Source organism: Stenella coeruleoalba, assembly GCF_951394435.1.
Source record: "Stenella coeruleoalba genome assembly, chromosome: 2".
NCBI lineage: Eukaryota > Metazoa > Chordata > Mammalia > Artiodactyla > Delphinidae > Stenella > Stenella coeruleoalba.
In genome coordinates this window covers 14,615,455-15,192,170 of record NC_137147.1, presented here as the reverse complement: position 1 = coordinate 15,192,170, position 576,716 = coordinate 14,615,455, and the positions used below count along the sequence as shown (strand labels likewise).

General features: G+C 40.4%; 5 protein-coding genes and 2 pseudogenes across 26 annotated transcripts; 3 read left to right on the top strand and 4 right to left on the bottom strand.

The window, feature by feature from the left end:
- Nucleotides 1–53,323: 53,323 nt before the first annotated feature.
- Nucleotides 53,324–145,797, bottom strand: KCNK10 (potassium two pore domain channel subfamily K member 10; the record flags this gene model as incomplete). Its single annotated transcript, XM_079912796.1, has 8 exons — nt 53,324–54,893; nt 56,742–56,884; nt 61,093–61,279; nt 90,352–90,512; nt 102,959–103,076; nt 126,296–126,630; nt 127,395–127,506; nt 145,762–145,797. 8 exons carry the CDS (start codon nt 145,795–145,797, stop codon nt 54,273–54,275), a joined length of 1,713 nt encoding a protein of 570 aa, XP_079768922.1. The 3' UTR covers nt 53,324–54,272.
- An 83,837-nt stretch (nt 145,798–229,634) lies between these two features.
- Nucleotides 229,635–230,008, top strand: LOC307182496 (cytochrome c oxidase assembly protein COX20, mitochondrial-like; annotated as a pseudogene). The gene has a single exon. The product of its transcript is annotated as a cytochrome c oxidase assembly protein COX20, mitochondrial-like (transcript).
- Nucleotides 230,009–232,622: 2,614 nt separating this feature from the next.
- On the top strand, nt 232,623–267,476 carry SPATA7 (spermatogenesis associated 7). The gene is made up of 11 exons (XM_079905860.1): nt 232,623–232,793; nt 237,184–237,258; nt 239,151–239,246; nt 242,693–242,740; nt 249,026–249,159; nt 257,354–257,829; nt 258,968–259,034; nt 260,703–260,818; nt 262,384–262,461; nt 266,181–266,238; nt 266,500–267,476. Exons 1-11 carry the CDS (start codon nt 232,775–232,777, stop codon nt 267,079–267,081), a joined length of 1,749 nt encoding a protein of 582 aa, XP_079761986.1. The 5' UTR covers nt 232,623–232,774; the 3' UTR covers nt 267,082–267,476.
- Nucleotides 267,477–280,625: 13,149 nt separating this feature from the next.
- Nucleotides 280,626–352,498, bottom strand: PTPN21 (protein tyrosine phosphatase non-receptor type 21). Of its 3 annotated transcripts, XR_013827215.1 has the most exons (20): nt 352,134–352,498; nt 347,599–347,980; nt 322,853–323,022; nt 319,315–319,412; nt 317,995–318,062; nt 317,128–317,198; nt 315,016–315,103; nt 314,538–314,626; nt 312,710–312,797; nt 311,883–311,962; nt 306,206–306,266; nt 303,674–303,758; nt 298,056–299,479; nt 292,690–292,827; nt 291,600–291,821; nt 288,787–288,915; nt 288,363–288,597; nt 287,758–287,918; nt 287,295–287,542; nt 280,626–286,489 (listed from the first exon to the last, which is right to left on the bottom strand). XR_013827215.1 is itself a non-coding variant. In XM_079913956.1 (19 exons), the coding sequence occupies exons 2-19, from the start codon at nt 347,776–347,778 to the stop codon at nt 287,414–287,416; spliced, it is 3,516 nt and encodes a 1,171-aa protein (XP_079770082.1). In that variant the 5' UTR covers nt 347,779–347,980; nt 352,134–352,498; the 3' UTR covers nt 280,626–287,413. The 3 variants fall into 3 exon arrangements, 2 of the variants coding, with proteins under 2 accessions (XP_079770082.1, XP_079770083.1); XM_079913956.1 differs by having other exon boundaries at nt 280,626–287,542; XM_079913957.1 differs by lacking the exon at nt 352,134–352,498 and adding an exon at nt 351,947–352,096 and having other exon boundaries at nt 280,626–287,542.
- On the bottom strand, nt 334,993–340,757 carry LOC307182601 (HIG1 domain family member 1A, mitochondrial-like; annotated as a pseudogene). Its single transcript has one exon. The product of its transcript is annotated as an HIG1 domain family member 1A, mitochondrial-like (transcript).
- Nucleotides 352,499–357,490: 4,992 nt separating the features above from the next.
- ZC3H14 (zinc finger CCCH-type containing 14) lies at nt 357,491–396,594 on the top strand (the record flags this gene model as incomplete). 11 transcript variants are annotated; one of them, XM_079914637.1, is made up of 17 exons in its annotated part: nt 357,491–357,696; nt 358,583–358,625; nt 363,566–363,680; nt 366,143–366,183; nt 366,657–366,852; nt 367,207–367,636; nt 368,176–368,336; nt 368,733–368,833; nt 370,069–370,224; nt 383,202–383,276; nt 387,945–388,104; nt 389,069–389,301; nt 392,761–392,881; nt 393,787–393,923; nt 394,447–394,538; nt 395,360–395,466; nt 395,954–396,555. In XM_079914637.1, exons 1-17 carry the CDS (start codon nt 357,694–357,696, stop codon nt 395,958–395,960), a joined length of 2,178 nt encoding a protein of 725 aa, XP_079770763.1. In that variant the 5' UTR covers nt 357,491–357,693. The 11 variants fall into 11 exon arrangements, with proteins under 11 accessions (XP_079770763.1, XP_079770766.1, XP_079770765.1 ...); XM_079914636.1 differs by lacking the exon at nt 357,491–357,696 and adding an exon at nt 357,741–358,098 and having other exon boundaries at nt 394,450–394,538; nt 395,954–396,559; XM_079914633.1 differs by lacking the exon at nt 357,491–357,696 and adding an exon at nt 357,742–358,098 and having other exon boundaries at nt 395,954–396,556.
- Nucleotides 396,595–399,942: 3,348 nt separating this feature from the next.
- EML5 (EMAP like 5) lies at nt 399,943–560,935 on the bottom strand. Of its 8 annotated transcripts, XM_079914629.1 has the most exons (42): nt 560,641–560,935; nt 528,805–528,964; nt 520,300–520,398; nt 518,413–518,481; nt 516,828–517,013; nt 514,785–514,920; nt 513,282–513,483; nt 494,897–495,034; nt 486,966–487,222; nt 485,643–485,855; nt 479,278–479,445; nt 478,495–478,601; nt 477,860–477,978; nt 476,313–476,499; nt 473,294–473,399; nt 471,792–471,885; nt 470,703–470,803; nt 465,929–466,131; nt 464,819–464,930; nt 463,611–463,738; nt 459,136–459,277; nt 447,916–448,068; nt 447,054–447,185; nt 445,919–446,007; nt 444,950–445,126; nt 442,712–442,913; nt 441,883–442,009; nt 435,262–435,340; nt 434,011–434,140; nt 431,641–431,739; nt 418,878–418,898; nt 412,982–413,155; nt 411,962–412,170; nt 408,198–408,355; nt 406,679–406,793; nt 404,394–404,582; nt 404,048–404,220; nt 402,229–402,391; nt 401,813–401,916; nt 400,897–401,050; nt 400,347–400,447; nt 399,943–400,057 (listed from the first exon to the last, which is right to left on the bottom strand). In XM_079914629.1, the coding sequence occupies exons 1-42, from the start codon at nt 560,835–560,837 to the stop codon at nt 400,021–400,023; spliced, it is 5,910 nt and encodes a 1,969-aa protein (XP_079770755.1). In that variant the 5' UTR covers nt 560,838–560,935; the 3' UTR covers nt 399,943–400,020. The 8 variants fall into 8 exon arrangements, 6 of the variants coding, with proteins under 6 accessions (XP_079770755.1, XP_079770753.1, XP_079770754.1 ...); XM_079914627.1 differs by lacking the exon at nt 399,943–400,057 and having other exon boundaries at nt 400,164–400,447; XM_079914628.1 differs by lacking the exon at nt 399,943–400,057 and having other exon boundaries at nt 400,164–400,447; nt 404,048–404,217.
- Nucleotides 560,936–576,716: the final 15,781 nt, after the last annotated feature.

The following is a 576,716-nucleotide window of genomic DNA, read 5'->3' as shown; positions in this document are numbered from 1 at the left end:
GGTGATGTTGTGACGAAAATTACCTTGATGCAATGGTAGCTTCCAACTATGCTCTCAGGCAAGATTTCTCAAAGGTCACAAAGATTCACCAACCAAATCAAAATACCTGAATCACACAGGTTATTTAATCAATTTAAAGCACAGTAAGAAGACAGGGAAAGAGATGAAGTAGGCTAACACACTTAGGATACAAGCAGATGGAACCAGCACAAATTCTCCATCAAGAATTACAGACTCAGTGCCTAGGGCCCATGGCACTTTTAGGAGCCCACAAAGCGGTTTTAATTTCTTTTACAATTGAAGAAAATATGTCATCCAGCCTGGATTATACTCATCTTTATACCAATACAGTAGTAAATACAATTTTTAATATTTCTTGTTGGAAGAAGGGACCCAGGAAGGAAGATTCAAGTGCTCAGGGTGAGGGACAGACATCTTGCAGTCCAGGATGGAAAGACTACACTACCCAAATCTTGGGTCACACAGTGTTTGCATCTTGTCTTTCCTGCATCAATATTCCCCACTGATGACTGAGATTTGAACACAGGGCTTTGCAGACAGAAAGTGCCCGGAGGCAACACAAACACTAGCTTCATCCAAGAGACTCAGGACAAGGATGCCTGGGCATGGCGACAGCTTGGCAATTAGTCTGCTCAATAGCTCTGGGTCTTCACTGAGCTTCTTAGGCGGCACACGAGTGGGGCCGGAATAAGACCATAGCGGGAGCCTCCAATGGCTGGTCAATTTAAGGAAGCCCAGAAGTGGCATCATCTCACTTTATGATTTGGTTTTTCTAAGTCTTTGTACCTATAACTAACACTCTCTTTTTGTTCCACCACACATCCCATTTATTCTATCTTCAACCTGTCTCACAGGTTACTTACTATCTGTAACACTTATGTATTTTGCAAGCTCTTTGTTTGCCCATTATTTATCCCAGGTATGTCCTATCGATTTTGCCTATATCTCGTAAGTTACTAGCTTTCTTAACTATGCTTAACACTTCTTAGAGTCTTGTCTATCCCATTTGTTGTCTTGCCTTTTATAAAAGAGCTAAATATTCTCAAATAATACAGAAAACACATTACAGGAAAAGTTAAATAAGAATAATGTAGGAGGTTAAGAAATAGCACCATTAATTTCATTAGACTTTGTGATCAAATATGTTTTATGCAGATAAAGTTACAAACCACAAAAGACTATGTAGTTCTAAATGTCCATCAACAGATAGATAAAGAAGATGTGGTACAAATATACAGTGCAATACTACTCAGACATAAGAAAGAATGAAATAACACCATTGGCAGCAACACGGATGGACCTAGAGATTATCATATTAAGTGAAGTAAGTCAGAGAAAGACAAATATCATATGATACCACTTATATGTGGAATGTAAAAAAATGATAGAAATGAACTTATTTACAAAACAGAAACTGACTTGTAGACATAGAAAACAAATTTATGGTTACCAAAGGGGAAGGGGGGAGGGATAAATTAGGGGTTTGGGATTAACAGATTCACACTACTATACATAAAATAGATGAACAACAAGGACCTACTGTATAGCACAGGGAACTATATTCAATAACTTGTAATAGAGAGCTTCTGGAAAGATGGCGGAAGAGTAAGACGCGGAGATCACCTTCCTCTCCACATATACACCAGAAATACATCTACACGTGGAACAACTCCTACAGAACACCTACTGAACGCTGGCAGAAGACCTCAGACCTCCCAAAAGGCAGGAAACCCCCCACGTACCTGGGTAGGGCAAAAGAAAAAAGACCTGCACCAGTGGGAGGGAGCTGTGAAGGAGGAAAGCTTTCCACACAATGGAAGCCCCTTCGCAGGCGGAGACTGCGGGTGGCGAAGGGGGAAAGCTTCGGAGCCGCGGAGGGGAGCACAGCAACAGGGGTGCGGAGGGCAAAGCAGAGAGATTTCCACATAGGATCAGGGCCGACCAGCACTCACCAGCTCGAGAGGCTTGTCTGATCACCCGCCGGGGCGGGCGGGGCAGGGAGTTGAGGCTCGGGCTTCGGTCGGAGCGCCGGGAGAGAACTGGGGTTGGTGGCGTGAACACAGCCTGCAGGGGGGTTAGTGCGCCACGGCTGGCCCGGAGGGAGTCCGGAGAAAAGTCTGGACCTGCCGAACAGGCAAGAGACTTTTTCTTCCCTCTTTGTTTCCTGGTGCACGAGGAGAGGGGATTAAGAACGCTACGTAAAGGAGCTCCAGAGACGGGCGCGAGCCGCGGCTAAAAGCGCAGACCCCAGAGACGGGCATGAGACGCTAAGGCTGCTGCTGCCGCCACCAAGAAGCCTGTGTGTGAGCACAGGTCACTATCCCCACCTCCCCTCCCAGAGCCTGTGCAGCCCGCCACTGCCAGGGTCCCGGGATCCAGGGACAACTTCTCCGGGAGAACACACGGCGCGCCTCAGGCTGGTGCAATGTCACGCAGGCCTCTGACGCCGCAGGCTCGCCCCTCCCTCCATGCCCCTCCCTCCCCCCAGCCTGAGTGAGCCGGAGCCCCCGAATCAGTGGCTCCTTTAACCCCGTCCTGTCTGACGGAAAACTAGACGCCCTCCGGCGACCTACACGCAGAGGCGGGGCCAAATCCAAAGCTGAACCCCGGGAGCTGTGCGAACAAAGAAGAGAAAGGGAAATTTCTCCCAGCAGCCTCAGAAGCAGCAGATTAAAGCTCCACAATCAACTTGATGTACCCTGCCTCTGTGGAATACATGAATAGACAACGAATCATCCCAAATTGAGGAGGTGGACTTTGAGAGCAAGATTTATGATTTTTTTCCCCTTTTCCTCTTTTTGTGAGTGTGTATGTGTATGTTTCTGTGTGAGATTTTGTCTGTATAGCTTTGCTTCCACCATTTGTCCTAGGGTTCTATCCGTCTGCTTGTTTGTTTTTTTTCTTAATAATTTAAATAACTTTATTATATTTTATCTTACTTTATTTTACTTTATCTTCTTTCTTTCTTTCCTTCCTTCCCTCCTTCTTTCCTTCCTTCCTCCCTCCCTCCCTCCCTCCCTCCCTCCTTTCTTTCTTTCTTTCTTTCTTTCTTTCTTTCTTTCTTTCTACTTCTACTAATTCTTTCCTTTTACTTATTCTCCCTTTTATTCTGAGCCGTGTGGATGAAAGGCTCTTGGTGCTGCAGCCAGGAGTCAGGGCTGTGCCCCTGAGGTGGGAGAGCCAACTTCAGGACACTGGTCCACAAGAGACTTCCCAGCTCCACATAATATCAAACGGCGAAAATCTCCCAGAGATATCCATCTCAACGCCAGCACCCAGCTTCACTCAACGACCAACAAGCTACAGTGGACATCCTATGCCAAACAACTAGCAAGACAGGAACACAACCCCACACATTAGCAGAGAGGCTGCCTAAAATCATAATAAGTCCACAGACACCCCAAAACACACCACCAGACCTGGACCTGCCCACCAGAAAGACAAGATCCAGTCTCATCCATCAGAACACAGGCACTAGTCCCCTCCACCAGGAAGCCTACACAACCCACTGAACCAACCTTAGCCACTGGGGACAGACACCAAAAACAACGGGAACTACGAACCTGCAGCCTGCAAAAAGGAGACCCCAAACACAGTAAGATAAGCAAAATGAGAAGACAGAAAAACACAGCAGATGAAGGAGCAAGATAAAAACCAACCAGACCTAACAAATGAAGAGGAAATAGGCAGTCAACCTGAAAAAGAATTCAGAATAATGATAGTAAAGATGATCCAAAGTCTTGGAAATAGAATGGACAAAATGCAAGAAACATTTAACAAGGTCCTAGAAGAACTAAAGATGAAACAAATAATGATGAACAACACAATAAATGAAACTAAAAATAGTCTAGATGGGATCAATAGCAGAATAACTGAGGCAGAAGAATGGATAAGTGACCTGGAAGATAAAATAGTGGAAATAACTACTGCAGAGCAGAATAAAGAAAAAAGAATGAAAAGAGCTGAAGACAGTCTCAGAGACCTCTGGGACAACATTAAACGCACCAATATTCAAATTATAGGGGTTCCAGAAGAAGAAGAGAAAAAGAAAGGGACTGAGAAAATATTTGAAGAGATTATAGTTGAAAATTTCCCTAATATGGGAAAGGAAATAGTTAACCAAGTCCAGAAGCACAGAGAGTCCCATACAGGATAAATCCAAGGAGAAATACACCAAGACACATATTAATCAAACTGTCAAAAATTAAATACAAAGAAAACATATTAAAAGCAGCAAGGGAAAAACAACAAATAACACACAAGGGAATCCCCATAAGGTTAACAGCTGATCTTTCAGCAGAAACTCTGCAAGCCAGAAGGGACTGGCAGGACATATTTAAAGTGATGAAGGAGAAAAACCTGCAACTAAGATTACTCTACCCAGCAAGGACCTCATTCAGATTTGTTGGAGAAATTAAAACCTTTACAGACAAGCAAAAGCTGAGAGAGTTCAGCACCACAAACCAGCTTTACAACAAATGCTAAAGGAACTTCTCTAGGCCAGAAACACAAGAGAAGGAAAAGACCTACAACAACGAACTCAAAACAATTAAGAAAATGGGAATAGGAACATACATATTGATAATTACCTTAAATGTAAATGGACTAAATGCTCCCTCCAAAAGACACAGATTGGCTGAATGGATACAAAAACAAGACCCATATATTTGCTGTCTACAAGAGACCCACTTCAGACCTAGAGACACATACAGACTGAAAGTAAGGGGATGGAAAAATATATTTCATGCAAATGGAAACCAAAAGAAAGCTGGAGTAGCAATTCTCATATCAGACAAAATAGACTTTAAAATAAAGACTATTAGAAGAGACAAAGAAGGACACTACATAATGATCAAGGGATCGATCCAAGAAGAAGATATAACAATTGTAAATATTTATGCACCCAACATAGGAGTACCTCAATACATAAGGCAAATACTAACAGCCATAAAACGGGAAATTGACAGTAACATATTCATAGTAGGGGACTTTAACACCCCACTTTCACCAATGGACAGATCATCCAAAATGAAAATAAATAAGGAAACACAAGCTTTAAATGATGCATTAAACAAGATGGACTTAATTGATATTTATAGGACATTCCATCCAAAAACAACAGAATACACATTTTTCTCAAGTGCTCATGGAACATTCTCCAGGATCGATCATATCTTGGGTCACAAGTCAAGCCTTGGTAAATTTAAGAAAATTGATATCATATCAAGTATCTTTTCCGACCACAAGGCTATGAGACTAGATATCAATTACAAGAAAAGATCTGTAAAAAATACAAGCACATGGAGGCTAAACAATGCACTACTTAATAACGAAGTAATCACTGAAGAAATCAAAGTGGAAATCAAAAAATACCTAGAAACAAATGACAATGGAGACATGACGACCAAAAATCTATGGGATGCAGCAAAAGCAGTTCTAAGAGGGAAGTTTATAGCAATACAATCCTACCTTAAGAAATAGGAAACATCTCGAATAAACAACCTAACCTTGCACCTAAAGCAATTAGAGAAAGAAGAACAAAAATCCCCAAAGTTAGCAGAAGGAAAGAAATCGTAAAAATCAGATCAGAAATCAATGAAAAAGAAATGAAGGAAACGATAGCAAAAATCAATAAAACTAAAAGCTTGTTCTTTGAGAAGATAAAACAAAATTGGTAAGCCATTAGCCAGACTCATTAGGAAATAAAGGGAGAAGATTCAAATCAATAGAATTAGAAATGAAAAAGGAGAAGTAACAACTGACACTGCAGAAGGATCATGAGAGATTACTGCAAGCAACTCTATGCCAATAAAATGGACAACCTGGAAGAAATGGACAAATTCTTAGAAATGCACAACCTGCCAAGACTGAATCAGGAAGAAATAGAAAATATGAACAGACCAATCCAAGCACTGAAATTGAAACTGTGATTAAAAATCTTCCAACAAACAAAAGCCCAGGACCAGACGCCTTCACAGGCGAATTCTATCAAACATTTAGAGAAGAGCTAATGCCTACCCTTCTCAAACTATTCCAAAATATAGGAGAGGGAGGAACACTCCCAAACTCATTCTACGAGGCCACTATCACCTTGATACCAAAACCAGACAAGGATGTCACAAAGAAAGAAAACTACAGGCCAATATCACTGATGAACATAGATGCAAAAATCCCCAACAAAATACTAGCAAACATTGTCCAACAGCACATTAAATGGATCATACACCATGATCAAGTGGGGTTTATTCCAGGAATGCAAGGATTCTTCAATATACGCAAAACAATCAGTGTGATAAACCATATTAACAAATTGAAGGAGAAAAACCATATGATCATCTCAATAGATGCAGAGAAAGCTTTCGACAAAATTCAACACCCATTTATGATAAAAACCCTGCAGAAAGTAGGCATTGAGGGAACTTTCCTCAACAAAATAAAGGCCATATATGACAAACCCACAGCCAACATCATCCTCAATGGTGAAAAACTGAAAGCATTTCCACTAAGATCAGGAACAAGACAAGTTTACCCACTCTCACCACTCTTATTCAACATAGTGTTGGAAGTTCAAGCCACAGCAGTCAGAGAAGAAAAGGAAATAAAAGGAATCCAAATCAGAAAAGAAGTAAAGCTGTCACTGTTTGCAGATGACATGGTACTATACATAGAGAATCCTAAAGATGCTACCAGAAAACTACTAGATCTAATCAATGAATTTGGGAAAGTAGCACGATACAAAATTAATGCACAGAAATCTCTGGCATTCCTATACACTAATGATGAAAAATCTGAAAGTAAAAGCAAGAAAACACTCCCATTTACCATTGCAACAAAAAGAATAAAATATCTAGGAATAAACCTACCTAAGGACACAAAAGACCTGTATGCAGAAAATTATAAGACACTGATGAAAGAAATTAAAGATGATACAAATAGATGGAGAGATATACCATGTTCTTGGATTGGAAGAATCAACATTGTGAAAATGACTCTACTACCCAAAGCAATCTACAGATTCAATGGAATCCCTATCAAACTACCACTGGTATTTTTCACAGAACTAGAATAAAAAATTTCACAATTTGTATGGAAACACAAAAGACCCCGAATAGCCAAAGCAATCTTGAGAAAGAAAAACGGAGCTGGAGGAATCAGGCTCCCTGACTTCAGACTATACTATAAAGCTACAGTAATCAAGACAGTATGGTACTGGCACAAAAACAGAAAGATAGATCAATGGAACAGGATAGAAAGCCCAGAGATAAACCCACGCACATATGGTCACCTTATCTTTGATAAAGGAGGCAGGAATGTACAGTGGAGAAAGGGCAGCCTCTTCAATAAGTGGTGCTGGGAAGACTGGACAGGTACATGTAAAAGTATGAGATTAGATCACTCCCTAACACCATACACAAAAATAAGCTCAAAATGGATTAAAGACCTAAATGTAAGGCCAGAAACTATCAAACTCTTAGAGGAAAACATAGGCAGAACACTCTATGACATAAATCACAGCAAGATCCTTTCTGACCCACCTCCCAGAGAAATGGAAATAAAACCAAAAATAAACAAATGGGACCTCATGAAACTTCAAAGCTTTTGCACAGCAAAGGAAACCATAAACAAGACCAAAAGACAACCCTCAGAATGGGAGAAAATATTTGCAAATGAAGCAACTGACAAAGGATTAATCTCCAAAATTTATAAGCAGCTCATGCAGCTCAATAACAAAAAAACAAACAACCCAATCCAAAAATGGGCAGAAGACCTAAATAGACATTTCTCCAAAGAAGATATACAGACTGCCAACAAACACATGAAAAAATGCTCAACTTCATTAATCCTTAGAGAAATGCAAATCAAAACTACAATGAGATATCATCTCACACCAGTCAGAACAGCCATGATCAAAAAATCTAGAAACAATAAATGCTGGAGAGGGTGTGGAGAAAAGAGAACCCTCTTGCACCTTTGGTGGGAATGTAAATTGATGCAACCACTGTGGAGAACAGTATGGAGGTTCCTTAAAAAACTACAAATAGAACTACCATATGACCCAGCAATCCCACTACTGGGCATATACCCTGAGAAAACCATAACTCAAAAAGAGTCATGTACCAAAATGTTCATTGCAGCTCTATTTACAATAGCCTGGAAATGGAAACAACCTAAGTGTCCATCAACAGATGAATGGATAAAGAAGATGTGGCACATATATACAATGGAATATTACTCAGGCATAAAAAGAAGCGAAATTGAGCTGTTTGTAATGAGGTGGATAGACCTAGAGTCTGTCATACAGAGTGAAGTAAGTCAGAAAGAGAAAGACAAAATACCGTCTGCTAACACATATATATGGAATTTAAGAAAAGAAAATGTCATGAAGAACCTAGGGGTAAGACAGGTATAAAGACACAGACCTACTAGAGAATGGACTTTAGGATATGGAGAGGGGGAAGGGTAAGCTGTGACAAAGCGAGAGAGAGGCATGGACATATATACACTACCAAACATAAGGTAGATAGCTAGTGGGAAGCAGCCGCATAGCACAGGGAGATCAGCTCGGTGCTTCGTGACCGCCTGGAGGGGTGGGATAGGGAGGGTGGGAGGGAGGGAGACACAAAAGGGAAGAGATATGGGAACATATGTATATGTATAACTGATTCACTTTGTTATAAAGCAGAAACTAACACACCATTGTAACGCAATTATACTCCAATAAGGATGTAAAAAAAAAATCTCTCTGATTCCAGTCTCACTACCACTTTTTTTGCTTTATGTACGTATGAATTGAGGAGAGGTAAGTATGAATCAATTCTTACCCCACAGACCACACAAAAAGAGGTCATGGGCCAGATTTGACCCATGGACCATAAATTGTTGACCCGTTACTTAATAAAAGTAGAAAAAGAAAGAAAACTAGGGAGTAAATTTTCCATAGCAACGATTACGTTGCGTGTGCTGATACACAAGTACTAGTTTTGCATCATTGTCCAAAGAGAAAGGAAAGAATAACAGTTGTGATTTGCAGTTTATCTGAGAAGAAATGGTTGATGGGAACATCATGTTCTGAGCCAACTGTGAAGGTCAGAGGTTGCAGAAGGAAAACAAGACAAGGTAGATAAATAGGGTAATGATTGTCAGGACTTTTTAGGTTTGATTGTCAGGACTTTTTAGGTTTGATTGTCAGGACTTTTTAGGTTTGATTGTCAGGACTTTTTAATACCTCTATCACAACTAGGCTCGTTTCTCTTATTAGCTTGACTGAAGAATGGCTACCATCAGGGTAACTATCACAGGAAATTCACCACTGAAAATGGTTTGGTTTAAAATTCTTTCTCCTTCTCTGACATGACAATACATCAGAAAGTATTGTTTTGAATTGAGTCTTTCAGTATGAAAATGTGCATATCTCTGAAGAACATGCTATTATTGCTTTTTTTATTTTTCTTTTGGTTTTAGGCAATGTATTGGCTTCCTGATATGATAATATCAGTCTCCTGATATTAGTCTCCTCCTCTCTTCCCCTTCCCCCACCAACACGTGCACATCCTCCATCCTCATCTCCTCTTGCTCAACATGTTACATCAGTGCTTCTAAAATTATGAATCTATATGCTATTTATGAATAAGACATGTGGCAAGCTATAACATGTCTTTTTTTTCTTTTCTGAAACCCATCTGCTTTTTCCTGGAGGTAATTATTATCTTCCTTCCACCCCTTAGTTTCTGTGTTCTTATCTATAATTCAACTTCCCAATTATTTCCTAAGGCCATCTCTTTCTTGTAACAACTTGCCAAATGAATCCCAGAATGGCCAACACACATCGACACTAATTCTTTGTAACCAGTTCTCCTTGGGCTGCTGGCTCCCACATCTCATAGTTTAAGTTTCTGTTACATCAGCACCCACTTTCTCTCAGTGTGAGAAAGCAACACTAGTTGCTACAATAGACAAAACCCAAATCTCATTGGTTCAACATAATATTTTTTCTCACTCATGTCACAGTCCAGGGCAGACCAGGTGGCTCTCCATCTCATAGAAAGCCATCTGGAACTCAAGGCCTCAAAGTGACCATGGAAATGAAGGAGACCAGAAGATCATTCTGGATATTTTTATATCCAGACCTGATAGAGGAGTTACATCACTTCTTCCCACATTCCATTGTCCAGGATTCGTTCACATGGCTTCAATATAACTGCAAGGGATCCTGGGATATGTAGTCTTCCTGTGTGCTGGGAAGAAGAAATGGTCTGGGGAATACAGAGCACTGACTGACACACCATGTCTTCTGATTACTTGGTGCTTTTTTTTTTTTTTTTTAATGGATCACATCCTCCAATAACTTCCTGAGAAGCATTATAGAGAGGTAAAATTTGGGGCACTTCCCATGTCTGAAAATTTCTTTATTCTAGCCACACGTGCATTAATACCATGTTTGGGTATAAAATTCTTGATTGGAAATTTTGGTTTCCTCCAGAATTTTGTAGCCATTGCTCTAGTATCTTCCAGCTTCCTATGTTTGTGTGTCTTTGAGAATCAGATGTCACTGAATCCCTCCTCTTCACTGACAGAAAACAAATGACACTATAACTGGACTATTTAAGGCATGATTATGTTTGTGTGCTTCCTGCCAAAAGAGTGGTTAATTGTACTGACCGGTTGTTTCAGAATTGTGTAAGACAGTCTCAAAAGTACATAACCAAAAGAGCTGAGATTCTGCCTCTGCACAGACTTCTTATGATTCCTGGTGATAAGGACCATCTGATAGAAAAATTTCTGAGCTCTCAAAAATTACTGATCACAAAATATTTCCATCTGGACATGTCCCTTATGTATCACTACTCTGATGGAAGTGACATTGAGGCATACTGTATACTTCAACCATGGGTCAGTGAGGACAGAGAAGAGGCCATCACTGTGAGAATGGGAGGAACTGGTTTCATCAAGAGACCCCTAACAAGAGAAGAGAAGCCACAGCCAGCAGCCAAGACACAGCCCCTAGAGGGACATGATGAATCCAGCAGGTTTCAACCAGCATTAAACACTGAAAGCTGTCAGACCTGTTGGGAAGAAGTTCCCAGAGAGCATGACAATTGAAACTCAGAAAGCCAGCATAGCAGTGAATCTAGGTAGTCTATTGTTTGAAGTAGACTACTCCAGTGAGCATTTAAGGATAAACCAATCAGGGTCTATCCTTCTGGAAGAGTAAAAATTTCTAATAAATTTATCATCTGGCCAAGCAACTATGGGGTCGGGGCAAGATTCTGATCCCAGCAAGGAGATCAGGGGAGCTCATCTTGAATCCAGGTCGACGTCAGTCTTCAATGACCTTTGCCCTTGTTTCTTAGCCATTTGAGAATCTCTGTTCAAAAGACCACATCAAGGCCATGTGTTTTGACTTCCCCCTCATTGTTAGTTGCTTAAAACAAAAATAACAGTCCAGACTCCCTGCCTTTAGAAGTTAAGGAGGGACTGCCCTGGTGGTGCAGTGGTTAAGAATCCACCTGCTAATGCAGGGGACACGGGTTCGAGCCCTGGTCCAGAAAGATCCCACATTCCGCAGAGGAACTAAGACCCTGGGCCACAACTGCTTAGCCTGCGCTCTAGGGCCCGCGTGCCGCAACTGCTGAGCCCACGTGCCTAGAGCCCATGCTCCACAACAAGAGAAGCCACCGCAGTGAGAAGTGCACGCACCGCAATGAAGAATAGCCCCCATTATTCTTTCTCTACCGCAACTAGAGAAAGCCTGCACGCAGCAACAAAGACCCATCCCAGCCATTAATAAATAAATAAATAAATAAATAAATAAAATTGTTATTAAAAAAAAGTAAAGGAGATTTATTAATTTGGGACAAACAGGAGACAATTGCTATAGAAGTTTTTGATATCAACTGAAGTCAAAACTAGGTATAATCTGGCCAACCTAGCCTCTTAAAACCGTGTCTGAGTTTTCTCCAGGATGACAGAAAAGCAGAACTGAATGCTCAGTAAGAAATTCAAGCTACAAAAAATAAAAAGATTTTACAATTTTTGTCCTACATTTCCTACAAAACCAGGGACTTCCATCCAAGACACCCACTGAGCCTCATCTACTGTCTTTACTGGGTACACATTGCTGTGGTTCCTCCAGCCGCTAACTTTTTCTGCTCTTGGGAGCCTGGAGCATGTCTCCCATGCTTTTCTCATACCATCAGAAAAAAAGTTCAGCTCAGTCTAAAAGCAATTTAAAATATTGTGTTCGTAATGAGAAATCTGTCTAGCTCCAGAGAAAAAAAATAAAATGAACAAAAGCCAGATTTTAGTGGTTGAGTTTGAAATTAAGGAAAAGACCTTATGAACTAGAATTTGGGTGTTAGGACCTGTCTTCTCCCAAAACAAAAGGCAACATAAACATAGCTTCCAGAAGGGCTCTAGTACCCTCTGTGTAACAGCTCCCTCTGGCTTTAAATTGCTTAACAATATATTTGACTTTGAGCCTCAGGTTTTGTTGGAAGTCCATGGCAGCGTTGGAAAGAGAACCCAGGATCCCTCACTTCTGAAACCGTACTCATCTGTTTCTCCTGTCTCTGCCTCTGCCTCTGCAAAGAGGAAGTATGACTCAAACAATGCGTTGGCATCAACGGAAGAAAGGACTATAGAAGAACAGCTCCAATCAGTCCTTGAGGACCTTAGGAATGCCTTACTATTCTTTGGAAAATATCCTCTTGAGTCTTTAACGTGGTGCTGCCAGCACACAGCAAAGAAAATGGTCTTCAGGTTGAGATATGCTCAAGAAGAGCAATATACGGAAAAGAAAGCGACCCAGCCAGGACCATTAGCATAAATGCTTATTAATCTGCCGTTCCCAAAGGAAGCTTCCGTATTGTTGAGGCTTCCGTATTTCTTGTTTGTGTGTGCTTAATTGTGAGGCTCCTAAAGTGAGCTCTGAGAAGAAAGAAAATGCCCTTGGAGAAGATGAGACAACACCTTGCCTGCTTTTGCTTCTTAGTATGAATACAGATAATAAAAGAGAGTTTCTGGATTCTTCTTGGGGATTTTCAGTGGAAGGTGTCAGAAAAGTTCCCAAAGGCATCACTGGCTTTTGGCTGTCCACAGGAGCTCAGTTTGATCCTTTTGACCCTTCAAAGTGAGTCCTTCCTATGGAGAAAACAGCTTCGGCAAACATTGGACTTTTCATCCTAATTGGGGCAGGGGGAAGCCATGTGAGTCCACGGAGAAGGGCTGAAAACTACCTTGGAAAAAATCCAACCAGAGCCCAAAGAGTCTTCTCCTGGCTCTAGAGAGGATAGGATGGTCTGGGGTGGGTCTTCCCTGTTATACTCTTGCCTTGGAAAGCACTGTGCTCTGTTCCCCTTGGGCGAAATCTTGCCAGCCCTTAAATAACCAGAGTGGAGATATACATTTTGTGCCTGAAACTACCACGATCTTGGTAGGTGTATGAAATAAAGCCAGTGTAGCTAACAGCAAGCTAATGTAGCAAGCTGCATTAGCACACCTGGAATACAGATTTTTTATCAGGTTTATATAGGGTTTAACTGGGTATGATATAAGTGAGAGATTCTTTTTTCTCCCCCCAATGCCTGGGTCAGATTCCATCACTTTCAAGTCAATTTCAGCTGTTAAAAAACAGCCTCATATTCAGGAATTCAAAGATCCAGTCCAGAATCAAAACTTTCTGAATCAAAACTGTAAACTTGTGTTCAATTACAGCTTCTTTCTCCACCCAACTCAGGCTTGATTTCACATTTTGGGAATCAGCATCTTTGGAGGGGTCGTTGGCCTTCTCTCTCAGCAATACCTCCTACCCCAGCTCAATCTACCCAGTGTCTGCTGTTTGGTTCTCCAGGTACCAAAGGGATGAGAAGGAAGAGACCAGAGGAATTTTTACTTAATTGGTGCTGTTTCAGTGCCTCGATGTGCCTCTGTCATATAAGTACTGGATTTATTTTATGGGCAGCAGTTAAGGGTGTGTTGAAGACCATTTAGGGCTCCTCCTTGTGGCAAGCGATTCTTCCCCTGGCTGAGCCTCTATGACCCCAGCTCCATCAGTTCCTGCCCTGGCAGCGTATCTCTGGGGTCTGCTTACTCAAGAAAACAGGCTTCTTAGACAGGATCTTTTCAAGACAACTTGCGCCCAGATCTGTTTACATATCTGCCTGATGCCTTGGGGATACATTCTTGCCCCTCAAAGCAGTGAAGTGCATCTTGCTTAGTCACTGAACTTGCTCCTGTGAGCTGCCCCAGCCAACCTCCCACCTTTAGACTTCTCCAGGGGACACCTGTCAATCTTTCCAGAGAACTCTGTGCTCAAACAGGCAAGCTAATGAGTTTCTGAACCCCAACTGGTATTCAGCCAGGGAATGTGACATGGTCACCCTTCTAACAGAAAACACCAAAGTCTGAGAAGTTCTGGTGGTTTTATTAGGTCTTCTTCATTTGGCTAATGAACGAGAGCAAAAAGTAGCAACACCCTCTCCTCTCCTCTTTTCCCTTCCCTGAGGAGAAGACCCATAGCTGGCTTTACTCCTTCAAATGATGGACCTGGTTGATGGGTGCAGGTGTTCAAAGAACAACTCTGGTTCCTCTTTGGTAAATTCTGAATGAATGTGGAGCTATTTATTTATTTAGCCCATTGCCCTCAATGTTAAGGCTTTAGCTGAGACTCCAGTGCAGAGAGAAAAGTCTCTTTTCATAGGCCATTTCATGGATTCTGCCTCTTTGTAAATGAGGTCTACCTCTACCAGGATAAAAAAAAAATCACAAGATGAGGTGACACAGTCAGGTGTCCACTTCAAACAGTCATCTCCCCATCTCTACTGGGCTTCTCTTTGGCTATGCCAAGGAGTCCTCAGCACTGACCCTCCACTCAAAGTCACAGGTCTAGCCCCAGTACTATGAACTTTGATCCCTGTTCAGGAGGTTAGGTATCCTCCTCCAAAAGGCACACTAACCAATTTTCAAGGGGGCTTCGGACACCTGGGTGCGTCTTCAGCCTTTACTTCCATAAGGCACTGAAGCATCGTATTGTGAAACCTGGCTACTTACACATGAAAAATTGAAATCATTTAACCAGCAGCATATGTTGGCTCATTGAATACAAAGTGTTTCTTCTAACCCCAAAGGACATCATCAGAAGTAGTCAACCTAAGTCACACCCAAAGATAAGTGATAATGTGGAACTTTATGACTAGCATCCACTTTCAGTTACCCCTTTGTGATTTATTGAGAGGAAAATGTTCATCTTATCCAGGCTCAATTTCTGCCTGGCTCATCTACCACTTGTGTTACTATGACATCGCAGAATAAAATCTAACTTAATATCCCTCCCCAAAAGACAAGTAGACAGTTAATTTTGCTCAGGGAAGAAGCGATATAGTACATCCCAAAGTCAAATGCAAATTGTTTCCAGAAATTCTGTTAACATTAAACTGCCTGCAAGTAACATAGTGAACTGGAAGGAAAAGCCAAAGCGTGCACAGGTTTGAATCTTTTTACACATCAAAGCTGTGGAAAGTTAGAGTGACAGGGATATACCATGACCATAGTATAAGACAGGTTCCACCTTTCCTCCTTCAGAGTTCCCAGCACTGAGAAAACAAGTGCACGAATGAATTGCCAACTGGGGTCCACTCTGAACGCTCAGAAGAGTAATGCCGGCCATGAAAAGGATGTGCTGAGCAGGAGGGAAGGGGCTGGGCCTCAGCCAGGGTACACCCCTAGGACATGTTCCATCCATTCTGGGCCAGCTCCCCAGTATTGGTGCTAGAAAGGAGGCAGGGAGAGCAGCTGAGAGGGCTGGGCACTCAGGCTATGTCTGCCCTCACCCAGTGCCTCAGGGGTAGCCAGCTTCACCGGCCATCAGACTAGGGACAAATAGAGGCAAGCCATTCACACTCCAGCTCTGTCCCTCGTGCTCTCTCGGGTACCCTCCTGGCCTCACCTCTCTTTCCAGTCCACTCCTGTTCCCTGGGTTTCACAGGTAAATGTTGTCTTCCACCTTTGGACTTTGTAAGAAAGGCTTTGAAAGGCTCAGATTTACCGATGCCTACCTTGGGTGGTCCAGTCAATTCCCCCCTCACCATCCTATCCTCCCTCCCAGTGACTGCTGTCACAACTAGGACTATTCCCATCTGAGAGTGTCACCTCTGACCCATTCACATCCTTTAAACTGCGATTCCCTTCCCAGCTCTATTCTAAGCTAGATGGACCTGATGTTCAAAATATTTAACAACCGGTATATGGTACGGGCACCAACCAATCAGAGCGGATTCCAACAGTAAACAATCAGCACGGAAGGGCTGGTGGGCACCTCCTGAATAAGGATCCCAAAGTGAGGATGAAGAAACTTAAGCCTGTGTTTCAGGCCCATGGTTTTTCTTCCATTGTTAGCCTTTGTGTTCTTCAAGAACCTCAAGACTGTCTACAATTAGAGCTAGCTTGACTGATTGCATCATTCACAGAGGGGAAAGCCTGGCTATGAGGGAGCAAAAGGTGTCATGCCTATACTGGGAGGTTTTTTGGAGGGCTTGGGGGGTCGTTGAGGTTTTTACTTAGGTAATATCCCCCTATAAATAAACATCTCCTCACATGGAAATTTCAACAAGTGTATTTTTCTGAAATAACTTCCCTTCCAAAGGACAAGCACTTTCCCTGTTGTCATCAAACACTGAACTACTAGGAAATTCCCAGGAAACCCGTCACTCTGAAGTAGGGCTTCTTCTACCTTCAGGGGACAGGAAGAAATAAAACTAGCTCTCACAAACTCTCCTCCATTACTGCCCCAACGAGATTGCACCAGCTGTCTTCTTCCTCTCCAAATAAAGTAGACTAATTGGCATCTGAGGGAGAAACCACATCACACAAAGATGCGCAAATGTACATTCTATTTTAGCAGGCAAAGTAAGAATTCATCATTAAGACACCAGCCATTTCCTGGAAATAAAAGCGCACCCAGAGGCGTTTGGGAGCCCAAAGTATCATGAACACCAGCTAGCAATTCATTGCCAGGGAACGCTCTTCTTCTACTCAGTCTCTACAGTGTCTCTGTTACTGGCTAAATATACCCCAAATATAATTTAAATATAGATGTGCTATCTATTTCTCACATTCTCTGGGGCTGCCAGTGAAAGACAAGGATCGTCCCAACAGCCCTTGGCATCACAAGGTATTCATTGAGGAGAAGCCCCGGCTATATTAGCTCATCAGCATCCCACAGCTGCTCGTCTGGATTTAGCATAGTTAAAAATCACTAATTTCTCCTCCCTCCAAAAAAAAAAAAATTCATGAATTTCTTGAATTATTTTTTACCATTGAATTGGTATAGCAAAATGCATTTAAATCAGGACATTGAAATTAGTTGCAAAACTGCAGTTATAAACCTCTGTTTTGGACTGAAATATATATGTATATGTGTGTATATATATATATACATATATATTTAGTCAAAGTAGTCAAATAACCCAAAATGCCAATGACTGCCAAAGGAGAGAAATTTATTACTAGGGCTATATATGAGAGACTGAGGGCCTTTCTCATTTAATTTAGCATTTTGTGGACTTCTCTGGGGTATAAGAAGAGGGAAGCTGTCACATTAAATAATAAGTGAATGAACAATCACATGACAAGAGTATTGGGCACAGTTTCAAATTTTTTTTAGAAAACACCTAAGTACATAAGCTGAGGCTAGCAGGGAAATGGCCACTCAGGGCAATAAACAAGAAAGAAGCCAACTGCTGCTGGAGTCTCAGAATATGAAGAGAAATGCCAATTCATACAAGTTTTGTTTGACTCAATAATGGGCCAAATTTTATGCAGATTTCAAGAACCTGATACAGCTCTTAACTAGCTGTCTGTGCTTCTACACGTAGGAAACATATCCACGGTTTTATAAGAAAATGCTCTGGCCCTAAGTTTTAAATCTCACCCAAAAGGCAGTTATTACTCTTAAAGCTTTCTGTTACTCCTAAGTCAGTCATGTAGGCCAGGTATACAAGATTGTGCTCTGAATATTCACATGTTCCTCTGGCAGAGATTTAACTTTGGCTTTGAAATATGCCATCGATGAAGCTATAACCAAGAGCACAATTTGGATCAGAGACAGATTTGACCAAGCTGGGGTCCAGGACCAAGTGCCTTGTAGGGACAGGAATATAGAGGTGGATCAAAGAGCCGTCAGGATCAAAAACTAGGATTCAAAGGCTTGGTTCTCTTAAGTCAAGACTCCAGATCAGGTCCCAGGCCAGATTGCAAGATGCACAAGGTACAGGTAGAAATGTATTCCCTGAATGGGGTGGGCTGGAGGGAATCAAGATAGAGGGGCAGACAGCTGTGGATCCAAAGACAGCCTATTAGCTTCCATAACCTCCCAGGAGGTTGAAATTAGCATAAACACCCTTGCTAGGAGGCGTCCTTCACAGAGGCGTGCAACGAGGGTCAGGGACATCCTGGTGTCAGAAGGACCGAGGGTTTGCCACTGGTCCAAGTTTGATTGGCTAACCCCTGACAAGTCAACTCTATCATCTATCTCCACAACATTGAGCATCCATGTGCATGTGACAGTTTTCGTGCAACCCCACTCTCAGCCAGAAAGCCGCCCAGCTCTGCAGAACATTAGTGTACCGGATCTCTCAGCGCGTCCACATCGCTACCCCCAGCTCTGCAGAACATTAGTGTACCGGATCTCTCAGCGCGTCCACATCGCTACCCCCAGCTCTGCAGAACATTAGTGTACCGGATCTCTCAGCGCGTCCACATCGCTACCCCCAGCTCTGCAGAACATTAGTGTACCGGATCTCTCAGCGCGTCCACATCGCTACCCCCAGCTCTGCAGAACATTAGTGTACCGAATCTCTCAGCGCGTCCACATCGCTACCCCCAGCTCTCCGTCTCCCTGCCACAGCCGGGCCTGTCCAAGGCTGGCACCTAACCCCAGTCTAGACCCAAACCAATCCAGGCACGAGGAAGGAAATGGTGGAGTCGCTTCGGTTCTCCCCACCACCCCCCGGCCCTTCCCTTCCCACCCCGCTGCCCATCTGGCAGGGCTTAGCTTTAGGTCTCCTGCCTGTAGACTGAGAGGGGAGTGGTGCCCACCCATGAGGGCTAGGTAGCTAGGTTACAGCTCTGCGCCTGGACCCTCCCTGGCTCTCATCCTGACCTCTGAGCCCTAGGACTGATGCCCGAGCTTGCATACATCCCTGAGAGCAGTTCACTATCTCCATTCTAGTCGTAGGGCAATCAGGGCTCCTGCATCCTGGTGTTCCCAAACCCAGATAATCTCCATGGGCCCAAGGTCAGAGGACTGGGTTTCTGCCTTGTACCCCGTGTTCCAAGTCCTGTTCTTGATCCTCCAACGTGGTGCTCGAGGTCCGCTGTTCTGATTTTCCAATTCCCCAACAGATTAAAGCCCCAGCCTTATTCACAACCAAGTCAGGACTCTCTACCCAGCGGTGGGTGCCCTCTGCTGGAAAGTTGATCTCCACTCCATTCTCCAGCCCTCCTTGGGCAGAATCCAGATCTAGAGCAGAAACCCCCTTCTTTGGATGCCTTTCCTGACTCCCCCCAGCAAGGTGAAGGGCCTCACCCTTAGGTTTCAGAGCCCCCCTGTAGCTTATCTCTAGCATAGTGCTTTTGCCTTCCGTTGTAATTCCACTTCAACTTGACTGCCTTGTCTAGTAGCTGTGACCTTGAAGGCAGAGATGAAGTTTTGACCATTTCTATATAACCTTAGGGCAAATACGGTGCCTAGCACAGAGAAGAAACAAAATACATGCCAACTGGAAGAATTTTGGATGGATGAATGAGAAAATGAGCTTTCTTATCAGTAATAGCCAGCCCACCTGGACTTCTCTGCATCCCCCGCATTTTCATGACCTGGTCCAGCTTCGTGATGAGAGCTCGCTGGACCTGCCAGAAAGCTGAGCAGCTCTGCCCACCTAGCTGAACCTCAACGGTGGGGATCTGTTGCTGGGCTCAGTGGCCCAGAGTCTACCCCAACCTATGGTGATGTCGGTGGTAGGGTGTCTAGAGCCACCCAGCCCTCCTGACCACTCCTTACTTTGACCAGATCTCACAGAAAGCCAGTTGTCTGGCCACACTAAAATTCTGTTCTGCAACTCACCACGCTTTTAAGTGATGGTTTAAAATGTTACCATTTTTACAATGGCATTGACGCCTGTCTCCTTAAATAATATTCCAACAACAACTGACTCGTTTCAGAAACCACAAAGTTCACAGCCTATGGAAGAAGAGAGGAAGAGCAAGGAGAGGCATTTTATAATTTATCCAAATAACAGGTGCCAAAACCTTTCAAAATTCACTGAACATCAACACATAGAGAACCTGCATTTAACCATGACAGTGGGCAGGCTTTGGAGTCTCGTGTGTGGTTTGCCCCAGCACCTCATGAGTGTGAACAGATAAATAATCGGGGGACTTAGTTCAGGAGAGCCCATTCCATTGGGGGGAGATTTGGAAGGGCACCAGGACCAGGGTTTGGGACACACACATACACACCATTCTGGGCTTTTCAGAACAGTCCTGATTTCAGATATTCAGTCCAGTTGAACAAACAATATTTCAACACTTCCTCAACCAAACTGCATGTCCTGGATACTAAGTGTGCAGCCCTTTCACTAGATAGATCAGAAGGGAGCTTCTCAAGCTTTTCTGAGACTCCTCAGAGTATCTGTAGACAACACCCACACTCTGGCAGGAGTGGGGAGGGTATGAAAGCAGAAGATTCTAGAAAGCACCCACACCTGCAGAAGGCAGGCAGAGGGTTATATCATGGGACAAGTCTTATCCAATGAGGCAGGAAACTGGGGGAGACTCTGGGTGTTGAAAAACTGTAGTCACTGACAACTCCTATGGGGTTTGGGGCTGCCTTCTAGAGGCACTAAGAGCCTCGTTTTGATCAGTTGGGATCAAGTCATTGCAAGTGTGACGTACTAGACTCTCTAATAGAATGTATCCACAGAGTTTCCAAACTGGGTCCCCCGGGCACCCCAGGAGTCTAAGAGCACTTCAGAAGGGTGAGACTCCCTTGGCTCTTCCTTTATGGAATGCTTATCAAAGTCCTTGATCTTGGCATTATCTGTGTTTTCACAGGCCATCTTTCTTAGTTATGAATTTGATACTTTTATCATCTGAGTGTAACCCTTTATTTTTGGAGGTGCTCCAGTCAGCTCTGCCGTCTTCCTTAATTTTTGCAGCTGCTCAGGGGTAAGTAAGAGGTGATCCACCTTCTGTCCATTTTGTCAGGGGCTCACCCTGCTGCTAAGTTTGCACCAGGCACTACCACCTAGAAATTCTCCAATCTGCATTCACCACACAGCTAGCACATCTCCAACCCTAACATCCAATAGGTATCAGTTTCTGAGTAGCTATTAAAGGCATCTATCCATCCCTATCCATGCATTGTCTTCCAGCCACAGCACAGTGGACAGATGGGCATATTCTGGGGAAAAAATAGAATCTTGCTACGTGTCCTACAGACAAAAAATGCAGTCTTCCCATGAAAGGGAAGATCACACAGCTCACTGCATTCCTCCACCCAGAACATCTCTTTTGACGTAAACTCAGTCACATCCCAATATTCCCATCTTCACTTTGGAGCCTGGCCAATACCTTACAGGATTCCTATACACCCTCTAGTGTGCAAAAAGAAAAATAGAAAAAGGCAGTGGCTTTCAAATCAGGATCTGGGGGGCTGTCGTCAAGGGATCCATAAACACACTGAAATGGTGTGTAATGTTTTTCTTTTTTCCTTCTGCAAATATGACTTTCATCAACTCTCACAGGAATCCATGACCCAAGTGATGTTAAACTCCATTGCTGTAAGGTATATTCCAGTCAAGTAGGAGTCACCCTCTGGTTCAAAATGGAAAATATGCCATGTTCCTGTGCCAAGCCTGGAAAACCCCCGGCAAGAGCCTTTTGAGATAACCAAAACCATAATCCCATAGCTTCCAGTTCTGTCAACCTCTTTCCCCAGGCATGTACCCCATCTTTCCCTGGATACGGCCATGCCTAACTCACCTAGTCCCCATTCACTGCCCACATGTTGTGGTGACCCAGCTTGGGGTCCCAGAGTTCATCACTGGGGAAGCATCTGTCTTCATGGACATCATGGCCAACTTTGGAACCTACTTCCACCAGGAAGAGCACAGATCAGAAGAGCAGTTTCTAGGTGTCTTCCTTCCCCGTCTCCAGCACACCTTTCTATCAGGGGAAAGAGAGAATAGGAACATACACATCCTGACTCTTTACTCCACCGCAGTAAACACTGGCACTCTGGGGGTTTATAGAAAGAAGGTGGCAAAGATCTATGTAAATAGAGCCTGCAGAGCTGATTATGTCTTGGCCTTTAGACCATGAGGCTGACATTGCTCACCTTTCACTCAGCAGGAGAGTCGTGCACAATTCCCTTTGTCGTTTTGTTAGGAAGGCAGAAAGGGAGCGAGGGGCAAGCATCTAGAATCCCAGGACATGAGGCTGGGATCTGGCTGTGCGAATCCGAGTCACTGAACCTCAGGGGCTCAGTTTCAACTTGTGCAAAATGAGGACAGCCACAACCCCAGCAGCCTCTGGACCTTTCACAGCCCCAGTGGGCACCCAAGTGTGTTGAAGCATGAATTCTGAAAACTTCTTCTGAATCCCAACTTAGAGACTTGAACCAATGCCTTGGTGTTCCAGCATGTTATGGGTGGGAAATCTGGGGCACCAAAAAACCAAGAGCCCTCTCAGAGATGACAGAGCCCTTCTTCACCCAGAGACCATTAGAAATCCCAGCAGCCTTTTGCCAGTCCCTGATATGCGATGATTTCCTTTACTCTTTCTAAACCTGAATATCTGTGTTTGTCCCCGTAAAAATCAGCAAACAACTACTAAACTCCTCCCGAGTAAGAACGCTGTGGGACCGTGTGTGCAGTGTGAATGAAATAGGGGTTTTGATAGGAATTGGAGGTTTTGAAAGGGGCTGTGAAGAATAAAGAGGCAGTATGCTGATGCCCTTAAAACAAAGAGTCTAATCTGTGAGGAGGCAGCAACTCAATCCGTGCATTTGTTTCTCAGGAAAGGAAACTGTATAGAGTTCAATGAACTGATATTAAACAAACAGCATGTGTGATATTTGCCGCAAGAGTGGAGGGAAATCTCTAACTTAGCCCTAGATTTTATTTTTTTATCCATTTGTACTGCAGATGGAATTGGGTCAATCAAAATTCTGTCCCCTCTCAGAGGCTCTGTTAATTATGCATCATGAAAGGACAATCATGGCCACTCTTGATTTGGGCCCTTCCTGGTCATTTCCAGCAGCGGTTATCATTGGCTCTACGAACTGGACATCTTAGTAAACTGAATTCTGTTTGGGTGGCGGGTTAAGCAGCCTGTTCTCCCAGGGAGGGTGGACAGGAGTGGAGGACCTGGCTTTGAGTCATGAACAGTGAAAAAAGCAAGGCTATTCCAGAGGGAGGTCAGCCAGAGATACAGAGGCGGACATGGCCACAAAGAAGCAAAGCAAATCCAAAACTCAGAAGCAGCCCCTCATTCTTTCCTTTATTCTCTTAAGAGGAGATTGTCACTGAGGCCCTGTCCGCACAGGGCACACACTCCATGTGAGAAGACATTTGGGCCCCTAACGACGCCGTACGGCGAGTGACAGAGGAAGCGAGAGGCAGCAGGGTCAGGGTTGTGCAGGCCAAGAACGAGGGGAGCCTCCTGTAAACAGAGTAGTAATTATGAAGGGGAGGCCGCTGTGTTTCCAAGTCCCTTTTCCTATTTGTCAAGGACTTGCCCAAGGTCATGTTGGACCGAAGTCCTGAATCACCACTTCCACAAAGTTACCCAAGTTTTCCCTGCAATAAGTAGCACACCACCACCAAGTCACTTGCCTCTCCCAGGACACAGGTAGGAAGCAAATCCAGTAGAAAACCCAACATAAGCAACTCACAGGCTCCTCCCTTATTGGCAGAGCTGGGAGCAGGCTGCGCTCACTCCTCCAGCCCCCATATCCTTTGACTCTGTCATAACCACTCTCAACATTGGAGGAAGGAAAAGATTTCTATTTAAAACAATCAGGGGTTGCACCTTCTGCCTTCTAAGGAAGTGGCATGATCCACCTCCTTGTAGCTGATTTTTCTGTTGAGCTGTCAGGTTGATGGGCCTCTTGGGATATGAGGAGTGAGGCCACTGAGCTAGTCTACGTGTGTGCAGAGTGAGCCAAGGAGAGCTAAATCGCTTTGCTTAATAAAGCAACCAGAGCTATGGGGCCAACTGCAGACACCACCAGGGAGGGGGCTGGGATCTGGGGAGAAATGGGGATGTAGTGTAGTTCGCAGCAATGGCGGGGGCTGGGATTAGGGAGAAAAGGGGCCTGCGGAAAAGCCCCCAAAGCCTGGGATACCTAGTGAATTTTGTTTCCTATTCTAGGCAGTGCTAAAATCTCTTCCACTAACCTCAAACCTTCAGATATACAAAGAGAAGTAGCTATATTTCATTCATCCTATATTTCATTCATCCATTCATTTTTGCCCTACAAGGGCAAAAAAAAAGTTATAAGAGGCCAGGAAGAGTGAAAGAGGGAATTCGGTAGGATCAGGAAAATGGAGACAGGAAAGAACCAAAGAAATCCAAGAAAATCCTTGGATGTATTTGGGAGAACACTAGATCTCTCAGAGTCTCTCAGGACTCCACCCTGGCAATTTGGTTACTAAAGGAGAGAGCCCTATTCTGGGGAGACAGGAAGACAGGGGGCCCGCATTGCAGAAGGAGGGGAGTTGACTCATAGCTTTCTCGCTGCCCGTCTCACCCCAGATCTTCTCAGCCATCCTCCTGTCCCCTCGTCGGCCTCACTGGAGTCAGTTACCCTCAAGCTCCGCCAGAAGCCTGCTCTGTTTATTCCATTTTTCTAACTCAGGTGGTCTCTCTCGCCATCACTAGCACTTGCCCTTGTATCTTATTTTGTCCAGACGTTCTTACTTCTATGGAGCACACACATCAAGATTCTGTGCTTGACTCTCGGGTTCATGTGGAGAATATTCCCTCTTCTTCCCTTCCTTCCGTCATTCCGCTCTCCTAATAACTCATCAGAACCAGAGCAGAGAAACAGCCCCCCTCCTCATGCCCTTTTACAGCTGTCCTGTCCAATGCGATTCAGTTATAAAGACTTTCATCGTCACGGACATCTTATCTTCCCCCAGATTTATCAAGTGGTGGAAACACAGAAGATCAGTCACAAAATGTTTAATGCTGACTTTCTTTTAGAGTTTGTGAGGGGGCGTTCCCAAAACAGGCACCCATCTCTGTCATTCTAAAGCTCTGTCCCCTGAATATTGGACAGTCGGGCTGCCAATGGCTGCAGACTGGCGGACGTCAAGAGTCACCAATTCAAGGCAACTTTTATTACTTTGTAGCAGGAAGTATATACTACTTTTATTTCCAAAGTCTTGTTACATATTTTTTACCAGCCTACCACAGCTATGTCCGGAATTAGTTCCCTAAGGCTGTCATTTCTAAATATTCTGATCCATCTAGGCAGGACAGACCCCACAGGAGTAGGGCAGAAAACATGGTAACAGATGTCAGGAAAAACTGGAAAGCCCCATAAATCTCTACCGAAAATCTGATTCTGCAAAATGCCCTTTCGCTTCCCTCAGTCCCACAACCTGGCATGCTATTTTTACCTCCTAGTCAGGACACAGAAGCCACATAAGAGTGTGCAAAACTACCCCTCCTTTCTGGTTCCAGCTAGACTGGGACTCTGCCGCTCAGTAGCCATGTTTACCTCAGGCAAGTCTGTCTATTTTCTCAGAGGGTCAGTTTCTGCATCTGTAAAATGGAAATAGTTATTCTACCTGGCAAAGTTCCTAGAAGAATTACCTTATATCATGTATGTCAAGTACCGAGCTAATTGTCAAGCAAAGAGTGGATCCTTAGTGAAGGTGACTGTCCTTCCCTCCACCTCCCTCCCTCTTCTCAGCTGTCCAGGCTGCACCCACCCCTTTCTCCTTTGACATAAGGATCATTTCCTAATCTGGGGGAGACAGTGGTTGGGAATTAGCTTTGCCTTTTTCTCTTCATCTCCAAAATGTCATATTCAACTCCGTCCTTGGATACGAAGGTAAGGAGATGTCCTTAAACCTTCAAATGCCTGACAGTGGACAAATGAGCTTATCTTCAAATAAGATGGAAGCTTATCCTCTACTAGCAACACTTTCTGGAGTGCCTGGGTTTCCAGTGAACTTCTAATGTCATCAGAGCTCCTGGGCTTCAAGCCACCATGATGCTTTGTCTGTGTCAGCTGAGCTGGATCATTACCTCCTCCTGGAAGGAGACCAGGTTAACCAAAACAAGTCCTTTCTTTAATCCTTTGACAGCATACCTTCAGGTAGGCAGAGTACAACAAGTTTAGACCTCTGTGAAGCCCTTGAGAAGTCATTAAAATTGGGAGAGTGAAGTTGTTCATGGAATCAACCAATCACATAATGGGGAATCCTGGACTAGGTTTTTCTTAGGCAAACATGTCACAAGTTAACATCAACCCAGCTAAAAGGAAAGGCTCCATGCAGGGAACTTATATGGGTCAATTCGAAAAGTGTTTATTGAGTACCTTTTTTTCCTGGATCCTGGTGAGGAGAGGAGGGACATAAACATGAATCAAACAAGATCCCTATCCTCATGGAGTTCCTAGGCTCTTCGGGGAAACAAACACATAAGCAAATACTGATAGCAACAGAACTGAATATATCAAGTAGCAGAAAACAAAATTCAGAAAGGTTTCCCAGAAGAAGGAACGTCCACCCATAAAAAAGGAAAAGGAGTTTTCTAGTGGACAGAAACTTGGGCAGGTCATTTTAGGCTAAAGGAAAGCAAGTGCAAGTTCCCAGCAGGTGAAAGAGCAGGACCCATTTGAAAAATGGAAGGACATTGGTAGAGCTGAAGCCTGGGAGCTTCAAGGGAAGCAGCAGGAGCACAGGGGTCTGGGGCCACCGGGCAGGACCAGAGACTTGATCCCGTAAGTGGCTGGAAACCGAAAACGAAAGAAGGGGTTAGCACCACTGCTTACCGCTTTAGCAGCAGTGTGAGAAGTGAGCTGAGGGACAACTGAGTACCACTGTCCCATCTGTAAGGTTCACACTTCAGAAAAGGAAAGCTGGTGAACAAATAAATGCCCGGAGATTCTCTGCTCTGTGACACGGTTACTGTGATCTTCAGAAAGCATGGGTGGGGGCGGGGGAGGGGTCTATTTTGGTGACCATTCTTAACCTGGAAGACTTGCTAGAGAGGATGGGAGGGTGGATGTATGATACGCCCTCCGTCTAAAGCTTTGACTGGAGAGTGTTCCAAATAACGTGGTGAAACTAACATCTGAATAATTCAGGTGATGCCCATACTGTCAAGGTACCATCTACCTGTACTTCGGTTCAGTATGAGTCCAAAGAAATCCACTGAGAAGACTCTTGACTCAGTGTGTGCATGCAGTGGGCAGAGAGGCCTGACCTGGCCTCTGGCGTGTGTGACCCCAAGGAGTCACTGAACATAGCTAAGATCAGGAAAGTGGACCAGAGAAATAGGAAGCTCTCTTTTATTTCCAAAGTTTATTATCTATCTGCATTTGTCTGGGGAAAAGTGGAGCTAGAGAGTGATTTCAAATTCACAGAAATAGTTCTTATTGGAAAGTGCTTTCTGCTAAGAAATGGCATTGCCAGGGGGATGCTGGAAAGAGAGAGAAATCCAAGTCTTCTGCTGGAGGGGCAGGCTGCCTGGGGGGCCTGGGTATAGGAGGTAGGGAGCACCCCAAATGCAGATGTCAATTTCTTTGCCCCCCAAGTTCACTTAAAAGTGGAATATTGATGCAGACAAGAGGCGGAGAATGTGAGGTTGTTAACACCTGGAAGACAGGAAAGAATTTCCCTCTCCCTAAACCCAAAGGGTCCCTGGGTTTCTAGGATGGGCCTCTGGTTTCTCTCTTCCTCTACTATCTATAGTGAATTTTCTGTCCTCTCACCATTAATTCCTCCCCACCCCCTTTTCAGAATTAAGGAGGCCCTAGCAATCCATCCACATTTGACTCATCCATCCATCTTGTCAGGGCTATTCCCCCCGCTGCACTACAACCAGCACTACCACAAGACTCAGCTCAGCAAGGTTGCCAAGGGGGCTTGGCCCTATGTTCCTGCTGCTATAATGGAGCCTTTGCTGGCAAGGGTCTCCCACTGAGTTTCCCCTATGCCCACCTTCCCCAAAGAAGGCAGAAACTCCTTATGGAAATGTGTGATCTTATGTAATTTTGTGTCTGGCAGGACCTATAGGTGTATCTATACCACTGGCAGTGTACTGGAAACAGAGACCCTCATATCCTATTGTTCCAGATGCTTCAATCCATGGCATTGGGCAGCTTCTATGCATAAGGACTTAGCCCCAGGTGCTATCAGGGACAACAGGAAATAAACATCAGGGCCCTCTTTATTAGGGTCTCACAGTTTAGCTCTACAGATGTTCCCCAGGTTATGAGATACTCATGGGCAAATTGCCCCTTACACAAATGGTTCCTAAAGGCACTGGCTACCATCTAAGAGATGGTAAAATTATGCCTTTCTCAAGTGGACACAAAGTAGTCTTGAGCACAGATGCAAACCAAGGAGCTAGAGGAAGGAGGGAGGCGTGGGAAAGGGGGGACTTTTGCTTTCAGCCCCATGTTTCTGAATCGTCTGGACTCTTTCTTCATCAGCTCACATTACTTCTAGCTTTGGCAAATAATTCACTTTCTGTCAACCTAACGTGCATCCTGTTATTGCATCTTCATTGTTATTGGAGATTATAGTTCAGGGGAAGGTAAAAGTCATTTTGAGGACATAGCAAAGAAAACACAGAGATCCTAATTCATTCTGTGGCCAGTCATGGCTGATTCAAAAGGTTGAAAACCTATTCCCATCTTGATGACGTCAAAGTGATTTGTGGGACATTAGGGTGGCTTCTATGAAATGAAGGCAAAAGAAATATATCTTCTTTGTCAACTTATGGGAAACCTGACTTGTACATGGAAAAGGGTTATTGCTTTAAGCAGGGATGTGTCTGTACACATTGGCATATAACCAAGTATGTGTACATAAACACATAATCAGGTGACTAAAGTATATGAGAAATACCAACTGAGAGACGCCCATCTGTGTCAGAAAGCGCCAGGAGCTAGGAAGTCTGGAGGACTGCAAGGCCGCATGGAGGAACTGAGTCTTGAGTAAGAGTGGGTGGGATTTACAAGGGGAGGAAAAAACCAGGAGGCTGCTATCGGAGGAGGAAGCCTGCTAAGCATTTCTGCAGAGCCAGAGGAGCTAGTCTCTGGATGTGAATGGACCCATCTGCATGCAAGATTAATGTAGGCAAGCGCTATGAAATACGCACCATGGAATAAAAGTAGACAGGTTAGGGTGGGGACACGACATGCAGGGCCAAGGACTTTGAAGTTTCTCCAATGAGAAGCTAGCAGTCACTCATCGGGGGCAGATTCATGAGAACAACTGTGTTCCTGGAAGATTCTCTGCCATATCCTAACATTCATACAGTCCCAAACTTTCAGCATCACCTACAGACCCTGTCTCACCACACTGCTATGCAATGCAGAAGAGAAGGGCTTCTTCGTGAAAGGCAGCTCTATTTCCATGCTAGACATCACTTACACAAGCACTCAACAGGAGACCACAGACAATGTCCTGCCTGCAGCCCAAATGCCACAAAACACACTAATATTATTTCTCTTAAGGGTTTCCTTACACTGTTGTCCAAAATGAATCTGCTAATATGTAACAGGATTTATCAGAACAGGTTTCTGCTTCTTCCTTACTACTCATCCTGAAAACCTATTGGTAATTACCATTATTGGGCTTCATTTTGCCTCTGTAAGTCTTAGAACGGAAATTAGAGCTATCATACGTGTTCTCTACTACAGCGTGGTTTTGTTTTCTTGGAATGCAGTGCCATCTAAGCTCACAAGAGCTTGGCAGCAGCATGACAGACTGGGAGGCCAAACAGAGGGGACAAATTTCCATAATGGCAAGTACGTTCAATATCCCAGACTCCTAATGGTCTCCATTTCTCTCCCTCTCTGAATTAAAAAAACAAAAACAAAAACCAAGCAGCCTCTGAGATAGCCTAACCCTCAATCAGATAAGGTGAAGGTTAAAACAGTATTTGAGCCAATTGGCTTCTCTCTCTTTTTTTTTTTTTTTCCTTGCGCGGGCCTCTCACTGTTGTGGCCTCTCCCGTTGCGGAGCACAGGCTCCGGACGCACAGGCTCAGCGGCCATGGCTCACAGGCCCAGCCGCTCTGCGGCATGTGGGATCTTCCTGGACCGGGGTACAAACCCGTGTCCTCTGCATTGGCAGGCGGACTCTCAACCACTGAGACACCAAAGAAGCCCCAACTGGCTTCTCTTAATATGCTATCTCAACCAGTGCTTTTCAAACTTTAATGTGTGTATGAAATCACCTGGAGATCTTGGTAAAATGCAGATCCTTAGGTCTGGGTTGGGGCCTAGGATCTGGGATTTCTAACAAGCTCTCAGATGATGCTCATGATATGACTGGTCCACAACCCATACTTTGGGCAGCAAGGACCTTGACCTTTCCAACCTTGGCACTTCTGGATCCCTTTGGTTGAGATAACTCATTAAAATCAACCTTGCGTGACAGTGACCCAATATAATCAAAATTTAATCTGGAGTAAAGGGCTCACCCCTGACCAGGGAATATTATGAAGGAAGTCCAGTATCTTTGTGCCCTGAACATTTGGCAAAATGCGGGAGGAAAAGGGAGGATGGCATGAGAGAGACAGGAAGTGACATAGAGTGGAGGACATATCCATGGTGCCTCCAGAAGCTAAAAGGGTTTTAAAAAGCGGCACAGTACATTCTTTATCAGACCAAAAAAAAAAGAAAAAAAAAAGGTACCAAACCAACTCCAGAAATAGAACCAGAACAAATCTGGTTCTGCTGATTTTCTTAACTATTTCCTCTTGGAATCCAAAATGGAAGGATTTTCAAGAAGAGAAGAAGAGGGGATCACATTGCCTGTGCCTCTGTCGGTGACTTATGCCTGCTGAAGACATTAGGAAACCAATAATGAGGCTCTTTCTGCATTCAACACTAGAAATGCAACTGGACAACCAAATGAACTACAGGGCAGATTAACTGAATCGGTTATGGTAATGAGACTCCTTCATTCCTAATTTCCAATATTTTGTGACTTATGGGACGTACATGAATGAAGTATGCCTGGGAAGGATACATTTACTTCCTTCCTAGTGAAGCATTTGCACCTGCTCTTTCTCTGAGTCTATCAAAGTTGCCCATTCTGCAGTGATTTCCATTTACATAAAATGGATAAGAGTGTACAGGTGTGCTCAGATACCCCCCATACCATAGTGCATCAAAGGTAGAAGGGATTGTATACCCGGACTCTCAGATTCACAGACATTTCTGAGGCCCACAATGACTTGTCCAAGTCCAACTTCCAGTTGAAGGAATATTCTACCAGATCAGGAAAGGGGAGTCATTTATGGAAGAATCACAGAAGCCCCATACAGTCTGGATGTATGGATCCCACATGGCCCAAATTCAGAGCTCATAATTGCTTTGCATTTCCAACTTGCAAGCTTTAAGAAAAGAGCAAAAGGACAAAGAGGGAAATTTTCACAAAAATGTATACTGCCCCTGCTGTGACTGCTTATAGAAAATAGTAGATTCCTGAAAGAGGTGCAGAAACAGAATCCAGCTCTGAGTCACAGTCCTGGGGACCGGATGGGAGACCAAACCCAGGACCGAACAACAGGTCCCCATGGCAGGTAAGGGGTGGACCCTGGCCCCTGCGTGAAAGACTGTGCTTCCACTTGAAGGAAATTATTTTCATTGTCCCAGATTACCATCACCAAAAACAAAAACTTGGACCTGACAAGCTGGGCAAGAAGCTAAGATTTAAGGTAGAGGGGTGTATTGTCAGATATGTAAGGTCTATAACTGCCTGTAATTGTCAGGGTGACCTTTTTAAAAAGCTACTCAATGTCATAAAAGGAAGAGAAGAAAGACAAAGGGGCTCATACTCAGAATCCCTAAACGCTAGGGAAAGAAAAATTGTTTGAGATGCCCTTACCTCCACCATCAAAAGGTTTCTTGGGGAAGTGGCCTGATATCAGCTCTTCAGCCTCATTGATCCTGTGCTCCCCTCCTTCCCTCCCAGCCAATCCCCTCTTCATGGCTTCTCTTCCTGTTCTGGGAGAACTCACAGTGAGACTCATAGTGAATCCTTTCCCGACCCCTTCAGACATCCTCAATGTCCTAGCCCCTTCTCTTCCAGCCCCATCTGCCCTATTGCCAACCTTGGATCGGTCCAAACATTCTCCCCCGACTGTGCTTCTACCTCTGTGCTGCTGAGCACTGCTTGACAAAGTCACTTCACAAGGTCTGCAGCCTCACCTGGGATCTCAGTGTCTCATAACAACCCTCTCCCATATCCCACCACAGCTATTCCAAAGCTTCACCACTCTTACCAAGTCCCCATTGCATTCCCAAATTACTGCCTTCGCAGATCCGCTTGCCTCCTACTTCCCGGAGGAAAATAAACCCTCAAAAGAGTCAGGCAAGCTCCTTTCTGCCTATGAATGTATCCAAATCTGCATTCATCCCTCCTCACTCCATCGCCTTCAGAGAACATTATCTATTCTTATGTCCAAGGCAGTTCCACCACCAATGCCCTGCATGCATCCCCTCTCTCCCCTCTTCCTGGCCCAAGGTCCTCCCTGATGCTTCCCCAATCCCCCTTGTATTCTCAACCTCTGTCATCAGGCTCCTTCTGTACAGCTTTAAAGGTGCCCCAGTGCATGCCATACTTGTGGAAGAAGCAAAGTTCTCCACTGATCTTTCCTCTTCTCTTGCAACTGCTCTATCTTCCTTGCCAAGCTCGTCAAATAAATCTGCTATGCTTGCCCCCTTCACTACCTCCTTTAGCTCACCGCAACTGCGCTTCCCACCGCTGCACCATTGAAAATGTTCTGGCAAAACTTGCAGGCACCTCCTAAATAACAAAACGAGGCTCGGTGGACTCCTTACAGACCTTATCGTATGTGAACGCCCTACTACTCCTTTCTCCCTTGCCCCGCCCTAGCCCAGGCTCTGGCTCCCTGGGATCCTCCTTTTCTGTTTCTCTCCCCCCACTCCTGCTTTACTAACTTCTGTTGGTTTCGCTTCTACCTTTGGCATGTGCCACCATTCTAGGCTTTTCCCTCCACGTGCTTAGTAGAGGGCTCTTCCCCACTCTCATGGCCTTGTCTCCTGGATGGACGAGTGGACCCAGAATAGCCAAGTCCTTTTCTAACCATCTCCTGGTCCGAGTTTTCTAAAGAACCCACAGGTATACCTCATTTCCTGACTGATTCTTCCTTTCCCACAATTTCCAAGTACAAAGAGAGACCCACTAAATCCGGGTGCCTTCATAGAGGAAAGGGTCTCACAAAGCGAGAAAGGTTGGAGATGCAAGAGAGAGAGGAAGATCTCCACAAAATCAGGAAAGAAGGGGATTATTGAGGGCACAAGTAGAGGGCTTAGATTTGGAAATAACAGTTGTTCCTCTGAGGAAGAGAACTTAGTATTTATTGAGTGCCAACCGTAGATGCCAGCAAGGACTAAGCATTTGGCTCCGTTTCCTACTCATAATAACCTTATGAGATAGGGAATATCATTCCTGTTTTATAGAAGAGGAAATACACGCCAAACGAGGTTCATTAATTTGCCCAAGGTCACAGAGCTAGTTAAGTGCCAAAGTTAAGACTCAAACTGAAACCAGGTCTCTGCAAAGTCATTGTTCCTAAGGCATGAGAGAGATAAAACAAGGCTCTGGGAGAGAAAGAAATATGAGAAGTCTGACAACCTTCTGAATATGAATAGAAATAGAAAGAAAAAAAGGATGTCACAAAATTGAATAAACTCAAAAGCCTGGGAGAATATTTCCCTATGTCTTCCCATTGCCCAGTCTCCTTTTCTCCAAAAAGTCCAATAGTCATCAAGCTCAATAGTATTTCCCTTCCAACTGATTTTTTTTTAAATGTGTTAAATCTCATTTGTGGTCTTCTCTTCTTATATTGAATTTTGAGTGGAAAAGAGAGGGAACAGAGATGCTTTGTGGCTTCATCTGCTGACTTTTTTAAAAATTTTATTATTATTATTATTTTAACATCTTTATTGGAGTATAGTTGCTTTACAATGGTGTGTTAGTTTCTGCTTTATAACAAAGTGAATCAGTTATACATATACATATGTCCCCATATCCCCTCCCTCTTGCATCTCCCTCCCACCCTCCCTATCCCACCCCTCTAGGTGGTCACAAAGCACCAAGGTGATCTCCCTGTGCTATGCGGCTGCTTCCCACTAGCTATCTATTTTACGTTTGGTAGTGTATATATGTCCATGCCACTCTCTCACTTTGTCCCAGCTTACCCTTCCCCCTCCCTGTATCCTCAAGTCCATTCTCTAGTAGGTCTGCATCTTTATTCCCGTCTTGCCCCTAGGTTCTTCTGACCATTTTTTTTTTCATTTTTTTTAAGATTCCATATATATATGTTAACATACGGTATTTGTTTTTATCTTTCTGACTTACTTCACTCTGTATGACAGACTCTAGGTCCATGCACCTCACTACAAATAACTCAGTTTTGTTTCTTTTTATGGCTGAGTGATATTCACATCTTCCTTATCCATTCATCTGTCGATGGACATTTAGGTTGCTTCCATGTCCTGGCTATTGTGAATAGTGCTGCAGTGAACATTGTGGTACATGACTCTTTTTGAATTATGGTTTTCTCTGGGTATATGCCCAGTAGTGGGATTGCTGGGTCATATGGTAGTTCTATGTTTAGTTTTTTAAAGAACCTCCATACTGTTCTCCACAGTGGCTGTATCAATTTACATTCCCACCAACAGTGCAAGAGGGTTCCCTTTTCTCCACACCCTCTCCAGCATTTATTGTGTGTAGATTTTTTGATGATGGCCGTTCTGAGCGGTGTGAGGTGATACCTCATTGTAGTTTTGATTTGCTTTTCTCTAATGATTAGTGATGTGAGCAACCTTTCAGGTGTCTGTTGACAATCTGTATATGTTCTTTGGAGAAATGTCTATTTAGGTCTTCTGCCCATTTCTGGATTGGGCTGTTTGGTTTTTTTGATATTGAGCTGTGTGAGTTTATCTGCTGACTTTTGCCTTTCCTCCTCCAATCTCGTCTTTCCTCCTCCATCACCTATGGGGATGAAGAAATTTTGTACACTCCAATTTGCTTTATGTCTTGGCACCCTGGGCATTCAACATTCACAATAGATAACTCCCTGGGAGCCCGGATATATTTTCCTGAGGCTTAATCTTTGTCACTGCCTTTCACCCTCATCACTGACTTTTTTAAAATAAAAAATTTTAACCATTTGTATAATTTGATTGGGCTCTTGTGGGAGGGTGGAAGGGGAAGATGGAGTAAGAAATCTGCATTATTTCCTTGGCTTTTTCTCTAAACTTACTACGATTTCCTATCAGCCAAGAGAGTGACCCCTCCCTCTTTTGCTTAGCTTTGGAAATATTGTGAAGATCAGCAAGAGCTACGTTGGATAGTTGGTGGGTGTATGTGATGTGCATGTGAGCACATTTATGTATTGAGGGTGGGCTGAGGGCATTGCCTCTGAGGTCATGACTATTGAAAACCACTTCTCTTGCAAGGTTACCTACCCGCCACCCCCGGGGAATTAAAAACTAAGAAGTCAGGCGCTCTCTCTAAAGATTAGAGTGAGAAAGGGAAAATGATCTTGACCAATGGTATCAAAATCCCAACATTAGTCCAACTATTTGAGTTTGACTTCTAAATTTAGCTTCAGTTAGGTGTTCAATAAACACTTTGCAGTGCAAGAGTCATCCAAAAATTATTTAACGAAAGGACACTATGTTGATGTCCTAATGTTTTTCTGTTTGTCTAATGAATGCATCCAATTAGACTCAAAATTTTGGTGATATACAGTGCAAGAACAATGGTCCTTGTACCCCTCCAGGCTTTGTTCAGCCACAAGTTGCCTAGAAAAATCCATCCACATTTGTGCCAACTCCTCAGAGGAGCTTTCCCCTTGAGCTTGTATTAGAGAGAAGTCTACCTGTTCTCCTGGAAAATTTTTTGGCCCCAAGTCATCATGAAAATCATACTGAAGAATGGACCAAACGCCATAAAAACCACAGGTAGAAGGAGAAAAAATGATGAGAGTTGAATAAATTGGATCTTAACCTTGAGATTCAAGGTGTCGTCAGACACACACAGAGAGAAGACTGTGCTGTGTCTCTGAAGAGCTGCAAGTGTGGAGAGGAGCAGACCACAGGGCAGTTTAACTGAACGGAACCTTGGCGAAGGCAAGATGCCACAGCAACCCTCCAGTATCGGGAGGAGGGCCTTTGGTGGGATGGGGGTTGGGGGAGGTGGGAGGAGCTTCAGACTCTGACTGCTCTCATATTCCAAGTGAACATGTGACTCTTCTTCCATAGTCACTATTCATTTTCTTGTTCCTCTCCCACTTGATTATAAGCCACTTAACTTATCTCAGAGCCCCAGCCCAAGCCTGGCACATAGTAGGAAGCCAATGAATATGGAAGAATGGAAGGAAGGGAGGAAGGGGGGAGGGAGGAGAGAGGGCAAGACAACTGGAAAGCCTACATACAGACACAAGTGAGACAAGAACTTAAAATAAGCAGCAGGACCAGTCTCAAGTAGACAGCTGAAAGACCCAGACAATCCTCTGGAATTTCTGAAAACTTCAGTGGGCTCAGCTCAATGGAGAAGAGGTCCAAATTTTCTCTAGTGGCCAAGACAAGAAAGCCTGAGGATGGGGACAGAGACAGTGTCCCCTATTCTTTGTTCCCCTGAGGGCCAGGGCCAGAAGTGACCACAGAGCCTGGCAAAGAGGCAGACAGGTGTTCCTAAAAACCATGTTGAATGAACGTGAAGCTCAGTTCTAAAGCCCTTTCCAGCTCTGACATTGTGGGACTCTGCCTTTCAGGATTTCTTACTTCAGGCAAATCCCTCTGACACACCTGGCAAAACAGAGAAGGATGAAACTGCATTTTGAAGGATAGAAAGAGGTAGAAGCAAAAGCTTGACCTTGGGAAGTAATCTCCCTGTTCCAGCCTGGGGGACTCCCCAGATTGCTGACCAAACTAATGTTTTCTCCAAGAAAGACCATTCTGCCCATTGATGGCAGCAGATACTGCGTTGGGAGAAGAGCCATAGTACAGAAACCGTGGTCCTGATGACCCATTTGATTGATGGGTACACTGCAGAACTCCGTTCCACATTTTCCCCACACTGGAGCCCTCCCTATCCTAAGAGGAGGGGTAGCTCCTGACTTCAGGCAAATTCCCACTCTGCATTCCATTCCCTTCTGTTCTTACTAATGAAGGAGCTTAGCCTGGTTGGCCTTTCCTAAGGATGAATGATTTAGGGAAACTGCTCTGCGCCTTAACACACAGGCCATGGTGGGAAGAATTACTAATGTGAGTTTTGGCCTGCACTTCTGAATGGCAGTCAATCCGTATAGCAGGAAAGAAGGAAGGAGGGGTTGGAGAGAGAGAGCAAGGGAGAAAGGAGGGAGGAAAGATGGGAAGAATGAAGGGAGGGAGGGATGGAGGAAGGGAGGGAGGGAGGAAGGAAGGAAGGAGGGAAGGAAGGAAGGGCAAAATACAGATACAGATGAAACAAACACTGAAATTTAAAGTAGCCCCCGTCTCAAGTCCAGAGCTAAAAAACCGAGAACTTTTTGTTGAATTCATTTCTGAGAATGAAGACACTGAATCAAATTTCTCAATAACTAGTTTCAGGTCTCAGTGCTGTCATTTTCTAGCTGGGTGAAGAAGTCCCTTTAACCAGATTGTCTGATGTGTGAACTCTTGCTTTTCCTAACCTCAAAGGACCGGAAGTCCTTTATAACTCTGCAGTACCGTTCGCTCATGTGGTTCTGGGTTTGTGTTCCTAGACGTTTTAACTGGACCGTTTTCTTAGGCTGGGCTCTTCCTCACAGACCTTCAATGCTCCCCCCACACCCCCATTTGGTCCTTCCATTCTCACAGCACTCATCCATCCTTGAACCCGCCCTGACCTGTCCGTTTCTGTGCTTTTGCTCCTGGCTCTGCTCTGCCTGGAACGCTCACCTACCCCCACCCCCAGGCCAACCACCACTCACTCAGGCCTCTTCCTGGAACCCGCCACGACCCCGCTGCCAGGTGTCAGGTGGGACCCCTCCTTCTGGGAGTGACTCTGTCATCGCAGTGGCCACATTCTGTGACATCTATCGGCTTTGTGGGTTTCACCCGCACTAGACAGTGAGGTCCTTTGGGCAGAAACACCATCTCACTTCTATCACTGGATCTCCGCCTTAGAGCCCCGGGCCCGGCACACAGTAGGCATTCGATCAATGTTTGTTGGGTGAAGGGGTGAATGAATGAACGATCATCTTCTCCCTGCGCTTGAAACCCAGATGTCCTTGAGAAGACTGAAAAGTAAGTTTGAAACCACTCTATTTGTCACTCCCTCCCTCCGTCTTCTCAGTAGGTGCATATTTTGTGCCTCTTTCTCCTCGTACCCTCTCTCATTTCTCCCTTATTCCCCTTTGTCACTTTAACGGCATGCCAGCTCCCAGATGCCAAGCAGTTCACAAGGCTGGAAGTCTGGCAGTCGTGACACAAGCAGAAGGCATCAACTCCCAGCGATGGCCTGGGTCAGCGGGGGGCATCAGGAGACAGAGACCTTCCTGAAATCTATTCCTAGGGTCACAAAGCGTGTGCTGGAAGACAGTGTTTTCTATTTTGAGTGAACCAAGGAAAGCCTTGGCATGTAAGATTTTTCTAGTATCCACATCAGGAATGCTGTATTCCAGTCTGGACCCCTCCCCACTCATGCTGGAAGTGGGCAAATAGCCGCTGGGGGGGGGGTCCTCTGTCAGGATTACTACAGAGGGGACACGGGCTCTGCAGGACAGTTGGAATACGTGAACTCAACATTCCCTGTATTGGCAGGTGTCAATATCTGAGGGCAGTTTGGGGAGACTACAGTGCGTTTTTGACTGGGGCTGTGATTCCGACCTACTGTCCCATCCGCCTTCCCCTTCCTACCCCAGGAGGGAGACTGCAGGGTGGGGAGGGGAGGGCTCCTTGGCCTGACCCCATCGGAGGGAAGGCGGGGTCTTCTCCTCCCCTGGGTTCTTTCAAGGTCCAGCCTATGAAAAGGAAAGTGAATATTAGGGTTACAGAGAAAGGCAGTTACCGAAATGCCACAGTAACTGCTCCCTGCTTACTCGGGACAGTGCTGGCAGCAACAGGCTCGATGGCAACAACAGCGACGCTTTCGGCGCCTTTGGCACAAGTGCCCCGGGGCCTTCACGTGATGTACAAGCTTAAGTGTCAGCCCCAGGACCTTCTGGCGTCTTCCACAGCTTACCTGCCAGTTTGAATATTGGCACAAGCCCAGATCCCTCAGCCAAAGAGGAAAAGGATGAGTACTGCGTGAGAGAGTCACTCTCAGGGACTCTGGGGACGATTTAAGAGACACTTGAGGGGCTGGAGCCCCACAGCACAGCTGTGGGGCAAGGACGGGGCCCGAGGAATGCTGCTGTGTGGCTGTTCCTGCTAGTCTAGCCCCCAGCGAAATGGGTGGCTTCCCAGAGTTTGGTTGCATTTGGAACCACCGGACTGAGATGACTCCTGGGGGCAAGTTTGGGAGTAAAGAGAAGTGATGACTCCGACTCCAGACCCAGGAAGGCACCCTGGATGGTGGCGTGGAGCAGAAGCCTGCCTGGGGGACCGGGAGAGTGGAGGGGAACCTGCTGCCTGACAGCAGTGAAGGGAGGGAGGACGACCACGGGGGCAAGAGAAGGCAAAACCGCCTTTTCTTGTAACTATCCAGGGACCGGCAGGGAAGATTTTGCTGGCCCAGAATACGGCGCTTCTGAGTACTCTGCCAGGCCTGGGGGTCCCAGGGGGTGGGAGGCAGGCTGTGTGCAAGCTAGGGCAATGGGATGCAATGCCGTTGCGTGCTACAGCCCTGCCTAAAGAGGGCACGGGCCCTGCTGGAGCCGCATCCCACATGGCGCCCATTTCTGCACTAGCGCCACCACCCACACTCCCAGACTAACCCCGCTCACGGGACGGACCTTTTCATAAAAAACAAAACAAAACTGGAACCGTCCGCAGAGCAGAGACTGAACTCCAAAGCACGCAAACACGATTAACACCCCCAGCTACCTAACCTTCCCCACACCAGCTTTCCTGGCCTCCGAAGGCCAAAGGGAAGAGGGCTTTTCCACTGTGAAATGACGTCTAAACGCCAAGAGGTATTTTTGAATAGGATCATCTAGGACTTGAAATCCGAATCCAGAGGAAACAGAGGAAGTGGATAGATAGATACAACGGTATCGACCACAGCCAAACCCTCCCGAACTGCAAGAGGAACTTCTTGCTGAAGCTAGCCAGCCGGCAGGAGACTAATCACACAGCGCCAGCAGAGTACCCAAGGGAGGAGAACCAGGCAGGAGGGGGCGGGGGAGGGGCAGCTGCTCACTTGCATTTTCTTTCTCAAGAGCCGATCGTCCAGGATGGAGGGCAGCTGTGGCCTTTGGGTGATGTCCCAAATGTCCCTGTGATGATTTACCCACCAGATGGAACTGCGCTCAGCGGCTTCTGAAAGGATGGAACAAGAGACGGAGACAGAAAAAGAGGAAGGTGAAGACACTACCTGGTGTCTTCCATTCTGTACTTGTACCTCTGCTGGATGGCCTAACACGTTTTCTGACAAGTAGGGAGTTTTCTGACTTTCCCTGGTGGTGTCACAGCCAGCCCCCGACCTGAGTTCTCACTCTTCTCCCTCCCCAGAGACTGGAGGGGGATGGAAGGGGCGGGGAGGGCGCTTTGGTGTATCGCTCTTGGAGCCTTTACTAATTCAGTGCTTTAGCTGAAACACAGGGAAATGGGGGGGTCTGAGGAGGAGGTCTCAGCGGCAGATGGCGCCCCTGTGATTTGCTGCTCATCTTCCAGCCCAGGGGGAGGACCGGTCCCCTAACTCCCAGGGTTTGGTAGCCTCACCTTAGGAAACTCATCCAAGTGACCATGGGAAGAGATGAGGTGCCCTGGCCCATCCGGTGCCTTTGATGACAAAGAGGTGGCGTCTCCAGGGGGCGGTTGCCTCTACTAGGCTGTGGCTTTCAAGTTTGGATTAGAAGCTTCCCTGCAGGGAGGAGCCCAGGAGAAAGTGGGACCTGAAGCTACGCACATCTTGACTTTACATCCCCGGCCTGTCACCCACCAGTGTGGCTGTGACATTGGGCAAGTCCCCCCGCCGCGGCAAACAGGAGTTACGTTTCTGTTATTATAGACAAGGGAGACTGTCAAGCTTGAACTTCTCGAAGGGCCTGACAAGCCAGCAACTATTGAAAGGCTCTTCAGTTTCTCTTAGAGCTAAAACATAAATAAAAAGGAAAAGAGAAGTTGAAAAGGGGAAACACACTCCAGAAGAAAAAGACTCGCCAAGACCCAAACACTGGGTCGGACATTTTTTCCACGGAATCAGTTCTATTCTGGATACAGTAGCCCTGGGGTATTCTAACCCAGAAAATTCTAATCTCTTGATTTTTTTTTTTTCTTTTAATCTTTTGTAAGAGGCCACCTCGTGCTTTGTTCTAATCGCCTTTGGGACATCTTCTGGGTCTCTTGTCCGAAAAGGCCCAGAAGCCTGGGCTTAAAGACACAGAAATGGGGGCGATCCCCACGGCCATGAGCACAGAAAACTGCTTTCATTTAATGAGGACTCACGTTGTACACTTCCCTGCTCCGTCTGTCTGCGAGTTCTCTACACTAAACCAGCCCACAGGGAGATAAAAGGGCACAAGACCTGCTTAGTAAAGTCCCCTGATGCTTCCATACGTGTGTTTACCTATACTGTAGCCATCAGCAAAATCATTTGCCTCCCTTCAACAGATGGAGCTGTTTGCGCAAAGGCACAAACCCGGACACACTGCTTGGGCTTGGTGTACAAGTCAGCGCCGAAAGACCCCTGAGGACTCAGGCTGTCCTCAGAGGCAGCCAAGCACTCTCGGTGTCTGGCCTCCAATTTCCAAAGATCCCCTTGTCGCAGTCAGGTGCGCTTGGCACGTGTTTTCAGACACGGGTGTATGAGTTGTTCTGTCTTGAGCACACGGTTGAGGGCCCTCGGAGCAGCCGGTCCCATGAAACCTCTTCCCCTGTCCTGGAGCACAGCACAGGGGCAGGTGCAGAAATCCTGGGAGAAAACCATCTCCCAGGGCCCGGCCCTCCACCCACCCCATCTGAAAGGGCCCTCCCTCGTCCCTTCAGTTTGCTACCCTTTGGGTCCTTTTTATGGCCTCGGGCCACCTCTTCTTCCTCCAGACCTTTTCTGAGATTATTTTTCCAAAACGTCTCACCGGCTCAGTGTCTGGCCCCCTCCAGCCTGAGGCTACCTTCAGATCCTCAACCTGCCTCTGTACCTCGGACAGGGTGGGGAACCCCTCTCCCCCAGGAAGGTTGGTTCTCACCCCTCACCCTGTACCTAGACACCCTGGAATGTCTCCCTTTGTCCCACCCCGTGCAGAACCCACACCCCCGCTGGGAAGCAGAGCTCTGGTCCCACAACCCAGGTACACTTTGCAAGCACCCCCTCCAGGTCTTGCCACTCTCCTTTTTCCTTTTTTCACTCTTCTCTCCCCAGGCCTCAGGAGTGTTTTTTCCAGAATGAAAAAAATTACTTTGTCTCTTTGCTTCTGGGACACATTTTTGCCTGGGTCTCCATACCTTTCCCTCTTTACCAGTTTTCATTATTCTGTTAGTTATCCCCTAAGGATTCAGACTTGTGAGGAAATAAAAAAGGCAGAGAAATGCTAGGCTCTTTCTGCTTTCCATCCAGTCACATCCTTCTCTTGCCTGAATTGGGGCAGGAGGTGCAGGGGGTGGCGTATGCAGAGGGCAGACTGAAGAAAGGAAAGAGGAAAATTTAAGGAGAGAGAAAGATGTTTATACGGCAGAATAATCATCCAGCCTCATTCATAACCTGCAGTCAACTTTGGGGGATAAAGTTCTTCCCTCTAGGAGCTCCTTAAGGCCTGGGAAGGAGAGGAGGAGAGGGGAGGGGGAGGTGGCGAAGGTCCCACTCCTCCCCTTGACACACACACATGCCTGTTTTCTGGAATAAGTCCTCCCTCAAGTTAGCTGGAAATTGGTCCTGGGTCCCAGATCCCACCGTGCTGAGCTGGTAAAGAGAGACAGCCCAGGGGCGGGTATAGAATATGCTGGGTGGATGGGTAGAATACGTGCGCCTGAGTATGTCTGGAGTTCAGTTCTGTGACCTGGTTTGGCCATAGGGTTGTCTGGATCCCTCTCTCCCCACAGGGGACCCCCATTTCGGTCCCCGTCGCCCCTCCTTTTTCCCTGAGGGGGGAGACAAACTCTGCTCAGCACCACCCTCCTACCCACCAAGGCCGGAAGGGGATAGAAAACAGGAGCTCAGCTGAGGGTGTTCTTTGCCTCTAGTTACAGGAAACAGCCTTCCCCATCCTATTCTCAAAAAGGGATTATCCAGTCTGAGGCACTGCCCAGATACAAAGTGTTTCTAGCATCGGAATCTTCCACAACTCTTCTGTTCCTGCTTTAGAAACGAGATGATACAGGTTCAAAACAAGAAGATTCATTTAGGACAGGAAAAAATGTTTAGGTGTGCAAGAAATAGTGAAGCCCTTTATTTTCTGTAAATTTATCATTTCAATTTCAAGATCCAACCTACCAAGAATATAGGAAATTTCTACTTGGGTTGATGGTTTGGGCTGGGATCCTGGGACCCTGCACCTGCCCAGAGCGCCCCCGGCCCTTCCCGCAGGGCTGCCCCGGGGCTCCTCTGCTGAAGCCCACCGTGCCATGTCCCATGCCCTCTGTGTGGGACCCCAGACTTCTCTCTGCTCTGTCCCCATCGTAAGGAAATGTCTTCTGACGTGGGGAAGCCTCTTTCCCAGCCCTGCGTTCCGAGTCACTGTGCTTCCTGTTAAATGAAATCCTCCTGTGTGCCCGGCTTTTGAAACATAGAAGCAAGGAATCCTGTTGCCATTGTATTCCTCCCTTGAGGAAATGAAGCCAGAACCTGGGAGCTGCTTGATGTGAGACAAGAGGAAGGGGGAAACACAGGGAGGAGAGAGAGAAGCTGCTATACTGTGTCTTCCTCAGTCACACTTGCTTTCAGAAGGAGTTACAATTCCTGTTGCGATCAGTGAAGGGGGGAGCTTATCTTCTGTTCATCTTTTAAGTTTGGTTTAGAGTTTGTGATTTATTTCAGAAAATGTCTTACAGCAAAGTAATCCCAAGTGAAGATTCATTTGTGATATCCTCAGGACAAATGGATCAATCTCAAATATTATTATGCAGAATTCTGATTGGGAGTCATTCACGTTCCCCTGTTCCCTAACCAGTCCTACTATGTATGCCTTCTTTAAGATGCCAACTCTTACAGGAAGCCTGCTTTGATTGTCACGGTGCATACCAATGCTCACGCTCTCTGAATTCCTAGCACTTTTGTGATCATTTCTTGTATTTTTGAACAGAATCACATACAGTCCTATTACGGTTCTTCCTCCAACCAGATTGCAGGGTTTTACTGCTCCAGCGCACATTGCACAGCACTACCTAACTACAGCACGAGATCCTTGAGGGCAGGGATCAAGGCTTTGCCACGCCCTGTCACTCTCCCAGGCCCTCACACAGAGTGGGGCTCCATAAGTATTTGTTAAATGAATGGATGAATGGAAGGATGGATGGATGGCTTGTACAGTCTTAACCAATTACCATCACCATTAGCTATTTCTTCTTTTTTTTTCCCCTCTCAGCAATAATTCAGTGGAGAAATTGTTTCAAATTCACATTCACTCATGGAAAGAAAGGAACGTCCCATTACTTTTCTTCTTTCTGTGGAATCAGACGACTACAGAATGTTGTTTACGGCACAGATTACTGTTCTACATAAAATGTTGAAACTTAGAACCATAGATTATGCTAGCATTATGTGTATTTCTATTTCATACATTTGCAGCTTATGCTGTTGATTCCAGAATGTTGGAGTTCTCCGAGGTTCTTCATTGCAAAACAAATTTCTGTCTTACTGAGGCTTTGCACTTGTTCTTTGCCTCAGGTGTCTGTAAATGATTCAATTTTGAGTCATTCATATAGGCAGTTTGTAGATAACAGATACTGGAAAACATTTTAAAGTTATCGTATTTCAAGTGAGGAAAAAAAATCTGTATTTATCCTGAATGATTCCAAGTGATGAATCCTTACATGACGTTTAAAATTCATTTACTAAACGTTAACTCTTTCAAATGGGTTATGCAAGACATTTCAAAAAAATTTTTTTTAGTTTTAGATTCTTGTATTTTTTAATTTATTTCCTAGAACAAGTCATACATAAAGGCAAATGGTGTTGGCTTGTGTGCCATCTCAAATCCACACAGCCGTGTATGCACTGGCATCTTAAGACTGAATAGTTTTGTGTTCAGGGTGTGTGCGCACCACTCTTATTCCTGAGGTTGATGTAAATTCATAGAAGTGACCAGGTAAAAGTTGCCATTGGGGGTCAGTATTCTGTCTCTAGATGTCTTCCCAGATACTTTCCATTTACCTGGACCACTACCCTCTGCCCTGGGCTCCCTTCACACACTGCATCCTTCCAACCTCCCCTCCAGCTCACCCCAGATTTGGGCTCCGCTCCTCTGCTCCTATCCTCCTCAGAGGCTCTTATGCAACACCATGGTTTTGGATTTGCTGTTTATCCAACAAATATCTTTTGATCTCCTACCGCGTTCCTGGCGCTGTGATGGGCCCATGAAAACAAAGAGGGAGAGAGGTCTCCCTCTAGGCGCCCTCGATGTGGGGAAGATAGACAATGACACAAATGGGGTGACGGTTGATACCAGGGGATCACTGGAAGGCCATGTAGTCCAGTCCTGGAGGCGCAAGGAGTTTTCCAGAAAACTGATCCCCACAGCACAGTGGCCAAGAAATAGAGCAACCATGAGACCTCTCTGGGATTCTCAGGGCTAACTGGAGAGGAATTTGAGGGGCTGGAGCCCCACCAGGCAGCAGGGCAGGGCCAGAGGAATACTGTTTTACGGCTATTGCTATGATCCATTCCTATGAGGCCAAGCAGGAAGCCCTTTCCAATAAAAATATCATATCTAGGTACTTTGGGGTTCTCTAAGAAATGCAAGTCCATTTACTATCATTTTGGAAAATTCTTAATCTTCAACAAAGGTATCTAGTTATCCTGCCCCTGTTCTCAGAGTGACTAATGCTACTCAATTCTAAATGCTGTACCCTCATGAGACAGTGTGGGTGAATGATGCCTTAGTATTATTCTGAAAATAGTTCTGGCCTCATGGATACCATGAGAGAATCTCAGGGATGTAAGAAGGTCACTGGACAATACTTTGAGAACTGCTAACCTTGAGTAAGGTCTTAACATGGATTCTGAGAATGCACGTGGATTAATAGGGAAGGTATTCTACAATTGATGAAAGTACCTGCCTTGGGCATAGGTGTAAGGAGTGGTGGCACATTTGTCACATATTTGACATCCCCACAAAACATAATTCATATTTCCTAAGGTCATAGACATTCAAACTGTATCTCTAGTAATAAGATTGGTTTTTAAATAAATATTCCATCATCTGTACATCTATATGAGAGCTATCCATCAAAGCAGTCACCTTTACAGTCTAGTTATTTTAATATCACTGTGATTAAAATTTTGGAGTTCTTTGTAAACCCCAAATACAAATCAAATTCATTACTTTGTAGGCAAACTTGATTTGTTGTTGTTGTTTGTTTTGTTTTGGGTTTTTTTTTTTTTGCGGTACGCGGGCCTCTCACTGTTGTGGCCTCTCCCATTGCGGAGCACAGGCTCCGGACGCGCAGGCTCAGCGGCCATGACTCACGGGCCCAGCCGCTCCGCGGCATGCGGGATCCTCCCAGACCGGGGCACGAACCCGTGTCCCCTGCATCGGCAGGCGGACTCTCAACCACTTGCCACCAGGGAAGCCCGGCAAACTTGATTTTGACCAAGACGATACTCAAGAATTGGATAAATCACTTATTCCACCAGTCTTGGCTCCAAATGATTTCCAATTCACGAAAAAATTAAATCTGCCTTGAAGGATGCAAATGTGCTATCATGAAGGGTACTAAAATTATTCCACCAATAATTCGAGTATCTCTATTGTATCAGGTAGTGCTCAGTGCTTGGAATGAAAATGAGAGGCTGAGTTCCTGTCCTGAGGAGCTTATCATCTGCACCAGACAGACAAGGAAACCAGCTGTTAAATCCAGTATAGCAGATGCTCGAGTTGAGGGGAGCCCACTGTGTTGAAGGCAGCTAACTCACTCTGAGGGGAAGGGGACGAGTGAGGGAAGATTCCCCACAGGTACCTCTTCAGCTCAGTACTGAAAGACTTGAAGGAGTCAGGTGGTGGTGGGACGGGGAAGGTGGCACATAAATGAGGAGGACTTCCAAAAGGGACAGCATGTGCGAAGACCTGGCAACAGAAGAAGAAAGCATGGACCATTGGGGAGCTTGCAAGTAATCCAAAATTGTGGTGGCAGAGACTGGTGTGCAAAGAGGCAGAAATACATGCAGGGCTTGGGATAGACCAGAGCTTTGGGGTTTTATCCTGAGGGCCAAGGAGAGCCACAGATCAAGTTGTATTTTGGAAAGATCATTTTGAATTCCTACTACGCACCATGCACCATGCCCCAGGCCCATGAAAACAATAAAAGTATGAAACGGATCCGTCCCCGCCCACCCATGACCAGTTGTCGCACTGGGTTAGCCTGGTGCAGTTCTTGGCTTTGATTACTGTGGCAGCCACTTGGCCTTGCTTAGTCCTGCAGCTGGGAACTCACCTTTGACCTCATGGCACGCCTCTCTCACAAACAGGATGAGAGAGACATTGCAGACAAGTCAGAAAGAGCCACATCACCTTTACTGGAAAAGTGCTCAAAGCACACGTCCCTCGCAGCTGCGTGATCTGGTGAAAGAAACTCAGGTTTGGAGCTGACTCACTTGGGTTCGAAGTGTCTTATTCTCTCTGAGCCTCAAAGTCTGCAACTACAAAATGAAGAAACCCAACTTGTTTCGTTTGGAAGACCCAATGGCATGTTTGTAAACTGCCTAGCAGAGTACCTGGTAGGTAACAGGTGCTCAGAAATGGTGGGCATTTTATCTCTACCCATCATGACAAGCCCATGCTTGGTGGACACATAGCAAGGGCAAAATCAGATACAGCTTGAAGTGTTGGCACCCAAGGAGTTGTCCATTTTATACTGGCAGACTTGTCACAGTGTCCAAATTCAGTGTTTCACCTAGAAAGTGTGACATGCTGTCCGACCCCCAGCAACATGCAATCAGGACCAGATAAAAAGAGGGAGGTGAAAGTAAATGCACGGTAACCATACTGGGTTAAGATTCCTCTTCTTGGGTTGCTGTGGGCTCCCCTGCCCGCAAGGCAGCGAGTTTCCATCAGCTCTGCCCCGACGAATGCCAGCCAGGCATGCCCCAGACGACCTGCGGTCCTGAGTATAGCTCCCAACCCAGCCACTCTAAACCACGTTTGGCCCACACAAGAAAGGAAAACAGGAGAGACATCGTATTGGATCTTCCAGAAGGTCTTTGTTGCAGTTTTCTCCATCATTGAAAAAAAAAATTACATCATCAAATAAAGACAATAGCAGCACAGCTTATTGAAATGTTACAAGCAAAGTTGCTTTTGTACTTTTCCTAAGAACATTACGAAATTCCCTCCTCCCCCCACCCTGCATTATTTTCTGTAAAATGCCTTTTTTTTTTTTTTTTTTTTAAAGCACCATGAAATCCTACAGAGAGAAAATTAGGTAAAACACCTCCACACGTGGGTTCATCGTTGTCACGGGGTCCCCTGCCTATGACTCTGGGATGGGTGAGAGACCAGAGGCTGGCATGTGGGTGGGTTTGCATATCGCTTCTAGGCACCTCTGCACGTTCTCACCTCAAGCCCTGATGGCAGAGTGGAGGCTTCCCGGTTGTCCTGGACAGCGCAAGACCGCTGTAGAGATGGAGTGGGAATGCTGTCAAGGAGTTTTTTGGTTTTTTCGTAATGCACAGGGAACTATTTGAGATTTTTCACTTAAGAACTGAGAACAGAAAGATTCCAAATCTCTTAGGCACCTGTGAAAACGATCACGTTCGGTAAAATCAGAGACACCTCTTATTTCTCCTCATTGCCACTGCACCGAAGTCACATGACTTGGGGACCGCCCTGGGAGGACTGAGGTTTCCATGGCCTGTGGGTGGGGTGGTGAAGTAAGTACAAAGCAGCTGGTTCCTCATGCAAGGACAGAGGCTGGGACTTTATTTACAGCCCTGGAATCAGCATGCTATTCCAGTGTTTCCATACGCAGAATTCACAGTACCCACAAAGCCAAATTAAAGTCACCTGTGTTTCACAGAGTTGCCATCTGTATTTTCCAAGGCCATTACTAGCTCTTACACTCTACCACCAAGAGTTCCCTCTGCTCACGCAGCCACTGTCTGCACACAGTTGCGTCATAACTGTGAGAAAGTATATCACCCTCCCCCCTTAAGACATCAGCGGGATGCAGGAAGCAGAGACATGAAATGCAGGACTGGCTTTTCTTATGTTTTTTTTTTTTAGAGAGCCTCTGCATGTTTGTTTGTTTTCCTATGCCTTTCCTATGGTTCAGAAACCACAGCACACATTGGAATGGTCGACATTCTTACCCAATACAGTGAGTAAAAAGCTGCCCTACCCAAACTCTGGCCACATTCTCACTAACCCCCAAAACTAAGCATACAGATATATGAGCAGCATCGACAATCGACTCAGCCTCGAAGCATCATCTCAGAGGGAGGCGAGGGTGGTTTGCTAACATCTAGTACAACTAGGACTTTCAACATGGAACAGTCCTCACAGAACCCAAAGCAGCCATTTCCTCTGTGTGTGTGTGTGTGTGTGTGTGTGTGTGTGTGTGTGTGTGTAGGCATCTGAGTAAGAAATGTCTGTCTATAGTATATGAATTCATAAAGTAATCAAAGGTAAACTTTACTACAACTGACTGCAAATAAAAACAGCTTAAAATTCTTCAGTCTTAACACCATGCAAAAAATGCCCACATGGCATGAGTCCCCTAGGTGACAGTGTGCTTGTAAGGTGACAGAGTGAGTCTACACAGGGCACGGACCTAACGTGGATACCAGGCTCCCAAATATATCTGGTCTCCATCAATCACCAAGAAAACAAATCCCAGAGGGCAAGAGACTAAGTTCTCATCTTCGCCTAAAATGAGTGGGGCCCGTTAGTCAGTGTTTACAAACCCAGGTAGTAATGTTCTTAATCAATGTAATTAACTCATGGACCAGGGAGCGTTTGGTCAGAGAACTGCAGAACTAAAAGGGACCTTAACGCTTAGCTGTGTTCCACTCCCTTGATGTGCTGATGAGGTAACAGAGATATAGGCAAGGGGCCTGAGGGGCCCAAGATAACAGTCTGGGACTGGGGAGCACAGACAAACAGTCCCAGTCACCTTAGCTATAGGTCGGGGACACCCGTACCTACACACACGTAAGGCCCTTCCCCAAAAGTGATAAAGTCCTAGAGTCACTATTGGATTAGGACTGAGTGTTGAGCTGGAGTCTCTCCAAATTGTCCCTTGGTTCTCACCACATCCATGTGGAGGAGAAATTCAATACCCAATTACCAGGAGAAACAACGGACACCGCGCACTGAAGTTACTGCCCCTGTGCTCTATCCATGTGCAAAATCAAAACGTTTTCTCCAGGTTGACGGTGGGGTGGGGAATGCAGGTTGGAAGGACGGGGCTGTGCCGATGCGTATGTAGAATTTGTAGCAGCTTTGCCTTATCCACGCAAATTCTACGTGTTACTTGGTCCCATCTTAAAAAGGTAACTTTCAAGCAACTCCAAAACAACTGGCCTCCCCCCAAATCTTAGCTTGTACACACGAAGTGAAGTCTCAGCTTCTCCTCTGGAGAGTATGTTATAGCTTGTCAAACACTCTGTCCACAGAGCTAATGGGTCAATCTCCACAAAGGGTGGGCTCTTCTTCGACTTTATTCATCAGGGCCTCAGGCCCATCTGTACTTGAGGAACTCCCAGGCAAGGGCTATTTTCGATCCCTCCATATCACTGGGATCTGACTCATCCGGACGAGCATTTACACACACACCAACGCCTGTCCTGTTTGGTAAAGTGTGCAGCTTAGAGCTTTGAATTGTTCTATTCCAGCTGTAGGCCGAGTTCCTGCAGGATAAGCAAGTAAAGTGCAAAAGCGTGCTTTCAAAGGGCATTTTAACAATACAGAAAGGATGCCACCTAGAGCATTCCCGAAACTAAAACCAAAATAATGTCCAATCAGCGTCTGCAAGGGCAACTCGTGAGGCCATGTTTACACAAAGACCTCATACCGTCTTGGCAGTAAAGATCTTCTCCCCACCTCTGTATGCTGTGTCCTTGAAACTAGAAAGACACACATTCACACACACACACACACGCACACTCACACTCACAAGGGTGCATGACACGGACGCTGTAGCAAAGTCAAAAGCAGACTTTGGTCAGATAGACTTTGAATACCAGCTCCACCACCTTCTTGCTGTGCGATCTTAGGTAAGTTACTCACTTAGCTTCCCTGAGCCTCTGTGTCTTCAACTGTATAACGGGTTTCCAAACACTTCCCGGAGAGTATTGCTGGGAGGTTTCAGTGAGCCCACGCCCATAAAGTACCTCATCTAGAGCCTGGCCCATGGAAGCCACTGGATACAAGACAGGGAAGCCGCTTGGCCAGATCTGCCTATAGGGTCTAGAATTTTAACCCACTATTATAAAGAAGGTACCAAGTAACAGAGGGTGGAAACCCAAATGAATGAGATCCTTGGACAGTTTAATCAGGAAGCTTTTAACTTGACAGAATAAGAAAAGTCCCAGTTATCTACCAATTTCTTAAAACACATTTTATGTCGGGCTGGCATGATTCCCATAGGAAGAACCAACACCCACACCCGCATATACATTGTTTTCCAAGTGTCTATTTATTACTATGTGGACACAGGATGTCACCAGTGAGCCACAGCCCCGTGGAGGCGTTAACCGAAACCGACCTCGGACAGGAGGGGTCTCATCAAACGTGATTCTTATTTGGCTCCTTTCCAAAAGCAATGCCAAAACTTTAAGTAGAGCCTAAAATTGGGGGGCGGGGGGCGGGGGCCGGAGGGCTACATGTGCCCTAGACAAGGGAGAGCTGTGCATGTGGGGGAAATGGGCAGGAAGAGGTCTGCCACGGTTCCAGTAGTCAAGGATGTGGTGGGTATAATTTTCCCTGAAAGCCCAGAAAGCATTAGATGGTTTCTGGAAGTCTCTGCTAGTCCTGTGATCTTGTGATAAATCTCCTCTCTGTATTAGTTATGTGACATCTGCAAACAGTGGCACCGAGCCTGGGAGGTCCAAAACCAGCAACTTCCCAGTGTTGCCAGGTCCAAATGCTTAAGTGTGTGGCACAAATAACTAAGTTTGAACCCGCATAACGGGCAGCCAGCTCTGAAAAAGGCTGAGGCGCACACAGGATGGGTGGCCTAGTACGTGTTTTTCCCTTTCTGATAAAAATTCACTTAGAATCTTCCTCTCCAAACCTATGACTAGCCAGTCCCCCCTTTCCTTCACTGGATGTTCTAACCTCATGGAACAATCATAATTATCACCACTTGTTGGTTACTCTTTGCCTAGAAACAATCAATCCCAGTGGTGTTCCAATTTTAGTGACTAGCAGGTGTGAGGAGAGAAAGGAGCAAAGGAAAATAAGTGATGCTTTCGGAATAAAGGAACACCCACACAGGAAAGTGAAATCTTTCAAATACTTCTTTTAAGTATTATTTTTTTTAAATGGCAATAATGGCACTTAAGCTGCAAGCAATGAAAACAATTCGATCTCCTTGTACAAGGGTTGGTTGAGGGATTAATTTTCCTTTTGTTTGCAGATAGCAAGATTGGGCCTCGGGTAACTATGTCTACCCTAAGACACCCAAAGGGACAAGAAGCCCTGAGATGGAATGATGCCATGGTCCTCCTTGGCGTGTCTCAGACATGCAGGATGTCTATAAAAATTTAGGATCAGCTAGACAGAACAGCAAGCCACCGGCATCGTGCAAGGCAATAGTTTTGGTATTTTTCCCCCTCTTATCAAAACAAATTGTAACAGAAGTTCCACTGGAAAAGTGAACATGAACATTTCAAAAGCCAGTTTATTTTCACCGTTGCACCCACTGAGGAAAATGCATGATTTTTGCCTGTAACCATGCAGCGGCTGAGGCTGGGTTTTCACCAATGCTTGCAAGTTCTTTGGGACCACCTGCCCCTGTGAGAAAGACAAAATTCAGTAGGCTTCTGCCATTGGTTAAGGTAATATCCACAGTGTGATATGTTTGTGATTTTTTTTTCTTTTGTAATGAGGAAAGCAATTGCACCTTTTAGTATGTGCGCTCTGATCTGCTTCCAACAAATTCCAGGTGCTCTTGGGTCCCAAGGACATTCATTTGGAGCTTAGAAAGGCTAGGTATGCACTGAACCGTTTGTATCAAGATTGGAGCTCAGAGCAACATTCTGAAATGTCCACTCTAACCCCAGTTACAAGTACCACTTCACCCCCCAATCCAGTCCCCTTCTGTGTGCGCACATATCGCTAACGGTAGGTTCAGGAAATGACTCCATTTAAAAGACACACCTGTTCCTTTCAGACGGCTGGTCTAAGGAATAGCTGCCCTTTTCTACGCGCCAGAGCGGGGCGGCGCTTCACTGGGGCACAGCATCGCCTGGACGTGCCCTTGACCTCTGCGGCCGTGACCTCCTATGCCTGCGAAGGCTCCCTGGGTGTCCTGCGGTCGAGATGGAAAGTGAAGTCCTTGTTCTTTGATTCCTTTGGGCAGAGCAAGCTTTCTCAGTCGTTTATGGCACAGTGAAATATATTCTTCGATGCTATGTAATTTCGGACTAACGAGAAGTCTTGTTTAAGGCACGTGTCTCAGGGTGAATTAAAAAACAAACAAACAAACAAAACCCACAACGCTGGGTCAAGTCCAATGTCCTTACCGTTTAGTTTCGGCCTTCAAGTAACGCGTTGTTCTCGCGCTCCTGGTCTTTGGTGTCCGTGGGGGCCACGCCATTCTCCATCTCGGCCTGCGGCTGGATGCAGTCAGTCAACACGGCCGTGCTCGAGTGGTCCGGGTTACACACCTTTTCCGCCGCCTCCTCTCTCTTCTCCTCATCCAGGGAGTAATTCCGGAAGGTCCTGTAGATCTTCTGAACATCCTCGGGCAAGGTCTTTCTGATGTCCTTGTTCTTCCTCTTGGTGAGCCTGGAGGCGGACCCGAACTTGTTGATTATGTTGTCCTCAGAGGCTCCCTGCCCGTGTTTGTTGAGCTGCTCGGACCCCTGCAGGCGTAGGTTGTTGGGCCGGTTGTTGATGCTGTCCTGGGACGAGGCCTTGAAGCGGCCCGCGTCCAGCGCGGCGAAGACGGAACGCTTCTCGGGGGAGAGCATGTCAAGCGAGTGTGCCCTCTGGTCCAGGCCCAGGCGCCGGCGCTCCATGCTGCGGAGGGTGGCCGCCCGCTGCAGCTTGTCGTGGATCTCCACGCTCAGCCGCCGCCGCGTCTCCCGGAACTCCGCCGTCACGTTGGCCTTCCACTCGGCCGCGTGCGCCTTGATTTCCCCCACCTGGCGGAGAGACGGGAAAACAGCCACGCGCTGAGGCATCCTCCTCCGCCTCGGCGTTCCGCCCCAGGCGCGCAGCCCTCGGGTGTCCCCGCGGGAAGGAGGCCGCGGCGGGCCCCCCCCACCCCGCATGGCCCAGCGGGAGGGCCGGGATGCTACCTCTGCCCTCGCCCTTCCTGCCGCCTAGACACCCACCTCCGAACGGCTCGGGTCTAACGTGGCTCGGGAAGGCACACCTGCTGGGGAACCCGATGGAAGCTTGAGATCTGGAGACCGTGACTGAAGGAGGAGAGGCGTTTGGCATTCTGGGGCAGAGATCAATGTTTGGAGTCGGACAGGCCCGAGTTCCCGTTGTTTCCGCCCCCTTTTTAATCGTCTGGCCTCGTTCCTCCAGCATAACTCCGGGGCGGTCGTGCCTAGCTCACGGGGTTTTTCCTGTTACGTGAGGCAGGCATGCATCTAGCACGTTCAGCAGACACAAAGCAGGTGTTCAGCAGGTCCTCTGCCCTTCCCTGTCCCTCCAAGATCCATCTCTATCTGGGAAAGGTGACCCACCTGTCCCAGTTAGCCTGGGAATGTCGCGCTTTTAAAAGGGAAAGTCCTCAGTCCTGGGCACACTGGTCAAGGTGATCACCCTATATCTGGGCCGTGCTCTGGCCTTGTGCTAACCCTGGTTTAAGAAGACCCTCCAGGGCACATGGTAACCACACTTCCAGGGTCAAGGTGCAGGCAGGGGGCGTGTTCTGCCAAAGCCCACAGAACACACTTCCTTAGAGTGAAGTTTTGCATGAGGATCAATCCCAAATCTCTGGGCTCTTTTTCAGCAGGGCTATTAGTTAAAGTCTCATGCTTTCCTGTACAGATGAGTAACTCGGACTTTTGGATTGAGGAACGTCAGTATTTATGTTGTGGCTTTCTCTTTCGTTATAGCTGATTTTCAGCAGGCCAGTTAGCTATCTGGGGAATCGGACTGGGGAGTGCATTGACATGGCTTATGCAAGCCAGGAAAATTAAAGCATTGCCCCCAGGAGTGATCTGGGAGACGTCTCCGTTCAACAACGCACTCCTGGGGCCTTCCACATCAGATGACCGCGTTCTGGGAAGGGAACAGTCACCCTTCAAGAGGCTGCCCCTCTTTGTGTTTCTTTGGGTTTTATCTCCTTTCCTTTCTTTAGCACATTCCTTCTCTTTACTTGCCCTCCCTCTTTCTTATTTCTTTTCCTCTCTTTCCAGATGAACTACGTGGACATTTTTTTAAAAAAACAAAATCTACCTTTCCTCCTTATGCCTTCCTTTTCTTGCCTCTGTGTAAGTTTCCATGCACATTTATTGGAGGAAGGAAAGACTGTGTGCCCCTGGCTACAGAGATATACTTGTTTCTACAGATCTGATAACCAAGAGGGGGCATAAGTGAAAGGGACCCCTTGAGTTCACTTCCCCACGGCCAGCCACAGTTCAATAACTTCAGTCTCATATGGAATTGAGAAAAATTCACATATTTGCTGATTGGGGACAACTGCACACCTCCCTCAAATGTAAGCTACCTCTGCTATGTTTGTTTGTTTTTCTTTTCATTTCTTTTTTTAAAAATAAGTTGTTGTTTACTAGTCTTTCCAGGAGCTGTGGGCTGGTGGGTCATCAGATTTTCGCACCTGCCAAAAAAGGATCCAGAAATAACTGCTATTCCATTTAGCCTGGCGTTTAAAACAATTCAAGGATTCAAAACCAAGGAAACCTAGAAGCCCTCCATTTAGTAGGACACAGTCTAGCCCATAGAATAGAGATAGGTAATTCTTAACACGAGCCTATCTGATCTCAGGAACATTCATAGAATCTGGAAAGGGGTCCTACCTCTTCTTTTGTCTTTTTGGACAGAACCCGTAGCCAATCTCCGATCATACTGAGGACAGCTGCAAAGTAGGCAAGGCCAACAAGGATCCAAAACCACACTAGGGGCTTATACCACTCCCGGTAATTGATGCCAGCGTTTCCCCCTGAAAACAACCAAATGTTACTTTAACCAGGATCTAGCATATAGTCTTCGCAGAGCAAACATATCCCAGTCTGTGTAGCAGAAATGTCGTCCATCACCATCTAACAGCTACTAGGCTTGCTGTAATCCATAATGTGACATCGGTGGGATGGCCAGGAAAAGACATGTCTCTTCCCTAAAGTAGCCTGACCTGTGGCTTAACTTCCTCTGAATCTTGACCACTAACCATAATACCCGTAACAAAAAATATCCAGTGGCCAACATGATCCACCTAGTCTAAACCTGAGCTTGACGATGAATGACTTGAATTAGAGGACAACAGAGCAGGCCCAGTTGTCAAGTTTTTCTTAAATTGCCTTAAATTTAATAAAAATAAAATATCATTAAATAATCCCGAACGGTTGGGAACTCTTGGAACCATGTCCTTCTTAAGCGCACATGCATGAACCAAGAGATGAGTAGATGCACGGAAGTAACATTAGACTTAATGGTATTCCCGAGACTCGGACCCAAGCAATAGTGCTCACCAAGGATGGTGTTCACATGATGCTAATCCGTAGGGTCAGTTAGACTGAGCAATTAGAATCTCCGGGGTAGAACGAAAAGGGACCTCCAAGGCCGGCTAGTTCAACCCCTTTACAAATAGGGATTACAGTAAAAATCCATCAGACCAAATGGACTAGCTGCCTGACTGCATTGACTGCTGTCCCACTGAAAGGAGCAGTCATTATTCCAAGGAATTAGCCTATTTATTCTAGGCCTCCTACAGGCACTGCCTAAGGCAGCCGTGCAAAAGAGATTCCAAGCCCAGCGCCCTCTCCTAAAGAAGTAAGGACGCTCCACGAAATAACTCACAGCCTTGCTCTCACTCTGTGAGATGTCGCTGCCCCCTGAAGCAGGCAGGTGGCCATTTCTAAGGCAACCAACTTGAACCATGGATTGGTAATTATGGTACCACATGGTGAGTGATCACTGGACTTTCCCACTGGGGCATGTTTGTAACCTCATCTAGCATCCTTGAATCCATACTGAGCTCTTATGGTATCAAGAATACCTCCCAGAGGCAGCTGGGCAGGCACTGTGGCTTGCGGCTCTTTTCGGGGTGACCAAACCCACTTTGCAACGCCGCCCCACGAGGTTTCCATAGCCACAGCCACTTCTTAAAATTAGAATTCCAAATTTTGCTAAAGGGCTCTGTGGTTAAACCCCCCTCGGTTTGGTGTAGCTGCCTTGTTTTGCCCTTTCAGGCAACTCTCCCCGCTCAGCTTTCTCTAGGATACAGTTGGAGTTTCTGCAACATTAAGTGTGTTTCGAGGTTCATTTCATCTCTGCGCTAGGCTAGAGATCTCTGCAGCTTTCTCCTTGGAGCTATCTAAAAATAAATATTTACCTTCACAAGTCACCATCACCCAAAAAAGACTGTCACTAGGGCGCGCTAGTGAACAAGGCTGCCTGTTCCTTTATCAGCGGCTAGCCTGGAATGCAGAACTCAGTATGTGCTCCCAGTCAGGGTCCAAAATGCTTGTAATGTTGTTAGACTGTCCTAAAATGAGTCAGCTACAAAATAAACCAGCACTTGATCCTGCATGGTGACTGATGTTCTGACTGATATTTCTGAATTGATGCCCCGTCAAATCACAGCAACCATCAACTCTTGTTAATGTATCTTTTAAAATGACGGGCATCCTTCCCTTTTGCTCTTAAAAGTATTGCCAAAAGGTTGTGACATACTTCCGGTGTTCTAAGGCATGCATTCTTCAGATTGGCCTATGTTAGCCCTGGAAACTGCAGTTTAGAAGGGCCTGGTCCAATTGCAGTCAGCACCGTGAATTATAGAAGACCCGAGTCTGCGGAGACTTCAGGACAAAGGAAATATGGCTCTGTAATCTGCGGTGAGTAAGGGAGTTAAAACAGTGCTATACAGGGGACCCTGATCAATATTCTGTAATAACCTAAGTGGGAAAAGAATTTGAAAAAGAACAGATACATGTATACGTATAACTGAATCACTTTGCTGTACACCTGAAACTAACACAACATTGTTATCAACTCTGCTCCAATATAAAATAAAAAGTAAAAGAAAAAAAAAAGAAAGGTACTCTGTGGGACACATATTTACATGTACAACCACCGTTATCAAAAACCCATGGGGAAAACACGTCCATTTTCTCTCACTCAGTTACAACAAAAACAGACTTTAAAACATTCTAACAATTCTATGTGTTTTTCTGTAGATTTGCCCATTTGCTCCATTAAAATCTTCCATTGTTAAAGATCATTAAAAAAAAACAACAAAAAAACCAGTGCTAGTGGCAGTCACAACCTTACCAGGTAAGTAAACATCAGCTCAAGCGCTGGTGTGTGCTACTGTTGTCACAGCCCATGGTGGCTCATAAGGATAAATAATACATTTAAATCACAAGTAATTTTTTAAACCTCATACTCCCAAGGCTGTGCTATTTGTGCCCCAGATTAACAGGTTGACAGATGGAACTGAGCGCTTGGTTAGAAAGCAGGGTTTACCATAAGTGCCCTCCAGAAGACAGTCCTCCAGACAGGCCAGTGTTAGCACAGGGGGCTCTGCAGCACAACAGAGTGCAAATGATGCTCTGGGGAGCTTAAAGATGCTGGTGAAGGGCTTCCCTGGTGGCGCAGTGCTTGGGAGTCCACCTGCCGATGCAGGGGACGCGGGTTCGTGCCCCGGTCCGGGAGGATCCCACATGTCGCGGAGCGGCTGGGCCCGTGAGCCATGGCCGCTGAGCCTGCGCGTCCGGAGCCTGTGCTCCGCAACGGGAGAGGCCACAACAGTGAGAGGCCCGCGTACCACAAAAAAAAAAAAAAAAAGATGCTGGTGAAATAGCTCTAAACTGCAGCTGCCGTTCCATGTGTTTACCTGGGACTGGAACCTCAGCTGAGTTTTCCCACAGTGCAGCTATGGGTGATGCTAAGGACTTAACCAGACAGTTGTTCCTCTTACTTTCCTCATTTCTCTGTGTGGTGTCTTTCCAGAGCTTCAGGCCTCTCACCAAATGGCATCAAGTGACCTCTTGCCCAAGCTGAGGATCTGCACAATGGTCGAGCACTGTGCATAAGGAAAGACTGGTGGGGTCCCAGGACTCGGGCTCTTTGTCAACAATTTTTAATCACTTTGACTTTGCAGTTCTTAGTCCTTAGCCAATAAAAAGGAAGAAAAAGTTAAAACTGCTATTTCTACAAAGTGGACTTCAGTCTTCCTCTTCCCAGTTGGAATAGCTACAAAATTAGCTATTAGAATTAACCTGGAGACACCCATGCACCTGCAGACCAGCCTTCACAGCCTCTCCAGAATTTTCTGTCTTCCAGATTCCGGGAGAGGAGATCCCTGTCCTCTATAAATGTATAACTTATGATAGAGTTGCTTGGTCAGAGTGTTCACTTCTTGAAGTAGAAAATGACCGACTCTCTGACCACCTAGAACTATTCCATTAGGAAAGAGAAGGATGGCCTCCTCCTTCTATTCCTGCCTTCCTACCACGCTCGGAAGTGGTCCACGTAAGATGTCAGATCTCATCTCAATTTTCAAGCTCCCTGTCCCTAGATGCATTTGATGGTGGTTTTCTTTTGCTTCCTTAAGCACAGTTCATTGGCATTTATTTTTATAATGAAGGCTATTTCTCCCATATACATTCATGCAGAAGCCATTATAATATTATATTCCCTCGGGGCAGTTTTCAGCTCCTGGTAGGTCACCTGAGTCTTAAGTCTTGCATCCGGACATGCCCAGGACAACTTCTGCAGGGACAGTGGCTCTCACCTCAGCATCAGGCAGCTTAATCTGCAGATCACTGCAGACTATACTCTATGCTAATTTCTCCAGAGTTTCATATTTGCCACTTGCTAATATAGACTTTATCAATTGATTCAAGCAGCCTTAATACAATTCAGAAGTCCAAAATCCAATGAGAAATTCATTTCACTCATAACTCATATGGTGATAAGGACACTCTGCAACCTGGGGAGGGAGAGGCTGGCTTCCTTTCAAGGCAGCAGCCCGCTGCTGTCTACGTCGCATAGGACCATGGGCTTGAAACAAGCCTGGGCACAGCAGCAGTGATGCTGAGCCTTTTTCATTTGCTTCTCCCACATCTTTTCTCATGGTTCGGAAAAGCACTGCCGGCAGAATATTTTCCCCACCAGGGCCCTGGTAACTGGGATGCCCAGGGTGCTTACCTGCCACAAAATCACCAAAGCCAACCGTGGTGAGAGTGACCACCACAAAGTAAATGGACTCCAGGGCCGTCCACCCCTCAATGTATTTGAAAATGACAGCGGGGATTGTCACAAACACAACACAGCCGGCCAAGATGAACAGGATGGTCGAGATGACCCGGATCTTGGTCTGACTCACTTGCTTTTTCTAAAGAACAGCAAAAGAGAAAGAAGGAGAGGCAAGTCAGCTCCATCACCCTGGATTCGGAAGACAGAGGTAAAGAAAAAAACATCAGTGGCTTTGAACCTCTCTTTGGTCATGGGCAGCTTTGTGAGAATCCGATGAAAGCTGTGGACCCTCTCCTAGAGAAATGCACATTCAGAAGTTTTCAGGGGGTCTAGGGGTCCTTGGGCAAGAAACCCCACTTAGCTTGGGGTTTAGCCAAAGAATCATGCCCATGGAGTCCAGAGACAGACTGGAGGCACACTGGTGTCCCACTGAATGGCACTCAAGACAACACTGGCATGGCAACTAAACTGAATAATTTACAGACTGTCATCGGGGACCCTAGCACCATTACTCAATCAAAGCCACATGTTATCATAAATATATATTTAACACCAGAGTGCCTGGACCTTTGTACATTGCTTAGATTGAGTTTCTGCAAAAGTATACATTTACGTCATGGAAATCCTCACCATGTGATCTATTTTCTAGTTATTGCCTTCCGGTAACTTAGCAGAGAACCTCCAGAGTACAGAGAGAACTTTGCATTCATACACCTCATTTTACAGATGCAGAAAGAAGCCAACAAGGGTAAGGAACTTGCATAAAATGTTGCTAATTAGGGGCAGAGCCAAGATGCGAATTCTGGCATGATCTCAGTCCGGTGCGCAGCGATGGAAACCGACTTTCAAGTTACTCAAGGATTCACCAATTCAAAGTTGCCAGAGTGCTCCTCCAAGGACAGAAACCAGACTAACCTCCATGAAGAATAGGCCTTCCTGTTTCCCCTCTCGGAAGGAAGACTGAGAATAAAAACTTGTCACTGAGGGCTTCCCTGGTGGCGCAGTGGTTGAGAGTCCGCCTGCCGATGCAGGGGTCCCGGGTTCGTGCCCCGGTCCGGGAAGATCCCACATGCCGCGGAGCGGTTGGGCCCGTGAACCATGGCCGCTGAGCCTGCGTGTCCGGAGCCTGTGCTCCGCAACGGGAGAGGTCACAACAGTGAGAGGCCCGCGTACCGCAAAAAAAAAACAAAAAAAAACTTGTCACTGAGCAACCTTGTCAGTGTCCAGGAATTCCTAAACTTTCATCACAGCAGGGTCACGTCAGCCAGGTTTCCCAGGACAGAAATGGTCAAGAGAGATTCTTCTACGATCAACCACTCGGCTTGACCAGGAAACGCTAGCCAAGGCAATGACTAGGTCTCCAAGATAGGAAGGTTGATGATGATTCTGTTTCCCTTCCTCTCATTTGCCTCTTCCTCCTTGACTTACGGAGACAAACACCACCTCTTCCCTGGAAAACGCCAAGGGACAAAAGAGCTGGAAAAGGAGTGGAGAGGCTGCTCTTCTCTGTAATCATGCCTCAAAACCATCCGTCCCACCTGCCTGGGGTCCTGAGTCCCAGGTATGTTCAATACGGCAGAATGGAATGGGCAGGTAAATGATAGGAAGAGTGGAGAATATTTATTTGCACAAATCTCAATCAGCATTATTTACACTCCAGTTCCTGGATCAGTATATTCCCCTAAATATTTGTAGGAAAAGCTAAAGACATACAATCCTTTATAAAAAGGAGTCAAGTTCTCTAACTCCTAAAAGAGTACTCAGTATATAAAGTGGGAACAGGAAAAAATAAATTGATCCAAGCTTTTATATAGTTCCCTCCCCATCTCCTCAGAAAAGCCATCAGAAAAAAAAAAAAGAGATAATTTATTGATATTTTTGAAACTGCATATGAAAATACCATTATTCCACAAATGAAAGTACTGTGACAAGATAAATTACCCGAGAACCACAAGGAATGTTTTACCCATTTCATGAATTTCCAAATAGGATATTATAGAACTTTGAGGGGGCAGTTAAGGCCCGTCTGAGAATCCAGAAAATTAGTTATTATTAGCCTAGTTTTGTTTGTAAACATGTACAAAACTCCAAAGCCCAAAAGGAGATTTTTACCATAGATCATTCAGTTAATCTAATTGCCGGCAATGGGAACATCATTTTCCCCCTCGGTAAATCGTCTCCTCAAATGCATAATGAAATTAAAGTGAATTAAATGTTTGTGAGACACTAGTTAAGTCAGAAATTAGGATGCGAATGCAACTGCAATCCAAATGAGGTTGAGATTGGCAAAAGAGAGCAGCACGTACGGAGGAAGCTGGAGACATTCCCAGGCTCCAGGAGGTGGGCAGAAGGGAAGATGGCACTGGACAGCATTTGTCTTGTAGAGGAGAGGAAGGTGTGTAACAAAGGCTAGATGGTGGAGTCTTAATTGCATTATCTGTTGGAGAGTTTATCTGCAAGGTAAACATTTCACCACTGCTCACTGCCCAAGCCAACCAACATGTCCCTGGGCTGCTTCCTCCAGACATCCTAGGGTGATGCTCAGAGAATCCTTGGAGAATTTAGTCATCGGAGTATTTTAGGGACTTACAAAATCAAGTGTCTTACATGCACGTGTGTGTGTAGGTGTATGAAATTGCGTATACCCATACTTCACCATATAAGGAAGAGATATGGGTGTAAGATTTTGGCAATATCTGTTATTCTGAATACTCATGTTTTTGCTGCCCTCTAGACACTTAAAAAAAAAGAACAGTTGCCTTAATTGAACATTTTAAACTGTAGCTTTCAAGCTGTAACCACGAACACGTCATCCAGTGATCTCTGGGCTTCTTATCCTCATTAGCTCTGCACCCATTCACTACTATGGTAAAATAGTGTTTAAGAACTTGGCGTCTAGGGGCAGCCTGCTTGAGACACATCCCATCCCCGCTGCTAAATGACTGAGTGACCTTGGGCAAGTTTCTCAATTTTTCTGGCATCAGTTTCTTCCTCTAAAAATGGAGGTAAGAAAATCCACCTCATAGGATTGCCTGGAAGATTAAATAAGTGTCTAAAAGCTCAGCACAGTGCCTGCTAAATGCTTGATGACTGTTAGCAATCATTTTTGATGTAAAAGTTCAAGGCTTTCCTTAAATGTGGACATTCCCGGATTTAATGTTGCCCTTTGCTATTGAGGAAATGTTCCCTCACATCTGGCTTAAGATAATCTTTGTTTAACTTCAGGTGGTCACTGCTGGTTTTCCCTTCCTGGATACATTATCTCCTATAATTACCTCCTTTTCAATAAGAAAAAAGTCCTCATTCTCCCTTGGTTCTTTTGTGCTGACTCTGGACTGAGCTCTCAGACAGTCTCAGCTCACAATCTTGGAAGCTTTTTTATTTGCCTTTTAATTAATTTCCCCCAAGTTTTTCATCATCCTTCTGAAACTGACAAGAATTGCCGTTAATGGTTGCGGTGTCAGGAACCAGCTGCAGAGGGTCCCTGAAAGGCACAGCCTTTGGGTTCCTTGAACTGCCCCCCTAACTCCCCCACCACTTAGGGAGTCAAGCTGTGTTTCCATGGTGGGGTTGCTAGGCAAAATCCCATTGCTTATTTACCAGTAGGCAGAGCAGCTAGCAAAAAGCTTTGTGAGAGCCCAGATCTGACTGAGCTAATGTGTTTTTAGGCTAACAAAATTGTTATCTGGGAAGAGATGGTTTGATACAATATTTGGGCAGAAGTGATAGAATAGTTGTATATATCTGTCCAAATCTTGTTTTCACACTCTTTGGATTAGAATAGATGATGTGGGTTTTCCTTCTCCTTATGCAGATGGTATCATGCAATACTATTTCCCACGTCCGACTGGCACTAACTGTAGGAATTTTTGAGGAACTCAAACCACACCTCCTGTACAGTTCTTTTAGTTGTCAAAATTATGTGCAATTGTTCCAAAGAGCAAAATACATTTCATAAATAGGAGGCAGGGGAGCCAGCTCTAAGAGCTCTCCTTTGAGAGAGGAGGCATGTGCTGACCATTCGGGTAGTGTTTACTTGTTTCAGACCTCAGAGGGCTAAGCCACACATCCAATTCTCATCAAGGATAGTGGTCTTCCCCTGTCTGTTTACTTCCACAATCTTAGGTTAGAGAACAAGTATATTTCTATTCATTTGTGGGCTATTTCTTTTTTGATTTTTTACCCCTCTCTAATATCTATTCTTCTTTTCACTTTTATGAGATTTCTTAGAATTCTGAGGTTAGCAATCCAGATTGTTGTGTATGGCTGAGAAACTGTTTATTTGCTGTGATTTTTAGCCAGGACATTGGGGATTTTATTCAATAATAAAGACACCGTCATAAAAACCCTAGGACGGGAGCTAGACATGCAGAGCTCTGGTTTATGGTTCAGTTTTGTTTTGTTGAAATGCAAACACATCACCATGGTAATACAACTGAACTGAGAATGATTTCTCAAAATGGAAAGATAATAGGAGCTGCCTCACAAAAGAGTTGACTTTATTTTCTGATACTATTATGTTTTTCACAAAGATTTCTTTTTTAAAAGTCCAATGCTAACGAGTGGTTTCAACATCACCACGAATAGCCATGTAGTACCAGCAATTCTATGAACTGTGAGGAGAGCTGTTAAACACCATTTGCCTATAATCTCCATGGCAGAGAAACTATAAACACACATTAGTAAGAATCGTGCAGTAAAATCTCCGTGGAGCCTACTGAAAATGTCCTACTCAAAAGCAGGATAGTATCTATACCAAAAAAAAAAAAAGAAAGAAAGAAAAGTTATATCTGACTCTGAGCCACGTTGCAGCATCCAACAGATTTTTGGCCAGTTCAGTGCTTTGCTGGTATGGCCATGCAAAGTTTTTGAAAAAGCTTTTGGTGTATACAATTAAGTTGTTTTTATCACTGAAATGCCAACATAGGTGCATCTGGGATGAAGAAAAATTAAAATCCAGAAATAATCATAATTCTCAGCTGTTCCACTCCAGGAACAGTTTAATTAAAATCTTTGAAAGTTTTCTGTTCAAAAATTCCGTGGCTTTTAACATTTGAAGATAATTCTCTATTAGAACACAAGATTTTTTTGCACTTAAAATTCAACCAGGTAATTCATTCAGCACATAATTATTAAGAACCTTTTACATGTCAGGGGTTGTTCTAGTTGCAAGGGACACAGGAGTTAAAAAGAGAGAGAGAAAGGTCCTTCCTCATGCACACAAAGTCTAGTTGGCTGGGGCGGGGTGGGAACATCTGAGTCTTTGGCCAAAAAACAGTCTCTGTGGCGCTGTCCATGGTGCCCAGCCCTGGTCTGACCATTGAAGGCAAAGTTATTACCTAATGACGGCCCAGTGATTAAAAATATCACCTGGTAGAGAAGAAAGGAATATTCTTGTAGCTATTGTAAGTGGAATACAAAAGTGTGCCACCTGTAACAGAAGATGTTTGGATCTTTGTTAGCTAAGCACTCAGAAACTATGTCCCAGAAATCAGAACAACACATAAGTGATCACACCAATGGAGGAAACACCCAGCTGTAACCGTGGCTGAGGAATGATCCTTCCCTTTAATTGAGGTATGAAAGGCAGGCCCATGGTAAGGAGAGGAGGCTGGGGACACCTCCTGATGAGCCACACCAACAGAATAACTCCTGGCAATCCTGACAGATGCCACACCCAGCTGCTCACCTATCCAAATTCTAAATGTATTTTACCCAGATTTCAGCAGCAACATGAACAATGTTCCCACCCAAAAATGCCCTCTCCACCACCATACACACAAGCATATAATGATAATACTACAGTAACTAGGCTACAGACAGCTGAAAGGTAGACTCACTCTTCTCCCTCCCTTTGCTAACGAGGGTTCAAGGTCATAGTTCATTGGCCAAACAGTCCACAGTAGTCAAGACACAAGAGTCCCCGAATAGAAAAAGTGTTCCTTCCCATCCCTGCTGCTTTTTCCCTTGTTCATGGGGCTCCACACGCTGTAACACACAGGCCTCTCTCCAGCCTCTGACTCTGATGCAAGAACTGAGAACTCAGCCTCTTCCTCTCTTCTTCCTTTTGGGAACAAGCTGCCCTCAAGAAGTACCCCCTTGTGGGGCTTCCCTGGTGGCGCAGTGGTTGAGAGTCCGCCTGCCGATGCAGGGGACACGGGTTCGTGCCCCGGTCCGGGAAGATCCCACATGCCGCGGAGCGGCTGGGCCCGTGAGCCATGGCCGCTGAGTCTGTGCATCCGGAGCCTGTGCTCCGCAACGGGAGAGACCACAACAGTGAGAGGCCCGCGTACCACACACACACAAAAAAGTAGCCCCTTGTGATCTCCTGTCTAATTCTCAGGTTGTACTAGGAAACCCGTTTTTCCACAAATATAAGCCAAATTCTCCAGTGCTGAGGGGACATAGTAACATTAGGTTGGGATCATCATCTCCTTTGTCTTATTTCTCAGTTGGTACATACCTTGGGTGGGAAAGAGGGGATGCTGTTTATTTGGTTCTTTCAAAGACCCCAATCATCTCAACTCTGTTACCATGTTTGTTTTAAAAATTTTGGCGATAGCTCAGTAATTACTCCACTATGAAGGGGGGAAGGAAGTCAGACCACGTACTGTGGTGCAAGTTCTTTTCAAAGGAAGGTAAATTCTCTTCTTTAGATTGTGGCCCCTCACCAGGAAGGAACACATGTAACAAAAGGGGAAAAGAAAGAGTGAGATTACAGTGGGCCTCCTGCTAAGAATGCTCTCCTAAAAGAAGATAAGGAATTGGGAAAGACAAGTCCTGGCTGGAGCTGTCTAGGAGAGACAAGAACCTTGCCCAGGGTCTGGCAGGGGGAGCAGGGGGAGGGGCTTTGGTGGGGGTGGAGTTGGGGAGCAATGATCATAATGCAGCCGCCTAACACACGAGGTAAGTAAAATGCTCACTTGCCCCACTGTGGCTTATCAAGGAGCTCTTCACTCTTTCTCGTCCTTCCTGGCATCTCTTAGCCATGTCACTGTTGACTGGAACCAGCATCTAAGAGCACCCAGGAAGTATGGGAGAGAAGAAAGCCTTCAAATGCCCTCACCTTGGGTATGAGTAGCCCAGAGAGAAGGCATCTGTGAGCTTCTGGTGGGCTTCCTGGAATGACTGTCTATATGTCCAAGAATCAAGATAAGTGACAAACAAGCATGTATTTTCTGTGGTCTTATTTATCTTGCCTGTTGGAAGATTTGAAGAAAGCCCCCAAGATCAGCCAGATTTAGGTCAGCAGCTAAAAAAGCACCTGGATATTATTGAGTCAATCTCTGTAAAAATTCCTGAGTTTTATTAGGGAAGTGGAGAGCAAACCCTTTCCCAATGGTTACACCCTTTCTTTCCTTCTTTTTAGACAGATATTTTTAATGAAAGCCCATAGGGATGCTCATCCACATAAAACTATAAAGAATAATAAGCATTAAGAACTCATATAGGGAAAAGATGTGTGAACTACAAGAGAAAAAAAAGGCAATGAGAAGCAAGAAAAATTAAGAAAGCCTTTGAGGGGCTTCCCTGGTGGCGCAGTGGTTAAGACTCCGCCTGCCAATGCAGGGGACACGGGTTCAAGCCCTGGTCCGGGAAGATCCCACATGCCGCGGAGCAACTAAGCCCATGCACCATAACTACTGAGCCTGTGCTCTAGAGCCCACGTGCCAAAACTACTGAAGCCCGCGCGCCTAGAGCCCATGCCCCGCAGCAAGAGCAGCCCCCGCAATGAGACGCCCGCACACCACAACGAAGATTAGCCCCCCCGCACCCGATCACCGCAACTAGGGAAAGCCCACGCACCGCAATGAAGACCCAACACAGCCAAAAATAAATAAATTCATTTTAAAATATTTTTTTCTGGAGGTATTAGAAGGCTTTCAGCTGGGCTTGTACCTCTCTGTTTGAGAAACAAAGAAAACAGAAGAGAAAGAGATATGCTTGAACTTTTGAGTTAGACTGGAAACAGAGAAGTTTAAATAAGAATGGAACACAGCTTCATAGAAAGTCACCCAGAAATAAATCTTACACTGGGAAGCCCTGCACTGAGGGAAATTGACAGAAGCATCAAGAACAGAGAGATTTTCTCGAGCAGAATATTTCCCAAGCTGTGAGTGAAGTTGAATCCTATAACTTCTCTATTCTTTCATTCAATAAATATTTATCAGGCACTACTCTCCATCAGTTACAGGGCTAAATCCACGGGTGAGAAGAAACAGAATGGCCCCCAACCTCACAGAGCTGGTCGGGGCAAGACAAACATTAAATAATCACACAAGCAAGTATATCATCACAGCTTGAGAGAAGTACCATGAAGGGGAAAGAGTTCACTGAATGAGAGAGTATAACAGGAAGAACTGATGACACTGTTTGCCTGTCCTGTTCTCCCATATATATGGCCCATATATATGTAATACCTCAAGATTCACCCATAGTAGTAAAGGGGGTTACTGCAAATGATTCAAGGCAGGAGACTGGTGCTGGAGAGAAACAAGCCTGCAAGGAGGTCAAGGAGGTGAAGGAACTCAGACTTAATGTACTTTTTTGGTTGGTTCCTGCTCCTGGCAGAATTTTCATTGATAGCCTCATGGCAGAGTCGTCCAAAGTGGGTATCTCAACATCCTGATAGACTTGTCCTCTTTGTATCTTACTCAAGTTTTATACAAATCCCTCAAGGACATTCCAAGTTCCAAGTGTGTATGCATTGTGAGCAAATAAATCCATAATTCATCTATGTTTATTCATCTATCATTCTTCCACGATTATTAAAGAGTAGCATTGTTCTTTAATTTGATTAGAATGGATTTCATTAGAATGTGGATTTGATTAGACATGACCAGACAGAAGCCTATTGGTATTACTAAATGAACACACAATAAATGTCCCAGTTGTTAGTTAATTGGCATATTTTTTTTCTTTTAAGAGAATTAAGTTATATACAAACCCTTTAATGGAGCTTAATGTAAATGACTAAAGTATACCTTCATCTTTCATGAAATGACTGGGCTGTTTAGCTATGCAAATGATAGCAGGCGTGGACATCACATGCTCTATAAGATAAAATAGTAAACAGTGGTCCACTCTTAGGTAGGAGTTGTGTCTCTGCAGGTAATAATTTCTTTAGAAAAGTATTCTCCTTAAACTAGAAGTATTCTCATCTAGTTTTAGATGACTTCAATCCTGCAAAGTGTTTAGCAGAGACACATGCTTTATTTGAACTGTTCTCCACAGAAGACCAAAAGCGGAGACCCCGAAGACAATTTTGTAAAAAGACATCCAGGCTTCCTGATGTTCTCCTCATGTTGAAAAAAGACTAGAAAATGGACTTGGACCCACCCTGGTAACACACAGCCTGCAGTGTGCTGTTCATGACCATCGTGATGCTGTTGAAGGCCAACTAACCACCCTATTATCATGCGGTGATAGAATTAGATCACAGGTCATGACCGCCTTAGAGGACACCAGTCATTCCTTTTTGTCCACCCATCATCTGAACCCCCTTCTTTTGTTTGGTGAAAGACAGAGACCTCCTCCCAGCATCGAAGCTGAGGAATGCCAGCTACTCACTTTCCCAGCCTCCCTACTACAAGGACACAAGCATGCAACCCAGGCTCCCGCAACCAGAGAGACGTAAGTCAGACTTTGAACAAGGTACTACTGGGCAGATGTGGCAGAGTGGATCATGAAGTGTTCATCTGAAGGTTTTCCGTGTTTTCCTCCCTCTCTTTTCTCTCTCTGGCATCCCAAAGGCCATTCCTAAATGAGGGGTGATGATTCTCAGAGGCATCTTACAGAACCACTTCTTCATCTCCCAGAGACTAGATAAGACTTGGCTAGGGACGGAGACAGAGAGGGGGCAGAATGGCCACTCAGCCTGGAAAGGGAGGAGGGAGGAAGGGACTGAGTCTTCCTAGGGTCTTCCAAGCACAACCCCCAGTGTGCAGGACCAGAGGCAGAGAGGAAGGGATTCGTTGTAGAGCTCTCTCCTAGGGTGGGCGCCGCCAGCTTCACCACCTGTGCACAGCCCACCTCTCATGAGTCCTGGATCCTCCTAAGACTCTTCAACAAAGACTGAGGGACTTGGACACTGAGTGGGGTAGAGATGCGGAGGGGAGAAACTTGCCCCTGATCAAGGTGGAATTGAGTAGGACCAGATGGGAGCTTCCAAGGTGCTGGGGGTGGGGGGAGTGGGAGGGGGCAGGCAGCAGTGAGCACACCAGTGGTGTTGCAGAAAGAAGCATGGACCATGTGGACTCCGTTCCGGGACTGGTAGCCCCAATGGTGGTCAGTAGCAGCATCCAGGGCCCAGAATCAGTGGGGTCAGCAGGGCTGGCTGCTGTCTGTGCCAGGCAGACAGAGCAGTGACTTCTTTCAGGTCTAGCTCTATGGGTAGCTGTTCTTGGCTGGGTACCTTCCAAGTATAGGTCTCCATCCACCTCAGGGATGTGATAGTTACACAACAGCATTTAAATTTTTTTTCTTTTTTGCTTAACTTAGCCATAGTTGGTTTCTCTTGATTCAGCTAAACTGCCACTCCTAGAGGTGAGGGTAAAACTGGCTTCAGCCACTTGGAGGTGGGTCAGGGACATAGCCCCACAGTCCCCTGCCACCGCCAGACATCTGGACTCCAAGATCAGCCAGAGATCTGAACTCCAAGATAACCAGATGTGATCTAACTGCTTTGGGTAATATCTCTCTGACATTCCTAAATCTTCAGAAAAGTCTCTTTAAAAATTGCAGCTAGTTTCGGCTGTGGTATAGAAGAGGCTCCATCCATTCCTGGGATGAAGGGTTATAGGGAGAGTGGAGGCCCAGCCTCCTTCCAGGCCAGCAGGGCAGGAGCAAGTACCAACCAAGGCAGAGGGGTCTGCCACCTGCAGGAGGGGGCCAGGAGCATTGCCAAGAGGGGTCCGTGGTTAGAGGCAAGATTGGTAATCTGGAGGAGTTGATGGGGGAGGACACAGGCTGTGGTCAGGACAGATGTGGGCACATATGAGTGATACCCCCTGCAAGTACTAGAAGAAAAGACAGCTGGGAGGGGCCTGCTGGGGGGCCAGTGGAGCAACAGGCATTAAGGCTACATATAGATGCAAAGAGAAAAGACTCAAAAGTACAATTATCAGCGTCTTAACGGTGGATCTCTTTGGGCAACGGATTTTCATGTGATTTTTTTTCTCCTTTGTACCCTTCTGTGTTCCCAAAGTCTCTACAACGACCATCTATTCCTTTTGTAACCTTTACAATGAAAGAAAAGGAGGAGAGGTGGAGAGAACGAGAGGGAGAGCGAGAGGAGGAGAAAAGGGAAAGACAGGAAGTGTCGACCGTGCTCACAAACACTGCAGTATTTCCCCAGAGAAATAACACGAAGCCCTGGAAAACTGTGCAGTTTGTCTTTCTTTCTTTTGGGAAGGGGTTGACAACCATGCCTTTGAGGGAAAACTAGAGAGAGAAGGAAAAGTAGCTACTCCCTGTGGTAAAGTAAGAGATATGGGCCTTGTCTGAGGCTTCAGAATCCCAGGGACGGTTGCCAGAGGTGGCAGTGGAAGCTGTGAGGACGTGGCCTTGTTCCAATTCAGTAATTGCATCCTGCCTGCTGCCCACGCCACCTCCCCTCCCTCCAGAATGCGGCAACCCCCTTCCTGAGCAAAGCTGTGGAGGAGTCCCACTGTTGGCAAGCGTGTGCCATCCCATCTCATCTATAACTCCAGTTATTTTTGCATCTTACTCTCTAAAGGGACTGGATCCTTTACTGATGCCCAAACACTGCACCAATCTATGCTTCTGTGTCTTCTTCAAGGTCGTTCCATCTGCTAGGATGTTCTTCCATTTTTTACGCTTGGAAAACTCCTGTTCATTCCTCAAAACAAATTCCGACATTACCTCCTGCAGGAAGCCTCTGCCTTGTCAGTTACCGTGTCCTCTTCCCTGCCGTCTTTATTCCTTGCAATTCACCCCGAACTGCTGTCTTCCTGCATGTGTGTCTCCCTACCTTTGCATCCCAGGTGCCCTGCACCGTGTGTTTTTCTACACTTTCTCCCTCTTTCTTGGCACCTGGAGAAAATATGAGAGCAGGGCTTCCCTGGTGGCGCAGTGGTTGAGAGTCCACCTGCCGATGCAGGGGACGCGGGTTCGTGCCCCGGTCCAGGAAGATCCCACATGCCGCGGAGCAGCTAGGCCCGTGAGCCATGGCCGCTGAGCCTGCGCGTCCGGAGCCTGTGCTCCGCAACGGGAGAGGCCACAACAGTGAGAGGCCCACGTACCGCAAAAAAAAAAAAAAAAAAAATATGAGAGCAACTGTTTAAGGTAAACTGTTCTATGAAGGAACTAAAACTCTTCATCCAGCAAGAGATAAAGTGTCAGGAGTTCCTAATGTAAGTTGCTCATAAGAGTATATATGACAGGCCCAGGCAATGGACATACACACGCATGCACACAGGATGTTTCTGTTGAATTGAATTGAATATTGACAGCACAGGAACTGCCTCAAGGAGAGAGTCTTGACATTTGAACATGGCCATTTACAGGAAATTATACATGTATAGTCCTGAAAGTTACACAGGAGCTTCCTGGAAGTTTTTTTTATAACCCCGTTTGGTTTATAACACCTGAGGAGGTGACTGGTAAATCTGTGAGGGTGTTTGTGCTCTCCTGGCACATAGTAGGTGAGGACAAGAATGTTTAGACCTCCTATAATACAAAAGTGAGTGTCACGAAGCAGAGGATTAGCCCAAAGTTACTGTGAGTTTTGAACAACCCACTGAGAAAAATGTATGTGTATGTATAATTACCTGAGCTGAGAATGTAACTCCCTTTTAGGTATACACACACACACACACACACACACACACACACAAAATCTTTTGCACAGTTTCAATATAGGCTGAATTTTATAAGACTGTGACTCTAACATAAATTGCAAGAAGGCTGAATTTTGATGAGTTGGAACCTTGCCAAGAGCTGTTCTCCATCTTGGAAAACCTCATCACTGGCAGGAAAGTCCCTTGTGGCAGCTTAGCCACTGACACCACACACCTGGACCAGCCTCTGCATCCTACATGTAGATGCGAGGGTCTCACTACTTCAGTACTTCTCCTGGGGATTCATGACCAAGCACCTATTACCAAAACATGATTATTTTATTATAAATTACCTTCCTTTTATTCCTCCTTCATCTTGTAGCTAGAAAATGGTGTGTAGGTAAGTTGTTCTACCTATGAAATTTGTTTCTATGTAGTAAAGGGGCAGTAATAGTTGCTCTAAAAGGGGGTGTTGGGTATTACAGGGATGAGAACCACTAAGAAAGTTAACTGTACATTGTATCTGAGGTTGACTTGAGAATTCTGTAAGATCACACTTACAGGTGTCTCTCGATGAGATAAAAGTCCATGTGCAAAAAGCATTATCAGGGGACAGCTCCCCTGCTGGACTGCCCTCTCATCAAAATAATTGCATCTCAAAGGTTAAAGCCATTTGGTGTTTCTTCCACTGACGTTTATTTGCATGCGATACTACTTTTGATTTCAAGGGCATTTTCTATATCAAAATGTATGATTGTAGTCACGCTCACTCACTCCTTCCCCAGGTGTGGGTGCTGGGTCCTGCGCTGGAAACTGTGCTGCACGGGCAGACAAACCTGTCCTCATAGGGCTGATGGGGGTGACAAGAATCAAACATGAAACTCAGATTCAAGGAGATGAACATTACCTAGGCATGTGAGGTGCTATGGGAGTGCAAGGTGCTGACCTTCTTTAGGACTCAGAAAACCCTCCCTGAAGAGCTGACGTTTATGCTGAGAGCAGTTGGGACAGTGTTTGAAGCACCATAAATATCACATGCGAAAATCTGGAGATGAAAGAGGGTGGCACTCGGTGTAAACACACAGACCCTTGGAATTTCCCCTGTGAAAGCAGAGATTTCTCCCCAAACACGATCATCAAGGATCTTACTCTACGAAAGAATGTTAACTGTGAAAAGCTTTAAAAAAATTTTTTAATAATTTTGTTGAAGCATAGTTGACCTACAACACTTATATCAGTTTCAGGTGCACAATACAGTGATTCAATATTTCTATATGTTATGAAATGATCACCACAGTAAGTCTAGTTACCACCTGTCACCGTACAAAGTTATTCCAATATTATTGACTCTGTTCCCCATGCCGTACATTTCATCTCCATGACTCATTTATTTTGTAACCAAAATTTTGTACCTCTGAATCTCCCACACCTATTTCACTCATTTTTTTAAAAATTCGACCAATATGAATTTTTCACAAAGTCTGGTTGGTGAATTCATTTTTTTGTTGTTGTTTCCCTAATAATGGGAGAGACTCTGAATTCAAGACATTTCTAAAAATATTATTAAAACTAAAGGCATGTGATCATTTCTTTAAAAAACTAGAAAAGAGACAGAAAGCAACATGCCCATTTTTCAGGCAGGAAGCAGTCTCATCCACCTTCCAACTACCCCTAGTAGAGGCTCCCGAAAGCAGATGTCACATGTTTATCCGGCCATCTGGACAGGTCTTCTTCCCTGGAGAAAAGGTTGACAAGCCTCCAAAGGGGAGGTAGAAGAGAAAGACACCTACCAGAAATACAGAATCAAAGGGCTAAGGACAGCTGAGACTTTTTTCAAGAGCAGCAGAGACAAGAAGCAAACGGCGACGTCAGGAAAAGGATGAAAGCCAAAAAGAAAGTGGTAATAACACTGCCAGAGCACCATATGGCACTTAGATGGGACGCATTTCATTTGAAATGTTGATATTTGCTTTCTTGTTAGTTTTGGTGCCAACTCTGTTACCGTCCTTGATAAAATTCATTTTGAAAAAAATCACACGGAAGCTTCTGTGTCCTATCCTTAAAATCATACATAAATTCCTTTGCTTTTTTTTTTTTTTTTTAACTGCATGCTCTAGAACCCTGTTTCTAATTGTTCAAACTAAAGGCAAAGCATTGATCAAATCAGAAGGGACTGTCCTGGTGACTGATGCGAGATGCCCGTCACATTCATTTGCGCCTATTCAGCAGTAAGACGGAAGCTGGGGGAGGGAGGGAGTGTGGATGGGGAGACAGCCAAATATTAATAATAATAATCTGACATGAGCCCTTCAACCATTCCCCAGGCTCAGGCAGAAATATTGTTGATGTTTTCTACAGCAAAATTCATTTCTGCCAAGGAATGGAAAAAAACTAACCCAAGGGACATTGTTCAGTCTAAGTGGAACCATGGTGGCAAGAACGCAGTATCTAAACACCAGCACGGCAAAACCCGTCTTCCAGGTCGGGGGGTCCCTCGTTGATATTTCAGGAGCCATTTATCTTTGGGGAAGAAAGCCTTGGAAGTCTTTGATGCTTTATGAAAAATATGTACAGGTCTGTGCGTTCAAGACCTAGCAAGAGCACATGCAAGCTGAGAGGCAAGCAACATGTAGCTAAAATAAATTCTTTTTCGTTCTTCGATTTTCCTTTCACCAGCATCTATCTATGTGGTGGAATATCATGGACATGTCTGCGTAAGCAGTTGCAGTCAGTGAAATGCAGTCAAGGATGAAATGCACAACCTCCCCGCTTGCTCAGATGGAAAACAGCTTCTGGATTCTTCCTTTGCTGAATCATGGCCAGTGCATCTTTTCCTCCCAAGGCAATGACTGACGATTGGAGCTCTATCCCAGGCCCACGCCCTCCTGCCCATGGGATTCCCTCTGTCTGTTACTGCCCTTTTGCCTCCATTTCTCCAGCCCCACCCACCTCCACATCCATTCCAGGAAGGGTAGCACTGAAACCTGCATCAGTAAGCATCTCTTCTTCAGTCGGGTTTGTTGGAGGGGGATGCACAGCCTACACTCCCTGGGTGTGTGAAAAGGAATCTGGTTCATTTCTCTTTCCTCTCCAACAAATTCACCATCAATACTTATTTACTGAATGCCTCTAAAGCACTTAGCACTGAGCAGGTACCAGAGGGGTAAGAAGAAGAAAGGCAGAGTATCCCTTAGCTTCAGAGCCCTTATGTGTTACTTAAAGAGAACAACCCATTAGCTACACAAAACAGGTCCATCATTGAAAAAGCGTGTGACGTCAAATACACAAGCTAGAATTCACAAGACCCTCCCCTGGGCTCAAAAGCTAACAATGTGCTTATCATAACAATGAATAACATTTATTGAGCGGTAACTGGATGCCAGGCATTGCTCTCATGCATCAACTAAGTGCCCAAAGAGGTAACTACTATTTTTATCCCCATTTTTCTAGTAAGGAAACTGAGGCACAGCCCAGGGTCACATGGCTGGTGATCAGGGCTTACGCACTGAGGCCATGTGACTTCTGAGGCCGCCTGCCCCAGCCCTGGTCTCACTATGGACACTGGTCTTCATACATGTCTGTTTTCTCCTTGGAAGAAGGGGCTGTCTTTGTTTATGGCCACGCCCCCACCCTGTTGAGAACACAAAAGGCGTTATTTGATAACTGCTTATGAAGTCGACCTGGGAAGAGGTATAAAGGAGCAACCCGAATGGGGAGCTGGGGAGTGAATCATTATGAGGTGAAGAAAGGATTTCAAAGCAGCAGCAAGGCCAGGTGGAAACCAGGCATCAACGGCATGTGAGGCCCAGGTTGGCCTGGTGGTGAGCCACCCTCCCTCCTAGCAGCGCTGGTGCATGGCCAGAGCTAAGGAAGCAGAGTGGGAATAAGCACAGGGACACAGCTGGAGGTGAGCGCAGAGGAGGGGAGAGGGTTTAAGAGGGAGGCAGGGCCCAAAGCACAGCCTCTCCACTTTGCCCCCCATGGAACAGAATGACAGCCTTGGAGCAGCCCAGATTTCAGAGGACAATCAGGTAGCAGGTTACCAAATGTTGTCTTTGTGGCCTATAAAAGCTGAAGAAAAAAAAGAAAAGAAAAGAACAAGTGCCGGTGAAGATGTGGAGAAATTGGAACCCTTGGGCATTGCTGGTGGGAATGTAAAATAGTGCAGTTTCTCAAAAAATAAAACACAGAACTCCCACATGATCCGGCAATCCCATTTCTGGGTATATACCCAAAGGAATTAATGCAGGGACTTGAACAGATACTTGTACATCCATGTTCATGCAGCATTACGCACAATTGCCAAAAGGTGACACAACCCAAGTGTCCATCAAAAGACAGATGAATAGATAAACAAAATGTGGTCTATATATATACAGTGGAACCCATCAGCCTTGAAAAGGAAGGAAACGCCGACACATGCCACCACATGCATGAATCCTTAAAGACATTACGTTAAGTGAAAGAGACCCGTCAGGAAAGGAGACGTACTGTATGAGTCCATTTATATGAGTATATTGAGCAGCCAAATTCACAGGGACAGAAAGCAGGATAGAGGTTGCCATGGGCTGGGAGGTTGGAGGGAATGAGGGGTTACTGTTTAATGGGCAGAGGGTTTCGGTTCGGGAAGGTGAAAAAGTTGTAGGGGTGGATGGTGGTGATGGCGGCGCAGCAGTGTGAATGTGCTTCATGCCACTGAGCTGTGCGCTTAAAAATGGTTGACATGGTAAATGTTACGTTATGTGCATCAAACCACAATAGAACAAAATAGACCTAAAGAAGAAGCTGAAGCAGGCTCTAAAGTATCCAGCAAATTCCTGGGGACACCTTAAATGAAGAGACCCTCACTGAAACAGTGACTACGGCCAGGACCAAAATGTTCATTCCCTGGAAACAGTGCTGATTTGAAAAGCCAGGGTTGCCCTGTACTTTTGTACTCAACTTTTCTGAGTATGGGAATCCCTTTTGAATGTTAAAAAAAATCCTCAATCCCCACACAATGATAGGACGTTTGGTACCCATTGATTGTGCAAACCCATAAAGAAAAAATAAGCTACTATGAATCCAGGAATCATATTATTAACTGAACTTAAGTGAATTATTGATGACTACCCCTCTACGTACATTTGGGAAAGGGTAGTAAGTATATAAAGGAGACGTTATTTATTCTATCTACCAGTAATGCTTGATGCACAAAATGATGCTCTAATCCTTTAAAATCGCAGCTCAGGCCCCTGGGGACCCACCACCCACAGGGTGAGAACCACAGCTCTATCCCAACAAGAGTCTAAACTCAGCAGTAAACTTCCAAGATATAGTGCAAAACCATTAAGTCAAAAATGCTACGAGGCACAAATGCAGCTCTCCTCAGAAAATAAAAAACAAAGCATTTTCTCCCCCAAAATACAAAGTGTAATTCCTCTAACAGGAATGCACGTTTCCTAGGCTCGATCAGTTTGGGCAGCCCTTCCTTACTCAAAGCCATCAGTCTGCTCTGCAGTGTGACCATACCATGCCTACCATGCTGTCACCCCCAAAGGAGCGGCTTCTTTGGGGTCAAAGTTCAGAACACCAGCACACCTCTCAGTAATGATGTAAACACTTCCCCTTTCCTAAAACAAAAAGTTCTAAAGCAACTTGGAATTTATCAATGACCACTGACATACCAGTCATAGACCACACACCCTGCTCCAAGATGGGTAGACTCAACGGTTCAACAATGGCATCTCTCAATTTTTAGGAACCTAATTTGTCGGAAGACATACTAGAGTGTTTTTTACTCGTTTGGCTCACAGAGGTAGCATGAGGCTAAGTGTAAAAGAAAAAAAGCTTTTTTAATATTGATAAATGTAATATAAAAAAGGTAGAGAGTGCTATAAAAGGGTAAAGGATTATTATTCTATTGTATGAGTGTCCTCCAAAGGACCCAAACTATCCTGTAAAAACTGGTGATGAAAGGTGAACATGGGAAATCATCCACCTATTAAGCTGGTTTTATGATACTAATAAAAATGTGAGTACTAATAAAATTCTTGGATTAAATTCATAACTCAGAAGTACCTGGAAGTTTTAAAAACAGCTTACCATACATACTAAGGCATCACTGGACTTTCAGTAGTTCCAAAAGGCAAAGATATAAAATGTTTTCATCAATAAATCCCCTGGGATTCTAGGAAGTGACCAACTCTTCCATGGGCAAGACCTGGCAGGTAAGGAATACCCATATAAACGTTCCAGAGACCTTCCTCGTTTGGACGGTAGTTTAGGAAGAGCTTCTTCCACCACTTTCCCTGAGGTTAGGACTGAGTGAAATCCCCAGTGGGAATTAAAATCTTGCTGTTGATGCCCTCAGACTCCAGGTTCTCAAAACTGTTGAGGCAATCTGATGAATCCAGAAAAAGAAGAATGCTTTTGGAAGACAAGACCAGCTGCCTCGGCTCACCAAGAAGCTTGACTTAGAGCTGTGTGTTCCTCTTATTGTCGACACCGAGTGGGCTGTACACAGTGGAGAAATGAACAGAAGAGTGGAGAACACAGTCTGCCTGGCCACCCGCCTCGCAGAGGTGGGCCCAAACCAGTCAGCCATCGAGACAGTACAAGCCCACTTTCACATTATAAGCCCACCCTCACGTTAATCACACAGCAGACACGAGCAAGCGGGCATTTACTGAAGTCCTAGGTTAATCTCCAGGAGAGGAGAACACCAAGAAAAGATGTTTGCCAATGAGGAGCCAGATGAAGGAGCTAGAGCAGGTGCAGAGAGAAGAATCCGAGGCAATGGTCCAATTCAAAGTATCCACAGATGAGATAAAGCTGGAAAACTAAAACGCTTTGGGAGCAGATAAAATGCTATGAGGCACAAATAGGTTTTCCTGCTGGAAACCTAGGAAGAATTATTTTTACTTTATGTTATATAAATAATTATAAATTATCCCAAGTCCAGGCTCCCTCACGCCACCAGGGAAGCCCCAGGCAGTATTTTAAGTAGTTATATTTTAGGCAGATTTGATAGCCTTGCTGTTTATAGGAAACAGTGAAGATGCATTTTAAAGGCCATTAAAACCTCCCATGGTGGGCTTCCCTGATGGCGCAGTGGTTAAGAATCTGCCTGCCGATGCAGGGCACACGGGTTCAAGCCCTGGTCCGGGAAGATCCCACATGCCGCGGAGCAACTAAGCCCGTGTACCACAACTACTGAGCCTTGCTCCAGAGCCCGCGAGCCACAACTACTGAAACCCACGCGCCACAACTACTGAAGCCTACAGCCCGTGCTCTGCAACAAGAGAAGCCACCACAGTGAGAAGCCCAGGCACCATGACAAACAGTAGCCCCCGCTCACTGCCAACTAGAGAAAGCCCACGAGCAGCAACGAAGACCCAAGGCAGCCAAAAATAAATAAATAAAATAAATTTATAAAAAAACAAACAAACAAAAACCTCCCATGGTGATCCCAGATGGCAACAGGAAACACCAAAAGGACACTGGCCAGTTATCAAAGATAGACAAGAACGAGGAAGAATCATATATTAGATTAGTCCCCAGTGGGCCAGCTAGAGAGAGTGCTGAGATGGTATGCCTGCTGAAGAGTAGCAGAACCAACTATCTTTGTGTATATCATCAGAATCAAGTCCCCAGGCATGTTCCCTTATTGGTGAGAAATGATCTTATTCCCAGAGTATAAAATTTCTAAAGCCCTCTTCAAGGACCCATCTGAGAGAAGAGAATTCCGAGTGGGAACGGCACTGGCATTGAAGAACTGGACAGAACCATGGATGAAGACCCCAGAGCTTGTGTGGAAGATTCAGCCAGGGGACCAGGGTCCACCCCTTGGGACCTGTGGGGCAACTGATCCCTTAAATCCCAGCAGAGTCATGGTTCTTACCTGGATGATTTTGCCCTCAAGGGGATATTTAGTCATGTCTGGAGATATTTTTGGCTGTCGTACCAGAAGCACTGATGACACTGGCATCTAGTGAATAGAGGCCAGGGAAGCTGCTAAACTTCCTACAATGCACTGGACAGGTCCCATGACAATTATCCAGCCCAAAATGTCCATAGAGCTGAGGCTGGGCAAGCCTGCATCAGAGGAAGGGAGAAACGAAGGACCATCGTGGACAAACTGTGTCACGGCTGTGATTAAGAGATGCTGTGTAGACTGTATTGTGGATGTCACTTATATAGTTTGTCCCAAGTGCACATCTGGGACAATGTTTTTTTTTTTTTTTTTTTTTTTGCGGTACGCAGGCCTCTCACTGTTGTGGCCTCTCCCGTTGTGGAGCACAGGCTCCAGACGTGCAGGCTCAGCAGCCATGGCTCACGGGCCCAGCCGCTCTGCGGCATGTGGGATCTTCCGGGACCGGGGCACGAACCCGTGTCCCCTGCATCGGCAGGTGGAATCTCAACCACTGCGCCACCAGGGAAGCCCCTGGGACAATATTAAATTAATTCAGCTGTTCTGAACCTGGTTGAGAAAGCTGTAAAAATATTTGCCTTCTGTGCATTTAAAAACAGCTACCTTGCACCCTCTTCTAGCCCATTAGGGGAAGTAAGAAAGCAGTGTGCACACTAAAAACCAGGGTCTTCTCTCTGATCAAAATAAACTCACAATATTCATGTAACATTAGTCCCACTGGGTTATTTCTCAGGCATGTTTAATATGGTACGCACTAGTGGGGCCATGTCATAGAGGCAGAAAGACACACGTACACACACATAAACACATGCAGACCCTTGGGCGCTCTCAGCCCACCATCTGGCCCTCCCCGGCCCCCCGCTATTTAGGCAAGATGCTGGTGTGCATAACTAGTACCCCAATGAACTTTTACACTAATACTAGGAATTGGAAATTGTAGTTGAACCCACAGAGCCGAGAATAATACCCAGTTTCGAAAACAAGGGCTTTTATCTTCTTGACATAATAATAATTTTGTTATCCCCGTTGCTGCTGGGGACTAGTTCAAAGACACGCTGTAAGAAACAAGTCTCCTGCCAAGGGTGTTCTTCAAAATCTTTCTTTGACTCAGGCCAGGCACATGGCAGAGGACTCCAGGAGTCCTAGGCTTTCTCCACCAGCCCCTTCCTGCAATCCAAAGTGATCAATTAGCCCACTAATGGAACATCATTACCAGACTGAGATTGTCATCATCCTGTTGTAAGCATTTGGTGGGTTCTAAAGTCCCCAGGTTATCACAGCACCGATAAGCCTAGGGTAACGTGTTATTATTTGTCAGCTACACCCAGGCTCCTTTCATTCCAAAGGCAAATACACATTTCTGCTGTATCCTTGGGAGGGAGGCCAAAGAAGAAAAAAAGTGTCCCTTGGTTTTAGAGATAATATCAGAAAGCCTGCTGATCAGCCAGATAAAAAAAAGGCAGCTGCTTCCTACCAGAGGCCAAAGTCCAGCTCAGAGCAAGAAAATGGGATCCAATCCAAAATCTGACCAGGTTTCCTACAGTATCCTATCAAGTGACAGTCGGCCCAGCCCAGCAAAAGAGCCAGCCCATAGCAGGGGAAGAAGAGGCTGCCCACTTCCAAAATCTGCTTTGGGGGCTTCCCTGGTGGCACAGTGGTTAAGAATCCACCTGCCAACGCAGGGATATGGGTTCAAGCCCTGGTCCGGGAAGATCCCACATGCCGTGGAGCAACTAAGCGTGTGCGTCACAACTACTGAGCCTGCGTTCTAGAGCCCGCGAGCCACAACTACTGAACCCGTGTTTCACAACTACTGAAGCCCGTGTGCCTAGAGCCCATGCTCTGCAACAAGAGAAGCCACTGCAGTGAGAAGCCTGCGCACCACAACGAAGAGTAGCCCCCGCTCGCCGCAGCTAGAGAAAGCCCGCGCATAGCAACAAAGGCCCAACACAGCCAAAAATAAATAAATTAAATAAATTAATTAAAAAAAAAAATCTGCTTTGGAACCCAAGTAATCCCTGCTCAATCCCAAGTAATTATCCTTCCTTGCTAACTGCCCAGATTTCCTGCTGAAAACCTAGGAAGAATTATTTTTACTTTATGTTATATAAATAATTATAAATTATCCCAAGTCCAGGCTCACTCACTCAACTCACTGTGTGGTTTTAGGCAAGTCACAACAAATCAGGGGCTCCACTTTTGTTGGATGCTATATGAGTTTCACTGGAGATGTGTTCCCCAAAGAGTGATCCATGGGCCACCTGTATCTAAATTCTAGGGACGCTTGTCACCCTAGAGCGGAGCCAACAGGTAGTCCCAGGGAATCTGCACATGACGTTACTAGTACTCACCTATTTTCCCATCCCCACCCCCCTTCCTGGAGATCAAACAATGCATTCCAGGCCCTCTTTGCAGTTGGATAGAGCAGTGTGACTTGTTCAGGCCAGTGGGTTGTGACTGGAGGCCAAAGCCATGCCATGCCTGACTCTCTTCCCCTAAAAAACCCTAAAGTCTGGAGAATTGCCCAGGCAGCAGCAGACATGGGGGACGGGGGTGAGTAAGCTGGTGGTTTGTTAGGTATCGTATAAGTTAGCCTCTCGTCAGTCAAGGATCCCAAAGGCCACCGAATTTATCGATACGTAAGGGGGAGAGAAGGCAGCATCGCTGTGAGTGGTCCGTGTGGCTAGCAGTTGAATGACACCCGTGGCAGATGCTGTCATTTGCTTACCCCAACTTCTCCTTTGCTCCCAGAATTCTAACTTTGTTCATCACAGCCGGAGATGAAACACGACTCCTCTGTGCCTTGGGGTTCTGAAACTTTAGCAGGCATCAGAATCACCTGGAAAGCTTGGCAGACACAGATTGCTGGGCCCCAACTTCTCTAAGAATTTCCATGTCTAACAAGTTCCCAGAGGATGCTACTAATGCTGCTGGTCCAGGGACCACACGCTGAGAACCAATGGTCTAAGTCAATCCACCCCATTCTCCTTTGTCAATGACTCACCTTCCTAAGCTCCCTTGCAGGTAGGAATGGTCATGCGACCCACTTCCGGCCAATGAGACAGAAGAGGAAGTCTGCAGGGAAAATTTGGGGCAAGACTTTTCTCCCATAAAAGGAGCCCTTTTTGTCTTACCTTGAATGTGGTTGAGTAATCAGAGAAAGTCAAATACTATATGATATCACTTATATGTGGAATCTAAAAACTACAACAAACTAGTGAATATAACAAAAAAGAAGCAGACTCACAGATATAGAGAACAAATTAGTGGTTACCAGTGGGAAGAGGGAGGGGGGAGGGGTGGGGGATTAAGAGGTACAAACTATCATGTATAAAATATATAAGCTACAAGGACATAATTGTACAATACAGGGAATATAGCCAATATTTTATTTTAACTATAAATGGAGTATAACCTTTAAAAATTGTGAATCACTGTATTGTACACTATATTGTAACCTACAGTATTGTATATCAACTATACCTCAATATAAATAAATAATTTTTTTAAATGTGGTTGAGTGAAAACATGCTATTTGGTCCTGAGGCAGCCGTCTTGCAAACAAGGTGGTCACAAGCCTGAGGACGCAAAGCTAACGTGGCAAGGACAGCAGAGCAGAAGGAGAACAAACCTGGGTGGACGCGTGGGATGTCGTGATTGAGAACAAGAAATACGTATTTGGTCTTGGTCTTTCCTGGCACAGGGCTCCTAAAACCCTTGGAATTTCCTGTGATGAGAGCCATAGAGGTTCTTTTGTTATGTTAATGAGGTGGCTTTGGGATCACCTAAAGATGGGGGTTGGTTACCAGGGAAACCAACCAGGAATAGAGGGCTGGAACTTTCAGTCCCCCCCCCACCCCACCTCCAACCCCCAATTTCCCAGGAGAGGAGAGGAGCTGGAAGTTGACTTGATCACCAATGGCCAACGATTGAATCAATCACGCCTGTGTGATGAAACCACCATAAAAACTCAAAAAGGAGGAGATTCAGGGAGCGTCCAGGTTGGTGAACCATAACACTCCACATGCCGCCATGCCAGGCCCCGAATGCCCTGGGGACAGAAGCTCCATGGTTTTTGGACCTCTCCCTGTGTATCTCTTCATCTCACTTTTGATTCATATCTTTAAATATCCTTTGTGATAAACCAGTAATCTAGTGAATAAGCTGGTTTCCTGAGTTCTGTAAGCCACGCTAACAAATTAATCAAACCCAAGGAAGGAAGATGCTGTGGGAACCTCTGATTTTTAGCCATTCATCAGAAGCATGGGTAACAAGCTGAACTTGCAATTGGCATCTAAAGGGGAGGGCAGGCTTGTAGGACTGAGCCCTTAACCTGTGGGATCTGATGCTAATTCCAGACAGATAGTGTCAGAATTGAGTTGAACTGTAGGACACCCAGCTGGTGCCAGAGAATTACTTGGTGGTGTGTGGAAGAATCCACACATTGGAATTGGCACCAGGATCCTTAACTTGTCACTGGGAAACTGATGCACCAAACCGGAAACCATCTTCCTCTAGCCTTCTTGCTATGCGAGATAAGGAAGTGTCACATTCTTCACCCACTGTACATCGACGTTGGGGGCAATGTCCATTTTCACGTTCCATGTAGAAGGACTCCAGCTAGAGTAACACTCCCTATCTCTACCCCTGCTGCTCAGCCAGACAGCGGCTCACCCAGCGGACTCAGCAGAAGGGACCGAGCTCCCTCGGCTCAGCCTCTTTCATCTCTTGTTTGAAACCATCTGCTGCGGAGAGCTGCACTGTTTTGCTCTCTATGATGTAGTAAGGTCAGTGGAGCAGACCCTGCCCTCACTGAGGAGGCGTGTGCTACCAACGACCAAGATGGAGTGGGAGGCAGATTTTCTAAAATGACCAGAGAAGACGCCCCACCCTAATCCCCAGAACCTGTGATATGATGAGCGATTACTCCCATGACTCTGTTATGTCATAGGGCACAGTTCACGTAAAGACAGGGAGGTTGTCCACGTGGGTCTGATCTAATCACATGAGCCCTTAAAAGCATAGTGCTTTCTCCAGATGACGGGAGAGCGCAGAGGGGAAGTCATAGAGATAGAAGAAGGGTTCCATGCTGGTTCTGAAGATGGAGGCCAAGGAATGCAGGCAACCTCAAAGGTAAGAATGGCCCCCCCTGACAACCAGCAAGGAAACAGGACTCTCAGTCCTACAGCCACAGGGAACTATTCTTTGCCAAGACCTGAATGAGTGTGGAAGCAGATTCTTCCCCAGATCCAGAGCCCAGCCAAGCCTGCCCAGACGTCTCACCTACACAACTATGACATAATAAACGAGTGTTGCTTTAAGCATCTACATTTGTACTACTTTGTTACACAGCAATAGAAAACTAATACTGCAGGGAAATTCTTCTAATTCAGGGTGAAAATGGTTAGTAAGTCCTTTTGGCATCAAAGCTAAAGCTACATTCTCTGATGAGCTTATCAGCAACAAAGCTGACCTTTTAATCTCCATCTGACTCCTGTGTCTATTTCTCAATTAGTTCTGAACTCCAGAGGGGAAAAAAGAGTTTTCATTTAGTCACCCCATAAAAACCCCAACAGTCGGGTATTCAGGAATGCTTTTGGCATTTCTATATAATACAGTAAGTCTCCACAATTCTTTAAAATGAGGCTCAGACCTGGAATGGTATAGAAGAAACCAAATCATATCACCTCAGAATATAGGCATCTAGATTTTATATTCTATCTTTACTCCACTAAAAATCCTCTCCTTCCTAGAGCTGAGAGAAAACACACCAGATGAATGGAAAGCCTTAATCAGTGAGCAGGTAAATAAATAAATAAACCTTCCTGGTGGGAACTAAAACTTCACAACCCCAAGCTTTGTTGGTTTGTACAATTTTCAGTTCTCAAATCATCACCTAAGGGTAACGGGCCTTTTAGATGTAGTTTAAATGAAAAGCAAAAAGCTTTGAGATTTTCCACCAAAACTGCATGCAGCAAGCAAACTGCTGCAGAATCAGTTGTTTGTAGTTTCCGGAAGTGCACCCGTGTTCCTCCTGGAACTCAGACACCCCTTCCACAGCCCCCTCCAAATGTTGTGCAACGCATACATTGTGTGCGGCCAACTCGATAATATACCGCCGCTCCTTCCCCGAAGACTCCCAGTCTTTGATGGCACTGCAAGGACCTGAGTGGGCCATCAGCATAGAAATGAAACATGAGGGGCTTCCCTGGTGGTCCAGTGGTAAAGAATCCGCCTTGCAATGCAGGGGACACCCGTTCGATCCCTGGTCGGGGAACTAAGATCCCACATGCCACGGGGCAACTAAGCCCACGCGCCACAACTAGAGAGCCCTCGTGCCGCAAACTACAGAGCGCACGTGCTCTTGGAACCCACAGCACAACTAGAGAGAAGCCCACACGCCACAAGGAAGAGCCCGCACACTGCAACGGAAGAGCCCGCACACTGCAACGGAAGAGCCCGCGTGCCTCAACTAAGACCTGATGCAGCCAAAAATAAATAAAATAAATAAATAAATAATAAATCTTAAAAAAAAAAAAAAATGAAACGAGATTTTGAAGGCTCTGTCCCAGAGTCCTGTGAATGATCCATTTTAGAGGCATCTTTAAGGGGAAGAACAGTTCTCTGTACTTGCAGTCCAACATTCGTATGGGAACTAAGTCCCCAGTTTTGGTAGCAGATGTCATTAAATGATTGCAACCTCTTCCCTCATTTAGAATACAGTGACCAAATTTTATTTTTGCTAAAGGGGGATTTCAAAAGCCTGTAGTCCGATCCTTTCTTTCTACAAATAAACTCAGATCTAGAGAAGCTATATAAAAATAGAAATTCCAGATCAGTCATTTCTCCATTTGACTCCTGTTCTTCGGAGTGTTTAATCCGCCAGATTCATTTTTCTCTAAATCAGAAGCCAAGAGGCCATGGCTAAAAGGGTACCTCTGAGAAGTTCAAAACTGCTCTTGGAGACAAGGTTGCCACATCTGGTTTAGGGAGATGAGCATCTGAGAAGCACAGAAGCTGAGCACTGATGGTTTCCATGGTGACCAAGGGGCCCAGGTGCATGTTCTAATGAGGCCAGCCAGCATTTTGGGGCAAAGACTGTAGAACATTCCAGGAAAACCCCCATGTCACCGAGCGACTCATGAAATTTGAATGGGTGGCTAGCCTGCCAACAAGTGCTTCTTTCAGGAGACAGACACACAGCAACACTGAACTCTGTGTCTGGCCCTGTACCAAGCTCTTTTCCATACATTATTTCATTTAATCACCACCCAGACCTTAAATTCAAATTCCATCCCATTTTGCTGATGAGTAAACTGAGGCAGCTTACCCAAGATCACTGAGCTTATAGAAGATGGCTCTAAGCCAGCTCTAGTGCCTTATTCCTCCACTCAACTCTACCAGAATTTCTGAAACTGGTAGCTCTCGAGGGGAGAGCTACCTTGCATTCTTCTAAAGAGAAGTTTATGTCATGATTTCTTGTCTCAGAGGGGAAAACAAGCGCAGCCTTAGAACTTACCACTGATCTATCTTTGCCCATCATTGCCAGATTCTGAAAAAGATCTCAAATTACCATTTTCAAATATGAAGTCATAAGAAATATCATAAGATATTTCATAAGAAATTTCATTATTTCATAATTTCATAATTTCATTATTTCATAAGAAATAATTCCCTGAAGAAGGTTCGAAAGACTTGAGAATTATGTCAAAACTGAGAAAGAGAGCAGAAATGACCTAACACCTAAGTAAAACTAATGTTCTGTTAAACTATGTGAACAGGTGTGAGCAAAAGGGCTTTGGAAACCCCAATCCAATCACCTCTACTCCACATGCCTGTCACTGATGCCAGGAATGCCATCTGTAGAAAATAAATTCCTTGAGTTGAGATTTTTGTCCCTTGTTTAAAGGTGAGTATTCTCAAGAGGAAAAACCTAATTAAGGCAATAGCAATCATCAACACCTTAGTATGAATTAGTATGTTAGTGTACTACTGCTGATGGAGCGCTCAGCAGTGGGAGGAGGGGGGGGCCATGAAGAGACAGATACATAGCACAGAGCAATGTCTAGAAAATGCAGGCTTCTGGAAGAGGTCTTAGAAGCCAGGATCAGCCTGAAGATGCTGTGCTTGGAAATAAAGTGAAGGAGCTCCAATAACAAAATGGATGGATTTATAATTCTCTACTTTATTGCCAACACACTAAGGAACCCATCTTCCACCTTTCATAAGAAATTGCGTATGCCTCACCTCTTCAGAAAATCTGTATTGGCAAATCTATACTTAACCCTCTTGTGTTGTGATTCCAGGAAGACCGACAAGAGTTTAGGCACAGTACCTGTGACTACCATGGGCCAAAAATAAAAATACGACCATAACATTGAACTATTCCACTAAAAGTGATAATGATACAAGAACACCCTGGTAATTCCTTCTGGGTCCTGTCAGGCTAAAGCCAACTGGATCACAGAGGTTAGGGTTTAAATAGATGGCAGTACTCACTCGAAAGACCTTCTCCACTCTTGCAATGCTCTTCCCAAAAATGGTTCCAAGTTGGTCTCCAATTCCAGCCAATAAGAAACCAAAAAGTGGAATTCCAAAGATGGCATATAAAATGCAAAAGATTTTGCCTCCTTCAGTGCTTGGAGCAATATTCCCATACCCTGGTGAGAAATATTAAAAAGAGAGAGGGAGAATGGTGAGGCGCCAGAGAAATTACAGCACTGAATGAAAGAATCCGGACTTCTTAAAGGTTTCTCCATTCCCCCCCACCCCTCCACTTCATGAGTTTTAGGAGCAGAACTTCATTTCCAAGGTCCTATAAAATTCAGAACATTGTTCCATTGCTTCTCTTCCTTCTCTCCCTGTAAATACTTTCAAAAGGACCCAGGTTTCCAGGATCTTATTGTGTTTCATTAGATGACATTTTAGGAAATCTATGGTCACCCAGAATTGCATTTCTGATGGGAAATAGTACAACCCATTTCAGAAACATCACATATCTAGGATGTGTCTGGTTTAGGGACGCTGAACACCTGAGAAGGGTTCAGCATTGCCTTTTTTAGATTTAAAAACAGCTTCTCCCTTACAGCCTCATCCCATGGCCATCCCCTCCACCTGACAGGCTGTGGGTGTCTCCAGCATTTGCCTTCTTAGGGTGATGGGTGCTCCACATTAAGGAGGATGTGAGGTCTAGTACAAATTCAGAAAGGACCCATGGATCGTACAGCCCTACCCTGGGAAAACAGTAAAGAGTGGAGGAGGGAAGACTTTGTGCTCTTACTCACGCTGACAGTGATGGTTACCTCTGCCCGGATCTCTTTTTCTCTTTCCTGGGAACTCCGTATCAACTGAGCCCTGCCTCTCCTCCCACCAACTTCCTTTTTTCTTTTTTCTTTTTTAACATCTTTATTGGAGTATAATTGCTTTACAATGGTGTGTTAGTTTCTGCTTTATAACAAAGTGAATCAGTTATACATATACATATATCCCCATATCTCCTCCCTCTTGTGTCTCCCTCCCACCCTCCCTATCCCACCCCTCTAGGTGGTCACAAAGCACTGAGCTGATCTCCCTGTGCTATGCGGCTGCTTCCCACTAGCTATCTATTTTACGTTTGGTAGTGTATATATGTCCATGCCACTCTCTCACTTTGTCCCAGCTTACCCTTCCCCCTCCCTATATCCTCAAGTCCATTCTCTAGTAGGTCTGCATCTTTATTCCCATCTTGCCCCTAGGTTCTTCATGACCATTTTTTTTTTTTTAGATTCCATATATATGTGTTAGCATACGGTATTTGTTTTTCTCTTTCTGACTTACTTCACTCTGTATGACAGACTCTAGGTCCATCCACCTCACTACAAATAACTCAATTTCTTTTCCTTTTATGGCTGAGTAATATTCCATTGTATATATGTGCCACACCTTCTTTATCCATTCATCTGTCTATTGACACTTAGGTTGCTTCCATATCCTGGCTATTGTAAATAGAGCTGCAATGAACATTGTGGTACATGACTCTTTTTGAATTATGGTTTTCTCAGGGTATATGCCCAGTAGTGCGATTGCTGGGTCGTATGGTATTTCTCTTTTTAGTTTTTTAAGGAACCTCCATACTGTTCTCCATAGTGGCTGTATCAATTTACATTCCCACCAACAGTGCAAGAGGGTTCCCCTTTCTCCACACCCTCTCCAGCATTTATTGTTTGTAGATTTTTTGACGATGGCCATCCTGACCAGGGTGGATGATATCCCACCCACTTCTTGCACCAAGGATTATCAGGTGCTAAATAAATGTTTGTTGGTGGCATGAATGTTTAAATACAAAAGAATCCTTTTATAGCCAGGTCTATTCATATGTTATGTCAAATAGTGCTTTGAAAACACCAACACCTGCGTTCTCAAGAGTTCTGCAATTATGTAGGTAACTCACGTCTAGTGAGCATTCGGCTTACTCTGTATGACGGGACTGAAGAATGTGGTGCTGGAAGAAAAAGGCTTATAGCATTAGCACAAATTACACAGAGATGAGACTCTAAATTACTTGTTACTCACTTTCATGCCAATGAATCTTGCAACATTATGGTAACTAGTGTCTAGATAGTCACCTAACTATTCTCCCATATAGGGCAACTCCTGTGGAGCTTATTTCTAAATCCATGCAAGAAGCGAGTTATTGGGCTCATGGCTTACTGGCATTTGGGGGATGCAACAGAGTAAAGATAATGTTGATGGTTGGTCCATCATTCATCCTCTTACAGGCCTGGAGAACTCACTGTTGCTTTCTGCCTTTAGGTGATGAGTCACCTGGTTATTTTCCCTTTCAATTTTCCAGTCACAATCATTCAAACGTCTTATCACAAATCATCTAAATTATAGCTTCTATTTCTTAAATGACTGTTCAGGCAAGCCTTCCTAATCTTGCATTTCTTTTACTCACCATGATTTTTGATTTAATTGTGCAAAAAAACACAAAAAAATCCAAAGGCTCTCAGAACTTTTTTCAAGTGTTTTCACTTGGACAAAATCATTTTGTAAGCATTTCCGTCTAGAATAATCCAATTTACATTAAGATAGCCCTATTAAAAAAGGAATAAATGTGCCTATATAGCTCCACTTTATGCAGAGTTATGGTGACTCTTGGAAATATTCTGGTAATTTGTGGAAACATTTATCACTCTTGCTTGACTGTTTCATAATTGCCTGATTACTGTCAAGGAATATAGGTTTTCCTTTAGTTTGAATATCTCAGAAAGAAGCACACTGCAGACACAGGCAGACAAACTGAGGCTTTACACCTGCTTAATAGGCCTCTTATTAGCCCTAACAGGGGCTGCACCCCTTCCTCCAGCTTTTAGAGAGGATCTGTCCCACCACTTGGGTAAGGACTGTGCTCAGGGGACATTCCAGTGTCATCTTAGGAGCATGAGAGAAAAGTGGGAAGATGAGGCTCAAATCCGATACCACCTCCTTCTACCTGGTTGGCCTTAGGCTCGCTTCACCTCCCCAATCCTAGTATTAGAGGGGTTCAAGGACAATGTGGGGAAAATCAGTGAACTGTAAAGTGCTATACCGATGCCAAGGGTTAGTAGTAGTCTTACAATCAGCTCCTTACTTGTTCAGTGTTTCTCAGACTAGACACTAAAATAAAATTAGAGCAAAGTTCTTGGGCACTAGTGAAGTAATATTCAAATTGTAACGGGGAAGAGCCAATCTGACTACATGTTGGATCTGTTTCTTTTACTTGAACCTTTGCTTCCTGTTGCTTTTGTTCACTAAAAGGATAGTGTCTGTACACAATGGCCTGCCTCAGGGAACCCTGCCCCTCTGCCTGAATGTTAAACCCAAGTGCCTTTGTTCAGCGAAACATCCAGACCCTGTCCGCCTATGGATGGCTGCAAGAAAGAAGAAATTAAAACATCCCCACCCTAAGGCTGGCCATTTCAGGGAACATTTGCAAGGCTATACTGGCATCTAAACCCCGATAAGATGGTTTATTGGAGACACTAGTCTGCCATCTTCTCGGTCTGCCTTTCTGAACAAAGTCAAAGTCATTATTCCTTGCCTCAACACCTCATCTCTGATTTATTGGCCTGTCGTGCGGCAAGCAGAGCAAGCTTGGACTTGGTAACAAAATCAGTCTTTAACTATATTTCAGGCCATCACCTCACATCGGACATAAAATAATTGCTGTTCTTGAGTAATGCTGTATTGTGTGTGTGTGTGTGTGTGTGTGTGTGTGTGTGTGTGTGTATCTGTGTCCCCTGCCTCTGATGAACTATATGGAAAGACGGTTCTCCAGTTTGACCCTCAACCCTGTTACTCTGAGAAATTTCCAGAAGCTACATTTTAGAGCTTTGCTCTAAACAGGAGGCAACAAGAGGGCCACATTCCTGGATTTTTGCCTCTATTTGTACTGGGCCTGCTAGACTTCCCTGCCCATCCTTCCAGAAGGCTTGATAGAACTTTGAAGTAAGGTATAACAGTGGCTCTAGAACTCGAGACTGCGGGGATTCCTGTTCTGATTCTTCCACTTACGAACTCTCAGATCTTGGGCAATCTACCTTTCTGCCTTGCTTTCCGTGACTGAATGATGGAGCTATTAATAGCACCTACCTTATAGCTTAAAGAGTTACATGTGAAGCATGAGTAACCTGTGGAGATTAAATACATGTGAAGCATGATGCAAAGAATAAGCCCTCAGTAAGGATCCACAATTATCATCTTGCCCCAGGTTTTCTGTGGGAAGGAATCGTTTCTAAGCTATGTGTCTCCAGGAAAACTAAGCCCCAGGAGTAAACAGGGTTGGTTCCTATTTTCCCTCCGGAAACTCCATTGTTCTCCTATAGCACCAGGACAAAAGACAAAATGCCTGTGCCCCAGGCTGGGCTGACTCAGTGGCTTGGGTGGGCCCACAGCTGGATTTGGGGTGTGGGTATCGATGGGGCAGCAAAGGCTGGGAAGTGAGAGGCAGATGGTCAGGAAGAACTAGCCCAGGACATTAGAACTGGATTGAAAATAAAGCAGAAGAAGTTCCGGGAGCTCCTCCACCAACTGGCTTCTGGTGACTTTTGGCAGGAGATGACCAGCCCAGAGAGAACATTCTGTTGTGAACGAGAAGGGCCAAGGTAGTGCTTAGCTCTGGTCACCCCTGGCTAGAAAACAGCCCAAGCCCTTTCCAAAGACAAAGCTGGTGTTTCAAGAGGACTCAGGCCTGAGTGGTGCACATGAAACTCTTCCATTTGCTGTTTACATGCCAAAGTCAAATCTTGGGCAAACCATGTGCTATTCAGCTCTGGTATTTGGTTTAGAGTACATGTTCTCAAAGCCTACTGTCTGTGCATTTATGGGCGTGTGGCCTGTGCAGTCACACGGAGCCCCATACTCAGAAGGGCCCCACGCTTGGTTTAACGCTCTGCCCTTGCCATTTTGTCCTTCTTAATCTTTTTATTTTAGCAAAAGACTGAATTTTCATTTTGCACTGGGCCTTGTGCCTTATGTAGCTGGTCCTGGTGAATAAAGCTAGACTCCATGGCTTACCGACCTTGAGATACTGAACAAGCTACTTGACATCCCTGGGTCTCAGTCTTCTCATTAGTAAAATAAGGCAAATAAGAGTACCTACCTCATGCAGTTAACGTGAAACTAAGTGAGATAACGTATGTGGAGCACAGTTCCTGGCACCTCGTAAGCACCCAGTAAGTGTTAGCCGCAGTGACAGCTATTCCCAAAGCCATGGGCTAAACGTCCAATCCAAGTGCTAGTCAAGTAGAAATAGCTGCCTCGGTACCTTGGCCAGTACAGCTCTTAACTGAGGCCACCAGGCAAGGAACACAGTTACCGACTACCATCTGGGACCTGATGAGGGGCTCTCTAGGATATGGGTAGAGCCAAGTGACTTAATCCAAAAATGCCTCAAATGGAGAATTCCCTGGCAGCCCAGCAGTTAAGACTCTGCACTTCCACTGCAGGGGGCATGGGTTCCATCCCTGATCAGGGAAATAAGATCCCACATGCCACACAGTGTGGCCAAGACAAAAAAAAAAAAAAAGCCTCCAAGATGACATCTAACTGCATTCCATAGCTGTTGGTGAGAACGCAATCATTTTCTGCCCTTCCACATGTGATGGTTTGTGGGAAACAATCTGCACACAGGAGTATCATTCCTCCAGCTTAGAAAAGCTAGTTGCTGGAGACCCACCAGCAGAGTCAACAATTGAGGCAGGTGGGACTTTCTCACATCAGAATTAGTTACCGAGAAAGGGAACAGGGTGCACAGTGACCTCAACAAAGACAGCAGTCTAGTCTTCTGGCATGGCTCCTGGTTTGGAAAAGAGCCTGAGTGTTCTCCCTTTTGCCATACACTTGGAGATCTTCCTGTATATCTGAGCACAAGAAAACCTTATTTAAAAAAAAAAAAAAAGAAGCTTTGATATTTTCATATAAAAGGGACCTCTGATACTGAGTAATATCACTGCTTTTCAGGAAAAGACTATTATTCCTAAGATCTCTCTAACACATTCTAAATAATGAGCACATTCTTCTGTGTCTGAATAGTACATAGTACTCAAGAGAGTCATTCTGGAGAGCAATTCGGCAAGCCTTTAAAAGGTCCAGGCCCTTTGACACAGCAAGCCCTGGGGGATCTTTCCAAGGAAACAGCCACAGATGAAGATCACCATTCATGAAGAAAGATTTTCATCGTGCTGTTACACCATCACATAAGTAAAAACTGCGTACGACTCCAACAACATGTGATGACAGCATTGAGAGTAGAGCCAATGGAACCCATCAAAGCTTATGTTTTTCGAAGAACCTTAGTAATACGGGAAAATGTTTACCGAATTATGTCACACATTATGTGAAACCAAGCAAGCATGCTAATGTATGCGTATTTCACAAATAATGAAAACGCTCCTCAGCTCCAGCTGCTCTACTGCCTGTGTCCTAAATGATGGAAAATTTCTCAGCAAGAAAGGGAAGAATTAGCAGGCTCTTAGTTTTCTTATCAGCTTTGCTACCACTTGTGATGAATGAATTTACCACTAAATAACTGGGGAAAAAAACCTTATTTCCTCACTTCATTATTCTTACTAACATTGTACTTATGTTTTCTTTAGAATTCTCTACTGGTATGACTCTCTAAAGACCCTCCGCCCTGGAGTCAAAACTTAGCCAGCTAAATGATGTTCAACTCACAACACATTATTTTTCAATTAAGACAAAGTGAGAGAGAAAATAGCATTTTCTCCATTGAATAGTAAAGGACCCAATCTCTAACACTAACACTGAGCCATGATACTGAAGTGGACTTGTGGTTTGGGTTGGGTTTTATTTTTGTTTGTTTTTGATTTACGCTTGTTTTGTAGTAGTTTCCTGTTCAGCCTCCACCTTCTTTCATATTTTGGGAAAGGTCTCTGTCCTTTGCCCAGATATGACACAGCGTCCTGCCTCTCACTATAGAGGCAACAGCATCCCAGGTTGCCAGGACACCAGCATATGAACTTAGGGGCTTACCCAATAGGAAGCTCTAAGACTTTAAATCAAGAGCAAGTAGCCCAAAGAAGGTGGGAGATGGCAGCTGCAGTGGCCAGCAGGGTCAGGCACTGGCTATGAGGTCAGAGGATACTTACTGGCCCTCTGTGATCTCTGAGCCATAAGTGTGCATTGGTTAGAATTTTTCAGCCTTAGGCGAGACAAAACCCAATGCACACTTGCTGAAGAAAAAAGAGAAATGTACAGACCCCAGTAAATAACAGGATATTTAATATTTATTTAATTCTTCATGGGTAGCTTCATTCCAAGCTCAAAGGATGCCAGCTGCACCCCGCTTATCACTCCTCTTCTGTTAATCTGCTTCTTTACTGTTAGCTGAATTCTAGGCAGAAAAACCCTCAAGGGACAAAAATGAATGGTAGGGTCCCAGGCTTATCCTTTTCCCAATTTACATCCAGTAAGAAAGAGAAGTCACTTCCTCCAAAGCTCAAGCAAAAGCCCAGGAATTGACTTGCTTATTGGCCTAATCCAGATCTCATGTCTGTCTCTGAACTCAGGGCTGTGGCCACGCACATGCAAGGCACTGGGTTTCTTATTTTTATGGTTCTAATCTAATTTTAATTCACATTTTTAATTTAAGTATAGTTGATTTACAATGTTGTGCTAATTTCTGCTGTACAGCAAAGTGATTCAGTTACATATATATATATATATATATACACACACACACATTCTTTTTGTTATATTCTTTTCCATTATTGTTTATCATAGGATATTGAATATAGTTCCCTATGCTATACAGAAGGACCTTGTTGCTTATCCATTCTATATGTAATAGCTTGTGTCTACTAACCCCAAATATCCAGTCCATCCCTGCCCCACCCCCTTCCCCCTTGGCAACCACAAGTCTGTTCTCTATGTCTGTGAGTCTGTTTCTGTTTTGTAGAAAGGTTCATATGTGTCATGTATTAGATTCCACATGTAAGTGACATCATATGGTATTTGTCCTTCTCTTTCAGACTTACTTCACTTAGTATGACAATCTCTAGATCCATCCATGTTGCTGCATTATTTCATACTTGTTTATTGCTGAGTAGTATTCTGTTGTATATATGTACCACGTCTTCCTCATCCATTCATCTGGCAATGGACAGTTAGGTTGCTTCCATGTCTTGGTTATTGTAAACAAAAGGCACTGGATTTCTGAGTCTAGACAAGATGATTCTTCCCGTGGCCTGGGGGCCAAGTGTGGGGAAGGGGACCATTAGGGAAATGGTTATCAGGACAAGAGTGAGTAAGTGAATGGGTGCCAAGCAGCAGAAACTGAGTCATTTGCACAACTCAAAGATTCCAGTGTAAGCACATTAAAAGGGGCAGAAGACGTTACACGTCAAATGTTCCTCATTAGGCGGTTGGAACCACCATTCCTCAGTTACATAATGTCATGTGGGTCAGTGAACACAGTTGTTCAATAAACCAAGCCCTTGGGAGCTTAATGAGTTAACACGATAAATGGGTACGCATCCCAATGTAGCTATGGTGTTTTTCAGTGCATCATATAGGCCACTGATTTAGCCATTTTATAAAAATAAGAATATTAGAATTTTCTTTTTTGTTTAACATACACTGAGGTCTCATGTGTTCAATACTGGGCACTGGAGGTGCACTTTCCAAAATGTACTTCTTGAAGTGGCCTAGACTTTCTCAATTTCAATGATTTTACTAGAAATCCCCCTGAAACACATGACACATTTCCCCATCTTAATAACCAGACCACTGAACACAATCTAACCTGACATTGGTCTTCTCTGCTCTACTACAGTGATGCCCTCGGGGGATGCTGAGGTGCATAGCACTGTTTGCCATTACACCAAATGGCGCCGTATCACCCTGCTTCCTTTGTTGGATGCTGTGGGATTGAGGACAAATATGACCTAATCTGGTCTGGAGTGTCTGAAAGGTTTCTAGGCCCTAGACTCACTAGTGTAATGCACACCTCTACTACTTGTCATAGTTGATCTTCATGTATTTGCAGACTTGCAAGTGTGAACCTAGTACATCACATGATTAAGAGGCTTTCTAAAAAGGAATGACAATTCTCTCTGACTCTAGTTTTCTTAATGCACATAACTTTCCTGATGGCACCGATGTAAAAATAACACAGGCCCTAGAGAGGAGGTCTACGACCATAAACAGAATCCTGTGCCTCTAAACAACGCTTAGCTTCTGAAACTTGTGCCAATAGGAAGCCAATCGTCAAAGATGCATCCCCCCAAAAGGCATACTCTCCAACACCAAGAAGTAAGGGAGAGGGAAAAACCTCCCAGAAGGCAGAGCTGGGCCTCAGAGAGCTACGAGATTTGAGAGACTTGAGCTATGAGAGAGATTGCCTCCCAAAGCGTATAAACAAATGTTAATGAAGGAATCCTCCCACTTCGAGGGTAGAAGAGCATCCCACTGTGTGTCCAACATTGCTATGAACTGGTGACTGTTGTGTGTCTCCCATTCTTCTGAATGAGAATTTTTATTGTAGTGTGACTTCACTACCTCACTAGTAAATGAGGGCAGATAACTCTCAAACTCTTTTTCAGCAGAGCTGGGAGAGGGATGCAATCTACAGATTCCACAATATACGTAAGGATTATCAAAAGACGATGAGATTGCACAGAAGCAATATGGGAAAATAATACAGAGAAGAAGTACAGAGAATGATGAGAGGGTCCATAGGTGGCAAATCTCAGAAAGTCCCTGCAAAAATCCAGTTATGAAAGTGAGTGTCTCACCTTGAACTTCAAAACAGATATCCCTATATGTACCAAGTATGGAATGTAGGGTGAAGAGGGAGAGCAGCAGAAGCCCCCCTAAACTTGATCTGATCCAGAAAAACAGAAGAGGCAGAGCTATACAGAGAATAACACAGATGGGCCATATTTGCAGGAAGCACTCTGTCTCTCTGACAACAGGAAAGAGGAGAGTCCTGGCATGTGCTACCAGAAAGGTTACCTGCTTCTCCCTGCTCTGCTCTCCCCAGCCCATGGAAATGTTCAGCAGAGAGCTGGTCCAGGAATATCCAGTTCATTTGGCATCAAGTATGTGAAAAAGAAACTGGCCCAGGGACTTCCCTGGTGGCACAGTGGTTAAGAATCTGCCTGTCAATGCAGGGGACACGAGTTTGAACTCTGGTCCGGGAAGATCCCACATGCCACGGAGCAACTAAGCCTGTGCGCCACAACTACTGAGCCTGCACTCTAGAGCCCACGAACCACAACTATTGAGCCTGCACGCCACAACTACTGAAGCCCGTGCACCTACAGCCTGTGCTCCGCAACAAGAGAAGCCACCGCAATGAGAAGCCCATGCACCGCAACAAAGAACAGCCCCTGCTCGCCATAACTAGAGGAAGATCACACACAGCAACGAAGACCCAACGCAGCCGAAAAAATAATAAAAAATTAAAAAGAGAGAAACTGGCCCAGCATAAATATAAAGCTTCCGTTTTTAAAAAATGTGAAAGAGCAGCAAAACTTACCAGTGAATGTGAGACACTCAGCAGAAAAATGTTGCCCCAACCAGACGAAAAGTGTAAACAACTATGAAGTAATCACCTCTAAGAGTCATCACAGAGAAACCACAAAGATGCAAGAAATCAGGGAGGAAATGGTGAGATGACAAGTGCAGATGAAATGTGAGCTGAGCTAATAGAATGCAGGGAAAAAGTAGGAAAGAAAAAAGTCCCCTAATGCTCATAAAAATGAAAACAAAATTGGAAGAAGCACATGGCAGAGTAGGCACTGTGAAAAAATAACAAAAAAAAGAAGATAATACTAACCAGTCGAAAACCAAATTTTAAAGATAAAAAGGAGTAGAGGGAAAACACTAGACATAGAAGACAAGCAAAGAAGTGATGATAGATGTATAACTGGAATTCCCAAAGAACAGAACCAAAATCACACAGCAGAGAAAATGTTTAAAAATAGCAATCAAGAAAACTTTCCTGAAATAAAAGGGACAAAACCTGGTAGTGTTATCAGATGAAAGATAAAGAAATAATCTTTTGAGTAGCTGAGCAGAAAGATCAAGTCACTTGTAAAAGGGAAAAAATTGTCTGGCATCAGGTTTCTCCACAGCAACATAAGCATTGGGAGAAAGTGGAGATCCAACAAGATCCTTAAAAAAGAACATGTGAGTCAAGGGTTTCATTTCCAGCCAAACTGCCCTCCAAGTATAAGACCATTTTGAACAACACAAGAACCCAGGGAATATTGCTCCCTGGAGCCATTCTTAAAGCAACTACCTGAAGAAGAGTTTCAGCCAAGCAAGTGATGGTGACAAAAACTATAGCAAAACCGTGATGAAAACCAGGGCTAGAGATGAACAGCGACAATACTTAACTGTAGAACTATGACTAAAACAAATGGGAGTGCCCAGGTAGCAGAACAGAATAGCAGAATGTGAAATATACACCCTGATGTTACAGAATGATACAATGAGTAATAATTGATAGTGGAAGAAGAAAAGAAGTTGAGATGCTGAGTAAGTTCCCTGACTGCATTATATATAATAATTGAGAGCCAAGAGTTATTAAAGCGGGCAATTCTTCTAATAGAAGCCTAAGCATATTTAATAATGTAAAAGTAAACATTAAAAGGATGGTGTCAACTAAAATTGTGTGGTGGAGAAAGAGAAGAGATGTCGTCACCCATAATAAGGAACTAATAGATACTACTTAAAGAATAGAACACTAAGGTTATTATATGCGATTATAATTATAAAGTTAACCCCTATGACAAATCGTTTAATCCCTATGGCAAAAATACAAAACTCCCCAAGTATAAGAAAAAAGACACACATAAAAATTGACAAAAGACAAAAATTGGTGCAGGAAGGAAGTAATCATAGCTCGCCTTACGATCAGTTGGAAGAGGAGCATTTACCTAGCAAAATAATGCAACTACTCACATTCACTTTTGATCTAATCAAACTATACTGGGAAGGAAAGAGGACAGGAAGAGAGCTCTTCTACAGTGGGGCGGGGAGGAAAAAGAGAACTGATTCCTCATCTTCCACAATGGGAAGTCAAGAAATCACCTCTAAAATAAAATTCGGGAAGTGTAATACCAATGTGACATTTAAAGACATGGAGATGAATATCAAAATAATCATGCAAAAGAAATGAAAGGGGTTGCCCCAGGGGAGGTGAAAAAGAGGAGAGGGGCAGAGACTGCTGTTTTACATAACAAACTTTGTGGAACACAGTTTGGCTGTTTAATGTATAACGTCAATAAAAAGTACACTTTTTAAAAAAGAATTTGAGCTCAACTGAGCAATCAGAGTTCAACTGATCGTTCAGAGGTTCATTTTTTACCCTAACCTTTCCATGAGGTCCTTTCAAACGAAAGTTTCCCTAGTCTTTCATTTTGAAAAGTGAAATTCTTCATTCTGCTCTGCCTTTTATTGAAAGCCACCACACAAGTACTGCATTAATCTGACAGTGTTTCCTCAGCCTCCTTTGAACCTCCGGCTGCCATGTATTCTATGAGGACAAAATGTTGATTTTAGTGCCATTCCTCAGGAGGGCCTGCAGAGGAAAAGATACTTGCAAATACATTGATACCTATGGTGGTGATGACAGTTCCAGCAAAGAAAAAGGCACTTCCGAGGTCCCAGTGACTGCTGTTGTTAGAAGAGTTTCCTATGGGGCTTACTCCTGCGTTGTCAGCGTCAAGAGCATGCTGCAAGGAAAGTGAGAAAGCATGAGGTTCAGTGAAAAAGCTTACCAAGGGGCTTCCCTGGTGGCACAGTGGTTAAGGATCGTCTGCCAATAAATCCAGGAAGATCTCACGTGCCGCGGAGCAACTAAGCCCATGCGCCACAACTACTGAGCCCGCGTGCTGTAACTACTGAAGCCCACGTGCTGCAACTTCTGAAGCCCACGTGCCTAGAGCCCGTGCTCCGCAACAAGAGAAGCCACCACAATGAGAAGCCCACACACCGCAACGCAGAGTAGCCCCCGCTCGCCACAACTAGAGAAAGCCCGCGTTCAGCAACAAAGACCCAAGGCAGCCAAAAAGAATAAATAAATAAAATAAATACGTTTTTTAAAAAAGATTGCTTTAAAAAGTAAGAAATGAGTGAACAAACAAAAGTAATAAATGTAGGCACATGAGCTTCCCAAAGGTGTGAGAAGAAAGCAATTTAAAATAAGTTTATAAAAAAAAAAAGCTTACTAAGATTTCCTTGCTCCAGAACCTGCAATGATCTATAAAGGACTGGTTACGTGGATGAGGGTACCGTCATACGATGAAATACTATTGTTACAGAGAAAAGCACAGGCCCAAATGGCACCACTTGTGCTAAAGTCCATGGTATCAAAGCTGCACTTGATACCTGACTTTACTGCAGTTACGACCTTCCCCAGAAATGTAATCTTTTTTTACTATTTATTCTTTTCTTTTAGTGAAGTATAGTTGATTTACAATATTGTGTCAGTTTCAGGTGTACAGCAAAGTGATTTAGTTATTGTTTTTCAGATTATATTCCATTATAAGTTATAACAAGATACTGAATATAGTTCCCTGTGCTGAATCCTTGTGCTTCTCTATTTTATGTATAGTAGTTTGTATCTGTTAATCCCATACTCCTAATTTGTACCTCCCTCCCTCTCTCTCCCCTTTGGTAACTGTAAGTTTGTGTTCTGTGTCTGTGAGTCTATTTCTGTCTTGTATATAGACTCATTTGTATTATCTTTAGATTCCACATATAAATGATATCATGTAGTACTTGTCTTTCTCTGTCTGAGTTACCTCGCTAAATATAATATTTTCTAGGTCTATCCAGAAATGTAATCTTAATCAACCAGTCTGGAATTTTCTGGTCAGCACCAATGAGGCAGCCTGTCTCATGGACCTGTTCCGTCCCCCAGAGGAAAAGAGGTAATGTGCATGCTAAAACCCCTGCTATTCCTTCCCCCCTCTCCCCCCAAAGATGTCCTGACCTAAAATATAATCCTTTCTTTTCTTTTGATAATAGCTCCTTTGCCCCACTCTCTTCCTATAAAAACCTTCCATTTTGTACAATCCCTGGGAGGACCCCTCTAGCTGCTATATGGGATGGTGCCTGATTCATAAATCATTGAATAAAGCCCATTAGATCTTCAAATCTACTCGGTTGAATTTTGGTTTTTGTTTTAATTTTTTGGCCTCGCCGTGTGGCACACAGGATCTTAGTTCCCTGACCAGGGATGGAACCCACGCCCCCTGCAGTGGAAACGCCAAGTCTTAACCACTGGATCACCAGGGAAGTCCCTGAATTTTGTTTTTTAACACTATATATCCACTTGTTAAAATTAGAAAATTAGTTTTAAATTGGGGGGAAAAATCCATATATAGTATGTTGCCATTTATGTAAAATCTGCAGACATAGGATTTACCCAATCCTGGCAGAAGTTATGCAAAACGCATACATCTTGTTGTGCATATACATAGAAAGATGTCTAAAGGACTGGCACCCGAAGTGGTCACTCCCGGGAGGCAGGGTTTCAGTTCCTTTTCACTCTCTTTTTTTCTGTTTCGTTGGAATGTTTTACACTGAGCTTGTTTCAGGAGTTAAGAGCTTGGGCTCCTGGGTCAGACTGTCATGGTTCTGCTCGTTAATCACCTCAGACACTTGGGCAAGTTATTATTATTTTTTTTAATGTATCTTTTTATTTTTTTACATCTTTATTGGAGTATAATTGCTTTACAATGGTGTGTTAGTTTCTGCTTTATAACAAAGTGAATCAGTTATACATATGTTCCTACAGTTCTTCCCCCCTGCGTCTCCCTCCCTCCCACCCTCCCTATCCCACTCCTCTAGGTGGTCACTAAGCACCGAGCTGATCTCCCTGTGCTATGCAGCTGCTTCCCACTAGCTAGCTATTTTATGTTTGGTAGTGTATATATGGACTTCAGGATATGAGGAGGGGGAAGGGTAAACTGTGACAAAGCGAGAGAGTGGGCAAGTTATTTTAACCTCTCTAAGGCCAAATTTCCTCATTTGCAAACTGGGGCTAACAATACCTCCCCCCACAGAGTCGTTGTGAGGATTAAATGAGATGATTCATGTAATACGCTGAGCCCAACGCCCAGCACTGTGTCAGGGTTTAACAAATAGTTGACAATTTTGTGACTGTCATTTCACTGTCCCCCAACACACACACACACACACACACACACACACACACACACACACACACACACACACACGGCTCCTTTTAAAAATAAATAACAATGATTCCTCACTGGCTACCGGATTTGGAATTCCATACACCTTAAAATTCCCAGTGCCTTGGCCACATTGATGCTCCAACCTCATCTCACACTATACTATAAAAGCCTCCAGCCCTGGGCAGGAAACTCTATGAGACATCCCCTCATACTTCTGGAACTTTGCTTTACCCTCCCACAAAGGTGCCCACCCTTCAGGGTCTAATCTGGGCCCCATTTCTTCCAGGAGGTTCAGTTTGTACCTTGTAGCCTCCACAAAATGCCTCCGTCCCAGGACTTACGTTTCTGCACCCATACATTTAACGGGCTTTTGATCACACACTCCCTTGCTGGAAATCCTTCCCTACTCTCAGCACGCACAGAATAAGGTGGAAAATTCCTCAGCAGCCCTTCCTGAGCTCACCCTGCCAAACTCCTTCAGGCCAGGGGAGAGGGTAGCAAGAGATTTCAATCAGGTGAGCTGTGGTGAGGAAGGTAGGGGCTTCAGACGGAGGTGACAGAAATATGAGCTACTTCTAGAGCCTCCATTCCCTGGACAAAATTGTAATAACCCCATGTGAATATTGCCAGACACAATTCAATACTGCAATGGGATTATATTCATCCTAAATAATGCCCATAAATCTCTGTTAAAACAAGCAGACAGGGGCTTCTCTGGTGGCGCAGTGATTGAGGGTCCGCCTGCCGCTGCAGGGGACACGGGTTCGTGCCCCGGTCCAGGAGGATCCCACATGCCGTGGAGCGGCTAGGCCCGTGAGCCATGGCCGCTGAGCCTGCGCGTCCGGAGCCTGTGCTCCGCAACGGGAGAGGCCACAGCAGTGAGAGGCCCGCGTACCGCAAAAAACAAAACAAAACAAAAAAAAAAAAAAAACAAGCAGACAGTGGTTGCCATAAGTTAGATTACAAATGAAAAAGTCAATCATTGTTAGTAATATTTTGCCTTCATTGATCTGAGATATTTCAAACTCTTTAAACCAGGGATCAACCCTTTTCCAGAAAAGGTCGGATAGTAATTGTAGGCCACATATGGTTTCTGTTGCAAACCCCCTAGACAACTTATTGGACAAAAGAAAAAATCTCTTTTGTTTAAGTCTTTAGTTTATTCTTTCCTGCCTCTAAGAACATGAAATATTATACTGGCCACTGTTTCTAACATAAACGCTGGCACCCCAGAATTTCAAATCCAGCTGCATGGGATGTGTCTTTGCCTGTGGTTTAAATCGGCCTAATCTACAGGCATCACTTATTCATCGGGGGCTATGCAATTCTCTGCTTTAGAGAAAAGACAGATGCCAAGTCCTTTCTGCTGGTAAAATACCCATTGTCACTATACTTTGAGCGCCATCAGACCAAGCCACAGGCCTTAACTAGTGTTTATAGCCTCACAGTCTATTCAGCTCTGATGGGACCACCTGGAAATAATACCTCAGGGACAGCTCCAGGCCCCAGTCGCTTAGGTAGCCACAGACCACACCATCAATACCTAATATTTACAACTTCTATGAAGCTGCAAAAAGAGTTTGGGTTCAATCAGGTCTCACTGTGCTGAGAATTACACATAAATATCCTAAGCAGACCAATTGCTGCGTATAAAAATACAGATCTGCAGCAAAGACAGGCAGGGATAATTATTTGCTTCATCAAAAAATCCAAAGTAAGATTCCTTTTCAAGTTTCTTTTCTTTGAATTATGCAATTTATAAATATTTAATGTTTACATATGTAACCCTGAAGGAAAGTGTCTATCGGTTGAAAGGAAAGGAAATTAACATTTGTTGAGTGTCTACATTGAGGCAGGTGTTTTAGAAGTGTTCTTCCATTTTATCCCTTCCACAACTTGTGTGTTATTCAATTTTATCCTTTCTACAACTTGCAAGAACTTTATGGAATATTATCGCTCTTTCGAGATAAGGAAAGAGGCTCAGGAAAGTTAAGGAACTTGCCCGAGGTCACACAGCCAGGAAGTGGAGAAGTCAGAATTCAAGTCTTGACTCGCCCAAAGCCACGGTTTTGCCCTTTCCTCTGCATATGGTACCCAGAACACACTCATCCTCCCCCACCCTGTGCTCACCTCCAGACAGAGATGAGGGAGAGGTCTTGTCATCGTCCAAGAATTTAGACAGAAGGGACCTCACAAGCGATCATTTCTAATTAGACTACTTCCCTGAACATGTCCATGGGGGCACCAAACTTTATTTGGCTGCTGGAGCTGGTGAGAGCTTAATGGCTCAGCATTAAATTTTAAATTAAAAATAAATAAATAAAAATGGAGAAAGGTTGATTTTATACCCTGAAAGGGAGGGAACAGAGAAAAGACAGAGAAAGCCCCCCAAAAAAGAAGAAAGGAAAGCAAAAGAGACAAAGTGTCAGCTGAGCTCAGTTACAGCAATGCCCAAGACTTCTGAAAAGCAGGTCCATCTAGTACCCAGTTTTAACTTGCTTCATATGTGTGATATAAATTCCTCTCTCGCTCCCCCAAATCTTCAGTAAAGTGGGCTATACAAGCAAATGCCCTGGGGAAGTGGTTTTAAATATAAGGATTGTTATGGGCACTGTGGGCCAGAATGTGATTTAAAACCAGAAGTGAGAAGGAGAAAAATAAGGCCTCTCACAAGTCACCAACCTCTTGGTAAGACTTTAGAGGATCCCCAACCCCAGGAATGAGGTTTGATTCTATCTAGATCATATACATCAGAAAGACTCCAGCAAACAAGCAGAATTAAAATGAATTAACAAACTCAGGTTACATACCTACAGGGGAAACCCAGTATAAATGGACTGTTATCACTTGAACCAACACCATCGTTTTTAACTCAATAGTTCTGATTGAATTCATACTTCTAACATTATTAATTTTCTAAAGTATTTTCTAATAATCTTAACTGTTTGAACTCAAGTAAAGTCTTTTAAAATTAAATGCATTTGCTTTTAAGTTTGTTTGTTTTTCTTTCTCTCCATTCAGGCTGCAAAAGTGAAGATAAGCCAGCCCATTAGAAGTGTCCAAGCACGTAGATAATGAAATGACGAAACTGAGTCATGTACAGTCTGGCTTAAAGGATCAGTTATAGGGTAGAGGTTCAACCAACATCAGCATCATTTTAAGCCACGATCTCAGACTTAATGAGCATCACGTGTTCAGTTACAAGATCAACTACTACCAAGTTCAGAGAGGTCTTCTGAGGATCAAAAAGAAAAAAACTAAACTACATGTCATGTGAGAGTTTCAAGCTTCAGGAAAAACATACTATAGATAAGAGGGTCCCATTTGAAAATTTAATTCCACCCCTTTTTGAATTTCCTTTTTAGCCTGTCAGTTAGAACTTCCAGCTCCTACCCAGTAAACGATTCATAAATGAATGTTTCAATCAATAAGAAATGAGTGGGGCTTTCCTGGTGGTGCAGTGGTTAAGAATCCGCCTGCCAATGCAGGAGACACGGGTTCGAGCCCTGGTCTGGGAAGATCCCACATGCCGCAGAGCAACGAAGCCCGTGAGCCACAACTACTATGCCTGCGCTCTAGAGACTGCGAGCCACAACTACTGAGCCTGAGTTCTGCAACTTCTGAAGCCCGTGCGCCTAGAGCCCGTGCTCTGCAACAAGAGAAGCCACCGCAAGGAGAAGCCCGCGCACTGCAACAAAGAGTAGCCCCCGCTCACCGCAACTAGAGAAAAGCCCACACGCAGCAATGAAGACCCAACACAGCCAAAATAAATAAATTAATTAAATAAATACATTAAAAAAAAAAGATTGCTTTAAAAAAAAATAAGAAATGAGTGAACAAACGACAGTAATAAATGTAGGCACATGGTCTTCCCAGAGGTGTGAGAGGAAAGCAATTATTTCTTTGTAATACAGACAAACATAAGAAAGTAGTCCAACACAAAGAAATATAACGATTGTCCTATTTTTTAAAAAATAAAGAAGGAGGAGGAAGAGTTGGTGACAGTGGTAAGGTCTAAAAGAATCTGTTTCTAACTTACTTACAAAACAGAAACAGAATCACAGATCTCGAAATCAAACTTATGGTTACCAAAGGGGAAACGTAGGGGAGAGAGATAAATGAGGAGATTGGGATTAACATATACACACTGCTATATATAAAATAGAAAACTAACAAGAACCTACTGTATAGCACAGAGAACTATATTTGACATTCTGTAATAACCGATATGGGAAAAGAATCTGAAAAAAAAATGGAGATATATATATATATATATGTATATATATCTGATTCACTTCGCTGTACCCCTGAAACTAACACAACATTGTAAATCAACTATACTCCAATAAAAATAAATTTAAACATCTGTTTCTCACAGAGAGTAGAATGGAGATTGCCAGGGGCTAGAGGGTGGGGAGGGCAGATATTGGTCAAAGGGTACAAACTTCCAGTTATAAGATGAATACGTTCTGGGGACCTAACGTATAGCATGGTGATTTCAGTTACTAATACTGTATTATATACCTGAAGTTACTGAGAGAATAAATCTTAGATGTTCTCACCACAAAAAAAAGAAATGGTAATTATACGACATGATGGCAATGTTAGCTAATGCTATGCTGGTCATCATTTTGTAATAAATAAGTATATCAAATCACTACATTGTACACCTTAAACTTCCCCAATGTTATATGTCAATGATATCTCAATAAACCTGGAAAATAAATAAATAAAAGGATCTCTTTTCTTCCTGCTTCCTCTATCCTCCTTCCCTCCCTGCATTAGGACCACCAGAAAGGTATAACAGAGAAACTGCAGCCTCTCCCAAAATGAGAAGGGGATAAAGAGCCCTCGAAGATCCCCCCACCAAATTCTCCTGGTGCTGTCATCCCATGCGGCAATGCTGGGTTGTATAAATCACTGTTTCGGGCAGCACAAGATACCATCATGAGTGTTAGCGCTACTCTGGGATGAATGACGGCCCACAGGGGACCACTAACTGTCTGTGGCTTTTCTCCTATGATCTGTGTACTTGGTGAGACAATCTGTTTCTCTGTTTCCTCACATGGCACCAAAAAGGAAGACAAGCAAAGGTGGAGAGGTGATCACTCAGCGTGTCTGAGACTGAAGAACGCAGCCGATTGGCACCATATACACGGACGCTAATAACCATGGCGATGGTTTGATTTACTGTCCAAACCAGGACACTTGCAGAGGGAAAAGGGCCTTGTTCACGATTATGCTTGAACTGCAGGACAGGCATAAGACAAGATGTATGATCCTCTTACTAACAGCTCACACTACGGGAACAAAGGGAAATGACCTCATCTGAGGGCACAAAGGTGGCTCCAGGTCTACAACGTTCTTAATCTCGAGAGGGCACAGTCAGCAAAAGGATTTATGAAGGAGATATTTAGCCAGGGGTCGAGGCAAGAGGAGGGGGTCGTGGTGGAAAGTGGCTTCATAAATGCATTCAAAGCGGGCATACTTTCAGCCATTAATGGACAGAAGGAAAGCCACAACCCCTGGGAGACAGAGAAGGGCAACTGGCAGACCACATTCATTACAACTCACAAATGCCCCTAATGACTCAAAACCCTGACAACAGGGTAGCAGCATCCTTCCCCCGCCTCACACATTTGTTGCGGAAGGGCCTCAGGTGAGAAGTGGAAGTATGATATTAATTTGTTCACCGCAGTTGCTTTTTATTTCTCCTGCTTCAGAAGCATTTCACATATAAATATTTCACAGCAGCAGAAGTGACCGTGCTGGGGCTGGGGGCAGGGGGCGGGGCTCCTTCACGTCCAAGTGCAAAGCCACATCATATACATACTTCAGACAACAGTGGGAGGGCATCAGAGAGGAAACCCGGAGCCACCCCCATTAGCCTTTCCTCTGTCCGGGGGGTGCTTTACGACCTGGTTATAAACGTAAAGTGAAGGTCACCTGCAGATTGGACAGCGTGAGTGGAGAATTTGTTTGAAGAATAAGATAGAGAAACCCAAGGTGAGCTAGACAGCACATCCAGAGCCTATGGTCTGAGGAAGGTAGCTTTCCTTGCTACCACTAGTTAATTCTTTGGGGAGAAAATGTTCTAAAACTCAGTTCCTTAGCACCTGGGTATACACTAATGATTGATGTAGCCAAACATTGTCATATGGGACCAAGCCATATTGGCAGGAGACCTCCTACCTTCCAAATTGTGCCTTACAATGTAGAATTCGTTTTTTCTGTCTCTTTGACTACATGGAAGGATGAAATAAGAGACATTTTAACGCATCAAGTCCACTAAGGAAGCAGAGATATATCTGTGTGCTCTGATAAGACCAATAAACTTTCAGAGTGACTAACTCGTCCTTTCGTCTCAGGTTGGACTCAGCCTCTACCAAATCTGCCAAGTGATGATGAAAAATCACCTTGGTCCTGAGGAGAATGCTTGATGTATGCACTGCTCTCTCTGCACTTGAGATTATTCCTATCAAAGATGAGTTTACCCAATTTCTGGGGAAAAAAATTTTTTTTTTTACTGGGCTACAAAAGCAGCTCCAGGAATTCTGATTCACTGCTGTGAGCTAAACCCAAGATGACTATTCCTTCCATCGTCACTGCATTGGAGACAGCTTGAAATTTAACAGATGATGCTTCTGCTATCTTGTCTTCATTGTAGCTTTTCACTTGGACTCTTTCTTACTTTTGAGTGCTGGATATTAATCCCAAATTAATATTTCATTTCCTGCGCCCCTTAGAAAATGTATCAGCACCTTCTACCAGCACCTCAGCTCTCTCTCCAGTTTGCAAACCTTTTTCTAACACTCATCTGTTATGTCACTTTCTTCCACCTGAAAAAGGACAATATAGGGAAATAGGAACTTGTATGTCTGATCCTCATTTTTCAAAGAACAAAAGGTTAAACCCTCCCTTCCTCAGTAAGGCTAACCCTCATCCACAAAGCTTTCCGTCTCTTCCGCCCATTTCTATCAAGAATGAAGGGAAAATACATGTTCTCAATAGATACGGATAAGTGACTCTCAACTGCAGACCTGAATGATACCTCGTGTACTGTGGTTTTAAATAGAATCTATTGGCCCAGTTCAACACCTTATGTGAAGATGCAAAGCCATGTCCCTCTAGAGCACAACCAACAGATAATTATTATTCTCTGTAGTCTTCTCACAGGAGAATGGGGGTCCCACAGATTGAGTCAGAGACTCCTGCTCCGTGAATAAGGGCCTGAGTGTTTCCTTGTCTCCTGGCACCAGTCGCACTGGACTTTAACTACCCAAGCCACGTCGGTCTCCCCCAGCAGGAGTAGAGCATCTTGGTGAAAAAGCGTGGGTTCTGGAGCCAGGCTGCCTGTGTCCAGATCCCAGTTCTACCTGTCACCTAAGCTTATCTAACTTCTGTTCCCCCGCTGCTTACCCTTACCTCGAAGGATCATTGTAAAGACTAAATAACAATAAACATGAAGCATTTAGAGCAGTGCCTAGCCACAGGAAATACCGTGTAAGTGAGCTAGAGAGACAATGGATTCTGGAGGACAGGAAGTAGACGTCTTGCATCATTTTTTCTTTTATTTTTCTAATCATCGGTCTAACACAGCACCTGCTTCATGATAGGCATTCAGCAAATATTAGTTATTAAAATGAATACAACTGATTATGAGTAATGAAAATAATTGTACAAGCCACATACCACCAAAACCTTATTAAATGAACGAGTCACAGATGTAGAAAACAAACGTGTGGTTACCAAGGGGGAAAAGGTGGGGGAAGGGATAAATTGGGAGATTGGGATTGACATATACACACTACTATATATAAAATACGTAACTAATAAGGACCTACTGTACAGCACAGGGAACTCTACTCAATACTCTGTAATGGCCTGTATGGGAAAAGAATCTAAAAAAGAGTGGCTATATGTACATGTATAACTGATTCACTTTGCTGTACACCTGAAACTAACACAACATTGTGAATCAACTATACTCCAATAAAAATTTTAAAAATAAAAAAATAAATCTTGTTAAATGAGATTTTTGCTTCACCTTCAATGAGGAGCAAACACATGCACATTTGTAGATAAATGCAGACACCGACACCGTGGCATTCATTTCTGGATTTTGTTTTATTTTTATGAGAGTTTTTTAAGAACACTGACGTCTCATTTGCAAATTCATTTTTCTAGTATCATGCCAATTGCCATTAGCTCTTTAATTTCTGGCTTAAAAGCTTTAGATCTTCTTCCCTAAACAGTGATGGACTCAACAACCCCAGGGATAAAAACAATAGTAATAATGAAGTGTAAGCCTGTAGAGACAGGCCAGGGGCTGCAAGCCCGATCTTGCACACATTGAACAATCTTCTGCATGACCACTTCACTGAAGAAAGGGCAGTGCCTCTGATTTCAGGGCAACAGCCAGGGGAGTTGCTTCAACTTGCCAGAGCTGCATCTTTGGGCACAAAGATGCCGATCCTGCGCTCACCAGAGGTCACCTGCTGCCTCGGCTGCGGTCCAAACTTCCTGCACAAAAGGCTGCTTGGAGGAAGGGAGGTTTCAGGGCAGGGAAGGAGAAGGCTCATCTGGCTTTGCATGCACTCACAGCAAGGATTTCCACTGGCTGCTGAACGGATGTCTCAGGCGCCATCCTTTCCTTAAAATCATTACGTTCTTAAATAAGTAAAACTTTGGGGCTATGGACACCAAGGGAATCTGCTCATGCATAAAGAACACGAAGAAGTACTCTTGACAACCAGAGCGAGAGGAAAGGTCTTCTAGAGCACAGAAACAAAATCACTTTCTGCTTTGCTTCTGTGAAGGTTCTAAATGAAAGGGGAGTTCCCTGGCGGTCCAGTGGTTACGACTCGGTGCTCTCACTGCCGTGGCCTGGGTTCAATCCCTGGTCAGGGAACTAAAATCCTGCAAGCCTCAGGCGCAGCCAAAATAAAATAAAATAAATAAACGAAGGGCTCTTGGTCTCCAAAACAGATACACAAGCACCATTCATTCATTTCTCAAACTGTAAGCAACTTCTACGGGCCAGCCACTGTGCCAGGCATCAGGGATACAAGGATAAAAGACACAGACTCAACCTCAAAAAGCTCACAATCCTGGGAAAGAGACAGGTGAGAAAATGATGACTAGCTAATAGAGTCTAATAAGCATAGAGGCAAATGTGAGTGTTTGATGCTACCAGGAGGGCCCACGAAGGCTTCTTCCAGGCCTTGAGTTTTGGCACCTCTGAGGATAAATCAGTTCAGAAATCCGGAGCATAACACTTAGCAAAGTGCCACAGTTGGCACTCCATGAACGTTTAGCTGATGAATGGATGAACGGATGACTAAAACCCAGCTCATAACTACCACTGCTATACTCTGGGCTTCTATGAGGGACCAAAATGGCAATGGACTGACTGATCGGATCACGTCACCCTGCTGCTTGATACAGCCAGAGCTTCCCAGCGCTCTTAGGATAAAATCCAGCATCAGGCCCTGCAGGGTGTTGCCCCTGCCTGTCTCCAACCTAAATGCCTATGAATCTCCCCTTGTTAATGGACCTCCGGCCACCTACACTCCCCTTCTCTCAAGTTCCCAGACGTCCCGGCTTCCTTCCACCCACAGGGGCCTGACAGCTCCCTCCGCCCAGAACCCCTGTCCTACTAATCAGGTCTGTTCACGTGCCTCACAGCTCTAGTTCCCCCATCCCTTTGCAGCATTCATCTGGTTTTATTTACACTTATTTCTGTGATTACATGCATAAGGTTTGCCTCTCCCACTACCGATCAGTAGGGTGACCATATAATTTATCTTTCAAACCACGTTTGAGAGGAAAAGGGCCACTGTTCACAAATATTTCAGATCCACAAAAGCTGGGATGTTTGCCCATCCTAGCTATAAACGCTCCAAGAGGTCGGGGACCGTGTCTGCCTTTTATTCACCATCATGGCCTCAGTACTTAGCGTTGAATAAATCAATAAATTTGTCAAATTAATAAATGAATGAGGGAGTGAGTAAGCAGGTGAGTGAGCGAGTGATTTGGGGTTTGGCAGAAGAGAATGGTAAATGTCACAGCCTTGGGACATGTTCATGGGTCATGCAAATTAACCAATATCTCCTGCTTGTGGGGAGAAATCTTGACAGCTCAAGATCTCTGGCCTTCCCTTTATCTGCAGAATAGCAGCTTCAGTCACCATGACAACATCAAAGGTCCATGCCCAGGACCACAGCATTGTACCCAGTCCTCTCCTGCAGCCGCCCATATCTCAAATTAACTCCTCCACCAGCAGTGAAGTGAGTCACTATACCAGAGGCCCACAGTTCAGCACCTGGCCCTGGCATGGATGCTCTCCATATGCTGGGAGCGTTAAAAATCCAGGGGAGAAGGAGAACGGGAATCTGTGTCAGAAAGCAAGCACTGACTCTCAGGAAGGAGCTTTCCCATTCTGTGGTTTAAGTGGATTTTCCCTTAGGAGGAATTTGTCCTGATACAATTACACACTCTTCAGCCCCATTGTGTCGAGCCAGGGATAGAGCATGATGAAGAGACCATGGGCTCTGGAGTTGGAAAATCCAGATTCCAGGCCCACTTTTGCCACTAGCTAGTTGCGAGGACTTAACCAGGATACCTAGCCTTGGTAAATGGGGACAGTAACAGCGGCTACCACTTGGAATAATGGGGAGTGAAAATGAGGTTCAGGAACACATGTAAACTGCCTTGCCCCAAGCCTGCACACAGTCAGGACTTAATCAGTGGTGTCAAACAGTATCCATCAAATACATCTTGAGGCCCCAGTACTGAGCAAAGGATCCAAGACTCTAACCATTTATTAGCAAAGGATAAAAATCCCTAAGCGATCATACGGTGAAAACCAGTGGCAAAGATCCTACCCATCAACATAAAAAGTCACAACCTGACACATGACCACTACAGACCCTCATCCACGCAGGCTGAAGCATTCTTCCCTCCCCTGTCAGTCAGTGAAGCCTCATGATTTTGTCCCTTGGCGGTTACAGAGGTTGAATGTTTTATTGATTTCTCCAAGATGAGTCATGTGGGAAGTTTCTAAAACAACTGCACTGGGGGCAGGGAAGGAAGCAATTGTGGCCTGTGAGAGCATGGAGGGTAAAGGAGTTCTTGGGATGGAGTGACTGCCTAATTGAGTTGATGGAAACTGCGACTTCATAAACCTATTCAGGGGCTTCCCTGGTGGTGCAGTGGTTGAGAGTTCGCCTGCCGATGCAGGGGACACGGGTTCGTGCCCCGGTCCGGGAGGATCCCACATGCCGCAGAGCGGCTGGGCCTGTGAGCCATGGCCGCTGAGGCTGCGCGTCCGGAGGCTGTGCTCCACAACGGGAGAGGACACGACAGTGAGAGGCCCGCGTACCGCAAAAAATAAAACCAAAAAAAAAACAAAAAAAAAACCTATTCAATGTATTGGTTTGGCCAAAAAAGTTTGTTGGGATTTTTCCATAAGATGTTTGGAGACGAAAGTTGGACAGGGGGAAATAGTGTTTCCTAAATGCCAACTCTATGCCAGATACTCTGCTGAGCACTTTACGTGGGTTAACTCACTCCCTCCTCCCATTATTCCGAATGAAGAGGGACTGCACCATCCCTATCATAGGAAAAGCAGCCTTAGGTTTAAGAGTGCTAAAGACCAAGTCTATCTGACTCCAATGTCCGTGCTCTTTCCCCTCCTTGACACTCCCTTCTTTGAAAACACAACAGTCCATATTTAGAGTGCTATGGTACCGTGTCAGCCCACATTTCCCTAAAAATTTCTCTTTCTCCCTCCAATCTTTTCCTTGGGGTAAAACCTTTAAGAAAAGGCTCAGACGTAGCGTAGTGGGTACTGACTGTTGACACAAGTGGGCAGTCTAGCACAGTGCTTAGACGTATGGGCTCTGGAGTCTGGCATCCCAAGGCTCAAATCCCAGTTTAACCACCTATCAGCTGTGTGGCCTTGGGCAAATTACTTAATTTCTTAGAATTTATTTGTTCATCCATGAAATTGAATGATGACAATAGCTCCTACCTGTAGGTTTGTTGCAGGGGTTAGATGAATTCAAGGATTGAAGCACTTAGAACATGCCTAGAGGAACGTACACAACCAATAAGTGGTAGCCATTTTTTATTATTACAACAGCTCTGCAGGAAATTTCCCTACTACTGTCATCTGCAGACTCTCTCACAGAGTCTCAAGGGTAAGATTCCAGAGATGAATGGGTCTTCTGTGTCCTCTGTGGACTGAACTGCTGAAGCCCAGTTCAGGTTAATCAGCCTGCCCCAGGGCACCACACTAGAAGATGGACGTGCCTCACTGAGGGATACATAGCAAACAGGCCTGGAGGATGCAGGCCCTTTCACTCACTCACACTCTGGAGTCACTGGTCATCCCATTGTCTGAGTGACCCACTCCTTGGGGCTGCCTGAGCCTTCTGGGTCTCTGAGGTTCTCCAATATGTGTTTCAAACCACACAGAGGAACAGTCAGGCTGAACAGAGATCATGGAGCCAGCCCCGGTGTCTGCCTAATAGATCTGAGGCCAAGCGTCCCCATCAAAGCTGGGATGATTATCTAGGTGGCAGGGTAAGCCTCTAAATGACACAGAAAACTGCTCGGTTACTTCCCTGTGCTCAAGCCACATCAATACAGCAAATGGTGTTAGCAGCCCAACTCAGCATTCAGGGGAGTCATTTCTGCGAAGGGGACTTTACACTTTAACAGTCGAAGCAAATCAAATTTAGGATTTGAAGCCCCAAAGTGCATTTCAGGAGTTTTCTTCTCTTTTCCCTTAGCGGAACCCCAGGATGCACATAATTTAGAGGGTTTCTACTCCCCACAGCATATCCTGCTGAAATAACAACGGAAGTCATGCTGGGGCCCTTAATGAGACAGGGCCAGAGCTCCGTGACCCCAACTAGGTAGGGTCTATGAGCCCCGTGCCAGCCTGAAGAAGGTACAGAAGACAGACATTTGCCCTTCTTCTTCCCAATAAAGAGTTCTCGGGGTCTATGTCTCTCAGGGAGGATTTGAGGCAGGAGATAGATGGGCCCCAGGCTGAGCAGCTGGAGTTTGTCCCCTGTGGACAGATACTCCAAGATAAAGATAATATTTATCAGGAGAACAATAGGAGAGGCTGAGCCCTGCCCAGAAAAAAGATAGAGACCACATATTTCTCATTGTCGAGGTCGAGGAGACCTTCCCTACTGCACATGTGCAGAAAGGCTCCTTGGAGGTCAAAACGGGAGTGATGTCAACCTACCCATAGGCCTCTTCGCTAGAATCCATCTTGGCTAAGAGATGCGTGCACACACTTGGGAGGACCCTGAGATATACCAAATACGGACTCAGAACCAGGCAAAGCAAGATGACTGGCCAAAGGAAACCTGGAAGAAATGCCCCATATAGGTGATTCAAACTACCATGAGGGCACGACTCTCTCTGAGTCTGCCCATGTGTCTATCCACACATACTCTTTTTCCTCCTAATAAACACTTTACTTGTTTCACTAAAAAATAATAATAATAATTTAGGGGTTCTCTATATTTCTTTTTCCTGCCTTCCCTAACAAATAAATAGTAGCGATCACAATAGCTCAAAGTAGCTGAGCTTTTTTGTTTAATCTTCAGACCTCCCTAACAAGTGGACACTATTATCATAATCGTCATTTTACAGAAGGGAAGCTGAGGCCTGGGGTGACTCCCTTTCTGACCCAGGTCACACAGCCCACGGGCAGAAAAAAGATTTACTCCAGAGTGTGGGTGCCGCTCGCCGGGCTCCCCTGACCCACATGGCCTCTGCTTGAACAGGAAGGAAGGCGGAGCACAGGGCAGGCACTCCAGACATCTTTGCTGAACGGGACACGAGTCGTCTTCAAGTTTGCTTTGTCAGACTCTCTTAAATGTGGCCCCTTCACTGTGTCTCAGCATGGCCCACGGATGAGGTCCCAATATGCTTCCGAACTGGTCTTACTTCCTCCAATTTCTCCTTCCTCCAACCCTACATCCTCAGCGCTCGAAGAGTTACCTTTCCAAAGAAAGTTTCCATCGTGTCCCTACCTTCTTAAATCTTTCAGTGACTCCCCCACTTCCCGCAGCACAAAGCCCAAACCGCTCGGCAAGGCTCTCTGGGCACCTCAAATCCAGCCCCTGCCCCCGTCCCAAGCTCATCTCCCACCACCTGCCCACACCTCTCAGCTCAAGGCACACGGACCACCTGCACCTCCCTCAACGGGCGCCACATGCCGATACCCTTCACGGCGGGTCCTGAATGATGAAATCCTTCCGTATTGCACGTTTCTGTTCCCATGCGTGGTGTTTAAGAGAACAGGACAGTGGTCAGACTGCCCAGGAGTGAATCTGAGATCCTCCACTCACTAATCAGGTATCCTTGAGCGTGTAACTTCACCTCCTGCTGCCTCAGTTTCCTCCTTTGCGAGTGGCACAAAAGTCTATCCTCATAGAATCGTTGTAGGGACTAAAGGAGACAAATGGCCACGAAATCTTCCCTGACCTCTGTTTGCCTCACTGGGGTGCCACTCCAGTGATCATCGAAAAGACAAGAGATCACAGACGCTGGGGAAAACGTGGAGAAAAGGGAGCCCTCGCGCACTATTGATGGGGTTGGAAACTGGTACAGCCACTACGGAAAACAGTATGACGTTTCCTCAAAAAATTAAAAGCAGAACTACCAAATGATCCAGCAATTCCACTTCTGGGAACACATCCAAAGGAAACAAAAACAGTAACTCGAAAAGGTATCTGCACCCCCATGTTCATAGCAGCATTTACAGTAGACGAGACATGGAAACAACCTGAGTGGCCACAGATTAATGGATAAAGAAGTTGTGAGTTTTACATATATATGATGTAATATTATTCAGCCATTAAAAAATGAAGGCATCCTGCCATTTGCAAAAACATGGATGGACCCTGAGGATATGCTCAGTGAAATAAGTCAGATGGAGAAAGACAAATGCTGTATGATTTCACTTACATGTGAAATGTTTTTTAAAAAATTCATAGGAAAAAAGATCAGAGATGGGGGGTGGGGAAAGGCCAGTTGGAGGAAGGTAGTGGAAAGGTACAAACTTATAAGTAAGTCCTTATAAGTAAGTCCTTACTTATAAGTAAGGACTGACTTACTTACTTACTTATAAAGACTTACTTACTTACTTACTTATAAGTAAGTCCTCGGGAGGTAATGTACAACTTTATGAGTATAGTTAACACTGCTGTATACTATATGTGAAAGTTGTTAAGAGAATAAATCTAAGAGTTCTCACCACAAGGAAAAACAAATTTTTCCCTTTATTGGATCTACATGAGGTGATGGATGCTAACTCAACTTTCTGCAGTAATCATTTCACAATAAATGTTCAAACCATTATGCTGTACACCTTAAACCTATACAGTGATATATGTCAATTATATCTCAATAAAACTGGGGAAAAAATAGCTCCATTCCAATGAATTCTAGTTATTGGTTTATATGCCTCTTCCTCTAGGGTTTCTCAATCTACTGCCATGTGAAACTGGATAATTCTTAGTTATGAGTGGATATGCTGGGCATTGCTGAATGTTGAGCAGCGTCCCTGGACTCTACGTACTAGACATCTGTAGCACCAACTGTGACAACTGAAAACGTCTCCAGACATTGTCAGATGCCCCCTGGAAGCAACCCCCGCTCCCCACTAAGAATCACTGCTTGAAATTCTGAGCTCCTTGAATAATACTATAAACAGCAGCAGCAATATCTATCTTTTTTTTTTTTGAGTGTGCACCACGTGCCAAGAGCAGTTCAAAGCCCTTCTCATGAATTATAGAACTTAATCCTCTCAATATCCTAAGGGTGAGGGATTTTAGGCACATTTTATTGATAATGAAATGGAATCACAGAGAAGTTCACGACTTGCTCAAGGTGTATTTTATCTTCATCTTTTCTATCCCCAACACTTAGCATGTTACCTGATGTAACAGAAGCTCCGTAGCAACTTAAAGAATGCATAGATGAATTAATGAATGAAACAGTCTCCTCCATAGCAGCATCTGGGTCAGGGATGGTGACCCATCTGTCACACCCGGAGTCCTATGATACCTCATAAAAGTGGTTTAAGTCTTTGGAAAATCCCTCCCCAGCTATGGCCCTTTTAAGCTATCCAGGCATTTCACAGGGGTTAATCTGTTCCAGGTATTCTGTTTTTATTATTAATAACATGAATTACACCTTCCAGATTAGCTTTATGAGAGGTTCACTCAATCCAGCCAAGAGTCCTGACACTACCAGATAAACCATTGACCAGCCACATACAACAATAAAAATATCAGTGAGATACAATAATATTATTTTTCCATCTTAGGACACACCACACTGAAAACCCTCCCAAACACTGTGTTTCTTATGAGCACTACATACAGTGCTGCTGAGAGGTGTAGAGTGGAGAGGATGCCCCCTGGTCCAAAAGTGTGGACACTTTCATCCTATGAAGGAAACAGTGAAGGGTAAACCATAATAAAATTTTTTAACATCTTTATTGGAGTATAATTGCTTCACAATGGTGTGTTAGTTGCTGCTGTATACAAAGTGAATCAGCTATACATATACATATATCCCCATATCCCCTCCCTCCTGAGTCTCCCTCCCACCCTCCCTATCCCACCCCTCTAGGTGGTCACAAAGCACCAAGCTGATCTCCCTGTGCTATGCGGCTGCTTCCCACTAGCTATCTATTTTACATTTGGTACTGTGTATATGTCAATGCCATTCTCTCACTTTGTCCCAGCTTACCCTTCCCCCTCCCCGTGTCCTCAAGTCCATTCTCTACGTCTGTGTCTTTATTCCTGTCCTGCCCCTAGGTTCTTCAGAACCTTTTTTTTTTTTAGATTCCATATATATGTGTTAGCATACGGTATTTGTTTTTCTCTTTCTGACTTACTTCACTCTGTATGACAGACTCTAGGTCCATCCACCTCACTACAAATAACTCAGTTTCGTTTCTTTTTATGGCTGAGTAATATTCCATTGTATATATGTGCCACATCTTCTTTATCCATTCATCTGTCGATGGACACTTAGGTCGCTTCCATGTCCTGGCTATTGTAAATAGAGCTGCAATGAACATTGTGGTACATGACTCTTTTTGAATTATGGTTTTCTCAGGGTATATGCCCAGTAGTGTGATTGCTGGGTCGTATGGTAATTCTCTTTTTAGTTTTTTAAGGAACCACCATACCGTTCTCCATAGTGGTTGTAACAATTTACATTCCCACCAACAGTTCAAGAGGGTTCCCCTTTCTCCACACCCTCTCCAGCATTTATTGTTTGTAGATTTTGTGATGATGGCCATTCTGACTGGTGTGAGGTGATAACTCATTGTAGTTTTGATTTGCATTTCTCTAATGATTAGTGATGTTGAGCATCCTTTCATGTGTTTGTTGGCAGTCTGTATATCTTCTTTGGAGAAATGTCTATTTAGGTCTTCTGCCCATTTTTGGATTGGGTTGTTTGTTTTTTTGATATTGAGCTGCATGAGCTGCTTGTATATTTTGGAGATTAATCCTTTATCAGTTGCTTCATTTGCAAATATTTTCTCTCATTCTGAGGGTTGTCTTTTCATCTTATTTATAAACCATAATAATTTGATTCTTGACTGACACAGGTTCAGCATTTTTAACTGCTTAGCCTACAAAAAACTGTAAGTAAACACCAGTATAAATCCTTATATCAGAGTAGATGGAGATCTTAAAGTATCCCATGTCCAGGATTGATAGTCAATGGGTATAAAGGGAAAAAAGAGGAAATGCTTTCTGTTAAAGAGCAAAGAACTCCAATGCCTTTTGACTCTGCTAAAATTCTGGAAAGTGTTGAACATAAAGCAAATGTTTAAGAGAGAGTTAAGCTTATGCTAAAGTAAACACTACTTCAAGGGCTGTGGACTCATTGGGCGAGGCAGGGTAGAGCCAGGCAGACCTCACTTTGAATCCCAGCTCTGTCATGTTGGTGGTTGGAAAGTTACGCAACCTCTTTTAGCATCAGTTCTTTACCTGTAAAATGGGTATAATTATACCAACTTAGAAGGTTGTTGGAGAGATTAAATGAGATGATGGGTAGAAGAGGCCTAGCTCATAACGGGTGGCTACTAAAGGGTATATGTTTTAATTGTTATAAACATGATCTCAAGGGCATGCGCGCACACACACACACACCCTCATTTCACAGAGAAATCTTCGAGGTCAAAGGATGGGTCTTAACAGCAACACCAGAACTAGAATCTCTACCCTCCTCCATTCTGTCCTTCATTCTGGCCACTGAATTCTTTCATAAAGGAGAAGGCCAAAGAATGAACAATAGAGAAATACGGAATTAATAAATAAATGCATGAATAAGCTCAGATGTCTCATGGCATCACCAGTGTTATAGATTTAGTTTGATAGCTCATTCCAAAAGCATGTCTCTATTGGGTAGTAATTAGATGTAAAGCCATGCAGAGGCTACACATGGATGCAAAGATAATGAGATATGATCCCTTTCCTCAAGATCTCATTGTCTAAGGAAAGAAAATTCAGGCACAAGTCCAGTTCAATTCAGACCACCTTTTAGGTTATTACATGTATTGCAACTAAATAAAAAGGATCTCACCACATATCACCACAGCATATATAATAAGTTCCTTACTGAAAATTACTCCCGAATTATTTCCTCCATTCTCTATGCCTTTATGAGCCTTAAACCTGGCACAGATTCGTGACAGATTGGTAGCATTTTACCATGAAAGGAGAAAAAAAAAAAAAAAGACAAGGCCATCTAAGAAAGAGTGATATGAAACACTGCCCCTTGACCTTTAGAATTGTAAGGTTTTATTTTATTTATTTATTTATTTATTTTTGGGCGCTACGCGGGCCTCTCACTCTTGTGGCCTCTCCCGTTGCGGAGCACAGGCTCCGGACGCGCAGGCTCAGCGGCCATGGCTCACGGGCCCAGCCGCTGCACGGCATGTGGGATTTTCCCGGACCGGGGCACAAACCCACGTCCCCTGCATTGGCAGGCGGACTCTCAACCACTGCGCCACCAGGGAAGCCCAGATTTTATTTTTTAATAAAAACTGTAGGATATAGGTATGAAACCATATGTATTCCAGGAAAAAAATGTATATTTCTATTCATCTAAGAGTCAAGCCAGATTATAGAAACTAATTTAAAAGACTACAACTACTATGAAGGGGCCAGATCATAAGCAGCCTCAGAATTCCCCTCCCTATCAGTGTAGCTGGAAATAGATAAATAAATAAGCCAGCCCAGACTTGTGAATCCTACAGAATCCTAATTTGTCGTAGCCATTAGAATTTTTTTTTAGCCATTAGAATTTAATGCTGGTGGGACTTCCCTGGTGGTGCAGCGGTTACGAATCCGCCTGCTAATGCAGGGAACACAGGTTCAGTCCCTGGTCCGGGAAGATCCCACATGCCACAGGGCAACTAAGCCCGGGTGCCACAACTACTGGAGCACACATGCCACAACTACTGAAGTCCGTGCGCCTAGAGCCCGTGCTCCGCCACGAGATAAGCCACCGCAATGAGAAGCCCGCACACCACAACAAAGAATAGCCCCCCCTCGCTGCAACTAGAGAAAGCCCGTGCATAGCAATAGAGACCCAACACAGCCAAAAATATAATTAATTAATTTTTAAAAGAAAAGAATTTAATGCTGGTAATCCCAGAGCCAGAAGGAATTGTGAAAGCTGTCTTTTCCATCCCTCGGTCTTCCAAACTTCAGAACCCACAGAAAGATGGGACTCTCCCTTGCCTCCATAAACGTCACCGCCCCCCACCACTGCTGCTCGTGGCTCAGGAGGGCATGTAGATTGGAGGCCGCCATCCTGCCTCACCTCCAAGGTGAAGCCCATCTGCTGGGCTCTAAACCACTTCCCTTCCCTCTTCCCAGGACTCGGTCCTCTCCACCTTTCGCTCACTTCTCAAGCCTCCTGTTTCGCTTCCTCCTGTCATGCCACCTTAGATGACTCCCTGTCTCCCACATCCCTTCCCAGCCTCACATCACCCCTGCCAAGGTCGCCCCACCCCTTCCTCTGCCTTGTTTCTGTAGGCGGGGGCCCAAAGTTCTCTGCCTCCATTTTTTATGCACATTTTTTCCTTAATATCCAAGGCATGGAAGGGCTTTAGTACAGTGCCTGACACACAGTGAGTGTTCAAAAGTAGCAACCTTGATTATCCCTGTTACTGTTATCCTTATTATTTCATCCTCATAAATCCACCAAAGCCTCTTTCAAGTCACTAACACCCTACCCATCCCACAGCTGGTGCCCTTTTCTCTGCTCCATTCTCATCCACCTTCGACAGGTTCATACAGCCCTGCTCCTTTAAAATTCTCTCTTTCTTTGGTTTCTGGGCCACCCTCTTACCCCAGCATCTCACACAGATTTAAAAGTTAATCAGCATATATAAGTGGCCTTGTATCTGAAAATCCAAAGCCCTTTGCAGGCTGCTGCCTCTGGCCACCACATGCAAAAGCAGGTGATACAAAACACAGCCTGCTCCTACATTGCACATGTGACCCCTCTTCCCCCACATTGTCACGGGTCTCCACTCAAGTGTCACCTCCCAGAGAGGACCTCCCTGACCATCAGTAGCATCTCAATCAACGGCAAAGCTCAGTGAGCCAGAAAGACAAAACCAATGTCACACTCTCCCCCCGACCCAAGGTGATTCTACTATTGACTCACTCCTTGCTCACCTGAATCAATGTCTCCAGCTCCTGTGGGCTCACACAGACATGATCCCGCAGGAATTCTGCCTTCTCCATGGCAATAGTGTTCTTTTGGCTGCTCTCAAAGGGCTGTTCCAATGCCCGGAAGACGAGACCGCCCGTGACGAGGTAGACCACCACGACCACGAAGATGGCAACCACTGTTTTACACTTCATGACGGTCTGCAGGGCCCCCTGGGAGGCACCTTCCATTCTGGCTACCACCGTGGCTCGGGAGGAGATGGAGAGGCGTGGGGCCGCGTAATGCCCGTTAGTGGTGCCCTTGGGCTGGCACACCGGGGGCGCTGCTGCAGGAACGGCCACTGAGAAACGGGGTGGGTGAGAGGGGAAAAGAGAATTTGTTTATAAACACAAAGCCCAAAACTTGTCGGAAACAAAGCACAGGTGTCTTTCTCAAGCCAGCTTTCAAACGTGAGGATTAAAAATTGGTTCACCAAGCCTGCAGTGAGGGAATTCAAGCAGTTGCTAGGTGTCTGTTGAATTTTAAAACAGTGAGCACCAGGTGTTCTAGTTTTCACACAAAAAAAATAATATTAATTGAGTCTGAAATGTTTATATTTCTCTACAAGGGTCCAAATTTGAAAGCCATGTCTCTGTTATTTCTCATTCATTTTCTCCCTTAGTTTCCTTGTTAAGTGATGTGTAAGACACACAACAAACCATGATATTTTAAAAAGAGACATATTGTGCGATTTGGAGAAGAAAAGGTAGGAGAAGGATACCCAGCAGAATTGTCCAAGTGCTGAGGGCTAGGTAGTACCAAGAGTAGAGAAGAGATGAGCATCTAGCAAGTTTAAAAGTTCTTTTATCCAGGTCTATGGTCACAAAACAAAAGAAGGGTGAGTTTGCTATGATGAAGAGTCAAAAACCAAACACAGTGACACTCAGATCAAGATAGACAGGCAGGAGGACATGGAATTCACCTCCCCCCACGAACACATCAAAAATACATCTACAGGTTGAGACCTGTGTCCTTGGGAGGGGACTCAGAGGAGAAGGGAGATTTCATGGGCGGAGACACTCCCTGGGAAGTGAGTGGTTCAAGCCACATATTGGGTGCCCCAACCCTGGGGTCCTACATAAGGAAGACGACCCCCTGGAGAGCTGGCGGGACTAACAGGAGGGTTGTGGGAAGCCTGGACTCCACTCAGGAGGAGCGTGCTTGTGCTGGCTTGCTCCTAAAACAGGGACGAGAGGGCAAATTGAAATCAAGCAGGTGGCTGGCTGGTTTCCCATGACTTCCCCAGTGTATACACCAGCCTGATCCAAGTGAACATTCCAGCCTTGCTTGCCTCCCATCACAGCTCCACACTGGAATAAGCTGCCATGAGCAAGGAGAGACCTTAGTCGTGAGACACTGAGGTAGCTCAAACCTGAAGCAACATCTGAGAAGGGCAGAGGCAGCCGTTGCTTCACTTATACAAGTGGCACATCAGAGGCAGTCCAGATCTCTGATGGTGGCTGGACCCCCATGGACAGTACCCCAGCCCTCACTGAGTGCCTGTGCTAGCTCCTCTTGCTCCAGTACTGTTCTACTCTGGAGTGAGGGTGCCAGTGCTGGGAGGGGGAGAGCACATACAGGAAGGGAACTGAGCCGGTTTGGAAGCCCAACTCTCACGGCTTCTGCTCTAGCAACTTGGAACCTGACCCTGCTCCCCCACAGGGTGATGATGGACACTTAGCACAGAAGCTTCAGCTTACACCTGCTCCAGCCCTAGTCTCTCCATCTCCATCGCCACCTCCTACCAAGATAATAGCTGTCAGCACAACCTGAGGAAAGATATGGCTTGTGTTCACATCAAATCCAGCTCTCCCACCAAAGCCACTGGCAGACTCAGACTGTAAAGGAATGCTCCAACATAAGGAGCAATGGGTAACTTTTACCTAATTTCATAGAGACAGAGAAAGATAAGGAAAATGAGAAGACAGAGGAATTTTCTCAATTAAAAAGCAAGAGAAAACCCCTGAAAAAATAATTAATGAAATCAAAATAAACAAGTTACCAAATGAAGAATTCAAAGCATTAGTAATAAGAATACTAACTGAATTAGGTAAAAGAATAGATGAGAATTTTAACAAGGAACTAAAAAATGTAAAATAAAGAACCAGTCAGAACCAAAGAATACAGTAACTGAAATGAAAAACACACTAGAAGGAATTAACAGCGGATGAGGTGACACAGAAGAACATAGAAGGGATCTGGAAGATAGAATAACAAAAATCACCCAATCAGAACAGCAAAAAGAAAAATAAATTTAAAAATTAGAACAGTTTAAGAGATCTCTAGGATAACATCAAGTGTACAACATTCACATCATAGGGGGCCCAGAAGGAGAGAGAAGGGGGTTGAAGATATATTTTATGAAATTATGACTGAAATCCTCCCAAATCTGAAGAAGGAAACAGATATCCAACTCCAGGAAGAACAGAGAGTCTCAAACAAGATGAACCCAAACAGACCCACACCAAAAGGTAGAGAGAATTCTAAAGGCAGCAAGAGAAAAACAAAGAGTCATATACAAGGTATCCCCCAGATGGCTATCAGCTGATTTTTCTGCAGAAACTTTGCAAAAGCCAGAAGGGGTATCATGATATATTTAAAGTGCTGAAAGGGAAAAACCTGCAACCTAGAACACTCTATCCAGCAAGATTATCAATTAGAATTGAAGGAGAGATAAAGAACTTCCCAGATAAGCAAAAACTAAAAGAGTTCATCAATACTAAACCAGCCCTAAAAGAAATGTTAAAGGGTCTTCTCTAAGTGGAAAAGAAAAGGCTACAAGAAGAAGTATCTATAGGAAAGGAAAAATCCCACTAGTAAAGGAAAATATACAGTAAAGGCTGAGGATAAACTGCTTAAATAAGCTAGTACAAAGATTAAAAGACAAAAAAGTTGTAAAATCAAGTATAACTACAATAATCAGTAAAGGGATAAACATGAAGATGAAAAATATTACATCAAAAATAAAATATGTGGGAGAAGGAAAAAATGTAGATCTTTTAGAATGTGTTTGAACTTGAAGAACTGCCTGTTTAAAACAAATAGATGGGCTTCCCTGGTGGCGCAGTGGTTGAGAGCCCACCTGCCGATGCAGGGGACACGGGTTCGTGCCCCGGTCCGGGAAGATCCCACATGCTGCGGAGCGGCTGGGCCTGTGAGCCACGGTCACTGAGCCTGCGTGTCTGGAGCCTGTGCTCCACAACGGGAGAGGCCACGACAGTGAGAGACCCGCATACCGCAAAAAAACAAACAAACAAACAAAAACAAATAGATACAGGTCAACACATATGAACCCCATGGTAACCACAAGTGAAAACCTACAACAGATACACAAAAACAAGAGAGAAAGGAACAAGCATACCACTAAAGAAAATCATCAAATAAGTGAAGGAACTAAAAGAAGAAGAAAAGAACAAGGAAGAACTATAAACACAATCAAAAAACAAATAACAAAATGACAATAAGTACACACCTATCAATAATTACTTTAAATGTCAATGGACTAACTGTTCCAATCAAGACGTAGGGTGGCTGATTGGATAAGAAAACAAGACTTACCTATATGCTGCTTACAAAGAGACTCACTTCAGAACTAAATACACACACAGACTGAAAGTGAGGGCATGGAAAAAGATATTTCATGCTAATGGCAACGACAAGAAAGCAGAGGTAGCAATACTCACATCAGACAAAATAGACTTTAAAAGTCTGTAACAAAAGACAGAGAAGGGCATTATATATTGATAAAGGGATCAATACAAGAAGAGGATATTACATTCATTAACATATATGCACCCAATACAAGAGTACCTAAATACATAAAGCAAATATTAACAGACATAAAGAGAGAAACTGACAACAATACAATAACATAGGGGACTTTAACACCTCACTTACATCTATATACAGATCATCTAGATAGGAAATCAACAAGGCAACAGTGGTCTTAAATGACACAATACCAGTTGGGCTTAATAGATATATATATATACAGGACATTCCATCCAAAAACAGCAGAATACACGTTCTTTTAAAGTGCACACAGAATGTTCTCCAGGATAGGTCACATGCCAGGCCACAAAACAAGTCTCAACAAATTTAAGAGGATAGAAATTATATCAAGCATTTTTTCCAACCACAGAAGTATGAAACTAGAAATCAGCTACAGAAAGAAAAATGGGGAAAGCACAAATCCACAGAGACTAAACAACATGCTACTAAAAAACTAATGAGTCAACAAAGAAATCAAAAAGGAAATCAGAAAAAAACCCTGAACAAATGAAAATGAAAACATAACTTTCCAAAATCTATGGGATGCAGCAAAAGCAGTTCTAAGAGGGAAGTTTATAGCAATACAGGCCTCAAGAAACAAGAAAAATCTCAAATAAACAACCTAACCTTCCATCTAAAGAAATTAGAGGGCTTCCCTGGTGGCTCAGTGGTTGAGAGTCCGCCTGCCAATGCAGGGGACGTGGGTTTGTGACCCGGCCCGGGAAGATCCCACATGCCGCAGAGCGGCTGGGCCCATGGACCATGGCTGCTGAGCCTGCGTGTCCGGAGCCTGTGCTCCGCAACGGGAGAGGCCACAGCAGTAAGAGGCCTGCGTACCGCAAAAAAAAAAAAAAAAAAGAAATTAGAAAAAGCAGAACAAACAAAGCCCAAAGTCAGCAGAAGGAAGGAAATAATAAAGATCAGAGAGGAAATAAATAAAATAGATACCAAAAAGTAATAGAAAAATCAATGAAACCAAGAGTTGGTTTTTTGAAAAAGTAAACAAAATTGATAAACCTTTAGCTAGGCTCATTAAGAAGAAAAGAGAGAAGACCCAAATAAACAAAGTAAGAAATGAAAGAGGAGAAATAACAACTGATACCACAGCGATACAATAAATCATAAAAGAATACTATAAACAGTCATATGCCAACAAATTGGACAACCTAGAGGAAATGGACACATTTCTAGAAATGTACAGCCTGCCAAGACTGAGTCAGGAAAAAAAGACAACATGAACAGACGTAAGACTGAAATTGTAATAAAAAAAATCTCTCAGCAAACCAAAGTCCAGGATGGGATGACTTCACAGAGGAATTCTACCGAACATATAAATAAGAGCTAACACCTTTCCTTCTCAAAATATTCCCCTCTAAAATTGTAGAGGATGGAACACTCCCAAATTCATTTTATGAGATCACCATTACCCTGATGCCAGATAAAGATACAAAAAAAAGAAGATTACAGGCCAATATCTCTGATGAATATAGACACAAAAATCCTCAACAAAATATTAGCAAATCAAATCCAACAATACATAAAAAGGATCATACACCATGATCAAGTTGGTTTTATTCCAGGGTCACAGGATGGTTCAACATTTGAAAATCAATCAATGTGATACACCACATTAACAAAAGGAAAGATAAAAATCACATGATAATCTCAATAGAAGCAGAAAAAGCATTTGACAAAATTCAACATCCATCCATGATAAAAACTCTTATTAAAGTGTGTAGAGTGGGCTTCCCTGGTGGCACAGTGGTTGAGTATCTGCCTGCCAATGCAGGGGACAGGGGTTCGAGCCCTGGTCTGGGAAGATCCCACATGCCGCGGAGCAACTTGGCCCGTGCGCCACAACTACTGAGCCTGCGCGTCTGGAGCCTGTGCTCCGCAACATGAGAGGCCACGACAGTGAAAGGCCTGCGCACCGCAATGAAGAGTGGAAAAAAAAAAAAAAAGTGTGTAGAGAGGGAACATATCTCAACATAATAAAGGCCATTTATGACAAACTCACAACCAACATAATACTCAACAGTGAAAAGCTGAAAGCTTTCCCACTAAATTCAGGAAGAAGACAAAGATGCCCACTCTCTCCACTTATATTTAACATAGTATTGGAAGTCCTAGTCACAGAATTCAGACAAGAAAAAGAAACAAAGTGTATTCAGATTGGAAGGGAAGAGGTAAAACTATCACTATTTGCAGATGACATGATACTCTATATAGAGGAACCTAAAGTCTCCACACAAAAACTATTAAAACTGATAAATGAATTCAGCAAGGTTGCAAGATACAAGATTAATAAACAGAAATATGTTGTGTTTCTATACACTAATAATGAAATATCAGAAAGAGAAAGGTTTTTTTAAATCCCATTTAAAAATCACATAAAAATACCTAAGAATAAACTTAACCGAGGAGGTGAAAGACCTATACTATGAAAACTATAAAACGCTGATGAAGGAAATTGAAGATGATTCAAAGAAATGGAAAGATATCCCATGCTCTTGGATTGGAAGAATTAATATTGTTAAAATGTCCATACTACCCAAAGCAATCTACAGATTTAATGCAATCCCTATCAAAATATCAGGGACATTTTTCACAGAACTAGAATAATCCTTAATTTTATATGGAACCACAAAAGACCCCAAATTGCCAAAGCAATCTTGAAAAAAAAGAACAAAGCTAGCAGTATCATGCTCCCTGACTTTAGACTATACTACAAAGCTACAATAATCAAAACAGCATGGTACTGGCACAAAAACAGACACATGGATCATTGGAACAGAATAGAGAGCCCAGAAGTAAACCCATACACTTATGGTCAATTAATCTATGACAAGGGAGGCAAGAATATATACTGGAGAAAAGACAGTCTCTTCAATAAATGGTGCTGGGAAAACTGGACGTCTTCATGTAAAAGAATGAGATTAGAACATTTCCTCACACTGTATACAAAAATAAACTCAAAATGGATTAAAGACCTAAATGTAAGACCTGAAACCATAAAACTCTTAGAAGAGAACATAGGCAGAACCCTCTTTGACTTAAACTATAGCAATATTTTTTTGGATCTGCCTCCTAAGGTAAAATAAATAAAAGCAAAAATAAACAAATGGGACCTAATTAAACATAAAAGGTTTTGCACAGCAAAGGAAACTATTGACAAAACAAAAAGACAACCTACTGAATGGGAGAAAAGATTTGCAAATGATATGATCGATAAGGGGTTAATACCCGAAATAGATAAACAGCTCACACAACTCAATATCAAAAAACCAAAAAACTCAATTAAAGATGGGCATATACACAGCAACAAACGCAGTAAGGTAGACAGCTAGTGGGAAGCAGCCGCATGGCACAGGGATATTGGCTCGGTGCTTTGTGACAGCCTGGAGGGGTGGGATGGGGAGGGTGGGAGGGAGGGAGACGCAACAGGGAAGACATATGGGAACATATGTTTATGTATGACTGATTCACTTTGTTATAAAGCAGAAACTAACACACCATTGTAAAGCAATTATACCCCAATAAAGATGTTAAAAAAAAAAAAAAAAAAAAAAAAAAGATGGGCAGAAGACCTGAACAGACATTTTTCCAATGAAGATATACAGATGGCCAACAGGCACATTAAAAAATCCTCAACATCACTAATTATCAGAGAAATACACATCAAAACCACAATGAGATATCATCTCACACCTGTCAAAATGGGAAAATGGCAAAATCAACAAAAAGTCTACAAATAACAAATGTTGGCAAGGACGTGGAGAAAAGGGAACACTAATACACTGTTGGGATTGTAAATTGGTATAGCCACGATGAAAAACAGTATAGAAGTTCCTCAAAAAACCAAAAATAGAATTACCATATGATCCAGCAATTCCATTGTTGGGTATATATCTGAAGAAAATGAAAACACTATTTCGAAAAGATACATGCACCCCAATGTTCATAGCAGCATTATTTACAACAGCCAGGATATGGAAGTGCCCATCAACAGATGAATGGATAAAGAAGATGTGGTGTATACACACAATGGAATATTACTCAGCCATAAAAAAGAATGAAATTTTGCCATTTGCAACAACACGGATGGATTTGGAGGATATTTTGCTTAGTGAAATAAGTCAGACAGAGAAGGACAAATACTCTATATCACTTATATGTGGAATGTAAAAAATAAAACAAACTAGTAAATACAACAAAAGAGAAACAGACTCACAGATATAAAAAACAAACTAGTGGGCACTTCCCTGGTGGCGCAGTGGTTCAGAATCCGCTTGCCAGTGCAGTGGACACGGGTTCCAGCCTTGGTCCGGGAAGATCCCACGTGCCACGGAGCAACTAAGCCCATGCACCACAACTACTAAGCCTGCGCTCTGGAGCCCGTGAACCACAACTACCAAGCCCACGTGCTGCAACTACTGAAGCCCATGCACCTAGAGCCCATGCTCCGCAACAAGAGATGCCACTACAATGAGCCCGCACACCGCAACGAAGAGTAGCCCCAGCTCACCACAACTAGAGAAAGCCCGCATGCAGCAACAGAGATCCAACACAACCAAAAATAAATAAATTTTAAAGAAAACAAACTAGTGGTAACCAGTGGGGCAAGGGAAGAGAGAAGGGACAAGATAGGGGTACAGGATTAGAGGCACAAACTACTATGTGTAAAATAAATAAGCTACAAGGATATATTATATAGCACAGGTGATATAGCTAGTATTTTATAATAACTATACATGGAGTATAACCTTTAAAAATTGCAAATCACTATGTTGTACACCTAAAACTTATACAATACTGTAAATCAACTAAACATCAAGAAAAAAATTTTCATTGGCTTAACATAATAAATAAATAAATAAGCAACAAGGATGTATTGAACAGCCCAGGGAAATACAGCCATTTTTTGTACTAACTTTAAATGTAGTATAACCTATAAAAATACTGAATCACTGTTTTACACCTGAAGCTAATATAATATTGTAAATGTACTATACTTCAATTGAAAAAAATCAATCAGTGTAAAGAAAGTTTGGGTTTCTGACAACTACTAAAGGTAAGCAAAAAGAAAGGTGGTGATAATGAGGGAAGGAATCAAAGACTGATGTTATATTCCAGTTAACTTGGTTTCCTGAAAAAAATAGAATAATAAAATAGACCCTAAATGTATTTCTCAATAGAAAATGCAATGAGTTACATGTAATCACTCCTGATCTATTAATGATAGAATTTTTCTTCTATTTTCCTCGAATAATAAGTTATTGGAAAAGAAACTTCCCCTGGTTTGAACACATCGAATTCTCAAAGGTCCCTGCTCTCTGTAAGGGCAATTTCATTACCTTGGATATAAATATGTTAATTTGGGGACTTTTCGGAACAGCAGGAAGTTCAGCGCAGTGTCACACACAGAATGGTATCACACATTTCAGAAATCGGCCTGGTGCACAACGAATGGCCATTTTCCTTCGCTTTTGTTCTCCTTTTATAATACTAATGCTTCTTATGGCCTCTGTCAAGGTGCAGCTTGGCTGTTGTGTAAATAATGTATATTAGGAGGTGACAAACCTAATTATCTAAGTGAGGCAAACAGTCCCACTCAGTGAGAGTTAAACTGCTCTATCTCTGCCTTGGGGAACTCAGGGTAAATAAAAGTGTAGGAATGTCACTCGTCCTCACTCAAACACCAATGACCCTGACAACACCTGGAAGAATCTAGTTTGTAAAGTCTGCCTTTCCTCGTAGAACCTCAAAATCAGATTTTCTCTTTGGGAACCAAAGTTGAATATCAGCTTTTTATTGTACATTATTCTATCAAATAAGTCAGTAAATGTTACATTTCCTTCTGACCTACATGAACACAGAACTCTCTGGAATCTCTGACTCAAGAATTAGAATTAGCACCCTGGGCATTATGTTCTTGCTAATATTCCCTAAAGGCATTACATTCAGGTTCCAACTTGCCCTTGTTGATACAGAGAAGTCTAGCCTTGCCCAGGCCTGCTTTCTTTCAACTTTGTCCTCATTTCCCATTCTTTCGTCCTCCTCGCTGTATCTTAATCCCTTGCGCGTCTCACCATCACCATGGCCACCATCACATCCTGCCTGGTCTAATCCAACAGCCTCATAAGTGACCTCCTTGCTTCCACTTTCACCCACCTTCTGACCCGTAAGTCTGGGGGTTAAATACCACTTCTAGAAGCACCTCCTCCCCTTCCCCCTGCACCCTCTGTGGTTGGCAGAATAACAGCCCCCAAAGATGCCCGTATCCTCATCCCTGGGACCTATGAATATGTTACCTTACATGGCAAAAGGAACTTTGCAGATCTGATTAAGTTAAGGACCTTGAGTTGGGGAGATGATCCTGGATTATCTGGGTGGACTCAGTGTCATCACAAATGTCCTTATAAGAGGAATACAGGAGGGTCAGAGAAAGAAACAGATTTAAAGACAGAAGTAGAGGTCCAAGTGATGTGGCCATAAGACAAGGAATGTAGTCAGTCCCTAGAAGCTGGAAAAGACAAGGAACAGATTCTCCCCTAGAGCCTCCAGCCCTGCCTAGACCTTAATTTCAGCCCAGTAAGACAGATTTTTAACTTCTGACTTCCAGAACCATAAGATAATAAATTTGTGTTGTTTTAAGCCACTAAGTTTGTGGCAATTTGTTACAACAGACACAGGAAACTAATACACCCCCCCCCACTAAATTAGGTCTCCCTTGGCCCCCACTCTCTGCACTATGATGTTGACAGAACCTGTTTGCTCATCATTCGACTTAGAGCTCCAGGAGGACAGGCACCGTGTCGACCCCCCTCATCTCTTGTACCCCAGTAACCTGCCCAGTGCCTGACACATAGTGGGAAGCCAATCATTGATGGCTGATGAAAAGAACCTTCTAATGAAAAAGGAAAGGCAGGAAGAAATGTTGGCACCTCCAAACCACGCCTACAGTGGTGGATGGCGGGGTCATATGGAAAACAGCTTGACATTCCAGCAACACTGGACAGGTCCTCTAACACAGCAGTGCTCTGTTCACACCTCCACTCCTTCACGTGTGTTCCCTCTGCCAGGAGTCCCCTCCCCACCCCCATCTGCCTGGGGAACTCCCGCCCTCCTGAGTCTCAGCTCCAAGCTGCCTCCTCTGTGAAGCCATCCTGGCCTCTCCAGGCAGACTCGACGTGACCATCTCCCCACAAGACTATGAACTCCTTGGAGTCAGAAGGCTTGACTTTTCATCATTGGATCCCCATTTCTTGGCACAGTGCCTGGCCAAGAGCAAATATTTGTTTTCTGTTGTTGGTGATGATGACGATGACTCCTTCGGACTATAAACAGAAGCCCCATCAGAATCACCACCATCCTCAAGAACAAGCATTTATTTAGCACCAAATGGGGCTATGCTGTGGTGGGGATATGGCACGGTCCCTCCCAGCTTCACAGGGTTGACAGTCTACTTAGTGAACATGCTCCACAGCGTCAGGTAAAAAACATTACGAGGAAGCCTCTCTGGGTGACAAATGATGGCCCTGAGCATGGAGATCAGTTTCCTTCACTGACTTTATTTGCATCATGGATGATTCCAGGGCTTCTAGCACCCCTGAGGCTGGGCAGAATTGGGCTTGAGAAAGGTCTTTGCCGGCCAGTTCCTGGTGCCAGTTTGCTAAGAGACTGAGCTTAGGAGCAGAGTTTGAACAGAATCCACCAATCCCTGAGTTCCAAAACACCAGAAACAAAAACCAGAGAGTTCCGATCCCAAACCCACCAGTGTCTGGGTGACCTTGAAACCGCCACTTAGTTTCTGTTTCCTTATATGACAAATGTGAATAACAATGACCACTTTTTTCTTTTTTTTTTTTTTACCCCCTCATGGTTCTTGGGAAATGCAAGCCGCCCTGACTTACTGATTGGAGTATATTTGTACGTATCACGAGTATTGGCAGGGACCTCAGAATGTTACAAAACCTTTTGTGCATTCGATGAAAAATGGAGTAGGTTGCTTTAGCAAAGATGACTGCACATTTCGATGGCTAGAAAAGGATTTGGTTTGTGTCTTTTCCTTAACTTGGATAAGTTTACAAAGGATGCTTTTTTTAAAAAAATTTTTAAACATCTTTATTGGAGAATAATTGCTTTATAACAGTGTGTTAGTTTCTCCTTTATAACAAAGTGAATCAGTTATACATATACATATATCCCCATATCTCCTCCCTCTTGCATCTCCCTCCCACCCTCCCTATCCCACCCCTCTAGGTGGTCACAAAGCCCCGAGCTGATCTCCCTGTGCTATGTGGCTGCTTCCCACTAGCTATCTATTTTACATTTGGTAGTGTACATATGTCCATGCCACTCTCTCACTTCGTCCCAGCTTACCCTTCCCCCTCCCTGCATCCTCAAGTCCATTCTCTATGTCTGCGTCTTTATTCCTGTCCTGGCCCTAGGTTCTTCAGAACCTTTTTTTTTTTGTAGATTCCATATATATGTGTTAGCATACAGTATTTGTTTTTCTCTTTCTGACTTACTTCACTCTGTATGACAGTCTCTGGTCCATCCACCTCACTACAAATAACTCAATTTCATTTCTTTCTTATGGCTGAGTAATATTCCATTGTATATCTGTGCCACATCTTCTTTATCCATTCACCTGTCGATGGACACTTAGGTCGCTTCCATGTCCTGGCTATTGTAAATAGAGCTGCAGTGAACATTCTGGTACATGACTCTTTTTGAGTTATGGTTTTCTCAGGGTATATGCCCAGTAGTGGGATTGCTGGGTCATATGGTAGTTCTATTTTTAGTTTTCTAAGGAACCTCCATACTGTTCTCCATAGTGGCTGTAGCAATTTACATTCCCACCCACAGTGCAAGAGGGTTCCCTTTTCTCCACGCCGTCTCCAGCATTTATTGTTTGTAGATTTTTTGACGATGGCCATTGTGACCGGTGTGAGGTGATACCTCATTGCAGTTTTGATTTGCATTTCTCTAATGATTAGTGATGTTGAGCATCCTTTCATGTGTTTGCTGGCCATCTGTATATCTTCTTTGGAGAAATGTTTATTTAGGTCTTCTGCCCATTTTTGGATTGGGTTGTTTGTTTTTTTGATATTGAGCTGCATGAGCTGCTTACAAATTTTGGAGATTAATCCTTTGTCAGTTCCTTCATTTGCAAATATTTTCTCCCATTCTGAGGGCTGTCTTTTTGTCTTCTTTCTGGTTTCCTTTGCTGTGCAAAAGCTTTCAAGTTTCATTAGGTCCCGTTTGTTTATTTTTTTATTTTATTTCCATTTCTCTAGGAGGTGGGTCAAAAAGGATCTTGCTGTGATTTATGTCATAGAGTGTTCTGCCTATGTTTTCCTCTAAGAGTTTTATAGTGTCTGGCCTTACATTTAGGTCTTTAATCCATTTTGCGTTCATTTTTGTGTACGGTGTTAGGAAGTGTTCTAATTTCATTCTTTTACATGTAGCTGTCCAGTTTCCCCAGCACCACTTATTGAAGAGGCTGTCTTTTCTCCATTGTATATTCTTGCCTCCTTTATCAAAGATAAGGTGACCATATGTGCATGGGTTTATCTCTGGGCTTTCCATTCTGTTCCACTGATCTATATTTCTATTTTACAAAGGATGTTTTATTTAATCTATTTCTTCTGCTCAGAAACCACAGTTGCTCTCACTCTAATACTAAGTTGCCTTGTGACCTGGGATCTGCCACTGGAGCTCTCTGTGCCTGGAGCCACCAAAGAAGCAAAATCGGCCAGATGATAGTGACAGTGGTGGTGCAGATAATAGGAGTTCCTGCCACTTATTGCACACTCACTTTGTGCCTGTGACTCTGAAAAACACTTGTTTACATTGTCGCATTTGGTCCTCACCATGAGGTATTAACTCCCCTGTGTGAGTCCAGGTCCTCCCAGAAGCAGATGCCAAGAGGGGATTGAATGTGCAGGGCAGAAATGGAGACACAGATGTAGAGAACAAACGTATGGACACCAAGGGGGGGAAGTGGTGGGGGGAGGGGGGGAGGGGAAGGGTAGTGGTGGGATGAATTGGGAGATTGGGATTGACATGTATACACTAATATGTATAAAATGGATAACTAGTAACCTGCTGTATAAAAAAATAAAATTCAAAAATTCAAAAAAATAAAAATAAATGTGTATGGATTTTATTAAGGGAAATGCAGTCAGGTGGTGAGGAGAGCCAGCAGACACACTGTGAGCCTGACTCCACTGATGGAGAGCAGGAAGGAAGGAGGGTGTGGGAGTCCTAGACCACCTGCAGCCCAAGAAGGCTCAGCACAGCCATCAAGCAGTTCTTGAGCCAGAGTCAGCCATCTGAGGAGTCCTGTGTCTCCCGGGAGAGGCCTGCTTTAGGGTCCCTGCTGTCCTCGGCCACGGGCTGGAAGCAGCCCACAGGAAGTGTGACCACAGAGGATGCCAGAGCAGCAGCCCGGCTCTTGCTCGGTTATACTCCCTCCAGCTGGAGGCTTGTGTGGCGCATGCCTGCTCACGGCCGCCACACATGCCCACTTCACAGACAAAGAAACTGAGACCCAGAGAGCTTAAAGGACTAAGCCCAGGTCAGGTGGCCAGAAAGTGGTGGAGCCAGGATTAAAATTAGAATAACCTGACCTCAAAGTCAGTTCTCTGGACCGTAGGAACAGAAAACTAGGAAAAAAAGAAACTCCAGGTGGAAAGAGCCCTTTCATCTAAAATGTGTCAATAATGGATGAGGCATATAAAGTAATGGCCTATTGACAACGCCAACAGAAAAGGATTTGGCGGCAAAAGTGCTGCCAAGACTTGATGAGAAGGAAAATGTTGGAAGACAATAATTTTCATTTTACAATGTTTCCTCCCAAACAGTAGCCCATCCCATTTTTTCTGTAGATGTGGGTGGATATGGGGGCACATGTGGAAATCTTTTTCTTCTTGTTTGAATTTGTTCAATTTTGTACCATTCAGGCTTTCCCAAGCCCCGTACACTTTACTGCATCATCCATTCATACATTCAATCAACAAACACATGAGTTCACCAGGCACCATGCTTGGCCCTGGGGATGTATATATGAATAAGACACATCCCTGCCTTCAGAGGTAGTGGGAGAATTGACAAAGATCTGATGCAAGATCTAGTTTATCTTCACAAAGCCTTCTGTGGCGGGCCGTGGTCATTATCTATCCCCCTTGGACAGGTGAGGAACTGAGGCCAGGGGAGGTGACACTGACTAGCCTATCACAAGTTAGTAAGCAGTGGCATCCTTGGATCCAGCTTCAGACCCCTAGCCCCGAGTACCCACACTCTTCCACAGCACCTGGAACAAATGGCATTTGGGATGCTGGGTATCAAACGGGATTCGGGGTATCCTGAGAACGTGAAATGCAGCCACCTCGGAGGTATCACTGTCACATAGCTACATGACTCTGCCTGTCAACCCATGCAAAGTACAGCTGTGACTGCAACACGCTGGTGAGAGGCAGTGAACACTCGCCTCCCCTCACCAACCACCACCAACCCCCCCGGGTCTGGAATAGTTCCAGGGCCACCTGCATAGGCAGCTCAGAGCTTCCATAGAGGCCCAGGTTAAAGCTGAGCCTGGAATCCCCAAAAGCCTTCCCTGGCTGGACCAGAGGGTGGGTGTTGGGAAGAGGGAAGGAGAGACGAGGAAGAGACCATTCCAGCCCCCTCACCCCGCGGTTGTCACAGCAGCTGGTTTCAGCCATGATCTGCCTCTAAGAACAGCCAAGAGAATGTGTGTGCTCCGTCTGATTCCACATACCTTGCAGCCATGTGACATGGCTTGTTTCTCCTGTTTCCATGTGACAGGTTCACCTTAGACATGATCAAGCTGGTCCTGGTAAGAATGCAATGACCATCACTGTAACAGCCTTTATTTTAAAATCCAATTATTAGAGAAATGCAAACCAAAACTACAATGAGGTACCACCTCACACTGGTCACAATGGCCATCATCAAATAATCTACAAACAATAAATGCTGGAGACGGTGTGGAGAAAAGGGAGCCCTCCTGCACTGTGGGTGGGAATGTAAATTGGTACAGCCACTGTGGAGAAAAGTATGGAGGTTCCTTAAAAAACTAAAATTAGAGTTACCATATGATCCAGCAATCCCATTCCTGGGCATATATCCAGAGGAAACCATAATTTGAAAAGATACATGCACTCCAGTGTTCACAGCAGCACTGTTTACGATAGCCAGGACATGGAAGCACCCTAAGTGTCCATCAACAGAGGAATGGATAAAGAAGATGTGGTGCATATATACAATGGAATATTACTCGGCCATAAAAAAGAATGAAATAATGCCATTTGCAGCAACATGGATGGACCTAGAGATTGTCATACTGAGTGAAGTCAGACACAGGAAGACAAATATCATATGATATAGCTTATATGTGGAATCTAAAAAAAGGGTACAGATGAACTAATCTACAAAACAGAAAGAGAGGTACAGATGTAGAAAACAAACTTACGGTTACCAGGGGGTAAAGAGGGGGGATAAATTGGGAGATTGGGATTGACATATACACACTGCTATATATAAAATAGATTACTAATAAGTATCTACTGTATAGCACAGGGAACTCTACTCAATACTCTGTAATGACCTGTATGGGGAAAGAAGCTAAAAAAGGAGTTGATATATGTATATGTATACCTGATTCCCTTTGATGTACAGCAGAAACTAACACAACATTGTAAATCAACTATACTCCAATAAAGATTTTTTTAAAAGAAAAAAAGAATGCAATGACACTCAGTCTAGACATACTAAATAACCAAGCCATGTCCCCAAAATGCCACCATAGACAAGGCTCTCCCTTTAGGTTTTATCATTGCCCTCTCCTTCTAGCCCTCTTTAAAAACTTCAGGCTTTGTTTCCAGATGGAAGAGACCAAGGTATCATGAAATATCTGGGACAGAGAGCCACAACAATGGGAAGCAAGACTGAAAGGGGAGGAAGAAGGAGGTAAGAATGTGCTGCCACCTTGACTCCGCTCTGTCCTCGCCTGCTCTCACCTGAATTGCTGGGACAGCCTCCAGTCCTGCCCCTCTTAAATGCACCCTCCACATCCTCCAGGGGGCCTCTCCAAGGTGTGGATCTGATCACACCCACCTCATCCTCAAGCTCCACTCCAGGCACCACAGAGCTTCAGAAGAACATGCAGGCTCCATGGCTTGCAGCAAGACTCCCTTCCAGGACCTCGTGCCTGGCTGTCTCCCCACAAGCAACGTTTGCCCCAGGCAAGCAACACCCAGGCCCCTGCATGCCGAGCCCAGAGGAGTAGGTCTTGCTTCCCAATTCCTTTCTCCTTCTCACTCTTTATCTGGCCAACTGCTCCTCATACTTCAAAACTCTCTTCATGTGTTACCACCTCCAAGAAGTCCTCCCTGACTGCCCACCCCTCAGTACAACCAGATGCCCTTCCCCTTGAGATTTTCTCTACATCTCAATGTGGAGCTTAGCACAGTGCCTACAGCTGGAAGGCTCCTAGGTACAATTTGCTCATTCCTGAATTCATTCATCCATCCATCCACAAATCTGCCCTATGCCAGCATTTATGATATCAAGTTTGCACACGTGCCCAAAGGAAAGTCTGACTGCTGAGTTCACTGAATCTGGTGCTAGTGGTGGTTGTTGTTTTCTCACAGACAGACATCCTGAGTCAAGGTGTCAAAATTCTCAGAAAGCAAATAGTCCAAGGAGAGCTCGTAATCCACTTCACTGTGCTCCAAACGCTCAGTTCTGAGCTTTCTTGTTCTCTTCACAAAGGGCTAGAAGGTTCTCTTTTACTCATGGGTGCAAAATATTTGGGGGGGGGGGTAAAAAAAATCCATTGGATGGAATGAATCACCCTTGGTGAATCACCTCTCTGGTAGCAAGCAGGCAGAGTTTCCCTCCAGCCGGCCTTCCTGGGGTTCCTCTGACTAGGACCAAACAGCATCAACTTGGGCTTGAGGACCCAAAGGGCTGAAGCCCTGGCCCATTAGTGCACCCCCAGCCTGAGAAGAAAACAAAGGTTGCTGGATTCATCTGGGGCTCAAATGATCACCGACTTCTTTCTTCTTTCAGGACTAGTAAGTAGATGGTTTCTCCTATCTTCCCCAACTCTCTTGTTGTATTTATAAGCCAATGGCATGGCACAAAGTCAGGGGTCTTCACCAGCAGACAGGGCCTGGAGAATGAGGCTCTTGGCATGGAGGCCTCAACTCAGGCAGTAGCACAAGGGATGGAGAGGAGGGGGTCAGAGACAAGGGGTGTTAAGGAAGTAAAATCCACAGGTCCTAGTGATTGACAGAAAGCGAGAAGTGTGGAGAGGGCAGGATCCAGGATGACACCCAAGCACCTGGTTGGAAGAGCGTGGTGTTCTCCAGGACAGAAAAGGCAGGAGGCCTGGGTTTACAGCTTCTGTGGCACATCCAGGTGGCCATATCCAGTAGACATTAGACTTAAGGGACTGGAACTCAGGGACAAAATCTAGCTGGAAGCCTAGATTTGAGAGTGATGAGAATATAGGTGATATTGAAGCCACAGGACTGGACGAAATGGTCCAGAAGGAGATGCAGAATGAGAAGAGAGTAAAAGATGGTGCTCAAGGGAGGAACATGTAAGAGACAACAGAGAAAGAACTAGAAAGAATGAGAGAGCAAAGGGGGAGCACCAGGGTGTGGCTTCCTAGACATCAAAGGTGGTCAATCTTTTTTTTTTCCTTTTTGTTTTTAATTAATTAATTATATTTTTGGCTGTGTTGCGTCTTCGTTGCTGCATGCAGGCTTTCTTTAGTTGCGGCGAGCAGGGGCTGCTCTTCGTTGCGGTGCACGGGCTTCTCATTGTGGTGGCTTTTCTTTGTTGCTGAGCATGGGCTCTAGGCCTGCGGGCTTCAGTAGTTGTGGCACGTGGGCTCAGTAGTTGTGGCTCGCAGGCTCTAGAGCGCAGGCTCAGTAGTTGTGGCACACGGGCTTAGTTGCTCCGCAGCATGTGGAATCTTCCCAGACCAGGGCTCGAACCCTTGTCCTCTGCACTGGCAGGCGGATTCTTTTTTTTTTTTTTTTTTGCGCGGTATGCGGGCCTCTCACTATTGTGGCCTTTCCCATTGCGGAGCACAGGCTCGGGACGCGCAGGCTCAGCGGCCATGGCTCACAGGCCCAGCCGCTCCGCGGCATGTGGGATCTTCCCAGACCGGGGCACAAACCCGTGTCCCCTGCATCGGCAGGCGGACTCTCAACCACTGCGCCACCATGGAAGTCCCAAAGGTAGTCAGTCTTATTCCACTCCACCCCCAGCATCATTCCCAAGGCCTGGTCTGCTAGAGGTCTCAGGGTGTGTTTGATGAACTGATTACTGTCTCGTAGGACTATCCTACTGCTCATTAATGGCCTTCTCATAGACCATTTTCTCTCCCTGGCTTCCAGGAAACTCTCTTCAACAGACCTCTGTTCCAGAATTCCTAGGCATTATAGCTTACTCCTGCTAGCAAGCGAGATGCCTTTATTGCTGCAGTGAAATGAACTCTCACTTACGCACACGAGCACAAAGAGCGAAGAGCCAGAGGTATTGTATGTGCTGAGCTGGTCAGAACAGCTCCATCATTTCCCGCAGGTCTGCTCATCTTTCGGGATCCAGGGCTGCCTACCTTCTGGTTCTGCCAACAGACCCCAGACTCTGCCATGTTGGCGAGATGGACTCATTTGTTGTTTTTGACTCCACGGTCAAGGCTGAAAGGTGCACAGCCACGGCTGGGGTTCCTTTGTTCCAAAATGCTTCGTGAATAATATATTTTGTCTCCTGCTCTAAGTTTTTCCTCCACAATTTAAATTAGCTAGAGCACTTTTAAAAGGAAAGGTTTTTTTCCCTTCCCTTTGGGATTAAAAATAATATAAACAGCTGCAGTTCCCAAAACACGTCCTTTACCCTGGGGCCAAGCGTTTGAAATCCTATTGTCAGGACCCATTCCTTCGAGCTAGGTTTGCCTTTCCCAGATGTCACATCAAAAGCAGTTAGTTACCTCTCCTGCAGCTCTCTGCAGGGGACCCCTCCCAACCAGGCTGGAGCCAAGAGATCCTTCTAAAATTCCAATCTAGCTGCTTCTTAAACCCCGGCAGTTACAATGCCACAACTCTTTACATGGCCTCAGGGTCCATGTTACTTCGACAGCCCTACCTCGCCCTCCACAGGCATTCCTCCAGCCTCAGTAAAGTCCCTTCGGTATCAGTGGTCACAAACACATAGATCCTGAGTAGTTGTATTCATTTAACCAATTATTTATACAGATCCACAGCAGAAAGGAAAACCAAAAAAATAGTGTTAATCCATTAGGGAGAAAGATTCTGTGACTTAAGTCCATAACCCATGCTACTGCCTAATTCTCTAACCTCAGGAAATCTGTTCATTGCATCCCACCCTATGATGGTGACAGAGGTGGGTATAGGTACCTGGATAAATTCCGTATCTATCAGAGCATAAAATACATTGAAGTGATGAGTGTGCTAATGTTTTACAATAACGAAAAAGGAAGGGGTATTTAGAAACTTGATGTGTCATTCGTTCACTTATTCAGCCAATACATGCCAACTTTGTGCCAGGAATAGTACCAAACTCTACACTCAGAGTTCGGGCTGCCAAGCCACCATCCACCAGGAAGCAGAAAAGGATCAATTCTTTTAAGAAGTGCAAGGCCAGTGTGGCCTCCATGTAGCTTTGATCTGTCTTCTACTCTCTGCTTCCTCTGCTCTGATCCAACCTGCCCTTCCTCTCCCATTCCAAACCTTTCCAAAGATACCGCAGGACCCCCTGCTGCAGAACTGAAGACCTCCCCTACTTCCTCCACATTCTTCCCTGACACTTGGGCTTCCCCTGAGGATACTGCCCTCTAAGGGTGGCATTCAGGTAGAGGTTGCTCAATCTCCCTCACCCACAACATCAGGACGAGGCTGTCCCAGAAAACCAATACTCCACACTCTGTCAAAGCTCCTGTTGCTTTGAGACCCAAGCCCTCTGGGTCCTCTACTTCCTACTCTGCTTTATGGCTGTCAGTGGTAGACCTGACTTCTCCCCGACGCCTTCCACCATCCAGGTCCTGCTTTCCTCCTGAATGATTGTAATGTCCCACAGAGAACCCACCCAATACCCGCGCCTCCCATTTCCCTGATTTCAGCACCATTACCATCTCCATTCCACTTCAACCACTGACTCAGGTCAGGTTCCCCAGAAGCAGATCCCGAGATGAAGATTGGTTTGTAAGCAATTTATTTAAGCAGTGCTTCCAGAAGAGCCCACAAGGAAGCGAGGAAGCAGGAAAACGAAGGGCAAGAAACCAAGCAAAGGTGCAATTCCAGGTGAGGCCCCTGGTCTCTGCCTGAGCCCGCGGGGGCTCTGCAGCATAAATTACATCCTGCGTTTGTCTCACCCTAAAGCAAGGGAGCTAGGCTTTCACTCCTGTGACCTGTCACTGGCTACGGAAAAGCCCTAGGGGAGACAAACACCCTGAAACACTGCTGAAAAGAGGCACCAGTAAACCCAGGGAAGTCCTCTGAAAAAGGCTGTGGGCACGCGCTACAAGGGGAAAGGACACAGACTCTGAAGGATGGGTGCACAGGGCCAGGAAAGCGCGTTGGGAGAGCTCGTGGGGCACCAACAGCACCCACTACCACTGCCTCCTCTTGGGCCACATCCTGAACCTCGTCAGTGTCGTCGCGAGAAACGTCCCCACCTCAGAAGTACTCAGTTAGGGAACCTGCTGCTGACTTGCACATCCGATTCTTCCGGCTCTCTCGCTTAATTACTCCCCCATCACATCCTGCCTCTACTCTCCTGCCCCCTCTCATGCCCTCCCCACGTCCTCTTTCTTCCTACCCCACTCAGCTTAGACTCCACGTTCAACACTACACTCTTCAGCTCCCAGACTCAACTCCCTTCCCTCCTGTCCTTTCCTGGAACTACCTGGAACTAGCCCCTTCTACATTATTCCTCTTCTCTGCATAGGGTCCTCATCCAGGCTGCTGAACGCTGCCAGGGAAACAGAACAGGCTCAGGGATTGCTGCCATTCTAAATCCAGAGTGTCCCTCCTCAGCTGGCCCTCAGTGCCGCGCGGCAAGCTGCCCTGCTCCCCTGCTCAGAGATGGCAGTCAGGTTACATGTCTTGAAGATATGCAAGTGTATCTCACTACAAACAAACCTGGAATTGTATATGAAAATCCCTCTGCAAGATGGATATTTACTCTCCAAAAGGATTTCTTGCAAAAAGCATTTAAAAAGCAAGTTCTGTGTGCCTCTAAAATGGGCTTTGGTTTATGCTTATCTATTTTTAAGAACAGTTTATGTAGAATGAGGTGTGCCCTCACTTTGCCCTTCTCCCAGGGTCTTTGAGATGGAGTCTCAACGCCCCAGTACATTCTGTTTTGCAAGCAGCCTCAGCCGTCTTCACTCGCCAATGTAGCTAGCTGCTCAGTGTACCCTGCTCATTCATTGTCACTAAAACTCCAACAAAAAACTTAGATGGAGAAAAAAATTGTTTTAGGTGGTTCTTCCTCCACTGTGCCTACTAAGTTGCAAAAATGAATGAGATCTGTCAAGGGGAGAAAACGGTTTCTACAAAACACCCTACAAAATGGCTCTGCATTTCAGCAACACCCTCTGGATAATTTCCTCTACAGCAGCTCCTCTAATGCAGTATCAGTGCTGCTGACATCAGCAACATTTCTGTGATTTACTGCAAATGCAGCTCTCAAAGGCTGGGAGTAAGCGAGGGCGAGAGGAAGAGAGAAACCTGAAAGGGAAAAGAATTAGTCCTCAAGAGGCTGGGGAGACAGCGACGCAGAAAAAGTACCAATCCAGTTCTCTGAAGAAGTGTTTTGAAAGCTTCTTAATAGCTCTAACTAGTGAAGTCTTCAAGGAATCAGCAGACTTACTGAAAAATCAGGGGAGGAGATCTTTTAAAAGTAGGGAAGGGAATCTTCAATAAACCTAGCAACACCTAGGTTTGGGGCGGGGGGACCAAATGGGGTTTGATGAAGGCAAGAGTCAGTGCTGCCAGGGAAATCCTAGGGCTAAACCAGCTTCCACAGGAATTTTCCACACCAGAGAGCTGCTAAATGTAGGTTGGACCTTCCTACTAGACCATCATCTCACTCCACCCCCAAAATATCTAGAGGGTCAATGCCTCCAGAGACCCCTTGAACATGAACCCTTCCATCTCTGAATGGTCCACAGTCCCAATCCCAATGCACAGTATACAGTAAGAGCTCAATTCATGTTCACAGAATGGATTTAACAGCTGTTTGTCAAAACCTTTTGTGCTCAGGCACCAGAGGGCACAGGTGATGGAGCAGAACCCTGCTGCCTAGGAGTTAACCAAGGTAAAAGGATGGATGAATGGGGGCGGGGGGTGTTCTCTTCCACTCCCATGTCATTCAGAAAAGGCCCAGCACTCAAGGATCTAGAGAAGGTGTCCAAAACCTCAGAGAGCAAGCAGATCTTTGTATGGATCACAGGGCAATCTACCGAGCTGCCATGCTGGTCCACAGGTCATAAAGCAAGGGTGTACGGAGTTGGCTCTGACATCCTTTTGAAGGGTTAAGCCCCTCTTCCACACTACCACCTTCTTACAGACCCTCAGACCCAAATCTGTTACCCAGGCAAACTCTCCATGTGATGAATCAGTCACAAGTAAGCAGCCACTATAAAAACATTTCCTTTCAAGGAACCGCCCAGTTATAAGAACCATGGGACATTATTCAAAATCCTAGAGCCAAACACAAATTAGATATTGAGTACTGGCACGCAGCAGGGCTCAATAAATTAGTTGAGAATGTAAGTACTGCATTCAGCTTGCCATGTAAAGGAATGTTTACTGTGGATGCAAGATCCTCGCAAATGGCAAAGCTTGGGGAAAACCACAAGAGAAAAAAAACATTTTCATAGAGAGTTAAATCTAACCTTTGGGTTCTCCAGTCTTAACCAAGGAATAGAATCTTCATAGAAAATCCTAGCTGATATTTAATTCGACATACACGTTGGGTTCAGCCTGTACTTAATTGCTTTGAAATTGCCTCTGAAGAGGTCATTTGAAATACAGTCTTGTGGTTATGTCTCCTCCACCTCCCAGAAGGAGAAAGGAAGGCATAGAAATTCGTCTGACCAATTAAAATAGTGAATGGCTCAGCCCGGCTGTCTTGGAATTTGTGGGCATTTCCAAGAGTTCCCTGCTATTTAAAGATTTTTAATGGCCCCTCGCAAGCCAGATGCATTTAAGCTGCTCTAATTGCGAGGTGCCGACCTCAGCAAAGCCATATGCTCCACAGCCACAGTGCTTATGTCATGAGGTACTCGGTTCCTCAAGCACAGCCAAGAGTGCCACAACCACTTAATTCATTGAGAACCTCCATGTGAGGCCCATTCATGGCGTTCTCTAAGTAGCATCACAAGTACAGGGGTAGCTTCTTTCCATTCAAATGTCATTGTCAGCTACGTTTCCCCACAGCACATAACGCAGTTTCTCTCAAACCAGCATTTGATGTGTGCCCACTAAGTGCAGTACACAACTTGCACAGCTGTGCATGGCAACCCTGCCTCTCGAGGCAGCTTCAGCTCTGTCAAGTTTGTGATCTCCCTACAATCTGGACGTGAGCTAGAAATGTTCTTGTGCCTAAAATTTCACATCTCCTTTTATCACAAGCGAACGATTGCTGGATGCATCTATCAAACTCTGCAGTCTGTTAAAGGAAGAGGGTGATCATCACATTTTAAGGCTATTTTTAAAATCACTTTCCATCAAGAAAACCCAATGTGAAAAAGTAAACTGAAAACAAAGATCACAGTATGATCACTCTTTCTGGGACATATTTACATACTACATCAGTCAGGATAATCTAACAGACAGATGATCTAAATCTAACTGAACTTTTAAAAAATAGAATAAACACTTTCTCCCTTTTCTATGACTTTTGATTTTATGGATTAGTACTTGCATGGGCACTTTAAAGGTTATTTTCTACAGCAGATGATAATGCAGATTTTACCGGCAGAAGAGGTTTTAACTAGTGACTGAGCTCTTAAGCCTGGAGTTAAAGACAGTGATACCGCTTACAGACCAAATCTTTAAACTAAAAATATCCAAGGACGATGTGGAATAGATCAGAGGTGTTCAAACTTTTAGAACAAAACTCTTCCATCAAAGGGTTTTGTTCTAAAAGTTTGAATTTTGGGTGCAAATTCAATTGAATTGAATGAAATTTAAACTTTAAGTGGAAATTATAGATATAGATACAAAATTCCATTTGAAGGAAGGCGTCAGAGAAACCTAACAGACATAAGATACAAATCAAACTGAACTCTCCTTCAAGTGGAAGAGTTTTGTTCTAAAAGTTTGAATTTTGAGTGGAAATTCAGTGGAGTTGAATAAAATTCAAATTTTAGGTGGAAATTACATAGATATGGATGTAGAATTCCATTCGGAGGGAGAATTTTGTTCTAAAAATCTCAACGCCTCTGATCTGTTCCACATTGGTCTTGGATATTACATATTGTATCATATATTACTAATACAATATATTAAATATTAGATATATTAAATTATATCATTATATATCACATTGTGCATAATATAATATAACATAATATAGTGTCTCAAAGAAGACCAAATAGTTGGAATTTAGGGCACGAGTCATACCAGCTTTACCTCCCTCTCAATCCCTGCACTGGGTCCCCAGACCTCCTTGTGACCCAGAAGATTCATGGAACACAATTGGAAACCACAAATCTGGAGGAAAGAATCTGGAGGAAGAGCACCAAAGAGAATATCCAGAACTTGGGTTCTAGTCCCAGCTTTGCACCAACCAGCCCTGCCACGTTCAGCATCTACTGTGGGAGCAGAAGACCTGGGTACAAATGCCAGCCTGTGTCACTTAACCTCTCTACTACTCTCTCCCTTACCTATAAAAGGGGTACAGTAAAGTAACCTGCCTCATTGGATTACACTGCAAATAAATGATATCATACTCATAGGGTGCTTAGTATATCGAATGGCTGCAGTAAGTATTTAATAAATAATTGCTGGTTATAATAATAATTAATTAATAGATAAGGTCTACAGAATGAGAAATGTGTTCCTGAACATTGAATGTAATGCTAACTGAATATGTTTGCATTAAACTCATTTTGTGTGTTGTTTTGACTAGGTTTTTTTTTTTTTTTTGGCTGCATTAGGTCTTCATTGCTGCTCACGGGCTTTCTTTAATTGCTGAGAACGGGGGCTACTCTTCGTTGTGGCGCGTGGGCTTCTCATTGCGGTGGCTTCTCTTTGTTTGGAGCATGGGCTCTAGGCATGCGGGTTTCAGTAGCTGTGGCAGGAGGGCTTCAGTAGTTGTGGCTCACGGGCTCTAGAGCGCAGGCTCAGTAGTTGTGGCGCACGGGCTTCGTTGCTCTGCGGCATGTGGGATCTTCCTGGACCAGGGCTCGAACCCTTGTCCCCTGCGTTGGCAGACAGATTATTAACCACCACGCCACTAGGGAAGCCCTTGACTAGTTTTACTGTAACTGTCATTAGGGATTGTCATTTCTCCCTCTCCAGAGACTACTTAATTGAAAGCCAACGGTATCCATCTTCACCTTTTAGCTTGTTGGCTTCCTGCGGTATCTTGAGTTGCTCTCCATGGCAATTAACACAGGGCACAAAGTCAACATTCCATCAGGGTTTCTTAAATGAGAGAGAGCTTACCAGTCCTAACAAGTCAACCTTTGAATTCCAACACAACTTGGGTCAAGAGAGGTCAAGTCCGTTAATAGATAAAGGAGACCCTGACTTCAGAGCATGTCCCAAATGTAGAAATGTATTGGATCCTTTAAGCCAATCAGTCCCTCATAATTGGCCTCCCGGTTAAGCCTCAAGGTGGACTGTTATTCTCCAGAACCAGCCACAATATCTCCCATCCCACAAACTCTTCTCACTATGTGACTTTGATATTCCTCCCTTGTGAAGGTGGAACCTATGCCCCCTTTCCTGGAATCTGGACAGGCTTGTGACTAAGGCAGAAGGGACACTATGGGACCTCCAAAGCTGTCATAAGAGATCACAGCACTTCTTCCCAGTTCTCATGGGACACTCACTGTTGGAACCCAGCTGCCCTGCTGTGAGGAAGCCCAAACCAGGCCATGTGGGGAGACCACTCGGAGTGGTCCTGTGTAGGTGTTCCAGCCCACAGCCAAGCTAAGATCCCAGCTGAGGGGCAGTATCAACTACCAGTCACGTGAGCAAAGATGCTTCCAGTTGATTCCAGCCCCCCACCACCACCACCATTAACACCCATAGCCTTCAAGTCTCCCCAGGTGAGGCCCCAGACATCATGGAGTAGAGACAAGCCATCCCTATGAAGTCCTGCCTGATTTTCCAAACCACAGAGTCTATGAGCAAAATAAAATGCTAGTTTCATGCCAGTAAGTTGGGGCGGTTTGTTCTACAGCCATAGCAACAGAAAGTGGTTTTAATTCATACTACAGAAGAGGAATTGCTCATAAAATTGAACCATGGCAAAAACCAGGAACAGAACCCAAGCATCTTACACATTGGCCAATAAACAAGTTGAAACAGGATTCTAAAATAATGCTCTTATTATATATAACACAATTTACTCTTCCATCTGTTGAACGTACCATATACAGAGCAAATAGCAACATTCAAATCATTACCATTTATTGAGTGCTTATTATGTACCAAGGACCATTCCAGATACTTTACATGTATTAACTCATTTAAAATTACTCTATGAAGTAAGTACTAGTATTACCCCATTTTACAGATGAGCAAACAAAGCACAGAAGGACTAATAAGAAGCAGGGCTGGGATTTGTTTTGTTTAGTTTTGTTTTGGCCACGCAGCTTGCAGGATCTTAGTTCCCCAACCAGGGATAGAACCCAGGCCTACTACAGTAAAAGCTTGCAGTCCTAACCACTGGACCGCCAGGGAATTCCCAGGGCTGGGATTTGAATCTAGCAATCTGATTCCAGAGTGGGTACCAGACTGCAGTGCACTTAGGGATGCTTCTCAAGCCTTATGCCATGAAAAATACTATATGTGAAGCAACTAGCACAGTGCTTGGTATGTAGTCAACACAATGAATACTACTCCTTTCCCCACCACTGACATAATTTAGGTGCCACATTTTCTAAAGCAAAAATGATGCTCTTCTTAAGTCAAATGGATACCTCTCACATTTTGTCTCACTCCTTGTTCATCTGACTGATGATCTCTACATCTTCATCCCCAGCCCTGACGTTTATCCAGAACTTGTGGATTGAACTGTCTATTCAATCCAGCCAACTCTTCCTTCCAAGAAGATCCTGATTTCCCCCTTTGGAAAAGACTCTGACAAGTACAGGTTTCTGGTAACTGACTATACTGCTGAACTGAATGAATAAGCATTTTCAGAACTCTAATGGAAAACTGATGAACTCATAAAAGTGCTAACAAAAGATCAAGATGAAAAAAAGTTAATTACATGAGACTGAGTGAACTGATGAGGACGATTATAATTTTTGTGACTTTCTGTTTGAATAATAAAGAAAAAAATCCCACAAGGACTCAGAGGCAAAAAATATACAAATCAATTTTCACTGCAAAGTGAAGGAGCTGTTACCGTGGAGGATTCCTGGACTGAATGTCAATATTATGACATAGTATGAGTGTGTTTCGTGTTTGGTAATTGCAATCATTGTTGCTTTTGTTGTGGTCATCCATTTACAATGCTTGGTGTCAGTTTATTTATCTTTTTTTTTGCGGTACTTGGGCCTCTCACTGTTGTGGCCTCTCCCGTTGCGGAGCACAGGCTCCGGACGCGCAGGCTCAGTGGCCATGGCTCACGGGCCCAGCCGCTCCACGGCATGTGGGATCTTCCCGGACCGGGTCACGAACCCGTGTCCCCTGCGTCGGCAGGCAGACTCTCAACCACTGCGCCACCAGGGAAGCCCCTATTTATCTCTTGTAAAAATAAAATACAGTGTGTGTGTGTGTGTGTGTGTGTGTGAAAAAAAAAATACCAAGCAACACAGTAGAAAAGTACTTGGTATGTTTGGTCTTCACTAGGAAGAAAAATGATGAGGGAGGAGTTGAGAAAACTAGAACATTGATGAGAAATCTGTGAAAATGTGAATTATTATATGTATTTTTAATGTTGGCAGCTAATTCTGTATTTTGTAAAACAGTGTACAGGCCAAGCAATACATCCATGGGCAGCTGGCCTGTGCATCCACGTATTTATTGATATTACTGAATGTGTTTTAAAAAGTACATATTTCTAAATTAAATAAATAAATAAAAATGCAAATTCAACCCCAACACTCCCTTCCTTAGAACCCTCCTGAGGATTCCTGTTACCCTTCAACGAGCAACCACCTCCCTCCCTGCCTCTCTCTCTAACCTCACCTCTTTCCTCAACACCCTCCAGCCTCACTCATCCTCCAGTTTTTTCCAAGTTAGCTCCCACCTCTGGGATTTCCCCGTCGCTGAGCCCTCTGGATGGAACATGCTTGCCCCAATCCTTGCAGGGCAGCTCCTTCTCAATGCTCCGGCCCTGCTCAATGCTACCATCCCAATGCAGAAAGGCTACTCTCCACTCTCAGGGCCACGCACTCTCTAGCCCACTGCCTGACCTTATTTTCTTCACAGGTGAAATTGTATTCTGTACTTATTTGCTTGGTTATCGTGTATCTCCCCCACTGAAGTATAAACTCCCCATCTAGGGTATTAGATCTGATCTGTTTTGTTCATCATTGCATCCCAGCACCTAGATTATTGCCTGCTACATCACAGATGTCCAATAAATGTCTGTTGGATAAAACGAATGAATCCCTTTACTGGACTATAAATCCTTAGTAGTCAGGGAATAGTAATTATTCATCCTTGTATCCCAAATTTTGAACCCAATGTCTTTCCCACAGTAGGTAGTGAAAGAAAGAAAGAGAGAAGGGGATAGGGAGGAAGAGTAAGTGAGAGAGAGTAGAAGAGAGGGAGGGAGGGAAGGAGGAAAGACAACCACGATATGCCACTGAATTTTTCTGATCTGTGATTTTATACATAAAAAGCCTTACAAATAGCCAAAATTTAAGTCCCACACAGTATGCATTTAATCAGTCATCATTACTGAAAAAATAATTACTCAAAATGGAGACAGTCTTAAAAAGTCAGAATGCATGGACGCCCTAACTCTATCTGCCATAATTTTTTAATACATTTATTGGAGTATAATTGCTTTACAATATTGTGTTAGCTTCTGTTGTACAACGAAGTGAGTCAGCTATAAGCATACATATATCCCCATATCCCCTCCCTCTTGAGCCTCCCTCCCATCCTCCCTATCCCACCCTTCCAGGTCGTCACAAGCATTGAGCTGATCTCCCTGTGCTATGAAGCAGCTTCCCACTAGCCATCCGTTTTACATTTGGTAGTGTATATATGTCAATCCTACTCTCTCACTTCGTCCCAGCTTCCCCTTCCCCACCGTGTCCTCAAGTCCGCTCTCTACGTCCACGTTGTTATTCCTGCCCTGCACTAGGTTCATCAGTACGTTTTTTTAGATTCCATATGTATGTGTTAGCATATGGTATTTGTTTTTCTCTTTCTGAATTACTTCGCTCTGTATGACAGACTCTAGGTCCATCCACCTCATTACAAATAGCTCAATTTCATTCCTTTTTATGGCTAATACTCCATTGTATATATGTACCACATCTTTATCCATTCATCTTTCGATGGTCATCTAGCTCGCTTCCATGTCCTGGCTATTGTAAATAGTGTTGCAGTGAACATTGTGGTACATGTCTATTTTTGAGTTATGGTTTTCTCAGGGTATATGCCCAGTAGTGGGATTGCTGGGTCATATGTTAGTTCTCCTTTTAGTTTTTTACGGAAACTCCATACTGTTCTCCACAGTGACTGTATCAATTTACATTCCCACCAACAGTGCAAGGGGGTTCCCTTTTCTCCACACCCTCTCCAGCATTTATTGTTTGTAGATTTTGTGATGATGGCCATTCTGACCGGGGTGAGGTGATACCTCATTGTAGTTTTGATTTGCATGTCTCTAATGATTAGTCATGTTGAGCATCTTTTCATGTGTTTGTTGGCAATCTGTATGTCTTCTTTGGAGAAATGTCTTTTTAGGTCTTCTGTCCATTTTTGGATTGGGTTGTTTGCTTTTTTGGTATTGAGCTGCATGAGCTGCTTGTATATTTTGGAGATTAATCCTTTGTCAGTTGCTTCATTAGCAAATATTTTCTCCTATTCTGAGGGTTGTCTTTTCATCTTGTTAATGGTTTCCTTTGCTGTGCAAAAGCTTTTAAGTTTCATTAGGTCTCATTTGTTTATTTTTTATTTTATTTCCATTTCTCTAGGAGGTGGGTCAAAAAAGATCTTGCTGTGATATATGTCAAAGAGTATTCTGCCTATGTTTTCCTCTAAGAGTTTTATAGTGTCTGGCCTTGCATTTAGGTCTTTAATCCATCTTGAGTTTATTTTTGTGTATGGTGTTAGGAAGTGTTCTAATATCATTCTTTTACATGTAGCTGTCCAGTTTTCCCAGCTCCACTTATTGAAGAGGCTGTCTTTTCTCCATTGTATATTCTTGCCTCCTTTGTCAAAGATAAGGTGACCATAGGTGCGTGGGTTTATCTCTGGGCATTCTATACTGTTCCATTGATCTATATTTCTGTTTCTGTGCCAGTACCATACTGTCTTGATTACTGTAGCTTTGTAGTATGGTCTGATTTCAGGGAGCCTGATTCCTCCAGCTCCGTTTTTCTTTCTCAAGATTGCTTTGCCTATTCAGGACCTTCTGTGTTTCCATATAAACTGTGAAATTTTTTGTTCTCGTTCTGTGAAAAATTATCTGCCATAATTTAACAAGCTTTTTTTTTTCTATTAGCCAATCTGTGAACATGTCTAAAATGATGTTATGTCTCCTTAACTCAAGGGTACAGTCCAACAGGTGGAGACAGAGTTGTCCTGGGAGGAAAACAAGATGGGTAAAACTCTACATGCCACCCCACACAGCCTGCCCACCAGCAGGAAAAAATCCAGGGACCTGCACATGTGGTGGCCTCACAGCTCAGAGTGGGAGGCAGGGGGAGAGCACTTTCTGGTTTCATGTCATCATCCCAGCGCAGACTCTGGGTAGACCCTCATAACCTTCTCCTTCCTCTCCTTGTCTGAACAGTGTCTAACCTGTTCCGGAGGAGCTCACGCTGGTCAACCCAGCAGTTGGTTTGGGCATTATAAGCCCACTCAATCTGGAAGGCAAAGAGGGTATGTATCCCATGGCTACAGATCAGCCAGGTATCAATAAAACATTTTGCTTTCTCATCACCCCTCTCCCTGCCACCTGACTCTGGAGTAGCCAGAGCAGCAAAGCAAGCAGGGAAGGAGTTTGGACGAGGAAAAAAAGAAAGCAAACAAGGCCATTCTTGTCCACTGCTGGTTTGTGTTATCTCAGGCAGGCCTGACCTGCAGGAAAAGGAGAGCTTTGAATTGATGGAGAGACTGATGTTTGAGTTTATATTAAACTGGACTTTGGAAGGCCTGAAAATAATTTACTGTATTTTATTTTATTTTATTTTGCTTTACTTATTTTATTTTAAGTGCCTGGAAAAGCTGTGGGATATTTCTGAGATATCATCCAGGGTTGGCCTAACAGAACAGAGTGAAGGTAGCAGTTGAAGATGAATAAAGCCATTTTCTCTTTGTACTCCCGACAAGTCCAACCCATTTCATAAACTGACTACACAGCTTTAAAAAAAATTAAAAGTGCTGTAGCCACCCCCTTCGTTTTACAGGTTCATATGTCCATTAATTTATATTTCCAGCCCTATCCTCTAAATTCCAGTCTCCTATCTCCAACTGTCTAGTTAAAATTTCCACTCAGATATCTGACAGGCTTTTCAAATCCCACAGAGTCAAAATAACACAGTTGACTAAAATTAATAATAACAAAATAAAACAAAACCCCTCAAGTCTTCCTATCTCAAAAAATGGTACCACTGTTCTCCCAAGCTGCTCTGTCCACAAACCTGGGAGTCACGTTTAATTCTTTTTCTTATAACCCTCGACACAGCTTCCATCAGCAAATCTTGTGGATTCCATCTCCAGGGTATAAATCAAACCTGTCCACCCTTCTCCATGTCAACTGCCACTCTCTTTATCCAAGCCACCATGGTTCCCTACCTGGACTTCAATAACCTCCCCACCAGTATCCCAGCTTCCATTCTCATCTGCCCTCTCTCCTCACCTCATCCCTTCTCTCAGCATCCATGAGCAACCACGTAGTAGCAAAATCACCCTGATTTTTTTTTTTTTTTTTTTTTTTTTTTTGGCCGCACAGAGCATTTTGCAGGATCTTAGTTCCCCAATCGGGGATCGAAACTGGGCCCTTGGCACTGAAGGCACAGAGTCCTAACCGCTGGACCACCAAGCAATTCCCCACCCTGATATTTTTTAAGGCAACCACTCCAGCCCAACTCTCAGTCCTTGTGCTGGGCTTTTCTGGGCTCCACTCTGAGTCTGACCCTACACAGGCCAGTCAGGACCAAGAAAATTCAGATGCAAGCTTTTCATTTGAGCCTTAGAGAATTTAGCTTTCTTTTTCCTGAAGGATGTGAATCTGGAAGGATGAAGCCCAGGAGCCAGTGGCAACCATCTTAGAACCACCAAGAAGGAAACTGCCCAAGAACACAGCAATGCAAAAAAGACAAAACAAGAAATGAAAAAACACTCAGTGCTGGGTGCATTTCATCCTGAGCCCTAGATTGAACTCTACCTGGACTGTTCAGTTCTGAGACTCAATAATCCCCTTTTGAGCTGGATCCCATGGGGCCAGGTTCTCTGTCATCTGCAACAGAAATTATCCTAACAGATACATCGGCTTATCCAGCAGCTGTGTTTATGCCCATGAAGTTCAGGTCTCAGTCAATCTTGACATCTAAATGGCCTCATACCCGCTACATGGGCAAATCCCACAAGAGGTTCTGATTGGCCTCCAGAGCACCAATTCCAGCATCACCACTGCCAGGTTAGCATCAAATCCTGACCTGAAAAATTACTGGCCTTTTTTTTCTCCACCTAAACTTAATAAGCAACTTAAAGAATACTGTCCCAACTTTCCCCTCTTCATGTATTAATCATGTTGTTCTCTACCCTTAGAAAACATTTAAATACAGTCACCTGTGACCCTGTAGAGGTTATAAATTTCTCACTATGCATTCATTAATATTCTCATTCAGAATACTCTAAATCTTTTCAACGTATTTTTATGTGTGTTTCCTCATTGTTCTCTTCTTATATTGGAAAGTCTAAAAGACAGGGAACAAGCCTCTTTGTGGGACACCTCGCACAAGGCAAGGAGTAGTTATGTACTTAAATGTTTATGATGACAAAGACAGTGGTGACAAGAGTGGTATCATTTGTGTTGCATGCAACATTAGAAAGACAACTGCTCTGACCATTCAGTGGAGCTATTTCCTCTATATTAATAAACAGCTACTTTTTTCTTTCACACCTATGAAAATAAATTAGAAATACACTTAGGTGAACAACTTCAAATTCTTCCTAGCTCCCAGATTTGAACAGCTACCCTTGGCGTTTGGAAGATTGGACTCTTTCTGATCATATGTAAAATTCTTTTGGCTATTCAATAGCTCTCAGCAAAATAACAGTGATTTTAAATAATGAACCAAAACATTTTAAATTTCCTCGAGATCTACATGGAATGAAAATCTAAAAGGAATCTAATGATGGCAGAATATCTCCACAAATACTAGAAACATAATTAAAATGATTAATCAGCCCTCAGCTATGGACTGTAAGCTCATCCCTACAGCAAACTTCTCTTGGAATCAGGGGCTTTATTAAAATACCCATCACAGAGTTCTGGAACCTTAGCTACAATAGCACTTTTGCTCTCTGGAGGTTTGATTAGAGTAAAGTAACAAAATTCTCAAACCTCAGCACTTAACTCATCAAGCTACCAGGTACTTCCCTGGACCTGCAGGGCATCTGTCCCCTCCCAATATGGGCCAGTCCATGCACCTGGGCTACAGCACACAGGGAAGTTACTCAAGACATCACTAGAATTCTGCTCAGTGGCCCTAATCTTGGATTCTGATGCTACTATATGTCATTGTCCATGCACTGCTCTGACCCTGGTTGGCTTCTGGGACTTCTCTTGACTGGACATAAATTAACTTCATGTTCTGAGACTTTGGATGCCACGCAGCATGTTGAAGTGGAGTAGACTTTAATGCTCCAGCAGCTTTGTTCACCGTAGCCAAGGTATGGAAACAGCTTAAGTGTCCATCGGTGGATTCATGGATAAAGAAAATGTGATATACAGATATACCATTTAGCCTTTAAAAAGAAGGATAGCCTGCCATTTGCAACAAGATGTATGAACCTAGAAGACATTATGCTAAATGAAATAAGCCAGACATAGAAAGGTACTGCATGGTATCACTTACAGATGAAATAAAATTTTTAAAAAATAAAACTCTGAACAGAGAAGAATGGTGGTTTCCAGGGGGTGGGGGAAATACTGAGAGGCTATCAAAAGGTCACAAGCAGATAAGATAAATAAGGTTTGATCTAATGTATAGCATGGTGACTATATTTGAGGATATTTTATTGTATAATTGAAATTTGCTAAGAAAGTAGTACTTAAGTGTTCCCACACAAAAAAAGGTAAATATGTGAGAGGATGGATGTCTTAATTAACTCAATAGTGGGAATCCTTCCACAATATATACATATATCAAATAATCACATTGTACACTTTAAATATATTATGATTTGATTTGTCAACTATATCTCAGTAAAACCGAAAAAATAGCATATTTTAAATGGGCAATAATAAGGCATTTGATAAATGGAGTGTCTCAATAAATGTTGCTGCTGTCCTTGTAACTTCCTTGTTCACTTTACCCTCATCAGGTACACACACTGACCCTAGCCTCTCTGGGTGCCAGTTCCCACCTCCCACGCTACAGCCTTAAGTGCCATTTCTCATTCCTCCTGCTCTGTCTGTCTGGCAGAGTCATGCTGCACTGGATTTATGTAGCAGACCAGAAAAGGGGAGAAGATGCAGAGACGCGAGGCATTGGAGAATTTCTCTCCATCCTGCTGTTACTGCCTCTGCACTGCCTCTGCCACCTGGCCCTCCATAAACCTTCTGACTCTACTCTCTTAGATGTGGACATCTGGGCATCTGAGATCTAGCATCCCTGAACCAACTTCAATGCCTAAAACTAGAGGCTTAACTTTAGTACGGAACTCCAAATGGCCCCATAATAGTGGTCAAAGCACGGTATCAGTAATAGTATTGTGTAAATATCTCCTATCAAATCTAATACACCATCAATTACAAATGCATCATTATTTTATGTACCTCTAAAAAATTAACATCGTCAATAAAGGATTACATACCTTTGGTAGTAAGACACATTCTGATTTCAGACATATAATGAAAATAATGCATCCTGGGATTAATGTTGTACAACAGAGCACTTCTCTTGGAGAAATGTTAAAAAGTACAAAACATGGTTCTTGTCCATATTTTTAAGAGTCCTGCACAGAGCCTGGCAGACAGTAAATATATATGTTTGTTGAATGAATAAATATATGCATGAATGAATGCATTTCCTAACAGCCACATTATAATAAATGAACGCATTTCCTAATAGCTGTATTATAATGAGGTTCCATCATTTAAAAAGAAAATTTGATGCAAAGGAAATTCATGCTAAAAATTAAATACATCATTTCACCAAACCTTCCACTTAAATTCATTGGAAAAATAAACAAGCTTCAGTCTAAACAGTTTGTTGCCTCTTCAGGGAAATGGAGACCTAGATACAGTAATAGATTCTAAAAGTTTAGTGTCTAGCTAATAGCTAATTTTAAGGTAGACACTATTTTTAAGTATGCAGTATCTGGGACCATAAAACATAAGGCCTATTCAGAAACATCAGGGCACACTTTGGGCTCCTATTAGCCAGGAGATAGCATTGGCATCTTTGATAACTGGGAATACAGATCCACTTAACTGTGCTTTTCCTTTCCTTTGTACGGCTAAATTGGCTATAGAGTCCCTGGAGCTCGACCAATCCCTGCGCCGTGGTGGGGTGAGGGCAAGTGAGTCAGGTTCCCTATGCAGTTCCCGTTAGAAGGATTCAGCCTTCACTGCCTGTCCAGAGCAGCCCCCAAGAGTCACTACACCCTATTCATTACAATTAAAATTGGTGCGTTTTATTCTGGGTACTACAGAGATAGATAGGCATTACACGAAAGAGATAAAAGGACAGGAAATATAGAGGCAAAGACTAAATGAAAATAGATGGATTTTGGAGATTCATAAATTTAAAAGGTTCTCTGGGAAATTTTCCAGTGACAGTTGCCACCAGCATCAGCGAGTCACTCTTCTCTTGCTCTGCATCAGAATGTCAAATTCCAAACCCTGCTCTTGTTAAGCCTTCATCTGCTGTTTGCTTAACCGTATTCATATTAGACTCCTCTTCGTGTAGAGGCAGAATTGCATCCACAGCCACTGGACATCAGATCCTTTTCAGGTGGAAAACAAGAAGTTGGAAGAGAAGAGTCCTGTCACCTAAGTTTCCCCAAATATAGACACATTGCAGGGGGAAATGACTACTATACGGATAAAAGCAAGCCACTCAGATGACCTATCACAGAATATGATCCGCCAGTTCCCCAGGATATGCTACCCACATAAAGGCCAAGAGCAATAATGTCCTTTTCTAGGGCTTCCCTGGTGGCGCAGTGGTTGAGAGTCCGCCTGCCGATGAAGGGGACACAAGTTCGTGCCCCGGTCCGGGAAGATCCCACATGCGGCGGAGCGGCTGGGCCTGTGAGCCATGGCCGCTGAGCCTGCGCGTCCGGAGCCTGTGCTCTGCAACGGGAGAGGCCACAGCGGTGAGAGTCCCGCATACCGCAAAAAAATATATATATAATAAACAATAATGTCCTTTTCCAGTGTTGACCTAAATGCTTCTAGAATCCAATTACACAGCTCTTTCTCCTGTGTATACTTAAAGACAAAATAAAAGGAATAACAGAGCCTGGACTGCTTCTGTCTATTCACAGCAAAGTATTTCCTGTAGGACACACCCTCCCCCTCCTCCACATGTACTAGAATTGCAACCATTGTCTTCTTTCCCCATACATTTCTCTGATGACTAGTGATGTTGAGCATCTTTTCCTATACCTGTTGGTCTTTTGTATGTCTTCTCTATAGAAATGTTTATTCAAGTCCTTTGCCCATGGGCAGCCTGTGTTGGAAGGAAGAGAGGTCATCTTACCTGTCACCAGGGAAGCAGAGCCCAGGTGGGCCACAGAGTACCTTTTTTAGTCTAGTCCTCTCAGTTTTGTATTTAGTAAATATTACTCTCATCATCTGAAAATTTAAAAAAAAAAAAATCTCACACCCAGTGGATGAACTGCTCTCCTTGTAATTTAAGAGAAATGATTGACTCCACTACGCCAATGGCCAGGTGATCCCCAGACCTCTGTACTGACCCTCTATTTAGACCTTTCTTCTTCACTTCCCTGTTGGTCCCTCTACCCCAGACCTCTGCCATGATGACCATTCAGGACCTCATCGTTTCTCACCCAGATTACTGCAGTTTCTTCCTAATAGTCTCCAGCTTGCTGTTATTCCGCCCCCCGATTGAGATCCATTTAGATTTTTCATAAGGTGCAACTTAGCACACGTCATAGCCTTCAATGGCTCCTGATCACCTACAGAAATACATCCACGCTCGGCCCAGCATCTAAGGGGCCCACAAGACCCCAGCCTGCTTCTTCATCTCCCCAAGTTCCCACAAAACAACCGGAGACTTGCCCTTCTCCCAAACAAATGCCTCAGTTTTCCTCTTTGGTGCCTTGATGATGCCTTTCCTTCTGCAAGAACCCCTCCATCACTGCCTTCTACATCATCTCATCCTTTAAAGCAGGGGTCCCCAACCCCCAGGCCACGGACCGGTACCTGTCTGTGGACTGTTAGGAACAGGGCCGCACAGCAGGAGGTGAGCTTTGGGCAAGTGAGGGAAGCTTCATCTGTATTTACAGCCACTCCCCACTGCTCGCATTACCACCTGAGCTCCGCCTCCTGCCAGCATTATGGTGGGCTGTATAATTATTTCATTATGTATTACAATGTAATAACACTAGAAATAAAGTGCACAATAAATGCAATGCGCTTGAATCGTCCCAAAACCATCCCCCCACCCCAGTGGAAAAACTGTCTTCCACGAAACTGGTCCCTGGTGCCAAAAAGATTGGGGACCGCTGCTTTAAAGTCCATCTGAAATGGCACGTCTTCTAGAAAGTCTTTCCTAGTCCCCAGAGCTGGCTCGGAACCCTTCCTCTCGTAAGCCCTGAGCATACACTCAGTGCATCTCTCTTATGGTCCTTAGCCCACTCTGCCTCCCACTTCATCCTTTGGTTGCTGGTTTATCCCTCCCTAAAACACTATACTCTCCTTCATAGTCGCAAAAGCATCAGGAAGCGTCTGGAAAATACTTGCTGGAGTGAAATGGATTTGAGGAGCGCTCACTCAGTCTAGTTCTATAGTGTTGCCCAGTTGACAGAGTTGATATCAGATGGCATAATTAAAAGCTGCTCCACATGGCTGGGATTGGGTTCATCAAGCCTACATCTCACCTTCTTATTGGTATGCCATTCGCTCCCTGCTTCCCTCCAAATCCATTAAGAGCAAAGACTGTATGTAATTCATATTTTCATCTCCCTCAGCCAGTAGTTTGTACAAGGTAAGTATTTAAAAATGTAAGCTAAACTCCATTTATTCAATTCCATCATGTCACAGTAGAGAGCTGTAATGCCCCGAGTGTTCCCAAAAGCGCAGCACATGAACCATTGGTGGTAAACAAGATGACTTCAAGTGACATACAGAAGAAAACTTCATAATGGCCATGGGTTTACTATAATGTGCACTAGGAAAAATATAACTAGTACAGAATACCTATGATTTTAAAGGTACTATTGCTCGGGTTAGGGCTAAACTTATTTAATTTTTAAATGAGGGTCTCAAAGAAAACTATTAACTAAACAGGGGTAGATATTACTGCTTAAGGCAAAGCTAAATTTGTTTAAGCTTTTAAAAGTGAAATCTACTTACAGAAAAATATTAAGTAAATAGTGGTATCGATGATATTTAAATATGGCAGAAAAATTAAAAATCAGAAGTGGCACAGGAAAGACTGAAATTAAGAAATCTTGCCCCCTAACTAGTATTTCCAGTTTGAATCTTGTTTGCTCCCAAATGTCCCACACCCACTGCAAGATTAATCCCTTACAAATATTCCTTCATGTCACATCAGGTCTCAGGAACCCCTGAGTAGCTCCCCACGACCAGCCACATCCCACCTCCTCTATTGACAGCTCTCATTTCTCTAATCCTTTCTTCCAAACCCACCTCTGATCCCTCTGCAGGGAGATTCCGCCCATTCTGCCCCTTGGGCAAATCTTACACTTGGGCAAATCTTGCAAATGTACACCATCTTGCCTGTGCTTAGAACGTTCTCCCCCACCTTTTCTCTCCACCAGTCCACGTGTATCCCTTCCCCCTGTGTAATGGAAGTTCAGAACCATCTGCTTCTTCCATCTCTTATTCCAATCCATCTTGTACCTCACATTCTTCATCCATTAGAGTGAGGTTTTCACTTGTGACTTTGCATTCATCCACAGGTATGTTTCATCACACTGATTAGACTGTGAACTCAGCCAGGGCCAAGACTATGTCCTTAATGTTGTGTGAAGTCTCGGTCAACCTACAAGAGTGCTGAACAAACCACAGGCACTAAGTGTATGTCTTGTAATAAACCAAAAGCCGACACATCCAGGAAACATATAGCACTGAGTGCTCTACTAGCTTGTCAGACATGAACTTGGTGTAGAATGTGCTCAGCGTCTACAATTGGGATTCTTACTGCACTCATCCCAAAGACCGAGTTTTAACACTTCCCTGCACAATGAACCTGGGTGTAACGTTAGAATGCATCCTTGGGGTATTTCAGTAAGGAAATCAGGATTTCCCAGGTTGTGCAGTGGTTAAGAATCCGCCTGCCAATGCAGGGGACACAGGTTCGAGCCCTGGTCCAGGAAGATCCCACATGCCACAGAGCAACTAAGCCCGTGCACCACAACTACTGAGACCACACTCTAGAGCCACAACTACTGAAGCCCATGCACCTAGAGCCCGCATGCCGCAACAAAGAGAAGCCACCGCAATGAGAAGCCCACACGCGCAAGGAAGAGTAGCCCCCGCTCACCGCAACTAGAAAAAGCCTGCGTGCAGCAATGAAGACACAACACAGCCAAAAATAAATAAATAAATAAATATAAATAAGTGCTAAAAAAAAAATAAGGAAATCACCCTGTGGGGAAAAGTGAACTTTTGTACATTGTTGCTGGGAATGTAAATTGATGCAGGCACCATGGAAAACAGTATGGAGGTTCCTCAAAAGACTAAAAATAGAACTACCACATGACCCAGCAATTCCACTCCTGGGTATATATCCAAAAAAAACCCCCAAAAACATTCATTCTAAAAGATACATGCACCCCAATGTTCATATCAGCATTATTTACAACCGCCAAATGTGGAAGCAACCAAAGTGTCCATCAACACTTTGAATGAATAAAGAAGCTGTGGTATATACATACACTGGAATAATAGCTGTAAAAAAGAATGAAATTTTGACACTTGCAACAAAATGGATGGACTTGGAAGGTATTATGCTAAGTGAAATGTCAGAGAGAGAAAGACAAATACTGTATGATATCACTTATATGTGGAATCTAAAATACAGCAAACTAGTGAATATAACAAAAAAGAAGCAGACTCACAGATATAGACAACAAACCAGTGGTTACCAGTGGGAAGAGGGAGGGGGAGGGGCAAGATAGGGGTAGGGGATTAAGAGGTACAAGCTATTATGTATAAAATAAGCTACAAGGATATATTGTACAACCCAGGGAATATAGCCAATATTTTATAAATATAAATGGAGTATGACCTTTAAAAATTGTGAATCACTATATTGTACACCTGTGACATATATAACATTGTACATCAACTATACTTCAATTAAAAAAAAATAAGGAAATCACTCAATCTGGGTTCATCCCTAACATTTTTTCAAAACTCTATTATCCCTTCAAAAGAATTTTATGGAGTCCAAAATTCAGAAGGTTTTTGGTCCAAAAATTAATTTTATTTATAATGCTTTTTAAATAAATAAATAATCATCTATCCTGTACTATACTTTTCTTTCTCAGTCTGTTAAGAGGTATTTCAGTATCTCAATCGCCATCTGAGGAAATATAGTCCAGTGGTTATGGACTCTGGTTTCACTCAGACCTAGGTTAGACTCTCATCTTCACCATTTGGAACTCCAAGACCTCGGGAAAATTCATTCACTAACATAGCAAACATTAATTGAAAGCTACCATGTGCCAGGCACTGTGCCTGACCTCCATAAGCCTTGATGTTCTCGTCTGTAAAATGGGAATGATGACATTCCCTGAAATAGAGACATTGTCAGGATTAAATAAGATAATGTATGCAAAATGCCCAGCACTCTGCCAGGTTCATAGTAACAATAAATGGTAGCTGTTACTATCATTATCATCATCATTAACATTATCTTCAGTCTTTGTAGAGCATTTAACACTGCTCATTATGCTTCCTTTCTTAAAACTCTCTCTTGTCTTCATGGAGATATCATTTTAGTCATCTTAGTTTATTAATTTTTTAGTCTTTCCTTATTAAATTAATAAATAGAAAGAAAAACATTTAGTGAGTGATAGGCATAAGGCAGAGAATTATAACAGTGTGCTATGACAGAGAATGAGCTGCACAAGTGACTGTTTAGAAAAGCATCTCTGAGGAGGTGGCATTTGGGCTGAGATTTCGGAAGTGAAGAGGAGCCCATCACATGAAGATCCAGTGGAAGAGAATTCCAGGAGGGTCCTACAAAAGCCCTCGGATAAGGAGGCGCACGGTGTATTCAAGGAATGGAAATAAGTCTAAAGAGGGCTAGGCTGTAGCTGAGGTTTGGAGAGGAAGTAAGCAACAATCATCACACGGGGCTTTGCAGGCCAGCATCAGAAGCTCAGAATTAACATGGAAAGAGACACTATTCAAGAATTTTAAGCTCTGGGTATGATAGGATCTGATTTACATTTTTAAGCATCATTTTGGCTGCTCTGTGGGGAATGGAGTATAGCGAACAGGAGTAGAAGTAGGGAAGCCAATAAGAAGACTATTGTCAGCCATCCCGCTGAGGATGCTAGAACTAGAGAGGTGAGAGCTGGACAGAAACAAACAGATTCTGGATATATTGTAGAGGTCACAGTTGACATGACTTGCTGATAAATGGGGTGTGAAATGCCAGAGGGCAGGAAAGAAAGGACTCACTCATCATGCCTAGATTTTTGTTCCAGCAACTGTATGGTGGTGGTGCCATTTATTGGGATGAGGACACATCACAGAGGCACAGGTTTGGGATAGGAAGCCCACAGTCCTGTTTCAATCTTTGAAGACATGTGAGTGGAAACACCAAGGATGCAGGTGGCTGTGCAAATCTGGAGAGGCACACTTGGGAAGCATTAAGGACAGCTGACATCACCTGGGGAGAACCAGACAGAGACGAGAAGGCCCTCACGTTCAAGTGCCTGGGCATTCAGTCATTGAGAGTGAGAGTACCGGAGAAGGAGACAACAGGAAGCTGAGGAGTGGCCACACGGGTAAAAGTAAACTCAGAGGAGACAATGTCCCAAAGCAAGTGACGGAAGTAAAATGCTTCCAGAAGGAGGGAGTGGTCGATTGTCAAAATGGCCTTGAGGTGTCAAGGAAGATGTGGCAGGTGCTACACGTGCTTTCACATGAGCCCCTCCCCCTTCCTCACTAACAGACCCAATTTTACTTAAATGTTGCTAAAATGGCAACACATTCAAAAAAGGTGGGCCCCAGTCACAGACTCAGGGGATAAATCTTAACTGGTCCAAGCCAATAATGATAATACCATTCCCCTTTGACAGTGATTGGTTTAGGGGTTGATGTAAGGAGAAGTAGGCTGTGGAGTTCCTAGGAGGAGAAATCCTCCATGATCAAAAGAGAAATATAAGGAAAAAGACCACTCCACTTCCCATGCTGTGTTTAGACAACATAATGCCTGCTGGAGCATCTGCAGCCCTCTTACCACCATTAGGGAACTTTTGCCCAGTGATAAAGGGAGGCGGGGCAAGAAGCTGGACAAGCCTGGGTTCTGAGTAGCATTACAGAGCAGCTGAGCCAGCCTAAGGGCCCCCTTGTTCAGTGAGATGATAACTCTCTTAACAGTAAATGTCCATATTGTTTGAGCCTCTTTAAATGGGAAATTCTGCCACGTTCAGCTGAAAGCATCCTCACTGACACTTCAGATAAAAGAACAGAAAGAGGATGCAGCAGCCACTGGTGACCTCGGTAAGAGCAGCCCCCGTGAAGTGGTGATGGATAGAAAGAAGAGGGGATGGAGACCGTGACTCCAGACAACTCTTTCCAGCAATTTTGCTGTGAAGTGTGTATAGGAATTAGGTGGCGGCTGGAGGGGATGGGGGGGGGTCAAGGGGATGGGGGGAGATACTGAAGCACGTGTACACATGAGTGGGAATGTTTCAGTGGAGAGGGAGAGAGGGCGGCTCAGGGCAGAGAGGAGAAGCAAGAGAGCGTAGGTGGGGGCCCCCGGCACAAGTGGAGAGGCTGGCCTTGGACAGCAGACACACTGCATCCATAGAGGGATAAAGACAAGATGGCAGGTGCAGATGCAGGGAGTCTGGCCGACTTGGGGGGCATGGGGGAAATGATGTTTTCTGACCAGTTGCTCCCTTTTTTTTCAGTGACGTAGGAAATGCTCAAAATGCGAAATGTCTCTTCCGACCTATCTAAGACTCTCCCGCTACTGTGAAGTCCATCCTGACTTGTACTCTCAAATCCCACCCCCCTTCACACTCCCATGAAACTGTTTGCCTCTCTTCTGGAGTATGTGCCCTGTCTTGTGTCGTAGTTTTAATCCCCTGTGCCAGCAGTATGGAGACTCCCGGAGGGCGGGGAGCATCTCCTAACACCTCAGAATCTATCACAGAGGCTGGCACACATGTGTAATAAATATACTGAATTGAAGTAGAGCCTTAAGGCACTGGGATGAAAAAGAAAGTTGACAGATTCCACATATGCAAATTCTCCTACTTGCTAAAATTTATTTATAACCCCCAAATCGATACTCATGGTACTTTCACAGTCATTCGTGGACAGGTGCAGAGCAGCAAAAAAATTGAGTCTTGCAACACACACGTTCCCAACTGAGGTCAAACAAGGAAATGCTCTGCCTTCTTTGTGTCAGTTCTCATACTGTAAGCAAGTGTCCTTTCTGTGGTCTATTTAGTGCCACGTTTTTCACATTTTTGTGCTTTCTGTTGGTCATTTCACTGCTTAAGATTGCACTCAAGCATAGTGCTAAGTGCTGTCTCACGTTCCTAAGTGCAAGGCTGGGATTGCCCTTACAGAGAAAACATGTGTGCTAGGTAAGCTTCCATCAGGCATGAGTAACAGTGCCATTGGCCGAGAGTTCAATGTTAGTGAGTCAACGATACATGTTAAGTAAGATATCTTTAAACAGAAACACACATGAACAAGGTTATGTATACATCAGTTGATGGAAATGTGGTGACCAGAGGCTTGCAGGAACCTAACTCTAGATTTCCTCTAGAAGAAATGGTCCAGTGTTCACTAATTCAGTACTCGCGGAGACTTTATGGAAGGTAACTACTGCAAACAACAAGAATCAACTGTATCTCATTTTGCCATCTCTTGAGAAAGGGAATTATGGAAACAAAATGGTTTGATGAGGCTGGGATGAGACTCATCAAGCCTTAGCTCTCTTTTCATGCTTTTTGGATTACTCACCAGCACCAGGATTTGTGTTAAAGAGAAAGCTGCTGATTAGCTATAGATAATATCCCCTGAGAGCCATTAGCCTGCCTGAGAAGCATCTTGGGGCCCTTACCCTATTCTCTCACTCAAAGCCAGCTGGCTGGGGAAGGAGGTAGAGAAGCAAGGGAAGGGTAAAACATTACCATATGTCTTAATTTGGGTTCCCCCAGAAGCTGATCCTAAGATAAAGGACTGGAGCACAGTAGTTGTTTGGGAGGTGAAGAAAGCACCAATAGGGAAATGGAAAAGAGAGACACGGGTCAGAAGGCCACCAAGAAAAGTGCAGCATCAAGCTAGCTGTCACTATGGAAGAACGGAATTTTTCCCACTGCAGAACATATTCCTGATTTATCATACCCAGGCCTGAGGGAACGGGGTATTTACCTACCATCTCCCATCAGTCATTGGTTGAGGGCTGCTCTTGGGCTGTTCTAATTCCCCTGCACTTTCTGCCTTCCATGGGAGGAGCAAAGTAGGCTCAGTTAAGGAGAAAGGCCCAAAACGCAAGAACTGGCCATCAAAGTTAGCCAGTTTGCACTGAAGGGGTAAGGATGGGCACGGGCGCGTCTGCCACATCACACAAGGCTCAACGTCTCACGTGAACTGAGACCAGGAGTGGGGCCACTTCCACGAGAAATCTACCAAACAAGCGCATAACCAAGTCCTGGGGTCTTAATGTACTTTCAGCAACTTGCTAATTCAAAGATCAAGTGCCACTAGTTTTAAGTCAACATAAGGTTTCATGGTGTTTCCAAAGGAACCTAGAGGTAATATATAAGGTTACATTCCTTCTTCTTTGGTAGAAGCAAGATGGAAAACTCACTTGCATTTTTAATGACCAAATGGAGGCTTTTTCCCTAGAATAGGATATGAGAGAACAGTAAGACAGAAGCAGTTTTGGGAAAACATGGGAATCTAGTACTTCATAGGATGTGCTGTCTCGTCATCATAGACTAGGTAGGTCCCCATGGAACATACGACAAAGACACATATCCCTGCCCAAGAGCCAGCTGGTAGTAGGCCTTTTCTTTCCACAAACACCTATGCCCACCACCCCGATGCTGCCACAGCAGCTGAGAAACGTATACGCCATCTCACATGCCTCAGGAAAAGTCCTGGGGCCGGGAGAGGAGGGCCATCATACACTGCGTAGTGTTTAATTACAATCTGCTGTTAAAGACAAGGCAAGAAAGATGACATTTCCTCCATTACAGCAGGTGACTGGATTGCTGGGCTTTGAATCCAGAAAATATATCTGTCCCTTCATTTTCATGTCTATAACTTTTCCAGTTCACATCATTACCCTTGAAAAATGGACAAAAGAACTAGACTGGCCAACACAAGTCCTGGAAGTCACCCTGTGGGTATCCAGCCACGAAACCATATCCTCCTCCGTCAATCAGGTGAATGGAGAATATCAGAGTCCTGGGAGGAGGGACTCCCACAACCACAGCAATGCGGAGGGGCCAGGCCTGGGGCATCCATGCTCTTCCCCCTGGAGATAGTGCACAGCATGATGCAGAGGCCCAGTCAGAGGCCAGAAAGTGAATGACAAGAGAATGGCCTTGGATCCAACACAGACCTGGGTGCAAACCCCAGCTCAAGCACTTTCAACTTGGGTGGCCATTAGCAACTTTGGTTTCTTCATCTTCAAAATGGACCTAATACTACATGTCTCAGATGACTGACATTCATTCAAAAATAGATATGGATGCTACGACATGAAGGAAAAAATTACACTAAGTGAAAGAAGGCAGTCACAAAAGCCACATGTTATACAATGCCATTCATATGAAATGTCCAGGACAGACATGTACGTGGAGACAGAAAGGAGATTAGCGGTTGCCTGGGACTGGGAGAGAATGAGGGAAATTAGGGGTTGACAGCTAATGGGGATGAGGTTTCTTTTTGGAGTGATTTAGAAAATCTTCTAACATCATACAGTGGTAATAGTCGCACAACTCCATGAATAGAGTAAAAACCACTGAATTGTACATTTTAGATGGGTAATTTTTAAGTTATGTAAATTATATCTTAATAAAGCTGTTTAAAAAAAGAACAGATCTGGAGCCCTCACTCTGTGCAGGTTCTTTGGAAGACCTGAGCATCTAGGTCATGTGGCTGAACATTAGGATTTTGACTAGAAGAACAAGCAAAGTGACTCAGGTTGCTGTGAAGAATGTTATGTCTCGTGTGTTACGCCCTGAGCACTGAGCCTGATGCAGACCCTCAGTAAATGGGCGCTACCAGTCACATCATCACCATCATTTATTAGGTGTCTCCTTGTGCCTGGCACTATGCTCTGTCCTTTGTGCCCATTGTCTCATTTAAGTTTCACAACATCGAAGGGATGGGTGCTGTGATCACTTCTGGTTCTACGGTGGAAAAACAGGCAGAGAGAGGTAAGACCAGCAGCGCGGAAGTGCCGGAGCTGGGGGTCAAATCTGAGCTCTTGCACACTTTCTCATCACACACCCCTCCCCTCCAGCAGCACGTGGCCATCACTACCATCACCAGGCATCACAGGCAGGGCTCTCTCGATCACTAGAATTGGTTTAAAATAGAGCAGAAACCCCTGTTAGCTGCCAGCAGGATGGTTCCTACAGGTCTCTCCCAGCCACTCGGCTGAGAATCCTGGCAGTGGTGGTGCCGCTTCACCCCAACCCTGCCTGAAACTCCACATAAGGCTCCCACAGCCCGCTGGATTTATAGTGGACACCCCAGGCAGTCCAACCAGATGCTGTCTCCTTAAGGCCTCGTGACCCAGGTTCGCATCCTTGACTCTGTTGGCCTCAGTCTGCCCCAGCATCCCAGATGTAGCAAAGAGACTTCCAGACTCATAACAAACCAACTGGAGCCCCAATTTCCCCCTATTCAGAAGACATGTAAATTTAGATACTTTGGAAATCACGTGTAGCAAAAAGTTCCCATCTGCCAGACAGAGTGAGAGTATTTAAGTACCGAACATCTCAGCCTCTTGCAATTCCTCTGAGATTAATTTACATGTCATCATCATGAGGGAGACTCAACCTCCCGTCCCAGTGGTAGACACACAAGCCACAGAGTCCTAGTTAACAAAGGTTCTTAATAAAATTTCAATATAAACTAGGCCTTCTTTGAAATCACTGCATTTTCTAGCAGAATGTTGCTGCCTTCTGCAAGATCAACACTCATTCTCTACAAAATTAACAAACTAGACATTTTTTCAAAGAGCAATGTAACATCAGAATGGCCTCGTTTTCATCCTTATTATAAAAATTTTTAAGCCCCTTTATTTGTCAAATGTGTGCCTAAGAGAGATTTCTGAAATGCGCAGGAAATCGATCTGAGTGTCTGTAAGAAAGGCTGAGAGTGCTGGCCAGGTGGTAAGTTTCAGGAGGGCAGGGACTCCGTGTTGTTCATCTCTTACCTCCAGGCCTGGAATAGTGGTGAGCACAAGGAAGGCACTCGGTAAATATTCACTGAATAAATGAATGAACATCTTCTCCAAGAGGCTGAATATACACCCATGTCCATACTTGTTATAGACTTATGGGAGATTTAGTTTGGAATCTCAGAACCAATATGTTCCAGGATCAGTAGAGCCATAGATCTTCATCAATTCTTCTTTCCAAAGGGGAAGAGAGACAAAGGCCCCTCCCCTGTTGGCATTACTGTGAGAGGCAGTATTGCTCATGGAGGTTAGATAAGGATGCAAACACGTGCTTTGTTCCCTCTTCGCGGTCTGGGCAAGTCAGTTGACTTCTCTAGACTTCAGCATTTTCCTTTGAGAAGCCGCAGAGAGTTTCGATGTCTCAAAAGCCCTTCCCGATTTCTGAAGTGAGTTTAATGTGAACTGGGCTTTTATACAGTCACGGTTGGCCTTCAGTGACTTCCCCTCTCGTCCCCACACATTCTGTCCCCTGCTCGGACCTGCGGCACCTCCATCCCACCTGCCCCCATCACACAACTCTATCCATGTCCAGTCTGCTCCCTACACGACTCCTCCCAAAGTCTGTGTTCAACGCTCCTGACTTTTCCCTTCCCCACTTTACGCCAACCCATCAATACGTTTTGTTCTGTGTTCCATTCCCTCTCAGCTCACGTCTCTCATAGAAACTTGATTAACTTGGCTGTACCAGGGGGTAATTGAGAGTCTGTAAATTATCTGGAGAAGATATATTTGCATTTTAAAAAGATGTGTTCTGGGGAGTCTGAGGGTAAATGGTTACATGTACAGGTATGGCTGAGTCACTTTGCTGTGCACCTGAAAATATCACAATGTTGTTAATCGATTATACTCCAACATAAAATAAAAAGTTAAAAAAAAAAAAGACGTGCTCTGGAGATGATGTTTTAATCCATATTGACTTGCACCTGTCTCAGTGGCTAGACTGTAACTTTCCTGGGTATAGAGCCTCAGATCTTTTTCATCTTTCTGTGTCTAGCCCCATTTCTGCTGTCACTGACTCACAAAATGTTTAGGGAATAACCCCAAGGATGAATGAAAGGTTGCCGATGAACAGAGTAACTGATAGGTTTTAGGCAGTCCGATGGTCACGGGAAGGAGTGCTGTGGGTCAGCTTGTAGACAGGGGCTTAGAAGGCTCCTCTAATCCCACCCCCTGTGCCGCTGGCTCCACTTCTCTTTAGAACTGAGTCTGAATACGAAGATTATTGCCTAATAAGCAGGCATTCATGCTCCTATAGAAGCTGTGTTCTCACCCTGCCAGAGAAAGGGACCAGCACTTCATAGCTTCTCATTAATTCAGGCTTCGGGGAAGCCTTCAGAGCTGAGGCCACAAGGACTTGACAGGCAGGAGGTCCCATTATAGTCAAAGGAGAAATAGCCCAATGCCACAATGCCTCCCGACACTCCAGGAACAAAGTGACAGTGGGTATGGAGGAGATGCTGGCAATTTTAATTAGGTCCATTATGCTAAACTGATAGCTGAATGCTTCCGAAAGGTGTTTGAAGTACAAAATATTGAATGCGCCATAGTTTTTTGGTTTACTGATTCACTGACTCCAAATATAGAAATTATCACAGAATCAAAAGCCATGTAACAAAGCCAAGGAAAAGATTATATTAATTAACAGAGATTGAAAATGTGGCAGCCATTGCTTTAAGATACACCTCCCCCTGCAAAAATAAAAGAAGAAGATACACTTCCCATTTGCAACCAGAAGTTTAGAATTGGTTGTCATAAACCAAAGAGGCCAAGGAAAGCTTCTTTTCCTCCCCAAATGTTTCTCAAAAATTCCTACGATTCCTACAAGACAAGGAATCCCCCAGGTAAGTCCTACATCCAGCACCATGCCTGGCACATAGTAAGTATGCTCCATAAACATTTGCTGAATCAATCATTCGATTACAATTGATAATCATTTATAAGTGGTTTAAATAATCTTTAAAAAGACAAATCTGGGGCTACCCTGGTGGCGCAGTGGTTGAGAGTCCGCCTGCCAATAAAGGGGACACGGGTTCGTGCCCCGGTCCGGGAAGATCCCACATGCCACGGAGCGTCTGGGCCCGTGAGCCATGGCCACTGAGCCTGCACGTCCGGAGCCTGTGCTCCGCAACCGGAGAGGCCACAACAGTGAGAGGCCCACATACCGGAAAAAAAAAAAAAAAAAACAAATCTGATTGTGTCATCCCTACTACTTTAAACTATTCAGTACCTTCCCATTATTCTCAGAAAAAAAAATAAAAAACCTCCTTCATATGACCTACTATCCCCTGCATAATCTGGCAGCCACCCACCTCCCCATCCTCAAGCCACCAGGACACACCTCACACTCTAACCAGGACCACAATCCAGATTTTCTGGCCAGAGACCAGTGGTCTATTTACTGTGCCTCACTGGCTTTCTCTGTTCTTTTATAACATATCCCCCCAAATCTAAGATCTAAACCATGCAGTAAGTGCAGGAGTGTTATTCAAAACAATGTGTCATGAGCCACCAACATTATGCATGACTGCAATTAAATCTAGAGTACGTTCGCTACATAACTATGCCTAATTTTTCATAGTAAAAATGGAAACGCTGAGGAAATGATGTGCATGTGGCTTAGTCTGGGTCACAATGAATCAGCTGTAGGTCCAGGAATTGCAAATGGGGGCTCAGGAAATGAAGAATCAGTCAGAAGTTAAAATCACCAGTGTCGAATCACCCTGAACATCAGTCACTGTTCAGGGGTGAGGGTGAGGGTAGTTCCTGGATGAAGGAATAGAGGGGAAAGCAAGGGAACCAGAAGGTGGATACAATGGCATATCTGCATCCTGAGAATTTTTTCAGCCCGTGGTTGCTATGGTTACAGACGCCATGAGAGTTGGCTCCGGAATGTGACAGGGCTCTCAGGCAGCCTCATTCAACCCACCCTCACCCTGTCCTAGGGCCTCTCTTTGTCATTTTGTGGGAGAAGTAACATATTCAACAAAGCCCATGGTGGCACTCAAAAGACACTGTGTTCACTCTCCTCCACCCAGGACACAGAAGCTTCAGAACTTTCCTTAGACTATAAAGTTGCCTCCGGAATAATCCAGGTGTGCAATGTTTGGAAACGTGGGAACCTCAAAGACATCAAATGCATTCGGCTTCCTGGAAATCATTTTCTCTTCAAGAATGTGCAGAAAAAGCAACAAGGTGGTTAAAAAAAAAAAAGTATGTTTACTCCAAATATAACAGAGAGTGGCTTCTCCCCATGTGCTGGGCCCATCACCCCAGGCACACCATCCCTGCCGTCTTGGCTACGTTCTGGTTTCACAGTGAAAAGAAACTGGGTATATCATGTGGCCATTTTTTGGTGAATATTTTATTGTGCTCCCTCACACATACAGACATAAGGTCTGCTGCAGAAACACACCAGACGCCCATCCCCTGACATTTTTACTGCCCAGCCTGAGGGATGTCCTGTTCTTCTGGCTTTATCCAAGGAGGTTGGGTTTTCAGTCCCTGAGCGTGTAAAGGAAGAGGGCTGTCAAAGAAGGGCAATCTGCAAACGAGGTGGGTCCCTGAGTTGTCTCACTCAACCTCTGGTATCACAGTGAAAAGAAATTGGGTATATCATGCAGTCATTTTTTGGTGAATATTTTGCAGATCCACATGTAGAATGGTGCCCACCGAAAAGAGGCTGAATAGATGCTTTTTGTATTTGAAAAATCTGCTTGGACTGGTTGGTATATTGTGATCTACTATAAGACCATATATTCATATTTTATATAAATCATCATCATACTCGCTGTCTTTCTAAATACCGTTCGGAGCAATGCGTGATAAGAGCAGTAAATGGAATTCAGTAAATTATGGTTCTGTGGGTAAGTGGGAAATGCAGGGTTAAACAAAATCAGCCTGGTTTCTGCACTGCAGGATTCTCAGGGGAGGTGTAGAAGGTACAGGTGAGAGCTCCAACGTTAACACACCTCCGGCATCAAGTCATAGAGCTACAAGGTAACTTTGGGCAAGTTGCTTAAGCTCTGCAGGCCTCAGCCTCATCATTCAGAAAGCAGGGATAATCATTTCACCTGTTTCTTTGGACTATAAAGAGGACTACATGAGATTATGACTCGAAAGTACTTTGCACAGTGCCTGGCGCTTAGTACGTATTCAATAAGAAATAAGGGGAAATGCTTATGGTGATTTTTAAATATTTCCTCAAATTCTTTGACACTCCCTCCTTCCAAAGTGAGCTTAATCACCCCTCCTCCCCAAATGCGGACTACATTTAGTGACTCGCATCTAATGAAAAGAATGAGATAGCAAATCCATTTGTGACAACACAGATGGACCTTGAGGACATTATGCTAAGAGAAATAAGTCAAACAGAGAAAGACAAATACAGGGTGATCTCACTTATATATGGAAACTAAAAAAACCCAACTCATAAAAAAAGAGAAGAGACTGGTGATTACCAAAGGCAAAGCGTGGGGAGTGGGCAAAATGAGTGAAGGGGATCAAAAGGTACCAACTTCCCGCTATAAGATAAATAAGTCCCAGGGATGTCATGTACAGCATGGTGACTATAGTTAACAATTCTCTATTATATATTTGAAAGTTGCTAAAAGAGTAGATCTTAAAGGTTCTCATCATAAAAGAATTGTAACTATGTGAAGTGATGGATGTTGACTAAACTTACTGTGGTAATCATTTCATAATGGATAAAGATATCAAATCATTATGTTGTACACTGAAAACTAATACCATGTTTTATGTCAATTATACCTCAGTAAACCTGGATGAAAATACAAAGCATGTGGTGGTAGTAACAATGTATGATTCCTGAGGTTACGTTATAAAAGGCATTCAATTCCACCTCGTTCTCTCTTGAAGCGCTTACTCTGGAGGAAGCCAGCCATGTTGTGAGGACACTCAAGCAGCCCGTGGAGAGATTCACATTGGCAGGAAATGAGGTCTCTCCCCAACAACCAGCTGCAATTTGCAAGTCACATGAGGAAGCCATCTCAGGAGCAGATCCCGCAGCCCCAGTTAAGCTCTCAGATGACAGCAGCCCCAGCCAACACCTGACCATAACCACTGGATGACTCCCAGACAGATGACACACCTAAGCCATTCCTGATTTCCTGATCCACAGAAACTGTGAGATAATCAACACTGATCATTGGTTTAAGCCACTAAATGTTGGGGTCACTTGTTACACAGCAATATCAACTCTCCAGGAGGGAATGAGCATGCATCATTCTGCCATCTGACATGGCCATGAAAACATTTTCTTTCACACAGCATCTGGTAAGACTAGTTTGTATCTCATGGAACACATCTTGGGAAATGCTGGTCGATAACTTAACAGTTTATAAAGCTTGTTCACATTTATTCTCATTTGATCATCTTAGCAAATGTGAAGCAGGTGTTACTGTGCTCTTTATTTTACCCAAGAGAAAACTAAGGCTCCAAAAGCTTAAGTGACTTGCCCGGGTTCACACAGCTAATAGAATCGGTAGAACAGTAACTCAGGTTAAGTATTATGATTCTAAACCATGTTTTTTTCTCGGTTTTTTTTCCTCTGGTTTGATTAAAACAGTCTAGGTTTTTTAAACCTGGAATAAGAATATGGGGAGTCTAAAAGAGTGCCAGGAAGGGGGGTGCTCTGTGGAATAGGCCACCCTCCCAAATGATCTGGAGAGTGAACCAGATGCTTCTGAAGCATTTGGGAGCCAGAGCCTTCCCTGACTTCTACAGAACAGGGGCCCCTTCAACCGTGATGATAACATACTGCAGGTACCACTCAGGGGGCTCTTATGACAATCTAGCACTCTTCTGAGAGCTTTGTATAATATATATCACTTCATTTGATCTACATAACAAATCAAGGAAGTACAGGCTGTCATCATCTCCGCCTTACAGAGGAGGAGACCAAGTCACAGAGAAATGAAGCAACTTGCCCAAATCAGCCACTAATCAGTGATGGAGCTCAAATTGGGACCCAGGCGATCTAAGACTATCAGGGCGTGAAGGGGCCTTATCAAGCAATGTCCCAACTCTCTCCTTTTCCATAAGAATGGAAGAGCTGGAACTAGCACCTAGATCCTCCCACCCTAAGCTCCTGTAATGTACAGAGGTTGGCATCTAGCCCAGAGGCTAGGTTCAATGAATATAACATGCATTTATGCCTGTCAAGTTCTTTTAAGGAGGTATATGCTGAACCCGCTCTACTAAACTGCTTCCCATATAGCCTCAAATTCCACCATGAGAAATGAATGCCTTTGGCCTAAAGCAATATTCTCAACTGGTAGACTGAATGTTCAATTGCCCAGTATCACATGATACTGAGCATCTCTATTTAACCTATCAGGCTCATATCACATTAAATTTGGTAAGTTACACTACTTATCTTTATCCTAAAATATTTAATGTGTTATTTGGGGGACCCACAGGGCTGTTCACACATTAGAAACTCATTTCTTGGTAGTAAAATTGTTGCTAGTTTGTATGTCAGAATTACAAATATCAGCATTTTAGCCCATTCTGCAAAGGTCACCATGACTTTCAGGCTCTCTATCTCTTGAGCAAACCTGCAGTGACTCTTCAAGCATCTCTTTTTAAACTGTAAACACTACCTTTGCCCCTACATTGGGTAGTTGAATTAAAAAAATCAGAATCCTTTGCATAAGAGATAGCATTTGAAATCAGAACTCTGTAGAAATCATTGGGGGCGGAGGGAGGGTGGAAGGGGGAGAATAAAGGAAGGAAGGAAAAACAGAAGGGAGGGAGGAATAAGGGAGTTCCCTGTGATCACATGATTTATGTACGGCAGTGGTTGACTCTACAAATCCTATACTTTGCCACCGTTCCGCTTTGTTTCAAAGTTCCCTCTAGGGAAAAAGAAAGTGAAGTAATTGGTAGTACAGAAACTGGAATCCCCTGAAATCCTGCTACCTAACCCTCCACACAACCTGTTCTGCCCACCCCTATCTGCCTCCCTGGCTCTGGGAATAGAGGAAAAAGAGAACACAGCTCCCCTGTGACCACCCCCTCCCATGCCAATGGTTCTGGCCCTCAACCCCCAGTCCAACCCTACAAGGAAGATAAGAATGTCAGCTTTCATTTTCAATTCATAGTACTCAGTCCCAGACACTTACAAGGGAGAAAAAAAATCTCACACTGTGTCTGCAAACCACAAATCAATGTTCTAGGAAGTCAATGTGAGGTTTTTGTTTCTCCATTTTCTCTCATTACCCGGGATAACAGTAATTAATGAGCCCTGATACAGTAAAGTCTCTGCTGAGAGGACCACTAACACCAGAGCCCACAAGTGGTCAAAAGCCCTTTGACTCCTGTGAGAAACCTGCCAGGTGGGTGTAACCAACATGGTGCTGGGGCCACGTTGAGGTAGATTACATAACCAAGTCATGCAGAGCTGAGCCCCTAACCACCTCTAACCCTTACTGGCTCGTCCAGTAAGTGCCCTTCATAACAGAACCTGAGTACAGCAAAAGATGGTCACTTTTATTCACTCTGCTGCTTCAGCCAAGGGAGCTGTCCAAACTGAAACTTCCTAATTGGCTTTCAGTAAAATGGCTTCCTTCTATTTCTTCACTAAACTCTCTAATCCCCCACGGGCTAAAAGTAAAATGAATCCACTTCCTCAAAAAAGGTACATTTTACTTTTTCTTACCAACAGTGGGCCCCTAGCACTGTGCCTACATTAAACACCATATTTCAGTTGTGGTGAAATGTCCCAATTTGGGGCAAGATGTGGATTGTGTTCTTGGTTTTTTGTTTGTTTGTTTTTCTTTGCAGTACGCGGGCCTCTCACTGTTGTGGCCTCTCCCGTTGTGGAGCACAGGCTCCGGACGCTCAGGCTCAGCGGCCATGGCTCACGGGCCCAGCCGCTCTGCCACATGTGGGATCTTCCCGGACCGGGGCACGAACCCGCGTCCCCTGCATCGGCAGGCGGACTCCCAACCACTGCGCCACCAGGGAAGCCCTGGATTGTGTTTTTTTAATGCCTCTGATTTAAGATGATGCTCATATAGAGCCTGCTATGGACTGAATTGTGTCCCACATACCCACCCCAAAAAATTCATATGTTGAAACCTAAACCCCAAACATAAGTGAAGTAGAGATAGGGCCTTTAGGAGGTAATTAACATTAAATGAGGTCATAATGGTAGGGTTCCCATTCAGTAGGGCTGGTGCCCTTTAAGAAGAGGAAGAAACATCAGAGTACACTCTCTCCATCATGTGAGGCAAGAAGATGGCCATTTGCAACCCAAGAAGAGAGCTCTCACCAGACACCAACCTCGCTAATACCATGGTCTTGGACTTCTAGTCTTCAAAACTGTGCGAAATAAATAAATTTCCGTTGTTTCAGCCACTCTGTCTGTGATATTTTGTTATGACAGCCTGGGCAGACTCACGGAGAGCCAAAGTACAGATGTTTCAGAAACGGAGTGGAATAGTAAAGTCGACCTACCCAGTTCCAATTCCACCCAGTGATCGCTGGGATTGGCAAAAGGGTGATGAAACTCCCTTGGACACTGAAAAAGAACCGGAGCCAAATCTTGGCCCAGACGGTCTTTGGAACATCTTTCCTCTTTACTTTCTAGGATAATTGTGGTGATTTTGGCACATTATTAATCCCATTTGGAAAGCTGATCTCCTGAAAGTTGGATATTAAATCAAAAGATTATTTTCCTTCCAGAAAATCTAAGCTATACAAATGTGTGTTTGGAAACACAGTAATAAAGATAGCACTCAACTGAGCTTACAGGTTGAGCATGAGTCATATACACAAGAGAGCAAAATCTCTTTTTAACCAAGAGAGCAGAAGCGGGATCCAAGGGTCTTCAATGAACTCATGGGATAAAGCGCCTGCCAGTGAAAGTACAACCTGAAGAAAACCACATCAGCTAAGGGCTCATCAACCGAAAGCCTTCTTCCTCTAAATCTCTCAGAGAAATCTCTGAAATACATTTTTGGATAGGAAAGAATGGGAGAGTGTGGAATGGACAAAAATCCTGGGAGGGAGGAAAGCTTGAGGAAAATTTCCTGGACGTAAGCATCAGAAGGCCTGGGTTGGCCCCAGCACTGCCTGTTGGCAGCCTTGGGCCCTCATATAAATCATTTACTTGTTCTATTCCCATCAGTAAATCTAAGAGTTCAATACTGACAAAAATAGGGTTATTTAAAGAACAAATGAGGGCTTCCCTGGTGGCGCAGTGGTTGAGAGTCCGCCTGCCGATGCAGGGGACACGGGTTTGTGCCCCCGTCCGGGAGGATCCCGCATGCCACGGAGCGGCTGGGCCCGTGAGCCATGGCCGCTGAGCCTGCGCGTCCGGAGCCTGTGCTCCGCAACGGGAGAGGCCGCGGCTGTGAGAGGCCCGCGTACCGCAAAAAAAAAAAAAAGAACAAATGAGATAATTTGTAAAAAGCGTTCTATAAACTGAAAAGTGATACACACATAAGATATAGGCCTCTCTGGAACTTTGCACTCAACTATGCACTAAAAATGCAGCTTTAAAAAAAAATCCAGCTCCAGCTCTAAGGCTTTGCTTCTTTCTTAAGTGGATTTAACTACCTAAAATGAGCTGCATACCAGTGACCAACATGCACCAAATTATTAACTGGACACCAACCGTATCTTTGTCAGGCTACATCTGCCCACCCACCTGCCCCCACCTCACCTCCACTCCTGATGAGAAGGCAAACAGTCTGCTGGAGGCTCTAGAGAGCTGGGAGCTTGCAAGGAAGTGGGAATATCAGTGTCCTGTCCAACACCCCATTAATTAGGGATATATTATCCTATTCTTATTTGTCCTTTGCCATTTGTAGCTTAAAAGAGTGCTGGAATTTCCATCATGCTCGAAGCCTTAGAGATCCTCTCTGATCCATCCTACATACATTCAGCAAAAGGTTATTGAGCATCCACTACGTGCCAGGCACTTGCCAGGGCCTGGGATTAAGACAGTGAACGGGACAGGGAACATTCTTGCTTGTTGGACTCATGCGCTAGCAAGTGAGGCTGGCATCAAAGGTGACACATGAGCAAGTAAGATGGTTTCAGATCATGACAGTACCAGGAAGACAACTGAACAGGAGACGTAAGAGAAAGCGATAGGGCTGGGGAACGAGAGGCGAGGCCTTCAGATGGGACAGGGAAGCCCTTGCTAACAAGGTGATATTTGAACTGAGATTTAAAGGATGGAAAAGAGCCAGCCACGCTAACATACATTTATAAGCAATGGAAAGTGCAAGTGCAAAGGCCCTGAGACAGGAACACGTCTGATCTACTTGAGGAACAAAAGGAAGCCAAATAGTCCAGAGGTCAGCTCAAGGGGGATGTTGAAGAGATAGGATCAAAGAGGCCATGTCAATGGCCTCCTTGCCCATGGGAGGAAGGTTAAGCCCAGAGAGGCTAAGTGAGCAGCCCAAAGTCACACAGCTAATTATTGCTACAGCTTGTTTTAGAAACTAATTCTTTTGCCCCAAAATTGAGTTTTTTACACTATAATGATCTGCTTGCCTCAAGCTGTAGGGATATTGTTTGCTGATCTTACTGGTTTTTAAAAGCTTTTAACATACATCAAAGCAGATAGCCAATCCCAGTTTTCAGCAGAAGATCATCAACAAGTGATCCCAGTGATTTAAAACGCATATAAATCCTGCTATGAAAGCCAATACTTAGTGCCAACCTACTTTTGTGTAGGTCCTCCACAAACAGTCACTGTGTGTTAAAGGCTTAGCTTTACAAATATGGAGGAAGGCCATAGCTCACCAGAGAATAATCATTTTACACTTAGGTCTTATTTTTGCACCTAAACCTCTTAACAGTGCTTTGCTTAATTCACCCAAGTGCAATCAAAACCACTCTGTTCTCAAACCACCTTCATTTTGTGCTATTAAATTGTCAGGTAATAGGGCTATAAGTAAAACATCATAATTACAACTTCCTTCCAAAATCGGTGAGCACAGCCACCTGAAGGTGCAAGTCTGTCTGTTCATTCCAGAATTCTAAGGAACTGTCCCTCTTCTTTTCTATTATAATGCTAGGGTCTGCTTCATCTTTCCCTTGCTAAACACATTTGGTCTATGTAAACCCAAACTTCCAAAGAACAGACCCAATGTCTGTCCAGTAGCCAGTGACTACCCGCCCCCCAGAGGTAGATGCAGAGATAATATTTGGTTAGACAGGTTAATGGAGAAAGGAATGAGTGAGAAAGACTGATTTACTGCCTCACCCTTCTCTTCCTCTTCCCCCACCTCCTCCTCCTACTCTCTCTTATGCTCTTCCTCCTTGAAAGAAGCTTCTCCAGTCCCTGAGCTCTGGGAACCTCACCAGGCAGAAGCCAGAGGTGCGATAACATAAGGAACAGACGGGAAGAGTATTTAAGGGCCCATATTTTAGTCTGACCCCACCACCCACTAGCTGTGTGGCCTCGGATAAGTTACTCAACCTCTCTGTTCCTCGATTCCCTCACCTCTAAAATTAGGATCATCTCTTCTGTCTATGATTAAATAAAGAACATTAAATTAATCTTCTGGTTAAAGAATAATTAATAATACATAAGTTAATAAATAATTTAATTAATTCATTAATATATGTGCACCTAGTTCTATGCTGGTGTGAGATATGGTACCCTCACTCCCCACTCTCTTCCTGCCTCCACCCCCTGGCTAGGAAAGACTACTGTCACCCACACCTCCAGGAACAATTGTGCCTCAAGTCAGAGCACACTACTAAAATGCAGCTCAGTGGTGTCCTGATGGCAATCAAGGGTCAAACGGGGACAATAACACTGTGCCATCAGATAAGTACTATGACAATAACTGTATGAAATTATGTACATCAAACACCTGGCATGCAATGACTGCTCACTGAATGCTGTGACTTTTATCGGGGTCTTTCCATTTTTAGCTTCATCAGTTGTGACTATAGACACTACTTGCATGCTTCTTCACTGTTTTAGGCTGTAAAATGTGGGATTCATCTGTATTTATCACTGTGACATAAATAGATAGAATGATGATTATATAGAAATGTATTTTAAAAGCCAAGGCAAGCTTCACAAAATCGGCCCCACAGCCCTCCCTATCAGAGCTCCTTGAAAATAACTGATCTGATACTTTAGACAACAGCCCACTTGACCCATCTCCTGGATGACTCAGAGACGTCTCCCACTCAACAAGTCCTGGGCTGAGCTCCTGAGTTTTCCCTCAAGACTAGTCCTGCCCTGGCTGCCTTCCCAATCATTCCAACTACTCCACATCCACACCTGATTCACACAAAGCCTGTAGATTTTTGTACCCTCCCTCGCTCCCTACTCCATCCATTTTTCCATCTCCACAGCCACCACCATGGTCCACACTACTATTGTATCTGGTCCCTCACATCCACAAGAGCCACATGGCACTTGTTTTGAAACTCAGTTGAGATCATGTCGCTCCTCAGCTTGAAACACTCCAACCTCCCAATCCACAATTCCGTCCCTACCTGCAACAACACGAGGCTTTGGGATCAGACCCTATGGATTCACCAGCCACACCTCAAAACACATGCTCTCTTGCTCTCTGCTCCAGCCATGGAAGCTTCCTTTCAGGTCCTCAAATATACATGCTCCCTCTGCCTCAGGGCCTTTGCACTTGCTGTTCCTTCTTCTGCAAGTTCCCATCTTCATTAGCCAATTAATCCCTACATATCCTCCAGGTCTCAGTACAAATATCTGACTATCTTCCCTGACTATCCGCCTCCCGTGGTTCTTGTCAGTCTCTTCCATCAGACACTTTCTTAAAGCCTTGATGCTCTTCTTCATGGAACATGTATAAACTTGTAATTATGCACTTCTGTGCAATGACTGATTTAGGTCTGTATCCCTCACTATAAATTCCAAGAAGGCAGAGCTTTTGTCTGTTGTATTCTGACTGTATTTCCTGTGCCTGGGACAGCACTTGGTTTGTAGTAGATACTCAATAAATATGTTTTGCAAGGATTCCTCCCCCCCAAAAAAAAGAAAACAAACAGACAAAAAACAGGCACACTTCCATATTTCCAGAGATCTAGAGACAAAATAGAAGGTCTGGGTTGCACTTAACAGCCCTGGTTGTATTAACAGCACTGGTGTTAGAATAGGAAATGTCTCTTCACTCTGTCTTCAGTACCCAGTCAATTCCTAAGACATTTATTCAACAATGACTGGGTTTCCTCTTTTCCAGTCTGGAGAAAAGAAGAAATGCACTCATAAAAAAACCACTAAACACACACACACACACACACACACACACACACACACACACACACAGATACATACACATCAAATAAACAAATTTCAACCCCAATTCACACAGAGGCGTTGCCTCGCCCAACTCAGCCTTCAGATGAGCTAAGAGAAATGCTTGTCAAAGCATGACAAAAGCAAGAGCATTCTTGTCAAAACTGGACACGAGGTTTCAACTTGTTCTGTTCCCATAGTGATCACTCACGAGAAGCCTTAACATCTATATGCTAATTACAGACACCCTGGACAACCCTAGGCACACACAAATCTGTCTAAATCACTCCCTTTTGCGCCCAGGGGCCACTGTGCAACATTCGTAAAAGCTTGTAAATGACCCTACTACTCGGGGCGTGCTCCCCTCCCCGAGCCCTTACCTGCCCCACCCTTTTTGAAAACCACTCCCTCCTCCCCCTTCTACTCCCATCTGAGCCAACCTAGCTGCGTGGTTTGGTAATAAGATTGAGCGAAGATTTGGAAGGCCCCGTGGGCTTCATTATTCCGCATGCCCTAGAGAAGGGCCACCTCCAGGGGCTGTTGCTGCGGCTCCAAGCCCCACTTGCTGCCAGGAAAGCTTTCCCACTGAGGACACCCTGCCAGGCGGTACAGCTCCAGGTCCAGGGGGAGGCACCCCACCCATCTGCCAGAGACAAAGATCACCAGAAACAAAGGACATACACACACACAAAGTCAGAAGGAAATATCGACACTTGGTGCGATTTCAAGTCAAACACCCAGCTTGGTGTATCTTTAAACAGATTTTAAAACAATCCAGGAGGGACACTGATTATGTGATAATGACAGGCGCTATCTGGGCTTGGCACCCACGCTGCCTCCGCCCTCCTCCCACCCGCGCTGCAGTTCCCAGGCGAATTTTCCAGCCTCAGGACACAGGCCGCCAGGAGCAAGTGTGCTTCCAGTCAAGGAAGCGCGCACACGCCGGAGACAGAGGCAGGGCCCGGGCGGTCAAAAGTAAGAAATACCAACCTTTAGGATCCCAGTTCACCTGTTTTCTTGGAGTCTCGATTGGAAATTTCATTGCTCCGTTGCCCAGAAGGGGAGGAAATGAAAAGGATCGAAATAATAATAAAGTCCTCAAGCTTTATACGCCTCGGTACAGCAGTCCAACAAAACAATTTCCAAGGATGGGGGAGCCTTGGACTGGGTCGTGGAGGAACCCCAGAGAAAGACAAGTGGAAAAGATTTGGCTTAGGAGAGAACTGGAGACTGCTTGGGTGTTTGCACCGGTTGAGGGGTGGCCGGCAGCAGCCCCTCGGGTAAAAGGAAAAGTAAGACCAGCAAGCGGTGGATGGAGAGCGAGGCTCGGGAAGATGAAAGAGCCAAGCTGCTTCCCAAATGCGGCGCCGGCAGGTTGGGGGCCGAGCAGCCGGAGGGCCGGCGCGAGGGAGAAGCCCACCGCAGTGTCACTCCAGCCCCTGAAGGCGTGTGCTCACACACTCCCGCACACACACACACACACACACACACACACACACACACACTCTCACACACTCGCCCGGGCGCGCGCTCGGGCGGGCACGTCAGCCTCGCTCGGCCGCGCAGAGCGCACAAGCCCCTCCCCGGCCGCGGCTCCTCGCCCCCGAGCGACGCCCCCAACTCCCCACCCAGCGAAAGCCATTGGACGTAGGGGTGGCGCGGCACCCGGGGAGCGCGCGGCGAAGACTACCCTCCCCGCGGCGAGCCTCAAAAGCCGCGCCACGCGGGAGGGCGCGGAGCGGGTAGAGGGGCCACGCTAAGGAGGCGCACTCGGCCACTAGCGCCTGGCTGTGGACTTGCCGGCGCGTCTGCTGGAGGTGGCGGGAGGCGGCGGGCGCGGCGGCCCGGAAGCCGCGGTGGGGCGGGGAGCCGGCGGCAGGCGCGCCGCTACTTACTGGCTAGAACAGCCGGCGGGCGGGCGGGCTTGGAAGCGGCCGCGGCGCGCTCCGCGGAGTTGCAGCCGGAGACACGCTTGGCTGCTTGGAAGGCGCTGCAGGAGGCGGAGGAAGGGCCGCGGCGGCCCCTCCGCATACCTCTGCCTCGAGGGAGACCTCCTGTCACCGCTTCCACCCTGGGCGCACCCCCACCTGCTTTTCTCACCTCATGTTTTCACTCCAGTCCTCTCCCGCGCCTGGTCCTCCCGCCAGCACCCGAACCCACGTCCCCAGCGCGCTCCGAGGAGGCCGGTGCCAGCCATGAGCCTTTTGTTCTGGGACCGCTCCGCGTCGGCCGCGCTCTCCCCGCCCCGGGAAGCTCGCTCCCCAGGCGCAGCCCGGTCCCTTCCCCAACCACCTGCCGACCGGCCGGGGCCTCTGCTCGGAGGCCGGGGTGGAGGCTGGAGAGAGGCGCCGCCACCCCTGAGGACAGCGGAGTTGCCAAGACTTGGCGGCCCCGGGAGCCCGAGGGCCCGGCAGGGGCAGGTGCAAAGGAACCCCAGACATGTTCCCGGAAAGAAGCTAAACCTGGCGCATTCCCCCTTCCCCCACTCACACTGCCCGCTCCTGAAGCCGCACAGGGGCTTGCGGTGGGACCTCAGTGTCCAGAAGAACCTGGTTGTGGTGAGATGCTCTTGAATGGGCTACTCGAAGTACCAATAAAAATGTTTACAAATTACTTCGGATACCTAACGACAGAGACCTGCACAGAGTAGATGCTCAAGAAATGCTTGCTAAATGAACGCATGAAGCAGTGTTGGACAGGAAGTAGTTTAAGTTACTGTCCAGTCACTGTCCATTTTACGTATATCTTGAACCCCTTCTATGTGCCATCCCTGTGCTAGGTGCTGGCGATATGGCAAAGAGCCAGACTGACATGGACCTTGCCTCCATAGGGCTTACTGTCTAGTGCCATGAGGTCGGGTTAGATCATCGTTGCCTTCACTTAAGAAAGGGAAAGTGACTGTTCAGCCTATTCCCAAGCCTGCCTTCTATGGCCCTAACTGCCTACGCGAGCATTTGCTCTCAGAATGCATGCCGCTCTATGGCACCTTGAGGCTTCGGGGGAGCCCTGTGTCAGCAGCATCTTTCTCATCATCCATCTCCCACTGTCACATCCAGGCTTCAGAGTTACACGGCAAGATCCACTGAGGTCCACTGTCATCTGTGAGAAGGGTTGGTAAGTGCTTTGTAACTGACCCTACAGGCTGCTGGGGAGTTCTCTGCAAATCCCGTCAGGCAAAACTGGTACTAATCTGATGGCACTATTCTGACTCGGACCTTTAGGCAGGTGCGGGTTTCCTAGGTGCTTCAAAGCTACCTTCTCTGGAACTCTGTTTCCACACTTTGCTCCTCTCTACTAGAAGGCTGAGAGGATGGATGAGACCTGGAAAGAAAACAAAGAATGACCGCTTCTCCAGCCATGCCCCCAGAGACACCAGTATATATGTAAATTCTGCTCCAAAACCCAAAGGAAGCTGCTTCCAAGCTCCTACGAAAGCCTTCAGAGCCTCACTCCTCCTCCACTGCTCACAGGCAGAAAGGTGCCAGCCCAGTCACTGCAACGCAACGTTATTACCTGCATCAGAGTCAGAGAGAGGTCTCCACAGAGAAAGGTACACTCTCTCCTGAATCCTCTGAGGATGCGGAGGCAAGACTGACATCTAGCAACTGCCCTTTCACCTTCTCATACTTCTCTCCATTCATCTTCCCTATATGACATAGAGGAAGCTCCAACTGGCCTCATCTTGCAGATGAGAAGAGCGGGGCTCAGAGAGGTAAAGGAACACGCCCAGGGTCACAACACAGAGATTCAAACCCAAGTGAGCTCATCTGGTCCCTGGACCCATGAATCTGACCTTGAAGCAGTCACAGGGGTACTTTTGGGTAATGAAGATCTGAGTACAATATTTTCTAATACTTCAGATCCTCCTCCTTTGCAAAATGAATTGGACTAACTTAGTGCCCTGGGGTCTACATCGGGGAATTAGTTCACTGTCCAAGGCAAATTCCCATGGCATGAAATGCAGCTCAGGGTACATCATTCAGCCAATCAAGAAACATTTATTGAGCATCCCTTGTGTGCAAGACAGTTTGCAGGTTTTTGTCAGAAGTTATTTGGCCCCTGGAGAACCTTGCCCAGAAATGCATCAGCAGGATGATTATTGGGGGGCCAGGCGATTTGGAGCAGAATCAGGGGTCTGGAGTTCCTGATGACTTGCACTAGTCATCAGCTCTTAGTATCATCTCTCTGCTAAATCACTCCCCCCTTTCCCATCCCCAACCTCTGGGGCTTCCCTCACCTCCACTTTTTCTCCCTTCTCAGAATGTGGACAAAAACGAGTTTGTGGGGGAAAAAAAATCTACCAAAATTAATTAATTACTTAATCCCAGCACCCTCTCCCCTAACGTGCCTGAAATCAAGCCCAACTCCTAAACTGCGTATTTGGAATGGACTTCGGGCCGGAGGATGGGTGAAAGGGAGGGTGGCTCGGGGGAGGATGTTCGGAAAGGGAGGGGGGCAGGGAGGGGAGCCCCCTCCCAAGACAAACATCTTAGCACATTAACCCTTTGTGCTCCGCAATTCCCTTCCATCGCCTTCAGTTCTACCTCTTGGTTCTTACAGACTTGATTACACTTACCCCAAGAAGGAGGAAAGAAGTGGTCTGTGTAGAGAAAAAACATCCAAAACAGATGCCGCGCGGAGCGGTTCCCTCTCCTTCTGTGCCTCCGCAACTTTCATGGCTGTTGCTGCGGGAGGGTTAACTCTGGTGGAAAGAGACCGCCTCGGGCTCCTGCGGCAGGAAAACAAAGCATCCTGGCGCTAAGTCTCCCTGCACCCGCCGAGCCCCGCCAGTGGCCCCGGGCTGTCGGCCACCGCGTCCTGGGCGCATTCGGTGGTAAAGGGCGCCGCGTTCCTTGCCGGGGATGCGTTTCTGCGGGCCGCCCGGGTCTCTGCAGCTCAGAACCTGCAATAGTTGTGGCACCACTTTATTGAGTGCCGTCGAGCCCGGCGTGGAAGGGCTGAGGAAACCGGAAACCCCCAGTCATTTCCCGCGAGAGAAAGTTTCCCGCGAGTTGGTGGCTCCTTTACCCCCTCCCCACGCCGCAGCCCGGGGTGGGTGTGAGGGCGGACGGATGCTGCCTGGCACGTGGGGAGTCAGCCTCTCCGAATGACTGGCAAAGAACAGCTCTGCCAGGGGAGAGGTGAACACAGGATCGGGGTGAGGCAGGAGAAAGTCCGGGACAGCGAATCGCAGGGAGCGATGGAGCAGCTTGGGAAATCCTGCTTCGTGTTGGTTTGGCAAACAGAAGCGGGAGGAGGACAGATCTGATTAGAATCTACTTCGAATTCGTTAATCTGCCTTGGATTGTTTCCCTTTGGTTTCACCATTCCGCCTTGAGGTCCGGAAGAAAACCCAATCTTGTATGGTCTTTCTCATTCCCAAGACACCTGCGAGTCCTCTTCTCAAAAGAACTGCAGAGAAATGTCCAGGTCATTTTTTTGAAGATATTCCCACACACACACACACACCCTGTGTAGACGCACTCAGTGGTAAAACTGATAGGATTATGCATTAAAGTTAAACTTCTCCTACCAGAAATGTTGTCTTTCCTCAGCGAAGTTTCCACTTTGTTCTCAGCATTTAATCATTCCTACATTTGTCTTCACGTCCCAACCAACATCTGCAAAAACACACCCTTAAGTATATGTTGCTCTAATCTTAGGCTCTGCTTTTGCCTTGGAAAAGCTGGAGACACATCAGCAACTAAAGGGCAAGGAATGGGGTGTCATGTATCATATCGCTCAATAATAAACTCTATATGGGTAAATCCTGCTGATTTATTTGACTCAAACCTCTGATTGCGGATTAATGAAGACAACATAGTATAAACTCCAGAGAAGTTGTAATTAAAGCACCAGGCTGATGAACACATTTCATAACCAGGAACTACCTCTGCTTCCCTTGTAAGTTTCTCTACTTGGACATCTTTTTTATTGAGATATAATTGATATATAACATTATATTAGTCAGGTGCACAACATAATGATTCTATATTGATTGGTATGTATTGTGAAAAGATTACCACAAGAAGTCTAGTTAACACCCACCACCACACATAGTTACAAAATTTTTTTCTTGTGATGAGAATTTTTAAGATCATCTCTCTTAGCAACTTTTAAATATACAATACAGTATTGTTAACTATAGTCACCATGATGTATATTACATACCCAGGACTATTTTAAATTTTAAGAAAATATTATTTAAGCTCCTATAAGGCATTGTGCCAAACATTTTACCAAAAACGTGCAGAGCTAGAATCCTGCTTATTATAAAACAAGTTTTATGGTGATTCCCTCTCTCTGAATTAACGCCAAAGCATAATCCCAGGTAATTTCTTTAAAGAGATGGAGCTGGACTTTTTTTTGGTTTTCCCCTCAAATTTTTATTTTGAAAATGTTCAAACGCACATAAAAGTTATAGTTGTCTGATAAAAACCATAGTCTCGGTGTCCAGTGGGAATCCAATCAAAGATTTCATTTGGATGTCATTTCTACTTAGTGCATTTTATTCTAGAAAAGTCCGTCCATCTTTTTTTTTTTTAATGACATTGATTTTTTTTTTTAAGAGTCTAAAGTCATTTGCTTTCTGGTAATGTTTAATGTCATGATGTAGTTAAAGATAAGTTGGGTCAAAGGGAAAAGCAAACAATTTCCTGACCACAGCAGGTCGTTAAAATAACTCAACAACTTCTAGTTGAACTCAGTGTCTCTGCCAATATCCATGGAATAGAAGGCAGCAATATCCCCGCTCACTCAAGTTTCTCCCCTAGACTCAGCCCTAGCCTTAGTCAAAGAAGTTATATTTGTTTCTCATCCCCCAGTAGGCCATGTTTCAGGGATGAATGAGTGTTTTCACACATCCACACAAAGTTGACAGGCACATATGGTGTTTTACTGAATTCAAAAACAAGAACACAGCAAGGTTACACACCATAGTGAATAATTTTCATGTCATTCTAGGAAGGTTTTAATGTGAATCAAAATTCAAGGCATGTGGAAGGCATGCATGCTTTCAAATAACCTGTTTATTTATGGGCGAGTCTTATTCCCAGAACCTTTAAGTTTGGCAAAGCGTTGAAAATCCTTTAGAAGGACCTACTGTCTCCAAATATTGACAGACGCTTCTCCCAAGAAGCCAATGAAAGGCCTGGGATAGTCTGACTGATGGAAAAAGTTTTGCTCAGTAGGGAATGGGACATAGTCTCAGGGTCCAGTGGGAATGTTTGAAATACATTCATTTCATTTTTGCTGCCTTTTTTTTTTTTTTTTTTTTTTGCAGTACGCGGGCCTCTCACTGTTGCGGCCTCTCCCGTTGCAGAGCACAGGCTCCGGACGCGCAGGCTCAGCAGCCATGGCTCAGGGGCCCAGCCGCTCCGCGGCATGTGGGATCTTCCCCAACCAGGGCACGAACCCGTGTCCCCTGCATCGGCAGGCGGACTCTCAACCACTGCGCCACCAGGGAAGCCCTTTTGCTGCTTTTAAAGCAAGTATTTGTTTGGTTGAAAATGATTGGAACAAATGTAATGTTAGAACTTTCCTCTCCTACCACTATGTCATCTAAATGTTTGCTGAATCATAGAATCAGATTTGGAAGAGGTCATTTCAAGATACTTCCTAGTTCACCTTTCCACCTCTGAATAGGATTCCAATTTATATGACCATCCAAGATTTCTACATACAGCTAGTGAAAGTGATTCCAAATTCTGTATTGATAGGCTTCCCCCCAATTTAAGAAACTTTGGTGAGGTCAAATCTTTTCTTACTTCCAATCGAAATCTCTCCCTTCCTTAAGTTTTTCAATAAGTGAGGATGAAGAGCAGAAAGACCCTTGCAATAACTTTTATCTATTAGAGATTAAATTGTGCAACAGCCTCTTCTTCATGTCAAGTAATTTTTTTCACCCCTTTACCAAGACATGCAAACCTTTGGCCAACTCATACTTTTCTTAAAAGCATCTTTTTCACTACAAGTGTCAGAAAAGAAAATCAAAATCTCTCTAAGCCTTCCTGAGTTTCCCCAGCTATAAAATAGGCATAAGTGATGAGTACAAAGTATTTGGCCAACTGACGCCAATCCTTTTCAGTAGGAAGTACAACTAAGCAAGTGAATTGTGCCAAGTTTCATTCAGTTTCTTCATCTATAAAATGGGACACTAAGTATCTGGCTAGTTCCGCCTACAAGGTCACTTAAGGGGATAATAAATGTGAAAGTGCTTTGTAAAATGTGCAGGGATTCACAGATATAAGGGATCATTGTTATGATTACTGGTTCCATAAGGTTTTTCTTACGCTATGCCAGGCCCATAGCAAGCACTTTTAAGATCACCCCATTTATTTCTCATAACAATCCTAGAAGATGGGTACTCTTATCATCATGATTTCATTTAAAACAATGCCTGACATGTATTAGGTACTTAAATATTTGTTGAGGAGGAAATTGGAACTTGGAGGGGCTAGTGGCTTATCCAAGTAACATGGCTAGTTGAAGATGGAAGTAGAAATCAAAGCAGGCCCCCACCCATCTCTAAGTCAAAGTACCATTCCTTATGCAGAGCTAGTTACATAAAGTTATTTTGATCTCTGGAGTAGAGTCAGTTCCACTTGAAATTGCAGCTGAAACTGTCTCTACCTTCCCACCCCCAACCCCCCCCACCCCCCCCACCCCTGCTCCTTAGCATCTCCCCACCTTCTGGGTCCCTTATGTTCTTCACCCTATCAAAGTGTGCTCTCTTTGCTCTCTGAAAGAGCTAATGAATGTTCTTCCCATCCCAGAACTATTTGCATTTTAACGGCAGGTGAACCTTTAAGCCAAAGTAGCGAATATGAATCTTAGATCATTAGCATCATCAAACAAATAAATGAAGTGTTGGCAGAGGTGAGCAGGGAGGGAGGTGGGAAAGCCTTTGTTATGTCCCTGAAGTTACACCAAATGCATGGCCACCTTAAAGTATTTATTCGGATAAGCAGTCTTGTTGGTATTACTTGGACTTTGCTAGGTCTTACCCAGTTCTCCACAACCACACGATGTTGGCTGGGCTGCTCTACTCTTTCAGTGGTCGATTAATAATGCTGATTATAGAAAAGAGGATCTCTGTCCAGTTCATGCAGTACTACTATATTTAGACTCTGATAATATGTCATTTAAAATAGCTCTCTAATGTTACTGACACACACTGAAATATTGACCCACTTGGACCTGCGAAATAATTAATGATATGCACCACTCTTTTCGTCAGGAATCAAAGTTAAGCTGACAACTAATTTCTAGGAGTCTTATTGTATCTCTTATGGAAGATCATTCTGTCTCATTTATTTGCAAAAATGGGGCGTTCTTTTTCAAGAAGAGGTTCCAAAGAGCTGTATCATCAGGTTCCAAAAAGTTGTAAGTGACCATAACGTTTAGTTAGAAAGAATGGAACGTTTTTAGAAAACCACCATCAATTATTACCCCACTATCCATCACACCATTGTAAAATCTTGGCTCGTCTGAACTTACTAAGTTAAATCTGCCCCCAGCAGCATCCTGGAAGAGTCAAATATTACATTTGCTGGTATATAAACAAGGTCACTTCAAGTCTAGATGGACACCGCTATCCTACCTGGTAATTAGCCTGTATAAACAAGGTCCCTACTAGCTTATGTGGCAGCTAGAGAAAGGTACTCCCTCCAGTGGAAAAAGCACCATGGCATTGGCTTGATTTTCAGACAGTACCTTTGTTCAAGCCAGAAGACACTCCTTGGAGTACAGGATGAGGGCTGGGGAAGACATACTGATACCAGGAAGCCCGGTACTGTATCCAGAACTTGGAATGGATTTCAGCCCCCACTCACCCATCAGCCTCGTGCCCGTATGCAGTGCAGAAACCACACAACGGTATGCTCTTGCCCTCTATATAAGATACATAGATGGATACAGTGAGCAGGGTTCCAATTACTCAAGATCAATTTTGGGAAAAACAATTTAAGTACTTCGTCACACATGAATTAAAATTAATTTTAGATTAGTTTGGTAGGAGAAAATGTATTATTATGTTTATCATTAGACATTTTCAGCTTCTCTTGTTTGCCTTATTTGTCTCAGTTTGTAGAAGACCAAAATATCATAGCTCTGCAACATCGTAACCATGTTCTTTCTTGAAATACATAAAATTAAGTTTGAACTTAATATTTGAGTGATGCCTCCGTTGCTTTTGAGCCATGAATGATGGAAATAATAAATTTAATTCTAAAATATCAGGGAGGAAGATCCACACTCTACCTCTGACCAGCTGGGTAACTTGTTATCTTATTGGGAAAGCTACTGAGATGATGTGAAGTTCTTAAACTTACAGTGATGTTTTGCTTTCCTCTACTCTCTCCCTAGAAGATAGCATCATCTCTTACTTTCTTCTTTGGTGCCAAGACTTTTATTTGTAATACAGACACATTGGTAATAGAGATTGTTTCTGGCAAATAGAATTTTAGAAGCTGACATCAGAGAGCTCATCTATTAATTTTTTTTTTTTTTGGCTGTGTTCGGTCTTTGTTGTGGGCAGGCTTTCTGTAGTTGCGGCGAGCGGGGGCTCCTCTTCCTTTTCATTGTGGTGGCTTCTCTTGTTGTGGAGCTCGGACTCTAGGCGCGCGGGCTTCAGCAGTTGTGGCAAGTGGGCCCAGTAGTGTTGTGGCTCACGGGCTCTAGAGCACAGGCTCAGTACTTGTGTTGCATGGGCTTAGTTGCTCCGCGGCATGTGGGATCTTCCTGGACGAGGGCTTGAACCCGTGTCCCCTGCATTGGCAGGCAGATTCTTAATCACTGCGCCACCAGGGAAGTCCCTCATCTATTAAATTTTATATTCAAAAGATGGTAACCCGGAGTTAGTGCATTTATCCATTCTTCTGCTCCTTCCCCATGGAAAGCTACAGATCCTTATAATGGATCTGATATTCTCAGAGATTCCAGTCCATCAAACAGAGATGCAGTTGCTTTAGAAATTTTGAGCTTATTCCAGTGAGAAAGCTGAATCATAGAATGTAATCAATACTCCAAAGAAGATATACAGATTGCCAACAAACACATGAAAGAATGCTCAACATCACTAATCATTAGAGAAATGCAAATCAAAACTGCAATGAGGTATCACCTCACACCAGTCAAAATGGCCATCATCAAAAAATCTACAAACAATAAATGCTGGAGATGGTGTGGAGAAAAGGGAACCCTCTTGCACTGTGGGTGGGAATGTAAATTGCTACAGCCACTATGGAGAACAGTATGGAGGTTCCCTAAAAAACCAAAAATAGAACTACCGTATGACCCAGCAATCCCACTACTGGGCATATACCCTGAGAAAACCATAATTCAAAAAGAGTCACGTACCACAATGTTCATTGCGGCTCTATTTACAATAACCAGGACATGGAAGTGACCAAAGTGTCCATCGACAGATGAATGGATAAAGAAGATGTGGCACAGATATACAATGGAATATTACTCAGCCATAAGAAAGAAATGAAATTGAGTTATTTGTAGTGAGGTGGATGGACTTAGAGACTGTCATACAGAGTGAAGTAAGTCAGAAAGAGAAAAACAAATACTGTATGCTAACACATATATATGGGATCTACAAAAAAAAAAAAAAAGGTTCTGAAGAACCTAGGAGCAGGACAGGAATAAAGACACAGACGTAGAGAATGGACTTGAGGACACGGGGAGAGGGAAGGGAAAGCTGGGACGAAGTGAGAGAGTGGCATGGACATATATACACTACCAAATGTAAAATAGATAGCTAGTGGGAAGCAGCCGCATAGCACAGGGAGATCAGTCAGTGCTTTGTGACCACCTAGAGGGGTGGGATAGGGAGGGTGGGAGGGAGATGCAAGAGGGAGGAGATATGGGGATATATGTATATGTATAGCTGATTCACTTCGTTATAAAACAGAAACTAACACACCGTTGTAAAGCAATTATACTCCAATAAGGTGTTAAAAAATAATAATAATAGAAGGGATTTTAGAGATCATGTGGTGAGAGCTTTCCAACTCACCAGGTGACATGAAGCAGATTCCATGGTCCAACTGCTGCTTCTTGAGATCCTGTTTCAGTGGGTCTAAGGACTGGGGATTTATCTCTTTACTAAGAGCCCCTGGTGACTCTTTCATGCAAAATCTGGGAATCTTTGACATCCTGGAACGCTTTGTTTTACAGATATGGTGATGAGGTCCTGAGAGGTAAGGTGACTTTCCGAGGCCAAACAGCTAGTCCATGATAGAGTCAGGACAGGAACAGAAATCTCCTGAGTGGCCTCAAGGGGCCTCATAAAATGGCCTAATGTATTTGACTTAACACTTCAACCATGGAGGGGGATGGGGGTTGTGAAAAGAAAAGTTTCATATCTGAAATTTCAGTTATCCAGAACTCCTCATTTCAGAAGCATTCTGGTTAATCAAGCACGTATGACACCTTTGTCCTTTACTTGGTGAACACATTTCTCCAACCTTTTCTTTGACTGGTCCCATATGCTTCATATGGTTTACGGGCCTCCCTTCATATAGGTAACCTTGGACCTATCAACACCTGTGTCTTCTTCTTGCCTCTTGGTCAGTAGTCTTCTTCTCCTTAAAACTTTTATCAAACCAGGCATGTGTCCCTTGACTCACAATTCCTCCCCATACCATTCACTTTATCATCCTTTCATTTTTACTGCCCAATTTCTCTAGTTTTCTGTGTCTAACTCTAGTGCATGCTTGTTTATATAAGTACTAAGTTTCATATATGAGACAACTGTCATCGAGTGGAAAGTCCACCGTGATGGAGAGCAGAGCCACTCATTTCTAGTCCCCTCTGTCACTAGTAAGCTGTATGACCTTGAGCAATTCACTTAGCCTTTCTGAGCCTCTGTTGTTCAATGAAAGGGTTAAACTCTGAGCTTCTGAGTCCTTTCTTTCTACATGTCTGCTCCATCTCTTTAAGAAAGGAAGGAACCATCTTTTCTCAATTTATTTTTCTCTCCGCACTGAGCCTATTTCATAAGACTACCTAAAGTGCGCAGTCACTCAATAAATACTTACACTTCCTCCCTTGGTCCAGTTTGACTTTTCTTCTCCTGTCACAGAGTGGTGCATGAGCCACATATATGACCACAGCTGACCTTTGTTTTTGTCAAAGACTAGATTTTTTTTGTAAATAGTACAAACCGTGTGTCTTTCCATTGTCACCCTTCCTTCCCGTGAAATGGCACGTTCTGTTCCTTGGCCCTCCATGTTTGCCATTAAAACAAAACATTATTTCCACATGTCCCTTGTATCTCACAGATTTTTTAGATGTTATGTTTAGCACTTCTGATTTTTTTAAATATATTTTTCCATACTATTTATTCATATTCCTGGTGGTCTGATCTGATCACCTCTTTCTTTAGAATTTCCATTTGCAGTTAAGTCTCAACGCTACCTGTGGTTTGGGTCATATTGGTTTACGTTTTTGGCTTTGTTTAGAAGTTACTTGGTCTCACAATCACAACCATAAGCACATTTGTTTGATTTGATGATTTATTTATTTATTTTTAGAAGAGTAGCTCTTAAAACATATGGCACTCTATCACATACAAAATTGCTCTATTCAGTCTATTGATCCACATTCAAAAGTAGTAACTTTAAACATACATGAAAGAGGACATAAGTATGGAATGATGGACAGTCACTTGGAGTTCAAAATAATACACAGGATTGTAGGATAAAAATATGTGAGATTTCAGGACCTTGGACAGTTAAAAGTACTCTTGCTGTAATGCTTGATATCACCACATGAGCAAGCTTGTGGTACATTTGAAAATTTAAAAGGTCATATCAGACATGGTACCGTGAAATTTTTGCTCGTATTTTTTTCAGATGCAACATAAAGGAGACTGTCCAAAAGAAATGTAGAGAATGGGTGCCAATGTCGGGTACTGTTTCCCTATGCTTTCCTCTGACCTTCTCTTTAAAGCTAATATAACAGGGGGACTTCCCTGGTGGCACAGTGGATAAGACTCCGAGCTCCCAATGCAGGGAACCTGGGTTCAGTCCCTGGTCGGGGAACTAGATCCCACAAGCATGCCACAACTAAGGAGCCCACCTGCCACAACTAAGACCTGGCACAACCAAATAAATAAATAAATATTAAAATTAAATTAAATTAATATAACAGGAAAAATGATTACTGAATATTTTGATGCATAAAGTTATTTGAACTCCAAGCTGAAACCTAAAGATGATCAAAACCTAGACAGTGACAAGTCCAAATTGTTGGGCCACATTCTGAAACTTAGATACTAAATCTATAATTTCCTCTTTATTTCCCCATATGTATTTTGAGAAAATACAAGGAACAGGCTTTTAAAACTGAGCATGGGTGATTTTCTATGTCTCACGTCTTACAAGAAGAAAACAAAGATTTCCCTGATGAAAGCTATGAAGCCCAGGCTCTGTCCTCAGGTACATGAGAGTGAACAGCTTCAAGGCACTGATAGAACTGTACACCAGGGCATGGTGGTAGAGTCACTGCAATGCAGTGCTGAGTGGCTTACACAACTCCTCCTTAGATAATTTGCCATTTCTTTTTAAAACGTAAGCAAACACTTTCAATTACACAATTATGAAGAACTACAGGTAAGCAGTATCAGAAGCCAAAATGTTCAACTTCACTACCATCCAAGAAATGCAAATTGAAACAACAATGGGATGCTGTTTTCCATCCCTCAGGTTGGCAGAGATTAAAAAGATTTCCAGGGATGTGGGGAAAATGAGCACATTCATGCACTGCTGGTGGGAATGCAAATTGGTACAAGTCTTTGGTAGGGTGATTTGAAAATACGGATGAAAAGCCTAAAAAATAATGATGAAGCTATATAGTTAATAACATGAAAACAGATTCTCAATTCATTGTTAATTAGGAAAAGCGGGTTACCAAGGTATATAAGCACGTATTTATGGTATTTAAACACGCATTCTAAAAGGACGCAAACCAACATGTCATTATCCTATAGGATAGGATACCTGGGAAGGTAGGGAGAGAGTATTTACATTTTGTTTCCATGTTTTCCAATGTATCTGTATTCAAAGTAAATAACTGAATCTGTTTTTAAAATAACAATGTATTTAATTTTCCATAGAATTCTAGTGGTAAAGACTGCCTAGTTTCTCCTTCTTAGGGATCTACATTTGGTGTAATTGGCTGTGGCATGTTTAAGATACTAAAGGGAGGCCAGTGGGGCTGGACAGTTGTGGTCAAGAAAGTGAATGGCCCCAGAGAAGTGTAGACAAAGAGTTAGGGTCTGAATTACTCCCAGCTTTGAAGCCTTGGTAAAGAATTTGGATTTTACTCTGGAAGCAAAGGACCACCATTTCAGAGACATAGCAAAGAAGGGGCAATGATTAGATTTGTGAAGTTTTTGTTTCCTTTTGCTTTCAGTTACTCTGGCTTCTCTGTAGAGAATGAAATGAAGTGAGGCAAGATTAGAAGCCAGGAAGATCAGAAAGGAGACCGTTGTAGAATATGATAGATGAGATTAAGGCATTAAGAGTGTAGGATGGAAAGAAATAGAAAGATTTGATTTAAATTTTGGAAGTAGAAATGACAAAACTTACCTATGCGGTAAGGTAGAAAGGAAGAAGTCAAGGGAGTCTCATACATTTGAAATTAGGGATGACTCTGACAGTGATTCCTTAATATCAAATTTAGAAAGACTAAATCTCTCTTCTTGTTTATTAGTTTTCAAGTCTTTTTATTGAAGTATGTCATTATAGTGGATTGAATGGTGACTCCTAAAAGGATAAGATATATACACATCCCAATCCTAGGAATTTGTGAATGTTACCTTATTTGGAAAAAGGGTATTTGCTGGTGTAATTAAATTAAGGATCTTGAGATGTGATCATCCAAGGTTATCTGAGTGGGCCCTAAATCCAATGACAAATGTCCTTATAAGGATGAAGCAGAGGGAGATTACAGACAGAAGAGATGACAGTATGACCGTGGAGGCAGAGACCAGAGTGATGCAGCTATAAGTTAAACAATGCTAGCAGCCACCGAAAGCTGGATGAGGTAAAGGATGGATTCTTCACTAGAGGCCCTGGAGGGAGCACAGCGCTGCTGGATTTCAGACTTCTAGACTCCAGAACTGTGAGAGAATACATTTCTGTTTCTGCAACCCTGTTTGTGGTAATTTGTTAGGACAACAACAAGAAACTAATAAAAACACAGATATAAACCATAAGCATACAGTTTAATGAATTAACACAAAGTGTTCATTACTCTTTCCCACTTAGAAAAATGTTTAATTATGGAAACTTTCAAACATACCCCAAAACAGAGAGAGTAATAAAATGCACCTTCATGTTCCCCAAACCCAGTTTCAATAATCATCAACACACAGCCAATCCAGTTTCATCTGCACTTCCACACACCAGTCTGTGGCTGGATTGTTTTGTAGTACATACGGTTTGTTGTTGTTGTTGTTGTTTTGCGGTACGCAGGCCTCTCACTGTTGTGGCCTTTCCCATTGCGGAGCACAGGCTCCGGACGCGCAGGCTCAGCGGCCATGGCTCACGGGCCCAGCCGCTCCGCGGCATGTGGGATCTTCCCGGACCAGGGCACGAACCCGCGTCCCCTGCATCGGCAGGCGGACTCTCAACCACTGCGCCACCAGGGAAGCCCCAGATGGATGGTTTTGAAGCAAATCCTAGTCATCGTATTATTCCATCTAAAAATACTTCCTAATATATCTCTAAAAGATAATAACGCCTTTTCATCATAAGCAAAATGCCATCTATCACCTAAAAATTAACAAAATATTCCTAATAATATCAGATATCTAGTCAGTATTTAAATTTGCCCCAACTCTCTCATATATGGTTTCTTTTTTCAGTTGGCTTGTTTGAAATAGGATCCAAGCAAGATCTGCATTCTGTATGTGGTTCATATATCTCTTGTCTCTTAATCTATGAGTTCCCTTTCCTCCTTTTCTTTTTCTTCCTAATTTATTTGTTGAAGAAACCAGGTCAGGTTATTTGTACAGTAGAATTCCTTGGATTTTAATCCATTCCTGAGTGTCTTCAATAGTTGCCTATCTCCCATGCTTCCTATAAACTAGAAATTAGATCTTGAGCAGAGTCAGCTTCCATAATTTTGGCAAGAATACTTCATAAGTGAGGTTTTGGATTTGCATTGCATCACATTAATGCCCCCGTGTCTTTTTGTGTGATGCTGAAATTGATCCATGGTTTCAGGTGTCGTCAACCTGATCTAACCATTATGAAGTTTCCCAATAGTTTTTCCCCTAATTGTTTTACAGTCATTCGTGATCATTGCCTAGAATCATCATTTGGGGTTGCAAAATTATGATATTCTAATTCTATTGCTCTTTTTGCATATATTCGCTGGAACTACTGTATAAAGAAGAACTTTTCCTCATAAACTATTTGATTACCTTGAGGTATAGTCCATACAAGACCCAAAAGATGCTCAATTCTTTATGCACCAGTTTTCAGAATAAGGAATTGGCTCCTTAGCATCCTCCTAAGGATGGGGAACCCAACGGGCTTTGTTCATTTTGTTTTGTCTTGTGTCGTTAAAAGTCATGAATTTTGTTTTAGTTATTAGTTTATTTCTTTGGGGGGATGGGGTTCTAGCCAGAAGACATAAGTGTACTATTTCCTGTGTCTCCTGGGAGCCAGTGTCTATAAGTGAATCCTAGACCCATTCACTCTTATATCTATAGATGCATCACTGGTTTCAGCCCCCTTTATAATAGAGGAGGAAAGAGAGGGCCAGAGTGGCCTGGCATTTGCCAAAGTAATTCATTTGGTTAGTAGCAGGGTCCAGGTGAGATTCCAAGTTCATGCTGTTTTCCACTGTAACTTAACTAAGAGGGTTAAGCTGTTGAGATTGCTAAGTATTGTGCTGCCAGATGCAGAGTAACCACAATAGTAAGTACATTCGTCTGGCTGATGAGGAAGTAAAATTTATATACCTTGTGGTTACAGGTAAGACTTCTTATTGTGGTTTGGTCAAGAAAGTCAGTAAATGTCAACTTGTGTACCAAAAAAGAGATTCGAGGCAATTGCTAAATTAAAGGACTTGAGTTTGATTGGGAGAAAAATACTTTTCTACTTGGACACTGACAATAATCTGTTTTGCTTACATCTTAAAGCAGAACACAAAGTAACATAACTAGAAACACAGCTCCCACAGTTTGTTCAATCCAGCTTTATTTTAATTTTATCTTAATTTTTTAAAATAATTCTGTAATTATTCTATAATTAAATATAATATAATATGCAAATCTGAAGTCCCAAATTCACAGCTCATTATTACATGGATTCAGATAGAATATAGTTCAAATTATGTTTCCTTCATTAAAGTATAACTAAAATATAAATATAACTGATGACAGTCAAGTGTAATGTAATACTCCTGGGGTTGTACAAGATGGGTCAGCTCTTCTTCCTAGTGCCAGACCTATAAACTAAGTGATTTCAGTAATCATTAATTGGGCATTTGTTCTATCATATAAGAATTGAGCCTGGAGTCTTTTCACATACAAAACTGTATTTGAAATCTACATGTGTCCTTGAATTAACCCTTTATATTTTAGTATATATGGTAAATATGATAATAGAGTTGAAGAATTTAGAAAATTTTAACCTGGGGAAGACTAATAATTGCTGGTTTTTATCTATTGTATCAACTTCAAAATAGAAAATGGAGTTGATGCCTTCTTTGTGACTCCGTACACAGACCAATGTATGTGAAACACATTGACATATTTTGACTCAACAATGTCACAGGAAAGAGAGCTGGAACCACCTTCTCTTCATTCTCTCCCTCGTAATTGAAGCATCCAGGGAGGGAAAAGGAATACACATGCACCTTCACATTCTCAAATCAATTTATTTTTATTTCTAGAAAACTCTGATTCTTTAAAAATAATACTAATATAAAGTTTCTCTTCTCTCCCATGACTCTGCCCCAGAAATCTTCAATCTTTTAGCAATTATGTTTCTCTAACAGCTGGTCTGCATCTCTCTGTCCTTTCTCTAAGTTTTCTCTTCCGCCTTGTTTCTTCCCTTGCTGCTTCAGAATTCCTGGAAGAATATACAGAGGAGGCATCAGTGCCCCAGGATTTGCAGGGAATTACTGTAATAAAGCAATGGTTCCCCAGTCTTGGAGTTTGTTTAAAAATACAGATTCTAGACACCATCCCATATCTAGGATCCGGATCTCCAGGGGTGGAGTCCCAAAATGTGTGTTTGTAATAAACTCCCCAAGGAATTCTGATAGTACAGGTCTAAGGACAGTTGTCTGGGAAGCACTCTTCTGAAGCACAGTGATTTTTCATGACCATGGACAGGGGCACACATTTCTCTTTTCCCATCTCCCCCCACCAAATAAACCCTAACCAAATATTATCACTATAATCAACTTTTAACTCCATGCACAAGCCCTATAAGCAATTTTAAACCCTGGTACTTAAATTTTAAAATGATTATTTAAAACAGTACTCGCGGAGAGAAGGCTTTGCTTAAAACCATATTATTACCTTACTTTTCATATCACATGTAATGTTGAAAACCCCAACAGGGCCACATATTCACATTAGCTAGGGCTCTTTAGGTCTCAACTGTCAGAAAAACAATCCAACCCATCTTAAGCAGACAGGGAATTTACTGGTTCACACTACTGAAAAGTCGAGATGTTATTGACTTGATATAATGGGCTCCCATGTCATTCCAATTCCATTTCTCTGTATCTCTCAGCTTCACTTTTTCTGGGCTGGCTCTGTTTTCAACAGGATCTCCTTTCAAGGTTGCAAGGTGGTCATGGAGGTTCTACTTCACATCCTCGTAAAGTCACTTCCAGCGTGGAAGAGGATTCCCTTCCCTCTGCAGTCCCAGCACCAGTCTCGTTACATGTCATTGGTTCTGATGGGTCACATGGTTGTCCTTGAATCAATGACTGCCCTGAGAAATGTGGTGCTTATTTGGCCAAGTCTGAGTCAGTGGCATCTGCTCTCTGCTGGAGCTGATGGTAAAGTCAACACATATGGACCTACTGTGACCAGAGTGGCTCTGAAAAAATACTGGGTGCTGTTACCAAAAGGAGGGTACTGGATGGCCAAAACTGGCAAATGTCCTCCCCAATATTTAATGATCTCAAGGCTATTTTGACTAATGAAAGAAACACTAGTAAGTTGCAAGACTGAAACCCAAACCAGGATTTTTTAATCTTTTTATGAACTTCACCATAGATGTTTCCCAAAATGAGACCTCATGGTCTATTTTAACAAGTTCAAAGCAAGATTATTATTGCCTCATGTTTTGGGTGTTTTTTGGTCCTTCTTATCTTCATATTCAATTTTAAGCAATGATTCAAACAATATGAAAAACTAAACATAATATAGATTGTAAATGTAAAATGTCATTAAATAATGATGATGCATTTTTGGGTAGCTGATTGCATATAGAACTTTCAGTTCTGGAATAAGGTTACTTTTTCTACCCAAGTGTCATTAGAAACTTTCTAGACCTGAATATGCACTGATCTAAGATTCACAGTAAACAGAATACCTGAAAACATTTTTTTAAATCCTAGCATAAATATGAACACTAAAAATCACATTGTACCTAAGAAAATCAAGAAATTATCCAGTACCCATAAATAACTCCTACAAATCAATAAGAACAAGATAGACAACCAACTGAAAATTGGGCAAAAACCCTGAACAGACATTTCACAAAAGAAGCTATCCAAATGACCAATACATGTGTGAAAGGGTGCTCAACTTTTTAGTTATCAAGAAAATGCAAGTTAAAAGCATAATGTGATACCACTACCCACCTGCCAGAAAATAACAAATGTTGGCGAGTATATACAGCAACGAGGATTCTCATCAACTGCTGTTGAGAGTGTAAATTGGTACAACCATTTGGAAAGCTAGTTAGCAGTACCTATTATGTGCTTGTCCTATGACATAGCAATTTCACTCCTAAACATGTACTCAAAAGACATGATCAAGAATGTTCATTAGGGCTTCCCTGGTGGCATAGTGGTTGAGGGTCCGCCTGCCGATGCAGGGGACATGGGTTCGTGCCCCCGTCCGGGAAGATCCCACATGCCGCAGAGCGGCTGGGCCCGTGAGCCATGGCCGCTGTGCCTAGGCATCTGGAGCCTGTGCTCCGCAACGGGAGAGGCCACAACAGTGAGAGGCCTGCGTACCGCAAAAAAAAAAAAAAAAAAAAAGAATGTTCATTAGAAGTACAATTTGTACTAGTCAAAACCCAAAAACTACCAAAATTCCCACCACCACCAACAGTGGAATGATTCAGTAAATTGTATAGCTGCGCAAAATTTAATACTCTGCAGCATAATGAATAACTAACATGGATGAGTCCCACAAACATAAAGTTAAATGAAAGAAACCAGCCACAAAAGAGTACATATTGTATCATTTCATTTATAGACAAGTTAAGACCACACTAAACTAACCTATGCCATTAGAAGACAAGATACCAGTGACTGGAGGGAGGACAGTGCCTGGAAGGCTTGGGGGTTTTCGGTAATATTCTGTTTCTTTATGAGTACTGGTTACACAAGTGTGTTACATTTGTGAGAATTCAGATAGCTGACATTTATGTGCATTTCTCTGAATACATATTATACTTCAAAGGTTAAAATAAAAAAGGGAAAAGTCAATTGTCTCCAGCCTGTCATTTCCAGCCTATCATTTCCTTCCATTACCAATCCCCTTCACATTTTATAAGTTGACTTGCAGTCAACTTGAAAATACTTGCTCTGTTTTAACAAGTGGTGGGTGGTTGATGTGATTTCTCTATAAATAGTTGGTAGAGTGGTTTTGGAAGTACAGTATAAATGTTAGTTTTAAGCATTTGGGGGTGTGCACAATACTTTTTCCTCATAGAGATGACATTATTAAGTCACTTTTACTCGGCTTTATTTTATCTGTGTAGCACAGCACCTGCAAGCACCCATGATTGCCAGCTGCAGGTTATACCACAATTGATTCCTATGCAGATCTCAGCTACTAGAGATATTAAGGCAAGGATCAGATAAAGTCTTCATTGCTGGCCTGAAATCTTGTTTGTAATAATGAAGAAATTCTGAGAAGATGTGCTGTCTTTTTTCATACTATTACTATTTCCCAGTAATGGTTTATATCTAGTAGATAAAGAATAACCAATGGTCAGGTTTTTATAAAAATCATTTTGGAGCCCAAACTCCAGCTTCCTCCACAGGAACCCACAAGTCTTTGATCCAACCAGAGCTCTTCTCAGTGTTGCTACTTCCTCTGTAAGTAAAAGCAAGAGTTCTGCATAAATACAGAGAGAGGCTGGATTAACACTGAGAATAAAAAAATTATCCCTATAAGCAGCATTCTATTGTTCAGAATAATGGAGTTCGTGGGCTATGCGAAGCCATAAAAAATCCAAAAGAATGTAAAAACTTTTAAATTATGAAATGATGAGTTAATGGGTAGATATTTACCCAGCAAAATAAACAGACAAAGCAGCAAAGGGAATGCGTCAAGCAGTTAATCGTTTTATTGTAAGTTATAACCAAATCAACACTGGGGAGAGGACTCACATCAGTGTCCCTGAAGGTCAGATATCAGGAGAATCAAGACAACAGTGCTTCTAACCCATAATGTTAAAAATAATAATTCCTATCTTTTGGAAGTTGCTATGCTTTGTTTTTATTGGTGAAATATGGAGAGTCCAAACTTCTAAAAATGTTATGACATTATTTTTTGAGATTTCTCAGAACTCTGGACTTTTAAAATTGAATAAGATATTAAAATTTATCTTTTATATATCTTTGATATGAGGACCAGTTGTCCTCAAATTGTGCTCTAAGGAGCCCTAGGGGCTCCTACTTAATATGTCAATGGTGGCCAGGGATTAGTTGGAGAAGAACCAAAAGAAAAACACTCAGGACACTCCCAACCTTGGGCCAACATTAACAAGTGGAACTCCACTTTTCTGGGTTTCACAACGGGCTTCCACCCGGGTTTTATTTAAAGAAAGCATTCAACGATTTTAAAATAAGAAATAATAAAAAAATTTTCAGTAGACAACTCATCTGGTCCAAGTATTCTCAAAGTTGATGAGTTTACAGTTAAGGAAACTGGGGCTCAAGCAGATTAAGTGATTTGTCCCAAATCTCAGAGCCAACCAGGGGCAGGACTGTAGCTGGAACTTTTGCTTTCTGATTCTGATTTGGATGGACTTTCCAAACTACCAGTGCCCATAAAGAGCCTCTGCAGTTTCCAAAAAGAGGGGTTGGAAATCTTGAGTTGAAATTAGTTCATGCTTATTTTTCCAGCCTTTATGGATTCCTTTAATGTCAGTGTTAAAGCCCTTGATACAGAGACCATCTGCATTTTTTAAAATTATGTGTAGCATGCTACGTGAAATAATATGGATAACAGAACCGGGGTAAGCTATTAAGAGTCCATTGCCTGCTTGCTCCAAAGTGCTATTTGCAAATAGAAAAAGAAATTAGCTGCTAAAAATGTTTAATTGGTTACAATCTAGAATCCTTCCAGAGTAAAACTGCCATGGGAACTGACTAGCTGATTTTTAAGCTTAAAACAGACTTTTAAAGTATATATATATATATATATATATATATTTCAGCGTTTTTTAATATCAGGGTTTTTGTTCAAAAATGCTACATAATTGGCTTCCCTGGTGGCGCAGTGGTTGAGAGTCCGCCTGACGATGCAAGGGACACCGGTTCGTGCCCCAGTCCGGGAGGATCCCACATGCCGCAGAGCGGCTGGGCCCGTGAGCCATGGCCGCTGAGCCCGCGCGGGAGCCTGTGCTCCGCAACGGGAGACACAACAGCAAGAGGCCCTCGTACTGCAAAACAAACAAACAAACAAAATGCTACATAATTAGACACCAGCTTTCTCTCTGTAATGCGAGCTTTATTTTCTAAAGAGAATCTACTCATTTCTTTTTTCCAGTTTGTAGCCAAAGGGTTAATTAAAAATAGGAACCTCTTTTTTAGCTGTTACTATAGTCAGCTCCCATTCAATCTAAATATACCCATACCCTTGCATTATTTTTAACCCTACAAAGCTGAGACTCATGTCTATCCAAATTAAGGGTAAGCTTAAATAGCCTGTCCTCAGTTGAAACTATGGCGACCAATACACAGTACACATCCTGCATCTTGCCCAGTAGTCCTTAAAATTCTTTTATCACAAGACAGGAAATCTGTTTTGTTTGGTTGTCATTTAAGAACAGATTTACACTACAGGATAGTCAACCATCTGCTCTTATTTAGGAAAAAAGGGATTTATGATAGGATAAGCTTTAAAATTACAGAGAGACAGAGTCATTTTTATTTATTTATTTATTTATTCACTGCCTTATTTCAAAAAAAGATCTATGGTAAGTCCCAGAACTTCCAAAATGGGAGATGAAGAAAATGAGAAGAATGATTGGAGTGTGGGCTTTCTACAGTTATGACCATGTAAACAAATGGTTTGTCAGTCAGCTAAATAATAAAATTGGATTCTGCACAGTGACACTGCCAAGTGGCAAAATTAAATTGTGAAATATGAACGAATATTTACTTTTCTGACTTTTGTTTCAAATTGAAAATAACTTTATGATTTTTTTCTGATTGTAAAGTCAATACATGCTTAAGTAGACAATCCATTCATTTTAGAAAGGTATAAGGAAGAAAGTAAAAATCAGCCCAAATCATCTGGAGGTAACTGTTTAAAATTGTGGTGACCCTCCTCCAACATCCCTCTGTGCATAGACACATGCATGCCTTAATAAATCTATATAAATAAAGTGGTTTTCTGCATGATGTTTTGTGACCTGCTTTCCCACTCAATTCATTGCAAAGATCTTTCCATAACAGTTAATATAGATTTGTTATATATTCTACCACATAGATACACCAACATTAATTTAAATAATATCCTTGTTAGGAATATTAAGAGTGTGTCCAGCATTTTTGTATTATGAACAACATTACAATGAAGATTTTTTACATACATCTTTGTGCAATTGATCAATTATCTCCACAGGATAAATTTCTAGATGTGAGATTGCTAAGTCAAAGGGTATATATATATTTAAATGTTTGGTCCATATCATCAGGGCTGCACCCTGGAAAAGTTGAGCCATTGTATACATAAACAAGGCATGAGTGTAAAGTTTCTCTACACCCACACCAATATTGGATATCTCATTCTTTATCTTTTCCTATCTAATAGGAAAGAGATCATTATATTTTGATGGTAGCAGCTCTTCTCCCATCAATTCATAAATCTAAGAAAAGGAGAAATATAATTCAATTCAATGAGATAATTTAACTATAATAGATGATTTTGAAAGGGTCTTCCAAATTTAACACTGTATAATTCTACAAAATGTCCTCAGTTCACTCCTCTATCAAGCATCTACTATAAGCAAGATCCCAGGGGAAGAGAAGCTAACCTAGAACATCTAATGTGTATGAAAACAACCCTTTGAGATCATTGTTTTAATGCTCATTTTATAGAGCAAAAATATGTGAGTTCATAATGGGTTAAATAAAAGTAGAATCAGAGCAAGTTATCTGACAAGAAAGCTGAGGGTGTTTTCCCATATCATGCTGTATCTCACTGGGGTTCCTGTCCTTCAGGAATATACAGTCTACTCTGAGGCAGGGGTGGGAATTGTAGGACAGACCAGACTCACATAAAAATAATTTTAAGTCACATCTTGTGATAACTAAGGTCAAGCCCTTGTCTTCCTCCACCCACCCCTATCACCAGGTTGTGTCATTCCCTTAGCATTCAAAGTGGTGCCTTATGTATGATAGATGCTCAATAAATATTGTCCATGCTCCTCCCACTCTGTCTGACTAGTCCAAGAGGGTTAAAATTTTCTCATTGTGGATAGGGTGGTCCTACCATATGATAGTTGACCGACAGCTAGCAAGCTCTTAGTCTCGGATTGGTTGTAACACCTAATTGGTAGCACCCTTCCCCTACCCAGCCTGACCAAGCTTGGAGCCATGAGCCCATAGAAACAGAGTGAGATCCAGCGATAGAACACTCAGCTCCGGGGCACAAGGGAGGCACATTGTACTCAAAGTTCTGCCTTTACTTTCTATACAATCTGATTAAAATATTATTATGCTTTATACTTTTGACATTTTCTCCCTGGCCCTTTAACATTTTTAGAGTGTCTTTAGACTTTATCAAGATTATTATCATAATTATCATTATTGCTATCAATCACTAGCCATGGGTAACTCACATTTTCTATGGTTCGGTGTTGGTTTAAAATGGAACATCTCAATTACCACAATTCTAACTTAGTTACTAGTTCTGAGAGCTAACATACAGTATGAGAGACAGGTCAGAACCAAAATATTACTGAATTCTTATTGGTTATATTCACTTGGGGTCAACAGGTCTGAAAGTCAGTGGCTGATGTGCATCCACAATGGTCTAGGATCTAGACTCTTCATAACCATTCTTGCAAAGAAATCATATAATGCATGTTTCATATTTCACATAGTGCAAAATAGCTTTTTAATATGCTTTGTGTAAATATATGACAAGCTGCAATTCAATGGTTTCTGCAGATTAAATATCCACAAAAAACAGCTGGAAAGACATACACATTTCCTTTGTAAAGATCACATAAACCTCACTTAGTGTGTAAAGTTGGGCCATATTTCCAAACAATGACTAAGTGTTCCATGTGCCTTGGTTAAGCTGAGGAAATGTTGATTTTGATAAATGCCTATGGTTTTTGCAAGTTCTTCAATATGACAAGCCTTCGATGGTGGTCTACCCCACTGTAAGATTAACCTCTGTATAAGAGAGCACCATGGGTAAGGACACGGGCTGCAATGACAGCCCATTCCCAGGGATAAAAGTGGGCCTATTATATTTGCTACAATAGACTCATGCTCTCCTTTCCAATTTGCCATCTTTTTACCCCAGACAAACGTGTTATTATTCAACAACAAAGGGTCTGACAAAATGCCGCAGAGCTCATACTACAGAGCTACATAAAAGCAGGAGATGATAAATGTTAAGTACATTCTGGCTTGATTTGTTTTAAAGAAATCACTTCTAAGAAACACTTGGGATCAGTACTTGCGGTATTAGAGATGTGTCCTGACAGCTGGAGTTTGTTGGAACATGGGTGGCTTTGTTCTCTTTTATGTGTGTTTATGCCCATGCATTTGTTGTCAGTCACTGCTCATGGAGAGGGCAAAACAGATGACACAACAGAGCAACAGCTAAGAGGTGAGAGATTTTCTCTGACTAATGCTGAGGAGGAGGGTTGGCTGCCACTAGTTCTATTTTTAGTAGTTGCTGCTGTGATAACTTCTGGAATTCCAACCTGTCCCTACAAATGACTTCCTGTTTGGGCATCAATATACAAGTATACAAGCAAACCCATAACCTCTTCTTCCTGTGCACATAGCTAGACTCTGCTTCCCAGCCTCCCTTGAGAACAGAGCTAATGGAATGTGAACAGAAGTAATGAGGGCCACTTCCAGGCCGGGCCCATAAAAATTTCCGTGGGTAATCCTCCTCTGTCTTCTCTCATCTGCCAGCTGGAAATCCATGCCCAAGTAACCATGAAGTCATCTTGGAAGAATGGTGAAGCCTCTGGAAGCCAGATCCTTGAATGATTGTTTGAAGGTCAGCTGGCTAACATCAATACCCATGTCAACTGGAATTTACAAAAAGAAAATATAAATGTCTATAATATCAGGCCCCTAAAATGTGGGTGGGAAGGTGAGGGAGGTTTTTTACAGTAGTTATATTACTCTGACTAATGCAGCATGCAAGAGCCTAGGGAAAGTAAATGATGCTCAGTCTGAACGTGCCTGTTCTGACCTCCTTTCTGGTCACCTTTTCTTTGACCTCCCCTTCTGCTTGCTCTCTAATAATGGACCCTGAGCTAGAGAATGATGGGGAGAAACATGTTAGGTTGTCCCATACTAGCATGTTAATCTGACTTTGGAAAAGACACTATGAAGATAAGAGAAGAACACGTATTCTTGAGGAGAGAAATGCTATCCTAACCAACAAATGTGTGTTGGACACATTCTCTAAAGGATTCATTCTGCTAGGTACTAGGAATACAAAGCCCTCATCTCCACCTTGGAATTAAAACAGAAACAAAAGATACGGTCATATCTTTCTACAAGTTTACAAATTTGGGGGAAAAACATGACTTCAAAGATAGTTGGCTAATGAAAGAAGATATGCTTTAGAGTTGAACAGAACTGACTTGACATACCAGATAAGCCACTTATTTGGTTTATGGAAAATGAATCAGTCTGTGCTTCAGTATCCTCATCTTTAAACTAGGATGATACCTGATAAACATGGTTTTTATTTCAAAATAATTTTGAACTTACAGAAGTGTTGCAAAAGAGTTCCCACCTACCCTTCACCCAGCTTCCCCTAATGTCAACAATTCACATAGCTATCACATAATTATCAAAACTAGGAAATTAACATTGGTACAGTACAAATAACTAAACAACACAACTTATTGGGATTTCTCCAGTTTTTCTGGAGAAATGTTCTTTTTCTGTTCCAGTGTCCAATCCCCAGACACCACCTTCCATCTGGTCATCATGTCCCTCAGTCTCCTTTACTCTATGACAGTTTTTTGTTTTCCTTGTATCTTGTGACCTCACCACTTTCAAAGAGTACCAGTCATGTATTTTGTAGAATGTCTCTCAATTTTAGTGTTTTCTCCTGATTAGATTAAGTTTATAGATTTGGGGAAAGAATACCATAGAGGTAAACTGTCTTTCACATCACATCGTGTGAGGAGGTACATAACATCAACAAGACTTGTTACTGGTGATGTTAACCTTGATCATCCGGTTAAGGTGGTGTCTGCAATGATTCCCCAGAGTAAAGTTACTGTTGTTCCCATTCAATAGAAGTGAGTCATCCTTATATATTCTTTGGTAAGGTGTATATTCAGATTTTTTGCCCATTTTTAATTACTACTTAGTTTTAAGAGTTTTTTATATATTCTATATTATAAGACCTGCATCATACATGTGATCTGAAATACATTTCCAAGTCTGTGGCTTATCTTTTCATTCCCTTAAGAATGTCTTTTGCAGACCAAATGTTTTTAATTTTGATAAATTCCAATTTATCAATTAGTTTTTCTTTCATTGGCTATAGTTTGGTGTCATGCTCTGTCAAACCCAAAAATGAGGCAAATTTTCTCCTATGTTTTCTTCTAGAAGTTTTATAATTTCAGGTTTTACATTTAGGTTCATAATTCATTTTTGAATTAATTTTTGTATAAGATATGAGATATGTGTCTAGGTTAATATTTTGAATATGGACACACAATTATTCCAGCACCATTTGCTGAAAAGACAATCCATTCTACATTGAATTGCCTTTGCAATTTTATCAAAAATGCATTGATTGTATTTGTGTGAGTCTATTTCTAGACTCTATTCTGTTGCATTGATCTGTGTTCTATCCTTTCACCAATACAATCCTATCTTGATTACTGTAGCTTTATAGTAAGTGGTCAAATTAGGTAGTATGTGTCTTCCAACCTTGCTTTTATGTGACAGAATTATTTTGGCTATTTTAACTCCTTTACTTTTCCATATAAGTTCCAGAATCAGCTTCTTGAGAGCAGCAAAGAAGAATAAACTGGGTCTTATTTTTTATCTAATCTGACAATCTCTGTCCTTTAATTAATGTTTAGACCATTCACATGAAAAATACATTAAAATTTACCTTCTTACTAGCTGTTTTCTATTTGTCCATGATTTCTTAGGTTTTTTTCCCCTTTTTTTTCTGCCCACTATCAGGTTCATTGAGTATTTTTTAGGATTCCATTTGTTCACCTCTACAGACATTATTTATATCTGTTTCTTAAATGTACAAAAAAGTTCATAGAAAAAGAGATCAGATTTGTGGTTACCAGAAGCAGGGGGTCAGGGGAGAGAAAATTGGATGAAGGTAAAAACTTCCAGTAATAAGATAAACAAGTACTAGGGATGTGATGTACAACATGATTAATGTAATTAACACTGCTGTATGTTGCATATGAAAGTTGTTAAACAAGTAAATTCTGAGTTCTCATCACAAGAAAAGTATTTTTTCTCTATTTCTTAAATTTTGTGTCTATATGAGATGACAGACATTCTCTAACGTATTGTGATAATTATTTCATGATGTAAGTCAAATCATTATGCTGTACACAAACTTATACAGCGCTGTATGTCAATTATACCTCAATAAAACTGGCAGGGAAAAAAGCCATATGCAGCCCCCCAAAAATGTTTAGTGGTTACCCTAGGTTTACAATATGCATCTTTAATTAATGAGAGTCTCCCTGCAAATGTATTATACCACTTTATTTGTAGTGTAAGCAATTTATAGCAGTATATCCCCAGTGCTTTTCAAACCTAAGCACATGAGTATTGGCAGAGGAGATGCTGTATATATAGATATAGATATAGATATAGATATATCAGTGCCCAAGCCCAACCCAAATTGAATTAAATCAGAATTGCTATGGGGGAGGCCCAGGCATCAGTATTTTTCAAAAGCTCTCCAGGAGATTGTTAATAAGCAGCCAGGTTTGGCCACCAATGCCTGAAGATCATGGGTCACCAGTTGGTGCTTATGTGTGATGTGCAGCCAGGGAATGTGTTTGATTATGTCTGTTGTTGAAAATGCAAAGTACCCAGGCAGTGGTTACACCTGGCAGCAGTACCAGTGTTCAAGCACCTATTGTCCTCACACGTTTATGTCAACTGCCTACTCACTGCAGGCTTTTGTGATTTCTGATTTAGACTGTAACCACTAGAGGACCCTGAACTATGGTATAAGGAATATGTAAAAACATATCTAACAAAAGAGGGTAAAAGAAATCAGTTTCTTATAGGTTTAACACAAGATGCCTCACTCCAATCAGTCAAGAAGATACCCAGCAGAATAATTTACTTCCTCACTCTGAAACTCTTCCATTTTTATAAAATGGTAGTGTCAACAATCTGGATGTTTAAACATGATTTAAGACCATGAATAATTTTCTAAGAATAAAATATCAGTGAAATCACTAACAATAAATCTCCCATCTTCCATAAGCAGCTTGACAGTATGGGTCCTAAAATAACTCCAAAGTTTTAGAGATTTGGTCTTTGTCAGAACACTAGGAAAATGATACTCTTAAAAAATACTCTTTTTTTCATGGAATAAGGACTGGAAGCAAAACTTATTGTATTTTAACTCTTTTATTTTAAAGGTCAGGAAACTGAGGCTCAGAGAGGTGTCTTGTTCAAATTTACACAACTAGTTAACACCATGTAACTCAAGGATTCCCATCTCATGTCTTCATTCTATAATATTTCCATGCTATCATAAGCCAAAGCTTTAGAGATGATAAAACAATTATTCTGGATGACACCAAGAACAGAGAATACAGTGTGGAAAAGGCAACCTTTATATAAAATTTGAATGTGGGTTTTGTTTATTTCAAGTCAGTTCTCAAATTGCTCATATTAGAAATAATGAAAATACCCATATATATAACAGTAAAAATACTGTTATAATTTCGGTCTAATCCAGGTAGACATTTCGAATTGATTGACTATTCCAAGTGGTCAAACAAGTTACTTTCTAGGAGAATCCATTTCCATAGTGTAGTTTGAAGTCTACAAAATTCTAATTATGTTTGGCTAGGATTACATATAACAGTGAGTAACAGAAAACGCCAAAGTTTAGTTTTTTCTGTTATGAAAGTCTGACTCCAGGATTGGTATGAAACGCCACTGTGTCAGGGACTCATGCTCCTTCTAGTTTGTTTCTATGCTGCATTGCCTTCATTCCCAGGGCCACTTCATGGTCTGAAATGGCTGCTCCAGGTCCTGCCATCACATCCACATTCCAGCCACTGGGAAGAGCAAAGGGAAAAAGAAAGGCAAATTCTCTGCTTTAAGGACACAGCCCTAGTGTTGCATGCATCTCTTCTACTTTACACACTAACCAAATTTTTGTCATCCTCCTACTTACAAAGGAGGATGAGAATTGTAGTTTAATTCCACGTGGCCCAGCTAAAACTTGGCAGTCCTATTATTATATAAGGGAAAATCGCCTATTTGGGATCAAAGTTGGGATCCCAAACTTTGATCCCTATTTGGGATCAAACAACTTGGCAAAGTTGTTTCTGCTATAATTTGTGAGAGAATCTTGTTTGTCATATATAAATGGAAACCAACATTCTCAATTGCCAGGAAAAGCAAAAAAAAAAAAAAAAAAAAAAAAAAAAAAAATTTAAATGACCATGCTGGGAGTTAACGGTGATGTTCCTTTTTGGAACAGGATGGTGTTAAGTGCTTAGTGGAATTTCTTTCCTGGGCTCCCTATACCCAGAACAAAAGACCCAAAATCAGAACAAAAAGTTACAGGTCCCCACATTGTTATTTCTGAGAAATGCCTTTCTTGATGACAGTCAGTAAGAGGCATCATTTCAGCAAAAAGTGTCCTATCCCATTATATTAATTTCCTAGGGCTGCTATAACAAATTTCCACAATCTGGGTAGTTTAAAACAACGAAAGTTTATTCTCTCACAGCTCTGGAGGCTAGAAGTCTGAAATCAGTATTACTGGGCCAAAAGCAGAGTCTCACTACCTCTGGAGGTTCTAGGGGAGAATCCATTCCTTGCCTCTTCTGGCCTCTGGTGGCTGCTGGCATTCCTTGGCTTGTGACTGCATCCCTCCAATCTCTGCTTCTATCTTTACATCATCTTCTCTTTTACTGTCTGAGTGATCTCCCTCTGCCTTCCTCCTACAAGGATACTTGTGATTGTATTTAGGGACCACTTGGATCAGCAGTCCCCAACGTTTTTGACACCAGAGACTGGTTTTGTGGAAGAGAATTTTTCCACGAACGGGGTTGGGGTGGGGGGCGGGCGATGGTTTAGGCCGTAATGTGAGCAATAGGGGGCGGCAGGTGAAGCTTAGTTCACTTGCCCCCTGCTCACCTCCTGCCGTGCGGTCTGTTAACATTAACTGTCCGAGGCCCAGGGGTTGGGGACCCCTGACCCAGATAATCCAAGTGAATCTCCTCATCTCGTTTCTGCAAAGACCCTTTTTCCTTATAAAATAACATTTATAGGATCCAGGGATTAGGACCTGATATCTTTGAGTGGCCATCATTCAGCATACTACATCCACCAACAAGAAAATGTGAGGCTGATTGGAGAAAAAAGAAGTCACCTTTTGGTGGAGGGCATTTCTTATAAGGAGAAGCCATCCCCTGTCTCTCTTCTTTGTCGCCAGGAAAGGAAAAGCTGCTCCCACCCCACCCCACCCCCCGCTCCCACTACTGGAAACCAAGGGAGGCAGATCCCAAGAGAATCATTCATTGGTGAATTCATAAGTGCCTACAGAAAGGGTATTCTGTAAAGATGCAGGCGTACAGAATGGACTTGAGGACACGGGGAGGAGGTAGGGTGAGCTGGGACAAAGTGAGAGAGTATCATTGGCATATATACACTACCAAATGTAAAATAGATAGCTAGTGGGAAGCAGCCGCATAGCACAGGGAGATCAGCTCCGTGTTTTGTGACCAACTAGAGGGGAGGGATAGGGAGGGTGGGAGGGAGAAGCAAGAGGAAGGAAATACGGGGATATATGTACATGTATAGCTGATTCACTTTGTTATAAAGCAGAAACTAACACACCATTGTGAAGCAATTATATTCCAATAAAGATGTTTTAAAAAAAAAAACAAAGAAAGGAAAGGGGTATTCTGATTCCACTCTCTGGTTAAATGTCTGTTAGCCAGTGAATCTGCTCACCTGCCCCTGTGATCCAGGCAAAAGGGAATGAATTAAGGAGACAAAGCAGGATGGAGGGTAGTCAGACAGACAGGAGCATGCACTTCTCCCATAGTTCTACTTCCCCCCAAATACTGAAAAGGATCCCACACTCACCTGCAAGTCCATGCAACTGGAGTCTATAGTCTGGCTGGGGATTGCTACAGCAGGGGCCAAACAGGCGGGTGCACTGAATCAGTGGGGAAGGATGCAGCCAGATGGGATTCATTTGGAGTCAAGTATTGAAGCATATTACCAGCATCTGAGGAAGTTGCTTGGGACTAAAATGCCCTCAGAAGGGCATATTGGGGGTAATTCCCTGGAGGTCCAGTGGTTAGGACGTGTGCTTTTACTACCGAGGGCCCGGGTTCAGTCCCTGGTTGGGGAACTAAAATCCCATAAGCTGCACGGTGTGGCCAAAAAAATTAAAAGGCATGTTGGAGCCACTACTCCTTCACATTGAGCTCTTAGACGAAGAGCTAGAAGAACAGAGACAGCCATGCAAGAAGAGAGAAATAAAGACATTCCTTTTGCCTCTCCACCTCAGTATCAAAGGAACCAGGACAAGAAGGTAGGGAGAAGTGGTGTATAATAGCTGATAGCATTTTGAGCACAAAATGCTACAAATACGTATTAAATGTTCTGTTAGGACTCACTCAGTGCAAGTGCACCTCCAGTACCAGCCCCTGGAGCCCCCAGTCTAGCCAGTTCTGGGAAAGGGGAAGGGAAGAGCCTTAGATCTGACAAAAGTTACAATTTATTTAAAAAGCAGAACTGAGTCTTAAAAACTGATCATGCTTTTAATTACCAAAAATGACAAAAAGCTAAAGAATCAGGCCAAAGTGTCTGTAAGAGCCCTTGTGACCCAGTGGGGAAGGAACTTCATTAGAGCACAGGTGAAACAGTGACTGGAAAAAAATAAAATTCTTCTATGTTTTTACCCCCAAATGAGTTGAAACTCCCCAATAAGCCAATTGTGTCCTTTAATCAAAATCACATCAGAGAATTAGCCTATGCAAATCTGAATGGATCCTTGTCTATCTAGCCTTTCTCTTTTCCCTATGGAAGCAGGGATACCTTATAATAAGCCAATGCTTCCCTCAAATTCCCAAACTTCAGTCTTTTAAATGCCACCCACGACTTTTGCCATATTGTTACACCATCATACTATTATTTACTTTATAGCTTTCTTTGAATTTACTCACTTTTTAAGTTAAACATTTTTAAAGAAAACTAATACCTCAATTATAATTGGAAGGATGGTAGTAATTGCCATAAGCACAACAAAGGCAAAAAACGATTCCCTCAAATGCTATGGCCTGAGCTAGAGCTTCAGTACTTGTTAGAAAGAGAGATTAGCAAAGGTGAGAGGAGCTAAAACCACACTAGTCTCAAATTGAGACTTTCTTCTTGATGTGCTCAGGAGTGAAATAACTTTCTCCTGGGGCAATTCAAAGTTGGTTAATGGGGCCTTCCTGGTGGTGCAGTGGTTAAGAATCTGCCTGCCAATGCAAGGGACACAGGTTCTAGCCCTGGCCCGGGAAGATCCCACATGCCACGGAGCAATTAAGCCCCTGCGCCACTACTATTGAGCCTGTGCTCTAGAGCCCGCAAGCCACAACTACTGAGCCCATGTGCTACAACTACTGAAGCCTGCACACCTAGAGCCTGTGCTCTGCAACAAGAGAAGCCACAACAATGAGAAGTCTGCACACTGCAACGAAGAGTAGCCCCTGCTCACTGCAACTAGAGAAAGCCCATGTGCAGTAACGAAGACCCAACACAGCCAAAAATTTAAAAATAAATAAATAAATAATTTTTTTTTTTTAAGTTAGTTAATGGGCTTCCCTGGTGGCACAGTGGTTGAGAGTCCGCCTGCTGATGCAGGGGACATGGGTTCGTGCCTGGTCTGGGAAGATCCCACATGCCGTGGAGCACCTGGGCCCGTGAGCCGTGGCCGCTGAGCCTGCGCGTCCGGAGCCTGTGCTCTGCAAAGGGAGAGGCCACAACACTGAGGCCCGCGTACCGAAAAAAAAAAAAAAAAAGTTAATGATGTGACTGAGACATGAAATGCTAAAATCTCAAATGAGGGGAAGAATATTCTGGAATATAAAGATACTGTCAGTACACACCTGTCTCCAACATCTTGCTAAGCAGCTTTCACAATTACTTGGGAATTTACACTTAATATGATGTATTAAAAGATAAGTCTTAGCATTTTAGAGCATGAAATGCCACAAATACGTATTAAATGCTCTGCTAGGACTCACTCATTGCAAGTGACGGCAAAGAATTTATTGGCTCATATAACTTGAAGACCAGTTCAAATATTCAATACTTCAACCAGAGCTGTATTTGGGGGTTCAAATGATGTCTTCACAGTCTCTCTCTCTCTCTCTCTCTCTCTCTCTCTCTCTCTCTCTCTCTCCCCGCCATACCACACTTCTCTATCTCTTTATCTGTTGCACATATGCTTTCCAAATGAAGCAACATAGCTGTCAGCAGCCCAGAACTCTACCCAGCTGAGCAGACCCAGCAGAAAGAATCAGTACCAACAGCTCTAGCAGCTAAGTCCTAGCAAGGGCACTGATCAGATGGGATGCTGAGTAGGGTTCCACACCCACCTTTGAATCAATCCCTGAAGCTAGCTGGCTGGATATATTCCAGCCAGGCCGGGGTCACATTCCCCCTTCCTGTGATAACAGAGGGGCAGGAGAAGAGAGGGACCTGGAAAGGAGAGAGGATCAAGACAGTATTACCCAAAGGACAAGGGATGCATTTCCCATTGGAAGAAAAGGGAAAGGATGCTGGGCAGACACAAATAACAGGTGTTCATAACAAATGCCTTCTTTGTGCCATGCATATTCAATTTGAAAAGAATGTAATAAATCACTTAATAATAATAACATTTAAAAACAAAAAGAGTAAATGTGTGTTGAATGGCTACTGTCAGTCCTCAGCTCTTGCCACTTCCTTGCACGTCAATCCCTACTTCAACAGTCAGCACCTGCACCTTATTGCCTAGAGCTTTCTCTGAATACTGAAACCCACCTTACCCGCCCATGGGGAATTAACCACCCACGGCCAGTAGCCCTTAGACAAAGACTGACAATAGGTGGTAGATAAATACCCCAGCTCCCCGACCTTCAGGGAGGATAACTCTGAGGTGTTCTGTACTGTTTCACAAGAGTTCCTCGTCCACTTGCTTGATAGCATCTCTTTATGGCTTCCTTCCCTTCTCGTGTCACTTATGTACCCCCCTACTGGTGTTTACTGGATGACCTCCTAAATAAACTACCTGTACTTGAATATATGCCTCAGGGTCTGCTTCTGGGGGAACCTAAATTATGGCACCCAGGCACTGTGGAAGGCTATTATATTATCTTGTGTCACTTCACAACAATCACATGAAATAGACACTATTATTGTTATTTTGCAGATGAAGACATGCAGCCCTTGGTCAAGGTTGCAGAGCCAAGAAACAGCAGACCCAGGACTCAAAAGTAAGTAGATTCCAACACACATTTAATGGCTATTCTATGTTACCTGACACTTTATAATAGCCCTGTAGATGTCTAGCTTTCAGTGATTCTGTTCAAAGCAGGTAAAATCCAGAGGATCACTGAAGGGGTTGCAAATGACCTGGAGAAGGTAAGGTTGTGTCCTGTAGGCTCTAAGAGGGGAAATGTGAGCTGAAGAGCACGGGCCTTGCACATAGTAGGTGCTCATTAATATTAGTTGAAATAATGCATGGCAGTTTTTAGTTTACAGGAAGAGTCACGAATGTTATTCTTTTCCGCCATCCTTGCAAAAGAAAAGCTACCCCTTCTGAGGGGTTAATTCTCCAATGAAAAATGATCCCAAACTCCATGTGAATGACAGATTATCTCCGGATTATGGTAAAGTAAACATCTCCAGGGTAGGAGAAAACTGGGCTCAACTGAGCTCACTTTCATTTTGGAAGACTCATATATGCTGGTCTTTTAGAAAAATGTATGACTTTAAAATATACCTATTTGCATTTCTCTCAGACAGCTTAAGTACAGGTTTGCCTAAGACAAAGGACTTAAGCAAATTCTCATTTACCTTTTCCATTTATGCGTTCATGATTGCACAATAAAAGAAATTTTCCATTGTTTTAGGTAGTAGACGCATAAAAGAGCAAACATACATAATGAAATGTCACTGAGATAATTGTCTGGTTATCTGCCTGTTTCTTGATTTACTGGAATGAGCACTAAATCCGGAGTCAGAAAGCTGAGTTGCATGGGCTAATTACATGCTCTGGGCTCTAGCAGTCTTTTCTGCAAGATGAAGCTTTTGGCTTGGTGATTACTGGCATCCTTCCAGCCCCCCCATTCTCTGACATACAAGGAAAAGTATTTGTTTACTGCCAGCCTTGTTTAGAAAGTAAATTAATAAGGCTCAGTGCATCACTTATTCTACCTTATATGTCCAGTTATCTTACGTAAGGATCCACTCTGCATGTTGTAAAAGAAATCTTTACAACAGAGGGAATCTTTCTGTGCCCAGCCCATGACCAAAGTTTCTAGACTGTGGCTTCACTGTGGGAAAGGTCTCCTGTATTCATTTCTTGACTCATAATGTTTTTCTTTAATGTAAAGTTGCCTATGGGTATAAACTTCAGTGGACACAACGTTATATAACAAGAAGCTGTTTTCATTACATATTTTCATAATGTTGGAGAATTTCGATTTTTGTTTTAAAACACGAAACACAATGAACACTGAACTGTTGTTTGCAGACCAGGAAATGGAAGGACTCAAAGAAGGTAAGAGAAACCTTACATTTCAGCCAAGCAAGTCAGAGATTGAGCATGTCTGACGGGGTCAGTAACCCATCCCCATCTCCATTGTCTAAGCTTATTTGCTCAAAATTATAAAGAAATAATTAATGCAATATAAATTTAAATATTCCCGAATGTCCTTCATTTCTGTCCTTCATTATGTCTGGAGTGGAGATTGAATCCCTTAGGAAAACTAGGTAGGGCATTATAAAAGGATGGTTTTCATTGGTGGCTTACAAACTCAGGGCTTTTTTTAACCGATTTTATGTGGCTATTTGCTATTCATAGATGCACCTATAGGAGCTTTACTGCAACTTCCCAGAAATCCACTAATCGTTAAAACTCCAAACTCTATTTTTTTAACTGAAAGAAATAATATCAGGATAAACTAACAGCTCGGTTATGTTTTTTGCTTTGCTTTCTTTTTAGCGGTGAAGCCACTTGTAAACAGAGAGTGCATTAGGTGGAGATTATCAAAACTTCAGTCTGAGCCTCCACCCAGATATATTGTGGGCAACTGATTGGCAGTGGAAAAATAGATACAATGCTCTTCTTAAGCTATAGGGACAGGTTACATAGTAACCATAGAATGTTTAAGTTCTGTTCACAGAGACTTCTCTTAATTGGACAGAAAGATTTAAGAAACACAGCTGGGGAGAAATTGGAGCTGTGGAGGACTATTACAGTTACTAGCCGACTTAATATCTGCAATTCTGGCAGCCTTTCCAAAGGGTCACGATATGAGTGATTCTTTTCAAGAAACAAGAAGCCAGCTAAGCTACCTCCAGAGTCATAATTTTGTGCTCTTTTAAAATATAGGAAAAATGAAAATAAAGTGTGGAATGGAGCGTAAAAGTGCAGTGAACTCTGTGGTGTTACAGCTCTGATAAATTGCTATGGACAAGATGATATTTGTGTTCAGATATCAGAGTTCTTTTTCTTACGAGAACTCAAAATGGTCATTTGGGATCAGTTTATCCTATTATCACTCTTTTTTTGTCTATCTGTCCTTTTTTTCTATCTGTTAAGCACATGTTGCTTTATAGAGATTATGGTCATTACTGTTCTCTCCAGCTTTAACAGTAAAATTAAGAAAACTCAAGTTATAGCTTGACAATGATGAAGATTTTTTTATTCATGAAGGGCCTTCAGATAATACAGTAATTTCTTCCTGTGTTCAAGAAAGAACTCGGTATATATGTCACTAACAATTATTGGAGAAGCTCTACCTTGAAGTCACGTTTCAAAATGCTTTTCACTCCTTACACTCCTTGAGTAAGATTTGTAAGTTAATGTTGCCTCCTATGGCTTGACTGTCTTCCTCATAGAGATGCAGCTTAAAACTTTCCTAAAGCCCCCTCTAGTGACAAACAGCAAGTTAATCCATTACTTCATAACATGCTAATACCGCCAAGCTCTGAAGTTCCATTTTCTCATTTACTTATTAGATGAATGAATAGCTAGAGTATTTTGATTGGAGAATGACTGAGAAATAGTCAATAGCTCAAATTTCCAAGGTTTCCACCAAAACCTAAGGGATTTTGTCTTGAGACTGGGGCCAACATATAGGGCACATTGATCATTTCATTTCATTTCTTTTCTCTGCCCTGATAGGTACACCTTAAAAAATATTCCCTAAAAAAAGTCCTTCATTTTTGTCCTTCAGGGACTTTAAAGATGAAAATATGTTCATAATTAGCCATTGAATGGGAAAAGATTATCTTGGCCTTTACCTCTTGGTGCTTTCACTGCATTTACTGGATAGTTTTCATTGATGATACTGAGCATGGCCAAGCAGACAAATATAAATTCCAGGAATCCTCTGAATTATGCAAGTAATGGTACTCTATAAAGATATAGATTAAATGTAAATGTAATAATACAATATGTCTTAAAATAATATAGAATAAAATAGAATAAACGAACTATATAGTATATGTATTAGGCTATATATTATGGTATGTAATAATACATAGTTTATTTTATTTATATCCCCATTTCCAAAGGGCTTCAAACTCATCTAATTAAAAATAGGCTTGATTAGGGGCAAAGGCGCCGACCGTCCCCATGGCGGCTGTGCTGGAGCCCGGGGAGCCCAGGAAGGGGAAGCCGTTTAAGCTCCTATGAATTTTAGATGTTGAAAACATTCCCTATGCACGGGATTCAATATTATACGGCTCATTAGGATCTGTTGAGGCTGGCTTTGGACATTTTTTGTTAACCAGTAGAACTAGAAGATCACGTGATGTTGGAAGTAGGAGGTTTTATCTTGGTAACTTTAGGATGCTGGTTCAATTGTAGGTATAATTATGCAAAGCTAAGAATCCAGGAAAGACTTGCCAGAGAAGGAATTAAAAACAAGATTTTATATGAAAGTATCCACCTTGATCCTGAAAGAAAACAAACCAACGGTGGCAGCAGCAGCAATTGAGCAGTCTTGAGCTTAGAAAACCTGGATGCAACTCACTTCAGTGTGAACAAAGCTGAGATCAACTACAGAAAGCATTTTATGTACCATAAGAAGTCTTTCAATCAAGTAAAGAAAGTATGTGTAAGTTGCAGTCTTTTTTACACATGTATGAATATTTACAAACTTATTCTGGCCCTGTATCTACTGTCAGTATAACACACAGTGGACTCATCCTTAAAATAAACCTCATGTTTAATGCTTTAAAAAATAGGTTTGATTAAACCATTAAATAAGAGTAGAAGAATAAAAGCCACCTGCCTAATAAAGGGAATTAAAGAGATAAATAGAAAAATAGGCTATGAATAGTTATTGCAACTGAGCACAAGTCTTAGTTTTGAGCTGACAAGCTAAGACAAAAAGAAGAAACTCAATAATAAAAGTAAACATAGCAATGCATTAAGGGAGAACATTGTTTTCCTTCTAAAATACAGATACAAGCCTCCAGATATCAATAACAAAAATGTACCATTGGAATGATTTCTTAACAATGAGAAATTCATGTTTAAATACTCAACAAAAGGTCTTCAGGAATGTCTCTTCTCCAAGACTATTGCAACTGGTGGTGATTCCCCAGTGGAAGCATGTTCCTGGAAGCTAAATCTACAATAAGCCCATATTAGCTGCATGCATCTGCCTATGATCATGGGTTATCTCCTGGGAACAGCAACCAGAAAGGATCTTCTCTCTCTTCTTTATACACATAGAGTGAAAGCCAAGGACAAATTAAAATGCACTTATGATAATATGTTCTCTGCTAAAATTGGAGAGAAAAAGACCCTATTGTCCACTTCTTGAAAGAATTGGAATAAAATACTTAAAAGAAAAATAATGAAATGAGGATGGCTTCAGCTGAAGTTGGATAGCAAGCAATATAGTCTTCAGAACCCTCTCCCACTTTGCTGTCTTCGCTTAATCGTGGAGGCCCTTTCCTATCTGAAACTCAAATTTACTTTTGATACCCAAAATCTACTTTCACAAGAGAAGCTGGCATCACCTTTGTGTGAGTCAAGTCACTGTGCTGCTTCTCCCAGAGGCGTTTGCCCTTTATGTTTTGGTTGTAATTCAATCTAACAAATGCTTACTGGAGGTCTATTATATGCAAGATATTTTCCAGATGCTATTAGTGGAATAAAAGGTTTCATGTTTTTAGACAGGAATTTCAAGCATTAATAAGTAGGTAGGCAAGAGTGTTTTTGTTCTCTCGGTAACAACTGACTCTCTACCCCTGCACCCTTCTAAATGACTTCTGCTGTTGGGGACCACAGAACCATCACACACACTTCCATATTTCTCAGATTTTGAATCTAATTTTCTCCTTTCCCTAGAGTCTTAGAGAATCAGGAGTTCAGATGAATTTCTGGCTTATTCCCCTTTCCTTTTCATAGTGTTCCTGACTTACTCCCTTATGCCTGAATTACCTGATACCCAAGTTCTTCCAAGACAAAGTCTTAGAAGAGAGAAAACTTTTATTTTCTGAACATCTCATTTTGCCAGGCACTGTATGTGTTAATCCTTACAACTACAAAGTTAGTAGCATCTCTTACATCTTAGAAAAGAGGGGCTTGACGCTTGGAGAGGTTTGGAAACTAATTCAAGAAATTTAGGAACTAACTGTGGCAAAAAACTCACAATTAAGTTCCACATATCTGACTCCAAAGCCAGTACTTTTTCCATTACAACAGAGGTTGGGGGCACGTGTGTGTGTGTCTGTGTGCGGTTTTGCCTCTCAGGGGAACTTTGGCAACAGCTGGAGACATTTTTTGTCACAACCAGGGGTGGAGTGGGTGGGTTGCTACTGGCATGCAGTGCATAGAGGCCAGGGATGCTGCTAAACATCCTACAGTGCACAGGACAGCCACCCCCCAACAAAGAATTATGAATCCAGCCCAAAATGTCAGTAGAGCTGCTGCTGAGAAGTGACACATTACTATGCTCCACACCCCATTCTGTTCTTATTTCCAAGAATTCAAAAGTAACTGCTTCAAAATTAAACAAATTGTTCAAAGTCACGGATAAATCAATGCCTTGTTCATGTTGCAACTCTCTTCCATCATAAAGGAAAACACATTGGCGCCTTAAGATAAAAAAGGCGGAGGGGGGTGGTGGAAGAGGATGGAGGAAGCTCAGTAAGCAGAAAGGAAATGCAAACTGATTACTGGGGTTAAGAATTAAGATATAAATATGTAGATGTTTTTCATCCCCAGGATTTTCACTAATCCAAATGTTCACGTACTGCTTGGAAATTTAATTATTTGGAGCTGGTTAAATGTTACCCTGACCTCAACCAACAATTGCGTTTGACTTCCTTCCTGGACCCAAGGGACATGGACGCCAGATGAGACTACCATCTCTTCCCTCTCTTCCCGAAGGGATGAGACGTGCCAGGCGCTGGTGGCTCGACTCCTGACTGGCGGCCGCTCCGTAGACTACTAGCAGAGATCCAGAGCAACAGACTGGCGCTTGGGGCTCTTTCCCCGCCCAGTCCGTCCACCCTAGCGTCCTCTGCGGCGGGGGGCGGGGCTGCGGGGCCGCGGGAGCGCACGTCCCTGCGCCGTGACGTCACAATCCCGGCGCTTTGGAGCCTGCACTTAGCAACCTGCTTTGCGTCAGTCTTCAGCTCCTGCCGCCGCCCGCGGCTTCTTTCTCGCCAAACGTCTGCTGCGGGGGCCGGCGCGGCCCCGGGAAGGACCAAAGGGGACCCAGCGTGTCCCCACGGCGGCTGCAAGAGGATCTAAGCATGGATGGCAGCCGGAGAGGTAAAGGGCAGCTGTCGCGGGCGACCGCCATCTCGCGTCGACCCGCTCTCCGACCCTCGGGTCTGGGGTCCGGGTAACGGGCCGCGCGGGACGAGGCCGCGCGCTGGGCGCTCCCCGACCCCTGGTTAGTCGCCGGTGTTGACCCGAGTGTTGCCCCGAGCTGCCCAGGCCTCTCGCCCGGGATGAAGCCCTGCTTGCGGGATTCACAGATCCACTTCTTGCTCAGAATTTGTTGCCCTGACTCCAGGAGGCCCTGTCCCCTGAATTCGGGGTCGGAGGCAGAGGAACCAAATGTGGTCTTTGGAGTCAGACCTCCCTGGGCCCAAAATTAAGCCCCGCTGCACTCCCGAGGGGTGAGCCTCAGTTTCCTCATCTCGAACCATGGGTGGTGGTAAAAACACCCATGGATTTTTTTTTACATTAAATGGGTAAAAACACCCATTTAATCTTGAGGATTAAATGCGGATAATACATACAAAGCTCCTGGCACATTGTAAGTACTCAGTAAATACAAAATCCTTCATACAGTAACCCCGTCCCCGCCCCCCCGAAAAAAAACACCATTGAGTAACCCAGGGATTCTCTAACTTTAGTGCGAATAGGAATCACCTAGGAATCTTGTTAAAATGCTGGTTATGATTCAGTAAGTCTGATGCGGGGGGGGGGGGGGGGCGGGGCTGAGATTTTACATTTCTAATAAGCTTCCAAATGATGCAGCATTGCTGGCTACAGTTTTAGGAGCAAAGGACTAATCCATGCTCACTATGTATACCTGCCCTTGACTGAATACTCTGGGTTAAAATGTACATCACTGTGGAACAATTTGAGCCATATAACTTTAAATTTCTAGGAGTCAGCCCAGTCCAAATAATATGCATCTTCGCACTTTCTGAGCGAGGCAGATAAGGCAGTCTTCAGACCTCTTCTCCCAATTCAGTGTTCTTATCTATTTTAAACTGTACCTTTAAACCAAGCTGCTGGATGGTTCCTTGCAACAAGTCTTGCTTTGAATACAAGTGCACCTCTATTATGTAATCATTGATCAAAATAAGTGCTGTTCTAAATGTAGGAGATAACTATTCATTGATCACCAAACGGTATACTCTGACACCTTGCCACCTAAGTTCCAGAAAAAGCAAACGAAAGTGCTGTTAATGGTTTTCAGAAGTTTTACCACATAGGCTAACATTACTCTTGCTGTGTACCAGAAACTATTCCCAAGTTAACGTTTTTCAATCCACAGAACATCTTGTACATAGGTATTCTCATTTTACAGTGAAGAAACTAAAAGATCATAAGTAACTTGCCAAGGTCACAGTTAAGTGGCACAACAGGCTTTGAACGCAGGTGTGATGAATGTGAAATCCGAGAGCCATTGTTTTACTTAACTATCCCATGGTAGAAGTGGGAGCATGGGAAAGGATATATGTAAAATTTAGAATATAATAGACTTAGTAAGACTTAGTGTCAGTATTTATTAATTAAATTATTTTTAAAGTCAGGCTCATGTCAAAATGTAAAAAGGTTTCTATTTTTATAACTTACCCAATTTAATTAGCTTCATTTTTAGGACATTATATAATATATAGTATCAAACGTTGTTTTTTATTTTGAGTTTTTAAACAAAATGTAATATTCAACAGAGATCTAGGGTAGTCAGTTCTCCTATACCATAATTATTAATAGGAAACCATAAGTAATTTTAGCCAGAGCTAAAATACTTAATTTTAACTGAAAGTATTGCACTTTCTAAATTTCTTTGATTTCATTAAGAGGTTACCTTTGATGCTTTCAAGAGCACAAAATATTAAGACATCGAACGTTATAATTTATCTTTTGTCATTTATTCTCTCTGACATTGTGCTTTCTAACTTCTCTAGATATACCTGCTTTTTCTTTTTCTGTGAACTGAAGGGAAACACACATATATTAGAAAGGAATTTGGAGGGAATAAACTGCATACAGGGAATAAACTACATACTTCTTAGCCTGTTTCACTTGATATAGTAGCTTGGAGCATGGTTTGAGCCCTAAGCAATTTATATTGATCAAGATAGTGTAATGGTTGACTCAGAAGCCAGACTGCCTAGGTTCAGACCCGAAATCTGTCACATAGTAGTTGTGTAATCTTGGGGAAGTTACATGCGTACCTCTTTGTGCTTCATCTATAAAGTGGGGATAATGATAGTACCCCTCATAGGATTGTTGTAAGGATTAAGTGAATTTGTTTCTACAAAGTGCTTAGAACAGTGCCAGGCACAGTTAGCGGTATTCAGTAAGTTAGCATTTGACTACAGGTGAAGAAGCCCAACTCAAGATGGCTTAAGCTAAAATACGACTTTTTGAGTTCATGTACGAATAGGCTAGGGAGGGTAGAGCTTCAAACATGGTTAGATCCCGATACTCAGACGATGTTACCAGGGATCTCATTTGGTCTTGGTTACACTTCCCTCTGTGTAGGCTTCGTTCTCAGACAGGTTCCCATTGTGTTGTGCAAGATGGCCACCAGTAGTGCCACACTTATTTATGTTCTAGGAATTTCCTAAGAGTTCCAGTAAAAGTCCCATGATTATGTCTCATTGGCTGGACTTGGGTCACATAGTCATTCCTGATTCAGTCATCATTGCTGGCCAGTTTGGGGTGATATGCCCACCTCTGAGCAGTGGGCTCCACTTGAACCAGCTGGGCTAAGAGAGGGGAGGAGTGGTTCCCCAAGCAGGTTGAGGTCCTATTTCCAGATAAAGGGGCATTGGATTCTGGGCAGGCAAAAAGTCAACACTTTTTTCCCTCTGGAGAAATAAGGTTTGCTTGAGAGTTTGTTGGTTAGTTTGCTCTTTTTATGTTTAGTCTCTCTCTCTGGGCAAAAACTATGCTAATTTCATGACTGTCTTCATTACCAGCTCAAGTGGTATCACCTTGGCTTCTCTTGTCCTAAATAAGTTAATAGTTTTCCTTCTGGCTCTCTGGCCTATGATGTAGAAGGAGCTTCTTGGGTATTCTGATCTCAGATTGTTTTTTGTTTTAGTCTGTTCTGGCAGGCTTTGTTCTCTGATCCTAGACTTTAGTTCTACTATCTCGATAACTCTTTTTCTATTTTCAAACATCATATTTCTTCCAGACTTTGTGTCTTCCCCACACCTTTATAGCTTATAAAAGTTCACCTGATAGCAGACTGGCCATTTTACCCACTTAAAACATGTCTTGGGATACACTATATTTTGCACGTTAAATTCCATTAAACTCTGTAACTCAGCCTTCCTATCTTGGAGGTTACCCCTCAAAACACAATCACTTTTTCGGGAGAGAAGTTATTTTGTGATAAAGTATATATATAATTTTCTGACAGCCTATCTGGTCTGAAACATGAGACACTGACTTTAGGGGACAGAGTGAGTTTTCCATCACTAGAGGTGCTTTTAAATATAAGATGTTTAGGGACTTCCCTGGTGGCTCAGTGGTTAAGAATCCACCTGCCATTGCAGGGGACACGGGTTCGAGCCCTGGTTGGGGAAGATCCCACATGCTGCAGAGCAGCTAACCCCATGGGCTTCAACTACTTAGCCTGCGCTCTAGAGCCCACGAGCCACAACTGCTGAGGCCACATGCCACAACTACTGAAGCCCGGGTGCCTAGAGTCCGTTCTCCGCAACAAGAGAAGCCACCGCAGTGAGAAGCCCACGCACTGCAACAAAGAGTAGCCCCCACTCGCTGCAACTAGAGAAAGCCCATGGGCAGCAATGAAGACTCAACACAGCCATGAATAAATGAATGAATGAATGAATAAATAAATAAATTTATGAATATAAGATGTTTAGATAGAATCCAACCAAGAGGGTAAGTGGGTTGGACTAGATGAACCTTAAGACACCTTTAATCATTAAGTTCTGATTCTGACATTTTTATATACTTATATATAATAATATTATACTGTATAATTTATAATTTACCAAATTACTTTGTGAGAGGATTACTTAAAGTTATTTTTAAGGACAGACCAGCCTATGATTAACTGAAATAGTTAATCATATGTATCAACTGAAAATCTAGTTGTGTTCTGTCTCAAAATCATTTAAAAACCAGTAGGTCAGTGATTTACTGAATAAAGTCAGTATATATCAAATAACATAATTAATGTGTTTATCATTTTATCCAGTGAAACTTAAGCCTCAAGGCACAACTGTTGTGAAAATTACTTATTTTCTTAAAAGAGAAAGCCTTTTATCTATGGCCGCCGAATTTTTGTGTGATATATCATTGCTGGTTAGTAATATGATTGAATAAAATTTTAAACAATTTTGGTAAAGATAAGTTTATTATTTTTTATGTGTTCAGTAGTGTCTTTGTGAAAGTTGTGTTTCATTTATCCTAATTCATGTTTTTTTGTTAAAAGTCAGAGCAACCTCTGTCCTTCCCAGATATGGTCCACCCTGCCTATTTAAAGGACACTTGAGCACCAAAAGTAATGGTAAGTGAGGTACTTAAAATGGTAAAAGATTGTTAAAAGATTGACCACGTGTGTTTCCTTTATTTGTAAATTATGTAACATGATGAAAAAATACTTCATTTAATCAATATTTGAACTTCATATTATCAATTATAATTACATATTATAGGAATTCTTGAGGTTAGAGAATTTAGGAGCCCATCACGCCCTGGATGTGGACCTTGCTACCTTGTGCTCCCTGCTGCAGCTCCAGCCCAGCTCTTCTCTTTGCTGGCCAACTACCCTGGCTGAAGGCATGCCTTCCGTGTTAAAATGGTGATTAGCAGATTGTTAAAGACACAGCACTGAAAAGGAAAAGCTGTGCAGAGGAAAAGAGCCCTTGAAAAATGCATTTTGTATCAGGAGCAAACACTTATCCAACTGGGCCTCTTTATCCAATTGGACTTCTAGATTCTATGAAAGCGGAATCTGTATTCTGTAGATGCTTTCACATTTTAAAGCCTTTAAAGTAAATTTTAATGTACATTTAAAGTATTTTTATAATTATAGCTTAAAATGTTTTAGCCTGGGTTTTTAGGCAAAATACTAATTGAAAGTCTTTCTTTCCTTACTTACATGAAAAATCCTTTATACTGATCCTCCAAATGTGAAAGAAGAATCATTTTCTGTTACTTCATTTATTTCTTTGTAATAAAGCATATATACACATAGAGCCAGAATCGTAAACTTTGAAAATCAATTTTTAAATAAAAATTTTGAACTAGTTTTAAAAGATACATACATAGAAAAGCAGGATAAAGAACAATACGTCGTATACTAACTTTTTTTTAAAGAATATATGTGCAGAGCTGGTATAGGAATAGTGATTGTAAGTATGAGGTTGCCTTGGTTCACATCTAAACTGCATCCTTTATCAGCTGTGTGACCTTGAAGACCTTACTCACATCTCTCTGCCTCAGTTTGCACGTCTATTAAATGGTGATAATAATGACTAAATGAGTTTTTACAGGTAAAGAGCTTAGAGCAATATATGCATGGTACCTATTCAATAAATGTTTTTAGTAGTAGTTGTAGTATTAGTGTCAAGATTATCATTATTGTATATACTTTTATTATGCATAGAATTTCCTTGGAAGGAAATTCTGCCCTAGGGGTCAGGGCAGGAAATTCACTTCTTTTTCAATGTCTCTATGCCATTTTAGCTATAATTTTTAACCACATGCATGTATTCTCAAAAACTTTTTAATATTTAAAAAAGTTATGCCTACATTTACATTTTATACATTTAAACTAATATATACATGCTTAATTTTAAGATTTCTTTTAACAGTTTAGAGGAGGTCAAGAAGTTTAATGTCATCCAATTTCTTTGTAATTATACTTGCCTTAAGATAGTCCTAATACTTCAAAAAGAATGCAGTAAACAGATTTGTAGGTCTTGTTTTCAGATGTAAAATTAGAAGTTTGCATCTCAGAATAGAATCTTTGCCTAGAGTTTCGGAGTTTGGGATTTGTTTGATTTCCCAGACTCCATGTATTCAAGTGTTAACAATGGTAACATTATTTTATCATCAGGCAAGCAGCTAAACGTTTTTAGTTATGAGATTGAGAGCTGTCGATAAGAAATAGTTTTGCAAATGTAATGGTAGATTATATTTCTCAGTCTCTTCCCAAAACTCTCAGGCTTGTAAAACTTATTCCTAGAAAGGTTTGAACGCAAAGTAGTGAATAGCTCGTTATCAGTGCAAGGTGACAGCTAGGACATATTCAGCATCACAGATATGATGTCAGTATCTCCATGGTTAAACTTCAGAACATTTTATAAAAAGGAGCTTAATAATCAGTAACTTGTTTTTCTCATGATGACTTTTATATTTTAAATATATAACGATTAAATATGTTTTAATTTTTAGCTTTTTGCACTGACTCCTCCTCTCTCAGACTAAGTACCCTCCAACTGGTCAAGAATCACATGGCTGTTCACTATAATAAAATCCTTTCAGCCAAAGGTAAAAACGTGCAAATGTTAACTTTCTGTACCCAATTTAAACCCTTCTCAGCTTCACTTCTAATTAGTGTAAATCTGTAGCAAAAATGAATACATTATATACCCATGGGTTTGTGTTTGGTGTAGTAAGATACCAACCACAGACTCTATATACCTAGCAAATTCAAAATGCCATTTTTATTAACTGTATTTGAATGTAATATCTATGTTGTTTCATTTTACCTGTTATTCCTAATATATTTTTGCGATTAGATGCTGATCTTAATATAACAAAAGTTTATGATCTTCTCTTCTGTTTTCAAATTTGAAGAAGCTACACAGAGAAGATGGTAACTACAATTTTTTTCTTTTTGTCAGCTTTATTGAGGTGTAACTTAAATATAATAAAATGAACTAATTTTAAGTGTACAGTTGAAATTTTTGAAAAATATATACATTTTTATGATCACCACTACAGTCATGCTATAAAAGAAGGATGGGCTAACTACAGCTTGCAGGCCAAGTCATCCTGCCACCTGTTTTTGTACAGCTCCTGAACTAAGAGTGCTATTTATATTTTTAAATGGTTGAAAAAAATCAGAAGAATAATATTTTGTAACATGTGAACGTTACATAAAATTGAAATTCTGTCGTCCATAAATAAACACAGTCACATTCATTCTTTTACACATCGTCTGGTGGCTTTTACACTAAAAGGCAGAGTTGACTAGTTGTGACAGAGGCTATATCACCCTGCAAAGCCTGTAGAATTAGCTCTCTGTTCCTTTACGGAGAATGTTCACTGACTCCTGGTATAGAACATTTTCATCGTCCCAAAAGGTTCTCCCTGGTCCTTTGCAATCACTCTCTTCCCTCCAGTTCCTGGCAACCACTGATCTCCTTTCTCTCACTATAGTTTTGCCTCTTCTAGAATTTCATATAAATGGAATTATACAATATGTATCGTTTTGGGTCTGGCTTATCTCAATTAGTTAACACTTTTGAAACTAATCCATGTTCAGTATTTCTTCCTTGTTATTGCTAAGCAGTATTCCATTTAATGAATATACCACAATTAGTTTATCACTTCATCAGTTGGTGGACATCTGGATTGTATTGACTCACTTTTGGCAATTAGGAATAAAGCTGCTGTACACATTCACATAGAATCTTTGAATGTATGTTTCCATTTCACTTGGATAAATTTATTTGCTAGGAGTGGAATGGTGGCGTAATATGGTAAAGTGTATGTTTAACTTTATAAGAAACTGCCAGACTGTTTTCCAGAGTGACATTTTTCATTTCCATCACTTCCACATCCTCATCAACACTTCCTATTGGCAGTCCTAGTGGATATGTAATGGTATCTCATAGGGTTTTAGTTTCTATTTCCCTAATGTCTAATGATGTTGAGCAACTTTTTTTTCCCTTTTTTTAATTGAAATATAGTTGACATACAATATTACGTTTCAGGTGTACTACATAGTGATTTGACATTTGCATACATTATGAAATGATCACCAAGTCTACTAACCACCTGTCCCCATAAAAAGTTAATTGCAATATTATTGACCCTATTCCTTATGCTATGTAGTACTTATCCGTGGCTTATTTATTGTATAAAGGGAGGCTTGTACCTCTTAATCCCCTTCACCTATTTTGCCCCCCATTCCCAGCTCCCTCCTTTCTGGCAACCACTCATTTACTCTTTGTATCTGAGTCTTTTCATTTTGTTTGTTCGTTTTGTTTTTCGGATTCCACATATAAGTGAGATCATACAGTATTTGTCTTTTTTGTCTGACTTATTTCACTTCTCATAATACCCTCTAGATCCATTCATGTTATAGCAAAAGACAAGACTTCATTTTTTATGGCTGAGTAATATTCCATCATATATGTACACCACATCTTCTTTATTCATTCATCTATCAATAGTCACTTAGCTTGCTCCCATATCTTGGCTGTTGTGGATAATGCTGTGGTGAACATTGGAGTGCATATAGCTTTTTAATTACTGTTTTTATTTCCTTCAGGTAAATTCCCAGAAATGGAATTACTGAATCATATAGTAGTTCTATTTTTAATTTTTTGAGGAACCTTCATACTGTTTTCCATAGTGATTGTACCACCAGCAGTGCACAGGCGTTCCCTTTTCATTGAGCAACTTTTCTTATGCTTATTTGCCATCTGTATATCTTCTTTGGTGAAATATCTATTTAAATTTTTTGCCCATTTTTAAAAAATGGATTGTCTTCTTAGTATTAAGTTTTGAGAGTTCTCTTTATATGAATATGGGTCCTATGTCATATACATATTTTGCAAATATTTTCTCCCAGTCTGTGACTTGTCTTTTCATTTTCTGAAGTTTTTATTATGAAATAACTTTAGGCTTACAGAAAAGTTGCAAAAATAGTACAGAATGTCAAAGAAACCCTTCACCCAGCTTTTCCTGATGTCAAAATCTTCCAAAGCTATAATACAATTATTAAAACCAGGAAATTAATATTGACACAATATTATTAAATACAGACCTTATTTGAATTCCACCAGTTTTTCACCAGTGTCTTTTATTTTTTAATTTTATCATTAGAAGAGCTAAAGTTTTTAAATTTTGGTTCATGTTTTCTGAAGTTTATATTTTAAATGATTAAAAAATCTAAAGAAAAATATTTTGTTCTATGTGAAATCAAGTCCAGCTTTTCAAATTTTTAATAGTTTATGCTTTTCATATCCTGTTTAAGAAATCTTTGCCTAATCTTAGGTCATTAAGATTTTCTTGTGTGTTTTCTTCTAGAAGTATAAGTTTTAGCTCCTACATTTCAGTTTATAATCCATTTTGGGTTAGTTTTCTTATAAGGTATGATATAAGGATCACTTTTTTGCCTATGGATATCTAAATATTGAAGTACGATCTGTTGAAGAGATTGTCCTTTCCTTATGGAACTGCCTTGGCACTTTTTAAAAGACAATTGACCATATGCAAGAGTCTGTTTCTGGACTTACTCTTCAGTTCTGTTGATCTGTTTGTCTATTAGAATACCACACTGCCGTCATCACTATAGCATTACAGTAAGTCTTGAAATTAGATAATGTAGGTGCTCCAATTCTGCTCTTTTATTTTCTCAAGCTTGTTTTGGGACTCCAGTTACAAGTATGTTAAGTGAGTGATACAGGTAGGTTAAGTCAGTGATGCTCTGCACATTTGTTTTCCAGTCTTTACTCTGTTTCATTTTGAATATTTATATTGCTGTGTTTTCAAGTTCACTAATATTTCCTTCTGCAGTATCTAATGAGCTGTTAATCCCAACCAGTATATTTTTTATCAAAGGTATTTTTCATCTCTATAAGTAGAATAAAAATCAAAACAAGGAAGTGCAAGTTCTGGAACTTTTTGTGATTTTCGCATTTGATATTTATTGTCATTTATAAAAATTAAGAATAATATTAAACAACTGATCTTTCTTTCAGCTGCAGTAGACTGCTCAGTTCCACTAAGCATGAGTGCCAGCATCAAATGTAAGTAATTTTTAACATATTGCCTTTAAAAAAAAAATTATGGTAAACTACACATGACCTAAAATTTACCATCTTAACCATTTTTTTAACTTTATTTTTTTAATAAATTTATTCATTTTTGGCTGCATTAGGTCTTTGTTGCTGTGCATGGGCTTTCGTTTTAGTTGCAGCGAGCGGGGGCTACTCTTCGTTGTGGTGCACAGGCCTCTCATTAAGGTGGCTTCTCTTGTTGTGGAGCATGGGCTCTAGGTGCGCAGGCTTCAGTAGTTGTGGCACATGGGCTCAGTAGTTGTGGCTCACGGGCTCTAGAGCGCAGGCTCAGTAGTTGTGGCGCACGGGCTTAGTAGCTCCACGGCATGTGGGATCTTGCCAGACCAGAGCTCGAACCCGTGTCCCCTGCATTGACAGGCAGATTCTCAACCACTGTGCCACCAGGGAAGACCCCATCTTAACCATTTTTAAGTCTACAATTCAGTGTCATTAAGTACATTCATATTGTGGTACAACTATAACCACTATCCATTTTCAGAATTCTTTTCATCTTGCAAAACTGAAACTTCACACCCATTAAAGAGTAACTCCCCATTCACCCTGCAACCATCGTTCTATATTCTGTCTCAATGTTACCTAGTTCCCTAGGTAACTCATTTAAGTGGAATTATCCAGTGTTTTTCTTTTTGTGATTGACTTATTTCACTTGCACAGTGTCCTTAAGGCTCATCCATGTTGTAATGTGTCAGAAATCTTCTTGCTTTTTAAGGCTGACTAATATTCCATTGTATGTACTACCATATTTTGTTTATATGTTCATAAGTCAATGAACAGTTGGGTTGTTTCCACCTTTTGGCAATTGTGAATAATTCTTCTATAGACATGGATGTACGAATATTTGTTTGAGACCTTGCTTTCAGTTTTTCTGTGTATATACCCAGAAATGGAATTTCTGGACCATATGGTAAATCTGCTTTTAATCTTATATTCCCAATTTCCAATTTGAGGGTTCCAGTTTCTCCACGTCCTCCCCAACACTTGTTCTCTGTTTTTTTTGATAGTAACCCTCCTAATGGGTATTGACATGCTGCATTTTGAGGAAGCATTTTCTAACTTTTAAAAATCATCCATAAAAGAAGCTTGTATTGTATTTCTCAGTATAAGAACTTACAGTTGAGCCCAGGCTCTGCCAGTAAATCACTGTGTAGCTTTGGATAAGTAATTTAACTACTCTGGGTTTCATTTTTCCTGTATATAAAAATTCGGATAGTACTGAAAAGCTTGGCAAGGTTTAAGTTCTAGAATTCTGTGATTCTCACTGCCCTCAGCTTGTTAAGATTACTGAATTAGGGACTTCCCTGGTGGCGCAGCGGTTGAGAATCCGCCTGCCAATGCAGAGGACACGGGTTCGATCCCTGGTCCGGGAGGATCCCACATGCCACCGAGCAACTAAGCCTGTGCACCACAACTACTGAGCCTGCGCTCTAGAGCCCACAGGCCACAACTACTGAAGCCTGCGTGCCTAGATCCCATGCTCCGCAACAAGAGAAGTCACTGCAGTGAGAAACCTGCACACCGCCATGAAGAGTAGCCCCCGCTCACCACAACTAGAGAAAGCATGCATGCAGCAACGAAGACCCAACGCAGCCAAAAGTAAATAAATAAAATAAATAAATTTTTTAAATTACTGAATTATTCATTAAAAATACCATAACTGGCACTTTCCTTCAGATAAATATTATCTACTATTTGTATCCTAATAGCTAACTGATAAACATGGTAGTTATTTGTATCTGAAAAGCTATTGACATATATTATTATAGAATCATGATATATCTCCCCTTTGTATGTACATACATATGGTATGTACATAGAAAAATATTTCTATTTTTAGAAATCTTTACTAAGGAAATAATCAGACCACAAAATTTGAAATTCCTATTTTAAAATGTTCTGAAAGATACCATTTAAGACCTTTTGAGGCCTTTGAGTCCAATCAAGAAATGCATACTTTAAAATAGCCAAAGAGCACGGATATCACAGCCTGTGCTTGTCTTATTGTAATTATATAAATATCAAATATTATAAACTTTAAGTTTAGTATTTTCTTAAGCTGCTGTTTGAACTTAATTGTTATTTACAGTTTGAGAGAGAACTTCTGCATTAAAAAATAAATGACAGCTTCAAGTAGTGCATGCTAAGTGATAAATGAATGAGAGCATAGATAGGAGAATGCCCCTTATGCGCAATCTGGGAAAGATCACAGACAACGGGATTGGTCGTACCTATCTCTGATTGTACATTTTCGTAGTGGAACAGATAGGAACAGATGGGACTTAAGCTGAGCCAGTTGCCACCAGTGAGCATAGTGTCTTTATCAGGCCCTGTGCTTGGCACTTTGTATTCTCTCTCTTCTGTGACCTTTATGTTTGCAACAAGCCTTCATGTAGGTTCTCATATCTTTGAATGAGTCTTAGGATTCGAATAATTTTATAAGAAGGGTAAAGGCATTTTAGGCAAGAGTACAGTGTTGAGTATATATTTTTAAAGACCAGCTTCACCATAGCACACAAGCTATATGGGCTAGTCATTTTATGTCTTTCCCTCCTCTTTTGTAAAATGAAAGATAGATAATCTCTAAGGATCCTTCCAGATTTTTAATTTCTCTGCTGTATATTTCTCCTTCTGTATCATATTAGTAACTTTTTATAGCACAGAAAACTGGTTCAATATTTTTAGGCTTTCAAAATCTGAATCATTTGAATTAAGGTGGTTTTACCCAGTTGACATTAGATCAAATAATCTTCTTTAACTAGGCTCTAAATGGGAAAGTTTTGCTAAATTTTCATACTGAACAAATTCCTGAACAATAGATGTATAAGACAAGATTATCTCTTTTTTATTCAGGTTGTGTAATTAACAAGCCTGAATGTATGTATTACTCCTCTTACTGAACCAAATTCACCAATTTAAAATCCAAATTCACCAATTTAAAATAATCAGGCATTTTGCATATTTTGTTTAGTACACTAGAGTTTATTCAGTGACTAATTCAGCAATTATTTATTGGACACCTACTGTTTGCTTTTATAGACCTTACATTCCAGTTGAAGGAGACAAACGATAAGCAAATGCAAAGAAATGAGTAAATATAGACTATATCAGATGGTAATAAGTGCAATGAAAAAGAATGAAGCAGGATAAGGGAGATTGGGACTTTGGAGAAGAAGGCCTCACTGATAAGGTGAGCAGAGACCTGAAAGAAATAAGGGAGAAGCAAGTGGGTAAAGGAGGGAAGAGCAATCAAGATGGAGAAAACAGCATGTACAAAAGCCTTGACATGGCATTGTGATCAGTGGATCCAGGGGAACAGCAAGAAGAGCTGTATAGCTGGTGTGAAATAAGCCAGCTGAAGAGTGACAAGCGATGAGGTCACTGAGATGGGACAAAGAGGTGCAGACCACATAGGGCTATGACTATTTGCAAGCACTTTGGCTTTCACTCTAAATGAAATTGGAAGCCATTGGAGGGTCTTGAGTAGAGGAGAAGGAACAGAGCCAGTTTAACTTTAAAAGTATCTTTCTGGCTGGTGAGTTAAGAATAGTCTATAAGGGTCAGTGGTAGAAGCAGAATGACTAGTTAGGAGACAGTAATTCAGATGAGAAATAGTGGTGACTTGGACCAAAGTGCCTGTAAGTAGAGGGAATGTGAAATGGCTGGATTCTGGAAATATTTCAGATGTGTGTCAACAGTATTTACTGATGGACTGGATGTAGATAGAATATGAGAGAAAAAGAAGAGTGAGTCAAAGATGACTCCCGATACTTAGAGTCTGTCAACTAAAATGACAGTTACAACTTACTGAAATGAGGAATATGATAGGAAGATATTTAGGGGAGGAAGTGAATCAAGAGTTAAGTCTTGGTCATTTTAAGTTCAAAATAAATACCTCTTAGAAATCCAGGTGGAGATGCTGAGGAGGCAGTTGGAATACAAAGTCTGGAGTTCAGGAGAGAGTTCGAGGATGGAGATAAAAATTCAGAAATTGACGGCATATAAGTTGTATTTAAAGAATTACTCCTATTTTTTGTTTTTAGAATTTAGACTTAGCTAGTGCTTATTTATCCCATGATATTTTCTGCTTTCAGTCAGTTGAGACAGGAGTTTTTCTTTCTGGCCATGTAAATGAAGAAAATTGTGATGGCTAGAAGAATTGCAAAGATTGTAATCACCAAACCAAAGTGTAATTAATAATCATTACTTTGTGTGTTACAAAGCTGATGCTCATTATAATCAGTATGAACTAACTTAGAAACAGGCTTTATAGACATATTTTAAAAAAGAAAGAAATCTGTGGTTTTGATTCATCTCTGTTTTTATAAGATATACTCTTCTGTCATAGCAGACAACTGACTTGATAATTTCAGTCTTTATCAAAGCTAGAATATCTCTATATACTTTGTTGAATTGTCTAAATAATGCCATATTCTAATGCATTAGAAAGACTTTTTTTTTTTTTTTTTGCGATACGCGGGCCTCTCACTGTTGTGGCCTCTCCCGTTGCGGAGCACAGGCCCCAGACGCTCAGGCTCAGCGGCCATGGCTCACGGGCCCAGCCGCTCCACAGCATGTGGGATCTTCCCGGACCGGGGCACGAACCTGTGTCCCCTGCATCGGCAGGCGGACTCTCAACCACTGCGCCACCAGGAAAGCCCGGCTTTATTTTTTATAGCAGTTTTATTGGCAAATAATTTTCATACCATAAAATTCATGGATTTTTACTAAGCTTACAGAATTGTGCAATCATCACTACAAACCAGTTTCAGAATATTTTCCTCACCTTAAGAAGATCCCCAAAATGATAGCTTTGCAGCTGCTTCCTCATCCCACTCCTAGCCTTGGAAGCCACTAATCTGCTTTCTTTCTCTATACATTTGCCTTTTCTGGACATTTTATATAAATGGAGTCATATATGTGTTTTTTTGCATTAGACTTTTACTTAGAATAATGTTTTTGAGATTAACCTATATGGTAACCTAAATCAGTACTTCGTTCCTTTTTAATTGTTAAATAGTATTCTGTTGTATGGATAATGCCACATTTTGTCTATTTATCAATTGACTGACGCGCTGTTTCTGTTTTTTGACCATTATGAATAGTGCGCTATGAACATTCATGTACAAGTCTTTCGTGTGAATATGAATTTTCATTTCTCTTGGGCGTACACCTGAGAATAGAATTGCTAGGTCATATGGTAAATTATACTTAACTTTTTAAGAAACTGCCAAACTGTTTTCTAAAGTGGCCATACCATTTTATATTCTCGCCTCCAACATAATTAGGATTTCAGTTACTCCATATCCTTGCTAACATGTTATTGACTCCTTTTTTGATTATAGCCATTCTAGTGGGTGTGAAGTGGTGTCTCATTATGATTTTAATTTGCATTTTCCTCGTGATTAAGGATGTAAAGCATTTTTTCATATGCTTATTGGCCATTTGTATATCTTTAGTAAGTGTCTTTTCAAACCTTTTGCCCCTTTTTTTCCCCCTAAATCAGGGTGATTTGAAACTTGAAATTATCTTGTTCATTAAGTTGATATAGATTCCAATTAAAAAGTATATGTTAAATTTTAAATTTTACATGAAAATACAAGTCATTTTACTTATGGTTAGCCTTCTTTTTAACACTGAAACTTGACTAGCTTTCATTTTGCCATTTTCAGTCTTTGATAATGACTCAATACCTGACTTAATGCACACTGAAATGTGAAACCCCCTTTTTCGTTTGTATTTTCAAATGACTAGCAGTTAAGAAAAATGGAAATCAGTTATCCTAATTAAAAATAATGTTTTAAAATTTAGTGTCATTTTTTTTGACTCATATAAAGCTTAAATTTTTATAGCATATGATGGTATTGACAATAATATTTCATTTGCGGGGGAGTATATGGATTAATTCAAACTCTGCATTTGGTGATTACAGTTGCAGACAACACGGTCAAGCATTTCTAACCTTTATATCTCTATATCTGCTAGGAATTGCTCCCTTGAGCCCTTAGGCTTAATCAATTTGTCATATCTTGTTTCTGCTCTTTAAGTAGTCAATCCATTTGAAGTTTCTATGAATTAAATATTTGTTATCTTTATACAGAAAAGTGTATGGATTTTTATTTACATATCAGTAGTATAAACATTTTTAGCAAGAAAAAAGTGCCCTTTACTAGTCGTCTAACACCAAAAAATTAATTTTTCTATTTTATTCTGTATTTCAAAAGATTTTTTTCCCCTCAGATGCAGACCAACAACGAAGAGAGAAACTCAAAAAGGGATTAGCACGGTGTGAAAGGGAATTGAAATTAACTAAAACTGCAATGCAATCCAATTCTAAAAGTAATTCCAAGTCATTATTTAACACTCTACAAAAGGTAAGGTAGTACTTTTACCTTTTAAAAGTAAATGTTTCTAAGATACTTCATTGGTGGTGGAACCTGACTTTTTGATAATGTTTACTATAGGTCAGAATTGGTACACTTTCCTGTAAATAGCCAAATAGTAAATATTTTAGGCTTTCCAGGCCCCAACTATTGTGTCTCTGTCACAACTATTGTGCCATTGGAAAGCAGCCATAGACAGTACGTAAATGAATGGACGTAGCTTTGTTCTAGTAAAACTTTATTAACATATAAGGTGGTGCGCCAGATTTGACCTGTAGGCTATAGTTTGCTGACCCCTGCTTTAGGTTTTTTGTGATACCCTTTATCATCTGATTAAGGGAATTCTTTTCGATTCCTAGTTTGCTAAGAGGATTTTTTTCCTTTCTCATGAATGTGTGTTAATTTTATCAAATTCTTTTTCTGCATTTTTTGAAATGATGGTACAATTTTTCTTTTTAATCTGTTCAAATGTAGTGAATTATAAGAGAGTTTCTAATGTTAAATCAACTTTGCATCCCTAGTATAAACACAGGTTTGTCATGATGTAATTCCTTTTTTTATACATTACCAGATACAGTTGCTAATATTTTGTTTAGGGTTTTAGCGTCTATGTCCATTATTGATATTGACCTGTCATTTTCCCTATTTTCTGCTATGTCAGGTTTTGCTAGCCTCATAAAATAAACTGGGTGCTATTTCCTCTTTTTCCATGCCCTAGAGTAGTTTATGTAAGTTTGGAATTATTTGTTCCTTGAATTTGATGGAACTCAGCACTAAAATTATTTGGGCCTAGAGTTTTATTTGTGAGATTTTTGACTGCAATTTTTGAAATCATTATAGAACTGTTTTCATAAGTTGTACATATGTAGAAGGTTGTCCATTTCATCTAAATTTTCAAATTCTTGGCATAGACTTGTTCATAATATCTCTTAAATCATTTCATAATCTCTATTGAATATGTATTAGTTCTTCTTTTTATCCTAATGTTGTTTATTTGTGCCTTCAGTCTTTTCTTTATTATTCTCACCAGAGATTTGTCAGTTTTATTAATCTTTTTAAGGGCACATCTTTTACTGCATTGATCCTGTCTGTTGTACTTTGTTTTCTAGTTGGCTAATGTTCATGCTTTATTTTCCTCTTTTGGCTTTCTTTGAGTTTATGTTACAGTACTTTCTTCTACTTTTGTTTAGTTTATTTTCAGTCTCACTTCTTTCATAGTATGAGCATTTTTAAGGCTATATATTTTCCTTCAAGTGCTGCTTTAGCTGCATTCCACAAGTTTTGATATGTGGTATTTTTATTATGGTTCAGTTCAAAGTATTTTACAGTTTCCATTATAATTTATTCTTTAACTCAAGCGTCTTTTAGAAGTGTTTATTAATCTCTATTTTTTTTCCTGGTTTTCTCTTTGTTACAGATTTCTAGCCTAATTGTATTTTGATCAGGGAACATCTGTGTGATATCCATTTCTTGAAATTTGTTGAGACTTGTTTTATGGCCCAGTAGGTAGACAGTTTTTTTTTCTTTTATTTGTTTGGACAATATTTTGTAATGCACTATGTCATATATGTTTGAAAAGAAAATATATTCTGTAGCTGTATGTAGTATTTAATATATAGTGTATGCATTAGATTAAGTTTTATATCTTTTAGGTGTTCAAATCTTGTTGATCTTTTTGTCTAATTAGTCTATCTTTTATTAAGAGAAATCTTTCACATGATTATATATTTAGCTATTTCTCCAAGAATTAGTACTAGCAATTTTTGTTTTATATTTTTGAGTCTATATTATTATATACATACAGACTTAGAGATGATATATTTTCTTGGTGAATCTAACCTGTTGTCACTGTGGTTTGAACTTCTTTGCCTTGATGCTTTTTATATTAAAGTGTTTTCTGATAGTGATATAGTTAAACCAGCTTTCATTTCATTAGTATTCCTTTGGTATATCTTTTTCCTTTTTTTTTTTTTTTAACGGTACGCGGGCCTCTCACTGTTGTGGCCTCTCCTATTGCAGAGCACAGGCTCCAGACGCGCAGGCTCAGCGGCCATGGCTCATGGGCCCAGCCGCTCCGCGTCATGTGGGATCTTCCCGGACCGGGACACGAACCCATGTCGCCTGCATCGGCAGGCGGACTCTCAAGCACTGCGCCACCAGGGAAGCCCCCACTTTTTCCATTTTTTAATCCTAATATTTTAGATAGGTTTTAGGTGGGTCAGATTATTCACTCTGATAATCTTTGCCTTTTAAAGTGGAGCATTTAGTATGTTTTCATTTCTTCTTTCTTCTTGTGTACTTTCTATTTGACCCACAGTAGTAGGCAGGATTCTAAGCCCCACAGTGATCCCCACCCTTAAATAATCCCCTCGTCTTGAGTGTAGGCAGTACCTGTAACTTGCTTCTAACCTATGGGATGCAGCAAAGGTGATGGAATATCACTTCTGTAATTGTTATGTGGCAAAGTGAAGGGAATTTCCCCCTGTAGATTGAGAGAAAGGAAAAATTGGTCTGAGAGTAATTTCTGCAGTGGGTGCTGTTCCCCTCCCCTAGCCATGCCAAAGAAACAAGGGAAGGGGGAAATTTTCTCAGGATTCTTCCTGCTCTTCCCTGAGAGCTTTTGGCGGAAAAGCTCTTTCCTAGAGGAAAAGCCTGCAAGAGGGTACAAACTCCCCAAGTCTCAGAGGCTTCATACTCTTACACTAGTCCACACTCAGTCCTTAGCAATTAGCTAAAAACTTCTAGCATAATCTTCTTACCAGTTTATATGTCATTCAGCAGCATCTGTCCCAAATAAGTAAATACTTAGGTTCTGTTTCTCCCTGCAGGGCCTATATCACTGTGGATTTTAGGTTAGTTGTGACCTTAGTTCTCTCAATAGTTCAAGAAAAATCATTAATTTGCAGTTTGTCCAGCTTTTTTTCTTATTATAATGGTGAGACCTATGCTCTTTCCATTTCTCTCCATCTGTCAGCTGAAACTGGAAGTCTTTTTGTATGTGTGATGGTCTCTTTTTAAACTTTTTAATTTTGAAAATTTTAGCATCTCTAAAAATAGAGTGGTATAATGAACCCACGTGTTCTTGTCCCCTAAGTGCAATGATGATCAATTCAGGGCCAGACTTATTTCATGTATATCCTCACTCACTACCTGCATCCCAGATTATTTTGATGCAAATACCAGATATATAATTTTATCTATAAATATTTCTGTATATATCTAAATATCTAAAAGACCACCATACCATTATTATGCCTTAAAAATTAATAATTCCTTAATATCATCAAATATCCACTGTTCACATTTCCCCATTATCTCTCTCTCTTTTTTTTAAGTTTGTTGGAATTGGAATCTAAATAATTTCAACTAATTGATACATTTCTTTTAATCAATAATTTCTCTTTCCCCCACCTTTTTATCCCCCTACAATTTATGTGTTGGAAAAAACTTGAGTCATTTGTCTTGGCTTAAGGTTTTTGTGGACCATCTGGGTAATGCAAATTTAGGCTGCAAGCTTGTGTGGAAGCAGCATATGATTTCGCATTCTCAAAGGCCACTGTTCTCTCAGTGCCAGTGTTCAAGATGGGCAAGTTTCTTTGTAAGTCATCTAATTGGAGGGTCGCCATTGAGAGAATCCCAGATTCATGAGCATGGTCTCCTAGACTGTCTAGATTAGGCCCTGAGCTTTGTTTTCTGTCCCCTAGCAACTGTGATATGGAAAAACTATTGCCTGTTGGTAAAAGCCGTTTCATTTTTGACTCCAGCTCTTTCTATTGTACATGAAGATGTGACATATCAGTAGGCAGGGGTAAAGACTAAGGGCATTTGTGAATTAAGAGTGAACCTGGGGAAAAAAAAAAAAAAAAAAGAGTGAACCTGGGTCCTTTTTCTCTGAGAAGTGTGGCAGAGCCATAGACCAGTTTTTAGTTGGGAAGTTATGTCATCATATTGACACTTTACAAAGACTACACTGGCAGCAGGGAAGGACAGACTAATTGTGTGACAGTTGCAGTATAGGGAAGAAATGATTAAGATATGATCTATAAGACAGCAGAAGGAGCATAAGGAATATATATTTAGGAGACATTTAGAAAGTAGAATCCCCAGGACTTGGTGACTGATCAGATGATATGAAGAGCAAGAGGCAGGAATTAAAGAGGTTTCCAGGTTTCTGGCTTGCGCAACTGGGAGGTTTCCAGGTTTCTGGCTTGCCCGAGTTTACTTGTTCGGACCTGTTTAATTTGAGATGCCTTTGGAACATCTAATATATTCAGTAGAGAGCTGGATATAAGTATCTGTGTCAGGAGAGAGGTCTGGGCTGAAAATAGATTTGGGAGTCATCAGGAAAGCTGTAAATATGTTTAAGAGTCCCCAAGGCTGTTTTATAGATAAAAGGACTAGGAATAGAGCTGCTTCCTTTAGAATAAGCCTGCTATACACTGTACCATCTGGGAATCTGTTCATCAGTATTTGACTCATGTATGTATTTTCATTTTCAGTGATGGTACTTTTTAAACATATTTTTTAAATATGTTTCTATTATCTAGCATTTTGAATATAAATAATTCTATTTTGAGGTAAGGATGGGATTTGTTGAAAACAAAATATATAATTAAGTCTGTAAACGGACGATTTTTTCCTTCAGTCACTGTAACCCTGTAACTTTTTGCTTCTAAAAATATAGTTCATTTATGCTTTTATATAAGTATATTTTTTACTCCATTTAGACTTAATAGTAATTTGCAATTTGCTTACATTTTTTATAATACTTGATAAATATTTAGATACATTCAAATTAAAATTATTATTTGGGGCATAATATTTTGATAATTGGGTGGGTTTATGATTAACAGTTACCTGTAGTTATAATCTGCATTTACTGAAAAGTTTGCTACAATTCAAAAGAAAGTGGTAACTTTGGCCTCTGGACATATTAGCTGTTTATATACGTGAGACCATGTAATCAAAAACTTTTTCTTTAACTGCCCACACTGTAATATGGGCTACTTATTTTCTCTTACATTTTGACTTACATGCTATCACCTCAGACACTTTTCAGTCTGCACCTTGTACCTCACACACAGTTATTCACCACTCACTCACATCACTGGTGCAGCACATACCCTGTGATATTAAGATTAATTGAATATATGAATGTGATTCATGTTCTTAAATAAATCTATTTTAAAAGCACTATAAAACAGTGAAAATCAGAAGCTATCAGTTTCTTTTGTAAAATACAATTTGAAGCTTTTTGCAAAACAAGTGTTAATCAAAATTTTAAATAAATTGTATCTATCCTGTTCTGCACTTGAATTGATTCCTCAACTGTTTTAAAACCTGACAATTGGAAAATCTTTGTATACCATTTCTTCTGACATTATCCCTGAAGAAGATTGATTTAATACTCAGTTATTCTGTGGTTGTAAAATTGGATAGGTATTTTTGACATAAAAACATGTATGTGTTAACTGTCAATGATTATCACTTTACATAAATTCTTAAATCACAGAAACAGTTTACAACAAATTGCATTAAAGTGAAAGTGGTCAGATTACCACCAGAATTTTTGTTCCATTGACAATAATTGATGAACACTTTTCTGATTTTAGAACTTTACAGTGATCTGCTATTTTAATGTTGGTGAATTTACCAGTGTGTTACACATTTTCTATGAAAATCATATCCAAGCTTTCTGATATTCGTAGTTAAAAATTATATAATCTCAAAAAAGCAGATAGGTACAGTTGGTTTTGCACTGTGTTCTACTGGTTTCCCAGGAAAGAAGAAGTAGGATACAGGGTAGGAATTATAAGATATAAAGATACAGAAAAGTTTCATGCCTTCAATTGATTCAAGAGCAATTTTCCCAGCCCATTTCAGACAGATGAGAGTATATTCCTGCCTTTAAAGACTTTCTTTGGTATTTCATTTTGTTTATTAAATAACCATTACTGGTAAGAATTTTCTCACAGGCAATCTAATGCCTTATGCATTTCTGCCTGCTATGATCCCAATTTGTTCTGTTCCCCAAGTGTAAATAATTCCTGTGATTATTATTTAATAGCCCTAAAAGATTTTTCAGATCATACTTAGAAATTGCTTTCCGGAGAGCCAGACTCCTCTGGTACATAAGCTGCAGTGTGAACCTAGTTTGGGAACACTTTTTACAACTAACGTGTTAAAGTCCTTAACTAAACACTACCCTAGTAACTCACAGTTTAATGCCAAAATACTTAGTTGCTTTGAGTAATTCTACTTTATATTTGGGATAAAGTTGGAAAGCACTTGGAAAGGAAATAGGTGACTTGACCTATTTTAGGCTGTAGTCACCATATCTAGTTATCTGCAATTTCCTTGCTGAGGTAATTCAATATTATAAGTTAGCTGACTTGTTCATTACCATGAAAGGAGTTAAAATCAGCTTAAGATTCCTGGTGGTGTAAAAAAAATCTAAAAATGTATAAATTTCAAATGAGTCTGTAAAATAGATAGTGTGATATAATGGGAAGAGCATAGGTTCACCTGGGTTCAAATCTATGAGACCCTGCCCCTCAGGTTCTTCATCTGCATAGTAGAGGTACTAATTGTACCACCACCCAGAAGTTGATGTGATGATTAAATGAGTCGTACGTGTAAATTAATTAGAACAGTACCTTGCACATAGTATGCACTCCGTATGTAATAGTAGCAGTGGTAATAGTAACAGTTCTTACTATTCCTCTTTTATTTCTACTCAAAGGCAATAACAGTACCTTGTGCACAGAAAGCACTCAGCTCCTTTCTTATTCAGCTTGCTTATCTTCCTCTTGTTTTCCTCCCCATGAGCTTGTAGGACAGATATAACTGGCTAAATCCCAGCCTTTTTCACTGCAGATTAACTTCCATGTAACTTCTTCTCTACCATTTAATAAAGTGCCTCAAAGTTCTGTAAAGGATACACAGGTGTCCCTAAAGTCTGGAATCATGGACAAGGCATCTAGTCTATGGGCACCTAGTCTGTAAAAGAATAAAATATTACCTATACTCTTAAACCTTATGAATACCCTGTAGAAATAGTTCTTCCAAAGTTAAACCAAACATATATACAATGGAATACCACTCAGCCATAAAAAAGAATGAAATAAAGCCATTTGCAGCAACAGGGATGCATCAAGAGATTATCATACTAAGTGAAGTAAGTCAGAAAGAGAAAGGCAGATACCATATGATATCACTTACGTGTGGAACCTAAAATATGGCACAAGTGAACCTATCTATGAAACAGAAACAGACTCACAGACATAGAGAACAGACTTGTGGTTGCCAAGGGGGAGGGCAGGTGGGGGAGGGATGGATTGGGAGTTTGGGGTTAGTAGGTGCAAACTATTACATATAGAATGGATAAACAAAAAGGTCCTACTGTATAGCACAGGGAACTATATTCAATATCCTGGGATAAACCATAATGGAAAAGAATATTAAAAAGAATGTATATATGTGTATAACTGACTCACTTTGCTGTACAACAGAAATTAACACAACATTGTAAATCAACTATACTTCAATTAAAAAAAATTTTTTTTTAATGGTTAAACCAAAAAGAAATAGAGCAGGCCAAAATGCCTTCCTTTCAAAGCTTTCCCCACTCATGAGAGGTTGAGAAAGAAACATATGAACTTCCCTATGGCATCAACCTTTCTTAATTATGTTTAAAATATCAGTTACTTAAATCAGGGCTCCATACATCTATACATTGTGAAGAGAAGTTCCTTTTCATTCCTTCAAAGCCTTTAAGTCACAGAGGAACTGCTGGCACTGAAGGTGGTCATGACAAGGCAGGAATGGGTGGATGCTGCCACCAGCAGTGGTTGAGAAGGGGATTAGTACTCACGATTGGTTTGGAAACTCAAAACTGAGATCTACCTCAGTACACAGGTTCAAGACCACAAATATGGTTATATGTTATTAATCATTTTTTTAGTTTCAGAAAGAAAAATGATTGCTATTGCTTATATTTAGAATTACATTTTTATATATTAATAATTCAAAAACTTGACTATAACTTCAAATACAAATTTTCAGGAACATACACACTATATTTGTAGAGCCCTGAGGCTCTACATTTTTTAATGTGTAATCTGGAGATCCCCAATTATCTGAATTTGTAAATGTAACTGATCACTGTTAAACCAAATGTTCTTAGCCTCCAGGAGAACCACAAGATGAAGATGCTATGTTAATCGAAGAAGTGAACAGATTTCCATCCTTTAAAAGGTCACCAGTAACTTCTTCAGAGCGACTACACTTAAATCCACCTAAATCCGATAAAGTCCTCACAAATGGTACTGAGAAGAACTCCAGTTCCTTCCTGTCCAGCATGGATCACGCTGCCTCTGGGCCCAGGAAATCATCCTCTGGAACCTCCTACAGCAGAAGGCCCCGGAGCACATCCCTAAATTCCCAGCGGTTTCAGTTAGTAATTTCAAAAGCACCCAGTGGGGACCTTTTGGATAAACATTCTGAACTCTTTTCTAACAGACATTTGCCATTCACCCCACGCACTTTAAAAACAGAAGCAAAATCTTTCCTGTCACAGTATCGATATTATACACCTGCCAAAAGAAAAAAGGATTTTACAGATCAGCAGATAGAAGCTGAAACTCAGACTCAATTAAGCAGGTATGGCACAACAGCCAATAGTAGATCCTTCAAGATGTGGTAGAAATTAAATAATATTCCTTACTTTATATCATGTACCCTATGTGCCACACTTAAGGTCTGGTAGTGCCCTTTTGATTAGAATGAGGTTAATGTGGCTTTTCCTTCTGCATGAATCACTAGAACAACTATCAGAGTAATTGTTGAAAAAATAAATAGCTATTAAACTTGTCAAGCTCCTTATAAACATGAATGTTACGTATTTTAATTTATTGTTTCAAACATGGTACTAGAACTTTTGTATGTTTTTAAATATACTTTCAGAGAATCCGTAAAATACGTCATCAGACAGCATTTGTGTAAATATGTTTATTGATTTATGTTAGAAATGGCAAAACAATGGGCTATATTGGGGGAGAAAAAGCAACTGTTTGTCTAACTACCCCTATGCTTCCCTCCCTGCAAATACTCAGCAACAGCTCCTCAGGTATAATGTAGGCAATTGGGATAATTTCTGGAAATTAAGTATAATTTGCCTCAGTAATATTTTCATATACAGTAGTGCCTGGCACATAATGAATATTCATTAAAGGTTGCCAGATGGTTGAAGAAAGAAACAAATCTTGTAAAGTATTGAGTGTTAGCGGATTTGTGATTGTTTTTCCTAGTGTTATATAAATGAATACTTATCTGGTGCTAGGTTTTAATTATTTTTAAAAGTAAAAAACAATTTATGATTAGTATTCTTTTGTCTGGGTAAAGATAAGAGGTATAGTAAGATCAGTCTGTATACATTTAAAGAATTAAGGAATTAAATCTAATGATAGAATTTTTAAGTGAAGAAGAAATGAGGGAAGCAAATACAACGAATACTTTTCTGATTATATTTTTGACAGCTTTTGAAGATAATGCTTTCCTCTTCCCTAGTCCCATTCTGTCCAACTGAAATCTAGCTGCTATTCAAAAAAAGGAAAAAGAGGCATATGTAATCCAAACCATATCTATTTCCCGATTATATAATTAGAAATTACACATTCTACAAGAATAGATGCATTTTATCTCTCATGTTTGAAGTTTATTTTTTTCTAGCCAGTAAAGCTTATTACCACAGTGTTTATACTTTGAAGATTTAACAATAATTTCTTTTAAAATATTACAGCTTTCAATCTGATTTTGAGACAGTTGAGATTAAGAACTTCACAGATTCAGAAATGAACATAAAGCAGGTAATAAAAATGAGATTTCTTTGTGTCCTACATTAGAATTATAGCTGCTTTAACAGAACATGTGTAGCTATTTGGACTGTGAAGAATAATCTCTTGATGACACTTCTTGCATGTGATACAACCAGTATACAGAAGTATTGCTTGTTTACAGATGGTTATATGTCTCTGTGAGTGGCCAGGTGGATCCTGCCCAATCCGGGAAGTCATTTTTTGTTGGCAACTTTTCTAGGTGGTTGGTTGGCTGGCTGGATAGACGGATGGATGAGTAAAATACCTTATATGTTCTTTTCAAAGTTGCAGGCTTGGATCACTAAAGGAGCCAGAAAAGTTGTACAGAAGTTATTTTAGTTTCTATGCCTGTATTTTTTTTAAAGAATTGCCACTGATTATATTATTGGAAATAATACATTTTATAAAAACAGATGGATATCATTCTCCTGTGCTTGCTTTTACTTTTTTCTAGACTGTAAAGATCTTTTTTAGTGTTTGTATTTTGAATGTTTAGCAATCATTTATTTTAAAATATTACAGCTTTAAGTCTGACTTTGAGATATAAACTGATTATTTTTTTTAGGGGTATTAATCATACACTAATTTAAATTTATTGTTTGTGAAAAAGGTTTGTCTATTAAAATGTCAAGCAGATTCAGGGATAATATAAGCATACTCAGCTTCCCTCTTCCCTTCTGAAAATGGGTAGCGGATCGTAGTTTTCCATCCCAGCCATTAATAGCTGTTTGACATAGGGTTCTGCCATTTAAGGCCCAAGGACAAATCAGTTCCTCTGAGAGCTGAGTTTCCACTTCTAGAAAAACTGTACTTAATGTGCAGGATCATTGGAAGGATTAAATGTTGTAGGTAAAGTACCTAGTCTGACCCGGGCTCAGTAAATGATGGCTATGACTAGCTTGAGATTTAGGAAGAGGGTTTTTAGCTCCGTAGATAACTAAATAAACTAAAGCAGAAGTCCGTTTTTATGACATTGTGCTCCGAATGTTTATCTAATAACCCTGTAAGAAAACGGCATGTCCCCTTACTCCATAATCAACTTGAGGAAGCTAGTAAGAGTATTAGCTACAGTAGATAGACCATCCTAACAGCACTTTTAAAACGGTAAAGCACTACACATAAATTAGCATTCTAAAGATTAACTCAGATAATGCAAGTAAATGCTTGACACAGTATCTGGCCCCTCATAAGCGTTCTATAAAAGTAGGCTGCCATTATTTTTGTTTTTTTCTTTATATTGTTGTTCATACTGCCGGAGCTACCACTGCTTCTACAATACATATTTGATAGGTTGGCATTTGAAACAGATGGGCTATTTGAGTTTCTGAATAATTGGCTATTTTCTCTCAAGTTTACTTATTTGCTTGGTTTCTCTTTATATGTTTATTTGTGGTATTCTTTAATGTCATTTAAAATATTCATCATTAAAATATAAGAAATTGTTTGACCTTTAAATAAATTTAAGAAAAAAGTCTTGATTGTATGAAAAGTGAATTCTGAAACATCCTTTGTCCTAATATATCAGTCACATTTATCTACTGGGTATCTCTGTGCTCTTTCATCAACTATTTTTGGAAATTTCCTGTTTTGCTTTAGTTCTGCTTTCATAATGTATTTTTGAAGCAAAATAAAGATTTATTCTTCTCATTGCATCCCCAGGCATCTAGCTGTATGTCGTATGGTACCAAAGGAAAAATAACCCCTTTACCTTTACAAGGACATGAATTACCATGGGATGAGGTTAAAGACAGTGCTCTTCAGTGCTCCTCATCAAGGTATTTCACCTGTTTATATCTAACTGCTTTCCTGTGTAACAGACGTACAGACTTTGCAACATGAGGGGACTTCCCTGGCGGTCCAGTGGTTAAGACTTCGTGCTTCCACTCCAGGGGGCGAAGGTTTGACCCTGGTCAGGGGAACTAAGATCCCACGTGCCGCTTGCTGTAGCGGGGCGGTGGCAGGGGACAGACACTTCAGACTGTCTGTCTGAAGTGTTAAGACACTGTCTGTCCGAAGTGTCTGTCCAAAGAATTAAGACTCACACAAATTATTATTAAATTAGTCAGGATTGAACACTAATCTTTCTTTACAACCAGCTTTGGGGTTCAGTCGTATAATGCACACCAAATCTGAGAGAATGACCAGAATTTTCTGAAATAATTATTAATCACTTCATCTTTATGTCCAGTAGAAATTTGTCCCTACGTTAATAATACTTGCTATTTTTTTTATAATTAGTACCCATAATTTTTATTTTTATAAATAAAAATAATAAAGATGAGTTTTAGAGAAATGTAGGCTTGGTAGCTCAGGATACCATTCTTGGAGGTTTCTTACTTCACCAGTTTTTTGCAGATAAAAAACCCACTTCTGGGTTTGAATGTTGTTTTAGTTAAGCTGTATTTTTTCAGGGAAAACAATCTACTTTTATAGACTTTCATTTATTCTCAAACTTGCTGCCTGTGAATTGGTTTGAAAGTGTAATTTTTATGCAGTATTTTAATCTTCTATTTGATTTGCTAATTAACTCTTTCCCTTGTATTTACTTTTTCAGTAATTGAGTAGTTGCTTGCTATTTACATTTTCTATCATCACTGATTTTTAGCTAATTAAAATCAAACCTATAATAGTACCCTAATTTTCTTGTAATAACTTGTAAAATATAGTTAACTCAGAAGATAATATAACAGAGAAATGTGTCCAAGTAATTAAAATTTATTACTGTATATACACAGATTTTTCTTTTAGAATATTTTTCCTCATCTCCAAACCTTTTGAGGAAAAAAAATAAGTTTTTCTGCTCGGTAAATTTCTCAACCTTAAAACAGTATGCTCTCCTAGGAGCAGGAGAGGATTTCATCGTTGAAGTTCCTGTTTCTCTGGATGACTTTCTTCCTTCCCTTCTGCCATGCAGAGGGACTCACACCTCTGCTGCTGGACCTGGTCAGGAGCCAGAGGAAATTTAAAATGCTTGTCAAGAACACGGGCCCCCAGTGGGTCACACCTAGTTGCCCTCTTGGCGCTGCCCCTGGTTGCTTTCTGTTCTGCTTTTTGTTTTGTTTAATCCTTGCTTATTTTTTACTTCCTGATGAATGTTTCAGACATCTATGAAGTTTTACTCTATTAGGGAATATTGTCTCATCTTTAATATCAATAAATATCCTTGCATAATTTGAGAAGGTAGATGTAATGTTCATTTTATAATATTCCTCATAATAATGTGAGATGGAAGTACATTTGTAATAGTACAGATATTTCTAATTAGGTACTCATGTTTCCTATCATTTTCAGAGTAAATAAGCAGTGATTTTTTATGCTGTATATCACTTTGCCTTCACAGTGAAGAAGAACTGTTGTATCTGAGTTTCATTGAAGATGTAACAGATGAAATTTTGAAACTTGGTTTATTTTCAAACAGGTTAGATTTTTTAAATTGTATTATAGTGGTTGAATGATATATTAAATACTCTTCATTTGGTGTTAATTTTTTAAAGTTATTTCCACATATTAGGAAATGAAAATGATATTGCTTTCTTAGGGGATCATGTTCTTATAATTGTAATTGTTCTTATAATTGATAGTAAATTATAAAGGATGTTTAATTCATACTCTAAGGCGAGTTCACAGTTTGGGGAGGTAGAGAAAAGAATAGAGAGTTTGTTCATTAAATACTGTCATATCTCTTAAATACAGAGAACAAATTGCCAGAGGTGGGGCAGGAGGGGCAGAATGGTTGAAGGGGGTCCAAAGGTACAAACTTCCATTTATAAAATAAACAAGTCATGGGGATATAATGTACAACATCATGACTGTAGTTAATAATATCATATTGTATATTTGAAAGTTACCAGGAGAATAGATCTTAAAAGTTCTCATTACAAGAAAAAAATTTTCTGTAACTACATATGTTAACAGATGTTAACTAGATTTATTGTGGTGATTATTTTACAATATATACAAATATCAAATCATTACGTTGTACACCTTAAATTAATATAATAATATGGCAATTATACCTCAATTTCAAAAAAATTTATCACAAAGAAAAAGAAATGGTATCCATATTTTTTGTTATAAATTTATTTATTTTTGGTTGCATTGGGTCTTCATTGCTGCACGTGGGCTTTCTCTAGTTGCGGCGAGCGGGAGCTACTCTTCATTTCAGCGCACAGGCTTCTCATTGTCATGGCTTCTCTTGTTGCGGAGCACGGACTCTAGGTGTGCGGGCTTCAATAGTTGCAGCACACGGGCTCAGTGGTTGTGGCTCTCGGGCTTCAATAGTTGCGGCATGCGGGGTCAGTAGTTGTGGCTCACGGGCTCTAGAGCGCAGGCTCAGTAGTTGTGGCGCACAGGCTTAGTTGCTCCATGGCATGTGGGATCCTCCCAGACCGGGGCTCGAACCCATGTCCCCTGCATTGGCAGGCAGATGCTTTTTTTTAAATAATTTATTTATTTTTATTTTTGGCTGTGTTGGGTCTTCGTTGCGTGCAGGCTTTCTTTAGTTGCAGCAGGTGGGGGCTACTCTTTGTTGCGGTGTGCAGGCTTCTCATTGCGGTGGCTTCTCTTATTGCAGAGCATGGGCACTAGGCATACGGGCTTCAGTAGTTGTGGCACGTGGGCTCAGTAGTTGTGGTTTGTGGACGCTAGAGCACAGCTCAGTAGTTGTGGCATGCAGGTTCAGTAGTTGTGGCTCACAGGCTCTAGAGCACAGGCTCAGTAGTTGTGGCGCATAGGCTTAGTTGCTCTGCAGCATGTGGGATCTTCTCGGACACGGGTTCGAGCCTCCTGCATTGGCAGGAGGATTCTTAACCACTGTGCCACCAGGGAAGCCCCTGGTATCCATATTTTAAAGAAAACCATAAAACTGTCTTTATTCACAGATGACATTGTCACCCATGTAAAAATCCCATATAGTCTACAAAGAAACAAGCCAAAAAAATACTGTTATATCCGTTAGTTTATAATAGACTAGTAAACTAAATTTTGCTGTTTCTTTGCAAAGATCCATCATCTCTTTTTACTATTTGAAACTGTCATGAGAATCAAAAGCAAGCTTTTTTTTTGTTACAACTGTTACTAGTAACGTGAGGACAAATTAAAGGCTACATTTGCACACTGCGAGTGAAAGGGGAAGTTTGCAAAACCGGATTAGTATTGTATATCTTAAGGAAACTGTGTGGTCCTGAGCCAGCTTATACATTTATTTAGCTGAAATTCATTTAGATAAAACTTTATGATATGTATCATAGGACCCCATTATGTATATGCTACATGCTTTCCCTGTCATAATAATATGTGAAGTGCAGACATTTTTAATGAGTTATTTCTATTTCTATATGAAGTTTCTTAAAGCGAACATTGTCATTATTAGTATAAAAAGCTACACCAAAAAGACCTGAATTTTTTTACAATAATTCTGTTTACCTCTTTATGTTAAAAAGGAATGTTTGCATAATGGGTGTAGAGTTTTAGATTTGCAGGATGAAAAAGTTCTATTGATCGGTTTCACAACAGTGTGAATATACGTAATGCCACTGAACTGTAGATTTAAAATTGGTTAAGATGGGGCTTCCCTGGTGGCGCAGTGGTTGAGAGTCCGCCTGCCGATGCAGGGGACATGGGTTCGTGCCCCTGTCCGGGAAGATCCCACATGCCGCGGAGCGGCTGGGCCCGTGAGCCATGGCCGCTGAGCCTGCACGTCTGGAGCCTGTGCTCCGCAACGGGAGAGGCCACAACGGTGGTAGGCCCGCGTACCGCCAAAAAAAAAAAAAGTTGGTTAAGATGGTAAATTTTATGTGTTCTTTTTACCACTACCACAGCAAAAACATTGATACCAACTGTAAATAAAAACAATAAAGCAAAGGTTAGAAGCCAAAACAAAAATGGTTGGCATGAAAAATGTGTATTTATGCTTAAAAAACTCACATTTTTCTTTTTGATTATAAGGCTGTTTATTATGGCAATTTTTATAGTAGCACCAAAAAATGTAATCAACCTACATGTTGAATAGTAAAGGTTCAGCTGAATAAATTGTAGAATATAATAGTAAGTTCTGTTCAGAAATTTTAAATGATGTTGTAGAAGTGAATTTATTGATGCATAAAGATGTTCAAAATATATAGTTGATTAGAAAAGCAATATAGATATCAAAACAGTATGTATTGTGTAATCCCAATTTTGGTAAAGAAATATATATGCATAGAACGGTGCCCAGAAGTGAATGGTCCAAACATTATTGATAGTTTTAAAATACAGAATACAGATTTCTTGGACTTTTTAAACATTTCAAATAATTCAGAAAAACTAAATCTAAGATTGGCTTATAACTTCACTGAGAGTAACAAATGGTAAAATGAAACCGGTTGATATACTCCTGTGATAGCTAGACAAGCATGGTGTAGTTGAAAGAATGTGTCTGGAGCCAGACATATCTGGGTTTCATTCTCTTAATTGCTTGTGACCTTAGGGGAGAGTAAACCATCATCTTAGACTATGTCGTTTTCTCATCTTTTAAAATGGGTTTTATAATACCTTTGTCTCCCAGTATTGGTCATGATCAGAGACGTATAATGATTATTATTTGTCCAGCACAAATGTCTAACACTTAGTGGTGCTTAATAAGTGATAACTTTAGGTTTTTATGTGAATTTACTATGAGTGGAATTTTTTTCAAGTACAATTTGGAAGCATTGTAAGGTAACTCTTTACAAAATTCTTTGTAAAGAATTTTCTTTAGGGGTTTGCTTTTGGGGGGTTGTATATGTGAAAGAGAAAGAGGGGGGAAGGCTTTTGATGTTTGTGTATGTGTGTGAGAGAAAAAAGATAAAGAACTTTTTGTGTGTGGGGGGGGTGGAACGTCACTGAAGATATTTTATTAACAGAAATGTAAGTAGCATGCAGTCTTTTTAGAAGAAACATTGGCATCTGTTACATAACTAAAACATAGTGGAAGCCATACTAGCTTCCAAATTGGAGAACTTGACAGAACAGGGAAGGATTAGTGTTTATCTCTGGAAAGAAAAAGGGTAATCTAAAACATATTTTCCAACCTTTAGTAGTTTATTTATTGTATGGCTATTTTATATTTAGCTGATTTTCTGATTTTGAGACATTAACATTTTTATTTATCATTTGTAGGTTTCTAGAACGACTGTTTGAGAGACATATAAAACAAAATAAACATCATTTGGAGGAGGTTTGTTGTCTTTAGAACTTCATTAGAAAATTTCTAATATAGAAAGAATTTTAAAGTTTTACCATACTCTCAATCAATGCATTAAGAGCAAGCACTTTTTTTCCCTTGTGCTTTTATGTGTACTCTGGGGCTGAGGGGTGCGGGCAGAATGTGGAAGAAGAAGTATGAATCCTGCTGAGGTTAGCAGCACTGCAGACAAAAGTAATTCAATTTGACTAGCTTAATTAATATTATTATTCTTGTATTTTTTTTTAACTCCAGGAAAAAATGCGCCACCTGCTACATATCCTAAAGGTGGACTTAGGCTGCATGTCCAAGGAAAACTCAGTAATGCTAGATGATGTTGGTATGTTGCATTTACTTGATTTTGAAAAGGCTGAGAATTCAGAACAAAATGAATATAAAAATGAACAAGATTTAGCCATTCAACAGGAACGTCAAGAATACCAAAAAGCTTTGACTATGTTATTGTCTGTTCCAAAGGATGAGAACAAGATAGTCTCTTCACCAAATGAATTTTTCCTGCCTGTCTATAAATCACAGGATTCAGAAGGGGTTATAATTCAACAGGTAAATGATGAAACGAATCTTGGAACTTCAGTTTGGGATGAAAAAAATGTAAGTATGTCAGACAGTTTACTAGACCAAGAAACTTCTGTGAATGTCATTGAAGGAGACAAAGACAATGAAAGAGTCGAGACTTCAAGTGAATTGTGTTGTTTTAGCACAGCACTCTCCCCGTCTGTTCAGTTATGCAGTGTCAACGATGGTAACCAGGACATGGAAGGACCAACTCTCAAAATCATGGAAATGAGCATTGAGGACCGATCTTTCGATGCTTGATCTTCATTAATAAATATCCCAAATGGCCAATAATTCAACATTCCTTTCACTTTTTTTTACTTTTTTTTACTTTTTTATATTAAGATTTGTTTGTTTTCTATGTTGTATAATAAATTACTGTACATTTAGCAGCTTGAAACAGCACACATGTATTATTTATCCCACAGTTTCTGTGGACCAAGAGTCTGAGCACAGCGTAGAGGGGTCCTGTGCCCTTGGTCTCACAAATCTATAATCCAGGTGTTGGCTTGGGCTGTGGTCTCATCTGGAGGCTGGACTGGGGGTAGATTCTGCTTCCACACTGTTTTCAGGTTGTTGGCATAATTTCTTTCCTTGTAACTTCAGGTTTGAGGGCTTTAGATTCTTGCCGGCTGCGGCCATTGGCCACCCTCAGCGACTAGAGGCTGCCTGCCATTCCCTGTTACTTGGCCCTCTCCATAGACAGCTCACAGCCTGGCTGCTTGCTTCTCTAAGGCTAATAGGAGAAAGAGAGAGACTGCTAGCAAGATGGAGTCTCATAAAACATAATCATAACATGATCACAGGAATGATTTCTATCACCTTTGCCATATTCTTTTGGTTAAAAGCAAGTCACAGGTCCTACCCCCACTTAAGAGGTAGGATACAAGGGTGTGAATGCCAGAAAGTGAGAACCACTGGGGTCTCCTTAGGATCTGTTGGCCACAATTTCTGAAGTTCCTTTATAGGGGAACATATTTTGCTCAGATATAAGTGGTTTTGTAGGCAGTGGGAAAGGGCCTGTGATCTGGAGTGGCTATTGGAACATTAAGCCTCGTCTACAGTATCTGTAATTTTCTTTCTTCTCACTCTCCTGCATTATCTAAAGTGTCAAGGCCTTTCTAGTTATCAGTGAGCTAGGATGGCCTGTCAGCTATCTGAAAAATCATCCCTTCTTGTGACGGAAAACGTTCTACCAGAACTAGTCTGATACCCTCCCCTTGCCCTTGTAGTTCATGAATGGGGTCCTTACTATTCCAGTGTGCCTCAGAAGACTCATCTTTACTTATGTCTTTTCAACCACTCACGATATTGTAACTAAATATTTGAGTGCCTGTTATATACGAAGTTTCGTGCCTAGGCACCGTGGGGGGTAAAAAGATGAAACAGAATAATGATGATAACCCAAGTGTTCTTCTAGAAACTTGGCAATTTCCTCCAAGTATTGCGTTCCTCAGGCTTTTATCATGCCTTGCCCACACAAGTGTTTCCCAGAAGGTGGTGCCTACCACTGGAGATTTAGAGCTGATTTCTGGTGGTAGATGGGTGACAGGTTCGTCTCATGTGTGGGAAGCTGTGTTCAGGATCCAGGCTTAGGGACTACCTGCAAAATATAATATGCAAGTACATGTCAGGTACTGCCAACTTTTTCCATCGATTTTCTCTCAAACACTGAAAATCATGATGCTCTGTTCTGTGAATAGCCAAAGCTAATATAACATGGTGGGGCTGGGTGCCCAAGCCAATTCTGCCCCAATATCTTGTGCCCCGAGTCACGCTGCTGCAGTCCTTCCTCGGCTCCACCTACCCTCTGCTCTCACCTCTGGAATTCTTACCTTACCCCCTAAACAACCCCTCCTTTCCCCACCCTGCAGTCCTCTTTCACCGGCTAAAATATCCCAGCAGTATTCTTGCCTCCCAGCCTGGGTCTCCCCATCAGTCATACTTCACCCCTCTGCTTGCTTCTTGGACTCCTCCTTTCAGGCCCCGGGGCTACTTTCTTTAGTCTCAGCCTCACTCTGCCACAAACCCCCCACGCCGCTATCCATGTAAGTACCTCAGATTCACTGCCCTGGTTCAGATTCTCCTCCCTGTGCTGAGGCTGCCGTCCTGTTCAAGGCCTTCTCAGTAACTACCTTCTTGCTGCTCGTCCACCCTTTGGGCCCCGCTTCAGACTACTGTTGCCTGCCCTGCTTTGACATGTCCCGTCTTCTCTACCATCCAACTCTGGGTACAGCTTTTTGTTTCTGGGGCCATGAGCCATCCTAACTTTTATACCTGTTAGGGTATCCTGTTGTTATCCTCAGGTTTTCCTGTAAAATTTAAGTTTAAAGAGATGAGTTGGTTTAAAAACACATTAAAAGTGGTTCTCAGATGGTAAAAGTTGTGTAAAGGTAGGAAGTGAATGGTAAGTTTAGGAAACACTGGCTTAGACCCGAAGCAGACGTTAATTTATATCTTTCCCTCTACTTCTCCCACAGCCCATCTGACTAGTAGCATCATGATGAGTGAGCCTTTTGAGCCAAACTGCTCAGGTTTGATCCTTATGAGCTGCGACTTTAAGCTGGTTACTGAGCTTCCTTCTGCTTTTCATTTGTTGGATGGGAGTACCTAATTATAGAGCCTTCATCGCAGGGCTGTAAGGAGTTAAATAGGTTGTATAAGAATTAAAGACTCACAGGCTGTTATTATTTTAAAACAGACCATGTCACTCCCTTCTTTAAAAAACAAAACAAATCTTTGAGAGTTTCCTCTTGCTAACAAGAAAACGTACAGACCCCTTTGAATTTTTCATAAAGTCATGTTTTCCTCCCAATTCATCTCTTGCCATGTTCTCCCAAGCATCCTAAGTGTCTGTCACATCTAATTATTTGTTCCCTAAACATACAGAGGTTTGTCCTCTCTCTCTATGCCTTTGCACTTGCTATCTGCTCCAAATATCATCTCCCCTCTACTGCCCTTGGGAGCCTTTGACAGCCCAGATTGAATGTAACACTGAAACCTTGAGTGATAGTTGCAACAAATGTACCCCCTGCTCTGGGTGAGATCTTTCGTACCTACCATACGAATTATAATATTGTTTACGAACGCACCTGGTCTCTGTCTAGACTATGGGCTTCTCAAAAGAAAGGACCTGTTTTCTCTTTGGATCCCCAAAGCATGAATGCATTTGTTCATGGAGGGAGATAGTTTGACCTTGAGGGGATGTTTAGCTCCAGACAAGGTTATAGGGAAAACAGGACAGATATTTTCTCCTCTCTTTATACTCAGAGTGCCAATTTCCCATAAAGAAGGAGCAATGTAGCAAATTGCTAAATTACATGAAAATTTCCTCATTTTCTCACTTTTAAAATGGTTTAAAATATAAATTAGCCTCTTCCTGAGAAGCCTTAAAAAGTTACATTTTTCCCCATGAAGCCAGTTAGAAAAGATCAGAATAGATTTTATGGGGCAAGATGACAATTTGCCAAGTGGATTAATTAGCTGTGTGGTTGCCAATGAATTACTTTATCCTGGGCCTTTGTTTAAAAAAGTTTGGATTAGATGATCCAAAGATTTCTCTTAGTTTTAATACGCCAAAGTTAGTCTTAGCTTAATTCTTAGGCTCTTTAGAAATTATAAGTGAAATAAATTACACCTAGAAGTGGAAATTCCTCTTCACCCTTCACATGCTAGTATAGTTCTGGAAAGCAGTCTGCTAAATTGATTCACATTTTGGTGATAGAATATGCCACCCAGCATGATACTTTCCCCAGAACTTTTAAAAGCAGCAGATGCCGCCGGTAATGGCATAGCCCCAAAAAGCAAATCTGTATGTTGAATTCCAAGGCCAGGAAGAAGATGCTTTTGAATTGGGATAAGAAAAGTTTTGCTCCGAAGCCAACCTTGTTGCCTTGAGAAGTGTCTTGTACCAACGTTCAGGTTTTGAGGCAAAAATGCCTAGCAGTGCTGGGTGCGAGTGTTCCATACCTTCCAAGATGTTAAAACCGGTGGGGTTGAGATGGGCCAAGATGGCAGAGTAGAAAGACCCTGAGCTCACCTTCTCTCATGGGCACACCAAAATTACAGCTATTTACAGAACAACCATGAAAAATACCAGAACCTACAAGAAAAGATCTACTACAACTAAAGAGTAGAAAGAATCACGAGATGGGTAGGAGGGGTGGAGTCAAGTCCCATATCCCCAGGTGCGCAACCCACAAATGGGAGAATAATTATAATTGCAGAGGTTCTCCCCAAGGAGCAAGGGGTCTGGACCCCACATCGGGCTCCCCAGCCCAGGATCCTGCACCAGGAAGATGAACCCCCAGAACGTTTGGCTTTGAAGGCCAGCAGGGCTTACTTGCAGGAGTCCTAAAGTCTCTAATTTAGTCCTAGAGTCCTAAATAGAGACACACACAAAATCTCACATGCTCCAGGACCCAGGGAAGAAGCAGTAATTTGAACGGACCCTGGGTCAGACACACCTGCTGCTCGGGAGAGTCTCCTGGAGAGGCAGGAGGCAACTGCAGCTCACCCTGGGGACACAGACACTGAAAGCAGCCATTGTGGGGAGCTTTTTCTACCACCTGGACACTGGTGCCAGCCAGCACCGTTTTGTCATCCTCCCTCTAGCTTATTAGCCTCAGGACACAAACCTGCCCCTGCCCGCCAGCCTGTAGGCACTTCAGGCCAAACAACTAGCTGGGCAGGGACACAGCCCCACCTACCAGCAGATAGGCTGCCTTAAGATCCCCTGAGCCCACAGCTGCCCCTGGACCCAGTCCTGCCCACCGGTGGGCCCAGGACCTGGCCACACACACCAGTGTAAAGGCAGTAGACCTGGAACCCCCAGGGACCCACAGCTAGAGACCACAGGACCAAGCTCCATCCACCAGTGGGCAGGAAACAGCACCAGAATCCCTGACCCCACCCACCACTGATCCTGCTCTAGCCTCAGGACCAGCCTCACCCACCAGTCACAGGACAGTTATAGCCCCACAGCCTCTGGACCCAGCCCACCTACCAGGAGGCCAGCACCTGCCCTGGGACCAGCTGAGACCTGGCCCTGCCCACTAGTAGCCCAAAACAAGCTTTGGGACACTCGAGACACCGTAGCCAGCTGTGTCAAGAAACGGGCCCACCCACCAGTGGTCAGCCACCAGCCCTGGGACCCCTGGGCCTGCAGCCAAACCTCAGAACATGACCCTGCTTGCCAGTAGACTGGTACTAGTCCCAGGACCAGGCTTCACCTACCAGTGGGTGGGCAACTGCCCTGGAGTTTCCTGGACCCGTCTTCTGCCCACCAGTGAGCCAACACTAGCCCTGGGGTCCCCTAAGGTTCTGCAGCCAGCTACCTCGTGACTCAGCCTGCCACCCAGTAGCTGGAAGCCTCTGCTCAAAGCAGGGCCTGGCAACCAACCAGACAAGGGTCCAACCAAGCCTATCAGAATGCCCACAGTAGTCAGTCTGCCACAACAGAATGACCCGCATGGGGGCACCTGTAGAGTATATAGATCTGGTGATGAGAGGGGCATGCACTACTAGGAGGCATAGGACATCTGCAACAAAAGGCCACCTGTCCAAAGTCGGGAAACATAACCAACCTACCAGATACACAAATATAAAAAGAGCAAGTTAGGCAAAATGACGCAACCGAGGAACATTAACAAATGAAGGAAAAGATAAAACCCCAGAAGAATTAAGTGAAGTAGAGATAGGCAATCTACCTGAGAAAGAATTCAGGGTAATGTTCATAAGGATGATCAAAGAACTTGGAAGAAGAATGGATGCACAGAGAAGTTAGAAGTTTTTTAAAAAGAATTAGAAAATATAAAGAACAACCAAACATAAATGAAAAATACAGTAACTGAAATGAAAAATACACTTGAAGGAATCAACAGTAGACCAAATATGGTATGGAGGACTGGATCAGTGAATTGGAAGACAGAGTAGTGGAAATAACTGATGCTGACAGAAGAAAGAATGAAATGAAATGAGAACAGTTTAATAAGAGACCTCTGGGACAACATCACATGCACTAAAATTCTCATTATAGGGGTCCCAGAAGGAGAAGAGAGAAAGGGGCATAGAACACATCTGAAGACATAATAGCTGAAAACTTCCCTAACCTGGGAAAGGAAACATACATTCAACTCCAGGAACCACAGAGTCCCAAACAGTATTAACCAAAAAGAAACACACCAAGGCAAATTGTAATTACAGCAGCAAAAATTAAAGGTAAAGAGAGAATATTAAAAGCATCAGGGGAAAAGCAGCAAGTTATTCAGTACACACAAGGGAACTCCCATAAGGCTATCATCAGTTGACTTTTCAGAAGAAACTATGCAGGCCAGAAGGAAGCGGCAGTGTATATTTAAAGTGATGAAAGGGAAAAACTTAACAACCAAGAATATCCTACCTGGCAAGGCTCTTGTTCAGATTTGATGGAGAGATCAAAAGTTTTACAGACAAGCAAAAGCTAAATGAAATCAGCATGATCAAACCAGCTTTACAAGAAATATTAAAGGGATTTCTCTAAGCAAAAACGAAAAGGCCACAACGAGAAACATGAAAATTATGGAAGCAAAAAACTCATTGGTAAAGGCAAACATACAGTAAAGGTAGTAAATCATCTACACACAAAGCTAGTAGGAAGGTTAAACAACGAAAGTAGTAAAATCATCTATAGTCACAAGCCACTGGGGATACACAAAACAATTAAATGTAAAGTATTATATCAAAAATGGTAACATGTGGGAAGGAGCATACAAATGCAGTGTTGTTAAAATGCATTTGAAATTGAGCACGGGGAGGGGAAAGGGTAAGCTGTGACAAAGCGAGAGAGAGGCATGGACATATATACACTACCAAACGTAAGGCAGATAGATAGCTAGTGGGAAGCAGCCACATAGCACAGGGAGATCAGCTCGGTGCTTTGTGACCACCTAGAGGGGTGGGATAGGGAGGGTGGCAGGGAGGGAGACGCAAGAGGGAAGAGATATGGGGATATATGTATATGTATAGCTGATTCACTTTGTTATAAAGCAGAAACTAACACACCATTGTAAAGCAATTATACTCCAATAAAGATGTTAAAAAAAAAAGAAATTGAGATCAGCAACTTAAAACAATCATATGTATACATAGATTGATACATATAAACCTCATGGTAACCACAAACCAAAAATTTATAATAGATATACACCCAAAAAAGAGGAAATAATCCAAACACAACACTAGAAATATTCAAATCACAAGAGAAGAGAACAAAAGAAGAAATGAACAAAAAAGAAACACAAAAACAACCCCAAAACAATTAACAAGATGGCAATAAAAACATATGTATCGATAATTCCTTTAACTGTCAATGGACTAAATGCTCCAATCAAAAGACATAGAGTGCCTGGATGGATACAAAAACAAGACCCATACATATGCTTCCTGCAGAGACTTACTTCAAATCTAAAGACACACACAGACTGAAAGTAAGGGGGTGGAAAAAGGTATTCCATGCAAATGGAAATCAAAAGAAAACCAGGTAGCAATACTTATATCAGACAAAATAGACTTTAAAACAAAGACTGTTAGAAGAGACAAAGACATTCCATAACAATCAAAGGATCAATACAAGAAGATATAACAATTGTAAATATATATGCACCCAACATAGGAGCACCTACATACATAAAGCAAGTATTAACAAACATAAAGGAAGAAATGGACAGTAACACAATACTAGTAGGGAACTTTAACAATCCACTTACATCAATTTTCACTTACATTGAAAATCAATAGGAAAACACTGGCCTTAACACATTAAACCAGACGGACATAATATATATAGAACATCCCATCCAAAAGCAGCAGAATACAGGGGACTTCCCTGGTGGTCCAGTGGTTAAGAATCCACCTTCCAATGCAAGGGACATGAGTTCGATCCCTGGTTGAAGAACTTAGATCCCACATGCTGCAGGACAACTAAGCCCACACGCTGCAGCTACTGAGCCTACGCACTCTAGAGCCCGTGCACCAAAACTAGACAGAAGCCCATGCACTGCAATGAAGAGACCACGCGCCACAATGAAAGGTCCCATGTGCCACAACTAAGACCCAATACAGCCTAAATAAATAAATATATTTTTTAAAAGCAGAATACACATTCTTTTCAAATGCACATGAAACATGCATCTCCAGGCTAGATCATATGCTAGGCCACAAAGCAAGCCTCAGTAAATTTAAGAAAATAGAAATCATATCAAGCATTTTTCCAACCATGATGCTATGAGACAGGAAATCAACTACAAAAAAAAATTGCAAAAATACAAACACATGGTGGCTAAACAATATGCTACTAAACAACCAACAGATCACTGAGGAAATCAAAAAATACCTGAAGACAAATGAAAACACAATGATCCAAAATCTATGTGACACAGCAAAAGCAGTTCAAAGAAGAAAGTTTAGAGCAATACAAACTTACTTCAGGAAACAAAAATATCAAATAAACAACCTAACCTTACACTGAAGGAGTAAGTCCTTCAGTGTAAAAGAAAAAGAAAAGCAAACAAAATCCAAAGTTAGTTGAAGGAAAGAAATCATAAAGATCAGAGCAGAAATAAATGAAAGAGAGACTAAAAAAAACAATAGAGAACATCAATGAAATGAAGAGCTGGTTCTTTGAAAAGAAAAACAAAATCAATAAACCTTTAACAAAGCTCAAGGGAAAAAAAGGAGAGCCCAATCAATAAAATTAGAAATGAAAAAGAAGTTACAACTGACACCAGAGAATTACAAAGACCATAAGAGGTTACTACAAACAACTATATGCCAATAAAATGCATAACCTAGAAGAAATGAACAAATTCCTAGAAATATACAATCTCCCAAGGCTGAACCAGGAACAAATAGAAAATTTGAACAGACCAATTACCAGTAATGAAATTGAATCAGTAATGAAAATAACTCTCAACAAACAAAAGTCCAGGACCAGACGGATTCACAAGTGAACTCTACCAAACACTTAGAGAAAAGCTAACACCTATCTTTCTCAAACTATTCCCAAAAAATTGCAGAAGAAGGAATGCTTCTGAATTCATTCTATGAGGCCAGCATTACCCTGATACCAAAAAGGACAAAGATAACAGACACACACAAAAAAATTACAGGCCAATATCACTGATGAACATAGATGCAAAAATCCTCAACAAAATACTGGCAAACTGAACCCAACATCATGTTAAAATGATCATACACCATGATCAAGTGGGATTTATCTCATGGATGTATGCTGGTTCAATATCCACAAATCTATCAATGTGATACACCACATTAACATACTGAAGAATAAAAATCGTATGATCATCGGGCTTCCCTGGTGACAGAGTGGTTAAGAATCCACCTGCCAATGCAGGAGACATGGGTTCAAGCCCTGGTCCGGTAAGATCCCACATGCCACAGAGCAACTAAGCCTGGGCGCCACAACTACTGAACCTGCACTCTAGAGCCTGCGAGCCCCAAATATGGAGCCTGCGTGCCACAACTACTGAAGCCTGTGCGCCTAGAGCCCATGCTCTGCAACAACACCGCAATGAGAAGCCCGTGCACCACAACGAAGAGTAGCCCCCGCTCACCACAACTAGAGAAAACCCGCACGCAGCAACGAAGACCCAACACAGCCAAAAAATAAATAAATAAATTTATTTTTAAAAAATCATATGATCATCTTGATAGATGCAGAAAAAGTTTTTGTCAAATTCAACATCTATTTATGATTTAAAAAAAAAACAACTCAACAGAGTATAAAGGGAACAACATACCTCAACCTAATAAAGACCATATATGACAAGGCCACAGCTAACATCATACCCAACGGGTATAGAAGGAACATACTGCAACATAATAAAGGCCATATATGATAAGCACACACCTAGCATCATGCTGAATGGTGAAAAGCTGAAAGCATTTCCTCTAAGACCAGGAACAAGACAAGGATGCCCACTTTGGCCACTTTTATTCAACATAGTATTGGAAGTTCTAGCTACAGGAATCAGATGAAAAAAAAAAAAAAGAAAGAAAGGAATCCAAATTGGAAAGGAAGAAGTAAAATTGTTACTGTTTGCAAAGGACATGATACTACGCATAGAAAACCCTAAAGACACCACCAAAAACCTACTAGAGCTCATCAATGAACTCATTAAAGTGGTAAGATACAAAACTAATATACAGAAATCTGCTTCATTTCTATACACTAACAATGAACTATTAGAAAGAGAAATTATGGAAATCACAATTGCAACCACATCAAAAAGAATAAAATGCCTAGCTAGGAATAAACCTACATAAAGAAGCAAAAGACCCATACTCCAAAAACTATAAGACACTGATGAAAGAAATTGAAGACAACACAAACAGATGGAAAGATATACTGTGTTCATGGATTGGAAGAATTAATATTGTTAAAACGACCATGCTACTCAAGGCAATCTACAGATTCAATGCAATCCCTATCAAAATACCAATGGTATTTTCCACAGAACTAGAACAAATAATTTTAAAATTTGTATGGAAACATAAAAGACCATAAACAGCCCAAAAATATCCTTAGAAAGAAGAACAGAGCTGGAGGAATCATGCTCCCTGACTTCAGACTACACTACAAAGCTGCAGTAATCAAAACAGTATGGTACTTAGGTATAAAATAAGCTACAAGGATATATTGTACAACACAGGAAATACAGCCAATATGTTATAATAACTATAAACAGCATAACCTTTAAAAATTGTTAATCACTATATAGTACAACCATAACTCATGTAATATTGTAGAGCAACTATACTTCAAAAAAAAATCTTTTTAACATAAATTGTATGGTACCGGCACAAAACAGATACATAGATCAATGGAACAGAATGGAGTGCCCAGAAATAAACCCACACACTTATAGTCAATTAATCTAAGACAAAGATGGCAACAATATATATTGGAAAAAAGACAGTCTCTTCAATAAATGGTGCTGGAAAAACTGGACAGCTACATGTGAAAGAATGAAATTAGAACATTTTATAATACTATATACAAAAATAAATTCAAAATGGATTAAAGACATAAATTTAAGACCCTGAACGATAAAACCCCTAGAAGAGAACATAGGCACAATATTCTTTGGCACAAATCGTAGCAATATTTTTTTGGATCTAACTCCTAAGGCAAAGGAAACAAGAGCAAAAAGAAACAAATAGCACCTAATTAAACTTAAAAGCTTTTGCACAGCAAAGGAAACCACCAAGAAAACAAAAAGTCAACCTACTGAATAGGAGAAAATATTTGCCAAAGACATGACTGATAAGGGGGTTAATATCCAAAATATATAAATAGCTCATATAACTCAACATCAAAAAACCAAACAACCTGACTAAAAAATGGGCAGAAGACCTGAATAGACATTTCTCCAAAGAAGATATTCAGATGGCCAACAGGCACATGAAAAGATGCTCAACACTGTTTATCATCTGAGAAATGCAAATCAAAACCACAATGAGATACCACCTCACATCTGTCAGAATGGCTATCATCAAAAAGACCACAAATAAGAAATGCTGGTGAGAATGTGGAGAAAAGGAAACCCTCCTACACTGTTGGTGGGAATGTACATTGGTGCAGCCACTGTGGAAAACAGTATGGAGGGTCCTCAAAAATTTAAAACAGAACTACCATATGACCCAGCAATTCCAGTGCTGGCTATATGCTGGAAGAAAATGAAACACTAGTTTGCAAAAATACAGGCACTCCAATGTTCATAGCAGCATTACTTACAATAGCCAAGTTATGGAAGAAACCTAAGTGTCCATCGACAGATGAATGGATAAAGAAGATGTGGTATATATACACAATGGAATACTACTCAGCCATAAAAAGAATGAAATTTTCCCATCTGCAACAACATGGATGGACTTGGAGGGTTTTGTGCTTAGTGAAATAAATCAGAGAAAGACCAATACTGTATAATATCACTTATATGTGGAATCAAAAATTACAACAAACTAGTGAATATAACAAAAAGGAAACAGAAACAGACATAGAGAACAAACTAGTGGTTACCAGTGGGGAGAGGGAAAGGGGAGGGGCAAAAGAGGTACAGGGGATTAAGAGGTACAAACTACTAGGTATAAAATAGATAAGTGGGGACTTCCCTGGTGGTGCAGTGGTTAAGAATCTGCCTGCCAATGCAGGGGACACAGGTTCGAGCCCTGGTCTGGGAAGATCTCACACGTCATGGAGCAACTAAGCTTCTGTGCCACAACTACTGAGCCTGTGCTCTAGAGCCCGCGAGCCACAACTACTGAAGCCTGCACACCTAGAGCCCACGCTCCACAACAGGAGAAGCCACGCAGTGAGAAGCCCGTGCACCACAATGAAGAATAGCTCCTGCTCACCACAACTAGAGAAAACCCACATGCAGCAATGAAGACCCAATGCAGCCAAATAAATAAATAAATAATTTTAAAAATAAATAAAAGGGGCTTCTCTGGTGGCGCAGTGGTTGGGAGTCCGCCTGCCGATGCAAGGGACACGGGTTCGTGCCCCGGCCCAGGAGGATCCCACATGCCACGGAGCAGCTGGTTCCATGGGCCATGGCCGCTGAGCCTGCGCGTCCAGAGCCTGTGCTCTGCAGCGGGAGGGGCCACAACAGTGAGAGGCCCACGTACTGCAAAAAAAAAAAAATTAAATAAATAAAGATAAAAATAAGTAAAAAAATTAAATAGATAAGCAATAAGGATATATTGTACAGCACAGAGAATATAGCCAGTATTTTCTAATAACTACAAATGGTGTATAACCTTTAAGAATTGTGAATCACTGTGTTGTACACCTGAAACATACAATATTGTAAGTCAAGTATACCTCAATTTAAAACACTAAAATTAAAAAAAAATATTTTAAAAAGGTGAGTTGACCTTCATTTTACCTGCAAGGAAGTTTAAACTCTTTTATTAGTTTTCTATTGCTGCTCTAACAAGTTTCACAAACGTAGTGGCTTGAAATAAAACCCCCATATTTACCAACTTACAGTTCTGGAAGCCAGAAGTCACGAAATCAAGATGTTGCCAGGGCTGCATTCTTGGAGGCTCTAGGGGAGAATGTTCCTTTTCCAGTTTTTAGAGGCTGCCTGCATTTCTTCACTTGTGGCCCCTTCCTCCATCATCAAGCCCAGCCATTTAGCATCCTTAAATCTCTCTCACCTCTGCTTCCATCATCACATCTCTGCTGAATGTGACCCTCCTGCCTCCCTTGTAGAAAGAAAGACCCTGTGGTTACTTTGGGCCCACATGGATAATCCAGGACAATCTCATCTCAAGAACCCTGATTTAATCACATCTGCAGAGTCCCTTTTGCCATGTAAGATAACATTCACAACTTCAGGGGAATAGAACATGGACATCTTTGGGGGCCCATCAGTCTACCACAATTGTAAATATCATTAACCTAATAAAACTTGCCTAAATAAACCTTAGTGCCTATTAATTGTAGCCTGGCTATGTAATGAATCCCAAGTTGTGGTCTATATTGAACATCTACGGCTTTTTAATAACTAAAGCAGTAGTTCTCCCACTTTAATATATATCAGAATCATCTGGAGACCTTGTTAAGGCAGATTTCTGGGTCCCATGCCCATAGCTTCTGATTCAGAATTTTCAGACCTGGGATGTACTTCAAGAATCTGCATTCTAACAAGTTTCCAATGTTGCTGGTCCAGAAACAACCCCACTAATAAATGAAGTGGACATTCAACCAATAACAATAAGTTTCACGACAGGGATGATAGTGTGAGGAGCTCTGCCAACCTGCTGGGAAGTACATAAATATTTTTTCTTCAAATATATTAATTGTTCCACAAATGTCCTGATTAATGAAGTTGGCTGTTTTGATAAGATGCATTCTAACTCGTAAGTGATTGATGATGGTGGAGATGTGTGACGACAGACTGACAACTACTAAAAGAAACATCTATTGTCTGGAACATAATTTAAAATAACCCACTGGGGAAATGGGACTAATTATATGCCTCTTTGCGATCAGATCTAAAATTATAAAACAAAACAAACAAACAAAAAAAGCTTTAATTGAACTATTCACACACAAATCATATCTTGCTTCAATATTTATTTTTATGGCAAAAATAGACTATAATATATTCATTTCACATATATTACATTCATTCAAACTTTTTTGCCCATTAAATGTACACACTTTTATAAACCAATGACAGTTTAGAAGATTTAAGCTCTTCTGATTATACATTTTTACATTATTGATCATCAGACAGTAGCACATAAAATTGCTTTTTAAACTAGAAAATACTAAAGAACTATGTATACAACCTGATTTCAAAAAGGTAGAATTCCCAGTGCATTGTTTGAATTATAGGGCAACTTTCTGAGGAAATGTATTTCATAAACATTTTCTCCAAATTTTTAAGTTTCTTAGGACTATTAAGTCATATTTACTGTTGGAATTTTTATTTAAATAGACTTGTTATCTAGATATTCATTTTTAAACTATGCTTTGCTAGCATAGGGTAGGGCTTGGATTGCTTCAGTTTTTAACAAAGAAATATACAACAAATTTATGTTCTGTTGCAGTGTAATTCTTCATCTGAACTAAATAGCATCATTAGAATTCAAAATATCTCCCTCTTTTAAGCACAAAAGAGTGAAACATTAAGGTGTTTTTATAGGAAAATATTTAACATTTGCATGATAAAAACTAAGTGTTTTATATTTTAATATAAAAAATTACTTGAGAATACAGTAAAAAGCAAAAATATATTCTAATGGCCCAATGCCAATCTTTTGAGTAAGGTTTACTGTGCAACCAAGTTTTCTTAAGGCTTAATATTTCTAAAAATATTTTTATCTTCCTCATTTTCAATGTGTTGTTTAGAAACTGAATACACTGATAATTGTGTAATAGCTCAATTCTACAACAAGAAATTAAGCTGCTTACTTTTAATATAGAAATGAAAAAAAATCTAATATGGAGAGTCTAAACTGATACTAACAGAAAATCTTCAAAAACATTAAGAATCATCCCTGTACAATAACTACTTCAACTCCTCTATTGGGTCACAAAACCAAACTATGCAAATAAAACCCACTAGAGCACTACTAATCTAAAAGGTGTCACAAATTATAGCATTTTTTCCTTCTGTTTTTTTATTTCACCTTTTTGTTTTGTGGGCTTAAGATTTTGTATTACTTTTAATCTTGTTTTTATTAAATCTGTCTGGAAATAAGTTTGTCACCTCTGGAGAATATTTACTTTTTAGATAAGGTTATTTGTTAGACTGAACCAGTGTGGTATTATTCCAGTAAAACTACAAAACCATTAGATCCTTTTAGGACACTTAACTCTAAGATTAAATTACATTTCAATAAATATTACTATAAAGTAAGTAACAAAAGATTTGTCTCATTCAATGGTCCATTACTTTCATGTGATTTCTAATAAATTTCTGGAAAAAAATGTTTGGACAGTCTCACCATTTATGATAGCAGTCTGACCTGCGATACTTGCACTCTTATGAAAAATGAGTAATTGAACTTGTATTTCCCATTTACTTGTTCAGTTTTCCTCAGCTGATAAACGAGCAGGTGGAAGTGAAAAGCCAGTTACCATTAAATCTGTACTAGTCTCATCAACTTACCCCCAAAAATGAGGATCGACAGGTTCATGTTCCGGATAACCCAGATAATCCAAGCTTCTGAATTTCTTTGGTAGCACAGACCTGTTCCTAAGAGTGAATACTGTACAGCTTTTCTTCACCAAGCTTTTAGAGCGTGAATTTAAACTACACAGGAGCACTTAAAATGTCGGTAGTGACAACCAAAATTAAGTACTTGTCTTCATACACAGTTTAAAAACCCCCTACCAGTTCAGTTTAAAATTGCAGATTTATTACACTGGAATCATGTACTGCTATAGCCAGTATGGGTACACTATATTATAGATTCAAAGCCAAAGCATCTTCGAGATTTTAAATGGTCCTTTTATATGACACACCACAGTCATATTTAATGGAAGGAATAATGATCAAAATATCTACCTAATAAGTAATTTTCAAAAATTTGGAACAGTGGGTTAGCCAAACTGTTAGTTCTACAGGTAGTTCAAACAATTACTCCTTTCTTATCACTCATTTATACTTATTTATAATATTAAAGGATAATTTAAAATAAGTATATGGTTACTACCTTTCTTAACCCAGCAACATATTGGACAAAGTTCAGATTTACTCTAGTTTTTTAAAACTAAGTAGTTTCATTTAAACATTTTTGGAAATATGATGTGCAGCCAGGCCCTAATCATATACATGTGACCTAGAGATACTCTTTACATGGGAATATTTGCCTTGGAACTGCTGCTTCCTCAGCTGGGTGCTGCAGACCTTATACTTCCTTCTTGATCCATCTTCTACTTCCCATTTCAGGCCAGTGACAATCCAAAGGTAGATACGTAAACGGAAACAGGAAAGGTACGGGGAGGCATTGCCAATTCATCCTCCTTCACCCCGCCCCGCCTCACAGGCAGTCTCAGAGGCAGCATCCCTGCTCATCTTCATCATATATCCCATGCTGTTCCTTACTCTTCATGTGCCACTCAAGTTTCTGAGGCAAATGATGGGGCGTTAACGTTATGTGGAATTCTCTCATGGAACACTGGATCAATCTGACTCCAGTTGCTTGCTGAGGCCCTGTCCCCACTGCCCAGCAGACCCAGAGAGAATGCTTTGTGCTCTCACCAGCAGGGTGCAGTAGGGAGGAAAGCTGCTGTGTATTTTTCTTAGAGTACGGACGACGGGGAGGTGACCACCACTGTCTACCTTCCAGAGCCCCTGTGGTTTAAATAAGCTTTGGGAGGGCAAACCAAGAAAGTTGATACTGACTTATAGCAACATTTCCCCTTGTAAACAATACTCTCAATAATTTAACATATATCTGAGCTTTTAGAGCATTAATTCTTATTTGGGAACTACCTGAACTATATAGAAAACTATGCCACTTTAACAACCCAAGGACCCCTTCAAATGTGTTCTGAAATCCTCTATCCACCCACCCCTAACACATGCAAACCTTAAACAACCAGACTTCCTGATTTTTCCTCATTTTGTATAAGTAATTATAGCTACTTAGGGTAAATGGAGCCCTTATCTCAGGAATTTGAAAAATTCATGTTCTTTCGAGAATTGTTTTCCCAGGCAAATTCCTAAAGTATCTATTCCTCTATTTTTGAAATGTCTATCCCTCAGTTCAAAAAAAGAGCGCCCTCCAATTTAGATTATTTTAATAAACTTTAAACTGGAAAGAGATGGTTTAGCTTATTCCACATGAAATCTTGATGGAAAGCAAATTCCCTAAATTTACATCTAAAAGAATTCCTTTAAAATGTCTGATTTTTTAAATGATTTACAATAAACAGTAATTCTTTATATTTTAATACATGTAAAGTTTCATATTATGTATAATATGGACATTTATATTTTCTTAATGTTGTGAACATTAACTTATCAACCCATTTAACCCATTATCTTTCTGGGAATTTCTAAGGAAGCACAGCTTCTGTTTTAATCCTGCCAAAATGTTTTAAAGGCTAAATTCTAGGGTTTTCTGAATATTTCACAGTAGATGTTCCAGAAGAATATATGTAATAATGATTGCAATTAACATTTCAAATCATACTCTAAAATGAATACTTCCTGTGTTCAAACTACCAACTAGAGTATTTTATCAAAAGAGTCCACTAATCAGGAAAACTGATGCCAGAGATGCCAACAATGATCAGTGGAAAACACTGGTTTATAACCTACTTTTTGTGAAAATGTATATTTGGGTAATGTTGATATGAAATTAAGAATATCAACGAACTAAAAGACACTAAAATACTGAAGCACTGTGTAAGTCTGGCAGACAGAACATCCTCAACTCAGACATAGTTGAGCCTATGGAAACCTCATTGTTCTACAGTTTGCTCTTGAAAATCACATTACTTCAAAGTCTAGTAATGTAGATTTATTTTTATTCAGAAATACTTTCATATTCACTAACTGTTAATTAAAAGTTTAAAAATTCAAAAGGGACACAAAAAAATTACATGGGTCTTAAAGCTATGACAAACATGCAAGTTTTAAGAGTGACATTTACACAGTGTAATTTAGCCCTCATAAGTAATTTTCTTATAATCAAATTATTACAACAGGAACACAAACATACCATATATTACTCTTTAGATTTTGTTTTACAGTATGTTCTTGTCAATGGGACACTTCAAAATGTTTAAACCTGACAGAAAAGCATTTTTTAAAAAACGTACCATAGAAGAAAAAAAGCATCAGAAGTACTCTACATGGTGTGGAGATGGGAAATATTACAATAAAAAACTCTTATTCCATTCTCCTGAGGAGCTCTTCCTGAATATTTGCACTTGGGTCTATTGTTCTTTAAACAATTCTAGATTTAAGATCAATTCTTTGTTCCCAAGTGAGAAACATGCCCACTTTCAATATTCATTTTCATCAATACCGTCTGAATTTTCCTCTCAGGTGGTTGGTTTCTGGGTCAGAGTTCGGCAGATACACACACTGTATAAAGGAAATCCTGATTTACAGCTAATGACACACACTTAGCGGTGACAATAATGAGTTAAACTGCTTTAGGAGTTAACACGGGAATCAGAACTATCCCTAGGATATTGTAATTTGGGGAAATAATCCTGGATTTGACATTTCAGAAACTCTATGTTGTGGAGACGCAGCCTCAAGAAGGAAGAAAGAGATGGCTGCTCAGCTAAACGGACCAGTTCGTCCTTCCTTACCTCTTCAGCTCCCATGTGACCAGGCCATGCCAGCCTGGCCTGGTCCTGCCCCCTGGGATGCGCCTACATGGGACTGGGGGGAGCAGAGCTAAAGTTGACCTCAGGTGTGAAGTTAAAGGATTAAGGAGCCAAAGTTCCGGTACATCTTGAACACCACAGTCATCTCTGGGGGCCCCGCAAGTCTGGGCCGTGGTTTTGGGAGATGAGGTAAGACTATTACTAACACTTCCCTTCTTTCAACAAAAAGAAAATAAAGCCTCTTCAAGGCTTCTTTTTTTTTCCGGTACGTGGGCCTCTCACTGTTGCGGCCTCTCCCGCTGCGGAGCACAGGCTCCGGATGCGCAGGCTCAGCGGCCATGGCTCACAGGCCCAGCCGCTCCGCGGCATGTGGGATCTTCCCGGACCGGGGCACGAACCTGTGTCCCCTGCATCGGCAGGAGGACTCTCAACCACTGCACCACCAGGGAAGCCCCAAGGCTTCTTTTAATCATCACATAAACCTGATTTGTCAAAAAAAAGAAGAGAGGTGCAGGTGGAAGAACTTCAAGGAAACAGAGCGAGTCACTGCCAGTGATGGGCCCTGAATTTCCTGGGGATACCTTCCTCGGGAGGTCAGCCCCCAGACTCTTCCCAAGCCCCCCACTCTCCATGCCAGCATCTCAGTCTGAGTATATAACACTGCATTTTCTGTAAAGACAAAGGCAGCTTGCATTTACCATCTTGCATGTACACTGCACTTACTCTTGTCCTAGTCATCCTACATACTCATTCCTGATCTCTTCCAAAACACTTTCAATATGTCCGTGGTTACTGTTTCACCTATAAAGCAACACATATATTAAAAACTCAGATTTATTGTTTTCAACAACAAAAAGTGCTTAAAACCATCTTATGCAACTGTTTTTCACTTCATTTTCAACCAATAAAATCAAACTCATTTGGGTTTATGAATAATACTGAAAAAAATAGTGAATCTGATTATTTTCATACATTTTAAATAATGTGCCTTCATTCCCAACTTTAACGTACATTAACTGACTCATCTCAGTACCTTAATGAGCTGAACTCTTGTTTAGAAAATACAGAAGGTACAAATATATAGAATTTTTAGGATAAAAAATTTTCTGAATATAAAAATGTTTTCTATGTTTCAAAATAACACTTTTAGATTCTTCTTGTAGCTTGGGGTTTGGTAACTACATTGTTAAGTACCCAAGATTTTTTTAAAATAACAAAAGATAATAACATAGTTTTAAATACAAAGTTATATAGGAACTACTCACATCTGTGGATCATCCCCATGGAAAGTTGTTTCTTAATAAGAAAACCCCAAATATTTTAGTCATAAAATAAAATTCCATTATCAAAAACTAGTTTAAGATAGAAACCTATACGCCTTAGTGATTGCCAGAATTGCCCAGCGTAGCTTCAGCGAAATAGAGAATTATCTAGAAAATACAATCTCCAAATGTGTGCAAGCACTGCAAATCGGACAGATCAGAGCAGGGCAACGCCCTCAGAACCAAGTCCTTCCTCTTCGGCATCTTTCCCAGGTTAAACCCCCTCTTCAGCCTTGTGCTCTGCATACTTCCTTCCATGTGCCACCATGCATCCCGTCACTTACGTCCTGATGTAGCATTCCGCGTGCACCGAGTGGAGGAGAGAGCATGAGTTCGGCAAGCACTTTTTTTTTCCGCTGTAAACGCTTCACATGATCGGGTCCCCGTAGGAAGTTGTGGGAGCTTATATGAGCCTTGAGCTTTTCAGGAACTGAATGAGAACTCGGTATACGAAAGTGTACTGGCAGAGGGTCTGCACCATCATCATTCTCTGTTGCCTCAGCATGTCCAGCACCCGTGGGATGTCCAGCACCTAGATTGAGAGAAGCAGTGATGAGGGTAATGCACACCCTGAGGGGGGGAGCGAGCGTCCTAGCAGAAATGTGGCTTCAATCAGAGCATTAGCATCTTCAATAGAGAATCCCCGAGGACGTTTGTTCAGAAAGAGCTGTCAGGTCACTAGGTCCCTCTCCTCCCTGGCCTTGTGCCCAGCCCACCTCTTCCCTCATCAGCAGGGGAAATAAGCACCTCGTTGTGTTCCAGACAGGCAATCATGATCTCTGACAAAATAACGACGCCAGTCCGTCCCACGCCAGCACTGCAGTGGACCAGTAACGGAGGGTTGGGGCTTTTTGGTTCACTTGTACTATTTGTATGGCGTCGAACAGACTGGATCTCTTCAAGGTATGCTGTGAAATATCAATGAAACAGAAAAATACAAAGGGATTAAGGCCTATCAAACTGACAATTTTCAGATCATCTCCACTGACTGAGAAAACTCCAGATACAGAGCACCAGGTGCCAATTAACCAACCCCAACTATTAACTGACAGTGTGATCTTGGACAAGTCCCTGACTCCTCCTGGGCTTCCGTTTTCTCATCTACAAAATGAAAAGGAGGAGAAACTCTCTAGGAGTCAGTAATGGCATTCTACTCATTACCAAATTACACTTTAAAACCTCTTCTGTTAAGCCTCTCCTAAACACTTGAAATTTTTATTTTAAAACAAGCCCACAGCTTACATGGGACAACATAAAGGAAATACAGGAAATGTTTCAGGAACTTAAGTCTTCCTCTCTGTGGTGGATTTAACAGCTCTGGCAAAGGCTGTGCTGGGAATGAAGATACTTACATAAAAATCCCTTGAGGTCCTCTGGACAGCCATGCTCAGGCCAGTCTGTGTACTGGAGATGCCACACCGTCCTCTCCTGCCCCGTGAGAAGGTGCTTCATCTTCAAGCCCGTGGTGGCATAGCAGCCAGAGTCTGTGCGGAACCGGGTGGTGATCTTAAACCTTCCATAGGTGACAGTGTTGTGCCTGGAACCAAGGCGTGGCCAATACCTAAAGCTCTTCTCCCTTCCACCCTCCTGTTAGAGACAAGTGCAGTTAAAACACAATACAAGAGCCAGCAAAGGATGCCCCTCACAGAGAGCATGTCTGAAACTCAGAACTGCAACCTTACCCTGCCCTTTTTTCTAAAAGTCAAGATTACACATGATCAACATAAACTGTTTTTCTGAGGCTGAGAAAATCAATTAAGAGAAATGAGTACTTACCTCTTCTGCTGTCACCATTGCTATAATTGCAATTCCCTGTTCCCACACCATCTGCCAAAAGTCCTGACAGGTATTTTGTAATGGTCCCTGAGTGGCAATATAATCCCATTCAATTCCACTGACAGAGACCTGAAATTAGAAAAGGTTTTAAAAGAAATTAATATGTATGTGTATAATACATGTATATACATTTGTTCATGGTAACATGAAAAAAGCAAACTGAAATATTCAGCAGAATAAAGAAAGACTTTTATCTTATTCTTTTTCCTTATTAGTGCCATTTCCATTACTGATATCTTTATAAACGTATGCGCTATGAATTCACATAATATCTATGTGACCTAGGGCAATTTCCTTAAGCTCTCCAAATTTCAATTTTCATCTATACAACAAAAATATTCCCTACCCTCATGTTGTCAGGATTAAGCGAGCCAATATGTATGGTGCCCTGCACATGATAGGTTCTTAATAAATTATTGTTATTGCTGCTGTTAGGTTCTTCTCATAAAAATAATATCAACGTCATCATATCCCAAATCTCAAACACAATTTTCCCTCGTGAAGTACTACACACATTGGATCAAGTACTAGCAATTGAGTCAAAACCTAAGTTAAACATCAAATTTCTAGGGGAAAAAAGTCTTCCTGCCTAAGGAGTTCACCTCTGAACTTCTGAGTCAGGATCACCCTCCATACTAAATTTCCACTTAGGATTTAACCTCCTTGAAAACAGTCTAATATAATAATTACAGGATTTGTAGTCAGGAAATCTGGGTTAAATCTCGGCTCCCCCACTGCTGAGTGACGACCATAACCGCTTTCCGAGTGCCCCGAGTGTAAACCCTGGGCCACGCACCCTTTCCACTCATGCCCCCATTTAAGGCTGCAGCCTGAGTCACACCCCCATCCTCCCACTGGGCCCGTGGTGGGTGACCAGGCACCACAGCGAACAAGAACCAGGGAGGAAGGATCTGATGGGGAGCAAAATGGGGGAGGTCAGCACTTCCTTATTCAGAGATAAGTACAACGAGGTCCCACACTGCTAAGTGGTCGATCCACGAATTCTGAAGTCAGACTCCTTCCACTGTTCTTCGGGCTGTCTCTGAAGATTCTGAAATACCACCACAGAACCACAATGTTATTCAACCCTCATCCACCCAGTCATGGGAGACTGGCTCAGCTATTCCAAAGAGATGCTCAGTTTTTAAATAACTTATGCCCATGTTTAAAAAGCTTGTGCACAAATTCCCAAAGACCATCAAGGGCTTTCACAGGCAGACTGCTGGGCCTCTACAAAGTCTTAAGTGTGAAACGGCTCTCATCAAACATCACTTGCAAACTAAATAAAATGTGGGAAAGAAGGAAAATAACACCTGCCCATAGACACTTACTCATTCACTCACTATAAGGAAATTTCTTCTTCCCGAAACAACGAACTGACTCTCCAGCCAGCATGGAGAAGACAGAGCATCTGGCTTTTCTCACCTTCCTGTTGTGAATCATCACTTTTTCCATTTTAATGGGTGTAACGTTACCCCAGTTAAACGGCATTATACTGTTTACAGGGAAAAAGCAGCACTGCTTAAGAACAAAATAATGTTTAAAAATGATTAAAAGAGGGACCTCCCTGGTGGCACAGTGGTTAAGAATCCGCCTGCCAATGCAGGGGACATGGGTTTGATCCCTGGTCCAGGAAGATCCCATATGCTGTGGAGCAACTAAGCCCATGCGCCAGAACTACTGAGCCTGTGCTCTAGAGCCCACGTGCCACAACTACTGTAGCCCGCACTCCTAGAGCCTTTGCTCTGCAACGAGAAGCCACCGCAATGAGAAGCCCGCGCACCACAACGAAGAGTAGCCCCCGCTCGCCGCAACTAGAGAAAAGCCTGTGCGCAGCAACGAGGACCCAACACAGCCAAAAATAAACTAATTAATTTTAAGAAATTGTTCTTATAAAATATTTAATGGCTACAAAAGAAAATAAATGATTAAGAGGGACTTCCCTGGTTGTCCAGTGGTAAAGAATCCGCCTTCCAATGCAGGGGATGCGGGCTTGATCCCTGGTCGGGGAACTAAGATCCCATATGCTGCAGGGCAACTAAGCCCACGCGCCACAACTACAGAGCCCACACGCCCTGGAGCTTATGCACCACAACTAGAGAAGAGAAAACCTGCACGCCACCAACTAGAGAGAAGCCCATGCGCCACAATGAAGAGCCGGCGCACCACAACAAAAGATCCCGCATGCCTCAACGAAGATCTCTCGTGCCGCAACTAAGACCCGACGTGGCCTAAAAAATAAAAATAAATAAATTAATAAATTTAAAACTGGGAGAATGCTAGAAAGGCTGGAGGCACGGAAGTACTTAAACTTGTAACAATCTTAAAAAAAAAATGACTAAGAGAGTATGCAAAGAGTGCAGATGGTACCACCATAAGGAAAAGCTTTGGTAAACACCAGACACTTCTTTTACATAAAAATGCATGTAGGTATGTGATAAGGGAAAACTAGCAATTCAGTTGCACTTGAGAGAATTTATGAGCTATAAAGAGGTCCTCAGATTTAGAAGCACAAAGTTCTCAAGTCAGACAAATGAGTGGTCCCGGAGTCCTGGTAACAATGCTGGGCACAGAGGGATCAAACACTGTGTGTCCAGCTTTGGTGTATGGATTTCCCAACTTACAGTACAGTTTGTCCCAACGATTCAAAACTAGGATGTTTTTAGAAAACAGACATGAATACAATTCTTACCATTCTCCTAATTTAACTGGAAACTTCACATCTTGTGTATCACTCTAAGCATTCCCCTCACCTTAATATGTGACGCGTTGATGTAACCGGTATTGTTTTCTTTGGTTGGGACCAGTTCCACTCTGGCGTCGTCATAGGGAAGAACATCTTGGAACCGATTTCTTTCTGCATTTTCAGGGAGTCGTGCTGTTGAGCACTCCCCATCAACAAGCCGCTTTTTAAGAATTCTTTCATATTCTGTGAATACCATTCCTTGTTCTAACCGCTGTTCCAGAATTTTACACTGAAAAATAGAAAGTGAGGAATAATATGAATACAGTCCCATGCCACAGCTGCATTTTGACCGTACACTTGAAATCTCATTTTCTTTTTCAAGTCCAGTATTACCCAATATTGAAAATTCTAGATGAAACCAAAGTTAAATTTAACAAGTCATAACAACAAAAGAACAAATGAAATAATCTTATTGGTGAGAAACATGATGCAAAGTTCTGTGTCAACTTGGCCTAAAACAATTCGTTGAATTCATCTTCTCTAAATCTACAGTCAATTATGTGACTCCCTAAGAATGGAATATTCTCCTGGAGAACAGTAAATCCTGAAGTAGGATAATCAATTCCAACCTCTATGAACAAATGCTGCAATTTTATAATATATATAAAAAACACAAAACATTATTGGAAACTATCTCCAGGATCCAGTTGTAAGCAAATTAATTTTTGCTTAGCATAATTCATGCCTGTCTAATTTTGATATAATAGAACCTCATAGCAAATACATCTCAGTCACAAAGTTTTGAAAAATTCAGTAACCGTTCACTGTTAAGTTTTCAATGTAATGAAAGCAGTCGATATCTGCTTTCCTTCCTATGTGTACGCATTTGCACATTTCCTCTAACTTCATGGCCAGAAGAAGGTAAAGAACAGTATTCAGAAACGAACAGACAAAAATCAACATTTAGCCTGAAATTATCTATTAAGACATTAGCTATAAATTTGCCCCAGTTTTGAAGGCCAGATGACAAAATTCCTAACACTCATTTATAATTATCAAATGTGTTAGAAAATTCAGTAAAATCTCAAGAAGGCAGTTCTGCAACACTGTATCAGCTGTTCCAGGGCAGGCGTGCAGACCCGTGGTCTGGTACGTACCCTCTCATCATTCGTGGCTCTGGCAGGCACCTCCTTTCCTTCATCAGGCAGAGGCAGTCGAGACAGGGAGAGTCCATTTAGGGCAGCCAGTTTGAGAGGACCAATTTTTTTTGCATCTACTCGGCTCTTTTTCATTCCCTACAAAAATATTTATATGTATATATCAAATATACACAAATACAATCCCTTTGAAAAGAGATTTCAATGGACTGAAGACAGTTAACAGAGGGTGGGTTCTCCTAAACCAACAACCACAGGAGAGCTTACATTCCACACACACACACACACACACACACACACACACACACACACACACACACACACACACGTTTGTTTCACAAAGATTAGGAGGAAGACATTCCTTTTAAGGCCAAAGCCCTGATAAGTCTTCCAGATATAAGGTTTTGAAATGCAACTGGTTTCAGGGCTCTGTTGTAATGAAAGGTGAGGCTCCAAGCAGACAGCATTCCTTCACAGGACTCCTCCTCCTATCAAACCGTGACACACACACAAATCAGCTGCAATCCACAAAGAGGGTTTTAAATGCAGTCACCTCATTGCAATAAGCTTTTATACATTTTAAAAAAATACCAATTTGTTCTTTTTCAATGTCTTCTCTGGTGGCTCTGTTGTATTCTACATTCTGTTGCAGACTTGTGTGACCTGGGTTAGCTCACCACACCTCTGGTAAATGCAGTTAGAACCACCACATTTTTAAATGAGGAGAACATCATTATACCAAGAGAGGGTACAAGAGAGGGCACAGACGGAATTCTGTCTCCTGAAAACTGGTGTTTCCTAAAGTTATTATTAAAGCCAATGATTTTGCTCTCTGAGGCAAACGAGCCCAGGAATGCCAAGTCTTCTTCAATAGTCTACACCTCCTTGGAAGCCATCGTAATTATCACGACTGTAGCCCTAATTTGACAGAAATGGTTTTCTCAGTTCTATCTCATAAATGAAATCAGCAGTTCTCTTCTGTCTCATAAATAAAATCAACTTTACTGCAGCTCTGTCAGCCTTGGAGAGAGGGAGGCTACACAGACTAAAAGGTTCCTGCTTAGGCTAAAATGTCATGATTCTCATGTGTGCAGAAAACAGTGGCGTGCAGAAAGCAGGTAAATGTTTAACAATGGACTTTGTGGCAGGAGAGTGGGAACAGTTCTGATGTGTGAAGTTTGCCAGGTTCCACGGTACAAATACTCCCATCACAGCTAATTTCAATCTGCCAGTGGAACATCAGAGGCCTCACAAGAGCCTGAAAATTTAACACTCAGCTCCCACCAGCCAGCAGAGGTGGCTCCAGCACTGCTTGGCCTGAAAATGACTCAAAAGGCCCCAGCACACGTGTGCTGGATGATTGGTAAGGTCAGTTCTAAAGCCAGTATTTTTTTTTAATTTTTTTAAAAATTTATTTTATTTTATTTTATTTATTTTTGGCTGTGCTGGGTCTTCATTTCTGCGCATGGGCTTTTTCTAGTTGCAGTGAGCGGGGGCTACTCTTCGTTGCGGTGCGCTGGCCTCTCATTGTGGTGGCTTCCCTTGTCGCGGAGCACGGGCTCTAGGTGCGCAGGCTTCAGCAGCTGTGGCTTGCAGGCTCTAGAGTGCAGTAGTTGTGGCGCATGGGCTTAGTTGCTCCACAGCATGTGGGATTTTCCCGGACCAGGGCTTGAACCCGTGTCCCCTGCATTGGCAGGCAGATTCCTAACCACTGCACCACCAGGGAAGCCCCAAAGCCAGTATTTGAAGAAAGGGTCTTATAGTCAAAACTCACTTCAAATACCCCTTACTTAGCCCTCAGAGTACAAGAGCATGGTTTCAAATGTACATAAGACTAAGGGTGAAACAAAAACTCCTTATGCAGATGCACAAGCACTCAAACCAGTCTACCTTTTCCAGATAGCAATCAAGTCGCCATAGGTGGAGATGGGTGGAGAATTCTAAAATGTTCCTGCTTCTCTGCAATTTATTTCACTGTTTTTAATACTAAACCTCTAGAACCATAATTCATATTAGTATATTCGCTTGCTGTAACAATTAAAATAATGGCCACCCTGAGTTACTATGAAGGGGGTCAGAGGATTAGCAGGGGGTTGGACTCTTCAGCTCTTGGGAAGCCAAAAGTTAAATGTATGATGCCACCTCACAGTAATAAGTTAAACTTGACTGAGCATTTTCCCCCAACTCTCTGGGGTCATCTCGGTTACAAATGAGAAAATGGGAGTCAGAGAGATTAAGTTGTTTGCCCAGTGTCACACAGCTGCCTCTTTATACATGGCACATAGGGTCAACACAATGAAAACCGTGCATTAAAATCAGTTATGCTGCATCATAGAATTTAGAAAGCACTTTTCATGCCTAACCCTATGTGGGACCTAACACAACGCCACAGCAGACAGAGGAGGGGTGACCGTCCTGTGTTACGGATGGAGAAGCTGAGGCCCTGGTGTGTGAAGGGCCCAGCCCACTGGGCAGAGAACTAATGAATGGCAGGTTCTAGACTCAGACCCAAGTTTTCCACTCTTAGGTCCTGTACCTTCTCCTGGGCCACAGCTGCCATTCACATTCCTTAAGTAGGGAGATCCCTTATGCGAAAAGAAGGGGTAAAAAAGGATAATCCAATCACATAATCTCACTAATACTATAGGTCTAGAAGTCAATGAGGGGGAAATTTTGTATTTTTAGAGAACCAAACCGATAAAAGTCCTCAGATTTAGCAGAATTCGCTGGGCCGTTCAAAACTACGGGGACAATAGCCTTGAACACTGGACTCTACTCAAAACAAGTATCATTCGGGGAAAGACTCAGGTCACACATAAAAACTATGTTCATGATGTAATCAGTGAAGAGTGTCAACTATGAGAGGGCCCCGTCCAGCTGGCTCAGGACTCAGGCAGTTACTTCGGGAGACACGTCCACACCCTGTCCTGCCCTGAATCACTGATTGTGAGCCCATGCCCTCCGCTTCAGCCGACCTGAGACACTGGCCTTTACTGTCAGACAGATGAGTAAGAATGTACTCCCAAGAAAAATTTAAAATAAATTTACAATTCCAACCCATTAAAAGAAAACACGTTTAAATTCACGGCACTACTGTAAGTAGTTTGAGCCTGTGTATACTGATCTATTTCATAACCACTATAATATTGTGTGAACTTTCCTCCTGCTTATGAAGATGTTTGTAGCATCTTAGAAGATCTAATAATACACTAGGGCAGAACCACATTTGTGACGCGCCCTCAGGTCTGAATATGCCCACCAGCAAAAATGGGGGGAGGAGTCCCTAGCTGCCAGGACACTGGGAGCAACTGGGAGACAGAATGCATAGGCTAATTAATCACTTTCACTTGGCAGGAGCGCAGGGCACAGGGAATGGAGCCCTGGGCAAGGAGGAGCCTGAGCAAGGAAGCCAGATGACTCAGAGTGGACACGCTGACATGACAATGCCACAGATGCCTGGGCAAAGCTGAGGAACTCAGAGTTAAAAGGTTTCAGTGGAAAGACAGAGAACAGCAAAGCTTAGACAAGCAATTATTACTTAATAAAATATACTACTTCGATGCAGAACAATGTAGAAGATAGGAGAACCAGTTGCGGAGATAAATATGGGTTTAAAATTTCAGTTCGGTCACTCATTAGCTGTGTGACCTTGGGAAAGTTACTTAATATCTCAGAGTCTATTTTCTCATCTGTAGAAACAATAGGCCTGTTGTAAACTGGACATGGTAAAGCAGATGGCCTGCTCAGCACATGGTAAATGCTCTGGGAATGGCAGCTAGAGATGATGTTATGCTCTTTTATATTTTGCCTCAAGTAGATAAAAAGTGCTTAAACCACGGTTATTTATCATCCTGAATATTAAGGAGCTGCATTTTCTACAAGGGACCTTCCTTGGGTTCTCAGTTCACTCAGTCTCTCTTTTAAAGAGACCTGGAGGTAGGAATGTAAATTGGTGCAGCCACTATGGAGAACAGTATGGAGGTTCCTTAAAAAACTACAAATAGAACTACCATATGACCCAGCAGTCCCACTACTGGGCACATACCCTGAGAAAACCATAATTCAAAAAGAGTCATGTACCACAATGTTTACCGCAGCACTATTTACAGCTGCCAGGACATGGAAGCGACCTAAATGTCCATCGACAGATGAATGGATAAAGAAGATGTGGCACATATATACAATGGAATATTACTCAGCCATAAAAAGGAACAAAATTGAATTATTTGTAATGAGATGGATGGACCTAGAGTCTGTCATACAGAGTGAAGTAAGTCAGAAAGAGAAAAACAAATGCCATATGCTAACACACATATATGGAAACTAAAAAAATGGTACTGATGAACCTAGTGGCAGGGCAGGAATAAAGATGCAGACGTAGAGAACACACTTGAGGACATGGGGTGGGGGAGGGGGAAGGGGAAGCTGGGACAAAGTGAGAGAGTGGCATGGACATATATACACTACCAAATGTAACAGGGATTTCTAGTGGGAAGCAGCCGCATAGCACAGAGAGATCAGCTCGGTGCTTTGTGACCACCTAGAGGGGTGGGATAGGGAGGGTGGGAGGGAGGTTCAAGAGGGAGGGGATATGGGGAATATGTATACTTACAGCTGATTCACTTTGTTGTACAGCAGAAACTAACACAATATTGTTAAACAATTATACTCCAATAAAGATATAAAGAATAAATAAAGAGACCCGGAGCTCTTGGGTTTTTTGTCTTGACAAAGTGCCACCTTCCAGCTCCAGAATCACCCTCCAGCCCTCAGAGGTCACAGCCCAGCAGTTCAAGCTGTACCCACACAGACTGCGACATAAGGAATACATTAGGGACACTTCGGGGAATGCTTCCCTCAGACCCCAAACAAGCAAACTGAACAAGAGCAGCCCTAGACCCTGCACCACAGCGGGGTATTTTTACGGGTGGCTGACAAAGCAATCCTGGCTAAAGTCGTGAAACCTTTACTCCCTTTTCCATCACACTGCATTACTAAAACTTCCCATTCATTCTTTCTCTTCCATTCCACAGAGCCTCCTACATTTACCTTTCACTTCACCTAAGTTATTACCTCCAGCAAAACCACGAAAATTCTAATCCCTCCCCATTATTTCCAGAGATACTCAAACTCAAAGTATTACAAATAAGACAAAAACTGGGCAAAATATGTGTTGGCTGGGGGGGGGGGGGGGGAGTTGAAACAACTTAAAAGGAAAAAGGCTGAAAAACATCAGAAGTAATGAGTGAAAGAAAAGATGGATAGAGGGCAGAAGGCATTGAGAAAAGTCAGGTGTACAGGGCATCGTGCTGGGTTGGGTGACCCCGCCAACCCCCGCCCCCCACCCCGCACACTGAACGGCTCACCCCTAACGGCGGAAGCCCTTCCACGACATTCTTCTTTCCGGAGAGGAGATCTGACACCGGCCTCTTCTTCAGAGAGTCCCTCCTGGCGCGGTACCTCCCGGACGTGGTGAGGTCGGACTCGGACATGGAGGGCGTCAGCAGCCCGTCCCTCCTGGGCCGCGGGCCTTCCCCGGGCGTGGGAACTGGGCTGCCGGCCCTCCCCTTTCTCTCGGCCTCAGTGACGTGGGCCTTGGGCTCAAGGCTGTGCGTGGGGCCGGCGGCCGGGGGTCCGGGCGTGTGGGGGCCGCTCCGCGGGGCTTGCTGGGAGTAGCTGCCCCGGGGCGCCCGCACCTGCGCCCCGCGCCCCTCCTCCAAGTCCTCCTCCTCCTCCTCGCTGCTGTGTATCAGCATGGTGGCGTCTGAAAGGGACTTTTTGTGACCGTATCTGCTCTGCTGCTCATCGTCCTCTTCTCGCTTTGTCCTTTCAGTGACGACGTTTGGCTGGGAGCCCGCGGAGACGGCCCGCGGAGCCACGTCCGCCGCTGACGCCGACATGGTCCTCTCCTTGAGCCGCAGGCCCTCAAAGCCGTGGGTCAGCCCGGCGATCTCAATGCTGTTCCTCTTCTGGAGATGGGCGTGCCGGGCTGAGGTCAGGGGCTCGCTGACCTCCTGCAGGGAATGCGCCACCGGCAAGCTGTCCTCCTGGAACGTCTGGACAGAGTGATGGACCCGCCGGGTGATGAGATCGGGGTTGCTGCTGCTGATGTAGAGGTGGCGGGACAGGTCAGGGGTGCTGTTGGCGGGCCTGGGGTACGGGTAGGGGGGCGGCGGGCGGTACACCTGCGTCCTCATGATGTTGGGGGCTGGGTAGTCCCGGGCCTGGAGCTGCACGTTGGTCAGCTCGGGCACGCTGACGGCACCCACCACCGGCCGCCTCTCTGCGGGGTATGGGTAAGGGGCCTGGCTGTGGAAACTGTAATTCAGGTTGAACGGGTAGTGGGCCGACGGGGGGGAGCTGAAGTGCGCGTGCTCCCGGATCTCGGGCTGGCTGTAGACCAGCGCATCGGGCCTGCTGTACGCGTACGAGCTGCCGATGTTGAGGTTTCTCAGCGAGTGGCTCTGCCTCTCGGCGGGCGCCAGGCCTCTGTGGAGCTGCTTCATCACCGTCTCATAGTCGGGGGTCGGGCGGTAGGACGGGGGGATCAGGGCGCTGTGCCGGTGCGATGGGACGTAGTCAGGCCTCATGATGTCACTCCCGGTGATGCTTGGGTTCGAGGACATGGGTGAGGGCTGCAAGTAGGGCTGGGGGTTATTTAAGGAGCTGGTGCTGTGTGCACTGTAGACACTGCCGTTGCGGAGGCGACCACTCAGGTCAATCTGGACTCGATCCAAACTTGTCTGAGAGTGACAGTAGTATCCATTCTGGTTGGTCACAAACAGGTTATCTGGGGGGAAAAACAAAACATTTAAAATGTATATTTTAGGGCTTCCCTGGTGGCACAGCGGTTGAGAGTCTGCCTGCCGATGCAAGGGACATAGGTTCGTGCCCCGGTCCGGGAAGATCCCACATGCCACGGAGCGGCTGGGCCCGTGAGCCATGGCCGCTGAGCCTGCGCGTCCAGAGGCTGTGCTCCGCAACGGGAGAGGCCACAACAGTGAGAGGCCCGCGTACCGCAAAAAAAAAAAAAAATGTATATTTTAAAATGAGATTTTCTGAATGTACAAAAGTGGATCAATTACTCTAGACAAATACTAAGACAGGCCCCGAACGTTGATGACATTCTCAGCGTACCTCATGAAACTCCACCCTGAAGTGACCTGGCTCTAGCCACAGCTCTGAGTGACCCTGGACAGGGGGTTTCTGGGAGCCTCGCCTCCTCATCTAGAGAATGGGGATGGCCCTGCCTACTCTAAGGGTGGTATCCAGGATTTGACACCCAATAAAGAGCAGCCAAATCTAAGTCCAATATTGAGAGTACAACTGTGCCACAGAACACTGTCTTTTTCTGAAAGTCAAAAACGTGTTTTACTAGAGACACAAAGCAGGCTTTCTGGAAGTCTGGGGGACTGCAGGCAGAGATACTGTTCAGGGCTTTGGGTCTCTGACTCTGCTTTCTCCCCTCACTGGAGATGTGGCCTTGATGATGCTGAGCTAGTTCAAGCACCAACTGTCTGTAAACAGTTCCTTCAATGAAACTCTAGGCGGGCTGTATAGATTCTTCCACAGTGAAGACACAAAAGGGCAACAGTTGGGCAGGATCTGAGCCTCTTCAGGTCCAACAGTGTCACCAGTAGCTGTATACCTCACTAGGGGCCAGAAGCCAAGAAGAGCCTTGCCAAGACAGCCACACCTGCCCCCTGCTCCAGCCCCCATGCTGCAGTAAGACTGGGGTCCCAGCTAGCAGAATCTAGCTTGGCTGTCTGTGCACCTGGTCGGGGCTGGTAGGAGGCATGCTTCTTCAGTCCAACCTGTAGTTCACCTGGAAAACTAACGAGGGTGATTTCTAACCATCAGAGAACAGTTGCCATCGAAAAGCATTCTTTTTTCGATTCAAAAGCCTCTTGGCGGTTTAAGTGCCAAATGATTATCAAAGTGAACATGCCACAGCCTCGTGTGTGGCACATACAGCCACAAAGGGATGGGCCTCAAACGCACCACTGTTTCTTCCTATGGACACGCAATGCTTCCTTGTTCCTGTCCATTTCCCGTATCTGGAACACTCTGCAATGTGCGTCTACGGAGTCCCCTCTACTCACTGCTGTCACAGCTCAGCCTCGTTCAAGCCCGTCCAGACTCGCACAATACCCGCCGGCCTGGCCTCCCCATCTCCAGGCTCCTCTGGGTACTCCATGAACCATTCATTTACGAGTCTGTATGTGTGAAAGACTATGCTAAGAACTAACGGGGGGAAAATGACTGGAATCCAGATAAATATAAAGGGAAAGGTGTGTACCCAAATCACCAGGATCCAAGGAAGAAGCGTGACAATGAAAGGAGATAAGCGTTACAGGAGTCCGGAGGAGAGGAGGATCGCTTCCAGCTTGGGCCAGGCTGACGGGACAGGGAGAAGACCAAGAACAGCCCCCCAGGGGATACAGCCCTCAAGGGGTATGTGGGTGGGGTTTCATCAGTAGCCGGGCTCTCTACCTCTGAGTGCGCGCGGATCACTCGGATCCCACCCAGCAATCTCCAGGCTCCCTTCTCCTTGCCACCGTGCCCAACATTCCAGATGGAAAGGGACCCCAGCCCGAGTCCCTGGGGCAGGCTGACGTGGAGCAGAGCCCTCCTGCCAGTGCACAATGGACACGGGTAACCTGAGAAAGAAGTAAGCTTTCCTGTGTAAGCCACTAAGAGTTTAGAATTGGTTCCCACACGGCAGCCTAGCCCATCCTGACTGGGCGGAAGCATGTGGGCAGGAGGGTGCATGGGATAAGGACCCTTGTGGGTGACAGAGCAGTGCGGGCAAAGCTGGGAGACAAGGCACAGAGGGCGTGCTCGGTCTGGCTGGAGTACCAGGTAGCCGGAGAGGGTAGAGAACAGTGGGGAATAAGACAGGAAGAGTAGCATGAAGAAACATCACAGAGAACGTTGAACACTAGACAAAGGAACGATCGTCAGGGAGAGGGGATAAGATGAGCCTGGCTGCTGAGTGTCAGGTGAACCAGGGCAAGTGGGGATTGAAGACTGAAGCTATCAGCAGCTATGATGCAAGAACTAATGAGATGTTTAAAAAAAAAAGAACTGGATTAGCAGCAGAGGGACAGGGCGAAGGGGACATGGAAGAGGTGTTACATGGAGTTCATCAGAGGCAATAGGGTTTGCAACTGTCGGGGTATTGAAGGCAAAAAGAGAAAAGAAAAATTACATGCAGTTTGGAATCCAAGTAACCAGGAGGGTGACTTCGTCGTAAAGAACTAAGGAACTTGGGCAAAGGGGCTTGTGGACTAGAGTGATGGGCTCAAATGCAGGATGTCAGTCTTCAGCAAGCTGTAATGGTGGATAATATTCACTGAGTGCTTCCCACTCAGCCGGGTAGCCCGCTGAGGGCTCACATGCAGTAGCTCCTTTCACTGCCCCAACAGTTGTCAGACAGATGAAATGTGGGGCTGGAGCATAGCAGTGATGACGGGGTGGGAAACACAGTCATCCTCGCTGAAACCCGAACCATGGATGAAACGAGGCTGCTGCAGAAGCCCGCGGGGGGAGAAGAGGCACTGGGCAGACTTTGGGAGCAGTGAACACCGATGGTACAGGAGGAGGGAGAACCCAGTGCAGGGAAGAGAGGTCTGTCAATAGCCTAGACTGCTGGAATCGGATGGGAAGGAGAATGTGCGGGGCTCTGGGGACCTGTGAGAGGGCAGCTTGAACAGAGTAGCAAAGGTAGGAGAAGTAAAGGGGTAACCAGGAGGCAGAAGGAGCACACACGTGTTACTCTCAGAAGTGGGGTGAAAAATGAAAGAAAAAAATAATTCAAACTGCAGTTTGAAGAGAGAAGAGAGGAAAAATAGTAGGATGCTTACAGATGGAGGAAAAGGGATGAACAGCAAGGAAACACTAACAGTGCAGAGAGAAGAGCCTTTTCCTGGAAGTGGGTGGGAGCTGGGGTCACAAAACCAAAGGAGGGCAGTGTGCAAGGAGGAGAAGACCGTGAAGAAGGTGAAAACATCCTGAGGGGGACACTCTGGGAACCCAGAGCCCAATCCATCCCCTCCCACCCACCCGTCGCACTGCACGGAAAGTCTCATCTTACACACAAGGCCCGGCACCAGCAATGCGTCACCACCCACCTTCCAGTCCCTTCACACACCATGTTCTACCAGTTCCCTGTGGGACTGAGTCCAGCCACCCTCTTCCTTGTTTGTGCCAATGCATTCACTATCCACACCCCCTTCACAAAACCAGGAGCAGCAATCCCAACAGGAACCTGCCTCTCTCTACATATGGAAATCTACCCATCTTTTGAGGTCCAAAAAGCCTTTCTCAGTCTCTCCAGCATGATGAGCAATTGCTCGCTCTCTCTCATCACAACAATCATGTTCTCTTTGTATTTAAGTTATTTGTGTACTTGTCTTATCCTCCACCATTAGAATCCAAGCTTCTTGAGATACGGAATTACTTCTCTGCGTAAATCCCCTCAGCCTTTATAGCAGAGCCCTGTGGGCAGAGTCTGTAAAATGAATGCTGGAGACTTAGCTTCGGAGGCGCTGTTTAAATACAGCTCCCTATGCCCATCATGTGAAAGAGGAACGCAAATAGATAAAAATAAAATGTTTAATACTTTACAGTGGGAAGGTCTCAGGCAGGAAAAAACAAAATGAGCTTGGGACATCCCAGAGCTGGAAAGCAAGGAAGCACTCAAAAGCTACTGGGGTGTGTTAACAGGACACGGGAACCACCTTGAAGGAGTGCCCGTGGGCCAAACTTGAGCATCAAAATTTGATATTGAATATTTTCCACCCATTTCCAAAAAACTGACTTTATAATGGCAGCTTCTTCTATGAATCCAGGTTGGCTATAATCATGACAACAACTTTGGATGTAACTTCAGCCAAAAACTATCCTGGCTTCAAGATCTCCAAGTCCTCATTAATTTACTCATAATAATTTTGTAAGGCATTTCAGAAAGAGTGTACTTTACCTTGGGAAGAAGTGTATGGTTCTGTATAATGTCCATTATAATGCAGCTGGGGTGGGGGAGGCATCACATAGGGCTGGGGTTTAGGCTGAGAAATGGAAAATTGGAAACAGCATTAAAACACATTGCCTATATAATATGTGTACAGTAATTTTCTGCTGGTTTCTTTCTCTCCATTAAAAACTTCTAAAGCAGCCAAACGTATTATATATGAAAAATAAATATGAAGACCCTATAGCTCTTACCATATCTATCATTTTCAGTGTTTCATTTCAGTGTTTCATTTTCAGTGTATCATTTCAGTGTTTCATTTTCAGTGCCAGAATGGCAATGCTAAGCCCTATGCGCTGATATCAGACATCAGACAGCACAAGAAAACAAGCTGTATCCAAAAAGTTAAGAGCAAGAAGGAATAGACAAAAATTTCCTGAATTCTTATATAAACAATTGAACATAAGAAGCTTATATGTAGTATATTTAATCTTATTAGGCAAAATCATCTAGTATTTTAAATATCTACTGATTACTCTTGGCTAAGAGTCAAAAAAATTTTTTAACATCTTTATTGGAGTATAATTGCTTTACAGTGGTGTGTTAGTTTCTGCTTTATAACAAAGTGAATCAGTTATATATATACATATGTTCCCATATATCTTCCCTCTTGTGTCTCTCTCCCTCCCACCCTCCCTATCCCACCCCTCTAGGTGATCACAAAGCACAGAGCTGATCTCCCTGTGCCACGCGGCTGCTTCCCACTAGCTATCTATTTTACATTTGGTAGTGTATATATGTCCATGCCACTCTCTCACTTTGTCACAGCTTACACTTCCCCCTCCCCATATCCTCAAGTCCATTCTCTGGTAGGTCTGTGTCTTTATTCCTGTCTTACCCCTAGGTTCTTCATAACCTTTTTTGTTTTTCCTTAGATTCCATATATATGTGTTAGCATACGGTATCTGTTTTTCTTTCTGACTTACTTCACTCTGTATGACAGACTCTAGGTCCATCCACCTCACTACAAATAACTCAATTTCGTTTCTTTTTATGGCTGAGTAATATTCCATTGTATATATGTGCCACATCTTTATCCATTCATCCAATGATGGACACCTGGGTTGCTTCCATCTCCTGGCTATTGTAAATAGAGGTGCAATGAACATTGTGGTACATGACTCTTTGAATTATGGTTTTCTCAGGGTATATGCCCAGTAGTGGGATTGCTGGGTAGTATGATAGTTCTATTTGTAGTTTTTTAAGGAACCTCCATACTGTTCTCCATAGTGGCTCTAGCAATTTACATGCCCACCAGCAGTGCAAGAGTGTTCCCTTTTCTCCACACCCTCTCCAGCATTTATTGTTTCTAGATTCTTTGATGATGGCCATTCTGACTGGTGTGAGATGATATCTCATTGTAGTTTTGATTTGCATTTCTCTAATGATTAATGATGTTGAGCATTCTTTCATGTGTTTGTTGCCAATCTGTATATCTTCTTTGAGGAAATTTCTGTTTAGGTCTTCTGCCCATTTTTGGATTGGGTTGTTTGTTTTTTTGTTATTGAGCTGCATAAGCTGCTTGTAAATTTTGGAGATTAATCCTTTGTCAGTTGCTTCATTTGCAAATATTTTCCCCCATTCTGAGGGCTGTCTTTTGGTCTTGTTTATGGTTTCCTTTGCTGTGCAAAAGCTTTGAAGTTTCATTAAGTCACATTTGTTTATTTTTTTATTTTATTTCCATTTCTCTAGGAGGTGGGTCAAAAAGGATCTTGCTGTGATTTATGTCATAAAGTGTTCTGCCTATGTTTTCCTCTAAGAGTTTGATAGTTTCTGGCCTTACATTTAGGTCTTTAATCCATTTTGAGCTTATTTTTGTGTATGGTGTTAGGGAGTGTTCTAATCTCATACTTTTACATGTACCTGTCCAGTTTTCCCAGCACCACTTATTGAAGAGGCTGTCTTTTCTCCACTGTATATTCTTGCCTCCTTTATCAAAGATAAGGTGACCATATGTGTGTGGGTTTATCTCTGGGCTTTCTATCCTGTTCCATTGATCTATATTTCTGTTTTTGTGCCAGTACCATACTGTCTTGATTACTGTAGCTTTGTAGTATAGTCTGAAGTCAGGGAGCCTGATTCCTCTAACTCCATTTTTCATTCTCAAGATTGCTTTGGCTATTCGGGGTCTTTTGTGTTTCCATATAAATTGTGAAATTTTTTGTTCTAGTTCTGTGAAAAATGCCAGTGGTAATTTGATAGGGATTGCATTGAATCTGTAGATTGCTTTGGGTAGTAGAGTCATTTTCACAAAATTTTTAATATGAGGTTGGACCTAATATTTAAATATGTATAATATAATAAATATTATATATATTATATAAATATTAGGCTTAAGTTATGGAAAATCACCATTTCTTTGGTCAAATATCAGCACACTTTTGTGGTTCAAACTAAAAATTAACAGTGCTAAAAGCATATTTTATTAAGGAAGATGACATCACTAAAAGAAAAAGACCAACTGTAGTTTTCCTTCTTTCTTACCAGAGACATCCTCGAAGAAGACCTCCTCCTAATTGGGTTCACTATGACGGTCTGAGTTTGCCTGTAAAATAAGACATGTCTTTGAGAATATATATATATATATATATATATATATATATATATATATACACTCATATATACATAACCTTCCTAATTCTACCAAAATAAGTTAATAAGAAGATAAAACAATAAATCTTCTAAAGCAAAAGACAAACTAATCCAATCATAAATTAGAGAAAAGAAAGGAGATTTTCTGTCCTTACCTGGGGCCTCGGCCCTTTCCTGATGCCCAGATCCCTCTGACCACACTCCAGGGTTTGAGCCTCATGGGGCATCAGTCACCTGGACTACCAGAGGGATGGGCAGCAGTAACTTTCCCTGGTCCATTTGGGTGGAACGTCTGGAGTGACCAGAAGCAGAGGGGAAAACAGGCCATGCCAGAGGGCCGCAAACTCATCCCAAGGGAAGCAAGATTCAGTGCAAATGCATCTCTCCTGTAGGCCTGGCTCAGCACTGACCACCTCCATGAAGAGATAAGGTTATAACTTTGGAAACTTAAGAATCTATATTTCCTCTAAGGAACTAAGGTAGGGAAAGAGAAACAGTAGGAAAATTGGTTTGGTGGGCCTGTGATAAATCCATTCACTTTTCTTAGCAAGAAACTTCTCTCTGGTTTTAAGTGTACTTTTTAAAAAGGAATGAGAATATTCAGGAGTGCCGACTAATATTTATCAGATAATCTGAGATTTTAAGATATTCACAGCAAGCTCCATCTTTGAATGAACGTAGCTCACAAACAAACAGAAAAGTCCTTTGGTAATTCAATCTTTTTAACACAGAGGTAGACATTTTTTTATTGTTGTTCTTATGTGTGGTCAGTTACATTGCAAATAAGATCTAGGAACCTAAACACATAGGATTCTTGGCTGTGTTGATGATCTAATTTTGTCAAAGCACTTTTTGAAAAAACTTTGACCATTTGTTCCTAGCTCATGAGCATGTGACACATAATTACTAATTACAGAAATATTTTGTGGGCTTCCCTGGTGGTGCAGTGGTTGAGAGTCCGCCTGCCGATGCAGGGGACGTGGGTTCGTGCCCCGGTCCGGGAAGATCCCACATGCCGCGGAGCGGCTGGGCCCATGAGCCATGGCTGCTGAGCCTGCGCTCCACAACAGGAGAGGCCACAACAGTGAGAGGCCTGTGTACCACCAAAAAAAAAAAAAAAAAAAATTTTGTGACCCTTGGTTATAGTGTTCTAAGGACTAATTACTGGAAAATCCACAAAGTAAACACTAGCTCCATTTAATCAGTAAATTTACCATAATCTCAAGCCTCATGTCTCATAAATTAACATTATTCTTAGCACTCTAACAACTGATTTCCTATATTCAAACCCTAAATATTAGCTAACCTTTACAAGATTTTTGAGATTAAAAATATTTTACTGATTATTAGGAGCTTATCAAGTAGCTACAGTTGCTTTTAAGAGTTGACTTTTTTTGATTAAATGCTTTCTTTAATAATATCCTTTTATTATCGCTGGAAGGTATTAAGATTGTTGATGAAGAATAGATGTCTCAAAAAAAAAAAAAAAAAAAGACGTCTCTTTCCCAAAGATGTTCCCCATTCTGCCAGTAGTTATTACTTAACAATAATAAAATGGATGTTAATTCCATTAGACTGCAAAAATACCTGCATCAATTGGTAAAGCATTATATATTAGTAAAGGAGGAGGCCTCCTTAGTGGAACAAGTCAGGAGGGTGTGTCTGGGCCTTTTTTTCTTAAGCACTCCTTAACTGCACATTAATATATTCTTAAAATTCGTGTCCAGAATCTGAAGACACTGCATTTTGTAGCCTTGAAATTTTCTTTCCCTTTATTCTCCATTGTTTAGGCCAACTGGGTCCTTTGAAGTTTACATTTAGTCCAGAGACTCAGTAAACTGACCAAACTTTTAAAGTACTATAAATTCAAAATTCACAGATGGGGAGAAAGGTTGCTGATAGAAACCTCCAACACCATGTCCAGGATTGCCCAGCAGAAACGAGAATAAACTTAAGCGTGTTAAACCCCAAATCCAAGGGTGCACAGCTTAGCAGCACAGGTGGCAACTCCCACACTCGGGATCTATTTTGGCACCTTGCTGGTGGCACCCAGGACGGAGGCGGCACTGCCCCCCGGAGAGGCCACTTCTGCTGAACACCAACTAGTACGTCTTCCGCCTGCCAAACCGTGACGCAGGCAGCCACACCATCGGTTCTAATATTCTAACCTCCTCTTTCTTCCTGCCAACATTCTTATAAAGGCAGTTTGCTCTGAGATCAGCTGTCCTAAACTTAGTACACAGGAGAAAATGGTGTAACTGTTGGTTGTGTTTTGGGGCAGTTACTATGCTGATGGGTGCTGCTAACACTGAGGCAGTTGAAGAACTTAGAAAAAAAAAAAAGAAAACCACTGTAATGCGTGTACTGGAGACGACAAAATAAGAAACGGCTGCTAGCCCAAGTAAAACAAATGGTATTACTTACTGAAAACAGTGCTGAAGGCTATACCTGATTACCTCATGGGATCCTAACACCAACCCCATAAAGGAGGCCAGTTATCCTGATTTTACAGATGAGGAAACTGATCCTTAGATTAAGTAAATTGCTCCTGGCCATGTGGCAAATAAGCAGAACTGGCACTTGAACCAGGCAGGTCTGTCGGACTCCTGAGCACAGGCCCCTAACAGCTGACTATCTGTCTCACCCCCTCCCAACCTCAACAGATTCGTAGGCTCCATGGAGGCAGACGACACACCGTGGTACCACTGGTGCCTGGCACACAAGGAAGGTGCCAAATGTTTGCTGAATAAATGAATGAAATAGCGAGTGAGGACTGAAGTCGATGCTCATGGCTAAGCATTTCCAGTTGAGCTGTAAAGGCTGTGAATTGCTAAGAGTCGTCCGACTTTCGCTTTGTGAGCTTTCTTTCCTATATATTTCTAGCTAGTGCAGAGGAGTGCGCTTTGGATGAACAAAAAATATGTTGGATGGTGGAAATACCTAGGAAATGTTGATCTTAATGACCTTCCTTTAACGGGATAGGGGTCACTCTCTTCTGCCAAGCCTCTCGCAGTCTCTTCAAACCCTGCAGTAGGCCTCGAAGAAGTGGGGCAACCCCATCCCCTTCCAGGAGGGCCTCCCCAGTCCATCTCCTGATCACAGAAGTCTCCAGAACAGAGACCAGCTGCCGTATTCACCCATATTCAGTTTACACGTAAACTGCAGGGAACACAGACCAACCCTCTGACAAGGCTCAGCAAGCAGCCCACTGGTGACAGAAATCCAACTTCCCCCTCTAGAGAAAGTCTGTGGAAACTTCTACCACTTGGCTTTGCAGGTTGGGGGATACCAACCTCCCCTTCCCCCGCTCCCCCCAGAGAGGAGAGAGAAAAGCCTCCCATACCAAGACCCCTCTCAAGAGTCCTCTTCCCTTCCAGGCTCTTCTCATATAAATTCAGGAGGTCGATTATAGCATGACCAGTTCTGGGGCTTCATGTGGGGAAGAGTGCGAGAGAAGTCATTTCACCTAAGAGATTGACATTACCTCATTTAATTCCTATTCCAACCCTAAAGAAATGTTAAGTAAAAGCCCCATTATCCCCATTTTATGAATTAAAAAGCAAAGAGATTGTTGTTATCTAACATTTTTAAGGCTTGGGTGACATAAAAAAGATGATTGTTACCTAATGTACTTTGAAAGTGGAGAGAGAGAGCAAGACTGAAGATGGATCACGTCATTCTATAAATTCTAAAATAGAGTCATCTAGGTCAAGATTAGAGGACTCACATGAGGCCACCCCAAACACCATTAGACAATGTATCGGGACTGAGGAGCGGGGAAGGGGACACTTAGGAGCAAAGGCCTCCTTTCTACGCAAGCAGAGTCCATCTCCTGAGCCACTGGTCACCCCAGCCTGAACCTGATGTCCAGAATTCACTGCCCAGTTCCAGGCCTGCTGCGGTTTCGTTAAATGCCCATCTGGACCATGGGAACGAGTCTATCAATACTTCAGAATCATTATCACTTTAAATGTGACTAAGCACAGTCTGGATTGAGAGCCTTAAAAGAAATGACCATAAAAATTAAAGTTATCGGACTTCCCTGGTGCTGCAGTGGTTAAGAATCCGCCTGCCAATGCAGGGGACACGGGTTTGAGCCCTGGTCCAGGTTGATCCCACATGCTGCGGAGCAACTAAGCTCGTGAGCCCGCGTGCCATAACTACTGAAGCCTGCGTGCCTAGAGCCTGTGCTCTGCAACAAGTCACCACAATAAGAAACCATGCACCGCAACGAAGAGTAGCCCCCACTCTCCGCAACTAGAGAAAGCCCGTGCACAGCAACGAAGACCCAACGCAGCCAAAAAAAAAAAAAAAAAAAAAAGGCGGCTTCAGCAGTATTCCAGACGAGAACTATGGCAGCCAGCACTAAGTCATCAGCTGAAAGAATTGTACAAATGGTCAGATTTAGATATGTTTTGAAGGCAGAATTTGCAGAGCGTACTGACGAATTGGATGTGGGATGAAAGGGCAACAGGAATTAAGTAGTACTTCTAGGTTTGGGGCCTGAGTGACTATGGTGTGCCGCCATCTGTCGAAATGGGGGACAGTAGGAAGAAGCAGACTCGGGGGCAGGAAGAGGAGCACGTCAAGAGTTTGGTTTTAGGCATATCAAATTGGAGAAGCCTGTTAGGCACCCAAGTAGAGATGTCAGTAGGGTGTGCAAGTCAAGTGCTCAGGGGGAAGACAGGACTAGAAATGAAGTCGGGTGCACTTTAGTATATCAATGCTGCTTTGAAGCCTGGGTCAAGCCAAATCCCCTAGAGAACAAGTGTAGATGAGAAGAGGTCCGAGGATTAAACCAGCAAAGCCGACTGAGAAGAAATAGGCTTAGAAAGAGAAAAAGCAGGAGAGCGTGGGGTCCTGGCAGCCAAGGAAGAGCAGGGAGCAGGGGGGAAGGGATGAGCAGAGCTTCGGTGCTGCCCAGGAGTCAAGTGAAAGAACTTCCTGAAATGACCACTGGGTGAAAGTCACTGTCACTCCGACAAGCGGCATCAGTGCCGTGGCAGCTTAGGGGAAATGGAGTGGAAGGAAGGCGAGAGAGCAAGATTATACAGCTCTTTTGAAGAAATCAGCTGTAGAAGAGAAGAGAGGTACGGCACCGTGACTAGAGGGCATGTGGAACGAAGGAAAATTTTTAAGAGGTAAAATATTACAGCATGTTTGTATCCTGATGGGAATGATCCGGCAGAAGGGGGAAACCCATGTGGGCTAAGGAAAACGTACATTTAGGAACAAGGGGTATAAATTCTTCAAAAGGCTTGAAAAGCTGAATAACCTTTTTTTACTCAAAATGTTGATTAAAAAAAAAATTCCATTTTAGCTTTCATGAATTAGAATAATTCTAGTTACTAGCTGAAAGAAATCTTAGAGGCATATCTGTAGTTATTAGAGGTTGGTCCAAAGCTAAAACTGAGAAATAAAATTTTGACATCCAAAAGTAAAGAGATTATTATAAAAATGATATCTTTTCCTTTTTTAAATTTGCCTTTCTAGATGATATACTATAGTTTGAGATGAAAACTTCTAAGCTTATCACCTCCCACAGTTTCTGTGAGCAGGGTATACTTACAGGCTGCACTGATTCAATCTGTAAAACTTGTGTCGCGCAACACAGAGTCTCCACACGTATTTTGCTGTTTCCATGTCTTCCTAGCAAACAAAATATGCACAAAGTAAACAAAAGCACATCTACAACCTGATACAGAGCTTATCTGAGAACAAGACAGAACTGGGTGACATATTATTTCAAAGTCACTTTCCACACATTGGGATTCTCTCATTTTCTAAAATTGCACCCCTCATATGAATGCTGTAATTAGGACTCAGATTATGAAGACAAACAAAAAGCTGCTCAACGGTGTGATTCTTACATTAAACAGTTTCAAAATGACTTAGAAATTTTAAAATTATGAAAATGTCCACTTCTACTACTGACAATTAGATACTCAAAGACATTTTTAAATAAAACGTTTTTATTACTGACTAGATACTCAAAGACATTTTTAAACAAAATGACTCAGTGACTTATTGCTTTTGTCAAGAGAGTAAAAGTAACTGTGAAATTGTATTTCTAAAGAGCTGTTCACTTATCAGTGGAAGTTAAGATACCAGTGTTTACTCTCTCCCATACTTAATAGTCCCTTAAATTTAATTTAGAGATCATAATCAGATAGTATTTATCCAAAGACTCATTCATTCATTCAACAGTATTTACTGAGCAACTAATTTTTGCTAAGTACTACTATACAAAATGTTATAAAGTAGTATAAAATTTTATGTTTTATAAAACTATGAAATACTATATAATTTTAATCCTACCCCCCCCCAAACACACATACACACAGAAGTGTTAATTTCAGGAAAAACATTACATACAGATTCCTAATGTTTACTCACAGTCTGAAACTGGATGGTCTCCTCTTTATTTGACAGCTCTAATGCAAAAAAGGACTTATTGTGGGACATGTTAGCAATATCATGCCACCTAAAGAACAACAAACAGCAAATGGCAATGTGAGTGCTCAGGTTTTTTACTAAGAGAATATATGAGTTTTTCCTTTTTGAGCTTAATATGTAAGCTACTATCTGTTTATCATTTTAGAAAGAAAACAGTGGTTTTAATCAGCTCGCGTGCATTTTCTAATTGAAGTGACAACAGCTAGTGGCAAGAAGTAAAAGCATGTATACTAAAATGAAGGCAGAGTATTTAAAAATGTAAAATCTATTTATCCTCATTGGCTGCACTAATTTGATCAAATATCCCACTCTCAGCTGGTTGCCAATGCCTCCTTCACTCATTCAACAAACATTTTAAAGGATACCCACTATGATAACACCAGAAATTGTGTTAGGTCCTAGGATACTAAGATCAGTAAGGGACAGTGCTTCCCTCAAAGGGGCACAGATGGAGGGTAGGGCTGATAGAGAACACAGAAGCAGACAAATACTGTTAAGTTCTGCAGGTATACAGGGCAAAATAAGGCACAAAACTAGAGGAGAGCTGCTCTGAAAAGCTGGTGGTGCAGGGTGAAGATAAAGTTCCAATCCAAAGAGTGAACTATTCTGGGTGTGTTCACCAGGATTCAAACTCCGATTTGGAACTTTCTAACTCTATTTTACCATGTTCAGATTTTATATATTAATATTCCATTTTATTAAGTAACTGTATAATTTTATAAAAGGTAAAAATAGGTCTGGAAGAACAAAATCTATCCCTCTTTATCCTTCTCCATTATATTAGATTTATTTAAATTTAAAATAAAATTCATTTGTAGTAATTTGGTGCTTAACCGTTAAACCTAAAGATTATTAGCATCATATTAAAGAAGGCAATTTTAGAATTTCCTATCCAGTGAGATAAAGGAAGCCAGTGGGATGTCTCCCAATGTCAGGGCCCTGCCCTTCCGGTGCAGACCAGATCCATTTCTACCCCCTACCCTGCAGCTCAGCATGTCTGGAAGACGATGAGCAGCTTGGGGACATGAGAGCAATCGCCAAATGGGAGCCACCTGACCCAGTGCAGTACAGCCTGGGAGTGGGGATCTACTCCCCAAGCCGGGTACACGCTCTGTGGTCCTAATCACCATGGAGGATTCAGGGCCCAAAAGACAGTAAAGCAAAGGAAATGAAGGGTCAAAGGATACTGAAAAGGAAATTTAAATCACCTGAAATCTCATTGTTCAGAGCCAGCCACTGTTAGCACATTGCTATATATCCTTTCTGTCCTTCTTACTAGATACATTCCAAGATTTCCACAAATGGATAGTATCACTTTTTTATAATCAAGAAAAGAAAAATCAACATTATAAGAAGTAATTGAAATTTCTTTAGATGTTGGTATTTTAGGAATTTTGGTACAAACTAGAATCAGAGAAAGGCCTAGAGTTTCCACAAGAAATAGCCCTGGAAACCAGAGCTCAAATGAAAAATTCACACCAAGACAAAGAAGGACCTTCATATGGTAAGAAAAGGGTCACACATTCTTAAGCATTTCATAAGCAGGCCATCGTTACAAGCACTATTTTCTACAATTTGGTTTGAAGAAAGTATCTTATAAAAAGAACCATTGCAGTCAGGTGCTGTTTTATTCTAGGGAGGGCATATTTCCATGTTCTAGTGAGGCCTTGGGAGAGATTTACTTGTGAGTGATATAACTAGCACAGGTACTAAAAAATATCACCAACAGGAGCCACAGAAAGTGCACAGAAAGATGTAAGAAAAATACCTAAATATCACAGGAGGCCTTCCATTCTTATGTTTCACAAAGATACCTTCGAGACACGCTCCGATGGATATGTCGCTGCCTTGGCTATCCTAAGAGGAGAAAGCGGAAAAGGAAACTCGGGCAGCAGATGCATAAGAACCACAATGACCACACCTACTTCCCTACGCTTGTGTCCCAGATAGGAAATGTTCAGAAGACCTATGCTGAAGGCAAAAAGTCTGCAAGGTATAAATGTACCTACCATCTTGTAAATACATATGAAAACAGAGTTGGGCTCCTTAAGGAACTCTATTTCAAGAGCACTTCCAAGAACAAAGCACAAAACAGGAATGTGTTTTACTACAAAATTTTGGTCACAAGGACCTCAGCTTTTACGTTTCTTTGGCCTTTGCACAGCAGGGCAACCCTGGGCTTCCCCGCTCTTCTGGCAGAATTACTAAGATGCCTTTGGCAAGCCCAGTCTTTGTGCCACGCTTACCTTGGCAGGGTAGCTCTCTTCTCCATAGCCGTCCATCCTCTCTATCTCCTGCATGTATAGCATTTCAGCATCAGGAGCTGTCAGCCCTCTGCAACCCACAAGAAGTTAGTCAGATTGTTCACAAAACTAAAAAAATTTTTTACGAAAAGCTTTTGTAAAAAAACTACATATCAATTTGTCATAAAACAGTAGAAACATTTCAAGTTTCTAAGCATCTGTGATTAGTTATATCAATGCATCAGTATTTACTGAAAACCGACTGCATGCAAAAGCACTGTGCTGAATGCTGAGGGTTAGTTATGTAAGATCCTACCCCTTGTACTTTAGGCAGGTAAGGGGAAAGGCAGGAAATAAAACCACCACCTAAAAAAATCTTCAGTGAAAGCTAGAATTCTTTCTAAACCACCAAAGTATCAGGCACTACTAAGCACTGTGTGCTAAATTGCAAACGGTAAGTGCTGCAAGTAAGGGTTAGAAGATGGAAATCCTTCTTAGCTCCGGTGACAGAATTACAAGAATGGGTGTGTAGGTAGGAAGGCACTCAACTGCATGGACATGTGCCTCTCCAGCCTCATCTTCTGCTGCTCTCCCACACCCACAAGGCACCCCACACTGCGACCATCCCAAATGCAGCATTTCTTTGAATATACCACATTCCCTCATGCCTCCGGGCCTTTGTACATGCTAATCCCGCTTCCTGGTATACCTATCACCCACTTGTGTACCCGGTCAATCCCTAATACCCTTCAAGACTCAGCCTACATGTCACTCCTTCTTTGTCACCTTCTGTGACTGCCCTGAGTCTAACTCAGATGCCCTTGTTCTGGGTAGAACCACCACATTCTGTGCACACCTCTCCCCCGTACCCATTATCAGTATTACTATTACTATTACCATGGGCTGTCCTGCCTATCCCTTAAGATGCCAAAGCAGGGAATACATTCTTTGATGGCAGATCATCGTTCTATTTATCTTTGTGCCACAGCATTGAGCACTCTGCCTCATACGGAATAACAGCACTAAACTATCTTTTCAGGAGATGCACAAATGAATGAGTGAAAATAACAAAAGATAGAGTGATGTGTGCCTGAGGGGTTAATTATGCTGAAAAAAAAAAAGGTTCATTTGGACAGCAGAAGGTAAAGCTGGAATGGCAGGATTTAACCAACTTGTGGGAAGCCTTTAATCCCAGGGGTAATGAACTTAGGCTGGGGGAAAGCAAGAAGAGATTCATGAACATTTGAGGAGAAGAGGGGAGACAAGTCAAAAGTGATATTTTAGAAAGATTAATCTTTTGTGAGTGACTGTATGGATTTGAGTGGGGACAGATTAAAGGCAAAAGGTTATTTTTAATGGGAGGGGGTGAAGAATAGGTTATACTTAGACAGACCTGGGTTCAGATCCCACCTCTACCACATGTAACTTTGGGCAAGTTATTTAGTCTTTGTGAGCTTGATTTTCCCAATCTGTAAGGAGATAGTAACATTTACCTTAAAGAATGGTTATAAGAATTTAATGATATATAAAGTACTTGGAACTGCATGGTATTTGGTTTAGAATAAAACCTAGCATTCTCTAGGACAGGGTTTTTGGACAACACATACAGATTCACTCTCAAAGAAAGTCACTTTCTGCCCAGAAGCAGGGGTCAGGGCAATAAGCACCACAGCTCTCAGCAGAGCTCCCCCAGAAGACAGAAACACAGCTTCCAAAGGTGTAAGGTGGGGGACTAGGGGGGCGGACACAAAAGAAAACATCACATCTGCCACATCACAAAAGAAAACATGTCTCCCTAATCTTGCATTAACCTACACAGGACCGAGTCACCACCAAAACCTTTAAGACATGGGATGAAGAACTGTCATCCTTCAGTGACTGCAGCTTTCCACCTCCTCAGTTTCATCAATGATAAAAAATGAATAATAAATGAGTTAATACGGGTAAGTGCTCATAAGAACACTTGGCACGCTGTGAGAGCTCTGCAAAGGTTGGCTCCTGGTAACTAGCAGTAGTAGCAGCAGCAGTAGTAAAGTTCCAAATTTAATGGTGTCGATGCATGGTTCAAATTCAAACAGGCATTAGCTCTAACCTATTTCCACTTCTCAGCGTTACCTGTATTTCTGATGCAGTAAGGCCACTTTTTGGGTTGCTTCTTCCAATACTTTTTCATCTTGTAACCACTCCTGGAAAAAACATACTGCAGTAAGTATGTAAACAAATCAACCAAATTTCTTAGAAGGAACGTTACTGACTCTTGCCACCAGCAGGCAAAACTAGGGCTAGTGTTAATGTGTGCGAGCTTTGCTTAAGGACATAATCATGATCTTTCTAAGGAATTACGTGGCTTCTGCTCAGGAGCCAAAACACTTGCCCTGCCTTCTCAATTCATCCCAGAGAAAGTTTCAGATGAGTTATTTCAGTTTGGTAACATCATCAGCCAGTTCCAAGCCCAGCACATAACACCTTGTGCATTCCCTGGCTGGTTGTGTAGACACTCGGAAGAGCGTACCACCTCCCGTACTTGTTCCAACACACAGTTTCCCTGTCAGTTCCATCAGTAGTGACTTTAAACTGTAGAAGGCAGTGTCTTTTTGTCATCTACTCTTTAATTTGCTGATGAGAAACCAAATCCATTTCAACATAACTCTGTCAGGTTTTGAGCCTTCAGTTAAAAGCAAAACCTCTATGTGGTTCCACAGAAGTTGGAAATCTGTCCCTCTCTTTAGACTCACAGCCAAACACAAAATGAATTTCTCTGGCTGCAGTCCAATGACCACAGACCCTTCTGTTTCTGTGGGTTTACAAGGACCAGAAGACAACAGGCAAAGCATTTACACTTGAGCTGTTTATAAGAGGAAATTGATTTTTTAAACTCTATTCCTGCCTAGTAAGTCTACTATATGGACTTCATTTCAGGGAATATTAAGGGTATGGAAATAAATTGTTTTTAAAAAGGCCCAATGTCAAAAGAATTCTTACCACAGGAAGCAAGGCAAATTTCTGAAGAAAGTCCTGGGATTCATACTGATCAAAGTCACCAAAATCAGCTATATAAAATGACAAATATTCACATGTCAGTTATGCTTAACTGGAAGCAAAACATGCAGAACTAAATTCAATATGCAGTATAAAGATGGTGTGCTTATGATTTAGAAGTCAAATTTGCCTTATAGCTTATAAAGTGTATACTTTAAAAATACCTTTTTAAAAACATTAATTAGGTAGACTCATGTGTCTTGACTTGGAAAAAATGCCTTTTAATAAAGTGAAAAAAAGCCAAGTTACAGACTATATATAAACCATCTCTTTTTTTGTCATTAAAAAACAAACAAAACCTACTTTGTAATCCTGTATGCTTACTTATGCACAGAAAAATGTCAGGAAGAAACCAAACCATTCATGGTAGTGATTATCTCTAGGGAAAGGAACTAGATCATCTGAATATGTTACAGCAAGATGTATTTGTTTAGAAATTTTTAATTGTTCAAAACATTGATAGTTCAGCAAAAAGCTTAGGAAAAACTAACTCTTAAAGCCAAAGACGACACTTAGGAAGCTTCAAAGTACCTTGAACAGGAATGTGGCTCCATGTGTATCAGGCATTTATTTGTCTAGAAATGACATATGTCTCCATGCCTGCTAATATCTGATGGAACTTTATTAATGATGCTTCTGATTAAATTTCAATTCCCAAGAGTAAATGCCAGTTATCATTTGAAATAATGCCCCATCAGAAGTCTTTCCAAAGTATATTACATACATGTAAATACATATAGATTAGACATGTGAAAAATGACAGTTAATTCAAAAATACTTGTGAAATGCAGAACTATCTATTATGATTGATGATATTCTATAACCTAGGACAACTGAGAAACCAAACAAATGACGTACGCTTAGAGTATAAGCGAACGTAACCTCATCAACCACATTGATCTTTCTTCTGAAAATATTAGCTAGCAGCAGATCAAGTTCCTGAACTAAAGGAATACACAGCTTATTAAATGCTATACATGTGTGTGCATATGTGTGTATTTCCTCTCTATTTTTGGTCTGTGCGCTCTGTTGACGTAACATGCTTAACCTTCCAGAAGTCTCGTATTTCACTGAAGTAATCCAAACTCATTTTTTTCCCCACAAGGAAGCCCCTTAGATAACAGAATATTCCACTAATATAAAAAACTGCTTTATAGTAGTTATTTTCTATAAAGTCAGTTACTTTAAGAATCCCTTGCTGTTTCTGTTTAACATACATTTTAATCTGATAGATCTATTATATGATCAAGTGCCATTATTTACCTTGAACAGCCAAGCCTGCTAGCTGAATTGCTTGTTCTAATGTACAAGGAATGTTTCCTTCCAAGATATCCTTCTTCAGCTGCAGATAATACTGATACCTATAAAAAAAAGGTCAATTTTTAAAAGTCAATATCAGTATTACCTCCACTTGAGACACAATGCATTTTATCATAATTTGGTAGAGGAGCATAAACTAGCCAAAACCTTAAGCTCAGACGATTTCGAAGAACGACAGGAGCATCCTTGACCATATCTATACCGACACACACACACACACACACACACACACACACACACACACACACACACACAATATAATCAATTTATTGAGTCACTTATCCTTAATTGTAATTATTTGAAAGCTACAAGCTACAACCATCGAGAAGACAGCTGGTCATCTGTCTTATACCCTGTAAAAGTCTCTAAGTTTTGTCCTTTTTCATTGGAGACATAGAGAATCAATGGCCAATTTTTACTTTAGAAACTGACTCGTAACTTGGTGATGTAAGACTTTCCTAGCCCTGGAGAGTAAAGCCAGAAAAAAAATGGTTCCGGACATTTCAGACCAGCCTTATATTAAAATATTCTTTGATGGAATACCAAAAAGAATAGTTTCTAAAATGCTTTCCTAATATTCTTGGGATGTGGGTTTACTTCTGTTTATGTTGTCAATATATAGGGTATTAGTTACCAGCACAAGCTTTAGTCAAGCAGACCTAGGTTAAATTCCAGATCTCTGATTTAGCATTTTGCATGAACTTGGGCAGGTCATAATCTGTGGGTTTAAGTTATCTCTAGTAAAATGAGGGCACTGTCACCCCTTCACAAGGCTGAACATGTCAAGGAATATATGTAAAGCTCTCGGCATAATACTAGAACATAGCTGGTACTTAATAAACAACTGATACTATTATCAGCAATCATCTACTTCCAGCCAGCCAGCGGTATTCCATCTGTATCACTTCTCCATTTCCATAAGCTCTATAGTGAAGATTTATTCTGCCTTCCTCTTATTTTTTCACTTAGGTAATTACTAGGGCCTACTATGCATCAAGCATTGTTCTAGATGCTGGGGATACGGTGTTGAACGAAGATCCAGCAACTCTCTGCCAATACGGTCTACAGAACCATCTTGAATCCAGAATCTCTTCCAGGTTTGACATCTGTGAAGTTCAACCCAGTTACAGTTCACATTTGAATTCCCCTGAGAGCCCACCCTTTTAATCATTTCGTATGTCCTTACATCATCCTATTTTAGCTACCTTTGAGGTTTCCATTCTTTGTTACCAAAAAGCTTGACCAGAACACCATCCTTTTAAACAAGGATTTAGATCCCACTTATCCCCTTCCACCTGCTAGTAGAACCCACAGACTTCCCTCAATCAGCAAATAGAATGCTGGTAGCTCTGAGATCTTGTCAAAGAAGAAACCTTGAAACATTCTCCCAGGCAGCTCCTTTCAAACACCTAAAGAAGTCTATCTATTGAATATGCTGTCCACATATTCCACTCTAAATATTCTTGGTTCTTTCCTTAAATCAAATCACTGGAAAGCAGGTCCACCCTCTAGACTAATGCCTAGATTATGGCATATACATTCCTAACTGGTCTCCTGCCTATAGTCTTGTCACCTATAATCTACCTTCCATGATGGGTGCTTTGTAAAATGCACATTTCATCATTCCCGTCCATTAAAATTCAAAAATGTCTGCCCCTGTTGATCTATGACTTTATGACTAGGACATTCCTTTTTTCAAGTCTCCGTTCTCCCCTCGAAGTAATGTCTGAAATTTCCTGAAAACATCAGTTGCTTTTACTATCCCCCGACTTTGCACAAGCTACTCCCTCTAACTAGAAAATTCCTTGTAAAGTCAAGTGAAAAGTCAACTTCTTTACACCCTGTTCATGTTCCCCACATCCCACCCCTAGGAATCCAGTGCTTTAATTAAAGCATGTATTATCATAATATACTGTAATTGTTCATTTACATAGACTGTCAGTTCTACCAGATTGTGAGCAACTCCTCCAGAGTAAGAGTAAAGTATATCCATTTATATATTCATCTCCCACAGTAACCAATATAATTCTCACATACCATATTATATCTTCAATAAATGTTTAAATAAATGAGTCAAAGTGGTCAGTTGCTATTTATTCCTCCTGGCTTCTACTTCTCTCTTCAATATTTTTGTCTCAGATTTGTTTTATAGCCAGTTCATGCTTATCCCTACAACCTGATTCTAGCTCCTTTGGCTATCCACCTTCTTCCAAAAATTAACTCTGAACTCAGTACTTAAAAAGAATATTCCACAAACACAGGGCAGTACCAGGTTCTTACTATCTGCAAGGCATTGTGTTAGATATTATGCGAAAGGCAAAGTTAAAGAAAACATGGGTTTAAAATCTAAGGAAAAGACACGTACAAACATAACTGTAGTGAAAGGCTGTGACAACTGCCATCGTAAGTACAAGCAAATTCTAGAATAGTCTGGAGGAGGCAAGACTCATTCCACCCTGAGGGACCACAGAAGCTTTATGGAGGAGGTGCCTTTTGAACTAAAATCAGATGAACAGGATTCCAGTACATATTTATGAAAGAAAGGTCTTGGACACAAAGGTGAAAAGGCATGCAGCATGTTCAGCACACTAGAAGTAGTCCAGCTTGGCTCGAAAGTAATGTTAAATGGGGTTAAAAAGATAAGGTAATGGTGGATTTTGAAGAATGTGAAAGGCAGGCTCAAGAATCCATATTTGGTATAAACAACAAGGTCCTACCGTACAGCACAGAAAACTATATTCAGTATCCTATGATACACCACAACGGAAAAGAATATTAAAAAAACAATGTGTATATATACACATATATGTATATATAACTGAATCACTTTGCTGTACAGCAGTAATTAACACAACATTGTAAATCAACTGTACTTCAATTAAAAAAAAAGAATCCAAATTTGATCCCTTGTTTTTTCTTTTGTTATTGCCAAGAAAAAAAAGAACATTTAGTTCCTCTATCCCACTCCTTAATACATTCTACCCTTGCTGCCTTTGTCCCTTTTAAGTGCACTTATTGGCCAAACTTTTCTGATCTCAAACACCTCCGCCACCTCCCCTTTGCCCCACACCTATGTACAGAATACTATGGCTACTGGTGTCAGAATTAGAAGGACCCTTCTACACATTTCCTTGAGGAGTAAACGCAGATTTTGTGACAATTTTTTTTAAATCTCCTCTCTCATTTCATTGTTACAAAGGTCAGAAAAAACTCAACAAAAACATTAAAGGTGACATCACTACAAGAAGAGTTCACAGCCAGGGTAAAAACATCATTTTCCTTTGAGTCATTCCTTCATACCCAGTGAACCCATAACTCATGCAACATGCAGTAAAGCACTGTGACACACCACATACCAGCACCTCCACGTAATACTGAGGCTAAAAATGCAGGGGCGAGAGGGCAAAGTTTAGCCTTATCTCCTGACTCCAACCTTAATTTCACCGGATTTCCTAGAAACAAACAGCACATTATTTCTTACCTGGTAATCTCCTGCTGCAGCTGTGAAACTGAAGGCACATAAAACACCACTCCAAAATAGACGGTAGGTTCCAATGCATATTTATCCAGCTGCTTCTTTAGAGGTTTTTCCAAATCTACCCACCGGCGCTGGTTTTGCTTGTTGTAGTACCAGAGGCTGAAGTAAGTGATCTGGAAAGAGGGAGAATCACTGAAGGAAGCAGAAATGTACAAAAGGATTTAATTGCTCTAATCCATGACCTGGGACCAAGTGACCATCTCCTATTGCTTCTCTTCTCAGAAAGGGACCACAGCAAAAGCCGAAGGGGGGAAAAAAAAAGGAGGCAAGACCTATCTCTATCTAGATACTCATTCAGGAAATAGAGGCGAAAAGTCGGTTACGCTTGCAGACTGTTTCTTGAACCCTGCATAGAAAAATGTCTAGACATCAGAATGCAGCAGGTGCTACAGGATTTTACATTAAGTTCAACAAAAAAACGTAAAATGTTTAGTTTTTAAATTATCAAAATACTACATTACCGTAATTAATATTTTATAATAAGCATAACTGGGGTTTGACCTAGTTGAACTCTGACTAGTGTTAATCCAACTTGTCACTACGCTCAAATTTGGCATCTATGAATAAATTATTTCATGTAAATACCAAAAATTCTAGTAATAAAGATGTAATTGCAACTTTTCTTTGCCCCCTGCAACGTTCGCTAGATACAAATTTAAGCAACTGTAATGCTGTGGAGGTAAATACACACACACACACACACACACACACACACACACACACACACACCATGAGAAAAGCTATATACCTAAAGCAGTAAAATAACTTAAGTGTCTTACTCGGAGGTTTAAGAAAAATGCCCAGATATGAGCATTCAAATCTTAGTTGCTGTGTAATAAACTGTTCTAGTAAATCAATCCTAACCCTGGGCCTTGTCCATCTGAAAAAGTGCTAATGCACTTAAGGGTTGAAATGACAGCCTCAGGCCACTGCTAATATTTACCTCAAAAATCCATTTACAGATCAAGGCAATGGAAAAATCACTGCTTTGTTCTAGATTCCTAGAGTAACACTGTCAAATAGAACTTCCTACGATGATGGGACTGCTCTGTATCTGCACTCTCCAGTATAACGCACATGTGGCTACTGGGGACTTGAAATGTGGCTAGTGCAGCTGAGGCACCAAATCCCCAATGTTACTTAATTTTAACTGACTTAAATAACCGCAAACATCTAGTGGCCATTATACTGGATAATATAGCTTTAGAGCAACAATAAAACAAGAACTAACACTCAGGCCATTTCTTTAACCTGTAATCCTCAAAAAAATAAGTTTTTAATTTACAGAGAAAAAGTGACCTCAATATTCAAACATGTCCTCAGGGGGCTTCCCTGGTGGTGCAGTGGTTGAGAGTCCGCCTGCCGATGCAGGGGACACAGGTTCGTGCCCCGGTCTGGGAAGATCCCACATGCCGCGGAGCGGCTGGACCTGTGAGCCACGGCCGCTGGGCCTGCACGTCTGGAGCCTGTGCTCCGCAACGGGAGAGGCCACAACAGTGAGAGGCCCGTGTACCGCAAAAAACAAAACAAAACAAAACATGTCCTCAATATTAATAATTTCATCTTACAAGTTTTTACAAAGAAAGAACCATACCTTTAAAATGAGTCTATTAATCAAAGAAACTCAACAAGAGTGAGGAATGTATCCATTTTCCCTTTATACACAAACAGCTAGAATAGTGCAGGAATTCAGTAAATTTTGAATGAAAGAATGAATGTTCTCCGCTTCTCAGTTGCCACCCAAGTCAGCACATACGAATGGAATATTTTGGACATCTACTATGTTGGATCAGGTTCTGTTCCAAGAACTACAACAATATCATAGATTAAATCACCCCCATTACCTTATCAAATAGATACTTGTTGTGTGTGTTAAACTCTAAAACCAGTGTTTCTCCAAGTGCTGTCCTTGGACCACCTCTACCAGAATTACCTGGAGAGCAGTGAGCCCTACAGAGCTATTAAACTCTCAAGTAATTCTCGTACCCTTTAAAGTTTGAAAATCACTGCACTACAGCACACCGCCCCCCTCCAGTGTTATGTAGGAGATAGTCATATGAACAACCTATCCTTGAAAAGCTGTGTGGAAATCATTATTTCTGAAAATCCAAACACACTGTAATACAGCACAAAGTCTGAGTCCTACTGTTGTTATTTTCTGAAGTTATGATTATGTTTATAAAATAAATTATATGTTACCTGTAGGAAAAGAATAGTATAACATTTTTGGAAAACAGGTACTATTCCTATTCCTTCTTTCTTCTGAACTGCAACTTACAGAAAAGAAAAATCTGGTAACAGAAAGAAGATGTTGCTAAAAGTCCAAAGTCCTGGGTTTAATTTCCAATACTTGCTCACTGTGAAGTGGAAAAGTCAATCAGTACAATTCGGTTTTCTCAAGTGTAAAATAAGGTAATACCTCCCTCATAACTCCATCATGAGACCTAAATGTGAAACACATATGAATGCATTTTGCCACTAGAAAACCACTATATTTATAAAAGATTATTTAGTTTCACCCACTCTGCTAAACACCAACAAAATCGATTAAAGACCCTGACAAAAAAAAACTTTTCTAATTACATTTATTTGGATTGATTACAACACAATACATTTCTGTTCATTGTATTTATGTTTTGTGTTCTATTTTAGAACTAGGCTGCATGTACCATGTTTGGTCTATAAAACATACCACTGCTATGCACTTAATTCAATAAATATTTATTTTTTGCCATAAACACAGAAGACTGGATATTCTTTAGAATCTAAAACTGTTTTGGTCATAACGGTATATCACTTTTAATCAAAATCAAAAGGTCTTAAAAATACTCTTTGTAAACATTACTCTTCCCTTTAAATCTAGTTGGGCCTGAATCCTCCAAACACAAAAATTTAAATAGAATTATAAAACTATAGGTTTATTACATAATTTGTGGCTGCACCTTTTGTGAACCGATCACGATATACAAAAATATCTGAATAATCTGCTGGCATTCTAAAAATAAGCACATTCTAGAAGAAATAAACTCTTAAAAATCTGCTAAGTTTATTTATTATAGCAATGCATTTATTATGCCACATATGGATAGAAAATCAAGAAGTATATTTGTAAAATTGCATCACAATTAGCTTTTTTATTTACAAATTATATACCTTATAAAGGAGTATCAAGAACTTTGTGCAAACAGCTGAATATAGATTTGGCAAATTATTTATTGATTAGCTATTTTAGTCATAGGAAAGTCTAAGATTTTAGACATTTGAACACTAACCCACTTTATGTTGTAGTAAAGTATTTGCTTTGGTACCTGTCCCTGTGTTCAAGTTCTCTCTTAAGTGGTAGTTCAGGCTAGCCAAAATAAAGTTTATATCTTGTAAATACTTTCAAGGAGGTATCATATTTCTAAAATTGCTCCAAGAAATGTTTATATACATATGAGTAACTAAAATCTAATAATATTATAACCCTTGGACTCAATGCTTTCTTAGAATTTCTACACATACATACTGAAATAACAACATCTGATTCCAGAGATTTTATAATATAATATGGTTTGTTTCTAAGATGAGTACGTAGAGTTTGAGCAATAAAATGTTGTGATTAAATTTCCTCAGGCATAGAATTTTCTGTATAAGTCCACTTCGGGGTACTTGTCTTGGATGACAACCTTGAGAAGCTGGATAATTAATTCTCTCCCCCCACAAAAAAAGTTAAACCTATCCATAAAGAAAACAAAGGGGGAGAGGGAATCAAAGACACGTAGAGAACATTTCCTTCCTCATTCTATAGGCCAGCATTATCCTGATACCAAAGCCAGACAAAAGACACCACCATAAAAGAAATCTATAAACCAATATCGCTTATAACAATAGGTGCAAAAATCCTCAACAAAATACTAGCAAACTGAATCCAACAGCATACTGAAAAGATTATACATCATGACCAAGTGGGACTCAACCCAGGAGTACAACATAAAACAATCAATCAATGTGACATATTATTGACATGAAGGGAAAAAAACAACCATCTCAATTGACACAGAAAAAGCATTTGACAAAACCCAACACTCTTTCATGATCAAAATACTCAAAACAAGGAATACAAGAGAACTTCTTGAAAGCATTTATGAAAATCCCCAGCTAACATCACACTGAATGGTAAAAGATTGAAAGCTTTTCCCCTAAGATCAGGAACAAGGCAAGTATGCCCATATTCAACACCACTAGTCAACAGTGTACTGGAAGTTCTAGCCAAAGCAATTAGGTAAGAAAACGAAATAAAAGCGTCCAAACTGGAAAAGTAAGAAGTAAAACCATCTCCATGCACAGATGACATGATCCTATATATTTTTTAAAATCCCAAAAGAGCCCTTACCAAAAAAACAAACAACAACAACAAAACTACTAGAGCCAATAAACTCAGCAAAGTTGCAAGGTTCAAGATCAACATGCAGAAATCAGTATGGATTCCATATACCAGCAACGGAAAATTCAAAAAGGAAATTAAGAAAACAATTCCATTTATAATAGCATCCAAGAGAATAAAATACCTAGAAATAAATTTAACCAAGGAGGTGAAAAGATGTGTATACTGAACAATACAAAACATTGCTGAAAGAAATTAAATGGAAAGATATTCTGTGTTCACAGATTGGAACACTTAATATTGTTAAGATGGCAACACTACCCAAAGTGACCTACAGATTAAAATGCAATCCGTATCAAACTTCCAAGAGCCTTTTTCGCAGAAATGGAAAAGCCAATCCTCAGATTCATGTGAACTGCAAGGGGACCCAAATTGGCAAAACAATATCAAAAAAGAACAAAGTTGGGAGACTCACACTTTCTAATTTTAAAACTTACTACTAAGCTACCATAATCAAAACAGTGAGATACCAGTATAAGGAGAGACGTTTAGATCAGTGACATAGAACTGAGTCCAGAAATAAATCCATGTATCTATGGTCAACTGATTTTCAACAAGAGTACCAAGACTATTCAACGGAGAAAAAAACAGTCTCTTCAACAAATGGTTCTGGGACAGTTAAAGATCTGCAATCAAAAGAATGAAGCTAGACCCTGACCTCACACCATATACAAAAATTAACTCAAGCTGGATCAATGACCTAAATGTAAGGACTAAACCATAAAACTCTTGAGAAGAAAACATAGAAGTAAACTTTCATGACCCTGAATTTGGAAACAGATTCTTAGATATGATGCCAAAAGTATGAGAAACAAAGGGAAAAACATATTTGACTTCATCAAAATTTAAAACTGTGTGCATCAAAGAACCAAATCAAGAAAGCAAAAAGACAACCTACAGAATGGGAGAAAATATTTCCAAATCATATATTTGATGAGGGTCTAGAATCTAGAATATATAAAGAACTCACACAACAACAAAAAGACAAACAACTCATTTTTAAAAACAGGCAAAGGACTTCGATATTTCTCCAAAGAACACAAACAAATGGCCAAGAAACACATGAAAAAATGCTCAATCACCAGTAGTGAAAACCAACCCAGAACCACAATGAGATACCATTCCACACCCATTAGGATGGCTATAACTTAAAACAGAAAATAAGTGTTGCTGAGGAAGTGGAGAAATTGGAACCCTTGTATATTGCTGGTAAGAATGTAAAGTGGTTCAGCTGCTATGGAAAACAATTTAGCAGCTCCTCAAAAAATTAAACATATAATTACCATGTGACACAGCAATTCCACTCCTATATATTTTCCTGAAAGAACTAAAAACAGGCACTCAAACAAATACATGTAAACACATGTTTATAGCAGGACTGTCTGCAGTAGCCAAAAGGTGGAAACAAGCCAAATGTCCATCAGTAGATGAAAAGATAATTATGGAATATACATACAGTGGACCATTATTCAATCATTTTTTAAAACAGTAGACACATGTTACAACATGGATGGACTTCAGAAACATTACGCTAAGTGAAAGAAGACAGTCACAAAAGGTCACATGTTGTATAACTCCATTTAAAGGAAATATCCAGAATAGATGATCCATAGAGACAGAAAGTAGACTGGTGGTTGTGAGGTGTGGAAGTAGGGAGGAATGGGGAGTAACTGCTTAATAGGTAGAGGATTTTCATTTAGGGTAATAAAATTGTTTTGGAACTAGACAGAGGTAGTATTGTGAATGTACTAAATGCCATTGAATTGTTTACTTTGAAATGGTTAACTTTCTGTTGTGTGAATTTCATCGCAAAAAAGATATTTTTGAGGATCAGAACCACTCAAAATCAAATACACAATTTTAAAACTTTATTTTTAGATGTTTAAATACATCATATTCAGTGTATTTGAAAAAGTCTAAGGGGAAAAAAATGAACCAGAAATAGATGAACCTAGCTACGGGTTAATTATATTTTCTACTTTCTAATATCTATACTTAGGTCAAGATTTTGTACAGTTTGACAAATACCTGGCAAACTCAACTATGTGAACATAAATGAAAAACACAGAATAAGCAAGAATGTGTTTGAGTAATGAAAAATTTGTCAAAATCAAAGCAATAAAAGTATATGCCCTTGACAAAGAAGAAATTTCTCCTTCCTCTTTTACAGAACTTTTTTTTATTTTATTTTACACATACTTGTAATGAGTTTAGTAATCTGGTTATCCAATTAAAAGCAGATTAAAAGATGACAAATTACTGAAATCCCCTGGCAGTCCAGTGTTTAGGATTCTGTGTACTTTCACTGCCCTGGGCCTGGGTTCGATCCCCGGTTGAGGAACTAAGATCCCATAAGCCTGCAGTGCAGACAAAAAAAAAAAAAACAAAAGACAAATAAAGGGGAAAGACTGGTTAAGTAGCATGTTGGCAGCAGCAGGAAGTGATGGATAACACTGTTTCACCAAGAGAGAACACATACAAACAAAAACCCTTTCAAAGGAAGTTAGAAAGAATTACAAAGGCAAAGTAGCCTGGAGTTATTTTCCAAAGGAACAAATAACTCTAAACATTAATTAGTCATGTATTTAATAACAACCATTGTTGCTAAAAATTAGTCAGTGTCCTTTTGTAGACACTGAGGGGTAGAGAAGTTGATAAAGTTTTCTAAAAATTGGCATTATAAATAGTTTGAAAAATAAAATAAATAAATTTATTAAAAAAGGAGGCTTCCATGGTGGCGCAGTGGTTAAGAATCCACCTGCCAACGCAGGGGACACGGGTTCGAGCCCTGGTCTGGAAGGTTCCCACATGCCGCGGAGCATGCCGTGTACCACAACTACTGAGCCTGCGCTCTACAACCCGCTAGCCACAACTACTGAAGCCTGTGCACCTGGAGCCCATGCTCCGCAGCAAGAGAAGCCACCGCAATGAGAAGCCCACACACCGCAACAAAGAGTAGCCCCTGCGCACCGCAACTGGAGAAAGCCCGCGCACGGCAATGAAGACCCATTGCAGCGAAAAATAAAATAAATAAATTAAGAAAAAAAAAAAAAAGTCTGGACCAAATAGTTCTCCTTAGTTAAAAGGCAAAGTTAATTATTTCATTTCCCAAATATAGTTAGAAAAATAACTTATTTTATATACAGCTTTACAGTACTTGAGCCAACTGTGGTTTCATTACTTCACTTGTAAGTTCAACCATATTTTCCAAAGCCATGAAAGATATTTCAGTTTTTTGCTGTTTGGGGAACTGCTGTTATTTCTATTGATGTTTCCTCCCGGGGGCTACTGCAATTCCCATAGCTGCCACTAGCACGGTGTAGTGCCAAGAGCACAGACTTACGGTCCAAAGGCTTTCGGCTTCTGAATCCTGGCTCCACCACTGACCAGCTCTTGAGCAAGTCACTTCCTCACTGAGTCTCAGCTTATCCATAGGGAAAATGACACGGACTCTGCCTTCCTCAAAACGTTGTGGTAAAGTACCTTTGCAAGTTTTAATTGTGCTGATAAACTTAAAAGCACTCAGAACATTTGCTATGAGTACATTAAATTTAGCAGATAGGATCTCTTTAGGTGTGTCTGAGAAAGCAGAACAAAACTTGAGTCAGTTATGCTTCTTCCGTGAAAATAAAAATGTCCAAATAATAGTCAAACTAATGTCTTCCTTTTATTTAAAGTTACCAGGACCTTTTACTTATTTATTTTTTAAATACAAAAACTTTGGTACAGACAGGCTCCCCTGTGTGCCTTAAATTTCAACTATTACCAGTCATTACTTGATCTAGATGTTTCCTCAGAATCATGTTTTCTCTTCCTTGAGTCCAAATTTTTGGGGTTACGCACATCCTGTATTGTTTACGGGCTTGGTTTAATTGTAATAAAAATTTCCCCATAGCGGGGCTTCCCTGGTGGCGCAGTGGTTGAGAGTCCGCCTGCCGATGCAGGGGACACGGGTTCGTGCCCCGGTCTGGGAAGATCCCACGTGCCGCGGAGCGGCTGGGCCCATGAGCCATGGCCACCGGGCCTGTGCGTCCGGAGCCTGTGCTCCGCAACGGGAGAGGCCACAACAGTGAGAGGCCCGCGTACCGCAAAAAAAAAAAAAAAAAAAAAAAAAATTTCCCCATAAACCAGCCTTTAATAATTGGCTTTTGGGGGACGTCCCTGGTGGTCCAGTGGGTAAGACTCCACGCTCCCAATGCAGGGGTCCCAGGTTTGATCCCTGGTCGGGGAACTAGATCCCACATGCATGCCGCAACTAAGCGTTCACATGCCGCAACAAAGATCCCGCGTGCCGCAACTAAGACCCAGCAAAAATAAATATTTTTTAAAAAATTTTAAGATAAACATTAATAATATTTATATGTAATATAAATATTAAAATAAATATTTAAAATAAATGAATAAATACTTAAATAATTCTTTTTAATGGTTTTTGGTTCATGCCTCCCACCACTCCTAACTACCCAGTACCTTTCCCAATAAGAAACTTTACCTCCACTTGGCTTCTCTTTCTCACAGCTCTCTCTACTCACACTGTGACCAAATCAAGCTGACTTGACCTGTGGGGAAACTCATTCCAATTGAAGCCTCTCAATATCTGAGTCTTCTAGCATCCTCTAGATCAATCCTCAATTATCACTGAATAATTTTTGTGAAACTTCCTCACTGTCATGTTTATATTCACCCTTTCCTATTTTGTTCTGAACAAACATATCAGGAGTTTTCATAAAGTTATTCAATGATTTTTCCATAAAAACAAAAGTTGCACAGTTACAAAACTTGGCTTCTTTCCAGACACAACATAGTTGACTTACTTTAAAAGAACTAACATTTACTCTGAAAACAAGGTGATTTTGATAATTCAGCTTTCTGTTCAGATGAAAAGACAGTTTACAAATTTTAGAGCTTGGATAAAAGGTGCAGTACCCCAAATCACAGTCATTTAAAGAGACACCAGCTATTATAAGCAGGTCCAAATCCTGTCAGAATGTAAACCCTTTCCAAATCCAAGTCATTTCTTGTCTAATTATTTTAAGAGTCTTTTTAGTTGTACTATTTTTAAAGTAGAGCGACATACAAATTAGCCAAAGGGTTTTTTAAGCCACTGATGCACTGAGTTTGATAAAAGTTAATCCCATATAAAATTGCAACTATAATTTTATCCTGATGCTTTTCTTAGACTAGGCAGAAGTCAGAAGACTTTTCATCAGGAGGGAGATGAGAGGAGACAGCACTAGATAAAGCCTATCCCTGGCAGAGATCATCTAACAAGGGCAGTTAACAAGTATTAACCTAATTCAAGTCTAGAGCTTACCTCTACACGGTGTGTGCCATAAATAATGAAGCACTGCACTTCTTCCTTTTGACAGATACTGTGATGGTCACAATGCCTCAAAGCACACAGTATTTTTTTTTTCTTTTCTGTTTAATTTCAATCCATTTTCTTCTATCATTGGTTAAATAATACATTACCTATTTGACAGTCAAGGTTACAATATACAATATCACTGTACTCTACACATATGAGGATTCAAGAAGATGACAATCAAAAGTACATCTTAGTCTTGAAATTATACTGAAACTTATTAAACTGAAGCCCAAGTAACTGAAGTCCTTAAATGACCAGATTTTGTTGTTGTTATTGGAGCATTTAACTTCCAGGAAAAAAGTAAAACGGTAAGCCAATTTCTTGAAAGTCCAGGACATGAACTGGGATCACTATTTACACAGAGGACTGCTCACAGCTTTGCTACTTACCATCCTGGACAGTAAGATGCTATGAAGAAACAATGATCCTGAAACACAGTAAGATCACTCTTCAAAAAATATACTTTCTAAGAAAAATGGACTAAAGTCTTAGAAGGATTCATCTTTTCATTCAATGAATATTGATTGAATACCTACTGTGAGTCAAACACTGTTCAGGGTGGTAGGGATACAGCACTGAACAAAAGAACACAATTCCTGCCCTCAAGTAACTTACATTCCAGTAGGAGGAGAAAGACAAGCAAAATTATCTCAGAAGTTAGATACTGATAAATGCTATGAAGAAAGATATTCAATTATAAAATTAAAATGTCAAACACGTTTTGACAGAGTAAGCTAGAATTAAACAGGAAAATTTAGTACATATAACATTTTACTGCACAAAAATGACAGAAATAACAGATGTTACTGCACACACTTTCAACATCAAAGGTTGATGTTCTCTATTTGTACTACCACATACGAGGTCACTTTGTTTAGGACCCACGAAACTGAGGGTAAAACAGAGCCTTCCATTCTTCAATCATTTTAGTTAACTAGTTTGTTATATTGCAGGATCATGTCTTATATGCCATTCCAAGAAATGAATTAGTTAGATTTCTTTTTGTTCAAATCTCCTAAATTTGGGCCTTTGGGGGCTTGCTTATTAGCTTAATTCACAAATGCTTGTGTTTTAAGGCAATGAATAAATAGTAGCTGTTCTCTTTTTATTGAGAGGACAGTGAAAAAAACCAGATAACCTCAGTCTAATTTGGCCCATATTCCAGTTTTTAGATTTCAATTAAGTCACAGGAAAAAAATACTTTTCATGTTTTCTTGAACTCAAGTCATAGTTATTCCTTCTATCTTGTCTCACCATAGACAGTTAGTAGTGTGAGCAATATTCTTAGAAGTTGGAACCACACAATATAAAAATGAAAAGAAGGGCTGAAATGGGTATATTTAGGAATAGCTGCTTATTTTTCTGACATTCACTTTTCTCAGGTTAAAATTATAGCTGTTTTATGTTATACAGAAATGGTTATGGGGAATTCCCTGGTGCTCCAGTGGTTAGGACTCCGTACTTCCACTGCAGGGGGCACAGGTTCAATCCCTGGTCGGGGAACTAAGATCCCAGACCACACATGCTACAGAGTGTGGCCAAAAAAAAAAAATTATAACCCCCCAAAACTATAAATGAATATGGGCCTTATACATTTCAAGAAAGAATCTAGTCACATTTAATATCTATTGCCTAAAAGAATATTACCCAACATATTTTCCATTGCCTTAAAAAAATATATGTATAGCAGCTCCACTGTTCTCAATAGTATTACCATGAAAAAGCTGAGGATGATAAAATCAGGGAAATTACTTTCGTGGTTAAAATCCTAAACAGATACACATGAAGAAACTCATAGACTTCTGTTACTAAAAGCTGTATTTGTTTTTCTTCATCAACCAAAATTTGCAAATCATGCTTTCATCATACAAGAAATAACTTTCTATCCCACATATTTACGAGGTGGTTTTCTACTTATAGCAAATACTTCTTCCAATACTCCAAGAAAAGAGTAAAACTGTTTCCCTTTTTAACATACAAAAGCTACTTCCCTTTTCTATCAGTAATATAAAGTTCCATCTAATAAAGGCCACACTTAAGGCTTTAATGGATTTGCTTTTATATGCTCCTCATTGAGGATCAAGGAATGGGGTGGGGGGTTGGAGGTACATAACTCAGAAACATACATTCGATATATTTTAATTGTTTAAGTACCATAACACCAGTTACATTTTATTAGAAGTTCTACTTAAAAATACATAAGATATTTCATTACACTTAAAAGTAGAAGAGGATGAACTACCATTAATATGTATGTGCTATCAAGGGTAATAGGAATTATTCTCTATTATTCTATATCCAATTACCCTATATTCAAGGTATATAATGATAAAAGTCTCAATTAAAAAAAACCAGATGCAAAGGTTAAATGATAGAATCATGACTTGCAGAAGAGGAATTAAAAGTGGAATAACAATTTATAGTGGCCCTGTCCCCATGCTCATAATTCACAGATGGTAGAACGGAAACACTTGGGTGGTGTGAACTGCCGTAACGGGTGGAAATAATATCTGTGTGCACAGCAGCTAAATCACAGTGATCCAGTTCTATCAATAAAGGCAGCAAGTGCTTCAACAGGCTCACTGGTTCTACCACTTTTTCTTGTCTGGATGCAGATTCTGACTCTAGAAGCTCCCAAGTTCATCCAACAGCAGTGCAACCAGATCTTGCTTTGGAAAATGTCTCGGCAGGGAACTCTCCTGGGGTGTATTTCATCAGACTGCTACTTCCAACTCTGCCAGGAAACAAGCTCGCAAAAGGCTTCCTATCAAACAGCTCTGCCCTCAGCACTTCAGACATTCCCAGCCGTGTCTTGCGGCCTAATCATGATTCATGTTCCTTCTCAGACTTATCTTTCTTTGCCTGATGTGGCTTCAAAAACATATTTTAAACAAAATAAATTGTAGTAGTAATTAAAATAAAAGATAACAAATCTCAAGAGTACTTTAAACAATCTCCATCAGATATGGGAGGCTGCACTGTGCCAGGCTGTCCTTAAGGGCACACACTCCGTGGCAGGCCACCTGTCACTGGCCCAAGGTCACATACCGGGAGGAAAGATGCTGATCAAGAAGGCAGAAGAAGGGGCTTCCCTGGTGGCGCAGTGGTTGAGAGTCCGCCTGCCGATGCAGGGGACACGGGTTCGTCCCCCGGTCCGGGAGGATCCCACATGCCACGGAGCGGCTGGGCCCGTGAGCCATGACCGCTGAGCCTGCGCGTCCGGAGCCTGCGCTCCGCAGCGAGAGAGGCCACAACGGTGAGAGGCCACAACGGTGAGAGGCCCGCGTACCGAAAAAAAAAAAGAAGGCAGAAGAACTAGTCCCGTTGTGGTCTCTGCCACATAACCATGAGCAAGTTACTTAACAACTCTTTGTCTCTGTTCACCATCTGTAAAATTAAGATGGATATGAGTACCTCACTCATAGGATTGTTGGGGATCAAAATAAGCGAAAACATTAAAAACACTTAAAACAATGTTTCATATGCAATAAGTGCTCAAGTAATATTAACTCTTATTATCAGAGTTTAAGTCCCCTTAAACAGTATAAAATTTCATATTACATCTTCTGTAGTATAGAAAATTCTACACTTAAATGCTTCCTTCACTAATGGGGCTTTCTCTTTGGCAATTTTTCTTTCTCTTTCTTTCCTTTTAAAATAAATTATTTAAAAAAAATACAACAATTGGATTGCTTTTCTTTAGAAAAATGGCAATGGCTCAAAGGAAAAGTAGAGCGTCGTTGAGGGAAAAGTGTTAAACCTGCAGCTGAAAGACCTGAACTCTAGCTGGGGGCTGTCACTTACTAGTTGCCCCAGCCAGGCCCAGGGGGTACTGTAATGGACAGTGAAGTCTGCACTCTAGCAATGGGTCACAGATATTGAACAAATAATAATATGTAGTTTTAGATGTAGTCTTCATTATTAAACATGCTTCACTTTTCTTTCTGTTATCCTACTGCAACACAGAATGTAGAAGTGTTCTTTTCCTTAAGTCACCATTCAAACATAAACCTGACTTCAAAATACGTGCCAGACATAAAAGTACAAACAAATATGCATTTGCAAAATATGGGTGAGAATTAAGGTTATTTTCTAGATGATTCATTCCAAACTCTGGGAAGAAGAGAAAGGGTATTATAAGGAATATCTTTATTCTCAGTGGTATAGCTGTGAACTTAATTGGCTGACTTAATGACAACACCTTGAGTCATTTTTCTCCAATCCATCTTTCTCAGTAAATTATTCCAGCCAACGAACAAATCTACATGATGCAAAAGAAAACGGAAATGACTAAAGAAAAATAACTCTATACTACAACAAGTGACCTGCACCAGGACCTCCCCTTGGTCTGGACACTGCCCATCTTTGGTCCACTCCATCTCTGAGATGGTGGAAGGAGGAAGGAAGTCAATTAACTCAGGATTAAATTAAATATACGTAAAGCATCTAGTACAGTGCTAGGCACCTTGTCAGTACCCAACAGAAAGCTATTGTTACTATCCCATATCATATATGAAAGAAACAAAATCCAGAGAAGTTGGTTTCCTTGGGCCACACAGGTAGTGTACAGGGATTTGAACCCATATTCAATTAGCACCAAAACTCCACCTTGTTGCCTACAAAACCCCGTGCTTTGCCAACTGCAGTTGAATTTGATGGTACAAAGTTCAATCTGCTAAAAATCCACTTGATATCGAAATTAATTTGTCAAGTCAAAGTCTGAGCCGTCTAAATAATTGTAACATGACTGAGCAAAGACAAGTTGTTTTTATATTCACAAGGAAATGAGCTGTTTCCACCCAGCATGAAATTACTTGTGTATTTTCTTAGCCTGCTCAGTTAAAGCTTGTTCAAAATAACACACTCTGTCCTATTTATAAATAAAAACTCTGCACACCTGTTAGTGATTTCATTTGGATGATCTATATAAGGTGGCACAAACCCTTGATAGAAGTTATTTCTATAACATGCTGCTACTTCTCATATAGGATTTGTGACATGTGTGTTTCTTCTAGTGAAATTAACATCTTTTTCTTTTTTTTTGAAATTAACATCTTAAGCTGATTCTTTTTTTTTTTCTTTAATTTATTATTTATTTGGTTGCACCGGGTCTTAGTTGTGGCAGGCGGGCTCCTTAGTATGGCATGGTTGCAGCATGCATGTGGGATCTAGTTCCCTGACCAGGGATAGAACCCGGGCCCCCTGCATTGGGAGCGCAGAGTGTTATCCACTTCACTAGCAGGGAAGTCCCTTAAGCTGATTCTTAAGAATGTAAATTGCCTCTGGGTATCCTGTCAGTTCATTACAAGATAAATCCAAGTGACATTTATTTATGAACAAACTGCTTGGAGAACCAAATAGGAAAATATTTGCTAAACCAACATATTGTTAAGGCAGTGATATGAGCAAAGGCTTTGTTAACAGAAAAGAAAATGCCATGTTCAGGTAGGGTGTGTGTCTGACAAGACAAATGAAGTACAGCGCTCAACAACTGGCCGGGGGAATTGGTTAATGCGTGAAGGAAATATGAGTCATCCGTTCATTCACTGGAGAACTGTCGCATACCTACTGCCTAGGTGGGCACAAAGGTGCTGTTTGGTAGGGAAGACAGACTTGGATCTACCACCAGAGGTACAATAAAGGAACGACCATTCACAACCTCCTCCCTTTCCTCCTTGAAGGGAGATTTTTTTTCCTTAACATTAATTGTCCAAGTGAGGAAATGAATACCCCACATGGCCTTTTTTGAGATCTAAAGATAAAGGCCATTCAAAACAGGCATTTGGGGCTTCCCTGGTGGCGCAGTGGTTGAGAGTCCGCCTGCCGATGCGGGGGACACGGGTTCGTGCCCTGGTCCGGGGAGATCCCACGTGCTGCGGAGCGGCTGGGCCCGTGAGCCACGGCCGCTGGGCCTGCGCGTCCGGAGCCTGTGCTCCGCAACGGGAGAGGCCACAACAGTGAGAGGCCCACATACAGCAAAAAAAACCAAAACAAAAAAAAAAAACAGGCATTTGCAGGGGAAGTGGGGGAGGAGTGATACTTCAGAGGCAAATTATTTTCTTAAAAATATGAAGGTCTTGAATTTTTCACAAATCTTCCATCCTACCACCACCTTCATTCTGGAGAAAAGAAAGATTAGGGAAGAAAGATCCTGTTAAGCCAAGAGAAGGGGAAAGATTGCCTCTTGCATGAGTACAAAGCCTGAGCTCATAGACGACTGTACCCACAGTCAACTGTACCCACTGTACCCACAGCCTGAGCTCATAGAGGACTGAAAGAGGGGTGTATCCAAGACCCACGTGAAGTTGTATGCAAAATTCTGCATTTTGATCACAGTCTCAAAGGGGTCCATGTCATTTATAATTTTAAAAGTTAAAGTTCAAGCAGAAGTGACAGATACAAACTCAAATTCTGGCTCTTCTGCTGTATGATTGCCCAGATTTGCACAGCAAATCACCCAATTTTTCAGAACTTCTGTTTCCTCCTTTTAAAATGGAAAAACAATGCCCAACTCATCGTGAGGATTAAATGAGATAAGGCAGGTCAAGCTTCCAGCATGACAATGTTCATCCACCCGCGAGGAGGACAGCAGAAAGCTGTTAGAGCGTCTAGCATTATAAGGAATTAGATCTGGAACCATATACGCCAAGAACAATGGACAGAACTTAGAGCCCCTAAAACACCGTCAGTTCCCCATGTCTGCCATTTTGTAACAACTCACAAACCTCCCCATATGAGCAAATGCATCTCAATTCCATATGGTCATGAGACCACACTATTTTTTATTTATTTATTTTTGTGTGTGTGTTCACTTACTTTAATAACACTACATTTACCATGTTATCACCATGGAATGTAAATTCAGGTTAGACAAGAGAATTTCACAAGTACAACAAAGCATTCTGTAGTATACCAAAGTTGGTATAATGTCTGACCAAACCAACTTGCTCATAAATCACTTCCATTACAGGCAATTTATTTAGTTTAACATTTATGATTCTTTCAGAGAAAATAAACAGACTGCACACATTTAAAAAGTATTTTTCATTTACCTTTGCATTAGCACTTAAAATACACACTTCTATTTCAAAATGCCATTTCAAAATTATTCTACTATAACAGCAGCAAACTATAATTCTGCAATTACAAAACAGCTAAACGGGGATCTACAGTTAAGTTACTCTCATGTTTACAACTATGATTCTGAAACAGATACTACTTCAAAGCAGCTGTTACCAGCTCTTTAGGTTTGGTTTAAAAACACACACATAGTTGCTGGGAGGTTTATAAGGTTGTATTCCGTGCACTGTTCTGAAAGGGTTCTTCAAGAGCCAACCAGACCTTAAAAACAGTACTCAGTCCACAAGGCAGTCAGAAAGAGTTAAATTAACTGGGGTAAATAGGACTCCTACATTACATCAAAAGCATATGACAGTCTGCAGCAACTGGGAGCATTTACAGGTTTGGCATGTTGTCCTCTTTACAACTAATTTTATCAGAAGAGTTTAAGAAGGTGGACATTGTACCACTATCAAGTGCATTTAAAAGTGACATGTTTTTGTGCTCATCTGACTCCCCTGAATGACCTAGCTAGTGAACTAGCCACTAGGCAAATCAAGCCTGCAAGAAAGGAAGCCAATATTCAAATTACCATGTTATTGTCGGACCCACAGAATTTATTTTCAACATAAACATATAACCTCAGTATGAGATGTCTAACTAAAGCAAGCACCACCAAGACCAAGACAGCATCTCCTCTTCTAAGGTTTAGGTTCTGCCCAGATTTCTTGATACATGGAATAGCCCATACCAAGAGTCACTGCTCCCACAACAAAGCCTTGGGCTGCCACACGCATGTGGATCAGGTGAACAGACATTTTAGTATTGCCCCTGTTCTTCAATTTATATAATCCATATGCAACGATTGCTGCAAAACCTGCCATTCCAATGCGGACAAATGGTGCCTCTCTAGCTTTTAGGGTAAATTTAGATCCCTAATCTTCACCATATGAAGAAAGAGAAACATCTGTGTCACTTGACATAGTGATTGAAGAATCTTCAGACAACGGCACAACGTCGCAGGCTCCTACCGGCTTCTCGAGACCACACTATTATGATAGATCATTGGTGACAGAGATTCAAGGACATCTCCAATGTCTCTTAGGTGAAAAATCCAGCACTGGGAGAAAAACATCTCAGACTATTACCCCTTAAATTTATTAGAAATTAAGTGAAGGTTGAATATTCCATTTCTTTAAGTAAACAGGTATCCAAATTCTATAATAACTTGTGTGATAATACATTATTCTAAAATGCATAATATCTCCATGTTTATGTGTATAGTTCCTCTACTTATATATATGACTAGTTATTAATTATCTAGACCAAGTAAGACAAATAAAAGAAAATCTAAAATCAAGAAAAATCCTTGCTCATTTATAATCAGGTTTGGACTTTGGAAAGCTTTCTTTATCTAGGTAGAGAGGCCAATCTAAGATTTACATTTGCTTCAAATGGTCCAATAGATCTAACTCAACTATTTACTGATCCTTGTCTATACGTCAATCTTACCTGTTTTATAACATACATACCTGAATGAATAACTACTCAGCCCAAAGGTTAAAAAGTTTGCAGGTATTATACTCTTACCGTACACATATTTCAGCTATTTTTAGAGTCCAAATGAAAACAGCTAGTACAGAAGGAAATGTGCATGAAATTCTTGAGGTCTGCTCAGATAACAGTCAAGATAGGTCAGTGGATATTTGGAATACCTAAGACACTGATTTAAAATAAAACACTCTGAGGGCCAAGAACACTTTCTAAAGTTGTGCTTGAGAGTAATGGTTTGTATTAAGTGCATGATTCCTCTCTATTCCAACAAATCCCTTAGCCAAAAAATTTCTCCATTTGTCAGAAAACATAAAAACAAAGTTCAGCAGAGAAGTTGACACTCCCCTGATAGAGCAATCTAACCTCAGAGAGTCTCTAAAACCCTTTTTCTAGGTATTTGAGAAGAAGGCCCAAAATGAAAAAGAAAATCTAACGAAGAAAGGTTCTTTTCTACCTCTGTTCAAAGTTGGTAAATGTTCAATTCTCTCCAGGAAATAAAATCATACAGCAAATAAAGGCTGACTTAACTGAACTGCAGTCTGTGCTTATCAGTCTAAATTCAAAACAAGAACCTTAATTTTTAAACTAAGTAGGCACTGATTCAGCAACCATGTACTATGAGGTACAAGGCACTATTCCAGACACTGGTGATACCACAGTCCTGCTCTGATGGAGTTTACATTCCAAAGGATAAAAACTTGACATATGTGTGATGCACTTCAAATACAATTTTAAAAACATTTTCTGAATATCTGTGATAAACCACAACAGAGTAACCAAATATCAAAGCCTATAATTAGAATTTTAAAATGAGAGGCCAAAGTAAGTTTTGTTAGACTTTTCAACTTATTCATCAAAATGCCTTGGAGGGGGCTTCCATGGTGGCGCAGGGGTTGAGAGTCTGCCTGCCGATGCAGGGGACACGGGTTCATGCCCCGGTCTGGGAAGATCCCACATGCCACGGAGCGGCTGGGCCCGTGAACCATGGCCGCTGAGCCTGCGAGTCCGGAGCCTGTGCTCCGCGAGGGGAGAGGCCACAACGGTGAGAGGCCACAACAGTGAGAGGCCCGCGTATCGCAAAAAAAAAAAAAAATGCTTTGGAGGTAATCTTAGGGGTGGCTTAGGATCCATCTCAATTTCAAACCTGTTATTTGAAAAAGTTATGTATGTAGGCCATACATGCAGACAACAAGGACCCTCCTTCCCCTCTACACAAAACACTCAGAAATAGCTGAAAGAAAACTGTCCTCTAAAATTTAAGTTATAAAACTAACACATAATGCGTGTGTTATCATATCATAGCAGAAGCACGATAAAGTTACCTTCAAAAGGTTTCCAGGATATTTTTTTTTTTTTGGCCACACCACATGGCTTACAGGATCTTAGTTCCCCGACCAGGGATCGAACCCAGGTCACCGCAGTGAAAGCGCCCAGTCCTAACCACTGGATGGTCAGGGAATTTCCCAAAAGGTTTGAGGATTTTTAAAATGTCCCTGTTTCCTAACTGAAGATTTTAAAACTTAAAATAAAAACTCCAACCAAATGTAAATTTAAGCCGAATAAGGACATTAAGATAAAGATTAAGATATATAAGAAATAATATTTTGCAATGAATCTAATTAAAACCCATGACAGCATGATTAAAATGTGATTATCAAATGTAATATAAGATTTTAAAAGAATTCTTGAAAAAGACGTACCCTAAAGAAAAGATATAAGCCTTAATCCAAAATCTCATTAAAAAATTTTTTTTTGTTTAAATCCTAGGGGTTAGGTTGAGGGCAAGAGGGAAGAAACAGAGAAGTAAAACCTATCAGAGAAGTAAAAACTTACTGAAGCTCTATTTGAGGGCAATGAGGCAGTGACATTGTACAAATTAATTTCAGCTGGCATGAAAACAGAGGTTCAAATATGACTGCTAAATTACAATGATATACTAGAAATTTAAGTTTAGCAATGTAAGAAGTGCAATTACCAGTGGCTGCTGTACTTATTTGTACTATAAGAACGTCTTATAAAACAAGCATGTATTCATCTCTTAGTAAAAGGAAGAAACAAAGATATTTACAAAAGCAAGAAAAGAGTTAATTTGAAGAGGTCAGTCACCACAATGTGGAAATGGGAGTCACAAATAACAACAGCAGTGCTGAAGAATAACACTTACTGAGTTTCCTAAATACTAGGTCCTCTATTAAATGTTTTACATTTAAGATTGTATCCTCACAACCACTGTCAAATAGACATTATTATCATCCCCAATTTACAGATGAAAAACCATTGGACTTGGGGAATTAAGTAAGGTGCCCAATGTCACACAACTGGTAAGTGGCAGCTGGGATCCAAACCCAGGTGTTTCTAATCCAACTGGCAAATGTCTTAACCACTCTATTAAACAGCCTTCTCAAGAGGCCAGTAGAGGCAGTGCCCACCCTAGCACAGCCCAGAAATGATACACAGAGGAACTTGTCTGGTCCGTGAGGCAGTACTACTCCCCTTATGAAGATATGGAAGGTTTTCTGGGCAATTTCCCTTCTCTGATTCCAGGCTCACCAAGCAATTTCTGGTTTGCTCCAGCTTCCACATGGCCTGCCTGAAGGGAGATCATGGCCTGGCCAGAGGGCACACATTCTTGGGGCCCCTGGTAGTTCCAAATCTCATCGTAAATTACTGAACTTGCAACCTGGTTTTACAAATTCTCAAGGAGCTGGGGTAACGCAGGTCTTACTCTCTGAAACAGGTTCTTAAGGCTGACCACCTCATTCTAGATTGTGATATTCTTTCAAGGACACACCGCCCATGGGAGTAGTTATGCCCAGCTGATACACTCCTCTCTCACCACCTCCATCAACCCTCTCTAACATATACTTTCAAAATTAGAAAGTTTTCTAATTCCCCTTAAATTCTGTAAAGACTCCCATAGCTTCTCTTGAAAAAGTGTTATGAAACTCAATGAATGATATGCAAGGAACTTCAACAGCTCTGAGAGGACGGTGCTGTAATGACCAGCAGTATTTTCCTGCAGCAATCATTTTTCCCCCCATTTTTAAAAGCCACTTTCCACAGTGCAAATATGGTGGGTTTTGAAAAAAGTTGACAATCTAAGTTAACTATATTGGATACAAATATATTAACCTTTCTGTTTGTAGTTCCTTAATGTATTATCAAATACCTCACACAGTCAAAAAACAATGAAGACTGACAAGCCTCATTTAACCACACATTCAGCTTAAGCAATAAAATGTTACCCATATAGTTGAAGCTGCCAGGTACAGCATTACAATGGGAATATCGTATGGCCCTTATAATTGTCATAATAGAAGTGAAATGTTATTCAACGAAGCAAGGAAAGTAAAGATTTTTCCCCCCAGCTTAAATTTGGGCAATAGCAAAGCTTAGCAGCCAAATCTACATGCTATGATAATTCTGAGTTTTCTTGACGGGAGAACACTGCAAGATAACATACCACTCTCTCTTGGTATGAATCTCCTAAGTGATGTATGGACACAAACTAAGAACAGGTGTTGCCCTGACTCAGATGATTTCTAAACAGTCATTGGGCAAGATTAGGCCTGGGCCTAAGCCATCTGTTTACATGCTACAGAGCAGAGCTTCTGGAGCTTTGAAAAGTTTGCTATACAAACTTTCTAACCATGACTGTCCTTAAATGTTGGAAATAGTGGGACGGCCTGTCCAGGGGCAAGAGATTTTCTAGAGACCACACCTGTTCCCATTTAGAGCACTCTTCCCTTCTGTTAAAAATCAGTCTCGGCTTCCCTGGTGGCGCAGTGGTTGCGGGTCCGCCTGCCGATGCAGGGGACGCGGGTTCGTGCCCTGGTCCGGGAGGATCCCACATGCCGCTGAGCGGCTGGGCCCGTGAGCCATGGCCGCTGAGCCTGCGCGTCCGGAGCCTGTGCTCCGCAACGGGAGAGGCCACAGCAGTGAGAGGTCCGCGTACCGCAAAAAAAAAAAAAAAAAAAAAAAAAATCCATCTCATTATATACCCATAGCTGTATGAAGCTGCTTGTTCCTGAGTCTGATAACCTCAAACAAGGGATGGCAATTTCTCTGGGCTTCTTGACTAACAGAGAAGCAAAGCAATGCCTGTGGGTTCAGTTCAACCTGTATTTATTAAGCCCATTCCACGTGTAGTACTTTGGGTACAAAAATAAATTAACCACAGTTCCTCAAGCAGTTGACTCTAGTGGTTGTACGCAGACCTGGTGCATGAGGAAGAAATTACAGGAAAAAGAAACCAAAATAGGAAAAAAGGAAAAATGCGTGAAGGAAGCAAAAAAGATGGAATGGATGCAAGTAGGCAGGACCAGTCACTGAGGTCGGCGCTCCTGGTTTACTTTCTCCTTGGGCCGCTCCATTTTAGTTTCCTTCTAAGGCTCTCCCTCTGTTCAACTCCAAGGAGTATGCTAAATTGTCTTCTTCTCTCATACCCTCTCCCAGGTTAACTGGCCTAGGCTGAGGATCTCCAAATCTCTTTCCTCCAGCCTGGATCTCTCACCTGCACTCCAGACCTGCACATACTCTACCTGCTCAACGTCCCCAGTTGGCACCTCAAACTCAGTACGTCTGAAACTGAACTCACCACACGCCTCTCCCAGCTCCCCTCAAACCTGCTCTTCCTTTTGTGTGTCTTCCCTCAGCTATATAGTCCCCACCATTTACTGGTAACCTTAGGATCCACCTGGACCCCGGCGAGTGCCTCCCCATTACTTGATAGGTAGGTCCTGAATATCTCCAGATGCCACTCACTTCTCTCCAGCCCCATCCAAACCCAAGTGACTACCATCTGAACCGCAACTCTATTCCTTTCTAGTCATTCTCCAAAGGATTCACGTTTCATAAAAACAATCACACCACACGCCTATTTAAAAACTCTTCACTAACTTCCCCACTACTTTCAGGACAAGCCCAAACCCTTTAACAAGAACCCCGCATGAGGTGGCCCCTGCTCTACAACCTTTCCTCTGCCTGTGTCTTGGGCCTTGTGCAGTTCCTTTGCATAGTCTTTTCCAGCCCTTGAGAGGCCCACCCTGCCCCACCTTCAGGTCCCAGCTCAGACATCACTCGCCCTGGGAAGCTTTCCCCTTTGCTGCCTCTCCCTGCTGTCTATAGCACCCTCTACTTCCCCCATCATCGCATGCATCACGCCTGCTTTCTTACTGGTATCAACAGTAGGGTGAGCTCCTAGTACGTATGAGCTTGGCACTTAATAAGTCTTTAATAAAGACCGATCAAATGAATGGATGTTCACCAGGGGCACAGCTTATCTATTCCTGACTTTTTACGAACTACACCATTAGCAGGATTTCCAGTCAAGGCTACAACATAGGCATTTAAGTGAAATAACCCGTTTTTTCATCTTTCTCTTACCCCAGAACCAGGCAGCCAAAGACTGGAAGGGACCTGGGTTTAATTAGAGCTCTTTTCTTCACAGGCCTTACACAGCATTTTGAATTTAAGACACTGTATGGGTACTTGAGGACTTCACAACTTCCTACAGACTGGATTAGGGGTTTTCCAGGGCAAACTTCCCTATGATTACTGTAACAGACTATAGTTATTAGAGCTTTGGCGTTACATGCACATTAAATCACAGCCACAGGCACCACTGTTATCCCATGGTTCAGATGAAGGAACCAGAGCTCAGACAGGTCACATAACTCACGTAATGTTAAACAACTAATTGATGAAGAAACCAGAATTCAAACCGGGGCAATATGTCTCTCGAATTTTGGCTTGGCCTGTGCAAAACAATCAATGAATGTTGAATGAATGAATGAAGTCAGTAAACTGTACTAGATCAGGACAACCCATGTGGCATTACACCAGAAGACCAGAACTACTTGGATAATCCAAAATGCATTCCTTTTTTTTTTTTAACGTGGCTTCAAACAACCATTTTATTTTGCTCACAATTCTGTGGGTCAGGAATTTGGGAATGACTTGGCTGAGTGCCAGCTGGATGGCTGCGGGGGCGCTGAAAGGATCCATTTCCAAGATGGCTTCTTCACTCAGATTCCAAAATGCATTCCTATCTCATTCTGGATAACATTTTGGGGGAACATATAAACATTTTCAAAACTCAGGCATTGGTAATTCTCTTACGGGGCACACCCAAGGAAAGACCTCTTTGCTCTGTATTATTCCTTCCTGGTGGGGAGAAGGGCTTACAGGCTCATACTTTGAGAAGACAGCGCGCACGATAGTAGCTGGAAAGTAAGGAACAAAGCCCGCCCAGAGAAGCCTGCAGCCTTTTCCGGGGCTTACCTCCCGAAGCTCCAGTCTCTGGGCCACAGCCTCTAGGCTCTCCTGGCCAGTGCTCTCCACGGACAGCGTGAACTCTACAAACTCATTGTTGAGCAGCTGGATCCGGGCAACCAGGCAGCTCTTGCTGGATACCGTGTAGCGCCGGGTGCGTTTTAGTTTCAATCCAAATGGCAGTGGCATCTTCTTCTCCCTTCAAGAGTTGGAGGGGTGAAAAGGGAAAAGCACCGCCACCAATCCAGTGGTGGTAATGGCGAGAGAAAGCAATCCTGTCCTGAAGGGAGGAGTACTGTACAGTCTCCGGCTGCTCACCCAGCAGCTGCTGCCGCCATTAAAAAGCAACTGAGTCTCCAAAGACCAGGTGATGGGAGCACCCACGCCAGTGCTGGGGAAAGAGGAACACCGGTTACATAGGCAATAGCAAATCTGGGCTTTGTTTTCAAAAATAAAAATTAATAAAGCTGTATCTAAGCTTTCCCTCTCTTCTGGAAAAATAAGGCATTAGCAGGATCTGGGAGGCAGTGGGGAAGTTTATCATCAGAGCTGTGTTACGCCCTGGGTCAGATTCCACCCCTCACTCAATCCCACAGATAGTAGTGACAACGTGTGGCTAACTTCAGGATTAAATGAGATAATGGCTGACACTACTATAACGCCAAATTTAGTAGCTAGCATTACCGGTCCTCTTTCTATTTTACATAAGTTTTGTTTTTTCATAGTTAACTCTTTTTGGCTCCCCGATACTCCAAATGTTAGGGTTCTTTAGTCCTTAAGTGAGATAATTGCAAAAAACCTCCAAAAGAGCTACGTTCAAGTCTCAATCCCAATTAGGCAAATTAACCCTGAACCCGAATGGAATAATCCCCTGTAACACAGGGCAGCTGTGAGGTTCAAACGAGGTGAACACTTAACAAGCATTTGTAGAACTCTGGTTTATAAATATTTACGTCACAAAATCGATTTATTTATAAACAAATTATAAAAGACCCTACAAATGCTTGTTATCGGATTACTACCAGACGCGTGGAAGTTCTGAAAAGCGTGGCCCTGGTCCCGGCCCCGGCCCCTTTCCGGATGGGGACGCCTAAAGAGGCGGTGCGCCTTCACCTAAGCGGGGCCGCAGCCCAGAAGAGGAGGGGGGCAAGGCCCTTAAACGCCCTCCCGAGTTAATGCGGGGAGGACGCTGCTCAACAAGCCCGTGAGGCCAAGAAGACTAGGGATAGCTCCGGCTCCTCCCTCGTCCTCCCCCCCACGGAAAAGCAGGCGACGTTGCCCGAGCAACCCACAGCCGCAGAGGCTCCGGAACCCTCCGCCTGCGACCGCGTTTCCGGACGGATGCTCTAGGAGAGTACAGGCTCCCGCTGATGCCGGAGGGAACACTTAAAGGACCCGGCTAGAGCCCCAGAGGCGAGGGGGAGGTTTGGGTGGGGTCCATTTGAATCCCGATTTGGAGCTTCAGGACCTCCGCCAAAATACGCGACTTAAAACTTTCTAAACAACACCCGTTGGTGGTACCTCCTGGGCTGAAGCAAACTGGCCTTGAGCGGCAGCTTGGAACTTTTACATTGGCTGGATTTTTGTTCCCCTAAACGAGTCGACAAAATCCCAGATAGTTCCAGAATCCCGGGACGGTTCCCACTCTCCGTTATCTTCTGAACAGAGGCTTCCCCCGAGGATGAATCGTTTGGCAAGGCTCGGCCGCGGCTGGTTACCCTGAACTTGGGCCGGGAACCGCGCGGAGGGGCAAGGGCAGCCCCCAACCCTCTCATCTGGCGGACACAGAACCCAGGCCTCGGGAGAAGCGGCTTTCTCAGCCTCACACTAGGACGGGCTGAGTTGGGAACCGATCCCAGATTCCTCATTCCCAGTCCTCTGCTCTTTTCTGCTTTTTCTACTGCGTGTCAGCCCCAGAGGTGATGGGCACTCAGGGCTGGGGGGTGGCAGAGCTAGAGTATATAGTTTAGCTATTACACTAGGCTTTGCCAAACTTAACATTTTATAATTCCATTCCACAAAAGTGTATTGCGTCTCTGAGTACAAGGCAGTGTAGTGGCCCTTTAGAGAAATCTAAGACGAGTCCTAATAAGCCGTCTTTGCTCTTAAGGAGATTACAAGCATGCTATAATTACATACATGGCTGTATCTCTAATAAGGACCCAACCACGATTTTCTGTTTGTTTTTTGGATTTTGTTTTGGTTTTGAGCTCTGGTTATCTCCAGGTAGTAAGAAAAATAAAAGTTAAAAACCAGGAATAGAGGAAGAAGGCCAGAGGAAAAAAAGAAAACTAGAACTACATAAAGAATTGTGTTAACATTTGTTGTGTACCTTTGTAAGGTAAAAGCACCATACTAAAGCGGGGAATAGAAAATAGATATTACGAAAAGACATGGGCTCCACCTGCAGTTTTCAATGCTCTTTTCTATGTCAGGGTATAAACCAAATAGATAGCTGAGGCAAAATGAAAGAAAAAAAATCAAAAAATGAGAACTTTAAATAATAAGCTTTCAACTAGAAAATTGCCTGATAAGTTATGAGTGTCTGTATAAATTTTAAAAGATTATATATACATATGTATACTAAATACCCTTTCAAGTGATTAGATGGTGAATTTAAATTTTACATAGAAATTGTGATAACTGGAAAGAGGACAGATTAAGTACAGAGGAAAGATGAAAATTTGCATTGGGGGGTGTTCAAATATGGTATTCTCTTCACTGCCTTGAAGGCAGTAGATACTACACTATATAAAACTATGCCTTGTAGGCAGTAGGTACTACACTATATAACTTAATCATTAACTTAAGCTCTGATGAAGCAAACAGAGTAAAACTTTCAGTTGTCCCTGAGTGTGAAATGTTTTACTGCATCAAGGATAAAGAAAAGCCAATGTTTTCTCTTTTTTATTTTGGTAGATGTTATAATGTAATTGAAAAAGCTGAAGGGTGTGTGTGTGTATCAGATGCATTTTTTCCCCAAGATCTATCCATAAGAATAGCTTGCTTTTTGTTTATTAAGACGTGTAACAATAATGTTCTGCTTAATAATTTACAAAATTAACAATTGACACATTTAATTTTCAGTTATGTGCAGTATTTGCTACCAAATGATGTCATAAAGTTATGAATGTTTGGATAGAGGAGTAGAAATTTAAGATGCTTTGGGGGGATGTCTATTTCGGGTGTAAAATAATATGAAACGATTTGAAAGGTAGTTGGATCTGGAATTCTAACGTATCTACTAAAGTAAACAGAAAATTCATAATTAGCTTTTGAAGGAAAATACTGGGAGATATTTTGTTTCTCTACAAAATCACTTTGTTATGAAATAAAAAACAGGTATATATTAAATTCTGTTCAAGGTTTCAAAAGGCAGTCCGAGATATTTGTGAATTCATTTTAATGTTTTTACATCACCTTTCAGAAGTTCCTCAAATACAGTTTAATTCTGAATCCTGTAGTTTCCCGCCTTGTTGCTAAAGTCCTCACTACACGTAATTCTGCTAATGATGCTTTCAAATAAAACAATCACTAAATGAGTATATGACATTTTTAGAATAATATATAGATCTATAGCATTAAATCAAACGCATGTTTCTCCTGAACAAAACATTTATGCGTAGAACTCGAGAATAAAATGTGCTAGGAACAGCAGACAACTACTTTCAGAGTAAAAATCGATCATATCCCAAACTTAAAAAAAAAAAATCTGGGGCTTCCCTGGTGGCGCAGTGGTTGAGAGTCCGCCTGCCGATGCAGGGGACACGGGTTCGTGCCCTGGTCCGGGAAAATCCCACATGCCGCGGAGCGGCTGAGCCCGTGAGCCATGGCCGCTGAGCCTGAGCGTCCGGCGCGTGTGCTCCGCAATGGGAGAGGCCACAACAGTGAGAGGCCCGCGTACCGAAGGAAAAAAAAAAAAATCTGTCAGCAACCATTAGGCATACAGCGCTTGTCACCTGGAGCACACGGAGTGTTTTGAACGTGTTTGCGAGCATATTATTATAAGGCTTTCTCAGCAAAAAAGAAAATTAAGACGGGCATGCCCAGAGCGGCCAATCTAATCAGGATTTGCAGAAACCACAAGTCGGAATTTGCAGACCCAAGAATTCTTTTTTCCAGAGTAAACAATCTTTACTCCAAAACCAAAACAAGTCATCACCACGAAACAGTCCTTCCCTACTCGCCTTCTCGCCAAAGTTACCTAGCAAATCTCGCACTTAATATTCTAAGAGGCACAAATATGCCTAAAACGTTTAAAACTCTGATCCAGAATTAAGCCGCTACAATCAGCCGAGGAGTTCAGAATACAAGTTCAAGACCCCTTTAGAAATTACTCAAGTAGATCAGAGAGAACCTGGAAAAGAAGACTTTTTTCTTTGTTACGCTCCTGCCTTAGGTCTGGGAGCTGGGACCCATCCTCCAGGACTCCGGGGCCGGCCGACGCGCTCCGGGGTCCCGGCTCGCGGACACACGCCAGCGCTCGGCCCCGCGCCCGCCCGCCCGCCCCCCGCCGCCCGCCGGCCCGGGCCCCGCGCCCTCACCTGCTCCCGCTCCCGCATCCTCGGGGCCGCGCGCCCAGTTCAGCGGCCCGCCTCCCAGGGCCCCGCCGCGCGGCCGCCGCAGCCGCGCCCGCACGCCAGCCCGCGCCGCGGCGCGCTCATGGGGCTCGCACGCCTCACTTCCTGTCTCCCCGAACTCGGCCCGCAGAGCATTCCCCCGCGCAGGGTCCCGCGGCGGCCGCGGCGAGGGGAGAGGCCCGGAGAAGGGACACGCCGGCCGGCAGCGCCGCACAAAGAAACCGGCCGGGGGCCGGGGCAGCAGGAAGGCGGGCGGACGGGCACAGGACGCGCGGCCGGAGCAGCGGAGCGGCCGGGGCCGGGCGTCCCTCCCCCTGGGCCGGGCGGGCGGATCCGGGGAGGCGGTGGCTGCCCGTGACCTCAGAGAGTTGGAATGCGGGCGGGGGAGGCGCGGACAGCTGCGCCCGGCCGCAGGGGAGGGGGCGCGCCGCGGCTTTTTTTAATCCTATGACCACTTATTTTAAGAGTTTCCAAATAAAGCAAGGCTTTTAATAAAAATGAGAGGAGGGGGATATTATTTCGGTGCCATGTAAAGGGTTTTATTCCCGTGTTGTTCTTAGGTGTTCTGTAAAATTCTATTATTGCTGGAGTTGTTCGTTTACTCTTATACATTTCTGAAAACAGTTCAAACATTCAATTTCTTCCTCCCATGCTTACGTCTAAGGATATAGCCCATAAAAAAAGGAAAAACACTGATTGGTAGTACAGGGTGCCAAAGTCCCCTTCCCCTGAAAAAGGTTATGCCTCAAATAACCTGTAGGTCTTCAAAAGAGCTGTGTGCTTAATGCAGTACAAAGTAAAGCTCGTAAGGATGGGGAACTCCAGAGTCAAAATTGTCTGGGTTCAAATCTCAGCGCCAACGCTTACTTAGCTGGGTCGCCGTGTGCGAGTTTCTTAACCTTTCTGTGCCTGCTCATCTCCTGTAAAATGATAATAATAATCATCACTATCTGGGCTTCCCTGGTGGCGCAGTGGTTGGGGGTCCGCCTGCCGGTGCAGGGGACGCGGGTTCGTGCCCTGGTCCGGGAGGATCACGCATGGCGCGGAGCGGCTGGGCCCGTGAGCCATGGCCGTTGGGCCTGTGCGTCCAGGGCCTGTGCTCCGCGGCGGGAGAGGCCGCAGCAGTGAGAAGCCCACATACCGAAAATAATAATAATAATAATCACTATCCAGTAACTTGTGTGAAATGTTTCATTCTAAGCCCTATTAGCAATTTTTATTATTACATGGTATTATTACACTGCATTATTATTTTTATTACTGCATGGCAACACTTAAGCCAAGGAATAAAATTGTGTCCCTAACACCATCACAATAGGGTGTTTCGCCTTTCCCTGGCATATGGTTTGAGTGATTGGAGCAGAGAAATTTTTATTATGTAAATTTTATTTAAATGATTTTTTTAAAAAATATGTTTCTGGAAAGCTTTCTTATGTTACATTTCATTTAGATCTCATTTTCTTCAACAGTTAACAGACACTTAGTGAGTACTTACTCATGGTCCCTGCTCACAAAGGACTTCTAGTCTAGTGGGTAATAAACCTACACACCGCACATACGCATGACAAACAAGGCCTAAGTGGAAAGCGCCATCCTGGAAGTAGGAGTGCGATGGAAGAACAAACCCTAGGCAGGACTCAGCTTGGGTAATGGAGCTCAAGGCAAATAGGATTACATGTGTTTCTATATGGAAGAAAATCAATCAATTCTGCTTATAATTGAATTTCAACTGGACACCATGAGGGGGTCAATTCATGTGCGAAGAAAAGAGAAAATGAGTGGCTCTCTGGTTTCCCAATATAGAAAAACTGAAATTACGTGTGAGTCTTCTCCATCTCCAGCCTAACATCAAGGCCTGCCACTTCCTCCTTTGAAACATCTCATGAATGCTTTCTTTCCTCTCTGTTCCTGAATGCCCCCCTCCCCCCCCATTCTAATCCAAACCTTCATCCCTCATCATTTTACATCTGACTTACTGCAACAAGGGCGGTCTCCATGCCTCCGGTTTGTGCTCTCTCTTCTTTCCATGTGAATACCAGGCTTACGTCTCCTTGAGGTTTATCACTCCCAATGGACCCCTAAGGCTAAGCTGTTCTGCCTGACCTTTTAGGGCCTTTCTAAATCGGCCTCAGCCTCTTATGACCATCCTTATTCCCCTCTTCTCCCCTACTGCCCCCATCAAACCGTTTCTCCTGGCCCAGAGCACCTCCGCCCCCCCCTTCCCTTTGTCTAAGCCTTCTGTTGCTCTCCAAGCCTCAATTCAAGGCTCTGCTTCCAGCACAACTTGCTAGCCACCCCATTCCACAGTGATCCCCACACTTGGCAAGAACGTTAAAAACTGTTTCATGTAGGCTTCTTTTATATCTCCTAGAATTCCTAGGACACTACTGGGCAGAGGGTAGGCACTAAATAAAAACTTGTTAATTGAATCGGGAAGAAAATAAAAGAATTTTAAAAATAGAAAATGATTGTAAAACCCAAGCGATGTTATACACTGAGCTGAACTTCCTCCCTCACTGTCCACAAGTGCCACTTGCTGACCAAGTCCTTAAGCTCTATTTTCCTGCAACCATGTTAATTTGACAGTAACAGCCCCATGACAAGCCACTTGAACAAAGGCTTCAAAGTGTTCGGCATGAAATTATTATTGGCTTCTGTTTGTATGGAAGGAAGTGAGATAATTTATATGGTTCAACCCCAAAAGATACAAAACGGTGCAAGGAAAAGTCTCCTTCTTACTTTCCTGCACTCCTCCTGGGGGTAACTGGTGTTACCATAATACTATGTACCCGTCTACAGAGAGTGTGTAGATGAATAAGCAATTACATATCTGTCTGTATTTTTACCTCCTCTTGCTACCCAGAAGTGATACACATTCTTCTTCCTGTGAAGGTAATTCTCTTTAAAACAAAGTAAAAATTTAAAAATTTCTACAGTGAAAAGATGTTCAATAAAGGGAAAGAAATTGTGGTTTTGGTGGTACACTGACTGATACTTCCTTAGGGGTTAAGAAATTAATCTGCTTTGATACTTGGTGAGTACCCACTATCTCTCACTATATAAATTACCATGATGATGCTGGCAATATATTTGTTCAATGGACAAGAAAATGAAGAAAAGTATGTCAGCTTCCATAGGAAAAGCAATTGCTGTGACTGGAATTCCCAACACTTAAGGGCTTTTGATCCAAGGGTAGACATGCCATGAGATATTCACTAATGAAAAAACTTGTCTATTCAAACCTCATCTCTTGGAAGCCAAATGCTGCAAAGAGAAAGATAAATAAGATGTATGGCCCTGTTCTCAAAGACTCACCATGTGAGGAACAGGTGAATATATAATTCTAGTAGGCAAATACACTTAATGGGTAGATATTCTAAGTGGAGTGATATTCAGTTTATCACTATGATCAGCTTCTGGCTGTGTCTGGAAGGACAAATAAAAAGTTCATTAGGCATTCAAAGAAAAAAAGAGAAAAGCATTCCAGGCTGAAGGACACCCCCAAACACCTCTCTTCTGCCCTCCTCTCCCCCGACACTTGCAAATGATGTGCAGCACCCAGTTGGAATGTTGCCCTGAGAGGAGGCTGGAGATGCTAGGGGGCCAGTGTTAGAAGACAACTGACTCCATTCAATTGGGGTTAGTACTCGACCTCTTTGACTTCAAAACCAATGCTCTTTTTAGTAATCTTCTCTCTTTGAAAAACAGCCCAGAGCCCTCAACTGGGATTCATTGAAATCTAGTCCTCATTGTCTCCTAGAGCAAAATATGTCATTCCTCCTGAACTGGAGAGAACTTCCACGCCGGAAAATAATTCTCATTGTCCTGCTTAGTCTTTTTCAAGTTGAATACCACTAGTCCCTTTAATGGTTTCTTTCAGGCATCATTATGATCATCTTCCTCTGGATGCAATGTGGTTTATGAAGATGCATCTTACAGGGAAGCACCTGTAACAATGTCAGACCACTGAACACCATCGGTTTAGTGGGGTCATCCCCTCTGTGATCCAGACACACTCCTGAGATCTAAATATGCAAGTTCTTAAGCAGCCTGCGAGTCTCCTTCTGCAGTTTTAAATGGATTGTCTTGAAAGTTGACTCTTTCTTGAATACATTTTAAAAAAAAAGTTTTACCTATTCTGAATACATTTTAATGAAAACATTCTCTATTTTTCATAAAATGTTCTTTCACTATTATCTAAATATTGACTAAGGATTTTGTATGCAGTAATGGCAAAACATGTGTTTGCATTCTTAGTTCTGAAATGGTGGGTAAAGAGATAGAAATAAGGTGCCTGTCTTTTGGATTGTGAATGTTGTTAATGCAGGAACTCAGTCTCACTCATCTTTGTGCTCTGGCTCGTAGCAGAGCATCTGACTCAGGGTAGGCATTTAATTTTTAATCAACAACCACAGTACTGCAATGAGCCAAGCACAGTTCAAAATACTTCCCAACTATGAACTTACCTCATCCTCATAATAACTCTATGAAGGAGAAACTGCTATCATACTTATGTCACAGATGAGGAAACTAAGGTAGAGGGGATAAGCAACTTGCCTAAGGTCTCAGAGAGGGTAGCAGAGCTGGGATTCAAACCCAGACAGTCTGGCTCCAGGGTCCCTGTTCTCAGTCACTCTGCTCTGCTGCCTCTCATCAATGTTGAATGAGTGCATGATCATTGGATTTATCCGTGAGGAATGCTTTTGTAATGTAGGTCATTAATTAATTTTATCCTTCAAATATTTAATAAGTGCTTACTATGTGTCTAGCGTCCCAAAAGAAATTCTGGAGAAATACAGACCTACAAGGAGTTTATAATTTTGTTAGAGAGAACAAACGCACATGTGCCCACACACATACACGCAAATGAGATGAACATTACAGAAAGGATAGTGTCATACTAGTAGCTCCCACATAGACGTTATAGTAATTCCGAAGAAAAAAAGGATCCTATGAGATGAAGGACCGTGTGGCCGACAGACCCTAGGTGGCCTCAAGATTTCTGCCGCTGCTGTTTACACCCTTTGTAATCCCCTCCCCTTGAGTGCAGGCAGCACCTGTGATTTGCTTGCAGCTAATGAATATGCATGGTTGAAGGATTTTGCAATCTAATTTTGTAATTAAGACCCTAAATCAGTTGATTTGGGGGTCAGGCCCTGGGAGGCCCTGGCTTAATCAAATGAAAGCCTTTAAAAGAAGGACTGGGCTGGGATCCTCTCTTCCCGGGCTTGATGTAGTGAGCAGCCATGTTGGTGAAGCCCTCGGCAAGGAAGTGTGGGCAACATCTCTGACCTGAGGGTGGCCTCCAGACAACAGCCGGGGGAAAGCTGAGGCCCTCACTCATAAAGCTGCAAGGAGATTAATTCCGCTTACAACCTAAATGAGCTTGAAGGTGGCTTCTTCCTCGGTGAAGCCTCCAGACTAGAACACAGCCTTCCTGACACCTCAACTGCAGCTTTATGAGACCCTGAGCGGAGAATCCAGCTAAGCTGTGTTAAGATTCCAGACCCATGGAAACCACAAGATGGTAAATGTGTGCGGTAATTTGTTATGCAGCAATTAATAACTAATGATACCACTTCAGGAATTAGCAGATATGGGGAGAGGGGAGTCCTCTCTCTACACTTACTTTGATTCTAAGGTTTTATCGCGGCTCTCCTCCCGGCCAGTAGAGGTCGCCAGAGTGCCGGCTCCCCGGGCCCGAGTGCGCGCAGGCGCAGGCTTAGGCGCAGGCGCGCTCGACTTGGCTCGAGCCGGTGGGGGCGGGTCACGCAGAGCGCGCGGCCGGGAGCGGCGGTGGTGGAGGCGGTGAGGCTGCGGGCTGGCAGCTGGACTCCGGCTCCCAGTAAGCGGAACCCTTCGCGGTGCTGAGCCCACCGCCGGCCCCGGAGCCATGGAGATCGGCACCGAGATCAGCCGCAAGATCCGGGTGAGGCCCGCGTCGGGCGGGGGCGGGAAGCCGGGCCTCGGCGGGCGGGCGGGCGCGCGGTTGTCAGGAGTAACGGGGGGTGTGGGGCCCGGCCTGGACGCCGCGGCCTGCTCGTCGCCGACGCTTTTGACTGGCCGCGGGGTCGGCGAGCAGCGCCTCCTCGGCCAGGCCGCCTCGGGCCTGGGCGCAGCCGCGGCCTCAGAGAGCGGGCTCGCGGCTGAAGAAGGAGCCGCCGGGAATCTGAGGGAGGCGTTGGGGTCCCGGCGAGAGCCGCGCGGGGAGCTGGAGGGGGCGCCGCGGGGGGCGCCGCGGAGGAGGGGTTCCGGGGTGGGACTGGGGGGGGCCCGAGGCGTCTCCCCACCCCCACTCGGGCGCCCGGGGGGCAGGAGGTGTGCGCGCTCGCGAAGTTGCCTCTGCGCTGCAGTCGGTCTGTTTTCCCAGGGCCGCCTTTCTCACGCGCACGATGGTTTTTTTCTTCCCTCAGAGTGCCATTAAGGGGAAATTGCAAGAACTAGGAGCTTACGTTGGTAAGTCTTCTGTTGTTAGCCTAATAGACTTTAGAATTTGCAGCGAATTTAATTTTAGGAATGCATTTTTCCTATCATGCCTTTGACTTTGGAGAGACGCCCTTTTACCTTCGAATCTGATACTCCCTGGTTACTTCTTTTCCGTACTATCTTTCCATTGAAAGCTTTATATGCAACATTGTTTTTTTCCCAGATCCCCTTCTAATAGGGTGTTTTGAAATCGTTTAGCTTCCTCTGTTGAGGCTCTGTCATATTTTCCTTAATATTTGTCTGATTTCTGTTGTTTTTCCTATTTTCTTTCCTTTCCTCTTGAACTTCATTTTTCAGAATTATTATTTTGCATGTGAATGATGCTGTCTGGCATTTACCTCTCTCGTGGTTCAGTGAGTTTTATTTTCAGATCTCTTTATTTTTCCTGCCCCTTTTTTTCTTACCTCCCGATGGTAATGTGTCTTTTTTCTTTTTATTTTTTTATAAATTATAACTTGAGTGTTTACTCTGGGCCAGGCACTGTGCTTAATTATTGTCGTATATGCATTAGGTCACGATAATCCCCAGGAGAACACTGGAAGGTAAGTGGTAATATCCCCAGTTGTACAAGCAGGGAAACAGGCTTTGGGTGCTTGGCTTGAGCAAGGTTTTATGGATTGAGACCTGCGTCTGTTTGGCTCCAAAGCTGGTGCCTCCTGTAAAAATAATAGCTACCACTTATGATAGTGGTTCTCCAGGTGTGGGAGACCCCAAGGGTCTCTGAAGTCAAAACTATTTTCATATTAATACTGACAGGGTATTTGCCATTTTCACCGTGCTGACATTTGGACTGTGCAAAAGTGGTGAGTAAAACTGCTGGTACCTTAGCCCGAATCAGTATCTCACACCAAACTTTACAAGAAATTATCGTATTCTTCACCACCCTTCCACTTGCAATTACAAAGAAAAAAAAAAAAAGAGGCCAGTTTCATTTATGAATGTAAGTGATGAAGTAAAATATTTTTTTAAACCCTGGCCCTGACTACATCTTTTTAATATGTGGTGTTAGGAAATAGGAAGTACTCATAGTACTTCTGCCATACTGAAGCATGATGGGTTGTCTTAAGGCAAAGAATTTGTGTGATTGAGTTGAGAACTGACCTAGCCACCTTTTTCATGGAATTTTTTTTTCTTTTGTTTTTTTTGGAACTATTTTTTAAAGTTTAGTTGATTTACAATATTGTGTTAGTTTTAAGTGTACAGCAAAGTGATTCAGTTTTACATATATATGTACTTTTTTCAGATTGTTTTCCGTTATAAGCTATTAAAAAATATTGAATACAGTTCCTTTTGCTATACAGTAAGTCCTTGTTGCATATCTGTTTTATTATGGTAATTTATCTGTTAATCACATACTCCTAATTTATCCATCCCCCTCCCCCCTTTTACCCTTTGGAACATCATTTTTAACTTCTAAGAAAGACTAACGGGCTAGTTACATAATTTGGATTTTTGGCAGACATTTTCCTGAAAGTGAGCAAAGGTAAAGAACTAGTAAAGTTTGTTGCCAATGACAAAGTTGAGCTTTCAAATGAAAATCAGAATTTTGGAAAATTTGTCTTCCTCCATAAATTTGACAGCGTGGTGATATTAGCAAATGGTTCTTCTATATTGTATAATGAAATGTATCCGTATGCCAGTGGTTTGTTTAGCTCAGTGAACCAGTAATTTTTCAAATGACCAATGCATGAATATTTTTAAACTGTACAGGGATAAGAAAGATCCATTAAAAGTGCAGGATGGATCAATGGATTTTCATGTAACAGAGTACAAAAAGGTCATTGATACAGTTTTTAGATTCAGTATTGTTGCTTACCTTCAAGAAACTACCACTCGTTGAGTTTTGGTGTAGTATCACAGGAGAATATCCACATTATCTGAAAAGGGTACTAAAATACCCCTTTTCCCGTTGCATACCTGTGTGAGACCAGATTTTCTTCACATTCTTTTTTTAGAACAACATAAAACAGGTTTATTGTTTATGGCATAGGTGTATTATTTTAAACGAATTAAGAAATCTAAAAATTCTGACTTGCAGTTTCTAGTATGGTAAATATCAGTAGCTATACGCACATGAATAAAAGCTGTTTGGGATCATCAGTAATTTTCAGTAGTGTAAAGGGGGGCCTGAGACCAGATGGTAGTTTGCCACATACTAATTATTTGTTGTCAGGATTGTTGTAAGACTAACAGATAAGAAAATTGAGGCTCACAGGTTAAAGATGAAGCTGAACCAGGATTGTTTATTCTTTTATTCATTCAACATTTAATGGATGCCAGCTTTGTGCCAAGAACTTGTTTTGGGTCAAAAAGAAATCCACAGAAAACCTACAGTGAGAACTTTAGTAATTCTAGCACATGAAAACATAAACACATATTACTTGGGTCTAAATTCAATCTGATGATTCCTATCATTTATCAGAAACCTCAAACCAAGAATTTTGAGCCTATTAATATTAAAAACCTGGTTACAAGCTTGACGAAGTCCAATGGGAAGTGTAATTGTAGTAAAGATATCATGTATTTTATAGTTTTCAAAATATTTTCATAGAGTTCTATTTGTACCTGAACACAATGCTGGAGTGGGGATGGCAGGTAATTTACTTTTTTACAAATAAAGAAATGGAGTCTTGGGAGGGCTAAATACAGCTGGTCAGCAGCAGATTTAAGACCCAAGAACTCAGGTCTTCTGGGTCGTTGATGTTTCTATTATGGTTGCTTCATAATAGAAACTTGGTGAGTGAACAGAAGGATAGGAGTCACTCCCGTATGCTCCTCTTGAACTCATCTGTCCCAGCTGTTAACATATTAGCACAGCTTCTCAACTTGTTTGCCTCTACTTCTTGACTGGAAGTTTCTTGAGGGCAGAGACTTCATATTGGTTGTGTCTCAGTGGCCTAGCAGAGCACCAGATATTTTCATAAATGTTGATTAAGTGGGTAAACAGGGATCACCATTAGACTATTTGAAATATACATTATTTGTTTACAGTTAGCTACCTAATTATTTGAATGTATAGGCATCATTGTCCTTCTGAAAAGGGTGACTTTCTAATCCCTTTCTTTGTGCTGAAGTACTGGAAACCTTTTTATGGAAACAATTCTTTAGTAAATATTTGAATATCTATTTTCAAGGCATTGAGTGGGATATAAAGATGAGCAGCTGTTTGTTAAGAGTTGATACGGCTTCATTTGTGTTTGTTTAAAATGGAGTACTTTAGTGAGATGGCAGTTATAATTCAGAGCAGTCTTAAATTCACATTTTAGGAAGTATGAACTTGCAGGAACCGTCAACATTTTACTGTTTTTCAGTACATAGATTTCAGATGAACTTGAGAATGCTATTAGAATTCTGTAGGAATGTATCATGAACACTTTATTTTATTTATTTTTTGGCCGTGCCACAAGGCTTGCGGGATCTTAGTTCCCAACCAGGGATTGAAGCACCGAGTCCTAACCACTGGACTGCCAAGGAAGTCCCAGAAACACGTTAGTTTTCATTAGATTCTTATTTCTCATTTTGTGTCTACTGAGAGAACGATGTTAGAATTTCTAACAGCCTTGTTGAAATATAATTGTTATAAACTCCACCTATTTACAGTTTGCTATGTCTTGATATGTATACACCATAATCAAGCTAATGAACATATCCATCACTTCCAAAAGTTTCCTTTTGGGTTTTCCTGGGGCTCTTTTGTATCCTTCCCTACCGTCTGTCCTTGTCCCCACCCTGTACCAGAGCAACTGCTGACCTCATTTACATAAAATTTTATAAAATGCAAACTAATATATAGTGTCAGAAAGCACAGCCTATTTGTTTTCATTACTGACATTATGAGGGAGAAAAACTGTCAAGACTGCCAAAGCACCCCAACTTTGTTTTCCTTTCCTGGGTTACCAATGGCAGCCCATGGTAGGGACACTTTGTGTAAATAAGCTGTGAGGCTTATTTACTAAAGTTGCCAGAAAGCAGTGGAGCCTTTTGATACTTTACAAAGAAAATAACAAATGACTGGCTACTTGTTCTTTTATCTCCTCACATTGAATTGCATGCTTCTAGCAAGTATTCTGATTTCTCTGTTTCCATTTGTAGATAGGGCTTTAGTGTATTTGTGCTTTTCTTGAACTGGATTTTTGATATTTCTTCTTGAAACAAATGTCTGATAGTAGTTCTGAAATGAACCTTTCTGCCTACATAGAAATGTTGTGAATATTTAAGGTATTAAAGAATCTAAAGGAATTTTTTTGGTAGGGATCAAAGTTCCTGATAAATAGCTTTTGCTTTTGCTTTGGGGTTTTTTTGTTTGTTTTTGGTCCTAGACCTCACCCTCATAATTCACTGTTAGGAGGGTATAAGAATGAAACAGTGAGTTGAGTAGAAATCATTTAACTAATCTTAAGATTAAATTTTTTAAATGATGTATAATTTTGGGGTGGTTTTAGTTTATTTGATGTTGCTGCAAGTTTGTTACCCTAATTAAAATCTGCCTTTACCAAGGATAAAGGTGTTCCTTGAGAAATGAGTGTCATTTTGAAACAAACACGCACAAAACTGAACAAAACTCAGTATTATTCTTGAGAGATGTCCAGTATGCTTTCTGGAAGCTTTTCTGAAGTTAATGAGCATTATTAAAAAAGATTAAAGGAAATGAATGCACTCTCAAGTTTGATACCGTAATTCAGCATATCTAGTTATGTAAATATTTATTAGTTATTCCTAGTTCCTGTTCTTCTAGTAATTGAAATACTTATGGAATAAAGAGAAAGAAAGCTATACTTTTTGTCCAGCATAATTCCACTAGAGCTGACATTCTTAGAACTACATCTATATTTTCAAGCACATCAGCTTCAAGTAGAAGAAAATATTAAGGAAAGCATAAAAAGTTTTTATATACTTTTCCTTTTAAATAGATGAAGAACTTCCTGATTACATTATGGTGATGGTGGCCAACAAGAAAAGTCAGGACCAAATGACAGAGGACCTGTCCCTGTTTCTAGGGAACAACACAATTCGATTCACCGTATGGTATGTTTCTGAATATTTACCCCTCAGACCAAAGTTTGGCTCAAGTCAAGAGTAGGTGTTCTGTCTGAAAAGAGATTCTTGAGAGGAGAGTCAGATTCAGTGTTGTGAGGCAGGTTGTGAGTGTTGAGAGCACAGCCTCTGGAGCCAGACTGCCAAGGTTGAATCCTGGATCTGCCTCTTTCCTTGGTTTCTCCATCTGCAAAATGGGTATCGTAAATCACCTTTATAGGGTGGTTGTGAAAATTAAATAGCTAATACATGTAATGTGCTCACAGCTGTGCCTGGCCCATAACAAGTCCTTAGTATGTGTTGACTGTAGTTAATACGTTTCTTTTGTAAACTTCAGCATGTTATCATTCCTTTCCCTCCACCAAAACCAGTTATAGATGTTTTTTGGACTGGGTTGACTTCCTGAATTGCTTTCTTCAGTCAGCTAACTTAGGAGGCAAGGTTTTTTGACAAAATTTCAAATCAATTTTTTAGTTTGGAGCTTTTTTTTTTTTTTTTTGCGGTACGCGGGCCTCTCACTGTTGTGGCCTCTCCCGTCGCGGAACACAGTCTCCGGACGCGCAGGCTCAGCGGCCATGGCTCACGGGCCCAGCCACTCCGCGGCACGTGGGATCTTCCCGGACCGGGGCACGAACCCGTGTCCCCTGCATCAGCAGGCGGACTCTCAACCACTGCGCCACCAGGGAAGCCCAGTTTGGAGCTTTTTGAAGTCTGGAATTTTGAAATAGGCAACTTTGTGTTCAAATATAAATCAGTATTTTAATTTCCAGTGTCCTTTTTCAAACCACATATTCCTTTGGTTGAGAATACTGACTAAAAGCATGAGATTTAATTTATGAAGGCAGGCCAGGTTCTGGTACCAGGTTTGAGGTAGAGTGAGAGCTGGGGGAGGGTAACGATGTGGCTGAGAACAGAGCAGGAAGGATCATATAAAGGTCCTCACTGGGAACCACCAGTTGCAGCACAAGTTGATAGATGGAGCAAAAGTTGCATGAGCAGTGGCCTGCTTAATTTGAATGGCAAGAGACTGGGAGACCAGATAGGCAATAAGGAGGGATATGAAACTGGTTAACTTGCCTTTAAACCAAAGTTTGTCTTAAAGGCATTTTGGCCCCAATGGGAAACTATCCTTTATAACTCCGGTGAAGCTTTCTTGAAATTCCACACAGAATTCTCTGGGTTTATATTACACATTTTTGAAGAACATTGAGTGCAGTGGTTGTTCCTTAAATGTTTTGGTACATACACTCCTACAGTGTGGGTGACCTAACCCACTTATTATGGTTTGTCCCCAGAGTTTACCAAAAGAAGAGAGATCATGGTGCTTTTGACTGGGGAAATTACCATTATCAAGAGTACTGCTTTTTTTTTTTTTTTTTTTTAAATGCTTCAGCGGTCCAGGTACTTGTTTTGTTTCATGTACGTTTTTTATGACTAGACTTTTGGTTCAACATTTGGATCACTTTGAGTCCTAGTAACGTAATATGGGACATTGACCTAGTAGATCCTTTCTCAGATAACTTGAGGGAGTGCTTTAGACAAATTTCTTATATAAGCAGACTGCCAACTGAATTTGAATTTAAAATCACATTAATTCAACTCTTTCATCTTGCCATAAATTTTATTCTTCACCATGTACTGATAAAAGTGATGGTGTCTCTGTTTTGACACTTTGCTTTCTTAAGTGTTCATTTACACCTGCCACAAACAGACTATTCTGATTCTTTGGAGCCCTGCAATAACTGTATCCTAGGGGATAGTGGCATGTGACTGGGTTCTGGGTGAAACATTATTATAATGAGATATTTCTGGTGTTTTTAGGATGCCTGGCCTCCTGGAAGGATTGTAAGACAGTTTTGCCTTGTACATAACTACTAAAATAGGTTATATTATAATTAAGGTTGTGGCTTGTTTACAGCATTAGTTTTGAAAACAGTAGTTATAATGAAGTGATATAGTATATTTTGAGATTATTTTTAAAGTTTTTTCACCTCTCAGGATAAAGTTCTTCCAGAAACCATCTAAGTAGATAAAAAATAAATTTAAACTGTGCTTAAAACAATTTTAATAATGTTACTTTACATTTATGGTATTTTATCTCCTTTTATCTACCTTGAATCTTTAGTTCTTTTGAAACAGAATGATATTCTTTGTGGATCAGCGCTGTGTGGTCAGATGATAATCATTGCCCTTATTTTTGCAGAGGCTAGGTGTTGAAAATAGTGATGAAAAAATAAGATTTTTGATTATTCTACAATATTCATGTACAGCCTTTTTAAAAAAAATGTAAAACTTAATTTTAATACTATTTATCCATTAAATTCCATTCAGTACCATCTGTCAGTGTTTATCTGAAGACTAGATCTAAAATGTCATCAAATTTAGAGTGACAGTTGAAATCCAATGTTTCTTGATTAACAGAAGCTTTAACTTTTTTGGTTTTTTTCTTTTAGGCTTCATGGTGTATTAGATAAACTTCGTTCTGTAACAACTGGTAAGGTTCATAAAGATGATGTGTGAGTGTTTTTGGAATTTGCTATAGCATATGATCGTTTTTCTGAAGTCACTTATACTGCTTTGGGGAAAAAAACCATAAATTTGAAAATGGTAGTTCATTTGAAGTTTTTGAGGAAGCCCACATTTTTATGAATTTAAAAGCAATAAACTTAATATAATTCGAAGGTGATTTGAACAAGGGAAGGGAAAGTATGCAATTTATTCTAAGGAAATAATTATGGATGTGTGCAATGATTTAGCTTCAAGGATATTTCAGTGTTTTATAATTGAAAATTAAAAGTCCAGTAATAATAAATTAGATATATTATTATATCACTATGTATGGAATAATATTCACCCATTAAAAATGTTGTGGAAGAACACATTTATTGCTTTAAAATTGGTGGTGAAGAAGGGGAAGGTTCAAAGTAATAAAAATAGCTTCAAGGGACTGTGTGTTTTTCTTTCTAGACCCCTCTAGTCTAAAGTCTTCCGATACCAACATCTTTGATAGTAATGTACCTTCAAACAAGAGCAGTTTCAGTCGAGGAGATGAGAGAAGGCATGAAGCTGCAGTGCCACCTCTTGCAGTTTCTAGCACTAGACCTGAAAAAAGAGAATCTAGGGTTTCTACAAGTTCACAGGAGCAGAAGGCTACTAATGTCAGGTAAGAGTCTTGTGTAGACCTGTGGGCAGGTGGGTGTGTGTATGTGACATTTACATTAGTTAATATGTCTTTAAATTGCTGTTTTCAGAAATTTTTGGAAATGAGGTGGTCATGAGCAGTTTTTTTGAATAAAATAATGAAGGATAAGTCCAAAGTATGATTACCTTTTATATAAAATGTAGTAAGTCAAAGTTTAAAAAAAAGAATGCAATTTCAAAGTAGTTTTTAATGGACTACGTAAAGGGATTATCCATACTTTTTCATTAAGATGTATCTAAATATCCTTTGAAGAGTTGAAGATACTGCTCTAAATTGGTAACACACCCTTTTTGGTTTTGTTTTCCTTTTTAACAGACAGACTTATGATGATGGAGCTGCAACCCGACTAATGTCAACAGTGAAACCTTTGAGGGAGCCAGCACCCTCTGAAGATGTGATTGATATTAAGCCAGAACCAGATGATCTCATTGATGAAGATCTCAATTTTGTGCAGGAGAATCCCTTATCTCAGAAAAAACCTACAGTGACACTTACGTATGGTTCTTCTCGCCCTTCTATTGAAATTTATCGACCACCTGCAAGTCGAAATGCAGACAGTGGTGCTCATTTAAACAGGTTGCAGTTTCAACAGCAGCAAAACAGTATTCATGCTGCCAAGCAACTCGATATTCAGACTAGCCGGATATATGAAACAGGACGTTTGTGTGAACCAGAAGTGCTTAACAGCTTAGAAGAGACTTATAGTCCCTTCTTCAGAAACAGCTCAGAAAAGATGAGCATTGAGGTTTGTATATACTTTTAAATTCTGACTCATTAGGCTGAAAATTGTCAGTTCTTAATGCTAAATTGTACATGGAATAACTAAACACATACTGCAAGTTTGTTTTAAACTGATTTCTGTGCTGCTCAACATAATACATCAGTCAGATTTTCCTCTCCACAACTGGCTACAGATACTTTACATCTTGTTTACTTTCCTGGATGCTAACAGTTGAGATAGCTTTAACCTTACCTTATCATTTTGCGAGGATTTTAGGTCAGTATTAGATCCTTCACAGCAACTGCCAGTAAACAATTGAGTAACTCCATTTTATTGGTTTCCTCAACAGTGCTATATGTTGCTGTTTATAAATGAATTAAAGCACTGGTTTTTGTTTTAGCTAAAGGTTGGCTATTGGAGATATTACTTGTATTTTTATAAGAAACCAGGGAAATAGCCCATGAATTCTTAATGTGCTTGGCGTTTTCTTGAAAAGAAGCAAGTATTCTGTAGTAGAATTTTATTTTCTGAGACTAGGTAAGTGGAAATTTATCTGATTGCAGGAAGAAAACTTTCGGAAGAGAAAGTTGCCTGTGGTAAGTTCAGTTGTTAAAGTAAAAAAATTCAATCATGATGGAGAAGAGGAGGAGGAAGATGATGATTGTGGGTCCCGTACAGGAAGCATCTCCAGCAGTGTGTCAGTGCCAGCGAAACCTGAACGGAGGTACCCGAACATGTCTACATTAATTTTCCATCGCCTGGTGGAGTCTTCTGGGTTCCTTGAAGAGGGTATCATGAAAATATAAATTTAATACCATGTAAGACTTTTCCATTGGTTTTTGAGCAACACTTCTATTAATGAAAGAGAAGTTGCCTAAAATTGGAGAAGATTGCAAAGAATATTAAAAACTGTAATATGGGTGGGAGGAAGGTTGATCCAAATTCATTATTTTAAAAAGTTATAAGGTTATAAGGTTCTCATCCAGTTGGCATTTCCTAAAAACTACAGCTAGTCTGTTCCAAACCTAAGAGAAGGCTGTAGTAAAGGTATAATGGATGGCTAGCATGTAAAGAACTCAAATCTAAAATTTAATCAGTATACCTTTCTTAACTTTTTTAGACCTTCACTTCCACCTTCCAAACAAGCTAACAAGAATCTAATTTTGAAGGCTATATCTGAAGCTCAAGAATCCGTAACAAAAACAACTAACTACTCTGCAGGTAATTTAAATGTATTATGTTGACATTAAGTAAGAGATTTCTGTAAGTCTTGAGTAAGCTATAGATGATTGCTCCTCAAGTTGTGATAAAATACAGATGCCTGCCAGATGTCAGGACCAAGGTGAGGTTCAGAGAATGATTAAAAGGAGATTTGACCAGTTTGAGAAGCTTTCCCGACTGTCAGTGGAACTTAGTTCTCTGAGCAACTCTAATGCCTTTTACTCCCTCTTTCTAATGTATGTGAAATATATAATGGAAATCTTAAAGGGAGTTTTGATAAATATGAGACTTTTCATATTTATAGCATTAGAGTCAACATTAGATATGAACTTATGTTATTTAAAAGGGAGCAAAATTTGAAAATATTAAGAGCCTGAAATTAGAAAAATTTGTCTAGTATATGAACAGGTTGGTTTCTTTCCTCTCAGTAGAACCCATTACTCTGTGCCCCATGTGCTATAGCCAATATGTAAAATTTTCTGTTAATAAGCTGTGATGATTACCCACTCTAAATTTTTAAATTTTATTTTTGCTGTGGATTTGATGACTGTTCTTTTCGCATTGTTCTGCTTTTCTATTCTCCTTTGCATCTTTTTATATGACCGCTTTCTAAAGTGAAATAAACTGTAAGCTAGCAACTTTTGAGCCTGATCGTCACCTGTCCCCTTGCTTCTCCTCATCCCTAATTTAATCCTGAACATAAACAGCTTTTGGCTTATAGGGTAAGGATTATCAGGCAAAGGCCAACACTTGACATAACAGTTCATCTGTTTACATTTTCTTTTTTGGTCTGTCAGCAATATTGAGTGTTTACAACGATGAGAAATTCAGACTTATCACTGTGACCTTAATTTCCTGCTTTTGTCATTGGAGAGTTTTCCAAGTTTTTTGAGAGATAGCATTGAAATTCTTTCTTCACCTAGGTTATCTAGATTACAGTTTGAAATTGTTATAGAACCATGAGGCAGAACCCAGACTACATTTGGTTAAAAATGAATACATGTGTGCTGCAGTGTATTTATGGCATGTAGTTTAAAATGTATAAATGTTGTTTACATAAGTATGGGTAACTGAGTCATAGAATATTATAAGGAAAAATGAGGTGTCTATGAATTGTTTCTAACTCCTCATATTCTAAACCCAAGGAGGCATTTATATTTAATGTGATATTCACTGTTGAGTTTTGAAATATTACTTTATTTGGATTTCCATCTTTTTTGCTTTTTATATAAAAGTCTCACAGAAACAGACACTTCCAGTTGCCCCCAGAACTCGAACTTCTCAAGAAGAATTGCTAGCAGAAATGGTCCAGGGGCAAAGCAGGGCCCCCAGAATGAGTTCCCCCATTAAAGAAGAGGAAACAAAAGGAGATAATATAGACAAAAGTCAAGGTAATAATTTAAATGATATTTCATTGCCTATTACACTTTTTTCATGAGGCATTAAGTATTTTCCAGTGGGTATTTATGAAATGTTGGTTATACTATGAGAAAAGGGCTTATTAATAGGCCCCCAAATAGAATAAGGGACCATGAGGAAAGTCTGTACCTACACTTTTTAGAATTTAAATCTTATCATTAGGGAAATTTTTAGTGTTCTCAGAAGTGGAGAGAATAGTGCAATGAATTCCCATGAACCCAGTCACCTAGCATTAATAATTGCCAGTCTTTAGAAAGCTTCTACTTAAAGATACATAGATACCTACATTCTTCCTTTTCTTCTTTTTGTTAATCCTACCCCTCTTCTCTTGAACTTGAAATCTTTAAATCTCCCCTCTCTGAGCATCCTGTCTCTGACCTGCCAGAACTGCCTTATTGTCCCAGTGATACTACTTTATCCCCTTGTGCCTGACATACTTCCAGCTGATCTTTCTGCTTCCTTTCTCTCAACCTCCCACCCTCAACTCTTGCACAGACTCTCCTGTCTGAAGTGTGACTCTGATCATGTGACTCTTCTGTGAGAGCATTTATAGCTTCTCTTCCTACTGTGCATTATCTAGGACTGATGTCATCAGCTTGGCCTTTAGGCAGCTTCTGGTCCCTGGGCCTGCCCAGCCCTTCTCCACTGCTCTCCAACCTGTTTCTTCTGTTCCCATCAGGAAAGAGTCTAGTTCTTTTCCTCTTCTACTGAGATCTGATTAAAAAACCCCACCAAAACTGTATGCTCGTCATGACTTAATACTTTTACAGTGCTGGAATACATTTTTTCATTCCTCCTCAGCTGTGTCCTTTAAATTGTTCCAGGTTCATCTCAAATTTACTTGTTTTGTGAAGCCTTAAGGATTCCATCTTATATTTATCTGTTCTCTCTTTTTTTAAAGAAGTCTTTGACTATGGTGTGCAATTTGCTGTGTCAGCATTATGTGCAGTTCCAATAAATCATGGACCTGAAAATGGGAAAACCCTTAAAGTAGCCAGTAGGTACTAACTGGGCCAATTTGTGAAGAGTAGTTGGAAACTGGGATTTGAGCTTTAGTAAGGATTTCCAGTGAATTGAAGTCTGTCAAACGGTTTTGTATCTGTGATTTCATGATGGCATTTTTAAGTAAACAGTCGGTCCTTTTGGAGGATAATAGATACTAATTCATTGTCTTGGAAACCAGAGAAATAAAATAATTGAGCATTTATGCTGTCTTTCCTTTAAGGATGGTACCACTGGGTATCAAAGTAGTATAGGAGTTAGTACTTGTTTTTGTAAGTGAAGTTTTATTGGAAGTAAACTCTGCCCATTTGTTTATGTATTGTCTGTGGCTGCTTTTATACTACAACCACAGAGTTGAATAGTTGCAACAGACCATAAAGCCCACAGAATTTAAAATAGAAAATGTTTGCTACCCCTTGTGATATAGTAGATGAAGGAAGCATCTTTTAAAATTATTCTAGCTAAGAAGTGAAAACAAAATGATAGAATTCTAGTGGTTTTTCCCAACTAACAGTGAATTAATGAATCTAGGCACTGATAATGGCTACTAAAATGGTTTTTAAAGTGAAAATCAGCCATTTTGTGCCTCCCAATGAAAGAATAAAACACTACCTTAGTCTTGCCAGAGGATTTGAACCTGAGTAATCAAGCCTCTGATGCAGCAGTCAGCTTGCAGGAAGTACAGAGGCCAGAGGAATATGTTAATTGCTGCACCATGAGTGTGCAACAGGCAAAGTACCCTCTCTGGGGCACTGTATAGGTCAAACAGCCTGAGAATTCTAGATTAAAAGACTTAAAAGACAAAAGGGGTAAGACTAATCTATAGTGTCTAGGTTCATACACTTGTGTGATAAAATCACAAACTGTAGATATTACTATAAAAGGCATATGGTGGTTACTTTTGAATAGGACTGATTATATTGGAGTACATGAAGTGGGGCTTGTGGGGTAGCTTACATAGTCTGTTTTCTTGATCTGAATGGTGGTTATAAGGGTGTTTTGCCTTATAAGAACTCATTAAACTCTTACTTTTGTGTGGCTTTCTATATCATCGTTTTGTTTTAAAGTAAAAGTTTAAAAAACTGAAAAGGTATCAAGTATCTCTACTGATGAGGACTGTTACTACTCTTACCGGTACCATTTGTTTGCAAGCGTGAAGTGACACACTGCGAAGTCATTAATTAGTGTGCTTACTCACTGTTTTGTAGCTTTGTCTGTGACAGGGTTTTTTTTTTTTTTAATTTATTTATGTATTTATCTTGGCTGAGTTGGGTCTTTGTTGCTGCGTGCGGGCTTTCTCTAGTTGCGGCGAGCGGGGGCTACTCTTCATTGCGGTGTGCGGGCTTCTCACTGTGGTGGCTTCTCTTGGTGCAGAGCACAGGCTCTAGGCGCGCGGGCTTCAGTAGTTGTGGCATGCAGGCTCAGTAGTTGTGGCTTGCGGGCTCTAGAGCACAGGCTTAGCAGTTGTGGCACACAGGCTTGGTTGCTCCGCGGCATGTGGGATCTTCCCTGACCAGCGCTCGAGCCTGTGTCCCCTGCATTGGCAGGAGGATTCTTAACCACTGCGCCACCAGGGAAGCCCTGTGACAGGTTTTTAAAAATCTATGCACATGTATTGGCATGAGTTGTTGATAGTGTTCTCTCATCGCTCTGACCTCTGTAGTTTTACTGGGCTAGCCACCTCAAAATATTTTGCTTTTTCTCTTTTTGTCTTGGGTTAATCTGTCACTAGAAGTGTATTTTGTCAGTCTTTTCAAAGGTTTATCATGACAACAATTCTGGCTTTATTGATTCTCTTTTGGTGTGTTGTCTATTTCATTGATTTCTGCTCTTATTTTTAATATACCCATCTATATTTTTCTTACTAATTTATCTTAGCCTGTCCTTTTTATTTTGCAAATGTAAACATTTAAGCTATGAAATTCTCTTGACGTGCCATTTTTGCTGCATGTCACAATTTTTTTTTTTTTTTGTGGTATGCGGGCCTCTCACTGTTGGCCTCTCCCATTGTGGAGCACAGGCTCCGGACGCGCAGGCTCAGCAGCCATGGCCCACGGGCCTAGCCGCTCCGCGGCATGTGGGATCTTCCCAGACTGGGGCACGAACCCGTGTCCCCCTGCATTGGCAGGCAGATTCTCAACCACTGCGCCACCAGGGAAGCCCTCACAAATTTTGATATATACATTTTTCATTATCATTTGAATTATCTTTAATTCCCATTATGATCTTCTTCGACCTGTAAGTTATTTAAAAGCGTTTTTAATTCATAGTATATGGAAGTTTTGGGTTTTGTCTGTTAACCTTTTTAATTATATACTATGGACTTAGTCGTACTGTGGTCCGATAATGTGATCTGTGTAATACATACTCTTATGAAAATAGTTAAGATTTAAGGCAGTCAGTTTTGTACGTCTTTCATGTGCATTTTGGAAGAAAGTGGACTCTAATTGTTGAATTGAGAATTTTGCATTTAGTAGACAAAGCTATCCAGTTAATATTGTTCAGATCTTGACCTTGCTGAGTTTTCGGTCTACTTATCGGTGATTGAGAGGGTTTTGAAATTGCCTGTCAGGATGACAAATTTGTCTTCATTTCTCTGTACTTCTGGTAGATTTTGTTTCAGTTACTTTGTGGCTCTTAAACTAGGTGCACATATACTTAAAATTATCCTGATGAATTGAATCAGGAAGGTACATCTTCCTGATTAATTGAACCTTTGATCTGTATCTATAATCCTTTATGTACTAAATGATGCTTTTATCTTCAACTCAGTTTTGTCTGATATTAATATAGCTATTTAGTTAGTATTTGCTTCATATATACGTGCTTCATGCATTTTTCAGTCTTCTCTGACCTTGTTAGGCATACGTATCTCTTAACTATCATAAAGCTAGATTACTGTTTTAAAATTCAGTCTGAGCTTGCTTTTATATGAGTTTAAACCATTCACATATATGAGAATTATTGATGGAGTTGGACTAGTTTCTGTCACCTTTTTTTGGTTTGTATTTGCCTGCTTTCATTTTTTGATCTTTTTTGTCTTTTTTAAAGATTCATTAATCACTATTGTAATTGTTGTTGGTTGCCCAGCTCTCCTTTATTTTGTACTGTTTTGAACTCTGTTTCTGTTCTTTTATTGGTTACCACTGAAATTTTACCATACAGATTTAATATTCCAGAAGTTAATATTCTGACCCCATCCCCAAACAGTAAATAGATTTTAGAATACCTTAGCTCCAGTTTTACCCCCTCAGACTTTACATTATGTTTCCAGTGTTTCCATTTTGGCCCTTTTTTTAATGGATAAATTGGGCACCATTACTGTTTTACCCAGGCAGTGTTTGTTCACATTTACCTACATATTTATTGTTTTTTTTTTTTCTCATATCACTTGAATGTTATTTGGGGATTTTCATTTTCCAGTATTTTAAAGTATTTTGAAGTATATTCTTTGGAAGTTTCTTTGGAACAGGTCTGTTGGTGGTAAATTTCCCCAAGAGTCTGTTCACCTACAAGAGTGTTCATTTCTCCTTGTTCTTGTGCAGTAGCTAGCTTTACTGCATACACAAATCTAGGTTAACAAGAGTTATTTGCTCTCATCACCTTGTTTATATTATGCCGTTGTCTTCTGGCTTCCATGGTTGTTGAGTGGACTTCTGTTATTCTAATTGTCTGTTGTTCCTTTGTAGGTGATCTGTCCTTTTTCTGGCTGCTTGCAGGATCTTCTGTCTGTCTTTGATGTTCTGCAGTTTCACTACAATGTGTCTAGGCATGGATTTCCTTTTATTTTTCCTATTTGGTATATGTTAAATAAAATTTTATATTTAAAGTAAAATACGGTACATTATGAAATATATGCTCACCATAGAAAATTTGGAAAAACAAAACAAATCATTGCAATACCTGCTGATAGATTAGAAAATAATCAAATAGTATAGAACAATTTAGAATAACAAGTAACATTCTTTGCTTCATTATTTTCCACACTGGTTCTCCTGGAGGCCACCACTTTTAAATGCTTCTGTTTATGACTTTCTTTCATTTTCTCCATGTCTGTAATAATATGCTTATACCGCTGTTTCTTAATTCACCAACTATAGATGTTATGTTTTGATTTCTTGCTACAGTATATCAGTATCTAACTCTCACTTTTCCTTGCCTCCAAGCCCATGTAGTAAATTCACTATTTTTAGTTCATCTACGGATTACTTTTATAATTTTAAGTAATACACCTATTTCTTGTCTGATTAACTGTATCAGTATATTTTGACTCCTGAAAGATAAGGATATTTATGTCCTTTAATTCTTATACATCTTTTCTCATGCCCCCACTTTCTAAATTCTGTCACCCGTACTTTTATATTGCTGAAGATCTAATTTACATTTTGTTCTGTTTTTCTAGTTACAGTTGCCATGCTTTGTAGATTGACTGTAAAAGTAGAGAACCAGTAAGCAGTGTTTAAATCATTAAGACTCAAAATGCTTCTCAGGGCCAAGTTTACATCATCTTCTAGAGTTCTTCATTTAGGGGTTCCCTAGCGTTGTTTACATTTTTCCCCTTATGTACAGTGTTTTGTTTTTCTTTGATTCTTCTTTTTTTCCCCCTTCTTGCATTGCCTACCTGTATTATAGTCTGAAGGTCTATCATTTTATACTATTAAATCTTTGGGTTTCCCTTTTTTCTTAGGTACCTTCCTCCTAGAGCCTCTGTCCTCTTCTGATCATCCCACTGGTTGCTCTCTAGGTCTGGTTCAAGGCTGTCATCCCAGGATTTACTCCTCCCCCGAGTTTGCTCTGCATTTCCTGGATCCCACTTTATCTTCTCAGTATAGTCTTCTGTTTTGTCACCACATCATGAAGAAACTTATATGGGAGGTAAATTTTTTGAGCCCTTAGAAATCGGAAGTATTTGATACTTCGACTAGGTACAGAATTCTGATCCTCAAAAAACTTTGAAGGCGTGACTTCATTATCTTGAGGCTTCTAATGTTTATGCTGAGAAGTTGGTAGCCCATCTGATTCTTATTCCATTATTAATACTAGGGCTTTTCCTCTGGGGATATTTAGGATTTTCTCTGTGGTGGTTTGTTTTTTTGTCTTTGTTTTTTTTTTTTTAATGGAAGTATAGTTGATATACAGTGTTTCAGGTATACAGCAAAGTGATTGATTTATACACACACACACACACACACACACACACACACACACACACACACTCTCTTCAGATTCTTTTCCATTATAGGTTATTAGTCTTATGTGTTCTTGATGTCTGAAATCTGCTGTGATAAGTCTAGGTACTAGTTAGTTACTTATGGGCTGGATACCCTGGGCACCCTTTTAATTTGAAAACCCATGCTTTCAGTCTGGGAAATTCTCTTATATTATTTCTATTAAAAAATTGTTCTTTTCATTGTTCTCTTCTTCTGGAAATTCTGTTAGTTGGATGATAAATTTCCTGCCTTGATTTTTCTCCCTTTTCTCTCCTCAATTTTAACTTGATCTTGTTCTACTCTGGAATATTTTCTTGACTTTATCTTCAGTCCCCCTATTTTTTCTTTTTTAAGACAGGCATATTTTTAAATTTCCACAAGCTCTCTCTTGTTCTGTTTTTCATAGTATCTTGTGAATACAGGATCATTTCAAATTTGTCTGAAGAACATAATAAGAGGTTTTTTTGGATTTTTTTTTAGAGAATTCTCTTTTGTCCCCTAATGGATAGTTTTCTATCAGTGTTTGTTTGGTGTTTTTGCACTTTCATTTGCAGGCTCTTTTTAAGAAGTCTGGACACGTGGTTACTAGTATAAGAAAAGGCAGTACGAAGACGTACCTAGTGTTGTGGCATGGGCTGTAAGCTTTACTGTGGGCAGGTTTTGTTTTAAATAAAGCAGATAAGGAGCTGCTTTATTGGTCTTGAAATTGCAGAGGAATTTCCCTGGGGGGCCCTTAAACACTCCCACTAGCTGCCTAGATTCTCCCCATATCATTTGCTGAGTTTATTTAGAAAAGAATATTTTTTTAAAAATTAAAAAATTTTATCTTTTAAATGTTTGTGCCTATACACAATGTTTTCTTCCAGATGTCCACATAGCTTGCTCATCTCTGTGAGGCCTTCCCTAGCCCCCTGAGCCACACACTTCCTACCACAATTTTCCTTTTTCTTTTTTTTTTGGCCGCGGTATGTGGCATGTGAGATTTTAGTTCCCAGACCGGGGGTAGAACGTGTGCCCCCTGCTGTGGAAGCACGGAGTCTTAACCACTGGAGTGCCAGGGAAGTCCCCCAGCCCCCTTTTCTAAAACTTAATTTTTCTCCATAGCACTTATTGCCATCTAATACATATTTTATATTTTCATAGTTTGGATACTTTTATCTAGACTTGGAGCTTTAAATATCATCAACATAAAATGTGTTTTATTTGTTTCTTTTTGAGGCTCATCTCCTTCCCCTCAACCACCACAATATAAGTTCTTTGACTTGGGGGGGGGGGTGGTGGTGGTGTGTGTGTGTGTGTGTGTGTGTGTGTGTGTGTGTGTGTTTCATTGCTGTTATCGAGCACCCAGAACAGTGCCTGGCATGTGGTAGGAGCTTAGTAAATATTTGTTGCCTTAATGAATGTGTCACTCCTGCTTGCATCTTACTTGTGGTTCTCCCAGTGTCTCATTTATGGCTTTTTTGCTTGGTCAGTATTTGTGCATGTATTTTCTATTTTCCAGAGGTGGTTGAAATCTCATCTGCTATGATCCCTTCCTAACCCCCATCTCTAAATCAGGGATCTCCAGATTTCTGACCATACAGTTTTTTGTATTCTAAAATTATTTTTCAGTGTGTACGCTAAATGTATGTATTTAGTTTACATATACACACTCAAATGCTCTTATTGATATGTATGTTAGAACAAAGTGGATTATCCTCTTAGAGACCCAATTTGGAATCCATTGCTTTATGTTAAGGATTTGTGCCATTTTTAAGTTCTTTACTTCATTTTTACGGACTCTCCAGAAGGAGAGGCTGTAAATGCATATACTTAATATATCATGTTGGACTGGAATCACTGTGAAAGACTCTTAGTAAAGAGGAGTTTTTGTATTCAGAGAAAACAAGGAAAATTCCCCCTTCGTTCAGCCCACTGCCTTCCTCAGAGGTAAGCACTGCATTTACAGACTGGTGTATGTCTGTAGTCTTGGCATTTTTTTTATATGTATGTACATGTCCATCCTTTCTGTATAGAGTAGAATTATCTGTATATTTATATGTACATATGTATGTCTGTATAAAGGAATTACACCACATGATTTTCTTTGTAACATGTTTTGTTCCATTTAATGTATCATAGAAGTATAATAACCTAGTGATTATGAATACGGGCTCAGGGAGAGAGACCGCTTGCGGCAAACCCGGCTCTGCCACTCACTAGCTGACCTTCACCTTTCTGTGCTCTGGTTTCCCAAGAATATGTGAACTTCCTCTGTTGATGGATATTGACGTTGGAATCTATGGAAGGATCTTTGCTTATTTTGCATTCTAAAGTTGGGCTGGGCCCAACTTTGAAGGGCCCAGGCTTTGAAGCCTCAAATGGCCTCTTTTTAGGCACTTTGTTTCTTTGTGACCCATCCCCTGTTAGAGCACTTTTCTACTTTGCTCACTGAAGTTGTGTTTGCTGCCCAGCTGATTTGCAGGTGGTGCTTGGCTGGGGATTTGCCACTCTTCCTAATATTGACTATACATGTCCTCTGTTAGCTAGTGCTCTTAAAAAAATTCCATGCAACTCTAAAGCCTTGTAAAATTTGAAAATTATTTTCTGTGTAAAGATTTTGAAGAGTTTAGGTTAATTTACAGATGTAATGGAGAAACGAATAAAGATTCTTGTATAAATTTCAGCACTTTTTCTCTGTTCTCTAACTGTGAATGACATCTATTTAACTGGGAAGTCAAAGGCTACAGTTCTTTATACAAATTCTTTTAGAGAGGCTGTGGGGAGTTGTGTTTACCGTCTTGCATCCTTATATTTTGCACAGCTTATTTGTTGGCTTGGTGAGTAAACCAAAGTAAAAACAACCTTTCTCAAACTAAAGCTGTGGAGAGACATCTGTGATCTTGGATTGGAAGACTTTAATATTGTTAAGATGGTGATACTCCCCAAATAGATCTTGAATTCAACTCAATCTTTGTTAAAATCTTTGCTGGCTTTTTTGTAGAAGTTGGCAAGCTGATTTTAAAATTCACATAGAAATGAAAAGGACTTGGAATAGCCATAACTATTGAAAAATAATAAAATTGGCAGACTTATATTTCCCAAGTTCAAAACTTACTACAGAGCTACAGTAATCAAGACTGGCACTGGCATAAGGGTATACATACAGACCAATGGAATCAAATTGAGAATCCAGAAATGAACCAGTATTCTTATGATCAATTTGAATTTCAGTAAGGATGCAAGGACAGTTCATTGGGGAAAGAGCAGTCTTTTCAAAAAATGTTGCTGGACACCTGGATATCCACCTGCAAAAGAATGAAGTTGGACCCTTACCTTACACCATATATAAAAATTAACTCAAAATGTAAGAACTAAAATTATAAAACTCTTAGGAAAAAATAGGTATAACTCTAAATGAGCTTGGATTAGGCAGTGGTTTCTTATGGCACCAGAATCACAAGAAACCAAAGAAAAAAATAGTTAACTTGCACTTCATCAAAGTTAAAAACTTTTGTATTTCAAAAGATACTATCAAGAAAAAGAGAAGACAACCCACAGAATGGGAGAAAATCACATATCTAATAATGATCTAGTATCAAACCAAGGCCAAGTCCTCATTTTCCCTATCTTTAAATTTCCACCATATCTTATATCAGTACAGTTGAATTCCATTATTACCACACATATATATATACATTTTTTTTAAGATTTTTTTGATGTGGACCATTTTTAAAGTCTTTATTGAATTTGTTACAATACTGCTTCTGTTTTATATTTTGGTTTTTTGGCCATGAGGCGTGTGGGATCTTAGCTCCCTGACCAGGGATCGAACCCACACCCCCTGCTTTGGAAGGTGAAATCTTAACCACTGGACAGCCAGGGAAGTCCCATCACCACATGTGTGTGTATATATATATATATATATTTTTTTTTTTTTTTTTTTTTTTGAGGTACGCGGGCCTCTCACTGTTGTGGGCCTCTCCCGTTGCAGAGCACAGGTTCCGGACGCACAGGCTCAGCAGCGATGGCTCACGGGCCCAGCCTCTCCGAGGCATGTGGGATCCTCCCGGACCGGGGCACGGACCCGTGTCCCCTGCATCGTCAGGCGGACTCTCAACCACTGCGCCACCAGAGAAGCCCACCACATATATTTTTAAAGAGATTTGTCTGTGATCATGGGTCCAATTACCCTCCCTATCCTCTCCCTAGAAAGGAAGTGTCAAGTACTGTCCTATTACTATTTTCAAGGGGAAATGAAACTCGATACTAGATAAAACAATTTAAAAATAATCTGAAGCTTGAAAATTATGGGTAATTGATGAAGGGGCAAAAGTACATTAAGTTCACATCATATTCAGGTATGAAGTATGTCATGCTGTTTTATTGCTTAGTTTATGCTTCAGATCTTCAGTGCTCCTCATATGAGGTAAATAATAGAAAATTCTTTGTGTGTCACATGTCTGCTTCCAGCCAATCAGAAGCCAGAATTATTTTGTGTGTAATAATAGGGTTTATTGTTTAGAGAGGAGCTATAAGTAAGACTCACAGGATACAGGGGCCTGCATATTAGGGCTTCTTAGTTGTGGCAAAGAGAACATTGGTCTGGTTTGTTTAGCATTTTCAGATTTACTTTGGAGCTCTGACTCTAGAAATGTACAGCTCTATCTTTTAATTTATAGGTTTTAAAATGTTACTTTTAATACTTCTTAAAGTAACAGCCTTAGTGATTGCTTTTATTTTTGATGAAAGTTTAATGGGCTGTGAAAGAAAAATTACCAAATACTAAGAAGGAAAGAGAATTTTATGAAAATGTCTTCAAGGTTTCCATCACCATCTTTACCAGTTTTCTTTTCACCTGGGCCAATTGACTTAGGTTCTGTAACAAGTTCCTCTTGTTCACTGAGTGAGCTAGACAATATTTCCCAACTTTTAAGGAAAATATCAACTGATATCAGTGAAATTAAAGGGATGAAAGCAGCAATTTTGACAGTGGAAGCAAATCTTCTTGATTTAAATGTTAGAGTGTCACAGAATGAAGCAAAAATTTCATCTTTGGAGGTTAAAATGAATGAATATTCAATGTTAATATCTGAATGCAGCAGACAGTTTGAATATCTTCAAGAGGTAGTAGATTTTGAATCACAGTCAGGAACTACTGATGTAAAAATAATTGGCTTCCTTAGAAACATTGAGAAAGGTAAATTCCTAGTATGTGATATCATCGTGTAGTAGTTTTCATCTGGAGGCAGCAAGGCACAGAGAACTTGAATTTTTCATGGACCTTTAATGACAAAATCAGACTCTTCTACATGATTTAACTTAGAAGCCTAGACTTTAGAATTCCGTCCATTTTAGTGGATCTCTCTAAAATGATGGTTTGAAAAGGTAGATGAGTATAGAGAGATGAAGCAAAACTTAAAATGTCAGAGAATGGTCCTCTTTCATGTGTCTGTCTTGTGAAATTACTTGGAAGTGTATAATTCTTCCATTGTTCACTGTTTATGCTAAAGAGACCTGTTGTTAGTATTTGAATTCCTGTAACCTAATTACACATCAGTTTCCCAAGCTGTCCTACAGGAATACAATTTGACCAAATGATATCTGTATTTCAGGTCAGCTCCTCAGGATTTACTGTGTTTTTAACCATGATAATTTTGAAAGGAATTAACTTTCTTTTTGCACACCACTAAAATGTAATATAATATAATATGTTTTAAAAGAAAATAGCTGATAAAACTTTGGTAGGTTTTAAAATTTTTACTGAAGTTGAATTTTAATGAAACATGATAGTTGGCAAACAGTTGCCAACTTACATGTCGGCACTGAGTGAGCAGACTGTCCTTGTGAAACTGACAGTAATAGATTTACTAAGAATTAGCATGCGTGCGTCTTACTGATATTTCAGTATTTGGAACCCTATCAATTACATTCCCTCGTACACCGTACTGTAACACTTCTGTTCTGAATCAGCAAGTGAGTACCTAGTATCTGCTGAGCACTGGGCTGGGGAGGTTTGGAGAAGTTATGATATTCTCCCATCACTCAAACTGAAGATAGAAAAATCAATTCTGTGTCTCTGTTTTATTTCATTTTGCAGTGTAACTATGAGGAAATTATGAATGTGTTTAAGAAATAATACATACTCTAGCTGAGCATCTTTTCTTACAGGAGATCCAAGTGATTGTTTACATGCTTTGCTGGTTTAGGACCTGGGCTGTAGAGCTCTGAGTGTCTACTTACTTGTTCATTATTCTTTTTGTATCCATCCAAGCCTGTAGTTTGTCTTTTGGGAACTCTGATCAGATAACTCTGGGGTGTTGTTTTGCACTTTTGTGGGTGGGGGATTGACTTATAATGGTGAGAGCCTAGGTGATTGAGAGAAACACTTCTCATGTTGATCTTGCAGTTGGCTGTTGCCTGTCTCCCAGGACGCAAGCTGAGGGTCCTTGCAGCACCTCCCCCTCGCTTTTGCACCCCCTTTTTCTTTAGCACCAGGCTTTATCTCCAATCCAAGGAAACCAGCTTCCAGACAGGGAGAACCATTGCCATTTTTGATTTAACCTGAGTACAGATTTTTGTCTTACAGACCTTTGGTCTATAAATATTATTAAATTGTATTGTTGAAGCTTTAAACTATTTTAAAGACTTTCAATTAAGAACCCAGAAAGATTATTTTGGTCTTAATTTCTGGGAAGCACACGTGCTGGTATTGTTTGTTTTTTAAGCTTAGTGAAGTTTTAAAATTTGTATTCTAGGAACTCAACAGAGGCAATTGTTATCCCGACTGCAAATTGACCCAGTAATGGCAGAAACTCTGCAGATCAGTCAAGGTTGGTAATAATCTTAAATTTTCTTTGTAATCTAGCATTTTTCAGTTGTTATTTCCATTCCTTACACCTCATTTAATGTATCTTGTATGTCTTAGATCCTGCCCTAAGATTCCATATTAAGATCTGTGAAAATATTTTAGGGCCAGGAGATAAGATCTGCATTTTCTTCATGCTATGTGGTGTTTGTATTTTTCACCTCATGCAGAAACTTTCTTCCTTTGATGCCATTTCACCCAGATCCCTGCAAACTGTTGGCTGCTCATGCCCCTGCTTTAGGGACCACTTGAGTCCCTACCCTACTCTCCATCCAAATTTTGCCATTGCCCTGAGCTGCTTTAGTGTCCTCTGGCATGTTCAACATTATCTCCTCACTTGTGCTTCACTTTAGAATCTCATGGCCAGGGCTATACCTAGAGCTTACCATTCTTAGAGCCACCGTAACTTGTTTACCTGTCTCCCTGACCCCCAGCACACAGACAGAAATACCATGGGCTACCTCAGGACTGGGGTGAGTGCCTTATTTATCTTTGTGTTCTCAGTGCCTGGCCCCTGCCAGATGCGTGTAAGTGCCTAATAACTGTCTGCTGAATAAATGAAAGGAGCCATTGGATCCCTGGAATCGTTAATTCAGATCCTGTTTTCTCCTGCATCTGTTTCCTGTAAACCTGCCCAGTGTTGGAAGCTGTGGTCCCTTGACCCCTCCCTGTTGGCTCCTGACTGAATTTTCTTCACCCGTGTTCAGGATTCCACAGTCAGCAACTATATTCCCTGACCCTTCCTGGCCTCTGTCTTAGAAAGGTGTGCTTACTGTCTCTAAGGGTTACCTTTTACCCAGATGCCAGATCCTACTCAGTTGACGAACATCCTGGTGTCGCCACACTTCTGTAGCTTTGGGCTCTACCCTCTTCTGGCTTCTCCCTTCTGTCTATAAAGGTGTTGAGGTTTTCTTCATCCTTGATGTTGCCCTCTCATCTCCCCACATTCCATCCTGCTTTCTACATAAGAGTGTTTTCAAAATGTTCGGCAACTAAGGTCTGTGTATGTTGTATTTGCGTCATCAACTCTTAAACTTTTTTTGTTTCCTTTATTTTTATCCATGATGCGTGTACAATTTGAAGCATCAAGCAGTTCTACAAGGCTTATGAGTTAGTATATCCTTTGCTTACCTCCTATCACGTTTTTTATTTCTGAGAGCCCTTTTGTTTCTGCATATTCCTTTAATTTATTTTTTAACCTACTGATTTTATTTCATGTATGCAATACTTTCTCTTATTTCTCTGAAGATATTAAAGGCAGTTTTGGACATTTTCCTCCCCTCCCTCCTTGGTCTTGTTTTCTCCAGGTTGTTTGCTTTGATCACTGTATTTCATGACAGGTTCTCAGATGTCTGAGGATCCTTGGTTGACTTACATTTAAGAGTGGGGCACTTAAAAAGCTGGTTGGTGTTTTGGGTTCATTAATTGGGGGATGAGGTAGGGGGTTTTGACTTTTGAATGTAGATCCTGCAGTGGAGAGTGATTTGTCTTGCCTGTTTACTTTGGGGACACCATGATGTCTGTGTCTTTGGGTCTTTTCTATCAGGTTGGTAAGCTTCTCCAAAGAAAGATCTTTCAAGAAATGGAATGGCTGTCAGGGTTCTGGGAGCTAAGTGGGGACAGGGGGCTGAGGGACGCACCTCAACATTAACTACTATGTAATGTTTACTTAACCCACACGTTTTCAGAATCGTACTTCTTTCAACATGGCTGGCATTCATTGGTCCAGAAACCCTCTCTGTTTTTACCTTTTCAGGAGTCTAAAGCTCCACTTTTCTCTAAGAGAGAAGTGGTCAAAGGTTACCAGGAAATCTAACTGATTTTTAAAACTAATAGTATATACCTTTAGTTAATTTTGTTGTGGCACCTTTCTGTCAGAGACCATGATGCTTCATCATAAGCTTACCTAGCAATGATCGATGGGAAAGCACATCTCCAATTATTCCAAGTATCTTTAATATAAAGGTTAGGGGAATAGGTGTGGTAAGGATCAGAAAAGAAGAAAACAGATAAATAAAAGAGAAATGGACACTTGAACCCACTTCTGTTGTACCCTGTTTTCTCCCAACCCCTTCCCAGGGTCCCCTGTGCTGCCACTTTCTTAGCCTTTGAAGAATCTTGGGATCCACATTAGATTGCTTTATTATTGGCTTACGATTCTGCTTTTCGAGATCTACTAAGTTAGTTTTCTACTTTCAAAATATGGTTATCTCTTCTTTTACAATTATTTTCTCTGTGAGTTTTTAAAAAAATTAACCCTTTAATTGACATTTTATTAGAGTTTCAGGAGGAAACAATGCGTGGGTTCAGCCTGTGGTCTTTACCCAGAAGATGTCACTAACTCTCCCATCTGTCTGCCCTACTTGACCCAGGCTGCTCTCGTGAGTCTTGCAGAGGTGACCAGTGGCTCGTGTGGAGTGTATAGCTCTGTTTTCTGTGCACAGTTCTCTAAACTCTGTGGTGTGTGGCACTTGAGTTCCAATGTTTTCTTCCATCTTTGATCCTTTGGCTTCCAGGACTTCACTCTCTCTCTGTTTTTCTACTAATTCCTTTTCATTCTCCTTCAACTCCCCTTCTCCGCTACTGCCCCTTAAAATGTTAACTTTATCCTTTGTCGTGCCCTCAGCATTATTTCCATCTCTACTGTATTCTCCCAAGATGCAGACTAGTAGAACTGCTGTGCCTCAGAAAGAACAGGGCGGTGAGAAGGGGCAGCAGCCCGTGGACTGAACTGCGGCCCTCCTGTTGCTATAGCTCTGAGAGCTCAGTAAACCATCTGAGAGCTTGGAATTGCAAAGTGGTCGTCTGTAACATGGACGAAAACCTGCTTCCCAGGCTCCCTGTGAGGATTCAGTGAGAAGACGGCAGCGCCAACTATGTGCAGTTTATCAAATGTCCTCATTTCACCTTCAGCTTCGACTCCGCTTCTCTTACTTCTCTCCCCCTCCTGATAGTCTCGAATCTGAATTTTCAACTTCTTTCTAAACACCTGAGTGTCCCACAAAATCCTCAAACTAAAGAAATCTAAAATTGAAATTTATCTTTGCTCTCTTTTAAAACTGTTCTTTCTCCTGTCCTGCTTCAAGGACAAGCCTCTCTTCCTACACTTGTCTTACTGTTTCTCCTGCCCTTGCAGGGGAAAGCAGGTTTGCCTCCTTCCTGGGACGGTAGTTGAAAATGCATCTGCTGTGAAGTCTAGTGCCAATTCGAGTGTGGAATGTGTCTCCTCTTCCTCTGATGTGTGTGAGGAGAGGACAAAGGGTGAGAATCTGGTATTTCGGAGTCTCTCCGTCTCTCTTGGGAAGAAGCCTCATAGCTGAGATCTGGGACTCCAGTCCATTCCTGCCACTGTGTTTTTCCAAAAACCAACTTGCTCATGTCACTTCCCTACTTAGAAAACTCTCTGGATTACTTACTTCTTCTAGACCAGATTCCAAACTCATTGGCACATACAAGATCCTTTACGCCTCAGCCTTCTTGCCACTTACCTACTCAGCCCTCCGCATACCCCTCCAGTCACACCACGTTTCTCACCGTGTCCCTAGGAGAGCCCCTGCCTTTCTCCAGTGACTCTGCCTGAAATGCTCTATTCTCCAGTTCTCTCTCCCTCTTAGTTTATTCCTGATCATTCCTTTAATACCTGCTTCAAATGTTCATCCTCTGTAAGCTTTTTTTTTTTTCTCTGTAAACTTTTCCTTGATTTCCCAGCCGGAGTAGGTTACTTTGTATTCTCCCAACACTTTGTTCATACCTCTTTTGGATCACCTTTTGGGGCATGCTGTTCTGAAATTATGTATACATCTATTTTTCTATTTTTTCTTTGTGTACCTAGCACAGTGCTCTCACATGTTCAGTTTGTTCAGTGAATGAACGTGAATAAATATCCTGTGAATTTTGGTTTCTGTTATTTCCCTGGTAATTTTAAGAGAATTGTGACTTACTAACTTCATTCTGTTGATTGCCTATTGATAGGTCAACCAACTGCATCCTGGGCTCCAGGGCTTGGTGTATTGTATAAAGTAGTTTAGCTTAAAAATCATATCGTAGATGATGTGATCTGTGGCTGCTTACATTAAAGGTCAGTTTTCCTTGCTGTATTTTTAACAATGTCAGTTCATCTTAGAATTCCCTTTCAAAGTAGTCCATCTACAACCAGGCAGAAATTATGCCAGTTGTATTCTTTTCATCAGGGTATGTTCTGCTCTGTAAGTGTGCAAAATGAACAAAACAGATTTTAGAAAGATTGTTTTTTTTAAAACAGCCTTGGTATCATTCTAGGGTGCATTAAGAGTCTCTATTCTTTATGTTTTTAGAAAATATTGTTGTACTTAAGTAAGTTTTATTGTTAATAATATCCCATTAGATGCCTCATGGAAGAACCTTTCTATACTGTAGGCAGGAAGTGTTCATTAGAATGCCTTGATAATATGCTGTATGAGGAAAGGAAAACTTGACTTCTTTGAAAAGATGTTTGGCATAGAATTGCAGCCTTATTCCTGAGTAGAACCATTGTAATTTTCCTTTGAAAATAATTACAAATATATAAAAGATTGACATTCTTCTCACGTGTGTGATGTTGGGAATGCAAGGTATATTCAAAAGTAAACATTTGTGGCCAATTTTTTTGGCTCAGATTACTATGACATGGAATCCATGGTCCATGCAGACACAAGATCATTTATTCTGAAGAAGCCAAAGCTGTCTGAGGAAATAGTAGTGGCACCAAACCAAGAGTCGGGGATGAAGACTGCAGATACCCTTCGGGTACTTTCAGGACACCTTATGCAGACACGGTAGATGGTTTCTTTTTCTTGTGTAGCTAATTTGTGTTGATTAGAAGTGGAGGTTAACCTTTAGTTCCCAGCTTCCCCCCTCCCCATCCTAGCCCCCAGTGTAGAGTGCTTTATTGATTCTGTAGTTAGGCCATGTATCATAAGGCACATCCAGTTTTCAAAAACTCCAGTTCATCTTTCTTATTCAGAAATCCATTATCCTGCAAATAAGTCAGTATATGATTTAGCTCTTTTCTTAAGAGATCCTTAAGAATCTTAAGAGGGGCTTCCCTGGTGTCGCAGTGGTTGGGAATCCGCCTGCCAATGCAGGGAACGTGGGTTCATGCCCCGGACCGGGAAGATCCCACATGCCGCGGAGCCTGTGCGTCTGGAGCCTGTGCTCCTCAGCGGGAGATACTGCGACGGTGAGAGGCCCGCACAAAAAAAAAAAAAAAAGAATCTGAAGAGATTCTTTTCTTTATGCACATTCAGGAAATGAAATTTAAAAAGCCAGGTGATCAAAATCAGGAAGTCTAACCAGAGAGTTAGCAGATTGGGTTGGGGTGATTATTTCCTTAGATAATGGACTGAATGTTCTGTAAAGAAACAAACATAGAGTTAATAAAATCAGTGTAAATATAGAACTGCTGGCTCTGTGTTCTGAGCATAGATGCTGGTTTCTCCGTTTATTTCCATTTGACCCTATGAAGGTCAAACGGATGCCAGGGGTCAGGGTTGAGGGGAGATTGCCCTGAGAGCAGCCTGAAGGGTCGGTGGTGTTGATGCTGCAGTGATTGGCCGTAGTCATTGTGTGTTAGCAGGAATCCACTGATGCTGTACCTGTAAGTCCTACCAAGTCTTTTTTGTTAATGAAGAAACCGCAAACCAAGGAAGGGACTGATAATTCTGTTGAAGAGCACTCTAGGAGGCTTGGCTTTTTGTGCGTGTTTCCCTAATTCTATGGTATTTTCTATCTGTCTGGCAGAGATCTTGTACAACCAGATAAACCTGCAAGTCCCAAGTTTATAGTGACGCTGGATGGTGTCCCCAGCCCCCCAGGATACATGTCAGATCAAGAGGAGGACATGAGCTTTGAAGGAATGAGACCCGCACACCACACTGCAGCCTCACACGAGGGACTCGCGGGTCTCCTCCACCCACAGCAGTTGCACTTGCTGAGCAGGCAGCTTGAGGACCCAGATGGTAGCTTTACAAACGGTGTGTTGGGAGCTCAGACTTTCCCTTCTCAGGGTGCTGTCATTGTGAAGGATGTCTTTGACATGTTTCTCAACCTTGAATGAATATTGGTTGTAGGCCTTGCTTTTATTTATAATTCAGTAGTGGCCTTTTTCCTTCTCTCAGACAAAATGACCAGTTAAATTTGAGACTGTTTGTCCCTTATGTGTTCCATAAGTGGGCTGTTATTCCAGTGCTAAAATGGAGTTCAGCCATGGAAGCCAAAAAATACCTCTTCAATATACTTGTTAAAGGATGAACCATCGTTCTTGGTGCCTTGTTTACCTTTTTTTCCCATTTAGAAACTATACTTGTTACTTTCCACTTGAACCAGCAGTAGTCTCTCGTAATTAGCTTGACAGAAAAGTCAATTTGGATTTCGATGCTATTTCTACCTCAGTGAAATTCCCTTGAAAGGAGTTTCTCACTAATCTGTCAAAATACTTCTTGGAAGTTTAGAAAAGACCTTATGTTTAAATTAATTGATATAGAGGCATAGTAGTTACTGGAAATCAGGTGAACTCAGTTCAGATAGCAGCATGCTTTTAGGCATTTCTTATCAGTGCTTCTCTCACTGGACACCAGTGGCAGGTGCAGTGCCACTGAGCATTTTCATTCATGCTAGAGAATGATAATCATGCTCCTCATAGCTTGTAAAAATTTTAGGGACACCTTCATTGGCAGGGGAGACAGTTACTGAATCTTAAATATGAAGAGTATCAAAGAAAAAACAATAATGGGTTTTGATATTTTTGCAAAGTAATCCTCTTTTGGTAGAGATACGAAAATGTACCAAATACCTTTTTCAGTCGCTAAAAATAGCCTTCAGGGGGAGATCATGACTGAGCAAAGGAGATGGTGCTGTTATCTTTAACTGAGGGCTTTTTCTGCTGTGAGTCAGTAGTGTAGTGTCATGGTTTTGATTGGTGGAGGGAGTTGAAATATTTGACCTTTCTTTGAAAGGAAGAAAAGTTGTACATGTTAACCAAGGTGGTAAGAACTATAGTAATCAGGCAGTCCAGATTTCTTGATCCTGTATATATTTGTCTAAAATAAGAGAAGATTCTGGTGTTTTTAGTACTTTGGTTTTCAGTTTGGTAGTTTAATTTTTGGTGTGTTAGGGTCTAATTTTGTTTAAATGTAGATGTCCACGTTAGGCTTTATTGGTATACGTGTCATAGCAGTGACAATCTAAATAACATGTTAGTAGAAATTCTTGCCTGGGTTACACAAGTGCTGTGGCCGTTATGGAGACAACTGTGATGAGTGGTGAGCCTTCTTTACCATTGCTTTGATCTGGGACTCTCAATTTTTCATGGCTGCTCAAAGATGAAGCTTTGTAATGGTAGTTAGGACATAAGTGAGGCTGGAAAAACTCCACAAAGAGGCTCTGGTCTCTCTTGCTCTCCACCTCCAAGTAGGGAGGTTGAAACTTGGTAATTGCTTTTGGTGGCTTCTGTTGAGTGTTTCAAGGAGGCCCCCAACAGCAGCATGTGTTTCAAGCCGCTCCCACTGGCCTTCTATGGCAGCACAGATTTTATAGCTTGCAATAAAAAGTGAATTTGCCTCTTAAAACTTAAATAGGAAGAGTTTTAATAGCTTATGAAGTAAATGTTAGGGAAAACCAGCATTGTGACCTTTGTGTATATATGATGTAATTTTTTCATCAGAAAGATAGTTTCCTTGTAAAGTGTTTAACTTCTTTAATATTGCTCATGAGATCTAGCAACTTTACTCCATTTTCCAGCCAACCTGCTCTTGGGTATTCTCTTAACTTCTTTCACATGGTCTGCATTCTCATGTATATGGGTTTAAAGTATGTTCTTTAGGAGGGGATGGTAAAACATATTTTCTCTGCAGGAGTTACACACAAAAAAATTTAAAAGTGGAGAAAACTCCTCCTTCCACACTATCATATTGGATACTTTTATATCCTGGAGCTAAATAATAAATTTTACTGTTTTTAAAGTAGCATGGAAAATTCGTCAGGCACAGTCCTGATAGCTGTCTGATTATGCTCCTAGCTGGGCTTCAGGACGGGATTTGTGTGCCTTGTTCTCCTTCATGAAGACCGAGGTTGGGTCACTACAACAATGAGTACTCCTGATACTGGCTGTTGCGTTGTTTGGTTTTGATTGGTTGCCTGTTTTACATTCTTCTTTCCATTAAATCATGAAACTCTTAAGGAAGACATTATTTTCTCTTGGTATAGATGAGGAAACAGTTGTTCAGAGATGTTGGATAACACATGCCCAAAGTGTCTAGTTCAGCCAGTAAGTGACAGAGCCAAATTGCAGCTGCAGGAGGACTAGGTGATGTGCTTGAAGTGCTGTTTGCTCTGATGAACATGAATACGAACCATAATATGTAACACCCTTGATTCTTTGTTTTTTTGGCTAGGGTGTCTTGGGCCAGAAGCTGGCAGCTTATGGCCTTCAGGTGTAATTTTATTTGGTTTATTCTGTGTTTTAAGTTTCAATTAGTTGCTAGCATTTAAAATTTAGATCTCATAGGGGAATTTCTTGGCAGTCCAGTGGTTAGGAGTCTGCACTTCCACTGTAGGGGGCATGGGTTCGATCCCTGGTTGGGGAGCTAAGATACTGAATGCCGCACAGCCTGGCCAAAAAATAAAATAAAATTTAGATATCATATAAAAAGGTCTTTGGCTTCCTGAATTGGGAGGCAGTCTGGCAACACTAGTTCCATTTTCCCACGTCATAGTAGTTGACATTGTATCTGGGACATGGCCTCCTGAGTGGAGCGGCAGTGAGCGCCATGGGTGGTCACACACAGCTCTTTGGGCTGCTCTTCCGAACCTCTGTTTCCTCCAAGAGGCTTTCTGCCATTTGATCACCTTACACCCAGCCAGCCTCACTCTGTTAGGTGATCTGCCAGGTCCCTGTAGGTTATGACATTTGTGACTCATTTTAAGCAAAAATCTTTTCTTCCCTTTATACATTGATGTGAAGTTATCACCTGGACTTAGAAAACTGCACATACCTCAGCGAGTGGGAATACTTGTATTGAGACACTTATCATCTTAACCTGAATATGAGAATTAGTTCACATTTTTTATCACCTGGTGTGCTCAGTTCTCATTTCATTTTATTGGCTCCCTATTTGACATTCTTTCCTGTTTTATACTTAATTCAGCTGAGATAATTTTGAGAGAATTTTTCGGTGAGAACTTGGCTCTAGTTGCAGCATCACTGTCCACTTTACTCTTCACAGTGAAAACCGTAGTCTACTTCCTAGTAATCTTTTATAGGATTCTAGTATCCGTGTTAATCAAATTAATTGGACTCATTTATTTTGTGTAACTTATACACGTAGAAGAACATAAGATTGTAAGACTGGGTTTTGAGGGAAATTTATTAAAGGTGCCATGTCCCTGAATTGATCAGAATTAATGAGATCCTTTTAATTTGTTTACCTTTGTAGCTGAGATGAGTGAACTGAGTGTGGCACAGAAACCAGAAAAGCTTTTGGAGCGCTGCAAGTACTGGCCTGCCTGTAAAAATGGGGATGAGTGTGCTTACCATCATCCTGTGTCGCCTTGCAAGTGAGTAGCAGCGCACTAATTCTGTTTTCAGGTTAATTCTAGATACAGCTGACTTTTGTTTGTTCTTTTCTGTGGACAAGTTTGAGTTCTACAACTAAATGCAGCAGTGATACTTACTCCGGCGCTCGCAGGACAGCATTCGCTTGTGTCTGTGTGTATTTGGTGGCGGAGGTAGGAGGAGGCTTCTTTGGGCCTCATACCTTGAGATACTGAAATTCCTGGGTTTCCTTGAGGATTCTGTACACTTAAGGAGATGGGTATATGGTAACCGCCCCAGTTTGCATTGTGTTCACACACAGATTTTAAGACTTTGGGGAAAAAATTAGTTAATAGGTAATGAGAAAATATTCTGGACTTCAGTATAATTTTTGCTTGCTAGCTGGCTGGTTCTGTGGAGTGAGCTTTGAGAGATGAATTTTTTTTTTTTTTTTGGTCCTGTAGGTGGAATCTCATCATGTTTTAACTTTAAGGAAATTTTGATGTGAGAATTTTATGGATGTGCATATAGAGGGAGACCATAGGATGTCTCATTTTTTTTTTTCCTCATAGTATGGTGCCTTGCATATATGTTGTGCTCACATAAATTGAGTTTACTCCATACAGTGTTACATAGACCTTAATTAGAGAGTAAGTGGTGTTTCTTATGATCACAAAAAACCCTTCTACCTTTCATGGTGGCTTGGCTTGAGTTGAATTACCAATTACCCCAGGCTTTGGAATAGACAGTTGTGTCCTGTTTTGATATCTGGCATCATTTAGAAATGGAGTTTCCTTTTTTTTCTGTTACTTCTGTGTTTCTCAAAACAAGTAGTGATGAAATTAGGAGTATAATGGACTCTCTCTACGAAAAACTAGTAATGCATTGAGGAGATTAAATGTGAGAAATATGTCTTTTTGTTTTATAGAGCCTTCCCCAATTGTAAATTCGCTGAAAAATGTTTGTTTGTTCATCCAAATTGTAAATATGATGCAAAATGTACTAAACCAGAGTGTCCCTTCACTCATATGAGTAGAAGAATTCCAGTACTGCCTCCAAAACCAGGTTGGTGACTTTGTGCCCTACTACATTTGGGTGAAAAATGACATTTTGTGACTATAAACTGAATTAAAAAGAAAAACAAGGAATAGTTTCAGAAATCATTGTGCCATAATCAGTTATTCTAACTAATCTTTAAAGAACAAGTGTACCCATCCTATAGTATTCTAAAGTTTTTTTGTTTTTTTTGGTTTTTTTTTTTGTGGTACGCGGGCCTCTCACTGCTGTGGCCTCTCCCGTTGCGGAGCACAGGCTCCGGACGCGCAGGCTCAGCGGCCATGGTTCATGGGCCCAGCCACTCTGCGGCATGTGGGATCTTCCCGGACTGGGGCACGAACCTGTGTCCCCTGCATCGGCAGGCAGACTCCCAACCACTGTGCCACCAGGGAAACCCTGAAGTATTTTATTTTAACTAATGAATATATAAATCTTGTGTTTTAACTTAAAAGTGGGTCCCATAAAAATATCAGCAGACTGCATTAAAAATTATTTTGCCAATAAATTTCACCTTTGTCCTTATTTTTGTCAGCAGTTACAACACCAGCACCACCTTCTAGTAGTCAGCTCTGCCGTTACTTCCCTGCTTGTAAGAAAATGGAATGTCCCTTCTATCATCCAAAAGTAAGAACTTTAATTTTCCCAAAAATGAATTTAGTGGTAACTTCTCAATTCTGAGCTTGTAAGGTCACTAGCAAACTATACTGTCTTCCTTCCCCCAGCCCCCAACGTTTAACATTTTTGTTAGAGTTCATGTTATGGTTTTTAAGATCTTTAAGTTATTCCTTAGTTGTCCCTGAGCCCGCGTCTGGCCCATTAGGCCAAGCTGTCTGAACCGATTTAATGTCAGTAGCCTAATCTCTTAGGAGAATGAAGCTCACTTTCGCCGGTCACTTTCCATTCTTCTTTGCCCCTGTGTGTGTTCCCCCTCCCGCAGCCCCCATGCCAGAACTGAGATGATGAAATCCAGTAGTATTTAATGATACCATCCATACTTCTACCATGGTTTTAATTGTCTGGGTACTAAAGATTGGTTGATGTGTCTCCAGCTGTTTAGTTGCTCAGCATGAATCATCTTCTCTTTGGAATAGCAGTCTGGAAACCGTACGAAAGGCCTTTACTTCCCCAACTGCAGTTGGGCACAGATGGGGGTAAAATATAAGGGATGTTGAGCAGTATGTGCAAGGTGGTTAGTACATTGATGAGAGGCAGTTTGTATTACATACTAAAGTCCCTTTTGAAACTTAACTTGCTGTTATTCTTTCATTAGGATTTTGTGTCTTGGTGGGGGTCCATTTTTCAGGGCTTCAGTGGTGTATTAAAGCGGAAGTTGCAGATCATCTCTGCTGCCCCATTAACCTTATGGTGGGCTGGTTACTGTCATCTCAGATTGCTGTGTTTTTTGTATTAGCTTTGCAGATGCTGAAACTATTCTCTCTCCTTAGCACTGCAGATTTAACACTCAGTGTACAAGACCTGACTGCACATTTTATCATCCCACCATTACTGTACCACCACGACATGCCTTGAAATGGATTCGACCTCAAACCAGGTAAAGGTTAACATCAGTTTTTCTAATGTCACTTCAAATGCTTTTCTAGTATCTAGTTTCTTAAATTTATAAGCATACAAATTTGGGGGAAACTTAATCACTTTGGTTTTTCTCTGCTGTTCAATTAAGGGTCCTTTGGAAAAATAATCTACTACATAAACCAAATTTTGTTTCATTCAGCAGTTGCTTGTGTACCTAGATCATCTCCACATCAGATTTTTCTTTAACTTCTGAACATACTATGTGAACATAAACTTAAGGCCTTCAAGAGTTATACTGCTTACAAATCTCACATCAGTTTTCTTAGACATTAGTAATTGTAAAACATTGAAAGTAAATTTCAAAATATTTTTACTGTGGCCTGTAAATTTAAATGCATATGTTAGTATTAGAACCAAATATTCATTGTCTGAAAAAACACAACTTCTCTTAACTGATGTTAATGAAAGCAGTTAATTGAAAAAATTTTTGGTTTTTTTTTATTCAGTGAATGACACCCAGTCCTACTTGGCAGAAGACTGTGGAGTTTGAAAGTTTCCATTACTGATGAAAGACATTCTACAGAATTTGTCAAATCTTTGAAACTTGGAATATATTGCTTTCATAATAATGAAGTTTATTGCCTATCTGAAGTGTCTAATTTTTCAAGTTTGTACGTTTATTAAGTGATTTTAACATTGGGTGTTTTTTTTGTTGTTTTGTTTTGACTATGGAAAGATAGTTTCAGGAGAAGATGAATTCTATTAAAACATTTGAGGCATGTTTGTGTGTGAAACTGCTGTGTTCAAGTATCAGCATTTACAATGTTGGTGATATCATTGTTAGTACTGATAATCCAGTTTCAGGCTACAGCGTTGCTATGTGTGTAGAGAGATGTATGAGGGCATTGTCCTTCTTCCAAAAGTTGGATTGCTGTTTTCTTTGACTCTGAAAACAGGAGTGGCCCAAAGTGTTGAGGTGGCTTAAGACAGTTATTCAGCCTGACTTTTAAAGTGAATTTAGTATGAAAAACATGATAACACAAGCTTCTTGGGTTGACTGCTGCTTTGGTAAATGGTTCCCAAATATCTCAGTCCCTTGCTTTCTGAGAAAGGATGAGTGAGCTGGGGCGTGTAGGGTGAAACAGTTGGAATGGCAAGGGCAAAAAATAGGAACAGTTCCTTAAAATGCCTTCATTTACTGTTAACATATGTTTTTTAAATAAATATTTTGGGATCTACATTATCACAAAATTATACAAAATATTTTTTACAAGTATATACATAAGGTATCAGAACAAACTTTAAACTCACAAGGTTATAGCTATACATATATATTCTCACATTCTGAAAAATAACATTCTAAGAAGTAACTAACTCCACAGAAAATATAGTTACTACTGAAGATAATTTTTTAAATGTAAAAGTTAGATTTTTTTAAATGACAGACTGTATAATTACAGAGATCAGATGGGTAAACTGCAAAATAGGACTAAACTTTTGGAATACTGAATGAAAATAGGCTTTTGTATATGTGGTTTTAAAACTGTTAAGGCAAGAAGTGTCCAATGCTTTAGAGTTAAATAACGGATCACTGATTTTAAAGACGATGTAGTTTTTTAAAAAAGTAAAGCTAAAAGTTGGTTAGAAAAGAGTTAATGCAAAAGGGATAGTAAAGACTCAAAATATTCTCAGGACCAAATTAAACTATTAAAAAAAAAGTTCATTGACTTGCTTAGTCATATACCCAAGGGATAATAAAACTACGTATGTAAAAGTCCACGTTTCAGAGCCTAAAACCAGCAGCCTTGTGGCCATCTCTTTTCCATTGAGAGAAGAAAGAATTATCCAGTTATTAAAGTTGCACTTAAAGTCTTTCTTTTAAGTTGCACTTTGCTGTGCTTATAAGACTTGAAACATTAGAAAAAGACAGTGCACACAAGAGCATGCATAAAGCTATCAATCATGTAGTTAGTTAGGCTTGGGTGAAATGAATGACAATTCCACTTCATTCTAAAAAGTTTTCTTCATTGAATTGAAGGTATTTTTTCATTCCAGTGTTAACTTACTTGAGATGCTTTACATCTGTGCAGAAGAAATTTGATTTAAATTGTATTTCCAGAAATTTAAACAGACTTTTTAGTATCATTACTTATAAATGGAGTATAGTTGCATTCTCATAATTTCACTGTAAAGAACGTAACTGGGAAACAAGAGCTTAAAGTGGTTTTAGTTCAGCCATTTTACAGGGAAATAAAAACATGCTAAAATCAGATTGTTTTTTTGCTATTTAATAGACACAGCCTGGAGACACATTTAAGAGTTTTTTCCTTCAGTTGCTATGGTTTATGGGCAAGCTAAGGTTGACTCTAAAATATCTGTTGGGTAACTTGGTCCAAAATGAACCATCATCGAAAAAGATCACCAAAAATAAGGGAACAGACGTGGCTAGCATTCCACAATGGAACCAGGGTGCAGAGGGTGCTCTGGCATGCATCTGCCAGAAACAGGACTAAAGGTGCTAGGAGAAGGCTCAGGTTACAAATTCGGGAGTTTAGTCAAATACTGCACACAGAAGTAATTCTCTGGGTTAAAAAAACATAGGTCATAATCTACATGGCCTACTGTGGTTATTCACCTTCCCGTAGTTGATGGCTGCTATAAGCAAGGTGGCTGTGGGATGACTACTTAAAATCAACGTGACCTTTAATCGGGAAACTGACAACAGTGATTCAGGCTGGCTTATCAGGTTGGCCACTGGGAAGAACAAAAATGCAGTGGAAGCAATTTTATCCTATATAGTTTATTTGCTTAAGGTTATAGTTGAGTTTCTACCGGCACTGTAAAGGAACTGGAATTTCTCTTTAGCCAAAAGCAGGTGAACTTGACTCAGAAGGAAAATTTGAAACTGCAACAGCCTCAAAAATAGAGGGAGAGGAGAGTGTGGTTCATGGGAATTTTTTGCTCTAATTTATTGGCTGCTCCTTTATAATACACGTGAATAGAAACTTAGTATTAGTGTTTTCTCAAATTGGGCTTAGTTTAGGAGAATCCATTGATAAGAAAAATGAAAGAAAATGACCTTAATGTTTCAAGCTTCTTAACAAACACCCCAATCAGTCCTTCAGACACAGCTATTCAGAGCTTTAAAACTGGCCAGGTTCAATCACTGCTTAGGCTTTCCATGATAAAATTCAGCCATATCTGTTTTTAATATTTACAAGGTGTTGCACATAGAAAACAGATTTCCAGAAACCTGAAGAAGGGGTCTATTACGCTACGAAGATATTTAACACATTAAAGTAAAAATTATAGGACCAAAAGAGCATCTTAAACTTCTTCATACTTAGAAAAATATATTTTTAAATAGCAGTCTGCATAACTTCCAGTCTTCAGGAAACTACAGATAAGCTAAACAGCAAGTTCCTGAATGGCAAGTACTGATCTTTGGCAGCATTTAAAGTGAATAGGAGTAAAGATCTAAGAGTTCAGCCCCAATCCACCAAAAAGGAATTTTTATAGACAAGTTTTACAAGTGGACCTATCTTCATTCCTTTTGAAGTCAGCCGATGGGGTGACATACATCTAACTAAACAAGTTTTTCCAATAGAAAAAAAAGGCTATAAAAATTTTATTTCAAGAGTTAACTAAACTGTATAACTTCGTAAATGTGAACTTAACGCTTTAGTTTACATGTTAAACAATGTTTCTATTAGACTACATCTTTAAATACTCAGTATTCTCTGCCAGTTAAATACTATTGCTATATAAAACCTTAAACTGTACACCACTGGAAATGACTGTTCATCATACTGCTTTTTCATTAATGAGGCCATGATCATATTTTACTCTTTCAATTATAGGGATGAATTCTGAACACAAGATTGACAGCTCAAAAATGAAAATGTAGCGATCATACACTACTAACTTTGGATTTGTTCCTGAATTTAAAATTTCCAGGAGAAAAATGTCCCTTATAAACAGGACTTTATTAATGCTTAAGAAGCATCATGTTCTCCAGTAAAGCCTGTGTGTGTTTTCTTAGGGAAAATAATGTTTGCCTTTTAAAACCTGTGATCCTTTAGGGTGATGGTGTATTTCCTTATGTGAACACAAGGATAAAATATTTTATTAAACAGTTGAAACTTGAAAATAAAATATAAATTCTAAAAAGAAAAAGCTTTGCTAAAAAGAGGAAGAAAATTATCCAAGTTGGATTTTTAAGGTTTTGGTTCATTTCTTTGAGGAGCACTGTCTCCCAAACCTCCCCAGGAAGTCTGCCAAATCTGCATCCTCCCTAAAATGGGGGGTGGCTTTTACCATCAAATAGTTATTCAGTCCCTCCTTGAAATGTAATTATCTGGCAGTGTATGGATTATGGACAGTTATTTAGTGCATGTAACAAATATTTTGAACTTATCAATCTTTCTACTTTAACAAATTTGGATAAATCCCTGTTACAGTCTTAAGTTAGCACCACATGACCATGCAGCGTTTGGTTCTGGTTTTTTCCTCTTGTGTAGTTCTGGTTTCTCAAGGCTGTTGCTTTATGGAGTCTTCTCAGCGTCCATATCTTTCAATGAGGCATATGTACACATTTCCAGACAAACAAACTGCAATCAGAGAAAGAACTGCAGTGAGTTCACTATATTTATAGATTTTCAGAACAGTTTACAATGTTTTAAATTAAGCTTTCAAATCATACATGTGTAAAAACTTTACTCTTTCAACTCCTTTTATTCTGTATTTACATAGTATGTGACCCCAAGGAGCCATATGGTTAGGCGACCTTTTTATGATGACTAGCTGAGTCCACAAACTGAACCTGTCAAAGAAATAGTAATAATCTCTTAACTAGTAAAAGACAGTCCCTGCTCTTCTTGGGCTGAGAAAGTCACCAACCTGCAGTCATCACCTCCAGCACTAATAACATGTCGATCACCACTGGTAAATCGAATATTTGTCACATGGGGTGAATGACCCAAGAACCTTTTGTGCTTCGCCTAAAAAACAAGAACAAAGCTCAGGGTGTGTGATGAACACAGAAGTCAAAGGTTCTTAATCAGGAGCTATTATCTCCATCATGAGTGCTGTGGAGAAAGCAGTTTGGAGCACAGCTAATGATGAAATGCTTTCTCAGAATCAGTAATGGATCTGCATTGAAAAGCATTTGAAATTTGGTAACTGATTAAAGGTTTGATAAAAGACTAATCACAGGATAGTCTGCGAAGATGGCGCAGCTTGGGGGCAAGGGGAGATAATTTCTAATAGCTTTTATTTCAGAGTAATGGATTTAGGAAGTTTGGAGAAAATTTTAGAATCACAAATTTAAAAGTATTTTCAAATCATGAGACAATAACATTTTAGCTATTATGTGGGAAAAAGTACTAATGATCAGAAGTCTAAATCAGGAGTAAAGTTGCATAAAATACTAAACCCAACGTAAACTTACAAATTTTTCAGGACATGGGAAGTCAAATAACTTAACCATGCCAAAGTCATCTCCTGTTACAAGGCTGATTCCTGAATGAGAGACGCAGGCACAGGTGACATCGGCTTTCTCAGCATGTCTGGACCAGATTCCCATAACTTCATCTCCTAGAATGCTAGAGAGAAGGAATAAAAAAATCCACCATAGCACACACAGGTTTACCATACTGAAAAAGTTTCTTGGTAATTAACCTCTGAGTACCTAGTTATGTTATTTAAACACAGGAATAAGTTATGACAAGGTGTTACCTTGTCATAAGCCTGAACCTGCCGGGATGGCACTCCCTCACCCCCGATACACACACCTTTTCTCAATGAAGTTCTATAATTTTAAGGGTTTATAGATTAATCCTTTATAAAGTCAGTTAATACTTTATGATAACTGATAGAACTATCTTAAAATTAAAAGTGTTGATGGCATTTTTCATTTTCATTGATGGTTATGCATGGTTATCTGTTCTACAGCCAGCAAATTTGAACCCATTTTATAAGGTTTCATTTCTAACAGCTGCTATCAATAGCATTCCTTTAGACAGGGAAATAATACAGTTGCCTAACAGTACCCAATACATGTTTTCATTGTCTGTTATTAAACCTACTTATGTTAAGGAAGTATCAGGGCATCTTTAAAGTCACAACTTTGATTTCCTTTAATTAAAAGAACTGATAAAGCATAGAAATATATTTGATCAAAAGGGGTCCCAGCATGAGTAAGTATATCATTGTCTTCTTAGGAAGAATTCAGGATGGTAACAAAAACTTAAAACTCAATTACTGGTCCTTAGTGGGAATGGCTCTAACTGTTCAGAAATAGGATTTTCCAGTTTTCCTTGCTGACCTTCAGTCAGCTCTTCCCTTCTGATACATGAAATATTTACCTAGTCCATGTAGCCCAAGTAATTCTGTCAATGGCAGCCTGATCCATAAGATGTTTTCCTGAAGGCACTTCATAGACATGCCGTTTATAGCAACCAGTGGAGACCTTTCATAATATTAAAATGGAACAATTCCATCATGTGAGAGGCAAAATCCAGAAGTAGTTTATAGTAAACTGGCAAAGTGCTACTTGATTTACATTTCTAACATAATATTAAGACTAAAACATGACTACAAAAATCTGTGAGCAAAAAAAATGAAGAAAAGGACTGGTAAGAATAGATTAGTAAAGAATTTATGCAGAAACAGTGAATAGTAGTGAATAAAAGGCAAGAGTTGAGAAGCTCTGGAACTGAGGAGTTTTAAAAGCACTCACTAACAAAATGTAAAGACTATTCGAATAGTCTTGGTACTGTACCTGGAGATGTCTGCTATCTGCAGAGAAGTCCATTTGAATGACAAAGCTTGGAATGTCTTTGCAGTAGCTGATTCTATTAAGGGTGGGACCCAATGTTAGGTCATAAAAATCCACTGAATTCTCACTGGAACCCACTGCCAGAAACCGGGAATCTGGACTAAATCTGAACATGTAACAAAAGATTCCATGTAAAAATGCATTAGACCACATGAAATAGTATAAACATTTAAGACCACTGACTTTTCAGTTCTCAAAAATAAGTATTTGAGACAAATAATGTGTGATATGGCCTCAAACAGATTTACCTGATAGTCACAACTGTGTACACTGATATTTGTCTGTGTTACATAAAACAGAAGGTTTATATTTTACTTCAACATTAAGTGGTTCCTGAATTTTCATCTCCTAATTTCTTTAAAAATAGCTCAGTTTTTTAAAAGCCACTAACAATTTACATATATTCCTAAATTACATAATTCAGTACGATAGGATCCTTTCATCTGGAAAGATCATATCTTAAGAGCAAGGGACACAGACCAGCTTAACTCATGTAACGTTATTAGATGAAGTGATACTACTTGAAGCTTGGAAGAAGTTATTTTAAAATAATAAAGTACTATTTGCCTATCGATGATGCAAAGCAGTATGGGACAGTTCAGTTTTTTGAAAATACTCCATAAGTCTTGCTGATGTACCTTTGGGAAACTGGAGAGCTGAGGGAAGCCATAATTACTGTTTTATATACTGAAGATCTGAGGAAGGCTTCATTTGTAAAAACGGTTTTACTGGTGAAAACAGTGCAAGCTTTTGACAGACCTGGATTCAATAATCTATCTTGATCACATAGAAGTGCTCAGTAAATGGTAACCACTGTTAATATAAGCTTAAGCACTGAAAAAGGCTCAAGAAAAGTTTTAATTAATTCATAATCTGGGGCATAGATGTTCAATGACTATGGATTAAATGAATGAACTATATAGTCAGTGGAGATGAAGAGAAGTAAAAGACGTTTGGGGTTATAAGTTTAATTTTTCAGGCTTTCTAAGAGATGTTTGGGGTTATAACTTTAATTTTCCAGGCTTTTTTGGGGGGGGCTGCATTGGGTCTTCGTTGCTGCATGCAGTCTTTCTCTATGTGGTGAGTGGAGGCTACTCTCTGTTGTGGTGCGCGGGCTTCTTATTGCGGTGGCTTCTCTTATTGCGGAGCACACGCTCTAGGCACACGGGCTCAGTAGTTGTGGCTCACGGGCTCTAGAGCACGGCTCAGTAGTTGTGGCGCATGGGCTTAGTTGCTCTGCAGCATGTGGGATCTTCCCCGACCAGGGCTTGAACCTGTGTCCCCTGCACTGGCAGGCGGATTCTTAACCACTGCGCCACCAGGGAAGCCCTTCCAGGCTTTTTTTTTTTGCCACGCTGTGCGGCTTGCGGTATCCTAGTTCCCTAACTAGGGATTGAACCCGGGCCATAGCAGTGAAAGCGCCAAGTCCTAACCACTGGACTGCCAGGGAAGTCCCTAATTTTCCAGACTTTTAAGGGCAGATGGAAGATAATTCTTGGCAGGATGAACTTACTGGACATGTCCAGTGTGACACTAATTCATCAAACATTCCCTGAATACTTGCTATTATAAGGCACTGTGGCTGGTGCCCAGTGGACTCATAATGTAGTAAGGAGAAGTAGCTAAGTATACAGACAGCCATATTTCAGCATACAATTTATGATGTGTTGAAATGCTACAGGCACTAAGGACCTTTTTTTCCAAATGCAAGCCGGGTCATTTAAAGAGTATCCTTGACATACCATTCCATTTGTTGACTAACCTGATATCGTGGATTGCACATCGTCTATCTCTCTTCTTTCCCCATATCTTTAGAGAGCTCACAAGTAAAATAATAAATTCTCCATTTTTCATTCCAATAGCCACCATGTCCCCTTCAGGGCTATAACACACAGTACGAGCAGCATGTCCCAAATTCACTTTGTTCAACATCTTCTGCATAAGAACCAAAAGAATCACAGAGAACTACATTAAGCAGAGTACTTACAAAGTAAACCAGTTTCTCCCCCAAGTTCTCAACACAATGCTGAGATAGTTCTTTAAGTGCTAGCAATTTAGAACTTTGCTTCTTAGAAATTGTAACATCTTTTAAAAAAAATTATACCTACTTTATCAGCAATGTCCCAGAGTCTCACTGTCCCATCTTCTGCAGCAGAAAGGAAAAAATCCCTGGAAGGATGTGTCGCCAGTCCCCATATAGGTCCATCCACATGACCGTTAACTAAAATATTACATGCTGCATTTTTCTCTCCAACTTCAATTATTTCAGCATTCCTTGTCCCTACTAGTATCTTGCCCTGAAACACAAGTGGGGCCAATATATTTAATGGAATACCACAGTTGCTCTTCTTAATAATATGAGAACGACCTTCTGGCCTATGTGATACTGTGACTTAGAATAAGAAATATACAGATCTTCCTCAACTTATGATGGGGTTGCATCTGATAAGCCCATCATAAGTTAAAAATGTCATAAGTTAGAAGTGCATTTGACACACCTAACCTATCAAACATGATAGCCTGGCCTACCTTAAACATGCTCAGGACACTTACTTGAGCCTCTAGTTGAGCAAAATCATCTAACACAAAGCCTATTTTATAATAAAGTGTTGGATACCTCATGTCGTTTATTGAATACTATCCTGAAAGTGAAAAACATAGTGGTCATCTCAGTACAGACAGCATGGCTGTAAGTGAATTGATTTTTGGCCCTTGCGGCTGACTGGGAGCTGTGGCTTGCTGCGCTGCCCGGCATCACGAGAGGATTGTACCACACGTCACTAGCTGGGGCAAGATAAAAATTCAAAATTCGAAATATGGTTTCTACTGAATTTGTATCATTTTTGCACCATCTTAAAATCGAAAAACTTTAACTTGGGGATGGCCTATATATTTGGTCTGTCCCCGCTTACTGGCATGAAGCTCCTAAAACCCTTGGGATTTCCTAAGTGATGAACAAAAGAGGGGTATCTTTTGTTATGGACCTCACCAAAGGATGGGGGCTGGTTGCCAGGAGACCCAACTATGTGATTAGGGGTTAGGAACTGGCAGTTTCACTCTCTCCTCTCCCCACCTCGGGGATGGGAGAGGGGCTAGAAGTTGAATCAGTTACCAATAGTGAAAGATTTAATCAATTATGACTATGTAAGAAGCCTCCATAAAAACCCAAAAGGTCAGGGTTTGGAGAGCTTTCAAGTTGGTGCACACGTGGAGATGCAGGCTGAGTGGTCATGGAAGTTCCTCTCCCCTCCCCATATACCTTGCCTTGTGCAGTTCTACATCTGGCAGTTCATGAGTTATATCCTTTTACAATAAACTGGTGATCCAGTAAGTAACATGTTTCTCTGAGCTCTGTAAGCCACTCTAGCAAAATAACTGAACCCGAGGAGGGGTCGTACAACCCTAATTTACAGGCAGTGGGTCAGAAGGACAGGTAACTGACTGGTGTCTGAAGTCCAGGAGGAGTTGTTGGGAACCCCAAGCTACAGCCGGTCAGAAGCATAGGTAAGAACGTGGCATCTGAAGTGGCGGTGAGGGGAGCAGTCTTGTAGGATTGAACCTTCAACCTGTGGAATCCAATCCCTTCTCTGGCAGATACTGTCAGAACTTAGTTGAATTTTTGGACACGCTGCTGGTGTTGGAGAATTGTTTGGTGGTGTGTGGGAAGCACCCCCAAACTCAACATACACACATTGGATTTGGGTCCAAAACCAAAATAACATACTTTCAGAGAATTTTTTGCTTTGACTAATTTAGTAGCAAGCCAGCCATTAGCTCATGCAAAGCTTTCTATGGCCAGAGGCGCATCTGCAAGAGCACTGAGCCAGGCTGCATGTGCAAGCCCACGCTAAAGATAATACACCTCGCTTCTCCAGTCATCAAAGTTTTGACTTTGACTATGATATATTAGTCTGAAGATCTCCAAAGAGGTGTAAGTGCATTGGGATACAGGAAGAAAGTATTGGATTTTAGTTAAAAATAACTATAAGTAAAAGTAAGCTTAACTAATATTTAATACACAGGATAACACATGTATGTAATTTATAAATACACTTATTGTGAGTGCATGCACGGTCAAATTTTTTAGAGCAATGTGTTTTTTTAAACAAATGGAGACAGCTGCTTTAATCAAAACGAGTCAACTGGCAAATAAATTTAGCTGTCTACCAGAGTTGAATTAGCAGATGCAAGAAAATAAGGAGGTTTAGATACAGTGCTTAGGAGAACAGCTTCCTGTCTTTCTGCAAAGAAAGCAGCAGAGAAGAGGCAGAGGAAAAGCGGCAAGCAAGTCCATCTTTGAGTTATTATTCATCAAGTTGCGAAGGTGAGAGAATCACAGGAATAACTGTTTTCTACTGTCTGCTGCACTGTAATGCCTCAAGAAACATCTTACCCTGCCTCTGCACACAGAACGGACACAATCTGTGACTTGTCCTGTCTCAAGCCTGAAGGCGCGGCACCGCCTCAGTTCCTGATCCCACAGTTTGACTGCTCCTCCTTCTTTTGACCTAAGAAAATAACAACCCAAACCAAAAGAAGCATTTATTATTGGCTATTACAAATAATTTTTATTATAAACAAATACTAAATTATAGGCAGAACAGAAAAAGAGGCTCCAATCTTATATTCTTCTAAACTTTCTATGGCAATTTTTAGATATAGTGTCTCAAACATTCAGTTTAAGCAAATTTTATTTTATGAACACTTATTTTTCTGACATCAGCATAAGTTTACTTAGTACCGCCCCCTGCTCATACATCATATATCCTCTCTCATAATACTTCTTGACTGAGGAAACGTGCAAAATGGATTTTTTTGGCTGTGCATGTGGCTTGTGGGATCTTAGTTCTCTGACCAGGGGTTGAACCTGGGCCACAGAAGTGAAAGTGCCAAGTCCTATCCACTGGACCGCCAGGGAAGTCCCCAAAATGATTCTTAATGTTAAGAGGATAATGGAAATGCAAGGCTAGATAATAGGATTACAGATGCTGTGCTACAGAATATATTTTCAGGGCCAAAAGAGCAGCACATTTCTTTCCAACCATTATTATTAAATATGCTACTGAACAGTTTAGTAGGTTACTAGTGAGTAGGCGTGTGCAAGACTAGATGAGGTGTGGAAACACGAGTGTCAGAGTAATATGCAAAAGATAAATATAGCCCATTTATGTTTTTTTCTCTTATACAGTCTTCCTTTATGTGAAAAGCAAAAGCTGCTGCATATTTGTGGTTCTTTCAGTGCTGTATAGGAATGTACTTACTTCCTGGTCACATATACATTCCATTTTAACATGCATATGAATATGCTAGTAGGAAATCAATGATAAGTATCTGGTTTCCACTGGGAGATTTGAAAACCACTCAGAAAAAGACCTCTCCTCACACATTTTGAGGTCTTGTCTTAATTTTATCTAACAAGTTTGCCTCAAGCAAAAGCAAACAAGGCAAAGTTTATTTTTAGTATCCTCTCATCCTTTTCTAATACAGCAGTATGAATTTTATCCCTTAGTATCCAGTTTGAACCAAAAAGAAAGCAGGCAGTCGAGATGCATCCTGAGTCCAATGGCAAAGATTCCCCCATAGATCACCACCTGCTACTCAGCCAGTATTTATACAGGCAGAGAGGCATTAAGAAAATCAATTCCTAACCTGCAAGATAGCTACCTATCCATACCTCAGAAAAATGATCACCCAGTTGGAGTTTAGACTTACCTACAATGTGAAAAACATTGGGAGGGATTTAAGACCAGAAATAAAAATCAACAAGCTGGTGCATAAAAGGCAGTAAAGGAGAAGCATATGAGGAGGAAGGTCAGAGGATAATCCATGTGGCCTAGACATAACTAACTGCAAACCAGAGGCATCACAACGCATGAATATTCAGTAAGGCTGTGAAAAGAAAGAGGACTCACGGCCTCTCCTTGCCACCAGTGACAATAAGTCCGTCTCGAAGGGTGGTGTACATGGCAAACACAGGCCCATTGTGAGCTTTGGCCACGATTCTGCACAATATGTGGTCTTTCCACACACAGACATCTCCACTGATGGTACCTGTAAACGTCAAGTTATTCTGAAAAGGAGTGGGGAAGGGGGAGATAAACTCATGAAAAGTTCAAATAGAGTTCAAACAGCAATTCTCTATGTAAGTGTGAGCCTATGTCACTTTTTTTTTTTTGGTAGTGAAACAAGTGTTTATTAGGAGGAAAAAGGGTACGTGTGGAGAGACACATGGGTGGACTCAGAGAGAGAGTCACGCTATGTCACCTTTTTGATACACAGAGCATGGGTGGCGGGAAAACAGTAGAGTCAAGAGTCAGAAAACCTGAAATCAAGGCTTAGCTTTGCTAGGGACATTTCCTTTTCCAGGTCTTTTGTTTATTAGCTGGAATAACTTTGGTCAAGACTTTTATCCTCTATGAGTATCAACTTTTTCAGTGTAAAATGAGGGATCTCTAAATCCGTAAGGTCTCTAAGGTCCCTTCCAATTCAAATATGCTGTAATTCTAGTTTATATCACCTCTTTGGATTGCTTTCCTCTAGCTGCCCAAGAAATAACTTAAAAGTCATTAGTAACTGAGAGTAAAAAAAAAAGAATAGGAATAGGGAGTGAAAATAACTTTTATTAGGTTTGATAAGGTATTTTGTCATGGAAAGTAAAACTATTATCTGTAGCAAAGTTGTAGTTTTTCAGAAATTGTATATGAAAATTAATATTTGCCATGATTTCTTAAAATCAAAACAGCAAAAGTTACTGCCTTTCTGCAATGAATCCAAACTAATATAAACGTGTTAAGGCACCGAAAGCTTAAGAATGACTGAGGTGCCTGAGAACTGCAGTCCTGATGCAGTTCATTTATGCAAAAGCTGGAGAAAGCAAATCCTGCGTTATGTGCTAGTTTCGTCTCATTTTAGCTTCACTTTTAGAGCAACTTGTATAAGATCCTTCACCAAAAACAATATGGAAAGAACCAATAAGAAAATAAGATTTTGGATTGTATCAAAAACAGATTTTCTTGAATCTTCCTGAGAATACTAGTTTGTAGGCTTAATTTCCCTACAATTTAATATTACTTCAAATTCTTCAGCATTTATACTTAATCTCTGTATCTTTTATTTGGAAAAAAATGATTACATTGGGTTGGCCAAAAAGTGCCTTTGGCTTTTAAGTAAAAATAAAAGACACATTTTTCATTTTCACCAAGAACTTTACTGAACAACATATTCACCTTTTTGTTCCACCACCTTCTGCCATTTTTCAGGCAACTTCATAATTTCATCTTCCCAAAATTTTTTATCTTTTTGAGCAAAGAACTGTTCCAGGTGCCTTTTACAGTCTTCCAGGGAATTGAAATTTTTCCATTAAGAGAATTTTGCAAATACCTAAATAAATGGAAATCCGAAGGTGCAATGTCTGGTGAATACGGCAGATCAATCAGAACTTCCCAGCCACACTGTAACAGTTTTTGCCTGGTCATCAAAGAAACATGTGGTCTTGTGTTATCCTGATGGAAGATTATGTGTTTTCTATTGACTAAGTCTGGATGCTTTTCGTCGAGTGCTGCTTTCAGTTGGTCTAATGGGGAGCAGTACTTGTTGGAATTAATCATTTGGTTTTCCGGAAGGAGCTCATAATAGAGGACTCCCAATCCCACCATATACACAACATCACCTTCTTTGGATGAAGACCGGCCTTTGGTGTAGTTGGTGGTGGTTCATTTCGCTTGCCCCACGATCTCTTCCATTCCACATTATTGTACAATATCCACTTTTCATAGCCCATCACAATTTATTTAAAAAATGGAACACTGTCATTATGTTTAAGTAGAGAATCGCATGCAGAAGTACGGTCAAGGTTTTTTTTCGCTTAACTTATGTGGAAGCCAAATATCAAAGCGATTCAAGCTGGTGCAAATGATTTTCAACACTTGATTTGGATATTTTCAGTAGTCGGCTATCTTCCTCGTGGTATAACGTTGATTGTTCTCAATTAATGTCTTGATTTGATCGCTATCAACTTCAACTGGTCTACCCAACCGTGGAGCACTGTCCAGCGAGAAATCTCCAGCACAAAACTTCACAAACCACTTTTGACACGTTCGATCAGTCACAGCACCTTCTCCATACACTGCACAAATCTTTTTTTTGCATTTCAGTTGCGTTTTTACCTTTCTTGAAATAATAAAGCATAATAGGCCAAAAATGTGGCTTTTTTCTTCTTCAATATTAAAATGGCTGCACATAAATTCACCAATTTTGATGTCTTTTAAATGCACACATGTGACAGCTGTCACATACAATCTAACAAAATTGTTTCTAATGACGTTAAAGACATCTAAGTGCTAATAAAGCCATCTTACAGAAAAAACTGAACGAACCTTTTGGCCAACCCAATACTTGTCACATAGGAGCATCTTTAATTCACGCCTTATCTGCGATTGGAATGTAAAAACTAACATTTTACTTCGCCTGCTCTTTTCATAGCCCCTAGCATAGAGGATGCTCAAAAAGGCTTAAACTGAACATCAACCCATTTTGTTATATAACAAAACATTCGCCCTGATTGCACTGTTGCTTCAAACATAGAAAGTCAATTATGACTAATATTCTTTTTTTTATGAAAATATTGAGAAGGTTTTTATTTAAGCAAAAGAAAAATGAACATGCAATAGTACCACTCTTTTACTTATAATTTCTAAAGGCTCCTCACATATGACTAACAGTCTAATCTTCAAGTTTATTTTCTATTGGGAATGGGCAATTGACTAAATAAGGAATTTTATACACAAAGATTAGTTAACGTACATGGGCATATTAAATGTATGCAAACACTTGAATGCATAAGCTTTTCTTCTGGAAAGAATTACTGGTCTTGTATTAAGAATCTCCACAATATTTAACTGAAGTTTGACACGGCACAACCAGCACTTTCAATGGTCTCAAAAATGTAAGTGTTCTTTAAGAATCTAGAATTATAATTTTCTTCCTTCGGGTATTACATACCCACATAAACACTTTAGTAAGAAAACCGACTTAGTTTTTTGATGCACCAAAGGATTTAAAAAGCCTGGCCAGGGCAAGGTATTAAAGGAAAGAGATGTGTCTTGTAAACCACAAGCCCAGGTGGAATGGGGGAGGGGAGGGGAGGAAATGGCTCTTGAACACTCTTTCTAGTAAACTAGACCAGGAACTGAGCTCGCCTTCTTCCCTTTAATGAGAGACACTGGCCAAGAGCACTTCCAACTACATAATAAGCAGTGAGTTAAGATGATAGGAAGCAAAGGAAATCCTAAACCAAGTACCACCTTAAATACTAGAAAAATCACGTTTCATGATTTATCTTTCTCCTATTCTGACAAATTATTATTAGGACCTAGGAGATTCAGGGTGACAGTTATAAAATTAATGAAGGTTTTTGAGAATGGCAGTGGCCCAAGGACTCAGATGTTTTATAATCCTTCTCCCTCGTTAATTCTCTTTCCCAGTCCCTGATTTCTGAAAGTATCAGAATTTGAAAGCTGAAATATATGCATGACCAGGACATATGTAAGGATTAGGGGACTAGAGTGCCATATAAACAACATTCATGTGGTTCATCTATCGTAAGGCAAGAAAATTCAAACTCGTCCAATTTGGGTAATTCACAGTTACACTACCACATGCATTTTAAGAGACATACTGCACCAAATGCAACAGCAAGCATGGTCTGCATCCGGGCATCTTGCAGTGTGCTCAGTAGCCCTTTTTTGCTAAGAAGAGCTCTTCCTGCCAATGTCCAGAACTTAACATGCTTTACTCCCACAGAGACAAACTGGGAATCTGAATCTGGTCGGAATTCTGCCACAAAAATACGTTGGTTGTGACCAGCTCTGCTGGCAATTTTGGCACCTGATAAAAAAGATACAACAAAATTTTCTAGGTTAGTATAAGAACTAAGCTAATTTTTACAGGATCAAACGGTTATTGAAAATATATAGTTCAAAAAATAAATGCTTATAAAAAGAGAGAGCAGGGAATTCCCTGGCGGTCCAGTGGTTAGACTCAGCGCTTTCACTGCTGAGGGCCCCCTGATCGGGGAACTAAGATTCCACAACTTGCGCCGGCACGGCCCCCCAAAAAAGGGAGAGGGCATGTCCCTTGCACTGCTACCTAGCAATCACATGACATACAATTAATAGTGTAGAGGCTCCTTTTTACATATTTTTGCAAGTGATGTGTGATTTATGGAAAGCTTTATTATAATTTAAGGGGCATTTTAGAAACCATATCTTATTTTTTTCTGTGTAGCTCTATGAATTTCACTTTTTTATAATGGCTATGTAACTGAAAAGTTTTGTCCGAAATGTGTTAAAGTAATATTACCCTATTGCCCTTCCATTATCACTTAACAATATAATTCACCGCATTCTCAAGTAAGATCCTCTATAACCAAATAATAATTAGCAAGACACTTACATGCATAGTTTCTTACTGAAAGAACAGTGAATCATTTATAATATTAATAACTTTCATTAGTTTATACTTTGTTTACAATTTCACTGGGTTTTGAAAGTAGAACATACCTACAACTGTGTATGGGTATTGAGTAAGGCTTAATAGTGAATAATGGTTTCAATCACCAAGTTAACACAAATATGAAATAGAAAATTCCTATCACCCCATTTTTATTTTTTAAAATTACAAAGAAAAAAATTCCTACCTTCCTGCCATCTCCAAATGGTAATTGTATGTTCTGGGTCTAGCCCCACAGATAGCAAGAGTTTTCCAGTAGCACTGAAACTAACTGAACACACTCCCTTTGAATGGTAGCATCTTAGTATAGATAAAGTCTGCTTGTTCACTGCATCCCAGATGTGGATAGAAGGAGCTGTAGCTAAACAAAGATAAAATCCCAAAGTTGTAATACACCTATTACAAATGTTTCCATTTCTAAGGCTGATGCATACTCATCTCTGAAACACAAGAGAAATATGTACCAAAGAAAGACTGTACTTAATAAAAAATAGCTCAAAACTAAGACTGAATTAAAAAGAAAGAAAGAAAAGGGAAGAGAAAGGAAAGGAAGGGAGAAAAATACAGACTACTTCCTCAGGCTATAGTCCAACTTGCACTTTTGAGAAAATAGCATTTAGACAAGCAAATTAGGTAATCATAACTTTAAACAACTTTTCAAAAAATAATGTATGTTTTAGATACACGTTAAATCTTTATATAATTATGTGGAAAAATATAAAAACATTATACACTTATGAAATACCAGGATATATTTATTACCTATTTATATGAAGGAGAGAGAGAAAGTGAATACAAATTGAGAAAGGCAGTAGGTAGGAAACCATGTGAATAGATCACAAAGGAAATCTTCAACTGCATAGGCATATATCTGGTAAAAAACTAAGTTCATATCACTTTATAAGACAGTAGTTTTGTTTTTTTTAAACAGGATTTCATGGAAGAAATTAAACTGCTAATCTTTTTAAAAAATTATATTTGTTGTTTTTTTTTTTTTTTAGATTTTTAAATTTATCTTGTCCAGCCTTTTTCTACTGCTTAAAATGTCTTCCCAGTTCTCTGTATTTCCTAGGTTAAAAAACCATAGCTTTGGACTGTCCTTTTTTCAAGAACTGCACCCTATAAAAAGGAATAGGTAAGTTCATTCAGCAGCTAATTCAGTCTCAGAACATAAGTACTTTTAGTAAAATAATCAAAATATGGAAGAGCATTTGCTTCAAATTATAAATGTGATTATAAATTTAATCTCTCCAATGATGGACTCTGCACTTAGCACGAATCCACACTCCTCTCCATGATCGGCAAAGCCCTACATGACTGACTCCTGCCCCTCTCTAGGTTCATCTCAGAGGCCTTACTGCAGTCACACGGACCTTCCTGTTTCTTGATTCAGCTTTAGGGCCTCCCCAGGAGGGAGTTAACAGACGCAGGACTGAGGTTACTATCACTAGAATGGCCAGCTTGCTAGTGTGTGAGAACTTGACTTTTGAAATGTTCCCTATGTTGATAAGGTTATTTTGTCCACGGGGGGCACTGAATACCTGCTTTCTTCTGGGACTATGGTATTTTACTAGTTGTGGCTTTGTGTCTATGTGACCAGCCCCCAGTAAAAACCTTGGTCTCAGAGTCCTCAGTGGGTTTCCCTGGGCAGAAACACTGCACCTGCATTGATATATCTGGCTGCTGGTAGAAGAAGCAGGTTCTGTGTGACCCCTGGAAGAGTGTGTTTTGTTTTTTTGCGGTACGCGGGCCTCTCACTGTTGTGGCCTCTCCCGTTGCGGAGCACAGGCTCCGGACGCGCAGGCTCAGTGGCCATGACTCACAGGCCCAGCCGCTCCGCGGCATGTGGGATCTTCCCGGACCGGGGCACGAACCCGTGTCCCCTGCATCGGCAGGCGGACTCTCAACCACTGCGCCACCAGGGAAGCCCTGGAGGAGTGTTTTGGAAGAGACATAGAAAGCCTGTGCCTCTATCCTCTAGGCTCCACCTGATGTGTCTTTTTCCCTTGCTGATAATTGTAATAAACTACTGCACCGTAACTATCTCTGGGTCCTGTGATTCCTTCTAGTGAATCACTGAATGTGTAGGTGGTCGTAGGATTCCCAAACCAGGCCTCAGCCTACAGCCCCCAGGTCACCCTTCAGGTATCACTGTTTTGTATCATTCTTGGCCTAGCTAAATGTTACCACCTCTGAAAAAACACTCTGTTTTGTGGCCATCGCCCTATTTGTTGTTTTTATCACATTTATCACCATCTTAGATCATGTTATTTAGGAAAAAAAGTACTTATTTATTGCCTGTCTCCCTCTAAAGCAGAAGTCAGCAAACTTCCACTGTAAAGGGTCAGAGACAAAATTGAAGGTATTATGCAGGTACTTGTGTAATAAATTTTCACAAAATTTTTATTGATGAAATTCATTGAGTGAATTTTTTTATAATATAGATCTACTAATGAGAATGAAATTTTTTGGGGGGGATAATTCACTTAAGTAGGGTTCAAAATCAGAGTTCTTTATTTTTTAAAAAAAATTACAAATGTTCATCTGATAATGATCTATAATAATTTTCAACTTTGAAAATGTCTCACACAGATAGGTACTGTCAAATATGAATATCATCCAAAAGCATATGATTTTTTTTTTTTTCTTTTGCGGTACGCAGGCCTCTCACTGTTGTGGCCTCTCCCATTGCGGAGCACAGGCTCCGGACGTGCAGGCTCAGCGGCCATGGCTCATGGGCCTAGCCGCTCCGCGGCATGTGGGATCTTCCCGGACCAGGGCACGAACCCGTGTCCCCTGCATCGGCAGGCGGACTCTCAACCACTGCGCCACCAGGGAAGCCCCAAAAGCATATGATTTTAATTGAGCATATTAATCACTTGGAAGGCATTCAGAAAATTCTATTAGAGTCTTCTTGATATTTGCATTTTAGCATGTATTACATTGCAGAATAATAACTTTAAATTGAAGGTTAGGTGGAAGTTCCTCAATTGTACAGTTAAACAGATTTTTTAAATATGGAAATTTTCTCTACGCTTGTATCAAGATCTAAAAAATGCTGCTGGAACTGTAACTTGAGCCCAGAAAATACATTTGCTGCAAATTTGTGTGGGAATGGGAATCTCAGTTCTCATCTTAATTTTTGACAGTATGAGAAGCATATAGTGAAGTTTGGTGTTACTTGTGATTCAAAGATTAGTTGCCATCAAATGACTTTCCTGCAGTATAAGTTTCACATATAAGCACTGTAACTGAAATTGCAGGTTGTAATTGTAATTTCCCTGTTATTTCAGGTTGAATCATTAAGAAACATTATCAAGTATGCAGCAAAAACTAATTTCCAAAGCCACTGAGTTTTCCATAACAGAGACTGAGGGCAGTTCTTCTCACTCAGAAAAACTTCAGTCCTGGCTCTGAGCTACAGAAATTGCCAAAAAAACAAAAAAACCCAAAATGTTACCACTGCTAAACCACTGAACTGCTGTGGGGATAGGGCAAGTCAGGACTTTCACCTTCTATTTCTAACATAAATTAACAGAACTGATGATGGTTAAGTCTATGAGAGCAAACAAAATTAACTGTTGACTCTAAATAACAAAATATTGAAGTTCAATTACACATGATAGATTGAAATATTTTCCACAAACCACCTGCTGACAAAGAACACAATGAATAGCCATAAATGCCTTAAATGATTATAGAGGCAAACTTCAGTCACTTAAAAGTCTGCACTGATTCCTCAAATAAACAACTGGCAACATTTGTCACCCCATCAAGAGCCAAGGGAAACAATTAAAAATCATCTGCCTTTTTTTGGCTTTGTTTTTAGTGACTAGTGATGTTGTTCCCAATGTCCTCAGTTCTTTTAGCAATGGTTTTTGCCAAAAAGCTAAGAGTCTTAAGTTTATTTTCTCTGGACACTTGTCGTTGTAATCAAACATGATTTAATTAACTCACAGTAATAAACAGCTTTTCTTGATTAGCTAACAAATGAGTCATTCAGAACCTTAGGTTGTAGCCACATTTTATTTTATTTTATTTTTTGAAGAAATTCTGTTGTGATGAGATATTGTCTTAAAGTTGCTAATTTTTTCTGATTTTTGCTTTCCTGTGAACTGGGAATACTGTGATAAAGTTTAGTGTGAAAATGTTGACATATATTGTATTCTTTCAGCACAGCTATAGTATCATTGCATAATAAACACAATGTTTTACCAACTAATTTCATAACAACATAATCCACACTTCACTGTGCCTTTTGAGTTTGACATTTGAAGTCTATTTTCCTTTCCTCTCTCTTGTTTTGACATGATAGATATACCCTGGTTAAAAACCAAAAAAATGGCAGCAATGTGGATGGACCTAGAGAGTAGCATATTTAGTGAAGTAAGTCAGATAGAGAAAGACAAATACGGTATGACATGACCTATATGTAGAATCTAAAAAACAATACAAACAAATGTATATGTAAAACAGAAACAGACTCACAGACATAGAAAACAAACCAGTGGTTACCTAAGGAGACAGGAAAGAGGGGAGGGGCAAATTAGGGGTATGAGATTAAGAGATGCAAACTGCTTTGTATAAAATAGGTAAGGATATACTGTATATAGCACAGGGTAATTACAGCCATTATCTTGTAATAACTTTTAGTGGAGTATAAGCTGTAAAAATATGAATCACAATGTTGTACACCTGAAACTAATATGTACATCAACTATACTTCAATAACAAAAAAATGCTGTGGAATAGCAATACACGTAGCACTCAAAACCTGTCAAGTTTTAAAAGAGAATCACTGCAATTTGCAGTGTGCTAAGCAGCAGTGGAAAGCAATGAGAGTGTTGTAAACAGTCTCTGTTGCAACTACTCAACGCTGCCATTAAAGCACAAAAGCTGCCATAGACGATATGTAACTGAATGAGCATGGCTGTGTCCAATAAAACTTTATGGATACCGAAATCTGAATTTCATATACTTTTCATGTTTTGTGAAATTTTATTCTTCTCGTGTTATTTTCCAACTACTTAAATTAATAAAAACTATACTCAATCATGGGCTGTACAAAAACACGTGCTGGACCAGATTTGGGCCAAGGGCTGTAGTTTGCTAACCCCTGCTCTTGAGTGTAGACCAAGAGAGCAAGGACCTTGCCTGTTGTGTTGAATAAATTTGTAGTTAAATAGTCAAATCACAAAATCATGCTTTACCCTGGAGGAGGGGAGGGAAATGGATACAAATCACATAAATTGGTATAAATCAAATAAATGTTTTCTTATCAAACTGCTAATTCTTACTATATTATGTAAACTGAAATACAGTTGAAAAAGCCTAGTTATTATAATATCTAAAAACAACAGGCATGCATTGTTCATCTAACAGCTTTTTAACTTCACAAAGCCACGGTCAAAATCAATAATAGGGCTTCCCTGGTGGCGCAGTGGTTGAGAGTCCGCCTGCCGATGCAAGGGACATGGGTTCGTGCCCCGGTCTGGGAGGATCCCGCATGCCGCGGAGCGGCTGGGCCCATGAGCCATGGCCACTGAGCCTGTACGTCCGGAGCCTGTGCTCCGCAACGGGAGAGGCCACAACAGTGAGAGGCCCGCGTACCGCAAAAAAAAAAAAAAAAAAAAAAAAAAATCAATAATAAAAAGTTATTTTCAAATCTTTAAATGCTCTGTTGATCTAGTATGTGCAATAATTAAGATGGTTACATAAAAATAATAAATTTTTAAAAATTTTATTTCTAGGCAATACAATTTATTGATTCATATTTAAGATCAAGTTTTAGCCCCACCTTTATTCTTACCAGCTATGTGATATTGGCAAGTTAATATCTACTATGAAGAATTCTTGTGATGACTTACAACAATGCTGGGCACACTAAGAAGGTCAAAATATATTACCTTTTTTTTAAAAAAAACTTATTATTGCAGATAGGGCTCAGCATCATGACATTAAAATGCTGTATTCTTAATTTAAAAGAAATCCAAAATAGGTTCAAGTATCTTATTACTCTATAAAAATTTGGGCTATCATTACTTAACAATATGACTAAAATAGAAAATGATTAATTTCCTTACCTGACATGTCTGCTGAATCACCTATAATGGAAATATAGCAGAATAATAATTATCCATAAATACTATAAGCAAAATTTGTAAAAACTCAATTATCATAAAATGATGATTTTAAGTAATTTAAATAACTTATATAAAAATTAATTTTATTATGCAAAATTGAGTACACTGTAAGTAAAGCCACTAATTTCAATTATATATGCATATTAACATTCTATGCATATGACCTTTCAATCTTTGGATCAATATTTTCTTTATATATAGTGAGTCACATGAAATTTTAAATATAACAACTTAAAATAATATTGATATGGTATAAAATTGATATGACTTTATTTTGGTTTAAAAAATGCCCTGTTAACAGATCCTTTGGGCTTTAATGGATCTCTACATGCAGGGAAGAATTAGATCTAAACCTTCTGAGAGAAATGATGGCAAAAGTTAGCATGTAACTCAAGAAAAAAAAAAAGCTCTTAATTCAGGTCACAAATTAACCCCTTTCTTATTTTTTTTAATTAAACATTTTCTGTATGAGTAAAAGATTACCAAAAAAGAAAACACGAAACTCATTATATTTGCAGTGGAAATATTTATTAACCACAATTGCAGAAGCAATAGTCTATTGCAAGAAAGAAAGCAGAAAAATTTAGCAATCTTTTCAAAATAGATGATTGTTCTGTGCTTTGGTAGAGCTTTATATCCCTATGAAATAATTATTTCAATGACATATGTAGACCTATCGTATCCTGACCTGGAATACGAGAGAAAAGGTAATGAAGTACTTGACTCTGCTGAACAGACCAGTCAGGATATACCACTTTTAGTTTTGAACATGCTCTGATAACAACCAAATGATGAGAGGACTTGAAACTATGTCACATGAAGAATGGTTTAAAGACTGAGGGTGTTTGGTTTTGGCAATCAGGCTTATCCCAGAATATCTGCAGGGCCTGGGACAATTAAGAGTACAGATAAAGATCTAAACATCACAGGTCTAAATATTCTGGGTGCCCCAAAATGAGGACCAGTGAATTGCAATGAAAGAGAAATAAATTTTGGTTCTATATGAAGAAGCACTTTATAACAGAGCTTCCTGGGCTTCCCTCGTGGTGCAGTGGTTAAGAATCTGCCTGCCAATGCAGGGGACATGGGTTCGAACCGTGGTCTGGGAATATCCCACATGCCATGGAAAAACTAAGCCCATGTGCCACAACTACTGAGCCTGCACTCTAGAGCCCACAAGCCACAACTACTGAGTCCATGTGCCACAACTACTGAAGCACGCATGCTTAGAACCCACACACTGCAACGAAGAGCAGCCCCTGCTCGCCACTCGAGAAAGTGGCGCAACTTGAGAAAGCCTGCGTGCAGCAACGAAGACCCAACACAGCCAAAAAAAATAAATAAAATAAATAAGTTTATTTAAAAAAACAAACAAACAGAGCTTCCTAAGGAGAGGTTAGGTTACTCTGTTAGGCATCAAGTGATAATGGGGTTCAAGCACGTGTAGGAGGATCCTTAATCAAATATGTAAAAAAGGAAATTCAAACATCTAATGATGGACAGCTAATGATGGATAAAATGATATATTTGGCTCTGAGATTCCAAGAAAAAAGAAAAGTTTGAATGTAACTGGCTAAAATACCACAAAAGCAAATATTTCAGTTCCTCTATGATTTATATGACTTTTTAACAAAGAGAACCATATGCATTTTAGAAAGTGTTTTCGTGCTTTGTGGGTTTTAAACAAGCCTGGCATGCAAAGTACCTACTGATTCAATTTTCTTTAGGTTCAGAAGAGAAAAAGTCTCTTACTCTTTGATCTTCTCTTGAGTCTTTCTTACACTTAATTAGGCATCACTAAAGATTTTTATGTCTTGTGGAATGGTACAAGTAGGGCAAGGCACAGAACTACATACATGATCTAAAATCCATCTCTGTACTGGCTGAACTTTGACTTGGAAGGAGAAAGAGGGGGAGATAATTAGCCATTCCACATTCTCTATAGTGTTGCCTTTCAACAAAAGGGAAAGAATACAAATATCAAATCATGCATTTGAAACTAACATAATATTTTATGTCAATTATATCTCAATTTTAAAAAAGGAAAGAAGTAGAGGTCAAATTTTATGAAAGATTAATTTGTGACATTTCTTAATCAAAAGAGAAAACTATAGCCCTAATATGTTAAACAAAGTTGCTTTTTTTTTTTTTTTTTTTGCGGTACGCAGGCCTCTCACTGTTGTGGCCTTTCCCGTTGCAGAGCACAGGCTCCGGACTCGCAGGCTCAGCAGCCATGGCTCAAGGGCCCAGCCGCTCTGCGGCATGTGGGATCTTCCCGGACCAGGGCACGAACCCGCGTCCCCTGCATCGGCAGGCGGACTCCCAACCACTGCGCCACCAGGGAAGCCCCCAAAGTTGCTTTTTTAAAGGGAGAAAAGGGGAAAGAAAAGGAGAAGGAGCAAAGCTGGGAAATGGAAGAACCATGCCTTCTAGGATTCCATTCATAGAATGTAAATTCCACTAACAGAGATTTTGTCTTTTTGTAAGCTGCTTATACCCCGAGCACCAAGAACAATACCTTGCACGTGGCAGATACTCAGTAAATTTGTTGAATAAATGAACTTAATAAAAATTAACTGATCAATAACTATATGCCAAGAGGCACTAAACATGATGCTTTCATGACCAAAATGGTAACTTGGTCTCTCATTCCTCATGCAAAGTGAAAAGAAGACTTCAATTTCAAAAACTTAGTGTGAAAATGGGCTAGATCTACGTATTTATATTCAAAGATTAGAAAGGCTGGATCAAGAGGCAGAATAGAAGGATGTGGAGCTCACCTTCTCCTACAAATACATCAGAACTACATCTACATGTGGAACCCTTCTCACAGAATACCTGCTGAACACCAGATCTCATAAAACCAAAGTTGCAAGAAAGATCACCACGTAACCAGGTAGGATGAAAGAAAAAAAAAAAAAAAGAATCAGGACAGGACCTGTGCCCTGGCAGAGAGCTATGAAAGAGGAAAGATTCCCTCACCCTGGGAAGTCTCTTCACTGGTGGTGAGATCAGCTGGGACAGAAAGGGAGCTTCAGAGGCTCAGAGAAGAGTAGAGCAGCCGGTTTACAGCAGGCAGAACAGATAGAGACCAATACAGAGGGTCCTGGCCACCTCCCTGCCCTCCCCAGCCTGAGATGTGCATCTGCTGGTGTGTGCGGGGGTGCTGGGCACTGAAACTTGGGTTTCAGAGGACAGATCTGGGGAGAGGACTGGCATTGGTTGTGTGGAGACAGCCTGAAGGGGCTGAAGTGTGGTCCAAGCCACAATCAGGGGTGTGCGCAGGAAGGAGCTTGGGTCTGCCACTGAAGTCCCATTGTTAATGCTCAAGGGGAGGGGCAGGGCCCCTGCCATAGCAGCCTCCCCTTCTTGGAGTGCTCGTGGTGGTGCAGCTCTGCCTCTTTGAGCTCTGGGAGAGTGTAAGCACCAGAGGATTGTCCATACTTGGAGGCAGGGCTGAAATCCAAACCGATCCCCACGGGCCGTGTGACTTTGGAAGCAGCGCTGAAATCTGAGTGTCCCAGAGGTTGTGGGATCTGTGAATTTAGGCACTTTGTAAACTCAGTGCCCGTGGGACATCCGAGCAGATTACTGGTGATCTTGTGGATGGGGCGGGTCCAGCGATAGTGGCTGTGGGCTTTTCCACAGTCTGGGCTGACTCAGTAGCTCTACAATGGGTCCAGGTGCAAGACTTTGGCAGTCCCGGTACCTGATCTCAGCAGTTCTGCACCAAGGGATCTGCGCTAGTGGCTTTGTGAGCACAGCACCTGAGGGACACCCAGGACAACTGCCTGAATTCCCACAGTTGAGGTGGGGCCGAGGGCAGTGCCAAGTGTACTTTGTGAATCCACACAACGGGTGACAGGCAACATCACAGAGCGCACTTCCTGGTGGACAGCTCCTACAAAGCAATACTCAGTGGCTCCTCTCCCTGCTCCAGCCCTGCCTACCTCACACCGCAGTTCAGAAACGGATCTGGGGGTGTCTACTCCAACAAGTGGGGAGCAGACTTTGCCCCCAACAGGGCTGTGACAAGCACAGACCAAAGAGGAGGGCCCATTCAACATCCAGTGCAGGCTCTGGTCACCACAACAACAATTACACCCCCTATCAAGGGGATAATGGTCAACACACACTGAGGAAAGATGTGGCAGGTATCCATACTAAAAACAGCCCTCGCACTAAAAATATTAGACTCATGGAGCATACACAGGGACAATTCCACATAAAAAGAGCCCTTCAGGACCACAGTAGATAGCTGTTTCTCTTAAATTCATAAAGCCAGAGAAATATGAGTAAAATGAAGAAGCAGAGGAACCACTCCTGATTTAAAGATCAAGAGAATTCCCCTGAAAGAACAAAGAATGAAGCAGACCTCTCCAGTTTACTAGACCCTGAGTTCAAGAAGGAAATAATGAAAATACTGAAGGAATGAAGAAGGGCTATTGATAGAAATGCAGATTACTATAAAAAGCAATTAGAAACTATAAAGAGGAGCCGATTAAAATTAGAAAACTCATTTGCCAAGACAAAAGCTGAGCTAAAGGCAATAAATAGCAAACTGGATAATGCAGAAGAATAAATAAGTGATCTGGAAGACAGAATAATGGAAATCATCCAATCAGATCAGCAGACAGAAAGACAAATGAAAGAAACAATGAAAGCAATATACAAGACCTATGGGATAATATAAAGCATCCCAATCTATGCATAAGAGGGATCCCAAGAAGGAGAAGAAAAAGGGATTGAAAATATATTTGAAGAAATTATGGTTGAAAATTTTAGAAGGAAACATATATCCAGGTACAGAAAGCACAGAGGGTCCCAAACAAGATGAACCCAAACAGACCTATACCAAGACATATTATGACTAACATGGCAAAAGTTTAAGACATAGGGAGGATTCTAAAGGCAGCAAGAGAAAATAAAGAGTAAATGACAAGGGGACACCCATAAGGCTCTCAGCTGATTTCTCCACAGAAACATTGCAGGCCAGAAGGGAGTGGCAAGATGTATTCAAAGTCCTGAAAGGGAAAAACCTGCAAAACAGGATACTCTACCCAGAAATATTATCACTTAGAATAGAAAGAGAGATAAAGAATTTCTCAGACAAGCAAAAACTAAAAGAATACAACAATACTAAACGAATCCTAAAAGAAATATTGAAAGGTCTTCTCTAAATAGAAAAGAAGCAAGAATCTACAGGAAAGAGAAAATCACAATTGGAAAGTAAATCAAATAAGCCAACAGACAGATTTTTAAAAAATCAAAAAACAATTTGTGAAAGCAATAACTACAATGAACATCAAAAGGATAAACACAAAGATGTAAAAGATGACATCAAAATCATATAATGTGGGGAAGGAGAGTAAGAAATGTAGATTTTTTGTAGATTGTTTGTTTGTTTGTCTCAAAGTCTCTTTATTCCTTTGCTCATTCTTTATTATGAAATGCTTGAGACATGTCAAGTGGTTTTTTTTTTTCTTTGTGGCCACACTGCACAGCTTTCAGGATCTTAGTTCCCTGACCACAGATAGAACCCAGGCCCCTGGCAGTGAAAGCACTGAGTCCTAATCACTGGGCCACAAGGGAACTCCCAATTTTTTTTTTTTAGAATGTGTTTGAGTCTATAGAACTACCAGTCTAAAGCAAAAAGATATAGTAATGAGTTATCATACTTGAGAAACAGTGAAAAACAGAGTAACCACAAATCAAAAACATACAACAGATTCACAAAAACCAAAAAGAAGAGAACATAAGCATAATACAAAAGAAAATCATCAAACCACAAAAAGAAAACAAAAAGGAACAAAGAAGAAACACAAAAACAACTGCAAAAGAAGGTTTAAAATGGTAATAAATACATATCTATCAATAATTACCTTAAATGTAATGAACTAAATGCGCCAAACAAAAGACACAGAGTGGGGAGGGGATAAATTAGCAGTTTGGGATTAACATATATACACTACTATATATGAAATAGCCAACAAGGACCTATTGTATAGCACAGGGAACTATACTCAGTATTTTATAATAACCTATAAGGGAAAAGAATCTGAAAAAAATAGATATATGTGTATGTATAACTGAATCACCCTGCTGTATACCTGAAACTAACAAAACATTGTAAATCAATTATATCAATAGTTCAATTAAAAAAAAAGAAAATCATATGTACTCTCAAGTACAGCTGTAAATTAGTAATTATGCTCCTAAGCCTGAAAAATCTCAACCAAAGCCTTAATACAGTGTGAAAAACATAAGAAAAGTCTCCATGATACTAAGAAGAAAAAAAAAAAGGACACAGAATGGCAGATTGCATACAAAAAACAAGAGCCTACAATATGCTGCCTACAAGAGACGTGAAAGTGGTTTCAGGCGAAGAATACAATAAGTCCCCTATATACGAACAAGTTCTGTTCTGACAGCGTGTTCGTAAGACCAACAAAGTTAGCCTCGGTATCCAACTAACACAACTGGCTATATAGTACTGTACTGTAATAGGTTTATAATACTTTTCACACAAATAATACATAAAAACAAACAAACAGAAAAAATAAAGAAGACTTTTTTAATCTTACAGTACAGTACCTTGAAAAGTACAGTAGTACAACAGCTGGCATACAGGGGCTGGCATTGAGTAAACAGGCAAGAAGAGTTACTGACTGGAGGAGAGAGAGGAGTTAGGAAGGAGAGAGTAGAGCTGAAGGATCGTCAGCAATAGGAGATGGAGGGTAAGCTGCAATTTCACTCACATCTGACGCTGATGGAAGGCATGTTCGCATCTTTGAAAGTTCACAACGTGAAGGTTCGTATATAGGGGACTTACTGTACACATAGAGTGAAAGTGAGGGGATGGAAAAAGATATTTCATGCAAACAGAAATGACAAGAAAGTGAGGAGAGCAATATTCACGTCAGACAAAATAGACTTTAAAACAAAGGCCATAAAAAAAGATAAAGAAGGCCACTATATAATGATAAAAGAATCAATACAAGAGGAGGATATTACACTTGTTAACATACATGCACCCAATATAGGAGCACATAAATACGTAAAACAAATACTAACAGACATAAAGGGAGAAACTGACAGGAGTACAATAATAGTAGGAGACCCCACTCACATCAATGGACAGATCTTCCAGACAGAAAATCAATAAGGCAATGGAGATCCTAAATGGCACAATAGACCAATTGGATTTAATTGATATTTTTAGGACATTACATCCAAACAGAATACACATTCTTTTCAAGTGCACATGGAACATTCTCTAAGATTGACCACGTACTAGGACACAAAACAAGCCTCAACAAATCTAAGAGGACAGAAATTACTTCAAGCATCTTTTCTGACCACAACAGCATGAAACTAGAAATCAACCACAGAAAGAGAAACGAGAAAAAATGATTACATGGAGACTAAACAACATGCTACTAAAAAACCAATGGATCAATGATGAAATGAAAGAGGAAATTTAAAAATACCTTGAGACAAATGACAATGAAAACACAATCATACACAATCTATGGGATGCAGCAGAAGCAGTTCTTAGAGGGAAGTTCATAGCATACCGGCCTTCCTCAAAAAACAAGAAAAATCTCAAATAAACAACCTAACCTACCACCTTGTTCTTTAGAAAAAGAACAAACAAAACCTAAAGCCAGCGTAAGGAAGGAAATAATAAAGATCATAGAGGAAATAAATACAATAGAGATTTTAAAAAACAATTGAAAAAAATCAATAAAACCAAGAGCTGCTTCTTTGAAAGGGTAAGCAAAATCGACAAGCCTCTGGCCAGGCTCACCAAGAAGAAAAGAGAGAGGACCCAAATAAACAAAATAAGAAATGAAAGAGGAAAAATAACAACCAATACTGCAGAAATACAAAGAACCGTAAGAGAATACTATGAACAATTATATGCCAACAAATTGGAAAACCTAGAAGAACAACTTTCTGCAAACCGAAGTCCAGGACCAGATGCCTTTACTGAGGACTTTTACCAAACATGCAAAGAACTTATACTGATCCTTCTCAATCCCTTCCAAAAGACTGAAGAGGAGAGAACACTCCCAAAGCCATTCTATGAAGCTATCATTGCCCTAATACCAAAACAAGACACAGACAATACCAAAGAGACTTGCCTGGTGGCGCAGTGGTTAAGAATCCACCTGCCAATGCAGGGGACACAGAATCGATCACTGGTCCAGGAAGATTCCCACATGCCGTGAAGCAACAAGCCCGTGTGCCACAACTACTGAGCCTGTGCTCTAGAGCCCGCAAGCCACAACTACTGAAGCCCACATGCCCTAGAACACACGTGACACAACTACTGAGCCCACGTGCCACAACTACTGAAGCCAGCGTGACCTAAGGCCTGTGTACTGCAACTACTGAGCCTGTGTTTTGCAACTACTACAAGAGAAGCCACTGCAATGAGAAGCCCACACACCACTACAAAGAGTAGGCCCCGCTCACTGCAACTGCAGAAAGCCCGCGTGCAGCAACCAAGACTCAATGCAGCCAAAAAATAAATTAAAAAATAAATTTAAAAAAAGAGACAATACCAAAAAAGAAAACTACAGGCCAATATTTTTGATGAATATAGATACAAAAATTCTCAACAAAATATTAGTAAACTGAATCCAACAACACATTAAAAAGATCATAGGCCTTGATCAAGTGGATTCATCCCAGGGTCACAAGGATGGTTCAACATACACAAATCAATCAACATGATACACCATAACAAGAAAAGAAGGGAAGGGGAGGGGAGGGGAGGGGAGGGGAGGGAAAGAACAGAACTACATGATCACCTCAATAGATGCAGAAAAAGCATTTGATAAAATGCTTTTGGATGCTTCAACATCCATTCATGATAAAAACTCTCACCAAAGTGGGTATAGAGGGAACATATCTCAACGTAATAAAAGTTATTTATGACAAACCCACAGCCAACATAATACTCAAAGGTGAAAAGCTGAAAGCCTTCCTGCTAAAATCTGGAAGAAGACAAGGATGCCCACTCTCACCACTTCTATTCAACACAGTATTGGAAGTCTTAGCCACAGCAATCAGACAAGAAAAAGAAATAAAAGGTATCCAAATTGGAAGAGAAGAGGTAAAACTGTCATATGCAGATGACATGATATATATAGAAAACCCTAAGGACTCTACACAAAACTACTAGAACTGATAAATGAATTCAGCAAGGTAGCAGGATACAAGATTAACATACAGAAATCTGTTGCATTTCTTACATTAACAACGAAATATCAGAAAGGGAAAGTAAAAATGCATTAAAAAAATAAATTTATTTATTTATTTATAGCTCATTGGGTCTTCATCACTGCGCATGGGCTTTCTCTAGTTGCAGCAAGCGGGGGCTACTCTTCTTTGTGGTGCGCGGGCTTCTCACTGTGGTGGCTTCTCTTGTTGCAGAGCATGGGCTCTAGGCGTGCGGGCTCAGTAGTTGTGGCTCACAGGCTCTAGAGCACAGCCTCAGTAGTTGTACGCATGGGCTTAGTAGCTCTGCGGCATGTGGGGTCTTCCTGGACCAGGGCTTGAACCCATGTCCCCTGCATTGGCAGGTGGATTCTTAACCACTGCGCCACCAGGGAAGCTCATAAATTCTCTTTTAAAATTGCATAAAAAAAAAATTACTTGGGAATAAACCTGACCGAGGAGGTGAAAGACTTAATATGCTGAGAACTATAACACACTGATAAAGGAAATTGAAGATGATTTAAAGAATTGAAAGATATACCATGCCCTTGGATTGGAAGAATTAGTATCATTAAAATGGCCATACTACCCAAAGCAATCTACAGATTTAATGTGATCACTATGAAATTACCCATAACATTTTTCACAGAACTAGAACAAATAATCCTAACATTTATGTGTGACCATAAAAGACCTAGAATTGCCAAAGCAATCCTGAGGAAAAAGAACAAAGCAGGAGGCATAACCCTCCCAGACTTCAGACAATGCTACAAAGCTACAGTAATCAAAACAGCACAGTACTGGAACAAAAAACAGACATATGGGTCAATGGAACAGTACAGGGAGTGTAGAAATAAACCCACACACCTACAGTCAATTAATCTTAGACAAGGAGACAAGAATATACAATGGAGAAAAGACAGTTTCTTCAGCAAGTGGTGTTGGGAAAGCTGGGCAGCTGCATGTAAATCAATGAAGTTAGAGCACATCCTCACATTATACACAAAAATAAACTCAAAATAGCTTAAAAACTTAAATATAAGACATGACACTGTAAAACTCTTAGAAGAAACCACAGGCAAAACATTCTCTGACAGGGCTTCCCTAGTGGTGCAGTGGTTGAGAGTCCGCCTACCGATGCAGGGGACGCGGGTTCGTGCCCCGGTCCGGGAGGATCCCACATGCTGCGGAGCGGCTGGGCCCGTGAGCCATGGCCGCTGAGCCTGCGTGTCCGGAGCCTGTGCTCCGAAACGGGAGAGGCCACAACAGTGAGAGGCCTGCATACCGAAAAAAAAAAAAAAACAAAAAAAAAAACATTCTCTGACATAAATTGTACCAATGTTTTCTTAGGTCAGTTTCCCAAGGCAATAGAAATAAAAGCAAAAATAAACAAATGGCACGTATGCAAACTTATAAGCTTTTGCATAGCAAAGGAAACCATAAATAAAATGAAAAGACAACCTATGGACTGCGTGAAAATATTTGCAAATGATTCGACCAACAGGGCTTAACTTCCAAAATATACAAACAGCTCATACAACTGAATAACAAAAAAATGAACAACCCAATCAAAACTTGGGCAGAAGACCTAAACAGACATTTCTCCAAAGAAGACATACAGATGGCCAACAGGCACATGAAAAGATGCTCAAATCACTAATTATCAGAGAAATGCAAATCAAGACTACAATGAGGTATCACCTGATACTGGTCAGAATGGCTATCATCAAAAAGTCTACCAATAATAAATGCTGGAGAGGATGTGGAGAAAAGGGAACCCTTCTACACTACTGGTGGGAATGTAAATTGGTGCAGCCACTATGGAAAACAGTATGGAGGTTCCTCAAGAAACTAAAAATAGAGTTGCCATATGATGCAGCAATCCCACTCCTGGGCATATATCCAGAGAAAACTCTAATTCGGAAAGATACATGCACCCCAGTGTTCACAGTAGCACTATTTACAATAGCCAAGACATGGAAGCAACTTAAATGTCCATCAACAGATGAATGAATAAAGAAGATGTGGTATATATACAAAATGGAATACTACTCAGCCATAAAAAAGAATGAAATAATGCCATTTGCAGCAATATGGATGGATCTATAGATTATCACACTAAGTGAAGTAAGTCAGAAAGAGAAAGACAAATACCATATGATATCACATGTGGAATCTAAAATATAACACAAATGAACTTATTTACGAAACAGAAACAGACTCACAGACATAGAGAACAAACTGATGGCTACCAAAGGAGAAAGGGGGTGGGGGAGGGATAAATTAGGAGTTTGGGATTAGCAGATACAAACTACTATATATAAAACAGATAAAAAACAAGGTCCTACTGTATACCACAGGGAACTATATTCAATATCCTGTGACAAACCATAATGGAAAAGAACGTGAAAATAATACATACATTTATATATAACTGAATCACTTTGCTGTATACCAGAATCTAACACAACATTGTAAATCAACTATATGTCGATAAATAAATAAATAATATTCAAAGATTAGAATATTTTGTATATAACAGGTGAAGTATTGGTCTACTTTCTTTTTAAAAGTAGAAAATTTTACAGAAAGGAAGATTACAAAGGTCTTTGTGGCATAACTGTAGAACTAATTGATCCAGAGAACAAGTTTCTAACTGATCAATTTTGTAATTTATGAAAAATAGAGATATTAGAAGCAAAAATTATCTTATTCAAGAAGAAAAAGACATCTGGAAAGCTGGCTTAGCAATTGAGGCCCACTGAGATCCAATAAACCCAATGATTTTGATAATTTTTACAAATTATACCAGGGTTGTGACGATGTGACTGACCGCGTCTATTATGTAGTAGTCATAGTGATCAATGACTGGTAGATATTTCCTAAAGAGACCTACTATCCTCTCAACATTTTGCTTGTGGAGTTACAGCCTTCGTTTAAGTTTTCTATAGAGTTGAAAGAAAACAGCAAGATAGGGGATTTCAAAAATAGTTGGCAAATTAGATCACTGCCAAAGAAAAGGGCAGAAGGGCTCTACTAACATGGAACAGACTCGGCTTCTCTCTTCTTTCTAGATTATGCCCTGCTGAGGCAGATGTGCTCCCCCTCTCAGTCCAGTTACTTCTCGGCTCCTCTTATTTACCATTCTCTCCTCAAGTTCTTCTTTTCTGCTTTATATGCTACTGAATAAAAACTTTTTGCTCATCAGAAATTTCTGCTACAGGACTAAATCCAACTATTTCAACTACCACAGAATAGCTTCTTCTTAATTCTGAACCATCTGAGCCAACTCAGATAACCCAAGTGAGAGAAAGGTGCCTGGAAGCAAATAATATGGTAAAACTGAGTATCTGCTTTATGTATAAATGCATTTTGAACAATACACAAATATGTTTTAGTTTTTTCCTAAGATATTAAATTAATTTGAACAAGACAATTACTTAAAATTGTTTCTTTTTAAAATATAGAAACATACCTACTTGGCCAGTTGCCACTATGTTGATAAATTTGGGGTGCTGATTTACAGTGAGGCACAGAATATCATCATTATGTTCCTGATAAAAACTCTGAGTCCCTAGAAAAAAAAGAATTTGAGAATTAAATCTGAAAACTTTAAGGTGAAATAGTCAAATGCACTTACACAGAGTAATAAACTGCTGTGTTTAACTTACTTGCTTATTTAACACACATACATGTATATATTTTTTGTGGCCGTGCCGTGCGGCTTGCAGGATCTTAGCTCCCCGACCAGGGATCGAACCTGTGCCCCCTGCAGTGGAAGCGCCAAGTCTTAACCACTGGACTGCCAGGGAAGTCCCAACACATGTTTTTTGAGCACAACATATACACTTCATCCTAAGGATGGAAACATGACCAAGAAATCCTTAAAGTAACGAACCCTGAAATGCATAAAACCACGTAATACGAGGTTGAAGACATCAAGTGGCACAAGAGAGTTAAAGATCAAAATGCTATGGAAATTTGTAGCAGATTCTTCTTCTTACGAGCAGATGGCACTTCTGGACTGACACGACAGATTCTGTAAATGTGAATGTGAGTGGGGAAGGGCCTTCCAGGGAGAGGGATACTTGAAGCAAAGGTACAAAGGCAGGAAAGTACTGGGTATGCATATAGATGGCTCATTTGGCTGAAGTGTAGGGTAACAAAAAAGGAAAGAAAGAAATAGGTTGCGCAGGCAAATTGGAACTAGAATTACAGAGCATTTTGAAAACAAGCCTATTATTAAATTTCATACTTATTCTGTAGTCAGTGGGGAGGTACTGAAGAATCCTGATCAAAGAAGTAATGTGATTACTCTAGCAGTAGTGACAGTGAAGAGACCTTAGCAGACTATGATTGTGCAGGAGGCAGTAAAGGTAGGCTTGTGCAAGTAAAACGGAGGGGTGGGAAATGAGGTCAGGACGGTAGACTGGGTCCAGATGATAGAGTACCATCAATACTAGGTCCTCCGAAAAGCAAAACAAAACCAAAGAAAACATTTTTAAAATGTCATTTAACATATCTAACATTACTTTAAAGGAACTTCTCGAAGTGAAATGGGCTTCATATTTCCCAGGGCTGAGAGTTCAGTTAAAGGAACAAACAAGTAATTATATGTGCTGTTGGCTAAATTAGTAGATCAGCTAATAGGTCAAGACTTCTTAGACTGTAAACAGAGCAGTGTATCTCCATAATGGTGAGGGGCCAAATAACCAGGACTGGAGCAGGTGCTTAGTCTTCCCTCTGCCATCTCTCGCTACATCCCATCATTAGAAAGATGATTAATTAAAAATCAGGAAATTAAAAATAAAGAAAATTACAAGTGTAAATATGAAAGTGTATTTATACTTTCATCCCTATGTAATTTGTCTTTTGTTATCGTCCCTATTCTCTTTGAAGGATAAGTGAAGCCTCAAAGAGGATTTTCTTTCTAAGAGGTATTTTTTTTAAATGACCCAAATTATTAAATGGAAAATTGCCATTGATTTGTGTAATACTGATAAATCTTTTTCTTAGGGCAACTAAAACAGAAATATCATATTAATTATTAATACTGACCAGGGGTTGGGGGATTATGACTCACATAATCCACTCTACCTAATTAGAATGAAGCTACCAGAGGAAAAAGCCAGAAATGTTTGGACTAGATAATCTATATTTTTACTTCTAACTTTCAGACTTTTATGACGTTTACAACTATATGTAATAAAACAGAATTCAAAATTAATACTATTACTAGTAGAATTATCACATCATTGGTCATCAAATGATGCTCAGAGAACTTTCTTTGCTTTTCAACAATCCAATCAGTTAAAGAGAAATCAGGAAATATTTTCTCATTTTCTTGAATCTAACAAGGTATCATCAGTCAAGTCACCGGCAAGCAGCTTTCTTAGTTAACCTCCTCGGCTTTCCGAGGGCTCAGTGTGAACATTGCCACTCCACCCCGCTCCCTAGCAATCACTCATCCAACGTGCTGCTTTCAGTCACTAACCGTCAAAGACAACCATCCAAACCATCCACTTATGCGTTTACGTTATGGGGAAATAGAATAAAGTCACAAACGGTTTCGCTATAAAATGTGCTTTCAACATACAGTAATCCTTTACTTCTCATCGAGATCTTTGAGCACTTTGCGTTATGAAATCCTTTTTTGCCATGTTAAATGTCTTCAAAACTGTAAATTTGTTACTTAAAATATTACTAGAAAGTTCTACAGTATGAAATATTTATATTCTAGATTCACATATTTTAATTATTTATATTTTTAACAAAGAGTTTTAAGATGCTAAATTAAAAATTCTAAATTTTAAAAAGTGGGGAATGGAGAATCAGGGTTTCCTACCTGTAGCAATGTTGTGCACAATTCCCACGGATGCAGTGTGATAAATTATATCATCACCATCATTTAAATAATGAACATTATTCCTACAGTCTCTGCCTCGATAGCCAAAAACAAGCTCCAACACAAGGTCCTATAACAATGATAAAACCATTATACAATTCCTCATGTCTAAATGTTCACCATTATTTTGTTATATAGAGTACTGGTGTCTTCAGTCAAAATGGAGGATGCATTTTTGATGTTTTACAAATTTCAAACACAAAATTAACCTAGATATACCTCTCTATGTAACCCGTTTTGGGCAGCTGAAACACACATTCCATACTTTTCTACATAAAGTCATAAAAATGAAAGGAGAACCACAAGGTCATCTGATTCCAAGAATTTTAGTTCTTGAGATTTCATGTGTTAAACATTGAGATACTTCTTGTGTCCAAAAGAAGAATATTTCGATTTGTGTTAAACTGTTAGTCAAAATATTTGATCTGCGTACGTAACTCAGGATAACTTATATCCAAGTGATGTACTTTCAAGGATCCAGACAGTATATCAGCTTTGTGCACTAAGCAGGCTGTCTCTGATAACTCATGCTAAAGTTCTAGCAGATAATTCTGCTACTCCAAGTGTCCATTTTATTTTCACTGACCCTGTGAGGCTGAGTGGGGTAGGAAGTACAACAATCACCCTCCCACAGCTTTATGCCTTGTTGTAGACCTCACTTAGCACAGTTTGCTTGTTGCTGCTGATACTGAGATTATGAAATGCCTTCCTTTTTTGCTCAATTATTGTGCAAAGGTTTCTTTGCTTTGAAGCAGAACCTTCATTAAACCCTACAGTGAATACATCACATGGAGTAAAAGTTCCTGATTTGGTGTAAGCATTAAACCTTTAACTTATAAATTCAAACTGCTAAGTATAAGACACTGCCAAAGTGCCTATGCTTCCATAAACCACAGATCATTTCATACATTTACATTTAGAAGTTCTCTGAGATACAGTTCAATTTAGGGTATTATTCATAGAAAACTAAAAGAAAGACTAATAAAAAAAGGAACAGGATATCCATCCAAGACTCAGATTTGACAGTTAAGCAATCAATTTTTACAACCAAACAAAAAAGAATATTCATCAGTACATTTATTTTCATAAAGAATAAAGAAAAGATTTAGATGTTTTCCAAAAAGGAAACAAACTAAACCCTGTATACATTTTAAGGTACCAATTAACACCGGGGAGTGGGATTTTCCTCACCTCTATGGGTCTCTTTTTCTTGCCGACATTGTTGGTCTGGAGTTTCACTGGCTGTGGCGGGGCCCTGCTCACAGGAGGCCTGAAACAGGTAAGTGGGAAAGAGGAAAGGAACCCATCACTGGGTGCCTTCACTGGGCTTCTCTCACCTGCCCTCCAGAGGCAGATGTCTCTGACACACCTTCACAAAAATGAACCCAATCTGTGTTTCTCACTAGACTCCACCCTCCTTATCTTGATATCTTCTAAAGCAGAAAGGTGGAAAGAAAATATTAGAACTTCTATTCATTTTTCTTTTAACTTCTTTGGTGTATGCTTCATAAATGTAACTAATATAATAGCACAAGAACATATAGATGATAAAAATATACAAATGTTAGTTTTACACACTCAAAAACTTCTACATGGTGTACATTATCAACAAAGCCTAGATTACTGCTCTAAAGTAAGCTACCTCAGTATCTTTCACATGGCAGGTACTCAATACATTCTTCTTGAATTTTGAAAATATTTGTATAAACTTTCCATACTGTTGGCAACATAAGTCATGTGTGAGTTCAAATCTGTACTCTTTACCTGCTCCTCTGTGCCCTTTATCTTCTCTTCTTCTGAAGTCCCTAGTATGGTTATGGCATCACCTTCAGTTAGTCAAGCAAGACATTTTACAGTTACAAAGCACTGTAAACCATACAACACTCTGTAAAAGGTTATTACTATTGTCTCCAACTCCTTCTCTTCCCTTATTCTCACTATTAACTACATATTTTTCAACTTTACCTACACAGTAGCTCTCAAATCTATCCCTCTCCTTCTCTGTTTCCATCACTAGTTCAGGATCTATTTATAATGAATGTGTCATTAGGTGTATAGAGTTCCCATTTTCTATTATTTAAATGTGGAGACTCTTCCCTAAAAAAAAACCCTTTGTTTAATTTTTTAAAAATCCACACACATCATTTAGTTTAGTTTTAACTCAGAGAGCCGTTATTCAAATGTTTAGTAACCTAAATACTGAATCTAAATCAATCATATATCAACTTCCTCTTTCAAATTTTAATATTAATTTTGTAACAACTAAATCAGAAAATGATGTAAATTAACTTTCCAGTGGAAAACATTCCAACGTTTCTGAATAAATCCATAAAATTAAAGGCATAACAATATATTTGCATTTTCAAAATGATTTTCAAATTATACATCTATAAAAAGTAAATGAAGTGTTATATCTTGAACATGTAATATAAGAGAAATGTGTATTTTCATATATAATGTGAAGCAGTACGTAGAAGTATAGAAGCATGACTGGTGACATAAAAGTTAAATGCACTTGCAACACTCTATAAAGAACTTTTCAAATTATCACAAAATTTTTTGGTTTCAAACCTTTTTCATATACTTTTTTGAATATCTGTAAGTAATAAATATAACTCACTTTATAATATTTAAAAATATTTCTGCTAAAATCATTTTGAAGAATGACAGAAGCTTTGGCTTTACTTCCAAGTCAATTTTGTTGAACTTTATTCAACATTATTGTCTGAGAACTTTAATAAATGTATAATTTTTATCTATAAATCCTGTAAAATGGTTAAGCATATTTTAATTTTTATAAAGATAATTTATATAAGATATATTATTGCTTGAAATTCTACAACTTGGAAAATTATACAAGTTGAATGAATAAAGTTTTAGTAAAGCAGTTACTTATATAGTACAAATCCAATAATTAAGATGTAGTCATTTCACGCATACTGATTTCAAAGGAGAAAAACATGGAAAACTGTGAATAGAAGTAAAGAACACCAAGTAACATAGCTTATTAATGGTAAATATGAAAGATAACAAAGATACAAAATTGGGTCGCATAGAGCATAGCAAAGAGAGAGGATTACCTGGAACCTCTTTCCAGCAGCAGATAAAAAAGGGAAAAGATTACAACACAGATTTGCATTTAAAATAGTAGTACAATATTTCCTGTAATAAAATATGTTTACAAGTTTAATGCAGATAAACTATATTGTATATAGTAAAGGGCTATTGTTTTTATTTATTGCTATATATAAGAAAAGGCCTAGGCTTAGGGCTACTGCATTCATGGCAGGGAAATTAGAAGAAAGAAGATGAAAAAGAAAAGAATTCAATATGTTCTATGTTGTAAACATTAAAGCTTGCCATTCTTATTTTTCCACAGTGCAATCTGAATTTCAAACAAAATATTTAAGCTTACTTAATGTTTATTAACTTAAATGGCTGGTAGCACTGGCCCTGCTATTAAGGACTGCCTAAGGAACCTAACTAAGCTCCCCCTCCCCTGACCCAAAAGGGATTCCCAGTCAGCCAGTCTAACCAAGTAGGCAGAGTGAGTCTCGGGACCATGCTGGATTTGGGACTTTTCTAGCAAAGGAAGTAACTTAAAAGAAAAAAAATTCCCCTTAACAACATAATGACTGAACAGAACTGGAAGGGATCACAGAAGTTAATCTTATCCATCCTCCCAGTGAAAACAGGAATCGTCTTTACATGTCTAGAACATCCCTTCATAGCACTGATGACAAGTGGTCATTTACTAAACTCTGCATGAACACTGCTCGTCACAAGGAGGTCACTCCTACAGAAGTCATTCATACCTAAGACAGCAATTATATCTCCACTTTGTTTTCTTTTTTTGAAACTAGTGATTCCCAAAGCGATGAATTATTCTTTGTGTAAAGTGGCCTCCCAACATTCCTTTACCCTCTGTTTCCTTCTAGATCACTGTAAACTGCCAATGTCCCTTTAAAATGCAGAGATCAGTCCTGAATAAGCTACTCCAGATCTGACGTTAGGTCTGAATGTTTTATTTCTTTTAAAATAGTATAAGATTATGAGGGCTTTTTTAGAAGTCACATCACAGTCTGGACTCATATCTTTGCACACATCACCTCCTGCTTAAAACAGATAATGAAGTCCTGATATCTGCCAAATTAATTAAGGAGTGCCTTATATTTGATGTGTTGTACAATCTGATCTCAAATCGACTTTTTCATCCTATCTGCCAGCATTTTCCTACTGGTACCTTTTTTACTTCTAAAACAGACTAGGCTTTTCCATATTGTCCTGTTTCAGAAACTGTCTGAAGACATTTTTATCTCACTAAAGGTAGCTACAAAAGCACCCTAAAGAGTCCCTTCTTGCACGTATCATTTTATTAAACATACAAATATCATTACTGCCCATATGTGAATGTTTTGAAATTAATGAATACATTAAACAAGCATTAAATGAAGCTAACAGGTTTGTTATCAACTGAAAGAATTTTCACTGATAAATATGTGTGACTAACTGTTTTTATGAGTCTTTGAAATTTAAGGAAAAACTAAACTATTAGAGTATAGGAGTTTGTGAAAAGTCATTTGTAAAAACACTGATTATAATGAAGACCCTCATAACAACACCCACATATTGTATCTATAAATGCAACTCTTCTGTAGGATTTGTCCTATTTCACTTTCTGGTTCTTTCTCAACAAACGTAGTTCAATGTTTTATAGGGGAAAAAAACAAAACAAAACCGTAAAATACCACAAAGACCAAAATAGAAGAATAAATTTTTGAGTAAAGTATTTTCTTGAACAAAATACTTACCTTACTACTCCCTGCCTTCAAAAGGAGCAAGAGGAAAAAAGTAAGGAGATATACATGAAAACTGATGATGAATAAAATGTAGCAGTTTACTAAACAGATTAAAGATAATATGTCAACAGAATTCTAATGAAATACAAAAAGGCCTAAATTTTATGTCACATTGTTTTGAATATTTTTATTCAAAAATACTGGAAATTTGATTGACAAGTAACTACTTAAAATACATAAGATTAGCTATAAAAATATTTATAGAAAAAGAAAAACATAAAATTATTAATGTCATTTAGGAAAAAGACTCCATGAAAGTGTCAACTAAATAAAGTTGTCAAACTGTCATCAGAAATATTTTCCTTTTAAGTGGATATTTGACAAGCATCTGTTTTGTTTAAAAAGTGCTTTGTTTTGTATATGACAATATACTTTATTTAAAACATGAAAACAATTATGTATACAGACCATTTTATCTCCTCACAAAAATTCAAAGCTGATGAAAAGAAATATCTCTTCATTTTTATCTCCTTTGATTCCTGCATTTTATGAAAATGAAGGCTCCTAACTATGAATCACAATAATGACTTCTTCTGCGTTGGCATTTTCAGAAGAATTTAGTAGAGGTGAATTGTAAAATAATTTGAGGACAAAATGCAAAATAAAAAATAATTTTGAGAAAGCTATAAAAAATGCAAGCTAACAGCAAAGATTACAATTATGACAGTGTCAACCATTCTTTGTGAGCAGTAAAATGTTTCCATCTATCAGAACTCAGGTCTCTTCAGCAATGAAGGAGGAAATTTAAGTGTTTTACCATGAGAGATGGCCTACAGATTAAAATTAGGTCACATTGTCTGACATACCAAATTTATCTGATAAGTGATAATATTTTCTTCAAAAAATCAATATAATAAATGAAAAAGATTAATGGGAATGTCTAGAGTTCCTTCTTCCCTATATTACATTTTTCATTACCTGTGAGGTATAATTTCTTTTAGGTAATATTAAGTACTATACTGCAAATATTCTAATTATGAACATCTATATTTGCATACTAATATGTACTCTTCTGATTAATAAATATATAGGTAGTGTTCATTACTTTGTGGATATTTAATTTCAGTACCAAAAAGAAAAACTGTTAGAGAGTTCCCTGGTGGTCCAGTGGTTAGGACTTGCCACTTTCACTGCCGTGGCCCTGGGTTCAATCCCAAGCCATGCGGCGCGGCCTGAAATGAAATGAAATCCAATTCAATAAAAAGGAAGTGTGTCAGTATTAACCAGGTATCTCCTTAGGTTACCTTGTATTTTATTCCAAGGAAGGGGCGAGTGAAGACTTACTACTTAAATTCTTATATACATTATTTCATTTCATGAAGTACTCCATAAATTGGGGATTATAATGCTTATTTTTCCTTTGTGGAAACTGAGGCTCAGAGAGAATGGTTTCTCAAGGTCACACAACTGGCAAATGATAAAAATGAATATTTTAACCCATTTATCTGATTCCAAAAACCATGTCATTTGCACTATATGACGTAGCCTTCTACCAAGTCATTTCAACCTTGCTCAGCTTTTAAAAAACATACCTCTAGTTTAATAACTTGCCTCTTTATAAGTGATGAATAAACAGATAATCACTGTCTACCCTCTTTCTGTAAGGTGACCCCCCATTGCTATTATCTGAGGTATACCACCATCAGCAAATGGGGCACCTGGAAGAGGAGCTGTGGAGGCATCATGACCTCAACCTTCTACCTAGAATTTCAGTTCAACAGCATCTCTAGTTCTCCCCCCTTTTCCATCAATAACATGTATCTCACCCTTCCAACTTCATTCTTTTCCCTGGATATTAAATCCATAGGTGCAAACTCAAATTCCTCTGCCAATGCTTTCTTTTAATATTATTTCTATCTAGCTGGGCTCCAATGGTCTTTAGCACTATCCTCACTAACTATACATTCACTTGAATTTTCCACAAATTCTGTTCACTGTGAATGAATTCCCTTTCATTTTTAGCTTTTCCCTCAAATACTAACTTTTTATAATAACATTTTCCTCACCACAGCTTTCTACAGAAGAGGTCACTGCTGTTCCTACCTCCCACTGCTTCTTTGTTCTTCAATGTAGTTTCTGAATAATTTTTCCTTTATCATTTCTTTTTTTTTTTTTTTTTTTTTGCGGTACGCGGGCCTCTCACTGTTGTGGCCTCTCCCGTTGCGGAGCACAGGCTCCGGACGCGCAGGCTCAGCGGCCATGGCTCACGGGCCCAGCCGCTCCGCGGCACGTGGGATCTTCCCGGACCGGGGCACGAACCCGTGTCCCCTGCATCGGCAGGCGGACTCTCAACCACTGCGCCACCAGGGAAGCCCTCCTTTATCATTTCTTAAAACCTCTTCATTTCTGAAATCCATGCCATTCACTGATCCATATGCCTCTTTATTGCTTTCTATCTTCTCTAATGATTTTAAAAGCATCAGGCTCACAGTTTCTCTCTTTCCTCATAAAACTGCAGTGCACATAGCCTTACTTTTGATTTGCTGATTCTAGACAAAGACCAATAATTCCCATTAGAGACAAGCTATACTTCAACTTGCCTTTTTGGAAAAATTTTAAAATAATGACTTTCTATTCTTGATCAAAAAGGCACATGGATAAAAAGGCCTTTTAAAAATTTAATCATCTCTCTGCTCATGTGCTTCCTAAAACATAATAGGTATTGGATTCATCTTGAAACCCTATCACATATATTTATAAAAGTTAGCAAATAAGATTCCTTTAATCATATAGACTTTATATGTAGCATCATTCCCTAAGCTACTTGCAAAAGACAGTGTCATTACCAAAAAGTATTTAAGGACAAACATGCTTTCTAAGAGGTGCTGGGAACTGTAAAATGCAAGAGTACCACTGTTACTGAGTTTTTGCAAAAATTCATTCAGTTAAACAATCAATTCAAGTTTTAATACCAATATCTTTTTCTTCATCTAGTTTTAAACTTGATTGTTACCTCTCATCAACTGAGGGCTCTTTTTGTTGCAAATGAGGCTTGATTCCAAACACTGGGCGAATATTTGTTGATAAGGCTCTGATGGTGTAACTGATTTCATTCTCCCTTGTGACATCACTGTCATAGCCTAACATCAAAATATAAGAATTATTCTCTATGTTATAACTGAGGAGCTCACGTATGATCTTAAAAATTGGATACAAGGATGTTCAACAATATGAAATAAGTTTAATACACTGTGTTATAATCAAATTATGCAATAACATCAGCCAGTAAAAATGATGTAGAAGAATATTTAATGATAAAATTCTCAAAGTATTGCTAAGTGATAATAGCAAGCTACAAAAAATAAACTCAATATGATATCATTTTTGTTAAAAAAATATAATGTACATAAATACACATACCCCTATGGGTATACCCCAAATGTTAAACAGAGATTACCTCCAAGTGGTCAAATTATGGATGCTGTGTTTATTTTTTATTGAAAACACACTTTCTAATTTTTCTGTAATGAGCTGGTATTACTGGTATATTAGGAAAAAACCAAAATTAAAGTATGAGGCTCAATGCTATAAATTTATTTTAACAGTACTAATTTAAAGTATGATTATCATTCATTGGTAAATGAAGAATATCTAAGTTATTAGTATATGACAGCCTGTTGTTTTTGATTCACAAAACAAATTCTGTTGTTAAATAGACCGAAAGGACTAAAACCACAATTATTCAAGTATTATTATTACTTATTTAACTTCCACAGTTTAAATCAGTTGTGCTAAATTTTTTCTATGTTTTCGTTAAACTAAAATATTTTAAAATGACATACCCCCATCTTCTTCAGAATCTATATCAGATTCTTCACTATCACAAGGCCTTTTTTCTCGATATCCCTCCATTTCATTTGTCCAAACCATTAAAGACATATCTGTACCTCCTAAGGTAACCAACATGCTGTCATCAAAAGTCCAGCGCACATTTGTGACATGTGTACTATGGGCCACATACCTCTTAAACTTTCCAAATTTTCCCTAAAGGTAAAAAAAAAAAATTCAAAAAATCTTTCTGAGAAATTTTATTACTTGAAAACATTGTTATAATTTTGAATTTATTTCTTAATCTGTGATTGGAAATTAATCATTACAAGGCACCTTGTAAAAAAAAAAAAAAGAAAATACTGAAACTCACTAAAATAAAAAATAACAATTCCCAAACCTGATGAGGACAGGATAAAACGAGTAGTTTTGCACATTGCTAGTACTATGGGCATAACTTTTTTGGAAATCAACTTGGCATTCTATATTGAAAAGCATGAAAATGCTGACCTTTGTCTCACCAATCCCTCTTTAAGAGATTTATGCTAAGACATTTTCTGTGCAAAAAATAGTTGCTACAGTATTTACTTATAGCAGTGAAACATTTTAAATACCTTAAATATTCAATAGAGCAATAGCTAATTACAGTGGATATCTTTGGAATAGTACATATCTGTTAGAACAATGGCTAAGCAGACATATTGTTGGAAATAGACACAATAACTGGGAAAATCAGTATATAAATGCCTATGTACATAGAGCACGGCCATATTAACAAAAAGTAATTAGCAAACATTTTGGTATATACCCAAGTAAATATCTTTCATCGTAGTTCATTACTGTTTTTGTTTATAAGCAGATGTTACACATAGGAATGTATTTTTCTTGTAAATATGAAGAAAAATCCAAGTTATAGATACTGGCAACTTTTAAATCTAAACACTAGCATTACCAAATTTCATAAGTAAATTTCAGATCAACATATCATAAGCAGGTTTTAGATGGACATCTTTTCAAGGGTGTTAAAATAAGAAATGTCTTAAATATACAAAACACAGTAATAGCTAAATCAGTGAATTCTTTGGAAATGAAGACTCTTAATAAAAATTAGCTGAAATAGAAGGTGAATCTGTCATCAAAACACTGTAAGAAGGTAGCTTCCCTAAGATTTTGTGGTTCTTGCTACAGTAAGGTGAAGAAGGAATCTGCAGACCAATATCCTAGAACGTATTTTTAAGGTTCCTATACCATCTAGAATATTGAGAATGATGTTTTTGACTAATAAATGTTCTATTGGAACACATTCTTATACAGAAGGTACTACTACTTAAGTGTATCTAAAACAAGGATTTGTGAAATATTTTCTTGGGTGCCTGAGTTCTCTACAGGAATTTTTAAACTTGTGTTTTCATTTCGATGCTGATCTAAAAATATTCATATGAGCAGTTAATTAAGACCACCATGCACTGAATATCACGATTTCAGTGCCATATTTCAAATTTATATTTATGTTCATGTTGGTACTAGATTACAACATATATTTGAATTTGTGACAATTACGAAATAAATGCATCTATACTTGATATATGAATTTTATTTTTGTGCTAAGTGAAAGCCTAATGTTTCCCAGTGGTTTGAATAAAGGAAAGCAATAAAAGAATTTAGTCATCACACAGCACACAGCAGCATGGGCATGCACATTCCAAAGAATCTCTACAGTTTGGTTTTAGGAAAATAACATCACTCATTCACATTAAACCAAAGTTATTTTGACTTTATAGGTAGTGTCATTTATAGTATTTTGTATTTAATTTGTTAGAACATTTTAAATGTTAAAGTTGTAAATATCAAAAGTTTATATTTCCTGTTAATGGTATATATTTAATCAAAAGAATACTAAAATTCTTTAATATTAGGGCTAAAAGAATGTTTCTTCTAAAAGGGCTATGGATACTCCTCAATACTGAGAAACTGTACAATATAATATATAACTTAAGGTATAGGATCATAAATTATAATACTACTTCATAAATTATAATACTACTATTATCTATAGATAATACTTTTTATCTATAGATAAAAGCTATAAATATAATGTCAAGAATAGGAAACGTAATTCTGAACCTTTCATATTACAACATTACATATTCCATGTGTAATATTCATATTACAAAAAGAAATGCTATGAAAGGTCATTACTTTAACCATTTTTATAATTATGATCATTAGGAGAATTAAAGAAAAACACATACTTTAGCAGGATATCTAAATAACTTCACAAATCCCAAATCATCCCCAGTAGCTAGGACTGTTTTGTCACTGGTGAGGCAAGAGGCAGTTACATCTGTGACTTCTCCAATTACTGGCCAAATTCCCTCACAACATAAACCAAGCACACTTGTCCATGATGCCCAACCAATTTTTTCTACCTAAAAAAGAAAAAAAAATGCTCTAAGGTTATAACATCTAACCCTAAAAAATTAACAACAAAAAATCTGAATATTTTTCTTTGTAATTAATATATGTCACAAATAAATTAAAAATTTTAATAAAAACAGTTAAACAAATTAGTAGCTGTCTTGGTTTTGTAGCTTCCCAAGTCCACTAGTTCCTACAGAAAAATTTTAACATAACATTATTCAAGATGTATTTATTATATATCCACTGTGTATTCTAGATGCGGAACGTACAGTGATAATATATGACTTTTTCTGCTTTTAGAATAATCAAGAAATTTATTCTTACACTTCATGTCTAAACTTCTACTAATAGTTTATAAGCATATTTTCCAATTAATCATTACTGGAAATTAAGAATTTTACTTACAGTCCCACTCCTTATTAAGCTACTTTCACATTATATTTGTTTAGCTTCTCTTCCTTGGCCATGTCAAAAAATTTTGCTAATATATCAGCCACAAAACCAAACCCATTTTTTTCTTTTTTTTCCCCCTCAAACGAGAATTTGCCAATAAGCATCTTAGGCACATGGGTTCCAAAAGATTTGACAGACATGCAGTACTCCAATCTTAGATGGCATGTCTTTTACATGCTATTGCATGCTTCTTATCCTTTGAGGAAAGTAATTAGAGAAGAGCTAGACATACAAGCAAGCAATTTATTTCTTTTCTTAATATAGAATCTCTTCCTTTACCCAGATAGGCATCAGCTTTCTAACCACTTTCTGTCATATCAACATTACAAGCACTACTATCTTCCTACCTCTCCACTGGGGATGGTTTGTTTTTTCCCTCTGGGAGCTTCAAAGAATAACTGTTCTTTAGCACCAGTGTTGACCTGTAAAAGCTTCCCTTAAAAAAAAATTTTAAAATATACACATATATAAAATATAAATACATATACAGTTAGTATGATATTTAACTTTTATGGGAAAAATTAAGCTTAAACCCTCTGCAGTCAACCATATATATAATAACGTAAATAAACTCATAAATGGCTTAATTTGTGTGTGTGTGTGTGTGTGTATATGTGAACTATTTCTGTTGTTATACATCCCAATCAATATGGGTTATGTAATTGGTAGTGCCTTTGCATATTCCTACTCGTAAAAATCCTAGAAATAAAATTTGAAACCTTTTTTTAAAGAGTATTTTGTTAAACTACATTTGGAAAAACTTTAATTTACAACACGAGATTTATATAGGTGACTATCTGAAACAAAAATTCCTAAAATGGAGCATTTAAAATATTTAGCATTTATCTAAATTATTAAACATTGCCATATGCCACGCATTCTGCTAAAAAACAGATACTCATTAAATTCTGTATGTTATACAACTATGACAATTTTAGGGAATGTATTTTATTGAATGCTGGGAAAATTGCATTAAAACTGGGAGTTCCCTGGTGGTCTAGTGGTTAGGATTCCAGGCTTTCACTGCTGTGGCCTGGGTTCGATCCCTGGTTGGGGAATTGAGATCCCGCAAGCCGTGGGGCGAGGCCAAAAAAAAAGTGGGGGCAAATACTGTTACTAAAAAAAAAAAATCCTCATTAACATAACTATTTTCCAAAATTTCAGTTACTATTTATATCAAGCTTATCTGACAAAACCAGGACAAATGACTAAAAAAAATTTGTATAATATTTAAATTACTTTACAAATTAAAGAATTTATCACTTACTGTACTATCATCTGAATTACATTAGAAGTATTGCAAAGTCTAAACTCACAGCATTCATCTTTAGGTGTGAAATAAAGTAGTGGAAATCATTTTGAGAATAACGTTTGTTTTTCACAATGCTTTTGAACTCATCTGTTGAATTACTTGTTTCTCCAAAATAGCTATACTAAGTCAAATGAAACTTTTATCAAATAGTAAGTTATTTAGAATCTTACCTCTAACATCCCAATCAATATGGGTTATGTAACTGGTAGCGCCTTTGCATGTTCCTACTCGTTTACTACTCATTACGTTGTATATATCTATAAAGCTATCATGTGATGCTACAGCAAGATATTTCCCAGAACCTGTAATAGAAACATATTTGCTTGAAATTTTCTACCCTTAGAAATATTTTTTACACTCTACAACTAGGGTCAATTTTCTTAATTTTTTTTTGGAGGAACTCTTAGATGTTTCCTAAGTTATAACAAGACATATGAGTCAAACGACAAATGGTAACATTTTCATGTATATTATAATTAACACAATTAAATAAAATTTTAATGTAGTGAGGTAGTTCAGTGGAAAGAAAATATCAAAAATTATATACAAAGTAATTTTCATATTCTTTGCATGTAACCAGAAAAAAAAAGAAAATCTCTAAATTTACAAAAAATATAAGTAAGCCAACATAAGTAAATTTTGCCTTAACATTAGTAATCCTGTATTATAGTAGGTTTTGTCATTGGTAATGAATATATGGAAATTGAAGAAGCAAAATTCATGTAATTTCAAATGCATTAAGAATATAATGAAAACAGTTATCCAATCTGTCTTACATTATAAATGAGGAAAATGAAGCTCAAAGAAATGCCTTGGCCCAAGTCACACAGAAAATTTAGGGACAGAATTGGCACTAAGCCAGATATTTTGCCACTGATCTAATATAGGGCTTTTACCTCTCATTATACTGCCTCTTCTAGTAAAAAACTAAAATTCTGAGATAAAATAACAGTTAATAAAAATCACACATTGATAATACATTCACTGCCATACTCAAGTTAATAATCAAGTATGATTTCAATGAAATCTTACCTGGTGAAAATCGAATATCTGAAATAATGTCTTTTCTGTGGTGAAAAGATACAAGATCCTCCAGAGTATCTGCATTTGCCATTAAGAAACTTCCATCATTGAGACCTACAGCTAAAGCTTTACCATCAGGAGAAAAACAGCAACATCTCCCACCTAAAAGAGAAAGAGAGCATGTATCAGGTAATTTTCTTTTATTAAAAAAAAAAGTATATGCTTAAGGAAACTTTAATTTCAAAGAGGATTCCTATATTTATTATGGTTTCTAATCAATATTAGAAAGAAATAAAGATGCAGATAATAAAGTTTTCTATTGAGATCAATGGTATGGCATTCCAAGCGTGAGTTAATACAAACCATTTCCTTTTCTGAATGTAACAAAAGTGAGTACTGATATTTACCTTAAAAGGAATTAAGCTGATGAAAAGAATGAGAGATGACTAACATAAAAAGTCAATGATATATGTGGAAAAGTTGTTGTTCGGGGAGTTTGCTACCTTAGTAGTTTCTATCCAACAAAACAGAAATTTAAGAAATAAGGTCATCTTTATAAAAATGTTTTCAAATTAAAAAAAAATCTGACAATAGGCAATTATCAGTTTAAGCTCGGAAGATTTATACATATTTCAAAACTATACATGAAGAAATAGTGATGTTAATATTATTAATTTAAAAAAAATAAGGGTGAATGCTGCATTGGCAAACACAAAAAATGGGCTTAACTTGACGGCAAGGGATGTAGCAGGCATATTCAAAGCCCTAAGGCTTTTGAAGTCTTGCATAAAGTTTGGAGTGGGAGGGATAGGGTACACCTGTTATAGAATGTAAAGTTATAGAATGAACTGAGAATAAGCAGTCATGTAATTATCAAGCATACATTAGAAATCTAGGATGTGATTTCTGATACTTAAGCGTCAAGAGATGATGGTGACCTGAAGCAGGGTAGCAGCAGTGGAGGTAGTGAGAAATGGTAGGATTTGTATATATTTTGAAGAAAGAGATGGCAGGACCTTGACCAACTGGGAGTAAAGTAGGAAAAAGAGAAAAGTAGAGGCTATTTTTTCGTTTGATTGATGATGTCATTTGCTGAGATGGGAAAAACTAGGGGAGGTACAAGTGTTTGGTTTTGTACCTGTTATGAATGCCTGTGAGAAGTTCAAATGAAGACATCAAGGAGCCAGTCTGATACATTAATACTTCTCTGGAGTTCAAGGGAAAAGATATATACAGGCTAGAGATATACATAAGGGAGGTAATAGCACACAGATAGCAGTTATAGCCATGAAACTGGAGAAGGCCTGATATTAATTTATTGCCTCTCAGCTCCAAATCCACCCTCCTTGTTCCTGCTATGTGATTACTGGAGCAGGACCCTATGGACATTTTTCCATTGCCAGTTGACTTGGTTTTGGCCAGTAGAGGGTGCTGGAGGGTTCCTGCAAGGCCAAAGAAGAAGGAAGGGACTTTTCTTCCTTCTGCTGTGCTGTAACCAGTGGATCAATTAGCGGACAGGAACTGGGGGAACAGGGGGGTTTCTCTGCCATCATAGCAGATCTCCTAGATCAGCCCTCCGGCAAGTTTCTTTTCCACTGGCAGGTTGTATGTTCTTGAGGCACCTACGCCCTCTCCAAAGAGATCTGAATCTCAGCCTGGGGGAAGAGGGGAGGGTCCACCCTGTAAGTTCATTCCTTGATCACCATCCACTAGCCCTATGGGTAGTAGCTGCTTTCTGCATCTGCTACTCCTATACCCCTTAGAATCCTCTTTCACACCTTTTAGTAGTTAAATCACCGTTCATTAGCTAACACTCCATATTAAATTTTCCCTGTTCAAATTACTGGGGTGGTTTCTGTCTCTGATTGATACAGAACCGGTACTGAAGTGGTCACAGGAGACAGACCATTAAAGATGGGGTTTGCAGAACTGGTTTAGTCATGCCTTTCTTTGGGCTTGAGCATAGTGCTGAGCCCTTGTCAATGGGAAATGGATGCTAGCAATCCAAGGTATGCACTGGCATAACAATTAACGAAGCTATCTCCTGTGGTTGACTGTGAAGTATCCACTGAAGCTGAGTGCCCTGGGAGTCCAAGCGGCTGCTGCCCTTGACCATTACAACAATAATGGTGACCACAAGTTCTGTGTTTGTACAAAAGATTACACTGAATACACAGAGCATTTACAGAAAGAAGTAACAAGCGCAGGTTCTTTTAAACTCTCAGCACGAGTCATGGTCTGAGTAGAGAACTTCCAAGACAAACCTAGAAGAATTTCTGACAGGGCTGATATTGCTGAATATTTACAATGTCAGTTGAATTCACACACTCACCAAGTTTTCTTGTGTGAAAGTTAGGCCGCTGATTGGGAAGAGAACCCTTAACCGTGGAGTGGGAGCATCTGGCTGGACTCAGACAAAACTGAGAATCTTGAACTTCTGAGTTATTTGGAGTTTCACTGGCCAATGCAAATAGCTTCCTCTCCAGTGTCTGAGAAGACACACCTTCTGAAACAGATGCCTTGCAGAGGATGCTTAACCTTCTGAAGAACCATCACAATCATTCCTTTGCTGTCACTAGACCCCTAACTCGGATCAAATCTCAGCATGCCCTAAGGCAGAGGTTGGCAAACTTCTTAAAGGACCAGAGAGTAAATATTTTCAGCTTTGCAGACTACTCAACTCTGCTACTGTAGTGCAATAGCAGACCTAGACAACACATGAAAGAATGAGCATGGCTGTGTTCTGATAAAACCTGATTTATAAAATCAGGAGGTGGGCTGGAGTTGATGTATGGGCTGACCTCTGATATACGGGAAGAAATCCAAAACCCTAGGGAGGTAAGAATGTTGGAGGAGATTTTTCACATGCAAACTGCATACCCTCCCATCAATTACAACCCTTGAAAAAGTCTAGGAAATAGTCCCTTCATGAAAGCACTGAGAAATACATTAATTAAGGGCAGCACCTGCATCACTGAAAAGCTCTGTGACTGTCCTCCCATAAAGGTCAGGAATGGGAAATGTGACCATTAATATGGGCTCCCTGATTCAAAAGATAATCCTGGAGAAGCAGAGGTCAAGCAGCAGCACTTAACCAACAAAAATAAGGTAGATTATTTTATCAAAAAGGGCAGCAGGGATGTACTAATAACCAGAATGTGCTGGCCTGTGGAGATTTCTGTTGGTGGCTAATTAATCATGGTGTCTCCAGGAACAAAATAAGTAACTTACTAGATTAGTGTTTGATCTATAAGTAGGAAAAACTCCAGACCTGGTGGCTAAAACACCTGACTTAAATCACCACAATGGAGAGTCACAGTTTCTCAACCAGTTTTCAGACCTAAGCCAATTCATATACTCAGAGCCCCCTGATTGAAGGAGGGCCAAGTTCCAATGAGGAAGAACCCTGTAGCACTGTCACAAGTGTATAACATAAATCTTTCTCCAAGGATCTGTGGCCGCTTAGTAGAATGACTGTGAACTGAAGGAAAGGAAAGATCCAAACTTTCAGGAATTACTGGACATGGGCTCTAAACTGACACTAGTTCTTAAGAACACTAAAAGCTGCTGTTGTACAAGCAGTAAAAGTGGGGCCTTATGGTGATCATGTGATAGATGGAATCTAAGTCCAATTTTGAATCATAGTGGACCCAGGTGGTCTGTGGACCCCACCCAATTCCTGAAGTTGAATAGATATACCTGGCAACCTGTAGAATGCTCTACAGCTGGCTCTGTGATCCATGGGGTAAGGGTCATTACAACAGGAAGAAGTAAGTACAAACCCCTGGAAATTCCTCTCTACTAAGACAACCAGAAACAAAACCATAAGCCTGAGAATTGCAAAAATCAGTGACATTACCAAGCACGTGAAATATGCAGGGGTAAGAATACCTATCACATCATCTTTGCTTGTTTGATCTGTACTGAAATAAGATGGATTTTAGCTAATAACTCTGGATAATAAATTTAATCAGGTTATGATTCCAATTGAAGCTACTCTTCCAGATCTTTACTAGAACAAATTAACACAGTCCCTAGCATTTCGCTGCAGTTATTGCCCTGGTTAATGCTTTTATCTCCATACCAAGTTGTAAAGACCACCAGAAGCAGTTTGCTTTTACCTGGCTTGTATCTGTGGACACCTTCAAATCCTTGCCTCAGGGCTATTTCAACTCTCCTGTTCTTTGCCATAATACAGTCCACAGAGATCCTGATCATCTTGACATTCCATAAAACATCTCAATGGTCCACTACATTGATGACATTATGCTGAATGGATCTGGGGAGCAGGAAGCAACAAGCATAATACTTTAGATGCCTTAGTAAGACAGAAGTGAATCAAGAGAGTGGCAGATAGTTCCCACAAAAATTCAGGAACCCTGCCACCTCAGTGACGTTTCTGTGGATCCAATGATCTGGAATATGTCAAGACATTCCCTCCAACTGAAAGACAAGTTGCTACACCTCCCATCACCTACCACGAACAAAAGGAGCAGAATGCTTGGTAGGCCTTTTGGAAAGCAACACATACCACATTTGAGTGAGCTGCTCTCTCCATCTATCAAGCCACTTATAAGCTTCCAGTGGGGACCAGAACAAGAGAAGGCAAGCTGATCTTCCACTTTGGTCTTATGATCAAGCAGATTCAATGATACTCCAAGTGTCTATAGTAAATAGGGATGCTGTATGGAACCTCTGGAAAGCTACCAAAGAAGCATACTTCGGACTGGGAGAAATTCCATGCCCTCCTTTACAGATAACTATTTTCCTTTTGAGAAGTAGTTTCTGGATTGCTACTAGGTCTTATTAGACAGTAAGTAAATGCCTAACTATGGAATATCAGGTGACTGTATGTCCTGAGCTTTCTTTCATGAACTGAAAGCTACATGACCAACCTAGCCACTGACTGGGTGTACACAACAGCAATCTGTCATCAACTGGACACAGAATAGAAAAGACCAGGCTTAGAGAGATCTGGAAGTTACAAGTAATTTATATGAACAACAGGTGGCTCAGAATCTTTCAGCAATAAATCCTATAGTGCAAGGCCTCTTCTCTCTCTCAATCTACACCTATGGCCTCATAGGTGTTCATTATGATCAGCTGACTGAGGAAGAAGAAATCCGAGCCAGACTTACAGATGTTCCAACACAATATGTTGGTACCTGCCTGAAAGCATCATAGCCCCACTCAGGGGTGACCCTGAAGGACAGCAGTAAAAGTAAAACTTCCCAGTGGGCAGCCCTTCAAGCAGTACATCTGGTTTACCACTTTTGTAGTGAGAGACAACTAGATAGACAGATTTACACTGATTCATTAGCCACTGTTAACTATTTGAATGAACACTCAGGGATGGAAGAAACAGGATTGGAAGATCAGAGACAAGGAAATCTAGAAAATAGATTTGTGCGTAAAACTCTCAGAAAGGGCATAGGCTGTGAAGATTTTTGTGGCCTAGGGAAAGCCCAATAAGGGCATCCACTGCAGAGGAGGCTCTCAATAATCAGATGGTCAAAATAATATGCTCTATGGACATCAGGCAGCCTCTTTTCCTAGCCAGCTAGCACTTGCTTAGTGAGCCAAAGGTGGCAAGGACAGAGTCTATGCTCGGGTTAAAAAAACATGGACTTTTCTTTACAGAGGCTGATCTTGCTACCACTACTGCTGAGTGTCCAACCTGCTAACAGTAGAGACCAACTGAACCTCTGATATGGCACCATTCCCCAGGGAAACTAGCCAGACACCTGGTGGCATGCTGATTACATTGGACCTCTTCCATTATGGAGAGGACAAAGAGTCATCCTCACTGGAATACACATCAACTTTGGATTCACCTTCCCTATTCACAGTGCTTCTGCTAGCACCACCACCTGTGGACACACAGGATACCTTATCCACCATCACTGAATTCCGTGTTTCTGATAAAGGAACTCATTTCAGAGCGAAGGATGTGCAGCATTCAGCTCATACCCATGGAATTAACTAATTTTATCACATACCCTCATCACCCACCGAGGGCTACTAACAGAATGATGGAATGGCTTACTGAAAACTAATTTATAGCACCTTTTGGGAAACAGTATGCTGAAAGACCAGAGTTTTGTCTTATAGGATGTGGTATATGCTTCACAGCATAGACCATTATATGGTGCTGTCTACCTCACAGGCAGAATACATGGGTCTGGAAATCAAGAGGTGGAGGTGGGAATGGTTCTTCTCACTATTATATCTAATCATATCAAGTATTTTTGCTGTAAGCTTCTTTGCCATAGACATTTTGCCGCAAACATCTTTGGTACATAACTAATTGACTGTGAGGCAATTCTGCTGTAGAAGATAAAATAACTGGTTGACAGTTTGGTTTGACATATACAATACAAAAAAATATGTATGATGATGATTTCTTATTTTGAAACACACTACATTGGAGGAGAAAGAGGCTGAGGGCCTAGAAGGCACAGAGTTGAACCCACAATTCCTATGGAACTTTATAATGTCTATCAACAGGTGTGTGACAATCCATGCTCATGGATTAGTAAAATATCTACACTACCCTAAGCAATCTAGAGATTCGATGTAATCCCTATCAAAATTCCACTGGCAGTTTTCAGATACAGAACTAATAATCTTACAATTTGTATGGCACTACAAAATACCCCGAGTAGACAAAGCAATCTTGAGAAAGAAGAACAAAACTGGAGGCGTCACACTCCCTGATTTCAAACTATAGTACAAAGCCATAGTAATCAAAACAGCATGATACTGGCATAAAAACAGATGCACAGATCACTGGAACAGAATAGAGAGCCCAGAAATAAACCCATGTGCACATGGTCAATTAACTTACAAAAGAAGTCAAGAATGTACAATGGGGAAAGGAGAGCTTCTTCAATAAACTGTGTGGGGAAACTAGAACAGCCACATGCAAAAGAATGAAACTGGACCACTATCTTATACCACACACAAAAATTAACTCAATACGGACTGAAGACTTGAATATAAGATATGAAACCACAGAACTCCTAGAGGAAAACTTAGGTGTTAAGCTCCTTGACATAGATCTTGGCAATAATTTTTTGACTGACAGCAAAAGCAAGAACAACAAAAACAAAAATAAACAAGTGGGACTACATCAAACTATAAAGCTTCTGCACAGGAAAGAAAACCATCAACAAAATGAAAAGGCAACCTACTGAACTGGAAAAATAATTGCAAATTATATATCAGGTAAGGGACTAATATCCAAAATAAATAAAGAACTCATAAAACTCAACAGCAAAAAAACCACATTGATTTAAAAATGAGCAAAAGATCCGAACTGACATTTTTTCAAAGAAGACATACAAATGGCCAAAAGGTACATGAACTGATACAGAGAACAGATTAGTGGTTGCAAGAGTAGTGGGGGGTGGGGGTGGAGGAAAAAATTCAGGTTTGATTATAGTTAAAAGCTAAAGCCATAAATAAGAGTTTTTAACAGGAATTTTCCAATATGTCATTATACAGAAAAGTGCAAAGGTTAGCAAATATTTGGAAAATACTGACTTTATACACATTAAGAATTCAGACATTAATTCATGTTGCATATTTATACTTTGGTTATCCTATAACTAGTTACCATAAAATTGGATAATTTGGCAAAATTTTCATAGGATAGTTTATATTAACTATAACGACTTAGGGCTTCCCTGGTGGTGCAATGGTTAAGAATCCGCCTGCCAATGCAGGGGACACGGGTTCAAGCCCTGGTCCGGGAAGATCCCACATGCCGCTGCCGTGGAGCAACTAAGCCTGTGCGCCACAGCTACTGAGCCTGCACTCTAGAGCCTGCGTGCTGCAACTACTGAAGCCCGTGCACCTTGAGCCCATGCTCTGCAACAAGAGAAGCTACCACAATGAGAAGCCTGAGCACCACAATGAAGAGTAGCCCCCACTCGCTGCAACTAGAGAAAGCCCGCATGTACCAACAAAGATCCAACACAGCCAAAAATAAAAATAAAATAAGAAAATGTCTTAGTTATAAAATGTTAAGCCTCAGGACCATAATCCTTGCATGTTCATTTTCTGAAGAAAACAGTATTTACTTACTGAATGTTTGAAAGAGATAACTGTGTTTTATAATATTTAAACCACTATGACTTCAGTATTTTGTTATAATTACGTCAACCAGCATGTCCCTTTAAGGTTATGAACCATACATGTCCCTTTAAGGTTATGAAAATCCACTTGTCTTCCTCTTGAATTAATGATGATGAAGGAAAAATGAAGTGAGTATAGAAGAATATTTAAAAACAAAAATACAGAATCATGACTTTTCTCTACAACCTAATATAAAGATCTACTCCTAGAAGGAGCCAGTAATACTGGTAGACATTTTTTCTGGTCTGATATAAGATATAAGTCCAAAGATTCAGGAAACACAACAAATCCTAAATAGAATAAATAAATAATAAACCACATACATGCACAATGTTATTAAACCTCAGAACTGCAGAACGATGTAAAAGAGAACAATGGAAACCATAGGAATAATAATTCTGAATCAAGAACTCTAGAAGCAGTTAAATTAGCATTCAAGAATGAGAGTAAAAAATGAAAACATGTTCAGCCTAGTAGTATACCAAGGGCAGGGCAGTGGAAACAGTTCCCCCGAGGGGCAATATATTGCCAATCAAAAATTTTAAAACAATAAAACTGAATAAAATTTCTTTTGCTTTTAAAGAATTGCAATGTCAGTGATAAAATATTTCTCCTGCCAAAATAGACCACTCCCACTGTCCTAGTCTTATATGCCACTGGTTCATCCAGAGGAAGATGAGAGAATTTCCAACAAGTCCTTATTATGGATATTCTAAAACTGTATTTTAGAAGAAAATGACAAAAGAAAAAGTTTGAGATACAAGAAGAAAAGGTGAACAAAGAAATGCATAAGCATAGATAAATCTAAGTAAACACTGCATGAAACAATAATAATGTCCAATTGAAGGGAGGTTAAAAAAACAAACAGAGATCCTCAAAAAGTTACACTCCTGGGTATTTATCCGAAGAAAACAAAAACACTAAGTCAAAAGGTATATCAACCCTCATGTTCACTGCAGCATTATTTACAATAGCCAAGATATGGAAACAACCCACGTGTCCACGAATGCATGAATAGATAAAGAAAATGTGGTATAGATATGCCTGTATGTATATACATATATATGCATACATACACACTGTAAGATTACTCAGCCATAAAAAAGAATAAACTCTTGCCATTTGCAACAACATGGATGGGCACTAAGGGCATTATGCTAAGTGAAATAAATCAAACAGAGAAAGACAAATACTATATCCCACTTATATATGGAATCTAAAAAGAAAGCTCAAAGATACAGAGAACAGACTGGTGGTTGCCAGTGGGGGGTGGGCAAAATGGGTGAAGGGGGTCAAGAGGTACAAATTTCCAGCTATAAAGTAAAGAAGTCATAGACATGTAATGTACAGCATGGTGACTTCAGTTAGTAATACAGTATTGCATAGCTGGAAGCTGCTGAGAGAGTAGATCTTAAAAGTTCTTCTCGGGCTTCCCTGGTGGCACAGTGGTTGAGGGTCCGCCTGCCGATGCAGGGGACATGGGTTCGTGGCCTGGTCCGGGAGGATCCCACATGCCGCAGAGCAGCTGGGCCCGTGAGCCATGGCCGCTGGGCCTGCGCGTCCGGAGCCTGTGCTCCGCAGCGGGAGAGGCCACAGCAGTGAGAGGCCTGTGTACTGCCAAAAAAAAAAAAAAAAAAAAATTCTTCTCACAATAAAAAAAAATTTGTAAGTATGTGTAGTCATGTTATTATGGTGATCATTTCACAGTATTTACAAATATTGGATCAATATGTTGTGCACCTGAAACTAATGTAAAGTTCTATGTCAATTATATTTCAATTTAAAAAAGGAAAGAAAATCTGATAGGTAATAAAAACAAGTATGTTCCAAATCTGACTGGTCAGGACTTCCAATGGACTTGGGAAGGAAAGAATCTTTTGACACAGTGGTTTTCTGTGCACAAAGAGGTGTGACTGTGGTTTTGAAATCTTACTATAACCCTTCACACTGAAAGTTCATGTACACAACCACTGGTAATTCTCCCTAGTCTTTCAGAAAAAAACAAAGGAATACAACACACACACACACACACACACCAGAGAATGAAAATGCTGAACATCAATAACTCAAAAAAAAAAAAGAAAAAAAAGGGAAGGACAGTGACTAGAGCGCTAGAGTTCCAGAGATTGTGATTAACTTCAGATTTTTAGTTAAGCATATATGTTAAATATTTAATAACAGCACTAGAAAAAGAGAATAGACTTCTATTGACTTAAAAGTCAATATAAGGAAGCAAAAATAAATCAACTGATTGAATTATAACATGTTACCTAACTTCAGCTTGGTCTTTACATTGCTAGCAATTCTTACTTTCATCTGCTTAAGCTATCACATTTCTTTCAGTCACAATTCCCAACTTTTTCAGCCAGAGCTCCTCCTACAATATCCTCATGCTATAAAATAATATTCCCTACCACTTTACTAAGAAATTTGAAGCGGGTGGGATAGGGAGGGTGGGAGGGAGGGAGACGCAAGAGGGAAGACATATGGGAACATGTGTTTATGTATGACTGATTCACTTTGTTATAAAGCAGAAACTAACACACCATTGTAAAGCAATTATACCCCAATAAAGATGTTAAAAAAAAAAAAGAAATTTGAAGCTATTGTGTATCCTCATCTGGCCTAAGTTAATAGTAACAGTCTTGCTCCAACAATTGAAGCTCTTGTCACTCTATATTGATAGGGTAGCCTCATTTACCTCCTACAAATGTGTTCAGTTCTGTTTCATCCCAAAATATCCTCCTCTCAACTCTGCTACCCCTTTTTAAGTTAAGGCCTTCCTGATTTCTGATTCTGAATTATATATAATCCATAGTCATAAAGGGTAGAAAACTTAGCTTCTGTTTTCATCCTATATTCTTTTTTCCAAAATGATATTAAAAACTGACTCAGCGTAGGCATGATCATAGTAGGTCCCATAAAGTAAAGACCAGGTATAATTAATTTTCTTCATATACCATCATGAGCAAGTAGACACAGAATAAATATTTTAAGTCTTTTTTATATATTTACTATTGCTTTCTTACATTTGTGAGGGTTAAATAATTGTGACAATTTGATCTATGCTCAAGTCTGAGAGGCACTTACCTTTTTTAAGTTTCCGGACAGCCAACATACAATGACTAGGAGAGAGATCCCATATTCTTAAGGTCTTATCATCACTTACAGTAGCACAGATGGGCAGATAAGGATGTGTAGCCAAACCCCACACCTCTCCTTCCATGTGTCCCTGTAAATAAAACATAGTTAAGATCAATTTAACCTAAAGATACTTGTATTTAGAAGAAAACTGAAGACAACATTCAATAATATATAATAATGATAGGATAATGAATAATAGATAAATCTAATAAAACTTTTCTCTTTATCTTTGGAATACACCTTAAAATAACTTCATAACAGTTTTATCTCCACAGTTACAATATAATCAAGTTGCTGCTGAAAATTAGCTTCAAAATCCTACAACATTTAATGTAGAGAAAATAGGAATTGGCTGCCCTGGAATGCTAATAATTGTCATACAGGAGGGACTTCCTGCATGACAAAGCAAGGGAGTACTGCAGACCTGTGCACCAGTGAAACTGGTAGAAATTATTAAAAAAAAAATTAAGTCTCTGGAAATGGTTTCGAGGAAATAGAACAAATGAAGAAACATTTACTCAAGAAAATCTGCTAAAATTCAGTAAGAACAGTGAGTTTGCTGTATTTGAACCGAGACACCCCTTTTCTCCCTCTTCCCCACTCACTGACATGAAAACTCCATACCAGATTGATGTAACCAAGAACAAGGGTTGTCTCTCTCCCCAGCCACTAGGGGAGCTTTCTTCCCAGAAGGGGCAGGGGTCAGCATTTCTCATCCTCCCCCAGCTACCTGCTATTGAGGCTAAATTCTTGGTGATTGCTGCTGCGAGGTGGGAGCTCCCTCCTTCTATCCACCCCCTATTCTGAGACGGAGGCTCTATCTTAGGTGCAGTGGCCAGTAAGAATACTGGGGCCTCAATGTCAACTCAAGAAGACCTGAGGCTACTTGCTCCCTCCCCACCAACTGAGCACTGAGATCTAAAGCAACGGACACTCAGAAAAAGGAAGCATTCCACTGTTTTCACCCTCAACTACAGAGCCCTGGATCAGAAATTTTTCCGGGAGAGAGAGAGAAGCAAGTCATAAAACAGCTCCTAGCCTCTTTTCAAAGCAACTGATTTCATTTACTACAACGTGGAAAAGTTGAAGCCTAAAGGTGCTCTTGAAAACAATGGAGGTTGTTATGAAAGTTAATTGGGAGGCAACTGACAGACTCACTGGACATGTCTAAAATGAAGGCCAGCTAGTCTGTCTAGGAAAAACAGGAAAATCTCATAGACAACAGGAAGAGACTGCTTGACTTCAGAACAAATCTCAAACAGTAACCTAGGGAACTGTCCCTTTTAAGAAGCCTGAATTTGATTGGTTTAGCCTGTAAAGGAATTTATTCTCCAGGAAAATGCTGGAAACAATAGAGTAATCAGTGAGCAATTAATAGAGTTTAACAGCTGGATGTGGTTAGGGAAAGAGGCCATCAAAGAGGACAGAATACTTCCTAAATCATTTTATGGAGCCAATATTATCCTGATACCAAAACCAGACACATCACAAAAAACTACAGACCAATATCCCTTATAAACATGGATGCTAAAATCCTCAACAAAATACTAGCAAACTTATTCCAACAACATATAAAAAGAATTATATACCATGACCTAGTGGGATTAGTCCCAGGAATGAAAGGTTGGTTTAAAATCCCAAAATCAATTAATGCAATATACTAATTGCTTTTGACAAATGACACAATCTTTTTTTTTTAGCATCTTTACTGGAGTATAATTGCTTTAGGTTGTTGTGTTAGTTGCTGCTGTATAACAAAGTGAATCAGCTATACATATACATATATCCCCATATCTCCTCCCTCTTGCGTCTCCCTCCCACCCTCCTCATCCCAGCCCTCTAGGTGGACACAAAGCACCGAGCTGATCTCCCTGCACTATGCGGCTGCTTCCCACTAGCTATCTATTTTATATTTGGTAGTGTATACACGTCCACGCCACTCTCTCACTTCGTACCAGCTTACCCTTCCCCGTCCCTGTGTCCTCAAGTCCATTCTCTATGTCTGCCTCTTTATTCCTGTCCTGTCTCTAGGTTCTTCAGAAACATTTTTTTTTTAGATTCCATATATATGTGACACAATCTTTTATGATAAAAATAAGCAACAAACTAGGAATAAAAGAGTAATTCCTCAACCTGATAAAGGGCAAAGATGAAAAATCCACAGTTACCATTATACTTAATGGTAAAAGACTGGATGCTTCCTCCCTAAAATCAGAAACAAGACAAGGATCTTTACTCTCATTACTTCTGTTCAACATAGTACTGGCAGTTCCAGGCAGCATAATTAGGTAAGAAAAGGAAATAACAGGCATCCAGATTGGAAAGGGAGAAGTAAAACTATCTCTATTTGCAGATGACATAATCTCTTACAGTATACAGAAAACCCTAAACAATTCACCAAAAAACTATTAGAAGTAATATGAGGTAAGTTATTTTAACAAAATAACTACAAGACATGTACACTGAAAACTATAGAACATTGTTGAAAAAAGTTAAGGAAGATCTAAATAAATGGAGAGATCCACGTTCATGGATCAGAAGATTTAATATTGTTAAGAGGCGCTAGTCCCCAAACTGATCCACAGAATACTGCTGCTACAAACATTGTTGTACGTGGTTTTTTTTGGTATATACATGAATGCACTTCTAATGTACATACATTCCCGCACTTTTAATTACTATAGTTTTATATTATCTTTATTTCTAGCACAGAGAGTTTCTCAAAAATTTCTTGACTATTTTTGAATAGTTTCTCTTCTAGATGATTAAAATCTTTCCAGAATTTGTGAAAAATCTCATTAGGATATGGATTATGATCATACAGAATTTATTTACAACTTTTATGCGTTTAGTACAATTTTATAGTTTTCTTAATACACGTCTTGCATATTTTTAGCCATCTTTATTTCTGGTTACTATATAGTTTTCTTTGTGAGTACCATTTTGTGTCATATGTGTTAGCTGATCATTGCGATATGTAGAAATACTACTGACTTTTACATGTTGACTTTGCATATATGCAATTTGTAGGACTCTTTAATTAGCTCTAATAATTTTTCAGTTTATTCTCTTGAATATTCAAGGCATAGGGTTATAATATCCGCAAATACTGATATCCATCCAGCGTCATCCATTTGCTTCCAACATGTACACCTTTAATTGTTTTCTGTTTTGTTTTGTTTTACTGGACTGGCTAAGACCTCACATACAATGTTGGACAGTAATGGTGAGACCTGGTATCCTGTCTTGTTCCTGACATTTAGGAGAGAGTAGATATGTGAAATCTTAAACTTTATAATAAATATTAAAAAAATAATGTCATTTATGACTTCTAAAAATCTCTTCTTACAATTATGAACTTGTATTTTTGAATAGGTCCATCTATGGATTCATCTGTAAAAGTGTATTTGTGTTTATATTTTCCAAGAGACCATAAATACGTTAAACACCATGACTCTAACATCTTTTTACTTTAAAGGAACATCATGTGACTGAAATTAAAGAGTAAGACATGAAAGTTTGACAGTTAATTTAATATAAAATGTTTTTTTATTTGCTTACAAATTCTCCTTGTTACATCAGGATATTATGTTAACCTTAAAGCATGTGCAATGTTCTCATCTACATGTGCTCTTTGGTGTCTTAACAGGAGTGAAGTGGGGGGTTGGAGAAGAAATCAGTCTGTATTAAGAAAGAACATAATTCTTTTTCAGGGTAAAAGGCAAACCCAAAATGTGTTACTATACAGAGTTGCATGAGGACAATTTTTCATTAGAGTAAATACTACTTCACCTGCTGTGTTTTATAGTATCAAAAACCATAATATACATAGGAAATGTAAACCTGAAAAATTAATACAGCATTCCTGATGGAAATGTTAAGGATTAGCTAATCCTGCTGTTTTATGTTATATTTCTGCCACACAAAGTGTGTACTTCTGGATTTTCAAAATCACTAACATATTTTCATGGATAAATGTTTTCAGCAGTAAAATTTTAGCGTACATTCATTTTTTACTTTTCTAAGTTAGAAACTTGAGAAAGAATGAACTAAACTGAAGAGTTTCATAGGAAAACAACTGCCTTAGGGTCAACAAATGTACTTCAAAGAAATAAAATTAAATATGAAATAAATGGACTGGGTTAAATTAATTACAACTGGCTTTTCTTTCTATTGGTTTCTTGCTTTGCAATAAGAAATTACTGAAAATATTGGCAATTATTCTACATGATAATATGCATATTATTTACAGATACTACTCATTTAACTATGATTAAATTTATGTTTTGTAAATATTAACATTAACAAATATTTCCCTAAATAATTTAACATTATTTTTCACCACTGCCAACTTCTGGCTCTTATGTATTGAATCAACTGTATACAAAGGGAAAAGAAAGCATATTAACATTTAAAATTACCTGGACCAGAAGTGTTATTGGGCCACTTTTATCCACTTCTAGTATTTCACCATTCTTTGTACCAACTAAAAGATGACCATGTCCTAATGATATGGCACGTATAGATGGGTTATCTTCCAAGAGAAGACCTAAAATGTTAAACGGAGATGTTCTTCTAGGTATGAAGTTACTATAATACAAGGGTGTATATATTGCCAATGATGCTATTTTGACAATGCAAATCATGTTACACGGTTGCTTTCTCCTATATTTTAAGTATTCTAATAAATGTACCACATTTTCCCCAACCATTCAATTTACTAATCTCAAAAGTAAGTACCATTTATATGCTACAATTCCATGATTCTATATTATTCCAGATCCCCTACTACCAGTCTGACAGCCGTTTATTTTCCTTTTACATTTGCTCCTCATCCACCTCCTGACCCTCTTAGAGCATGTACAATATTCTGGTTAGTAATTTTAATTCAATTTGATTTAAGATTAATTCATTTATGTTTACTGTACCCTAGGCAGACTTCAGAGATATACTGGTAAACGTGATAGAGCCAAGCTTCTGCCCTCACAGAGCACACAAAGAGGAAAACAGACCTTGTGTGAGGAGCATATTGAAAATGGAACAAAAGGGAATTCAACCTTTTGTGAGGGGGAGAGGGGATGGGAGTGTAAGGAATCATTCTAGAAGAAACAGTGTTTGAGATCTGAAAAATGAGCATATGGTCAAGAAACTGGAGGAAGCAGGAGGGAGGAGAAAGGAAAAATTCTAGGCAAAAGTGACAGCATACAGGAAGGCCTGGAGGCCAGAGACAGAGTGCTGTAGTGCCTTAACGCACCATGAGAAAGGGTAAAGGAAGAAGGGCCTGCAAGGCTAGAGAGGGAGAGTCAACAAAACACTAAGATGAAACAAAAGGCCAAGTTTGAAAACAATACCCTGACTGGTGGAAAATGTGACACTCACATGGCGATTTTCTTTGAAAAATTAACATTGATAATCTTGTATTTGTTTATATATTACTATGCGTATCACTGAAAATAGATTTTGAAAGGACAGCAATGATTCTGGCATCCAGTTAAGTCGCTTCTCTTACTGAACTCTGATGCCTGTCTAGTAAAGAAGGAAAAATATACCCTACGTGCTCCACCTCAGTGCCCACCATGTTAATAAGCAATTAATCTTTTTTCCTACAAATCTCAAAATCTCAAATCACCTTTAGATCCTGGGGCCAAAGCAGCTCTTTTTATAGCATAGGTCTTGAGACATCTTTCAAAGGAGTCATCCCAAAGAGCTACTACCCCATCTTTCCCTCCAGTTACGAATCCCTACAAAAGTAAAAGTTTTAAGTTAATGAAGATCTAAATATTTAAAAAATAATAACCTTCTTTTATATTGAAAAACTCTGGAGGAAAGAATATTTATAGCCAAAAGTTACAGCTTGTAAAAAAACAGAAATTAGCATAGAATCCATTATGTTTTTTTAAACATCAACATAGAATTTGCAAAAATATTTACCATGACACAAAACATTCTACTTTTAGAATAGGACTTTAAAAACACAGTTTGCAATTTAGAACCATAAAGTAGCTCTACCACTTTCAGCACCTTCTCCTGGAGGCTTCATAATCCCATCCTTTAAAAAGAGGGGATAATAATAATAGCTACGGGACTTCCCTGGTGGCTCAGTGGTTAAGAATCTGCCTGCCAATGCAGGCGACACGGGTTTGAGCCCTAGTCTGGGAAGATCCCACATGCTGCGGAGCAACTAAGCTCATGTGCCACAACTACTGAGCCTGTGCTCCAGAGCCCGTGAGCCACAACTACTGAGCCTGCATGCTGCAACTACTGAAGCCCACGTGCCTAGAGCCTGTGCTCTGCAACAAGAGAAGCCACCGCAATAAGAAGCCTGCGCACTGCAACGAAGAGTAGCCCCCGCTCGCCACAACTAGAGAAAGCCCACACGCAGCAACGAAGACCCAACACAGCCAAAAATAAACAAATAAAACAAATAAATTTATTAAAAAATAATGACAGCTACCTCACAGGATATGGTGATAACATATAAAGTACCTAAACAATTTTTGACTCAGAATAAAAGATTAATAAATACTAAGTTAAACTTTTTTTTAATAACAGCAGACCTATTTCACTCTGGGTTCAGGAGTTTGAAAAGAGGAATAAAATACAGTCAGGAAGACTCTAGCTCACATATTATTATTGGGTAGCTCAGCTAAGTAGAAAGGTAGTGTCCCTGTACTTGTGAAAATGTTCTGCACTCCATGATCAAACTATGTTTAACTTAAAATTTATTTAGGTTACTTACTTTTTCCAATGCATGCATACTGAACACTGGTCCATCATGTGCTTTAACTGTCTTTACAAGAAAGATGTCTCTCCAGATACACACGTCTCCTGTGGATGTTCCAGAAAAAGCCATCTCTTCAGTCCATCCATATACTGCACACATCATTGTGTCATTTTTCCCTGGTGTGCCTACGTAGCCTTTTCTTCCAATCAATCCTCCCCCTGGTTCATAAAAAATATTATGAAAGTACCACTCTCAAAACGTATAAAATTCAAAGCAATAAAATTTCTTTTCGGCTGTTTTTCTTGTTTAAAGAGAAAGACATGTAACAGTAAGGAGAGTTAAAAAGAAAAATAAAGGTCTCTCAATCAGTGACTTGGGCAACACCTTGCTTGGCTGCGGTAGGCATACCCATGGTTGCTTTCAGGTCATAGCTTTTTGGATAAACAAAAATATGTATTAAGTCAGTTTAAATCAGTCTTTTGATTAATTTTTTAAACATTATATTATGACATATTTAATACAAAAAGTAAAAAAAATACAATAAGCTCTTCTATATCCATTATCAATTTACATAAAATTACTAAACAATCAAAACGTATGCCAATCCCATCTCCCTTCTTCACCCGCTACTATTCTGAATGTGATCTTGATTATTCTCACACATTCCCTTATACATATTTTACTACTCATTTTTGAATTCTTAGGTAACACGTCATTATTTTTCATGTTTAAAATTGTCTATAAATACATATCCTGTATGTATTCTTTTGCAACCTGCTTTTTTCACCAACAATTTGTCGTGGAGTTTTATACATGTTGATTTGTACCCCTAGAAAACTCATTTTCCTGACTATATAGCATTCCATTATATAAATACAACATTTTCCTATTAATGGGGACTTAATAAAATTGCTTCCAAGATTTTGCTATTGAAAACAATGCTGCTTTAAACACTGCTGCAAGGGCCTCTTCTATAAAAGTGCAAGAGATTCTCTAGGAATGCCTAGGAATGGTCATAGCGTATTTGCAAAAGGAACAGCATGTAGATGAGAGGTATCATCTCTATGACCAAATCGTCCTCCAAAGTCGATACACCAACATATACTCCCATTAATAGTGAAAGGAGTTCCTGTTGTTTCCTACCTTTCAGAACACTTGGTATTATCAGACTGGGGATGTGAAATATCAACTGAGTTTTATTGTGGTTTTAATTTGCATTTCTCCAATTATTCATAAGCTTTATCATCTTTTCCTATTTTTATTGGTCATTCATTATCTCTTGATATCTTTTGCCCATTTTTCCAAATGAACTCATTCACTCATTCATTTATTCAAGAAATATATATAGATACCAGACACTATTTAAGGCAATGGGGGCAGAGCTATGAACAAAACAGACAAGACAACAAAATTCCCTGCTTTCATGGAGCTTCCTGGTGAGAGACAGTCAATAAATATGACAAATAAGTAAAATGTGCGGGATGTTAGATGATGACGGGTGTTATAGAGAAAATGTAAGCATAAAAGGGAGATAAGAAATGAGAGGGGTCCATTTTAAGAAGGGTGGTTAAGAAAGGCCTCATTGAGAAGGTGGTATCTTCATGAAGACCTGAAGGAGGTAGCAAGAGCAAGCCATGCAAAAAGAGCATTCAAGACAGAGGAATCAGCAAACGCAAAGGCCCCAAAGCAGGAACGTGACAAGAATCTTCAAGGAACAACTAGGGAGGCCAGTATGGAGTAGCAAAGAAAGTAAGGGAGGCAGTAATGGGAGATGGGGTCAGAGAGGTCAAAGGCAGCATTACAGACCATTGTAAGGATTTAACTTTTACTCTTTATGAGATGAAAAACATTTGGGTGGTGGAATGACAAGACTTGGCATATTATTTATTACCGGGTTCATTCTGATTTCTGGGTTGAGGGTAATTTGAATAGTGGCAAGGACGAAAAGAGTTAGAAGGCTATTTCAAGCATCTGGGCAAATGCTAAGGGTGGCATGGGTCTGGTGATAACATAGAAGATGATGAAAAGTACTCATATTCCAAATATATTCAGAAGATTGTCTTTTCTTAACATAGCAGCCAGAGTTGTTAGTGCACTTGGAAGGGCAGTTAAGTCAAGTGGTGAAGGGGAAAAAACAGGTTAGACTTCTCTCCAAAGAAGGAGAAGATAACTCACAAATTTAAAGTGTAAACAACTGTGTGGATGTGTTTTAGTACATAGGTAAGAAGAGAAATTGATTAGCAAATGGAAGGTAGAGCTCAAAGAGTAGTTTTGTTTGGTTTTACTTACTTAAGATGGAGAAATAACACCACATTTATATACTGAAAGGAAAGAGTTGGTAGAGAGGGAAAACTGATAATGCAAGAGAGAAAGGGAAGAAGAGTTGGAATGATGCCCTTGAATAGCTGAGAAATGGGATCTAGTGCACAAGTGGAGGGGACTGGGTTTCACTAGAGCATAGATTATCCATCCAGAGCAGGGTCAGCAAACTATGGGCTGTAGGCCAAATCCTGCCATCACCTGTTTTTGTTCAGTGCCCACTGGAGCACAGCTGCAGTGGCTACGTCGGTTTTCTTCTCTGCTCCCAGAGCCTGCCTCCCTGACTTTTGGCTGCCAACTAGCAGCTGCCTAGGGCCCGAGCTGGTCACCATCCACAAGTTGAGGACTTTGCTGTGGAAACTTCTGGGCACCCAGCAGTGAAATCACAGTCCAGGAGTTGCCTTGCCTCTGGCCATCTGCCGAAGTTGAGAAGGTAGGGTTCTCCAGGAGGAGAAGACACACTAGAATCAGTGTGTCGCTAGGGCAGAGTGAAGCTGACTATGGTCTCCCCCGAGTCCAACCTGCAAGTCCTGTTCACTGCAGCAGGCTGATCTTGGAGGGAATGTCTCCAGTTAACGGCAACTGGGTGCAAACTGGGTACGGCAAGGCAGGAGTTCTCTCTCTTGTTCTCTAAGTATCTATATAATATTCTTGATTTTGTTTCTGTGTCTGGAAAGTCTAAAATATTTACTATTTGGCCATTTACAGAGTTTTTCACCTCTGGTTTAGATAATCATTATTGAGTTTTCTGATACACACAGCATAACATGTTTGTGTTGTACAAGGTCATACCAGCCATGGAATAGAGTTCAAATTCCTTAGAGATTAATAATTCATAACTTGCAATTCTCAAAGGCTATATCTGGGATAGGAGGTAAGAAGCTCCCTTTTAGCCTTAGTCCTAAGTCATCTTTAACTTAGTTTACATAAAGCTATGCATTTAGAGGGCAGACAGATGGCATTTATTCAGATTAATAAAGTGGTTACTTATTTCCCAGTTGGCTACTGAACTCTGGATCAGAACCTCAAAGTGAGGAATGCTGAAATGCACTAAAGTCTTAACATTTATCCTTTTATGGTTCAGTTTCAGGTCTACTTTATGTCAAATCAAAGTTAAAGAAAAAAGTTATTCAATTGCAAATCTTTTCACTTTAAGGCTATTTACTTTCTTTAAGTCTCTTATTTCAGACAAACTTATAGTTGTTTTTCTTTCCAAAACCTCAATAATAGCATTACTTGCTGGGTATTTGCAAGTCCAAGTGACTAAGATACTCAAAAGTTTCGTTTAAATGAATGGGAATGAAAATGACAAATGTGAAGATACTTCTTTTTACTTTGTAAATGTATATACACTATGATCTGATGAGTCTGTGATAAAGTATTAAAACAAGTCTGAAAATCGACTCATGTCCTATGTAGTTTACAATTTGAAAGTTAATTCAACTTGGGAAATATCTTCACTAAGCCTATTCTTTTCTAACCTATGTCTCACTTCTCTCTATAGCTATGTATTTTATCTGAAAGGTTTAAGTGTACTAAGACTTTGTCAAATTGCTGGAATTTATAAGTATGCTATTCGATTTGGAAAAGAGACTTTTTAATTTTAAAATATGAACTTCTACAGTCACTAATTTACTAAATGACTAAAGTAATATAACATTCCATTTCTATATCATTTTATAGCACATAAAGAATTTTGACACAATTTCTCATTTTTAGTTTAGACTAAAACACATGTCTTCAACAGAAGAACGAAGTCTGGACATCACTTGATTAATCTCATAAGTTAAATTCTTTTGCAAATATGAATGCTATATCAATGCAGCCAATAATGATAAAATAAATCTTAACTTTGTTTAAAATGTATCAAGACAACTGTGAATCATTCTTTTAAAAAAATAAACTTTTCACTTTTGAGAATTTTAGATTTTCATAAAAGATGCAAAGATAACACAGAGTGTTCTCATATACTGCTCGCCCACCCAGTTTCCCATAACATTAACATCCTACAATACTACAGACTACTTGTCAAAACTAAAAAATAGACATATTTGATATATTACTATTAACTGAACTCCAAACTTCATTCAGATTTCATCTATTTTTCAACTAATGAAACTTCTGTTCCAGGATCCAATTTAGGATACCACATTGTACTTAACACCAAATCGCTTTTAAAAGTAATAGTTTCTACCAAATGTAAAATAGATAGCTAGTGGGAAGCAGTCGCATAGCACAGGGAGATCAGCTTGGTGCTTTGTGACCACCTAGAGGGGTGGGATAGGGAGGGTGGGAGGAAGACGCAAGAGGGAGGAGATATGGGGATATATGCATATGTATAGCTGATTCACTTTGTTATATAGCAGAAATTAACACACCATTGTAAAGCAATTATACTTCAATAAAGATGTCAAAAAAAAAAGTAATAGTTTCTTAAATTTCAAAGGAGCAAAAAGAAGCACTTCCTTACCTGCTCTACGCCAAAATTTCATGTGTTTAATTCCAGCAGTAATTAATTTATCAGGCACGTACGGGTTCATCTTTACAACAAAAATCTTATCTTTACTTCCTCTGAAATAAATACCAAAATGTTTTAACTCTGAAGATAAATCTCTCCTGTAATAACCTTTTGCCTAATCCAAACCCTATCTTGATTACTCCATTACTAAATGCTTGGCCCACTTGTCTCTTAGGTTTAGGCTACGTAATCATGCATTTGTACATTTGTTATTTTGTTATTATTTTAATTTATTAACTCCTCTCAACAGAATCTTAAAAGATAGGAACCGTGAGAACTGAACTTCTTTTGGATAGCACCAACTATAGTACTGTACATAGAGAATGCCATTTGTGGCATGAATGAGTTAAAGAAAAAAAATTTTTTATGGTACTCTGTTACAGCTTAATATAGTCTTTCCAAATACAAAATCCTCTTAAACTATCTTTTATTTGGGTCCTGTCTATATACTCTGCAGAAACCATTTATCTATATTTTAAAGTGCTTTTATGTGTCACTTTAGGGAATAGGAAGTTAAAAAAATAGTCTCTGAAACTGTTGACTATTTCCTCCTTTAAAGCAATTGCTAATATTTTTTAGTATTATAGAAATAATAATGCTCACTGTAGAAAATTTAGAAAATGAAAACTATAACAGAGAAAATAAAAATAATCTATAATTTCTTTGTGATACATGTGTGTATGTATCTCCTTTCACTCAAATATATAAAATGAGTATTTTATCATGTTTTCAATGACTACAGAATAGCTTATCTTACAGTGGAATTCACTCTACCTATAAATGGAGATTTTTGATAATCACTACTTCGAATATCATATTACAGTTACATTAAAAAGTGTGTGCACAAGGGATAAACCTACAATGAATCATGAAATCATTTGTCTTTTTACCACAATTATACTATTTATTCAATGGTAATAAAGACGGCAACAATTTAAAAAGTTACGTTTGCTTGATTTCAAAACCGTTATAAGTAAAAAAAATTTTAAGTCCAAGGTAATTTCAGTATTTTGCCAATGTGATATCAAGTTTTTTCCCTACCTTGCTATCGAAAGTTTCTCTCCTTTTTTCCAGTCCCATAGCACAATAGTGTGGCTATCATCTATTCCAACTGAAGCCAAACGTTTCCCATCCGCTATGAAAATTAATCACAGAGATAGACTGATCATTAACATTCAGAAGATAAAAAACACTCAGTACATATTCTGATACCACAGCACTATATTTAAATTTTTATAAAATAAAATATTGTTAAATGTTAGGCATGCATACAGCTATGAAACAAAAAGCAGAATTTATAAGGAAGGGGAAGAATAGTGTCTCAATGCATCTAAACCTATCTGCTGACTTCTTCCTCTGACTTCACTTACCTCATCTTCTACCAGCTTAAGACAGGGGAAAGGAGGAAGATAAGAAAAGTAGAAAAAAGATATTTAAAAGATGAGAAGGAAAGGGAAAACTAAGAAAGAAGGAAGGAAGAAGTGATATACGCCAATGAATTTCACCATAGGAACTCTACTGTGATATAAGAAGTCATAGGGATTACAAAAAGCGAATCAAATGCAAAAGACACAGGTTACAAATACATATTGCTGTTTAATATGACTGTTTGTAGTGAAGGTCAATTATTTCAGTTGTTACTACCATCAAGCAACAAGTAATGACTATTAGACAAGAGATTGCGCTAAGTCAGTCATGCTGGCAGGTGTGCATATGTTTATAGGTTGTAAAGGCAATCTATAATAAAACATTTGCCACTCTGCCACACTTTTTGCAAACCTCAACTAGTATGTTATTGCTACCAGTGGTATTTTTCTTGCTGACTCCTTTACCATTCAGTTTCTTCACCTTTGGCAGATTTTAATATGTGTATATACAATTCCCCCCATAAACTATAGCAATTCACTATCACTTCAGTCAGAGCAGCAGGAAGCACAAATTTACTGTTTCTTAATATAAAATTCTCTATTAATGGTATTTCCCCACTCTTCCCAATCCATACCCCAGCTTTCACTGTAGATCTATCTGTAGTTGTTAAACTTTTATATATGTAGCAAAGAGTTAACATGATCTGAAATTATTTTGATAAGACAGATTGGAATTGTCACTTCATAGAAATGTTATACAACAAATATTTCAGTTCTCACCTCTTTCTTAGCTTTCACCCTAAACATTTTCAAAGTTTACTCTGTGGCTGCAAAACATTAAATGAGATCAGGGTTTGCCCAAGGTTGGAAATACATACCACTAGTGGTAACTGAGACGGTTTCAGAGGTTATGTAGACAAACATTTTTTATTTTAATAGAAACATCTTTATAACAATGGGTATTAAAATTACATTTCATTAAATTATTATTATAAAACAGCTAGCAAACCCACACTTTCAGAGCCTTGATTGGTTAGGACAACAGTATGCACATTTGATAAAAAATTGTGAAGGTCACTATTAAATGACAAGTTTAGGCAACACTAATTTAGACTAAAATGCCATGTATTGCCTCTGCATTTTGATCATTCTTACTGAGACAGAAAACTGCCTTACCTGAGAAATCAACAGCACAGACACCATATTGGTGGTAGCCCTTTAATATCGACAATGGTTTAATGGTCTCTGTGTCCCATATGTGAACTGAGGGATCCCTACCTACCTAAAATAGAAAGAATTATAAAAGTCATTTTATGCAATTAAATTGTTTATTTTCATATCTATAAAAGGAAAACAGGAGATTTAACAACCTTTGTCATATTTGCTATAAATATTTATCAAATAAAAAGTATAAAGCAGACTGTATACGTGATCAACATTTTTCCCTTACATTTGTCGAAAAGCTAATGAGACTAGGCTCAGTGTTTCAAGGAATGTTCTACAACTACGTAGCTCCTACACCTTATCCTATACTTCATCAATAAAGATAATGCTTACCAAGCATCTACTATTGGCAGCATTACTATGCTAGGTACAATGAGCACTAAGACAATTAGACAAATTTTGCAAACTCATTGGGAAAATGAGATATTTTCCGTTAAAATATGAACATCTGGTAATACATGCTTAATGGGGATGAAAAGGTTGTAGAGAAAATCTTCATGGAAGAGATGCTACTTGACGTGGGCCTTCAAAGAGTGTAGGTCTTAGATAAAAAGAGAAGCAAGCAAGTATATTCTAGGCTAGGATAATAGTGTAAACAAGATACAGAGGGGTTAAAGCGCCAAGCAGGTTAACACAACTTAATTCTTTATTCCTTTAGACTCAAGTAATCACTTTCTTTATACAGATTAAGAGATATAATAACTTTGCTTATGAAAGCAACTCCTGAAATAACTAACATAGCTGCCAATTACTGTTAATTTTGAGATTGGTTTTATATAAAGACATAACAAAAAACAATACTGCAATCGATCAATATTTCACTAAGTTATTAACTGCTTTCCTCTGTCCTGTCATTTGTCTACAGATCTACTGTTTTCTATATAAGCTGGAGTTCTAAACCATTTTGAGTTACTTTTGGTTTAGGTTTCTCCCAGGTGATATGAATTGCACCTGTTAATAAACTTTTTGTTTTTCTCTTGTTAATCTGTTTTTCTTCTTTGGCTGTGCCTCATGGGTTGTGGGATCTTAGTTCCCCGACCAGGGATCAAACCTGGGTCCCCTGCAGTGGAAGTGCAGTGTCCCAACCACTGGACCACCAGCGAATTCCCCTAATCTGTCTTTCTGTTAGAGTTCTGGCTAAAAGTCTAGCAGAGGAAGAGGTCATTGGGTATCCAGGGATGTCCTGTGGGCATACTGACTTATAGTTTAATTTGGCCCAAACTCCCTAAAATTCCAGAATTATGGTAGTAAATGACCAGTTTTTACAGTCTTCATTCCAGTAGTAGCAGAATAATGTCCAAACTCCTTGCAACAGCACAATGGGTACATAATCGTGTTTTAAGAGGAACCATTTATATAAACTAAAGGTGAAAGTAAATGGTGCCCCTGAGGCCTCTGCCAGCCCATTTAATTAGTTCTTCCGCTAATGTCCATCATGCACTCTAAGATTTGAATACTTTGCGTTGCTCACAGTTATTTAAAGAAGTTGTATTTTTATTTTTTTATTTTTTCCCCCACTGTTACACGTGATATGACACACTTAAAATACATTCCCCAACCTCCCCTCTATCAGGTAAACTACTCAGCTCAAATGTCATCTTCTCTATGAGGGTTTCCCTGATTCCACTAGGCACAATATATCAGTCCTTTATAATATTTCAAGAGAGCTTTATACATATCTCTAGCCTAGTGGTTCTCAGCAGGGGGTGACTTGCCTCCCAAAGGCTGTCTGGAGACATTTTTGGTTGTCACAGCTGGGGTGGGTGGTGTTAACTGGCCTCTAGTCCGTAGAGGCCAGAGATGCTGCTAAACATCCTACAATGCACAGGATGGCATTATACACAAAAATGCAATTATCTTTACAATAAAGAATTATCTGGCCCAAAATGTCAACAGTGCCAAGGTAAGAAGCCCTGATCTATACTTATGACACTGTATTACAATTTTCTTGCGTGTTTGTCTTCCCCCACAGAGTATGAATGTTTTACCATGGCAAGGTGTTTTATTTATATTCCCAGAGTCTTTCCTGGTACACAGCACATGCTCTATGAATGTTTCTGAATGAATAGAAGAAAGGAGGGAGAAAAGGAGGGAAGGAAAGGAAGGAGAAAAGGAAAGAGTCAGGGGAGGTACAAACAGAGTGAGGGAAGATGGGAGAAAGAAAAAGGGAAGAGCTTTCTCTCCTTTCAGGGAAGCTACATAGGATGATGCAAGTTTCCTAACCCCACCCTCAATATATCCCAGAAGGTATACTTACACAGTATTTAAAGCCAAACAGACTAAGGGCTTTAGGCTTTACCACTTATTAGCTGACAGATCTTTGAGAAAATTATCTAATTTCTTTAAACCTAAACTTCTTCATTTATAAACTGGGGGAAATGGTTTTACTCTCATAGAGATGAGGTGAGAATAAAATAAATATACATTAAGAAACTAGTAAAGTGCTTACACACAGTGAGAATTTATAAATATCACCCTTTCCCTTCCTTCTCTAAGAATATCCATATAGAGAGGTATCAGTTATGACTTTTCTCCATGTTTTCTACTTTGGTAAACCCGAATATGTTACTATCATGATTGTAAAATAAAAACATAGTCATCCTGTTTGTCACAGAACATTTCTTAGATAACTTATATTATTTAAAATAATTAAAAAACCAGATTTCTAGTCTTTACGGTTTTTGTAATTTTTACTCATAAATTAAAAAAATTAATATTATCCTGACAGAAAGGTGTCAAGCCAGAGCTCATAGTTCCAAATTCAAATTACAATAAGTAAAACAATAAAACTCTAAGGAAAACTATAAGAAAAAAGTTTTATTTGTAATATGAAAATAAAATCCCATTCTAAAGAATTCTTCATTTCCTAGAATACAAAAGATAAGGAAAAAAATGGACTAACTTAACTTTAAACCCAAACGAAGGTCTAACCTATCTGGGCTGTTGTCACATAGTCTTTCAAAGGACCTACCTGGCCTGTTGCCACATAGTCTTTCACAGGATGAATAGCCAGGCAGAGAATATCATCATCGTGACCCAGGTAAAAGCGCTGTGTGTTCTGTTGTCGATTATAAATGACACCCACTGCTGCCACATGGTACACAATTTCACCAATTTGAGTATAGAACAGATTACTTCGACAGTCATACCCTCTGTAACTAAATATAGAAAAATCATATAACATTAATTTTGGCCTTTTACTGATAAATATGGACTATACAGAGGACATTCAATTTCCAGCTTTACAAGATACTGAACAATTTTAAAAAATACAAATATCTCAGATCCCATAAACTTTTGTGAACTGCTCTGATTACAAATAGCTAAATCCAAGCATAATACTAAATTTGTATATTATAAAGCAAAAAGTTGCTTTTTTACAAGTGAAAGGGTATAGAAAAGAATATATATTTGTATTTGTTTGTACTATATTATACATAAATATTTCTGAAACTAGGTAACAGTGATTCCCTTTGGGTGGGGGGGAAATGATGGCTGGGAGGGCAGAGGTAGGAAGATGATTTTCAGAGTGTATCCTTTTATACACACTGTTCAACCATGAGAATAAAATATATCAATATATATTACAAAAATAAGTTTTAACAACAATTTAAAAATATTATACACATCCAGAAAACAAGTAGTCAAATCCCCTCAAAAATGATCAATATAGATAAAATAGATAACTAATAAGGATCTACTGAATAGCAGCACAGGGAACACTACTTAATACTCTGTAATGGCCTATATGGGAAAAGACTCTAAAAAAGAGTGGATATATGTATATGTACAACTGAGTCACTCTGCTATACACCTGAAACTAAAACAACATTGTAAATCAACTATACTCCAATTAAAACACACACACACACACACACACACACAAAATGCTTCCAAACAAACAAACAAAAAGAAGTACTGTCTATTTTAACACTGGAAGAAAAATATTTTTACTAAATAAATCTGTTTTTTTTTCAAATTCTTGAAAACATTATAAGCCAGGTAAGACAATGATTACTAGGTGAGGGGAAGGAAAGAGTTGGACTGGAGACTCTGTTTGTCCTGGGATAAAATGTGAGATCTGTATTGCCAGATATTCTAAGAGAATCCAGAAACTGTATTTTATTGAAATTATAATATATAGGCCAAAATGCTTAGGCCAAAACAAGCCACAATATCATTATAAATTAGACATATTTAGGGGAGATGATAATCTCTCACATTTCACTTATTTTGTTTAAAGAGATCCATTTCTATAAATATAACACTAAATTTTCATAAGACAAATTAATTTTTTATTTAATAAATACTTATATAGTGCCAGAAAACATTCTAAGTCACCAAAAGTATTGACTTATTTACTCCTCACCAGAATCCTATCAAGAAAAATACTGTTATCTCCATTTTACAGATGGTAAAACAGAAACACAGAGAGGTTAAGTGTCTTGCTCAAAGTCTCATAGCTAGTAAATGTGAACCAAAATTCAAACACATAAATGAAAAGTAGTCGTTTTGTACCCGTGAACAAAGTGTAATCGAATACTATTTCCTGGAGCCCGCTCTCTTCTTTTAGAAGTACCACTTTTTTGTTTCTCTTTGTATTGTTCTTTAAGCTGAGGTAGATCTTCCGTGTAAACCTTTAAATAATGTACATAAGTAGAAATATTCTTAGAACACAAATTTATAGAGGTGTTATATATTCCTAATATAACTTCAGACATTGTGGTTACTATGATCGCTAAAGTTTTAACAACTGTCTTCAGTAGGAAGATTCTTTATGAAATTTACTTCCTTGGAAAGACAAACGTATTTACATTTTCTAAGTATCACACTGACAAATACACATTTAGTTTCCATGAAATTTTTATACTTCGTAAGAGAGTATTTTAAAGGAAATAAATGGAAGTGTACTGCGACAAAAAGCACATATAATATATAATACAATACAATACAGGCACAGTTAGTATATCAAGCACTTAATATAAATAACATTTTACACAAGTATACTTTAACTCTTAAAGGGGGAAACAGCCATACATTTCTTGGAAAATTAAAAACTGCAAAAGATAACAATAGATGAGTAAACAACAGGGAGCAAGATAAAGAAGAAACTAGAATTTTTCAGGAAAAAATCACGTGGTAATAAAAATTACCTGCCGACGGTAGGTGAGCTGTGTCTCTTGTTCAATTTCAGAGTCCAGTTCTGGAACATCAGACAGATCTGAATCTGATTCATCACTATTAGAGTCAGCCAGATTTTCTGTAATTTAAAAAAATGAAACATTACCTGTTTAAAGAAGATTCATTTTCAAAACAGCACAATAAAATTAATGATTAAGAGCTGACTGTGCCAACTGACATGGAGACAAGCCATAAAACAAGCAAATGAAATTACCTATTCAAGTGACACAGATGTCAGTAAACTGTACTACAGATTATCTTCCTCTCCACTCACTGCAAACTCAATAGTTCCTTTAAATCCCTTCACTGGCTCCCCAATGACCGCTACATCAAATTTAAATGTCTGTGCAAATATAAGTGAATATAACCTATAATTAACATGAAAAATAGCTAGAAAATACCATAATGCAACAGATGAACTGACATTAGATAATTTTTCTTTGTCAAAAAAACCATACTGAAACCTAGATACCCATCTCCCAGAGAATATATTAAATGTTTGTTTTACTAATGCATGTTTTTTACTCATCATTTGATAGATGAAAGTGTAACCAAAAGTACTTTGTAGTCCATGCTCTGTGACAACTGAGTTTAAACATATAGACCTAATATTTTATTTAAAATTTCCACTAATAATAATAATCTATACTGTTAACATACGAGGCTTGTGTATGTTTCAAGAGTAAAATTGTTATTTGGGGGTTACTGAAGAGTTATTTGACAGAGAAATTGTTTAGGCAGTGTGTTCTACTCACCTTGGGGTGCTATGTGAAGAGCATCTTTTAGTTTTCTTTCAGGAATAAATTTCCACTGAAAGACAGAGTGATCTGCTCCACCAATAGAAATAACCCACTGATAATCATGTGACCATCTGACATTAGTTACATGAGCTGAATGGCCAATGTATTTTTTAAACTTGGCCCCTATAACAAAAATATACCTTTAAATTGATAAACAAATGCCAATACACACACACAAAAACACTATAAACAACAATTTCTATACCTGAACCAATGCATCCTATTTCTATTACCTTAATTATGATGAACGGGGAAAAATGTTAATTCAAAAATTCACTGAGTGAACAAATGAATGAGTGTACATCAAGGGACATAAATCTTTGCTCTACTGATTCACAATATAATTTGGTAAGAACCACAAGAGCTGTGAAGCATTATCTTACTGCTTTGAGAAAAGCCTGCAGCTACAAGGGGATCAATTGTTTTTATATTCAGATATTTGAATGTTTTGGCCTGACACCTTTGATCTTAAGTGATATTGACCAATCTCCTCCCCCACTATTCTCAGCCTTAGCTGCGAAGATCCTTTTAAAGCTTAAGCCATCAAGAAAATATTAGCAACATATAAAAAGGACTACACACCATAACCAAATGGGATTTATGCCAGGAATGCAAGGTTGGTTCAATATACAAAAATCAATCAATGTAATATACCATACTAACCAAAATAAAATACATCCAGTTGTCCCAACAACTATCTTTTATAGTCATTTTTTTAAACCTAAATATTTGGTATAATGTCCTTCAATGTGGGTTTGTCTGATGTTTCTTCATGATTAGATTAAGATGTGTTTTTTGCACAGGCAATGTTGTGTCCTTTTGGATACATCATTTTAAGGGGCACCACAGTTCTATCACTAGTGATGTTAAGTAGCAGCATTTGGTTAAGGTTTTATATACCAGACTTCTCCAACTGTAAAGGATTTGTTTAACTTTCTGGCTAATTTTTAAAAAATCTGTGCAATGATAGGAACCATTTTTGTGGTTCTAAGTTCAGAATACATTTTCTATATCTTGCTTAGATAAACTTGATATTTGGCAATATGTATATGTTCCTGGTAGAGTACACTAAACACAATAATGTTTGGTTTCATTTTGATAATGTTTTAGAAGTTTTATTTGAAGCTACAGAAGGCTTGTATTTCAGGATGGCAAAGATCCATCAATTACAAACTGGAGAAAAACCTTCACCTTGGCCATGAATTTAGGGATAGCCATCTAATCAAAGCATAAAAGATGTGACCCAAACTATATAGATTACAATTTACTGCTACCTGACAGTAATGTTATTTTTTTAAGAATCAATTTTTTATGTAGCTTAACAGAAGTCAGTAACTTTCTAGATGGGTAACTTGCCACAATTCACTCCACAAGTCCAATAAGGTAAGATTTAGTCCCATCCCTCTTATAAGAGAATGCATTATTTGCCTGTCAAGAGGACTCTGGCTATTACTTCCTTTGACGGGGCCCTGTACATACTCTTAGGCAACAGAGAGACTTACAAGGTAAAACCAGAAATTTCAGCAAATAAAATTCCAAGTTTTTAAGGTGTACTAATTTTGTTATGTTTAGAGCAAATGAAGAAGAGTTATCTGAGCACCTATTCTAATTGACTATATTGGGTGATAGTTCCAAGAGAGGTGTAGATAATCCTGTAAGGCCTTCCAAATGATTTTCTCTGTGACTTTTCAAAGATCAATTCCTCTGGAAGAACCAAGGCAATTCAACAAGAAAGCTATGGAATAAGTCTAAGGGAAGCCAGTTATTTCTAATCAAAGTGACTTTATTAATAATTATTCAATAGCCAGCACTGCTTATCTAACTATGATAAACAGTTTATCTTAAAAGTAAACCTAGATATCACATCTTTTAAGAAGTGACCATGACTCACCAAGACCAATCATATCCTCTTATCATGCTTCCAGAATTCCCTGTTATTACCCCATGTATTTATAACACTCAAATGTAATAGTCTATTTACTTGTTAACTCCTCTAATAAACTATAAGCTCCTTGAGGGCAGGATTGTATCTTGTTTATCATACATCCCTAATGCCTGATACATAGCAAACATTCATTAGGTATCTGAAGAAAGGGAAAGAAAGGAAAAAAAAAAAGAAAGATCATATTTTCCCTTACTCTGCCTATACACTTGAGTTGAAATGCTAGATTGTAGAGGAGGGAAGAAGAGTAGTGAAGGAGACTGAGAGGGCATGAACTCCAACACTTACAATTCATTAAAGGGGACAAAAAGTCTGATGTAAAGAGTATTGGAGTTGAAATCAAAAGACTAGGTTTGAGTGTCGTCTTGACTACTTAATAGCACAGGAGCTTGAGCACATCAGTTAACCTCTCTTAGACTCCATTTCCATTTTAGTATAAATTGGATTATAAGCTCTCAAAGTCCCTTCATTATTAAAAACTGACATATGATAGGAAATGATAAAAGAACATTTAAGGTCTAAACAGTATGTCATCAATTAGGACTAACATCTCAGAGAAAAGATTTATCAAAGCAAGCTAGAATGGTCATAGAAGCATTCCTAATTTAAATGAGAACAGAATGATAATTCTTGGTGAGGATAAAGCAATAGACTGAAATATTTATGCTTCAATGATCCCATGTCTTTTCTAATTTATTTTAGGGTATATTTTAACACAAAGTTAATATGAGTTAAATCTCTTCAATAAATTGTAGCAATATGACAAAAGATTTTTTTCCCATTTAACAATGTTTTGATGACCTTAAAACTTCTAGATATAAAATATATGAGAATATCTTTTTTGACCCTAGTAAAAAGTAGAATTCCTTAATACATAAAACAGCATTGTTCAGAAAAAAAAAGAGAAACTGATTTGACTACACTGAAATAAAAACTAGTCAACAAAAGACATCATTAAAAAAAATAACTAACAAACTCAAAAAAAGGCATCTGTAATCCATAAAAATTACAAATCATTTGTATCTATAGTATATAAAATTATTTCTATAAAACAATAAAAGAAATAACTCTAAAACATAGGCAAAAGATATGAACTTGTGTTTGATAGAAGAGGAAATGCCGAGAATCAAAAAATATTGGAAAAGATGGTCAATCTTATTAGTAATTAGATAAATGTAAATTAAGACAATGTGACACCATTTACACCAACTAGATTTACAAAAATAAAAAGTGTGGCAATGTCAAGTGCTTAAGAGGATGTAGATCAACAGGGTTTGTAAAATGGTATAACCATTGTGGAAAACAATTTGGCATTTTCTTATAAATTCTCTATGACCCAGCAATTTCACTCCTAAGTATACATCTTTGGAAACTTGTATATCATAGCAAAAGACTAAAGAACCCAAATGTCCACTGACAGGAGAATAAACACATGAACTGTACCACATTTTCACAAGTATTTTACAGCAATGAAAAACAAATACACTAGAGCTACATGCAACAATATCTTAGAAATCTCAGAATCTTAGAAAAGCGGTGTTGAATAATTCCCCATCACAAATCTGTTTTATTGTTTGATATTTGTTTTTCCAATGAATTTTCTTCTGGAATCTAAAAAATATTTTTACCAAATAGAAATGTTCATTTGTCAATAAGTACTGAAAGAGTCTTGGCAATTATTAACAGTGATGAAGGTGTCAGATTAAAGCAACCATGCCCTCACCTCTCCATCCTCCCCCACCCCACCTTCTCACCCACCACCACAGCCTCTGTGCTGCTGCCTGGGAACAGTCTGATTATTTGAGAGATTATGGTCAAGAGCAGGAGAATCTAGAAAGAAAGAGGATAACAATGGACAAAAAAAAAAAAAAAAATAAGAGGAGTAATACTCCTTTGGCCTGGGATTTGAGGGGGCTAAATGTGGAAGAGGAACATTCTGGGCTAATCTCACACATTTTGTGCTGCAATTACAATGATTCTATAACGTAAGCTACTTCTATTATTTAACTTCTTTCCACATTTTGTAAAAGCTTCACTTCTTAGAATGTAATGGATATTACTTAAGTGGATATCTAAAATACATTAATACATCAGACACAATCTTTTCTCAAACTTAAGTTGGATCAATAGTACAACTTACTGTAATGAAATAATGTACAACTTCATAACTAATCTAAAAGAAAGAGTTTTTCTAGTAATACTACTAGCTTTATGCAACTATGTAAATTCAATAAATACAGAATCTTAAAATACTTCTACTAATCTTTGTCTTCTTCTCTCCCAATTACCTACCAATAGTCTCAAGCTGACTCACAAGTGCCTAGAAATAAAAACCCTTACCATAAAATAAATGTCTAACAAAAATCTAAAAGAAACAGAAAATAAGAAAAACAATTTATATTCTTGAAGCAGTAACTGAACAAGACTAACTTCTCTTAAAGACTTTGGTAAAATATTCCTACAGCAATTCAGAAGACTACTACACATTTTGTAAATGAAACAAAATTATTGAGCAACAAAAATATTGTCTTCCCTGTTGCAGAAGATAAAGCTTGTGAGTAAATCCCATGCATTTGACTATGAAAACTCAGAAAATTACTCTTTTTCTGCAGAGAGGTCAGTGTATGAAACAGTGAGTAAAAGCAATGTCTAAGATTAATATCACCATGATTAATCTTACTAAATCTCACACCTTCTAACTAGGCAAGTATCATTTTGAGTCACAATACAATTTGTTGTGCCTGGTGACTCTCATGTCCTGGCTATGTGGTGGGATCCAGAAATACGGTACTTCAATTGCTAGAGATTTGTTAGCCTTTATTAACACCCTTAGCATTACTTATGGAGGTACTTTCACACGCACCTAGGAAGCTGACATGTTGCAGGCAGCAAGTGACAACATGGCATAGCTGGCAGGATCTGGAACTCACCACTTTACTGTAGAGGTATAGCAATTAGCAGTCTAGACTTCTGGGAAACTTGCACCCTTAAGTTTAACATCAAGGGGACTACCTAAACTATTTGAATAAAACTATTTCTGCTGTTTCCAAAATTACCTTTTTACTAAATTGCATTTTAACATTTGTCCAACAGCTTTTATTAACCGGGTGAAAATCATGACTGCATCTGCTATAGATGTTGATACTCTATGAATATACTCAGTGCACCTAATATGAGGCCCTATATTATGAGAGAGTTCTTTGAAAATTAAATCTCAGAAGAAACTTGGCTTTCTCTGAGTAGTAATAAGTATGCTTTTTTTTTTTTAAATAGCTAAAGTGAAAATTATTTTGTGCCCTGCTTTATTTTATTTTTGGTTTCCAGGAAGCTCAGATTCAATTTTGATGTTTGACTACTGAAGAAGAAAATGTCAAACATTTTCTTTATCTGATTTTAATATAGTATTTCTATTTATACTTCCCCTGGTATGAATTATTTACTCATATAATTATTTTAGTACTTATGGACTTGTTATAAGCTGACTCAAATACTTTCTGGAACAAGGCATGGAACAAATAAATGACTAATAGAGCATTTCATTTAATTATTCTCAGGTCTATTAACAGAATGATTAATATCATCACTTTAAAAGAGGTCCAAGAAAGAGAGGTGATACATATTATATATAGAAAATAACCAGTGATAAGACCCCTTATTTTTCTCCCACCCCCAGTTATGAAAAACAAATGTCAAAACAATACATGTTAAGGATTTTAAGCAAAAACACACTCTCAGATAAAAACCAACAAACAAACCAATAGATTCCAAACTGTGACCTGTACTCGCACAGCTGACTACTTCATCAGAATTCTTGAGAAAATGACATAAGAAAAATGTCTCCTAAAAGATATATGTTCAACAAGTTAAATGATTAAAGATAATAAGCCATAAGAAAAGTATAACTATCACTGTATATCCCAACTATATGAAGCAATTCTGGAAGTGGGGAGAAAAATGATTCTCTAAAAAGAAAGAGGTAAAGTATTAGCCCATTTATAATATATGAATTCAAAAATAATTTTCTAATAAAAACTTCATATCCAAAAATAAATGTAACATATGAGAATAATTTCTGAATTATCAAAATACTATAAATAATTCTGTTCATTTTCATGAAATCCTTCACCAAACCAACAGCACCTCTCACTGCTGTGGCCTCTCCCGTTGCGGAGCACAGGCTCCGGACGCGCAGGCTCAGGGGCCATGGCTCATGGGCCCAGCCGCTCCGCGGCATGTGGGATCTTCCCAAACCGGGGCACGAACCCGTGTCCCCTGCATCGGCAGGCAGACTCTCAACCACTGTGCCACCAGGAAAGCCCAGAACTTAAGTCTTTTATAAGACAGAGGTTAATTAATAATATTTTGAAAGAAAAGATACCTTTTCTTAAACAAGGATATCGAAATAATTTTACAGTTCCATAGTCATCAGCTGTAACTAAAACTTGGCCAGTATAGTTTCCATCTACTGAGTTTATATCATTGATATCTGAATACTTGGGCCAAATTCCATTTACTTCAAGGCCTGAAACACATGTCCATGAAGCCCAATGAACACCTTTTATTTCTTCTTTATTTGTCACTTCTTTTCCTCCTAAAAATAAATCACAGTATTAATTTAAGAAGTTATTTCTTTTGATTTTTACTCAAGCATAAACTGTACTGATAACATGGTAAACTCCAAAATTTAAATATCTTCTCCATCCTGTTAAAGGATAATACATGAATAGGTAAGTGAATATAGTAAGGAAAGGAGGAAATTAAGTGCAAGGAGTTGTTAAAAAGCCATTACCAAAATTATGCTGATTCAGAGACATACAGATTTGATGATGATGTAGCTTAGCAGGTTCATGCATGTGGACAGTAAAACTGAACCCTATTAAAATCATGCTACAGATCAGCCACAATGGGGTAAGTTAGAAGGAAAAGTAAAAGCTATACAAAAGTGGCAAATCAGGTATTGAAAAAGAAACCTAAGAAGATACACGGTTGAGAAAGATAACTGAAAGGATCACAAAGGAAGGATGAGTGACAAGTAATACATTTATGTTAGGTAATAGGACTTCAGGATTCAGTCAATCTTCATTACATACAGATTGTTAATGAAAACTTTTGGAGCGATGCATTAATTTAAATATGCAGCTACTCTTGTTAAATAAGTTATTTTAATATAGTGACTAATTCACTAAGCATCATACTAAATAAAGGGCTGAGAGATAATATTTTGATGGTTGTTTTTATTCTTCTCTTTTTAAATCTTTGATAAAAATTCTGTTTTTCAAAATTAGTTTGTTAGCTATAGTATTATTAATATTTGCAAAGTCTGAGATAACAACAAAAACCCAACTTATAGTCAGACATCTGTATCAGCTGTATTTAGTTAATTAGTTGTACCCATTAAAAATGGCATTTTGACTTTCTAATATACACTAGGACTTTACCATATACTACTCATATGGCATGGACTTCAACATAAAATAGGTCTTAGCTCCTCCAAGCAATTAAGTTTTAATTAAGAACCAAAAGGATTTCAAATGATAAGGCAGCCACAGAGAAAAGATCACAATGCCTGAAATATTAGCTTGTATCTTCTTTGATTTCCTATAATCAAATGTAACTTACACTCTGCCTCTAATGAAATTCTAAGATATTTTAAAGGAACTAAAAATCTACAAATTATAAATAATTTATAGGAAATTTTTACCTGGCATCCTATAAAAAAGTCTTTTACCATTCCCATCATTTGTTTGTAAATATCTACTGTCTGAGGACCAGTCCAAGTGAGTGATGAAACTAAGTGATCCAACACATTCCCCAAATTTTTTATAACGCTGAGAAACTCCATAAATATCAACTGAGCTGTCATTGCATCCAACAGCAAGGTAAGTTCCATCTGGTGAATATTTTAACTCATGAATTGCCTCCTTCCGATCTTTAATATGTACAACTTCCGTCATATCTCTGTAAAGAGAAAAAAAATGAGATCATAAACAAAGAAGTCACTACAGAATTAGTTCAGTTTTCAAATGTGTCTAAAATGACTGTGAGGCTGTATCAAGTATTTATAAACCATAAAACAAATGTAAATGAGACAAGTAGTATTAACTCAGGAATAATTTTGCCTAACAGAAATATATGAGGACAATATATGCTGGAAGTAGAGAAAAATGCTAAATTTCAGTTCCTAAATTACTTAATTTTAAGTAGTTCAGAGATTCATACTAAATTTCTGGAGTCATACAATAAAGGAAATAAAGTCATGGATTTTTATGACAAAGTTCCTTATAAGTACTGAGTTTATGAAAAATGCTTAATTATAAAAGCCATGATTTTCAAATTAAATTTTTGTAATGAAGCAAATGCACAAAATTGCATGCAGGAAATAAAGAAAGGAGAAATTGATTTGTATTATTTTAGTAATACATTTGAATATATATCTTTACATAGATACCACTAGTTACTTTTATTTCAACCTCTTTGACCTTTTTTAATAGAATACAAATTCTTCCCAATTAGCGACCATGTCAGCCAGCAAAGTTAAATATTTTTAATGATGCCTTATAACTGACTTTCCAGAAAAATAACAGGTACTGGTAATAGCCATAAAAATGGGTAAACACTTAGTTAAACACTACTGAGTTTCCAAACATGTGGAGTTGGTGGAGAGGTGGAGAAGAGAGAGGCAGCAAGGGAGAAGGGGCAGGAGGAAGTGAGAATTCTATTTCTAACTAGTGCCAGGGACTTTTTCCAAATAAATTTTGCATTACCCATCTGAAACGTTATCAACAGATAATTCAAGAATAAAAGCTTAAATGGTTATTTCCCAATTTTTACAGTTTCTAAATGGACAATTTAAAGCAATAAAACTCATATTTCTTTCAGTAACATTAAGTATTTAACTGTTTTAGGCACATGACACACAAAGATGAACTCATCTTCTGTGAGAGACAGAGATAAAGTAATTATACTTTATAATTGAGAAAATGTAGTGAGTGCTCAAAAGGTTATGTGTGAAGTTCTATAAGAAACACTGAAAAATGGTTAAGACTAAAGGCAGGGGACTTCCCTGGTGGAACAGTGGTTAAGAATCTGCCTGCCAATGCAGGGGACACGGGTTCGATCCCTGGTCTGGGAAGATCTCACATGCCAAGGAGCAACTAAGCCCATGCACCACAACTACTGAGCCCACGATCTAGAGCCTTCGAGCCACAACTACTGAGCCCATGCACCACAACTACTGAAGCCCATGTGCTTTAGAGCCCGTGCATCACAACTACCGAGCCCACGTGTCACAACTACTGAAGCCTGCGTGCTCTAGGGCCCACGTGCCACAACTACTGAGCCCACGTGCTGCAACTAGCCACCGCAATGAGAAGCCCACACACCACAACAAAGAGTAGCCTGGCTCGCCACAACTAGTGAAAGCCCACGCACAGCTACAAAGACCCAGCGTGGCAATCAATCAATCAATAACTAAAAGACTAAAGGCAGGAAGGGACCAAGGAAGAGTGATACCTATTTGAGCATAAGACCTGAGGGGCTGGCTAAGTATAAAAGATTGAAGGTTTTCCAGAAAGAAGACACAGCATGAGCAATGCAAATACATGGCACATTTGAACAAGGTGGATACAAGATAAGTGGGAAAAGCAGTGACTTGATGGGGTTAAAGAGATAAATTGAGGACAGTGTGTAACAGATCTGATACATTGCCAAGGAACTTGGGCTTCACCCTGGTGTTAATCATATAAAGAAAGAGACGAAAATCATCCCCTTAACTACAAAAGGGAATCAGAACAAAACAAAACAAAATAAATGAGGAAAAAAAAGTACTTTTTAAAAGAGCTTTCCTGGTCAACGTCACTTTTGCCTTAGACCCTGCAACTTGCAAGGTCCTCTTCCTAAGCACAGAATAATGTAGCTACTTCTACCTTTCCCAGTGACTTCTTCCTTTCAGTTTTAATTTAAATCCATGCATCTTACCTCCCTTTCTTCATACCATTCATCCATCCATCCACTCAGCCATCCATTAGTACATCCAGCCATTCATCTATATCTATATGGAGCAAGATTTTTAAGAAAACATCTAAGACACTATTTGAAAGCTTTTCTTTTTTATACCTTCTTTATTAAAATATAATCATTCCAGTATCAATCATGAACATTAGTTAAAATGCTCCTGGAAAATTCTTCAGAATTATTTTGGTAATTTTTTTACAGCTTTTTTGTTCTAGGGACTTAACTGCTCCCAGTTAACAAGAGAAATAAGTGTGGATATCTGAGGTTGTCTCTTGCTTTCTACCACTGTGGCCCTGTCCACGCACACAGAGAAGAAACCAACAGTGAGGGAAAGAGATTCTGATTGACTGGTTTTATAGTATGTATTACGTTATTACATCAACACTATGAATTATAACTATCTTCTCTGACAAAGTTTCTTTGACAAATTTACAGGTAAGAAGACTATTATTAGATGAAAATGTATTGATTTCTAAAAATTCTGAATTAAGTCTTCTGGGAAACTGGTATGCAAATTCTGTGATTTCTTTAAGAAGCAGAGGGAGGTCAAAGCCTGGGAATACTCATTCATTAGCAGTCTGTAACACATCACAAAAGTAAAAGTACACAATATTAATAGAGCATATATACTGATAGAGCATATAACAGAAGAACCGTTCCTAGGTGAAGGTGTTAGAGGAAACAGACCAAAAGAAGTGGAGTTTAAACTTCATTCTGAGGAATTAATGGGACTTAGCTCAGCAGAAGACAGGAACTGGGAGGAAAAAGCCTACATTCCAGCAGAGCTAAAACTATGTGAAATTGCTGATGGCAAGAGAAAGCATTCAAGCTCAGCTTGAGAAGCCCAGTACAGTGGTACTGAAACAAGCAAAGGGGGCTTGATGTGAGCCAGAGTCTCGCAAGGAAGACTAAGGGAAAATTATAAAAGTCCTCATACATCTAAAGATTTTTGGCCTTAACTTGTAAATATAAGCTAGGGTGGGATGAATCAATCAGATCACTAATCTGGTTCGAGAGTAAAAGACAAATTGAAGGAGTGTAACAGCAGGATTAAGACCAATTAGAAGACTACTACAGATGGTGGTTGCTCAGACTTCAGAAAGAAGTGAAATGATCTGAAATATACAGTATTATACAATCCATACTATTATATTTAGTACATGTTAAAGATATTATCATTCTAATCTTATTCACAAACCTTAACTAAAATGCTCCTAGACAATTCATCAGGTAAGTAAAATCAACAGGATGTAGTGATGGATTATAAATGGTGGTTACCTCCTAGAGAAATGGAAATAAAAACAAAAATAAACAAATGGGACCTAATGAAACTTAACATCTTTTGCACAGCTAAGGAAACCATAAACAAGACAAAAAGACAACCCTCAGAATGGAAGAAAATATTTGCAAACGAAGCAACAGACAAAGGATTAATGCTCAAAATATACAAGCAGCTCATGCAGCTCAATATCAAAAAACAACCTAATCCAAAAATGGGCAGAAGACCTAAATAGACATTTCTCCAAAGAAGATATACAGATTGCCAACAAACACATGAAAGAATGCTCAACATCACTGATCATTAGAGAAATGCAAATCAAAACTACAATGAGGTATCACCTCACCCCGGTCAGAATGGCCATCACCAAAAAATCTACAAACAATAAACGCTGGAGAGGATGTAGAGAAAAGGGAACCCTCCTGCACTGCTGGTAGGAATGTAAACTGATACAGCCACTATGGAGAACAGTATGGAGGTTCCTCAAAAAACTAAAAATAGAACTACCATATGACCCAGCAATCCCACTACTGGGCATATACCCTGAGAAAACCATAATTCAAGAGACATGTACCACAGTGTTCACTACTGCACTATTTACAGTAGCAAGGACATGGAAGCAACCTAAGTGTCCATCGACAGATAAATGGATAAAGAAGATGTAGCACATATATACAATGGAATATTACTCAGCCACAAAAAGAAACGAAATTGAGTTACGTGTAGTGAAGTGGATGGACCTAGAGTCTATCATACAGAGTGAAGTAAGTCAGAAAGAGAAAAAATATGCTAACACATATATATGAATGTTAAAAAAAAAAAAAGGTTCTGATGAACCTAGGGGTTGGACAGGAATAAAGACACAGACGTAGAGAATGGACTTGAGGACACAGGGGAGGGGGGAAGGGGAAGCTGGAATGAAGTGAGTCAGAAGCATTGACATATATACACTACCAACTGTAAAACAAAGAGCTAGTGGGAAGCAGATGCATAGCGCAGGGAGATCAGCTCAGTGCTTTGTGACCACCTAGAAGGGTGGGATAGGGAGGGTGGGAGGGAGGCTCAAGAAGGAGGGGTATGGTGATATATGTATACATATAGCTGATTCACTTTGTTATACAGCAGAAACTAACACAACATTGTAAAGCAATTATACTCCAATAAAGATGTAAAAAAAAAAGAAATCGTGGTTAGAGAGAGAGAGGTATCTATGATAATGCCTAGGTTTTTGGCTTATACAAGAACATGGACAGAATAGGGCCCAGAGACAGAAGATCAGTTTGGGAGGGGGGATGCTGGGTTCAGCTTTGGACATGCTGAATTGCAGATGTCTTTGAGATACCCAAGTGATGTTAAATAAGCAACTGAATATGCATGACTGGAGTTTAGAGGTGATAACAGGGCTAGAACTATGCATCTGGGATCATCATGCTATGGGTAGTAACTGAAGCTACAGGCAGGATGCGATTACCTAGTGAGAAAATACAGAGTAAAAAAGAGCAGAAAGCCTAGACTCTGAGCTTTGAGGGACTTCAATTTTACTGGGTAGACAGAAGATAATTAGCATATAAAGAAAATGGAGCCAGAGGCTGCAAAGACAAAGAGAATTAACATCTAAAGCCAGGGAAGAGCATGTTTTGAGAAGGAGCAAGTTGTTCAAGGGGTCAAATTTACTGCTGAGAATCAATTTAGATGAGAACTGAAAAATATCTCCTGGTTTTAGTTACAGGGCACTATTAGTGAGGGTTTTCCAATTTAAAGATGAAGGCAAAAGCTATATTGGAATGGGGGTAGAAAGTTGATAAGTTAATTGGAAGGAAAGGGAGATAGTAAAATAGGCAGGTTTTTGAGATTTTTACTGTGAAAGAGAAGAGAGTAGAGATGTGATATAACCAAAGAGGGCCTCAGGCTCGAGGTAGGAATTTTAAGATAAGACATATTTGAGCATGTTTTAATAGTGCTCTTGGTTGGGGCAGAGAGACAAAAACACCTTCGATGTGAAAAAATAATGGACATAAAAGAGTTACTTTTTGAAAGCCAGGAAACAACTTTCAGAACTTATTACTCCCATGAAATGAGGCAGACAAAATATAAATATGTTGAAAAAAATTAAATGAATGTGTGATTAGTTAGGGGAAAAACTGTCCTAATCCTTTTAAAGTTGATATAACTCAGCAGTGACACTGTCAGAAAAGACAACTGGCTAAAGACTGGTAGAATCTAAAATGGCAACGTTAATATTTTTACAACTAAAGTCTACCCCATACACTGCAGGAAACCTTACTCCATCTTCAGCATAATTTATTAACCATGCTCACCAAGCTCTTCCACTGAAGTCTCCCTAATTACTTATGAGAATGAATTAGCGCCTCTGAAGAGTTTGATGTTGATAATACCATGCAGCCCACCACCAAAGTTTTATATGTATTCATATGTATCTTCTAATTTGAAAAATATTTGCAATTTTTCATTTGACTCCATGATATTAGTGTTTGTTTTAATATAAAATTATTTAACATTTTTATCACAAGAAAAAGAGACGTTCTAAGAAGTTATATGATTTTGCCCTGGCACATCACCTTGTACCCCAATTTAAGAATCAGTGTGTTAGTTTCTAATCTATGCTATGTTCCTCTAATCATAACATAACCACTCCTGTGAGGGCACTTTACTACTGCTATACTTATAAATTCTGCTCTATGATACAGAGAATATACACAGCGAACCAAGAAGAAACAGTGACCAGGTAAATTAAGAAGGATTAGGAATATTTTTGAGGGAGTTCCCTGGTGGCCTATTGGTTAGGATTCCAGGCTTTCACTGCCATGGCCCAGAGTTCAATCCCTGGTCAGGGAACTGAGATCGCGCAAGCTGTGCGACGCATGCCTCACTTACCCCCAAAAAAGAATATTTTTGAGTTGCTAAAATACTGACTTATTAGAGATAATTTATTCACCCAGTTTCTTGCATACAATAATTGAAAGGACAAGTAAATGTACAAACGAAAAAATAACAATCACTATTTTTAATGCATACCAACTATCTGACAGAAATTCCCAGGTGTTTTACATGCATCTTAAATTCTTGGTTGTAAAACAACCCAAATGTACTTAATGACACTGAGTTTTACACTTAAAAATGTTTAAAATGGTAAATTTTATATTATGTATGTTTTATCACAATAAAAAATTAGATTAAGAGAAAAATCTCAGCATATCTCATTATAGAAACCTGTCCCAGAAAGAAGAGTCATATCTATAGCAGCTCAGAAGTACAAGAGAACATGATGTATCTGAAAAAATGAAAGATGTTTTATACATGCTAAAAGAAAGAGACTGCAGTAGAAAGAAATAGGCTAGAGAGATGGGCAGGATATGCTATGTTAAGAATTATGAACTTCATCCTAAGGACAGTGCGATGCTTTTATCATACTTTAGAAAGACGAGGGATGCAAACAAATGTGTTTTAAAAGGCATCACTATAACTGTAGAGTGTTAAAAAGGACTTGAGGAAGCAAAATAGGAGGTAAGGAGACCAGCTGAGATGCTATTCCACCAATCCAGGTAAGACATGGCAAAAGTTTATAAAAGAGTACAGTGGTGAGAGTGGAAGGAAGTAGATTAATTTGAGAGCTATTCAGGAATTAGGTTCTCCAGAATTTAGTGATTAACTAGACATGAGAGACAAAGGAGAGAAATGAATCAATGGTTTCTGGATTGGGCAACTGGGTGGATGGCCCTATGATTCATTAAACTGGATGTGGAAAATTTCATAGATACTTATCGTGAACACGTGTGGATCTACAGCAAATTTTTAAGTGGCTGTATAGAATTCAACTGAATGCAATAATCCAACATATCTACAATCCAACAAAAGATGCTAACTGCTTTAACAAATTCTTTAAACTTTTCTAATTACCCAAACAAAGGGAGAGATGCAGGCATGTTTTTCAAAGCATAGATCTGCAAATGACAACAAAACCATTCACTCATTTTTAACAGTTTCAAGGTCTCATTCTCCCTCTTCTATGTCAGAAGATCATTACTGAAAATCAATACTACCAAGAAATGGAAATCAAGACCCAAATTTAACTCAAAATTTTAGTCATTAATCTACTAAGCATTCTTAATCCCCCAAACCAAGGGTTTTGAGTTAACTTAATTTTCTGACAAAGCCATTTTTAAAAACATATTTTTTATACTTAATGAAACTAATATTTGAGAAAATGTATGTTAATAAGAAGGGAGGGGGTTAAAGGAAATGGGTAAAAATAAGTACTATGCACTCTATCTCACTTAACAGAATTTACTCTCTCTTTCTACTTCTACCCTATTACATACCTTACTCTAAGTACAGTGAATGAGCCATCCTTCATTCCAAGGGCAAGATGGATCCCATCTACATTTACAGCTGCACAACGAATTGGTTCTTCCATATTACACCTTGCTATTAGTGCATGATCAACTAGGCTCCATATCCTGTAACATTTAATTAAAATAAAAGAACAGTTAACTAACATATGCTTAAAAAATGATAGACTCTATGAAAAAACTGTTGGTTAAAATAATAATTTCATTTTAAGAAGGCAAGATAAACCTAGATTTTTAACTGTATGCTTGTGGCTGGGAATTCTTATCTACGAAACAGAAGTACTCTTAATGCTTAAAATGACAAGGGTTAATAGAATCTTTTATTTATTTATTTACTTTAACATCTTTATTGGAGCATAATTGCTTTACATTGTTGTGTTAGTTTCTGCTGTATAACAAAGCATATCAGCTACATGTATACATATATCCCCATATTCCCTCCCTCTTGCATTTCCCTGCCACCCTCCCTATCCCACCCTTCTAGGTGGTCACAATGCACTGAGCTGATTTCCCTGTGCTATGCAGCTGCTTCCCACTACCTATTTTACATTTGGTAGTGTATATATGTCAATGCCACTCTCTCACTTCATCCCAGCTTACCCTTCCCTCTCCCCATGTCCTCAAGTCCATTTTCTACGTCTGCATCTTTATTCCTGTCCTGCCCCTAGGTTCTTCAGAACCATTTTCTTTTTTTAGATTCCATATATATGTGTTAGCATATGGTATTTGTTTTTCTCTTTCTGACTTACTTCACTCTGTATAACAGACTCTAGGTCCATCTACCTCACTACAAATAACTCAATTTCGTTTCTTTCTATGGCTGAGTAATATTCCATTGTATATATATGCCACATCTCCTTTATCCATTCATCTGTCGATGGACACTTAGGTTGCTTCCATGTCCTGGCTATTGTAAATAGAGCTGCAATGAACATTGAATTATGGTTTTGAATTATGGTTTTCTCAGGGTATATGCCCAGTAGTGGGATTACTGGGTCATATGGTAGTTCTATTTTTAGGTTTTTGAGGAACCTCCATACTGTTCTCCATAGTGGCTGTATCAATTTACATTCCCACCAACAGTGCAAGAGGGTTCCCTTTTCTCCACACCCTCTCATGCATTTACTGTTTGTAGATTTTTTGATGATGGCCATTCTGACCGGGGTGAGGTGATACCTCATTGTAGTTTTGATTTGCATTTCTCTAATGATTACTGATGTGGAGCATCCTTTCATGTGTTTGTTGGCAATCTGTATATCTGCTTTGGAGAAATGTCTATTTAGGTCTTCTGCCCATTTTTCGATTGGGCTTTTTGTTTTTTTGAGATTTAGCTACATGAACTGCTTGTATATTTTGGAGATTACTGCTTTGTAAGTTGCTTCGTTTGCAAATATTTTATCCCATTCTGAGGGTGGTGTTTTCGTCTTGTTTATGGTTTCCTTTGCTGTGCAAAAGCTTTTAAGTTTCATTAGGTCCCATTTGTTTATGTTTGGTTTTATTTCCATTTCTCCAGGAAGTGGGCCAAAAAGGATCTTGCTGTGATTTATGTCATAGAGTGTCCTGCCTATGTTTTCCCCTAAGAGTTTTATAGTGCCTGGCCTTACATTTAAGTCTTTAATCCATTTTGAGTTCATTTTTGTGTATGGTGCTAGGGAGTGTTCTAATTTCATTCTTTTACATGTAGTTGTCCAGTTGTCCCAGCACCACTTATTGAAGAGGCTGTCATTTGCCATTGTGTATTCTTGCCTCCTTTATCAAAGATAAGGTGACCATATGTGCGTGGGTTTATCTCTGGGCTTTCTATCCTGTTCCATTCATCTATATTTCTGTTTTTGTGCCACTACCATACTGTCTTGATTACTGTGGCTTTGTAGTACAGTCTGAAGTCAGGGAGCCTGATTCCTCCTGCTCCGTTTTTCTACCTCAAGATTGCTTTGGCTATTCAGGGTCTTCTGTCTTTCCACAGAAACTGTGAAATTTTTGTTCTAATTCTGTGAAAAATGCCAGTGGTAGTTTGATAGGGATTGCATTGAATCTGTAGATTGATTTGGGTAGTACAGTCATTTTCACAATACTGATTCTTCTAATCCAAGAACATGGTGTATCTCCATCTGTTTGTATCACCTTTAATTTCTTTCATCACTACCTTATAGTTTTCGGCATACAGGTCTTTTGTCTCCTTAGGTAGGTTTATTCCTATATATTTTATTCTTTCTGTTGCAAGGGTAAATGGGAGTGTTTCCTTAATTTCTCTTCCAGATTTTCATCATTAGTGTATAGGAATGAAAGAAATTTCTGTGTATTAATTGTGTATCCTGCTACTTCACCAAATTCATTGATCAGCTCTAGTAGTTTTCTGGTAGTATCTTTAGGATTCTCTACGTACAGTATCATGTCATCTGCAAACAGTGACAGTTTTACTTCTTCTTTTCCGATTTGGATTCCTTTTATTTCTTTTTCTTCTCTGACTGCTGTGGCTAAAACTTCCAAAACCATGTTGAATATTAGTGGTGAGAGTGGGCAACCTTGTCTTGTTCCTGATCTTAGTGAAAATTGTTTCAGTTTTTCACCATTGAGAATGATGTTGGCTGTGGCTCTGTCATATATGGCCTTAATTATGTTGAGGTAAGTTCCCTCTATGCGTACTTTCTGGAGAGTTTTTATCATAAATGGGTGTTGAATTTTGTTGAGAGCTTTTTCTGCACCTACTGAGATGATGATATGGTTTTTCTCCTTCAATTTGTGAATATGGTGTATCACATTGATTGATTTACTATACTGAAGAATCCTTGCATTCCCGGGATAAACCCACTTGATTATGGTGTACGATTCTTTTAATGTGCTGCTGGATTCTGTTTGCTAGTATTTTGTTAAGAAGTTTTGCATCTATGTTCATCAGTGATATTGGCCTGTAGTTTTCTTTTTTTGTGCCATCTTTGTGTGGTTTTGGTAGCAGGGTGATTGTGGCCTCATAGAATGAGTTTGGGAATGTTCCTCCCTCTGCTATATTTTGGAAGAGTTTGAGAAGGATAGGTGTTAGCTCTTCTCTAAATGTTTGATAGAATTCTCCTGTGAAGTCATCTTGTCCTGAGCTTTGGTTTGTTGGAAGATTTTTAATCACCGTTTCAATTTCAGTGCTTGTGATTGGTCTATTTATATTTTCTATTTCTTCCTCATTCAGCCTCAGAAGATTGTGCTTTTCTAAGAATTTGTCCATTTCCTTCAGGTTGCCCATTTTATTGGCATATAGTTGCTTATAGTAATCTCTCATGATCCTTTGTATTTCTGCAGTGTCAGTTGTTACTTCTCCTTTTTCATTTCTAATTCTGCTGATTTGGGTCTTCTCCCTTTTTTTCTTGATGAGTCTGGCTAATGGTTTACCAATTTTGTTTATCTTTTCAAAGAACCAGCTTTTAGTTTTATTGATCTTTGCTGTCATTCCCTTCATTTCTTTTTCATTTATTTCTGATCTGATCTTTATGATTTCTTTCCTTCTGCTAACTTTGGGGTTTTTTTGTTCTTCTTTCTCTAATTGCTTTAGGTGTAAGGTTAGGTTGTTTATTTGAGATTTTTCTTGTTCCATGAGGTAGGATTATATTGCTATAAACTTCCCTCTTAGAACTGCTTTTGGTGCATCCCACAGGTTTTGGGTTGTCGTGTTTTCATTGTCATTTGTTTCTAGGTATTTTTTGATTTCCTCTTTGATTTCTTCAGTGATCTCTTGGTTATTCAGTAGTGTATTGTTTAGTCTCCATGTTTTTTTTTTTTTTTAACAGATTTTTTCCTGTAATTGATATCTAGTCTCATAGCACTGTGGTCAGAAAAGATACTTGATATGATTTCAATTTTCTTAAATTTACCAAGGCTTGATTTGTGACCCAAGATATGATCTATCCTGGAGAATGTTCCATGATCACTTGAGAGGAGAGTGTAATCTGCTGTTTTGGGATGGAATGTCCTATAAATATCAATTAAATCCATCTTGGTTAATGTATCATTTAAAGCTTGTGTTTCCTTATTTATTTTCATTTTGGATCATCTGTCCTTTGGTGAAAGTGGGGTGTTAAAGTCCCCTACTATTATTGTGTTATTGTCGATTTCCCCTTTTATGGCTGTTAGCATTTGCCTTATGTATTGAGGTGCTCCTATGTTGGGTGTGTAAATATTTACAATTGTTTTATCTTCTTCTTGGATTGATCCCTTGATCATTATGTAGAGTCCTTCTTTGTCTCTTGTAACAGTCTTTATTTTAAAGTCTATTTTGTCTGATATGAGAATTGCTACTCCAGCTTTCTTTTGATTTCCATTTGCATGGAATATCTTTTTCCATCCCCTCAGTTTCAGTCTGTATGTGTCCCTAGGTCTGAAGTGGGTCTCTTGTCGTCAGCATATATATGGGTCTTGTTTTTGTATCCATTCAGCCAGTCTGTGCCTTTTGGTTGGAACACTTAATCCATTTTCATTGAAGGTAATTACTGATATGTATGTTCCTATTACCATTTTCTTAATTGTTCTGGGTTTTTATTGTAAGTCTTTTCCTTCTCTTGTGTTTCCTGCCTAGAGAAGTTCCTTTAGCATTTGTTGTAGAGCTGGTTTTGTGGTGCTGAATTCTCTTAGCTTTTGCTTGTCTGTAAAGATTTTAATTTCTCTGTTGAACCTGAATGAGATCCTTGCTGAGTAGAGTAATCTTGGTTGTAGGTTTTTCCCTTTCATCACTTTAAATATGTCCTGCCACTCCCTTCTGGCTTTCAGAGTTTCTGCTGAAAGATCAGTTGTTAACCTTATGGGGATTCCCTTGTATGTTAATTGTTGATTTTCCCTTGCTGTTTTTAATTTTTCTTTGTATTTAATTTTTGATAATTTGATTAATATGTTTCTTGTCTTATGTATTGAGGTGCATGTTTCTCCCTGGGTTTATCCTGTATGGGACTCACTGCACCTATTGGACTTGATTGACTATTTCCTTTCCCATATTAGGGAAGTTTTCAACTATAATCTCTTCAAATATTTTCTCAGTCCCTTTCTTTTTCTTTTCTTCTGGGACCCCCTATAATTCGAATGTTGTTGCATTTAATGTTGTCCCAGAGGTCTCTGAGACTGTCCTCATTTCTTTTCATTCTTTTTTCTTAATTCTGCTCTGCAGTAGTTATTTCCACTATTTTATCTTTTAGGTCACTTACCCGTTCTTCTGCCTCAGTTATTCTGCTATTGATTCCTTCTAGAGAATTTTTAATTTCATTTATTGTTTTGTTCATCATTGTTTGTTTGCTCTTTAGTTTTTCTAGGTCCTTGTTAAACATTTCCTGTATTTTCTCCATTCTATTTCCAAGATTTTGGATCATCTTTACTATCATTACTCTGATTTCTTTTTCAGGTAGACTGCCTATTTTCTCTTCAGTTGTTTGTTCTGGTGGGTTTCTACCTTGCTCCTTTATCTGCTGTATATTTCTCTGTCTTCTCATTTTGCTTAACTTACTGTGTTTGGGGTCTCATTTTTGCAGGCTGCGGGTTTGTAGTTCCCATTGTTTTTGATGTCTGCCCCCAATGGATGAGGATGGTTCAGTGGCTTGTGTAGGCTTCCTGGTGAAGTGGACTGGTGCCTGTGTTCTGATGGATGAGGCTGGATCTTGTCTCTCTGGTGTGCAGAGCTGTGTCCGGCAGTGTGTTTTGGGGTGTCTATGAACTTATAATTTTAGGCAGCCTCCCTGCTAATGGGTGGGGTTGTGTTCCTGTCTTGCTAGTTGTTTGGCATGGGGTGTCCAGCACTGTAGCTTGCTGGTTGTTGGGTGGAGCTGGGTCTTATCGTTGAGACGGAGATCTCTGGGAGAGCTCTTGCCAAATGATATTACATGGGGCCAGGAGGTCTCTGGTGGTCCAATGTCCTGAACTCGGCTCTCCCACCTCCGAAGCTCAGGTCTGACAGCCAGCCAGAGCACCAAGACCTTGTCAGCCATACGGCTATTTTGGACTCAGCCGAATATGGAGCAAAGCAACAAAATGGATTGGATCAGTGACTCTCAATTTTTAGGGCATCAGAACCACTTGGAGGGCTTGTGAAAACACAGGTTGCTGGGCCTGCACCTCAGAATTTCTGGTCCAGAATTTTTCATTCAGACTTTTCTGATTCTGACCTTTTGGCCTAGAGAAAAGTTTGACTGTTTCTGAGCTGTCTGGCTCTGCAGAACGTTGCTCTCTCCCCAGCTCTAGGAATATTCTTCTGCCTTCCTCACTGGGGGCTGTGGGAGGATGAGCTGGGGCCCTGTACTCCCAATTAGCCAGATGAGGAAACTGAAGTTGAGAGCAACCAGAAAACTTGCCCCAGGTACACAGGGTGTAAGAAGTAGACTCGGGTGCCAAATCAAGTCCTCTACCAACAGGGCCACTGTCATGCTGCCTCTTCTTGCCTTGAAGATAATGAAGCAGAGTCTCCGGTCCAGGTGGTCTCAACATCACATTACTCTCTAAAGGCGAGTCCTCAGAACCAGCTCCTACTGTGGGAGCGGTGGGCAGAATACCAGAATCTTTTATTTTTAAGACGATGTAATAACATTAATTTTTTCCAATCATTCATTTTAGGTGGATGATTTCTACCCTGGTTAAAGGCGAGATACATATATAGTATAGTGGTGTATGGTATATACCATATTTAGTCTTTTAAGAATAACACTTCAGATTATGCAAATTTAGTCTTTTCCAGACCCTAATGTTAGAAAACTGTAACAAGAAGTAAAAAATGCCCATTGTTTGAAAGTTAAGTATTACACTTCCAAATAACATAAAGGACAAAGACCAAAATTCTAATGAAAACTAGTAACATTTTAGAAGTAAATTACAACAGAAGTATTTCATATCAAAACTTGTGGGATATAGCTGAAATAGTACTTAGGGAGAAATTTAAATGCAGATATTATCAAAATAAAGGCTACAACTTAATGAACGAGCATCTACTCTCAAAGGTTAGGAAAAGATCAGCAAAACTAAGTATATTTTTAAACATTTTATAGCAGTATCTTATTTTTAAAAATTCTGGTTTTTTTTGCTGTTTTCTATGATTTTGTATATTGTTTCTATATCTAGGAATTTTGCTAAATTCTCTTTTTAATTCCAACAATTTCTCTGTATTTTCCTTTTAATTCTCTACATATACAATTATAACACCTGCAAATGACAGTTGTTTCTTCCTTTCTATTCAAAAATCTCTCTCTCTCCCTCTCTATATATATATACATCTATTGAAAATATATACACATATACATATATATATACACATATATATATATTTAGGCTCACTGTGCTGACAAACACTTCTAGTCTGTAGCTGAATATAACGGTGAAGAATAAAATAATGAAAAATATAATGGTGAAAGTGGGCACCATTTTCTTCTTCCTCATTTTAAAGGAAAACTTTCAGTGTTTCAACATTAAACATGATACTTCCTGATGACTTTCTATGCCCACAGATTGTGGGCCACACTGGGCCCACTGCCTGTCTTTGTATAGTCTACAAGCTAAGAATGGTTTTGCATTTTTTTAATTGAAGTATAGTTGATTTACAATATTGTGTTAGTTTCAGGTATACAGCATAGTGATTCAGTTATTATTTTTTTGCAGATTATATTCCATTATAGGTTATTATAAGATATTGAATATAATTCCCTGTGTTATAGAGTAAATTCTTATTGTTTATTTTATGTAGAGTGGTTTGTATGTGGTAATACCATACTCCTAATTTGTCCCCCGACCTGCTTTGGTGACCGTAAGCTTCTTTCTTTTTTTTAAATAAATAAATAAATTTATTTATTAATAAATAATTTTATTTTAGTTATTTATTTTATTTATTATTTATTAAATTTATCAAAATAAATTTATTTATTTATTTTTGGCTGCATTGGGTCTTTGTTGCTGCACACGGGCTTTCTCTAGTTGCAGTGAGCAGGGGCTGCTCTTCGTTGTGGTGCAAGGGCTTCTCATCACAGTGGCTTCTCTTGTTGTGGAGCACAGGCTCTAGGTGCTCAGGCTTCAGTAGTTGCGGCCCGTGGGCTCAGTAGAAAACAGAGAAAATTCTCTGATTTATGTCAGAGAATGTTATGCCTATGTTCTCTTCTAGGAGTTTTATGGTATCGTGTCTTACACTTAGGTTTTTAAACCATTTTGAATTTATTTTTGTATATGTTGTCAGGGAATGTTCTAATTTTATTAATTTACATGCAGCTGTCCAGCTTTCCTAACATCACCTGTTGAAGAGACTATCTTTCCTCCATTGTATATTCTTGTCTCCTTTGTTGTAGATCAACCACAGGTGCATAGTTTATTCCTGGGTTCTCTATTCGATTCCATTGATCTGTATGTCTGTTTTTGTGTCAATTGCATGCTGTTTTGATTACTGCAGCTTTGTAGTATAGTCTGAAGTCTGAAAGAATTATACCTCCAGCTTTGTTCTTTTTTTCTCAGGATTTCTTTGGCAATTCTGGATCTTTTGTGGTTCCATATACATTTTAGGATTAGTTGTTCTAGTTCTGTGAAAAATGTCATAGGTATTTTGATAGGGATTGCATTTAATCTGTAGATTGCTTTAGGTCGTATGGACATTTTTAACAATATTAGTTTTTCCAATCCAAAAGCATGGTATATTCTTCCATTTCTTTGAATCATCTTCAATTTCCTTTTTCAATATTTTGTAGTTTTCAGTGCATAGGTCTTTCATCTCCTCTGTTAAGCTTATTCCTAGTTATTTTTTCTTTGATGTGATTTTAAATGGAATTAAAAAAAAATTCTTTCTGATATTTCATTATTAGTATAAAGAAATGCAACAGATTTCTGTATATTAATCTTGTATCCTGCTACCATGATAAATTCATTTATTAGTTCTAATAGTTTTTGTGTGAAGACTTCAGGGTTCTCTATGTAGAGTATCATGTCATTTCCAAATAGTTACAGTTTTATCTCTTCCTTTATAATTTGGATACCTCATTTCTTTTTCTTGTCTGATTTCTGTGGCTAGGACTTCCAATACTATGTTGAATAGAAGTGGTGAGATTGGGCATCCTTGTCTTGTTTTTGAATTTAGTGGGAAAGCATTTAGCTTTTCACTGTTGAGTATTACATTGGCTGTAGGCTTGTCATAAGCAGCTTTTATTATGTTGAGATATGTTCCCTCTATACCCACTTTGGTAAGAGTTTTTATCATGAAAGGATACTGAATTTTTTTAAATGCTTTTTCTGCATCTGTTGAGTTGATCACGTGGTTTTTGTCTTTTCTTTTGTTAATATAGTGCATCACAATGATTAATTTGAGTATGCTGAACTATCCTTGTGACCCTGGAATGAATCCAATTTGATCATGGTGTATGATCCCCTTAATGTATTGCTGGATTCGGTTTGCTAATATTTTGTTGAGGATTTTTGCATCTGTATTCATCAAAGATTATCCACTGGTAATTTTTTTTCTGTAGTGTCTCTGTCTGGTTTTGGTATCTGGGTGATGGTTGCCCCACAGAATTAATTTGGGAATGTTCCCTTCTCTTCAATTTTTTGGAATAATTTGAGAAGGACAGGTATAAATTCTTTGTATGTTTGGTAGAATTCCCCAGTGAAGCCATCTGGTCCTAGACTTTGGTTTGCAGGGAGGCTGTTTTTTTGTTTTTGTTTTTACTACAGATTCTATCTCACTTCTAGTGATTGGTATGTTCAAATTATGTGTTTCTTCTTGATTCAGTTATAGCAGTTATGCTTCTAGAAACTTGTCCATTTCTTCTAGGTTGTCCAATTTGTTGGCATGTAACTGTTCATAGTATGCTCTTATGATTTTTTAGTATTTCTGTGGTATCAGTTGTTATTTCTCCTCTTTCATTTCTTATTTGTTTAGTTGGATCCTCTTTTCTTCTTGGTGAGTCTGCCTGGAGGTCTGTCAATTTTGTTCATCTTTTCAAAATACCAGCTCTTGGTTTTATTGATCTATTGGTTTTTTGATCTCTATTTATTTCCTCTCTGATCTTTATTATTTCCTTCCTTCTGCTGACATTGGGTTTTGTTTGTTCTTTTTCCAATTCTTTTAGTTGGTAGGTTAGGTTGTTTGAGATTTTTCCTGTTTCTTGAATAAGGCCTGTATCACTATGAACTTCCCTCCTAGAACTGTTTTTGCTGCATCCATAGATTCTGTAAAGCTGTGTTTTCATTTTTGTTTGTCTCTAAGTATTTTATGATTTCTTCTTTGATTTCATTATTGACGCGTTGGATTTTTAGTAGCATGTTGTTTAGTATCCAAGTGGTTGTTCTTTTCCTGTTTTTCATTCTGTGGTTGATTTCTAGTTTCATACTGTTGGGGTCAGAAAAAATGCTTGAAATAATTTCTATTCTCTTAAATTTACTGAGGCTTGTTTTCTGACCTAATGTGTGGTCCATCCTAAAGAACATTCCATGCACAACTGGAAAGAAAGTGTACTCTTTTTTGGATGTAGTGTCCTGTAGATATTAATTAAGTCCAACTAATCTACTACATCATTTAGGACCTCTGTTGCCTTATTAATTTTCTGTCTGGATGATCTGTCCATTGATGTCAGTGGAGTGTTAAAGTCTCCTACTATTATTGTGTTATTGTCAATTTCTCCCTTTATGTCTGTATTTGTTTTATATATGTAGGTGCTCCTATATTGGGAGCATGTATGTTAATGAGTATAATATTCTCCTCTTGTACTGATTCCTTTATCACTATACAATGCCCTTCTGTATCTTTCTATTTATTTATTTATTTGGTTGCACCGGTTCTTAGTTTCAGCAGGCAGGCTCCTTAGTTGCAGCCTGCCTGGTCCTTAGTTGCAGCACGTGGGCTACTTAGTTGCAGCAGGTGGGCTCCTTAGTTGTGGCTTGCTGGCTCCTTAGTTGTGGCACATGGGCTCCTTAGTTGTGGCTTGACAGCTCCTTAGTTGTGGCATGCAGCCTCCTTAGCTGTGGCAATGTGAACTCTTAGTTGTGGCATGCATGTGGGATCTAGTTCCCTGACCAGGGATTGAAACCGGGCCCCCTGCATTGGAAGGTGAAGTCTTAACCACTGGACTGCCAGCGAAGTCCCCCTATTACGTGTTTTTGATTTGCGGTTACCACAGTGTTCTAGTGTGTTGACTTATAACTATATCTAATTGCTTTAAACTGACAGTCATTCAAGTTCAAACACATTACACAAGATCTACATTTTATATTCCCCTCCCCCACATTTCATAATTTTGATGTTCTATTTTACATTTTCATCCTTTTATTTTACTGTTTATTATAATCATAATCACTTATACAATTTTTTTTTACTGTTTTTTCATCTACATCTTGCTCATTTAAGTGACCTTCAATCCTTACTATATATTGCCTTTCCTATTGTGATTTTTCCCTTTCCTATAGATTCTTGCTTCTTTTCTATTTAGAGAAGCTCCTTCAATATTTCTTTCAGGATAGGTGTAGTATTGCTGAAATCTTCTAATTTTTGCTTGTCTGAGAAATTCTTTATCCCTCCTTCTATTCTAAATGATAATCTTGCTGGGTAGAGTATCCTAGGTTGCAGGTTTTTCCCTCAGGACTTTGAATATATCATGTTATTCCACTCTGGCCTGCAAAGTTTCTGCAGAGAAATCAGCGTTATCTTTATGGAAGTTCCCTTGTAATGGACTCTTTGTTTTTCTCTTGCTGTATTTAGAACCCTCTCTTTAACTTTTACCATTTTAATTATGATATGTCTACATGTGGGTCTGTTTGGGTTCATCTTGTTTGGGACCCTCTGTGCTTCCTGTACCTGTGTATGTTTCCTTCTTTAGGTTTGGGAAGTTTTCAGCTCTAATTTCTTTAAATACATTTTCGATCCCCTTCTCTCCCATTTCTCCTTCTGGAACTCCTATTATGCATAGGTTGGCACATTTTATATTATCCCATAGGTCTCATATATTGCTTTTTTCTTTTCATTTGTCTTTCTCTCTGCTGTTCTGATTGGGTGATGTCCATTATTCTATCTTCCAGATCACTTATTCATTCTTCTGTGTCATTTAGTTGGCTATTTGTTGCTTCTAAATTGGTTTTTACCTCAGCAATTGAGATGTCCTTTTTTTTTTTTTTTTTTGAATTGTCTATTTTTGACTGGTTTATCTTTACGGTTTCTAGTTCCTTGTTACAGTGGTCTGCTTTCCTATCAATAATCCTTCTTAATTCAGTTAGCATTTTTATTATCACCTTTTTGAACTTGGGGTCTGGTAGACTGGTGAGCTCTCTTTCATTATTTGTTCTTTCAGGGAATTGCTCTTGTTCTTTCAGTTGGGAGTAGTTCGTCTGCCTTTCCATTTTACTTAACTTTCTCTGTCTCTATGAATTTAGGAGAGAATGTTATTGACTACAATCTTATAGGGATGTTTTTATGTGGGAGTGTCCCTGTGCAGACTATGTGTGTCCAATGCCTTTGGTGCAAGGGCTGGTTTTGGTGTGAATGCCAGCCACATCTTTCCTCAGGGTATGCTGGCCATTATCCTCTTGATCGGGAGGGGGTGGGGGTGGGGGGGAGGGGGGTGGCAGTTGGTGCTGGAGGATCTAAAGCCTGTTCAGGGCATAAGGCAGGACTCCCTCTCTGCTCCATGGCTATTGCCACCCTGTCTGGGACAGGGTCTGCTCCTCAGTTGTCAGAGTAGAAGCCCTGAGGGTCGGGCTTGACCAGGCTCTGTTGCCCCTGAGTGTGTGCCCTGCCCCAAAGGAAGTGAGTGCTGAAGCGAATGAGGCCTGTGCACTCACAGAGGACCTACATGCCGCCTGTGTAGGCATCTGCGGCTCCACTTAGAAGCAGGCTGAGGTTGCATCCCTTCCTCTGTTGTGTTCATCCCAGATCTAGCACAAGGCTATAGTGTGGAGTAGGCTGGGGGTCAGGGTACTGTGGCTGCAGGAATTGAGGCTGCACTGCTGCCAGAGATATGGGCTGCCTCTGTGGCAGTCTTCTCCCAGGACTTGTCTGCCCCAGATCTAACGCTAATCTGCAGTGTGCAGTGAGTGGGAACAGGGCACTCTCACTGGGAGACCAACTGCTGCATGCTCCTGTGTGTGCTGACAAGGGTCACCGCCACCCCAGGCCCACAGTCTGTCTCTGCGTCTTTTCCCAGAGCCTGGTTGGCCCAGATCTCATGCCAGGCTGTGGTATGGAGCAAGCGGGGCCAGGGTGTTTGCCCCATTCAGACTGGGGAGTATGGTGAGGTGGCAGACACCAGTGCAGGGCTCTCTCCACCCTGACTATTGGCAAGTCAGCATGTGCACGCTCCTTGCAAGTAGAGTCTAGGCTGCTCTAGCCCTTCTGTCTGTCCCAGTGGTTCTCTCAGAAGGTAAGGGGGCTTGTCTCCTCTGCGCAGTATCTTAGGACTGGGATGCCCAGATTGTAGCTCAACCTGCTTGCTCTCCAGGGCAAGGGTCCTTCCATGCAGACCTTCTGCTTTCAGATCCTTCCCAGGGGTGCAGGTCCTGACCTGATATCTTTTTTTTCCATCCTACCCAGTTATAGGAAAATATTTCTTGCAGTTTTGGTTGTATGGGAGTTCTGTCAGTTTCCAGTTAGTTCTCCATGAGAATTACTCCACATGTAGATGTATTTTTGACGTGTTTGTGGGGGAAGGTGAGCTCCATGTCTTCCTACTCTGCCATCTTGATCCCCCTCCTTGCTTTTACATTTTTAAATGGTTGAAAACATTTTTCAAAGAATGACATTTTGAGACATGAGAAAATTATATGAAATTCAAATTTCAGTGTCCATAGATCAATTTTTATGGGAACACAGCCACACTGGTTTGTGTTCATATTGTCTATGGCTCCTTTCATACTACAGAGGTGGACCTGAGTGCTTGCAAAACAGACAGTAGATGGTATGTGACACAGATCACCTTGCACTACTTTGGTGCACTACAAATTGCAGTGACACAATTATAACCTGATAGAATTCTGAGTCCTATGTGTATTGTCACATCATGGCATTTTATTATTTTTTATTTCCAGCAGAAACCCATCATGTCAAAACAAGAGAAAAAAAAGAGAAAAGTGAACTTCGAATGTTGTGTTTTTAAGGCACAGTGGAGTGTGGATTACACCGCTATTGAATTAGATGGTAATGCATTATGTTTATGATGCAATGACAGAGTACAAAGATACATTAACATTACTAGACTAAGCACTCATCACAATATTTTCAACTCACAGGAAAGCAATGGTCAGAAAAATCAGAAATTTAAAATTATAGCAGAATGAGGTTTTACTTACAAAAGTAAGTTTCTGAGTGGCTCATTTGTTAGACAAGCAAAGAAACTGTCTATTGGTAATGGATTAACTAAATCATTTTAGATTGCAGTAGCTGAAGAAATGTGTCCAAAAAAAAAACTTGTTTAAGACAATTAGCCTTTTGGCAAGAACAGTTGCTTAAAGAGTTGAGTGTGTTGGGAATAACACCAACAGTTAATTTAAAACAAGGCAAATACTTTTGAGTGTTTTTTTTTGAGTCTTGATAAGTCAACAGATGTTACTAATACAACTCAGTTGTTTATTTGAGGAGTCAATGGCAAGTTTGAAGTGACAAAGAATTAGCTTCTACGAATAGTTTGCATGAAACAACTACAGGCTAGAATATTTTCAAAGACATTACTGAGAAAGCAATAATCCAATACAATGTATTTTTATACCACATTGGGGTATAAAAATATGTATGGGGAAAAATGGCTTGGACAAATTTACAATTTTACTTAAAAATGTAAGTTGTTTAAAGCCTATGAGTATTCACTGTATTATTCTTTTGCAAGTATTTTGCGCGTGCACACACACACACACACACACACACACACACACTTGAATCATGTGTTTTAGAACCAATAGTGTTAATGGTGAACTTCATCTTCTCCAGTGGATTTAACCATTACTATTTCTGAGTTTTTATCAGGAACAGTAGCTAAAAATCCTGACTTGCCCACACAGCAGGTTAATGGCTTAGCAATGGTAAAGTTTTATTATGATATTTTGATTTCAGAGCCGAGACTGAAATTTTTCTAAATCAAAATTGCCCTCAACTACCATTATTATTATTATTATTATTATTATTATTATTATTATTTTGGCTGTGCTGCATGGCATGTGGGATCTTACTTCCCTGACCAGGGATCAAACCTGTGCCCCCTGCATCAGGAGCACATAGTCTTAACCACTGGATTGCCAGGGAACTCCCTCAACTACCATTATTAAACACTGAATGGCTTTAGAAATTAGCTTTTGCTGCACATTTGATACTGTTTCTTAATAAATTCAACCTAAAATTATAAGGCAAAAGCAGAACTTATTTGAAACCGTTGGAAGGAAGGAAGGGAGGAAGGGAGGGAGGGAGAAAAGAAAAGAAACAACAGGCCCAAAATGGAGTCACTTGTGCTAAGCCTCATATCAACAAACCAAAACTTAATAACTAACCTAACTGCAGTTTCAGCTTCTCCCAGGAGTGGAATTTTAAACCAATCAGTCTGGAATTTCCTATCAACAGTAATGAGGTAATGTGCATGATAGATTGATCACCCCCACCCCCCCACCCCCACCCCCAACCCCCACCTCCCTCAAAGGAAGGTGACCTTGCCTGAAATAATCCTTTCTTTTGTTTTTGACTTTCTTGTCCCACTCTTTTTCTGCCTTCAAAAACCTTCCATTTTGTACAGCTCCTCAGAGCACTTTTCTACTTTCTAGATGGGATGCTGCCCAATTCATGAATCATTTAATAAAGCCATTTAGGTCTTCAAATTTACTCAGCTGAATTTTGTTTTTTAAACAACACTGTGGTAAAGTTATTGGAACTATTAATGTTGTTTGAATAATAACATCAAGCTGCTTTATTTACTTCCTGTGCTATCAAAACTTGAAACAAGAAGTAAGATCTCCATCCCCACATAAATCTGCAAGGGATATTTTTTCATAGCCTAATCTATAGTTCTAGCATGGTGTTTTGGACTACTCCCCTTGGGCAAGCCCTGGTCTTGACTTCTGCCCCTATGCCCCAGTAGAAAGCCATAAACAGCCCAAGTTTAATCAAGGGAAGAAAAATGCCCTCAGTGCAAAAGTGGCTTTGGCCCACAACTGCTCCTAAATTCCCTTTTTTTTTTCGCAACTTGTCTGATAGTTCCTTTAAACTGTTCAAAGAACAGTTTAAAGGTGATTTACATTTTAACCAGCATTTTTAGTTGTTTTCAAAGGAAGAGTTCTTTCTGAATAACTTGCCCACCAGTAATAGAAACAGAAGTCTGAGCAACTGCAAGCAGATAGAATGGTGAGTCTCCAGAGAAAGAGAACCAGGCACGGCCTTGAAAGGTCATTTTTGGCCTAGGTCATTTTGTGATCTAAGCCTGGCCACACTGCTTGTCCTTGTACAGGTCTCAGTAATTAATGACCTTAAGGAAACAAAAGAATGCAGAATCAAATGACTGTTATCAATAGCAAAGATAAAATATCAATTGTAAAATCTCCCAGTTCTGTTTCAGTGGTAAAGATTAGCCAGAAGTGCTCAACTACCAGATCAACTGGAACCTAATGGATGATGATTTTGACCTTTTCTGACCCTTGTGATTTCAATCAACTAAAGCTTGGACTCTGTTGACTTTTGCCCTAATTCTATGCTGAATTCTCTTCTGCCCAAGCCCCTTCATGAATATATGCCCTTATCTTAAAACTTCCCCAATTTTGCTATTCGGGGAGACACTGGTTTGGGAAAGGTCCCTGGTGTTCTCCTTACTTTCTTCAAGTAATATAAATCCTTCTCCCAATCTTTGGCTTGATTGTGTCTTTTGGTTCGACACCCACCAAGAGGTGAACCCAGTTTACAGGTAACACAGTTACTTTTTAAAGCACCAGTTGTCCTTTTTTCATAGTTATGTGGCAGCTAATGACAGCAGTCCTCCTAAAATGCAAGAAACTAAACAATAGATCCTAGCAAACCATGTGGGTGAAGTGTAGTCCCACAGAGAGTTTCTATGTGAACCCAGAGCTATGGCATCTCCCACCTACATAAAACTAAGTAACACAGAGAGAGTAAATGGCATGATTGATTAACATACCATTTAAAATATCAGTAGTTATCTAGAAAGAATTAGGTTGCATCCCCACCTCACTTCTTATACTAAAGTAAACTTTACACAGATTAGGAGTTAAACATAAAAAATAAACCCACTAATGTACTAGAAAAATATATTGGAAAACTTGTTAACTTTAGGGAGGATTTCTCTATGCTAGAAAACTCAGAAGTCATAAAAGAAAATGCTGATAAATTCAGCTGCATAAAACAAAACAACAACAAAAACTTCTTCATAGCAAAAAACCTAAACATAGTAAAAAAAGCAAGTAACAAAGACATCAAAGTGGAAAAAATATCTCAACTCACATCACTGACCAGTAGTTCCCAAACTTTAGTGTGTATCAGAGCTACCTGGAAAACCCCAAATTGGTGGATTTCTGATACAAGGTCCTGTATAATGCATGATAATTTGCATTTCTTACAAGTTCCCCTGTAATGCTGATGCTGCTGGTCCAGGAATCACACTTTAAAAACCACTCATAGACAAAAGGCTAATTGCTGCTTTCATATGTAGACAGGTATTAGAGCCTATATTAAAATAATTAGAAAAAGACCAATGTACTAATGGAAAATACGCAAAGAGCTTGAACAGACAGGTCAAAGAAAAGGAAATACAACTGTCCTCCAAACGTATGAAAACATACTCAAGACCCCTCAGCATGAGAGAAAAGCATGTTTTCAAAACATAACAAGATATCATTTTTCACCTTTTGGGGTAATAATTAGTGTTGGCAAGGGTGTGGGAAAACAGGCACTGTCACACATTGCTGTAAGGTATGTAAATTGTTATTGCCACTGTGCAAGGCATTATCTACCAAAATTTTAAATGCATATGTCTTTTGAACACTGTGAAGAATTTACCATAGAAATATTCATATTTACACATGTAAAAAATGGCAAAGGTATAAAGACATTTGCTGCAAGCAGTGTATTTAGAAGCACAATACTGGAAGAACCTAAACTCCCATCAATGATAGATTAATTGAATAAATTACAATACACAGTGGAATATTATATAGCTGTTAAAAAGGTAATCCTGTACATTTTGATATGGAACAAACTCCAACTTAGGTTTTTAAGAGAAAGCCCCAAATCTTATAAATAGTTGTTAATTCTATCAATTTTAAGCACCTATTATGTTCATTTGTTACACCATAAGCAGATAAAATTTTAAACTAAGGGTTTTTTTTTTAAGTTTTTCTTATGTTTCCCTAAGGACAAATTCAAATTCCAGCCTATGCAATTACTTTATGAATTGCTTACCTGACTGAACGATCATCACTTCCAGTCACGGCCAAAGGTTTAGTAGGATGGACGGCAAGTGCCCAAAGTTCACCTTCACAATGCCCTTGCATAATTAGGAAAGGTTTGTTTCTTTCATGCACCACAATTTCAAAAATTTCGCTGTCCTGTGTTCCAACTAGAATGTGGTCACCTCGCCAACAAACACTCCTTACAGACAAACCTAGTCAAATTGAATTGTATTTAAGATCAGTACTGTAATAACAGAATGCCAATCTGCCTAAACCACTGTTACTTTTTATACCTTAGATATAAGATAAAAGGAATCTGAAAGTCTTGGATCCACACATTTTCTTCATTTATCTGTACTGTTTTCTATGTGGACTATTTCTATTTTTATATACTTAATTTCTACCCATCCTTCAGGGAATACACTCTTCTTCCTTACTGGACAACATCAGTCATAGTCTGATCACTTCCTCAGCCAAAGGCTTATAACAACAGTGTGCATCATCCACAGAGTAATTATTCAGAATTAAAGAACTGTATTATTTTTCTCTTATAATAATCTGACTTTTCTCGTGTTTATATTTCATTTCTTCAATGTGCTCATAAAATCATTAAGAAGAGAGACTTCTACTTTTTCTATATACAATCCCTTTTGTAACCTCAGGAAAGCTAGTGTCTTCCTCAGTTTTCTCATCTATATAGTATGGTCAACATTAAGCTCCTGTGTAACTTACAATGTAAGAATCAAATAAGAAAAAGTGTCAAATTATTTTGTAAACTTTAAAGTACAATAATGCTCAGCAAAACTAATGAAAACGGTATAACAGTTAACACTGGATGATTGTTATGTGCCAGACACTTCTAAATATTTTACATATATTAGCCCATTTAATTCTCTGAAATAGCTACTCTTATTCTCATTTTACAGATGAGGTATGCAGCTCAAGGTCACACATCTAATACTTCCAGTCCTCTCTTATAATTCCACACTAGTGTATAATACGTTTACTTTTATAGTGAAAGATTCTGTTTTATTACATTAATTTTTAAAAACCCTCCCAAAGAAAAAATTATCTCCTGATCGCTGACAAATTTGGATGAAGGAAAAACACATATACATGAAATTAAATAATCCTAAACAAAAGTTCCCCTAGCTCTCAACACACTATTTTCAACAGTTTATTTGCTAAACAGTTATATTTAGCGTTCTAATAGTAAAATATTTTCAAAATTTAAGGTTACCAAAGTAAGTACCTATCACATCTCTCTGTAGGTTCCATTATAACAGGCATTAGACATGAAAAGAACCTCTGTCATAACACTAAACATAGATGGTCTTCAGGCAAAATTTCTCCTCTTCAGCAGAAGGATTTTAATTAAAATGTATATAGTATGAAGGGGCAAATATAAGTCTTATTTATTTTACAAAACATACTTTTAAGTTTACTGAAAGAAATCAACAACCTTGGTATATTTAGAATTTGCCTAGTAATGAGATATTTGTTTTGCTATTACCTTTGTACCCCTGGTCTGTCTCCCTGAGATCAATCACAGTTATTGGTTTAAAAGTTAAATCCCAAAGACGAATACAGCCATCTCTGCCACCAGTAGCAAAGCCTTCTTCACAAGCATTCATGCTAAAAATTCCCGCCTAGAAGAGGGAATAAAATAATTTAACAATATATACTTTTTAAGAAAATACACTATATATGATGGTAGAAATCCACTTAAAAATTTTTTATATGGCATAGGAATAATCAAATACATCAGAAACATAAAGGATAATCTAGAAACAAATCTATGCATATATAGGAACTCAATATGTGACCAAGGTGGTATTTAATGAGATGGGCATAACATAAAAGAAAATTCAGTTAAACCTTATACCATATATAGAAATGAATTACACAAAAACAAAAACATGAAGACCAAATTCTAAACGTAAAAAATGAAACAAATATATTAGAAGAGTCAGAACACTTACGTAACTTTGGGCTGTGAGAGAACTTTTTTTAAGCGTGGCAGGTTACCCACCAAGGCATAAAGGAAAAATTTTCAATTTTTCATATGAGAAAAGATATCGTAAAAAAACAAACTGGGGAAATATTTGCATTGTATATGACTGTCAAAAGGTTAATATCCCTAATATGAATAATATTGAATATGAATAATATTGAATAATAATATTGAATATGAACAAATGAATAAAGGAAAGAAAATCCAACAACAACAGTAACAAAAAAAGAGTACAGGATAAGAAAAGCCAATTAACAGAAAAGGAAATTCAAGTACAGCTGACCCTTGAACAATGCGGGTGTTAGGGGTGCCGACCTTTGTGTAGTCGAAAATTCTAGTAAAACTTAGAATTGGACCTCCACATCCAAGGTTCTCCATATCTGCAAGTTCTGCGGTATCCATGGATTCAACCAACCACAAATTGTGTAGTACTACAGTATTTGCTATTGAAAATAATTTGCATACAAGTGGACCCTTGTAGTTCAAACCCATGTTATTCAAGGGTCAACTCTAGTCAATAAATACATGAAATTTCACAAATAGACAGGAAAGCAAACTAAAACAAATAGTTATTATTTTTCACCCAGAAGACAAGCAAAAATTTCCAAGAGTGGATACAACCTCTGCTGATGAGTATGAGGAAGAAACTGGTATTTTTATATATTGATGGTAAAAATGTGAATTGCCACAACCTTTGTTAGAATCTGCTATTCCTGGTCTTTAGGCATTTTGCTTAAAGCAAGTCCTGCTCTAAGTGGTTCTTTAATATACTTAATATGTAATATATATTGAATAGTGATTCATATTAATATATGTATCACTTTTCTACTTGAGATTGTCCTGCTACCAATATGGCAGCTCTGTGCTCTCTAGCTCCCCTCACTATGTGAGGGACTCAACTGCTAAAAAAGCCCAAATCAAAAAACACTGAAAGGTTTTTGTTTGTTTGTTTTTAAAACTTTTTTTGGCCATACCGCATGGCATGCGGGATCTTAGTTCCCCGACCAGGGATCGAACCTGGGACAGCCAGGCAAGTCCCTAAAAGGGACTAAACACTAAAAGGCTTTAACAACAGCTTTTTTTTCCTGATAACTTATTTATATGAAAATCTCATGAAGTACAAAAATTAAATTCCTTTGCCACTCACTTAATGAATCAATGATATTAAAATTAAAAAGTTAATTTTATCCTAGAGCTATCCCCAAATTTCCCACTGGTAAATTGGCTACAAAAGCACTAGCTTTATTCTAATGTGGTTAATCTAGGATACTTTTAGGTTAAATTTAACAAACTTTTTTTCAACAATGAAAAAGACACCATACTAAAGCAATGGTTTGAACAAAATAATAATTATACTAATTTAATTGCATAATGTTTCTTCATTGAAATCTTGAAAACAAAACAAATTAATTCAATTGTAATAGTAGTTTTCAAGTTACTGAATTGAACAGAAAGTCTGCTATATTATGGAACCTTTTGTTCTAAGACAGGAAGGTAAGTAATTAATACCTAAAAGTATTTAAAATATTTAAATATACTTACAGTATGAGCTCCTTGTATTGTTCGTATAAGATTAATTCCTTTCCAAACATATATATCCCCATTGAGTGCACCAGAATATGTTAATTCATCCCTTGCACAGGCCAGGCACAATATTGTCTGAAGGTCACCAGTCTTACCAAAGACCCCTCGTTTTGGGGTCAGAGCATTTCCACATAAACTCCAGAACTAAAAAGTACATAGTATAATCGAATTACCAAAGAATGCTCATAATATAACCAAAAACATTTCCAATACTTTGATGCTATATTAGAGCAGCAGACTAGAAATTACCTAAGAAACTCCCTTATGATACAATAGCGTTCAATGTTCACATCCTCATCTTAGTGTTGTCATTAGCTATGTTATAGCAGATAAATCACTGTTTCAATCCTTACTGTAATAAGGGGGGGTTGAACTAAACTATTTTAAAAATATGCTGTGTTTCCCTTAGGTTTCTGGAAAAAAAACTACATAATCTTTTAGACAGATTAAAAAGTTGGGAAGGGTTAGCAATGAAAATGAAGCTAATGTTCATTTCTTCAGTCACACTGGCAGTCACATTTCAAACGCTCAAGAGCCACATCTAACTAGTGGTTACTCTATGGGACAGCACTGATGTGGATTCTAGAACAATGGTTCTTAACTCCTGCTGAGCATCAAAATCATTTGGATAGCTGGGCTTCACTCTCCAGAGATTCTGTCTCAATTTATTTCAGTGGGGGGTTCAGGTATATTGCGTCATTAATTTCCCCCAGGTGATTTTAATATGCAGCCAAAATTAAGAATCACTAATTTAGAAGAAAAAAATAGACTGAAATTGGGACTTACTGAAAGGAAGAGAACCAGCTATACTTATGCACAGAAATCACGGAGATTTTTAAATTTAAAAATCATACATTGATTAAAGCATTCATTAGCTATTTGAATGGATAAGTGATCATTTTTAGTTCTTTAAGGCTTCAGATTTTAAACTTAGATCTTTAGGTCTTAGAATAAGATCTTGAAGATCAGGTAAGATCTTTTAAGTACATAATATTAATAAATCATATTACTTTAAGTGGCAATTTACTTATTATAAAGTTGAACTTATTCTCTGGGCCTAAATTCTTTATGCAGAACTATCTAATGTGTATACTCCTGCCCTGCCCCATATTCATTTCTTTCTTTCTGCAAACATTAACTTTACCTGAATCCACATAAAAGAACAAAAACCCTCATCATGAAGATTTATGTTTGACTTCCCTATCTTCTTCCAAAAATGAACAAATCATTCCAAATGTGTATCTTTCTTATTTTTAAGCTTTACAAGTAAAGGAACTGCTCAGCTTTGAAAATATCAGAGAGCAACATACTAATCTCTTTTTCATCCACCTCTGTTTCTCTCTGTCTCTCTCTCACTCTGTCTCTCTCTCTCTCGCTCTCTCTCTCTCTCTCTCTCTCTATATATATATATACACCCACGCACGTTGTGTGTGTGTGTGTGTGTGTGTGTGTGTGTGTGTGTATCCTAAATTGTAGTGTGATGTGTGCTTAGTGGCAGAGAATAAGTAATCATGACTATTATAAAGCAAGACCCTTCTAGTACCTTGATATGTTTTACACCACAGCTGACCAGTTTATTTGGCTGGTACACATCCCAAGAAATATCAAATATCTGTAAACAAATCAGATTCATGGTTAAAATACTTATTTCCAGAATCATTTAAGAATCCTGTCCAAAAGCCCAAATAGCCCCAAACCCTACATATCATAAAACAATATTCCTCAATAAATAATAATCAGAACTCTACACTTCAAGATCCTATGAGAAATAAAGTATGTAAATGATAAGGAATAAAAACTATTTCTTAGTTTCTATGAACCATATGAAACTACTAGTGGAATGGAAATTAACATCTCTTTCTAATTTTTAAAAAAAATTTGGTCTATAAATAACAAGAATGATTCAACAGAAACAGGGAATGAGGCAGGTAAGTGCATAATTTCTAAAGAGGAAAGATAATTAAGAGAACATACACAACACTTATACAGCCAGAAATAGAGAACATTTTTGTAGCTTTCTATCACACAGAATTACTTACATAAAAGATCCAAACATTTATTTCACAGTAAAAATTCTGTTTCTAGTTTTCAGTTTTTTTAAATTGTTTATGGGTCAAACAAAACTAACTTACATTTTGGAGATCCCCAGGCTTCATTTTTTTCTAAGGTTCCATAAATTATAAATACACACAAACAATTTTTGTTACAAAATCAAACAAGAAAAAACCCAGCTGAAATAAAATATGCATTAAATATATACTTAAAGATAAATGAAAGAAAAATTAATATTTGAAAAATAATCTCATAACAGATAAAAAACAATTCTGCTATCTGGTAGTCTTTACCATGTTTCTTTGATATCTGCCTGCATAATCACCTAATATGCTTACTACCTCCAAAAATTTACCAAGTGATAGTCTTTAGTGATAATGAAGAAAGAATACATCTTATAAATTAACATTTAACAACTCACCATACATTTAATATACAGATTAAATGAAAAACATACTGATGCACCTTTAAAATACTAACCACAAAAATACTTTTCAAAAATTCCAATGACAGTACCATTTTTCATAGTAATCAGTCTACTTACTAAGTCCAAAGTACTAATGTGTGAAATGCTTTGATCTAAGTAAGTCAGAATACACAACTGTCTAATAAAATGTACCTAACACTTTAATAATTATCTAAATCGTGTTTGCGTATAACAGGCCCCTCTGAGAATCTGCTGAAAACCAAGTTTATTTTCCAAAATGCAAATACATTAAAATTTTTTATACAATTTTTACAGATTCATAGATTTTCCCCAAATAGAATCAACGACTGTAGCTCCTGTGTTGGTTCAGGTTAGGTGATTATGCAGACAGGTGTCAAAGAAACATGGTAAAGACTACCAGATAGCAGAATACAGCAGATACACCAAAAAAATCACACATTTTAAAGAGTTTAAGACAAAGTATTCATTATATTAATTTCATACAACTTGGAATAAGGAATGTATTTTTAACAAGTTTCCAAAGTGAAAAATGTTAGGTCTCTAACATAATTTCAAATTCATATGTGCAACAGTATTCACCTTAACTATGATGCGTATGTGATAAATCAAACTGAATAATAAATAGAGCCTAGGCATGAACCATTCAATTTTTAAATTTAGGTTTGAATAACTTAAAACTCATCATTTTTGCCAAAGCAAACACTGGGTTAAAGGTTTTATGCTAAAACTATACATATCAAGTCATGTTTTTGAGTACCACAATACATATACGCATTCTAAAATTTTATGAGTATTTATAACTGCATTTAAAATTTTAAATTACACATGAGCAACTGGCAGTAATAAAACACAGAAACATAAAATCTCCTGACTCTTCTCTGGCTTTTTCCCACGCAGTACCCATTAGAAACTCCAAAGGAGAATACTTACTCTATCTGTGTGACCTGGAGCCATAGATAACATTTTTCCTCTTTTCCAATCCCAAACGCAAACTGCATTCTTTGAATCAAGTCCAACTGAAACCAAGCGCTGAATTATGTCCAAGAAGACCAGGGAGCAGGGGGAATAAAAAAGTAAACAAATAAAAAAGGAACCAAATTATAAATGGCAAACAAATTCTACTCATGGGTATTATAAACATCAAAACTTACACACTTATATTTTATAGACCTCATAGAGAAAGGCTGGATGTATTTCATCTTGTTCATATTTGCATATATGTGTAGTTCTTCATATGAGAAACAGAAGAAAGACTTCCATTTCTAACAGTAGGATTGACAGAACACCCTAAACATCTCTCCTGCCAAAAACTAAAAATGCTAGATAAAATGAAAAAACATCTTTTTAAATGCACTGTTGAGCTGTCAAGGAATTAAGAAATCTGAGAACAAAAACAAAGTGATTTCCTATGGGAATCCTGGAAGTAAGAGAGCTCCTATACCCACTTTACTCTAAAGGTATCAGCTAACTCCTGGTAAGCCTAATTTTTGTTCTTCAGGCTAAAGAGGAATAGGAGATAAAGTTTAGGGCCTGCCCAAGGTAGGGATTTGAATTGCAGACATTTGACTAAAGCAGTAACTCCTCAGAGTAAGGGAGAACAAGAAACCATCCCTTTTCAAAGAAAGGGGCAGTGATGCATGAAGGGGAAAAAAACCCTCCTGAAAATATGTAGCCACAAACAATCTTCACATGGTTGTAGGGCCTATGTCCACATGAATCATGAATCCTTCAAATGAAAAATTTCATTCAGAGTGGTCCTAAGGGTTGCAGAGTTTTCAAGCATTTTCAACTATGTGGCACAGGCAAATATAAATCCTATATGGAGGACTGATACATCAATCCATCCCTCGAAGAATTCCTACAAGTAGCAAGTCAATAAAAAATAAACTTAAAACAAACAACCCCCACACCCAATAACCAGAGGAAATAAGGGACCATGAGTGAGAATCAGCAAGTCACCAGAAACAGAACAATCAGTCTTGAAAAGTATCAGACATTGGAATTATCAGATAATATAAAATAAGCTTAATATGAGTAGAGAAATAAAATTAAGGCTTCAAAATATCTTCATATGAGACAAGAATGGGAGACCATAAAAAGTATCCCAGCAAATTTAAGGAAGCAAACAATTTCTAGAAATGAAAAATAAATGAAATTAAAAATTCAGTGGAAAAAAGAAAAAAATACCTCAGTGGAAGAGTTATATAGGAGATTAGAGGGAGATGAAGAGGCTGAGCTGAAAAGAGGGGACAGTGAGATGAGAAGTATGAGAGAGGTTAGGAAACATGAAAGATGGCCTTTGGTCATGAAGGAGTATTAGGGCCTGAACTTGCCCCCCTGCCATAAACAACTAGAAAACTGTACAAAATATATAAAACAAATATTTTTGGACATTCTTAACAGGAAGTGAAGCACTGTAAACCGTGAATGAGGGGGAAGCAAACAAGGTAAGTTCTGCAATTGCCCCAGCCTTCATTTAGGTGGCATTTTCCAGACTATAGCACAGAAAGGTGGAAGCCAAACAGAGCCCAGAAGACTTGCTGATTTGAGAAGACAGAGCCTGAAGTTCAGAGAGGCCAAGATGGCTAGAATTTGCAGAGCAGAAAAAGAACTCTAGAAAATCTGTTTATGGGTCCCCTTGAGAACACCAGTTCTTGCATGTATAAGGTGAAATCCATGAGGCCATGCAAAGAACAATTACTGGGGAGCTAAAGCCAAACAATTCCCAGAGATCATAAAGGGTCAGGATCACTCAAATTCCCAATAGCAAGAATGGAGGTATATCCTCGAATTCACCGTGTATTCAGTAGAGATTCCAGGAGGGTCACACCATAGTAGTGAAGTTAAACCAGTGGTCCTAGAGGAAAAGCTACTCTAGCCTTGACCAAAAAAAGCTTGAAAGCAAGCTTTTCAAAAGGACCAAACTGATCGACAAGGAACTTAACTACCTACAAAAACAATGTCCAACATGCTTTAAAGGGATACAACAAAATCCAGCATTCAGAATGTAATATACACAATGTCCAGCATCCAATAAAAAAAATTACTGAACATGTTAAAAAAGAGGAAAATGTGACCAATAACCTGGAGAAAAATCAGTTAATAGAAACAGACCCAAGAATCACAGAAATGATTAAAATTAGAAGATATTGGCTGTTAAGATGGAAATGTTCAAGATGCTCCAGAATTATTTTAAAACAAACACATAAAGAATAAAAAGAGAAATGGAAGATATAAAAGAAAAACATGTTGAACTTTAAATATAAATGTTAAATTATCTGAAATGAAAATTCACTCCAAAGGATTACCAGCAGCTTAGACAATGAAGAAAAAATAAATGAACTTGAAGACACAGCAACAGAAACTATCAAAAATAAAGCACAGAAGGAAAAAGGGAACAAAGTAACAGAGCCTCAGTTACCTTTAGAAAAATTTCAAGGGGTCTAACGTACAGGTAATTGTGATTCTAAAAGGAGAAGAAAGATGGAAGAAAAGAAAAACAAAACTGAAGAAATAATGGCCAAAACTTTCTCAATTTGATAAAAAACATAAACCCACAAATCTGAGACGCTCGATAAACTTCAAGCAGGATAAATCACACACACAGAAAAAACACATCCACACACATGGGCATCAAACTGTTGAAACCAGTGCTAAAGAGAAAAACCTTAAAAGTGGCCAAATAAGAGAGAGAATTTTGGTGTGTAAGGACAAAGATTTAAAAATAATCCTGGGCTTCTCATCTGAAGCTATGCATATCAGATGACAATGAATAACCTCTCTAAAGTGCTGAGGGGGAAAAAAGTCAACACAGAATTATATACTTACCAAAAATATCTTTTGAAAACTGGGTCAAAATTAAGTCTTTTTCAAATAAACAAAAGATGAGAAAATTCATCAACAAATCAGCACTATAAGATATGATACCAGAAGTTTCTTCAGGCAGAAGGAAAATGATACCAAAGAGAGACTTAATTTACACATATCAATGAAGAGTACCCAAATGGTAAATATGTAAATAAGACTTTTCTTACTTTTAATTTTCTTTGAAAACTAACTGTTTAAGGAGAAATCACAACAGTTATAATGGAGTTTACAAAGCATGTAAAATGAATGAAAATGAAAGAAGTAAAATGAATGACAACAATAGCACAATAAACAGAAGGAGAAAAAAGAAATAGCAGAATACATATTTTCCCGTATTTTTTCAAAGTGCACAGGAAACCTCATGAAGATCACAAAATTGTGAATTACAAAATAAGCCTAAACAAGTTTTTAAAAATTAAAATACAGAGTATGTTCTCTGACAAAGACAGAATGAAATCAGAATAACAGAAAGTTGTGCAGAAAGTCCTCCAAATATCTGGCAACTATCAGTACAATTCTAAGTAACCGCAGAGTTAAAGAAGAAATCACAAGGACCCACCCACAACACGTACTTTGAAAAGCACTGGTTTAGAAGCAGGGGTAGGCAAATTATAACCCTCAGGTCTGTACCCTGCTTTTCGTAAATAAAGTTCTACTGGAACACAGCCACACCTATTCCTTTATAAGGTGTCTATGACTGCTTTCACACTACAATGCAGAACTGGATTAGCTGTGACTCCAGCTACTGGAGTAGCTGAGACTGCATAGCTCGAAAGCTTAAAATATTTACTATCTGACATGTTGTAGAAAGTTTTGCCAATCTCTGGTTTACAGCACAGATTCTGGTACCAGACTGCCTAGGTTTAAATACCAGCTCCATCTCTCACTAACTGGATGACCTTGGGCAGTTATTTAGCCTCTCTGTACCTTAGGTTCCTCACCGCCTAAATAGGGATAATGAAAAAAAACCTCATAGGGTTAACATATATAAAGGAATTAGAAGAGTGCTTGGCATAATTATATAAACGTTTGTTATCATCATCATTATTATTATGTTCCCATAACCATAATTAACTTTAAGAACCCATGCCCTTCACCCATCTGAATGAGAAATGTCATTTAGTACCTAGCTAGAAAGTTTCCACATAGTAAAATTACTATCTAAGTCCCCAAATGGGTAGAATGAATGGCTTGCATAAAAAGATACAGAATATATTTTGTATCTGGCTCTCCATGAAGTCACACTTGCAGAGAGTCCAAATGAACTACAGGAGATGATTTGCTCCTCCTAAGAGTCTTTAATATTTGGGAACTAGAGAGTAATCAGCAAATATCTAGCTAAAACAAAGATATCTACCTCTCGCTATAGTATACTATGTAGAGATTAAAATTCACAAGACACATATAAAGTGAGGAACAGTCAGAGAGGCACTGCCCTTTCTATCAATGCCTCTTCTCTCTGGCTAAGTTCATCACACACAAAGTGAACCACAACTGGTCAAAAGCTTTAAAACTCCATGTACCTCAATAGAGCCCCAGAGCATCTGGCTCTGCACAGGCAGTAACAAAATAGACCTGGGAGCACTTCCTCTGTAGCCCTGATAAACATATCATGGCCAAAATCAACCTCCCTAACAACAGGTTAAGTAACAGCAGAGAGGAAAAGATAAAAATAACTAAGCAAATACTACCCACTCTCTTAGCTTTCTATCATTTTTTACTTCATCATCCTTTCTCACAGGTGAGGAAGAGCATAAAGAAAGTTTTCCAGTGAAAGCAATGCTGGAACCATATCTTAGAAGATAGAGACAGTCGGGTAGAAAAATAAGAGAAAATTCACTTAAGGCCAAAGGATACCAAGATCAGACAGCTCATGGTGCTTTCAGGAAAGAGCTAGTACTTTGGTGTGGCTGAGGGGAGGAGTTGCCAACGGGGAAGTGGCAGGAGACAAGACTGGAGAGGTAGGCCAGAAACAGGAGAAAGAATGAGCTTTGTTTTTTAATGAGTTAGAATAAAGAGAGAACTCAGTTTTAAACATGTAATAAATGGTATATCTATACGACATTCAAGGAGAGTATATGGAGGTGAGGAGAGAAGCTGAGGCCACTGTTAACTGACACAGGAGTTAAAGTCATGGATCTAGTAATCACCTAAAGAGAATAAGTGAAGTGAGGGGGGCTGGGGAAAGGAAGGCTACAGACTCCTAGGAACACTGACATTTAAGAAGCAGACAGAAGGAACAGCTCCTTTCAAGATAACTAAGAACTAACAGTCAGATAGGGAGAAAGAAAACCAGATAAAGAAGGCTCTATCCAGCTTCCCAAATTCCTCCCTGATCCTATTCCCAAACAAAATCTTGGTTGTGTCCATTAATTAAACCGGAAGTATAGCTGACCTTGAACAACATAGATTTGAACTTCCTGGGTCCCCTTACACACATATATTTTCCAACAGTAAATACTACAGTACTACAGGTTCACAGTTGGTTGAATCCACAGACGTAGAGGAACCGTGAATACGGAGGGCCGACTACAAGTTATATGCGGATTAACCCCTGTGTTGTTCAAAGGTCAACTGTATTTATTAAAAAGTTCTAGCACACTAAATACTCAAATGAGAAAAGTATCTTAATAGGCACAACTAGACGAATTCCATGAGTTCCTGCAAGTGTGAAACATATTCAAATAATAGACAAACGTAAAAGATTCTAATATGGGGGTGGGGGGTCCTTGTGATCTCAGTATTTATTAAGTGAGGACTAGTTGTTACAAATGTTACAAAGTAAAAATCACAAATTTTGCAAAATATCCAGGACTTAATGTAGTAAATATTGGTCAATTCATAAAGAAAGCCATCAGAAATTAGGATCTGGCAGAGCAATGGAAGAGATGAAAACTCGAAACTAATACAATAGGCACTTGAGATATGTCTAGATATCAAGAGATTACTAAAAGGTCCTTGGAAAAATCAGTGAACTCCTTTAATATTTTTGCAAATACGACTCTTCATAATCATGTACCAGCATATAATCGACAAAGTTAGGCTAAAAAATTAACATTTTATTCTTAGTTCATTCTATAAATTAGCAGAGTTTTAACTATAACTTAGATTTTGTTAAATATGGGAATGTGTTTTTATAAATTATCATTGTGTTTTCAAGATAAAGTATCAAATTCTCCTCCTCCTACCCCTCTCTACCATTTACTATGAAATTTTAATCTCTGTTTGATGTGGATTTATATAGCCTTTTCATGCCCTAATTATTCTCAATGAGGCAGACTTCCAGTATTAACATGGATAGTCAATCCATTTAGAAGAAACCCTCTGGGGAAAGAAAATTCAGCATACTACCAACAGGGAGACTCATTCATTGGATAAACCTTAACTGATCATTTACAGTTTCAAATCTAGTAGAAAATGCAAAAATTATACAGTATTTCCTAATTGGTATTTCATAAACAGTTTACAGATATTAGTGAATAAATAGATATGTTCCCAAATATATTTCTTAACTAAAGCATCTTTCATTAACATAATTTCAGAAATACTCTTAACTTAATCTTCAATTGGCAGCAGTTCCTTACAAGTTTTAACTGTACTTAAGATGGATGAATTCCTTCTGAAATATAAACAACCACCTCCTAAGTTCCATGTTTGGGAAGCAGTAGAGCATTGCGGTTAAAAACATGAGCTTTGGAGTGTGACTGACCTGGGTTCCCGCTCTGGCTCCATTTACTAGCTGTGTAACCTGGGGCAAGTTATTTAACCTCTCTAAGTCTCAGTTTCTTTATCTGTAAAATAGAGATAATAATAATATCTATTTCATAGGGCTGTTGTGAGGATTAAATGAGATAATGTAGGCTTAGCACAATGTCTGGCACTTAGTATGTGCTCAATAACTTTTAGCTATTATGTTTTTTATAAGCTTACATTTTAAAGTAGCACATTCTTATGAAGATCTGTGAAAATAAAATGCATGTACCCAAGACTTTTCTTATATGTTGCTTAAAGTAAGCAAAATTTAAAGCTTCAACTAGTAAAAGCTATGGGCATGATTTCTCCTTGTATGTAAGAGAATTTCCTCAGCCATGCAATACACTGCATTTAGAAAGGGCAATTTTAAAATTAAGAAGAAAACATCTATATTTAAAGTATACAGACATTTATAGTTAAACCATTGTGGATATCATAATACCTTTGGTAAATAATTCTAAAAAACAACTTTGTTGGTTTGTTTCATAAAATATAATTTCCTGTGAAGTAAGCAAAGAGTGTTATTCTCTTCCTTTTAAAAAGGAAAATGAAATTTTGATATGAGGACATTAAGGGACTTGAAAAATAACAGAAAAATGGGAAATGAATTAAGGTTCTGGAATTGCCAATCACTGCTACACAGTGGTTCTAAACCTAGAAACACATTTTTTCCCCAAATGAGAGGTTCGAGTTACATCTTTATAGATCTCTTACCGGACTCTAAACAGAAGGTATATTAATCTATGCTACTCAAAGAAGCTATTTCTCAGAGTTGAAAATAAAACATCTACTGGCTGTCATTTTCAAGTGACTAGAACAAAACGTAATCTGTTTCTGTAAAATATAGATCTACAAAATTAATTTTAAGAATTAAAAAGCAGACAACCAAAATTCTTCTAGAAGTTAAAATAATTTTTAAAGTCTAATTTCACTATAAAACTTTTAAAGACTATAAGTTAACTAAATCTGCAAAACCCAACTTCTTATCACTTCTTAAATATGTTTTAGGTACAACAAGTTCCATGAAAGCACCACAAAAGAGCTGTTGGCTTAATTTTTTAAAAATCGATGACTAGAAGTAAATAATAATTTGCAAATTGATTAGTAAGTGGAACAAAGATTACACCTTTTGTTATGAACTTTGATTTTATATAAAATAGCTCATATTATAAAAACTGCATTATTTTCTATTAAAAATATAATTTTGGGCTCCCCTGGTGGCACAGTGGTTGGGAGTCTGCCTGCCGATGCAGGGGACACGGGTTTGTGCCCCAGTCTGGGAAGATCCCACATGCTGCGGAGCGGCTAGGCCCGTGAGCCATGGCTGCTGAGCCTGCGCATCCAGAGCCTGTGCTCCACAACAGTGAGAGGCCCGCGTACCGCAAAAAAAAAATAATAATTTTAATAGAAACCTTTAAAATAACTAAAAATTAAAATGTTTACAGCTCTACTTAGAGAAAGTGAATTTTCCTAAAATATCTTCCATCTTTCCTATTAACATATAATACGTGGAAAAGAGTTACATGTAAAATTTTCAAGAACAACCAGGTAATGTTCCACCGAGTCAGAATCACTTTGGCTCTAATAGTAGTAATTAATTCAACTGAAAAGTTCTTGATATAATGAAATAAAAACTCATTATTATTCTTATTTTTCTTATATATATCTACCACCCACCCCCTCTACCCACCTCCACCTTGAATAAATGCTTTTTGTCAAATGCTTTCCAATTTAATATTTACAGATTTATAATAATTTCTTATAGTATACACTTTAAAAACACAGTTTACAAAAAGAAAAAAAATTATCACATACCTGTCCATCTAAGTCAAATGCTAAGCAAGCTATACCATGTGTATGAACATCCTTTAGAACTGATATGGTCTGCACAGTGTATGAATCCCAAACACAGATATAAGGCTCTTTCCCAACTTGTCCTGTTGCCACCAATACGCGTTCAGGATGCAATGCAAGGCTGCAAAATAAATAAATAAACAGATTTAAAACTGCTTACAGAGCTGTTATATCAATGTGAAAATTAGACTTTAGTTACTTATTTACTTAAAATAATTTGGCCTTAAAATAACTTCCATAAAAATCAATCTTAAGAGTTACTACTTCAGTGGTATATGTAATAAACAATTATGATAGACTTCATAATCTTGTAATATGATATAGTGTGTGTAAACTTTTCAAAAAAAGAATTCTCACAAGTAGTCAACTGAACCACAGCAATGAATCAGTAGCAACCCTACCACGTGCCAACTTCTCATCTGGTATTCATCTCATCTGTTTCAAGCCCTCTCTCCCATTTACTCTTTTATTGTATAAAGTTAGACCAAATGTTAGTGTCCAAAAATAGCACTGAGTAGCCCTCCTATTATAACATTAATATTAAATTACAAATCCCATTTAAAAAAACAGAAAGGTCACCCATAATTCACAGAAAGTAGTCTGTAAGTCTTTAAAAACAAGACAAAGACCAAATAGTTGGTAATGGTTTATGTACATCAGTAGAAGGCAAGCAATGAATATAAATTTCTCCTTGATAAATTATTCCACAAGTATATTTAGATGATCAAATTCTCCTTTGGGAGAAAAAAAAAATCACTCCGAGCATCAGGGTGGAAGATGAACTGAAAGAGGGAAAAGTTAGGAGGGCATTAAAACAGAATTAACAGGTTTGATGTACAGAGTAACAGAAAGGGAACAGTCTAAGATGACTCTTGGGTTTTTGGCTTGGGCATCTGGATGGCCTGGAGTGGTATCATCAAGTCAGGGAATACTAAGTGAGAAATTATGGAGAGAAAAGGTAAGCGGGAATGGAAGGTTGGTTCAACATATTAAAATCAACCAATGTAATAAGTATATCATGTTAATAATAACACCCAAACCCTCACACATGTTCATCTCAATAGATGCAGAAAAAGCATTTGACAAAAATCTAACCTCTTTCATAGTAAAAAACACAACAAACTAGGAATTGAAGAGAATTTCCTCAACCTGAAAGGGCATCTATGAAAATGCACAGCTAATATCACATTTAATTGTGAAAGCCTGAAAGTTCCCACTATAAGTACAGGAACAAGACAAGGATGTCAGCTCTTGCCACTTCCCTTCAACATGATACTGGATATTTTAGCCAGGACAATTAGGCAAGGAAAAGAAATAAAAGAGAGAAGTAAAACTATCTCTACTTGCAAATGACATAATCTCATACATAGGAAACCCTAAGGAATCCACAAACAACAACAGAATAAATCCCAAATAGAGCTAATAAATGAGTTCAGCAAGGCTGAAGGACATAAGATCAATATAAAAATACAAATTGTATTTCTATACACTAGCAACAATCTGAAAATTAAATCAAGAAAACAATTCCACTTATAACAGCATCAAGAAGAACGAAACACTTAGGAATAAATTAGACAAAAAGGTACAAGACTTATATACTAAAAACTACACAATACCATTAAAGAAATGTTAAGAAACTAAATAAATGGAAAGAAATCTCGTGTTCTTGGAGGGCCATATTGTTAAGATGGTATTACTTCCCAAACTGATCTACAGAGTCAACACAATCCCTGCCAAAACACTAGTTACCTTTCTTGAAGAAATTGACAAGCTGATTCTAAAACTCAGAACAGTAAAAACAATCTTGCAAAAGAACAAAATTGGAAGACTCACACATACCAATTTCAAAACTTACTACAAAACCACAGTAATCAAGACAGTATGGCACTGGCATAAAAACAGACATGCTGATCAATGGAACAGAATTGAGAGTCCAAAAGTAAACTGATATATTTATGGTCAATTGCCTTTGCATTAATAAGAAAGGTCTTTTCAATAGATGGTGCTGGACATCTGAATATCTAGAATGAATCTGGACCCATACCTCAAACCATATACAAAAATCCACTCAAAATATAAAAGCCAAAACATAGGCATAAATCTTACTTAATTTGGATGAAACAAAGGTATCCTTAGATCTGACACCAAAAGCAGAAGTGATAAAAGAAAAAACAGATAACATGGACTTCATCAAAATTAAAAACTTCTGTGCTTCAAAGGACAACCATCAAGAACGTAAAAACACAACCCACAGAATGGGAGAAAATATTTGCAAAGCATATATCTGATAAAGGACTTGCATCCAGAATACAAAAAAAAAAAAAAACAACCACTCAACAACAAAACCACAAACAACCCTATTTTTTATGTGGACAAAGGATTTGAATAAACATTTCCCCCAAGGAAATTACCAGTAATGAAACTCCCAACAAGCAAAAGCCCATCACCAGATAGCTTCACAGGTGACTTCTACCAAACATTTAGATGAGAGTTAACACCTATCCTTATCAAGCTATTCCAAAGAATTGAAGAGGAAGGAATACTTCCTGAACTCATTCTATGAGGCCAGCATCACCCTGATAGCAAAACCAGACAAAGATATGACTAAACAAGAAAATTACAGCTCAATATCACTGAAAAGCATAGATGCAAAAAATCCTTAACAAAATATTAGCAAACCATGATCAAGTGGGATTTATCGCAGCGATGCAAGGATTTTTCATTACCTGCAAATCAATCAGTGTGATACACCACATTAACAAAATGAAGAATAAAACCCATATGATCATCTCAAAAGATGCAGAAAAAGCTTTTGACAAAAATTTAACATCCATTTATGACAAAAACTCCAAGAAAGTGGGCATAGAGAGAACATACCTCAACATAATAAAGGCCAGATATGACAAACTGACAAATAATATTATACTCAATGGTAAAAGCTGAAAGCATTTCCCCTAAGATCAGGAACAAGACAAGGATGCCCACTCTTACCACTTTTATTCAACATAGTAATGGAAGTCCTAGCCACAGCACTCAGACAAGAAAAAGAAATAAAAGGAATCCAAATTGGAAAACAAGAAGTAAAACTTCACTGTTTGCAGATGACATGATACTACACATGGAAAATATTAAAGATGCTACCAGAAAACTACTAGAGCTCATCAATGAATTCGATAAAGTTGCAGGATACAAATTAACATACAGAAACCTGTTGCATTTCTATACACTAACAACGAAGTATCAAATAGAGAAATTAAGGAAACAATCCCATTCATCATCGCATCAAAAAGAATAAAATACCTAGGAATAAACCTACCTAAGTAGGTAAAAGACCTGTACTTAGAACTATAAAACAGTGATGAAAGAAACTGAAGATGACACAAATAGATAGAAAGAGATACCATGTTCATGGACTAGAAAAATCAATATTGTTAAAATGATTATACTATCCAAGGCATTCCACAGATTTAATGCAATCCCTATCAAAATACCAATGGCATTTTTCACAGAACTAAAACAAATAATTTTAAAATTTGTATGGAGACACAAAAGACCCTAAATAACCAAAACCATCTTGAGAAAGAATAGAGCTGGAGGAGTCAGACTCCCTGACTTAAAACTATAGTACAAGTTAAAGTAATCAAATCAGTATGGTACTGGCACAAAAACTGGCACAAATCAGTATGGTACTGGTGGGATTTGTGCACAGATCAATGGAACAGAATAGAGAGCCCAGAAATAAACACATGCACTTACAGTCAATTAATCTATGACAAAGGAGGCAAGAATATACAATGGAGAAAAGACAGTCTCTTCAATAAGTGGTGCTAGGAAAAACTGGACAGCTGCATGTAAAAGAATGAAATTAGAACATTCTCTAACACCATATACAAAATAAACTGAAATGGATTAAAGACCTAAATGTAAGACTAGATACCATAAAACTCCTAGAGAAAAACATAGGCAGAACACTCTGACATAAATCGCTGCAGTATATTTTTGGATCCATCTCCTAAAACAAAGGAAATAAAAGCAAAAATAAATAAATGGACTGTACACCTGAAACTAACACAACATTGTAAATCAACTGTATTCCAATAAAAAATTTTTTAATTAAATAAAAAAAGGAACCTAATTAAACTTAAAAGCTTTTGCACAGCACAGGAAACCACTGACAAAACAAAAAGACAACCTACTGAATGGGTGAAAATATTTGCAAATTATATGACTGATAAGGGGATAATATCCAAAATATATAAACTTAACATTAAAAACAAACAAACAACCCCATCAAAATATGGGCAGAAGACCTGAATAGACATTTTTCCAAAGATGACATTCAGATGGCCAACAGGCACATGTAAAGATGCTCAACACTGTTAATCATCAGAGAAATGCAAATTAAAACCACAGTGAGGTACCACCTCATACTGGTCAGAACGGCTATCATCAAAAACAACACAACAGGGCTTCCCTGGTGGCACAGTGGTTGAGAGTCCGCCTGCTGATGCAGGCGACGTGGGTTCGTGCCCCGGTCCGGGAAGATCCCACATGCTGCGGAGCGGCTGGGCCCATGAGCCATGGCCGCTGAGCCTGCGCGTCCGGACCCTGTGCTCCGCAATGGGAGAGGCCGCAGCAGTGAGAGGCCTGTGTACCACAAAAAACAAACAAACAAAACAACACAACAAATATCGGCAAGGATGTGGAGAAAAGGGAACCCTCGTACACTGTGGGTCAGAATGTAAATTGGTGCAGCCACTGTGGAAAACAGTTTGGTGGTTTCTCAAAAAACTACAAATAAACTACTGTATGACTCAGCAATTCTTCTCCTGGGTATATATCCAAAAAAACCAAAAATATTAATTCAAAAAGATACATGTACCCCAATGTTCACATAGCAGCGTTATTTACAATTGCCAAGATATGGAAGCAACCTAAGTGTCCATTAACAGAAGAGGTGTTTTATACACACACACACACACACACACACAATGGAATACTACTCAGCCATAAAACAGAGTGAAATTTTGCCATTTGCAGCAACATGGATGGACTTGGAAGGCATTTTGCTAAGTGAAGTAAGTCAGACAAAGATAGACAAATACTGACTGTATATCACTTACATGCAGAATCTAAAAAATACAACAAACTAGTGAGTATAACAAAAAAGAAGCAGACTCACAGATATAGAGAACAAACTAGTGGTTACCAGAGGGGAGAGGGAGGTGGGGAGGGGGAATATAAGGGTTGAGGATTAAAAGGTACAAACTATTAGGTATAAAATAAGCTACAAGACACGGGGAATATAGCCAATGTTTTATAATAACTATAGAATATAACCTTTAAAAACAAAACCCCATGAGTTCATACTGATACCTCCAATTTTATTTTATTTATTTTTTTAACATCTTTATTAGAGTATAATTGCTTTACAATGATGTGTTAGTTTCTGCTTTGTAACAAAGTGAATCAGTTATACATATACATATGTCCCCATTTCTCTTCCCTCTTGCATCTCCCTCCCTCCCACCCTCCGTATCCCACCCCTCTAGGTGGTCACAAAGCACGGAGCTAACCTCCCTGTGCTATGCGGCTACTTCCCACTAGCTATCTATTTTACATTTGGTAGTGTATATATGTCCATGCCACTCTCTCATTTTGTCCCAGCTTACCCTTCACCCTCCCCATATCCTCAAGTCCATTCTCTAGCAGGTCTGCATCTTTATTCCCGTCTTGCCCCTAGGTTCTTCCGACCATTTTTTTTCTTTTAGATTCCATATATATGTGTTAGCATACGGTATTCGTTTTTCTCTTTCTGACTTACTTCACTCTGTATGACAGTCTCTAGGTCCATCCACCTCACTACAAATAACTCAGTTTTGTTCCTTTTTATAGCTGAGTAATATTCCATTGTATATATGTGCCACATCTTCTTTATCCGTTCATCTGTTGATGGACACTTAGGTTGCTTCCATGTCCTAGCTATTGTAAATAGAGCTGCAATTAACATTTTGGTACATGACTCTTTTTGAATTATGGTTTTCTCAGGGTATATGCCCAGTAGTGGGATTGCTGGGTCGTATGGTAGTTCCATTTTTAGTTTTTTAAGGAACCTCCATACTGTTCTCCATTGTGGTTGTATCAAGTTACATTTGCACCAACAGTGCAAGAGGGTTCCCTTTTATCCACACCCTCTCCAGCATTTATTGTTTGTAGATTTTTTGATGATGGCCATTCTGACCGCTGTGAGATGATATCTCAATACCTCCGATTTTAATCCAAAACCACAGGGTTCATTTAATAAGGTATGCCTGTAAATAAGGTTCTTTCCTTATTTACAGGCATACCTTGTTGTACTGTGCTTCATCGATAGTGCGTTTTTTACACATTGAAGGTCTGTGGCAACCCTGCATCGTGTTAAGTCTATCAGTGCCATTTTTCCAACAGCATTTGCTCTCTTTGTGTCTCTGTATCACATTTTCGCAATTCTCATAATATTTCAAACTTTTTCATTATTATATGTTTGTTATGGTGGTCTGTGATCAGCAATCTTTGATATTACTACTATGACTCACTGAAGACTCAGATAATGGTTAGCGTTTTTAGCAATAAATTATTTTTAAATTAAGGTATGTACATTGTCTCTTTAGACACATGCTATCACAGACTTAGACTACAGTGTAGTATAAACATAACTTTTATATGCACTGGGAACTAAAAAATTCGTATGACTAACTGCTGCTGTTTTCGCTTTAGCAGTGGTCTGGAACTGAACCTGCAGTATCTCTGAAGTATACCTGTATAATTTCTTCCTCCAAGAGTGGAAGGCTTATTAGGCTCTCATAATCTGAAGTCTATTTATTTATTTAATTTTAGTATATATAAAGCTGTTTCAGAATTGCTAGCCCTGTGAGAAACAATTTTACTAACCAGATTATAGCATTATCTACAGTTATCTTTGTCTTCATTCTTATAGTATTCAGTCCAGATATTTTTTCAGATTTTTAGGTTAAGCTTCTCCCTGTAAAGCCCAGCAGTGGAGAGGAGAAAGCTTGTGAAACTGTGGTTGGAATTTGTTTTTCTATTTTTACTTATAGTTATTTTTTCAGTTTTGGTATTCTCTGTTTAAATAATGGTGAGACTAGGGTTTTGCATAGAAACATCATAGTTGTGAAGTGAATTCTGCATTGTTTAGGGAAAAGAGTCTGTGAGGTTACTACATACCTGCCTCTGTCCTCAGTTACCTGGAAGTTTGAAAAGTTTTAAATTTAATGAGGCTCAATTCATAATTTTCCTTTCTGGAAGTCACACTTTTTATGCCCTATTTCCTATACTTCTTCTCAGAAATATTATAGTGTTAGCTTTTACATTTAAGATATATGGCTCAATTTGAGTTAAATTCTGTATATGGTGAAATATAGCTAAGGTTCACTTTGTTCCACATATGGATATTTAACTGTTTTCAACATTACTTGTTGAAAAGACTATTTTTTGAGCATATTTTATATGCTCACAGAAATCATCCAGTAGAAAAATCATCAAAAACATTGATACAGGAGACAGAGAGAATTTCTGGAACAGGGAAAAAAGGGTGGGATTTGTGCACAAGTAGAGGGATTAATGTGAGGAAGGAGCTGCATGTATTGCTGATGGATGGGGGGAATCTGAAAGTTCTCTTCTGATAGCTCCAAGTTTCTTAATGAGAAAGAAAGCAGGAGTGTTTTTCCAAAAATCTTGAAGTTAACTTAATATATTAGAGTTAAGTTTTATCCCACATATTGCCTACTAAATTGCAGAACATATAGGGGTACTCAACAATGCTACAGATTGATTTGGGAGAAAGATGGTAGAAGTAACCATTTCAAGGCGTATTCCTAGCCTAAAACATAGGTGACTACCCATCCATATTGTGACATCATCATTTGAAATACATGGAAAGAACAGATTCCTTTTAAGTTCCTTTTCCTATTACTATTCCTGAATATTAGAAATTAGGTAAGAGCACTGTCATCAGATCTGACAATCACATAAGTTATTTTAAGCATTTAATCTCTAAATTTATCATAACTATAAAGTAGTAACACAATAAACAAACATAAAGGGGGCTGTCTCCTTCAAGACAGTTATTTTCATATATTTCCCTTCTTATACACAATTGTGCATCAGTTTCTTTAAATTTATGCTCACAAATCTTAAATGTGCATTTTTACACTGTAACATAGTCCTTTTAAACCCTTAGCTGATAAATTTTGTGTTTTCCTCTCAACCTCCAAGCTCCTCATGAGCACAGTCCTCCACCATCAACTTCCTCCTTTGCAGCTGATAAAGCTGCCTTGTACTCAATGAATAAATATAGATGGAATTAGAGAAGATTACTTTGCCCTCAACAAATTCACTAACCTAAGTGCAACAGTTACAGCTGACTCTGCCCTCCCTCTTGTAAAATGGAAGAAACGTCTCTAACCCACACACTCTGCACTTGTGCTCTGGATCCCGTTCTCTTTACTTTCAAGTAAAGGAAACTTATTTACTTTATTCCTAGAGCTATGTTTTCTGGAATTATTGCTTCCGCACTACTGAGTCATTCCTATTAACACTCAAATATACTTAGTGAAAAACACTCCCTTGACCCTTCACAGTAAAACGCCTCAAAAGAGTTGTCTCAATTTTTCCACTCCCTTTACTTTCTCCACATATTCCAACTAAGCTTCCACCACTTCTCCTTCACTAAAATAGTTGTTTTCAAGGTCATGTGTGACCCTGTCAAATCTAGTGGTCAACTGTATGTCCTTATTTTCCAACACTTTTCAACGGTATTTAACACAAATGACCACTCTTTCCTTTTTAGAAACACTTTCCTCTCTAGGCTTTCCTGATTCCATAATCTATTAACCCACTCTTCTCTGTCTCGTTTGCTAGGCCCTATCTTCCACACCCAACCTCTCAATGCGAAAGTGTCTGAGGGCCTTGTCTTGGCTGTCTTCCCTTCCTTTCCCAGCTGATTTCATCCAATCCCATGACTTTAAAAGCACATATATAGTGATAACACCCAAATCTATATCTCCAGCCAACAGCAACAGATGTGTCACGGGCAACTCACATTTAACACATCCAGCATTTTTTTCCTCCTTAATTACCCCCCAATCCACTTCTCATCTTAGTAAATGGCATCACTATCCGCTCAGTTGCTCAGACCAAGAATCTAAATTAAATTCTCACCACCTCTCTCTTTCTTATTATTCATCACACACATTCTATTAGCCTGTCCTATTGACTCTATCATCACCCTCATCTTCTCTGCTACAACCCTAATCTGAGCCACCTGCCCTTCTTCCTCTATTGCTCCCCTTTAGGGTCTTCTTAACATAGCCAGAGTGATCTTTTAAAAGAATATAAATTTCACCTAGTTAAAATCCCCCAACAGCTTCCTATTACAATTAGACTAAAATCCAAACTATCTAACTTGGCACTTACAAGGCTCTACAAGATATACCCTCACCTACTTCTCAAACCTCAATTTCTACTATTCTCCCTTTTGTTCACCACACTCCAGCCACACCGGCCTTTCTGTCCCTTGAAAAGGCCAAACTCATTATACTCGCAAGGTCTTTGTCTAGAATGATCTCCCAAATCTTGCGTCGTTCATATCATTCATGCTTCAGGTCAATGTAACTTGCTTAGAGAAACCTTCCTAGTCATCCTAACATATTCTACTCCATTACCCTATTTTATATGTAGTTATCACTGTCTAAAATTACTATCGTGCACTTATTATCTTACTCTCCTCCACTAGAATGTGTACTTCATTAGGACAGAGGATTCCCCTTTTTCTTCATATTATACCCTAAGCGCCTCGAACAATAATGAGCACACAGCAGGTATTCAATCAGTATTTGTTAACTGAATTTCCAAAGGAGCTGCTAGTGTTAAAAGAAATTTTTAAAAATGAAATAATCCTCAATACAGAAAAATCCTTATGTAGCTTTTTTGTTCTTGAATCCTTATTTATAACAGTAAAAACCTGAAAACCACCTAAATGTCCAACATTTAGAAATGGTTAAATAATTATGGTACAATCACAGGATGGACTCTCATGCAGTCATTAAAAATGTGATTTTTCACAGTACTGGAGAAAAGTTATGCTATAATGTTAAATAAAAAGCACAGAATCCAAGATTTTACATATAATGTAACCTTAATTACTTTAGAATACATGTATCAGACACAATCTGCCAAACTCTCACAAGAAGAAATCGATGATCTCAATAGGCCTGTATCTATAAGTTGAATCAATAATTAATAACCTTGAAAACAGAAAGCATCAGGCTCAGATGGGTTCACTGGTAAATCCTACCAAACATTTAAGGAAGAAATTATACCAATTCTCTACAATCTCTTTCAGAGAACAAAAGCAGGGGGAATGCTTCCTAACTCATTTTATGTGGCCAGCATTACCCTAATACTATAAAACCAGATAAAGACATCACAAGAAAAGAAAACCACACATTAGTACTTCTCATAAACATAGATGCAAAAATCTTCAACAAAATATTAGTAAATCGAATTTTAAAAAGTATAAAAAGAATTATACACGACAACTATGTGGAATTTATCCCAGGTATGATTAAAAAATCAATTGATGTGGTCCATCATATCGATGGACTAAAATAAAAATCACACAATCATATCAATATATGCAGAAAAGGCATCTGACAAATGCCAATACCCATTCATGATAAAAACTCAAGGGAAACCAGGAATACAGAACTTCATATCAACCTTATGAAGAGTATCTACAAAAACCCCACAGCTAACATCATATTTCATGGTGAGAAACTCTTTCCCACAAAGATCAGGTGCAAGTCATGAATGCCCCCTTTTACCACTCCTTTTCAGTACTGTGCTGGAAGGCCTTGTTAATGCAATAATGCAAGAAAAGGAAATAAAACGTATACCGACTGGGAAGGAAGAATAAAACAGTCTTTGTTCGCAGATGACATGATCATCTATGTAAAAAAAATGCAAAAGGATGAGCCAAAAGAATTTCTGGAACTAAAAAGCAACTATAGCAAGGTTGCAGGACACAAAGTTAATATACAAAGTTAACTGCTATCCTATACACTGAGAGTGAACAAATGGAATTTGAAATTTAAAATGCAATACCAGACTCCCTCTTGCGAGAGCACTGGAATCACAACTAACTGCTGAACAATCATCAACAGGAGGACACTGGAATTCATGAAAAACATGCCCCACATCCAAGGACAGGGGAGAAGCAGCAATGAGATAGTAAGAAGGGCGCAACCACAATAAAATCAAATCCCATGGCTGCTACGTGGGTGACTCACAAACCGGAGAACATTTATACCACAGAGGTCCACCCACTGTAGTGAAGGTTCTGAGCCCCATGTCAGGCCTCCCAACCTGGAGGTCCGGCAACAAGAGGGGGAATTCCTAGAGAATCAGACTTTGAAGGTTGGTGGGATTTGATTGCAGGACTTCGACAGGACTTGGGGAAGCAGGGACTCCACTCTTGGAGGACACACACAAAGTAGTGTGTGCATCAGGACCCAGGGAAGGGAGTGGTGACCCCATGGGAGACTGAACCGGACCTACTTTCTAGTGTTGGAGGGTCTCCTGCAGAGGTGGGGGGAGGCTGTGGTACACTGCAGGGACAAGGACGCTGGCAGCGTAAGTTCTGGAAAGTACTCCTTGGCGTGAGCCCGCCCAGAGTCTGCCATTAGCCCCACCAAAGAGTGGGTAGGCTTCAGGGCTGGGTCACCTCAGGCCAAACCACCAACAGGGAGGGAACCCAGTCACACCCATCAGCAGAAAAGTGGATTAAAGTTTTACTGAGCTCTGCCCAACAGAGCAACACCCAGTTCTGCCCACCAACACTTCTCCAATCAGGAAGCTTGCACAAGCCTCTTAGAGAGCCTCATCTACCAGAAGGCAGACAGCAGAAGCAAGAAGAACTACAATTCTTCAGCCTGTGGAACGAAAGCCACAATCACAGAAAGACAGACAAAATGAAAAGGTAGAGGACTATGTCCCAGATGAGGGAACAAGATAAAACCCCAGAAAAACAACGAAATGAAGTACAGATAGGCAACCTTCCAGAAAAAGAACTCAGAATAATGACAGTGAAGATGATCCAGGACCTCGGAAAAAGAATGGAGGAAAAGACCGAGAAGATGCAAGAAATGTTTAACAAAGACCTAGAAGAATTAAAGAGCAAACACCTAGAAGAATTAAAGAACAAACAAACAGAGATGAACAGTAACTGAAATGAAAAATACACTAGAAGGAATCAATAGCAGAATAACTGAGGCAGAACGGAGAAGTGACCTGGAAGACAGAATGGTGGAATTCACTGCCCTGGAAGAGGAGAAAGAAAAAAGAATGAAAAGAAATGAAAACAGCTTAAGAGATCTCTGGGACAACATTAAATGCACCAACATTCGCATTATAGGGGTCCCAGAAGGCGAAGAGAGAGAGAAAGGACCCGAGAAAATATGTGAAGAGATTACAGTCGAAAACTCCGCTAACATGGGAAAGGAAACAGCCACCCAAGTCCAGGAAGTGCAGAGTCCCAAGCAGGATAAACCCAAGGAGAAACATGCGGAGACACACAGTAATCAAACTGACAAAAATTAAAGACAAAGAAAAATTATTAAAAGCAACAAGGGAAAAATGACAAATAACATACAATTAACATACAACACGTGACAAATAACATACAAACATACATTTGTCATATAAAAATGACAAATAACATACAACAGCTGATTTCTCAGCAGAAACTCTACAAGCCAGAAGGGAGTGGCATGATTTATCTAAAGTGATGAAAAGGAAGAACCTACAAGCAAGATTACTCTACCTGGCAAGGATCTCATTCAGAGTTGACGGAGAAATCAAAGGCTTTACAGACAAGCAAAAGCTAAGGGAATTCAGCACCACCAAACCAGCTCTACAAAAAATGCTAAAGGAACCTCTTCTCTAAAGGGGAAACACAAGAGAAGAAAAGGACCTATAAAAACAAACCTGAAACAATTAAGAAAATGGTAATAGGAACATACATATCAATATAATTACCTTAAACGTAAATGGATTAAATGCTCCAACCAAAAGACAGAGGCTTGCTGAATGGATACAAAAACAAGACCCATATATATGCTGTCTACAGGAGACCCACTTCAGACCTAGGGACATATACAGAATGAAAGTGAGGGGATGGAAAAAGATATTCCATGCAAATGGAAATCAAAAGAAAGCTGGAGTAGCAATACTCATATCAGATAAAATAGACTTATAAAGAATGTTACAAGAGACAAGGAAGGACACTACATAATGATCAAGGGATCAATCCAAGAAGAAGATATAACAATTATAAATATATATGCACCCAACATAGGAGCACCTCAATACATAAGGCAAATACTAACAGCTATAAAAGAGGAAATCAACAGTAAAACAATAATAGTAGGGGACTTTAACACCTCATTTACACCAATGGACAGAATCATCCAGACAGAAACTTAATAAGGAAACACAAGCTTTAAAGGACACAATGAACTAGATAGATTTAACTGATAATTATAGGACAGTCCATCCGAAAACAGATTACACTTTCCTCTCAAGTACACATGACACATTCCAGGATAGATCACATCTTGGGTCACAAATCAAGCCTCACTAAATTTAAGAAAACTGAAATCATATCAAGAATCTTTTTGACCACAATGCTATGAGATTAGCAATTAATTACTCGGAATAAAACATAAAAACCACAAACACATGAAGGCTAAACAATACATTACTAAATAACCAAGAGATCACTGAAGAAATCAAAGAGGAAATAAAAAAATACCTAGAGACGAATGACAATGAAAACATGATGATCCAAAACCTATGGGATGCAGCAAAAGCAGTTCTAAGAGGGAAGTTTATAGCAATACAACCCTACCTCAAGAAACAAGAAAAATCTCAAATAAACAATCTAACCTTACACCTAAAGGAACTAGAGAAAGAAGAACAAACAAAACCCAAAGTTAATAGAAGGAAAGAAATCATAAAGATCAGAGCAGAAATAAATGAAACAGAAACAAAGAAAACAACAGCAAAGATCAATAAAACTAAAAGGTGGTTCTTTGAGAACATAAAATTGGTAAATCTTTAACCAGACTCTTCAAGAACAAGACGGAGAGAACTCAAATCAATAAAATTAGAAATGAAACAGGAGAAGTTACAACAGACACTGCAGAAATACAGAGCATCCAAAGAGACTCCTACAAGCAACTCTATGCCAATAAAATGGACAACCTGGAAGAAACGGACAAATTCTTAGGTAAAACCTACCAAGGCTGAACCAGGAAGAAACAGAAAATATGAAAAAACCAATCACAAGCACTGAAATTGAAACTGTGATTTAAAATCTTCCAACAAACAAAAGTCCAGGACCAGATGGCTTTACAGGTGAATTCTATGAAACATTTAGAGAAGAGCTAACACCCATCTTTCTCAAACTCTTCCAAAAAATTGCAGAGGCAGGAACACTCCCAAACTTATTCTACGAAGCCACCATCAGCCTGATACCAAAACCAGACAGAGATACTACAAAAAAAGAAAATTACAGATCAGTATCACTGATGAATATGGACGCAAACATCCTCAACAAAATACTAGCAAACAGAATCCAACAATACATTAAAAAGGATCATACACCATGATCAAGAGGGATTTATCCCAGGTATACAAGAATTCTTCAATATATGCAAATCAATCAATGTGATACACCATATTAACAAACTGAAGAATAAAAACCATATGATCGTCTCAATAGATGCAGAAAAAGCTTTTGACAAAATTCAACACCAATTTATGATAAAAACTCTCCAGAAAATGGGCACAGAGGGAACATACCTCAACATAATAAAGGCCATATATGACAAACTCACAGCAAACATCATCCTCAATGGTGAAAAACTGAAAGCATTTCCTCTAAGATCAGGAACAAGACAAGGATGTCCACTCCTGCCACTGTTATTCAACATAGTTTTGGAAGTCCTAGCCACGGCAATCAGAGAAGAAAAAGAAATAAAAGGAATCCAAATTGGAGAAGAAGTAAAACTGTCACTGTTTGCAGATGACATGATGCTGTACATAGAGAATCCTAAAGATGCCACCAGAAAACTACTAGAGAGCTAATTAATGAACCTGGTAAAGTTGCAGGATACAAAATTAATGCACAGAAATCTCTTGCATTCCTATACACTAACAATGTAAGATTAGAAAGAGAAATTAAGGAAACAATCCCATTCACCACTGTAACAAAAAGAATAAAATACCTAGGAATAAACCTATCTAAGGAGGTAAAAGGCCTGTACTAAGGAAACTATTAAGACACTGGTGAAAGAAATCAAAGATGACACAAACAGATGGAGAGATATACCATGTTCTTGGATTGGAAGAATCAATATTGTTAAAATGACTATACTACCCAAAGCAATCTACGGATTCAATGCAATCCCTATCAAATTACCAGTGGCATTTTTTACAGAACTAGAACAAAAAAATCTTAAAATTTGTATGGAGAGACAAAAGACCCCGAATAGCAAAAGCAATCTTGAGGGAAAAAAACAGAGCTTGAGGAATCAGACTCCCTGATTTCAGGCTATACTACAAAGCTACAGGAATCAAGATAGTATGGTACTGGCACAAAAATAGAAACACAAATCAATGAAACAGGATAGAAAACCAGAGATAAATCCACGCACCTATGGTCAACTAATCTATGACAAAGGAGGCAAGGAGTTACAATGGAGAAAAGACAGTCTCTTCAATAAGTGGTGCTGGGAAAACTGGACAGCTACATGTAAAAGAATGAAATTAGAACACTCCCAAACACCATATACAAAAATAAATTCAAAATGGATTAAAAACCTAAATGTAAGACCAGACACTATAAAACTCTTCGAGGAAAACATAGGAAGAACACTCTTTGACATAAATCACAGCAAGATCTTTTATGACCCACCTCCTAGAGTAATGGAAATAAAAACAAACAAACAAATGGGACTTAATGAAACTTAAAAGCTTTTACACAGAAAAGGAAACCATAAACAAGACGAAAAGACAACCCTCAGAATGGGAGAAAATATCTGCAAACGAATCAACGGACAAAGGATTAATCTCCAAAATATAGCAACAGCTCATGCAGCTTAATCTTTTTTTTTTTTTTTGCAGTACGCGGGTCTCTCACTGCCGTGTCCTCTCCCGTTGCGGAGCACAGGCTCCGGATGCGCAGGCTCAACGGCCATGGCCCACTGGCCCAGCTGCTCCGTGGCATGTGGGATCCCCCGGACCAGGGCACGAACCCGCGTCCCCTGCATCAGCAGGCGGACTCTCAACCACCGCGCCACCAGGGAAGCCCATGCAGCTTAATCTTCAAAAAAAACAAACAACCCAATCAAAAAATGGGCCGAAGACCTAAATAGACATCTCTCCAAAGACGACATACAGATGGCCAAGAGGCACATGAAAAGCTGCTCAACATCACTAATTATTGGAGAAATGCAAATCAAAACTACAATGAGCTATCAACTCACACCAGTTAGAATGGGCATCATCAGAAAATCTACAAACAACAAATGCTGGAGAGGGTGTGGAGGAAAGGGAACCCACTTGCAGTGTTTGTGGGAATGTAAATTGACACAGCCGCTATGGAGAACAGTATGGAGGTTCCTTAAAAAACTAAAAATAGAATTACCATATGACCTAGCAATCCCACTACTGGGCATATACCCAGAGAAAACCATAATTCAAAAAGACACATGCACCCCAATGTTCACGGCAGCACTATTTACAATAGTCAGGTCATAGAAGCAACCTAAATGCCCATCAACAGATGAATGGATAAAGAAGATGTGGTACATATATACAATGGAGTATTACTCAGCCATAAAAAGGAACAAAATTGGGTCATTTGTAGATACGTGGATGGACCTAGAGACTTTCATACAGAGTGAAGTAAGTCAGAAAGAGAAAAACAAATATCGTATATTAATGCATGTGTGTAATCTAGAAAAATGGTACAGATGAACCAGTTTACAAGGCAGAAATAGAGACACAGATGTAGAGAACAAACGTATGGACACCAAGGGGGGGAAGTGGGGGTGGTGGTGGTCATGGTGGTGGGATGAATTGTGAGACTGGGATTGATATATATATACTAATATGTATAAAGTAGATAACTAATAAGATCCTAAGATAACTAATAATAAAAAATAAACAAATTTTAAAAAATGCAATACCATTACATTAGCACCAAAAATTGAAATACTTAGGTATAAATCTAACAAAATAGATACAAAACCTATATGAGGAAAACCACAAAACTCTGATGAATGAAGTCAAAGAAGAACCAAATAAATGAAGAGATATTCTATGTTCATGGATAGGAAGACTCAGTACCACCAAGATATCAGTTCTTCCCAACTTATCTGCATGTTGGAGGAGGTCATTGAGAGGACATGACCACTGGTTGACCTGAGAAATGGACCCAGGCAATCAGAGGCTCCTTACCCTCTCCATGGGATGTCCATTCTGCCCACTCTTCTCATACAAGGAGCCACTTCAAGGACACAGCCTTGAGGCAGTAATGTGCTATTGAGACCATCTGGACTATATACATGACTGAACCCCCATTAAGGTCTCTAGAAAAATGCTTAAGATTCTGGCGGGTGGGTACGGAGATCTACTTGTCATGCAGCTGCCCAAGACATGCCTTGTATGTAAGTTCCCTTGTTTATTAAAACTGCCACCCTCCAAACTGGAGTGGTCTGCCTTTCTTCAGTCCCTCCTTGCCCTCTATGTATGGGGGCCAGTTCAGAATTTCACTCAGGGAACTCGTGAGGTTGTGAACCAACAATGCAATCTCAATCAAAATCCCAGCAAGTTATTTTATGGATATCAACAAACTGATTCTAAAGTTGACATGGAGAGGCAAAAGACCCAGAAAAGCCAACACAATATTGAAGAGGAAAAACAAAGTTGGAAGACAGACACTACCCAACTTCAAGACTTACTATGAAGCTATAGTAATCAAGATAGTATGGTACTGGGGGAGTGGCCAAGATGGCAGAGTCAGAAGACCCTGAGCTCACCTCCTCCCATGGCACACCAAAATTACAACTATTTACACAGAAACTATTGATGAGAAAGAAGGGAATACTAGCAGAAAAGATCTTCTACAACTAAATATACAATGAAGGAACCACAATGAGATGAGTAGGAAGGGTGGAGATGTGGCAGAGTCAAGATCCACACTCCCAGGTGGATGACCCACAAACAGGAGGATAATTACAACTGTAGAGGTTCAGCCCAAGGAGCCAGTGGTCTGAGCACCATATCAGGCTCCCCAGCCTAGGGGCTTCTGCACTGGGAAGATGAGCCCCCAGAACGTTGGCTTTGAAGGCTAGTGGGGCTTACTTTTGGGAGAGCCAGAGGATTGTGGGAAGAGACTCCACTCTTAAAGGGCACACACAAAATCGCACACACTTCAGGAGGACCCAGGGCACAAGCAATAATTTGAAAGAAGCCTGGGTCAGACTGACCTACTGATCTTGGAGAGCCTCCCAGAGAGGCAGAAGGCAACTGGAGCTTATCTTGGGGACAAGACAAAGGTAGCAGTCATCTGGGGGAGGCTGTTCTACTACATGGACGCTGGTGCTGGCAAACACCACTTCTGAACCCTCCTTCTAGCTTATTAGTGTCAGGACCCAACCCTATCCACTAGCCTTTCAGCACCAATACTGGAATGCCTCAGGCCAAGTAACTAGCTGAGCAGAGACACAGCCCCATCCACCAGCAGGCTTGCTGCCTTAAGGTCCCCTGAGCCACAGTCACCCTGGGATCCAACACTGTTTGCCAGAGGGCCCGGGACCCAGCCATGCACACCAGTGGGCAGCACTAGCCCCAGAACCAGCCTCACCCACCGGAGGATAGGCAACAGTCCCAGGATACCTTGGGCTCCGGCCCCAGCCACGAGTGGGCAGAAACACAAACTCTGGGACCCCCAGCTCTGCCCACCTGTGAACAGGCACTAGCCTGGAATCCCCTGGGCCTCCCCAACCAGTAGCAGGCCGACACCAGCTCTGCAACACCTAGGCCTTGCAGCCAGAGACCCCAGGACCTAGCCCTGCCACCAGCTGACTGATACCAGCTCCAAGACACTCTGGACCCCTCAGCCAGCTGTCCCAGGATCTAGCTCCTCTCACCAGTGGGCCAACACAAGCTTTGGGACACCCCAGACCCTGCAGCCAGCTATGTCTGGAACTGGCCCCACCTACCTGCAGGCCGACACTATATCTGGAAGACCCCAGCACCATACCCACTCCAGAACCCAGCTCCAACCACCAGTGGGCTAGCACTAGCCCCAGGACCACTGGGCCACAGTCAGCAGCCTCATGACCCAGACCTGCCCACCAGTGGCCAGCATCCTCTACACAAGGCAGTGCCTGGCAACTAACTGGAGTGTGGGCCAGCCACACCTACCAGACTCCCATAGTAGTCAGTGTGCCACAAGACAAGGACCCACACAGCCCACGCAGCAGGCACCCCTAGAGCATACAGCTCTGGTGACCAGGGGGGATTGTGCTGTTGGGGTGCAGAAGAACTAAGTGACAGGAAATAGGCAATTTACTTTATAGAGAGTTCAAAGTAGTGACGGGTGAACAGAGTGAGAAGTTAAAAGTTTCTAACAAAGAGTTTAAAAATATAAAGAAAAACCAAGCAGAGCTGAAGAATACAATAACTGAAATGGAAAAATACACTAGAAGGAATCAACAGATTAAATGATACAGTGGAATGGATCTGTGAGCTGGCAAACAAAGTAGTGGAAATCACTTAAGCTGAACAGAAGAAAGAATAAAAAGAAATGAGGACAGCTTAAGAGACCTCTGAGACATCAAGCATACTAACATTTGAATTACAGGGGTCCCAGAAGGAGAAGAAAGAGAGAAAGTGGCAGGGAACATATCTGAAGATATAATAGCTGAAAACTTCCCTAACCTGGAGAAGGAAACAGACATCCAGGTCCAGGAAGCACAGAGAGTCCCACAGAGAATCAATCCAAAGAGGACCACACCAAGACATAAAAATTAAAGATAGAGAATGTTAAAAGAAGCATGGGAAAAGTAGCAATTTATGTACAAGGGAACTCCCATAAGGCTATCAGCTGACCTTTCAGCAGAAACTCTGTAGGCCAGGAGGGAGTGGCATGATATACTTAAAGTGATGAAAGGGATAAGTCTACAACCAAGTATACTCGACCTGGTAAAGCTTGTGTTCAGATTTTATGGAGAGACCAAAAGTTTTATGGACAAGCAAAAGCTAAAAGAGTTCAGCACCACTAAACCAGCTTTACAAGAAATGTTAAAGGGACAACTCTAAGTGAAAAAGAAAAGGCTACAACTAGAAAGATGAAAATTGTGAAAGGAAAAAATCTCACTGGTAAAGACAAATATACAGTAAAGGTAGTAAATCAGCCATAGTAAGAAGATTAAAAGACAGAAGTCATAAAATCATCTATATCTGCAATAAGTAGTTAAGGGATACACAAAAGATATAAAACAAAAGATGTAAAATATGATGTCAAAAACAGTAAACATGCGGGGGGAGGGTAAAAATGCAGGGTTGTTAAAATGAGTTTGAACTTAAGAGATCAGTAACTTCAAGTAATCATACATACACATGCGTGCACACACACACATGCACAGAATGCTATGTACAGTGTGGGGAATATAGTCAATAACTATGTAGTATCTTTGTGTGGTGACACATATTAACTAGACTTATCATGGTGATCATTTTAAAGTGTATAGAAATATCAAATCACTATGCTGTGTAATAGAAACTAACATAGTATTGCAGGTCAATTATACTTCAAAAACAAACAAACTCATAGAAAAAGAGACCAAATTTCTGGTTACCAGAGGCGGGGGGGAGTGGGGGGGAATTGGATGAAGGTGATCAAAAGACACAAACTTCCACTTATAAGATAAATAAAACTTAATAAAATTAGAAGGAAAAAAAGACAATATGGTATTTGCAAAAGAGTAGACAAAATATATCAATGGAACAGAATACAGAGCCCAGAAATAGACCCCTATAAATATAATCAGCTGATCTTTGACAAAGGAGCAAAGGCAATACAATGGAGCAAAGATAGTCTCCTTCAACAAACAGTGCTGGAACAACTGGACATCTACATGTAAAAAATGAATCTAGACAGAGACCTTATACCTTTCACAAAAATTAACTCAAAATGAATCAGAGACCTAAATGTTAAACTGTAAAATTCCTGGAAAACACAGGAGAAAACCTACATGACCTTGGTTTTGGTGATGCCTTTTTAGTTATAACATCAAACACAGGATCCATGAAGGAAATAACTGATAAGCTGGACTTCATTAAAATAAAAAACTTCTGCTCTGTGAAAGACAATGTCAAAGACAATTGTCAATCCAGACAATACAATATTATTCAGCACTAAAGAAATGAGCTATCAAGCCAAGAAAAGGCATGGAGGAACCATAAATACATATTACTAAGTGAGAGAAGGCCATCTGAAAAGGCTACATACTATATGACTCCAACCATATGACATTCTGGAAGAGGCAAAACTACAGAGTCAGTAATTACATACACTACCATGCATAAGATAGATAGCTAGTGGGAACCTGCTATAAAGCACAGGAAGCTCTGCTCGGTGCTCTGTGATGACCTAGATAGGTGGAATGCGGGGGTGGGAAGGAGGTCCAAGAGGCAGGGGATATATGTATACATATAGCTGCTTCACTTCACTGTAGAGCAGAAACTAATACAACATTGTAAAGCAATTAAACTCCAATTTAAAAAAAGGAAAAAAAAATCAGTTGTTGCAGGGAGGGGCAGTATGTGAACAGGCAGAGCAGAGGATTTTTAGGGCAGTGAAAATACTCTGTATGATATGATAATGATGGATATATGTCATTAAACATTTGTTTAATCCCATAGAATGTACAACACCAAGAGTGAACCCTAAGGTAAACTATAAACTTTGAGTGATTATGATGTGTCAATATAGGTTCATCTTTGGATAAAATGTACCATTCTGGTGAATGATGTTGATAATGGGGAGGCAATGCATGTGTGGGGGCAGCAGAATATAGGAAATCTGTACCTTCCTCTCACTTTTGCTGTAAACCTAAAACTGCTCTAAAAAAATAAAGTCTTAAAGTCTTATGATACATGTATCATAAAGACTTCAAAAAAAATAATCTAAAACACAATAGTAATATCTCTAGGTTACAAGACTGTGGGTAAATTTTTTCTCCTTTTTCTATATTTTTCTATTTTCTATTATAAATATGTATCAATAATTTTTAAAATATAATAACCACCCTCTAAGAGGGGACCTACCAAACCTCTCATATTCCCTATTATGTCAATTTCAGAATCCTACATGGTCTCTTTGTATGCTGCAAAAATTGTCTTTTGCAGGTGCATGTCAACTTGCAATCTAAATCTAACATCCAGACTCCGGTAAAACTTCTTACCATGTCAGTAGTGCCACCCTCTTTGGTGCTTTGTGTGTTATATACATTGTCCACGGGTTAACTAATAATTAGAAAAGTCACACTGCAACCAGGTAATGATGACCAGTCTGTGGACTCTGTAATTAGTTGTCAACTATGTTCTAAGACTTAAAATAGCCTTCCACTTTCCACTCCTAATTGGGAATTATACCCTGCTTCCTGATCAACCTTAATATCTGTAAAAATATGGACACTGAGGTGGTTAGACCTGGTTACACCATCATCTTGTGGCTAATTTAATATTATCACAAGCAACATCATACTGAGTAAAAATTGCAAAATTCTTAGGAGTAACTGCCTGTGGCAATTGTCATTACTCTCCATAGACTGAAATGAATATGTAATGTGAGCTTCCACACCAGAGGCAGTAGTGTCTAGTACTGTATTCCTGACCAGGAAAGAAAGTCCTCTCATAGTAATGAAAAAAAGATAAAGAATGAATGTCCTCTTTGGTTGGGAGGTGAGATAGGTACGTGATTCCCAGGAACAGAAAGAGCAGCAGGATTTCCTCAACAAAGAGACCTATGGCAACCGTGCATCTCAGTTCTTCTAACTGATTTGAGGAACAGGTTATATACACTTCTCTTAACAAAAATTTATTTCTGGGCCTTTAAGTTCAATTAGGTGCTCCTGTTCTGCCACACATTCCATGTTTCCAGCACCCATGACTATGACCTCTCCCTTTCTTGGGCTCCATTGAGAGGTTGAACACCCATCTATACCTTGGCAACGATACAATCCAGAATTCTGACCTCACATCCAACCTCTTTGCTTTGTTTCTATATCCCCAGCCCCTGTATTAAACTAAAATCAGGTATCTCTCCCTGATTGTTAAGAACAAGGTAACTTTTAGAGTGAAATGAGTTAACACCTCCTACAATCACAACCTCTTATTAGCCAATCCAGCATTATGAGCCACCCATCCCAAAACAAAATTTTTTTTAGAATTTAGTGGTGTTATGATGAATTGAGCCTGCCTGTGGCCTCAAAAACCGCTAGATCCAGGGTCCAATGTCCATCTTCAGTCCCATTGCCTATCCCCTCATTCCAAGAATTTTTTAGTATTTTTCTGCCATGCTTACTAATACAGATGGATATGCACGCCAGTGTTGTAAGGTGGGCACTGTATTTCCCTTGATCTTTTAATAATCCAATACACAGAGGGTGATATTGTAGACAGGAAATCCAGGATCTATTAAGCCTTTCATACAAGTTCTTGCTGTCTTTGGCCAATATGGTGATACCATGTGCCACCGTATAATTAGAATAGATACCACTGCAGCCAAGGCAGCTTGTTTACACTGGCTAGGTGTAACCCCTTGCCAGTTCTTATACTGTTTCAGAATATTGATTCATACTGAAGACACTTGGAGGACACTTGCTGGCCTAAAGAGAAGCCAGTCAGCTGTCAGTGGCAACATGCAGTCTCAGCTACCTTGCCCTCATTGGACATGAATCTAGGGTGCTATTTCAACTGTCCTTGTGAATATGTCCACTTTAGAATTTCATAGAGGGGGGATGATCTGTCCTTCTGAGGGGCGTTTAGATGCTTCTTCAAATATTAACATATTGGATATTTGGTCTATTTCTGACTGCAGATCCTGGCTCCAAAATGGAAATTTATTAATGGACAATCTTGGGCTTTCCATGGTCCAAATCATTGGCCCAAACCCACTACAACTGATCTAGGAGTCTGCTGAAATCAACACCTGGGGCATGGAGTTACACCTCAGTTGGTACCATCCAGGATGCACATAATTTTGCCCATTAAGTGAACCTTCCAGGTCCCCAGTGAGTAAGCATTTTTCCGGACTGATGATGCAAAGTATCTGTCTTTTCATGTTTTCAGCCACTGATGACACGGCAGATCCATTAATGGAAAACAATACAAAGGGTTGCTTTTTTTGATAAAAAATCTCCAAATGGACCTTAGGTAATAGGCCCAAATTTTTAAAGGGGTCTCAATACTTGGTAAATGATCAATATTGTGATATAATGCATAATAGTAAATGAATAAATTTGGGTAGGCCCTGAGTTTTTTGAGTTTGACTTCCCAGCCCACTACCATGGATTACTTCTATATCTAGAGCAGTGGTTTTCCACCCTGGCTGCTTATTGGAATCATCTAGGAAGCTTAAAAACAGAAGCAAACAGCAACAAAGAAACTATACCTGAGACCCACCCTAAATAAATTAAATTGAAGTTTCTAGGGATGAGACTCAGCCGTTGGTGGTTTTATTATGTTTGCTTTAACTCTCCAAGTGATTCTAATATGCAGCCAGGTTTGAAAATCAAGAATCTAGAGCAATGGTTCTCAAACTTTAGAATACATCAATATCACATGTAGGTGATTAAAGTAGATTGCTGGGCCCCCATCTAGATTTTCTGATTTGGTCTGGGGTGAAGCTCAAGAATCTGCATTTCTAACACCTAGTTAAGTGCTAATGCACTGGTTAAATGCACTGGCTAATGCTGCTGGTTAAAGGACCACACTGAAAACCACTGATCGAGAGTGTGCTTTTCAAACTTTGATATTAAACCCCACAACTTTAATATTTTAAACCCAAAACATTACCTGAGAACGTTGTTAAAATTCAGAGTCTAATCCAGTAGGCCTGGGGTAGGGTCTAAGACCTGCATTTCTTGCTGGTCTAAGGACCACATCTTTGAACAGCAGGGATCTAGAGCTGCCATTTTTTAAATAACCAAGCAAACTAGAAGCTGCTGGAGCAAATCTTCAAGGAGGCCAGTTTTGCATACTAATAATGACATGACTCATTTTGATGACTTCTTTCTTTGTTCCCTGATCACCTGAACATACACAGTCTCCTGGACAGCCTCGTGATTACAATGTAATTATTGCAAAACAGCCAACATCTCCACTAATGTGAAGCTCTACTCACCTTACTTGATACAGCTGATCACTTCCTTCTCCCTGAAAAACTCTTTTTACTTGACTTCCATGACCCCACACTTTCTTGGTCTTCCTCCTGCCTCTCTAGCCACTTTTTTGTCAGTTCTTTTTCACCTCCCCTATATTTAAATGTTGGAGGGCTGCCGTAATCCATTTTTCAGATTCTTTATCCATACTCACTCCTTCAGTAGTCTCATCCAGGCTCATGGCTTTAAATACTATCTAGATGCTAATAACACTCAAAGCCCAGAATGCTTCCCTGGATTATAGACATGCATGTTCAACTGCCTAATGTACAACCCCACTTGGTTGTCTATTAGCATCTAAAACAGAACACTTCTAAAAGAGCTCATGATCTTCCCTTTCTCCCAAAACAGAAAATTTGCTCCTGCCAGTCTTTGCTAATTCAGTAATTGGCAACTCTATTCTTTCAGGTGTTCTGGCCAAAAACTGCAATCACCATTGATCTTTCTTTTCTGTCACAATTTATACCTGGTCCATCAGTAAATCATGTTGCCTCTATCTTCAAAATATATCTAATCCTTTCTCACTGCTTCCACTGTAACCACTCTGGTCCAAGCCACCAATATGTCTTAGAACAGTCCCCTAAGTGGTCTCTCTGCTTCCATCCTGTCCCTCTCCCTCAGTCTGTCATCAAAATAGGAGCCAGAGTGACGTTGTTAAACCATTAACTCAAATTATGTCACTAATTTGATTAAATTGCTCCAATGGCTTCTAATCTCCCTCAGATGGGAAAGCTAAAATCCTCTCAAAAGCCTGTAAGGTCGTACACAATCTGTTCCCACCACCATTACTTCATCAGACCTCATTTCTTTACTACTTTCACGTGAATTCACTGCACTCCATCCACGCTTTCACATTGTTCCTCAAGCACATGAGGCATTCCATTTCAGGGCTTTTGAACTTGATAGTCCCTTTGACTGAAATGTCCTTCCCTCATAGCCACACAGCACATTCCCTCACCTCCAAGTCTCTACTCAAGTGTTAAATGTATACTTTACAGTGAGGCGTTCCTGGCTACCCTATCCAAACACCTATCTAAACTCTTCCCAGTAGTCTCTATCTCACTTTCCTGTTTTTTTCTTAGCCCTTACATACTATATAGATATAGATAGATATACACACTATATATACAAAAATAATAGATAATATGTACACACTATATACATATTTATTATGTATATAAATATGAAATTTACCTTGTTTATTATCTCCCCCCAGTAGATACAGGTTCCATGAGGGCTGGGAATTTCACCTGCTTGGTTCACCACTATAACTCTAGTGCTAAAAATAGTCCCTGGTAAATACTAATGGGTGCTCAATAAATATTTGCTGAAAGAATAAGTAAAGCAAGAAATACCTATTTTTACACTAAGATGTGTCCCAGACACCAATTAAGAAAGTGTCTTAAGGGACTTCCCTGGCAGTTCAGTGGTTAAGTTTTCGCTTTCCAATGCAGGGGGTGCAGGTTCGATGCCTGGTCAGGGAGCTAAGATCCCACATGCCTCGGGGCCAAAAAACCAGAACATAAAACAGAAGCGATATTGTAACAAATTCAATATAGATTTTTTAAATGGTCCACATTAAAAAAAATCTTTAAAAAAAAAGAAAGTGTCTTAAGAAGGTGGGTATAACCAATTGTGGCAAATGATGATAAATCAAATAAAATTAGAACAGAGAATTGACCACTGGATATAGCACTGTGGAGGTCACTGGTGACCTTGACAAGAGTTGCTAGGGTGAAATAGAACAGAGCTAAGACTGAATGGGAGAAAAAGAACTGAAGATAGTGAGTACAAACAACTTTTTCAGATATTTTCTCTTCACCTAAGACGATTGCATATGATGTTACCTCATCTCAAAATGCTATGCCTTCACTCATTTCTTCTGATGACGACTTCTCTGTTTTCCTTAAAGATCCAGACAGCTTACGTATTCTATTCACTAGGTAACATCACTGTAACTGTTATGCACCCATGTACATACCACTATCCACAGTACACATAGTATTCTAAGTGATTCTTTACTTGACTGATAGTGTCTTAAACTCCTAATACGTTAAAGCTGGGATCCTTCCACAAAGATGTTCAATAAATATTTCTTTGATGAGTGAAAAGACCTTGAAAGAACAGTAAGTTAATAGTTTCTAAGAAACTATTCTTATTTCTTAATAGTTTCTAAGAAACTATTACTTCTTAATAGCTTCAAAGAATTTATTTACCATGTTTTCCTTAATTTATATCCAAATATATTTTACTAGTTATCTATATATTAGACACTATAAAATAATAAAGGAAAAGTTATTATAACACAAATGTAAAATTTGTCTTTTCCCCAAGTATATAATAAAGATACATTTAATGTACATTTATGACAATTTGAACTATTATTCTGGATAATTCAAACCTTTGACTGAAAACATCTTAATTTTATCTCTTAAACTGTGCAGTATTTGAAAAACAACCATAAATATTTTGATATCCAAGTACATAAAGTGAAATCTTACAGAACAGAATTATTAAATAGTCTGTGAAAGTTCAGGTCACCAATTCTAGTTACTTAAACACAGGGACATTTTACTAAATCTGTATGTAATCTAATACTTTCTGAAGTATTGCTTCTAGATATTACACAATGCTTAAGAAAATTCTGGTATCAGGTTTGAGGGCAGGGTTTCTACCCATTTCTCAAACTGCTTATTTAAGAATTCTATGCGTGCATGTTTTGCGATACAGATTGGCAACATGTTTCCTAAACAGAATCATCTGGGGCACTGTTTGAAAAACAAATTTCTGGGATCCAGCTCTAGAGGATTCTAGCTTAGCACATTTGATGAAAAGGCTAGAAACTGGCAAAAAGCTCCTTAAACTGGCAAAAAGCTCCTGATTCTGTTGATCAGTCAAGTTTGGGAAATATTGACCATATATCTGGAAACATTAAGTAGACAACAAGTAGGTTTGCAGCAATTCCTGCCAGACCTTAAAAAGTTGCTACCCTCAACCCATAAACACAAAAAGTACTGATCCACCATGGAGACATCATACATTCTGAAACGCTTTTTCAAGACAATTTTGATTTGTGTTGAATAAATGAAATTTCCATACTATAAATACAGAGCTGTTAAAAACCACTTTTACTAGATCATGATGAAGCTTGATCAGTTTTCTTTCTTCAAAACACCACCTACCACAATTGAAGAGCTACTACACCTTTCATTTTGTCTAAAGGAAAAAAAAGTAGTAACAAAATGCACCAAGCTAACTACATTCCATCAATGGTCTTCACTGGTGATATATGACTTGAAAACTATCAATAACATTCACTACTTCAAGCACAAACTTGTCAAAAATGTGTTGATGGGTAGTATCTAGAAAAATTAATTTTAAAAGCTATTGTATCCTTTGGGAAGACAGCTGGCAAAAGTTTCAAAATATAGACCAAGCTACAGATGTTCATCGTATATTAAAACTACTAGTAGTCTATTTTATAACTTAGTCTTAAGCCTGTAATAAACACTTAATAACTAGAGAATTTTATCAATATAACTTGGGACACAGGAAAAAAAACCATTAAGAAAGAAGAAGTGACTCTAAAATTCCTGTGTTATTTCTGACAGTGAAACTAATTTCTACATAAGTCAGTAATACTGAAATAAATATAACTAAAGGACAAATTACTATATATATACATACCTAATAAAAAGAAGTAAGACAACTACATGCAACACAGACAAAATGATAAAGTCATGTGGCACCACCATTGGCAATGCCAGATGTAGTAAGATGATAGAACTGGTAAGCAACTGATCATTATTTAGTCTACAACCAATATGGCACCTACACTTTCAAAACCTAAAGACAACGACTTGCTCATTCTGGTATAGTCAGCTTCAGACTAAGTTATATTCAATTAATATGTTTTACCTAAGTTTCAAGCAAGTATGAAAACAAAACAGATGATAAAAACTATACTTTTTACTAATAAGGCTAACGTTACAGCAACAGTTTTCCACCATGCCATCACATTTATGAATAATACATTTTCTGCTGTGACAGAATTGAAAAATTACTGGAGTAGTAACTATATTTGTATTTCAAACACTGAATTGAAACAAATGTGAAAGCTTTGAACATTTTCCTGATCTATTTCATAAACAAGAATGATCTCTACCATTATTGTATGAAACAAAATTTCCAAAACAGTTTGAGTGATTTCTAAGTTATAGTCTTAGTACTGTACTAAATTTGTGCCACAATTTCAGGATGCTATATATTCAGATTTTACTACCCCATTGAAATTTTCAAGAAAACTTTTTATTGTTATAAATTATTTTAAGGGTGAATCCTTTGCATAAAATCATAAGCAAGTATCCAATTATGACAAAAATTAGAGTAATCTCACTTTTGAAACACGTTGAGATACTACATATATGGTTGTGCAACTAGGTATATATTATATACCAAAGGAAGGCAAAGCATCACCTCCTTACAATTTACTGAAACACAATTATAAAAATTCAAGCGGTGTGACATAATATAGCTTCAAATTACTGCTGGAAGAATAAACAAAACATCATTTACCCCATCAAATAAATCATATCTAGTTTCAGAAGATCTTCATACCATATTGCTCTCAACTACCAAGTAGTAAAAACAACAGAAGTGCACCTCAAAATCCTTCACACCTACCTACCCCACCTACTGAATCGAACCTAAGAGACTGACTATCTGGAGGAGGGCTTCAGTCAAGGCTTCTTCAACTATATAAGGCTACTATCCCCTGAACTGTCAGAGAACTAACACATGGGAAAGAAGAGAGAAACGGGAAAGGATCAGGGAAAAAGACAAAGAACTGGGGTAAATTCTACTCTTGGGGTGAATAACAACAAACCGAACACAAAACACTATCTCATTTCCTACTCCACAATCTCAGCTTCTGGTCTCCTTATCTTTACTCCATCTTGCCCTACCTATTGTTTGTCCTAGGCCTCCTTTTCCCTCTTACAGAGCATAAAGGTACAGACTTGCAAAACAGAAGATCTTCTTTATTTACAGAATTTAAGTGCCAGAGTTTTTTGCCTACAAGACATCAAACCATGATACTGGATTTGAAATGCACAATTTAAATCCTGTGGAAAACAGACATGGGGATAAAACTGAGTAACCAAATCCAATCATAGAATCTCTTTTAAAAAACCCAGAAGAAGCAAGCGCAAGTGCGCGCCCACACACACACAAACACACACATAGTCTCAAAATGTTTTAAAACACATTCTCCATCATCAACGACAAATATACTGTGCTTGAGACAATAATCAATGGACAAGAATAATTTCTGCAGCTTTTAACTTTATTTGCCACAAAAGTTCTGCTGAGACACTGATTGAAAATTACATTTCAAATACACCGCTCACTAAAGAAATGTAAACAAGCACTGGGACCAACTTTAAGATGCCGCCCACAAAAGAATTAAAATGAAGACAAAACTGTGATTTAAGTTAAAAATACAAAAGTATATTTATTTAGCATTGCTTTATTGAAAAGGAAACAGAATTGGAAATCAGAATTATTTTTAGCACCTTCCTCGGATCAAACCTATCCCCAAACTGCCTATAGGTGTGCACATTTTAAAGTCCAATGAATTGTCTGAAGGTTGCCAGGGTTTCTTTTCTATCTGCTGATAACAGCAGGGAGTGAAACCTCAACTAATCATTATGGCCAAGAGATGAGAGCCCTCCAGGATGCCATCCTGGGCGCGCTCCCCAGGACCAGCCTAGAGCTTAGGGGACTTTTATCAGTCCTCTACTAGGTAAAGGACTTCCCTCGGGCGCTTTAAGAATTCGTTGAATAAGAAATCAACGAAGGAATTTAAAGGAGTAAAATGCTACCAAAATAACCTTTCGTACATTTCACAAATTTGATGGAAGAAGAAGGGTACACAGCCAGAAAACCGAGCGCCCAGTGGATAAGCGGAGTTGGTGTCACCGCACCGACCGAGGGGGAGAGACTCTAGAACGCGAAGATGGGGAAAGGCATCTAGAACGCGAAGATGGGGAAAGGCATTTCTCCGGTGTTAACAGGGTGGATTCGGGACCAGATGGCTGTGGATTCCTCTCCCGGGCGATACGCCCTGAAGGAGCGGGTCACGGGCACCCAGAAGGACCGGCAAGTGCAAACTCGGCGCGCGGATCTCAAGGGGACGGCGGCCGCCCCCGCCCCTCCGTACCTGATGATGTCGTCGCTGTGGCCCCGGTAGAACTTCTGCCGGTGCTCCCGCGGGCTGTACACCACGCCGACGCCCGCCACGAAGTACACGATCTCCTTGGCCGCCGTGTAGTAGAGGTTGTTGCGGCACTGGTGGCCCCGGTAGCCGTACACCCACTCGAGCCGCAGGTGGCAGCTCGGGGCGCTCCGGGCCGCCATGTCGGGGCGCCCACCCCGCCGTTCCGCTCGGGCCCGCGGCGGCGGCGGCGGCGGCGGCGGGAGACAGGAGGCGGCGGCGTCCGGGCGAAACAAGCCCTCCCGCGGGCGGCCGGGACTCGCCGCCTGCCGCGTCCTCTAAGCCGCGCCTGGCAGGTGCATGTCGCTTCTCCTGCCGCCGCCGGCGCCGCCTCAGCCCACGGGCGGGAGGAAAACCCTAGCCTCGCGGAACATGCTGAGGGCCGCGGGCGCCGCCGGCCGTCAAGAGGGTGCCGCGCGCCCTCTCTTCGCCCACCTCGGTCGCCTTGTCTCCTCAGGCCGCAGCGCCCAAGCCTTGAGCCGAGCCGAGCGAGGGCCCGCCTCCCGCCTCCACGCCTCCGCCGCCGCCCTGGCACCCAGCTCCTCGCCCGGGTCACCTGCGGCGTTCACGTCCCGCCGCGGCCTCGTCCCACAGCCCGGCGGACCCGCGCCGCGCGCCCCCCAGCGCAGGAAAACGGCGAGCGCGCAGCCTCGCGCGGCTCCGCCCCCTCGCCGCCGTCGCAGCCAACGCCCGCGCTCGCCCTGCCCAACCCTGCCCCGCCCCTCCCAGCGGGGGAGCGCGAAGGCGCTGGGTGCTCCTTGGGTACCGTTGCCGGGTCGCGGTTCCCGTCCTCTCGCTCTCACCTAACGTCTAGTCCCTCTATCCTCGGCCAGGACCAGCGACCCCAGCCGCCCTGACCGCGTCCCGCTTAGGCCCCGGCGGGACTCTGGGCCACCCTCGTTCCCTGCTTCTGGGAGGTCTCGCCCGGGAAGCGCCTGTCTCACAAGGCCCCTGAACCCGGCCAGGGCTACGTTTATGCGTGGAAGAATCAACACTAGGATGTTAACCTCATTTTTTTTTTTTTTTCCTGATACCTTGTGTGCGTGTGTTTTCTAGCTGCTTCGTAGTGCTCACTATACCAAACACTGAGTGGGAAGAAAACCTGACTTCCTAAGCGCACATTTTCTTATTTGTATACGTGACCTCAAAGCTTAAAGTAGAATTTAAATCGTAAAATGACACGCCAGATCCAATTTCTTAAGAAATAGCAGTGGTACCTGAATTTTTTAAATTACTGTTTTGAACACCAATGAACTCGATACTTTTTGCATTGCAGTGATGTTGAAAATGTCTTGAGTCATAATTCTGGAGAATGAGCCTGTAAACACAAGTACTGGGAGCGATGACTTCCTCTGTCAGTTCCCCTCCTCCTCAGTTTTCTAAGTGCCCCCTCTCTCACAGGATTTACCAATACCTGTAAAATAATTTGAAATCCATATTTTAAAAGGTTTTAAATGCAGAATGATAACCATAAGGTTTACAACGAGAAATAATAACTTATAAAATACAAATATGAATCTTTCGTGTCTAAAAAAAATCCGTTTTGATTTCCCTGGGAAATACCAAAACTTGGAAACCTGAGAAAAGCTAGAATAAACTAACATCCTTTTAAGAAATGTGACTGCACAGAGGTGATGATTCCTAGATGGTACACATACCTTGCAATGGATGTTACCCAATCTATGCTTCCTCAAAGATGCAAATTACCAGTTTGAGACAAGAGGATACCTTTTTAGTTTTGGTTATGACTTCTAGTCTACATGCAGGAAAGAAGGGCCATTTCAGAGGAAGGAATTTGCATAAATGTCATGAAAAGTAAACTCTAAAGGAGTGAGTAGATTTGGTGAGCTCCACCAGGAAGGCTGAAAGTAGAAATCCAATCTGGTATAGTTCAGAATAATCATCTAACAGGGTAGTGAGGAGCTATGATGCAGGAAGAACTGACTGTAAGAGATTTATACAATTACCAAGCTTTCAGACATTTTTAAAAGTTTATTAGTTTTGCTATTCCCGGAGTGATTAGCTATAAAACTGTCAATAGAAATAATCAATAAACCAATCTATGATAGAAATAGAAAAGAGTTTTATTTGAGCTAAACTGAGGGCAATAGCCTGGGATACACAGATTCAAGAAGCACCTGAATTGTGTTCCACTGGACTACAAAAAGGGGGTGGCATATAAAGGCAAAAACCATAAAATTACATAAGTTGTTTGTCAAGAATTAGTATGGGAGCTGGCAAGAAGTAAGGGTGCTTGTTAAGCAAGAATTCGTTGGGGTCCGAAATGATTGCAGAGTTACAAGGGGAGACCTTGGGACCATTAGACTGTGGCTGGCAGCCGCTAGCAGATGATTATTTTGAGAATGGCTGGTGGTGTCCTTGAGACTGATACTGTTCAGAAAATTCAAGTTCTAAGAAGTTCTAAGTGATGCACAACATATCTGAAACCACATCCACAATGGCCACCCAGCTCCATTTTGGATGCCTGAACCACAGGTTTTCCATTTTGATTTTTAAATGCATTCTTTTCTTTAATGGTTGAAGCAGATGTACAATGCATGTTTAATAGGCCACAAAACAGACTGTTCTAGTTATCATAAGGTTTAAGTTAAATCATGTATGAGCCAGAATGACTTCCACATACCTCAGTATGTGAAAATTTCTTCCATCAAAACTCTTGTAATGAGGGCAGCCAAAAATTAGAAGGGGGTGGAGAGCAAGACTGGGGGAAATGTGCCACACTCAACAGCTTGTCTTTGGCTTCTGATAACAAGAATCTTAGCAGAAAGCGAAGAGGAATGCAGATTAGGCTTCTGGCACTTGCTGGGAAGCAAGAAAGAACTCAGGCTTGAGAAGTGGCTCTGAAGCCATTAAAAGGCCTGTGTGGGGTTCCCTGGACAAAGGCACATACAATTTCTCTTTGTCGCATGTATTTGTTTTTTAATAAGAATATGTTTTCTAACTCACTACTGAGTTCCTTGAAAACCCCTGGTGAGAAAAAGAAAAAGTTGTGGCTTATTTAAATTTAAGCAGTGAACTTAGAAAAGATGAAATATTTTGTTGCTGTACAACTGTGGTACATTAATTACTGGTTACATGTAAATTTTATGAGATGTAGGATAATGAGGAATAAGACATACTTTTCTCTATGTTTCGGGCTTTTTCAGTACAATGTCTTATGGATCCCACGATACATATTTAAGTAGTACGCATATTAATAACAGATTGAAATAATTTATTTTTCCATCATCATATTTTCCATTGTATTTTTTTTTTTCTTTTGCGGTACGCGGGCCTCTCACTGTTGTGGCCTCTCCCGTTGCGTGACACAGGCTCCAGACGCGCAGGCTCAGCGGCCATGGCTCACCGGCCCATCCGCTTTGAGGCACGTGGGATCTTCCCGGACCGGGGTACGAACCCGTGTCCCCTGCATTGGCAGGCAGACTCTCAACCACTGCGCCACCTGGGAAGCCCCCATTGCAATTTTTAATGACCCAAGGGTGGAGTGTGAAGGAAAATCATTCTTAATTAAACCATCCTCAACTGACAACTCAAGACCAAAAGAGACAGCTGAGGCACAAGGGTGGCTAAAAAGTAAAACATTCATGAATATTAGAGAGGAGGAAAAAAAAACCCTGATTAGTTCTTACCCCTACAACTTTATATATAATCTGTTATTACTAATGTCACATCAAAAAGCTTAATCAAGCTTTTATTGCTAGATGTGATTTCATCATCTGTACCTTTTGAAAGTAATGCAAATAAGGATGCAGGAGAAAGACCCCCAGATTCTACATATCAACAGGTGGGCATTTTTTAGTCATTTTATTTTATTTTGTTTTGGTTTGTTTTATTTTATTTTATTGCCATACGACGTGGCTTCTGGGATCTTAGTTCCCCCACCAGGGACCGAACCCCTGGACCCAGAAGTGGAAGCACGGAGTCCTAACCACTGGACCGCTAGGGAATTCCCTTAGGCATTTTAAATATAAGCTACACTACCCATTGGTAATCTATATCTTGAAACTTGAATTCCTAGTATGGAGCCTTTATATTCCGAACATTTGAAATATTAAAGTTCAAGCAAATAAATTTTTTGCTGACTACTACTTTTAGCTACCCTCAGGTCTTTACAAAAGAAACGAAAAGCAAAGTATATAAAGCATAAAAGCCAAAATTCATGCTATTAATTCTAACTAGCTAATTCAGCCAACTTATGAATTATAATGATTTTTTAATATGCTGTCCATAAAAATGTTTCTGTAACCATACCTTTAATTAACCTGTTTTATGTACAGAGCATAACATAGTGCCTGACCCTACAGTAGATATTCCATACATATTTGTCAACCATTAAATACAAAAGAGAATACATGTGTAGTCATAATAGGTTTCCTCTTAGTTTTATTTTGAATAGTTGAAACTTTTGAAAACTTGAACATTTTTCTGATCTTCAATACTGTATTAGTCAGGACTTTTTTAGTTGTATGTTACAGAAACCCACGCAAAATGGCTTAAGATAAAAATGGAATTTTAACGCCAAAAAGGACTGCAACTAGAACTGGTATCTATGCACTTGGATCCTAGGGCTCAAGAGATAACATCAGAACCAGGTCATCAGAATTAACTCAGTTCCGTTTTCTTTTGGGTTGAGTCCATTGCCAGATCAGCAAAATAGCTGCTAACAACTCCAGTTCTACCGTCTTATTCTCTCAGCAATCCCTGTGGAAAGAGTATTTCAGCAGTTCCCCTGGAAACTCCTTGACTTCAACCCCATGGACTCTGATTGGCTGACTTGAGATACATGCCCATCCTTGGATCCACAGAGTAGTGCCAGGTGCGCTAAAACCACAGGAAGCGGGAGTGGGAGAGGGGTGATTCTCCCAAGGAAAATTGAAGTGGTATTAACAGAATGAGAAGCAATGGATGCCAGCAGTGGCTATCCAGGGCTGACTTAGAATCTTTAGTGTTCTCCAATCTCCGTTTACATAACTAAATACACATGCTATCTAAATTAAAACAAAAACAGGAGTTTGCTAAAAAAAAAATGCAGCTTTAAGACAAGACTTCTTCTAACCAGCTTGTCACCCCAATGCCCTCCTTTTAAAAAAATTCTAAAGTTAGTCCCATATTTAGGGGAGGCAAAAATTACAGATGTTCCCCACCAGTAAACATATTTCCAAATGCCTATTTGATTCCACTTAAAGCCATTCAAAATAGGTGTATAATTGAAATAAAAAAAAAGTCTCAAACCAAATTATCCTCTTCTACACATCTACACACCTTGCCATCTTCTCTTTCTGTATTAGCAACTTCAGTATTCCCCCAGTTAGGCAGGTTGGAAAGCAAAGCAGTTTTCTTTGGTTTCTCACCTCCATAATCAGCAAGCCCTTTTGACTCTATTTTACAAATATCCCTAAACTGCATCCCAATCTCTATGTCTACACCCTCCCAATCTCCATTTGCCATTTAACTTCTAATTATCTTTTCCCAAGATTCTGAAACCCGAGTTATCTATAAAGATCGTGTATCTGATCATGCCACTCCCCTGTTTCAAGAAACTTTTCTAGAAGCAATGAAGGCATCTTGAGCCTTGAAATATTCCTATCCTTTGACTCAATAATGTCTCATCTAGTTATCTGTCATAATGTAATAATTAAAAATCCAGATCAAGATTCATGTATCAAAACATTTACCATGGCATAATTTACAACAATAAAAATCAGGAAACCTGGGACTTCCCTGGTGGCGCAGTGCTTAAGAGCCCACCTGACAATGCAGGGGACACATGTTTGAGCCCTGGTCCGGGAAGATCCCACGTGCGCCACAACTACACAACCTGTGCTCTAGAGCCCGCAAGCCACAACTACTGAGCCCACAAGCCACAACTACTGAAGCCCGCGTGCCTAGAGCCCATGCTCCGCAACAAGAGAAGCCACCGCAGTGAGAAGCTTGCACACCACAATGAAGAGTAGCCCCCACTCGCCACAACTAGAGAAAGCCCGAGCACAGCAACAAAGACCCAAAGCAGACAAAAATAAATAAATACATAAATAAATTTTTAAAAATCAGGAAACCTAACTGTCCAACCATAGGGAAAACTCTAAGTAAATTGATTCAGCCCATATTAAAAATACTATAAAACCATTGAAAATTAGGTTTTCAAATATATTTTGGCAACATTGGAAATTTCCCATAATGTAATATAAAAATTTTTTAAAATCCAGTTACAAAAATGTACTAATATATACAGAATGAGCCCAGTTATAGAATATATTAACAGCTAAAACAAAAGATACCAAATATTAACCGTTTTATAATATGATGGGTAATTTTTACACTTTTATTGGTGTGTTTTCTAAGCTCTTTAAAACATACATGAGATGAGAGAATTTTATTTCTGAGATGGGAAGAGAATTATATTTGTTTGGGAAAAAATACTCAAATGCATGCTTGGCACAGAAAATGAGATCCCAAATGAGTTGAATGTAGGCAGAACTGTTCCTCGTGAGGAATGAGAAATGATTTGTTGCTCCAGGCAGATGAGAAAGGAATGAAATCAGAGAGATGGCAAAGCTGCAAGTTTTGCCATGCAACCATCTCCAAAGCCTCTCAAAGTTTCTAAACACTGAAATGTTAGTTGTTGTTGTTTTTATTGGAAACTAGAGAAACAGGGCTTCTAATCTAGATTGATGTAGTAGGAAGCAACACCCCATGAAGAGAATTATAAAGTTGCTGGGGAGGCAGTAGGGGAAGCCCAGGATTCTAAGAGGTGGTAAACTTGGGGGTCAAGCCATGTTAAACACTCCAAGTGGCAGGGAAGTCCCAGCTGACATGTCAGTTACACACACCATTGGTTCTATAATTAAGAAGATGTAACAGAAGTAATCTTTAACAAGCATTGGGTAGCTTCCAACGGACTACGGAATAAAGGACCATCTCCTCATTGAGACACATGAAGCCTCCAACCTGTTTGCCACAATCATCTCCAGTCAGTTCCTCCCTGCCTTGAACTAGCCCTACTAGCTATATTCTGGTCTTCCCTAAAATTAACCAGACATTTCCAAAGCTCCATGCACCCCTGTGTCATCCATGATGTGTATAATCTCAGCTCTCCACTGTCAGCCTGGCAAATTCCTACTGAAGATTTGAGGTCCAGCTCAAATGTACCATCTTCTTATGGGTTGAACTGTGTCCTCCCAAAATTATATGTTGAAGTCCTAATCCCCAGTACCTTAGAATGTGACCCTATTTGGTAATAGAGCCATTGCAGATGTAATTAGTAAGATGAGGTCACACTGGAACAGGGTGGGCCCCTAATCCAAAATGACTGGTGTCTTTATAAAAAGGGGAAATTTAGAGAAAGACAAATATTGTATGATATCACTTATATGTGGAATCTGACAAAAATGATACATATGAACTTATTTACAAAACAGAAACCAACTCCCAGATCTCAAAATCAAACTTATGGTTACCAAAGGGGATTCACTTCGCTGTTCACCTGAAACTAACAGAACATTGTAAGTCAACTCTACTCCAATAAAAAAGTTTTTAAAAGGGTTAGTGGAGGAATTTGGACACAGGCACCCACACAGGGAAAATGTCACGTAAAGATGAAGGCAGAGATCTACATGCCAAGAAATGCCACAACCACCAGAAGCTAGGAGAAAGGTATATAACAGATATATCCCTCAGAGCCCTCAGAAGGAACCAATGCGACCAACACTTTCATCTCAAACTTCTTGCCTCCAGAACTGTGTGAGAGTAAGATTCTATTGTTTGTGCCACTCAGTTTGTGGTAGTTTGTTACAGCAAACCAAACAAACTAATACACACCTCTTCTCTGTGGTTTGCTGTGACATCCCCATCCACTCTCCAGAATTAATCAGCTTTCATTTAAGTCCCTAGTACATTATATAAAATCATACATATTTTTTAACATCTTTATTGGAGTATAATTGCTTTACAATGTTGTGTTAGTTTCAGCTATATAACAAAGTGAATCAGTTATATGTATACATATATGCCCATATCCCCTCCCTCTTGCATCTCCCTACCACCTTCCATATCCCACCCCTCTAGATAGTCACAAAGCACTGAGCTGATCTCCCCATGCGATGCACCTGCTTCCCAAGCTATCTATTTTACACTTAGTAGTGTATATATGTCAATACTACACTCTCACTTCGTCCCAGCTTACTCTTTCCCCTCCCCATGTCCTCAAGCCCATTCTCTAAGACTGTGTCTTTATTCCTGTCCTGCCCCTAGGTTCATCAGAACCTTTTTTTTTTTTTAACATTCCATATATATGTGTTAGCACACAGTATTTGTTTTTCTCTTTCTGACTTACTGCACTCTGTATGACAGACTCTAGGTCCATACACCTCACTACAAATAACTCAATATTGTTTCTTTTTGTGGCTGAGTAATATCTCACTGTATATATGCACTATGTCTTCTTTATCCATTCATCTGTTGATGGTTGCTTAGGTTGCTTCCATGACCTGGCTACTGTAAATAGTGCCTCAGTGAACATTGTGGTACATGCCTCTTTTTGAATTATGGTTTTCTCAGGGTATATGCCCAGTAGTGGGATTACTGGGTCATATGGTAATTCTATTTTTAGTTTTTTGAGGAACCTCCATACTGTTCTCCATAGTGGCTGTAGCAATTTACATTCCTACCAACAGTGCAGGAGGGTTCCCTTTTCTCCACACCATCTTCAGCATTTATTGTTTGTAGATTTTTTTGATGATGGCCATTCTTACTGGTGTGAGGTGATATCTCATTGTAGTTTTGATTTACATTTCTCTAATGATTAGTGATGTTGAGCATCCTTTTATGTGTTTGTTGGCAATCTGTGTGTCTTCTTTGGAGAAATGCTATTTAGATCTTCTGCCCATTTTTCGATTGGGTTGTTTGTTTTTTGGATACTGAGATGCATGAGCTGCTTGTAAAGTTTGGAGATTAATCCTTTGTCAGTTGCTTCATTTGCAAATATTTTCCCCCATTCTGAGAGTTGTCTTTTTGTCTTGTTTATGGTTTCCTTTGCTGTGCAAAAGCTTTTAAGTTTCATTAGGTCCCATTTGTTTACTTTTGTTTTTATTTCCATTTCTCAAGGAGGTGGGCCAAAAAGAATCTTGTTGTGATTTATGTCATAGAGTGTTCTGCCTATGTTTTCCTCTAAGAGTTTGATAGTGTCTGGCCTTACATTTAGGTCTTTAATCCATTTTGAGTTTATTTTTGTGTATGGTGTTAGGGAGTGTTCTAATTTCATTCATTCTTTTACATGTAGCGCTCCAGTTTTCCCAGCACCACTTATTGAAGAGGCTGTCTTTTCTCCATTGTAAATGCTTGCCTCCTTTATTAAATATAAGGTGACCATATGTGCGTGGTTTTATATCTGGGCTTTCTCTCCTCTTCCATTGATCTATATTTCTGTTTTTGTGCCAGTACCATACCATCTTGATTACTGTAGCTTTGAAGTTAGTCTGAAGTCAGGGAGCCTGATTCCTTCTGCTCTGTTTTTCTATCTCAAGATCGCTTTGGCTATTTGGGGTCTTCTGTGTTTCCATACAAATTGTGAAATTTTTTGTTCTAGTTCTGTGAAAAATGACATTGGTAGTTTGATAGGGATTGCATTGTATCTGTAGATTGCTTTGAGTAGTATAGTCATTTTCACAGTGTTGATTCTTGCAATCCGAGAACATGATACATCTCTCCATCTGTTTGTATCATCTTTAATTTCTTTCATCATTGTATTATAGTTTTCTGCATACAGGTCTTTGTCTCCTTAGGTAGGTTTATTCCTAAGTATTTTATTCTTTTTGTTGCAATGGTAAATGGGAGTGTTTCCTTAATTTCTCTTTCAGATTTTTCATCATTAGTGTATAGGAATGCAGAGATTTCTGTGCATCAATTTTGTATCCTGCTACTTTACCAGATTCATTGATTAGGTCTAGTAGTTTTCTGGTAGCATCTTTAGGATTCTCTATGTATAGTACCATGTCATCTGCGAACAGTGACAGCTTTACTTCTTCTTTTCCTATTTGGATTCCTTTTATTTCTTTTTCTTCTCTGATTGCTGTGGCTAAAACTTCCAAAGCTATGCTGAATAATAGTGGTGAGAGTGGACAACCTTGTATTGTTCCTGATCTTAGTGGAAATGGTTTCAGTTTTTCACCATTAAGAATGATGTTGGCTTTGGGTTTGTCATATATGGCCTTTATTATGTTGAGGTAAGTTCCCTCTATGCCTACTTTCTGGAGGGTTTTTATCATAAATGGGTGTTGAATTTCGTCGAAAGTTTTTCTGCACCTATTGAGATGATCATATGGTGTTTCTCCTTCAATTTGTTAATATGGTGTATCACATTGATTTGCTTATACTGAAGAATCCTTGCATTCCTGGGGTAAACCTCACTTGATCATGGTGTATGATCCTTTTAATGTGCTGTTGGATTCTGTTTGCTAGTATTTTGTTGAGGACTTTTGCATCTATGTTCATCAGTGATATTGGTCTGTAGCTTTCTTCTTTTGTGAGATCATTGTCAGGTTTTGGTATCAGGGTGATGGGGGCCTTGTAGAATGAGTTTGGGAGGGTTCCTCCCTCTGTTATATTTTGGAAGAGTTTGAGAAGGATAGTGTTAGCTCTTCTCTAAATGTTTGATAGAATTCTCCTGTGAAGCCATCTGGTCCTGGGCTTTTGTTTGTTGGAAGATTTTTAATCACCGTCTCCATTTCAGTGCTTGTGATTGGTCTGTTTATAGTTTCTATTTCTTTCTGGTTCAGTCTTGGAAGGTTGTGCATTTCTAAGAATTTGTCCATTTCTTCCAGGTTGTCCATTTTATTGGTCTATAGTTGCTTGTAGTAATCTCTCATGATCCTTTGTATTTCTGCAGTGTCAGTTGTTACTTCTCCTTTTTCATTTCTAATTCTGTTGATTTGAGTCTTCTCCCTTTTCTTCCTGATGAGTCTGGCTAATGGTTTACCAATTTTGTTTATCTTTTCAAAGAACAAGCTTTTAGTTTTATTGATGTTTGGTATTTTTTCCTTCATTTCTTTTTCCTTGATATCTGATCTGATCTCTACAATTTCTTTCCTTCTGCTAACTTTGGATTTTTTTTATTATTCTCTAATTGCTTTAGGTGTAAGTTTAGGTTGTTTATTTGAGTTGTTTCTTGTTTCTTGAGGTAAGATTGTATTGCTATAAACTTCCCTCTTAGAACTGCTTTTGGTACATCCCATAGGTTTGGGGTCGTCGTGTTTTCATAGTCATTTGTTTCTACATATTTTTTTATTTCCTCTTCGATTTCTTCAGTGATCTCTTGGTTATTTAGTAGTGTATTGTTTAACGTCCATGTGTTTGTATTTTTTTACAGATTTTTTCCTGTAATTGATATCTAGTCTCATAGCATTGTGATTGGAGAAGATACTTGATATGATTCAGTTTTCTTAAATTTACCAAGGTCTGATTTGTGACCCAAGGTATGATCTGTCCAGGAGAATGTTCCATGAACACTTGAGAAGAAAGTGTATTCTGTCGTGTTTGAAAGGAATGTCCTATAAATATAAATGAAGTCCATCTTGTTTAAAGTATCATTTAAAGCTTGTGTTTCCTTATTTATTTTCATTTTGGACAATCTGTCCATTGGTGAAAGTGGGGTGTTAATGTCCCCTACAATGATTGTGTTACTGTCGATTTCCCCGTTATGACTGTTAGCATTTGCCTTATGTATTGAGGTGCTCCTATGTTGGGTGCATAAATATTTACAATTGTTATATCTTCTTCTTGATTGATCCTTTGATCATTATGTAGTGTCCTTCTTTGTCTCTTGTAATAGTCTTTATTTTAAAGTCTATTTTGTCTGATATGAGAATTGCTACTCCAGCTTTCTTTTGATTTCCATTTGCATGGAATATCTTTTTCCATCCCCTCACTTTCAGTCTGTATGTGTCCCTAGGTCTGAAGTGGGTCTCTTGTAAGCAGCATATATATGGGTCTGGTTTTTGTATCCATTCAGCCAGTCCATGTCTTTTGATTGGAGCATTTAATCCATTCATGTTTAAGGTAATTATTGATATGTATGTTCCTATTACAATTTACTTAATTGTTTTCGGTTTCTTATTGTAAGTCTTTTCCTTCTCTTGTATTTCCTGCCTAGAGAAATTCCTTTAGCATTTGCTGTAGAGCTGGTTTTGTGGTGCTGAATTCTCTTAGCTTTTGCTTGTCTGTAAAGGTTTTAATTTCTCCGTCGAGCCTGAATGAGATCCTTGCTGAGTAGAGTAATCTTGTTTGTAGGTTTTTCCCTTTCATCACTTTAAATATGTCCTGCCACTCCTTTCTGGCTTGCAGAGTTTCTGCTGAAAGATTAACTGTTAACCTTATGGGGATTCCGTTGTATGTTATTTGTTGCTTTTCCCTTGCTGCTTTTAATATTTCTTCTTTGTATTTAATTTTTGATAGTTTGATTAATATGTGTCTTCATGTGTTTCTCCTGTATGGGACTCTGTGTGCTTCCTGGACTTGATTGACTATTTCCTTCCCCATGTTAGGGAAGTTTTCAACTATAATCTCTTCAAATATTTTCTCAGTCCCTTTTTTCTCTCTTCCTCCTCTGGGACCCCTATAATTTGAATGGTGGTGCGTTTAATGTTTTCCCAGATGTCTCTGAGACTGTCTTCAATTCTTTTCATTCTTTTTTCTTTATTCTGCTCTATGGTAGTTATTTCCGCTATTTTATCTTCCAGGTCACTTATCTATTCTTCTGCATCAGTTATTCTGCTATTGATTCCTTCCAGAGAATTTCAAATTTCATTTATTGTTTGTTTGTCATTGTTTGTTTGCTCTTTAGTTTCTCTAGGTCCTTGCTAAACACTTTTTGTATTTTTTCCATTCTATTTCCTAGTTTTTGGCTCATGTTTACTGTCATTAATCTGAATTCTTTTTCAGGTAGACTGCCTATTTCCTCCTCATTTGTTTGGTCTGGTGGGTTTTTACCTTGCTCCCTCATCTGTTGCATATTTCTCTGTCTTCTTATTTTGCTTAACCTACTGTGTTTGGTGTCTCCTTTTTGCAGGCCTCAGGTTCGTAGTTCCTGTTGTTTTTGGTGTCTGCTCCCAGTGGGTATTGTTGGTTCAGTGGCTTGTGTAGGCTTCCTGGTCGAGGGGAATGGTGCCTGTGTTCTGGTGGGTGGGGCTGGATCTTGTCTTTCTGGTGGTCGGGGCTGTGTCTGGTGGTGTGTTTTGGGGTGTTTGTGAACTTATTATGACTTTAGGTAGCCTCTGTTCTAATGGGTGGAGTTGCGTTCCTGTCTTGCTAGTTGTTTGGCCTGGGGCATCCAGCACTGGAGCTTGCTGGCTGATGGGTTGAGCTGAGTCTTAGCGTTGAGACGGAGATCTCTGGGAGAGCTCTTGTTGATTGATATTACATGGGGCCAGGAGGTCTCTGGTGGTCCAATGTCCTGAACTTGGCTCTCCCACCTCAGAGGCTCAGGCCTAACATCAGGCTGGAGCACCAAGATTCTGTCAGCCACATGGCTTAGAAGAAAAGGGAGAAAAAAAGAAAGATAAATAAATAAAAATAATTAAAATTTAAAAAATTACTAACATAAAAAAGTAATAAAAAAGAAAAGAAGAGATCAACCAAATCAATAAACAAATCCACCAGTGATAACAAGTGCTAAAAACTGTACTAAGATAAACGTAAAAATCAGAAACAAATCAGTCGTAGACAGCAAACCTCAAGTCTACAGTTGCTCTCAAAGTCCACTGCCTCAATTTTGGGTTGATTCGTTGTCTATTCAGGTATTCCACAGTTGCAGCGTGCCTCAAGTTGCTTGTGGGGCTTTAATCTGCTGCTCCTGGGGCTGCACGGAGAAATTTCCCTTTCTCTTCTTTGTTTGCACAACTCCTGGGGTTCAGCTTTGGATTTGGCCCCGCCTCTGTGTTTAGGTTGCCCTCAGGCATCTGTTCTTGCCCAGACAGGACCGGGTTAAAGCAGCGGCTGATTAGTGGGCTCTGGCTCACTCAGGCCGGGGGGAGGGAGGGGTAAGGGAGTTATAACTGGAATGCAGGGCGAGCCTGCTGGCGGCCAGACTTTGCAACAGCGTGAGGTGCACTGTGTGTTCTCCTGGGGAAGTTGTCCCTGGATCATGGGACCCTGGTGGTGGCAGGCTGCAAAGCTCCCAGTGGGGGATGGGGTGGGGGGCATGTGTGTAGCTACCTGTGCTTGCACACAGGCTTCTTGGTGGCTGCAGCAGCAGCCTTAGCGTCTCATGCCCACCTCTGGTGTCCACACTGATAGCCACGGCTTGCGCCCGTCTCTGGAGCTCGTTTAGATGGTGCTCTGAATCCCCTCTCTTCCCGCACCCCGAAACAATGGTCTCTTGCCTCTTAGGCAGGTCCAGACTTTTTCCTGGACTCCCTCCCGGCTAGCCGTAGAACACTAGCCCCCTTCAGACTGTCTTCACGCAGCCAACCCCAGTCCTCTCCCTGGGGTCTGACCTCCGAATCCCGCGCCTCAGCTCCCAACCCCGCCCACCCCGGCGGGTAAGCAGACAAGCCTCTCGGGCTGGTGAGTGCTGGTCGGCACCGATCCTCTGTGCGGGAATCTCTCCACTTTGCCCTCTGCACCCCTGTTGCTGTGCTCTCCTCCGTGGCTCTGAAGTTTCCCTGCCATCCACCCCTCATATCTACCAGTGAAGGGGCTTCCTCGTGTGTGGAAACCTTTCCTCCTTTACAGCTCCCTCCCACTGGTGCAGGTCCTATTCCTATTCTTTTGTCTTTGTTTTTTCTTTTCCCTACCCAGGTACGTGGGGATTTTCTTGCCTTTTGGGAAGTCTGAGGTCTTCTGCCAGCGTTCAGTAGGTGTTCTGTAGGAGTTGCTCCACATGTAGATGTATTTCTGATGTATTTGTGGGGAGGAAGATGATCTCCATGTCTTACTCCTCCGCCATCTTGAAGGTCTCCTAACTGCTTCTTAATCAGTCCATTCTGCTTTAAGTCATTTCTGCCTTGAGTCACGTGTACTTTGTCCAGATGTTCTCAACACCATAGTGCTCTCTCAGGGCTGCTTCCTTGAAGCCAATCATACATATTTCTATAGTAGCACTTATCATACTGAACTTTTGGAAATTGTTTATTTATGCTTCTAAAATGTGTGTTCCTGAGAGCATATTTTTACCTGTTTATCCTTTTACAATCTATAGTCCTCCTTCTTTACTTAGCCACCACCTCAGCCTGGATTCTCAAGAAAACTGAGACAATGATTAAGGAATGGCTTTTTCAGTTGGGAAGGGCAAACCCAGGGCAGTGAGGTTGAGGAAAAGAAAGTGAGGTAAGAAAACTTGAAACAATGTGTAGTACATTACTGCCTGGCTACCACCTTAGAAGATGCCTTCAAGAGACAGAGCAGACCACTATGCAGGTGCATCCACCAGGCACACAGGATTTCCCTTAATGGGCTGCAAGGGCAAAGTGTGGCCTGGAGTAGTCTATGGGAAGAAGGAAGGGGAAGGAGGGGAATTTATTTGTCCAGCTCCCTCTTGTCTCATCTTTCCCACTGGTTAAAGTTCACCCATGGGGAGTTGGAGTTAATGCCCACACTTCCAGGTGGCATCATCCAGTTTATTCTGTGATCTCTGGGCCACTGGCTCCCTGAGCCCCATTTCCCACAGGGTAATAGAAAGAGGGCTGCACAGTAACTACACACACAGTGAGTTGCATCACAGGAGAGGAATCTCTGCCAAAGTCAGGGAACCTAAATCTTTCATAATGGGCAGTAAGCCTGTTTGCCCTGAAGGGAGGTATCATCTTTATTATACTGGACAATAAACAGACTTACCTTTTGCTCCAAAGGGAGATACTAACTTTATCTTCCAAGGTTGTTCACTACACAAACATTCTTGAGAAGATTGTCTGGAACAAAGGCAGTCAGTGCCTCTGTAAACAAGTCATGCAGAAACACAGGAGACCCATAGAGCATTGTCCCCTAACACAGATCCAATATGCGGCTGCCCA

Excerpts from the sequence above, each read along its gene's own strand:
- EML5 (XM_079914627.1), bottom strand. The coding sequence starts at position 560,837 with ATGGCGGCCCGGAGCGCCCCGAGCTGCCACCTGCGGCTCGAGTGGGTG. Across the intron at positions 413,156-418,877 it reads TGATTCAGCAGACATGTCAG|CTACAGCTCCTTCTATCCAC; the intron begins GTAAGGAAATTA and ends ATCTTTGTTTAG. Across the intron at positions 406,794-408,197 it reads ACTGGTGGCAAGGAGAGGCC|GTCAAAAGAAGGAGGAGCAG; the intron begins GTGAGTCCTCTT and ends TTATTTTCTTAG.
- PTPN21 (XM_079913956.1), bottom strand. The coding sequence starts at position 347,778 with ATGCCACTGCCATTTGGATTGAAACTAAAACGCACCCGGCGCTACACG. Across the intron at positions 315,104-317,127 it reads TTACTGCATCAGAAATACAG|AGGGCTGACAGCTCCTGATG; the intron begins GTAACGCTGAGA and ends TGTGGGTTGCAG. Across the intron at positions 288,916-291,599 it reads TCAACGCGTCACATATTAAG|GTCTCTGTCAGTGGAATTGA; the intron begins GTGAGGGGAATG and ends TTCTAATTTCAG.
- SPATA7 (XM_079905860.1), top strand. Across the intron at positions 242,741-249,025 it reads CATGAGTGCCAGCATCAAAT|ATGCAGACCAACAACGAAGA; the intron begins GTAAGTAATTTT and ends TTTTCCCCTCAG. Across the intron at positions 260,819-262,383 it reads CTTCAGTGCTCCTCATCAAG|TGAAGAAGAACTGTTGTATC; the intron begins GTATTTCACCTG and ends TTGCCTTCACAG.